General features: G+C 44.6%; 3 protein-coding genes across 10 annotated transcripts; 1 reads left to right on the forward strand and 2 right to left on the reverse strand.

The window, feature by feature from the left end:
- Nucleotides 1-52,215: 52,215 nt before the first annotated feature.
- Nucleotides 52,216-96,749, reverse strand: GDAP2 (ganglioside induced differentiation associated protein 2). 3 transcript variants are annotated; one of them, XM_084611113.1, is made up of 14 exons: nt 96,656-96,749; nt 92,512-92,758; nt 90,190-90,329; nt 85,382-85,535; nt 83,407-83,495; nt 79,106-79,182; nt 72,451-72,610; nt 69,937-70,087; nt 69,192-69,268; nt 66,112-66,188; nt 65,203-65,342; nt 64,357-64,411; nt 54,831-54,974; nt 52,216-53,488 (listed from the first exon to the last, which is right to left on the reverse strand). In XM_084611113.1, the coding sequence occupies exons 2-14, from the start codon at nt 92,685-92,687 to the stop codon at nt 53,444-53,446; spliced, it is 1,485 nt and encodes a 494-aa protein (XP_084467239.1). In that variant the 5' UTR covers nt 92,688-92,758; nt 96,656-96,749; the 3' UTR covers nt 52,216-53,443. The 3 variants fall into 3 exon arrangements, with proteins under 3 accessions (XP_084467239.1, XP_084467241.1, XP_084467240.1); XM_084611115.1 differs by having other exon boundaries at nt 92,512-92,752; nt 96,656-96,742; XM_084611114.1 differs by having other exon boundaries at nt 96,613-96,713.
- Nucleotides 96,750-96,776: 27 nt separating this feature from the next.
- On the forward strand, nt 96,777-138,775 carry WDR3 (WD repeat domain 3). Of its 3 annotated transcripts, none has more exons than XM_084611080.1 (27): nt 96,777-96,922; nt 97,937-98,139; nt 103,207-103,416; nt 104,076-104,194; nt 109,729-109,807; nt 110,796-110,891; nt 111,701-111,814; nt 114,065-114,166; nt 114,300-114,397; nt 115,726-115,830; nt 116,480-116,710; nt 122,491-122,584; nt 124,102-124,203; nt 125,068-125,153; nt 126,138-126,273; nt 127,201-127,257; nt 127,746-127,846; nt 128,362-128,473; nt 128,577-128,711; nt 130,226-130,276; nt 131,048-131,113; nt 132,087-132,179; nt 132,724-132,771; nt 134,832-134,875; nt 135,522-135,650; nt 136,726-136,819; nt 137,515-138,775. In XM_084611080.1, the coding sequence occupies exons 2-27, from the start codon at nt 97,969-97,971 to the stop codon at nt 137,668-137,670; spliced, it is 2,829 nt and encodes a 942-aa protein (XP_084467206.1). In that variant the 5' UTR covers nt 96,777-96,922; nt 97,937-97,968; the 3' UTR covers nt 137,671-138,775. The 3 variants fall into 3 exon arrangements, with proteins under 3 accessions (XP_084467206.1, XP_084467208.1, XP_084467207.1); XM_084611082.1 differs by having other exon boundaries at nt 96,778-96,922; nt 111,704-111,814; XM_084611081.1 differs by lacking the exon at nt 96,777-96,922 and adding an exon at nt 97,248-97,452.
- A 4,777-nt stretch (nt 138,776-143,552) lies between these two features.
- SPAG17 (sperm associated antigen 17) lies at nt 143,553-441,800 on the reverse strand. Of its 4 annotated transcripts, none has more exons than XM_084612789.1 (48): nt 441,577-441,800; nt 404,708-404,848; nt 404,186-404,245; nt 351,039-351,170; nt 349,007-349,211; nt 338,397-338,588; nt 336,550-336,731; nt 330,498-330,632; nt 324,874-324,955; nt 307,708-307,826; nt 299,061-299,198; nt 298,855-298,968; nt 295,861-296,011; nt 293,999-294,229; nt 269,796-269,857; nt 267,684-267,800; nt 265,734-265,888; nt 258,912-259,102; nt 258,510-258,595; nt 254,396-254,638; nt 248,037-248,148; nt 247,190-247,327; nt 234,100-234,213; nt 224,327-224,541; nt 219,268-219,388; nt 217,616-217,884; nt 209,037-209,184; nt 208,027-208,250; nt 207,579-207,723; nt 206,283-206,437; nt 205,638-205,823; nt 188,933-189,060; nt 186,800-186,930; nt 184,806-184,933; nt 183,695-183,877; nt 178,151-178,264; nt 172,062-172,107; nt 168,283-168,385; nt 167,769-167,822; nt 163,638-163,740; nt 160,633-160,702; nt 159,273-159,362; nt 156,795-156,946; nt 155,747-155,916; nt 147,966-148,026; nt 146,162-146,306; nt 144,652-144,789; nt 143,553-143,694 (listed from the first exon to the last, which is right to left on the reverse strand). In XM_084612789.1, the coding sequence occupies exons 1-47, from the start codon at nt 441,676-441,678 to the stop codon at nt 144,653-144,655; spliced, it is 6,480 nt and encodes a 2,159-aa protein (XP_084468915.1). In that variant the 5' UTR covers nt 441,679-441,800; the 3' UTR covers nt 143,553-143,694; nt 144,652. The 4 variants fall into 4 exon arrangements, with proteins under 4 accessions (XP_084468915.1, XP_084468914.1, XP_084468917.1 ...); XM_084612788.1 differs by having other exon boundaries at nt 160,633-160,750; XM_084612791.1 differs by lacking the exon at nt 167,769-167,822 and having other exon boundaries at nt 441,577-441,799.
- Nucleotides 441,801-576,716: the final 134,916 nt, after the last annotated feature.

Raw genomic sequence — 576,716 nt, forward strand, 5'->3', positions numbered from 1 at the left:
AGAGTAGAAGGGGAGCCCTCGAGGTCAGGCAGGCATCTGGGTAAAGGAAGTGGGAGCGAGAATTCGGATCCTTTCGCTAGCCCATTTCACTGGGGTAGTGGATAAGCCAGGAAAGTTCCCCACAATCGCAGGACCATTCACTGCTGCATAGCTATGTGAGTTTGCCCTCTGACCTACAGCAAGGAGCTTCTTAGGCAGGACAGCTTCTGAGCCCTAAAGGATTTCCCTTACCGGTAAAATTGGAAGTGTGGAAGCTTAACTTGCCAAGTACTACATGCCTCTTCCTTCAACATTTCTATGAGACCCTAGCCCAGGGGCGGGCAAACTTTTTGGCCTGAGGACCGCATCGGGTTTCTAAAATTGTATGGAGGGCTGGTTAGGGGAGGCTGTGCCTCCCCCAAACAGCCAGGCATGTCCCAGCCCCTGCCCCCATCTGATCCCCCTGCTTCTTTCCCTCTGATGGCCCCCCACCGGGACTCCTGCCTCATCCAACACCCCCTGTTCCCTGATGGCCCCCTGGGGACCCCTGCCCCATCCACCCCCCCTGCTCTCAGTCCCCTGACCGCCCCTGGACCCCCTGGCTTTTATTGGTTATTCCAGTGGTTCTCAAACTTTTTTTTTTCATGGACCACTTGATGATCAGACCATTTAATGATCTTTCCAAACGTTTGTACCATTAGCTAACTATTGTAAAGCGCTTTGGATAAAAGCGCTATGTAAAAAAAAACCTTAATAATAAACATTTTTTGTTCTACAAATAAAAGCACACAACTCATCCTTTAATATCGGTAGTCTTACCTTTCTAATGCGATGGATGTGCCCTCTCTCCCACACCGCAGCAGCCCCCGAGCTGGGGCTAGGAAGGAGGGATGTTTCTCCCTGGCAGCCGCAGCCCTGTAGCTGGGAAAAGTCACCTCTTTCTCTGGCCGCCACAGCCCTGCATGTCCCAAATTCCTCCCACCCCATCTTCTCACCCCACTGCTCCTTCCCACCTACCCCCTACTCCCCCAAGGCCACCACCTCAGCTGTTGCCTGGGGTTAAGAGCATTGAATACTATGGATAGTGTCAGAGGCAGCACTAACCACATCCCATGGCAGGATTGGCATCTGTCCACATTGAATGCGGGTGTGTGTTAGCTACGCCCACCTCTGAATTGCTGCACCCATCCCCACCCCACCCCCTGTATACCTGCATCCACACTGCCACTGCAGCTACATGTGTCTGGTGCAAGGATTTCTGGGGGTGTATCCCAGGGTTCATGGTGCCTCACCAACTGGAGCTGGTCTAGGAAATGGTTTGTGGTAGAACTTCTCTCTTCTTCTCAACCCCTTGTGCAGAACTGGTTTTAGCCTGCCACACTTAGCTGTAGCACTCCTGGCTGGGTATGCTCCTCGCTCCTGTCCATTCCAGCCAAGAGTCGAGCCCTTGATCCATTGGCTGAGCTGCTCCTACTTTTGGGCAAATATGTATGTAAATGTTCGTTGAGAGTCTGGAGGGCAGTTTGGAAGCATTTTCTAAAACGCAGAATGTGTTGGGATTTGGAGGCAAATTAACATATTGCAGACTGGACAGTAATGATCAGTGCTGCAATTGCTGTGGATTCCGTTTGTCCACTGTCCGTCTGGAGCAGGAGAACAAGCATGCTTCACTTTGTCATGCAGATGTAGGATGACCAGCAGTGGCCGCAGAACTTCCTCATAAGGAAGCAGACCTTCCTGGAGCTGTGTGACGAGCTTGCTTGGACCCTCCTGTGCCAGAACACTTGACAGAAGGAGGTCAGTCCCGACTGAAAGTGGGTTGCAATTGTCCTGTGGAAGCTGGCTACCCCAGACTTGTATGGGTCCATGGCAAGGCAGGTCAACTGTCAGTGCTGTGGTGTGGAGGGTGGCCTGTAAGGGGATTCTTACTGTGATTCTTACTCATGGATGGTTGGTATTAGAAATGTGCCTTTTTAAATAGATGGCTTCCAGAGATTTAGCTTTCCCAGCTGCACTGGGGCCAGTGACGGTTTCCCTGCCAGAAGGAGCAACTGCATATGTCCGCCACAAAGGATAGTACTCCCTGGTCAACCAGTGAGGCAGTTCAGGGACACCAATATGAGATATACTGGCAGGGTGCATGATGGCAGATACTGAGGAGATCTGGCATTTACCTCTCAGGAGAAGAAGGGATTTTATTTCCTCCAAATGATGTTTATTGATAGACTATAGGTGCCCACTGTTTTGAGGGTCTCTATCTACCCTCTCCTGTTATGACTCATGAAATCTTACCCTGATCTGAAGGTCTGGCAAAAGAAGGTTTGATTACACACTTATCACTTGCAGTATGGTGACAGATTGCACACGTGGCATTCTGAAGGCAAGATGGTGTCGCCAAGAGAAACATTTGGATGCTGGTGTGGCAAATGCCCTCTGTATGCTTGTGACCTGCTGTATCCTTCCCCCCCTTGGTTGGTATCCATTGTGGTTCACACGTGGTTGGGGAGGAGCATAGCTCCTTTTTCCTATGGAAGTATCATGGGTTCCATCCTCAACCACTGCTAAACACAGGCTGCTCACATGAAATATCTTCCCCAACACTAATTTCATTGTCATAATCAGGAAATGCTCACAACACCTGTGTGCATCAAGGAAATGTTATAACCCCCCTTTGCCAATGGAAAAGTGAGTCATAGGAACACAAAATGAGAAGTTCGCACAAGAAGTCTCCAGTCAGTGCCCTAACCATAAGGCCATCCTTCCACCCCCACAACATCCTCCTCCACTCTTACTGCTAAACACTTGGTCTATATAAACTCTGTGTGGGGGTGTGTGGCTGCCCAGCAACAACTGTGCAATTATTTTTTCACTCCTATTTCAGACGCATGAACAGCCCCCAGATGAAATCTGCTAGGCACATGTGTTCCGAAAGGGGAACTGATCCTTGGTGCTTTCTCAGAACGCGCAGGTGGGGCTGTCCCCACAAGAAGAAATCAGAGGCGCAGCAACCCCAGCCCATACCCAATGTTCAGCTCATGTTTTCAAAACCCACAAAGGAGGCTCTCTCCACCAGCTGAGAACATACACATGCAAAGCTTGTCTGTCCATCTTGCTTGGGCAGCAGCATTTCCCCTCCTCTCTGGCTGTTGTGGTGTGTTCCCCAGGCTCTTTCAATCAATCTACTTTCATCGCTGGCAGTGGTGGCCTTGTGTACGTGAGGAGTGGTGGTAGGGGCAGCACTTTAGTAACACACAGAATCTAGCAAAGGCAAGTCACAGTGACACAAATACAGGAGCGAAAGGAGTGCCTGAAGTTCCTTTGTGTGTCAGTCACACCGTGTAGGGCACTGGAGTAACCTGCGTGCTAGTGAGCAGGCACCTTTTTAGAAAACGTAAAAAACTCAGCTGGGAACCTCTCTGAGCCACTATTCTGTGAATAAGTAGTACAAAGACGGGATTACAGTGAGCTCAACCATATAGGCAGCCACAAAGAGTTGAGTGGGACGAGGAGCTAAATCCACAGATGATGTCAGTTCTGTTCATCCTGAAAGCCCTGTGTGCATGACCATGCCTGTGTGTACTCGTTTGTCTGTGCATAGGTTTCTGTGTCCCCCATATTCCCCAGCGTTGTTACCTCCCATGCTTTATGTCCCCCAACCCCTTTCCATCTGCTGCATCCTCATGTCCTCTGGTAGTCAGTCCTCCCTCTTGGCATATCCAGAACACCTCCTCCAGTTCAGGAAGAATGTTTCAGCGGGTTCTCTGGGATCCAAAAAACTCAGTTCAACTCCAGCTCATCACTCTGGTTACTTTATTAGGCATGCAACAGCTTTTCGTCTGTGCAGCCCAGGCTCAGATGCAGGGGGTGTAGGTACAGGGTGATACCCCAGGTCCAATTCATGTCACACACTACACAGTTTATATACATCTTTCCTAGCTACTAACTTTTACTGCTTGCATGTCAGGACCAATCACTGCAGATTGTTCAAGGACAATCGCTTTGCAGATTGTATAAGGACCAATCTTATCAGTTCGGGGTGTTCCTGCCTACCTTGTTCGCTATAAACACAGCCACAAGAGTTAGTTTAGTTATTTTTTGCCTCCCTTATTTTCTATAAACATATTCACAGTAGTTAGTTGTTTCACTAATTTCTTTTTCAGGCTTGTTCAGCAGTTATTTGTTGAGGCTTGTCTTGTCTTAACTGAGGCCTGCTCATGGCAGCTAAAGTTAGCTCTAAATTGGATTCTGTATCCTGGTACATGTCCCCTGGCATCCCCCATGAGTTCTATTTTCCCTGCTGTCCCTCAGTGTATGTGTCTCCCCTCCCTCAGTTTGGGTCCAGTCTCACTAATAGGGGTGCCTGTCTCCCTCCCAGAGGTACCTTCCTCTCTCATAGTTCTCTTTCTCTCCTTCCAAGAGAGCCAGGCTTTTAGGGAGAGGACTCTTCCTCCCTGTTCCTGTGAGCACAGCCTGCAGGTGGAATGAAAAACCCTCCCCTTGCTGTTGGGACACTCTAGTTCAGCCACTAGTGAGATGGTGTCTGCCTAACCATATGTAACCCACACACTTCCTGGGTGTGGTGTTCTGTCCCATCCAGTGGCACCGAGACCACTTATTGAGAGTTAAAATGAGTCTACTCTACAGCCTTAGCTTTAAGAGGCTGTTGGCTTTTAGCTCATACGGTAGAGGCTCATGCACTAAGCTCCAGAGGACCCCGGTTTGATCTTACGGACGACCGGGGTCTGTCAGTGTTACACATACACCTTTTCTTGAGCTGCAGCTGATTTTCCTTTCTGTCATATGGGTCATTAAATGATTCACAACTAGCCCATCTTCCCTGGATGTGCCATAACAACAGAACACCCGAGAGGCTAGTTACAGAGTGCATAGTCAAAGGCAGCCTCACCTCAGCCTCATCTCCTGATGAAGGAAATGGTTCCATCTTGGCTTAAGTCTCCTGTGAGGCACAGGGACTGTTGCACATCTTCTTATGGTGCTGCAGACCATCAGAGGGCAGTGGGCTCCGGGCTTTTGGACACCACTCCATCGTAAGTCTTGGGCATGAAGGGTGCGGACACTCTTTGCCACTCAAATGAGGCAGATTGTGATGCTGACACTAGGTTTTGGACTGCGAGGAGGGCTGACTCCTTCATGGGATTTACTAGAAGCTGTGTGACAGCATCATTTGGCTTCTAGAGCTCGACAATGAGCTCCTCGTTTAAGGTATAGATGAGTATTTCTGAGGGAAACTGATAATCATGATAGGATCAAAGTTAAAGATCTGTATAAATATGAAGACACTATCTCTGTAGCCAGCTGTCCCTCAGACATAACTGGGGCAGGCTTAATGATTTGTTGGCAATATTTTGACAAGGGGATGCCATAAAATTTCTACCTTTTTGGCCTTGATAAACACCAGGGAGTGCATGTATTGCACTATGAGCGTGCTTTGGAATATGATTGTTCTTCCCTTTAACCAGAAATGCTTTCTTATACCATGAGTATTTGGCAAGCCTGTATGGGGGCACAGGAATGGAGTGCAGCAGGGCAGGCATAAGGTGCATTGGCAGAAATATGGGGCTGGGGAGACCGGTACTTAGCTCAGAACTGAGATGCTTCAGCCAGAGATGACCCAGACCTGCCGACAGTGGGGAGGGGCAGAGTGAGGGCAACAGCTTCAGCAGATGTTACTGAGCATGCTCAGTCCATGTGAGCATGCTCAGTACAAGCCAAGCAGTAAAGCTGTGGGTCGCACATGGTGCGTCTCCTCTGGTTTCAGCACATTGGTGGGATGGGGTGCCCAAGACTGGACTAGCAGGGTTGCTGCAGATCAGCTTATAGTGCATTGGCAGACCTGTGTGGAAATTTGCATGTTTGTCCTGGAAATTTGCATGTTTGTCCTGGCCCTCAGTTGCTCCTTTTGATGAGCATTACCGTCACGGATACATTTTGAAATTATTCTTAAAGGCCAGTTATGGTCAGTATGTTGGTCTCACTTGCTTTTTCCAAGAGGCCCCATGTATCTCCAATGAGAATAAATCCCCTGCCCTGAGGTCAGTGCCTGGCCAGGTGTGAGAATTTCCCAGCAGCTTCAAGGTGGCATTTTCTGTAAATAGGGGTATGTGAATTCAGTCAAGCTTCACAAACAAGGATAAGACAGAAACAAACAAGTCATAATCGCTTGCTCAAATATAGAAGTTCAAGGTCACCAGAGAAACAGAGACACAAGAACAGGTGTCTTGGCCTCTGCGGCTTTCACTTCCCCTCTCCTCAGCTTCTATTCTTTGACAAAGCCTTTTCAGTAACGAACTCAGCCTTGATCCGTGTGCCCGGGACTGCCAGCTCAGAGTGCATGCTCTACAGCTCCAAGCCTAAGGCAGGTCCGGTGCAATTCAGCATGAGATTCTTTCTCCTAGCCCACCCCTTTGCATTGCTCTGAAAACGGCCAGAGCTCATGTGGGTCCCTCATCGGTGGTGGATCTTGAAGCAGTGTAACCCTCTCATAGGTCGCTGCCCCAGTGTTGCATAGGGGTGTGGTTGGAGTGCTGCTGCAAACCAGCTCTTTTCAGTTGGTAGATGGTTTCTTGTGAGCTGTTACCAGCCTGCAGTGTGAGCTGTTACCAGCCTGCAGTTTGAGCAGCCCTGAGGTTGGGGTTGACAGTCAAGGAACTGTAACCCACTCCAGCAACCCCTCCCCTGCTTGGTGGGGACCAGCAGAACATAAGAATGGCCGAACTGGGTCAGACCAAAGGTCCATCTAGCCCAGGGGTAGGCAATCTATGGCATGCGTGCCAAAGGGGGCACTCGAGCTGATTTTCAGTGGCACTCACACTGCCTGGGTCCTGGCCACTGGTCAGGGGGCTCTGCATTTTAATTTAATTTTAAATGAAACTTCTTAAACATTTTTAAAACCTTATTTACTTTACATACAACAATAGTTTAGTTATATATGATAGACTTATAGAAAGAGAGCTTCTAAAAACATTAAACTGTATTACTGGCAGGCGAACCCTTAAATTAGAGTGAATAAATGAAGACTTGGCACACCACTTCTGAAAGGTTGCCGACCCCTTATCTAGCCCAATATCCTGTCCTCTGAGAGTGGCCAATGCCAGGTGCCCCAGAGGGAATGAACAGACCAGGTAATCATCAAGTGATCCATCCCCTGTCGCCCATTCCCAGCTTCTGGCAGAGACTCGGGACACCATCCCTGCCCATCCTGGCTAATAGCCATTGTTGGACCTATCCTCCATGAACTTATCTAGTTCTTTTTTGAATCCTGTTATCTTCTTAGCCAGTTATAGTCAGAAATGGGCCTCAGCAGAGAATCCAGCCCTCAATGTGATGAAAGATTGCAGTGCTGGTGAAAGGCAATCGATGACAGCGCTCTGGAGACTGGAGTTCTGTATTTATCCCCGGAACCAGAACAAGCTGGGCAGCAGCAAGGCAAGATTCCCACAAATTGTGCAGCCAGCTAATGTGGGGTGAAAGGAGAGTTTGGTCTCCGTGTCCCATCAGTCCTTAACCAGTATGCTGAGGCTGCCAAATAGGAGGTCAGTTATTGCTGCTTGTCATGTGAACACATATCTATTGGACCAAATTCATGCCAGGGCCCACCCTGGCAGAGATTCCGGACAGTGAAAAGTTTGCTTGATTGAGACTGCAATGGTGAAAAGTGGTCCCAACCACCCCTCTGCTGCCCATAGGACACCAGTACTGTCCAAAACATGGGCAACTTTGGGTGGGAAAGTGGTGTTGCTGGAGCTGATGTAGGGAATCCCGCAGCAGCCTCCTATGGAGAAAGTTAAAGCTCCCTCCCCCGGCCCCTCTGATCATGTCATGAACCCTAATCAGGTCATGACAACAACAGTGCCTTTGTCCTCCCTTGGGGTGTAGACTCCTGGCGTGGTGCGAGGAGCGGTAACTTATTCTTCCTGACACCTGCTCGGGTGAATTGGCTCATTACATGCATCCTGCCCCCAATGTTAATGCAATATTAGGATTGTCCAGTTATGCCAAATCACCTCTCCCACAGTGAGCTACAGTAAATAACAATGGGACACTTCACAGCTCTCACTATCCAGCCCCATGGTATCTGAATGCCTTACACCTTGATGCAATAGCAATAGCAAAGTCCCCAATGAGATTCCTAGAGTCTTTATCGTCTCTTCTCTGCTTGGAGTGAGGGGTTTGGAGTTTTTGTTTAATTTATTGATTTACTTTCAGAGGTTTTTTTAAGGTTGATTTTCTGTCAGGGTTTTTGTTTGTTGGTTGGGAGGCTGGGTGATGAGTAGGAGGGGTTTCTAGATTGCAAGTCTCATTCTGGCTATTGGGGACGAAGTCTTTTCAAAGACGATTTTGCAGTTTTTCCTGGATTTGCCTGATCTTCTCTGGAAGATTGTTCCATAGCTGGATCCCCCTGGATCCCCTTGACAGAGAATGCTTTGTCCCCAGCTCTCATGTGCTTTGTCCTGGGCTTTGAAATCTGCATTGTCCCAGAGGAGCTCTGCTGTTGTGGTCCATAGACTGGAATTCCATCTCTGATGTAGTCGGGGCTTGATTCATTAATTGCTTGCAAGATTAGGACCAAGACCTTAAACTGGCATTAGAAACTGACTAGGAGCCAGTGGAGGGGCTTGAATACAAGCCTGATGTGCTCACGGCAGCCTGAACCATGGAGAAGGCAGGCAGCTGGATTCTGAACCAACTGGTGCCTGCACATCATCTTCAAATTCAGCTTCAGATTCAGTGAATTACAGAAATACAGCCTTGGGGTGACAAATGCGTGGATCACTATGGTCAGCTCCACATCCAGAAAGAAGGAATAAAGTTTCCTAGTGAGCTGGAGGAAAAGGTGGCTTTTTTGGAAACGGAGGCTGCCTCATCACCCAAGGCTTCACACAGCTGATGAAGGTGGAGACAATGTCTTGGTCAGCTCTTCGAAGTGTTTCTCTTTTCCAACCAGCTTCACTTCAGTCTTGTCTGGGTTCAGCTTGAGCCAGCTGTTCTTTGTCCTGAAAAATACAATATGCTCATGACTCTGAATAGCATCTTGCCAGGTGTTTCTTTCTGCTTTAAAACAGGAATTTAGAAAAGGTGCAATGCAGAGCAGCTAAATAGGGGTTCAGCCAGAGCCCCGGGTGCAGTGTGTGCAGAAGTTTTATTAGCATCCCAGGTGCCAGCAACACATTTGGTGGGAAGGCAGTAAGAAATCAAGCCTCCTTCTACTGCCCAAACAGAAAGACAGAACCAGCTGTATCCTGGCCTGCACTTATCAAAGTGACCAAGAACAAAGGGAGACTGGAGAATGTAGTCTCCCAATTGGCGCAAAACCATGGCATCATGAACTTTTCCAGTGCAGCCCATGTTGATGTTCATAAATTGGCCTCTGTGGTCCATGAGACCTGTATAACAATAGAGCAATACTCTGTGTGATTTAGGTACTCATGTGCTCCTTGAGAAGGGCAAGCTATGGGCACATGAGTCCCATCAATGGCCCTGGTGCAGTTTGGAAACCCCATTCTCTCAAAGCCAGCAGTTACTTCAGGAATATCTTTTTATGCCCATCTCCTTGGGGTAAATCACACTCCTGATTGCCTCAGAAACCTCCACCATCACTTTACACACAGTCAACTTTCCATAAGAACATAAGATCTATCCGCTGTCATCCACTCCTAGTTTCTGGCAGTGAGAGGTTTAGGGACACCCAGAGCATGGGGTTGCATCCCTGACCATCTTGGCTAATAGCCATTAATGGACCTATCCTCCATGAACATAGCTAATTCTTTTTCGAACCCCATTATAGTTTTGGCCTTCACAACATCCCCAGCAATGATTTCCATGGGTTGACTGTGCGTTGTGTGAAGAAGTACTTCCTTTTCTTTCTTCTAAACCTGCTGCCTATTAATTTCATTTGATGATCCCTAGTTCTTGTGTTATGTGAAGGAGTAAATAACACCTCCTTATTCACTTTCCAACACCAAACTGGCTGTCAACAGACCTGTACCAGTCTGGGGTAGCCAGTTTCCAGACGGCTATAGCGACCTGCTTCTGGACCGGCATGGCCACCCTAATGTGTGTGTCTTTACCCTGAAGGGTCAAGGCAAGCTGCTCACAGAGCTCCAGAAAGCTTTCTTCATGGAGTTCCAGAAATGTAGCTTTCTTCACGTGAAAGTTCTGGACCCACTGCTGGTCATCCTAGGTCTGCAAGACAATGTGATCCCACCGGTCTGTGCTTGTGGTCCTGTTGCAGAAGCCCCAGCCTACGTAGAGGGCATCAATGGCTGTATCAAGTGTCATAAGCAGCATCAGCCAGTTTGCATGTTCCATGTCTGTGTCTTCCTTCTCCTACTGCTTCATTATTAGCTCTGTCAGGCCTTCAGTGGGTCAAAAAACGCCACTGAAATGTCCACCAGCGTATCACCGAAGCTCTGCTCATTTCCTAAAACAGGAATCAAAAGCAAATGAGAAAAGTTCTTCATTTGGTGCCTCTTCCATGTTGCTGGCTCTGGTAGCTGGGAGCATAGAGACTAGAATGATGGCTTGGCAGGTTGTGTTGGCAGCTGTTCAAACGTCCAGTAACATGTGGGGTGGACAGTCAAGTTTTCCCACACTGCACCAAGAACAAAGGGCTAGAGGGCGCTAGGAAGTCTTGGATATGGTTGGTTGGACTCAGGCCTATGTACTGCTGTGTGGACGCTGGAGCCCTGGGTACGGGCCCAGGTTAGAAGATTCTTAACCTAGGGTTGACAATCAGTGTAGAAGCTCAAGCCTTGGGTTCTCTAATCCAGGATCTGCTGACACAAGTTCCACTAACCCTGGGCTCACATTGCAGTGAAGACATACAGAGACTGAGGATCCTGCCTCCACAGGCCTTCCAGGCTCCATCAGCCAAAGGAAAGGGCGGGGCCACATTCAGCAAGGGGCACTAGGCAGATGTCCACTTCCCTGTGTTAATATTTTATTATGAAGGTATTCGAATTTTATGACTCTTTTTCAACCCCCACTCCACTTCTTCAGTGAGACAGTGTGTCTGATCAGAGCTAGACATCAAGCCCAGTCTACAGATTGTATCAACCCTTCAGCAACTGACTGAACACACTGCCCAGTGACTGACTGTGTGCTACAAATTACTGTATGAACCACCAACTGTGCCACCACATTGGAACCTACATTCAGAGCAACTGACTGTACATACCATACCGTAAACAGACTATGGATCAGACAGTATCTAGCTGTATGCTCTGCTCCAGAATTTACTGTCTGCACGGTGACTGTATGCATTCTGTAGTAACGGTATGCAGTGTACTGTAACAGAGTATGCACTATAACTGCTATACCACGGAGCTGCACACAGTATACTACAGCTGACTGCCTCTGCCCACATTGACTGTACATAACAGAGTAACCGAGCGTGTACCCTACTTTGTCCTCCCAGGCTCCTCTGAAATTTAGTATCACCTATAACTTTTACTAATATACAATTTACAACCTTCTCCAGATCCCTAATGAAGATATTAAAGAAAAAAGTATCCAATCTATACACACCCATCTGTCATGCCAAACTGAGGAAATGCAAGTTGCAAAGCTGTTTTCCTCCTCTGGCCCCTTGGTAGTTGCTGAGGGAGAGAGAGGTGATAGGATCAGAGATCATGTTTGTCCATTACAGAGGAGAGCTCCATAGCTGTCATCAAGTGGCTGAGAAGGGACTGAGCATCTCCACTTGTGAGTTTCACCCAGCACTTAGATACTGTGGTGAAAGTGGCTGTAGGAAACCCCAAGCTAGCTACCTAGAGTCACCTCTGATGTCCCTGGGGAGGACAGCTGCCACAGTAGGTCAGTCACACAGGGACAGAAAATTTCTGAGATATTCACAGTCCAATCCCATTAACAGCTGTGAAGATCAAAGTATGGACTAGTGTTTCTGCTCCCACAAGGCATTTGTTGCCATGTCAATGCAGAGCAATTGTATATAATTCCTGTCTCCGCAAGGGTTTTGGAGGGTTCGTTCAGAAATACCTGGGCAGTGTCTTGAAGAATTAAAGTGCCATGGAAGAAACAAGTAATATTAGTTAGTTGTTTTTCTGCTGATCTATATTTCCAAGGAAAGAAGATCCTTGCTATAATAAGGCAGGATTTTTAACACTGATTAGCTACTGTGGAGGGTAACCATGCTGTATCCTGTAACCACATTGCCTTTTATAAGTTCTGAGCTGTATCATGCAGCAGGACAGATCTCCAATGTGTGGCATGGTGTCAGTGTGCAAGAATCCAGAAGCTGCCACTCTGGGACAATGCTGTCAGCTTCATAGAAAAGATGTGGCTGGTGTTAATGACGTGCTGTGATGCTTTAGCTGAGTCACTGTCTAAGAGCTCATAATACAGAATGCTTGAGACTCAGTGACCAAGGGAACACACCACTGAGTCGGAGACATAACTGTGAGACTAGACTAAATGTTGGCTGTTTTCAAGGTTGTTGATATTAAGTCCTGGAGGAACAGATCCCAAAGTGACCTTGAGGGGAGAGCTCCCTTTCCTAAGCATCGACCGTACTAGGTGAACTATCAAGGCCAGTATCATTTCTCTGGCAACAGTCACTAGGCAAAGCTTCCTCCTGTGTGAGACTTGCTGTTTTCATAGCCTGCTAGTTTACTCCTGAAAGATGGGGGAACGCAAGCAGGGAGAATTCCCACATTCTCTCGGGTGATTCCATACCCAGGAACAAAGGTAGGAGTAAGAAAAAACACAATGAGCCCCTAGGGTTGGTACTGGTAGTTGAAATTCATTAATTTTTTTTTAAAAATTCAGCTCATTTTTGGGTCCCTTTCCCGGGTGAGGCAGTAGAACACAGCTGTCCGAACACACTCTGCTTCCAGGACATTGTGCCTAACATCAAAACAAGTGCCCAGGCACTTGGAAAAGTCTGTTTCCACTCCATCAGCCCACACTGCAAGCCTTGCTTAGAGCTGAAGAATGTCACTCTTCAGGCCTGAACTTGGAGAAACATTGTTTGAGAAGTGCAGGAGTCACTAATATTTTTTGTGCAAATGGCCATCTTATGCAGGATTGCAAGTCACTTCCAAGAGTATAAACAAAGCTGACAGGACAGACGAGGGAAACATTAAGAACAACAATTTGGGGCAAGAACTTGAGATGAAGCTAAGAAATGTGTCGTTAGACTGTCTGGGACTCAAGTCTTTAATGTTGGAAGAGCTCAACAACAGCAACACACAGCAGAGGGAAATGAGGAAGCAATTTTGAGGTGCTGGGCAGAACTTGTGTACTATGAAGTAAGGGTGTGTTTTAATAAAAGGTCAGTAGATGGCTCTGGAGATATTTCATCCTTCCTGCCTTGCAGGAATATGAAAAATTTCATGTCAGGATAAATCAGAGATTAAAGAAATAGGAGACTACAATGGCACTGGGATCACCTACAAGACAGAGTGGTCAGAGAGACAGTGATGCTGCACTTACTCTGTTTTTTAAAGTGCTTTGAGAGCTACAGATGAACATTGCTATATGAGAGCTGAGTATGAATTTTATCACTATTAATTGTGTCAGCTGGAAGGCAAGTTTCAGTCATACCCCAAGACAGGTAATGTGTCTTTTCTGCAACTAAATTTGTATGGCAACTGATCAGACCTTTCAAGGACCATGAGTAATATAAATAAGGCAAACGTTTTATTCTCTCCCTGCTGTACCTTACAATAATAAGTTAAAAAAAACACAAAAACTCTAGCTGGAATTATGTTGGGTTAAGACCAGATCACTGAAGAGTCTGTTTCTGCAGTGAGCATTACTTAATGTGCTTTCTGAAACGCAGTGACCAGAATGGAACACTGTATTTCAGGTGAGGGCACACCACTGGTTTATATAATGGTATTATAATATTTTCTGTATTATTCTCCATCCCATTCTTTATGCAGCCTAACACTGTTTAACTTTTGTGATCACTGCTGCACCTGCAACAGAGGACTTCATTGAGCTATCTCTGGTGATGCCCAGCTCTTTTTCCTTCATTGGTACACTTATATTAGAACTCACTCAAGTTATTCCCTCAATGTGCCTTATTTTGCATTTGTTAAAAGTGAATTTTATCTGCCCAATCACCTAGCTGAAATTCCTTAAAGTCTTCTCTGCTCTTGACTATGCTAAATAATTTCATCATCTGCAAATTTTGGCATGACATTGCTCCCCCCCTTTTTGAGATCATTCATAAACATATTAAATAATACTGATTAAATCACAGTTTTGTACTGCTGTTACCTCCTAGTTTTTAGGCATTTATACTGGTATGAAGATGCTTACATTAATTCAGCTTATAACTGATAAGTTTTAAGTCAATATAGCTAAAGTGGTACAAAAACTGTGTGTTGACCAGACATAAGTTTCTTTATTATCCTCTTGCAAGGGACATTATCAAAGGCCTTTTGAATGAACAAATAAATGCCAGCTAGTTCTCCTTTATCCACTAGTTTATTGACTCATTCAAAAAATTCTAACAGATTAGCGATGAATGATTTTACTTCGCAGAAGGCATATACTGGTTAGACCCTATCATAGTATGGCCTTCTAGGTGTGTTATTCTAATTTTAATTATTACCTCCATCAATTTGCAGGTACTGATGTAAGGCTTACTGGTCTGTAATTTACCAGCTCTCCCCTAGGTCCTTTTTTAAATTTAGGTATAACATTTATTAACAATATTGGCGGCAAATCATTGGGAAAACAGGAACTACTATCTGGCTGTTTTCATTTGTAAAAGCCTTCCTCATTCCCCTGCATAGGAAAAAAAATGTGATAACTAAAAAAGACCTACAAAGACTTTGTTTTTCACATTAGAAATCTAGGCTGTGTCTACTCTGTTTTTCCTGGAAGACTCTGTGGATAACTGGAAAACTAAAAGGATTATGATATAACCCAAACCAAGAGAGAAAAACCTGAGCAACTGAGAGAAGAAAAGTTTTTTAATCAGATTGTTTGAAACAGTTTGTTTTCAGCTGGTTTTCTTAAAAAGGAGTTTAGGCACCAACTCCTTGGATGCTCCGGGTGCTTAGCACCCACCAGCAGCCAACTCCTCACTCCCCCCCAGCCCTCTGGCCTGCTGGAGGCCCCACCAATCAATACTCCCCCTCCCTCCCAGTGCCTCCTGCCCACTGCGATAAGCTGCATGTCATGATTTTATTTTGTATGCAACCATTTGTTTCCAATACTTCTGCTTGCTGCTACTTGAATCTTTGTGGTTTATTAAATAAACTTATACTTGATTTTACTATAAACATATCTGAGTGCTTTGAGATAAGCAGAGCAGTGATCTGAGCTGGAATTGGTAAGCTGGGATGTACTGCTTCTATAGAAGAGAGAAGCAGTGAATTCTGTGAGTGGGCAAGGGGCTGGACACTCCAGGGAGGTGCTCTGAGGGCTCGATGGCTGGAGCATGCTTACTGCTAACACCCTGCAGAGTGACAGCAGGGCCTGTGAGGCCTGAAGGGGAGTGCCTGTGTTGCCCATGACGGGAGGAGTTGGGGAGCTGACCCATGGTAGTACAGGTAAGTATGAGGTAGGTGGTAGTGAGATGCCTCATAGTCATGGGTACTCCTGGGAACCATCACAGATTGTACCTATCTTTGAAAAGGGGAACAAAGAAGACTCAGGGAATTATAGATCAGTCAGCCTAACTTCAATATCTGGAAAGATATGGAACAAATTATTAAATAATCAGTTTGTAAACACCTACATGATAATAGGATAATAAGGGATAGCCAACATGGATTTTCCATTAACAAACTATGCCAAACCAAGCTAATTTCCTGCTTTAATGGGGTTACTGGCCTAGTGGATGGGGGAAAGCTGTAGACATGACATATCTTGATTTTAGTTGGGCTTTTGATACCATCCCACATGACAGCCTCATAAGCAGACTAGTGACATGTGGTCTAGATGAAATTAGTAGAAGATGGGGACACAGCTGGTTGAAAGCCTATACTCAAAGAGTAGTTATCAATGCTTGGCTGTCAAACTGGGAGGGCGTATCTAGTGGATTCCTACAAAGGTCAGTCCTGGGTCTGGCACTAGTCAATATGTTCTTTAATGACTTGGATAATGGAGTAGAAAGTACACTTATAAAATTTGCAGATGACACCAAGCTGGGTGGGGTTGCAAGCATGATGGAGGGCAGGATTAGAATTCAAAACAACTTTGACAAATCAGAGAATTGGTCTGAAATTAATAAAATGAAATTCAATAAAAATGGGGAATGACTGGGAAGGTAGTAGTATTGCTGAAAGGATCTGAGGGTTATAGTGGTTCAAAAATTGAATATGAGCCAGCAATGTGATGCAGTTGTGAAAAAAGGCTAATATGCTGGGTCAAGTGTCATATGTCAGACATGGGAGGTAATTATCCCACTCCACTCAACACTGGTGAGGCCTCAGCTGGAGTAGTGAGTCCAATTCTGGGCACCATGCTTTAGGAAAGATGTGGACAAACTGGAGAGAGTCCAGAGAAGAGCAACAAACCTGACCTATGAGGCAAGTTAAAAAAGTTGGGCATTGGGAAGGAACTGCTGAGGCTAGTAACATCATCATCAGTGACATCACCAGAGGGGATGGAGCCTTTGGGGGGGTTAGTCAAGGTGACAGTCGGAGAGTGGATCTTGAGAGAGGGGGATCTAGCAATGGTGGCAGGGCCATTACTGGGAACGGGGAGGGTCAGATGGAAGGCCTGGCTAGACTGGCCTGGAGAGCTGGGCTACCTGGTTTATAGAGCCCTGAGGAGGGAACTGGAAGAGACTGAAGGGAGCTTGGTATCTTGGGCCCCAGAAGCTCCCCACATAGGTATGGTGGGTTTTGGAGGGGAGAAATTCCTGAGAGAAAGTGAGGGGCTCCCAAAGCTGTCCCAATAACCCAGCTGCAAGAGGTGGTGCTGAGAGGTGACACTGGATACGGACAGCTTGCAGCACAAAAAACTGGTAAGATGAGTGGTTTCTGCATATAAAGCTATTTATTTAATACTTCCAGTTCCATGTTAGATTATATTTGTTCTTAGTGTAGTAAATAAGACACTTTATTTTCACTAACTCTAAGGCTAAGCCTGATATGTGCTCCTAAGTTATTAGACTCCTGACTGTCGCTTCTCAAAGCGATGCTATATAATAATTACCACATGCTAGAGAGTATCTCTGGGTTTCCAGTTCCTGGGGAGAAAAGACTAAAACCTTTTAACTCTAAATCTAAAAGAGACAAGGAGTGAACACTGGAGCATGGCAGTAGAGGCACAAGATAAAGAATCACCAAGTATATCGGTGTATTATGGGGCAGCTGCTTACTGGGGCGAGCAGGTCATCACAGGCATATTGAGTTGTGAGAAAAGATGTCTGAGGTGGGGACCTGACAACAGTCTTCAAATATGTTAAGGGCTGTTATAAAGAGGATGGTGATCAAATGTTCTCCAGATCCACTGAAGGTAGGAACAAGAAGTAAGGGGCTTAATATGCAGCAAGGGAGATTTAGGTTAAATATTAGGAAAAACGTTCTAATTATAAGGGGAGTTCAGCTCTGAAATAGGCTTCCAAAAGAGGTTGTTAAACACCTACCAGGAAAGGTCTTGGTTTACTTGGCCCTGCCCCAGTGCAGGGAAATGAACTTGATGACTTCTCAAGGTCTTTTTCAGTCCTATATTTCTATGAACACCTATTTAACTCAATTGTTTGACAAACAGTTGGAAGAAAAGCTCTCTGTGGCAAATTCAGCTGTGAGTTCTCTTCACTCAGGAAATGAGATTGCTTCCATCTGGCTTCTCTGCTATTTCAAGGAATGCTCTGGCAATAAACAGGGAAGATGCTAGAATATTAGGAATATTGGGCAAGATTAAAAAAAAGGACATTTAAAACCCTTCTAGGCCTTCTTTGTACAACATAAAGAAAAAAAAGACCCCCCCCCAATCCATTTCCCTCCCTCCTTGCAAGCTGTCTTTATCCTTTTGCCACCATTATCTACTTCTGCTTCCTTGTTGTCTTTATAATTTCCCATAGGCCTTAAGTGACTGTCACCACAACTTTACTGCTCTACCTCAACAGCTGACACTCCACAGGAGTTGGTATTTCTCTACTTTTGGGAGGCCATTTCTTTTTATGTGTGGTGTTTTATAGCTTGGGGAAGATTGAAAATCTCTTAAAGACGCTCCTGTATGTGTAGCCTTTGAATACGCAGAGATCAGCAACACCCGCTCAGGACAACATGCTATCAGAACTCAGCAATACCCTATCACTCTCAAAGCAGAGCTGGGGTCTTACTGAAGAAACTGAGTTTGGGTGAGCTTTGAGAAACAGTCGATCAAAAGCTTGGCTGCAGGAATAAAGTGTTCCTGCTGTTCCCCATAATTCATCCCCGAGGAAAAGCACAAACAAAAAGAGCCCAAAAGAGAGACTGACAACAGTTCACTATGCAAGATTATGGAAGCCATTCAGCGTCATTTATATCAGAACCACCTCTTAAAAAGTTTGGCCTGAAGCAGCTGTTTGACTTCCTGCCAGTCTTAGAGCTGGGATTGTTTTGTTTAGAATGAATAGGGTTTATTTGAACGTTTTGGTCAGCAGACCATCTGGTGTCACGCAGCAGCCAGTGCAGTCGGTGTGTACCTTTCCATTCCTCAGACCACATCACGACTTCCTTTTAGAGACAGTCTCAAGAAGTTGTCATGCCTGGCGCTAACTGTGTGCATGAACTGAAAGGGAGCCAGAGCAGAAAACAAAAGAAGCAAAGCAAATATTGAGGGCTCAGAGTATGTTTGGCCACAAGGGTCTGGCTACACTTTGAGCTGGCATGCTAAAAATAGAAGTGTAGCCACTGCAGTGTAAGTGGCAGGAGAGAACAAGACGCCTGACGCCTGAGTAAGTATGTAGCATCTTGGACCCTCCTGCTGCTTGTGCCAACACAGTTACGCTCTCTTTTTAGTGCACTAGCTTGATTAGATAGCACAGGCATGTCTCCTTGGGCTGTAATTGACACCTCCAGCTTGAAGTGGAGACATACACTAAGGCTACGTCTACCATGATGGCGGTGTGTAGAACATGGGCACTATACTTGTCACTGTAGCTACATGCGGCAGTAAAAGGCTCCGGCAGCAGGAAGGCAGCAGGGCACTAGACTGCTAAAAATAGCAGTGTACACATGGGAGGCTGTGCCTGGGCATGTAGAAAGCCCTGCAGGAGATATGCCCTGGGGGCTCAGGCAGGTAGGGTGCTCTACTCTACTTCACTCACCTGAGCAGTGCCTCACTTTCTACACTGCTGTTTATACTGGTGCTAGCTGGGTGTGCAGCGTCTGTACTCTACATGCCACTGTTAAGTGTAGCAGTCCCTTAAATGACAATGTTATGTGCTATTGGGCAGGGGAAAAAAAGGTTACTTACTTTCTCGTAACTGTTGTTCTTTGAGATGCGTTGTTCACGTCCATGCCACATTAGCTATGCGCGCGTCATGTGCATGAGCATCAGAAACTTTTTCCCTTAGTGGCTCCCGTCAGGCCAGTGGGGCCCCCTGAGTGGCACCACTGCGCCATGCATATATACCCCTGCTGGCCTGACCCCCTCTAGTTCCTTCTTGCTGGCACTCCAATAGAGGGGTAGGAGGGTGGGTGGTGGAATGGACGTGAACAACACATCTCGAAGAACAACAGTTACGAGAAAGTAGGTAACCGTTTTTTTTTTCTTTGAGTGCTTGTACACATCCATTCCACATTAGGTGAATCATAGAATCATAGAATCATAGAATATCAGGGTTGGAAGGGACCCCTGAAGGTCATCTAGTCCAACCCCCTGCTCGAAGCAGGACCAATTCCCAGTTAAATCATCCCAGCCAGGGCTTTGTCAAGCCTGACCTTAAAAACCTCTAAGGAAGGAGATTCTACCACCTCCCTAGGTAACGCATTCCAGTGTTTCACCACCCTCTTAGTGAAAAAGTTTTTCCTAATATCCAATCTAAACCTCCCCACTGCAACTTGAGACCATTACTCCTTGTTCTGTCATCTGCTACCATTGAGAACAGTCTAGAGCCATCCTCTTTGGAACCCCCTTTCAGGTAGTTGAAAGCAGCTATCAAATCCCCCCTCATTCTTCTCTTCTGCAGGCTAAACAATCCCAGCTCCCTCAGCCTCTCCTCATAAGTCATGTGTTCTAGACCCCTAATCATTTTTGTTGCCCTTCGCTGGACTCTCTCCAATTTATCCACATCCTTCTTGTAGTGTGGGGCCCAAAACTGGACACAGTACTCCAGATGAGGCCTCACCAATGTCGAATAGAGGGGAACGATCACGTCCCTCGATCTGCTCGCTATGCCCCTACTTATACATCCCAAAATGCCATTGGCCTTCTTGGCAACAAGGGCACACTGCTGACTCATATCCAGCTTCTCGTCCACTGTCACCCCTAGGTCCTTTTCCGCAGAACTGCTGCCTAGCCATTCGGTCCCTAGTCTGTAGCGGTGCATTGGATTCTTCCATCCTAAGTGCAGGACCCTGCACTTATCCTTATTGAACCTCATCAGATTTCTTTTGGCCCAATCCTCCAATTTGTCTAGGTCCTTCTGTATCCTATCCCTCCCCTCCAGCATATCTACCACTCCTCCCAGTTTAGTATCATCCGCAAATTTGCTGAGAGTGCAATCCACACCATCCTCCAGATCATTTATGAAGATATTGAACAAAACCGGCCCCAGGACCGACCCTTGGGGCACTCCACTTGATATCGGCTGCCAACTAGACATGGAGCCATTGATCACTACCCGTTGAGCCCGACAATCTAGCCAGCTTTCTACCCACCTTATAGTGCATTCATCCAGCCCATACTTCCTTAACTTGCTGACAAGAATACTGTGGGAGACCGTGTCAAAAGCTTTGCTAAAGTCAAGATACAATACATCCACTTCTTTCCCTTCATCCACAGAACCAGTAATCTCATCATAAAAGGCAATTAGATTAGTCAGGCATGACCTTCCCTTGGTGAATCCATGCTGGCTGTTCCTGATCACTTTCCTCTCATGCAAGTGCTTCAGGATTGATTCTTTGAAGACCTGCTCCATGATTTTTCCAGGGACTGAGGTGAGGCTGACTGGCCTGTAGTTCCCTGGATCCTCCTTCTTCCCTTTTTTAAGGATTGGCACTACATTAGCCTTTTTCCAGTCATCCGGGACTTCCCCCGTTCGCCACGAGTTTTCAAAGATAATGGCCAATGGCTCTGCAATCACAGCCGCCAATTCCTTCAGCACTCTCGGATGCAACTCGTCCGGCCCCATGGACTTGTGCACGTCCAGCTTTTCTAAATAGTCCCTAACCACCTCTATCTCCACAGAGGGCTGGCCATCTCTTCCCCATTTTGTGATGCCCAACGCAGCAGTCTGGGAGCTGACCTTGTTAGTGAAGACAGAGGGAAAAAAAGCATTGAGTACATTAGCTTTTTCCACATCCTCTGTCACTAGGTTGCCTCCCTCATTCAGTAAGGGGCCCACACTTTCCTTGGCTTTCTTCTTGTTGCCAACATACCTGAAGAAACCCTTCTTGTTACTCTTGACATCTCTTGCTAGCTGCAGCTCCAGGTGCGATTTGGCCCTCCTGATATCATTCCTACATGCCCGAGCAATATTTTTATACTCTTCCCTGGTCATATGTCCAACCTTCCACTTCTTGTAAGCTTCTTTTTTATGTTTAAGATCCGCTAGGATTTCACCATTAAGCCAAGCTGGTCACCTGCCATATTTACTATTCTTTCGACTCATCGGGATGGTTTGTCCCTGTAACCTCAACAGGGATTCCTTGAAATACAGCCAGCTCTCCTGGACTCCTTTCCCCTTCAAGTTAGTCCCCCAGGGGATCCTGGCCATCCGTTCCCTGAGGGAGTCGAAGTCTGCTTTCCTGAAGTCCAGGGTCCGTATCCTGCTGCTTACCTTTCTTCCCTGCGTCAGGATCCTGAACTCAACCAACTCACAATCACAAGCTTACCTCTGGAGGAGGGTAGGAGTCACAGAACAACTGCTCGGAGGACCACTTTGCCAACCGCCACGTCCTCTCTGGCCTGCTGGTTGACCGCGTAGTGGGTCGTGAAGGTGTGCACCAAGGACCAGGTGGCTGCTCCGCAGATCTCCTGGATCGGGACCTGTGCCAGGAATGCTGTGGAAGTTGCTTGCGCCCTGGTCGAGTGGGCCGTGATCGCTGGGGCCGGAACACCTGCAAGCTCATAGCACTGCCCAGATGCAGCTTGTAATCCAAGACGAAATCCGCTGCGTCGACAGTGGGAGGTCTTTCATCCTCTTGGCTACAGCCACAAACAGCTGCGTGGATTTGCGAAAGGGCTTGGTGCGCTCCAAATAGAATGCCAGCGCTCGACGCACATCCAGGATGTGCAAGCTGCGGTGTCTCGGGTCTGTATGGGGTTTTGGGAAAACACCAGCAGACAAATGTCCTGGCCCAAATGGAATTGGGAGACCACCTTAGGGAGGAACTTGGGGTGCGGCTAGAGCTGCACCTTGTCCTTGTGAAATACTGTATACGGTGGCTCAGAGGTGAGGGCCCTCAGTTCGGACACCCTTCTGGCTGAGGTAATGACAACCAGAAATGCCACCTTCCAGGAAAGGTTGAGGAGAGAACAGGAACCGAGGGGCTCGAAAGGGGGTCCCATAAGTTTAGAGAGGACCAGGTTAAGGTTCCATGAGTTTAGAGGGACTGGGGGACGGGAGTACGGAAACACCCTCTCCAACCCTTTAAGGAACCGTCCCACCATTGGGTGGGAAAACACCGAGCCCCCCGAGAACCCTGGATGGAAGGCGGAGATGGCTGCCAAGTGCACTCTGAGTGAGGATGGGGCTAGCCCTTGCTGCTTGAGGTGCAGGAGATACTCCAGGATGGCCTGCACCGGGGCCTGGCACGGCCGCACCTGTTGGGGCTCACACCAACACGAGAACCTTTTCCATTTGGCCATATAGGCCACCCTGGTAGAGGGCTTTCTACTGCCAAGCAGAATCTGCTGCACAGGAAGGGAGCACTGGTTCTCCAGGGCGTTTAGCCACAGAGCATCCATGCCCTCAGGTGCAGCGACTGCAGGTCGGGGTGGAGAAGCCGCCCGCTGTCCTGTGTAATGAAGTCCCGGTGTAGGGGCAGGACTAGTGGGGCCTCCACCAACAGCTCTAGGAGTGATGTGTACCAGTGCTGGCAGGCCCAGGCTGGGGCGATGAGGACCACCGCCACCCTGTCTCTGTGCACCTTGAGCAGGACCTTGTGCACCAAGGGGAGCTGGGGGAAGGCATACATCAAGCCCCCTCTCCATGGGATCGCAAACGCGTCCGCGAGTTTGCCCGGGCTGTGGCCCTGGAACAAGCAGAACCGCGGGCACTGGGCATTGGCCCTGGTGGCAAACAGGTCTACCCAGGGAAACCCCCACCTGCGGAAGAGTGAAAGCACAACATCCGCCCTGAGCGTCTACTCATGCATGCAGTACGACCTGCTGAGAGAGTCCGCCAGCTCGTTTCGTACCACTGGGAGATAGGACACCTCGAGGTGAATTGCACGGGCTATGCAAAGGTCCCAGGGGAGGAGAGCCTCACAACAGAGTGGCGAGGAATGAGCCCTGCCCTGTTTGTTTATATAAAACATGGCAGTAGTGTTGTTTGTCAGAACTGTCATGCTGTGTCCACTCAGAGTGGCATGAAAGGTCTGGCAGGCGAGACAAACCGCATTGAGCTTCTTCAAATTGATATGGAGTGACCGCTCTGCTCCAGACCACAACCCCTGTGTCATGAGGTCTCCCGGGTGAGTCTGATGCGTCCATCACCAGCGTCAGGTCCGGTTGTGGGGCGGCAAAGGGGATGCCTTCGCAAACCACAGGCTGGGACTGCCACCACAGCAGGGAGTCCAGCACATCCCCTGGGGCTGTCACTACCAAGTCCAAGTCCTGCCTGGGCCGTACACCCGAGCGAGCCACGCCTGCAGAGTCCTGAGCCTCAGTCTGGCATGCCTGACCATGTGCGTGCATGCTGCCATGTGGCCCAGCAGCCGCAGGCAGCACCTGGCCGTCGTTGTTGGAAACTGGAGCAGATAGGCTACTGCTTGCTGGATAGCCCGGAATCGGGATACTGGAAGGCTTGCCCTGGCCTGCACCACATCCAGGACCGCCCCTATAAATTGCACTCTCTGTGTGGGTACGAGCGTGGACTTGGGGACGTTGACCAGGAGCCGTAGCTCGCGGAACAATCTCAGGGCCACCTCCACATGGCCCTGCACTTCCGCCTTGGATTGGCCCTCCAGGAGCCAGTCGTCGAGGTATGGGTACACCCGGATTCTCTGCCTCTGTAAGAAGGCCGCCACCACCGCCATGCACTTCATGAACACCCTTGGGGCACAGCTAGACTGAATGGGAGAACCAGAAACTGGTAAAGTTTTTGGCCCACGGTGAAGTGTAGGAACCGCGGATGTGCTGGGTTGATGGTGATAAGAAAGTACGCGCCCTTCATGTCAAGGGCAGCGTACCAGTCCCCCAGATCCAGGGAAGGGATGATGGTGCCCAGAGAGAACATGTGGAACCGGGCCTTGACCAGGAACTTGTTGAGCCGGCGCAGGTCGAGGATGGGGCGAAGGCCCCCTTTGGCCTTGGGGAGCAGGAAGTACCGGGAGTAGAACCCCTTCCCCCTTAGGCTGTGCGGCACCGCCTCTACCGCCCCCACCTCTAGCAGCAAGTGGACTTCCTTCTCTAGGAGATGCTCGGGAGAGGGATCCCTGAAGAGGGACAGGGAAGGGAGGTGGGAGTGGGGGAGGCGAACTGCAGTGAGTACCCATTCCACACCGTGCGTACAACCCAACGGTCTGACGTAATGGTGGACCATGCACGGGAGAAACGGGAAAGGCTGTTTCGGAAACAAAGGGACGGATCCGGTGACTGGTCTGGTACGCTGCCCTCGAGCGCACCTTCAAAAGCCTGGCTTAGTGCCCGGCTGGGGTTTGTGCTGGCCTTGGTCCTGGCCCGGCGCATTATTGTCACTGTTGTTGTTGCGCCGTCGCCTGTTATCCCTGCCTCGCCTACGGTAAGGCTCATGCCTATGGGGAGGCTGCGGCTTAAAGGGCTTCCTCTGGGCCGCCGGGGTGTGCGAATCCAGTGACTTGAGCGTAGCTCGTGAGTCCTTGAGGCTGTGCAGCCTCGTGTCTGTCTGGTCCGAGAAGAGCCCGGACCCTTCGAAGGGGAGGTCCTGGAGTGTATTCTGGACCTCGGGCGGCAGGCCTGACTCCTGGAGCCACGCCAAGTGCATCATGACCACCCCGATGCGATTGTTCTTGCCACAGTGTCTGCCGAATCCAGGGAGGCCTGGAGAGAGGTCTTGGCTACTGCCTTGCCCTCGTCCACTAGGGCCGTGAACTCCTGTTGGGAACCTTGTGGGAGGTTGTCCTTAAACTTCTCCACCGCCACGCAGGAGTTGAAATTGTGCCTGTTGAGGATGGCCTGCTGGTTGGCAATCCTCAGCTGAAGGCCCCATGATGAGTACACTTTTCTGCCAAAAAGGTCCAGGCATTTCGCCTCCTTGGCCTTAGGGGCCGGGGCCTGCTGTCTATGGCGCTCCCTTTCATTTACTGCTGAGACCACTAGGGAGCATGGACTCGGGTGGCAGAACAGGAACTCATAGCCCTTAGATGTGGCAAAGTATTTACGCTCCACTCTCTTGGCTGTTGGAGCGCTGGAGGCCGGGGTCTGCCATATAGTCTTATAGTTGGACTGAATGGTCTTAATGAGCGGGAGCACTATTCTGGATGGACCTTCGGGGCTCAAAATGTCCACCCTGGGGTCCTCCTGCTCAACCATCTCCTCGGCCTGCAAGCCCAAGTTCTGGGCGACCCTGCACAGCAATTCCTGGTGGGCTCTATGGTCTATCGGTGGAGGGCCGGACACCTCTGTACCTGCCACCACCTCATCCAGGAAAGACTGCTGCTGCTCGACGCCCCCCGGTTGGTCCTCCTGCTCCCCTTCTCCCATGGGAGGGGCCTCCGGCTCAGGCCGGGGCGGGAGTCCATGGGACGGCACTGGACTCGGGGTGGGGGGATACTGGAGGCCTGGATACTGTAGCGTCTGGCACCGTCTGGTGTCGGTGCGGAGACTGGGACCGCTGCACTTAGTAACTTGCCCTGGATGGGGCCCCTTGGTGCTCCTGATAGGCCCAGGGGGTCCAGAAGGGCCAATGGCCTGGCGGCCCCCATTGGAGTTGCCAGCCCACCTGAGGGTCCCTATAGTGCGGGTAGTTATAGCGGCCAGAGTTGGCGCCGGACTGCAGCAATGCCGATCGCGAATTGATCTGTGTCGGCGGGAGAACGAACAGCTCCTGGCTGAGCGGGAGCGGAAGTGGTACCAGTATCCCCGGGACCGGGACCGGGATCTGGACTGGGACCGGGACCAGTGCCAGCGTTCCCTGGACCAGGACCGTCTGCGGGAGTCCTCTGGCGAAGGCCGTCTCAACTCTTCCCGGTGCCGGTCTCTGGGTGGTGCCAGAGAGCGGCGTGCCCTTTCCAGTGCTTCCTCGCGCTGACCCACTGCCTCCTTCTGGGCCACTGGCAAATGTGAGTCCGCGGCGTCGGAGCTCGACCCAGACCAACTAGGGGAGCGGTGCCGGGACGGTGTCCTCGAGCGGCACACCATTGCCGGCTTACCCCTCGATGGCACCCGAGGCATGGGTGCCGGAGGGTTCTCCCCATACGGGAGGGGGCTCGCTGCCAACAGCTCAATGAGGTCCTTTGCAGCCTCAAAGGTGCCAGGCGTGGAGGGCTGATCCGTTATGCCCTCGAGCCCATCGTCCGCACTGAGCTCGCTTAGCTCTGGGCTCGGTGGGGCTTGTGCTGCCGGGACCACTGGGGTCAGCGCCGATACCGCAGCCTTCCCGCTCTTATCGGCACTTGGGGCTTTGGGAGGCACCAGCCTCCTGTGCGGGGAACGACCGCGCCTTCCTTTTGGCTGTGCTGGGGGCCGCACCGAGGAGGACAAGCGGGGCCGGGGCCTAGCCTGGCGCTTTGGGGCCGACAGTTTGCGGTGCTTAGCTGGCGCCGGGGCTCTACGCATCGAGGAAGCCTGAGCCTGCATCGGGCGCTCCAGGCCCGGCGGCTGCAATGCGGCCTCCATCAACAGCTGCTTTAGACAAAAGTCTCTTTCTTTCCTTGTTCTTGGCTTAAACGCCTTGCAAATCCTACACCGTTTGATGTCCATCCCCCAGGCAACGTAGACACAAGTCGTGGGGGTCACTAACTGGCATAGGTTTGCGGCACGTGGCGCAAGCCTTGAAGCCACAGGCCTGCGGCATGCCCCGTGGCCTGGGGCGGGTGCTGGAAGCCTCCAAGCACTTAATGATTTAAGTGTCCACAATAGGTATGTTAACAAACTGATAACAGCTACTCTAAAGGCTAAGAGACTGCTCTTCTACGAGTGAGAGAGCGAGCGAGAGAGAGAGCGAGAGAGAGAGAGAGAGCGAGGGAGAGAGCGAGCGAGAGAGCGGTTGTTCCAGCACCGCCACGGACGGTAAGAAGGAACTGGAGGAGGGGGTCGGCGGCAGGGGTATATATGCACGGTGCAGTGGCGTCACTCAGGGGGCCCCGCCAGCCCGACGGGAGCTGCTAAGGGGAAAAGTTTCCGACGCTCGGGCACGCAGGGCTCACACACCTAATGTGGAAGGGACATGAACAAGCACTCGAAGAAGAACTGATTTGGCTGAAACAAGAGACGATTTAAACTTCCCCCTGCTATGTTTTTCATACACAAAAAGAATCTGGATACGGTCAGTGGCCAAGAGAGCACAGTGCACAAGCATAACGCTGGCTCATAAATGGCAGCTGCTCCTGCAGGCAGGCAGGCAGGCAGACGCTGTCAACATTAAAGGTGCAATACCGAGAAAATGAAATCAAGAACAGTACCATAGCTCATAACGACTTTTCAGCTGAGTGCAGCTCGAGCTGCTTAGAGCCTGAACTTCAGACCAAAATGGAGCTGGATGTAGCTTATAAGAAAGAAACACTCTCACTGTTAGCTCAGTTCATGTGGTTCTTGTTCTATTTTCCGGTTACAATTTGTGTCCAGTCAAAGTCACCATAATTAATTTTTTTTTACAATGGCACTTAGGGTCACCAGCAATGTTCCCTCTAATTTTTGACAGGCCATGTGCGCAAAAAATGTCTTCTGTGAAAATTGTTGTGCGCGAGGTGTTTCGCCGTGTGCGCGGGGTTTAGGATCTGTGTGCGTGCGCACACGCACACAGCTTAGAGGGAACAATGGTCACTAGGCCACAGTTCTATGTGTGGGTCAATTAAACAGCAAGATTGGCTTATGGATCTGGAGACATCAAGAAAATCACTGGCAATGAGGATGGGATCCTTTGAAACAGTGAAGTGATCAGTGAAGCAACAGGAAGGAGGAGGTTAAAGGAAAAGAAGAGCAAGTAGGTATAAAGAAAGGTGAAAAAGGCCATGGATGGAGGGAAAACAAGAAGATGGTTTCTACTTCGATGATATGGGAGAGGTGTTTGAACTTTCTGTACAAAAGCCATAGTAGTATGTGTGTGCCTATGAGACTAAAGACAATGTAGAAGAAAAAAGCTAAATTTTCCTACCCCCGGTTAGAAATTAGTTGTTTGCAGTCCTACAAAGACATGTTTTTTTGAAGGTCCAGGTGAGATGGACTCTGAAGACTTGACTGAAACACTTAACAAGCACCTTGGACCCCAAACAAACTTCCTGGATGAGAAAGATAATTTTTCATTAAGAAAACAAAGAGAAGGAGATAGTATTTTCTGGCCAATCTTAAAAAGCTGCCCATGTCACTTCGATAACAATCTGTAAGAAGCCAGGGTTAAGGAAGGCCTGGTTTGAGGGAACTGCTCACTGGGAAGCTTCCAGAAGGCCATAATGGGAACATTATTGTATCCTAGACCTGGGGGTAGTCCGTGCAGAGTATATGTGCTTGCTCTCAGTTGCATCTGCAGAGCTGGCTAGTGGGTCTCTCAGGTAGATAATCAGCTGGATTTACAAAAGCAGGACAAAACAGGAAGGAACTGACAGGAAGGACATATGGTTACCCAACTTGATCTAGGAAAATAACTTGCATGTCCCAGTTTACTATTTCCTATCAGCGGATGGGATGGCTTGGGGCTGATCAAAACGTTGGAGTCGCCTGATGAATGCATTGTTCGGAAGCTTGGGTGGGGCTGTTTCTCATGAGAGCTAGTTACTCTGCCAAAAGAAGAGAACATTTCTCTCTGTGATATTCATTCTGATGGCTCTATCACATAGAGGTCTGGACTGCTGAAAAGTTGAATGACTAGCTCCTCTTTGCTCCAGATTTTCCAGCGTCAGCAATCCAGTGCCGTTTAGAGGGTACGGAGTACACATAGCTGGAAACAGAAGTCTCAGGGCAGCATAGCCTCCCAAATCTGCAGTGGTCCAATGGGTATGGTACACAGGGAATGAACAGTGAAGTGGCAAAGTTTGCAGATGATACAAAATTACTCAAGATACTTAAGTCCAAAGCTGACTGTGAAGAGTTACAGAGCGATCTCACAGAACTGGGTGACTGGGCAACAAAATGTCAGATGAAATTCAACACTGATAAATGCAAAGTTATGTATATTGGAAAAATAATCCCAACTACACATCCATAATGATGTAGTAAATTAGCTGTTACCACTCAAGAAAGAGATCTTGAAGTCATCATTCATAGTTCTATGAAAATTTCAGCTCAGTGTGCTACTGTGGTCAAAAAGGTGAACAGAATGTTAGGAACTGTTAGGAAAGGGATAGAAAACAAGACAGAAAATATCATAACGGCACTATATAAAGCCATGGTACACCCACACCTTGAATACAGTGTCCAGTTCTGGTTGCCCCATATCAAAAAGGATATAGTGGAACTGGAAAAGGTTCAGAGAAGGGCAACAAAGACGATCAAGGGTATGGAACAGTTTCCATACAAGGAGAGACTAAAAAGATTAGGGCTGTTCACTTTGGAAAAGAGATGATTGGGGGATATGATAGAAGTTTATAAAATCATGAGTGGTGGGGGAAAAGTGAATAGAGAAGTCTTATTTACCTTTTCCCACAATATAAAAACCAGGGTTCACCTGATAAAATTAACAGGCAGCAGGTTTAATACACACAAGAGGTAATACTTTTTCTCACAATGTACAATTATACTGGCAAAGTCACTGCCATTGGATGTTGTGATGGCCAAAAGTAAAACTGGGTTCAAAAAGAACTACATAAATTCATGGAGGATAGGTCTATCAATCACTATTAGCAAGATGGTCAGGGATTCAACCCTCTGTTCAGGGTGACCTTCAACCTCTGACTGCCAAAAACTGGAAGAGGAAGATGGGTGGATCTCTCCAAAATTGCCCTGTTCTATATGCTCCCCCTGAAGCTCTGGTAATGTCCACTGTCAGAGACAGGATCCTGGGCTAGATGGACCATTGGTCAGACTCAGAATGGCTGTTCTTATGTTGTCAGTGCTTGGAAACTCACGGCAGTCATTTTCTGGGCATTGTGGGACTTCACACAGTTCACAACAAAAACAAATCCCAATATTTCCTTTCAAATATGAGCACAGCTCTGTAGTGTTCTAGTCAATATTTTGGAAGCATATGCCATGGGGTGATCATCTTGCAGAGGAACATCCCCAAACCAATATGAATTTGTTTGACTCAGATCTAAAGCTCTTTGTTAGCCTCAAAATATTCAGTACCAGTGCTTCTGGGGCAACCTTTTAATTCCAAAAAGCTTTTCTCTTGTGAATCATCCCACTGTTATTCTTTATTAAGCAACATGCTGAATGGAATTAAATTGTGACAAATCAGGGATTAATTTGGACAAGCAAAATTAAATGATTAATAGCTCTCTGAACTTCTTTGGGGGTCATTTCATTTGTACAATTCTCTCCATCTTTCTTGGGTCACTGAGCCCGTGTTTTATGTAACGACGTTCATTGAACCTGATCTGGCATTGGGTCCTGTTCAATTTAAAGCTCTTTTTCTTTACCAAGTTGTGAATGTTACTGAGGGCTTGTCTGCATGGGGACACTGAGGAGAGTTAAGATGAACCAGCCAAAGGTATGAAGTTTATGAGCATAAGTTAACACACATTAAACCACCGTGTGGACATTCTATTCAGACGTCAAGCCTTGGTTTGCTGTAATCCTCCAACTACAGCAGACTAAGGACACTTTACTGACGAATGAGAACACCCACACAGGGGTTTAAGTTTTAACCTCTAGGCCAGTAGTTCTCAAAGCCGGGCCGCTGCTTGTTCAGGGAAAGCCCCTGGCGGGATGGGCCGGACCTGTTTGTTTACCTGCCGTGTCCGCAGGTTCGGCCGATTGCATACATGATCACCATCGAGGAGGTGAGAGGCTGGGTGTACGTCCGTGCCAACAAGCTAGAGACTCTGTCTCTCTCCCTTGCTACTGCAGCTCACTGTTGTGAAAGGGGAGGGCTTTTTATTATGCACAAGGCAGGCTAGGGCACAAATGTAGCAGCCCTGCCTGAATTAACTGATCTCATTCTCTGAGGCAGAAATGTAGCAGCCTGCTAACATTGTTAATGTTCCTATTGTTAGTTAACTGTTCCCATTCTCAGTCAATTTCCCCAGGAGCATAAAACCTGTGAAAGTTTCAAGGCCTCTACATTGCCAGAGCGATGTAAAGGAGCCTTATTATAAATAACAGTGAGGGAATCCTCAGCTAGGAAGATCTATGCACTTTCTCACTTTTTTCCTGTGCCAAAGTGGCACAATGGGGTTAGATTACAGCTCAGGATTTATTTTACTTACCCATTTAAAAACAAGACTTTGAGGGCAAATAAAACATTTACCAAACAGTGAATAAAATGTCAGGACAATCAGAATCAAGCACTTCCCAAAGTAACCAGCCAGCTCCAGGACAACGATTAGCAAAACTGTCTGACTTTCATGTATGAAAGTCTGATCAATTTAAAATGACATTCTACTTTTTTTTTTTTGGGTGGCTGTTTGGTGTTCTCTCATGTAATTTAAATGAAAATCTAGGATTATAACTGGAATTCAGGGTCTTAGTTACCAAGGGTTTGTAATTTAACTTCCATGTGTTTAGGAAATGCTGAATAGTTCTTGTGACTTTTTTCTGTATTGTAGTTTAAATAACGTTCCAAAACAATTGAAATTGGTGTGATTATATTGCATTATTTTGACAGCTAAAGTATGCAGAATTTTAATTTTTTGGCACAGAATCCCCCCAGGAGTAGTCACCTAAACATAGCTACCAAAAGGGGAGTAAACAATCCAGTATTTTGCCCTTTTTTTGTTGAGTTGGACCTGACAAAACACTTGGCTAACATCGAAAACTGAAAATAGTCTTGCATTTTGAGGTCTAGATATGACCGTCTTAGCTGTTCTCATAGGGTAAAATAGCACTTTTGTTTGATGGTCTTACTCAAATCTTTTGGATCCATAACATTCTATAACTTTTTTGGTTTCATTACAGTGGCCAGTGTTAACTCAGTCTGCTGGGCTCTTCCTTCAATAACATTTATTTTGATCATCTGGTCAATTTCAGTTTTCACTTTATTGTTCAGTGCTAATGGCTTGTGCATGCATTTCTGGCAGCCCATTAGGGTTTAATGGACAGGGTTGCACGAAGGCTATAATAATTATGTTTTATAAACACATCATCAAATTCTTTAGTAATGTATTTTCCATCCTGTTCTGTATACAGGTTACACACCCATTTGATCATCTGCAAGCACACACAGTTCCACTCTTCCTGTTCCACTTTTTCAAACTCTTGAGTGGTATCTGTCCGTCATACAGGTAATGGCAGTGTGGCTTGGTCACAAAAACTCATTTTGTCCCCATAACATGTCTGGTATTCAATCTCAAATCTTGGTGGTCACCAGCAATTTTGTTTATGCTTGTAATTACACTGCCCTCAGTCCAGCTATTTATTTTGAAATTCATTTTTTGTTCATTTATTTTCAGTGTCAGAAGCTAGTCTTTTAAAGAAACTTGGAGCTAGATCCAGAAAGGGATTTAGGCACCTAACTGCCACTATATGTGACTCAATCCAAAATGTGTAGCCTCAAAACCTTGCTTCAGTGGTTCAGCTAACTGTATAGGCCCCTACATTCACTAGGCACTTAAAATATCTGCCAGTGAGCATGTGCAAAGCTGACTCAGTCTAGGTACACATCCGCCTATCTCACGCCTAAGACCCAGCAGGAGCCTCAAACTAGGCCTTTCCTTCACTATCTTGCCTGCAGGGCCTGCTCTGGTAGTCATGCTCAGAAGCTGTCTACCAGATCAGGCGCCACACAAAACAATACCAGTGATTAGAGTATATAGGAGACCCGGACTCAATTTCCCCCTCAGCCTGTTGTGGAGAAGAGTGAGGTGGGGTGGGGGGAAGCAGGTAAGGAATTTGTGCCTCTCTGAGCCATTATTCCATCCCTGTGCTACTCCTGGGGTAGCACAGCCATGTGGCACTCCTCACACCACACAGATTGGAAAACCGCAGTTCAGCTGCAAATGAATCCGGAGGGATTAATTTACTTCCAGACCATATACCCATTGCAATAGTAGCAGAAGGATAATTTTCTGTAATACAAGACCTTCCTTTTTTTCTAGAACGAAAAGGAGAATAAAACCTGCCCCAATTCCCTGGGGCAGTTTGCTGTTAGCACTCAGAATGGGTAGTGAACACAGGCCCCAGGTACTGTTGGGCCCATCTAACCACCAATCCTGCCCTGCAGATAAGTGCCTTGAGTCTCAGACCCCTCTGGCCTGGCAGGGTGTCAGAGGAGGGAGGGCATCTTTATGAAACCATGGTAGAAAGTTACAGAACCCTCTTATAAGCAGGAGCTGCAGCAGCTACAGGGAGAATATACAAGTGGCTGCCAATAATGACGATAGCATATAGGAATAGGGCAAAAAGAAAAGGAGGACTTGTGGCACCTTAGAGAATAACACATTTATTTGAGCATAAGCTTTCGTGAGCTACAGCTCGGATGCTGTAGCTCACGAAAGCTTATGCTCAAATAAATTGGTTAGTCTCTAAGGTGCCACAAGTATTCCTGTTCTTTTTGCAAATACAGACTAACACGGCTGCTACTCTGAAACCTGTCATTAGGAATAGGGCAGTGTTCCTTTAAATAGTTTGTAAGCCCTCTACTGGCACTCACTGTGTTCTGTGTTTTAGAAGTCACCAAAATCCAGCCAGAGCAGCAGTGTGTATAGCAGCAAAGCCTTGCATGTTGGCTATTAGCCAGGATGGGCAGGGATGGTGTCCCTAGCCTCTGTTTGCCAGAAGCTGGGAATGGGCGACAGGGGATGGATCACTTGATGATTATCTGTTCTGTTCACTCCCTCTGGGGCACCTGGCATTGGCCACTGTCGGTAGACAGGATCCTGGGCTAGATGGGCCTTCGTTCTGACCCAGTATAGCTGTTCTTATGTTCATGTTGTGTATATACAGTAACACAGTTATTTGAATCCCACTGTGCCCAGCTGTTTCTTTATTATGTTTGTTGTGTGAACAGCAAAAAAGACAAGGGCCTGGATAGTTAACCATAATGCATTCCTTCAGCCTCTTGTCCTAATCAGACAGTAACCAACTAAGGACAACTATGGATACTCAATGGGACCAGACAACTAATTCTTCTGTCCTATGGCAGAACTCACATGATGGAGTACAGGATTTGCACTCAAGAAGTGTTACGAGATTATTTAAGGTAGCAGCTTGGAAGCATTTTGATCTCTGCCTTGGCCCAGTTTTCAGTTCTCGAGAACTGAAGTTTACTGCCTCATTGCAGAACCATCTGGAATTGTTTTTTCATAACTTTTTGTGGTTATGATAAAATTAAACTGCTGGTGCCGGAGCTGCAGTTCTTATCTGTTCCAAAGACACAGCAACAACGCCATTGTTCTCAGAATGCAGCCAATGCACATCTGTATTTTTGCATCAGGACACCCTGCAGGGGAGATGCACTTCAGCAGGAAAGTATACCAGTGTAATGGCTCTCTTATTTCCTCAAGAATCTCTCAAGAGAGCAGAGAGAGGTGGAAGTAGGGCTTGGGTTTTCTGTCTTAACCAAATTCTCATAAATATAAAGCTAGGAAGTTACAGAGCAATAGCAGTAGCTGAATCCAAGTTAATTTACAATAGGTCTTTTTTGTTAACCAAGTGTAATCTAACGCTAAAGGATTTAGGCCTTTTATAAGGTGAGTTTCAGCAGAGGTTGGCAATGCGTTTCATACTCAGAGCCTGACATCTCTACATTTCACTACACATGCTGATTTTAATGGGGTGGGGGGAAGATGTGGGGGGAGGTGTCAACATTTTCCTCAAAGCCAAACTCTGCTTCTAAGGGCAGATTCCTACTTCTACCTCAAATAGCAGCAAGGATTTGCAGTGTGAGGCCTGGTCCTTCTTTCAGCTTATTTTCTTTAATCATGTGTAAGGCTACAATTTTTTCACAGAGGTTGCGGAAGTCACAGTATCAGTGACTTCCAGTGACCTCTGTGACTTCAGCCCATAGCAGTCGGGAGCTGCAAGGTCCCCCCACCGCCCATGGCGACTGGGAGCTGCAGGGTTCCCTGGCCACCTGGTGGGGGTACCCCGGAGCTCCCATCCACCACGGGGGCGGGGAGACCCTGCAGCTGAGCTCCCCATTTTGTCAGGGATATTTTTAGTAAAAGTCACGGACAGGTCATGGGCAATAAAGAAAAACTCACAGAAGCTCCTGACCTGTCCGTGACTTTTACTAATAATATCCCTGACAAAAGCTTAGCCTTAATCATGTACTAGCTAGCTGCTGAGCTAGGCCCTCTCTTTTAGAAAGGCATCCAATCTTACATACTGCACGTGACAGAGAATGCACCATATCCCTTGGTAAATTGTCCCAGTGATTAATTGCCCTCACTGTTAAAAGCTTGCATTTTATTTCCAGTTTGAACTTTATTGACTTCAACTTGCAGTCACTGGAACTTGTCTGACTACTAGATATAAAAGGCCCCTGCCTCTGGCATCAGATAGCTTATCCCTGTGTAGATAGTCCTCGACCACAATTACACCTCCTCTTAGATAAACTAGATTGAACTTCTTTGGTCTTTCACTAGAAGGCAGGTTTTCCAGATCTCAGATAATTCTTGTTGCTCTTTTCTGAGTTCTCTCCAGTATTTCCAAAGTCTTTTGAAAAGCACCCATGCCTGGCCCGGACACAGTATTACAGTATGGTCTCACCAATACCGTGTACAGAGGCAACAGGGCCTTCTTCCTCCCACTCAATGTTCCTCTGTTAATAGATCCAAGGGTCACGTGAATTCTTTTTGGCACATCACCATAATGAGAGGAAATGTTCAGTTAGGTATCAGCAATGACCTCAAGTCCTTATCAGAGTCATTTCTTGCCCACAAATATATATTTTTAGTTTTATGACCTTGCATTTGACTGTATTAAAATGCATGTTTGATTGTTCCCCAGTTTACCAAGTGATCCAGATTACTCTGTACCAGGGACTTGTCCTTGTCATTATTTACCACCCAGCAGTCTGTGCCATCTGCAAACTTTATTAGCAATGATTTTATATTTTCTTCTTAGACCATTGATAAAATTATTGAACAGAGCTAGAAAGGGGCTACAGAAACTCCCTAAAAGTGAGGGGGCCACCATCACCTGAAATATGACCCCGCCCCTGTTGCCACCCCTTCTTCCAAGGCTCCGCTCCCTACTCGCTCCTCTCCAGCCGCTCCTCCCTGTTGCTTGCCCTTACGACTGGTAAAAAGGGCGATACTCTCTCACTTTTAAAAGCAGTGGGGCCATAGCCAGCTGCTCCCTTTCCCCCCTATTCCAGCTCGCCTGGAGCTGCGCTAAGAACCCCTCCCTGGAGGATCTCCCTAGAAATACCCTCCCTGTTACAGACTCACCTTTTACAAGAATAAGCTGAGATCTATCAGTTATGTAGTTTTAATCAAGTCACCATGTAGTACATCCATTTCATATAGTGCTGGGTGTTTTAATGACAATGCTACTGGTGTTGCTGTTACCATTAAATGAGAATGGTACTAAATCAAACAACTTATATTTTGCAACACAGCAAGTTTTCTCAGACTGCTAATCTGTCAGAACAATATGAAATTGAGTGAGACCTGTTTTCCATTAAACCGTATTAACTGGGATTAATTATAATCCCATCCTTTAACTCTTTATGGATGGAGTCCCATGTATCAGCTGTCCCACAGCTTTTCCCAGGATGGACGTCTAGCTAACCAGCCTAGTTACTGGAGCGATCCGATTTGTTTTTTTTAAAATACTGATACATTCACTTTTTTCCTGATCCCCCAGAACTTTACCAACAATTATTAAAACTGAAATCAATAGTTTAGCCAATTTCTTAGAAAGTTAGATTATGCAGCCCTGCTCATTTGAAAAGGTTCATCTTTAGTAGATGCTGTAAAACATCTTCCTTTGTTACTTTTGGAAAAGAAAGTGTCTGCCCTATCCAGCTTGGTTCCAACTATGGAACAGGAATGTTTATTGAACACTTTTGCCTTGTTTGCATCATACTGACAATTTTGCCACCTGCGTCTACGAACAGATCGATACCATTGCTAGGCCGTCCTTTCTTCCCCCCCATTTAGTCAAAACCTTTCATCTTGTTCACTTTAACTCTATTGGCCAGGGCTATTCATTGATTCTCTTTGCTTCTCTTAACTTGATTTACCTCCCATTCTGTGTATTTGTTGTATTTTTTTGTGTTGCTTTCATGTCCTTTCTTAAGCAAGATTTTGTTTTTTAAACTGAGTAACCTTTTTGTGTCTAATAAGTGTAGGAATTTGGACATCAAGTAAAATTTTTTTACAATGCCTTCCACTTTGTCTTCCCTCTTCTGTGTTTAATTTCTCCTCCTAATCACTTTTTCTCCTAATTATTTTTATCTTTGAGAAATTGCCCCCGCTAGAGCCCCAAGTGCATACATTACTGGTTAGAACGGTGTTCTGTAGATTCTTGCATTCCTCTGCCAAAAGAACTTGCATTACACCACAAAATGGGAAACAGAAACAGATTTTAATGGTGACACAGGCAAGAGGCACTGAAGATCAGGCCAAGTAAAGTGTTTACAAAAGTTGCCTTTTGTTTGAAAGCTTGAGGTACTTCTCTGTCAATTAAAAATGGAGGACCCCCCCCACACACACACACTACGGACTGTAGAGTTCTGCTTTCGTAATAGAGGCTTTGTCCCTGCCTCCCCAGCCTGCACTGGAAGGAGCAGACATTGTGCGTGCGTATGCACACTCCTTCTTGAGCACGCTAAAGGGAGAAATGGTCACGGCTGACCTCCAAAGCAGCACAGCTCCCTTTCAGGGGTGAAGAGGCACATCAAGATCTGGATGAATAATGCCTCCTTTCTGTATTCCTGCCCCCAACAGCCCCTTGACCTAAGTGAAGCGCACGTAGGTTTTAGGTTTGGATCACCTGTTCCAATGAAGAGCCTTGATAGAACTCTGCATTTCAACATGGTGCAGTGAGCAACCCCATTCCTCATCCCACAGCTGAAGGGGACATGTCATTAACCAACTGCACAGATAGGATAACTGAGAATCAGAGCGGAAATCTCATGCCAATGGTCACAGAGGACACTTATGGCAGTGCAGAGTACAGAAGCCAGATCTCAGGAACCACACCTACCCTAAAGAAGCTAGGCATCTTACCATGTTTTGGTTCACCACACGTCTTTTTACACACCAGGTCTACACATAAGAATGTGCCCTGCTGCCAACCAATCACCAAATGCCTAAAATGAAATCTAGCAGCGATACCAATTCACTGTAGCCGAGCTCAGGAGTTATATATATAACGCTTGAACACAGTGAGTGCTGCAGTCTGGCCATCCCATTCTGGGGCAATGCATATTTCCCTGCCCCCACCTAGAAGCTCACTTGGAGGTGGTCCTCAGATATCACCGAGGCGGCTTGGACTTGCTCTTACCAGTTTGTGGTCGAAACCTGGACTCAAAAGCAATGCTTCTAGCAAACATCTAGCAAACATCCTGAAAGACTGTCTCCTCCTATCCCCTCCTTCCCTCCACTCCCCAGGCAGAACAGCCCCACACCTCCCATAGCAATTGCAGCAGTAAGCCCACTGATTGCTGGTTTCACTTGATCTCTGATTCTGCTACGTTACTGTTTGAAGAGTTTTCATCACCTCGCCACAACTACCTTGAAACTACTTTTCCTTGCTTGCTGAGCAAACAGCAAGAGTGACGTGGTCAGCCTGACCTCTGCTTTGAGAAAAGGCTTAGGAAAGAGTGCCAGGGCCTGGGAATCACACAAGCTTGTCATAGGCTTATGAGCATTTGACCTCTTATCCCAAACTTCCCTTGGGCTGTCAAATGCCTTTCAAAATCTCTCCATAATGCACTGCTCCAGGTTGTTGTGCTGGAAACTGCAGAAGTACCCAGCGGGCAGTGTAACTGCAGTTGTGTAATACAGTGCCAGTGTGGACGCACAGCAAAACTGCACCAGGCCCAGCCTGGCTAATGTGGACATACTGCACTTTTACTACTTACACTGGTTCATTTCTAGGGCACAGATTCAGTCTGAAGTGGTAGACTTGCATTACATCCACTAGTCCATTGTGGCTCTCTTGCACATGTTTCAAATCTCAGAATGTAGACAGATCAACTGTAAGACCAGGCTAATACTTACCCTCTTGATGGCTGGCTGACCACACAGTCACTTGTTCTTAAAACAGTTCCAGCTGCATCAGCCTTCTCAACTACTGGGATGGATCTGCCACCAGGAGCCTGTATTTGCTGTTCTTGGTGATCTTCATTGTCAATGATGGGGTGGGCATTTGAGCTTTCTCCAAATAGGAGGAGGTGAGTACACAGCACCCCAAATAGCATGCAAGGGAGTGCAAGCACCACACCAGGAGAGAGAGACCATGCGCACCTCATGGCAGAGGGAGTGAGCACCCATGCTAAAGTAGATGGTGAGATCTTGCAGCAGATAACCTATGCCTGGAAGCCACCATTGACCTTCTATGGAAAGGAGACTCTTACTCTTTTTTCCCCAGTGTTTTGGTGAAGTGTCTGAAGTTTGACAGCAGCAAAACTAATAACCCTCCTGTTCTAACTGCAGCCTAATTGCAACCAGTTCTGTCCCCTTGGAATGAGAAATCTGGTTTTCAGAGGAAGCCCAGCTGAGAAAGGCTTCAAATGGGATCAGATTAGCACATTAAAAACATATGTTCATATGGCAGTTAATTGTGTATCATCTGATATAATTCCCTTCTTCTCCCTCTTGAACACTGTGTTCTTCCAGCTGAGGCCCCCCTGTGATAGCTATGTCTTCACTGATTAGGAATCTTGGCATTTTCAGCAGTTTCACATGTTGTGGATGGTTTATCATTTAAGGATAGGTTTCACAGTAACAGCCGTGTTAGTCTGTATTCGCAAAAAGAAAAGGAGTACTTGTGGCACCTTAGAGACTAACCAATGTATTTGAGCATAAACTTTCATGAGCTATAGCTCACTTCATTGGATGCATACTGTGCAAAGTATAGAAGATCTTTTTATACACACAAAGCATGAAAAAATGGGTGTTTACCACTACAGAAGGTTTGCTCTCCCCCCACCCCACTCTCCTGCTGGTAATAGCTTATCTAAAGTGATCACTCTCCTTACAAGGTGTATGATAATCAAGGTGGGCCATTTCCAGCACAAATCTAGGGTTTAACAAGAACGTCTGAGGAGGAGGGGGAGGAGTAGGAAAAAACAAGGGGAAATAGGTTACCTTGCATAATGACTTAGCCACTCCCAGTCTCTATTCAAGCCTAAGTTAATTGTATCCAATTTGCAAATGAATTCCAATTCAAAAGTCTCTCGCTGGAGTCTGGATTTAAGGATTTTCATCTGAATTTTACAGTTTGAGTAGCTGAGTTCCTGGGATCAGGAAACCACCTGGTGCTCATAGTAACTGGACTTTGGCTAGTGGAGGGCCTGGGTTCACAGTGTTTTCTAGGAGTTGTAGTGCACTGGATTAACCCTTCCCACCTCTAACAGAAGGAAGAAGAGCCCTATTGCCTGAAGGCTGATGCAAGATTGTTCCCCAGGGAGTCCCCTAGTTTTAAGTTTCCCAGGTGACAGAGCTCCCTGCTTGGAGACAATTCCATATCCTGATACTTATCAGCATTAGACATCTTTTCTTGATAGTCCACTTATGTTTAAAGTGCCCTTACCTTCCTGTCCCTCCCCCGCAACTCTTAATCCTCCTGCCACTTCCACCCTGACTCAACAGCACAGCTCCACACAACCACCCCCTTTCCAAAGGCCTCATCTGACATGGATGCTGCTGTCCTCCCAGCCTCCTGCATGCTTTCAGTTACTGATCACGCCAGAGCCACACTGATTCCCTCCACATTATCGATTCCCCAGAGACGCCTTCATGGGAGACCCAAAAGAAAGGCTGAGAGTCAGTCACTCTGGAAGTGTAGGCCAGAGACTAGTGAGGGTGGCTAGTAGCAGCAGGATTCACACTGGGCAAGCATCCCATCTCACTTCATCACTGCTGGAAACCCTTCTGCCTCCAGCATCTCTCCACCTTCCTCTCTGACCTAGGGAAAATAGTTTCCTCATGTCCTTTTTCCTAGGAACAAGCCAGTCTCTGAAGGGTTAATGCTATAATACTTTCCTGTTAACAAGTCACTGGGCCTGATTCTGATATCACTGACATCCCTGGGAATCAGGAGTAGGTGCATGGTACTTAAAAGAGTTAAAATGATGTAAGTGAACTCAGAATCAAGACCTGTCTCTCTCCAGTGATATTCATGACCGAATGCCACGGAGAACAGGGAAAGGTAGTAACTTGCCGTTCTCTCATTTTCTAGCTCAGCAAAGTGGACCAGTTGACCTCAGCTTGTGTCACAGCAGAGCCATCCAAATTAATTTCATGTAGAGTGCCTGGCCTCAGCAGTTGGGTGCTAATCCCTTATGTGACATTTGCAACATTGCAGACACTTTGGTGCTCACACACCAGAGCTAAGCCCTAATTCAGGATGAAGATAAGGCAAGGGAGGCAGGCTACAACCAAAGTCTTAGGCTGATGATAAATGGGAGCAGATGCCAGAAAGGTCAGGTGCTCTGTACTAGATATTTAATGGAGATGAATGTGGAGAACACCCGAAGTCCGAGAATTTAGTTTAAATGACAAATCCGTATTAAAATGCCAAAATTCTACTGTATAGAACATTTTGTTTCTGTCCAGCACCTTCTGGTGTCTACTGCATCTGAGAGTACCCAGTTAAATACTGGCAATATGGGACTGCAAAGAGAAGTGAAATAGCAGTTCTACATTCAGCAATTGCCATACAGCAAAAGGCGTCCAAATTGCTTTGAATAAAAACACCATATAGTCCAGGACACCTAATCTTTCTGAACAGTGACAGGAGACCTTGATCAAGACACAGGTAGAGAAGAGCTCTGCTCCCGTAACAACCTTCCTAATCAAGATGTCATGACTGGAATACAGGTCACATCTGGGAGTGGAAATTAAAAACAATCTTCTGATCCAGGCATGAGAAGTGTCATACATTGTGCCACACGGATCTATTGGAATGGCCCTACTTACCTAGATATGGCCCTCCAGTGAAATAACAGGGATTGCCAAAGGCTTCTAAGCAAGGTAAGCAGTCATGGGATAAGAGGGAAGCTTCCTCTCATGGATCAGTAAGTGGTTAAAAGAGACGAAATAAAGGGTGGGAATAAAGGTCAGTTTCCACAATGGAAAGTAATTAATAGTGGGGTCTCCAAGGATCTGTACTGAGACCAGTGCTATTCAACATGGACAAATGATCTGGAAAAGGTAAACAGTGAGGTGGCAAAGTTTTCAGATAATACAAAATGACTCAAGATTGCAGGCAGCTTTGGACTTAACTAAGAGTTGCAAAGGGTTCTCACAAAACTAGGTGAGTGGGCAACAAAATGGCAGATGAAATTCAATCTTGGTAAGTGCAAAGTAATGTCCATTGGAAAACATGCCAACCATACTTATAAAATGATGGATTCTAAATTAGCTGTTACCACTCAACGAGGAGATCTTGGATAGTTCCCTGAAACCATCTGCTCAGAGTGCAGCAGCAGTCAAAAAAGTTAACAGAATGTTAGGAACCATTAAGAAAGGGATAGATAAAAGCAAATCTCATAATGCCACTATATAAATCCCTGGTATGTCCACACCTTGAATACTGTGTGCAGTTCTAATCTCCCCATCTTAAAAAGGATATATTAGAACTGGAAAAGGTACAGAGAAGGGCAACAAAAATGATTAGCTTCCATGTGAGGAGGATTAAAAAGACTGGTTTCAGAGTAACAGCCGTGTTAGTCTGTATTCGCAAAAAGAAAAGGAGTACTTGTGGCACCTTAGACACTAACCAATTTATTAGAGCATAAGCTTTCGTGAGCTACAGCTCACTTCATCAGATGCATATCGTGGAATCTGCAGCAGACTTTATATATACACAGAGAATATGAAACAATACCTCCTCCCACCCCACTGTCCTGCTGGTAATAGCTTATCTAAAGTGATCATCAGGTGGGCCATTTCCAGCACAAATCCAGGTTTTCTCACCCTCCACCCCCCCCCCCCCACAAATTCACTCTCCTGCTGGTGATAGCCCATCCAAAGTGACAACTCTTTACACAATGTGCATGACAATCAAGTTGGGCTATTTCCTGCACAAATCCAGGTTTTCTCACATCCCCTCCACCCCCATACACACACAAACTCACTCTCCTGCTGGTAATACCTCATCCAAACTGACCACTCTTCAAGTTTAAATCCAAGTTAAACCAGAACATCTGGAGGGGGGGGGAGGAAAAAACAAGAGGAAACAGGCTACCTTGCATAATGACTTAGCCACTCCCAGTCTCTATTTAAGCCTAAATTAATAGTATCCAATTTGCAAATGAATTCCAATTCAGCAGTTTCTCGCTGGAGTCTGGATTTGAAGTTTTTTTGTTTTAAGATAGCGACCTTCATGTCTGTGATTGTGTGACCAGAGAGATTGAAGTGTTCTCCGACTGGTTTATGAATGTTATAATTCTTGACATCTGATTTGTGTCCATTTATTCTTTTACGTAGAGACTGTCCAGTTTGACCAATGTACATGGCAGAGGGGCATTGCTGGCACATGATGGCATATATCACATTGGTGGATGTGCAGGTGAACGAGCCTCTGATAGTGTGGCTGATGTTATTAGGCCCTGTGATGGTGTCCCCTGAATAGATATGTGGGCACAATTGGCAACGGGCTTTGTTGCAAGGATAAGTTCCTGGGTTAGTGGTTCTGTTGTGTGGTATGTGGTTGTTGGTGAGTATTTGCTTCAGGTTGTGGGGCTGTCTGTAGGCAAGGACTGGCCTGTCTCCCAAGATTTGTGAGAGTGTTGGGTCATCCTTTAGGATAGGTTGTAGATCCTTAATAATGCGTTGGAGGGGTTTTAGTTGGGGGCTGAAGGTGACGGCTTGTGGCGTTCTGTTATTTTCTTTGTTAGGCCTGTCCTGTAGTAGGTAACTTCTGGGAACTCTTCTGGCTCTATCAATCTGTTTCTTTACTTCTGCAGGTGGGTATTGTAGTTGTAAGAAAGCTTGACAGAGATCTTGTAGGTGTTTGTCTCTGTCTGAGGGGTTGGAGCAAATGCGGTTGTATCGCAGAGCTTGGCTGTAGACGATGGATCGTGTGCTGTGGTCAGGGTGAAAGCTGGAGGCATGCAGGTAGGAATAGCGGTCAGTAGGTTTCTGGTATAGGGTGGTGTTTATGTGACCATTGTTTATTAGCACTGTAGTGTCCAGGAAGTGGATCTCTTGTGTGGACTGGACCAGGCTGAGGTTGGTGGTGGGATGGAAATTGTTGAAATCATGGTGGAATTCCTCAAGGGCTTCTTTTCCATGGGTCCAGATGATGAAGATGTCATCAATATAGCGCAAGTAGAGTAGGGGCTTTAGGGGACGAGAGCTGAGGAAGCGTTGTTCTAAATCAGCCATAAAAATGTTGGCACATTGTGTAAAGAGTTGTCACTTTGGATAGGCTATCACCAGCAGGAGAGTGAATTTGGGGGGGGGGGGTGGAGGGTGAGAAAACCTGGATTTGTGCTGGAAATGGCCCACCTGATGATCACTTTAGATAAGCTATTACCAGCAGGACAGTGGGGTGGGAGGAGGTATTGTTTCATATTCTCTGTGTATATATAAAGTCTGCTGCAGTTTCCACGATATGCATCTGATGAAGTGAGCTGTAGCTCACGAAAGCTTATGCTCTAATAAATTGGTTAGTCTCTAAGGTGCCACAAGTACTCCTTTTCTTATTAAAAAGACTGGGACTCTTCAGTTTAGAAAACAGACAACTATGGAGGGATATGAGAGAGGTCTATAAAATCATGACTGGTGTGGAAAAGTGAATGGGGAAGTGCTATCTACCCCTTCACATAACACAAGAACCAATTAAATTAATAGGTGGCTGCTTTAAAACAAACATAATGATTCACACAACGCAGTCAACCTGTGGAACTCATTGACAGGTGATGTTGTGAAGGCCAAAAGTGTAATTGGGTTAAAAAAAGAACTAGATAAGTTCATGGAGGATAGGTCCATCAATGGCTATTAGCCAAGAAGGCTCAACCCCATGCTTAGTGTGCCGAAACTAGACTGCCAGAAGCTGGGACCAGACAACAGGGTGTGGATCACTCAATAATTGCCTTGTTCTGTTCATTCTGCCTGAGGCATCTGATACTGGCCATTGTCAGAGACAGGATATTGAGCTAGATGGACCATTGGTCTGACCCATTATAACCATTCTTATGTTCTTATATATTAGGAGTTTCCTTCTGAGAACAGAGCACTGAGCTCTTAAGATATAATAAACAAGGAAATCATATCTACCCAGTTAGGATGGGAAATTTAAACGGGTAAATAAATGTGTAGACAATAGCTAATAAACATTTATGAGCAGATCACCATGTACTCTGTGATTTTGTGACTGCAGAATCCACTCCTTGCTATAGAAATGTGCTTCAAAATCTGAGGTTTCATTTAAAATAATTCAGTTTGCAGCACTTGTTTGTGATAAAAACCTTACAGATATGACTCAGGTGTAACTGCCACAATGTTGTCTCCTAAGGGTTTGTCTACACAGGGAAATTATTCTGCTAGAGTCATATAGGGAGCTATACCAGTATAACTATAGCGGTATAATTATGCCAGTAAATTTCCCCATACAGCCATGCCAGGCATCTGCAGAAGGCATGAAACAAACAGTTAATGGAGTATGAATTGCCTCATTGACTTCAATAGGGCATTGACTCTAAAACTATTTCATTGCTGATAATTTAAAGCAGAACCGTCCAACTAATATGCTTATCCCATAATCCTAAACTGCCTCCCCCACCTTCCTAGGTGTCAAAAATTATCTGCCCCCTGCCCATTTTATACTAGCTCCCACTCCAGTCCCAGACAACATCTACAATTAAGCTGTTTTCAGTACAAAAGTGTGTGTGCACATGGAAAATTTAAAACTTGAGGGAAGTGTAAAAGTAAATTTAATCTCAAATAACACCCTGACTACTTTACTGTTTGGATATTTCATCAGCATGTTTAATTCAATAAAATAAATCTCCATTTTAAAAGAAGTATCTGAAAATGCCACAATATTTAACCTGCCACGGTAGAGTGCAGTGTTTGATACGGTCTCCCACAGTATTCTTGCCAGCAAGTTAAAAAAGTATGCATTGGATGAATGGATTATAAGGTGGCTAGAAAGCTGGCTTGATTGTCTGGCTCAATGGGTAGCGATCAATGGCTCGATGTCTTGTTGGCAGCTGGTATCAAGTGGAGTGCCCCAGGGGTCAGTCCTGGGGCCGGTTTTGTTCAACATCTTTATCAGGGATCTGGATGATGGGATTAATTGCACCCTCAGCAAGTTTGCAGATGACAGTAAGCTTGGGGGAGAGGTAGATATGCTGGAGGGTAGGAATAGGGTCCAGAGTGACCCAGACAAATTGGAGGATTGGGCCAAAAGAAATCTGATGAGGTTCAACAAGGACAAGTGCAGATTCCTGCACTTAGGAAGGAAGAATCCCATGCACCGCTACAGGCTGGGGACCGACTGGCTAAGTAGCAGTTCTGCAGAAAAGGACCTGGGGATTACAGTGGATGAGAAGCTGGATATGAGTCAGCACTGTGCCCTCATTGCCAAGAAGGTCAACAGCATATGGGGCCGTATTAGCAGGAGCATTGCCAGGAGACAGAGGGAAGTAATTATTCCCCCCTATTCGGCACTGGTGAGGCCACATCTGGAGTACTGCATCCAATTTTGGTCCCCCTACTACAGAAGGGATGTGGACAAATTGGAGAGAGTCCAGCAGAGGGCAACGAAAATGATTAGGGGGCTGGGGCATATGATTTACGAGTAGAGGCTGAGGGAACTGGGGTTATTTAGTCTGCGGAAGAGAAGAGTGAGGGGGGGATTTGATAGCAGCCTTCAACTACCTGATGAGGGGTTCCAAAGAGGATGGAGCTCAGCTGTTCTCAGTGGTGGCAGATAACAGAACAAGGAGTAATGGTCTCAAGTTACAGTGGGGGAGGTCTAGGTTGGATATCAGGAAACACTATTTCAATAGGAAAAACAAAAGGAGTACTTGTGGCACCTTAGAGACTAACACATTTATTTGAGCATAAGCTTTCAAGAAAGCTTATGCTCAAATAAATTTATTAAGTCTCTAAGGTGCCACAAGTACTCCTTTTCTTTTTGCGGACACAGACTAAACACGGCTGCTACTCTGAAATATTTCACTAGGAGGGTGGTGAAGCACTGGAATGGATTACCTAGGGAGGTGGTGGAATCTCTGTTGTTAGAGGTTTTTACGGCCCGGCTTGACAAAGCCCTGGCTGGGATGATTTAGTTGGGGTTGGTCCTGCTTTGAGCAGGGGGTTGGACTAGATGACCTCCTGAGGTCTCTTCTAACCCTAATATTCTATGACTCTATGTTTGTGCTGTGCTATTTAGATCCCACTTGACCTGGAGTACACAAGGTTGTAGGACTCAAGTAAACTTTTTTTTTAAACATGAAGTATTTCAAGGGACAAATGCACAAAGAGGTGCATATTACCAAGATTTTCTTTCTGGTTAGCAAGTGCTACAGGGGCAGATTTGAGTTTGGTGGAGTCGGGTCATTTTTTAGTTGACCGAACTAGAATTTTAGAGAAACATGCAGATACAGCAGCCTTCAGAACAGGACTGCATGACTCCAAGCAGAAGTTGGTCCAATAAAACATACTACCTCACCTACCTTACCTCTCCAAGCCATCTGTGAGCCAAGAGGATAGGAAGAGTTTTTAAGTTGCTGAAGCAGAAAAAAGTTCTGTTTTCACAACACTTTATGTGAATGAATTACCTTAAATCTGCCTGTTAAGCAGAGATGAGTTACAGCCCTCCTGAAAGAGATATGGGTGTGAAAAACAGCAGATGGTTAACTGGGATGGAAAAATACACAAATTGTTAGAGACCCTGAAAATTCATTGCTTGCTATAAACAGCTGCTGTGTGAGGGCAGCTGTAAACCAGCTGGGGCAAAGAATGGGGTGCACACAGGCAATCCTGGCTGAGGTGTACCAGAGTACTGCTGCTTTTCACAATAATTGAAAAGTGAATAAAAAAAGCATCGCTCAGTGGGCTGCAAGGGAAGGATATCTCAGGCAGCAAGACATTTCTTAACTCCCAGAGTTTTGTTGCACTAGAGTTTCTGGATTTTAGCAGTTTTGCCACTGGAAAAGCAGAGGTCCTGAGGCACACTAAGTATTACTGAAATACCAGTCAGAAATTGCATATTAAGTGGTGCTAACAATCCCCAGATAATGAACATCTTTGTCAGTTACTGACAAGTATTGAAATGCTGAGGACGATATAAACTCCGCCTATGGGCCAAAGGGACACAGCAAGGGAAGAGACTCAGGGCAGCATCAACCGCATGCTCTCTCATTGAGCACCAGCAGCCTAGTTACACCTCTACGAGTGGAAGGTAAGCAGGGGTGAAAGTGAGCCGGTACCGGCCTGTATGTATGCAGCCCACGTTAAAGCGCTGTAATGTCCCTGCCCCATTGGCAGCCCTCTAATGCTGCTGCCCCTTCCCCTGTCGGCAGCCAGGGCCGCCGACAGGGGAGGCAAAAGGGCAGCTGCCCCGGGGCTGGCAATTTAAAAGGGCCTGGGGCTCCTGGCTGCTGCCTGGCCAGGCAGCATGGATGGGTTGGCTGTGGGAGGCGGACCCCTCCAGCCTCTCCCCTTCCGCCTGAGGCCCCGCCCTTTCTGGCCCTACTCTCACCCCTGAAGGTAAGCCACAGTCCTTGCATCAAAAGGATACCTGGGGACGCCTGAATTCTGATCTTGACTTTGCTGTGTCTGCCTAAATCATTTCACATCTTGCAGTCTCAGATTCCCATTTGTTAACTGGGGATAACAGCATTTACCTACCTTAATGGGCATATGCATGTATGAGAATTAAGTACTTAGGCCCAGAGCCCCAAAGATACTTAGGTGCCTAAACTCCACACTTAGGCATTTAAGTCACTGGTTCAGGCACCCAAAGTCCCAGTTTGGGCTCCATTGTAATCCACAAAACTCCTGCCAAACCCTGCAGGTGCCTGAACTCACTCAGGTGCCTAAGTGGATCTAAGTAAGTCCACAAACACCTAAGGCCATGTCTACATTAAAGGGACTAGAATGGCATAGCTATAGCATCAGGTTTCAGAGTAACAGCCGTGTTAGTCTGTATTCGCAAAAAGAAAAGGAGGACTTGTGGCACCTTAGAGACTAACCCATTTATTTGAGCATCCGATGAAGTGAGCTGTAGCTCACGAAAGCTTATGCTCAAATAAATTGGTTAGTCTCTAAGGTGCCGCAAGTCCTCCTTTTCTTATAGCTATAGCATCGTAGCTTTACTAGCATAACCCCATAGTATAAATAATAACAATGGAAGCGTTTTTTCTGTTGCCCCAAGAAGCCCTCTTCCCTCGACCTAGCTGCATCTACACTGGAGAGGTTAGGGTAGCTGTGGTGCTTGGGGTTATGCCACGTTGACTTACATTTTAAATATAGACCAGGCCTAAGCCCTAGTCTACACTGGGTGGGGAGGCGGGGGGGGAGGGAATCGATCTAAGTTACGCAACTTCAGCTACATGAATAACGTAGCTGAAGTCGACGTACTTAGATCGACTTACCATGGGGTCTTCACCGCGGTGAGTCGATTGCTGCTGCTCCCCCTTCGACTTTGCCTGCACCTCTCGTGGTGCTGGAGTACAGGAGTCGATTGGAGAGCACTCAGGGGTTGATTTATCATGTCTAGACTAGACACGATAAATCGATCCCCACTGGATTGATCGCTGCCCGGCCGGTGGGTAGTGAAGACGTACCCTAAGTTTCTGCCTTTGGGGGTGTGCACTGCTGCCTCACTAGGTGTCTCAGATTCATAGATTCTAAGGCCAGAAGGGACCATCATGATCATCTACTCTGATTGCCACACTGAGGCCACAGAGCCTCACCCACCACTCCTGCAATAGACCCGGAGCCTCTGGCTGAGTTACTGAAGCCCTCAAATTATGATTTAAAGACTTCAAGTTACAGAGAATTCACTATTTACACTAGTTTAAACCTGCAAGTGACCCATGCTGCAAAGGAGAGCAAAAAAGATAGGTGTTGGGCACCTGTTTCCTGCCTAAGCCCCGGAACAATTCACAAACCAGGGGAAGAGAGGAGATCAGCCACCTGAGGCGCAGGTGGGACCTGATGGGGTAGGCATACGCAAAGGCTGCCCGCTGGATTAGGTCCCATTCAAAATGTGGTGGTGGCATTAGCAGAAGCCCATTTTGTAACTTTTAGCTCAGCGGTTAGAAGCTTCACATGGGATATGGGAGACCCAGGTTCAACTCCCCCCTCTGCTAGAGGAGAATACAGGAGATCCCTGTTCAAATCCTCCCTCTCAGGTGCATGCTCTAACCACTGAGCTACGGGATAGTCTGATGTAGGGCTCCCTCAGTCTCTCCTAGTGACTGCTCCACTGTGGATAAATAATTCAATAACCACCATTGGACTAGACGTCATAAAGGGGGGGCACCACCACCGTTACTTCCATCTCCTCCTCTGGCTGATTTGTGTGGAGCAAGGCAGGCACCTAATTCATTCCCACAAGAAATGAATTAGGTGCCCAAGCTGCCTGACTGCAGGCAGCAGGTTCCGTTCATGGATTGCTAAGTAGAGACAGGTGCCTCCCTGGAGCCTGGACTTAGGTGCCAATTTCCAAGAGGGGAATGGGGCTTAGCACACAGCCCTGTTGTCAGCATCTCCCATTAGTTAGTTTATGGAGCACTCTGCCTAGCATGCTGGCTTCTGTAGATCACATTGTAAGCTGCCTATCTCTTCCCACTCATTGTACTAGAGCCTAGGCACGTAACTCAGACTTTATGGATTGTAGTGTTGTTGTCATTTTTTAGGAACCTAAAAGCTAGGTGCCACACTGTTCAGCATTGCAATGGTTAAGTCCCTTTGTGGAACCAGGCTTTAATGTTTGGAAAGCACCATCTAAGTGCTATATATTGTTACAGAGGTCATTCTGATTCCAAGCAAGGCATTCATGTTCCCAAGTAGGTTCCTCTATAAAAACCCCATTTTTCACATGCGCTACATATGTAAAATATCCATCGCACAGACTAAAACTTTCCATGCTTGGTGTATGTCTGGTGGTGAATTTTCATGGAAGGGAGGGAACAGCAGCCTAAGATCTCCCCCCTCCCCCCCCACTCTAGAAGTCCATCTCTGAGGCACAAGTAGAATGTACCACTGGAGGAACTTAAAGGCTGTGATCCTAATTTGTAGGAGTGACAAACTGAAGATTGTAAGGCAATCGTGATGTACAGCCACAGAGACTAAAGGGTCCAAAAGAAACATGTCAAAATTGATAATTACCACAGCCCTATCCACTTCATCTACCCTCTCTAACGAGGGTGACTGCAGTCTACCTCTTGCATTAGCTCAGTAGTGACAGTTTCACATGTACTCACTGTGCAGGGGAATTTTAGAACGCAGTATAAATAGCTAACCACCTCATACACTTCACCAGATGATCAAAGCCCACCACAATACCTGTGTTTTCTTGAAAGGAGAGAGGGTCCAAAAAGACAGGAAGAAGAATCGCTTTTTAATATACAAAATGGTTTTGGCCTGGGAACAGTTACAATTAGGTTTCTTTCCTCTATTCACTGGTGCAAGGAAGGTACTTAAAAGGCAATAGAGAACCACACCGCCTCCCGAAACAAATTTTTGTGCACAAACTATGTCCAGCAGGGACTCTGTCATGGTGTACAGCGATTTGGAAGGTGTTATCTCAAATGTATTTAATGAGATCGCATCCTCCCCCCACTTTTGAAAATGTTTCATGGATTATGTGGGCTACGCTGGACCTCCAATCTTACACCCCTGGGAAGTCAACGTTTAAAGCTTTACTTGACAGAGCTGTCAGAGCTAGTTGATAGTGTCTCTGTTTACACTCCCTCTCAAAGTGTGAGTCTTTTCCCAGAGCCTGATTATTTTCAAGAAAATAGAAGCTACATCACTGAATCTTTTAATACATACAAGAGTAATTAGGATGCTGGCTGCAATGTCAAGCAGATGGCATTCATTTACAACATTTATGCATCTGTCTGTTTGAAAGATATGAGACCACAAATACCTAGAATTACAGGAGAGATTCAGACACATTTTTCAATTTTATTCTTAATGGGAGAGCAACAACATCTCAACTTATCACATCTTCCAGGGAAAACAGACAGGGATTATAGCATTTATGGTACTAAACACTGCCACAGAGTTCACTTGGCGTAGTTGTTGTGATATTCCTGATTCCAGCTACTGTTGCAGGGTCATCACTAGAACAATCAGCACTAATAGAAGGGGAAAATAATTGGAACTGAAGCACAGACCATAAGATGAGCAACAGTGTCAGGCTGGTACTGTATATCATTTGTAAAACAGAGTATTATAAATGGAGCTGGAACCAGGCAATATTAAGTAAAAACATGATTAAAGTATCTCTGATGGTCTTCTGGGAGAGCAAAAAAGTCAATTCAAGCATAAAACTCAATACCTTCCAAAAGAAGAAAATAAAATTCACCAAGTGAATCAACTTTTCCTTTGGATACATAGATCTGAAATAGTAGTACAATTCACAGTGGCATAAAGTTCTCAGATTGCTTGTGTGCTTGAAAATATCTCATCAGTAAAAAAATACCAGAGAGCTGGGGGCAAAACCCTTTCTCTGAATTCTGTACATGGACAAATGCACATGGGATCAGCAGGCATCAGGTCATAGGATCCATGGGAAACCAGCAGTATTGCAGAGCCATAGATCACAGGTCAGGGGATGAGGGGTAAGAATAGTAAGGCCCATTTTCCTGTGATAAAGAAATGAGAAGTTAACTAAATGTGTCTCCCAACTCTCAAGTGCATGCAACTGAGGGATGAAAAGGAGGCATAATTAAATAAACATTCTTGACCACCCCCTCATATCCTAGTACAGTACCATCCAAACTTCACCTACCTGAGAAATGCAATGGCAACTTGCTGGGAGCCTGAAAATTGCTTGGTCCTGATTTGAACATAGATCACAGCTGCTTTAGCCTAAATCCAAAGCCGTGGCCTATCAAGACTGCAAATGCCAGCATGTAATGTGGTCAGTAAACCCCTCAAGATGGCACACTGCCTACAGACACATGCAGTGTCTGTTCATCTGTATTTAAAGTGAGGGCAAAGGTGGGTCAAAATGACACTGAGTCACATTTGTCCTGCACTTTGGGGAGAAGTCCAGGAGGAAGAAAGGACTAAGACAGCCAAGAGCAGTTCCTCCTCTCCACTCCCTTTCCCTAATGTGTGTGTTAATTTGGGGCTGGGAAGAGGAAACAAAATTTGAAGGCCATGAAACAATACAAGACAACACAAAGCAGCGGGATGGCAGACAGCAACAATCCTCTGTGCGTCAGGTTTTAGGTTAGTTAACTTCTCAGAATATTACAGGAAACTGTTAATAGCACCATACAGCTACTCGATAAGCTATGGAAAACTGAAAGCTTAGGGAGACTGTCAGGAGATAAGCAAGGTGAGGGAGAGAAGCAAGCAGAGAGAATAAGAGACGTGAATACTTCTAAGATCCGCACCTGTAGGGCACCTAGGATTCAAGAAGAGGCAGACCAGCCATACCTCTGCATCCAAGTTAATGGACACAATCTGCTTCATCAAAGAGAGTGCTCTTCCCCAAGAAAAGCAGACCATAGTGACCCTAATCTTCATTATGGAGGTGTGGGCCCATGAGGACTACAGGTCTGCAATCCAGGCTGCTCAGATCAATGTGGAGTACTGCATGCTGCATCTCCATTTGGTTACTGATTAGGTTGGTTACAATCGTCTTCATTTAATACAAACTTGGTGTGGTCCTCGGCTAGGCAAAGAGTGGTGTCCCTAATTTACACACAAAAAACATAAGAGAAGCCTCTACTGGAATAAAGGGCTGCTTCTGGGCCAAACCCTCTCCTCAGAGATTGATGTAGAAAAGACTAATATGGGACAACTGACTGTTTCTATGAAGTCTAAAAAGAGCTGTTAGTCTCCCCAGCAATCCATCTAGACTTCCTTTTAAGAGGGGTGAAGATGACTTGTTCAAGTCTGCTTCACAAAGCTGTAAGACATTCAACAACTGTGCTTGGGAGCATAAACAGATGCTTATCACCTGAAGTCACTTACCCTGGCATCGTATTCAAGGACAAAAGGGGGGAAGTCAATCTGTTCTGGGGGTATGGCTGTGAACAATTGCTGAAGGTTTTCCACATAGTGGATTTTGTCCTTTAGCCCTGAGACGGTAAAGGTTGTGAAAAACCATGTTGAGACCTAAACATAGAAAAGAAAAGAATTAAACTGATGCCATTTCTGAGTCTTCAAGTTCAACATATTATTTTGTACTCGTATAAACCAATCAAGCTTCAGCATTGTAAGTGCGAGCACACAACAATAAAGCATAGTCCACTTCAATTGCTAGTCTAGCAAGCTGTTACTTGCACTACAGAGTAGTGCTTTCAAACTCCAGACTGACATTTTTCTTAATTCTACACCCCCATATTGCTGCATGGCATTGGTGTCTATTTACTCCTTCCCATTCTGCTATTTCCAAAACTCTGCACATTACAATTAGTTTCCTCACTTCCAGATTAGTCAGATCAATCTCTTTCCTTGCCTTGGTTTTAATGCCTGTTAGCACCATTTTTTCTAGGGCAATTTAGAAAAAAAAGTGACCTTCAGTTGTCCCAATAGATAGATACTGATAGACACGTCCTCTCTGTTCTGGGTATTTGTTTTCCTCTCTCCTATACACTACATCTGCTCAAATGGCAACAGAACTGACTTACAACTGTTGCCCAAAACCCTAGTCTTAATTTTAGGTCCTAACCTTGAGTCTCCTTCAGATCTTTTTATAACAGGACACAATGTAGAGCAGGTAACTCAGCTTTGTCTTCCCACATGTAAATCAGATAGGGAATTACCAGCCAGGTGTTGTTTGTTAAGGCCTATTAGTGTGGGCAACTGCTCTACATGTATTGAAATTATTTCTGGGAGGAGAAGAGGATGATTTCAAACCACACTTTTAGAGCACAATGTAAAACTGTAAATTTCAACCAATCTTCCCATTCAGACACCACAGCACATCCCATTCTCCCAACACAGAGTAAGTCCAGGCCCTGCTGACTGGAGGAGACAGATCTGTGTGTATGTACACTACTGAATACAGTAATTTGTTCTGGGGAATTTTTTTACCCTGTCTCAAACTTGTAGTCCAGGGGCCATTTCGTCCCTCACCTTGCAATATCTCAGCCATTCCATTTGTTCAGCTATGTACTGAATACAAAGCATAATTCCCTTTGGACTACAAAAGCCACGTAGTAACTACCTTTAGAATATATAAGTCAGGATCACCAATGTGGCAAATGCAGTTTGTTCGATCTAGCAGGGGAAATCATGTGAAGGCACATTGAACAGAACTGAAATTTGGCAGCAATTGAAAGCTTTGCATTGAGAGAAGAGAGCAACTTCTAATGAGAGTTGGAAGTTGCTAACGCAAACAAACGAACGGCAGGCCCTGGATTGTTTTCAGTTGTGTTGGAGAAGAGGGGGAGTAGAGAGAGAAGCCTGAAAATGGTTTTCCTTTCACATTTTGTTTCTTGAACTATAGCAGAGTTTCCTTTTAGTTTCCTGCACTGGCATCAAGCATGTCAACAGAAACACAGAGGTGTGGCACGAGTGAGTTCGTGTAGTGCTGCTGCAATTTACGGAATGGAAAAAATCTGACAGAATGGTGGATTAAAAATAAAAAGATATTTCGTATGTAAATGTCCGTCCCAAACAGATCATCTTTAGTTGAAGCTCAACATTTGAGCTGAGGGAAGCAAATAGCGTCCTTGAAAAGTACAGTGTCCTCATTCTTAAAAAGTACAACCAGATTGGGAGGTTGAGTGTGTGCATGCATGTAGTGGGAGGGAGAAGCAATTGGAATGAGCTGTGTTTTAAGACTGATATTTTATGATGTACCAAGGCTAGAATCAGAGCGTATACACTACTAGAAAGCGGAGGTGACCAGTTTTCCCACTGACATTCAGATTTGCTATTAGTTCTGATGGTGAGAGACCTCTGACCCGAAAACTGGCACTTGATCCCTCACTCTAACCAAGTGTTTTTGTCACTGGTCTGAACATAGCAGATTTCAAATCTTGCACCATGGTAATTTTCACTCCCTGACAACAGGAGAGGATGGAGCATCGAAACAATGAAGTTAAGTTCAGACAGTCAATATGCAGAAGCATAATTGATTACACTGAATGCAATGGTAGCAATAAAATAATATCCAAGAATATAGTATTTTGGGGGGATAAATAGAGGACTTCTCTCTCTCCAGTGCAGTCACCTTCCCGCAGCACCAGACTCTTGAGCAGACCATTGAATGCTCACATCGGAGCAGGAATAAAGAAAACAGGATTAGTCTAGCTGCCTTTTTGCGTACAATGGATTACTCAGCATTAGCCAATCACACACTGCTTTAATTACCCTCTGTTTTGGGGATCACTGCTGTGCTCTCACATCTGCAAACTTAGTTTAGAGCAACATGTTCTATAAAAAGCCACTAGCCTTACAATGCACATAATTTAAAACAGTTTCTCTTCTCAAATGAAACAAAGAATGTTGGTTGGCAGAATAAACTATGTTCATGGCCCCTACAAAACAAGCACAGCTCTGGTCCGCCAAGACTCATGATAAAAACCTCTAGAGCCCAGCAGGCCTAGAAATAGTGTACAGAAATACAACAGATGGCAGCCATCAAGTATGCCAGAATTCAGTACAGCAATAACATTGATTATTTACATTACAGATTTAAGAACTGAAATACAATGCAGAGATGTGTAAGAGGAGGGCACTGAGGGATGGGATGGGGGAAAGCTTACAAGCAAAGAGCTCCTGTTCTTGAGCTTGAGAAATAGTGTCCTACCCCAGGAACATTGAAAAGCAAAGCAGAGAGAAACATGCACTTCAGAAGGCATCTAAGCAATTTAGATCTTATGGGACTCTCCTGGCTCAGAGACTGCAAAGACCATGTGAGTCAAGCAATCTCCTACTGGCTACTTCTCATCTCACACTCCATAAGGAGATACATTCTCCTTCAATAGCCAGCAGCAGGCCCCATGAGCTCTCTCTTGTAAACAAATGCTCTCCTTGCAGGGGTAAAGTTGGGGAAGGATAAGGAGATTAGGCAGAAGACAATGGAGAGACATGAAAACAGATTACAGTCTGAAGAAACCACCCCCCAAAAAACATTTAAGTCAAAGACAAGAAGCCCAGAAGATATTATTAAGGCCAGTGAAAGAGCAGTGTCATTCTAATGACACCTTCTGCTTGGAGCAATGGCATTTACAGGCTCCAGAGGGAACTTTATCCAGATATCTTCAGGTGCACGGCAGGTTGCCAGGATGAAGGGCCTGAAGGCTGGGGTTTCTTGGACGTCCAGCATAAGAGAAGGTAAAGGGAAAATTGGTAAAGCTATTGACAATAAAATGATTAGCATTCCTTTAACATATATCAATGAGAACAGAATCTCCAGAATTCTTGGACACCAGATCTGAAGCCTCCAGAAAATTCAGCCCTGGCTCTTCTCCATTGTTTTCTCCCTGTTCTCCTTACCTCTGCTCAACTTTACTCATGTAAGAAGTGGTGTTGGGCTGGTAATTCAATGGGGGGGGGCATTTTCCCTCCAAGTCAGTACAGACTGAAAACCTCTGCACGATGTTGTGGGTGGGGACAGTGCTGCTGGAGGTATTGTCTTTTGCATGTCCTGCAAAACTGAGGCTCTGATTAACATTAAAGATCCCACAACATTTTTTCCTTGCAGCAATGTTTCTCTACGATGTCTGGCTGGTGACCAAAGCAAAAATTGTCACTATTGTCTTGTCATTGGTATTCTCTAGTAAATGTAACAATAAGTCTATATAATAATATCAACTAACTCTTTATATGGCACTTTTCACCTGCAGATCTCAAAGCACTTCACAATTATTATTACTGTGTGTCTGATTTGAGAGGTTGACTGAGAATAATTTGATCTTTATAGGTAAGGGAGTGAGATTTTCTTTGTTTTAGATTGTAACAAAAATTTCGCTGCCTTAGGGCCCTGGATTGTCTTTTGTGCCCCCTCCCTTCGGGGTTTGTGATCCAATTGTTGAGAAACCCTGCCTTAGAATACTAGCTTGGTCAAATTCCATCTTTGTTTAATTCCATTTTACTTCCCTATATTTCCTCTGGCTGAAAGGCCGCTAAAGTAGCAGAACTGCATTCTGGAATTTGAAGCAAGGGAGGACACTTGGCATTTTTCTCTGCATGCTAATCTCCAATATGTTCTTCCTGCTTGTAGCTATTTCAGAACACTGCTGCAGTCTCTGACAAGAAACCTAAAGACTTGGGCAGGCTTTTTATTTACTTCACAAGCAAGATCTGTGCATGGCTATTTCCACTTGAAACCTCTAGATTTTTTTTTTGTTCTACACGTGAATTCTGATAGGTCTGAAAGGGAAAGAGGACTACAGGCCACCACAACATTCACTTCCTTGACAACAGTTTATCACACTGTGCTACAAAGTCATGAGACCGCCTTGTCAATCTTCTCCTGGTGCTGGCCAAGATGGCCAGCCATCTATCCAGGAGAAGGAAGCTGAACGGGAGGGAGCGCTCTGCGGCAGTGGGGTCTATTTCTGTTCCTTTATCCGATCATGCCTCTGAGCAGAGTTTCTCTGGGCGGTGTCCACTGACTCCTTACATGCCTTTGAGGAGCAGTGGGTGCTGTCTAGGACTCTCTGTTCGGTGTCCCCCCTGGATTTTTGACTTCTTTCCCAATCCGGTTTTTCTTTCTCGTTGTCCTCATAAATCACTAGTAGCCTGGACTAAATGGTTCCACCCCCTTAGCTGAGGGGGCGGGTCTACACCCACCCATCCTGGTGCTACTACCTCACGGCAGAAGTTCTACAAACAAACAGTCTTCTTTACTACACAACCCTGATTCATCCCTACAGCAGGTCCATCCTGTGCAGTGATTGAGGCAGGGGTCCTGTGTGAAAAAATAGTATGTGATCATGTAATTAAAGATGGCATCATAATGCATATGCACAGGAGGCTGAATTAAGGTTGCACACGCAATCTTAATTCTGGGATTTCCTAACTTTTAAGTACTTGAATTAGCAATCTTAATAATAGTCTTTTAATAGTTTTTTGTGTGCATGTAAATGGGCCATCTTGATTATCACTACAAAAGTTTTTCTCTTGCTGATAACAGCGCATTGTAATTAATTAGCCTCTTACAGTTTGTATGGCAACTTCCACCTTCTCTCTCTCTGTGTGTGGATGTATCTCTCTCTCTCTCTTTTTACTATATGTTCCATTCTACGCATCCGATGAAGTGGACTGTAGCCCACGAAAGCTTATGCTGTGATAAATTTGTTAGTCTCTAAGGTGCCATAAGTACTCTGTTCTTTTTGCAGATACAGACTAACATGGCTGCTACTCTGAAACCTGCAATTTTCTAGTTTTTTAAAAAAGCAATATGAAAAAATTGAATTCCATCTTGTGGAACCATACTGACAATGACATGGTTCATCAGCAGGTTGCACCCTTTACATGCACTGCTCAGAGTTCTGCCACTTGATCTAACAGAACAACTCATAGCAATAGTAGGACGAGCACTAGAAGGGGAATGAGACACTTTGCCCGGAGAGTTCACAGATGACAGAGTAATAGTGAGATTCAGAGATCTTGCATTCCACTACAGGCTTGGGCAGGAAGTGTGCTCTAATACAGTGGTTCTCAACCAGGGGTCTGTGGCCCCCTGGGAGGACACGAGCAGGTTTCAGGGGGTCTGCCAAGCATGGCTAGCGTTAGATTCGCTAGTACCCAGGGCAGAAAGGCAAAGCCCCACTGTGTGGGGCTGCAGCCCAGGGCCCCGAGCCCCACCACCCAGGTCTAAAGCCAAATCCTGAGCAACTTAGCTTTGCGGTGCCCTTTGTGGCATGGGGCCCCAGACAACTGCCCTGCTTGCTACCCGCTAACACCGACCAGTTGTTGTGGCACAGCTGGGCCAGGAAATTTTTATACCATGTTGGCTGGGGCCTCAGAAAGAAAAAGGTTGAGAACCCTGCATGGTCACAGACCCTTTTGCCTGTTTACATGAAGCGTGACCCCTTTTGCTCTATTCCCTCCAATTTATCTCAGTCCTGTCTCTTTACCACCCCCTGGTTCTTCATCCCAGTCCTGTTTTCTTCACCTCAGGCTATTCATATCAGTTCCAGTCTCCTTGCCCCAGCAAGTCTTAGTTTCACCCCTCTGGACTCTACATTTCAGTCCCAGTGTCGCCAACCCCTCAACTTGTCCTCTGTTTCCTTTGCCCCATCATTCCCAGCTCCCCCACCCAAAAAGCACCTCATCCATTTTATCCCCACAACTCTGGCCTCCACTCAACCCACCACCCACTGTGGCTCCCAGCCCCAATCCACCATGCCCAGACTCCTCATCCAATCTCAGCATCCCTCTCCCGCACCCCCAATTCCTTGGCCTTGTCTCTTTGCCCAGCCAATCCCAGTTTTCCCTCTGTACCACGGATCATCATCAGATCTGTCTTCCCTTTGCACTCACCTCCTTCCTCTGCCTCACTAGTTCTCAGGTCCAGTCTGTCTCCTTGCCCAGTCAGTCACTGCTTCTCCTCTTCTGCTTCTCTTCCAGGCTGCCAGTCCCAGTCTCCACCTCCCTGCACTTAGGCTTCTTGTCCCTATCTACTCCCACCAGTCTAGCTCTGGTTCCCCCTGCATTAAAGCACAGGACACAGAATCGTGGCACTCTGTTCAGATGCCTGGAATAAGAATGGCCTGCTGTAGCCCAGAGCTACAACTGCAGGGAGCATGCCCAGTGTGGACAGACACTTTAGGGAATTTATCTGCTAAAAATCTAACAAGTCTCTACTGAGCATGTGAACTGTACTTTTCCAAAGGCCTATGTGGCCAAATTTTCACAGGGACAGCAAAGGCACATCCCTGACACAAAGGACACCTCCCTGCTCAATTTCAATCCCTGCTCCAAAGCATAAAGTTTTCAGAACTTTTAAAAGAAAAGGTAACTAGAAGTTTTAAATATGGGCAAAACAATGGATTTTTCAAACCTCATTCTCAAACAGTTGAACCATTTTGGGTGAAATTTTCAACAAACAAAACAAAAAAAACCCAACAACAACCCAAAACCAACCAAACAAAAAACACAACAAATCATGAGGCAGATACGGGGCATGGAAAATTTCATCCCAAATGATTTAATTTTGGCAAAGTTATAAGCAACTGAAAACAGGGTTTTTTAAAAGGGAAGTATCAGGCAACCTTAAGAGGAGGCAGCACTATCAGCCCCACCTATCATAAAATGACCAGATGAGTCAGCCAGTTTTATTTTTAACATAGATGTCAGGGACACAAGGACTACAGTTCCAAACATGCAATGCTGCAAATTAATCTGACTGGAATGCTGATGGGATCAAGATGGGACAATGCATACTGGGACACAGTCTGCTCTGAGCACATCTTCATATTAAAGACAGGGCACTCATAGGCCACACACTGACCAGGTCTGCTGTAAACCCTAAATCTAATCGTTCATACTGTTCTTATCAGCAGGATATCTGAGTGCTGTCTTACTGTTGCAGGAAATGACAACCTATTCAGTGTTCACAAACTAAACCATTAATTAGCACAAACTATGGAATTAACCACCTACCTCAACCTTCTGGTCAGCAGGCATCGCCATTAGCCCAATATGCTTTGTGTTCATCCCCAAGTAAGGAAAAAAAACACAACACAACAAAACCTCAGAGGTTTCAGAATGTTAACTAAGCGATGGTCAGAAGGCTGACTATCCATGCAATTTGTGGTACAGAATGGAGGCTTTTACAAAAAGCTGCTCTTTGGGATGGACAACTACCCAAATGGATGAGGGAAGAGAAGGGCTGATGGCTACACTGGCATGGAATTAATAAGTTCATTCTAGTACAATATTTGACAAGTGTAAAGAACTATATAAATGGTGGTGGTATTAATAAAATGAAATCAAGGAACCACCAGAGTTGTTTGCCCAACTCATAACCTCAGTAAAATCACGTACATTCCTCTACCATGTTTCAACTTATTGAAATTGCAGGGATGCACCCAAGCAGAATAAAACACATTTCCGATGGAATCTGGCCTGGACCTTGGGGACCACACGCCTACTCTTACTCCTATTTTACATAAAATGACAAAGGCTCTCTAATGAAGATGGCAGGTCAGGCCCGTAGTCTGACATCTAATTCGAAAGTGCAAGCATGTAAGATGTTAGTTAGGGCCACTGCTGCCACTTTAGCGCCTTCCAAGCAGAATACCCTGATTACTGTTTTGATCCACAGCTGAGAAAAAGGAAGAGAAGCAGCACCACCTTCTGGTTGCCTCTAGAGACCATAGAGCAAAGCAGCAACATGTCCTTTTGAAGAGGTTAGAAAAATCCACAGGAAATAAAAAGTTGAAGCCTTGCTTAGGCCTCCCCAAAAGAAATTCTTCTTCCCTTTTCCACCTTATTATTTTATATTACAAACCAGGATCCTGACTGAGCCCATTGCTAGCTCATCACTGCTACTCAGTTTTTTGGAAAAGACCAGGACACAGGCAGTGGGAGACTCATCTACAGGTTAATGGGTTTGAATGTGACCCAGGCAAGCAGTTACCACAGCAAATATGAAGGCTATTTGGTGGCCTATGTGAAATTAATGATTAGGTCTCTATCAGCTGTGCTGTGTGTTCCTGAGCTGACCTAAGGCCAACAAGAGGGGAGGCAGGCAGGCAGGCAATCTCAGTGGAGGCCAAATAATGGCCATGGAAATCAAGTTTTCCCCCTCTGCCTCTTGAATACCCACATCAGATCAGGTTTGAGGCACACTGGTGATGAGGTGCATGTGTGTGAATCTTGCACTGACACTGCTTTTGTACCATAACTGTCCTTGGGAGTAAAAAATGCCCATGTGGTGAACCACAAAGAGAAAAAGATTCAAGTTTCTGGGTTCACATAGCTGAATGTCATATTTCACGCCAGAGAGCAGGAGAAAGGACTAATGCCTCTTTTCTTTGAGCTAAATGTGGTCTCAAAGCTTTAAATTTTGTTAGAGGACACCACACAGACATGTACCCCAACCACCTGTGACACTGATCAGCTTCATTCTCAGCCTCTCAAGACAACTATTCCAGTTTATCAGACTAGGACCTCTGCTGTAACAGCTAATGTCTGCATCCATTCAGTACCTTAATCATGAGGCTCTGTGCCATTGTTCATTCATGTGCACTAACCATCAATGCAACGTGACTTAATAGCAACCTGAGAGATGAAGCGTCACTGCAGGTCAGAGCACACATAGTAAAATGGGAAGTGAGCAGTAGTGGTACACAGGGGCCCAGCACAGAGGCTCATCATTAAGGTAGGAAGGGAAAGGCTAGTGTAGCAGCCACATAAGCCAGAAATAATAGTACACAAATGTGTACTAGCTCTTGGAAAACACTTATCTAGCAGATATGGCCTAGTGTTTTGAAGTCTCTCTCTCTCATGACTTCTCCCCTTATACTATAATTTTATGCCCTATTTTATTTCAGAAGTCTGCATTCTTGGCCTTTGGTACAGTATACTTCACCTTTGAGCGAAATGTTGGGTGGACGAAGTACACTGCCTTCAAATTTCTCTTGTACCTGGTTTAAAGAAGAAAGTGACGCTTGTTAAAAAAAAAAAAAAAAAAAAAAAAAAAGTAATGAGCTCATCCTATTAAATTCAGCCAAAATCACAGCTTAAAGCGTTTGGAGACATTTGCCCACTTGTGCATAAGTGCTTGTGGGGCTAACCCTGACCCATAGCATTCAAATCCAGGTCAAAGGGCAGCTGCCCTAAGAAAAAGCGAGGCAAAGGAAGCGAAAAGTTTCCCTGCATCTCTAGATAAATCCTATCAGATCCTCCAGTCCATCGTGCAGACAAAGAAGGTTACACATTAGTTACAACTGTTAGCGCGGACTATACGTCTCCTCCAGCAAAATGGATGGAGCATCCCAGTGAACAATACTGTCTTTTGGAAACACAACCTTTAGAGGCGGATGGAATGAGCTCACATAAAATATATGGGCACAAACACGCCTGCCTTCACTATTGATCGATATGCAACAGGCAGGGATTGCAGAGACCAGTATATTACACAAGCATGCAAGAACTAGAATCTCCTGTTGAACTGAGGCACTCACAAGTTACAATAAGCATTACAGAAATTCCTAGAAATTTGTTTAAATGGTTTGATTCAGAGCAGGAAAGGAAACAGGCCTTTCTTCCTAATCTCTACTGGTTTTGTTAGACACCTGGGTCTATTGGCCCCTGTGAAATTCTTCCCAGCAATCCTTTAGCTATGGAAGCTAACTGGATAAAGGGTCTGTCTTAAAGGCTTTTTTGGGGAGAGGAGTAGAGGAGAAGGGTTTCATTTCCTACTCATAACACTCACTTGATGTCAACGACGTCATACAGTTTCTTCAGGAAGTCGGAGTCCAGGTGATTGTAATCACTAGTGAGCGTGTGGAAGTATACTATGACATACTCCTTCACTGCAATATGGTCCATGACATGGATGAAGTACAAGAGTGCCTGAGGAAGACATTTATATTTTCAGGAGAAAAATCTGTCACAGTCCCATTCTGTGCGAACAGATTTCCTTCTAACACTAATATTATTCAGACCAAAAGCCTTAAGACAAGCTGATATTATATTTTAATTATAAAAACATGATGCAACACTGAAGTCTTAAACACTGGTTCAAAAATATTGTCTGGTGATTTCTACAACCAACCTTTACTCTGCTCCATGCCCCTAACCTCCACATACTTTGTGTGGGGAACAGGATCCCTGGCATTTTACATGTGCAAGAAACAAGTTTGCTCACTGCACCTCACTTCTTCAGAGTCTCCAGCTACAGAAGCACCTTTACATCTCTTGGGAAGGAAAGGGCGGGTGTGTGTGTGGGGCGCCCTACACTACACTGCTAAAGAACGGCCATACCGGGTCAGACCAATGGTCCATCTAGCCCAGTATCCTGTCTTCCAGAAGTGGCCAATGCCAGGCGCCAATGCTTCCCTAAAGAGAATCTAGTCACTTCCCTAGAAAAGTTTCTACCAGAAAATCTTCATATGCAAAGTTTTAGATAGGATATATTTTCATGTTAAAGTATCTATGCAAGCAGTTTGTACATAATCTGCTGTATAGGAAGATTTCTGCATAGACACACCCCTCTAGAGATATCCTGCTAAAGTTAGTGCTGAGGGTACAGTATGAGATAGTTGTACTTAATAGAAACTGCCTTTCAACCTTAACTAAAGAATCACTGCCACAGCTCTATAATTTTATATGAAGATTTTACCTTTTCCATGTCTATCAGAGTTACAGGAATATTCCTTCCAACTACCACCATCACTGTGCGACCACAATTATCCACACCTACAGAATAAAATGAGCACCACAAGCTTTTTATCTTTGAATAACATTCATAAAGAAGTCTGAGTTTTTGAAACTCACCCTGTAACTCAGGGGCAGCTAACTACAAGCATTCTACAATGTCATTAACTCGCATTCTTAATAGGAGATGGAGTGCAGAGACTACTGCTCCCATTACATAGTACTCATTTTGATCTAAACAGAAGGATGCCTTGCACCTGGAAATAGTAGTCTTTAATACAGAGTTGCACTCCTTGAAGAGGGAGGCTGCAATCAATAACCCTGGACGTTCCAGCGATTTACTGACATAGCCCCTACTGTTTAGAAGGCTCCACTTTCAGCTTTATCACTACCAAAAGGGTATGTTGTTCTGGACATAACACTTATAACAGGTACCACATCCTGAAACGACTGCAATCACATTAGCATAAAGGGGCTTCATATATTTAAGTTCTTATTGACGCAGACATGAGCGACTTAGCTACAGTTGCTTAATTTAGATAGTATGTTTACAATGTGAAACATGGTATTAATTCCTTGAAAGGTATAATATACACCCCCCCCCCCCAACAGGTAGCTGAATACATTGTAGATTTCTTTGATGGGAGTTTTCTCCATGATGTTTATATATACATGGGGAAGAAGAGTTAGAAAACCAGAGTGTAGGGTGGGGGGAATCAAATGCCATCTAGCCTGTGTGTAAATATAAGCACATTGTAAAATAATCTAGAAAGTTACTTTAATCAGTAGCTACTAGGACTGGTTTTTTTTTTGGTAAGAAGAGTACACTTCTTTGTAGCTATAGATGGAGGTTATTTGACCTTTTAAAGGAGTTTTACAGGTTAAATATCTGGTATGTGAGGCATAATTGACTTAAGCCAATGACTGTACAGATTCAAAACCTCTAATAATGCTTCTAGCAAGAATGTTCCTGTACTTTGACAAGTGTAATAATTATATTTCATCTGCCACATCCCTACCAAATACTACCAAATACTAAATAACATTCATTCACTGAACCTGTCATCTCAACTCCCTCTTCTCAGTTTGTTGCTGCTGTTGCCCTCTGATCATTACCGGGAAGCTGATTTGGAGTGTACAATATAGGAAGGCTTTCAAGGCAGAACAAGAGGAATCCTTCTCTATAGTAATTAAGTGGACATATCTGTGATTCTTGGTTAATTGATCTAGATTTATGACATGGTATGGAAACCAGGCAAACCATACTGTCCCTAACTTTGCATGGGAAGATGGATTGGACTGCACAAGACTGGATGGTCTAAACCTTATTTCCCTTGGGTTAAGCACAGTTCAAGTCCACTGGAGCTTTACTTGCTTACTTTAAATTTGTTCCTTACCCACCTTTCAACACCTAGTAGCACTGGGAACTCTGAATTCTGGGATTATCTCACACTCCCACCATCCCCTCATAGAATTAGTAACCACTAACCAGGACACTCATCTAACAAATACAGAGGGCCAGGAGCATGGTGACTGGAATGAAAAAGCTGGAAAACAGGATATTGGCCTGGAAGGGACCTCCTGGGTCAGAGTCCAGTCCCCCTGATATCACGGCAACCCCATCATATAATCCTGTTTACAGATTTATCAAGTTCCATTTTAAAATCAGTTAGGTTGTTTGACCTCGCCACTCCTACTGGAAGACTGTTCCAGAACTCGCTCCTCTGATGATCAGGAACCTTCTAACTTCCAGTCCCAATTTATTCATGGCCAGCTTATACCCATTTGTTAATGTGCCAATAATGTACATTAGTTTAAACAGCTCTCCTCCCTCTCGTGTTTTTCCACTGAGGTATTTATACAGAGCAATCAGTTCCCCTTCTTGGCTTTTGTTCTGCTACACTAGGCAAGCCAAGGTCTTTGAGTCTCCTCTGCATTTCTCTGATCACCCTAGTAGCCCTTCTCTGCATTTGGTCCAGTCTGAATTCCTCTCAAACATGGTGACCAGAATTGTACATAGTATTCCAGATGAGGTCTTACCAATACTTTGTACAAATGGCATCAATACTTCTCTCTCTTTACTGGAAATACCTCACCTGATATATCCTAGGATCATACCTGCCCTTCTCAGGGCTGCATTATATTGGTGGCTCAATCATCCTGTGATCAACTAATACACCAGGGCTTTCTCCTCTACAGTTTTTTCCAACTGATGAGCCCCCCAGCTTATAGCAGAAATTCTTATTGGTCCCTCAGTGAATGACCTTGCACTTTGTAGTATTAAATTTCACCCCATTTCTATTGCTCTGGTCCTCAAGGTCATCCAATTCTTCCTGTATAATACTCCAACCCTCCTCTGCATTGATGAGGCCTTCCAACATGGTCATCAGCAAACTTCGTTAGCACGTTCCTACCTTTTCTGACAAGGTCGCTATGAAAATAGTAATGAAGATTGGTCCCAAGATAAACCTTGAGGCTCTTCACTAGTAACTTCCCTCCAGACTGACAGTTCTCATTTCAGCATAACCTGTTGCCTTCTCCACTTCAACTAGCTCTTTGCCCACCTTATATTTTTATATTAAGCCCTCATATTTTCCCTCTCAATTACTAATACCCCAATAAACACAGCAGATGCCAGCTCTTGAGCTCGGCTTTAGAGATCTTTGCATTCAGGAACCCACTTGAATTTGTAGATGCAGATTTTCTATGATGGATGTCAAATTACTTATGGTTAGAGCCTGTGTGGATACTAAATTTGTATCTGCATCCAATCCGCAAACATGGTCCGCAGATATCCACAGATTTGTAGGGCTCTACTTATGGTCCCAGTTCATCACATCTCATTCTAGCTTCCATATGCCACAGGTCTTGTTTGGCTGTAGTCTGCCTGGCACTGAAGTAGGACAGACTTTTTAATCTGTCATTAGATTAAAACACTTGCTCAGGCTTCATCCCATGAGGCTTCCTTCACACAAAGGTAAAAATAGCCATTCCATTTCCTACTGGTGAGTCTATGAGAAACAGCCTTTGGGATCTTGAACTCACCTGTCTGATACAAGGCTTTGAGAGAAGCAACATCAGACAGGTCTTCAGCTCTTGCCTGACACAGCCAGCGATTGTAACTAAAAAAGTCAAACACACACATTGGGTCAGAGTGGTCTGTCTCTTTCATCTGTGTTAGAAAGCATGAAGATCAGCCTGGAAAAAACAGAGGAGCTGGATCTGCTACACTTAGTGTTATAGAACGGTCAACATTGCAATCTTTTGAGTAAGGAAGCTGCTTCCAAAGTGCTTCAATGGGGAGTGTTTGAAAATAAAGGAATATTGACTGTTGTCTAGTTATGTTGTTGGTTACTTTGCTCAAAATTTTCTCTTTCCTTCAACTTCAAAAGCATAGGAGGAAAAAGAGTTTATTAGGTGCCCAGGATTCAAAAGGGCATGAGTTGTGAAACAGGTGTGCCTGTTTTAGAAAGACAGACTAGGCTCAGTTACTGAAAGCTATGATGGAACTGTGCCATCTAGTGGTAAACAGGCAGTACAACTGTTCCAATGTGTCTAGGTCAGAGGTCCCCAAAGTGTGGGGTGTCCCCACTGCAGCCTGGCTTTTGCTCTGCTTCCACCCCTGGCCTCGGCTACTCCAGGGATCTAGAATGAAACTAGGCCTTGTCCATGCTTTCCTGCTAACAGATTGCAAGTTTGTGTGACATGGAAAGAGGTCATTAAGGATCTTTCCCAGAGTCACAGGCCTAGCTAAGACATGCATATAGAGAAACAGGCAACGTGTTCTCACTTTCTCTGATGCTGTTTCTGCAGTGCTGCCTCCGACAACTGTCCCTGAAGAATGAGGCGCCTCTGCTTATCAACATCTCCCTCCATGCGGGCAAATGCGTGGGAACCAATGAATGAAATATCTGCTTCCAGCCCCTCCTCATCCGAGTTATCTGCAATGGAAGCATGGGTGAGGAAGCTGTAAGGAAGCCAGAGCTCAAACTACATACAAGAGAACCACAATAATGAACATGGGACTGTTTCATCATGACAATGCATCAAAAAGACACAACCAAGTCACAAGGTGACTGTAGCCACGACACAAAAAAAAAAAAAAAGACACCATGTTATGATGCACAAATTTTCTGTGGTTCCATTTGGTAGGCCAATGACCTCTATTGAACTTAGTATGGAGTTGAGAACAAGGAACTCCTGAAACCTAATCTTAGCTCTGTTAGCGACTTAGTCTGCAACCTTGGGCAAATCAATCCCACTTGCCCCTAGCCTCAACCAGTAGAGTGATAACAATGAACTATTTCCAGTGTCACTCCAATGTTTATAAAGTGTCTTGAAAATACATTTGCTTTGTATACGCTAAAAGTATTTTCTCCAGCTCTTAAACTAGAGGTCAGCCTAGATAACGGCCTCCTTCTGGGCTTAGCATCTATAAATCTATAAACTGAATGCCATGGCGACTGCAGACATGCATCCTTGGAACAAATGGTTTGGCCCTGTCTACTCTAAGGGACAAAAAAAAACAAACAAACACAAACACAACACAAAACCAAAACCAAAACCAAAAACCAAAAACCAAACAGATCTGTAATTCACCACTAGGTGCAGCTCCACCTACGATAATGCTGGAAGCTGTCTAATAGACAGGGCTTGGATGTTACCACCAGATCACCTAACCCTGATCAGAGCAGACTTTCATGAGATGGTGGTAAAAATGCCTGAACTTAGGTGATTTCAGGAGAGAGACTGTTGAAGTTTCCAGCCCCTCCTCAACCCCGACCCTATCCATTTTAATTACTAGGAGAGCCGATTTCCCAGTCATCTCAGACTAGTGCAATGCATCAGAATGAGGGGCATTGGCGGGGTGGGAGGGAAAATCTGAGCATAGGCCTCTGGCTCATCCTTTTGCTCCTGTGTCAGCAGAGGTGGAGATAGTTGCTTAGACAGTTGGTTAGACCCAGAGACAGCCACATCCTATTCTTTGGACAGAAAAAGTGTGATGTTGAGAGGGGAAGAGGAATTCCCAGGACTTGGAGGACTCTGAAGGACTGGGACGGAAAGGAACAAACAATTTTTTTCTCAAAAGGTACGTACTTAGAGCAGACTTCCCACTCTTAGGCCCATGTTTCCAGAATATGACTCGAGGGAACTTTCAGAGGGAGAGAGGCTAACTATTTCCCTGCCCCAGCAGCTGGTGGTGCATGACTGACTCTGATGAGCAGTAATGACCAGTACTTGCCTCTAGTCAGAGACTTGAGGGAAAAAGTGACAGAAGAAAAAGACAGTTTCTTTATCTGGGTCACTAAAGCAGTTTCTTGCTGCTCATTCAGGAGCCACATCAAAAAGGACAGAGAACCTGGGGTGAGATGCAGAGAGCTGTCATGGCTCGGAGTGATCAGACTGAGTGAGAACATCTGATAGACTGTCCACGACCATCTGCAGCAGGAATGGGAGTCAACTCTACCTCATTACCCACCATTCAATGTCTCATCCCCATCAGGCTGTCTTGTTGCTAACTCAAACTCTATTTGTGTCCCTGACTTTTCTTTACCATTGTCAAACTTCACAAGCCTTCCACCCATCATCATCTCCTCTTCCTCCTCTCCCACGTCTGACATCCAGGCTGCCGTCCTTTCCAATCCCTCCTTATGAAGAGCTTCCTCCACTGAGCCTCTACCAACTTTGTTTCACAATGCTCATTTCCTCACGGACAGCCTCCTCATTGTCTTCTATCTGCACTGTTTTTTTTGTGTGCTGTATCAAACATAATTAAACCAAATTCCTTGGGGCAGGAACCATGTCTTGTGTATGTTTCAGCCAGACAGGACCTGCAAGGATTGTGTTTCTTTTTGCACGAGGTTCATCAGGCCCTTCCTACCACACAGAAAAGGGTGGAAAGCTGTCTCTCCATCACATCCTCCAACCACCTCCCACATACAAAGGGAGAGAGCAGAAGTTACTGCTGTAGAATCCAGGCAGCTGCCTGAGCAGGACAGGCAGGGTAAAATCTCATTCTGAAGATTCTCTCCATTGGGTACACTACATCTAAAATATGACAGGTTTCAGAGTAACAGCCGTGTTAGTCTGTATTCGCAAAAAGAAAAGGAGTACTTGTGGCACCTTAGAGACTAACCAATTTATTTGAGCATTTATTTGCTCAAATAAATTGGTTAGTCTCTAAGGTGCCACAAGTACTCCTTTTCTTTTTTCATCTAAAATATGGGATTCATAATTCTCTGTGCGTGCTCCCTGGTTTTCCTTGGCTTTTGTGCCAATATTTCAAGGTTGAATTATAACTCACCATCTGGAGCACCTGGTTTTTCACTGATCCTGATCTGTCGCTCTGGTACTACTGGCTCCCCTTCTGAATTGCCAATATCTGCAGGAAGGCACGGTAAGGAATGACATTCTTCTTCCAATGACCTTGGAAAATACAGAGGCAGCAGCTTCTGGTAAGTGGCCTACAAATGACAGAAAGTTTGAGAAGGCCTTGCAGGCATCCCCATTCTTCAGAGACAGCTAGAAACTACTTTTCTATACAGCCACAGAAAAACCTGTAACTCTGTAAAGGGGGCAGGAGGATAATGGATCGCTCTCCTAGGTACTTTCAAGTCAGTTGCATTACTCTTCCTTTCTTCCACTGAGTTTTTGCCAAAAACAAGAGGATAAAAGAAGTCAGCCTCAGCTTTACAGGGGTTTTAAATATATTTTAAATGTCTATTAATCGCAGTTAACTTATCTGATTAACTCCAAAAATTGTGATTAATCACACTGTTAAACGATAGAATACCAATTGAAATTTATGAAATATTTTGGATATTTTTTACATTTTAATAGATATTGTATTCTGTGTTGTAAGTGAAATCAAAGTATAGATTTTCATTACAAATATTTGCACTGCAAAAATGATAAACAAAAGAAATAGTATTTTTCAATTCACCTCATACAAGTATTGTAGTGCAATCTCTTTGTCGTGAAAGTACAACTTACAAATGTAGATTGTTTTGTTACATAATTGCACTCAAAAACAAAATGTAAAACTTCAGAGCCTACAAGTCCACTCAATCCTCCTCCTTGTTCAGCCAATCGCTGAACACAAACAGGTTTGTTTATATTTACAAGAGCTAATGCTGTCCTCTTCTTATTTACAATGTCACCTGAAAGTGAGAAGAGACATTTGCATGGCACTTTTGTAGCCGGCATTGCAAGGTATTTACATGCTAGATATGCTAAATATGCATATGCCCCTTCATGCTTCGGCCACCATTCCAGAGGACATGTTTCCATGCTGATGACGCTTGTTAAAAAAATAATGCGTTAATTAAATTTGTGACTGAACTCCTTGGGAGAGAACTGTATGTCCCCTGCTGTTTTACCCGCATTCTGCCATATTTTCCTTGTAATCAGGGCTTTGGAGTGAAGCCAGGAGCTGGAGCGCAGAGCAGTGGAGCTGCAGATTTTTGCCTGGAGCTGGAGTGGAGCCGGAGCACAGAAAATATTGACTGCTCCATTTTTTTTTCATTCTCAATCCAAAATGAATGATATTTAGCAAGGAAGTCCTAAAGGTGCCAAAAAGTTTCAGATTGTATAACAATTGATATTAACATCTACTTTACCACTTTACGTAATATGTCAGTTATTCTCACTTCGGCCAAAATCAAGATTTAATGTGCAGATACAAAATTACGAAGTTTTTTGGAGATATGTTTTATTAAAGAATCAGATAATTATCAGACATCCGGCAACACTGTAGACTGCTCCCATCCTTGTGCCAAGGTTAGGCGAGTACGTACTTGCGTAGATTAGACAGACAGTTAGATTAGTATGTGTTGATAAAAAGAAAAGGAGTACTTGTGGCAACTTAGAGACTAACAAATTTATTTGAGCATAAGCTTTTGTGAGCTACAGCTCACTTCATCAGATGCATGTGTTGATACTTCTTTTGTAAGGGTTGATCAATGACATGCGCTGAGTGCTGCGATTACGGAAAAGTGTGATGCAACATTTAAGAAATCACAAACTGGTATATTGCAAAAAAAAATAATGTTTTTGTTTCTGGATATATTAAGATATCGCAAGAGATATTAACCACTTAAGCTCATTTCTCACACGGGCTCCCGTTACTGGTACATTTGTTCATTTGTACATGCTCCCGTATCACTCTGGCGGACTTATTTTATATGTCATCTGTTCAACGGTCTTTTGGTAGCGTTGTTTGTAATTTTAAATTTACTGAAAAAGTCACGTGCAGCAGGCATATAAATATACAGTAAACATTTTTGCATAAATTAGGAATGATTTTTGGGATATATCCAGAGTGATTGGAAAATGTCCAACACAACTTTGGGGGTGAATCCTTAGGTCATTTTAAGAAAAAACGTTTCTGTGAACGCTTGTCATAAAATTCTTCCTAAGGGAGCGACAGTCCCTTCAAGGAAGTGATGAAAAGTTAATTTCTGATTAATATCTCAAAAATGCTTTAACATAGAGTAATGAAATTATGTGTCTTAGCGTTAGTATGTGCTACCATATTATATTATCCAAAATTATTTAAACCATAGGTTTCAGAGTAGCAGCGGTGTTAGTCTGTATTCGCAAAAAGAAAAGGAGTACTTGTGGCACCTTAGAGACTAACCCATTTATTTGAGCATAAGCTTTTGTGAGCTACAGCTCACTTCATCGGACGCATTCAGTGGAAAATACAGTATTTTCCACTGAATGCGTCCGATGAAGTGATTTTCCACTGAATGCATCCGATGAAGTGAGCTGTAGCTCACAAAAGCTTATGCTCAAATAAATTGGTTAGTCTCTAAGGTGCCACAAGTCCTCCTTTTCTATTTAAACTATAGGCATCCTGAATGGGCGGTTGGTCATTTTTATTTCATATTTCAAGAAAGGCTTGTCGTCGACTGCCCCGGCTACGAGAGGTAATATTAGGTTACATAATGAGTTAATAATTTTTGGTTATTATTTATTAATATTAATACTTTTCTTGCAGTTTTAATAAAGTAACATGTTAAAATATTAAAATATACTTTAATAATAATTTTTTGAAAAAAGAAAATGTGATCATTTTTGTCCAGAAAATCCAAATAAATTCAAAGTACCTTAAGTGGTTAAGATATCACATTATTAAAAAAAAATGTAATGCTTTTGTTCATTGCTTTCCAAAGATCATAACAAGAAACGTTTGGATGCAGTAGCAGCACAAGAAGATTTGGCCATGGCTTCAACAACAAAAAATAAATCAAATCTGCCCTCCATGATTGATAGCCGATATACAGAAAAGGATCAACACGATGTCTTTACTTTTGAATTTGAAAAGCCCAAATTGGGGCTTTTGGGAAAAGCAAAGAAGAAATTGGCAATGTGCAAGGTGGAAAAAGAAGTGAATGGCGAGATCAAACCATGTAGCTTCAAGACAAATGAAGCAAGTGCCGTGAAAAGTTTCAACCTTTGGCGGCATGTAAAATGTAACCATCCTAAAAACTATGCGGCTACACTCTTCAGTTGGCAATCTGGGATGGACTGAACAAAGAACATGTGAAGAAATTACTGGCAAAAATTCGACAAGTCATTGTCAAACTACGAACCCCAAGTATTTGAAGTGTTCTGCTCGATCTACATGGGGTAACTCAATCATTGGATACTGTGACTCTCTGGGGTTCAACATTTGCCATGACTGATCGGCTTCTCGTTTTTCAATCTTACTGTGAACAAGTGGCTGCTGCTGGAACAAGAGAATTCAAGTTAACAAAAGCTGAATGGGACGAAGTGAAGAACCTGTGAGACCTCTTGGCAAAGCCAAACGAAACAACTGTGAATCTTCAAGCTGTCGATGTAACCCCGGGAGTTTTAATGAAGGAATGGCGAAAACTGTCAAAATTCTTGCAAGAAAATGGTGGACAAATTGCAGAAGGAATTCTATCCTCCATGCAGAAATGTGAAGAGAAGCTCTTTGAGTTTATGTTGACCCACTGTATTGGATTCTTCTTACCTCAAGGGAAATACCAAAGGAAAAGGAAGGGCTCCTTGATAGTGCTCGACAACTAAAACAAAATCGATTGCTACATTTGAACTCGGCGAAAGAGGTTGAAGAAAACTAAACACATCAAAAGGAGTCATCAACAATCGAATTTACAGTTTCGGAAAGTTCACATCCTTCAGAAATAGCAGGGTGTTCTCAAACTTCTGTCTCCACTCTGAACTTGTTTGAGCGTCCATCCCTGAGACGTCTTAAACCATCACAGGGAAATGGAGATAATTCAAGCACCAATTCTTCAGAAGAGGATGCCTTTGAAAAGGAATTGGATAAATAAGAAAGACGCAGGGGAATTTCTGCGATTCAAAATTGTAATGAAGCATTATTCGAGAAAAACTTTCGGGAAGATTGTGAGGCAATGGAGTCTATTGGTAGGCTAAAAGTTAAGTGTTTTTGAGACCATTCACAGCTACCCACACCACATTCAGGCTCCCTTTAGAATTGCTTTGAGCATGCCAACAACTCAAGCTAGTGTAGGCAGTGCGGCAGGCTATGAAAGACAACTTAATTGCTGCAATAACTTTTTACAGAATGAATTATGAATGATTCTAGTTTGTATTATTGTGGATGACATTTAAATAGTTTTAAAAGTCTGAATAAAAATAATGTTTTTTCAAAATTACAGTATGCACTTTTTTATTTAGTTAAAAATTAATTTGAGTTGGAGCGCGTAGAGGAGTTGGAGCAGAGCTGGAGAAGTCACTATTGGTGCTGGAGTGGAGCTGGACTGGAGCAATTCAAAATTTGATTGCTCCAAATCCCTGCTTGTAATAGCAGTCTTGGATGATGACCCAGCACATGTTGTTCATTTTAAAGACACTTTCCCTGCAGATTTGACAAAATGCAAAGAAGGTACCAATGTGAGATTATTAAAGATAGCTACAGCATTCAACCCAAGGTTTAAGAATCTGAAGTGCCTTCCAAAATCTGGGAGGGATGACGTGTGGAGCATGCTTTCAGAAGTCTTATAAGAGCAACACTCTGAAGTGGAAACTACAGAATTCGAACCACCAAAAAAAAAAAAAAAAAAATCAGCCTTCTGCTGGTGGCATCTGACTCAGATAATTAAAGTGAACATGCATCGGTCTGCACTGCTTTGGATCGTTATTGAGCAGAACCCATCATCAGCATGGATGCATGTCCTCTGGAATGGTGGTTGAAGCATGAATAGACATATGAATCTTTAGCATATATGGCACATACATATCTTGCAACGCCGTCTACAACAGTGCCATGAGAATGCCTGTTCTCACTTTCAAGTGGCATTGTAAACACGAAGCGGGCAGCATTATCTCCAGTTCTTATGTCAGGGCAGTCTTGTGCCTGGAGTATATTTCATTAAAGTTGTATCTAGACTAGCATCTGGAGAAATGGACTTCCCTCCTGTGAGACAATACCATCACTGCAGGTCACCCCTTCAGTATATCTTTTCTGATATTATCAGCATACACTTTCCCTCTCAATTCATTATTTCTAGTGATACCTTCCTAAAGAAATCTTCCTCCTTCTCTATTTAACTCCCTTCACATACTTCTAGATTGCTATACCTTTATAATCCTCTGATGCTTAGCCAAAGCTTCGTGTTTAGTTTGATTCTTTCCTTTAAGTTATTATTGTTATTTATGTCTGTATTTCCACAGGTGAAAGCAAAACAGAGGAAACAGAAATATAGCGGGGTCTCAGGAGATAAGAAGCTTGGTAAGGAGATAAAATAAGATTCACCTCGGGCAAATCTAAGCCAGCAAACATTAACTTGATTGGAAGGTAGGAACCCTGAAACCCTAAGTGTTGAGACTTGTTTGCAGGGGCAATCAAATATTGTCCAATCCCATGCCACATTGGCAACTGACCTAGAGAGGGGGCTGCCTTTAAGTTACATCAACTGGGGTAGATTGCAGCCACCCCTTTTCTTGAAATAAAAAAAAAAAAGTCCGCAAGGATGACAGATCCTAACAAAGGCTGCTTGGATCAAGCCGAAGCACTGCACATCATGATCTGTCATTTCTGTAGACTGTACCTCTTTTAAAGAAGAGAGCATTTGCAGGCTATGTTTTGGCCACCCCAGGGCCAAGCAAGGGTAGAGAATGATCTCCGATAGAGAAATATGAGGGAAGGGACACACTGTTTTTTCCTTACTGATTAACAGTTGAACTTGGAGAAAGTCTTTCCATTGAAAAGACCAGATTGTTCTTAAGATAGTACAAGATATATTCCAGATCCCAGTGCCAAGAACACTGACTGGATTCGCTATGTTATGCGCATATTAGTAGGAGGCGCTCTACACAGATACAGTGAGAAGACATGGAAGAATGTCAATACTCAAACTGCCAAAGGCTTTTTGTCTTGTAAACAGAACAATGGTTAGCTAATTTCCCCAGGAGTCAGGGTCAGAGTCAAGCTGGGATCAGAGACTAGAGATCAGAAATGTCTGAAACATCAGTTTTCTAGGTGTTTGTGGGAGGATCTGTGGGGATGCTAATCTGGGGAGCAGGGAGGATTTTTAGCAGGAGGGAAATAAGGTGGGAATTTTGAATGTAGTGACTTACTCTGCCTTCTTACATCCGAAAACCACCTTGCATAAGTATCCCATCTAACCCAAGTCCCTCATGCCGGTGCCCAAGTGGTGGGTTGGGAACTTGTGACAAGTGGGGTGGCTTGAAGTGCATCTGCAGCTAGCAATGAGAATGTGAGCAGGAAGGAACTGGGAAAGGTGCTTCTGGTGAAACACCTGGGAGGAGGCTGAAAGGGGATGCAGAGGAACTAACAGTCATGATGAGAGAGAGATATAAAAACTTGAGGATGGGGAAACTGGTCTTCAGCTTCACAGTACAACATACGGAACAGGAGTCTACAATGCCCTAAGAATTAGAGCATACCTAAGAACTTTGGCAGGATGAACAATTGTGAGAAATACCTGTTCAAGCTCAGAGACTGCAAACACCACCTTCTCCAGGGTTTCCCCATGAATCTCCAGGAACCTTCTGACTGTTCCTGTAAGCAAGAGAATTAAATACATTGAGCAAACAGGGAGACAGATTTACAGTCTCAGCTACGATCAGGGACACTCACCAGCTATAGGCAAATACGAAAGATGCTTCCCTCCTTCTGCAAGTGGGGGAAGGCCCCCACCCCACAGACAGGAACCTAATGGGTAGCTAAGAGCACTACACACAGTGGAGTGGGCACACACAAAAAGACAGCTTGCTAGATATTAAGAATATCCATAGTGATAGAATCATAGAAAGGTAGGGTGGGGAAGGATCTCGCAAAGTCATCAAGTCCAGCCCCTCATGCCGAGGCAGGACCACGTAAACCTATACCATTCTGGACAGTTTTGTCCAAACTGTTTTTAAAAACCTCCAGTGATGGGCATTCCACCACATCCCTTGGAAGCCTATTCCAGAGCTGAACTATCCTTATAGTTAGAAAGATTTTCCTAATACTTAACATAAATCTCCCTTGCTGCAGATTAAGACTATGTCTCCACTAGCAACTGAATGACAAAACTTTTGTCTTTCAGAGGTGTTAAATCCGTCCCCCAACCCCCGAAAGACAAAAGTTTTGCCAATGACAAGTGCTGGTGTGAACAGCACTTTGTTGCCAGGAGCACGCTCCCGCGGACAAAGCTAACGCCGCTCATTGGGGATGGAAGTTTTGTCCGCAGGAGAGCTGACGAACAGCGGCTACGCTGCGCGACTTTTAGCGACACAGCTAAAAGTTGAATAGTGTAGACATAGCCTAAGACTATTCCTTTTTGTCCTATCGTCAGTGGACATGGAGAGCAGCTGATCACAGTTTCTTTATAACAGCCTGAACATATCCGAAGACTCTTATCAGGATCCCCCTCAGTATTTTCTTCTCAAAACTAAACATGCCCAGTTTTTTAACCTTTCCTCATAGGTCAGGTTTTCTAATCCTTTTATCATTTTTGTTGTTCTCTTCGGGACTGTCTCCAGCTTGTCCACATCTTCTCTGAAGCATGGTGTCCAGAGGTGAATACAGCACTCCAACTGAGGCCTCACCAGGGCTGAGTAGAGTGGGACAATAACCTCCTGTGTCTTACATACGACACTCCTTTAATACACACCAGAATTATATTAGCCTACACACTGTTGACACGGTCATTTCTTCCCTCATGGGATCTCTCAAAAGCTGTCCTTTTCTCTCAGCCCACTTGTCCATGCAGTGACTGCAGTAGCTCAGACAAAAACGTCTGGCTTCTCACCTCCTTCCTTCAAACAATCCACTGAAAGTCTTCTACTACAACCCTCTGACCATGTCACACTCATATTCAAATCCTGTCACTGGTACAGTGTTCATCTAAATTCATGCTTCTGGAATTTACCTTCAAGGTTCTGCACAAATTTTGCTCCTGCTTAAAATTCTGCTCCCAGTTTTCTCTACTCCCTCTCCCACATCCTTTGTTCTGGTTAAGCCTCCCTCCTCTCCACATCTTTTGGATAGTATCCTTGTTCCATTCATCTTTGGATCTTCCGTTCTGCCACTCTTGCTGGGAACAATCTCCTCTCTAAATGCTGAATGACCACACTCTCTCCAACCAAATCCTTCTCTACACACATCTGCAAGACCCATCAATGTTAATCAAGGTGCAAAAAAGCCAACATCTTATCATTTTGATAACAGACCCTCACCTGATGACAACTGTATTTTCTCTCATTTAGAATGCAAGTCTCTTGGGGCTGGGAGCTTGTTACTTTCTAGGTATTGGACAGTGCACAATGGGGCACTCAACACAGGGCAAAGGATCTTCTCTCCATGGAAGCTTCCCTTTACAGTAAACTGGAAATGGGTATGAGAAACAAAAACATTGGCTCTAATAGTAGGACAACAATCACATGGTGTCAGCAACTGAACCTGTGGGCACATTGCCTGTAAACTGTAGAGGAGCCTGGCAAATTTCCTGAGAAAAGGAGTGGCAGAGATGTGAAACATGTTCCCAGAGACCCACAAGGCCAACTCAATCCATTCCCTTATGAGCCAAGCTCCATTCTCAGAACTACTTCCAGAAAAGGTTACTAACATATGTTGAGCGAAAGTCCCAGAACAAGTCAACATGCACTGCAAGTTTCCAGGAAAGCCAGGCACCTCAAGCAACCCCAAACTGCACACAAGCTAATCTTTAGTAGTAGAGGCTGCTCCAAAGCCGATTCATCAGCACAAAGCCTCACAAACAAACCAAGACACCACCACAAAGGGCAATGAATTTAGAAATAAGAAATCCCAAGGATTTTCTGATGCACTGGAGAAGAGAGACTTATGGTGACATTTGTCACTCACTCTGAGGAGCCTTTCATTGTAGCATCTAATTGTGCACCCCTGCTGGCCTGCTGCAGATGTAAAGTGCTGCCAATACCTTGGAGGAAACTCCAAAAAGCATTTTAAATTAGAAGTGATTCTCTTGTGATTTGCAGATTTTATAGTACAGTAACACCTCACGTAAAGTCGTCCCGATTAAGTCGTTGTTAAGTTGCTGATCAATTAGGAAACATGCTCATTTAAAGTTGCGCAATGCTCCCTTATAAGGTTCTTTGGCAGCCGCCTGCTTTGTCCACTGCTTGCAGAAAGAGCAGCCCGTTGCAGCGAGCTGGTGGGGGCTTGGAACCAGGGTGGACCAGCAGACCGCTGCCAACCGCCCCCCTCCCCCGCATCAGCTCTCCGCTTCCCTAAGTTCCCTGTGCGGCAGCCGCCCAGCAGGCTATCAATATTGCAGGCAGTTCAGCTGTCCCTCCCCCCACTGCCTTGGAGCTGCTCCCGCAAGCCTCCTGCTTGCTGGGGGGGAGGGGGAGAAAGGAGTGAAGGGGGCTAATGTCAGGGTGTCCCCCTCACATACCCCATCTCCATGGAGGGACACACGACAGGGCTCCGGATGGAGGGAGCTTCCTAGCAGCAGCTGCTATCTCAACTTGCTGATCTACTTAAGATAGTTTACCTAAGAGTGGGGTCACCATACTTAAAGGGGCACAAGGGTGTGTCTCTGTCTGCCATGCTGTCTCCCCTCCCTCCATTTGTGCTGCCTTGTAGAGTGTGAAGCTACATTAACAATGGGTTAACCCCTGAGGGCTCAGCCAAGTGCTAGGTCATCATTTAGAGTACGGCATTCTCTGGGAAATGGCCTACCCTCTGACTTCACCACCTCAACCAAGCTTCACAATCCTCATCGCTGTGTACAGTATTAAATTGTTTGTTTAAAACTTATAGTGTGTGTGTGTGTGTGTGTGTGTGGGGTGAAAAAAATTTCCCTGGAACCTGACCTGCCCCTATTTACATTAATTCTTATGGGGAAATTGGATTTGCTTAACATCATTCCACTTATAGTCACATTTTTCAGGAACATAACTACAACGTTAAGTGAGGAGTTACTGTATTTCCTCTCTCCTGCTTTCTTGGGCTATCCCAAGATGTGGTCAAGTTCCCATCAACACTAACAGGGGAAAACTGTTTTGTAACCAGTTCCCCAGATTGGGATGTCCTCGTGGTGCAGATGGGGCTCTTAGGCTGTGATCTTGTCAGCTCTCATCTGTTAGTCATTTGGACAGGAAGAAACTAAAGGCCAGCACTTCACAGAACATTATTGGATTGTATGGATGTGCAGAGACTGAGAGCAGCAAGGAAGGGGTGTTACCAGTTTAGAGAACAAAATCCAAACACATTAAATCAGTGAAGGACTTTTCAAGCAATAGCAGCAGTTTGGAGAAAAAGAGGATGCATTTCCAAACATTTCCTGCAGTGAAATTTTCATGTAAATGGGTTAAACCACAGCAAAATCTCACAGGGGCCAATACTGCTGTGGTTGAACAGCACCGTCAGTCATAAGGCCACCTTCCCTTCGTAAGTCTCTCCCAGCTCCCCTTTTCACCTTGAAGGCTCTTCTCCATTCACAAGCCATCTGTTGGGTACATACAGCTAAAACAGGAAGATTTTCAAACACTGGGCGTTTTACCTCTGGTAGAAATGCAGGCTCCTGGCAAAACAATGCTGACTGAAACACCTAGGCATTTGCTAGGTCTACACCTGAATATACATCTCTACTGACTTTGACCCAATGGAAGGCCCCACTACTGCCTTAACATCCTGCTGCTTAACACCCCAACCCCAAATGCTCCAACACCGTGCTGTTATTTAAGTCTAATGTGCACAACATGGGCTCCAGCTGGTGTAGTGTTAGGATGCAACAAACTTCCAAGACCTACTTACGCAGTGCTATGTGGGTTGCATCCTCCAAAGGGTAGCCTCTTTTCACAGAGTTTATGACACAGAATCCCACAGAGGACATTGCCTGCTCCCTGAAGTCAAGAGGAGAAAAGAAACCCAGGTATGAAAACAGAACCTCATATGGGAGTGAGCTATTGGCAGGAGGTATGGGGGAGGCAAGAAGCAGCTCAGTGGGCAGGATAAGCACTAGCACATCCCTCCTCTCTACTTGAGGAACATCTTTTGGTTTGCAGCAGAGGAATTCCCAGCTTATGAGCCACAGGAGTTCACTAGGTGGAGAAGGCAGAGAAACACTACTTGCCCCCAACTTTCTCCAGATTTGTTCCTGAACATCCCTTCCCACTTGGACCACTTCCTAATATCTCAAACCAAGCTCCCGATAAGCCGCTCCCCCACCCAGTCCACTGGAAAACTGCTGTCTGCAGGTGGGCTCTTCCAGGAACAGAAGAGGAGACGCAGGGAATGGGTTCTTTGGAGTGCTGGCAGGCTGGCACTAGTTTTTCCATGTCTTATCCACTTAACTAGTTTCCTGTTTGCCAAAAAAGATTTCCACTGCTGCAAATCAGAGGAAACAAGAGAGGGCTGGTGAAAACAGAGGGAAGGAAACCACGAGAGCATTCCCTCTTTCCTGTGGGGCCTGTTAGGTCTGCTGGAGGCTAGAATCCATGACAAATCTTAGGAAGCTTCTTGGGTCCTCCACACTGCCCTCTTGGTGGAATAATAATTGTTATTTTTGCACTGACAAGTGCTCTTAGTGATCAACTACATTGCCAGCCCTTTCCCTGTAGCAAGCGCAAGCTCGAAGACCTTTTTTTAAGAAGTGAAAAGTGCAGGTCTCCAACAACTGTTTAATATGCTATACCAAGATCAAAGCTGGTGACTGCCAACTTTACAAAGTCCAAAGTTAGTTACTTTCGAAAGGTGACTGCCACCTAACGCCATCTAGCAAACTAAGTTTTGTTGTTTTCCTGCTTTGCTACTTAATACCAAAATCCATCCCTCACCCCAGTAATAGAAAAATTAAGTCTTTCATGAACTCTATTTTCAGGGTGTCATAACTCAGAAACCTCTTGTCCAAATCACTTCAAAGTTTGCAGGAAAATTCTCCTCAGGCCCAGACCTAGCTACCAGTTTTAAGGCACATAAAACTATAGATTTGAGAAGATTGGGGGATTCTGGAAAAAAGTGGCCTTATTATAGAAACTCAGGTGTAAACTTGACTATGAAGCAACTATCATTGCACTGTAACAAACAGATCTTCAAATATCTAGAAAAGTTGTTTTCCCCCTCTCCCGAGAAACCACAAAGCTCCATTGATAAAAAAGGTAAAAGCCATAAACTAATCATCTGTGGATTTAGAAACACCCTGATTCACAGCGTGAAGATTTTATAGGATTTTCTGCAAGGTATAAGTAACACCATAAAAAGGAAGTGCTTCTTCACATTGTAATCACTTATCACTACAGGAGGCTTAGAGGCACATATTGGACTGAATTATATAATTGGTAATGCCATCATGCGTAGCATACTAGCTAAGACAGGCATACTTGCATCTCAGACTTCAGGGGATCAGCTGTTCACCACAGGAGTCAGAATGGATCTTCCCGTCTCCAAACATAGAGCATTATGTTCCTGGCCTTCTGCACTATTTGGAAGGTGGAGTGGGAAGAGAAATCTGCCTTTCCCCTGGGCAATCAGTATCATCTTGGCCAGGCTGTGATATATTGCCTGATTATCTGATACAACAAAGTCAATTATGCTTGCGTATTCTCCCTTCAAAATGACAACTCACGCTCCCGGAGCGAATAAGTGAGGGAGCAGAGTGGTCCCAGACTCTGTCCAGGTCTGAGATTGTTGATGGGTGTTCATACCCACCTGGACTCTGCCCACATCAGGTAACCCAGAAGCAGCATGTATTATGAGTAACAGAGCCTGGCCCAAATTGCCATGTGCTTACTTTGCAAGCTGTAGGACATTGCGGTAGCAGCTATACAGGGAGCTCTCGGCTGCTGTGCGATATCTGCTCTTGTATTTGGGTCCCACGGTGTGAATAATGAATCGTGCAGCCAGGTTAAATCCTTTAGTCAGTTTTGCCTCCCCCGTCCGGCATCCTAAAGAAACATACAAAGGATAAGACACCCAAGTCTTGGTAGGGCAGAGAGTAAAGCACCTCACTTCTTCATCCCCACACCAAACCCCACCCTGCAGCAACTTACTTCCACCTCATTAGTTCCTGCACCACAAGATGGCAAGCTGCTACAGCAGCACTCAGCCAGCCCGGGGACATGCGGTGAGCTGTACCATCTCCAGTCTGCTTCTCAGAAGCTGAGCATTCACGGAGTAGAACAGAAGCACCAAGTCACTGGAGAGGCTGTGTACTTGACTGCAGCTCCCCACACTCCCCCTCCCCCACCACACAAAAGCAGTATACTAACTTGGCAAGACAGTTGCAGTAGAAACATGTTATGCAGACAAACACAAACTCGGCTCTTCTGAAAGGCTTTGGGAGACTATGCTGTTTGATTAAATTTCTTGGTATAGGAGATGAATATGGTCCTTTTAATCAGCCAACTTGTGGTTGGCAGAGCTTTTAGAGATGGAGAAGCCATAACGCCATGTTTCTCCACATCACATGGAGCACAGTTGTGCCTTGTGGTTTGTTCCACAAGATTTTCATCTGCCCAGTTTTTAATGTCTCCAGGGATGCCTAACAGATCTCACTGTCCAGAAGGATTTCTGGGTATTCTGTCTACATTTTCTATTGTTCTATTTCATTCCTTTTCTCTTGGACAACTTGTCTCCAACAGACAGCGAAGTGTTTCCTCACATACATGTAGCCTTCTGGGAACCATTTCCCCCCCTCACATACTGGTAGCCTTCTGGGGATCATTAATAAGCATCTATTTCACAACCAGTAGTACACTGTGCACTTTGCAGAGAGTGATCTGGGCTCAAATCTATTCCAGTGGACCAAACTTCTTGCATCTTTAGGGCAAGATAGAAAAGCGAATGTACTAGCCAGGAGCTACAAGATGTTTTTTCCTCAAGTCTCCCCTTAAGAGAGAGAAATACTCTCAGAATCCACCTGCACAAGACTGACTTAAACTATTCCAGCCCCACCTAAGGAGAGGAATTTACTCACATTGGTGATAGAGTTATATTAGATATGCATCTCATGATTTTTTAAAACAAACTTTGTATTGTGGATAATCTAAGCACTATACCCAGATGCACACACTGTTTTGTTTAATAAAAAAAAATAAAAAATGTATGTAGTACACAGGTTAACATTAGCTTTAATATAATTTTTAAATCTGTTTTGTGCAACTCTAAGAGTATTTCCTGTGTTCTGCACCACAGAACTGAGAAGGAGCATTTGCTCTGTCTCAACAACAGTCCCAGCCCACTCCCAGCTGCTCCTTCCCTCATCCCTTGTTGAGTGCTGAAAACGCTGAGTAGGGTGATTGCTGCTCCTCCTGGCTTTCAATACAACACACCTTCTGTGGTTTTCTAGATGGAAACCAGTAGCAGAATAGGGAGGTCTACTCTACTACTTCCCTACTCCAGGTTAGAGAATGGAACAACTTCAAGAGGAGAGATTAAGGGAGATCCACATCAGAATATCCATATCCCAGAGTTTAGAACACTCTGCTGAGAGGCAGCAGATCCTGACCGAAATTCTCTTCTTATCAGACAGAGGGGAGACTTGAACCATGGTCTCCCACCCTCTGGGTGAGTACCCTAACCACTGGGCTGAAGGTTATAAGGGAGTTCTTCCTCCTGCCCGTTTTGTGTGGAGCTACGAGGCCTCTGACTATGCCAACTTGATTGGGCCCCACACTTGTGTTATGTGGAGGAGCATCTATCTTCCCGTGATTCATGTATTGCATGGGGTCTTAGGCAACAGAGAGGCACCCAAATGCCTAGAATGAGGCAGCAGTCTGCATGCCCAGAGAAAGAAACATGTTCCTAGAGAATTTTTACTGCAATAATTTAGGCACTGAGGAAGTTTAGGCACCTACAGGGTTAGGTGGCAGCCAAGTGGGAGTTTGGTGGATCTCAATGTTGCCTAAAAACAGGACTTAGGCACTTAAGTACCTTTGTGAATCCCACCAGAAGTCTCTATTTTTCCCCTCATTGTTCTAGACCAGGGGTTCTCAAACATTTTAATGGGGTCGCCACGGCTGGTGTTAGACTTACTGGGGCCTAGGCTGAAGCCAAAGCCCGAGTCCCATCAACCAGGGCCAAAGCCCCTGGGCTTCAGCTTTTCCCCTTCCCCCTGGAGCAGCGGGGCTCGGGTGGGCTTGGGATTCGGTCCCCCATCCTGGGATCATGTAGTAAGTTTTCTTGTCAGAAGGGGGGGCACGGTGCAATTAAGTTTGCGAACCACTGTTTTAGACCCATCCAGGATGTGAGCAGTTTGATGGGGTGAGCAGAAGCAGCCCAGGGAAGAGATATTTTTTCCCAAACATTTTTCCTGTGCAAAACGTTTGAAGCAAGCATCTTTATTTAAGGACAAAAACATACAAAGAAATCATAAAACAATAAAAAGATCTAAACGTGTACTTAAGCTTAACAGCAGGACCCCATCAGCCCTCATGGGAGTCCCTGATGGGTTTCAAAGCCTTTCAAATCCTTCTCCAAGGCTTGGCTTCTTTTGGTTATCATATCACGCCAGTTTGTAGCTCAAGAAGTTCCCTTTCAGTCAGTTCATACTTGGTCTTTCTACCAAAAAACGCTCTTTGTTCCCAAGCCTCCTGAAACAGGTAAAACCACTTACTGTCCCCCTTTCCACCTTGGGTAAGGCTTCAAAGGCTGGGTATCTGCATAGCCAACCTTGGGATTTTGCATATTAATCACTTCTTAGTGATTCTAGATTCTACAGGGAATCCACTTAGCAAGCCAGAAACACAAATACATATAATGCTTATTGATACAAAGGTCTGAACATTTTGTGGCCCATCACAAAATAATAGTCTGAAGATTTTCATGATTTCAAGGGCTGGCTCAAATAAACAGATAAGAATACGAACGTTAAACATGGTAGTCTCAAGACATGCCTGTGTTTGTCATATCTGTCACAAGTATTACCCCTACTTTACAAATCAGGAGCAAGGCACAGTGGCGAAGTGAGTTGCCCAAGGTAACAGTAACCAGGTGGCAAAATCAGTAACAGAGCCAAGATCTCAGTCATTGGTCTGACTTTTTACCCAGTCATTGGTCTAGACATTAGACCATCCTCTCCCAAACTTTAGATGGAAGACTCAAATTTTTCCATCTAAAGAATGTTATGGAGAGAAACAGAGCCTTCTAATAGAGCCTTACCGCATTTGGAAGACTGTTACTGTACTGCCGTCTAAGATGCAGTAGACTAAGATGATAAACTGACAGCAATTCCTCTAGAAATCTGAGCCCCTCCCTGAAGTATTTCTGGGTTAGAGGAAGCTGAACAGACTGTTCCCAGAGACATAGGAGTCAGCTGAGCCATAAAGAAAGCACTTGGTGCCTCCAGGCTTGAGCAGAAGCAGTGTATCACATGGTTTAAGCATGATTCTCTCTCATTCTCTCTCTCTCAGGGCTTAGAGAAAGTGGATACAAATGGGTGGGAAGAGGATGTGACAGATAGTGAAACATCCTGCAATATCTTTGGGAGATCATACTGTATTTAAGTGAATGAATGATTTATATATCATTGTGGGCCAGGGACTGCATTCACTCTATGGGGGAAAGCGTTACCACAGCTCCTCCAGGAAGGAAACCAGTAGGGGATGATGAAGGCAAATCACTCAGGTTATAACACCTCCGGAAAGGTACCACTTTCTGAGGTTCATATACCCTGGTTCAAACTGGGACCACCAGAAAAAGAAAGGACTTTTGGGTAAATAGCCCTGAGCTTGATCTGGCTCCTGATCTAAAGACTGACATGAACTTGCAAGAACAGGGAAAACCTCGTTCTGGGGGTTGAAGGACTTACATCTTCCAGTCTAACTTGGTTAGATTGTGCAAGGTGCTCAAATACTAGATAGGTGATACAGAAGTATCCAGATAAAGAAAAGTCCATAATTCAAAGAATATTTCTCTCTAGAAAAGCAAAATTGCCAGCCTTCCAATAGGGCTCTTCTTACAATATTATTAAACTGGCTTATGGAACTATTTTTGAATTAGTACAGGGAAAAATGAAAGAACTGACTAAGAGGTCACTCTGAGGCTCTATTTTATCATGCAGGGCAGCAACACTTTATCCATTACTAGACATTGGTTCCTAAAAGATTAGGTTGCATGGCTGCAGGCTAGCAGCTTGTACAGAACTTACTCAACATGAATTCTTGTTGAGTTTGGATTTCTGTTGGGGTGAACTGCAAGACTCTCCGAGCATCTCCTTAAAAAGGGGCAGTACAGCAAAATTAGTATTCATACAAGTTCAGTCTCTACAGCAAGAGCTTTTATAACTGCTCTTTTAGATAACTTCCAACTTCAATCTGCTTCAGTTAACTAAGGGGATGACTGTGTCATAGTCTGAAAGTAAGAGCTCAGCAACTTGAACGGCTTGCTAGAAGCTTCTAGGGGTCTGTATTCTGAATTACAAATGGAGGAATTGTCTACCATAGGGGGAAAGTTTTGGCCAGACCATATTTCACATTAAAACCAGGTCAAGGAAATAAAGGCAAGTGTCTTTTCTGCACCTTCCTTGCCTTCAAACCCAGATATTTCTGCTATGTGCTACATGGTGGCAGCTGCATTGCTGTAGAGCAGGATTCTCCTTACCTTTGAGTTTCTGGAGTTCATCCCTCAGGTTGGGGCCGGCATGCACGAAGATGCTCTCAGATACCACATTCTTATCTGTGAGAGATTCATTGCTGGTGTTTACTATGGCTGTGCAGTTCAATAATGCTACATTTCCTTTCCTGAGGAAACAAAGCCATTGAGTGCAGGTTAGATACACGAATTTGGCACCATAGAAGAAGTGCTTCTTAACTGCTAAAGGGTTATTCTTGCCTTGCTTCATGATACACTGTACTCCTCTATCTCACCCTGCTCATGAGATATGTTCCATAAACAGAAGCTTAGTTTAGAAGAAATTAAGGTTGGTAAAACACTGCATTCTCACAATGAAATATTAAACAATGAAAAGTCAAGTTTCAAGGGAATTTCTTAACTGTACCCTAATGCCCACGCACCACATATCCAGACTCAGAATCTTCACAGTGAACTTCACTCTACCTTCAACTAGTATGGAGACAGACTACAGGCAACCCAAAATTCTCCCTCACAGTACAACCTTAATTGCAAATTCATGCTTCCCCAATAAACAACACACTGTTCACTTAAGCAGTGAGCTGTAAAGAAGTTCAATATTAAACGGTGAGGGAGATTAATGTATTGTATGTAGCATGTTTGATCATCACGTGGAGGTAGAAGTAAGTTCCTTGCAATGATGTGGAGTCTGTCACTGGAAATGTGCAGTGTAGGCATTAAGATAAAGTTTAGAGGGTCCCAAACTTGACATTTTCTTGCTTTTGAGAATACACAGAGGAGATATTACATGCACCTAATTTTACTTAATATTTTGTTTATGGAATTTCCTGGATTTTTAATATAGCAATGAAGGTCTTATCATGGTATGATAAGGGAGCAAGGAATCATCCCTGACTTTCCCTACGGCAAATGGGAATATGGAGGGAACAATTATGTTTGAGGTGGGCGAGGGGGAATATTTGTGAGATCTGGGAGGCCTGGTGGGTCTGTCTCTAGTCTCCCTAATGCCAGTATGATATTACCCCTATTTCTGGAGCCTGTCAAATGCTGCATCTGATCCAGTTGGCCAGCCTTGGCTCCTCAGAGCAGAGGAGCCTCTGTTGAACCTGTAGAGCTCTGATTTTAAAGAAAGCCTTCTAATCACAAACAGGCTATTACTAATACAATGCTGTCTCTTAGTCTTCACACAGTCAACTTAAGTGCATCTATCTGCTGCTGCTCAGAACACTGAAAAGCTACAGCAAAGTGAAAGATGACTAGAATCTGATGAGTTTTCATTGCTACTGTTAAAAAAAACCTGTGGGCAACTGGGAAAATGACAAGAATCTGGTCACTTGCACTCTGATACTTCAAGGGAAAGCTCTAAGTAGGGTCAGAGACAGGAATTGAAGGAAGAAACTGAGGCTCGGAGGGGGAAGGATAGAGCAGCAGTGCCCCAACCCACCCATGCTTGCAACAGCTAGAAAGATCTGGGGTGAACAGGCAGGGATCACTCTCTCTGGCTTTATCCTTCTTCTGTGCAGCAACCAGAAGAGGTTGGAGAAAGGGCTGATCTTCAAATTTACCAGACACCTGCGATCTGGAGGTTCACATGAAAGAGAGACTTGAGCAAAGCCGAGAAATCCCAACCCCACTTCTTAGCAGTTGGTAAAGGGGGATAGCTCTTCACTTTACTGCTGGCCCTGAGGGCTTCCCCCACTTTTCATACTTGTCTTCTACTGATAGGGGTAGTCCTCTGGAAATTAGGTGTTGATAAGCGAGAGTGGGTGGGCGAGGCAGAGGAGACGACATAGATGGGGTAAGTTAGCACAGAGAAACACTGTTGAGATGGACACATTTTGGAAGAAGAATATGGAGACAGAATACAACATAAAGAAAGTATATGGAGGCAGAGAGATAGAGAAGGAAAAAAAACCTAACAGACACCAAGGACAGTACAGGAAAAGATACCCCATTATTCTATTATATGAATGCAGAGAATACAAAGTGAGGCAAAACCAGGAAGCACAGAACATAAAACAAGTGCCAGGAAAAACAATAAGTTGTTTGTTTTAAAATTGCATTAAATAGAAAGGTGATTATATATATTGTAGGGACATGCCCATGCAAGTAGTACAGAGATGAACCTCATCGGGTCCCTCCACCAGCCTTCATCTAAGACTTTACCTATCCTTTCTCCTCCCAGACTTGACCTATGGCTGTACCTCAAGAGAAAAAAGGAGAAAAAATCCACACCACGTGAAGAGCTTTTTTTGATCATTTTGCTAGGCACTCTGTCATCACTGCATTCGTACTGTGGCATCTAAGAAGTCAGAGCTATTTTGAACTTACCACAATATTATTTTTGCATTGATGTCTTTCCTGTATGGGAAAGGTGATCTAATATCAAGTTGGGGTTTTTCAACTTGAGTTTTGAGGGAGTCCAGTTGGTCTGCCTCACTGTAGTCATTCCAGGCTGGCAGAGAATCAATATCCACAAATTGGGAAGGAGCACCCAAGGGATCCATGGAATGGAAACAGCAACTCCTCTTTCCACTACCTCTTCAGCACTCCAGTTCTCACTGGAGTCTTTCTGGTGCTTCAGAGGAGAAAAAAATAGGGTCACAGACCTGGATTTTCATTGAGAACAATTCTAGAAGAGTTAGAGTTTTCATAAAGGAAAGCTGAAGAACAACTAAAGCATTTGCGGGTAGCAATGTAGTTAAGATTCACAGGCTATTTTGTTCACAACCTATCCTCTGTATGGTTTCATTTTTTTATCTCAAAATGTTTGTGCTTGGTCTCAGTACAAAGGTGAATTGTTTTGGAAAGTCTGAGCTAAGATAATTAATCTGTTTTTGAATTATCCAATGGTGAAAAAACCCCTAATTTTCCACACTATAAAAAAAATTGTTCCAATTGGTTTGTAAACTTGAACCTTAAAAAATGCTGAATCTATAAACTCCACATTTTGCAGATTTGTGGTTCAGCCTAAGAAAGAAAAATCAAATTTGAAGAAAAGTGATTCAGCATTTTAAGTCAAAAACTTAAATTACACACATATATACATATCAGGATAGATTTTTCTTTTCTGACTACCTTTTACATCCAATCCTCCATCCTCCACTGCAAATGAAGTGCTCTTGAAGTCATTTAGAGTTAAGGGTGCTTAGCTTCTCTTAGGATCAGGCCCTTACTGCTTTAGAAACATTTAAACACTTTAAAAACAAAACAGTCAAATTTGCTTACTCTCTATTTTGCAAAAATCAATAGCGCCTAGTGGACTGTCAGTCACTAATACAAATTAAGATCTATTTCTCCCATGCCCCCTTCAAAGGCTTGGGAAGTTTAGCACTTAAGCTACTGTTCAGTTAATTTTTAACTTTGGGTTAATTTAACTGGTAACAACTTTGAAAATCTGTTATTTCTCATGTAGTCAAAAAGATGCATTTTCCCAGGCCTGCTCTGAATCAGCCTGGACATTCTGTAAAGTCACAAACATTGATAAAGCGACTTGCATGCAGTTTAGCAGTGCTCCTAGATTCATCACTAACACTAATTTCTTATACAGCAGCATTTTCAAATGATGCTTTCTATGATCTGATGGAATAGGCAAATCTGCCTCATCCTAGCAAATGATCACCTGGCGTCCATTATGCACATCTTTTTCAACTCCTGTCTGGACTACAGCAATGCAATATACCTGGACACAAAGCCCTCAGGAAACTCCAAATAGTACAGAAAACTACAGCACATCTCTTCAATAACCTGCACTACAGCAAACACAAGCAGAATATGAAGGTCAAGGTCTTGTTCCTTACCTTCAAGTAAATTACTCCTGGAGGAATTCTGCACCACTGCGTATGCACAGAATTTATGCCCCTCACAGATTTCTTTGCTTCCCTTCAGAAAAATGACTTTCTAACAGGAAAGCAAAGGGAAGCCACAAGAGTGGTCATGTGACCTTTCCCAAGCATGTTTCAGGCGCCCAGGGCAGCCGGCAGAGAGGTAAATCACTGTGTGACAGGGACAGACTGGAGAAGACCTGGACTGGGCTCAGTTGCTAGTCCCGGCTGAGCTGGGGAGGACAGGACTTCCTCTTCCCCTGCACAGCATCCGGGGCCATGTCAGACCCATCCCAACATTTCTCTCTCCCCCAGGTGCAGGAAGCTCTGCAAACTCCTCATCACCCTGCTTCCTGCACCCATGCCTCCTCAGCTGTAGAGCGAAGGATCACTGTAGAGCTGCTCTCTTATCTGCCCAACCCCTGTGCATCCAGACCCCCTCATACCAAACCCACCTGCTGAGCCTCATCCCCCCAACGAGCCCCACTCCCACTGCACCTGGACCACTCCAACGAGCCACCCGCACCTGGATCTCCCTGCACTGAGCCCCAACCAGCTGCACCTGGATCCCCATCCCACTGAGCCCCACTCCCCCAGCATTTGGACCCCCTAACTGAGCTTCCCACACCCAGACCCCCCCTGCCAAGCTCTAGCCCCCACACACCAAGATCCCCCCCCCCATCTTCACCTGGACCTCCCTGCAAAGTGCCACTACCCTTACACCCAGAACCCCCAACAAGCCCCTGTGCATCAAGATCCCTCCCACACCCAGATCCCTACCCATATTGCCTCAAACAGAACCCTCTCAACCCACACCTGGATCCCCCCACACCAAGCCCCTCTGCACTTGGATCCTGCCTTGCTGACCCTGCCTACCCACACCTGGTGCACCTGGCACAGACAGGCAGGGCCCTGGGGTGTTTCTGGGGCAGGACTGGGTGCAGCTTCACCACTGAGTCTGCGTCCCAAGGGGGAGGGAAACTACATCGTGATCTCCCATCTCTGTGCAGCCGGTGGCCTGTGCTCCCCAATGCCATGCTGGAGCATCGACGTTTACTTGACAAATAAAATTTGCAGAATTTTAAAATATCGTAAGCAGAATTTTTAATTTTTGGTGCAGAATGCCCTCAAGAGTACGTATTTAAAGGCCTGGACTCAGCGTACCTAAAACTATGGGATGAAGGCCATGTTTCATAACTCTGCTCCTCAGACACAATGGAATGCTTCTCAATAAGGGTAAAGCTGGTTGTGTAGAAGACAGTTTCTTGGGGTCTAGTCCCAGACTGTGGAATGAACTAACACAGGAACTAAGGCTCATCCCAAAACATCACTTTCTTCCGCTTCAAGTGCAAGGTGCACTTCTTTGATCTTATCTTCTCTAACAGACAAACAGCAGCATGTACACTAAAATAAAAATCCCAAAGCAAACCCAAACCAATACACCAGAGCAACTAGCACCACAGCAGCTACTGGCATGTTGAACTGAGAGACAAACATGAACCAGTGAGAAAAACTGTTCAGAACCCCATGAGAAAATAAATAGTACTATACAACGTGGCAGTCTACCATTGAATTAAGACAGACGCTTGGGATGAAACCTCAAATGCACTGAAGCCCTTAGAAACTTGTATCCGTTTCTGACTGAGATCCAAAGTTTGTTCTTTTTGCACAAGTATACATACTTGTTGCGTCACCGAAGCAGGTGGTACATTCCACGCGAGCAGAAAGATTAATAAAAACCAGAAGGGAAGCAGAAAAAAGGCAACAGAAACACTTACTGGGAAGAGGGACATATTTGAAAGGAAAGATTAAGAGTTGAAAATATATGGTTTGGCAAAACAATAAATACTGGGGTGGCGGGCATGATAAGTCTAACAGTGAGACCGATACAAAGCAAGGAGGAAGAGAAATTGCGTTAGGTGATACGTAAGGTAAGGTGCAAATAGGAAAACTTTGAGGAAAACAAAAGCAGAAAAGTTAGACGGGATAATGGGAAACATTAACCCTGGTCATTTCTCTCTTAGGAGAGTCTTTCACGAGAAGCAAGTGAAGTCAGTGACCGATAAGGTCTTCCGGACCGAGAGCCCATCCCTTTGTTTCGGTCTGCGTGCAGCTTCACACCTATTTGCCTCGGGGGGGGGGGGGGGGTAGTACACCCACCCCCCCCAATACGCGTCTTGACCTTTCCCGAGATGCCTCGCGCGACGGAGAGCGGACAACAGCTGCCCCGGCGAGAACAGGGGCTGTGCCCCAGAGAAGGGCCGGCCCCGGGCAGGGATCCCTCCCCCAGGGGCCTCGCCGAGCGCAGATGGCAGGAACCGAAGGACGCTCCTGGACAAACGCTCGGAGCTTTTCTCAGCGCCCTAAAGCAAGAGACACAGAGACTCCCCCTCCCCCGCCGCGCCGGCAGGGACACGGGCCCCGCAACCCAACGGACGCGGAGGAGCGGTTCCAGGCCGCGCGGCTGCAGCGGGGTTGGGGGGGTGTCACAGAGCGACCGGCCCCGCCCGGGCCCCTCAGCACAGAACAGCGACCCCACCCTGCCTAGCAACGTCCGCTCAGGGAGCTCCCCCTTAGCAACGGGCCCCAGCGCCATCCCGTGTCCCACCGCTCGCTCGTGCCCCTCTCGCCGCGGATCACCCCTCACTCACGGGCCGGCTCCGCTGCCCCCATCCGGCGAGAGGGTCCCAGGGGTAGCAGTCGACTCAGCAACATCACCCCGGAAATGGGCACTGAGGCTGGCTCCCCCCCCCTTCCGCTTCCGGATCAAAGCCGACCAATCGCGCACCGAACAGCCGGGGTGAGGCGAGATCCTACGTCACTTCCGTCGGGACGCTGAACTGCTCGGCCGTTGTCCTCCCGTGCGGAGCGAGAGGCGGTGTCTGCGCGCGAGTGACCCGCAGAGCCACGTGGGGGCGGTGAGCGCGGGCCCGGCGCGTGGCGGGGGCGGGCTTTGGGTCTTACGGCGAACGCGGCGTGGCAGCGCCTCCCCCGCCCGCTCGCCCCTTCCCCAGCGGGGTCGGTGGCCCCTGCCTGGCCGGCGCTGCCGGGCCTCCATCCCAGAGGAGCCGGAGCTAGGGGCGCTGCCGCACCCCGGGCTTGAAGTGGTTCCGGTCCCTGTGCTAGGTTTACGGTTTGGTTCGATGGCGCCCAGCTCCCCCCCCCCCCCCCCCGCACTGTGCACGTTGTTCCCGCGCCCCGGCAACCGGGCCCTGCCGCTCGCGACCCGGCATAGGCGGCGCCCAGGAGCGACCCCTCAGCCGCGGGGCGCGGCTTTGGCAGCGTGGCGGGTCAGAGCGGCTGCTGTTGGATCCTCTGGGAGGAAAAAATAACCCCAAGCCCAGCAGTGCTTACTGGGAAGGAGAAATCAGGGCAGTAGCGATGGTGGGGGAAGGGAACACAAAGTCGGTGTGACTGTGCAGTGCGATAAGGCGGGTGGAAAGCGAAGGTAGCGTTGAGCTGCGTGTGTAGAGGCATCAGGGAGGGGAGAGCAGGGGGGAGGCCTCATCTAGAATATTGCATTTGGTTCTAGGTTCGGTGTTTATGAAAAGATTTAAAAACAGAATATGTATAACAATGGTGCGATGACAAAGAAGGAGCATGGGTAATTCCCTGTAAATACTTGTAGGGTGGCAATTATAGTTCCCAAAGTGGGAATAATTAAGAGTAATGGGAGTAATTGTGCAAAGAAAAATGTAGTCTGAATAATGGAAAAACTTAGCGCAGTCTGGCACACTGTGGGGTAGTCTCCCAAGGGAAGTGTTGAGAACCCCTTTGTTTTTAATGTTTGTCCTCTCCAGTTTAAATAACACTAGAAAAAGTTCTGTGGGTCCACTTTTCCTCTAATGTCATACAGCAGGTCTTTTCCAGCCCTAATTTCTCTTTATACATGAAATTCTTCTCAGTGTTTCTTGTTTTCTGTTTATATCCAGGTCAGCTCCCACCTGGGTCTGGAAATTGCACCATGGGTCTCACAAAGCAATATCTGCGCTACACAGCTAGTGCATTGTTTGGAGTGATTGCTAGCCAGAAAGGCAACATCGTCTATGTGGCCCTGCGGGGTGAAAAGGGCCGCTATGTGGCAGTGCCAGCATGTGAGCATGTCTTCATCTGGGACACCCGGAAAGGCGAGAAGGTGATGAGCTGGTTTCCCCCATTGTGAACCAGAATGGGATGACGCTGCTGTGTTGTATGGCAAGTGAGACTAGAAAACTGTAGCTGCGTGAGTTATCTTTGCTGGGAGCTCCCCAGGCAGAGAGATCAAATAAACATAGAAATAGTGGCTTCTAATATGCCACTTTAGTATCATCTGCAACCTTTGCCGCCTCACTGCTTACCCCTTTCTCCAGATCATTTATGAATAAGTTGAATAGGATTGGTCCTAGGACTGACCCTTGGGGAACACCGCTAGTTATCCCTCTCCCTTCTGAAAATTTACCATTTATTCCTACCCTTTGTTCCCTGTCTTTTAACCAGTTCTCAGTCCATGAAAGGATCTTCCCTCTTATCCCATGGCAACTTAATTTATGTAAGAGCCTTTGACAAAGGCTTTCTGGAAATCTAAGTACACTATGTCCACTGGATCTCCCTTGTCCACATGTTTGTTGACCCCTTCAGAGAACTCTAATAGATTAGTAAAACATGATTTTCCTTTACAGAAACCATGCTGACTTTTGCCCAACAATTTATGTTCTTCTATGTGTCTGACGGTTGTATTCTTTACTATTGTTTCAACTAACCTGCCCAGTACTGACGTTAGACTTACTGGTCTGTAATTGCCAGAATCTCCTCTAGAGCCCTTTTAAAATATTGGTGCTACATTAGCTATCTTCCAGTCATTGGGTACAGAAGCTGATTTAAAGGACAGGTTACAAACCATAGTTAATAGTTCCGCAATTTCACATTTGAGTTCTTTCAGAACTCTTGGGTAAATATGATCTGTTCCCGGTGACTTGTTACTGTTAAATTTCTCAATTAATTCCAGAACTTCCTCTAGTGACACTTCAGTCTATGACAATTCCTCAGATTTTTCACCTACAAAGGACAGCTCAGGTTTGGGAATCTCCCTAACATCCTCAGCCTTGAAGACTGAAGCAAAAAATTCATTTAGTTTCTCTGCAATGACTTTATCATCTTTAAGTGCTCCTTTTGTATCTCGATTGTCCAGGGGCCCCACTGGTTGTTTAGTAGGCTTCCTGCTTCTGATGTACTTTAAAACATTTTGTTATTACCTTTTGAGTTTTTGGCTAGCTGTTCTTCAAACTCCTTTTTGACTTTTCTTATTACATTTTATGCTCCTTTCTATTTACCTCACTAGGATTTGACTCCCACTTTTTAAAAGATGCCTTTTTATCTCTCACTGCTTCTTTTACATGGTTGTTAAGCCACGGTGGCTCTTTTTTAGTTCTTTTACTGTGTTTTTTAATTTGGGGTATACATTTAAGTTGGGCCTCTATTATGTTGTCTTTGAAAAGTGTCCATGTAGTTTGCAGGGATTTCACTCTAGTCACTGTACCTTTTAATTTCTGTTTAACTAACCTCCTAATTTTTGCATAGTTCCCCTTTCTGAAATTAAAAGCCACAGCGTTGGGCTGTTGAGGTGTTCTTCCCATCGCAGGAACATTAAACGTTTATTATATTATGGTCACTATTTCCAAGCGGTCCTGTTAGTTACCTCTTGGACCAGATCCAGCGCTCCACTGAGGACTAAATCGAGAATTGCCTCTCCCCTTGTGGGTTCCTGTACCAGTTGCTCCAAGAAGTAGTCATTTAAAGTATCGAGAAATTTTGTGTCTGCATTTCATCCTGAGGTGACATGTGCCCAGTCAATATGGGGATAATTGAAATCCCCCACTATTACTGAGTTCTTTATTTTGATAGCCTCTCTAATCTCCCTTAGCATTTCATCATCACTATCACTGTCCTGGTCAGATGGTCGATAATAGATCCCTATTATACTATTATATTCTTATTAGAGCATGGAATTACTATCCATAGAGATTCTATGGAACATGTGGATTCATTTAAGATTTTTACTTGATTTGATTCTGCATTTTCTTTCACATATAGTGCCTCTGTCCTTCAATATATTTTGTACCCCAGAATGATTGTGTCCCATTGATTATCCTCACTCCACCAGGTTTCTGTGGTGCCTAATATATCAATATCCTCCTTTAACACGAGGCACTCTAGTTCACCCATCTTATTATTTAGACTTCTAGCATTTGTGTACAAGCACTTTAAAAACTTGTCACTGTTTATTTGTCTGCCCTTTTCTGATGTGTCAGATTTATTTTTTATGTGAATGTTTCTCGTCTGATCTGGCCCGTACTTTATCCTCTTCCATCCTTTCCTGACTAAAACCTAGAGAATCTTTATCAATAGCAGGGGTGGGCAAACTTTTTGGGCTGAGGGCCACATCTGAGTGGGGAAATGGTATGCAGGGCTGGGGTGCGGGGGGGCACGTGGGAGTGGGTGCAGTGTGCAGGAATAGGCTCAGGGCAAGGGATTGGGGCAGAGGAGGGGTGCGGGTGTATGAGGAGGCTCAGGGAAGGGGGTTGGGGTGCAGAGTGCAGGAGGGCGCTCAGGGGAGGGGTACAGGAGGGGTGTGGACTGCGGGAGGAAGCTCAGGGCAGGGGGTTGGGTGCAGGCAGGGTGCGATGGGGCTCAGGGCAGGGAGTTGGGGGGTGGGTGCAGGAAGAGTTTGGGCTCCGGCCCAGCGCTGCTTACCTAAAGTGGCTCCGGGGTGGCAGCGGCATGCACCAGGGCCAGGGCAGGCTCCCTCCATGCCTGCCCTGGCCCCACCCCTCCGGGAAGCGACTGGAACCATGTCCCTGTGCAGCCCATGGGGGGAGGGGTGGGGCACAGGGCTCTGTGCGCTGCCCTTGCCACATCTCCAGGTACCTCCCCCGAAGCTCCCATTGGCCACAGTTCCCTGTTCCCGGCCAATGGGAGCTGCGGAGGGCGGTGCCTGGAGGCAAGGGCCATGCATGGAGCCCTCTGCTTGCCCCTCACCTCCGGGGCCCAGGGACATGGTGCCAGCCACTTCTGAGAGCGGCGTGGGGCCTGCAGCACCATGGGGGGCAATCCCGTGGGCCGTTGTTTGCCCACCCTGATCAATAGACTCGCCTTTCAGAGAAGTCTCTGTCTGATCCACGTGCTCTGCTGCAGCAATCGGCATTCACCCGTCTCTTAGTTTAAAAACTGCTCTGCAACCTTTTTATTGTTAAGTGCCAGCCGTCTGAATCCACTTTGGTTTAGGTGGAGCCCATCCTTCTTGTATAGGCTCCCCCATCCCAAAAGTTTCCCCAGTTCCTAATAAATCGAAAGCCCTTCTCTCTACACTATCATCTCATCCACCCATTGAGACTCTGAAGCTCTGCCTGCCTGGCCCTGCGCGTGGAACTGGAAGCATTTCTGAGAATGCCACCATGGAGGTCCTGGATTTCAGTATCTTTCCTAGCAGCCTAAATTTGGCCTCCAGGACATCTCTCCTTCCCTTCCCTATGTCATTGGTACCTACATGTACCACGACCACCGGCTCCTCCCCAGCACTGCACATAAGTCTATCTAGCTGCCTCAAGAGATCCGCATCCTTCGCGCCAGGCAGGCAAGTCACCGTACGGTTCTCCTGGTCATCACAAACCCAGCTATCTATGTTTCTAATGATCGAATCTCCCATTACTAACATCTGTCTTTTCCTAATGACTGGAGTTCCCTCCCCTGGAGAGGTAACCTCAGTGCAAGAGGATACCCCAGCATCATCGGGAAGGAGGGCCCCAACCATGGGAAGGTTTCCCTCTGTTCTGGTTGACTGCTCTCTTTCTCTGAGCCTTTCATCCTCCTTAACAGCGCAGGGACTGTCTGACCGGAGGTGAGACAAATCTACAGTGTCCCGGAAAGCCACATCAGCATACCTCTCTGCCTCCCTTAGCTCCCCCAGTTCCACCACCCTGGCCTCCAAAGCCCGTATGTGGTCTCTGAAGGCCAGGAGCTCCTTGCACCAAATGCACACATATGCCACCCGCCCACAGGGCAGGTAATCATACATGCTATACTGAGCACAATAAACAGGATAGCCCCCACTCTGCTGCTGGGCTTCTGCCTGCATTCTCTCCTACAGCTACCTAGGTTAATGATAGGATTTTTGTTTAAATCAAGAAGTTTTGATTATAGTTTAGTTTAAAGGTTTTAAAGAATGGCTAGTGTACCACTCCCCTTCCAAACTCCCTCTCAAAACTCCCTGTTAGTGGTCCCTGGTTGCTCACTACTTTGTAAAGCCTTGGCCTTTCTGATAGTCCCACCCCCGACTAAGGCTCAGCCAATGAGAAGAGGCTTCTAGATTTCAAACCTTGTTTAGAAGCTCACAGCTTCCAACTGACGGCCACGGCACACAGTCCTTCAAACAGACAGACAAACACAAGCTCAGCACACAGCAGATAACCCACAAACACACACTACAGACAGCCACTTACCCCAAGGGTCCCGTATTTGCTCCTCCTTCACCTCTCAAAACTCCCGGTTAGCGTACCCTGTGGGGGGACCTTTCCTATGCAAAACGTAACTGATCCTGATTCTTTCCTTTGATCTTAAATAATTTATTCAGGTAGAAAGGAGTATGAGTCAGTCCCACTGAGCCATTCTTCCTTGTTACTCTAGAGTTGAGTATGAGATTTGAAGCTCCACTGTTGACATTGCAGAGCATCACAAAGGGACATGAAGAGTACTGCTTCAAATGACACATTAGACCCAGAGCTACACTATCACAGGGCTTTAGGTGTCTTTTGGAATGCTGAACTCATGTACACCCTATGGAAAAAAAAATAATTCAGTTGTATGCTTAAGAGGAGCTGGAATGGAAAGGAATTGTCCTGTGAAGAAATTTGGAATGCCTTTTTTACTAGCAAGCAAGAGGAGTCACTGTCTAGCTGTTAGACTTCTGGGTTCTAGTCCTCGTTGCACCCTGATTTGCTATTTGGCCTGGTGAAGTCATGTCCCCTCTCCATGCCTCAGTTTCCACATTTTTAAAACTACGATAATGGTATTCCTTCATTTCAGTAGCAGATTGTGAGGAATGAGTTTCTAAAGTACTAGGGGTCCTCAGATGGAAGTCCTGATAGACGAAGTATTCTCTTCCTTCTGTCCCCTGTGGCTGTTTCTAGCTCTGACATGTCACAAACACCTTGTCTTCTGAAAATTGCAGGTTCTCATCCTTCAGGGTCTCAAGCAGGAGGTCACTTCTCTCTGCCCATCCCCAGATGGGTTGCATTTGGCTGTTGGATATGAGGATGGATCAATCCGTGTCTTCAGCCTCCTAAGTGGTGAAGGGAATGTCACTTTCAATGGACATAAGGCTGCAGTTATGACTCTGCAGTATGATCATCTGGGAGGCAGACTGGTGTCTGGCTCAAAGGTGAGAGTTGGTAGGAGAAGCCAAGTCTGGAGGTCAGTTCTTTCATAATCAGGGAGGACTAGCTGTTTTGTGGAGATGACTTGTAGACGTGGCCACAGTTAAGAGGCCTGGCTGGGAAGGGGTGGATGGTGCACTGGAATAGCTGGAGGAGTGGTAGTGAGAGGATCTGGGTCAGATTCACAGCTGAGTTGCATCACAGATCTTTATTGAAGGGCCGAAGACTGGAATAGGAAGGGGTGCTGTAGATCAGGACTAAGGTGAATTAGCAGACCTGTGCATGGGGGAGTATAGAGCTGGAATGGTGGGGGTGCTGCAGGTTGGGCATGAGGTACATCAGCAGAACAGTTCATAGAGATCCCAGGACTGGAATAGCAGGGGGGCTGCAGACAGGGACTGAAGTACTTGGGCAGAACTGTTGAAGACAGGGGGTTTGCTAGTCTGAAACAGCAGGGGCTGCTTCATGCCAATACTAAGGAGCATTTGTAGAGGTGCATATATGTGTGCGGGGAGAACAACTCCTGGCTTTATGAGCCCTTCAGTGCGTACTAAAACTCAAATTTAGGGGAAAGCAGACTCTGCCTGTCTAAGGTAGTGTATTGGGTCTCATAGCAGAAGATTCTGACGATGTCCACCCTTGGGTGATGTCCCTTTCCTTTCAGGACACAGACGTCATTGTGTGGGATGTCATCAATGAGAGTGGGTTGTACCGGCTGAGGGGGCACAAGGATGCTGTCACACAGGCACTCTTCTTGAGAGAGAAGAACCTCCTGGTTACCAGGTACACTGCACTGCTGAGTTTGCTGAATTGAGGATTCAAGGCTTTACTCATGTATCGTGTCATGTCAAAACTTATGGACTTAACACAAAGAAGTGAAAAGTTAGATTTTCTAGATGGTGCTCCTTTTTCAGAATGAACGCATTCTTAATAAGCTTTTTTTAAAAAGCCTTATAACACCACAACCTTAACTGTGAGCCAGAGACTTTTTAAAATACAATTGTTATCTTGATATCTAAATGGTTTTTAAAGAATACCACTAAGTGGGAAATACCAGCTAATGAGACACTCACTTTAAAAATAATTATTCTCTGAATAGTTTTTAATCTACTGTTAAATGTGGTACCTGAGATTACTATAACAGAGGATATGTCTGTACTGCATCCCATCACGGCTGGACAGATGTGCTAGCTCTGCTTGAGCTAGCATGCTAAAAAGAGCAATGTAGCACAGCTGGCGGCTTGGGCTAGTCACCTGAGTACATACCCAGGGGGTCTGGGTGAGTATGTGCTCAGATATGCTCCCAGCTGCAGTGTAGATGTACCATGAGATTAGCAGTATGTTTACAGAATGCATTTGACAGTACTTTGCGTAAAGTCACTTTTGCTTTTTTCCCCTGTGTAATCAATTGGATTCCCTTTTGCTTGTGAATCTTTCACACAGTAATAGGACAGAAAAATAAATTTTAAAAATAGGCAAATGATTATAGAACCATGGAAATCGATAGGGAGACATGGGTACATGTAGTACCTGAACAGACTTTTAACTCCTCTTAACATTCACTAGCTTTAAAGATGACAGTGTTGCTTGGCATGAGAATTCGTTGATGAAATTCTTTTAAGAATGTTTTATTTATTAGATTTATGTATCAGTTCAATAGAAAAAGTGTATTACATCAATTTAGGGTAAAAGGATGCCGGTAACTTTTATTTTTCAGATTATTGATGAAATAATAGTGTGTGTTTGGGGAGTCCGGTGGCACCTGAAAGACTAACAGATTTATTTGGGCATAAGCTTTCGTGGGTAAAAAAACACTTCTTCAGATGCACGGCTACCCCTCTGATACTTGTTTATTTGGGGATAGAGTTAAAGCTGTGTTGTGAAGACATATGCACTTGGTTGGTAGTTTATAAAATGGCTTAATTTTCTGAATATTACTTTCTTTAATGTTGGTAAATAGTTCTTAATTTTAAAATAAGGATGGAGATGCTTGGGCAAGATATGCCCTATTCCTCATAACAAAAAGGAATATCAGCCTTAAACATAGCTGTGACTCCTTATTTAAAGCTGATTTTTATTTTTCCATCAGAGATTTGACCTCTTTGTTATGAAAACTACAGTATATTCTTACCCAATCATTCAGCGTTTACTGAGTACGGCATTTTTTTGACCATTTACAAGTAAACTTAACTCATGTAATAGTTTGTGTTAAAACTAATTTAAAAACAAGTCCTTTAAGAAATTTAGTGCTTGGAGTCAGACCTTTTTCATCCTGAATTATCTTAAAAATGGAATGGTAACTTAAAACTTTTCATATTGTTAAAACTTGTTAGGGACATTAGGTTGTAATTAAGATAGTTATTAATAGTTCTTGTCTTTAACTGTTGTTCTACTCTACAGACAGAGCCAGGTCAACAGCTCAGATTACTTTTAACTGGGGCCATCATGATGTTGGCAGTAACCATATCAATTGCTACCCTTCCTAATTTTCATGCTACAATTCTGTTGGTTGTAGTGAGTCACTGGTATGATGGGCGATTGGACACATGTCAGAAGTTCTCATTGGTAGATTATTTGGCCAGAACTGTTGTTGCTCTGAAAGATTCTGTGATTGCATTTGGGCATCTGTGCTTGAAAGGCTCCCGATAATGCTACACCCTTGGCCCTACTACATACTGAGGCAGGAGGTGGTAAAGTGCAGACACAAGGGACGGGGCTCCGTACATCCTCTCTTTGCACAATGCTGGTCTAACAGCACTCTTCTTCTCCATCCAGCCCATGCACATCTCCTCACATATGGCCATTTCCCTGGTCCTCTCGGTTCCCTATATTGGTGTTTCCTGGTATTGGAGGAGCTCTGTGGAGTGCGGGGGGGGGAGGGAGGAGAAATGTGGGGGCAGGGAGAAGCAAGGTCCCAATGTCTTTGCTTATGCATCAGCTCCCCCCCACACACTAGTGCTGGCTCAGTGTGCAGTGGAGCTTAAGGTATGTCTACATTGCAAGTGAAGGTACATTTAATCTAGCAAATATGGGTAACAGCAGTGTAGATGTAGCGACCTGACTGTATACCCAGGCTTCTTGTCAGGCTTGTATGTGTGTTGCTACCTCTTCCTGGTGCCCAAGCTACCAAATCATCATTACAGCTGTTACCCACAGGTATATCTATCCATGCTACAATCACAGTGTAGAGGTGCCCTGAGGTAGCCATGCCAAGGAGAACCTTTAATGTGATGGTGTTTTGACAAAAAAACTCCCGTTGATATTAGTGGAAATAGAATTGGGCCTGGAATTAGACAAAGTAATTGCTAATAATTTTTTACTTTATTACAACCAGGGCTGTCGATTAATTGCCGTTAACTCACATGATTAACTCAAAAAAATTAATTGTGATTAATTGCACTGTTAAACAATGGGTTTCAGAATAACAGCCGTGTTAGTCTGTATTCGCAAAAAGAAAAGGAGTACTTGTGGCACCTTAGAGACTAACTAATTTATTTGAGCATAAGCTTTCGTGAGCTACAGCTCACTTCATCGGATGCATACTGTGGAAACTGCAGAAGACATTATATACACAGAGACCATGAAACAATACCTCCTCCCACCCCACTCTCCTGCTGGTAATAGCTTATCTAAAGTGATCAATCTCCTTACAAGGTGTATGATAATCAAGTTGGGCCATTTCCAGCACAAATCCAGGTTTTCTCACCCTCTGCCCCCCTCCCCCCCCCCCCAAACTCACTCTCCTGCTGGTAATAGCCCATCCAAAGTGACCACTCTCTTTACAATGTGTATGATAATCAAGGTGGGCCATCATACACATTGTAAAGAGAGCAGTCACTTTGGATGGGCTATTACCAGCAGGAGTGTGAGTTTGTGGATGGGGGGGTGGAGGGTGAGAGAACCTGGATTTGTGCTGGAAATGGCCCAACTTGATTATCATACACGTTGTAAGGACAGTGAGCACTTTAGATAAGCTATTACCAGCAGGAGAGTGGGGTGGGAGGAGGTATTGTTTCATGGTCTCTGTGTATATAATGTCTTCTGCAGTTTCCACAGTATGCATCCGATGAAGTGAGCTGTACCTCACGAAAGCTTATGCTCAAATAAATTGGTTAGTCTCTAAGGTGCCACAAGTACTCCTTTTCTTTTTACTGTTAAACAATAGAATATCAACTGAAATTTAGTAAATATTTTGGATGTTTTTCTATATTTTCAAATATCTGTTTCAATTACAACACAGAATACAAAGTGTACAGTGCTCATTTTATATTTTTTATTACAAATATTTGCACTCTAAAAAGATAAAAGAAATTGTATTTTTCAATTCACCTCATACAAGTACTGTAGTGCAATATCTTTATCATGGAAATGTAACTTACAAATGTAGGGTTTTTTGTTACATAACTGCACTCAAAAATAAAACAATGTAAAACTTTAGAGCCTGCAAGTCCACTCATCCTACTTCTTGTTCAGCCAATCACTAACAGAAATACGTTCGTTTACATTTACGGGAGATATTGCTGCCCACTTCTTAATTACAGTGTCATCTGAAAGTGAGAATAGGCATTCGCATGGCACTGTTGTAGCTGGCATCACAAGATATTTATGTGCCAGATGTGTTAAAGATTCATATGCCTCTTCATGCTTTGGCCATTGTTCCAGAGGACATGCTTCCATGCTGATGGTGTTTGTTTAAAAAATGTGTTAATTAAATTTGTGACTGAACTCCTTGGGGGAGAATTGTATGTCTCCTGCTCTGTTTTACCCACATTCTGCCATATATTTCATGTTATAGCAGTCTCAGATGATGACCCAAGACATGTTCATTTTAAGAACACTTTCATTGCAATTTTGACAAAATGCAAAGATACCAGTGTGAAATTTCTAAAGATAGCTACAGCACTCAACCCAAGATTTAAGAATCTGAAGTGCCTTCCAGAATCGGGGATCAGGTGTGGAGCATGCTTTCAGAAATCTTAAAAAAGAGCAACACACTGATGCAGAAACTACAGAACCCAAACCAGCAAAAAATAAAATCAACCTTCTGCTCGTGGCATCTAACTCATGCCGATGAAAATGAACATGCGTCGGTCTACATTGCTTGGATGGTTATCAAGCAGAGCCCGTCATCAGCATGGATGCGTATTCCCCTGGAACGGTGCTTGAAGCATGGAGGGAGATATGAATCTCTAGCGCATCTGGCATGAAAATATCTTGTGACGCTAGCTACAACAGTGCCATGCATTTGCCTGTTCTCACTTTGAGGTGACATAAACAAGAAGCAGGCAGCATTATCTTCTACAAATGTAAACAAACTTGTTTGTGTGAGCAATTGGCTGAACAAGAAGTAGGACTGATCGGACTTGTAGGCTCTAAAGTTTTACATTTGTTTTATTTTTGAATGCAGGGTTTTTTTGTACATAATTCTACATTTGTAGGTTGAACTTTCATGATAGAGATTTCACTACAGTACTTAGGTAAATTGAAAAATACTATTTCTTTTGATTTTTACAGCACAAATATTTGTAATCAGAAATAAAGCGAGCACTGTACACTTTGTATTCTGTGTTGTAATTGAAATCAATATATTTTAAAATGTAGAAAATGTCCAAAAATATTTAAATAAATGGTATTCTATTATTGTTTAGCAGCACGATTAATTGCATGATTAATTTTTTTTAATCACTTGACAATCCTAAAATTACAACCTGTTATTGCACCCTGTTTCCTTCAAGTAAAGCTGGAAACATGACTCCTCAAGAAGATTTAACTATCTGCGGAATGTGAAGGGGATAGCTGTATTTGATTCTTTGAGCACCTTGCAAATGGAAAAGTCCTAAAACCTCTGATAAGCTAAAATGCAGCTCTGTCTGGTGCATTTAATTTGGCACAGATCATTGTACAGTTCATTAGGACAGGCAATGAAGAATTTTGTATCAACTGAAAATACAGGGGGAATTTAGGGAGACCCAGTGTTGGAATTTGGCTAGCGCACCAGGCTTGACACCCTTGCCCTTAAAGAAAGCAGAATGGTTTCTCCATTACACTAGGCTGGGGTTTCCGTGCTGACTCTAGGAGGTGCCTCCTGATGGATCACCAGCCCATATTTCTGTATTGCCTGTGTTTTGCTGGATCTCTTATCCTGACTCTGCTTAGCTTGTGAGACCTGCTGAGATCCTAGCCTAAATAAGTCCGACCTCTGACACCTTGCAGTGTGCTTTACCTTTTGTGTTTCTTACTCTCTTCAAAGCTCACAGTTTTGGCTGAACTCTGGTGACCTTGCCTCATGTCTGGGTGATGTCATTTGTTTTTTTCAGTGGTAAAGACACCTTGGTGAAGTGGTGGGACTTGGATACGCAGCACTGCTTCAAAACACTGGTTGGACACCGTACTGAGGTAAATAAAATTAAAGATGGAGAGAAGGAGTTAGTTCAGTACAAGTATCCCAGCACACTGGCTGCAAGGCAGCTTCTATTGTTACATCCACACTGCTCAGGATTGGATTTTTTTTAGGTTGTAATCACAGACCCTGTGAAATATTTGTGAAGAAGGGACAGGTGAGAAGCCTCATCTGTTTAGGAGGCTTGTATCGCTCTTGCTGGGAGTGATGTTTCCAAACCAGATATCCTTGTGCAGTATTCTATGTAGCAGGGGCTTGAGTTCTGTTCTCATTTTTCCATTTAAATTTAAAAAAATCAAAGAAATTCAGTGCAAGAATCCTGTCACATACAACATTAATGAGGAGACTGAAATCCACTGATGTGATGAATTCCTTGGCCAAAGTCCTAATAGCAGTGTTAACTTTGCCCTTTGTATATTGGCATCTTAGGGCAGGAACACTGTAGGCTATTGCTTGTTATACTGACAGATTTCAGAGTAGCAGCCATGTTAGTTGTATCGGCAAAAAGAAAAGGAGGACTTGTGGCACCTTAGAGACTAACAAATTTATTTGAGCATAAGCGATGAAGTGAGCTGTAGCTCACAAAAGCTTATGCTCAAATAAATTTGTTAGTCTCTAAGGTGCCACGAGTCCTCCTTTTGTTTGTTGTACTGTCTTTCTGCTAAAAGGTTAACTGCAAAAAGGAAAAGTCTGGGTTTTTATTTTATTTTTTAAATAGGTATATAGAGAGAGAGACCATATTTTCCCCCTGTCGCGCCCCCCACCCCCCAACACTCTCCACAAATAAACAAAACCCCAATCAAACCAAAAAACAAGACAGACAAAATCCCCCAGTCCCCTTCAAAGGGATAACACTAAATCTCTATCCTGGAGGGATGTTGTATGGCTAAATTCACTAATGTTGGTGGGGCGTGCTGATACTGTGGTGATGGGAGGCCATATAACTAGACATAAAGACGCTTCTCGGTGTCTTCTCTTTGGCAGGTGTGGGGACTAACCTTTGTGTCACAAGAGAAGCGTCTCATCACTGGCGCTGCAGACAGTGAGCTCAGGGTGTGGAACATCACCTACATCCAGGAGGTAAGAACTGAAAGCATCATCTCGGGTGCTTTGCTCGGGACTGGATTGAACTGGAACATGGCAGGACTGAGTGTCTTTCTGGGACATGGTCAATATCCATCCAGGACACTCTCAATGTGGAGCAAATGTTGATTGATGGCTTTAACTGTATGTTTCTACTGGCTCCCAGCTCTGTTGTAGTTCTGTGCAGACTGCCTTTGTGCATGTGTGGGAGCTTGTCCCAAGAATGGGGCACTTCTTGCTGCGGGATCAGGCAGAGTGAGAAGCTGGAGGAAATTCTTATCTGGGGATATGCATGGTGACTGCAGACCACTCCTTATCTTTAAATTGGGGTTAGCCAATTAAGCATGAAATGACTGGTGGTCACCCTCCTCTTTACCGCGTGGATGTGGCTTGTGGAGAGGACAGGTTTTGACATCCACTGCTTCACTTTGGTCTCAGGAGAAGGCCACTTGGGTTGGGGTGGTGCAACGTGTGCTGGAACTGATGGTCTGCAGGTGGCTTCATTTCATGCCAGGTACATGCAGCCCTCGGTGTCCCAGCCAGTTGCTGATGGGGACCTTGGGCAACGTTTGGGAGCCCTGTTTCAGGCTGCATTGTAGAAGCTCTTCTGAAATGGACTGATTCCATTCAATTACTGTCTACACTGTTAGGGCTTCATTTCATAGAGTATCTTTCATCCTGGCTGTTCTTCTGAGCAGTTCCGAATGAAAGCTGTGACAGTGTTAAATGGCTGGAAGGAATTGAGATGTAGGTGGGGGAGAAGCCAGGGTGTGCTAAGGATCTCTCTTTGCTTTGTCTGCTACAAGCAGGCAACAGACCCTAATGAGCCAGAATCCAAGAAAAGCAAAGGGTCTCCAGCTAAAGCAGAACAGACCTCGGAAGTGGATGAGACCTCAGACCTGGATGAGACACCGGAGGAGGTAACCCTTTTCCCCACCCTGGTGAAGTGGTGCAGGTTCACAGGGTTTTGTGCTGTTAGTGAGGGTAGATACACAGCTTAAATAACGAAATAGGGGTTCGAGGACAGACCTGGTTACCTAGCTGACACTTGCCTCACTCTGTTGGCTTTGTGCCCTGGGGATGATCTCTAGTGCTTCTAGAGAAGACACCATGACCCATAATCAAGGAATCACACCAGTGTGTTCTACGTTCCTGAGGAACAATTTCTCACACTTCCCCAAATACCCACAAAATAGCAGCAGGAACCTGTGCTTGTATTGACTGGTAACCTGTGCCAAAGAAATCCCCAGTGTAAGCATATTGGTGGGTCTCTAGAAAGGGTTGGCATTGCTAGCAGAGCTCTTTCCTTGTAGGAAAGGGACCTCAGTAAAATGGTCACTTTCCACTTGCCTCCCTTCAGTGCTGAAACTGATTCACCTAGGACTTATTAACAGTACCCTATGTCATAACCAGGTATCCTGGTTTTCTGTGATTTAAAAAAAACCCATAAAAATCTCAAAAAAAAAAGAAAAAGAAAAAAGAGTACTTGTGGCACCTGAGAGACTAACAAATTTATTTGAGCATAAGCTTTCGTGAGCTACAGCTCACTTCATCCGATGCATTCAGGGGAAAATACAGTGGGGAGATTTATATACACAGAGAACATGAAGCAATGGGTGTTACCATACACACTGTAAAGAGAGTGATAAGGTAAGGTGAGCTCTTGCCAGCGGGGGGGACGGATGACGACGGGACCTTTTGTAGTGATAATCAAGGTGGGCCATTTCCGGCAGTTGACAAGAACGTCTGAGGAACATTGGGGGGTAGGGGGGAATAAACGTGGGGAAATAGTTTTACTTTGTGTAATGACCTATCCACTCCCAGTCTTTATTCAAGCCTAAATTAATTGTATCCAGTTTGCAAATTAATTCCAATTCAGCAGTCTCTCATTGGAGTCTGTTTTTGAAGTTTTTTTGTTGAAGAATTGCCACTTTTAGGCCTGTAATCGAGTGACCAAAGACATTGAAGTTTTCTCCGACTGGTTTTACTCCTTTTCTTTTTGCGGATACAGACTAACACGGCTGCTACTCTGAAACCTGTCATAAAAATCTCCGTTTCCCCACAATTAAAATGGAATGCTGAACTTTAGTTTCCCTAGCCATGATATATATATAGGTATCAGCTGAACACAGTGTTTTGTTGATATACAGTAGAATCGTGTTTAGCCAAGCCTCTGTTATCTGGCTCTCCATATTAACTGAACCATCAGGGGCAGCCTGTGGCAGGGCTCCTGTAGTCCGAGCCCCACCTTAAAATAAGGGATAGAAAGCTCTTTGCCAATCCTCCTGGTTATCCCAATTTTTGATTATCTGGTCCCAGTCCCAATTAGATCGGCTATATGCGGTTCCACTGTAAATTTAAAGCACGTTCAAAAAATCAACTACAAGAGGGGGAAGTTGCAGGCATTGAATAAGTGTCACTGGTACTTTCAGTAACATTGATTAATAGTTAATGCATACATGTTTTTATTTTTTCACAAAATGTAAAAACTAAAGATTCTCTGTAAAAACACAAATTCCACATTTTTCCGGGAGAAATGGATTTCGAGGATCCCTTGTCATAAGGGTCTCAGAGAGTGGTGCTGCCGTGTTTAGAATCAGCTCCTATTGTGGGAAGCCACTTCCACTTAAGTCAATTGCACCTGAAAGCCTTTCACTAAATTCCTCCTCTCTGGATCACTCACTCACCTGCTGGCACTTCCAGAATCCTTTGAAGATTTCAGTTTCACTCATTCAGTTACAGCTAGACACGCAGCCTTAACAACTGTTCCTTATGTCCTTCCTCCAGGAAGTTTCTCTGCCTCTATTTTTAAGCAGGTAATTAAATGATCTCTCTCCCCAACCTTCCTCATCTCTCTCCTGCAACAGGAACTAAAAGCTGGTGCCTTAATTTTATAAAAGTTCAGATAAATGCCCTTCCAGTTAGTGAGATGCATGTTTCAGTCCACGAAAGAAAGTTGGTTCTCAGCTATAGTGCAAGAAACATAAGTTAAATTTGTGCCTCACACAAATGTTTGTTTGCTGTTAGTTCCCACCCTCTTTGCTGGTGCAGATTCCTTGTCTCTTTTGGATGCTAGTCAGATGTTGTAGACTATGCCCTTTCATTGTTGTATCTAAAGACTTGCTTGACCTTCCAGACTACAATTGTTTTCCCTTTCTGTATCCTTGTAGCGCCTCCTGAGGTGCAACAAAGCTGGCTCCATCATGCGGGAAGGAAGAGACCGAGTAGTTACTCTGGCCACTGACCGGACAGGCAGGATCCTAGCCTGCCATGTAAGTAATATGCTTTGGGGCCTTTGGCTAGTGGACTACAGAGGAGGCTCTGTTGTGTGTCTCAGGGACTCTCCACTGCAGCAGCTTCTTAGGCGACTTGCTGCTAGTACTAACTCTGTGAATCTGTCTCCAGGGAACAGACTCTGTTCTGGAAGTGTTTTGTGTCCTTACTGAGGATGAAATTTGCAAGAAAATGGAAAAGAAAATGAGAAAAGCAAAGAAAAAAACCAAGTAAGCTCTGTTTTTCTAACTTGATGATGTCCACATGCTGAGACTTGACAAAAGGCCCATCCAGTGAGAGGGTGGAATGAATGAATCATGAACCGTTTGCAGTTAGTCTGCTGTTAACATGTTTGTCTTCCTGGCTTGTTGGTGCTGGTGTGAGCCAGGTTGTTTTTTGTTCCCAGTAATTGCGAGAAAATCACCTTCCATCTGATTCTCTTGCAAGAAGTGAATGGGATGAGGGAATAGACAGAATTCTCCTGGTAAAGCCCCACGTGTACATCACCATCTATGACTCAGGAGAAGTGAAAGCTGGTGGTGCTAGGCTGAGTAACCAGAGTCACTTTGACATCTACAGATCATGAGCCTCGGGGTGGTATGTGCCAGGTTCAGATTGGGGCAAACTGTCTTTTAGCGGACAGCCTTTTATTATAAGTCTATATTATGCTTCTCCAGTGTCCATCATTCATACATCCCCCAGTGTCTAACAGGTTTCTCGCAATAGCTGTGGGAGATAGGTGAATGTTAGTTCACTTCTTGGGAAATCTGAGGCACACCAAGGATACATCTATTTATATTTTGGTAGTGCCTAAGGGCCAGAATTAGGAGTTAGGACCCCATTTTTCTGAGCTATGTACAGACACGGAACAAAACAATGATCCCTGCTGCTGAGAGCTTTCAGCCTGTTGACTTGTCTACACTTGAATGTTAATTTGGATTAAGGTAGGGTGTGAATTTAAAGCACAGAAGCCATTCTGGAATAACTCCATGTGTGGACAAGCCCTAAGTACACGGGTGGGGAGGGATGCAATTAAGTTGATGTCTTGAACAAATTTCAGCGGTGATATCTACTTTCTACCTCCCTGAATTGCCCTTGTGGTTTCAGTTTGTTAGAGTATTCTCTTACACTTCCTGTCCTAAACCTGTGGCTTTTTGTTGTTCTCCAATAAACAATTTCACCTTACTGGAGTAGGTGGATTCTCCTCACTGAATAGCAGGGTGTGGTTTGATAGCCATCTTAATAAGACGGTTTAGGATCATTATTCTCTAACTTTGCAGCAAGAGTCCTGAGGTTTCTTCAGGACTGCCAGCAGCGTTGTTGCCCATCAAAGTCTGCACTGAAGAGCATTGCACCTCCACTAGAACAGCACGTCTGTGTCAGCACTGGATAAGGGTCCAGCTAGTTTCATTTGTAGAGGGGTTGCAGTTAGTTTGTTTGTTTTTTTGGGCGGGGGGTGGGGGTGGAATGTGTCTGTACATTTCTGCCCCATGTTAGTCTGTGACTGGACTGGCAGTGACTGGTAACTTGATTCCAAGTGGTTGTCTGACCTTTCTAGACAGAAGTCTGAGGAGGAGGAAGAGGAGCCTGAAGGAAGCGTTGAGATGAGTCTTCAAGAAGAGATTCAACGAGTCACTAGCATCAAAGCTTCTGCTAAAATCAAGTGAGTGCAAAGCCCTGTCCTGGGGTCATTGCTGCAGCTCAGGCACCCAGTGCAGGGGCCATGACTCAGGGAGAGTTTGTATTTTACAAAGGTGGCTCTTCTGCAAAGATGAGAAGCTCAGACTCCATAGAGCTGGGGAGAGGCCTGCAGGGTCCCAGCTAGTCCATCTCCACCCCCATATCTCTCTAATGTCTTCACACACCCCTTCCATTGAGATTGTTCCCTGCAAGGGATTCTCTAGGACTGTGATTCCCAAACTTTTGTATTGGTGACCTCTTTCACATAGCAAGCCTCTGAGTGCGACTGCCCCCTTATAAATTAAAAACACTTTTTAAAATACATTTGACACCATTAAATCCTGGAGGCAAAGCAGGGTTTGGGGTGGAGGCTGACAGCTTGCAACCCCCCATGTAATAAACTCGCAACCTCCTGAGGGGTCCCGACCCCCAGTTTGAGAACCCCTGTTCTAGGGGCTTGCCTCCTAGTTTTAAATGATCGGTTCTATGGGGCTTCTGCTGCTGCCTTTGTTAGACTATTCCATTGCCGACTGCCTCTCCTATCAAGAAGTTGTTCTTGGTGTTTTCCTTTAGTTTGTTTCATCTTGTTTCTCCTAGTTATGACCCTGACTTCTCTGTGTCCATTTAAACAGGTCATTTGACTTGATTCTGTCTCCGAAAGGAGAGCTGAAGGCCACCTTACTGCTCCAGAACAACACCATTGAGTCATACATCCTGACCCCATCAGCACAGGTCCCCCAAGTTGTCCGTGCATCCAAGATAACCATTGGAGGTCACCGCAGTGATGTCAGGACACTGGCTTTTAGCTCCGACAACATTGCCATCCTCTCGGCTGCTGCTGAATCTGTTAAGATCTGGAACAGGTGTGTGTTCTGATTCTGTAAATTCCTCTTTGTCTGCCAAGTGTCCTTCTCCAAGAGGTTGTGGCTGTTCAGGCAAGAGGGGAGAATGGGAAATGGTAGTGGGGAATGATCCCAAGGAATACAAAGTGATAAATGGAATAGAGAAGGTAGATGGGGCACTCTGCTTACTCTTTCTCATTATACAAGGACAAGGGGATACTACTTTCGTGAAACTGAAAGGCAAGAAATTAAAAATGCATTTTTAACCCGGGGAACTCATTACCACTAGATATCATGAGGCTAAGAGTTTAATGGGGTATATAAAAGGTCAGCTCTTTGGATACTGAGGACATCTACAGTCATGGAATCAGAGAAATGTAGTGCTAGAAGTCACCTCAAGAGGTCATCAAGTCCAGCCCTTTGTGTAGAGTCAGGACCAAGTAAACCTAGACCATCCCTGACAAGTGTTTGTCCGGCCTGTTCCTGAAAACCTCCAGTGATGAGGATTCTACAATCTCCCTTGCAAGCTTGTTCCAGAACCTGCTGACCTTTATTGTTAGAAAGGGGTTTTTTGGGTTAATATTTAACCAAAATCTCCCTTGCTGCAGATTAAGCCCATTACTGCTTGTCCTACCTTCAGTGGACATGGAGAGCAATTGGTCACCATCTTAATCGATAACAGTGCTTGACATATCTGAAGACTGTTATCAGGTCCCCCTTCAGTTGTCTTTTCTCAAGACAAACAGGCTGCTTTTTCTAACCTTTCCTCATAGGTCAGGTCGAAAGCTTTTATCGCTTTCATTGCTCTCCTCTGGACTCTTTTTCCAATTTATCCACATCTTTCCTTAAGTGTGATGCCCAGAGCTAGACAGAGGACTCCAGCTGAGGCCTCACCAGTGTCGAGTAGAGGGGACAGTTAGCTCCCATGTCTTACGTACGACACTCCTGTTAATACAGCCCAGAATGACATTTGCCTTTTTTGCATCTGCCTCACATTGTTGGCTCGTATTTAATTTGTGAATCACTATAATCCTCCGATCCTTTTCAACACCACCTAGCTAGTTATTCCCCATTTTGATTTTTCCTTCCTAAGTGTAGTACTTTGTACGTTGTTAAATTTCATCTTGTTGATTTCAGACCAATTCTCTAATTTGTTAAGGTTGTTTTGAATTCTAATCCTGTCCTCCAGAGTGCTTGCAACCCCTCCTAGTTTGATGTCATCTGCAGATTTTATAGGTGTTCACTCCATTCCATTATCCAAGTCATTAAGGAAAATACTGAATAGGACTGACCCCGTGGGACTCCACTAGTTACTCTCTGTCTGATAGCCAACCATTGATAACTACTCTGAGTATGGTCTCTCAATTTTTTTCTTAGCGTATGCACAACATTCTTCATGTGGCACATGACCAGTATCCATCACCGAATTTAGTCCGTTGGTTGGATCATTAGCTTCCCTGGCCCGATCAGTTTTGGACCCACCTTATACTAATTTCATCTAGTATGCTTGTGAGAATGTCATGTGGGATTGTATCAAAGGCATTACTAAAATCCAGTTGTGTCATGTCTATAGCTTCCCCCCATCCACTAGGCCAGTAACCCTGTCAGGGAAGGAAATTAGGGTGGTTTGGAATGATTTATTCTTGATAAATCCATGGCTATTCTTTATAACCCTATTATTCTGTAAGTGCTTACAAATGTGATTGTTTAATAATTCGTTCCAGTATCTTTCCAAGTTTCTGTCAAACTTATGCTGACTGGTCTATAATTCCCTGGATTCCCTTTTAAATATAAGTACTATATTGGCCCTTCTCCAGTACTCTGGGACCTCATGAGTTCTCAGAGATAACTGCTAACAGTTCTGAGATTGCTTCAGCTTGTTCCTTAAGTACCCTACAATGAATTTCATCAGGCACTGTTGACTTGAATACATTTTATTTATCTAAAACAGCATACTGGGCTAGATGGACCATTGGTCTAACCCATATGGCTGTTCTTATGTTATAAATATTTTTAAAGTATTCTTTGGCTATTTTGGTTTACGTTTCTTTCCCCTTGTTAATATTTATTGTGTTGAGATTCTGGTCACCATTAATCTTTTTAGTGAAGTGTGAAGCAAAATAGGTGTTAAACACCTCAGTCTTTTTAATGCCATCAGTTATTAGTTCCCCTGCCCTGCTAAGTAGGAGACCTAAACTTTCTTTCATCTTTCTCTTGTTCCTAATGTATTTAAGGAACCTCTTCTAATTGCCTTTTATGTCCCTTACTAGGTGTAACTCATTTCGTTCCTTAGACTTTCTGATTTTGTCCCTACATGCTTGTGCCATTCTTTTTGTACTACTCCTTAGCAATTCATCCATATTTCCACATTTTGTAGGATTCCTTTTTGATTTTCAGATCACTGATGGAGCCATATTGGCCTCCTACTATTCTTCCTATTTATCCTTTGCATTGGGAGAGTTTGCAGTTGTGCCTTTAATATTGTTTCCTTGAGAAACTGCTAGCTCTCCCAAACTCTGTTATCACTTAGATTTTCTTCCCATGGCATCTTACCTACCAGGTCTCTGAGGCTGTTCAAGTCTGCTTTGTCCTTGTTCTGCTGCTCTCACTGATTCCTTGCCTTGGAATAATATAATCTATTATTTCACGATCACTGTCACTGAAATTGGCTTCCATCTTCAGATTTGCAATCAATTCCTCCCTGTTGGTCATTATCAAGTCTAAAATGGCTGCCCTGCTGGTTACTACTTCCATTTTCTGAAACAAAAAGTTGTCCCCTATACATTCCACCTACTGTTTGGAAATTTTGTGTTTTATCATATTACTTCTCCAACAAATATCTGGGTAGTTAAAGTCCCCCATTACTACCAGATCTTGTGTTTTGGATATTTCTGTTCTAGAAATGCCTCATCCACTTCTTCCATATTTAGTGGTCTAAAGTAGAGCCCTTTAAGTCACCCTTATTTTTTTCCCCCCTTTATCTTTACCCAGAGACTTTGCCTCTCACCTCCTTCTGGACCTCAGAACAAGTGTATTTATTCTTGATGTATAATTAACATAGTCTTCCCTTCCCCCCCCCCCCATCTGTCCTTCCTGAACAAGCTGTACCCTTCTATACCAATATTGCAGTGATAAGATTTATCCCACCAAGTCTCTGTGATGCAATTAAGTAATCATTTAGCTTATGTATTAATACTTCCAGTTCTTCCTGTTTATTCCCCATACTCCTTGCATTTGTGTAAGGACATCTAAGATGTTGAACAGATTCCCCCACTGATTTCCCTCTTGTTGCTCCTATGACTCTTTTGTAATTTTTCATGTCTCCCCACCCAACATCCAACCTCTTAAGGTTGCCCTTCTTTGTGCTCACCTGTAGGCGATTGTCACCTGCCCCCTTTGAACCTAGTTTAAAGGCTTCCTTACTAGGTTGCAGAGTAACAGCCGTGTTAGTCTGTATTCGCAAAAAGAAAAGGAGTACTTGTGGCACCTTAGAGCTCAACCAATTTATTTGAGCATAAGCTTTCGTGAACTACAGCTCACTTCATCGGATGCCTACTGTGGAAAGTGGAGAAGATCTTTTTATACACACAAAGCATGAAAAAATACCTCCCCCCACCCCACTCTCCTGCTGGTAATAGCTCATCTAAAGTGATCACTCTCCTTACAATGTGCACATTGTACAATGTGTAAGAAGAAAAGGAGTACTTGTGGCACCTTAGAGACTAACCAATTTGTTTGAGCATAAGCTTTCGTGAGCTACAGCTCACTTCATCGGATGCATACTGAGAAAGTGGAGAAGATCTTTTTATACACACAAAGCATGAAAAAATACCTCCCCCCACCCCTTTTTATACACACAAAGCATGAAAAAATACCTCCCCCCACCCCACTCTCCTGCTGGTAATAGCTTTCCTAGATAAGCTATTACCAGCAGGAGAGTGGGGTGGGGGGAGGTATTTTTTCATGCTTTGTGTGTATAAAAAGATCTTCTCCACTTTCTCAGTATGCATCCGATGAAGTGAGCTGTTGCTCACGAAAGCTTATGCTCAAACAAATTGGTTAGTCTCTAAGGTGCCACAAGTACTCCTTTTCTTCTTACTAGGTTGGTGAGTCAGCATGCGGAGATACTCTCCCCTTCTTGGGTCAGGTGGACCCCACCTCTTCCCAGCAGTCCTTCTTCCCGGAACAGCATCCAGTGGTGAAGGAAGCCAAAGCCCTCCCCTCAACACCATCTGCACAGCCCTGCATTCCTCTCCAGACTGTGCATATCCATGCCTGGGCCTTTACCCTCAACTGGGAAGAAGGACAAGAGCAACCCCTGGGACCTCATCTCCTTCACCCTTGCTCCCAAAGCACTGTAATCACAGCTGATCTGCTCAGGGTCATACCTGGCAATATCATTAGGGCCCAGATGGATGAGCAGCATGGGTTAGTGGTCAGAGGGACGGATGATCCTCAGCAGTCTTTCTGTTGCATTTTGGATGTGGGCTCGACCAGTCTCCTTCCTGTGGAGTAGCTAGTTCTCTTTCCTCTTCTGGTGCTGCTGTAGTTATCTGAGGTTGTCTAGCATCCTCCATCCTGGATGTGTCTGTGTGCATCCTGTCGATGAAGTCCTTGCCACCTCTTGCAGCTCTTTTACCAGCTTCCTGAGGGACTCCACCAACAGACACTTCTCGTACCAGGTGGTTCTCCCTGCCTGGCTTTCTTTGGTGGGGATATGCAGGCGGCATTCCCAGCAAGTCAAGACCAGAACCTGTGTTGAAGTTTCCGGGGTCAGGATGCCTGTCTCGTGGAGTGTTCCAAGAGGTGCAGGCAGAGGAAGGGCTAGCAGTGGTGCCGTTTTCCTCCCATTGCGGGCTCTTTCTTGTAGAGTACCTGCCAGGTGTGGGGTGAAAAAAATCACATGTGCTGATTATTTTTCCGTGGGATTCTAATCCTGTGTTTTCTGACATAAACCAACCACTAACTGCGTGGGGCTAGGGAAAACTTCACCCATGGACATAGCCTTGGGTTTTCTTGTGCCTTCTCTGAAGTATCTGATGCCAGCCACTGTTGGAGAAAGGACGTTGGACTGTTTGGGTCACTGTTCTAACCCACAATGCTATCGCAGAGCTCCCTCACCATCACTGACTCCTCAAATGCTACTCCCCTGGGATATGGCTATCCTCTGAGAACTCCTCCCACCCTGCTCCCCCCTCTCTTAGTCAGCAGTTTTCAGTTACTTTGTGAGGGAGAGGTAGCAGTCTCCCAGTTCTCTCTCTGGTATAGGGAGCAGGTTTGGGGATCCCATAGATTTTCTGTTTGGATCTAGCATCACAGAGGTACTTGGGTGGGCAGTTAACCTTCCTATGGGCTAAACTGTGCACGGAGGCTTTGATTCTACCTGGCACTTGTCCTACACCAGCCAGTGCAATCTCTCACAAGCCTGCTGGGCTCAGCATGTGCCCTGACAGGCTCATAATACCCCACAGTTTGGTACTCCTTCCTGGCTGAAGTACCCTGTTGCTGCCATGGGCTGTTCTCCTGTCCCTCTTCACAAGAATGAGCTGGGGGCTGACTGTGTTCCCAGTTGGCTTATAGGGAAACCTTTTCAGTGCTGTGCTGGGGTAGCAGCATTCGAGCTGGAGGGCCAGGCTCTGAGATGGATTTGTCCCCCTCAGTGGTGCTGTAATCTTTGGCCTCCTGTACAGTGCATGAGAGAGAGGCCAATTGGTATGAAAGGCCTTTTAGCAACGCAGCTCATTTAAAGGGGCAAGGTCTGTACACAACGATGGAATCTCGCATGCTGCTTGTGCCCACAGGTCGACTCTGCAGTGTATCCGGACCATGGCGTGCGAATATGCGCTCTGCTCGCTCTTCGTCCCGGGAGATCGGCAGGTCATCATAGGAACTAAGGTAACTGGCTCCCTCCTGGAGCTCCCCTTGAGACCTAGCCCCTGACTAGGCTAGGGTAGTGGTTTCCAAATTGTGGGTTACGACCCAGTACTGGGTCATGGAATGGAAGGCACTGGGTCACGGTGGCTCTGGTCAGCACCACTGACAGGGCCATTAAAAGACCCGGTCGGCGGTGCTGCCCAGCTAAGGCAGGCTAGTCCCTACCTGTTCTGACACCGCACTGCGCCCTGGAAGCAGCCAGCAGCAGGTCCAGCTCCTACATGGGGGGGCCATGGGGCTTCGTGTGCTGCCCCCGCCCCGAGCACTGGCTCTGCACTCCCATTGGCTGGTTCCCGGAAGGAAGCCTGCTTTAGCACCCCTGCTGCACTGCTGCCTAGGAGCTGCCAGAGGTAAGATGGCACCCCAACTCTCTGCCCCAGCCCTGAGCCGCCTCCTCCCCCCAACCCAGAGCCCCTTCCTGTACCCAAACCCCTCATCCCTGGCCCCACCCCAGAGCCCTGACCCCCTTCCGCACCCCAACGCCCTGCCCCAGCCCTGAGCCCCCCCAAACTCGGAGCCCCCTCCTGCACTCCAAACTCCTCATCACCGCAGCCCTCACCCCCACACCCCAACCCTCTGCCCCAGTCCTGAGCCCGTCCCACACCCTTCATCCCCAGCTCCGTTGGGTTGTGGGGATCAACAATTTTCTTCAACTGGGTCGTTAGAAAAAAAGTTTGAAAACCACTGGGCTAGGGAACCTTCCTAAACACTTCCACCATTGCTAGTACTGGTTCAGCTCCACTTGTGTTAGCAACGTGGGCAGCCTTAATGAAAATGGGCTGTCCCTGGTGATCTTACCACTGCCCTGTAGCCCTTTTCAGAGCATGTCTGATTCACTTAGTGCTGAAAGTGCCTGTGGCAGTTGGTGCCCTTTCTGCCCTAGGTGTAGCTCGTGTGGGTTGAGCTGGCTGGTGTTAGCAATGGTGGGATGTTTTTGAAAATGTCCCTAGTGTAAACAGGGTCCCTGGTGATTGGCTGTGTCTAGTGCCTATTTACTGCTTTGCGGGCCACAGACTGGAGTGCAGCAGGTCAGGAGTGAGGTGTATCAGTGGAGTTGCGTGTAGAGATTCCAGGCCAGGGACAGCTGGGGATGCTGCAGGTCAGAAATGTGTCCTCTGTGCTGAGTCCATAGATGGAGCTGGTGCATTCCTCCAGTAGGATTCTGCCTTGGCACCAGGATGTTCCTCTCACACTTCATTTTGATCTGAGAGCTCCCATGTTCCCCCTCCCTGTTATGTCTCTTTAATTTAGCTGGGCTCCTCTCCTGTTGGCTACCTTGTTCTCCACTGGGATCCTTGCTCCTTTAATCACAAATCGTTCCGTCTCTGGGACGCTATGCTTCAAGTTATCACACCTTGTTTGCGGCACAGGCCTGCAGACTGGGCTTTGGACCTGTTCACTGCATCTCAAGCTGTCTTGGCATGTACTGGAGACAGAATAAAGTTGCTGACTTGCTCTCTGTTAATTTGTCTCCCCAGACAGGGAAGCTGCAGCTGTATGATTTGGCCTCCGGGAGTCTGCTGGAGACACTTGCAGCACACGATGGGGCCCTGTGGTCCATCTCTCTTTCACCCGACCAGGTAACTTTCTTTTAGTGGTAGGTCTGCGCTGCTCTCAGGAAGCCTGTGTCTTAGGGGTGGCTTTGAGGATGCAGAAGTTGGCATTGTAGGGTTTTGATGTGGGGGGTGTTTATCACCTCCGCACTTTTGTTCGGCATTATAAAACATTCTGCTGTTCAGTTCTGCACACCTGAACCTGTCTTGGTAGTAAACCAATAGCCCTCTGCTGTTTTAGTGTGGGGTGTCATTTTCTGTGTTTTCAAAACAGTGACAGCTCATTGTCTTTCTGGAACACTTCTCATCTGCAGATCCTAGAGCAGTAGGAAGACTTTATAACTGATCCCAGTGGTGTAATGGAAATGCGATTCTACAAGCAGTCCATTTCTGTGTGGTTGATAAAGTTCTAGGTGCAATAATATGGTCAAATGGGTTTTCATCCTACACAACGAGCATACACACACATCCACTATCTACAGCAAATCAGTCAAGTTGCTCCGGAAGGTTGTCAGTACACGAGACAGCCTGCTGGTATAGGCTACATCTTGATTTATCCTGCCCACTCCACCATCTTAAGTTCATTCCACCTGAAAAAATCCCCTGTCTGCCAAAGCCTTTGAAATCCAAATGTGTTTGTGTCTTCTGCACAGTAAATAAAAGTTCTGTGTTCTAACTGAACCAATGGTCAGTGTAATCTGCTCTTAACCTTCATGTTGTAGGAACTTAAGGTCTAGGCTGGGTCTTAAGGTCTTATGAACTTAAATTCTGGTCTGGAACTGAAGAGCTAAAGGCTCTTCAAGTGTAAGGACCTTGCTTTGGGTGTATTATTCTTCCTGAGTGCAGTGAAAGTGCTCTCACTTGCTTAAATTTTAAACTTTTCTCTTTCAGCGTGGCTTTGTAACAGGAGGTGCTGATAAATGTGTCAAGTTTTGGGAGTTTGAGCTGGTGAAGGACGAGAATGGCACACAAAAGAGGTGAGAGAAAAAAGCCTCTCTGGAGGCAGCATTCCATCTCTGCATTCCTTCTCCCTGCTTGATGGTTTGGCCTTAGTTTTGTTCCTGGATGCCTTTGGTAACACGTGCTCTGTGTGTGTGTGTGTGAGAGACTAAACTGAAATGTGTGGAAACAAATATCTGTTCTGGCAAACTTCTTCATCGGGAAGGTTTCTCAGGTTCAGGATGGTACTGAGTGAGACAGCATCTCAGTGATTCATTCTGCAGCCTAGCATTTACAGCACTCTCACCTGGCATGTGGGAGACCCAGGCTTGAATTACCTAACCGCTAGGTTTTAGAGCGAGTCACTCAAAGTCCCTGCTCCAAATCAGGCAGAGCAGGATCTGACCCTGTGTTTCCCACATCCCAGGTGAGTGCCCTGACCAGGCAATCGGGTGTTCTGGGGAAGGGTCTCTCTCATTTGTTCAGGAGAAATTTTGCACGTTCTTGTTTTCATTCTGCATCTGACTGAAAACAAATTTTTGAAAGCCCAAAACTTTTCATGAAGCAGAATTGTTTTCTGGCCAGCCCGGCTTCCATGTTCTTTGCAGTCTTGTGTTGCTGAGGATTTGTTGAGTCCTACTCACAACCTCTCATGGGATTCCCCAGCCCCCTTCCGTATTTTAATTGCTTCATTTCATTGCACCATACTCCCTTAATTTCCCAAACTGAAATTGAGTGGCCTTGTGCTGCTTGCTGCATTCTGTGAATCTATTCCCTGCCGTGTTGAATTCAAGTCACTTTTGGGTCACTGGTTTCCAGCTTCCCTGAAACTTCTTCTCAGTCAGATTCTCCGTATAGGTGAGTGAGAGATGGGGCAGTGAAATCCATATGTGCACAGCTTGTGGCTCATTTCAGTCCTGCTTCATTCCAAGAGCCAAGGAAGGTGGCTGTGTATTGTGTTTACACCCTTGGCGCTCTGTGTGCAAGGACAATGATGCTATTTTCTTCTTGGCCGTTGCTAGGCTCTCCATGAAGCAGACGCGCATCTTGCAGCTGGATGAGGACGTTCTCTGTGTGCGTTACAGCCCCAACCAGAAGCTGCTGGCCATCTCCTTATTGGATTGCACTGTGAAAATATTCTACACTGACACGTTGAAGGTGGCCTCTTGCCTGGGTTGCGTGGAGGGGTTGGGGTGAGAGTTGGTGTGGGGGGCAGTGAGGCAGCTGCCTGGAAAGGTGTGGCTTGGTTGCTGGAGCAGAGCTACAGGCTTACCTGGTGCAGTCACTGTTGTTACATGGGAATGGTACCTGAAGCAGTAATGTAAGGCTGGGGAGAGTGGGAGGGGGACATGTAGTAATTAGCTGGCCAGTAATAACAAATGGGGAAGTCTGCTGACTTCTGGTTCTGGTCCCTATTTACTGACCAAAATCCCACCAAACACTGGCCAGAATTCAGTGGGAAATCTGCATTTAAATTGGGGGGGGAATCAGGCCCTCCCCTGGCTACAAACATCTAGCTGCACAGGAGGGCAAGGCCAGTGGTGCCCTCCCCACTCAGTGCAGGTGCCTTGTGGGCTCCCTTCCCATCTTTCCCTTGCTCCTCCTCCCTGTGTCTGTGAAGAGATTTGCGGGTGGGGCTAGAGCACCTTTGACAGCTCTCCTCCAGTCAACACACGGGTGCCAAACTCTGAAGCCAATGCAGGAAGGAGAGCCTCCCTGCATGTGAGAGCACACTCCCTTTTTGTGAATAGTGCCTGGCAGTTAGATGGTCCTTGGGCTAGTCAGTGAAACAGACCAACATATGATGGTTAGGAGCTGCACATAAAATGCTGACAAATACACAAAGGAAGCCAAGGAACGGGTGCTCTCTCCTCTCTGATCTGTCAGTGATCTTGGGTACTGTTTCTAACAGTATCAGCTGCCTGCCATCTTCCCTGTAATCATAGGCCAGCTGCTAACCTTCACTGTGAAGGTGTTTGGAAGCGCAGGCACCTCTGAATGTAGGGGATTTCGGGACAGAGCAGCAGGCTTTCAAAGTGCTATGCCCAGTGTTTCTAAATAGATCCATTTCCTCTTTCTTTCCAGTTTTTCCTGTCTCTGTATGGACACAAGCTGCCAGTGCTCTGTATGGATATCTCCTATGTGAGTGAAGTGGGGGCTGCTCACAAAAGATCTTCTGGAATTCTGCCGATGTTTGTGGCCTTAAAAACTGACCACAGCCTTGCTTGGGAATAGAGCTAGGCAGGGCCCTCCTAGAATGGTGATTCTTAGCTGGACTTAAAAACCACCCAACTATCCACCCGAACTTGATAGGACCCAAACTAATCCTCACCCATTCCACAGTCCTTTGTTGGCTGCAAAGGATTGTGGGATTAGGTCATGACAAGAACCCACAAGTGAATTTTGGGTGGGGGAAAGTTTCTGTCGAGTTCGCCCCCAACATTTCCCAGTCCCCCATTGGCTGCTTTGGGATGTAATACAGCTGTATGTCCTTTCCTGGTGGACGGAGACTTGTTTCTGGGGCCCCTGCTCATTAGTCATGTACTTTTCAGTCCTAGTGGCCAGCTCAGAGATCATTGTCATTCCTTCCGGGTCAGTCATGCCCCTTCTCTCTGCCTTGCTTGGTGTAGGACGGGGCCCTAATTGCAACTGGCTCTGCTGATAGGAATGTGAAGATCTGGGGCTTGGACTTCGGCGACTGTCACCGATCTCTCTTTGCTCACGATGACAGGTAGGCCCTGGTGTGGTGAGCTGCAGACTCCTCCCTGCAGATCCACTGATCTTTGCCCTGGCAGTGACGTCTCTCCAGTGCTCCTGCAGGGGTGGGATGTGGACCCCTGGCCTCCTGTGTGTGGCACTGCGTAGGCACCAGAGCAGACGGGTGCACCTTCCTGAGCAGTGGTTCTGAAGCACTGGTCTGTGGTGCTCCGGCTCTCCCCGCTTCCTCAGCGCTGAGCCTTGGTGCTCTTCAGCTCATTGTTTGGTGCTTGTGCCCTGCTGTGAAGCTTGGCTGAGCTCCGCTGGGGTAGAGCACGCAGGAGAGCGGAAGGCAGCAGAGGCTGGTACAGCTGATGTCGTAGTCTGGTAAATCTCTTCCCCCTACCTCCTGGAGTCCCTGCAATGCCCAGAGAGTGCTCCCACGGGGCAGGCAGAGAGGGGGCTGCTGTAGAAAGGGTGTTGGCTTCAGATATTTCACTGTCTCCTTTTCTGCCTGTGTGATGGCGATCCCTTTCTCTCACTCTTCAGTGTGATGACCCTCCAGTTTGTGCACAAGTCCCATCTCTTCTTCACGGCCGGGAAGGACCACAAGATTAAGCAGTGGGATGCGGATAAGTTTGAGCACATCCAGACCCTGGAGGTAAAGGGTTTCAGAGAGTGACTGAGGCCTGGGCAGCTCTTTTCCCCTAATGACTGGGAGAATTGGTGGGGGTCTTGTCTCATCTCTTCCCTCTGACCTGTAGGGACACCACCAGGAGGTGTGGTGCTTGGCACTCAGTCCGAGCGGAGACTACATCGTGTCTTCATCTCATGATAAATCCCTGCGCCTTTGGGAAAGGACAAGGGAGCCACTAATCCTGGAAGAGGAAAGGGAGATGGTAAGAGCATTAGTCTTTCCTTGTGGTCTCCTACAAGAGACAATTCCACCCCTAGTTTCTCCTCAGCCACTAAATGCCCCTTCTTAATCTTCAGAGGATCTTACACAGCACCTAAGAGATCTCAGCTCGCTGTTTACCTGTGTCTGGGAGTGAGATGTCCAGAAGTGACTGGAGTATTCTGGGGGATTGGTAGTACTGTAGAGAAAGGCACAGTTGCCTCCAGCATGATCTTCAGGTGGCTCAAAATTGCACTGGCTGTCTTTTCTTTTCTCTTTCCCTGCTATATTGCATTGCAGACTCCTAGCTAACGTGCTCTCTGCTATGCTGCTCCCCAGGTTTCCCTCCAAATAGATGTTTTGTTTTCCCCAGGAGTACTGGCTTCATCTTCTCCTTTTGTTTTTTCCTTCAAGTCTTTCTAAGCTCTTCAGGCCCCTCTTTAACTTTCTGCCCTCCGTGGTGTTTGGGGCACTTTCCATCAGTGACAGCAATGGGGAGTTTGTTAATTAGATGCAGTGTGCACAGGTTGCTCCGTTCCTTAGTGTGAGGCCCATGCAAGCTCCTCTCCACCTGGGCCTGCCATGGCTGCTGTGGTCATCACTGCAACTAACAGACACAGGACTGAGAGAGTTGAGGGCAGCACCTTCTCAATAGTAGTCCTATGGCTACGGGGAGCTGGCAGAGGCCTACCTTGCCTCTTGAACTTGTGCTTCAGGGTTCACCTCTTCATCAAAGCACTCCCCAAAGAGCCAGTGGAGGAGAGAGTGCCTGACAGCATGTGCAGAGGAGGAAACCTGAGAGTCAGTGATGTCTGGCCTGACTCTTCTGTGGGGATTTTGCTGTGACCCTTAGGACCTCAATACCCCTGGACTGCCCATTCGAAATGCTGGTGGCTATAGGATGATATATAAACCTGCCAGAGGGAGGTAGATGCCCTTTTCTTAGGGGAGCTTATCATACATCTCCTTCATGCATCAAGAACAGCGAGTTGGCACTTCCGTGGGGAAGCCACAGCTCTGGAGAGCGGAGGATGGATTAAACAGTGCAAGGGCCGTGCTAGTGTGCGAGGTGCCAGTCAGTGCCCTGCTGGGACTGCTCCTTCCTGCAGGATGGGCTGATGTCTCAGAAGGGAGCAGCTGTATCTGGATTGTCTTAATTTCGGCTTGATTAGCTGATGCTAACGATCTCTTCGGGCTGCCCGTGTGCCCAGCCTGCACACCTGTTCCCCACCTGCCTAGCAGATGCCAGAGCTGTCACTCAGTCAGCCCTGCTGTGGTGAGCACTGGTGTGATTGTGCAAGTCAAACCCTTGGTGTTGGCATCTTGAGCTCATGCTGGGCCATTGGAGGAAAACAAACCTGGGAGCCTGCATTGGGCACCCTGCTAGGGATGTCCCAGATTTGAGATTGGGCGGCAAGGTTCACACGAAGCCACAGCTTTCCTGGGAGGAAGCTGAACGCTTTCATTCTCGCTGTTTTACCTGCCCATGTTAATGTATTGCTTTCTCCTTCGCTGCAGCAAAGGGAAGCTGAATACGAGGAGAGCGTGGCTAAGGAAGATCAGCCTGTGGTGAGTAGAGCTGTCTGACCAGCAGAATATTAAGCAGACTAAAATGCTCATGAGCTCGTCTGGATCTGTACTTATGTGAGACCTGTAAGGAATGCTGGGAGGATCTAGTTCACTGGTACTGGCCCAGTGTGGAGCTCAGGGCAGCATGCCACTGGAGATGCTGGCTTAGAGGAGACTGAAAGCCAAGGCACTCATTAAGGAGTTCTGGGCCCTTCTTGCAAGAGTGAGGGGTCCTGGCCTTATTCCAGTATAGTAACTACAGTCTGTGAATCACAGTTCCTGCCTTCTCTCCATTTCGTACATCACCAGTTCAAATCCATGCTAGGTCAGCAGTGTCCGAGGCCTGGCTCTTCAGTGTCTTTGTTATGTGTAATGGATGGGAAGCAGTGTGTTTAGTGATTAGGGCAGGAGGCTTGAGTTCCTTTGCTGACTTTGTCACAGCCTCACTGTGTGACCTTGGTTAGCTCTCTTCGCCTATATTTCCCTATCCAGAAAGTCACCTCTCTCACGGGGCCATGAGGGTTAATACTAGTTTGGTGCTTTGGGACTCTGAGCTGAAAGCAGTTTATTTCTATATCAATCCATTACCAGTGTAAATACAGGGAACTTGATGGAAAGCCAAGAACATGAGAGGCAGGGGAAGACATTGAGCTTTAATATGCAGCAGGGATGTAGACTGTGGAAGAGGGTTGAGCTGCCTGGGGGCTGCATTAGCTGCTTTGCTGCCTAGTGGGAAGGACTGTAGCTTGAGACATGTCTTGTGTCTTGCAGGTGGCTGGCGAGACCCAGGGAGAGACTGGATTAGCAGGAAAAAAGACCATTGAAACTGTCAAAGCGGTAAGTTAGTGTGGGTGTTGCTGGTTCTTTCCTTTGTTCTCCAGTGTTACTGATAGGCCAGCAGACTCCCTGGAAGGGCTCATGCTCTGAGGAGCAGACATCTGAGATATAGGGCACAGAAGTAGACTTTCCCTAATCAGGCAGAGCAGGGTCACCTCAGCCCAGAGGAGGAGTTTGTGTCCGTCCAGAAATGTGCCAGGTTGGTGCCTCCCAGGGCAGTACTGAGGCCATCTCCCCTCTCTGGGACATTCCCCACCCAGCCAGCAGGCACCAGGGGTGAATGGATCTGTTTCCTGTTTGTAAACACAGAATTAAAAGCTTTGCATACTCTTTTGTTTAAGCCAGTTGGCTCCGCAGGCATGCTCTGTGGTAATGGGACTCTCCACCAGAAGCATAGATTTTTTTCTGTGCATGATCAGGGTGTGTTGGTCCAGCCAGTCAGGCATCCTGCTCCTGGCCAATCCCCGATACTTCAGAAGAAGGTGGAAATGTCTCATAATGCCCCTTGGCAATTGTACAATGCTGTGGGAGGGTGGAGTCCTGGGGATCTCTCCGACCCCTGCAGCAATCAGTTCTGAGGCTTGGCTACTCTTACCTTAGCAAGTAAAACTACAGATGGTCAAAACTGACCAGTCCGGTGTTCTTTTTGAAAGGAGAGTGCTTTGAGGAGTTACTGCTGGACAGCAGGCTGGAATTGCCTGTAGATGTCAGAGGAGCACCTTGAGAAAGAAACAGCACCTCCGCAAGCTGAGGAATCCTGAATGTTGATTGATTGGCTAGTGCAGGTCACATGGTTTCTACATACTAAGTGGTCAGTGGTGCCATGTTTGGAATCTCATGGAATGCTCTTAAGCTGATAAATAAGAGCTTCCCCCACCCCTGCTCCCCATCCTCCCAATCAGGACGTGAGCTCTGCTTTGACCGGGCCTTTCAGCTCCTGATGTGGCTGATGTGCTGCTTTTGTTCTGCACAGGCTGAGCGGATCATGGAAGCCATCGAGCTGTACAGAGAAGAGACTGCAAAACTAAAGGAGCACCAGGCCATATGTAAAGCTGCTGGGAAAGAGGTGAAGACACCTGGACATGGATATACCCAGTGAATGTGTCCAGCCAGCTCCATCTCCTCAGGGTGGAAGCTAAGCAGGCAAATAAAGAGTTGTGGCAGCTAGAGATGGTCGGTGAAATCCATCTCCTGGCAGAAGGGCAGCATCATTCCCTATTGCGCAATTAACAGTGCATTTTCTTCTGGTTTTTAATGTCTTGGGCTGCACTGGGGCTTCTGCCACTTCCCCTGGGGAGATTATTCTATTGCCTAATAGAAATCTCTGCCAGGAGGTTTTCCCTACCATCCAGCCTAGCTGTTCGTTCTTACCGTCATCCCATTATTTCTAGTTATAATGGTGGCTGATGGCTGGCTGGGTGGGAAAGAATGGAGATGTGTAAGACAGAATGCCCTGTGTGTTCTGAGAATTATGCTGCTCTGGCTACTGAAAACCACCTCTCTGTGTGGGGGGAGTTCCGGGTAAAGGCCTGACCGTGTGCTTGTCTCTTACTGGAAACTGTGTGTGTGTGCATGTACCTGCCTTATTCTAACCCCTTCCCTTTCTGCAGGTTCCCCTTCCTGTCAACCCCATCCTCCAGGCCTATGGAAATATTTCAGTAAGTGAGATGCCCAATTCATGGGCTGTGCACAGTCTGCTCTTGGGACTCTGGGTCCTGGGGTGTCCATTCACGCTCATGAGTTCAAGAAGCAAAATTACATCGTGCTGGCAAGCTCTGAATCTGGGCCCAGACCGTCGACTCTGAGCGCTTGAGAGGTCAGATCATGCTCAGAAATGCTCTGTGGGTTTGGCAGGTGCAGTATCTGCTCTCTGTTGAAGTGTTCTTGCTGACTGGAGGCCTGTCTGCTGTGTTGCTGTGAACCATGTAACAATAGTAGCTGGAAGCCAGTTTTTCTTTAGGAGACCCATGGAAGTTCCAGGTCCTACAGCCGCTTTTCTGCTCTTGCCATGGTGGGGTGGTCCTGAGTAGAATGCAGAGCTCTGCCTTAGGCAGACTCATTTTGAAAGGATTGGTGGGACTCAAACTCTGCACTTCTTGTTTAGGCTTCTCAAGATATTTTAAGTGAAATTCCATGTAAATATAGAATGTCACTATTACAGCATTTGATGTGCTCGTGTAACCCAGTGGGCAATTTTCACTTCTAGATACTAGAAGGTGTGTATTTGTGTATAATAGTGCATTGAAATGAAACATTCTGAGCTTGTGTGTACATTTATATTCCAGTTGTTATGCCATTGCCTAATTTGTTCCTCCTGTGTTAAACAGGTCTATAAAATCTCTACATACATGCTAATGAATTTTTCAGTCACCCTTTAGAAACCCCTTGTCACTCCTTCATTCTCTTCGGATAGTGGATGGTACTTGAATCTCTTTCTGAGATGGAGCTCCCTTTTTTTCCTCCTGCTACTTCCCTGCAGGAGGCCTAGTCTGCTGTGCAATTTGTGACCCAGGAGGTGCTGTTCAGCAGATGAATGAGAGGAGCTGGGGCTAGTAACACTTTTTAGGTAACTAGTTTTTGTGAGGTTTTTTATATAATTTAACAGCTTAAGCGTAAATGGTGTTTATCCATATTGCATCAAACTTGTTCCACTAAATTGCAGAACTTGTATAAAATGGAGAAACACTTTATATTCAACCTGCTAAATTATTACAAAAATCTCACCAGTACTAAAGTTTTTTGAAAGCAGCTTGTTTCATTCATCTCCTGAGCAGCCCTTTGTATCCCAAACTGTCAGCGGATGGGAAGTGCGGTGGCTTTCTGTATCTCTGTTCATTCTGATTGTATTTAACACCTCTTAAAAGCATGTTCCTGTGTTTTTACAACTATACCTCTACCCCGATATAACGCGGCCTCGGGAACCGAAAAAATCTTTGCGTCTTATAGGTGAGGCCGCGTTATATCGGGGTAGGGAGAGGAACCGCTCCCCAGCCCAGCACGCCGCCATTGCCACACTTCTTCCCCGCTCCCTTCCAGGCTTCCTGCACTAATCAGCTGTTTGGCACGGGAAGCCTGGAAGGGGGGGGAGGAGAAGCGGAGCAGCGGCGGCAAGGAGGTGAGCTGGGGCGGGGAGCGGTTCCTCTGTGCCCCCTGCCCCCTTACTTGCTGCAGCCCCCCCACCCCCCACCTCAGGTCACCTCCACTCCGCTGCCTTGCACGAGCACGCCGCAGCTCCGCTTCTCCCCCCTCCCAAGCTTGTCAGCTGATTGGCACGGCAAGGCTGGGAGGGAGGAGAAGCGGAGCTGCGGCGCGCTCAGGGGAGGGCAGAGGAACTGCTTGCGGTAACACGAATTCAGATATAACGCGGTAAAGCAGCCCCACTCCTTGGAGCACTGCTTTACCGCATTATATCGGGGTAGAGGTGTAACATGCTTTGAGATTCATTCAATCTAGTGCAGTGGTTTTCAAACTGGGGGACTCAAGCTCTCATGAGGGGGGAATGGGAGAATAATCCTGTAATGGCGGACAAGGCCATGAAGACTTGTGAGTAAGACGTGGTAATCTAATCGTAGGAATATTATGACCCTATTTCAGATGGGGGTATGCAGTAGACTACATTGTTTGGAAAGGGTCTAAAAAGTTTGAAAACCACTGATCTAGTGCTCCCCTCGGGGCACTTCCTGACATGCCAAGCTGATGCCGTTTCCTTCTGTTACAGCCCTCGGTGTATGTGCTAGAAGTTTTCAAGAAAGTCAAGTCAAGGTGAGTCTCATGAGGCTTCTTGCTGAGCAGGGCTTGCTACTGAGCAATGAAGCCTGGCTCTAGTTGGAGTCTTGGATTGGCCACTTATATTGGAGGTGGGCAGTGGTAGAAAGACTGGTGTGAATGTCACTGGTAGACTTGAAGTCGTTTAATGTATTTCATGGGTAATTCTGTTACGAAAGCCACCTCTTTGGGAATGAGTGCACGCTGTGGCTGTAGAGTGTCTGCAAGTGGGGAGTAAAAATCATTCCTCCGCGGTGAGAGTGGGCCATGCAGGTGGGCCAGGAGCTCTTTTACTCAGTGGAATGGAAGGAAGCCAGCGAGATGTTCCGGGCAGGCAGAGCTGTCTAGCGTCTTTCCCACAGGGCAGGATGGTCTGTCTCCCACCCAAATGCTCTCTGCTTGCTCCCTGCCCTGGGTGATGTCGAAGAAACTGTATTCCATCCAAATGGTCCTGGCTTTCTTCAGTCAGTCTTCCCAGTCTCCTTCCTCAGAGAGGGGAGCTGCCAGGTTGGACCGTGACAAGGCTGAGCGGCTTTGCACAGCATGTCGTGCCTCGCTGGGGCCCATTCTGCTGCAGAGCAGCGGCTGTTGGTGCAGTCCATGGCTGCTGTCAGTCATCCCTGTCTCTGCACTCTCTCCTCAGTGAGTTGGAGGAGTCTCTGCTGGTGCTGCCCTTCTCGTATGTGCCTGACCTGCTTGTGCTCTTTAATGAGCACATCCAGCGGGGCTCGGAGGTGGAACTCCTCTGCCGTGCGCTTCTCTTTCTGCTCAGGTGAGTCAGGCGTCGTTCTCTCACCTCACTCACTAGTTTGAATCCAGCATTTACCAGCATCTGACGCCTGGGTGGTGGAATGTATGAAACGGAGAGGGAGGCAGTGGTATCTTGTTCCAGTTCCTAGTGGACAAGCTCCCTGGCAGTTCGTGCTAGCAGACGGGTTCTGCAGAGAGACCGTGGGCTGTCTGGGCCTGAAATGCCCTGTGGCCCCTTCTAGTTTGAGACATGGCAGCAGGGTGTTGTGTAGACAGCCAGACCCACTGCTCTTTGCCTGCATTGTAGCTAGTGAGGGGCCTTTGATCTCCTGGGCTGTGAGCCAGCACTTCCCCCAGCTGTGCTCACCTGAATGCCTGTTGTCCTTCTCCTTGTGTAGCAGGAGTGCATTACTTTCTCTGGGCACCTGCCATGCTCGAAAGGGACACATGGGCATGCGGGGTAGGTCTGGATGATCCTGAGGTACTGCGGGATGAAGTACATTCTTACTTGGGCCTGTGGAGAATGTACTTGAGCTTTCTCTTCTTCCCCTGGAGTCCTGCCTGGCAGAGTTGGTCCTGTGTCCTCTGTATTTTGGAGGAAAGGTCCCATCGTTCTCAATATATGTGATGGGGCTGTTGTCAGGACTGTGTGCGCAGCCAGGCTGGGTCAGGACAGGGAACATGGGTCTGGCTAATATGGCCCAGACGGGGCTGCCAGCTATAGTGTCAGTGTTTGAGATTTCAGAGCTCTGAAGTGCTGACGAAGCTGAGAATGATATTCCCTCATGCCAGCATGGGCTGATAGCGCATCTCACATCCAGCTCACCCAGAGCAGCTGCCTAGGTCTTTAGCCGCTGTGCTGTAAAAAGAAACTATGAAATAGCCCCCGTTTCTTTTCCAGTCCACCTCTGTTGTAATATTGATCTCATTCGTTTGCACTCTGATCCATCTCCTGGTGGGATCTGCACCACGTAAACACAATTAAGAAAAGCCCTCACTTTGTTCTCCTACTGAAGTCTCTTGGCCTATCAGAATGTCACTCTGCAAGGGACGCTGCATCTAACTGGGGTGCTCTCTCTGCCTGTCTTGTTCTTCAGGATACACTTTGGGCGCATCACAAGCAATCAGCTGCTCATGACAGTGATCGAGAATCTGAAGAAAACCACCATTTCCAAAGTCAGTGAGGTCAGGGTGAGTATCTGCAGTGACCCCCCTGCCCAGACTCTGGCATAGTGACTGTACTAACGGTTACAGAAGGCATTGCTTTTGTCTCAAAGTCCAGTGTCCCCGTCTGACTCTTCCCAGCCTTCCAGTAGCCTGGCCCTTTGTCATATTTCTGCTGCATGTGGGGGCAGCAGGCTGGTTCCTGGCTATAACACAGTGGCTCCATCCCCTTTTCATTTTGCTGTGGGGTTTGTTCAGACTTTACTCTCCAGTGTGAATGTACTTTGTACACAGGACACTGAAACCTCTCATGAAAGGGAAACCATCTTCACCTTTGCCATGGGCTGACGTGATTCACAAGTAACCCGGAGTGGGGGAGGTGGTGTTCTACCAGGGCTGAGTCACCTAATTGCTAGCTAACTTTCAGAAAGGGGGTTGTAGCTCCCTGCTCTTTAATACAGAGGAGTGGAGAACAGAGACTCCAACTCCCCGAATGCAGTGCTCCCTCTTGTTGTGAGCTGTGGCTGGGGTCTGCCCATTCTGCTGTGTTGATGAAGTTGGCTGTAGGCTGCACTGCATAAATCTGTGGGGCTGCATCTGGCTGCCCCTTTCCCGGAGATGGTGAAAGCATTCGTGTGTATGTGGGCTAGGGAGATGGTGACTCCCTGCCACTAGCACGGTTGAGGAATACCCAGAAATGCACTGACCATCTGTCTCTGCAGAATGTGCTGGGCTTCAATATGGCTGGGCTGCAGTTCCTGAGGAGAGAGATTGAGGCCAAGGACGAGGTGACTTTCTTTGCTGATGCGACTGACCGTTTTGAGGAGAAGAGGAGGAAGAGGAAGAAAAAAGAGAAGCTGGTTCTTGCGATGGTTTAGCTTTTGCTGTCCATAATGCAGGGCAGAGCGCGGGGCTCATGCAGCCTCCATGTGTGTGAGGGAGCCTTTCTGAGGGCTAGTGGGCCCTGAAAGTCTCTGATTCAGTGACTGAAGCGGACTCCAGCAGATCTGCTCCTGCTCTTGTGTGCACAGAGTGTGTGTTAATTCCCTCCAGGGCATGTCACAAACCTGGGGTGGAGTGTGTCCCGTTCTCCGGCTTCGATGGAACTTCCTGTACTCTGCTGGGTACATTTACATGTGAATCCTGAATCTGAGGCTGGCCTCAAAGCTGCAGCCCATCCCTTAGACCAGCAGCCATTAGAAATGGCTTGATTTCTTCCTCCATAGAGATATGACTTGCTCTCAGTGTTTTAACTGAGGGCTTGTCTACGCTGGCAATTTGCAGCGCTGCAACTTTCTCACTCAGGGGTGTGAAAAAACACCCCCCTGAGCGCAGCACATGTCCCCGCTGTCAAGCGCCAGTGTAGGGAGCTGTGCTGGGAGCTACGCCTCTTGTGGAGGTGGCTTTTGTAGAGCAGTGGAAGAGCTCTCTCCCAGCGCTCTGCCGGGACTACACAAGCCGCGCTTTAGCATTGCCAGTGTAGACTAGCCCTGAGTGTAGTTTGCAAACTGCTCCTGTAACATGCCAGTGTGCAAAGGGGCAGGTGGCAAGACTTTGTGCTGATGTTGCAACAGGGAGTGGCTTACAGGGACACAGGCCGTGTGGTCAGACTGAATTCCCGTGGACTGATACAAGGCCTGGCTCTCCCCGTCCCTGGCCCTTTGAAGTGTTACAGACAGACGAACAACAGTTCCTCAATGTCAGAACAGCTCCTTGGAGCTCGATGTCAGGCAGTGTGTTGTCTCTCCTCGTAACTTCCTTGGTGCCAGCTATGAAGCCTGGTAGGCCTCCTTCTGGAGGACAGAGGATTGGAGGAGGGGCCCTGCACTGTGCTGTAGAGTTATCAGCTCCACTTAGCACGTGGAGACCGCGCTAACTCCAGTTCATGAGGAATTTACCACTGTCCAGAATTGATGCCATTTTTGTACTTGTCATGTACTGGCTAAATCACTGCTTATTGCTGAAATAAACGGAAGTGATCAATTCGCTGCTGCTGCTGTCAGGATGTCTGTGTAGTCTGGAATATGCGGGATCCTTTCCATAAAACAGGCTAGCGGGGGGCCCCAGTCATCCTGAGCTGCACTGCTGTCTGTGTACTTGGTGAAAAACCAAATGCTGCTTCAGGCTTCCAGAACCAATGCTGCCCTGGGGCCCAGAGCTGGCTCCCTCTGGCTCACGCAACAACTGGATTTTTAAGGAGTTGCAATTGAGGAGCCCTTTATTAGTTCCATTGTCTTTACGTGATGCTCAGTTACTCCTAATGACAGGTTTCAGAGTAGCAGCCATGTTAGTCTGTATCCGCAAAAAGAACAGGAGGACTTTTGTGGCACCTTAGAGACTAACAAATTTATTTGAGCATAAGCTTTCGTGAATGCATCCGATGAAGTGAGCTGTAGCTCACGAAAGCTTATGCTCAAATAAATTTGTTAGTCTCTAAGGTGCCACAAAAGTCCTCCTGTTCTTTTTGCAGTTACTCCTAAGACACCCTACTGAAGGCAACAAGGTTACTCCAGTGTACCTGAGGGCAGCATTTTGCCTGCAGAACTTATTACTGGTGGTTACACACGTTAGAGAGAAACCAGCTTGAGTCTCAGATCCAGACTGAATTTACAGAGCAGTTAGAGAGCCATTCTTTCTGTATGTAAACTGAACATACGTGCTTCGGAGTTGGTGGGAGGCTAAATGTGGAATTGTACATTGGTCACTTTTCAGAGTGGAATCTTCCAAGGAGTCTTAGCCTGACCCCCATTTCTGCAAAACCCAACTTTGTGCACACAGAACACCTGTGGTGTGTGGGCCCAAGTGAGTGTGTGGCCAAATAACTAGCACTGTGCATACAAATACTAGATTTGTACATGCATATGACTTTCTGAAAATAGGAACACTAGTGCTCTGTCTTGTCTAGTATCTGTTCTCTGACAACCACCCTAGATCCCCATGGAATCTACTGGGTGGTCAGTACTTAAAATCAGGTACCTAAGGATTTATGGGACTAACTTCAGGGGTCCTAGTTTTGAAAATCTTGACCAGGGACTTCTCAGTGCTAAATATCCATTATTTGTTTTAAGGCACAGAATATATTTTATAAACTAGGTTGAAATATATAATCCGTGCACTGCCGACCTGAAATACGCTGCTTGTTCTTTGGGGAGCTGTAGCACGAGCTCAGAGTACAGTGTTATAGAGTCAGAGATTCCAAGTCCAGGTGGGATGGTTGTGATCATTTAGTCTGATCTCCTGTATAACACAGGCTGAAGGACTTCCCCCCCCAAAGAATCCCTTTTAAACTAGAGCATATCTTAAAAGAAAAAAAAGTGTCTTGGTTTAAAAATTACCAGCGATGGAGAATCCACCTTAGGTAAATTGTTCCAATGGTTAATTACTTTCATTGTTAAAAATGTATGCCTTATATCTAGTCTGAATTTGTCTAGCTTCAACTTCTGGTCACTGCATCATGTATCTTTGTCACCAAGACAGGAGTCTGTTATATCTTGACTTTAGTCAGGCTTTTAATAGTGTCTCCCATGACCTTCTCCTAAACAAACTAGGGAAATATAGCCTAGATGGAGCTACTGTAAGGTAGGTGCAGAACTGGTTGGAAAAGCATACTCCAAGAGTTCACAATCAAGCTGGACAGGCATATCCAGTGGGGTCCTGCAGGGATCTGTCCTGGTGTTATAATTGTATCTGCTAACCACTGCTTGATGGTTAGCGATATGTAGCTGCAAATCCCCAGTTTTTTTCCTCCCAAAATGGTCCAATTTTTTGGCCTCACTGTTCTTGGGAGAGGGCCCCTGGTAGCCCTGTCACGCACGCTGGTTAGCAGCATCCACTACCAGGGAGTCTGGCTTTGGGGTGGGTGTACAAATGTTCATACCCAGGCGAAGGAACAAAGGACCTCCGCTCGTATCTCTTGGTAGGCGGCAGCGAGGCCGGGGTCTGCCACAGTGTCTTGGTGGCATCACTAATTGTTTTGATCGGCGGCAGCACAATACTGGATGGCCCGGGTGGGGAGAGAATATCGACCATTGAGTCAGCTTCCTCCACCACCTCCTCCATTTTGATATTTTGGTTCTGGGCCACCCGTCTTAGCACCTGCTGAAGGACCCTAGTGTCCTCTAAAGCTGGAGCCGTTGAGGTGGCCGCCACCGCCTCACCCGGTGACAAAGGGGATGAGAAGGCAGCTGGCACTGGGGTCTGATCACTGCCCTCAGCCACACTGTGGTCCCCCACGGGGCAAGGAGCGACAGTGCCGCGGCTGGTGCTGCTGTCAGTTCTGTGCCATGGTAGACGCTGGGATTGGAGCCGGAGTCAGTGCTGGGAATGGTGCTGAGGACGGTGCAGCAGCTGGTGCTGTTGGTGGAGTGCCCCAGTGTGAGGCCACTGATGCCGATGATAGGCCATGGGAGTCCAGAAGGGCCATTGGGGGCCTGGCCACTGGCCCTGTCAGGGTGCCGGGTAGGGGTGACTATTGCGGTGGGAGCAGGATCTTCTGCTCCTGCTAGAGCAAGAGGACTCCGACTCCAAGGTCTCTGATTGTGATGACCAGGGAGGAGCAGAGCCTCTTGGTGCTGGGGACCGATGCCAGCTTGGGGACCGGAGCAGTTCCCCCACAGAAACCCCCAGTGCCAGTGGTTGATGTAATGGGGATGGCCTCATGGTGGATATCATCGCTGGCTTGTCCACAGAACGTACCAGGTGCTGGCAACTTCTCCCTCCTAGGAGGTGAGGGCAGCACCGTGAGTGCCAATCAGGCCGCTGCAGCCTTGAATGCCTCTGTCATGGAGGGGAATTATGTCCTTGCGGCGGCAGCCCTGTGAGCCGTGCGTTTCCCGACTTGACTATACCCCTCCTGGGGCATGAGTCGACGGGATCCTGGCCGATTGAGCACCTGATGTAGGGTGGCTTATGTGGTCCTTAGACCTAGCTGGGGAGTGCCCTCTGTCGGCCTTTGTCTTCCGGGGCACCGGGCAGTGAGAGCAGTGCCTCACTGAAGCCTGCCCGTGGGTGGAGCTGTGGCGGTGCGGAGGATCTCAGAGTCCTTCCTCAGCACCGGTTTGCGCGTTGACAGTGCTGGCGTGCTGCGCACCAAGGATGTGGCGCTTGAGGCCGGGTCAGGTGCTGTGTGCTTGGACTGGGGCTGAAGAGCCGCCTCCATAAGTAGGACTCAAGAGGCGCTGCTCTCTGTCCTTAAGGGTCCTGGGGCGAAAACCCTTACAGCTCTTACAGTGGTCTCTGAGCTGCCCCTCGCCCAGACACTTAAGGCATGAGTGTGGGTCACTCCTTGGCATAAATCTGCCATAGTCCGAGCACGGTTTAAAGCCTGGGGACCAAGGCATAGCCCGGTGCCAGGGAAAAATGTTGTGGGGGGGAGACTCCCCTCTAAAAAGAAACCTATTTAAAAAAAATACACAACTATAACTACTATGAGAGGTTTCAGAGTAGCAGCCGTGTTAGTCTGTATTCACAAAAAGAAAAGGAGGACTTGTGGCACCTTAGAGACTGATATATTTGTTAGTCTCTAAGGTGCCACAGGTCCTCCTTTTCTTATAACTACTATGCTAACTATGTAGACGAGGATAGAGCGCTCAGGAGTTACAGGCCGTAGGAAGGAACTGAGTAGGGGTCAGGTCGACAGGGCCCGACTCCAGGGGGTGGCAGGCCAACCCTAGGGATACTGCTAAGGGAAAATCTTGCAGCTGTCGTGAATGCGGCACGCTCACCAGGGCCGTCTTTAGGCATCCACAGCTGCGTAGGGCACCCAAAAATTTGGGGCACCACTGGGCTGTGGGGCCCCAGCCTGTTCTGCATGTGCTGCGCTCTGACTCGCTGTCCCTACCCATGGGCAGGCTGGCCGGGGTTGCTTGTGTGCAGTTTGCATTCGGCATCTTCCTTGTTGCACATGTGCAGAGTGAATCAGGGCAACCAAGCGGCAGCACAAGTGAGAAATTTTAAAAAAAGGGGGTAAGTGGAAGAAGCCCCTTGGCCCCTCCCCTTCACCCACTGCTGCCTCCCTTTAGCTCACTCGCTGGCCAGAGGGAGATAGACAAGGTAGGAGTGGGTGTGGGGGTGCTGGGAGGGAGCCATGCACGCTGGAGAGCGGAATCTCCTCCCTAAGCTGGGTGCGTGGGGAGCTCCTGGCTATCGCTTCCATCATCGCCCCGACATGCAGATTAATATACAGGCCACCAGGGCACGTGCCCAGAGGCTCCCCTGGCCAATATGGGGCCCCTAGAAAAATGGGCACCCAAGCAGACAGCCTGGGTGCCCTGGCAGAAGCTGTGTTGGTCGCTTGGTCAGTCAGTCGGTGGAGGGAAGCCTTGAGCCCCAGCAAAAGCCGTGCTGGTTGGTGGAGGGAAGCCCTGAGCCCTGGCAGAAGCCTGGGGGCAGGGGAGAGGTTCCGGCGGGGAGGGGGGGTCGGCGGGCGGAGATGGTGGCAGTGCCCCCTTGACACTGTGGTCAGCGACGCCGGCTGGGGATTGCCTTCAGTGGAGCCCCCACCTTCCTCCCCCATCCCTTAATATTCTCCCTCAGGTAACTTGTGTAGGGCCCCATAAATCCTCAGGACGGCCCTGGTGCACACGCCTGATTGGAATTGACATGAACAAGCACTCGAAGAACACCACTCTGTTCCAGTCATCTGACCTTTTCGTTATTTCCCACTACTCCATGAGTGGTTTGAGAAAGCTGGTCAAGAATGTGAGAGGGGCCAGACTATTAAGTTACAGGCATGAGACAAATGAGCCTAAATGGAGGATGGTGAGAGGAAACAACCGTTTAATAATCAAGTTGATGTGAATTGATTTGTCAGTACATTTACTGGGATAATATTTGTACAATAACGGACTAAAATCTCAGTCTTTCAGTGCTGCTGCTTTTGATGTCACCTCTCCTGGACTGATCTGTAATGAAAGAGCAAAGAAAATGAACAAGAATAAAGAAAAGCTAAAAGAAATCTGCCCTTGTTGCAATAGAAGCACTTAATTGTCTCCAGCCATCTTTCAAAAGGTGCTACAAGCATTGCGGCTGCTCCTGCCAGCTGTGGGGCCGGGCTGCGTTACTGCTGTTGGAAGGGAACATTGGCCTGCAAAGGGATTTTCACATGTGTAAACTTCACAAAGATCTTTAAAAACAATAAATGAAGGTGGACATGGCATAAAAGATATGAGCTTAGATTTGGGATGGCCACACTGAATTCTCAAAGCTTTTCACCCACACAACCAGGTACAGTAGTTAGCATGTGCCATGTGTTGGGAGAGAAACTTCGAGAAATATTTTTGGTATTCAGAAAGAAAATAGTATGACTATATTTTTGGCAGAGTGAAAGGATGCCCTATGCTAAACTCAATGGTGTTTGCCTGTATAACGTCTGAACGCTGCTTCTGATCAATTACAGAGTTTCACGGAATAGTCTTGACATCAACAAGCAGAGCCCTAGTGACTGGTAAAACTCAGAACACTAAAAAAGCCATTTGCACCTAAAAAGCTGCTACTTTCGGTCTCTGCTGAGAGCTACCTTATTGCTGTGGGGGTGGATGTGCAGCGAATGGGGGAGCCTGGGGGAGAGGAGAGTGTAGCTGCCAAGGGGTTTATGTGGAGATGAGAAGCAGAGACTGTGCCTCTCTGCTGGGAGTGACTCCTTTGGGACTGAGTGACTGAGAAAACCTGTACATCTCTAGCAGCCACGTCCTTTCATTACCATCATCCCACTGCTTCCCTTTAATACATAAGCACTCCGCTGTGTCTGGCTCCTGCTCTCGGTGGTGCAGGACTTGATCCTGGGGTGGGTGAGTAGCCAAGACAAGGCTCAGCTAATACTCTTCAGCTAGAAGTTGCAATGACTTATCTGTGGCACTTACGTTATCCAGGAAGTTTGTGGGGTAGTATAATCCTGAACCTGGGGGTAGGACTTGTAGAAACCAGCTGGACCATGGCTGCCTTGCCTCCCTCTGGGTAGCCCTGTGGCCTGCACTCATAGATCTCAGCTGTTAACACTGGTGAGATACTTGTTAAGGGTGTAAACTTTTTTTTTTTTAAACAAACAAACCTGAGGGTGTAGAGGCCTGAACACGCTCTGGAGATGAGAGGCCCTCAAAGGACCTGAGTCCAAACCATTGACCCAGCTCAAACACCGAAGTGAGCTGGGGGGTAGGGGAGCGTTGGGGAAAAGAGAAAACATGGAAAGAGAGGAAAGCAATGGTTCACTGTGGGAGTCAGGACCAGGTGACTGGGAGTCAAGTAAGGAGGCTTTCGCTGCTTGGTCACCAGTCCTTGTCTAGCCCAGCTCCATAACTGATAAGTTTGGCCATCAAAGAGCATTTTGGGTCAATGTCAATTAGCTAAGGATGGTCTCAGTCTAGCTGCCACAGGACAGGGGTCCACAATATAGGAAGCACCACCCTAACTGGCAGTAGCTGCCCCCTTGTCAGCCTTAGAGGAGCCACCAGCCCTTCTCCAACCTGGGAGGGGTGGGGTCTCTTCAGTCCAGGGACACGAGTCCCTAACCTGCTGCTAGGAGAGCTGTGCGTGTAGCCTTGCATTGTTCCTCCTCGTACCGACTCTTTCGCGACCAGCTCTGGCAGTCCCTCACCTTTAACCAGCAGTGCATTTGCTTCAAAGCCAAACACGCCCCTCCTGTCCAACCTGTGACAACCAGCCCATCATTTAGTGTGAACAGAACATTTCTCAGGCTTGAGGCAAAGGGGACTAATGATTCTTAAAGTTGCTCTTCCCTGGCACCAGACCGCTAGTCCCAGTTAAACAGCCCAAAGAAAAAAAATGCCCAGCAACAAAACCTAATGAAGCAAACTGGCTTAATTCATCTGCTTGTGCGGTTATAGCCCTGCCCCCAGTTCTGTGTCCATGCCTTCACGCTATGAGCCTGCTGAGGTAGGGATGGTCCCCATCTGTGTGTTCAGCATCCAGCCAGTGAGGCCCAGCTCCTTAAATATCATCTAAATGTTTAATAAGGATTTTGAGCCCCTGACTGGGGGGTGTGTGCCCTCCTTAAGGTGACCAGACAACAAGTGTGAAAAATCAGGACGGGGTGGGGGACAATTGGAACCTATATAAGAAAAAGACCCCAGAATCAGGACTGTCCCTATAAAATCGCAACTTCTGGTCACCTTAGCCCTCCTGTCCCTCTCCAATCATTCCCCAAAAGCCACGTCTTGGGGCTGCCTTCCTGGTCTCATTCCTCCCCTCCAGTGTGTCTGGGCTTCCCATTCTGTGCAACTGACATCACTTTCAGTTGGGGTCCATCCATCAGCTCAGCTGTGTGCCTCAGAAAGGAGGCCTGAGTACAGCTGTGGATTGTCTCCAGGCCTGAGGCTACTTGGACTGTCTATACCATAAGGCAGCAAAGGATATTTGCCTTCACAGGCAGGAACAGCGTCTCCCTCTCTGTTAAAATTTCAATACGGTGGGAAATTTCTCCAGAGCCCTCGGTACCTTCCACTCCAATTGCCATGGCATAAATCTCAATCTCCAGTTCAACCTGCAACCCAGCTGCCACCTGGAAGAGACAGAGTCACCCAGAGGCAGTCATGTTAGAGGTATAAAATTGGACATGTACCTTACATGTGACATAAAAAAAATATACAAGGAAAGGGGGATCTTAGGTCCACCAATGGAGAAATCCTTCCCACTACTGCCAAATGCCTTGTCCCCCCTCCCACTCATCTCTATTTTTGCTTCCTGGGTCACAACTGCTGCCTGTTGTCTCCAGTTCAGCCACACCCAGCAGCTTATTCCTGGTGTGGAGGGCTGTTTAGCAGGTGACTTTTCAGACTGTTGAGGTCTGTGCAGAATGCGTTAGTTCACCTTACATCCGTCAGAACCTGAAGTGGATTTATCCCTTGGAAAATGCATGCGAGACCCAGCCCCAGGGAGTAGATGCAGCAGGCACAGAGTTACCAGAAGAGCTGTAACTGGGGTGGTGAGTACTGTTTGTTTTTAGACTACCAGCCCATCTTTTCTCGTCTCTGTTGCTCCATTCAAACATGCAATGGAGCAAAGTGAATTTACCTTTGCCCTGTGTTGTGGTGGTGTCCCAGGCTCAGTGAAGAAGGAAAGGGAACTGTCCCTCCGCCCCAGCCTCAGTCCCAACATTCTGCACTTTCCTTCTCCCTGATTTGTCACACCCTTCTCCCCCTGCTCCCCACCCCCGCTGACTTCACGGCCCTTAGAGTACAGGAGCCTCTCAGAATGGGCTGCAGGGATGAGCAGGAGAATTTTGTCATTACTTGGGAACTAAACTGTGGTAAAACAAGGCCTAACAATTGCAAAATGATCCCTGTTATCTCTTGTAACTAATCTCTGTTATGTTAAAACTGTTCATTCTCTCCCTTGTGTTTATGCTTCCTGTTTCTGTTTCCATTTTTTATTCTTTAACACTTACCGGAGAAGACGGAAACACAGAAGGGCATTTTTTATTTGTCTCTTTCAAGTGTCTAATTTCACTTCCTCCTTCCCTTCCCAAAGTGTCCTCTCCCTCTTTCATCTATAATCTTTCCTCCCTTCCTTGTCCCTCCTCCCTTGCTTTCCTCTTCCCTGTTAACCTCCCCTTTAGTCTTAGCAGAAGGAAAGGAGAACCAGTGTGCTGCAGCTGGGGGAGAACCAGAGATAGGCATGGAGAAGTAGAGGGAAAGGAGGACTGTACAGAAGAAGAGTATCTTTTCCAAGGTCAGTCATTGGTTTGAAAGAACCTTGAGGTTAGGGCACTGAACTGGAACTCAAGAGATCTAGACTCAGCTCCCAGATCTGTCACTGACACATTGGGCAAGTCACTTCACTTCTCCAGGCTGGGCCTGCTGCTTTCTGCTGCTACTTGTGTTTGGCAAGTATCAGATCATGCTCCAGAATGCATAGAGTAGTCACCATGATAAGTTCAAAGAGCATCTCACGACAACTGCTACATTCAAACACAGGAGGCAGCATAGGTCACCCAGGCTCCCATGGTCCATGTCTCTCACCCCCTCATTTCTTCATCAGTGGGCTGCAAGAATCTGCAGATACAGAGAGTTTTCAGTTCTGGGCCCCTGCCAGCCCATCCCCCAGAGTGATGCTAGAGGGGTTTGCTGGGAAATTTTCTGGGAGCCTAGAGGGTCAGTCTGAAGTTGCCTGAAAACAAAGTACATTCTGCCCAACAATAAACATGCTCCACATGACTTACAGGTCCCGGTGTGTAAATCACTCTCAGTCCTGTGCTGGGAGGTGGCTGCTTCACCCGAAACCTGCCAGGGAAAAGAGACAATCAGTCTGCCACCCGGACCAACTCAGGGTAGGCAGGGCCAACTGAAAGGAAAGTGGAGAGTCCACAGTTCCTAAATGTGGAAATCATTTTGGGCTTCCTGCCCAAGCTCCATTAACACAGTTCTTAACAAAAACAAAGGAAACCAATCATCATAATAATGAACCCAATGTACCTAACTCCCATCAGAGCTCATCAACCACTGCCTACAGCCTTAAGATAAAAAATAAAGTCCATGCTCATCCATGCTTTGTGTATACAGGAACAGCTTTTTCAATATAACGTTAGTCTTTCTGGCATAAATGCTCTTGTGTCGTCACACACACAAATCTTTTTCTCATTTATGTGGTTTCTTACACCACTGTAATTCAGCTCACCTTGCCCTCCAGGGAGAGGCATGCCTGACCCACCTTTATATCAGTCACCAAAATGCAAAGATCCTGAAGTAAATGTGGGTCAAGGGCCACTTCCAGGATATCGCTCAGTGCCATGCCACTGTTCCAGCAGAATTATTATAATGCTACGGACAAAATCAAGCCCTCCTGTAATGTTCCCACTGCCTGCACCTGGACAGGATTTTTGCCATGGAGTCCACCCCGGGACCCTGTGTTGTTGTGGACAGCTTGGAAGGCACCCAGCTGACCAGGGACCCTGGTGAGATACCTTTCAAACTGTCCACCCCACATTACTATTGGTGAGCCTACCACATTTATCAACCAGGCTTTGCAGCACCATGACGAAAGACCCCTTTTTGTTGTAGCAATTGGGGTTGGTGAATTTCCAGCTGTCAATGCTCACACTTCTCCATGCTGAGGGGAACGCGCATGGTGGTGGTCTGCTGCAGCAACACCAGCGTGCGCTCCGCACAGACCTCTAGGAAACTAGCCTTCCTCAACATGAAGATCATCCCGGGTCTGCACCACTAGCGTGACCTGTAGGCTGGCCAAGACCAGAAGGGGCACTCCACCACATAAAGCCTCACCGGGGAAATGTCAGGCAGACTTTAGCTGAAGGAACTGCTCCGCCTCTTCAACAATATCCCTGTGGTGCATGACTGCCAATACATGTGAAGCAGCCTGTTCGTATTAATGAATGAAAGGCTTGTGGCACTCAGCAATCTTTGCTCCAGGCCGATGGACAGTAGTTTGAAAATGGTGCTGGTTCACAAAAGCTAGAAGAATTATAGGATATCACAAAAGGAGTCATGAGAGTTTGTTAGTTTGAGCCCAAGTCCCAGACGTCCAGTAGGTATCATATAATGCACTTTGAGAAAAATCCCAGCACGCAAAGAGGTCAGTGGAGGAACAACGTAGCTTTGGATAGCTGTGTAGAATGCTGTGTGGTCATTTCAAACGAGAGCTGCGCTGTGTAGATACAGTGGTTCGTAGAGGAAGTAGTTTAATCTGGCATAAACAAAGCAGTGTGGACATACTCTTTCGATATAATTAGACCTGTATAATTATGTCAGAAAAACATGTACTGAAAAAACTTTCCTGTGTAGCCAAGACCTGAACTTATAAAAGAAAACCCTCTCCCAGACCCAACCACTGTTCATTATCTGAAGCATACAAAATGGAAGAGTTAACTCAGTTACTGAATGACGCTAAACTGATTTAAGAGAGGTTCATAGCGGTTCAAGTGCATTTACATTAAGAGTAAGCACTGTCTAAGTAAATCAGTTCAATATTGGTTTAGTTACACTAGTGCAACCTTGCTAATATGGACCAGGCCTAAAATACGTTTGTGTCAATGTCCTACTGAGAAACAGTGATTTGCAACTGGGGGTTGGGAGTGAGGAAAGCTTCGATAGTGCTTCCTGGGGAAGGAGTGCTTCAACAGCACAGTGATGAGCACAATTTAAAAACCTCTTACTTATCTGTTCCGTAACATGTGTTCTTCCAGATGTGTCCATTCCACATTAGGGGTGTGTGTACGTGCACAGAAGCTAGAGATTTTTCCCCACAGTGGTACCCATCAAAAAATGAGTACCATTAACTATCTAAGGCTAATAACTAATTATGAAAGACTAAATTAGCTTCAGAGCAAAGAGAATAATGTGTAACTGCATACAGCATGCTTGAACTACTGACTGTGGGCAGACAGAAGGAACTTTGCCGTTGGGGCAGCTTCACCCTTTTTAATTCTCAGTGAAGAGCACAAGACGATGCAAGGTGCATGTGCTGCCCTGATGGGTACTGCTATGGCAAACATCTCCAGCTTCAGCACACTGGGTGCACACATCCCTAATGAGGAATGGACATGTGCAAGTCCTCAAAGATGAGATGCTGACACAGATTGACAGGCAAGCCCATGGATTCATTATGGTCTGTGGCATGATGAACTAAAATATATACACAGAATTTCTCTTGTTTGGACTGTGGCCCTGTGGTTTTGCAGCACTCTCCTGCTGACTAGGTCGTCAGACCATGCTTGTCACTTTGCTAACAGTATCAGACTGGAAATTCTACAGCAGATTCAGGTCAATTTTTTCTAAGGGGGAAAAGTTTCCATGGAGTGGAGTGTTGAGGTGGATCGCCTGGCGGCTGACTTTGAGCAGCCAGATACCAGGGCTATTAGAGGGGCTCAATAATCCTAACAGAATCAGGAAGGCTCTAAAGCAGCATTTTGACAATGACCCCCCCGTAATATGTGTTTCTCTAATGCATTCATCCAGGCATTGTTTATTTACCACCTTGAATGACCCTTGTAACGATTGGTGCCTGAGTGTTAATTGTAGTCTGCAAATGTGCTGATTGCCACTGTGTATGAATTCCAGCAGCAACCACTGTGTGTAGGACACAAATAACGATTCATTTTATTTTAAAGAGTAAACTTTTATTACACAGAAATACATCATTTCCATTTCTTACAAGGGACATGTCACTGAGGAGCACTCTCTGAACCTACGTTCTCACAGCTGTGTGTAAGTCCAGCTGTCATTCTGAAACCTGTCCCTAGGGGTGGAGTGCAAGGGGTACTGCGACAGATTGGGAACTTGCAAGGAATATGTGTGAGGAATTTGGGAAGGGCATGGAACGCAGTTCTGTATGGGCTGCAGACAGGGCCAGTGCAAGGATATTTTGTGCCCTCGGCAAAACTTCCACCTTGTGCCCCACCCTGCACATTGAGGGGTAAATCCCAACGAGCCTTTATAGACCCCAGGGCCAGCCTGCCCAGGGGCCAGCTGTGCCCAGGGGCTGCTCCCCAGATCAGGTTCCCCCCTCCCCGCCCCCTGAACTCCCCTGGAGGGTGCACAGCCCCTACACGAGCCCTCCCCACCCCACCACGGCGGCCCCCACCCCAAGTCCACTCACTGGCTTTGCCGGGCTTGGGCCACTGCAGCAGCTCGGCAGGGAGGAGCCGCCTTCCAGAGACACTGGAGAGCCAGACTGTCCCACTTGCGGGGGCGGCGAGCCCCAGCCATGGAGGAGCCGGCACGGCGCAGGGAGGCAGCAGCCCTGTAAAGGCGGCGGTGCCGCTAGCAGGGAGCAGCTGCACCCCCTGCCCCTCCGGCCCAGGCTGCGGCCTGGCACCCCTGGGGGCTCCTGCAGGCTGCAGCGGATGCATGCAGACACCCCCCCGACTCCCCCCTCACCTAGGGTTACCATATTTCAACAATCAAAAAAGAGGTGGGGGGGGGAAGAGCCGCGTCTAGCCCTGCCCCAATCCACTCCCTCCCACTTCCCACCCCCTGACTGCCCCCCCTCAGAATCCCCAATCCCCCCCACCCCGCTCCTTGTCCCCTGACTGCCCCCTCCTGGGACCCCTGCCCCTAACTGCCCCCCAGAACTCCACCCCCTACCTAAGCCTCCCTGTTCCTTGTCCCCTGACTGCCCCCTCCTGAGACCCCTAGGACCCTACCTGTCCCCTGACTGCCCCAACCCTTATCCACACCCCCGCCCCCAGACAGACCCCCAAGGACTCCCACGCCCCATCCAACCACTCCCTGCCCCTGACAGGACCCCCAGAACTCCCGACCCATCTAACCTCCCCTGCTCCCTGTCCCCTGACTGCTTCAATCCCTCTCCACACCCCTGTCCCCTGACAGGCCCCCCCCTGAACTCCCGACCCATCTAACCCTCCCCCAGCTTCCTGACTGTCCCCAGGCTGGGACTCCCCTTGCCATGCCCATGCCGGTCAGACGCTGGCTCCACGTGGAGGCAAAACACGCTGCTGCGCGCACAGCCCCTCCCGCACAGAGTGCTGAGGCAGCGGGAGGGGCAGTGGCGGCTCACACGCCCGGGAGCCGCAGATGCCCGGGCTGCGGCCCCTGTGCGTCCCCTGGCTCCCCCCTCGCCGCGCTTGGGCTCTGCGGCTCCCGGGAGTGTGAGCTGCCGCTGCCCCTCCCGGAGCAGGCTCAGGGCCCCGCCACCCAGTGGCAGCTCACATGCCTGGGAGCCGCAGAGCCCGAGAGCGGTGAGAGCCCCTGTGCACCCGTCCGCATGCATCTGCTGCAGCCTGCAGGAGCCCCGGGTGGGGGGGGGTAGGGGTGCCGGGCCGCACCCTGGGCAGGAGGGGCAGGGGTGCGGCTGCGCCCCACTAGCGGTGCCGCTGCCTTTGCAGGGCTGCTGCCCCCCTGCGCTGTGCCGGCTGCTCCATGGCTGGGGCTCGCCGCCCCCGCAAGCCGACACTCTGGCTCTCCAGTGCCTCCGGAAGGTGGCTCCTCCCGGCCGAGCCAGGACACTGCTTTTTGGAGCCCCCAACCACTTGGCGCCCTCGGCGACCGCCTAGTTCGCCTAGTGGTTGCACCAGCCCTGGCTGCAGAGGGAGTCGAGAATGCTTGTGGTCTGACTGCAGTGTAATCAGGGACCTCAGCATCTCTGTTTGGTCCTCTATCAGCCTGATCATCTGCTTCTGCCCGTTTCCGCTCCGGTCTATCCATTTTTAATTTTTCATTAATTATCCCTGTGATCAGGATCTACAGCATCAAATGATTGCAGCACTTCTTTAAATATGTCCTCCTGGTTCACCTCCTTAGCTGGCAGAGGCACTCCCCCTGTGTGTAGGAGGTACCCCTAGAGGGCACATCTGCAGAAGCACAAGAAATGATAAATAGAGACAGTTTTGTGAGTGCACTCAGCCTTGAATCATAACAGTCAAATACACCTTTTTCTCACTGTCCCTTGGCAAGCACACAGCTTGGTGAGTACCCTAAACATGGTGATTCGGTCGGGGCGTGAGGAATGGGCAAGATGGGGAAAAGGGTCTGGGTGGTTAACAAAGGGGACCACTACAAGCCCCTAGGGGTACTATGGTAAATTCTGGCACCATTTTCCACTGGCAGGGGTGATCGAAGCTGATAATCTCACTTCTCAGGGTAACCAAGGATGCAAGAGTGCATCTCCTGCATGCATGCAGCTTCAGACGTGGTCCGTATGTAGTTCACTTGTGTGCCACTTTGTTTCCTGCAGCAGTAATTGCCAGTTGGTGTGGCAAAGTTTCCTACAGTGGGGGGAAGGAACAAAGCAGCTCTGCCAAGGAACCTTTGGCAGAGGATTGCCGAGTGCCTGCAGGAAAGTTTCCTAGAGCTCATTATAGAGGATTCCCATGAAATCTGGTCTGCATTAATCAACTTTTCTGCAGGGCTCCCACTGTATAGGGGAATGGGAAGCAGACAGAGACAGTGCTGGTCTTGTTAATTTCTATCCCTTATCCCACTTCTAACAGATAACAAAATAAAGGACAGCCCTACCTCATGACACTGTGAAGTATCAAATCAAAATGAGTACTTACCAGAGCTCCCTTCTCCTGCCTCAGGCACCAAGAGCTGAAGTGCTGTGACCGGGCAGACCACTCCAGTCAAAAAGAGGTCCTGGCTCACCATGCTACTGGACGACCTTATTGCCTGTCCCACACCCTCCTCCAGCTCCACTTCCTTGCCCATCACTTCGTCCTCGGGGTTGACTCTGCTCTCCGCTGCCTCCAGCGCCCCAGAAGTATCCCAGGGGCTCTTGGGGATGGAGATGGGGTTGCCGCCCAGGGTGGCATCCAGCTATTTGTAGAAGTGGCAGGTCTTCGGTGCCAGAGTGACAGTTTGCCTCCCGGTATGACTTTCTCAGCTTCTTGATCTTAGCACAGTACTGATGCGTGTCCCTTTCGTGCCCCTTCTCCCAACAGGCCACGAGCAATCTTCCCGTAAGTATCACAGAATCTCAGGGTTGGAAGGGACCTCAGGAGGTCATCTAGTCCAACCCCCTGCTCAAAGCAGGACCAATCCCCAATTTTTGCCCCAGATCCCTAAACAGCCCCCTCAAGGATTGAACTCACAACCCTGGGTTTAGCAGGCCAATGCTCAAACCACTGAGCTGTTCCTCCCCTCAGAGTTCCCATGGCTGGAGCGGAGCTGGGATTGCACAGCCTCTTCTCCCCACAGACACAGCAGATCCAACAACTCCGGAGTACTTCAGGCGGGAACACATTTACTTCAAGGAGCTGGTATGGTCAGCTGGAAAGATGCTATGTGAACTGTCCACACTGAGCAAACAGGAAGTGGAATTTCAAAAATCCCCAGGCCTTTAAAGGGGAAGGGTTGCATGCCTGTGTACTTGGCTTCAGGGCAGTGGAGTTCAAACTTCTGAGCAGAGCGGTCACGATGGGCGTTGTGGAACACCTCCTGGAGGCCACTTAGGGTGTCATAAGCAATTGTGATGTCTACACTGACACGGTCACTCTAATTTTGTTGCAAAATCTGTGCATCTCGTCAAAGTGTTTTTATTATGTTGGCAAAGCAGCAGAATTAAATCGGCAGGAGGAGAATTGTAACGTGTACACCTCCACTGTTTTGCTGATGAAAGCTGACTTTTGTCAACAGAACTGTTAGTGTAGGCAAGGCCTTAAACTGTAATCTTTAGCTTTCAGCATTAACACATCATGGAGATGAATGGGGCAGTTCACACCTCTTAGAGCTATTGTTTTAGGCCCTTTGCAGACTCAGGAAGCCAACACAGCATCATTTATACTCAGGTTACATTTTGAACATTTTCTTTACAACCATAAGGACCAGAAAATGTAGTTTAAAAAAAAGTTCAGTTGTGGAATTCAAACCCACTGCAGGGAGTGGATAATGCAGCAAATTCTGTGGTTCTGTAATATGTGGGGCCCTGACTACACTATACACACCAACAAATAGAGCAGCTGCTGCAAGCCTCAAACGGGCATGTTGCGGGGTGGCTACTACCCAAGCGCCAAGCCAGTTTGCATGCGGGGCAGTCACCATATGCTGTGGGTATGACTTTGCTTTTAAAATGTAAGATGAAAACTTTCCCCCTTTTTGGAGCAAAATACATCCACAGCCACTGAGCTGCCCCACTAACACTGAAAGCAGAGAGTGCTGCAGAGCACAGACCCAGCTAGGAAATATTCTCTCTCACCTGACTAAAGCCAGGTGCTAGTTGCTTTGAAGTGCTAAATCTTGTGTGCTAGGAATTTGCTGTCATTGCTCTACATACTCAGTGCTACTGCTCTCTCTCTCCTGCCTAGCATTAATTACATTTTAATTCTATTATTTCTATGATTGTGTTTTCTGAAGCCAGATGTTTTAGAATATCATTCCAATACGGAGGATTCCAAATACAAATGCCACCTGGAGTCTGATTAGTCTCATGACACTATCAGAGTTCACAGCTAAGAGGAAGTGCACATTTGGCCTGCAGATGGAGTTAGGTGACAGTTTTAAAACAGGTTTAAAGACAGTTTGATCTAACCTTATGAAGTCCACTCCAACATTTTTCAGAGTGACTGTCGTGGCGTAAGTATAACCCTCCTTCAGCACCCCAAATATCACTTTAGGTGGGATGAGATGGAATCCACATAGATGCTGAGTTGCTGTTGCAACAGAAGATGTGTTGACTTTTCCTCCAACAGGATCTTCTACCTTTGCAAACAAGATCAATACATTACCTGGGCAATAGGGGAGGGAATTAAAAACTAAACCACATAGAAGACTGTAGGTGGCAATAAAGAACTTATCCCGAGATAACAGGAAGGTGCTTATAAGGACAGAAACTATAGCTCGCCTCCTATAACAGTGCTGTCTGCCAAGTTTAATGATGCCAACTTCTGTTAATGGCTTATCTGCTACAGTCCAAATACTGACACAAGACAGGTTTCAGAGTAGCAGCCGTGTTAGTCTGTATTCGCAAAAAGAAAGGGAGGACTTGTGGCACCTTAGAGACTAATGAAGTGAGCTGAGGCTCACGAAAGCTTATGCTCAAATAAATTTGTTAGTCTCCAAGGTGCCACAAGTCCTCCTTTTTGACACAGGACAGTTTCTCATACTTTTAAGGGGGAGAGAAAGAAAGGAAAAGCAAATGGCTAAATACAAATGACTGGGCAGCTAAGATTGTTAAAGACTAAGGCCAACATTTTCAAATTTGGGGTCCTAAAGTAAAGTATGCCACCTATCTCCATATTTAGGAATCTAGATAAAAGTGGCCCTATTTTCAGAGGTATTGAGCCACTGAAGTCAGTGGGAATTGGAGGCACTCAGTACTCCTGAAAATCAGGGTACTTTTATTTAGGTGCCTAAATATGGACCTAGGTGCTTCACTTTACGCACCCAAGTTTGTGGCCTAATGACTCAGGGAGAAGTTGTTTCTGGGACAGTCAGCCCCAGATGAATTGCAAGTGCTATTGCTTCAGGAAAGAGAAATTCCAAAAAGTGACCAGCGCTGCTGCAGAGTGACTGAACAACGGTGCGCAAAAGAGACATGCAAAGGGAAATAAACATTAGCCAAGAACATTTTATTTTACCTTTTCATTGAGTACAGATTCTGGCTTGCACCCCTGGATTGATAATGGTAATTTCACCTTTTCTTTTCTTGGCTGCCCCGCAGCATCCACCAGCAAGCTCTGGGTGCGAGACTGGAAGGGTATCCCAGATGTGCACACAGCCATTTCCACTTCTATTCAGAAGCCAAGATTTCAAAGAGTGACATTGAATTTTGCACAAAGGGAGCCCAATTCTGCAGTTCTTGTGCAAAAAAGAACTCTTACTAACTTCAATAGGAATATGGTCTGCATAATGTCTGTAGGATCAGGGTTGGTATTTTTATTTATCAGAGCAATGTAAGAGTGGAAAGGCCTTTTTAAAATCTACCAGGAAACAAATATTCTGGGGCCACTGGAGAGAAAAGGGATTTCTGTCTCTTAGTCCTACTGACTTTTCTTTTTAGAAATATCGAGGAGAAAAAAATAGATACCACTCATGCTAGCACAGCAACTTGTGTTTGCATTTTGACTCTTGCACGTTTTAAGAGTAAGTTACTATGGTTAAGAATATCCTGTGCAAAGCCTCTGTTCCTTGCTTTACATGTCATGTGGCCCTTAAGGGGCTGAATATAAACTAGAGAGCCCATGGAGGTGGAACTCTGGGGAAATCTGCATAAGCAACTGGGGAGGCTTGGGAGGTTCAGCACTGGCTTCAGGGCTTAGAGCAGTTGGACTTGAACTTGGATCTCCCATATCAGAAGCATTGGTCTACAGAGTCATTCTCACACTCTCTCTCTGGCCCAATGACTATTTATTTATACACAGCACTATAGATATATCCAGTGGTGAGCTGGAGCCGGTTCGCACCAGTTTGCTGGAACCGGTTTTTAAATTCAGAAGCCCTTTTAGAACCCCCTCGCGGGACAACCAGCCAAAAGTGGCACCTTAGGCGCCAACTCTGTGGGTGCTCCGGGGCTGGAGCACCCATGGGAAAATTTGGTAGGTGCAGAGCACCCACCGGCAGCTCCCCACCCCGCGCCTGGCCCCAGCTCACCTCCCCTCCGTCTCCGCCTTCCCCCCTTCCCCTAAATGCGCCGCCCCGCTCTGCTTCTCTGCCCCCCCCCCAGTTTCCCGCAAATCAGCTGTTTGCGCTGGAAGCCTGGGACAGCTGAGAAGGAAGCGGCGGCTTCGCGCACAGGCCCAAGGAGGCAGAGTGGAGGTGAGCTGGGGGCAGCGGGGCGTAAGGAGGGCCGCCCGCGCCACAGCAGGTAACCCAGGGGGTGCACAGGGGAACCGCTCCCCGCCCCAGCTCACCTCTGCCTCCGCCTCCCTGGGCCTGAGAGCGAAGCTGCCGCCTGCTTCTCAGCCCTCCCAGGCTTCCCGCGTGAACAGCTGATTCGCGGGAAGCCGGGGGGGGTTGCGAAGAAGCAGAGCGGGGTGGCACATTCAGGGGAGGAGGCGGAGGGGAGGTGAGCTGGGGCTGGGCATGGGGCAGGGAGCTGCCGGTGTGGGCAAATTCTCACCAAATTCTCCCCATGGGTGCTCCAGCCCCAGAGCACCCAGGGAGTCGGTGCCTTAGGCGCCACTTTTGATGTGATCAGTGGGGGCAGCGGCCGCTCCCCCTGCTCCCCCCTTAGCTACGCTCCTCCGCCCCTAGGAGCCAGAGGGACCTGCTGGATGCTTCCTGGGAGCCGCCCCAGGTAAACACCGCTGGGTCTCCCTACCTCGCCACCTAGCAGGTCCCTCTGGCTCTTAGGGGCAGGGCGGGGTGGGCACCCACTATGGTGGCCCACGAGACCCTCCTGCCCGGTTCCAGGAGCAGTCAGGGGACAGGGGAGGGGGGTGGATGGGGCAGGGGTCCCGGGGGCGGGGGCAGGGCAGGAGTCCCGGGGGGGCGGGCCATGACCCCCTCATGGGGTGAGGAGGGAACTGGTTGTTAAGATTTTGGCAGCTCATCACTGGATATATCAGCAAAACTTTTAAGTTGTAGACAAGGTTTCAGAGGCACAGAACAAAACTTACAGCCCAGGGATAAGGGATCAAGGTGGATTTAGCTCCCCTTTGAACCCTGCTGATTCTGGTCTGTGGTGGAAGTCAGTGTGGCCCCCAGAACAACTTAGGCAGTTCTCCAGCACTGTCTAAGTTATTGCAGCAGAGGGCTATGCACTGAGGTCTCACCCCTTCTGGCTTCAATACACCATTCCTGCTCTTGCCCCTGCCCCCAGCAAGTCCCCTATACCAGGTCTTGGGTTGTGGGCCTTGTAGGGCAGTATAAGTTGCCTTGGGCACAGAATGTGCCGGGGGAAGTCTTCTGTGACCAAATCTACGGCCCTAATGGCTCTTTTATGTTGCTGCAGCCATTTTCAAGGGCCATAGCAGAGGAGAGAATCCCTCTCATTATTTTCCCTGAAGTGTTAACGTATTTCTAGCACAGCAGACTTCCATTCGGCTCCCATTCCCCTCTCCACCACTCTTCAACCTGTACCTGCACCTAGATGCCAAATCGGAATGCTCCTTTACCTGCTCTGCTGGAAACTTCAGTCTGTGCTGAAGGACTGTGTGTCTGAGGTTTCAGTGAGTGTCGGGAATCACTGGTTGGGGCAAACGGACCTGTAGGTTTTACAGAAAAACAGATGGGTATATTGACAAAATGCTGGTTATATCAATACACTACATTTCTATACAGAGGGTATTAAGCATCTCAGTTAGGGAGGTCATATACTGTCTGAAGTACTGCCAGGCCTAGTAATGAGTGCTGTGTGTTGCCATGTGAATATAGCCACCAGCAACTTGCTCCATGGGGCAGCAGGGAGTGGAAATGCTGCACAGGGCACATGGTGAGTCATGGCCAGGAGTGCCTTGTAATGCTTTGCAGCCGAATGGCTGATTCAGAAGTGAGCTGAGAAGCTCTACCAAGCAATCCAGTCTAGGTCTCCAGATAGCTGCAATACAGGAGGCTTGAGGGAGTGCCAAATGGGGAAAGATGAGAATGATCAGGGCTCTGATAGGGACCCATGGAAGATTGTTTTGATTATATGTTCTTTGCTGTGTCATGAACAGTACAGTATAATGCCTTTCATCCTGATGTGCCAGTTCAATGCTTGCCAGGGCTGCTCTCTAAACAAAAGATCAAACTACTCCTGTCAGCGCTGTAAACCTCTCGAATCCAAGCTCTTTAAGATGGTTTGTTCACTGCCCACCCCTCCTTTGTTCTCTCCAAGTTGTCTCCACCCAACATCACTCAAATTCTTATGCTACCTACCCCTTCTTCCACCCCTGGTCTCCAAACTGCCACTCCACCTTACCCTTTCCTCCCACTTCACTTCAAGATCCTCCCTGTCTTCTAGCTCCTTCTCAACACTCATCCACCCTTTCCCCAGCCTTCGCTCCCTCATTGCCTTCTTATCCATTCCTGCTCACTCTTGCCCCCAGTTAAGTTTGCCCGGTTGCTGTTCCACTTCCTCCCAGCCTCTAATGCCATCTGACAACCCCTAGCTTTTCACTTTTGCACCCAGACCCCACTGATTTTGCAGTTCATTTAAGTCTGCAAAGACCCCTAAATGTATCTCACAAAGCAGTCTTATAATGTTCCCAAGCAGTTGAAGTGTCAAGCAGATCTGGGAGATGTGGTGTTGAATGATAAGGTTTAGAACTGAAAATCCTTTCAAGTATTATTTGTAGCATCCACACTGGTATCAATTATTCCATACTCATTGTTCAACTCATTCAGCTAGTTGGTATCAGAAACTAATGGAGACATTTTTCAGTCCTTTGCAGAAACTGTAACTGCCCCAAGGCACCCTCGTGAATTTAAGTGCAATAGTAGTATGAGGCAACTCAACAAGCCAATGGAGAATTTTGCTCCACATTGAAACATTACCTGCACTGAGCTCAGAAGTACTCCTAAAAATTTCTGTGATTGTCTCCAACGGTGGCTTCTCTCTCTCTTTCTTTAGAAATGGAGGAAGTTCTTTAGAAAGTGAATCCAGATCAGGGAACTTTTAAATAAAAATGACAAGAAGTGCTCATGTCTCCTAACCATATATATATAGCCACTATGAAAGAGGGCATAAAGAAAACAAATAAGTAGAACTAAACCAGTAACAATTAAACTGACAGTATAAAATAAATATAGCTGTGATTCTAGAATATACTTCCTTCTATACACATTATAAAAAAGCACTTCAGCCTATTTATCAAGCAAGATTATAAAGGTATGGTCTGCACTTGACACATGTACATAACATCCATTAATGCTAACTGCGTTCAGTCACTCAAAAGTGCCTTCTACAAGATAACTAAGATGATTAAAAAACAATCTAAGGGCTTGGCTACACTTGCGAGTTACAGCGCAATAAAGGAGCCCTGGGCACCCTAGCTCACTCCCCGTCCACACTGGCAAGGCACGTAGAGTGCTCTGTCTCCGCAGCTACAGCGCTGCTGGTACTCCACCTCGGCGAGTGGAATAACATTTGCTGCTCCACTGCTGGAGCGCCGCGGCGCCAGTGTGGATGCCCTGGTCTGTTATTGCACTGTGACTGGCCTCCAGAAGTGTCCCACAATGTCTGTTCTAGCCACTCTGGTCATCACTTTGAACATTACTGCCCTGCCCTCAGGTGACCAACTGTCAGACCCGCCCTTTAAATTCTCTGGGAATTTTAAAAATCCCCTTCCTGTTTGCTCAGCCAGGCGTGGAGTGCTCTCAGCGAATCTTTCCAGGTGACCATGCCTCCACGCGCCAAGCGAGCCCCAGTATGGAGCAATGGCGAGGTGCTGGACCTCATCAGTGTTTGCGGAGAGGAAGCTGTCCAGTCCCAGCTGCGCTCCAGCCGTAGGAATTATGATACCTTCGGGCAGATATCAAGGGCCATGCTGGAAAGGGGCCATGACCGGGACACACTGCAGTGCAGGGTTAAAGTGAAGGAGCTGCAGAATGTCTACCGCAAAGCCTGAGAGGCAAACAGCCACTCCGGTGCTGCCCCCACGACCTGCCATTTCTACTAAGAGCTGGACGCGATACTTTGGGGCGACCCCACCTCCATTCCGAGGACCACCAAGGACACCTCAGAGCTCAGTTCAACAAGGCAGGAGGAGAAGGAGGAGAAAAGCGGGAGTGCGGGTGCTGAGGTGGAGGAAGACACCCCGGAATCCCTAGATGCATGCAGCCAGGAGCTGTTCTCAAGCCAGGAGGAAGGTAGCTAGTCGTGGCGGCCGGTGCTTGGGGAAGGACAAACACCAGAGGAGGTTCCCGGTAAGCGGCTTTTATTTTGGGAAGGAAGTTATTCGGTGCGGGCTCTTGGGGCGAGGAGGGTTAGGACTGCATGCATGCCTAGATGCGGAATAGGGCGTTGATGTGCTCTGTCACATTGCGGTAATCGGCCTCAGTGACCTCTTCAAAGGTCTCATCCAGAACTTGGTCAATGCACTTGCGTAGGTTTTTTGGGAGAGCCACTGTTGTCCTCGTCCCAGTAAGGCTAACCTGTCCACGCCACTGTGCAGTGAGGGGTGGGGGGACCATTGCTGCACACAGGCAAGCTGCATATGGGCCAAGGCGGAAGCCGCATTGCAGTAGAAGACCCTCCCTTGCTTCCCAGGTCACCCTCAGCAGCGAGATATCTTCCAGGACGAACTCCTGTGGAAAATGTGGGGACAGTGTTCAGTATAGAGGCCCCCTTCCGCTGTTGGCTCTCCCGAAAGCACAGAAACCCAGAGGACAGTACAGCCGTGAAACAATCAGTCACACTTGACCTTGTGCTTACTCACCATTTTGGGGCTCCCATGGGTTAATTGCGCTCGCTTTAGGACAGGCTAATTATGTTATTGTGTATATTGTGCTTGCCCTTGAGTATGGGGGAAATCATTGCTCTGTCTGGTGTGAACAATGTTGCCTCTGTTAAGTGTTGCATTTTGCCTTTACAGATGCAACCTTGAGATTTCAGCCGTCCGTGTTATCAATGGCCGAGAGGCTGCAAAGAATCAGGAAGAGGCCACGTAGAAGCAAAGAGGACATGCTTCCTGAACAGGCCAGTGTTCCGAAAGATGTGTGCATCAAGCACCTTTCCGGGCCAGCCTGTGTTAATGTCAATGAAATGCCCACGGTGATCCACAAGCGCGTGAAGAACCATAGAAAAATAGCCCTTCCGATTAACGTACTTGGAGGCTAGGTGGGCTGGTGCCAGAACTGGAATATACGTCCCATCTATCGCCCCTCCGCAATTAGGGAAACACATTTGTGCAAAGCCAGCCACGATGTCATGCACGTTACCCGGAGTCATGGTTCTTCTGAGCAGGATGCGATTAATGAATGGCACAAGCAAACTCGTGTTGATATCATCGTCGGTGTCCTCACTGTCACTTTGGATCTTAAGGAATAACTTGACTGCCAAACGTGACGCGCTGGTGAGACTCGTCAGCATATTCCTCAGCAGTTCGGGCTCCATTCCCGCAGACCGAAAGGGAAGACAGAGCGTGCAGTACAAAAAATGTTGAAAGATGGCACCAAATGTGGACGGAAGCAAAGGGAATGCTGAGATGCGAACCGATGCAGCACAGGATGTTGGGACAGAATCCAGAATGCCCCGCCCTCCCACCCCCTTCCTACAAGCCACAGCGCCAGAATGGGAAGAGGTGCTCTGTGGGATAGCTGCCCGCAATTCACTGCTCCCAATGCCGCTGCAAGTGCTGCAAATATGGCCCCGCCAGTGCACTTGCAGCAGTCAGTGTGGAGAGACTGCAGGGCTTTCCCTACTGTGCTCTACGAAGGTGGGTTTAACTCACAGCGCTCTACATCTGCAAGTGTAGCCAGGCCCTTAGATGCTTTGTAGGACTGAAACAGAGATTCTTTGCACTAATACCACCTCATTCATCTTCTCTGAGCTCCATTACCTCTTTCAGGAGAAATTCCTTGCCGAGTTCAGATTCAAAATAGGGTGGAATTATTCTGTTTCTTATTCCTATTAGGCACTTCCTTCCTTCATCAAGTTCCTGCCTACATAGTAAGGAAAAGAAAGAAGAAGATATTACAAGTGTTGCCCCTGACATTTTTTTTGCTAACCAAATCTATTAATGTCATTCTCATAATCCACTGACTTTTTCTTGAAGTTACCAAATTTCCAAGAAGCAGAGGGACCAGCTACTGAGCCCCATTCTACACATCTGGGATCTAGATAGCAATTTGAAGTTTGTATGAATGGAGGCTGATCTGTTGCCTTCATGTAAACCCACCATCTCCTAGTTACACATACTCTAATTATTAACAGCCCAATCCTGTTCCCAGAAATCAGCAGACAATAATATGAATTTACTGTAAATATATTTATGCAAACCACAGGAATCCTCTAGACTGGAGACTGATGAGTTAACCACATCCAGAAAGCACCAGAAGCATCTCAGACTTTCAGCTCTCCCTAGATGAATCCTGGAGCTGCATCACAGCCCCAGTTGAGATACTTCCAAAGCTTTAAACTGTAGAAAACTACACACATACAAGGGTGGAACAAGTTCCAGCTTAGATGATCTCTCTACTTTGAGAAAGCATATGGGCAGTAAATGCAAATTGTGTATTCACATATACCAAGGGAATTCTCAAGTCTGGAGACTGACTGATAAGAGAAAGCAAGTAATCTAAACAGAAAAAGAGATGAGGAAGAACAGAATGAAAGGAGGAGATGGACCAAGGAAGAATGAGAGACTAAAAGACCTGACATCCAAAAACAGCGTCTTCATCAGAGGCTGATCTACTTGAAATATCTGATCAAAATATGAAGAGATTGCCAGGTGGCTGCTCTGCAGATCTCTTCAAAACATGCTCTAATTCTTCCTGCCCTAGATTTAGAGGCAGTTCTTGGTGAATATGCACCAAGACTTGAAGGTGTCTTTCCACCTTTCAAATCAACAGATCTGACTCATCTGAAGATGATAAGGTGGGTTAGGTAGTATCCTTTATAGGACCTCATCCAATGCACTAAATGCCCCAATAACAACTGAACTCAGACAATCACTACACTCTCAAATGAATTCACACAGGAAAATGACCAAAGACAAAAAAACCTTATTGCCTGTGGGTGAACACTTTTCACAAAGTGATCACTCTGTATCTGACCTCTCAGTTCTCATCCTCAAAGAAACCTGCCCAACACCTCCAAAAGACAAGCCCAGGATTTGTAACTTTACTAGATACTAAATCATGGATTGAATAGAGACATTGGATTTATGGCTTATTACAACATTCTATAACCCACCCAACCCCCTCCCTTGTCTCTCTGCCCCCAAGCTTTTACCTTTCTCTGCTGTGACTGTAGAGGTGTTAACAGGCCACTTCATCTTGAATGGTCCCTTGAAATATACGTTAACTACACATGCTAAACAATCTGTTCCACTTTGTATTTAGCTGTGACACTCAGCGTATGTCTACACTGCAATTAGACACCTGTGTCTGGCCCATGCCAGTTGACTTGGGTGAAGAGACTTGGGCTAAGGGGCTGTTTAATTGTGCTGTAGATGTTCAGGCTCAGGCGGCAGCCCAAGCTCTGGGATCCTCCCCCCTAACAGGGTCCTAGAGCTCAGGTTTCAGTCTGAGCCTGATTGTTTATACCACAATTAAACAGCCCCTTAGCTCGAGTCAGCTGGCATGGGCCAGCCACGAGTTTTTAACTGCAGTGTAGACATACCCTCAGAGTACATTTCTCAGACCTGAAGAAGGGCTTTCTATAGGCCTGAAAGCGTGTTTCTTTCACCAACAGGAATTGGTCCAATAAAAGCTATTACCTCACCCACCTTGTCTCTCTAATATTCTGGGACCAACAACACGGGTAAAACAACACTTATACAATCATCTAAAGATGGTCATTTTAGATGCTTTGAGACCTTGCTCTTGCCAGAATAGAAGATGAAGAAGACATCTGCCTGCCTGAAGGGCTTTGTCCTATACAAGAAGAAACTGATGGCTCTGCAGACATCCAGATAGAGCCATCTGAACTCATGAAGATGAGGTTTAGCAGAATGCTGTCTTAATCATTAAGTCAACACATTTTGGGCCTGATTTCCACTCCTTGAAACCAGCTGTAATTTCACTGAATTCAAGGGAGTTACTCCTCCTGATTGCAAATGAGTAGAAAATCAGGCATGAAACCCTGGCTAATTTGAAGTCAATGAGTTTTGTCATTGACTTTAATGGAGTCAGAATTTCATCCCAGGTTTTTAGTGACAGGTGACATAATATATCCATTTTAAGTAGAGTTGATTTTAAGTAGATTTAGATTTTTATTGGTAAATATTGGTAAACATTAATTTCACTGTACACACACAAATTGACAAAAATATTTCCATCAATAATAACTGAAATTTGAAGATAGGCAAAGTAAGAAAAATGTTGCTTGTGAATGTATTAGAGTTTATTTAAAGTTATTTACTTTGTATATTTTGATATGTGACGCTGACAATTTATGTTTTATGGGTTTATAAAGTTTTAACTTTTTGAAACTTAACATCTACTGTATTAGATACTTATTGTCTGATCCCCTATTGTCTGCTGCCCCCATAATTTCCTGAAACTGTGCAAATTTTGCTTGATAAATAAATAAAAATTGTTTATATCCATAATTTTGCATAACTGAGAAAATTTAAATAAATAAAAATTGAAATTATAAACAATAAAAATAAAATTCTACCAAGCCTAATTTTAAGTTACTTTTTACATAGTATGTAATGTGAGATAAAGTGTTGCCATCAGGTGGCACTAAGGCAATCCAACTTCAATCTGGAATTAAAGCATTTTATGATTTCAAACAAGTCAGTTACAAAGTCGAGAGCATTAGTTTAGCTCTGATGCCATGCAGGAGACCCTGGCTCAATTGCTATTTTCAGTCTTTCACAAAAACAAATTAGGAAAAGCACGAGTTTCTCATCACAAGATTATTTAATCTACACTGTATATTCTTCTGTACATCAAGACAAACACTGAACAGTTTAAATAGTAATCCTCAATGTCATTTATGTTCATTGTGGGTGCATGCATGTTTCTGCGAGAGAACCTTCACTTTTGTGTTTCCCATTCATACTTGAAGTTTTCATACTTGACATTAATTTAATGTAGATTTTTTCAATTATTTGGATTTGGACAGTTTTATACAATGCCATAAAATACAGCACTCTGTCATATTCATAAAAATCCTACTTATGGGATAATTTCTGGAATTTTTTTTTAGAAATTTAAGTGGAAGTGAAATAAGGGGGTTAGAATTAAAGCTGAGTTTCGGCCTTAATTATAGTTCTCACTGCTGCTTAGCCTATAATGCTTTCCCCTTCCATAGCACCTTTAATCTGAAGATCTGAATGTGCTTATCAACATTAAAGATTCCTTACAATCCCTGTGTGAGGGAGATAAATATTTTACAAATAGAAAAATGGAGGATAGGGAGATTTATGGTCAAAATGTTCAAATTTGGCACCAAAGGGACCAGATTTTCATGGGGACTGAGCAGGTGCTCATCACCTCTGAAAATCAGGCCACCTCCGTTAAGTGACTATCATGGGGATTTAAGAACCAGAATTTGAAAACGCTGACCCAAATTACTTTCCTAGCTGGTGTTTGGAGCTAGGGTGACCAGATGTCCCGATTTTATAGGGACAGTCCTGATATTTGGGGCTTTGTCTTATATAGGTGCCTACTACCCCCCACCCTCTGTCCCGATTTTTAATACTTGCTGTCTGGTCAGCCTAGTTGGAGCCAGGAATAGAACCTAGGTTTTCTGACTCCTAGCCCCTGTTCTAAATTGTCTGTAATATTCATTGCCTCTATTCCTATGCTTTGATCTGTCATTTGCAAAAGTATCAGAGGTACAGTCAAACTATTCATTCAGCATTTCTATTAGAGCTAATGCTCCAACAGCATTGTTTTGCTGCTGTTATCACATTAAGGGCCCGATCCAAAGCCCAATGAGAGCAGTAGGAGTCTTTCCATTGACTTCAGTGGGTCTTGGATCAGGCCCTAACTTTCTCTCCTAATAACACCATTACCTGGACTGCTCTAATTTTGTCTGCCAGTGAGATACCTGCGTTAATCTGTCCTTGCTGCATGAGGGGGAAAGGAGAAAAAAAATGAAAATGAGATAAATAGCACAATATTTTATAAGCATGAATGGTTCACAAAATAACTAATGAAAGAACGTATTTCTCTTATTAAAGCATGTGTCTGATGACTTCTGACCTGGACTGATTACGAGTACAGTTTGCAACACTAATTGGTCAACCATGTTAATAATTACATTTTGCTCTTTTATAGCACTGTGCATCTAAAAAACTCAAAAATCTTCATAGCACCCTTGTGACATAGGTAAGCGTTACTAGCCCCATTTTACAGAAGGAGAAACTGAGACAGAGACAAAGTGTTCATAGGGAGAGTCAGACAGTACTTGAACTCTTCCTTTTCATTCCCATGTGCTAACCACTAAAGCATACTGTCTCTCATTTCTGCTTCTCACCATCCTTTGTATGATTTTTGTTAACAGCAGGTCTTACTGGATTGTCCTACCTGAAACTCTGCCAGTAGTCTTCAGGTTGCTTTGATACTGTCTTCCTTCGTGGACTTTGGAGCTGAGAATCCACCGCCTGCTCATATAACTCTACTATTTGAGCTGTAAGATAAGGAGAGAGAAGAGTTTTTAAACAGCCATTGACTGGTTTGTTTTCAAAAAGGATTCTCAGAAGCCAGCAAACTGAGCAGGAAGCCAGTTAATCCAGCTAGGACTGAAATGCAGAGGAAAGGGGAAATGTTTAGGGCCCAGATTCACAAAGGTGCTTAACCCGCACTGATCTAGGCCTTAGGTGTCTGACTCAAAGGCTGGAGAGAAGCACCTTTCTCTGCCTGAGATTGTCAGCTGTGAACCATCTCCTGGCATTAGGTGCCTAAATCAGGTCAGCTTTCTCCTGGGGGGAAGAGACAGAGGTTAGAGCACCACTCCTACCTGGGATGTAGGAGACTTAAGTTCAAGTCCACGCTTCAAATCAGGCATGTTGGGAATTCAAATATGGGTCTCTCCCATCTATTAGACATAATGGAACATGCATAATACCCTGCCCCCCAAAATTCCTTACCTGTTTGCCTCCAGTTGCCCTTTGTGAAGGTTAGGTGTGCTCTGAATACACTTACTGCAGGCAATATAGGCATTCCCCAGCCTCATTTGAGAATCCCTCCAGTGTTTAGGTGTGAGTGAGGGCTTTGAGCAGCTAGTTATCTGTGGGGTGGTGCCAGGACTTAGATGGGTTTATGCATACCCACTGGCGGAAATTTAGGCATCTATGGGGATTTAGGCAGGAGCTGAGTGGTGACTTTATGAATATCAGTGGCACTTAAATATTGGATTTAGGTACCTAAAGAGGCTGTTATACACCCACATTCCTTTGAAATTTACAATGAAATCATTCCTAAAACACTTAGGGCTAGATTCACAAAATTTACTTTTTGTAGTTTTTTCCCTATGTTTTGAAGTTTAACTTTCACTTTTCTGTCTTGTCAATTTTTTTTTTTAACTCCAGTTCTTTTTTACATTATTTTTTCCCTGTGTTGGTGATACATCTTTACAAACTTAGTTCCATTTTTGCCTGGAAATCATGCAGTATGGAAACCATTACTTGCAGCAATCCCAGGTTAAGCTTCAAAAATATGAAAGATCATGAAAAGTATTGCCCAATTACGAAGACTAACCTCTGCAGTCTTGGAATGGCTGAATAATTAACATTCTAAAAGCTGGCATCATCACAGGGATAGCAAATACTCAGAGATATTACTTTAAAAATAAATAAATACATGCTTTTTTATTTAATTTTTATGTATTTTTAAATGTTAACAAATGCTCAAAGGAACATATTAATTCATATACAGAAACTCATATGTTATAAATACTAAATTGTGCCATCATCTCCCAACATACCAGGTCTTAGGCTTCCCAGGTGTCTGGTATTTGACCGGAAAGTGCAGTTGAAAAGGGGACCTGACAGTGACCGGTCAGATCTATCAAAATCTGGTTACTGTGGGTGGGGGAGGTGGGGAGGCGCCAGGTCCTCACCCACGCCAGCCCCTACTCAGCCATTGCCAGCTCCCAACCCCAGCTCTGCAGGCAAGTTCCTCCTGACCCGGGGGGGTGGGGAGGAGGGGAACGGGAGAGGAGAAAAGGAGCAAGTAATGTGTGTGTGTGTGTGTGTGTGTAGCGATGGGGGTGGAGCCTTTGGGGGAGCAGTAGGGAAGAGGCGGGGCCTCAGGGCGGAAGTGGTGGGGTGAGGGAGGTTCTGGCACCCTTGCTGGAGTGTCCGGTTTTTAAATATTACAAAGTTAGCAACCCTACCAGGTCTGTGTACCCTGGCTTCCACAGTCTCTATAAACAATGACATTGTCTCTCCAATGGGAGGGATCCTCAAAAAATCAAATTGTACCTCTGCCTCCATAAACACTGAATTTGCAACATTAGCTTCTCTCTGCATTGGGTCTTATTAAACATCATTTGCTAAGGTTTTCACTGGTAAGTCCCTAAAGTTACGATTCTAAATCACTCAAAAGTGGCCTGATTTTCAAAGGTACTAGATACCTACGCCCAGATCCACAAAAGGGTGGGGCTTGGCACATACCCTTCTCTCGGAGTTCAGAGCCTAAAACCAGCCTGTGGGGAGGTATCTCTGCTTGTGAAGCAGTATCTCTGCTTATGAAGATAAGAGAAGATTGGTATTTGACTGCCTAAGTCACAGTTGCAGAGTGTGATCTCATAGGTATGTTCAAGGGCTGCCTAACTCCAAACAACTGTGGGGGAAGGAGTGCCACCTCCTTTATAACATGTTGAAAAGGCTACTCACCCAGGATGTGGGAGACCCTGAGTTGAGGTCCTCCCTCTCCTGATGAGGAGAAAGGATTTGAACAGGGCTCTGACACCTCTCTGATGAGTGCTCTCATGACTAGGCTATGGAATAGTCCGATATGGGTCTTCCTCAATCTCTCCTATTGAAGTTGTTCCACTTTCATTAAATAATTGCATAATTAAATATAAATTGGACCATATTGGTGGTTAGGGCACTTATCTGAGAGGGGGAGGGATAACTCAGTGGTTTGAACATTGGCCTGCTAAGCCCAGGGTTGTAAATTTAATCCTTGAGGGGGCCATTTAGGATCTGGGGCAAAAATTGGGGATTGGTCCTGCTTTGAGCAGGGGGTTGGACTAGATGACCTCCTGAGGTCCCTTCCAACCCTGATATTCTATGATTCTATGACCTGTTTAAATCTCCTCTCCTCAGCAGGTGGAGGGGGGACTTGAACTTAAGGTCTTCTCAAATCCCAGGTGAATCCCCTAACTATTAGGTTAAAAGTTATAAGGGAGCTCCTCCTCCTCCTCCAGGCATTTTGTGGAATTAGGCAGCCTCTGAGCATGTCTACCAGATTGGGCCCCTGCATGCAATTTAGGTGGCTGAATGCCTATCTTCTCATGGTTGGTGAATTGCTCTTGGGCTCAGGTGGGAGTTAGGCACCCAGACACCTAGAGTGAGGCAGCAGTGTGCATGCCCAAAGGCAGAAACGTAGGCACCTACAGCCGAGTGGGAGTTTTGTGGATCACAGTGGTGCATAAAAACGAGATTAGGAACCTAAGTATTTTTGTGGACCCCACCCCTAATAATTCACACTAAAGTTAATGAAGTTGCAGCTTTGAAAATCAGCCTTTTTTTTAGGTGCATAAATATGGAAGTACAAGCCTAACTTCGGCACCTATCTTTAAAAATTGTGGCTGGAATGTTCCTACTCTTGTAATACTAATTAACTACATAGGGTTGTGTCAATGGTTGGCAAATGTGTCAAGACTCCATAAATGTAGGACAAAAAAGGTTATAAATGTGGGTGCCTAAATTTAGCCAACTAAATAGGTTCACCAGATTTTTAGAGGTATTGAATTACTGAAGTTAATGGGAGTTGTTAAGGCTCATCACCTGTGAAAATCAGGCCACTTAATTAGATGTCTGTGTATGGGCTTAAATGCCTAAGTTTAGACATCCTGGCTTGACCATTTTGATTTAAGTTCCATTTTTTCATAGACCTGTGACAATTATCACTCAAACTAATTAGTGACAGTAGACAGGAATGCCGCTTTTGTTGCCAAAATGGTTGTCAATTATAGATCTCCCCAGGTTTCACAAAATGGCTATCAATTACAGAAGTAAAAAGGGGATCAAAAACCAGAAGAGACAGACTAATGTGCAAAGCCCTTAAAAAGATCATTTCACCTATGTTTAAAAACCATTGGAGTGTTTAAAATACAGAGTTTTAATTGTTCCTACCTCTAGTGTTGAGATCTTCAGATGATTTCTCCAAGTTAGGGAAAGACTGCAATGAAGACAGAATAATTATGGATATGTAACAAACAAGACCTTGCACAACGGTACCTACCCTTTGAGAGAGTTTTTATACCCAAACAAGCGTTATGTCAATCTGAGGCTACAAATGGGGTCCCCTCAGCGTGCCTGGAAATGTGAGCCAGGAAACAAAATATCTCTAAAGTACAGAACAATGGGTGCCAAGGAATGGGGGATATGCAGTAGACACAGCCACATGAAAATGAGTACGGGACTTCTCAGGCCCTTGGCAATGTAAGCAAGAGAGTAGCAGATGAAATGTATACAAACCTGAGAGTCACTAATGGAGAGTGAATTTAATCTGATTCTCATATGTGATGAGTTAATTCCTCAGAATACTTTGCTTCAGAATATGTTAATGAGCCTGCAGTGTACAGAGAATTAAAAGTGATAGGACTGCATTTGCCTTATGGTTTGTTTCCGCTAGGTAAGGGTGGCTTTGCAGAGACAGAGGTGCATATATGTGTTGGTTGCACTTTGACCTTGCAATGGCACAGCATATCCATACTGAAAACTAGTCTGTGGCACTCCCTTCATTTCAGTGTACTGTGGGACCTCCCGAGGAATCTCCCTCACATTTTCCAGCACAGTTCTCTAGAGCAGATTATGTAAAATATTAGAAAATTATAGTAGGTCTCTAATCACATTCTGTCATTTATGCATTAAATTACAACACAAGTCCCACCCCCAACCAACCCATTACTCCAAACTGGTATGTTAGGCTTGGGTCAGATAAGGATTTTTTTGCCTGGGACTTTCCACTTATGTTGGTTTCTACTGAAAGTCCCAATTGTTTACTTCAATGCTATTTCTAATAAGAGGGTCAATTCTGCTTGAGTATCCGTGCACATGCGTATTGCAGTGCGCTGCCTTTATGCTCCTTTCAGTGGCCAAAGCGCTTCTCTCCCTCTCCTTGACGATCTGTAGTCCTGGTGTCCTGGGATGTAGTATGATGATCATTACCACATCTGGATGGAGGTATGTCACTTCTTTGTTACAATGAATATTTTTAAGTTGTATTCTTTCATGTGATACAAACCAACACTTTTGCTGATGTTCTATTTAGTGAAGTCCCATTGGCTGCTGCAAAAATGGGAAGCCTTGAGCCCTATTTTTGATCTGAACTAACAGTTCCTTTCCATCTCTTGTGTCTTTCCCCATGGGCATCATTTTAGAAAAATTGGGGAGGAGTGGCACAGTTGTGTCAGCACACAGAACATTATATGTGATTATATTATATCTTGCAATGTCTTGGGGGGAAGGGGCAAAGCAAGGTTGGGGGAGACAACTAGCTCCTTTGCCCCACAGTAAAGAACATCCCTGCCTTTCCCCTAGGATTCAGAGATAAACATGCTCTGAGCAGAATCTGGAGGAGCAGGTCGCTCTGGAATAGTTCCTCTGCCTCAGCCAATTCCCTGTGTTCCCCACTGGTACAACTGCACCAGTTGTACTCACAGTGCCTGCATATAATGTAAGCTCCTCCAGGGCAATGGGGGAAGACAAGTGACTGGAACACCACAATATGCTCTGTTTGAGAGTTGAGATGTATTTGGCAGTGTGAGGAGTTTTACCTAGTTGTAATTATGTTCTACGGCAGTTTGGGGATATGTCTGCATCAACTTAGGAATATCATTTTGGTTTTGTGATTGCCTGTTGTAATTTCTACCTCTTTTTTTTTAATGCAATCTTTTGTATGGCTATTTCTGTAGCAGGAACCTGGCACCTAAAGCAGAGACTATGTTTCGGAAGCTGTGTCGGAGCAATGAAATGGCTATGAACATTGAAAGGCTTTATCCCAGTGGTAGCAGACCCACTGACTTTGAAAGAACACTCTTCATAGAAACCTGTGTGTCTAGGAGAAGAGGGCTGGAATCCTCCAGTCTCAACACATAGCTGGGAGAACTGTAGTTTCTCTGCTCGGCCACCTCACCCAGCGGTGGCAGTGACTGCTTTGAAAGGTAGCTGCTTTTTCTAAGCTAAGGAAACAATTCCATTGCCAGAAACAGAAGACCCTGAAGGAGAGAGTGGAGGGGACTTTGCCTCCCCTCAAGGACTCAGACGAAACCCAGTATTCACAAGGTGGTGAGGAAACAGAGGGATTGTGTTCAGGAGTTTGTTGTTTTCCACAGAGCTCTGACTCTCTTGTGCTTTTTAAAAACAAAGTGTGTGTATAAGAAATTCCTTCGCTAAGCCTGCATTTCCTTGCTTTACTGCCACACTGTCCCTGAAAAGGTTAACTACAAACCAGAGCTCCCACAGCTAGGTAGTCTCTGGAGGAAATGTATCTAACCAATGGGGGTGAGGTCGGAGGGCTTGGGAAGGCTGAGGCACTGGTTCCAGGGTCCAAGCTGCAGGTCCCATTGTTTAAGACCGGTGTCAGGCATAGAAGTCTGCACCTGATAGTGCACCTGAGTTACCCAGACCTTAGGATAGTGACTAGTCACTACCCAGGCTCATGGAGCTAAGCAGCATATGGGAGTCATTCGTTGGATCCCATTACAACAGACAGTGTCAGCTCAGAGGGCAGAATTGGATCTCCTCTAGGTTACAGGCTATTCTGGGGTGCGGCACTCTCAATCTCTCCTGTTGAAATTGTTCCACTTTATAAATATAAATAATGAAATATTAATTGGAGCAGGGACTTGAGTCTTCTTCCTCCCAGGAGCAGGCCCCAACCACTGAGCTAGAGAATCATTCTCACACTCTTTCTCAGGCCTACTGACTATTTAAGTATTTCATATGAAGTTGTCACGACTGGAACATGGTCAGTCTGATCTAGTGGCCAGAGCACAAGTCAGGCCTGGTCCAATATACTCAGAAGACACCTATAGAGATTGAATTTAAGAACAGATGGAAGTCAGGAATTCATAATGTAGAAAAAGAAAAGAATTCTAGTGATACTTATGAAGATCTAGCACTGCATGTGTTAGCAGAAGCTGGAGTCAGAGATGGCATCTGGATCATACCCTTGATTGAAGGAGTTCCTACAAGAATGGAGCTTAATACTAGAGCTGCCATCTCACTGATTTCTGCATCTTCCTATCACCAGATTTTGTCACCAGTTCCTCTGGAAGAAACTCCAAGGTTTTGACGACTTGTAATGGAGAAAAGTTAGTCCGAAAAGGGATATTCTTAGTCAAAGTTCAACTAAATGAACAATCACTTGCTTTACCCTTGTATGTGACTGAAGGAAAGTATCCACCAACATTTGGCAGATCTTGGCTTGAGAAGCTTAAGGTGAATTGGACCAAAAGCACCCTGAAATCTTCAAGAAATACTTGATACGGCAAAGTTTTTGAAAAAGAGTTTGGACAGATGAGCAACGTGTCAGTGAAATCTGAGAGCCAGCAAAAATAGTGCAAAATATCCAGAGTTGTGCCTTGTGAAAGCTGATTTGGACCATTTAGCGAACATCAGAGTCTTGTCCTTAGTTTCACATAGTGAGTGGGCTACACCCATCGTACTAGTGATCAGGAACGAAGGCGTTGTCTGAATTTGTGGAGATTTCAAAGTGACTCTGAATCCAGTTTTATATGCAGACTAGTATCCACTGCCTCATACTGAAGATGTTTGCTACATTTAGTGGTGGACAGTGTTTCAGTAAATTGGATTGGCTCAATTCATACCTACAAATGGAGACTGATCCGGCATCTCGCAAATATCTCACAATCAACATACAAAAACACTTATTTTGTTACAGCTGATTGCCTTTCAGTATCACATTGGCACCTGCCCTGTTCCAGAAAGCCATAAATGAAATTGTGAAGGGACTGAATGGAATTCATTGTTATTTGGACGACATCCTTATTACAGGAAAGGATCAAGAGGATCATCTTCAAAATTTGGATGCTGTCTTGCAACATTTGGAAGACCATGGGCTGAGAGTTCATTAAGACAAATTTGAGTTTTTCAAACCTTTAGCTGAATATCTTGGATGTGTAATTGATGCCACAGGCTTCAGAAACTCACTAGAGAAAGAGAAGGTGGTTCTTGAATCACCAGAGAACAAGTCACAGCTATGTTCATTTTTAGGACTGCTTAACTACTACAGTAAATTTCTGCCTAATCCAGCCACAGCATTGGCACTTTTACATGAACTGTTACAAGCAAAGAAAAAATGGAAATGGACTAAAGAGTGTGATTGTGCATTTAAGGAAGCAAAGAAACGACATGTGGACCAGCTGCAGCCTTGACAAGTACCAGAGTCTAAGGATGATCCAGCAGGACTTTTTGTTTCTGTAATTGAACCTCCTTCCATTACAACTCCTAATTTTGGTGACTTGTTGGGAGAAAATTTGATACCAGATCCAGGGAGCCAGTTGATTCCTTGCCACCAACTGTTCCTGTTGTTCAGAACACAGCTGCACTGTCATTCCCCACATTATTTCAAGATAGTGTGAAAACCAGATGTGCACATGAATTGATAAATTGTTTAGTTAGTGAGTTGCTATTCCAGGACAGAATAATCCCTTGCAATTTAAGAGTCTGCAGTAATCTACCCACAACTTTTAGTTAGATTATATAATGTTTCATGTTAGCCATGTACATCATGGGCAGCGAGTATAATAGGCCAGAGGCGCTAAGCCTCCAGTGACACAGCTGCCACCACCCTGCCACCAGAGGCCTGGGCTGTGGTGGCCCCGCCTGCGCTCTGCCTCTTCCTGTCCCTGCTCTGCCCCTTCCCTGAGGCCCCACTGCCTGGTGAGTCCCTCCTTGCTCTCTCCTCCACTCCACTCACTGCTTCCCTCCTCACACACCTCCCCCATGAGATCCCCCCCACCTGCCACATCCCTCCTCTCCTCCACCCACCTCCTTGAGAGACTCCCCTCCACTTACCACTCTCTAAGTCCCTCATCACCCGCCCACCCCCACAGGAGAAAGGGGTGGAGGAGAGGAGGTACGTGGAAAGTGTGAGTGGCAGAGGCTTCGTGGGAGAAGGGGGTGGAGGAGAGGAAAGCTGCGGTGGGTGCGGGAGGGTCTCATGAGGGGTGAGGAGGGATGTGGCAGGCATGGGAGGGTCTCACGGGGGAGGCGGACTGAGGAGGGACAGGTGGCGGCAGGGGAAGTCTCATGGGGGCAGGAGGGTAGAGGAAAGGAGGGGACGTGGCGAGTGGTGGTGGGCGAGTGGGGGATGGGGAGGGCCTGGGGCAGAGCGGGGGCGGACAGTGGGAAGGGCTGCAGATGGAAGAGGGGGGACAGGGAGCTAGTCTGCAGCCTGCTGCCCACAGTCTGCCCCTGCTCCGCCCCAGGCCCACTTCTCATGATGCACATGATACTGAATGTGCTTGGAAAGTTTTTTAAAGTAGGATGGAGGAATGTGACATGCTGTTTCTTTAAATGTTTGGATACTCTCCCTTCCACAGTGCAAAGCCTCACTTTCATGTTAGTTTTAGTTTTGCAGCTAGAACGATAAAGTGAGCACAGCAGACATCTGTGTTTCTGTCAGCTCCCTGTGTCTATCTCCTTCTCTGTTGGGTCCAGAAATATAACAGGCACCATCACCACAAGCAGCAGCCATTGCTGCTGTTTTGTGAATCTAGCCTTGAATTTTTGTGGTCTGGCCAAAAGTATTTGGTGAATTCATGTCAAATTCACAGATAGTTTCAGCTCAACCGACTCTACATTTTTCATCTGAAAATTTTTGCTCAGCTCTGCTCAGGAATCCTTTGCTCAAAGGACACCAGATGTGGACAACTAACACTACCCAGGCAACCCCATGAGGTACAGAAAATTTCAAGACAATCTGAGTAAGTACATGGATTTTAAGAAGAGTCAACTTTTAAACAGAAAGCACTGCTCAACCTGAACTATAGTAGAGCTGGTGTTCTGCTATATTACATCCTAAGATTTTGTTTGTTATTTTGTGAATGGATATGATGTATTTTAGAGGCGCGGCAAGCACCTGGCATGGTTACTGACAGAAGTGACAGTGCCATATTGCTCCTGGTGTAAATAGACCCTGAGTTTCAATAATTGATATTGAAAAGAAACAATTCAAAATGAAGTTCTCTCACCATAACCAGTTTGAGGAGGTCAGCAGCATTACCCTTCTCTTCCTCTGTTCTTGGCTCTTTAATGATCATCTCTTGCATCTCATCTTCCTGCTTCAGGATGTAGTCTATGTATTCCTAGTGGAGCAGTGAATAAAGGATATGGGAGATGCAACTGTTTGTTTTACAGAAGTAAACATAATGGACATTCATATGGAGGAGAGTTTACTTATTAGTAAGTGAGGTATATATTGCCTCTGAGGATTCACATTGTCAGGGTCAAGAAACTATGGTGGAGTTCTATTTGTCAGACGAGTCTTTATACTTAGAAGCTCAGTTAGATGGAAAAGTAGGGACCATGGGTAGGGCTAGGCTCACATCCCTATCCAGATGGCAAACTACATGCAAGGATTCATGAACAGGCATTCTTCCATACCTCTTTGAATTCCAAAGAAATGGGGAAGGAGAAGGAAAAGCTTGAGCCCCCTCCTCTAGCTCTTGGCTAGGTTCTGACCAAGTGAGTCTCTAGCTTAAAAATTCTTCTATAACAAAAGAAGTTTTATTCTAACGTAAGTAGTTTCAAGCTACCTTCTCATGACTGACAGTAGGGAGCTACAGAGGCAACTTTCTAAGGAGAAATACTGTCTTTGCAAGTGTACTTAGGATCATGTCTTCTGTTCTACCCCACAAATGCAGTTCTGTCATGTCTGTGAAGTCACGCAAAGTATTAGTGGCTGTTAGTGCTATCAGTTATGTCTCTCTTCATCTTTCTCTACTGATCATTGTAAGTCACTTACTCCTGGAATACCCATAGAACTGGTATTGATGTATAAACAACTTCGATGGACTGAGTTACATTTCTGGTTATTATAAGCATTACAAAGGTCTCTGGAATGCCCGTAATTGCACTGCTTCTTTCTAGGGGTTCCTTCTTATTCTGAGGGCCATCTGCAGACCTATTTTATAATCTTTTAAATGCAGAGGCCTAACCTGGGAATTTGGTATAAGAAGTTTAAAAATTTGCCCGCTTCTAAAAGACCAGTATGTAATCAGTATATGTATGTAATGCAAATGAGTAAAGCTGAGTCCTGCTAGAATGGCATCTCAAAAATGTAAGAGATGTAAGCAGTCAGTGTGTCTTTATTGCAACAAGACCTTTTTTCAAATGTACTATAAAAATCAAGTGACTACATTAGGGTACTTCCTCTTCTACACATAGCACATATTGCCGTATCTCCAAACTTTCAAACCTAGCAGTGTGTAAACCAGTCACATAAAATGTGTGACGAATGATTGAAATGTGAATCACCTGTGTTTTGTTGTGCATTGTGCCATAATTGACAGATGATCATGTTTTTTAATTATAAAATCTATTTTAAGGATGTTTTCACTATGTTAATTAAATAAGCCAGTTATTTAAAAAAGAAAACCAAGAAACCAAAGTTTTAATCCCCTGATACGGGTCAACAGCAGGGTTTGAACCTTGGATTTTCAGATCTCCAGCTAAGAACACTAGGATTTGACGGATAACTTACATCTTTTTATAGACCACTCACTTAAGAGGGATGTGACACATTTTGCCAGAAGGTTCCAGAACTATTTGATAGAGAACAGTAGAATGATGAAGATTAGGAATTCTGGGTTCTATTTCTAGCTCTGGGGAAAGTGTGTGTGTGTGTGTGTGTGGCGGGGAGAGGGAGGAGGGGAATGGGATCTAGCGTTTTGAGTGGTGGTTACAGTCAGGAAGGCCAATCACATAGATTTGGCACATTAATTGTGACAGGCAGGACCATATTACAGACCTGCATTCTATTCCCGCCTCTGACTACAGTAATCCTCTGCAACCTCCCAGTATCTTATTTATCAAATGAATGGAATGAAGTGCATGGAAATATAAAGAGCAGTCAGCAGAGGAGAGACTGGATATCCTAGCTTTCATTTCAGTGGACTTTCCCTATGTTAAAGAGAATTTTAATGGGCAGCTCTCTCATGTCTGTGGAGCATTACCTGATGCAGCTGAAATGCAGAATGCCCTTCCAAATCCAGGGTACTTGAGAGTTCTGTATAGTGTGGGAGAGCCTGCTGTTCTAAAATAGAGTATTGTGAAATGTACCAAGTAGGAAATGGAGAAATAGACATTTTAGACTGAGTTTCTTTTTCTCTGTGTCAGAAACAAAAGTACAATGCTTATTTTTCTCTTACATTTTTTCTCAATGTTTAGTGCTTTTTTGCTGTTTGGTTAAGTGATGACACCATGCTTAGTATTATAAAATAATCCCAGGAAACACACTTAATCTGTATAAAATGAAACAGACTGAAGTTTTCCTATTTTCACCTTGGAGATGCAACCTGTGATGGACATGGAATTGCTATGTATTGATATATGAATACTGATGTTTAACAATGCTATGAATACTGTAAATGAACCGCTCAGTGAGGTAAAGTTACAGTATAACTATGGAGGGTTGTTAGAATTTCCTCTATGAGTGCACTGATTTAATTTAACAGGGGGCTTTGGGAAGAGCAAATGAGAAAGCAACACAACAGTTCTAGATAATGACAATCCAGCATGCACTTGAAAGACAATGAGCCAAGCTGCTAGCTTCAAGGATCCTATCTCCAAGGAAGATGCAAACTTGTTTTGTCAGCCTGGGAACCTGATTCTCGGAGGAACACTAAAGAGTAAAAAGTGCTTCTCATGGGGATGAAGGGGCATTGCCACTTGTCAGTATGGAGTTTCTAGGGAGCCAGGTTGACGGAGAGTGTGAAAGCCTCTGTGGAAGGAGTCTAAAGAAGTTGGGACTTCCCAGAACTAAGGATTCCTAAGTCTTAGAAACAAACTAGATAGGCATATAGTCTGTTTTATTGTTTAAAAAAATGTTTTCACTGAAATGCTTTTGTTTTAAATAAAAAATACTTTGTTTAAGGAAGCTGGTTGGTCACTGCTTACCACTGTCACTGCCTTAGAGGGTATGGATATAAATCAGACCTGCTGAGGTAAATCAGAATTGATACACAGGGGACTGCAACCCAGAGCTTACACTGAGAGTGGGAGAATTGCGTGATTCCACCCTGAGAGACAGGTGATGACTAGAAACCTGAGATGGAGAGGGATTGCACTTGGAGAACCTAGGAGGTGCCAGAGGTGCAGTTAGCCCAGTAACTGTGACACGACCCGTGGAGACTAAAGGTGCAGTCTGGATCTTTCAGGTCAATCTATAGATGGGCTGCCCCTCACTCATAAAGATAACCAATAGGTTGCATTTCAGAACACCATGGGTCACTTTTGACCCATGGTCTGCACTTCAGAAAACTTGGATTAACTGCTGAGATTAAGGGCACCTATTCTGTACATTGCATGTGGTAATGGGACTTCAAACTCTATATTAGCTCAGTTCATAGTGTCATGAGGTGGGACAATTTGGGGAACTGGTCTATCCACAACTAGTAATTTCTGGCTGATATTGTGAAGTTGTTATGAAATTGTTGACTCATGGAACACCTCTGTGTGGAGGTGGAATCCACCATTTGCTGATGTCTGTGCCAGATCAGGGACAACAACCATTAAACCTTAAATGGTTGCCTATTCAGGTTGAAACACCTTTGGACAATGTTAGGTTTCAGAGTAGCAGCCGTGTTAGTCTGTATTCGCAAAAAGAAAAGGAGTACCCATTGTAGCTCACGAAAGCTTATGCGCAAATAAATTTGTTAGTCTCTAAGGTGCCACAAGTACTCCTTTTCTCTTTGGACAATGGGTTGGCTGAGGTTAGGAGAAGCTAGTCTCTCCAAGGCCTCTGAAAGGAGGGGAAGTGTAAAATCCAAAGCAGGAGCTGAACAAAGGAACCAGGTGTTGGTAGGGGGACATATAAACACAAGAGTCTCACTGAGACTGTAGCAGGAAGCTTTGGAAGAGAGGAAGAGATGGACAGCCGTTCTTATCCAGGGGTTCAGTTTAACTGTGGGACCAACCAAGGGCAGGGAAAGTTATCTGACCTAGAGAAGGCACCATGATTCTGAAGAGAAACGATGAACTGCAGAAGGATCCCAGATACCCCAGAGGACTCGACCCAAGCCCAGAGCAGTGTGGAGCTCTGTGTATTTCTTGAACTACTTAAGTAAAGAGTATGGTGTTTTAGAATCCTGTGCAAAGTCTGTCTGTGTGTCTGCTGGCTTTCACTATCGCATGGTCCTGAAGAGGTAAACTGTACAATCGATGGCTCACACCTTTGGTGGGACTTCTGCAGAACATGCAAAAGCTGCTGCAGAGGCTTGGGGGGAATGGCATTAGTTCCAGGGCCTAGGTAATTGGACTCTGGGGCCCCCACTGCCAAGAGGCATCAGACATGAGGTCTGCACCTCGAGAGTCTTAAAGTCAGGGATAGAGCCTAAACTGTGCTCAGCCCTTGGAAGCTGAGGCCACGTGGAATTCAGTGTTTTTGATCCCCTCAAAGCAGTCTGGTGAGTGTCCAGGGGGGAGCTCAACCAGATCTGTGACATAAGACACCTTTAATTAATATCTGAAATAAAAATTGATCACATGAAATGTAAACTTTTCTAAGATTATTTAACCTATTCTATAAGGTCTATTTTCACACCAAGAGGCATGCAAGAGTCTCATTAACAGAGATGGGGAGTTCAGCCCATACATTTGGGGTGAGAAGGGGCCCTGGGTATAGGATTTTGTTTTATTTGTTAAAGGGGCTGCACTGTGTTCATAGGCACATTGTCCAAAATTTAAATTTTGTAAGTGGAAAACAAATTAAAGAATGAAAAAACCCCAATAGGAATAGAATTTTAAAATATTCCAATTAAAAATGTTTGTTTTGGCATTCACACATTCTTCTTTGATATTGTGAATAAAAATGACAACCATTTTTGCACCTAGAACATGAGTATAAATGAAAATGAAACAGGCCAGTCTAGTTCTGCTGCTGAAGCTGAGTGAAATGTGAAAAGTTATGGAATAATCTAAACAATTATTTGATTTTCAGCATTGTGTCAATGGCAATATATGTTATTATTAATAATAGATGGAAGATTTTTTTTAAAATGAATTTTATGTGGTTTCCTTTAAGTGATTTTTTCCTAGTAGAAAGCATTGTCTGAATGACAGCCATAGAGACTGTTTATCCCCCCAAAAAAGTACAGCACAGGCACCGGCAGTAAAACTTCTCTCACAACACACCTTGTGTCAATGTGGCTCAGCCCTGACACAGCCTTGTCTTTGCTGCTAAAAAAAAAAAAAGTGTTTTACAATTGGGATAACTAATGTGAGTAAGCTATACTGAGGAAAAGAAATAGTGAAAACAAGGCACTTTAGTTTTATTGTGAAATAAACTACGCAAAGTCAGTGCCCTTCCCTATCTGGGGTTTATATATTTTTTTAAAATATATTACAATATTTATATAAAATATTAAATATTTATGTAAATTTATATTTGTACAAGGATTATTGGATTCCAAGTAACTGACAGCTCTCGTCTCAGAGGTGTGTGAGAAATATACGCTACTTGATTTGTCAGTAAATTTCTGTTTACTGAGAGAATGAAGTTACTATGCCTGCATTACCTTGAGGGACAGCTGCAGCTTCTGTCTCAGCTCATCACTGACTGGCTCATACTGGATCAGGTTACGGATCTGTAGCACATTAGGGCATTTCAGTACAGGTGCTGGAGAGCCAGTCAGCTCTTTGGATCCTATGCACAGACCTTTCCAAATATGTGTGCCAAATGGTGGACCTGGAATCTTCCTCTGAACACAATCAACAATGAGCAAACCGAGCATGAGATTATTTATTATACTGACATGGAAGGTTCTCAACAAGTCAGAAAGCAAGATTGTAGAGATACTTACATGAAAATGCATCCTACTCACAAAGCAAGAATTGCAACTTGGGCTAAATAAACTCAGAGGCTGAATTTCAGGCTAGGGTGTTTCTCAGCCCAGGATCTATAGTTATGACCAAGTTCACATGGCATCCTCTCAAGCTGTTATGCTGAAATGTAGAAACGTGTCCCAAGCCATGAAGTTTGGATCCCTCAAGATCAGTGGTGTTTGGATTTCAGAGTTTTACTTTACAAAGATGGGAATAGGTGTAAAGTTTGGATCTCTACCCTAATCTAATTATGAATGTAACCAGTGAAGTCAGTGGACAGTGAATTCCTGCATGTCGCATGCTTATTACATTAACCCATCCTAATCTAATTGAACCTAGCCTAATTTAATCTAATCAATATTTTTTGATGAGGATGCCCTCTGGATTGTCTTAAAGAGACAGCATGGTTTTATGGCTAAAACATGGGACTGATGAAATTAAAGTTCTGTTTCTGTTTCTGGCTCTGAGCTAGACTTAGTCAACTCAACTAACATCTTTGTGCTTCAGATTTCCATCTATACATTGGGAATAATAATATTTACTTACCTCACATAGATGTTGTGAGGTTTAATTAATTTAAGTACATAAAGTGCTTGGAAATTCTCAAATAGAAATTGATAGAGTGATGTCCTGTGTTATGCAGAGGTTAGACCACAAGATCACAATGGTTTCTTATGGCTTTATAATCTATGAATCCAATCTACGAGTGCTATGTGCAAATAATAAATATAATAGTTAATAATAGAGTAACATCAATGCCTAATAGCAAAACAGGGAGAAAAAAGAGTTTTGAAAGATTTATACCTCAAATGGAGGAAATGTATCCCAGTTCCTGGACTGGAGGCTAGGAGGAACAATATTGGATGATTCTCTCTTCATTACCCAGGGAGAAGTTTCAGTCAATGGTCGGAGAACAGTAATACTTAGAAGACCTGGGTCAAAAACATTTAAATAAAAGTAATTTTGCATCCAAATTGAATGGAGAATTTGATGAAGGGTTTTGAAATCTTCAGATGAAAGAATGTATGTAAATGTAAAGCATGTTCTTGAAATGAATGCAAGAATGTGCCACTGATGTTTAGAGACAAGACTGGATCACAATGTGACTGCAAGATAGGTAAATATTGGATTAGGATCACCCAAAACTTTGCCAAACCACAGATTGCATTTGCAACTTGCCAGGAGTCTCAGGGATACATCTAATTTGCATATGATGGAGTGCAGCGTAAATGACCTCATATTGAGTAAGAGCTGCAGACCATGAAAAAACTACAGCATTGCACCATCTTGAGCCTGCATATGGAACTCTTACTGAGGCTACACTTACCTATTCAGTGTAGGCATTGCTGTGAGCTGCATCTGATCCTATTTTACATTTCACTTTCAGACCTCAGGTAATTAATTACTTGTAATTGTTACTCTCTGATGAACTCTAGCTTTTTAAAAAAAAACCCTACAGGTATCTTAATTATCAAGTCTTCAAGAGTGATGCAGTTTTCAGATCTTTCTTAAAGTTTTCCTCTCCTACCAGACCAAAAATCCACTGAGCCCTATATTCTGCCTCATACACTACATAAGAAAGTTACATCACTATGAGATGTTTTGTCACAATGATACAATGTTCCATATGAGTATAAGAGCAGAAAAGCTCCACTGTCAATATAGCAAAAATAGCCAAGCTAGTGGTGGGAAGGCCCTAAAAGTTTGAAGTGTGAAGAAGCATCATAAATCTGGATTCCTCTTGAACTTCCCACTTCTCCCCTCCTGGTTCTTTTCATGTGTTCCCCTTTCTCTTTCTCTCTTCCTCTTTTCAATGCCAGTGGCAGTTTTATTGATGTTATTCAATTTTTCTGCTGGGGAGCCATTTATTTTTGGTGGAAGCAACATTTCAAATTGTGTAAAACCTGACTGAGAGAATAGTGTGATGGATGTTCTCAGTTCCTCCCTAGATTAGCCGTTGGGAGAACTGCACCGTTATTTACTACTTAACGCAGTCATTTTGTCATTGTATTCTCCACATTAAGGGGATACTATATATGTTTCTCTATATGGCTTGTTTACAATTTATTTCTTTAGTGAAGGTCTGTCCCCTTCAGACATTTCCCATAGCTTGTTCACTAGGACTGGCACTGAGTCCTGGTAATTCATTTCACACAAGCCACTCCAAGCCTTCAGAGAGTAACCACATTCAGTTACTTCCATGGACCTACAGGTAGAAGGCCCCATATGCTATTAATAATCCCTGTCCCAGTTATATCTTTCAATGTCCTTAACACCAAATGCATAGAGGTGGCTTCCCAAATAGCAAAGAGCCACCATTCACAGTGATCATTTTACTCCATAGATACAGTTGGATGGTTAAACTAACAAGAGACATTTGGTGATTTCTCCACCCCAAAATAAATTCCCAGTATTGATGTATTTAATAGTTGTTTCCATTTGCATGTATATAAAAGGATAAAAGTGTACCAAATATGTGTTAACTTCTCCCTTAATCAAACAGTCATTTAGTTGATTGACTACATCCCACAGTCTTTCTATAAGTTCTTTCTTCCACACTCCTTGCCACTTTCATGTTCTGTGGAGAAGAAGCCCATATACACTGTTACAGTTGGGCAGAAATAGGATGCAGTGCAGTCACCACTATGGGACTGGCGGGGTGGCAAATTTGGAGTATGAGCACAGTGAGGAAGAGCACTTTCATTTTTCCTACCTAACTAAAAGTTTTGATTGTCCTGCTCCAACTATTTTAATTATTTCTAAACTGGGTTGGCAAAAAGGAAATGAAATATCCCTACCTGGACATTCTTGTACTGGCTCCTGCAAGACTGCAGTAGCTGGATCACCATATGCCAAAGCAAGGTATTCTTCTATGTCACTATTCCGAAGGAGTTCAGTCCCTGAACCATCAGCATAGACAATGAAGAACCTAAACAATCACCCAAACAAATCTGATTAGTTCCAGCTTACATTAGAATCACACACGTTTTTCTAGGAAAGAACGTTGTGATGGCATAATGAGAAAGTGGAAGGTCAAGATGGTGGTATCAAATAACTAAACAAAGACTACTGAATAAAGAAAATGTGAGCCTACAGATTCATAGAGTCTAAGGCCAAAAGGGACCATTATGATAACCTAGTCTGACTTCCAGTGCAGTACAGTCCATAACATGTCCCCAAGATAATTCCTAGAGCATATGATTTAGAACAACATTCAATCTTGATTTAACAATTGACAGCAATGGAGAATCCACTATGACCCTTGGTAAATTGTTCCGTTGATTAATAACTCTCACTATTAACTAACCACAAGTACTCCTTTTCTTTTTGCGAATACAGACTAACACGGCTGTTACTCTGAAAACTATTAAAAATGTAATCCTTATTTCCTAGCTTCAGAATTTGTTCAGCATCAACTTCTAGCCTTTGGTTATACTTTTCTCTGCTAGACTGAAGAGCCCATTATTAAATATTTGTTCCCCATGTACAGACTTACAGACTGTAATTAAAAAGAAAAGGAGTACTTGTGGCACCTTAGAGACAAACAAATTTATTTGAGCATAAGCTTTTGTGAGCTACAGCTCACTTCATCGGATGCATGCAGTGGAAAACACAGTGGGGAGATTTTATATACACAGAGAACATGAAACAATGGGTGTTACCATACACTCTGTAACGAGAGTGATGTAGAGACTGTAAAAGAATAAATGGACACAAATCAGATGTCAGGAATTATAACATTCAAAAACCAGTCGGAGAACACTTCAATCTCTCTGGTCACTCAATTACAGACCTAAAAGTTGCAATTCTTCAACAAAAAAACTTCAAAAACAGACTCCAACGAGAGACTGCTGAATTGGAATTAATTTGAAAACTGGACACCATTACATTGGCCTTGAATAAAGACTGGGAGTGGATGTGTCATTACACAAAGTAAAACTATTTCCCCATGTTTATCTCCCCCCTGCCACTGTTCCTCACACAGTCTTGTCAACTGCTGGAAATGGCCCACCTTGACTATCACTACAAAAGGTTTTTTTCCTCTCCTGCTGGTAATAGCTCACCTTACCTGATCACTCTCATTACAGTGTGTATGGTAACACCCATTGTTTCATGTTCTCTGTGTATATAAAATCTGCCCACTGTATTTTCCACTGCATGCATCCGATGAAGTGAGCTGTAGCTCACGAAAGCTTATGCTCAAATAAATTGGTTAGTCTCTAAGGTGCCACAAGTACTCCTTTTCTTTTTGTGAATACAGACTAACATGGCTGCTACTCTGAAACCAGATTGTAATTAAGTCACGCATTCCCTTTTTTAACAGATTGAGCTCCTTCAGTCTATCACTATAAGGTATGTTATCTAATCCTTTAATCATTCTCATAGGTCTTCTCTAAACCCTCTCCAATTTATCAACATCCTTCTTGAATTGAAGACGCTAGAACTAGATACACAGTCCAGCACAGGTCGCACCAGTGTCAAATATAGAGGTAAAATAACCTCTCTACTCCTACTCGAGATTCCCCTATTTATGTATCTCAGGATTGCATTAGCTCTTTTGGGCACAGCATCACACTGGGATCTCATCTTCAGCTGATTATCTATCACTCTCAAACCTTTTTCAGAGTCACTGCTTCCCAGTATAGAGTCCCCCATCCTGTAAATATGGCCTACATTCTTTTGTTCCTAGATGTACTCATTTACATATAGCTGAATTAAAACACATACTGTTTGCTTGTGCACAGTTCACCAAACGATCTAGATCGTTCTGAATCAGTGACCTGTCCTCTTCATTATTTAGCACTCCCCCAATTTTTGTGTCATCTGCAAACTTTACCAGTGATGATTTTATGTTTTCTTCCAGATCATGGATAAAGATGTTAAATAGCATAGGACCAAGAACCAATCCCTGTGTGGTATGTTTGGTTTACCTGGGGGCATGTTCACCATATGTGACAGGAGTATGAACTTCTTTTGGTATTGGTACTAAGTATCCATCTTCCTCACCATCAGAATCAATGCTGGGAATGAAGACAGATGTGCTGCCATCAGCCATGACCTATGATGGGAAACACACAAAATCATTTGGGCTATGAAATCTTTTAAAAACAGAAATTTGCTACTAAGTCCAGATGGGAGCTAGCACAATTACAGTTATAGCCAAGTCATCGTTTTGTGCTAGGCAGCTAAACGTTCAGGGTAATAGGAGTAGGAGTGGCAGAGCTAGACAAAATAAATGTTTTTGGCTAAGTATGCCATGTCAAGAATCCTAACCCTAAGTGCCAATGCATAAGTAATACTCAGGGATTTTAAAGTATACATTTGTGGCCAAATTTTCAAAGAAAAGTGTTTAAGTTCCATCTTTACTATATGCAGTTGCACATACAAATGGGTACCTGCATACAAAGTATATATTTGCGGGTCAAATCAGCAAACTGCATACTTACATGAGTACTGACACACTCATGCAATTATTTATTTTATTCCTGGAGGCTTTCTGCACCAAAAAAATAAAACTGATGCGCATAATATTTTAAAATTCTGCAAATTTTCTTTGTCAAATAAATGTGGAGGCTCCAGCATGGCGTTGGGGAGCAAAGGCCAATGGCTGCACAGAGGTTGGAGATCACTGTGCAGCTCCCCCTAGAACATGGACTCAGTGGTGAGGCTGTACCCAACCTTGGCACAGCACAAGGACTGGGCCTGTCCCAGAAACACCCCCCTCTGTGCCAGGTGCACCAAGTGTGGACAGGCAAGCTCAGTAAGGCAGGATCCAAGTGTGGAGGGGCTTAGTGTGGGGGGGATCCAAGTATGGGGCAATCTGGGAGATCCGGGTACATGGAGGATCTGGATACACAGGGGTTTGTTGGGTTTTTTTTGGTGCTACAGTAATGGGACTCTGTGGGGGGGGTCCAGGTGAAGGTGGTTGGGGCTCAGTTGGGGGGGGATGTCTGTGTAGAGCTCGGCAGGGAGGGTTGAGGGCTCAGTGGGGGGTCCAGATGCTAAAGGAGTGGGGCTCAGTGGGGTGAAGATCCAGGTGCAGCTGGTTGAGGCTCAGTGGGGTGGGGATCCGGGTGTGGGTGGCTCATCAGCGTGGACCAGGTGCAGGGGTAGTGGGGCTCATCGGGGGAGTTCTGAGTGCGGGGGCGGGGAGGGTCTGGGTATGAGGGGGTCTGGATGCATGCGGGTTGCACGGATGCATGAGCAGCTCCCTGTACAGGGATCCCTCCCACTGCAGCTGAGGAGCAATGGCTGCAGGATGTGTGTGTGTGTGGCGGGCGGGGGGGGGGAACTACAGAGCTTCCTGCAGTTGGGGGAGAAATCTGGGTGTGGGTCTGACCTGGTCCCTGATGCTGTGCAGGGGAAAAGGAAGTCCCATCCTCCCCAGCCCAGCTGGGACTAGCAGTAGAGCCCAGCGCAGGGTAGGAGCCATCATCCAGGTCTTCCTCAGTCCTATCCCGTGCCCCACAGTGATTTACCTCTCTGACAGCTGCCCTGTGCACCCAAAACATAGTGCATGGCCGCTCTTGTGACTTCCCTATACTTCCCTGTCAGAAAGTCATTTTTCTGCAGGGAAGCCAAGAAATTTGCAGGGGACATAAATTCTGCACATGCACAGTGGCGCAGAATTCCCCCAGGAGTATTATTTGCATTTTCATGAAAATATATAGTGAACATAATGTAGACATTTACTTTCCAAAATGTGGTTCCTGATAGCCCCATGATAATAATGATAGGGATTTTTAATTACATTATTAAATAATTAAAACATACATGTTTTAAATGTGAGATAGTTAAGTAAGAAATACTGTCCAACGTTTTCAAAGCTGGGTACGTAAAGTTAAGCTTGTGTATCCATACTTAGATATCAACATTTATATGGTTCCATATTCAGAGGTGCTGAGCCACTGAAGGTAGTGGCAGCTGTGGGGTGCTCAGCTACACTGAAAATCAGGCCACTTCTATTTAGGTCCTAATTAAATACCTTGACGGAGGTTGGGTAACTCCCAGCAGGTGGGTCTTTGACCAACAAGCAGCCTCAGATTTGGTGAAGCTGATGGGTGTGCTAGCCACTTTCCATTCAGGCTAACTGAGAGAACAATTAAATGTCCCTTTGTTTAGTAAAAAAAAAAAAAGGAGTACTTGTGGCACCTTAGAGACTAACAAATTTATTTGAGCATAAGCTTTCGTGAGCTACAGCTCACTTCATCGGATGCAGCTCAATGCATCCGATGAATCATAGAATTATAGAATATCAGGGTTGGAAGGGACCTCAGGAGGTCATCTAATCCAACCCCCTTCTCAAAGCAGGACCAATCCCCAATTAAATCATCCCAACCAGAGCTTTGTCAAGCCTGACCTTAAAAAATTCTAAGGAAGGAGATTCTACCACCTCCCTAGGTAATGCATTCCAGTGTTTCACCACCCTCTTAGTGAAAAAGTGTTTCCTAATATCCAACCTAAACCTCCCCCACTGCAACTTGAGACCATTACTCCTTGTTCTGTCCTCTTCTACCACTGAGAACAGTCTAGAACCATCCTCTCTGGAACCACCTCTCAGGTAGTTGAAAGCAGCTATCAAATCCCCCCTCATTCTTCTCTTCTGCAGACTAAACAATCCCAGTTTCCTCAGCCTCTCCTCATAAGTCATGAGTTCCAGACCCCTAATCATTTTTGTTGCCCTTCGCTGGACTCTCTCGAATTTATCCACATCCTTCTTGTAGTATGGGGCCCAAAACTGGACAGAGTACTCCAGATGAGGCCTCACCAATGTCGAATAGAGGGGAATGATCACGTCCCTCGATCTGCTCGCTATGCCCCTACTTATACATCCCAAAATGCCATTGGCCTTCTTGGCAACAAGGGCACACTGCTGTCTCATATCCAGCTTCTTGTCCACTGTCACCCCTAGGTCCTTTTCCGCAGAACTGCTGCCTAGCCATTCGGTCCCTAGTCTGTAGCTGTGCATTGGATTCTTCCGTCCTAAGTGCAGGACCCTGCACTTATCCTTATTGAACCTCATCAGATTTCTTTTGGCCCAATCCTCCAATTTGTCTAGGTCCCTCTGTATCCTATCCCTGCCCTCCAGCGTATCTACCACTCCTCCCAGTTTAGTATCATCCGCAAATTTGCTGAGAGTGCAATCCACACCATCCTCCAGATCATTTATGAAGATATTGAACAAAACCGGCCCCAGGACCGACCCTTGGGGCACTCCACTTGATACCGGCTGCCAACTAGACATGGAGCCATTGATCACTACCCGTTGAGCCCGACAATCTAGCCAGCTTTCTACCCACCTTGTAGTGCATTCATCCAGCCCATACTTCCTTAACTTACTGACAAGAATACTGTGGGAGACCGTGTCAAAAGCTTTGCTAAAGTCAAGAAACAATACATCCACTGCTTTCCCTTCATCCACAGAACCAGTAATCTCATCATAAAAGGCGATTAGATTAGTCAGGCATGACCTTTCCTTGGTGAATCCATGCTGGCTGTTCCTGATCACTTTCCTCTCATGCAAGTGCTTCAGGATTGATTCTTTGAGGACCTGCTCCATGATTTTTCCAGGGACTGAGGTGAGGCTGACTGGCCTGTAGTTCCCAGGATCCTCCTTCTTCCCTTTTTTTAAAGATTGGCACTACATTAGCCTTTTTCCAGTCATCCGGGACTTCCCCGGTTCGCCACGAGTTTTCAAAGATAATGGCCAGTGGCTCTGCAATCACAGCCGCCAATTCCTTCAGCACTCTCGGATGCAACTCGTCCGGCCCCATGGACTTGTGCACGTCCAGCTTTTCTAAATAGTCCCTAACCACCTCTATCTCCACAGAGGGCTGGCCATCTCTTCCCCATTTTGTGATGCCCAGCGCAGCAGTCTGGGAGCTGACCTTGTTAGTGAAGACAGAGGCAAAAAAAGCATTGGGTACATTAGCTTTTTCCACATCCTCTGTCACTAGGTTGCCTCCCTCATTCAGTAAGGGGCCCACACTTTCCTTGGCTTTCTTCTTGTTGCCAACATACCTGAAGAAACCCTTCTTGTTACTCTTGACATCTCTTGCTAGCTGCAGCTCCAGGTGCAATTTGGCCCTCCTGATTTCATTCCTACATGCCCGAGCAATATATTTATACTCTTCCCTGGTCATATGTCCAACCTTCCACTTCTTCTAAGCTTCTTTTTTATGTTTAAGATCCGCTAGGATTTCACTGTTAAGCCAAGCTGGTCGCCTGCCATATTTACTATTCTTTCAACTCATCGGGATGATTTGTCCCTGTAACCTCAACAGGGATTCCTTGAAATACAGCCAGCTCTCCTGGACTCCTTTCCCCTTCATATTAGTCCCCCAGGAGATCCTACCCATCCGTTCCCTGAGGGAGTCGAAGTCTGCTTTCCTGAAGTCCAGGGTCCGTATCCTGCTGCTTACCTTTCTTCCCTGTGTCAGGATCCTGAACTCAAACAACTCATGGTCACTGCCTCCCAGATTCCCATCCACTTTTGCTTCCCCCACTAATTCTTCCCGGTTTGTGAGCAGCAGGTCAAGAAAAGCTTCCCCCCAGTTGGCTCCTCTAGCACTTGCACCAGGAAATTGTCCCCTACGTTTTCCGAAAACTTCCTGGATTGTCTATGCACCGCTGTATTGCTCTCCCAGCAGATATCAGGAAAATTAAAGTCACCCATGAGAACCAGGGCGTGCGATCTAGTAGCTTCTGCGAGTTGCCGGAAGAAAGCCTCATCCACCTCATCCCCCGGTCCGGTGGTCTATAGCAGACTCCCACCACTACATCACTCTTGTTGCTCACACTTCTAAACTTAATCTAGAGACACTCAGGTTTTTCTGCAGTTTTGTACCGGAGCTCTGAGCAGTCATACTGCTCCCTTACATACAGTGCTACTCCCCCACCTTTTCTGCCCTGCCTCTCCTTCCTGAACAGTTTATAACCATCCATACAGTACTCCAGTCATGTGAGTTATCCCACCAAGTCTCTGTTATTCCAATCACGTCATAATTCCTTGACATCACCAGGACCTCCAGTTCTCCCTGCTTGTTTCCAAGGCTTTGTGCATTCGTATATAAGCACTTGAGATAACCTGCTGATTGCCCCTCTTTCTCAGTATGAGGCAGGAGCCCTCCCCTGAAGTGAAGTGAGCTATAGCTCACGAAAGCTTATGCTCAAATAAATTTGTTAGTCTCTAAGGTGCCACAAGTACTCCTGTTCTTTTTGAGGATACAGACTAACACGGCTGCTACTCTGAAACCTTTGTTTAGTAATAGCTCAAACAATGAAAACCACTGCCCGAAGACTAGACTGAATGCAGGGAGACAGAGAAGAGAGAACACCAAAAAAGCCAAGAACAAGCAGCTTGAAAGCAAGACACAGAAAGAAAAGCACTACTAGTATGGTCCTGAGAGAACGTCAAGGGCTTTCTGGGCAGAGTGTTGACAGACCTGGAACTGTGAACAAATAAACTGCCCCCTGTGTATGTTCCTCTGTTTTCAGAGAAACAGTGTTTTGTGGACATTTTTCTAAATGAAGAGGATTGCATCAAAGAAATACCTGAATCTATCATCAATTTCTCCTAACTTAAACAACCCCTGCATTGTACAGAGAGTTAGGTGCCTAAGAAAGTGATTTGCAGAAACTGAAAGAGAAGCTACCTAAGTTAGCCACAGGTAACATGCGGGGTGCAGGAAGGGGCTGAGCGCCCTAATCCACAGAGGTACTTTGATGCCTAACTCTACTCAGGATTCGCAGCCATGAACCCTCTCCTGGAGGTGCCTAAGCCAGGTCAGCCTTTTTGAGAAAGAGAGACCCATCCCCTTATAACCCTGTTTTCAAATCTCTGCTCTGCCTACTTTGGAGCAGGTCTCCCACATTCTAGATTAGGGCCCTATTCACCAGCCTATAGCATATTCTGGCATGCATTTCTCGCAATCTCTCTTCTTGAAGCTGTTCCACTTTTTATAAATAATTAAATATTCACTAGGTCAGAAAGTGAGAAAAAGCAAGATGTTGACTCTACAGTCCAATGCACTTACAGTACCAGGGATATGGGAGACCTCTGTTCAAGTTCCTACTCCAAAGCAGGCAGAATAGAAATTTGAAAACAGGTTTCTCACTTTCCAGGTGAGATCCCTACCCAGTGGGCTACTGCATGTTCGCACCTCCCCCTCCACTTTCTTTTGTACAAGTTAGATGTGCTCTGAACATGCCCATTGAATTGGGACCCACAGGTGAGTTAGGCAGGGGAACAACTAGTTTGAGAATCCCACTGGGTTTAGGTATGAATGAAGGCTCAGAGAAGCTCATTAGTTGTGGGGCAGCATCACTATTTCGGTGGCTTTGCACTTGCCCATCGGAGGGAACTTAGGCACCTTTGGGTCTGTAATGCAATGCTAAACTTTATTATACTGTTCAGTCACAAGGTGGTAATGTGTTTAACATACCTTATTATTTAAACTAACCTCAGCCATACCTGGCAGTACATTAAAGAATCTTATGGAAGACACATCTTACGGTGTATCTCTCTGAGAAGGAGGCTCTGTAGCTAGACTATATCTGGTACAGAAGCCTGACTTTATAGTAGCAGCCTTGCAATCTACAGTGTACAAGATGTATATGACATGGTGTCAGAAGTAAACTAGTGCCAAAGGAGAACAGACACAGAAGGAACAAAGCACCAAAGGTTGAATACAGAAGGAAAGAAAAAGTGAAGGAAAAACAGGTTGCAGGATGGATCTCATCACCATGCTACTCTTTAATGCCCCAGAGAACTTCAGTTTTGACAAACCTTCAGAATGGACAAAGTATTTTGCAAGATTTTGCATTGCAACCAAACTTCACATGGAAACTGGAGACATTCACGTATGTTCTTTAATTTATGCTAGGGGGAAGCAGGCAGAGAATATCCTTAAATCTTTTACCTTTACTGAAGAGAGTCAAAAAGAAAACTATGCAAGGTTTCTGGCTATGTTTGATTCATACTTTATATTCAGAGAAATGTGGTTTATGAAATGCAGGTTTTTACCAGAGAATTCAAGAACCAGGAGAGAATTTTGAATGTTTTATAAGAGCTATGTATGCATTGGTTGAAAACTGATTTCAGGACTACAAAAATGAAAATAGAGACAGGCTGGTTACTGGATTAACACATAAAAATCTTTCACAGAAACTACAATTCTGAACAGGCTTAACTTTATACACTGCTATTCAAATAGCAAAGCAATTTCAGCTGGTGAAACAGCAAAACCTAGAGCAATTTGCCACACCTGAAAAACAAGAAACTAGTTCAGAAGTTGTTAAAAAATGCAGCTTGAGTTCTACAAGTAATTACCATAAGATCCCTAAGTCTAAAAGGGACATAATCCAGGCAAACAATAAAGCTTTTCAGCCTAAATGCAGAAGACATGGAAAAATTCTTAGCCCAAGAGATGATGCATGGCCAGCCACAGGTGCAAGGTGTAATAAATGCACAAAATATAGACATTCTGTAGCTGTTTGCCATACCAAGGCAGTCAGGGAGTTGACTAATATTACAGACAATCAAGAGCCATTATTTCTGGGATCTGTCATATGGTGATGATACAGAGCCAGTCTGGAGAATGAAACTGAATATTCATGGCAAGACTACTGACTTTAAAATTCACTCAGAATAGATGTCACAGTCATCTCAGAAGTGACTTATAATCATCTTCGACCGCTCCCAGCACTGAAATCACAGGACACTGACTTTACTAACCTTGGAGATATTCTGAACTGCATGAGCCAGTTCACCACAGAAACAACTTACAGAGAGAAAAGCTTTGCATTCAGAGTGTATATGATCAAAGGATCAAAGACAATGACCTTCTCAGCTGCAGTGTGGCAGCCACCATGGGCCTAGTAAGAAAGGTGGAAGAATTCAACAGAATATTTGGTGACACTGGACTTCTGAAAGGAGATGTGGTACAAATAACCTTGAGACAACACTGAACCATACAGTATACATACACCTTGCAGGATTTCTATGCCATTGCTTCATAAAGTAGAAACTGAATTAGAGAGAATGTAATAGATTGGCATTGAGAAAATCTCTGAGCCAACAGTCTGGTGGGCACCAGTGACACTGATTATGAAGAAAAATGGAAAAATAAGAATATATGTGGATCTTAAAAGACTTAATGAAGCAGTTGTGAGAGAAAAATGCACCCCAACACTGAATGACTCCCTCCCCAAAGTGAAAGGAGGTACAGTATTCTTCAAGCTGGATGCCTCAAACAGATTCTGGCAAATTCCTTTAGCCAAAGAGAGTGCTAAACTGATTACATTTATCAAAACCACTGGGAGATTTTGCTTTCAAAGATTACCTTTTGGGATTACCAGTGCACCTGAAATTTTCCAAAGAAAGATGACAGAACTGTTAATGAACAGAAATGGAGTTGTAGCTTTCATGGGTAATATTTTTGATATATAGGTCTTTGATGGAAGAACATAAAAAAGCTCCCAACAAAGTCCTAACCCTAATCAGTCAGCCTGGACTGAAGCTAAACAAGGAAAAGTGCATTTTCCACCAACACCACTTTGGGACACACAATAAACAAAGATGGAATCAGTCCTAGCCCTGAGGAAGTAAAAGCAATTTGAGAATTCAATGCACCAATGAATTACAGAATTGAGATGCATTCCGGGGGATGGTAAATTACCTTGGTTGATCACTGTAGAAAGGTCTTGTAGGTATGAAACAACTGAAAAAACTGTTAAAATCCAATACATCTTGGCTATTTTCTAAACCAGCTGTGTGCCTAGGACCTATTGATTTCAAAGGGATCTTGATGCCTAGGTTCTTCTGCAAATCCCACTAGGTGCTTAATACCATTACAAATCTGGTCCTTGGTCTCTCTCTCTGTGAGTGGATATATATATATATATATATTCACTGTGGAACAGCTTCCTCAGCTTGTCCATAGTTTATTGCTGTTATACATGGAGCTTGTAGTACTGTCTATAGTTTTCAATTACTTATAACTTTGCCAGACTGTTTGAGCTTAAATTTTCCATTCTAGTTTTCTTCCTGAGGCTGAAGGATTTGGATAGTTTCAGCAAAGATGGTTCAGCTGTTTCTGGGAACGAGGTTAGTGAAAAATAGGTATTTTTGTCAATGGTAAAACATTTTCCCAATGAGGTCTTTGACGAGCTCTTGCACCTCCATGCTTTGGAGCAAAAACTTGAAATTTGACTGGGGGATATTTCAGAAGTCAGAAGGGTGCCTTTTTTTGTCACTAGGAAAATCTTTCTAGATTTGTCTGAGTTACAAGCTTCTGACAATTTTCATTTGCATATGCTTGGTACAGCTTTTTGTAGGCTTGCTGCTACAATCTCTAAAAACTCTGTCTGCACTGATTATTCTCCAGACCTACAAAGCTGCTACATGCCAAATAAACTGAGGGCTTGGCTACACTTGCAGATATAGAGCGCTGGGAGTTAAACCAGCCTTCGGAGACTGCAGCAGGGAAAACCACTGCTGTGTGTTTACACTGTCAGCTGCAAGCGCACTGGCATGGTCACATTAGCAGCCCTTGCAACGCCACAAAGAGCAGTGCATTGTGGTACTATCCCAGTGTGCAAGTGGCTGCAGCGTGCTTTTCAGTATGGGAAAGCATGCTTTTCAGCATACTAGGAGTATGCTCCTAGGCTCCACTCAACTTCCTACATGGTAGTCACACACTGGTTCAGCAGCAGCAAACCTCTTTGGCCTAGGGAAGGTGTGCTGGAGGGGGAGCCAAATGATCATCTATTGATTGGTGTTAATAATTCTTTGCAGTTCCCAGCTCTTGTTATTGGACAAGGGCTCATGAACCTGCTTAAACCTGAGTGGTTGCAAAAGATCACTGCTAGAACTGAGAATAGAACCCTGTTTCTAATATGGTAAAGACCCAAGGCTTATCCCTTTAGCCACACTACCTTTCAGAATGAATGTGCTTGGCTCTAGGTACTGAGCTATACTCTCTGTAACTGTCAGACCACACTTCCTTCCAAAGCAAGGAATAGGATCAGGATCCCTTATTCCCAACATTCTCCTCTGACTACCAAATAACTCGTGTAAGCAAAATGTGTTTTGTGTCCCCCTTTTGTAGCTTATTCACATACAGATCAACACCCTATTACTACTACTAATTATTCCTTTAATTCAAATGCTACTATATGATCATGTCATGAGAGACTGTTTTACAGGCCTCATTTAGTGCACCAGATTGACAGTGAATGAGTCAGAAAGTTGCAAGAAGTGAAAGGATATTCTCTTGGGGTTCAGGTGCTGGCATGGACTCCAGAAAATCTGGATTCTATTCCAGACTTTGCCACAGACTTCTGATGTGATGCTGGGCAAGACTATATCCCAGCACACATACATAAGGGACCTGGATTATGGTTGCACAAGTAACCTCAATTCTTCCATTTCCTGGCTTTTGAATGGTTGACTTTGCAACCTTATGATTTTTTTAATGTAGCTTTTTATATGTAGTTGTAGGTTTCATCACCTATTATTAAGGTTACCCAACACTTCCTGTAATAAGACCCTGTTTTCAGTTCCTTATATAACTTTGCCAGCCTTTAACTGTTTTGTCTAAATTTAAAATTTCCAATGATCTTTTCTCTGAATAGCTCTTACATCCTCACGTTTTGCATTGGGGACTTGAAATTTGGAAGAGGGAAAGCCTTTGTTTCTGGAACATGTCTTTTGCTGTCTCCACGAATGTCTGCCCAAATCTGGCCAATTTAAAAGCCTTTGAAAAAATCATAATTTGCACATGCTCATGAGAGACTTCTTCGATTTTAGCGGCTAAAATCTCTGAAGATTTCATCCTCTCTGAGCATGCTCCATCCCCTCACAGTTCCTAGTTCTGATGAGACTGTGCGTGTGCTGTCCTCACAGAGTGTTCGGGCATACTCCAGCCCAGGGTTACAAGGGTGAAGTCAGAATTTTTCTATAATGGCTGTTCTGAGCTGTGATGGGGCCAAGCACCAGAATAGAAAGCAAGGAGCCTTGTCTCTCGTATGGTGTCAGTTAAGGCTGGCTGGAAAATAAGAATTCTGTTTCATGAAAATTTTCCTGGTTTCAACATTTGTTCTGTTTCAGTGCAGAATTTACTTTTGTAAAGTTTTTGCAAAACATTTCAGTTTTGATGAATCACCATTTTCTGGCAAAAAACTGTTTTATTTAAAAATTCCTGATGAGCTCGACTCCCGGTGACCCTTCTGGCACCCAAGCATCGAAGGACTAGTCCATCTGATTCAAATGCAAAGGGACAAAAACCAGCCCATGGGGTGGGAAAGGAGTAGATTGGGACAAAGAGTTTGGTGAGACTGGGACTGGAGGTAGGGAGAAATGGGGACTATAACTGGCTGAGATGGGAGACTGTGACTGGGAGGTTCTGAGGGAAATGGGGGAAGACTGGAAGCCAGTTGATTGGTGGGGAACACAAATATCAGACACAGTGCTGGGTGGTGGTGGGGGAGACTAGGAATGCCTGGACAAGGAGACTGGGACTAGATACCAGTGGGGTGAGGGGAAACAAGGGCAGTGGGGAGGGGAGACAGATGTGACAAAGAGCTATGGTGTGTAGTAGGAAGAGGGCCTGAAACATAAGCCCTTGTATCTGAGCCCTGGTATGAGGCCTGAGGTCTGGACTAACGTAGTGGTCAAAACTTTGCTAATATAAAGCAAAATCAGGCTGTGAGCTAGAGGCAGGCCCTTCTCATAGAATCTGGCAAGAACTGGGCTGATATTGGAAAAACACATATTCCTAAGAGGAGCTAGGCACAGAGCACTCACGCAAACACATTCCAGAAGGTTGGTACCAGAACACCTCAATACCAACACATTCCCTAAAGATAACAGGAACATGCTGACCCATTCTAAAGATAAGGTTAGAGATGTACAAGGGGCTGGGTAGTAACTGGCTATGTCAGAGGGTGTCAACTAACTACGTCAGAGGGGCAGTGCGTAACTTGTCTGCATTGATGTATAAAAAGATATCTCAGAGGGACTGTTTTTGGTTGCCCTAGGGGATAATGGAAAGTACTGCCATTAACTGAGCTAGTCCATTGCAACGGGCATACATGTGTGAGTATACCTGTAACCATTGAGCCAGGACATTAGGACTGTGCTTCGTTGACAATAAACCTGACCAAATGAGTTCACTACGAACCGAGTCTGTGCATTTATTGGGCCGTTCGATTGGAGCCTGCTGTAAGGGCTATCTGGCCAGAGTCAGTACAGCACGCAGAAAGAACACACACATGCAGCCAAACATCTATCAACATGGAGTAAGGGAAAAACTGGGACTGGCTGGACAAAGAGACTAGGACAAGGAGCCAGTGAGGGTGGGAAGTGGGTAAGAAGCTGGGAAGCTGGGAAGCTGGGAAGTGGGTAAGGGGAGGGACTGACATTGGATTATGAGTCCGGGGAGGGAGATTGGTACTGGAAGACAGTGGGGGGAGAAGGGGAGAGACATATTGGATGAGGAACTGTGAGTGGCTGGGTAAGGAGTTTGAGACTGGATGCGGGATGGGAGAGCTTGGAAGGGTGAAGGGGAGACTGGGATTCAGACAGTGAGTCCAGTGTGTGAAACTAGGACTGGCGGTGTAAGGAGACTGGGACTGGGCTGGTAAGTCTGAAGAATGGTGACCGGAAGAGGTTAGGCAAGGAATACAGGACAGAGATAACAAATTAGGGGTGGGGAATAGATAGGTCATTGGAAAGGATGGAGCAGAAGGAGTCAAGCTTGGGGAGAATGGGCAAATGAGTCTGTGTCCACTAGAGTAGACTCCCCTTGAGAGCCTGGAATGGAACTCTAGATTCTAGAGTTTCATCATTCCTCTACTGTCAGCAAACCTCTGTGAAACCCACTGGCAAAGTCTGTGTCCCACTCCTTCCAATGTTAGCCCACATAGAGGATGACAACGTACTACTGTTATCAATTACTCCTTTGCTCAAGTAAGTAGCTAAGGTCTGTGCGTGGTGGATCTAAAAGTTCCAACCCTACTGATTGTAGCTAATTAGTTCATTTTTTTATCATTGTACCATGTGATGTCATGGTCAACTCATATGCTATTTCACATATAATCAATGCTTGCAAAATAGATTTAAGTTGTAGGATTATAGAAGTATAGGATTGATAAGTATTTAGGAATGATGAGTGTGTATTAGGTATATAAGTAAAGCATGGCTCAAATACAAGGCCTACAGCCTGAGACCTGTAAGATTTTAGCTTAGCCGTACTAGGCCATAGGTTTAAGAATGTTTGACATGAGTGAATGACCTAGGAATAACCCTATGCTCGTAAGGTCACAGGGTTACTGCATAAGACGTGCCAATAGGTGACGTTACAGAAAAACAGATTGCAATAAACTGCAAATATATTGTCTGAGACCATGAGACACCGGATCGTAACATATTTAAATATCTGTCCTGACTGCAGGATACATGTCATGCATAAATGCTAATGAGAATAAGAGGAACTACAAACAAACTATGAAAAACAGGGCACACCAATATTCATGGGGTGTGAAAGTACAGATATGGGAAAGGCAGCCGACTGACACTTTCATGCATATGCATAAGGTGTTAAGTGTGGCCAGAATTACAATACAAAAGAGGGTTGCCTGGTTGGGTAAAAGTGGGAAGACTCAAGGGATGACCCCACAAGAACCCCAGCAGGAACTATCCCTCTTGCAATTATTGTCTGTAGAGTGGTCCATCAGACCCAAGAATATCTTTGAGGATATGATTACAAATACAGTTATAATTATTGCATAGGTTTTTGCAGGATATCTATATGCATGGGTAATTGTAACTTTACTTATTGCTTTAATAAAACTTGTAGTACAGATAAGACTTTGTACTTCTGATTGTGTCTGTGGTCATTGTCCATGGACTTCGTGTGTTCCTAGAGCCTCCACATTTGAGAAGAGCACCAGAGACAATTTCACTCTGTTGTATCTAAAACTGTAGCAACTGGAGCTGAACCCATGGTAGTGTAATCAGTAAATTCACTTTAAATAAAATAAAAGGTTACATGATGAACATGGGTATCAATATGATGCCACATAACAGAATTTCTGATTTTCTATTCGCTTTTTTTAAAAACTAGGAAATCACACTCAAAAAACTACATAAACATACATTATTAAGGTTGCAAAGTCAAGCATTCCAAAGTCAGGAAATGCCAGAATTAAGGTTGCCTGTGCAATCTTGATTTGCCCCTTGCCCCTTACATTATGACACAGTCTTTAATTACATGACCACATATTATTTTTTCCACATGACCTCTGACTCATTCAGTGCACAGGATAGACCTACTCTGGGGTGAATCAGGATTGTGCAAAATGAAGGAGGTTGTTGTCTGTGGAAATGCTACACATCATTTGTTGTAGAAATCTGAAGATATGTTGTGAATGAAGCAGGAGATTGCAGGAAGAGAGGAGAAGGTCTCATGGTTCTGGCAGTTGATGATGCTGTATTCTATAGAACTGTATTCTATACCTGTCTCTGTCTGTGTGATTCTGGAGTCACAGGTGATCATTAATTTTTCATTTTCTGGGTGTCCAACTTGAAACCTTGGGGTCTGTTCTGAAAAAGTGCTGAGCATTCATGGCTGCAAGTAAAGTCAACTGAAGCTGTGTTTTGAACATGTAAAATGCTACATAATGCTAAATACTCTGAGAAATCAGGTCATAGGTGTCTTAGATTGGATACACAAAATTAGTGGAAACTTTTGACCTTAATCTTTCTGTACCTCAGTTTATCATCTGTAAAATGGGACTAATACCACCTCATCTCACCGGGATGTTGTGAAGTTAAATTAATTAATGTTTGTGAAATATTAGCTACAACAGTGATAAGTGCCATAGAAAAGCCCAAGAGGAAATTAAAAATTATGTCTTCAGAGCAAGGTTTGAATAGCATGAAGTAAATAAGGGCTGGGACCATACATTGAACTATGAAAATAAAACAAATTATTGCACTGCTGCTCATTTAGTGAGCACTGTCCAGCTTGTACACTGAATGTCCCTGGGGCCCTGTGAAAAAAACACAGTATGTGATCATGTCATTAAAGGCTGTATCATAATGCATACAACCCATGGGTGATTGTGATGGAGTGCACAAACCTTACACTGGAAAGGAAGGGGTTAAAGTACCACTCTTGAGTCAGGCAGCCCCACCCCACAGCACCTGCAAAGCCTGCACAGGCTGGAGGAGGAGCTTAAAAAGGGGAGCAGAGTAGCTCAGTGGGACGCAGATAGTGGATGTGAGTTGACCTGCATTCTGAGCTCCTGGGAAGAAGCATCACAGGAATTCTTGCTGTCTGAGACTGACTACAGAGACCTGACCAAGTCTACAAAGAATGGACCAGTGACTCTATGAAGGTCGAGACTGTATCTTTGTGTTTAAGTTATTTACTTTACCCTGGGGGAAGAGAGGGGATCGGCAGGAAGTGATCCAGGGAGTAAGCCATATAGTCTCCCAAGGTGCAGGACTTAGCCGTGTACCATTGAGCCCTGGATCACAGCCCAGTGTGAGGGTGGGCCCAAGCTCCCTACCAACCCCTAAAGAGGGACAACCCTAGGTGGGGAACCTAGTTGTAGGGAGACCCTGAAAGTATGAAGGTCTGGACCACATGACCCTGACCCAAGGGGAAAGCCCTGAATCCCCTGCTGAGTTCTGAAGACCTTCCCATTATCAGACTCTTTATACGTACTTGAAAGTGTGACCTGGCTGGAGGACTGTGTCATGGAGAGGACAGATCACCACAGGCAGAGCTGTAGTAAGAAAGTAGAACACCTGGGAGTAAGACAACCTCCCACATCCCCGCCTGAGCCCTAGGCGGCACTGGCAGTGAGTGTTCCCCTTCACAAGGCTGAATTAAGCTAGCAAAGGAAGCTGGAAAAATGAAAGCTGGTTGCAAACCTAACTATAAAGAAGTTATGGCAAGAAAGAGATTACATGTGGAAACACACCACCACTTAGCACCACACTGGGAGCACAATACTGAATCAGAAAAAAACACCTCCTGATTAGTAACCAACGTGACTTCCTACCCCTAGATGCTGCTTCATGGACTTACGTCCCAGTACTAACTAATAGCTCAAACCCATCTAGCTTTTAAGATCAGAAAGGATCACAACACAAAGCAGTGTGACTCTAGAGACTGAATCATACCTTTTACATCTGGTTTTGCTTTACTGAGTAGTTTAGGTTAATTTTTTGGTGGGGTTTTGTAAGAAAATGATCAGTATCCTTTCCCCTCTTCAGATCCCGACTCTTATAGCTACTTCCTTTGCCTAGATTAGTGCAACAAGGCACATTAATCAGTGTAACTTTACAGATGTGATGCAACTGCACACCAAGGGTCTCATTTTGTGTGACACTTCTTACTTACCTCTAAAGGTGGAGGAGCTCCAAAAGTTACTTCCAGACTGAAGTCCACTCTATTCTGAGGTACCATATCCAGTGCCCGGCTGCTGTGACATTTGGTTGGCTAAGCTGCCCACCCACAGTATTAATACTACAGGGCTACAAAGGTCTCCATTTACAAAGTGGGTAAATAAATAAATACTTAACACAAAATACAAGCTCTCACTTCTTTCTTTGTATTTTACCTTGAAAAGGTTTCCTTCAGGATCCAGCACCTCACAGATAACATTGGAGGTGTGTTTCATAACGTATCTCCCTGCTCGTTTCTCTTCATGCTTGCAGAGAAGCTGAGTTTTATTGAAAATCTCATGGGAATAAACTGCTGAACAATCATCATTAATGAAAAGGCAGCCGGTACTGGAGGGTAACACCTGCCATAACAAGAGGAGAGGAGGTTCAGCTGCCAATGGTTGACTCCTAAGTTTAGAAGCAATATGAAAATGAGCAACTGTTGAATTCAGGAAGAAAAATCCAATCCACACCTTTAATATTTAATTATCCTGTTTGGAGGGAGTGGAGAGGGAAACACAGAAAGACAAAGCCCACGACATAGACTGCTGTTAGTCTGTGCAATGTTTTAAACGTTAACATTTTTAATATGAGAGCAATTTTGAATTGGTTTCTGAAGTAAATGGGAATCCACAGAGTTGTGGAGTTTGAGTATAGGTGGAGTGGCCACATTCTGCACAGTTGGAATCCGGATAGGATGAGGAAAGGCCATAGAAAGGGAGTTATGATAGCTAGGGTAAGAGGAGACAAAGGCAGGGATGAGAAGTTCAGAACACATAAACACATACATTACACTATTATAATCTTAGACTAATGCTCACCTGATACGTTCCCTGTGGCTTTGCTATAATAGATGTCCCATCTCCAAAGATGGTACAACAGGTGCTGTCTTCACAGTTTGTTATAACCGTAGCAAAGTCAGGATTCTCCACTCGTATGCATTTTACTTTCCTTCTGATGGTTTGTGGGGATTCACCTAAGAATGAACACAGGTTAGCCACACCAAACAGGAGGACACGAACTGTGGGAAAATCTGTGTCTCAGTTTCTTTATCTCTAATAGGGTTGGTCCTTCAGCTCTTGCACAGGGCACCTTGTTGAACTCTTCTGCATAAAAATTCCTTTAATTGAAGGCACCTGCTCTTATATTCTCAAAGTAATCTGTAGGTTTGGGATTCTCTTAGACTGTGCACTGTATTTGGAAATCCAAGTAGCTACAATAGCAGAAAATCCTCACTACCATATACGGCTTGTCAGAAGATTATGTGTAGTCTATCAAATGTAGACCTAGCCACAATAATCCACGCATTTGTAACATGTAGGCTGTACTATGGAAATTCTTTATATCTGGGAAGGAAGCCCCATGCTGTAAGGAAATTTATCAGCCCACCTGTTCAGCAACACAGGTCACAGGGAACACACCATCCTGGTATGCTATTCTCTGGACTGGCTTTCATTTGAATACAGAATCCAGTTCAAAGTCCTACATAGTCCTCTCTACCTGAGTAACCATCTCTCCCTTCATGACCAGAACCTCCCACTACATTCCACTAGAACAATGTCACTGTCAACCAATAGGAGTTGACATCTGACCCTGAGAGACAGAACCTGCACAGCAACTGGACCAAAGGGACATACTGCCAGAAGGAATACGAATGACCATTAGCCTCACTGCATTCAAAGACAAATGTAAAATGCACCTCTTTGCACCTAGGCTTTCTTACAATAGTATTGCCATTCTCACAGATTCAGTAATCTAAAAATCAAACACCCTCAGTATGCTTGTTGGTGACAGGAAAGAAAGAGGGGGATTTTTTTTTTAAATAATGAGAAGTATGCAGCTACTACTACAGTGAAAAGGGTCAAATAAGTACCTGGATGGATGGATGGATGGATGGATGAAAGACCTGCTTGTTACCTTTCTTTGCCACAGTGAAGTGTATTATAACAACTCCTGAAGAAAGAAAGTTCTCCAAAGAAGCCCATCCTAGACAACTGAGATATCAGATTTGTTGTGTAGGCTATACATATAACACGGTTGGAAAAGTTATTGTTTATGTTGAAAGATTACAGTTTTACAAGATACAGGAGTGGCAATTGCTCCCTTTTTGTTTTTACCTATTTCTTCATTATCCTCAGATACAAAAGGTTCCTCATAATCTTGATAAAATGTGGTGATTCTAGTACCATCAGCATGATCCACTATCTTGGTATCATCCTTTTTCTGAATCATTAGCACCTTGTCTTCTCGCATTATCATAACCTGGAAAGGTAAAAGAATACTGGTTTCCACTAGCTCTCAGATACCACTGTAACAGCAGTATCAATACATTAGATAGATAAGATAAGACACTGCACATTTGACAAAGCTAAACAACACAATTTTATATAGCTCAGTGGTTTGAAAGTTCAGAGGTTTTTCCGAATCTAATACCTTCAATACAAACTTGAGACGTATCTTTAAGAGTATAATATTAAAGATCTAACGAAACATCCAATGAACAAATGCTATCAGCCAGATCTTTAAACTCAGTAGGATAGAACTATGATATTAGAATAGCAGTACCATTCCATTAACTGGGTCAGTTGCCTGATAAGTTAACAGTGGCTTCAGATCCATTCTGTTTGCTCCCTTAGTGCCCACTTGAATGCCTGATGGGGTGGTTGTTATCCAGGTGCCTATCTGGTTGTCTATGTGTTGTAGCAGAGTAGGCAGGGGTTCCTGAACAGCAGAATCAGGCAACTCATACTTGGCTCCTGGTGCTGTGCTACCCTTGTGGCCACCCCTTCCTGTAAGAACAGAGACAAACACCTATGGGTTAGGTCAGTGTAATATGTAGTACAGAACTTCAAAAGATGTGTCAGTAAACTATAAACTTTCCTGGAATATCAAAACAGGACATTGCAAAATAAAAACCACAGCTTGCTGTAATGTGTAAAGTGAGGCTGGAGGCCCAACTGAGGCCAAGAAATCCTGAAATGTGGTCTCACTTGCCTTCTCTCTGTCTCTGCAGGATGAAATCAGAGTTGATTTTCTACAGGTTTTTAATGATGATGAGCTCAGTCAGCAATTTCTATTCATGAGATAAGGGCCCCAATAAAGTACAAGTTAATGTTATGATTATGGGTAATTATTTTGAGCTGTACTCTGAGGTCCCTACTCAGTTGTTACTCAGCCAAATACTCATTGACTTCAATAGGAGTGTCCCTGAATAAGGACAGAGTAAAAGGTGAATAAGGACTCGGGGATTTGGTATTACCAAAGGTCTGAGGATTTACTTTAATAGACTTTGTATTGGGTCACTCTGCCAGGTGAACTCATATATATATTTTCATTTGTGTGTTTTCTTCCACATTTGAAGAAAAAGAAAGGGCTGGAGAGAAAGAGGAGATGTTAATGCTTATAAAGATGACAAACTTGAGACGTACTGCAACACTGAAGTGCAGGTAAAATGGCATATTCTCAACACTGGCAGAACTTTCAGACTACAGAAACACTTTTTCTGCAGGGTCTGACCTTGCTAAAATGCCATAATTTCAGCTGAAGCATTTGGAGTTTAACACTGAAAATGCTACCTTTTTTAATGCTGATCTCAGCAGAAGGCAATGGTTGGGTCTGTAGGCTGTTCTCAGCAATGGATGATCGTGTACTAACTGCAGGTGATGGTGCTAGAACAGGGCCAGAATCGGGACTCTTGATCACCGTGCCATCAGGAAAAAGAAGCTAGGGAGAAAACAAAGCAGTTTCTTTATGTTAAAATAATTTCAAATAACAAAAAGAATATAAAGCAGAGAAAATGTTCAAATGAAAGTAGTAGATAGTGAAGAAGGAAAGAAGCCTTAGAGTACAGGAGATAAAGATCACTAATCAATGGGGATCAATAATTGTAACAGCACAAGCTTCTAATAAACAGTAATTCTATTGAATACATGGTGATATTATAAACATAAAAAATAATGACCATTCTATTTAAATTGTTGATATTTCCTGAGGTTTTTGTATGCCACTTTTTACAGACCTGCTAGCTCATTTGTCTCACTGTACTGGTCTTTGTTCAGGGATGGGTCATTTCCAGCACTGGAGTATCTAGCTTTTGCCATGACAGTGGCTCATAGAGGAAGAAAAAGTTACATACTCACAGTAAATGTGGTTCTTTATGATAGGTTGTCCAAATATCCTCCACTCTTGGTACATGTCACAGGGTGGCGGGCCTCTTTATAGGGAGATGGGCCCAGTCCCCTTAACTTGCCTCCCCAGGTGGAGAATGAAGATTGCCATGTGACAGGTGGATCATGTGACTATATCAGGCCTCTGGAGTATAGATAAGAGGGACTTCATGAAGGCATGCAAGACAGAGGAGAGAGTCACAAGGCAGACAGAGGCCTTGGGCCCAGGGACAGGAGGTCTTGGATCTCTTCCTGGGAGAAAGGAAGGACTTCAGGTAGCAAGCCCTGCAAGTTGCTGCTTGAGACGAAGCAGGGGAGGGTTGCCACCCATCTGGTTTTCTCCTAGACAGACTGGGTTTCAGCTTCTGTGTCTGGGTGCCGTTTAACAAGCCCTGATGTCCATTTTTTTTTTGATCCGTGGAAAAGATGGCAATCCTAAGCAGAAGGAAGGAGGCAGTACTGCAGACACTGCTTCCAGGGCCAAGCTGCTGCACGTGGCTCTGTGGATCCCACAGGTGGTGGACAAAGCAGCCTTGGCTGTACTGGTGAAGACCCTGCAAGAGACGGGAGAGGGGCCATGGGGAGAAGAGGTGGAGCAGGGAGCAGGGCCTCAGGGTCTGGTTACCAGCCATTAGAAAGGTGGCAACCCTAGAGCAGGGAAAGACTCCATGTGGAAAAGCCCCGGGAGTGGTTGCATGATAAAGACCAGGGGAAGATTCAAGAAAGGTTGCTCTGTGAGTCAGCATCATGAGAAGAGGATAGAAGAGAATCAAGAGGCTGGGACTGAATAGGGGCCCCAGGAGTGGCACAAGATACCAGAATTGAGTACATTAACTTTGTCTTGTGGTGACAGACATTATTTGGGACTCCAAGGGACCTGGTCAGAGGCCCAGCTCACCAAAGTGAGTTTTGTTTTAAATTTTAAACTTTCTGTGAATAAACCAGCCCCTTTGTGGGGTTATTGAGGAGGCCAAAAGGGGAAACTGGGGCAGTGGCAAGTGTACGCACAGATTAGATCGGGGTAGGTGTATGCTGACAGTGCACATATGTTCCATGAGTAGGGTGACCATATTTATAAAAGTAAAATCAGGACATGGCATGGCTCTGGCCTGAGCAGCTTGGCATGACCGCTCACCTGAGCCCCCCCCCCCCAACATGGGGCCATCCCGAGCCACTTGGCATTGCTGCTTGCCTGGGCCCCATGCCACCCAGGACTGTGGCTGACCTCCTGAGCCCCACAGCACCCTGGGCTGACTGCACAAGCCCCATGCCCAGCACCTCGTGTCGCCACTGTCCTCCTCAAAGGTTCCTGACGGGGGCACGACCCACTTTTTTGGCAAAACTGGGCATTTGTTCCATTTGCTTTTGCCAACTGATCAGAGCAACTTGTAATGGCATGAGCAAACAGTACAAATGCCCATTTTTGCAAAAAAAAAAAAAAAAAAAATCAGAACGTCTGGGACAAGGCTTAAAAAAGGGGACTGTCCTGGCCAAAATGGGACATATGGTCACCCTATCCATGAACTCAAGATTGGAATATTTTGGCCAGCAGTTTCTGTTGGGTTGTATTTGTGTCCTGAGTGGCCTTGTGCCCTATGCTGAAGGCAAAAAGAGTAGGGGAGCCCCGACTGCCACTCAGTTCCTTTGCCACTACAGAATCCAGGTGTTCTAGGGACTTCATAGGGCAGGTCACAGAATATCTATAGACAACACATTTCAAAGACTCATAGTTACTGTAAAGTAACTAAGTGTTTCTTCATCTTCAAGGGCTTGTCCATAAATAACGCACTCTTGGTGACTCACAAACAGTGACATGAATCATGATGTAAAGAGGTGGGTGCTCAGAGTCCACTAAAACAAAGATTGCAGGACAACTCTGCCAAAAGAAGCATCAGATCTGGATGCTCCACCAGGTTGGCAATTCTCATTTGGAGTGATGAGGCAGAATAAATCTCTCTCTAATGAGTCCAATCTTTTAGATTCTTTGCCCTTCAGGGTAGACGTAAATGTTCCTTGCCACAACCTCTCATTCGCAGCCATGGTATTGGCTGAGAGTAGAAACCAGAGCTGGCACTAGGCAAAAGCAGACTAAGCAATTGCTTAGGGTCTCAAGCAGCTCAAGGGGTCCCCTATTAATTATTAGTATGTGTTGTGTGTTTGTGGAAGCAGAGGGGCATGACAGGAATTAGAAAAGGCAGGACCTGCAGATCAGTCAAGCGAGAGCCAGGAGGGGAGGAGGCAGATGTCTCCAGCCTGCTGCAGAACTCTGGAGCTGAATTGGCGCTGTGCAGCACCCTGCCCCCGATGAGACCGACGCTGGAGAGGAGTTGCTGGGACTGCCATCTGCAGTGTACCCCAAGGAGACAGAGGACCCAGTCTGGACTACAGAAACCCTGTCCAGACTGTGGTAGGAAGTGGTCCAGGGAAACCAGATTTTATTCTGGTTTTGTTGCGGGAGCACAGGTCAGTCTGTTTCGGTAGGATCCCTGCTGACCCAGTGGTAGAACCATTTGTCACTGCTAGGGCCCTGGGCAGGGACCCAGTGGAGTAGGGTCGGCCCAGGTCCCCAACCCCCTGCTGCAAAACCCACCACTGGGGTAGCTATTCATCCCGAGGCCAGAAGGCCTGGGCTTTCCTTGTGGCTTGCCCCGCCAAGAGGGCCAGAACCACAGACTTGTCTGATGGCTGCCTTAGCCAGGAGTCTTAGGCAAAAGCCTGCTCCCTGCTCTGTTCTGCCCTGTACAGAGGGCCAGAGCCCCAGATTGTTTGTCTGCTGGCTGCCTTAGCCAGGAGGCTTAGGTGAAAGCCTGCTCCATGCTCTGCCCTGCCCAGAGAGTCAGAGCCCAGACTGTGATTGCCCCAGCCCAAGCCTCTTGGGCTAGGGACTGCTAATTGCTCTGCACGCCAGAAGGACAGAGCCATAGACTGTTAATCGACTGTTTGTTGCCTGATGCAGTGACACAGAGTGGCCTCCCTCTGATTCTGAGCCTGAGGGACCACTACAGCAGTGTTTTTCAAACCGCGGGTGCGACCCACTACTGGGTTGCGACATGTAAGGCGCTGGGTCACCTTGCTCTGGTCAGCACCACCGATCGGGACATTAAAAGTCCCGTCAGCGGTGCTGCCCAGCTAAGGTAGGCTAGTGCCTACCTTTTCTGACACTGCACTGTGCCCCAGAAGTGGCCAACAGCAGGTCCGGCTTCTATGCTGCGAGGCCACGGGACTCTGGGTGCTGCCCTCGCCCTGAGCACCAGCTCCGCACTCCCATTGGCCAGCAACTGGCTAATGGGAACTGCGAGGGGGAGGGGTGGTGCCTGTGAGTGAGAGTTGCGCGTCTCAGCCTAGGAGCCAGACCTGCTGCTGGCCACTTCCGGGGTGCAGCGCGGTCCGCAGTGCACCCCAGCTGCACCGCTGACTAGGAGCCACGGGAGGTAAGTCCATGCCCCAGTCCCGTGCCCCAATCCTGCACCCCAATCCCCTACCCCAGCCATGAGCCCCCCCAAATCTGGAGCCCCTCCTGTACCCCAAATCCCTCATCCCCAACCCTGAGCCCCCCCAACCCAGAATCCCTTCCTGCACCCCAAACTCCTCATCCCTGACCCCCACCACATTCCAACCCCTGCCCCAGCCCAGAGCCCACTCCCTGAACCCCTCATTCCCAGCTCCATTGGATAGTGGGCATCAACAATTTTCTTCAACTGGGTCCCCAGGAAAAAAGTTTGAAAACCACTGCACTATAGTGTGCCACAAAGTTTTGGCTGGCTGCAAGAAGGCATCATTAATTAGGAAGGCAACCCTTTCCTGAGTTTGTTGCCTAGAGGATGTCCACCAATTTGTGACTATTTTCCTGTACTAGTTCAGCTTGAGTATAAGAGCTGCAGCCATTTTCCTGAGCAATTCCTGGTAGGAAATGAAATCATCTGGGACAGGAGAAATTGCAATCAGGGCCACTGCTTCATCCAGAGAGGACAAGGACGGGATGCTGGTCCTCTGGCAAAGGGTCCTCCAAAGGAGGTGGCTCAGGAGGATGGATGTTATCCTGTGCTTGTGTCACAGGCTGCTCTGAGGTTTGGGCCTCCTCCAGGTAAGGGGTTTATACCCCACCTGTATGGAGATTGGGATCTGTGGGAATGAAAAGCACACAGAGATCCCGACGGGGCCACTGAGACATAGGGTATGGCATAGGAGACCAGTACACAGTGGGACAGGATGATTTGTCTTTACTACGAGAATTACTCTGCTCTCAGTACCAATGTTTACCCCACATGGGTGTCTTGATCACTTTAGTCAAGGCAGGATTAGAGAAGAGCTGAAAGACTCCAACATGGAGTGTGATGTGCTGTTTGAATAATCAGTGGGCATCAGATGTACTATTGTGATGGGGCCACAGGATAGCCTGACCTGTCCACTGCCCAGTGGAGTAAGGTTAATGTCAATACCATAAGCAGAACCATGGTTGGCACTGCAAAGGCACCTTGAGAGGGCTTTGCAGCAGGGACTGGTGCCGAGGAGCTATTTGGTTCCCACCCTGAGAAACCCACCGATACTGAGAATGCTGATGCCAAACTTGATGATGTAGACAGTGCTGAGGGAAGGGGATGCATCGGTACAAGTCCAGTCAGCATAGATACCATGGATGGTGCCTGCTTCTTCATTGGTACCGGAGTTGAGGGCAATCTTTGTCATGAAGCTGAAGAGGACAAAAGGTTTGAACTAGCCTGAAGCACTGTCCCTGCCCCGACGTTCTGAGTTAATGGGGATGCCTGTACAGACAGACAAAGTAAGTCTGATGCTACCATGTAAATGTGTAGGGTCAACAGCACCGACAGTAATGGAGCAGCAGTCATGTACATAGGTACTGAATTCAGTGGCTGTCCCATAGATGGTTCCAGAGTTGACAGTACAGTACTAGGATCCTTTCACCTTGGTTCTGGAGAGAAATGGGTTGATGCCCTGGCTCTATCCTGGGTTCCTGAGTTTTGCTGAGGCTGAGGCCCCGTTCTCAATGAAAAGGATGATGAATCCCTCTTCAGTCTTGGATGGCTCCAGTCTGTTTTATGAGTCCTCTTATGAGGGACATGTGGAGATGATGAATGACCCCTGTCCTTTATCAAAGGGAAATCAGAGTTCTGGGGTCTGTCTAGAACTAGTGCAGAGGCAGAGGACTATCTGAGGATGGTTGATAAAGGAATCCAAAAAAGGTCCAGGTGCTGAGACAGGCCTCATTGCCTGTGATGTTCCTTCAGGCGAAAAATCTATAGTGATCTGGATTCTTTTCTTGAAAGAATGACAAATACTGCACTTTTCTTTAGTATGGCCTTCGCCAAGGCACAATAAGCAGGGTGTGTGAATGTCACTGAGAGAAACCCCACATGACAGGCAATTTTTGAAGCCCAGGGAATACTGCATAGCCTACAGGGCTGAGCAGAACTACACTATACTACACTAAACTACAGGTACTAACTATGTACACTACTAAGGTCTCAGATACAAACTGCTGATGCAGTAGAAAAACTGTGAGGAGAAAACATGCATGGGGAACTCAGACTCAGGTTGTAGATGGTAAGAAGGAACTGAGGACAGTTGGAGTGCTGCCAGCGTTATATAGTCTCAGGAGGGTGTGGCATTCTGTACCTTGTGGGAACACCCTACACCCCCACGTTCATCTTTATAAAATGATTGTGTGGTATCCAATGCAAAGTTTGTGATGTTCGGTGTCTTCGGAAGACTCATGATGCAATGAGCCTGGTTGTTATAATGATGTTATAGTCATTGTTGTTGCAGTAATGTTATAGTAACGTTATAGGTTATAATTTCATCTATGTAATTATGAGGCTGAAAATGTATCCTCATGGCTTAAAATAAGCCCAGGCAAAAACACTCCAAGGGCAGAGGGGCAGTTCACACCTCATCAGGGCATGTATGGGACAAACTCAGCCCAGCCTCACAGGAACAAAAGACGCTGGCCTACGCAGCAACAAAAAGATCTGTTGGACTCGAGTGAGTCAACCCCCTTCCTTTGGTCAGTTTAGGACTACAATGAGGTAATGTTCACCTGACTCTGAAAGGGGGTGGGGCAAAGCCAAGAGGGAAGAAAGGACATGTCAAAAGGGAGAGATGTTTGCCATGCTCTTCCTCTCTCTTCCACCTACATCTACAGACACCACACCAAGCGACTGAAGCGCTGAGCAAAGGGGAGAGCCTGACTGAAGAGCAACCAGCCAGCTGGTGGTGAGAAGCATCTAAGTTTGAAAGGGCACTGAAAGTGTTAAGATCATCTTAGAATGCATTTTGCTTTTATTTCATTTGACCAAATCGGACTTGTTATATTTTGATTTATAATCACTTAAAATCTATCTTTATAGTTAATAAATCTGTTTGTTCTATCTGAAGCAGTGGTTTGGTTTGAAGCATGTCAGAGACTCCCCTTGGGACAACAAGCCTGGTACATATAAATTTCTTTGTTAAATTGATGAACTCATATAAGCTTGCAGCATCCAGCGGGCATAACTGGACACTGCAAGATGGAGGTTCCTAGGATTGTGTCTGGGACCAGAGATATTGGCTAGTGTCATTCGATTGCACAATCCAAGGAGCAGCTTACATGCCAGAGGCTGTGTGTGAACAGCCAGGGAGTGGGGGTTCTCACAGCAGAGCAGGGTTTGGCTGGTTCCCAGACTCAAGGATTGGAGTGACCTAGCAGATCACCAGTCTGGATGACACCAGAGGGGAACGTCACAGAGGGTAACAAGGAGGTGTGGGGCATGAGCACTGCCTCAACAGATACTGCTGCAGGAAAAAAATCTCTAGCTCTCAGTGTGCTAGATGTCAACACACCCAAGTGGAATACGCCTCTGCAACCACTCAAAGAAGAGATTATAGATAGGCAGAATATATCAAACTGTCTTAAGTACTTATATGGTTCCCATTACTGAAGTATCTGAACACCTCACCATCTTAAATGCATTATCCTCACAATGCTCCTGGGAGGTAGGGAAATACTATTATCCTCATTTTACAGATGGGAAATGGAGGTACAGGAAGACTAAGTGACTTGCCCAAGGTCACACAGGAAGTCTGTGGTGGACTAGAGAATTCAACCCAGGTTTCCCACCACCTAGGCTAGCCCTCAAGCCACTGAACAATCCAACATGGAATCTGGACAGGAAGGAAGCACTGTACTATTATTATTACAGAAATATCAAAAGCAGTCTTGAAATGACATTGTAAAAAGAGTCTCTCTGGGGCACCTCCCTAGCTGGTCTGGGCCCCTCACCATACCCAGTTTCCACCACTGGGATGGTCTAGTACAGGCCACAGCCTCTTAGTGCTGGTAGTGCCCCACCCTTGTGGGCCTCCTCACTTTCCTTCTGGGTAAGGGAAAAGCAAAAGTTCAGGTCAACAATCAAGACCCTTGGGGGGTCAATAAAAAGGCAAAAAAGCCTTACCTCAGGGGTGTCTGAGTAGCAGCTTTGTTGGAGTCCTTATGGCTGGCTAGCTGAGTCAGTTGCTTCCTATTAGGCTTGCCCTGGGGTTTGCTGGACTCCTTGCAGAGCTGGGAGCAGTTCTGGCATGAGGGTTTCTCCTGCTATTTCAGGAGCCACTCTAGTCACCCCCTTCTCAGGGCTTCTTGCCTTGCGTACTGCAGCTTCCGCCCTTCAAAGCCCTCAACCCTACCAAGCATGATTGGCAGGGCTGGCCAGGCAGGGCTACCTTAGCACACACAGCCTCCCAAACCCTGTCCATGTCAGTGCGGGATTTATACACCCCATCACAGACATCTAGTCTCAAACAACACAGGCTGGCCAACTCTGTGTTGTCATTCCAAAAGGACTATTCTTCTGGCTGTGGTCTTTCCAGGAATTATGTAAAAACATATATTTTCCCAATGGTGCAGACTGCCTACAGGCAGAAACTGTAGGCCAAGACTGCCTGTTTTGCCCATGAAACCAAGTTCAACCGATTTCTAATCAAACTCTTTACTATACCTGGGTGGATCCATCAATCATGTACTTTACGACAGTTCCTTGGCTGGTAATGACCCTGGACACTTCTTGTTCTACTGGTTTCTTCACTGCTTTGTACAGTTGGGAATGCTTCACCCTTAGGGGATAACTCTGCCTAACTAGGATTTCCAGAGTAGGTTGCTTGGCTTTTTCTGCCTTGGCCTCATCTTCCTTGGCCTCATCTGCTGTGGTTTCACTTTTGTTGGCTTCATCTACCTTGGCTTCAGCTTCCTTAGACTCTGCTTTTAAATCTGAAATTAAAGTCTATATTAATTAACAGTACTGCAGTAGCCGTTGTCATCTAAGCAATTCTAAGGAGCCCATCATTATTGTATCTTAGCATCAATATTGGTGAAAATTGTTATTTAGTGAGTGCCATCACATTGGTTGATGCTTTACAAACATAAAAGTCGACACAGTCTCTGCAATAAATAAATTCTTAGACACGGACAGTAGAGTTCATTGTATACTGAGTGTAGTGGACAATTGTGTAGACAGGCTGCACACCTATAGGAGATTAGTAGTGCCAATGGAAACTCCTGTACTGAACACTATTTTGTTTTGACATCTAATATTGAGTCTCTCTCTATCCTCTTCACTGTATATAATGCTAACCTAATCTGACCTCACATACCTTGAACAAATATTTTGACAAGGGAGTGGGATGGAGGCCTGAAGGTAAAAGATGATTATTCTCGTAATTCAGGGTTATGTGACCAGTAATCTAGGTTCTCCCTCTCTGTTAGAGTTGATGGGCAGGTTGGCTGAGGCAGTAACAGATGCAGGCGGGAGCAGGGGCCAGATAGTGTGGAAACAGGCACAGGTAGTGCAGGAACAGAAGCAAGGGCCAGCTGGAGCAGCAGCAATGTGAGGAGCAGACTGGAGCAGGAGCAAGGGCAGCCTGCTGAAACTACTGGGAATGGGAATACGCCGGCCAGATAGTAACATTGAGCAGACTGGACAGACTGCTTTCCTTAGAAGCCTATAACCCTACCTTGGGATGACCTTAGTGGGTCCTTGCCTGTGGATTGGCTGAACCCTGGTAGAATGGTGTGGGGCCTATCACAAGACCTGCAGGCAATTGCCTCTGATGACTTGTCATACTCTCTCACTCAGGGATGACTCATAAGGCTTAGGCGGGCTCAGGCTCAGAGGTATTCAACTCTCTCCCATAATGATAAGCCTTTGTGCTGAGGCTCTATGAACCACCAATATCCATCTTCTAGCCATTTATATACACTAAAAGTAATAATGAAGATGAAACTGTTCCAAACCTCAATCTTATGATTACTGACAACCCAAGTATCACTGCAGTCTACAGTGTGCAGTTGAACAGGTGTGCAAATGTCCAAAAACAGTGGGAAGTTGAATCACTGCAGTAGCCTAATAGGCCAGACACAGAAAGTTGGTCATGAACTGCCCTGAGCCTTGCTCAGCTACACAGACATTTTCATCTTCAGAAAGAAATTCATACAGTTGTTTTCTATAATAATGTTTAGGGAATTGTTTTCAATATTAGATGTCAGAACTTTCCTGTAACTATGTTTAAATCTATCTCTGCATAAAAAAAAGTCTTTTGTGATTTTAACTTTATGCAGAACACTCCTGTGTCCATAGTGATTCACAAAACTAACCTATAGAACTTTGACCAAGGAAAGTCAATACCAGCCCATTGGGGCAGGAGGCATTCAAAGTCTGGAAAACAGGGACATCTGGCACCGCTTGTGTTTGAGGTGTTGGTGGTTCTATTTCTACCTAGAGAACAGAACACAGATTAGTTTTATTACACACTTCAAAAAGCATTTTATAAAGTTTAGTTTTGTTATATGCTCTGGTAGAGCTAGTATCTTAAGGTCTGATTCTGCTACCTACCTTATTAATGTTGAGTTATAATTTAATCTGTAATCAGTCCCTCCATAGGTGCTGACTCTGTGGACGCTCCAGGGCTCAAGCAGCCACAGGGAAAAAAAGGGGGTGCTCAGCACCTACCAGCCACAGTGGTTCTGCGGCCCTGGGGCTGGCTACAGATCAGCTGTTTGGCGGGTCCCAGAGCGGGCCGCCGATCAGCTGTTCGGCGGTTCCCAAGGCGGCCAGCGGAGCCATGAGTGGCTGGCAGGAAGCACTTGGTGGAGGTGGAGAGGAGTGAGTGGCAGGTGGGGTGGGCATTGGGGGAGCGGGTGTGACGTTGAACTCCGTATGATTTTATGAAAATATGCTAATGAGTGTGAATATAATGTAACTGGAATATGCTTCATGCAAAAGGTCTCTTGTAAGGTATCATTACAAAACTTATAATCTACTGAGTGTGTTCATTCTATTGGTATAAATGTATCAGTCTTGTATCTGAAACTAGGAATATAAAATATAACTCTGAGATCCTATTGTAGTTATGCAAAGTGTAGGCCATTAATGGTGGTTTAGAATCTTGATGGCTCCAATCAACTAGGACAATTGACTGTAAATGGCTCTGTTTACTTGCAAGCCTTCCTGTGAGTCAGGCCAGGAAGAATGAAGGCTTGGGGTCTCACAGAACATGTGACCAGGTCACCCGGTACTGGAATTCATCTTAAACCTGGCGCTTTTCCAGTTAGGAGGAGGGGTGGAGACCCAGAGAGACAAAAGATTCCTGCCTTGTGCCAAAGCTATATAAGGGGACTGTACCAGGGAAAAGGATTGGGCCCAGACTAGAAAGGAGTCTAATCTGTGAAAGAAGCTTATTGGAACATCTCTAAGGGTGAGATTTACCTGTATTCAGTTTCTTAAATGTATTAGGCTTAGACTTGCATGTTTTTGTTTTATTTTGCTTGGTAACTTACTTTGTTCTGTCTGCAATTACTTGGAACCACTTAAATCCTACTTTTTATATTTAATAAAATCACTTTTTGCTTATTAATTAATCCAGAGCAAGTAATTAATACCTAGGGGAACAAACAGCTGTGCATATCTCTCTATCAGTATCTCTATCAGAGGGTGAACAATTTATGAGTTTACCCTGTATAAGCTTTATACAGAGTAAAATGGATATATTTGGGGTCTGGATCTCATTGGGGGGAACTGGGTGTCTGGGTGCTAGAGACAGGAGCACTTCCTAAGCTGTTTTCAGTTAAGTCTGCAGCTTTGGGGCGTGTGGTTCAGACCCTGGGTCTGTGTTGGAGCCAGACTGGTGTGTCTGGCTCAACAAGGCAGGGTTCTGAAGTCCCAAGCTGCCAGGGAAAAGAGGCTCAGAGGTAGTCTCAGCACATCAGGTGGCAGTCCCAAGGGGGTCTTTGTGACCCAACGTGTCACAGTGGTGTAGTCGGCAGGATCTGTGCACAGCTGATTGCTTTGAAATGCTGGTAGTGATTTTAAGTGAGTTTCAAGTGTGCTGGCTGGAGAACAGACAAAGTGGTTACTGGTTTGTTATTTTTTCTTTGCTTATTTCGGGTAAGGGAAATAGGGACAGAAAAGTAAGCAAAATAAGTAAGAGTGAAGATCAGAAGAAGCTAGAACTGCACAAGTTGCAAATTGCCCAGAAAGGATGAACACTGGGTGCTGGATAAGTCTCTCTTAACTGAGTGAATCTGTTTCAGTGAACTGCAGAAGGGTGTGGCCCAACCTCTGGGTCTGTGCTGAAGCTGACTGGAGAGTCTAACTCAGCAAGACAGGAGTGGAGGGGATCTGTTCTGGCAGGAGGGGGTTCTCTGTGGTATCCCAGCTCATCGAGTGATGGTCTCAAGGAAAGACAAATGGAAATTGATGCATAATTTGCCCGGGAAAAGGTTCCTCTGGAAAAAGAAAAGGCTACCCACCAGCAAACCCTGGACTTAAAAGACAAAGAAACTGAGGCCTAGAGACAAGCATGAATTGAGACCCCGAAGCATGAACTGGCTGTAATGGAGTGGAAGAGGTGCACAGAGACATGTATCCTGGAGGTGAGAGTTGGGGTCCTGGTGACTGCTGCGGTGGGAGCAGACCCCAAGGACTTTGTAGCTGGAAGCAAGCCCAACCTGAGTAAAGTGTGTGTGTGGGGGGAATTTTGCTGGCCAGTGAAGAGTCTGTCATAGCTGGTAGCTGTGAGCCCACAGCTGGATCAGGGTCACCTTCTCTTTTGGGGGCCACAGGAGTGTCTGCCCCAGAGGGGAGCCCAAAGAGGAATTTTAGGTATACTGCCTCTGCCATGGACATTGTCAAGTCTCTGGCAGTAAGTTCAGGAGGAGGGTGTGACGTTGCACTCCATATGATTTTATGAAAATATGCTAATGAGTGTGAATATAATGTAACTGGAATATGTTTCATGCAAAAGGTTTCTTGTAAGGTATCATTACAATGCTTATAATCTTCTGAGTGTGTTCATTCTATTTGTATGAATGTGTCATTCTTGTATCTGAAACTAGGAATATAAAATATAACTCTGAGATCCTATTGTAGTTATGCAAAGTGTGGGCCATTAATGGTGGTTTAGTATCTTGATGGCTCCCATCATCTAGGACAATTGACTGTAAACGGCTCTGTTTATTTGCAAGCCTTCCCGAAAGTCAGGCCAGGAAGAATGAAGGCTTGGGGTCTCACCATTTATCATTTGGGGCGAGAATTTGCTAATTCATAACCTATCTATCTAATATGTTAAGATTAGTTTGCATTTTTGTTTATTTACTAGGTAATCTGCTTTGATCTGTTTGCAATCACTTAAAATCTTTTTGTAGATAATAAACTTATTTTATGTTTTAATCCAAACCAGGGTGTGTTTGACTAAGGTGTCTGGGGAAAATCTCAGCTTGGTTACCACAAGTGTGCATGGTCCTCTTCACATTGAGGTAGGGGCCCCACCCCACTCTGGGCAGCGTTTGTCCTCCCCCCTTCTGTGTTCCTTTGGCTGTATTTCCTGGGTAGGCTGTTGGTGGAGAATAGGGTGATTCTCCTCCAAACAAAAGGGAAATAGTCCCATAAATACAAAAACAAAGGGTGATACTTTCCCCTGCCTCCTCGCTGGGACTGGGTGTTGCCCTGTAGTCTGCCCCGTGGTGTCAGTCCTTTCCCTAGCAGGCACTCAGATTTCTCTGCTTCCCCTATGGGGAGGAGTGCAGCCTTACTTCCCTGCTGCCACTGGCCTGGTAGCAGCTTGTCTCTTTCTCTCTCTCCCTCCCTTTCTCTCAGCGGAGTACAGGTTTCAAAAGGTCTAAGGCAGCCCTTAACTGGATCCAGGTGTTCCTAATTGACCTGAGGTAACCCCTTCTCAGCTTATAGGGAAGAGGGCCTTTAACATTCTAGGGCTAACATATCTGCCTTCCCACACCCTCTTGCAGCCATCCAGCCTGACTGTCACATGAGGTGAATGCATACTAGACTGCAGTTGCCCACTCTGTCAACCAATTTAAGGTTACAGGTAGTCAAAATTTTAACAAAATCTGAAAAACATTTGAAGAAAAATTGTGAACATTTCCTCCCATTTTTAAACCAATTATAGAGCTGGTAGAAGATTTTTGAATTTTGAAATTCTGAAAAAAGGGAGAAAATTTAGAATAATCTTTATTATATTTTCCCTTTGTTTTTAACCAACTCTAATTATGTTTCAGAGTAACAGCCGTGTTAGTCTGTATTCGCAAAACGAAAAGGAGTACTTATGGCACCTTAGAGACTAACCAATTTATTTGAGCATAAGCTTTCGTGAGCTACAGCTCACTTCATCGGATGCATACTGTGGAAAGTGTAGAAGATCTTTTTATACACACAAAGCATGAAAAAATACCTCCCCCCACCCCACGCTCCTGCTGGTAATAGCTTATCTAAAGTGACCACTCTCCTTACAATGTGTATGATAATCAAGGTGGGCCATTTCCAGCACAAATCCAGGGTTTAACAAGAACGTCTGGGGTGGGGGGGTAGGAAAAAACAAGGGGAAATAGGTTACGTTGCATAATGACTTAGCCACTCCCAGTCTCTATTCAAGCCTAAGTTAATTGTATCCAATTTGCAAATGAATTCCAATTCAGCTGTCAGGAGTCTGGATTTGAAGTTTTTTTGTTGTAATATCGCAACTTTCATGTCTGTAATCGCGTGACCAGAGAGATTGAAGTGTTCTCCGACTGGTTTATGAATGTTATAATTCTTGACATCTGATTTGTGTCCATTTATTCTTTTATGTAGAGACTGTCCAGTTTGACCAATGTACATGGCAGAGGGGCATTGCTGGTACATGATGGCATATATCACATTGGTGGATGTGCAGGTGAACGAGCCTCTGATAGTGTGACTGATGTTATTAGGCCCTGTGATGGTGTCCCCTGAATAGATATGTGGGCACAGTTGGCAACGGGCTTTGTTGCAAGGATAGGTTCCTGGGTTAGTGGTTCTGTTGTGTGGTATGTGGTTGCTGGTGAGTATTTGCTTCAGGTTGGGGGGCTGTCTGTAGGCAAGGACTGGCCTGTCTCCCAAGATTTGTGATTATGTTGTCAATAAATGGCCAAGCCTCTGAGATCGTAGCAGACATTACAAAAAGTTATCTTTCCCTGTGGTCTCAGATCGTGACTGGGCTCAGCTAACATTTCTGATCACGTTAATTGATTTCACCTTGTTTTAAATACTGACATTTGAAAAAATAACCTTGCTGACTGCAATTGTCTTTTCTGCTGAGTCATGCTACCAATTTATACCTATTTGTGGTTTATGATTACACTAGGAGGTAAATTCAGTACTTACTGGGAAATATTCTCTCACCTTTTTCTCTTCTTGCTTTGGAGACTCTTCCGGTGGTGGAGTGATTAACTTGACATGGCTCCCTTTGGCAGACTGCAGAGATTTTATTGATTTTTGTTTCAGTGACTTGTTGCTTTTTCCTGAAGAAACGGAAGCAGCAACAGCAGCAGGAGCAACAGTTGGAATATGTACGGAGGGGATATTAAGAATTGTTGCTAAATTAGGATCTGTATCATCTGGTGGGGAGGGAGAGAGAGAAAGCAACATTTTTATGCAATAGTCGGAAGTCACATACATGCATGCATCAGGTTTTGTTTGAGAAACTTGAGTTACCAAGTTTTACCTTTTCAAAGACAAAAAACAGAGACCTCAGGTCCAGGGACTGGGTTCATGACAACAAACGCAAACCCCTTCTATGGCCTACTCTAGCCATAGAGAGGGTTAAGACTGATGTGTCCCATAGCTTCTGAGATGTCTCTAGGTCGGAGTCTATTATGTATGGGAAAGACAATCTTTCCACTTTCCTTCACCTAAGAAATATTCATATAGCTGGACATGTTCTGAAGCTAGTATCTGGGAAAATATAGACGTTGTTACACTTCATCATGGACTGACCATTAACTCCAGTAGTTTGGAGTTATAATGCTTTTATTCTGCCATGGCAAAGGATCTGTTCTGATGGTCTGTCCTTTTTACTTAAAAACACCTGATAGATTTAATAGAATCATAGAACTGTAGGACTGGAAGGGACCTCAAGAGTTCATCTACTCCACCCACCTGTGTTGAGGTAGGATTAACATAACTAGACCTTCCCTGACAAGTGTTTGGCAACCTGGTCTTAAAAACCTCCAGTGATGGGGATTCCACAACCTCCCTAGGTAACCTGTTCCAGTGCTTCACTATCTTTATAGCTAGAAAATTTTTCCTAATATCAATCCTAAATTATCTCTGTTCTGGATTAAACCCATTACTTCTTGTCCTACCTTCAATGGATATGAAGAACAACTGATCACACTTCTCTTTATAATACCCTTTTACATGTTTGAAGACTGTTATCAAGTCCCCTTCAGCCTTCTTTTCTATAGATTAAACATGCTCAATTCTTTCAACATTTCCTGATAGATCAGGTTTTCTAAACCTCTTATCATTTTTGTTGCTCTCCTCCTCTCTTCAATTTGCCCACATCTTAAAATGCGGTGCCCAAAACTGGTTTCGGTGCTCCAGCAGAGACCTTGCAAGCATCAATTAGAGTGGAACAATTACCTCCCATGTCCTACATATGACACTCCTGTTAATACACCCCAGAATTACATTTGCCTTTTTTGCAGCAGCATAATACGAAAAAATTTGAATCTCTATTCCTGTTGTAAACCCTACGTCCACACATACAGAGCATGTATTTGGGGAGTTACCCTCCCCAAGGCATTTCAGAAACCTGGAGTGAGGGTCACTCCTTGGCATTGACTTATTGCAGCCAGTGCATGCCTTAAAGTCCAAAGACTGAGGCATGCCCTGGTACTGGGAGTCAGTATCCAGAATATGTGAGAACCAACACTTTAAGTAAGAAATGGAACTTACTGTAAAGCTCTACTAACTAACTAACTATTATGAATACACTAACTATATACAGAAAAGGGAGAAAGGAGAACATTTGCTAAGCAAGTCAACATGCTGCAACATGAGCAGTAAGAAGGAACTGAGGGAGGCTGGGGCAGATCTACCCTTTATGTTATTACACATTGGCATGAGGCAGCAGAGGGTGCATGCGCCATCCCAGCAGGTGCCGCTAAGGGAAAAATCTCCCACTCTGGTGCACACAGCTGAAGTGGAATGGACTTGTGCAATCATTAGAAGAATGGATGCCCTGACTTCAGAGAAAAGTAGCAATTGGAGAGACCAGGTGGGTGAGGTAATCTTTTATTAGACCAACTTCTGTTGGTGAAAGTGACAAGCTTTTTAGTTCCACAAAGGTCTTCTTCAGGTCTGGGAGAGGTCACCAGAGTGTCACAGCTAAATAAAATGTGGAACATATGGTTTAGCATAAGTAATTAACATATATTGTAAGTATGGCTACGTTTTTGTTTTGGGTATTTTCAGTAAAAGTCACGGACGGGTCATGGGCAGTAAACAAAAATTCATGGCCCGTGACCTGTTCATGACCTGAACTATATACACCTAGCTAAAACTTGGGCTGCGGGACTGCAGGTGCTCTGGGAGAGTGGTCGGGGGGGGGGGGGGCGCCGTGGATGCTGTGGGGGGTGGCCTGGGACCCCCGCTGGTGCTGGGGGGGAGAAGTGGGGGGCAGTGCATGGCCCAGGACCTCTGCTGGTGCTGGGGGGCAGGACCTGACGGTGGCGCGCGGACGGGGACTACTGCTGGTGCTGGGGGTGGAGGGTTGGCGGGGCTGCCAGGCTCTCTACCAGGCTCCATGCAGCTCCCCCTGGTCCCTCCGTCTAGGAGCTCTAGGGACATGCTGGCTGTTTCCGGGGTGTCCCCCTCACAGAGCTGAAAGTAACACAGAAGACTTACCAGTACGGGGACCTGGCTCCAGGCCCCTGGAAGGGGTGGGGGCCTCGGGTGGAATGGGCGTGGCCTCAGGCAGAAAGGGGGCGGGGCTGGGGGGTCAGCCTATCCGTGCTGCCTGGCCCACACCACCAGGGGCTCCGGCAGTGATTTTAAAGGGTCTGGGGCTCTGGCCACTGCTGCAGTATCTGCCCCAGGCCCTTTTACATTGCTGGGCCCCAGGGCAGCTGCCCTTTTTATCCCACCCCCACCCCCCACCCCCCGGTCAGCTGCGTACGTGCCGGTGGCCACTTCTTACCGGTACGCTGTACCGACCTACTTTCACCTCGACCCCCCACCAGGTAAGCACCACCCCGCATCCCAACCCCCAGCCCTGAATCCCCTCCCACACCCAAAGTGCCCCAGCAGCAGCTGGCGCGACAGGCCCAGGGGCTGCCTGATCTGCTTGGGCAGCCCCACAGCCAGCTGCACAGGCCGCTGCAGAAGTCAGACATGGAGCCTTAATTGTAAGAGACGATTCAAGGTGATCTGGCCATTTAACACCTCTGCAGTCACAGGACAAAAAAGGGGGAGTTAGTGGGTTACTGTTTGTTGTAATAAGCTCCCAGGTTTGTCTTTTGAAGGTGTTGTGTATGTTTCCTTTGAGGACGAGGATTGAGAGGTAATATATGGATTGATCGTATTGTGAAAAGTATTCACCCATGGGTGATATGTGTTTTTGTCTTTTATCATTTTTCTGTGCGAGTTCATTCAAGAGTGTAATGATTGTCTGGTTTCACTCACATAGTTGTTATTGGGGCATTTAGTGCACTGGGTGAGGTATAACACATGTTGCGATAGGCATGTGTAGGACCCATTGATCTTGAAAGGTGTGTTGTGGGGGATATTGCTCATTGTAGCAGTGGAGATATGTCTGCAGGTTTGTTGTTCTAACAGAGTCTGGTGCCGCTTTGATTTGGTGTATCCTGGTCTGTGGGGAACTTGCTTCTGATGATGAGGTGTTGGGGAGCAGGGGATTGTTTGAAGGCCAGAAAAGGGGGCTCGGGAAGACTCCTCCACTTTTGGACAATTCACAGTTCCCAGTCATGTGTTAAAGAAGAAGCCCCTTCAACTTCACCTTTGTCTTTTCTGCATCCCCAACCACACACTGCGTAAGGACCTGATCCTGCTGCTATTGAGGTCAATGGTAAAACTCTTACTAACTTCAGTGGGAACATGATTAGGCAATAAAATAGTAGTTCTCAACCTTTGGAGCTACCATATCAGTGTACTAGGCTAAAGCATCAGATGAGCCAGGCTAATGACCAGATGTGTTTTCCAGTGCCCTACCTCCCATTACAATATTCTGCTGTGCACACTCTATCCTGATATGGATAGAGCTTGGGATGCTCTTGTGATTGTTAGACTGAGGTATTGGTCAGCCCAAGTTCCACTAATGAAAGGAAGGCAGACAACAGTGGCATACTGAGCCCTGGTCTACACTAGGAGTTGAGGTTGAATTTAGCAGCATTAAATCAATTTAACCCTGCACCCATCCACAAGACGAAGCCCTTTTTTTCAACTTAAAGGGCTCTTAAAATTGATTTCCTTACTCCACCCCTGACAAGGGGATTAGCGCTAAAATTGGCCTTGCTGGGTTGAATTTGGGGTACTGTGGATGCAATTAGATGGTATTGGCCTCCGGGAGTTATCCCAGAGTGCTCCATTGTGACCGCTCTGGACAGCACTCTCAACTCAGATGCACTGGCCTGGCAGACAGGAAAAGGCCCGTGAACTTTTGAATTTCACTTCCTGTTTGGCCAGTGTGGCAAGCTGCAGGTGAGTGCAGAGCTCATCAGCAGAGGTGACCATGATGGAGTCCCAGAATTGCAAAAGAGCTCCAGCATGGACCGAATGGAAGGTATGGGATCTGATTGCTGTATGTGGAGAGGAATGCGTGCTATCCGAACTCCGTTCCAGTTTCGAAATGCCAAAACATTTGTCAAAATCTCCCAGGGCATGAAGAACAGAGGCCATAACAGGGACCTGAAGCAGTGCCACGTGAAACTTAAGGAGCTGAGGTAAGCCTACCAGAAAACCAGAGAGGTCAGAGCCCAAAACATGCTGCTTCTATGATTAGTTGCATGCCATTTTAGGGGGTTCAGCCACCACTACCCCAACCGTGTTGTTTGATTCCTTCAATGGAGATGGAGGCAATACGGAAGCAGGTTTTGAGGATGAGGAAGATGAGGATGATGATGAGGTTGTAGATAGCTCACAGCAAGCAAGTGGAGAAACCGGTTTTCCCAACAGCCAGGAACTGTTTCTCACCCTGGACCTGGAGCCAGTACCCCCCGAACCCACCCAAGGCTGCCTCCCGGACCCGCCAGGTGGAGAAGGGACCTCTGGTGAGTGTACCTTTTTCAACAGTATACATGGTTTAAAAGCAAGGGTGTTTAATGATTAATTTGCCCTGGCATTCGCGGCCAGTACAGCTACTGGAAAAGTCTGTTAACGTGTCTGGGGATGGAGCGGAAATCCTCCAGGGACAGCTCCATAAAGCTCTCCTGGATGTACTCCCAAAGGCTTTGCAAAAGGTTTCTTGGGAGGGCAGCCTTATTCCGTCCACCATGGTAGGACACTTTACCACACCAGGCCAGTAGTACGTAGTCGGGAATCATTGCAGAACAAAGCATTGCAGAGTATGTTTGCTGGCGTTCAAACAACATCCATTTTTTATCTCTCTGTGTTATCCTCAGGAGAGTGATATCATTCATGGTCACCTGGTTGAAATAGAGTGCTTTTCTTAAGGGGACATTCAGAGGTGGCCGTTCCTGCTGGGCTGTTTGCCTGTGGCTGAACAGAAATGTTCCCCACTGTTAGACACGGGGAGGAGGGAGGGGCTAGTCACGTTGTGGGGGGAGGCAAAATGCGACCTTGTAACGAAAGCACATGTGCTATGTATGTAATGTTAACAGCAAAGTTTACCATGAAAGAATGTACCCATTGTTCTATAAAATGTGTCTCTTTAAATACCACTGTCCCTTTTTTTCCCTCCACCAGCTGCATGTGTTTCAAGGATCACAGGATCTTCTCCTTCCCAGAGGCTAGCAAAGATTAGAAGGTGAAAAAAACGCACTCGTGATGAAATGTTCTCTGAGCTCATGCTGTCCTCCCACACTGACAGAGCACAGATGAATGCATGGACGCAGACAATGTCAGAGTGCAGGAAAGCACAAAATGACTGGGAGGAGAGGTGGTGGGCTGAAGAGAGTACGTGGCGGGCTGAAGAGAGGGCTGAAACTGAAAGATGGCGGCAGCGTGATGAGAGGAGGCAGGATTCAATGCTGAGGCTGCTGGAGGATCAAACTATTATGCTCCAGTGTATGGTTGAACTGCAGGAAAGGCAGCAGGAGCACAGACCACCGCTACAGCCCCTGTGTAACCAACTGCCCTCCTCTCCAAGTTCCATAGCCTCCTCACTGAGACGCCCAAGAATGCAGTGGGGGGGGGGCCCTCCGGCCACCCAGCCACTCCACCCCAGAGGATTGCCCAAGCAATAGAAGGCTGGCATTCAATAAGTTTTAAACTTTTAATCTTTTAAAGTGCTGTGTGGCCTTGTCCTTCCCTCCTCCACCACCCCTCCTGGGCTACCTTGGCAGTTATCCCCCTATTTCTGTGATGAATTAATAAAGAATGCATGAATGTGAAGCAACAATGACTTTATTGCCTCTGCAAGTGGTGATCGAAAGGAGGAGGGGAGGGTGGTTAGCTTACAGGGAAGTAGAGTGAACCAAGGGAAGAGGAGTTTCATCAAGGAGAAACAAACAGAACTTTCACACCATAGCCTGGCCAGTCATGAAACTGGTTTTCAAAGCTTCTCTGATGCGCACTGCACCCTCCTGTGCTCTTCTAACTGCCCTGGTGTCTGGCTGCACTTAACCAGCGGCCAGGCGATTTGCCTCAACCTCCCACCCCACCATAAATGTCTCCTCCTTACTCTAACAGAAATTGTGGAGCGCACAGCAAGCGGTAATAACAGTGGGAATATTGGTTTCGCTGAGGTCTAACCGAGTCAGTAAACTGCGCCAGCGCGCCTTTAAACGTCCAAATGCACATTCTACCACCATTCTGCATTTGCTCAGCATGTAGTTGAACAGCTCCTGACTACTGTCCAGGCTGTCTGTGTACGGCTTCATGAGCCATGGCATTAAGGGGTAGGCTGGGTCCCCAAGAATAACTATAGGCATTACAACTTCCTCAACGGTTATTTTCTGGTCTGGGAATAAAGTCCCTTCCTGCAGCTTTTGAAACAGACCAGAGTTCCTGAAGATGCGAGTGTCATCTACCTTTCCCGGCCATTCCACGTTGATGTTGGTGAAATGTCCCTTGTGATCCACCAGAGCTTGCAGCACTATTGAAAAGTACCCCTTGCGCTTTATGTACTTGCCGGCTTCGTGCTCCGGTGCCAAGATAGGGATATGGGTTCCGTCTATGGCCCCACCACAGGTAGGGAATCCCATTGCAGCAAAACCATCCACTATGACTTGCACATTTCCCAGAGGAAATACCCTTGATATCAGCAGATCTTTGATTGCGTTGGCTACTTGCATCACAGCAGCCCCCACAGTAGATTTGCCCACTCCAAATAGATTCCCAACGGACCAGTAGCTGTCTGGCGTTGCAAGCTTCCACAGGGCTATTGCCACTCGCTTCTCAAATGTGAGGGCTGCTCTCATCTTGGTATTCTTGTGCCTCAGGGCAGGGGAAAGCAAGTGACAAAGTTCCGTGAAAGTGCCCTTACGCATGCGAAAGTTTTGCAGCCACTGGGAATCGTCACAGACCTGTAATGCTATGTGGTCCCACCAGTCTGTGCTTGTTTCCCGGGCCCAGAATCGGCTTTCCACCGCATGAACCTGCCCCATTAGCACCATGATGCCCACATTGCTAGGGCCCGTGCTTTGAGAGAAGTCTGTGTCCATGTCCTCATCACTCTTGTCACCGCACTGACGTCACCTACTCGCCTGGTTTTGCTTTGCCAGGTTCTGGTGCTACATATACTGCTGGATAATGTGTGTGGTGTTTAATGTGCTCCTAACTGCCAAAGTGATCTGAGCAGGCTCCATGCTTGCTGCGGTATGGTGTCTGCACAGAAAAAAGGTGCAGAACGATTGTCTGCCATTGCTCTGACGGAGGGAGGGGCAACTGACAATATGGCTTACAGGGCTGGCTTATAGGGAATTAAAGTCAACAAAGGGGGTGGCTTTACATCAAGGAGAAACAAAAACAACTGTCACACAGAATGACCCCCTCAAGGATTGAACTCAAAACCCTGGGTTTAGCAGGCCAATGCTCAACCCACTGAGCTATCCCTCCCCCTGGTATTTCAGGCAGGACTGAATCTCCATTAAACTTTTCAAGGTGCCCCTGACAGACCTCACCGAAATGATTTTCGGCTGTTGATTTCACGGAGGGAGGGAGGGGGGAGCAAATGAATACAAAACAAATCTGGTGTATTTCTTGTTTTGATCCACTCTATCTTTTACATCTTTGGCTGGCAGCAGATGGTGCAGTAGGACTGCTAGCCAGCCTCATCTCCTGCCTGCTTGGCAGAAGATGGTGCAATAGGACTACTAGCCATCCTCATCTCCTGCCTGCTCGCCATGAGACGGTACAATAGGACTGCCGGCAGGACTAAAGAGAATGACCTGGTCGAGTCACTCCTATTTTAGTCTCTGCACCCATGTCTGCCCAGGCGCTCCTGACTGACCTTACTGAGATGGTCAGGAGCACCTCGGACATGACAACGATGGCTATCAGGCCTATTGCACTGTCTGCTGCCATAAGGCAATGGGTTGCTGCTGTATAGCAATGCAGTACCGCGTCTGACAGCAGCCAGGAGACTTATGGTGACAGTGAGCTGAGCGGGCTCCAAGCTTGCCGTGGTATGGCGTCTGCACAGGTAACTCAGAAAAAAAGGTGCGAAATGATTGTCTGCCGTTGCTTTCATGGAGGGAGGGCCTGACGACATGTACCCAGAACCACCCGTGATAATGTTTTTGCCCCATTAGGCATTGGGATCTCAACCCAGAATTCCAATGGGTGGCGGAGACTGTGGGAACTGTGGGATAGCTACCCACAGTGCAACGCTCTGGAAGTAGACGCTAGCCTCGGTACTGTGGAAGCACTCTGCCAAGTTAATGCACTTAATGCACATAGAGCATTTTGTGTGGGGACATACACTATTGACTATATAAAAATGATTTCTAAAAAAACGACTTCTATAAATTCGACCTTATTTCGTAGCATAGACATACCCTGAGACTCAGCAGGGAGGCCTATCATTAAGGTAGAGTGGGGAACTTTAGAGTATGTGACGCAGAAGCCTGAACACCAGAAATGGCATGCAGACCTATGGTTGGGAATGGCTGCTGTACCGCAATCAAAATTACCATCATGTATACAAAAGAATATTTAATTGTTTAATAAGATGCTTCTCTGTTTTTTAAAGATGTAATGTGAATTTTCACAGTCCACTACAGTATGGATACTATTTTAGCACAAGATAAGAAGTACATTTTTAGTAATTCTTGGGGAAAATGTCTTGGAAGAACTGAAACTGAATGTATACTCAGACAAATGGCTTACCACAACCCACACAGAGAAACATCTGATTAAATGTTTTCATAGTTACAGGGTGAAAAATGCTGAAATTATTTTCTGATCAGAGGGGGGGTTCACTTTCAGGTGTGTGATATTTTCAGTGACGTCTTAAATGAAAAAAGATTTTCTTATTAGCTCTTGGTGTTTTCTTTGTGGGTTATGAAGCAATTGCTTCCAGCTGGTGAATATATTTATTGAAAGTCTGACAGAAATTCCTCATTATGTGTACACATGGCCTGACACAAAATGAGAATTTCCATAATCACCTATGTAAATTAAGAAAAATATTATTTCTTGGAAAACCAAGAAGATTCCTTAGTAAATCACATTTTCTTTGGCTCAAACTAATTTGCAGGTTTTGCTAAGCTAGTTAATAAAAATACTCGGGATTTTCTTACTACACTGGTCTGTTTTCACATAAGTAAAAAAGTGCAGAGACCTCCTTTCATTTTGAAATTTGAATCATAACATATATTTGACAATGTAACCTCAGCTCAACTCCTGGTGAAAGTTCCCCACTATGTTAAAAAAGTCAGGGCTGGATGCAACAGATTATTGAGGGGTGTATGAAAGATATAAGAACTCCCACTGTGGGCTCTCAAATATCTTCTTCTGTCTGCTTGCTTTACCTGCTGCTTTTCCTGTAGCTCCATAGTAGCTCAAGGACAGCTGGATTCCATTTTGCAAAGTGGCTGAAAAAGATCCAAACTTGCTCACAGCTTTCTTTTGATTTATTAATTTTCCTTAAAAAAGAAAAAAAGAAGACAAATGTGGATTTAAAGAGGGAAAAAAATACATATATGAATTGCTGAACTGTAATCTATTGGCTACTATGTGCACCACTACCTACTTGTGGTTGGACTGTGTAAACCCCCTACTAATAGTGACAACCAGTCTCTTTGTGTTACTGGAGCCAAACATCCTCGGCTCCTTCCCCTATTCTGCATATGCAGCTTAGCTGACAGCCGTGTCATTTTTATATGTGCAGGCATGGATTTGCTACCTCACGAATGGTGTAACATGCAGAGCACCTCAGGGATCAACCTCACAAACCTTTCCAAATCCTTCGTTAACCTACATCCTATCACATAGGATCCTTTCGCAAACAGTTTAGGGCCAAATTCTACCCTTATATATATCAGGATAAGTAAGGAGCAGCTCCACTGACTTCAATGAGTCTTTTGCCTGAATAAATAAAAAGAAAGGATTTGCTGTCCTTAATTGCACTACTGGATCAGACCATTGGTTCATCTACTCCATTATCTAAGCATAGCTTATACTTGATGGTTTAAAGAAAGACAAAACAAAACAAGTTCAAAAATACTTCTAGCTAGTTGCAAAATGCTGTATATTAATGAAAAAAATTCCTTCCTAATCCCCAAAGCAACTAGCTGAAGTCCTGAAGCATGAAATGTGATCAAACACCAGGATGTATAATTATTAGTCGTCATAAAATTATCCAACACTTTTTAAAGTGAAGCTGAAATATATAACCTATAACCTCTTATTAAGATGAATTATGTAATATGTTAAGTAGTATTTTTAAAAATGTGTTTTAAATGTAAGTACCATTGTTTAATTGAATCATCCTTGTGCACTCATAGAATGGGATACTATGCAATGGGAAAAATGCAGTTATTTTGTCTATGTTAAAAAATTCTGGTGACCTTTTAGTGGAGAAGCGCTAATTTTCCCATGCTCTGGAGCAAGGACTTGAACACTGTGGCAGGTGTTGACTATACCGCACCATATATATATATACACATGATTTTCTTTGTAAATCAAATACACCAGAGATAATCTGTCTTTCTTCTCAGACTAGAAACTGCACCTTTGTTTGCCTTGTGAGCCAGATCTACATCCTTCTGTATGTGGAAAACATCTCTTGTTCTATTGTAAATTCTAAATACTGTGAAATGCTTATGTATAACCAAAGAATATGTAGGCAGCTGCAACGGCACAGGACCCAGCAAACAGAGCTGTAAACGGGAGTTTGAGTGGGAGTCTGAAAGGGGAGTTTCGGGGGGAAGACTAAGAGCCAGGCAAAGGAACAGACAGGCTAGTGAAGTGAGTGTGTGGTGTTCTGGCAGTGTTTTCATGCTTGTTGGGGGTTTGTTTTGCTGTGGGTGGGTGTTTTGGTTTGGTTTGTGTTTCCCAGACTAACAGGACTTAAGTGAGAAGGCTATGACAGACACAGAGGCAGCAGTGGTAGTGACCCAAGTAGTGGAAGACACTATGAAGATAAATGGATGTAGAAGCTGTGGCATGTACATGATCCTGGAGGGGGTACCTGTAACTAATTTTGTCTGCATGAAGTGCCGCCTGATAGAGCTGATGTAAGAGAAGATCCTAGGATTGGAGATGCAGGTGGAGACTCTGCTTGAGTTTAGAAGGGGGTTTGAGCAGATGATGGAGCAAAGACATGCAAAGGCTGAAGGGAAAAGCTCAGACTTGCAGATGGAAGCAGGACTGAAGAACTCTGAGGGGATACTGCTGGATGAGGAAAGTGGACAGTGGAAGCATGTGACTAGCACAACCAGGCAGAGGAAAAGATGGGGCAGTGAAGGAGAAATAGAGCTCAGGAACAGATTTGCAGAGTTGGAAAATGAAGAAGGGGAACAGCAGCTGGTCACTGAAGGTGAGAGGGCAAGGAAAAAGAGAAGATCAGATAGTTCTTTTGGAAGAGGGCAAGAGTCAATGGAGATAACACCAAATATGAGCCCCAGGAGGATACGGGATGGGTTGCAGAGGATTGCAAGGGACAATAGGAATCGAGAGGACTTGCGGCCAGATGGAACAGTGGATAGACTGGAGAATCACACCATCGCCAGGAAAAGGCAGGTCTACGTGACTGGGGACTCCTTACTGAGAAGAACAGACAGGCCTGTAACAAGACCTGATCCAGAGAACAGAAGGGTATGCTGTCTGCCGGGTGCTAAGATACAGGATGTGGACCTGAGGCTGAAGAGGATCCTAACGGGAGCGGGAAAGAATCCATTGATTATCCTTCATGTGGGAACAAATGATACGGGTAGATTCTCGCTGGAACATATCAAGGGAGAGTATGCCAGGCTGGGGAAGACGCTAAAGGAAATCGAGGCTCAGGTGATCTTCAGTGGGATTCTGCCTGTTCCTGGAGAAGGGCCACAAAGGTGTGACAAGATTATGATGCTCAACAGATGGCTCAGGCAGTGGTGCTATAAGGAGGGCTTTGGGATGTATGGCCACTGGGAAGCATTCATGGACAGAGGACTGTTCTCTTGGGATGGACTTCACCTGAGTAAGGAGGGAAATAGACTTCTAGGATGGAGGATGGCACAACTGATTAAGAGAGCTTTAAACTGGAAATTTGGGGGAGATGGTTGGGAGATGTCCACGCAAACTCCACGCCAGTTATTCTCTTTGAAAGGGAAGAAAACGAAGTAAGAAAGGATACAACCTTGGGTAGGAGAATGGACATAAGGCGGAAGGGCAGTGTACATACCAATCTAATAGGTAATATTGGCGGTAGAATGTCTGTGCCCAATTGGGTAAAGAATGTGAGCAAAGCCAAACGGCAAAAATTAAGATGTTTGTACACTAATGTGAGGAGCCTAGGTAATAAAATGGAGGAACTAGAGTTACTGGTGCAGGAAGTGAAACCAGTTATTATAGGGATAACAGAAACATGGTGAAATAGTAGTCATGACTGGAGTACTGGTATTGAAGGGTATGTGCTGTTTAGGAAAGAAAGAAATAAAGGCAAAGGTGGTGGAGTAGCATTGTATATCAGTGATGAGATAGACTGTAAAGAATAAGAAGTGATGGAATGGATAAGATAGAGTCTGTCTGGGCAAAAATCACATTGGGGAAGAAAGCTACTAGAGCCTGCCCTGGGATAGTGCTTGGGGTGTGCTATAGACCGCCAGGATCCGATGTGGATATGGATAGAGACCTCTTTCATGTTTTTAAAGAAGTAAATACTAATGGGAATTGTATGATCATGGGAGACTTAACTTCCCAGATATAGACTGGAGGATAAGTGCTAGTAATAATAATAGGGCTCAGATTTTCCTGGATACGACAGCTGATGGATTCCTTCACCAAGTAGTTGCTGAACCGACAAGAGAGGATGCAATTTTAGATTTGGTCTTGGTGAGCAGTGAGGACCTCATAGAAGAAATGATTGTAGGGGACAACCTTGGTTCGAGCGATCATGAGCTAATTCAGTTCAAACTAAATGGAAGGATAAACAAAAATAGATCTGTGACTAGGGTTTTTGATTTCAAAAAGGCTAACTTTAAAAAATTAAGGAAATTATTTTGGGAAGTGGATTGGATTGAAAAACTTGTGGATCTAAAGGTGGAGGAGGCCTGGGATTACTTCAAGTCAAAGTTGCAGAAACTATCAGAAGCCTGCATCCCAAGAAAGGGGAAAAAATTCATAGGCAGGAATTGTAGACCAAGCTGGATGAGCAAGCATCTCAGAGAGGTGATTAAGAAAATGCAGAAAGCCTACAAGGAGTGGAAGATGGGAGGGATTAGCAAGGAAAGCTACCTTACCAAGGTCAGAACATGTAGGGATAAAGTGAGAAAGGTCAAAAGCCATGTAGAGTTGGACCTTGCAAAGGGAATTAAAAGCAACAGTAAAAGGTTCTATAGCCATATAAATAAGAAGAAAACAAAGAAAGAAGAAGTGGGACTGCTTAACACTGAGGATGGAGTAGAGGTTAAGGATAATCTAGGCATGGCCAATATCTAAACAAATACTTTGCCAAAGTCTTTAACGAGGCTAATGAGGAGCGTAGGGATAATGGTAGGACGACAAATGGGAAAGAGGATATGGCGGTAGATATTACCACATCCGAGGTAGAAGCCAAACTTGAACAGCTTAATGGGGTTAAATCAGGGCCCCTGGATAATCTTCATCCAAGAATATTAAAGGAACTGGCACATGAAATTGCAAGCCTGTTAGCAAGAATTTTTAATGAATCTGTAAACTCAGGGGTTGTACCGTATGACTGGAGAATTGCTAACATAGTTCCTATTTTTAAGAAAGGTAAAAAATGTGATCCAGGTAACTACAGGCCCGTTAGTTTGACATCTGTAGTATGCAAGGTCTTGGAAAAAATTTTGAAGGAGAAAGTAGCTAAGGACATTGAGGTCAATGGTAACTGGGACAAAATACAACATGGCTTTACAAAAGGTAGATCATGTCAAACCAACCTGATCTCCTTCTTTGAGAAAGTAACAGATTTTTTTGACAAAGGGAACACAGTAGATCTAATTTACCTCGATTTCAGTAAAGCATTTGATACAGTTCCACATGGAAAATTATTAGCTAAATTGGAAAAGATGGGGATCAATATGAAAATTGAAAGGTGGATAAGGAACTGGTTAAAGGGGAGACTACAGCAGGTCACGCTGAAGGGTGAACTGTCAGACTGGAAGGAGGTTACTAGTGGAGTTCCTCAGGGATCGGTTTTGGGACGAATCTTATTTAATCTTTTTCTTACTGACCTTGGCACAAAAAAGTGGGAATGTGCTAATAAAGTTTGCGGATGACACAAAGCTGGGAGGTATTGCCAATACAGAGAAGGACCGGGATATCATACAGGAAGATCTGGATGACCTTGTAAACTGGAGTAATAGTAATAGGATGAAATTTAATAGTGAGAAGTGCATTTAGGGATTAATAACAAGAATTTCTGTTATAAACTGGGGACACATTACTTGGAAGTAACAGAGGAGGAGATGGACCTCGCAGTATTGATCGATGACAGGATGACTATGAGCCGCCAATGTGATATGGCTGTCAAAAAAACTAATGCGGTCTTGGGATGCATCAGGCGAGGTATTTCCAGTAGAGATAAGGAGGTGTTAGTACCATTATACAAGGCACTGGTGAGATCTCATCTGGAATATTGTGTGCAGTTCTGGTCTCCCATGTTTAAGAAGAATGAATTCAAACTGGAATAGGTACAGAGAAGGGCTACTAGGATGATCTGAGGAATGGAAAACCTGTCTTATGAAAGGAGACTAAATGAGCTTGGCTTGTTTAGCCTAACTAAAAGAAGGCTGAGAGGAAATGTGATTGCTCTCTATAAATATATCAGAAGGATAAATACCAGGGAGGGAGAAGAATTATTTAAGCTCAGTACCAATGTGACACAAGAACAAATGGATATAAACTGGCCTTTGGGAAGTTTAGACTTGAAATTAGATGAAGGTTTCTAACCATCAGAGGAGTGAAGTTCTGGAACAGCCTTCCAAGGGAAGCAGTGGGGGCAAACGACACATCTGGCTTCAAGACAAAGCTTGATAAGTTTATGGAGGAGATGATATGATGGTATAGCCTAATTTTGGCAATTAATTGGTCTTCGACTACTCGCTGTAGACATGCCCAATGGCCTGTGATGGATTTTAGATGGGGTAGGATCTGAATTACTACAGAGAATTCTTTCCTGGGTGTCTGGCTGGTGAGTCTTGCCCACATGCTCAGGGTTTAGCTGATCGCCATATTTGGGGTCAGGAAGGAATTTTCCACCAGGGGAGATTGGCAGAGGCCCTGGGGGTTTTTTGCTTTCCTCTGCAGCGTGGGGCACGGGTCACTAGCTGGAGGATTCTCTGCACCTTGACGTCTTTAAACCACAATTTGAGGACTTCAATAGCTCAGACATAAGTTAGGGGTTTGTTACAGGAGTTGGTGGGTGAGATTATGTGGCCTGCATGGTGCAGGAGGTCAGACTAGGTGATCATAATGGTCCCTTCTGACCTTAAAGTGTATGTTTCTGTGATAGAGTATGTCCTCCAAATTTAGAAGATTATATTGATTTTGTTTGCTTTCATTGTAAATAATTGTTGCACTCTAGAAGTAATAGGAATTGTCTAGCACAAAGAAGAAGAAATGTTAAAAGATATAAAACAGGGTATAACTTTGGGATATTAAGACATATTGCTTAAAAGGGGAGATTCCAGTTGATAGTAGGAGCTAATAATGATAGTCAATCCTTGAAATGAACCAAATTTAAAAAGGTTTCAGAGTAACAGCCGTGTTAGTCTGTATTCGCAAAAAGAAAAGGAGAACTTGTGGCACCTTAGAGACTAACCAATTTATTTGAGCATGAGCTTTCATATGAGCAGCTTAAAAAGCTGCTCATATGAAAAGGATTAAAGAAATTTGTTATACATGAATGCCATCTACTGGATACCAATGGAAGCAGCAAGAAACTGAAAGAGCTAAACTAAGCTCTCACTTGGCATGGGTCCAATAGCAATATGTGGTTGGCTCCCTCCTATGAGCCCTGAAACTTGGGTATATAAACTGAAGACACCACGTGATGAAGAGAACTGACTGAACCCAACACAAGAAAGTGCAGAATCCTAAGTGCAAGTGACCGATGCCCATCCCAGATGTGTGGAAAGGACTCTCCCCCCGTCCCAGGGTTAAGAGGGTAACAGGAAGTGGTGAGATTTCATTTCAATGATTGTATTTCCCTTTCTATTCTTTGACATAAAGGACCGTAGTTATCTTGCTGAATCTATACTCTAGTGCAGGAGTGGCCAACCTGTGGCTCCAGAGCCGCATGTGGCTCTTCAGAAGTTAATATGCGGCTCCTTGCATAGGCGCTGACTCCGAGGCTGGAGCTACAGATGCTAGCTTTCCAATGTGGTGTGGGGTGCTCACTGCTCAACCCCCTGCTCTGCCCCTGGTCCTGCCACCACTCCACCCCTTTCCCCAAGGCCCCTGCCCCTTCTCCCGAGCCTGCCATACCTCGCTCCTCCCCACTCTCCACCAGAGCCTCCTGCACACTGCAAAACAATTGATTGCGGTGGGCAGGAGGTGTGGGGAGGGAGGGAGAGGCGCTGATCGGCAGGCCTGCCAGTGGGAGGGAGGCGCTGGAGGCTGGAGGGGGTTAGCAGATGAGGGGCTGCTGACGTATTACTGTGGCTCTTTGGCAATGTTCACTGGTAAATTCTGGCTCCTTCTCAGGCTCAGGTTGGCCACCCCTGCTCTAGTGAGACGTCAAGTAACCATATTTTAGATTCTAACTCCTATATAAGTCCAAACAAAATGGCCTAAGAGAGATTGAAAACAATTACTTTAAGCAATAGCTTTTAATATTCTAAACCTGTCCCTTTTGAACCGATCCATTCAAATTTACTAATCACACTCTTCAAAGTGTCTTAAAGATAAATACATCCTTGGAAGTATGATAAATATGTTAGGTATTAAGAATTGTAAGTAAATGTAATTAGAAATCTTGGGAATTTGCCTTATTCTTGGATAGAACGGCTGAATCTCAACTTTAGTCTGTGATGATCACTTGCGAGAATGTATTGTACATGTAGTACACACAACTGGTTTCATCTACATTTGTGTGGTCAACTGTTTGTTCTGGATGAATTAATGCATTGTTGGTTGGTAAAGAATAGCAAGGGTCCTGATCTGAGAAATACTGTTCAAGTTAAAATTTGACCTACCAAGAACCCAGCGTTCAACTAATAAGCCAACGCTCTTTGGACGCAATAAAAAAGGGTTATCCCATTTGATTCCATTATATATTGGTAAACCTAGTTTGTTAGAGTTCAGCTTTAAAATCTAACTGGCACCATGCATGGCAAATTCACAAATTGATCCCCTTTCAATCTTACAACTCCCAGGTACACCTGAAGTCAATGGGAGCTGTGCTTTGAAAATATAAAGTGCTGTATACTGCTAAGTACTCTGAAAAATCAGGTCCTAGGTGTCTCTGATTGAGTGCCCAAATTAGTGGGTATTTTTGAGCTTGATTTCTCTGTGCCTCTGTTTCCCATCTGTAAAACGAGGATAATACCACCTCCTCATCTGACAGGAGCACTGTGAACATAAATTCATTTATGTTTGTGAAATACTGATACTATAACAATAAGTGTAATAGAAAATGCTATTGGGAAATTAATAATTCTGTTTTCAGAGCAGGGTTTGAATAGTAAATAAGGCCTGGGGCCACACACTGAAAAATAAGTAGAAAACAAAATACGGAATTAATGAACACTGTTCATCTTGTGCACTGAATGAGGCAGCAGCAACCTTAATTCTGGCATCTCCTAATTTTTCAGTATTTAATAATTTTCCCAGTAATGTTCTTTCAATGTATTTTTGAATGTGTAATAAAAATATAAAGTGAATGTTTACATATTGATATTATCATTAACCAAATGCATGAACTGAAAGGTTAAAACAATACTTATTCAAAATACCTTAAATGATCTTTCCCATGCTTTCTAGTGCTTAGGGTTTTTTATGGGTTATGTTCATGTTATGGTGTACATATAATTATAATAATCACTGTATATAATTATAATAATCAAATCTATAAAGTAATAGTATTGTGTGGGACAGTTCCTTGGTTACATAGATGTGAGTTGAAATTTATGTAACTCACACAGGCATTGTCTACACTTGTGGTATCATATAGGGTACACGTAGCCACACACCACAGTGAAAAGCAGGCTGCATCCATACTGAAGAGTGTAGCTATATACAGCAGTGAAAGGCTCCAGCAGGGGGGAGCTGTTATCTATTAGTTCATGCATATGGCCACTAGGTGGAGGCACTGACTGCAAAAAATCCAGGGGCTCATTAGCCCTAAATTCGGTCACTGAGCTCACAACAAGAGTGGAATAAGGGGATCTCCACTGGGGATTACAAGTGCCCGAGGAGGGGGCTACATTTAGATACTATTGCAGAGTTGTAGGCTTCTGTATGGTTTCATTTGCACAACTATGTGAGCAACACAGACCAAAGGAGAAATATAAAACTTCTCACGTCTCAATGATCATGAGACTTCTCCTGGTATGTCCTCCTCTAACCCATTCCCCTTCCCCCTGGTGTCTTCCCCTCTGCCTTATGCTCTTATTTTCCCTTCAACCCTCTCCCAGTGTCCCTAACCTTTAGCTCCTCTCTGTCTGTTGACACCACCTCTGATCCTCTTCCCACTCTCTGGGTGCCTCCTTTCCCCTCCACCTTGCAACAGAAACTATAGTATGGGTTACAATTAGGGCTGTCAATTAATCACAGTTAGCTCACATGATTAACTCAAAAAATTAATTGTGATTAATTGGAGTTTTAATCACATTGTTAAACATCAGAATACTAATAGAAATTTATTAATATTTGCGGATGTTTTTCTACATTTTCAAATATATTGATTTGAATTACAACACAGAATACCAAGTTTACACTGCTCTCTTTATATTATTATTTTTATTACAAATATTTGCACTGTGAAAATGATAAACAAAAGAAACAGTATTTTTTAATTCACCTCATACAAGTACTGTAGTGCAATCTCTTTGTTGTGAAAGTGCAACTTACAAATGTAGATTTTTTGTGTTACATAACTGCACTCAAAAACAAAACAATGTAAAACTTCAGAGCCTACAAGTATACTCAGTCCTATTTCTTGTTCAGCCTATGCTAAAACGAACAAGTTTGTTTACATCTACAGGAGATAATGCTGGCCTGTTCTTATTTACAGTGTCACCAGAAAGTGAGAACAGGCATTTGCATGGCACTTTTGTAGCCAGCATTGCAAGGTATTTACATGCCAGATACGCTAAACATTCGTATGCCCCTTCATGCTTCAGCCACCATTCCAGAGGACATGCTTCCATGAGTTAATTAAATTTGTGATTGAACTCCTTGGGGGAGAATTGTATGTCCCCTACCCTGTTTTACCTGCATTCTGCCACACATTTCATGTTATAGCAGTCTCGGACGATGACCTAGCACATGTTCATTTTAAGAACACTTTCACTGCAGATTTCACAAAACGTAAAGAAGGTACCAGTGTGAGATTTCTAAAGATAGCTACATCACTTGACCCAAGGTTTAAGAATCTGAAGTGCCTTCCAAAATCTGAGAGGGATGAGGTGTGGAGCATGCTTTCAGAAGTCTTAAAAGAGCAACACTCCGAAGTGGAAACTACAGAACCAGAACCACAAAAAAAGAAAATCAACCTTCTTCTCTCATCTGACTCAGATGATGAAAATGAACTTGTGCTGCTTCGCACTGCTTTGGATTGTTATTGAGCAGAACCTGTCATCAGCATGGACGCATGTCCTCTGGAATGGTGGTTGAAGCATGAAGGGACATATGAATCTTCAGCACATCTGGCATGTAAATATCTTGCGACGCTGGCTACAACAGTGCCATGAGAACACCTGTTTTCACTTTCCGGTGACATTGTGAACAAGAAGAAGGCAGCATTATCTCCTGAAAATGTAAACAAACTTGTTTGAGTGATTGGCTGAACAAGAAATAGGACTGAGTGGACTTGTAGGCTCTAAAGTTTTACATTATTTTATTTTTGAATGCAGTTTTTTTTGTACCTAATTCTACATTTGTAAATTCAACTTTCATGAATTTACATTAGGTGAATTGAAAAATACTATTTCTTTTGTTTTTTACAGTGCAAATATTTGTAATAAAAAATAAAATATAAAGTGAGCACTGTAAACTTTGTATTCTGTGTTATAATTGAAATCAATATATTTGAAAATGTAGAAAACATCCAAAAATATTTAAATAAATGGTATTCTATTATTGTTTAACAGTGTGATTAATCGTATGATTAATAACAATTATTTTTTTAATCATGCAATTAATCATAATTATTTTTGTTAATTGCTTGACAGCCCTAGTTACAATTACTTCTCACAACATCTTCTCTGCCTCTGTGCACAACAAAGTGGGTGGTGATCAAGCGAGCCAACTGGACCTGTGGTTAGTCATGCCCAGATCCTCAAGTGTGCCAGAGCTCTGATCTGAACACCGGAGGGGGTGAGGGAAGGTTGCTGCATGCCACCTTTGTGTTTTGCTGAATCCCAGAGCTGCCAGGAGCACTTCAGCCTGTAAGAAAACTTAGTGCTGCTCTACTTTAGGCCAGTTTTTGACGGCCACCTAAAGGTTGTTACACCAGTAAGGATCACCGAAGAGCACCTCTACAGCTTCTTTGGGCTCCAAATGGGATATAATGTAGGCATGCATTAGCCCAATGACATTTCAAGCAAAGTACTAGTCAGAATAATAATAGCTACAACATAGCACATTCACTCTACTTATTCTGTTGCACTTGATGAATGGCAATGATAGCAAGTAAACTATTCAGCATCTTACAGAAAGTGAAGCTAGACGTTCACTCAGGCTTTGATTTCCTTCCAGTCTTCTCAAATAATGTCCAGTAAAGTGAGTTCATCCTCCCATTCTTCAGTAGAGTACATTTATCTGTTTTCAACTAAACTAACTTTATTTACCTGGTATTATATGTAAGCAGTGTCAGGATGAGCTCCACCCTGACATCTGGTGGTGAGGTGTGGCAAGTTGTGGAAAAGAACTTCAGGGGCCGATCTCATTTGCATAGGCACACCCACCACGCCTAGAATGAGACCATAGCTGCCCAAATGGTCACTTTGGCTGCTGTGGGATCCCCAGTGTCTCTGTTATTGGGGCAGGAAGAATAAATTGTTATTACCCTGATTATGGGAACTGTGCTTGGAACTGTACGTGGCCTTTTGTTACGATGGAGGGATTCACCATCATCTAAGTAGCACTCGCTAGGCAAGGGTCATGGGTTCCAAAACTGTGTGAATGGAGAGAGGCTGGGGACAAGTATTAATACTTGGTGGCATGGGCCCCTTGGTGAGGGCCTTACATGCTGATTGCACTTCCTCCTCTCTCCACTGTGGAATATCAGAGCTAATTTTGATTTCATTAGAAGTCTAGTTATAGGCTGCTGAGCTCACTTTGGGCTGACAGTGCACCAGCACTGGGGCTCCCCTACTATAAGCTGAATTCACCTAAGAGCTGAAATCACTGAGTGTTGTGTTAAGTAGTGGGGGAGCCTGAAGATATATTGTGGAGCAGTTTGCGGGATGGCTGGTGAAGCAGTTCGACACGGAGCAGTGTGTGGATGGCAGGAGCTGCTTGTGGGCCGTGGAGCTGAGTGAAGGAGTTCGTGGGGCGGCTGGCGGAGCGGAGCGCAGCTGAGCGAAGGAGTTCGTGGGGCAGCTGGTGGAGCGGAGTGCAGCTGCGCGAAGGAGTTTTGTGGGGCGGCTGGCGGAGCGGAGCGGAGCGCCGCTATGGAGCTATGGGGCGGTCAGCTTCAGATCATGTAAGGTGCCTCTTACCCCCGTCCCATTTCCACCCAGGTTGGGAGGTAAAGCTCCGCCGATAAACTTTCGAACTCTGGGGCTGCCCTGACCAGGGACAGAGACTTTTGGGGCATTGGACTTTTGGGGTTGCTGGACTCAAGAACCAAAGGGAAAAGGGCATGCCCCAATTTGCCTGGGGTGGGGTTGTTTTTGCTCATGGGTTGTGTTATGAATCCGGTTGGTGGTGTTTCCCCAACATAATGCCACATTGTTTCTCTCTGTTATTAAAAGACTTTTGCTACACTCAGACTATGTGCTTGCGAGAGGGGAAGTATTGCCTCTTGGAGGCGCCCAGCGGGGGTGGTATATATTTGTCCCAGGTCACTGGGTGGGGGCTCGAGCCGGTTTGCATTGTGTTATTGGAATGGAACCCCTAGATATTGAACCCGGCCCTTGTTGCTGCCAACTCTGACGGGCAGAAGGGTTACATATAAATAAGAATTGAAATAATTATTTCATTACTTGCAACATGTCATGCCTTGCATCTAATTAGTGGACTATTTTCGATGATTACTCTTTATAGCAGTGATGGTGACACACTGACCTGGCTCACTCTGCTGCCCTTCCAAAGAGTTGATCATTTCTTGTCCTTCACTTTCTATCAAGCTTTTCTTGGGGTCTGTGATATGAATGAAGAAACTGTGGTGATCCTTTACCACCTTCATTTTTACCAAAGTTGTCCCTGAAAACAATGAAATACAGCCATTTGTAAATGGCTTGCTTTTGTGCCTGCAGTTACAGATTGGTGATGCCAACAAGTCAAACAGAGAAATTAGTTAAGGTGCGCCAAATTGCTTAGTAGGAGTAATAGGACAAAATTAAGAATAGGAAATTTTAGATTGAATATCAGAAAAATCTTCCTGACAGTCGGATCTATTAGGATGTGAAATAATCTTCCAAAGGAGGTTGTAGAAGCCCCATTTCTTGGGACATTTAAATCCAGATTGGACAAATCACTGGAGCATGTAATGTAGGGAACAACCATGCACTGGTTGCTAAAGGATGGACTAAATAGGACCTAGTTGGTCTCCAGTTCTAATTTTCAGATTCTCTGGTTATCCACCAATTGTTAAAATATAACAACAAAATATCAACATTATGATAATACAGAAATACAGTGCAATTAGAAACTATGCTCCAAGTTGCCTAAGAAATCATTAATTTAATACAGAGATGTGAAAAGAACTTTATTATAACTGAAAGTAGTCTTAGAATTTTGATACTGAAGAGCAATGATCTAATCAGTTCTACAAACATAATAATTATAAAAAGTTCTCAAGTTAAGAGAACTTTTAAATGGTGTCCTATTTCATGAATATTGTTTTCAATTGCACATGCACCCCATCAATCAATAATAAAATGGAATGAAATATAAAGAAAGGAAGACTCACCTTTTTCAAATTTTATCTTTTCTGCTTGGATCTGTCCTCCGTCAGTGGGGAAAAGATATTGACTGGTCCCTGAGACTTGAATGAGATCCTCCCCAACATTATAGCCAAGAAACTGGAAAAAGAAATGTCAGACTATGTGTGGATTGGAAAGGCAGAAGGCATGAAGGAGGCAGATGGAAGACAAGCAAGATTGCTCTCTTCTGGTTATTTTTTTTTTTTTGTTCAGCCATTCAATGCTATTATACAGTGATTAACATGTAGAATTGTTAGATATTGGCATAGGAAATAGTAGCTTATTTACACTGATACCACTTTCAAATGACTTTAACAAACTATGGGGAAAATTATTCTCTATTACACCAATACACAACCCTATTATTATTAATGGGGGTATCTGGTTACAAGGGAAAGCAGAATTTGGCCCTATATGAACATTTAAAATCACTGCTTCACTGATATGCAACCATCCCTGGGGTTAGAGAGTGGTAGATAGGTTGTTTGCTCACCATGTAATAGGGATGAAGGAGAAATTCTGGCCAACCACACTGAGAGAAACTATTACTCTGATGAAAATAGCTATAGGATCTTTAAGATCCAGATGAAGCGGACAGAACTTTGGTTTTCAAGGTCTTACCCAAAATATCCAAGAATACTAAATGGCATAGAGCTTGACTTATCTACAGTGGAAGGCCTAAATTGACTTAAAGGTATTTAAGCCTATGCCTGCAGGAGCTCTAGACCTTTAATATCTGATACTTAGGGTATGTCTACACAGCATAGTAAGCTTGGGTCTGTATGACCTGCACCTATGAACTCAATTCAGAGTAGCAGCCGTGTTAGTCTGTATTCGCAAAAAGAAAAGGAGTACTTGTGGCACCTTAGAGACTAACCAAATTATTTGAGCATAAGCTTTCATGAGCTGTAGCTCACGAAAGCTTATGCTCAAATAATTTGGTTAGTCTCTAAGGTGCCACAAGTACTCCTTTTCTTTTTATGGACTCAGTGTTTCCAAGCTCACACTTCAGCATCCACACTGCACTGGAAACCCAGGCCTCATGAACGTGCTGGCATGTCCACGTTGCACTACGCAGACCAAAGTCATAACTTCAGCTTCTTGGGGTTTATGCCATTGTATCCCAGGGTTCCTAGCACCCTCGCCAGCTGTAGCTGCTCTAGGGCTTAGTTCATAGTTGCTTATGGGAAAACTTATCTGTTCATCCCGTGGGAGCTGTGTTTTGGGTGGTAAACCATTTTGTGTCTGCACATTCCCAGCAGATGGAGCCATCAACACTTCTCCTACTCACTTTGTCAGTCCTATTTCGGAAATGAGGCAGAGCATCTCCAAAATGCTGGTGGATTATTTAAGCAGCAGTTTTTGACCTGCCAAAGGCACCTCTCAGAGCCATGTATTGACATGCCAGCCATGACCCAGCTGAGCTGTTCATGCCTGTTGCCTTAGCTGAACATTTCACATATGTAGCCTGGCACTTCCAGAGCAGGGCCACAAACAGACTGGTAGCATCACACTGCCATGTGCACCTGGGATGACCAGCAGTGGCTACACAACTTTTGCATGAAGAAGCAGATGTTCCTAGAGTTTGTGTTCACTTGCCCCAATGTTCCACCATCATGACACCCACATGAGGGATGCCATACAAATCCTGAAGTGGGTAACTATAGCCATCTAGAAGCTGGTTACCCCAACTGCTACAGGGTCCATGGCTAGCCAGTTTGAAGTTGGCAAATAAACTGTGGGGGTTGTGGCAGAGGTTTGTGAGGCCATCAGGAATGTGATGTAACCCAAAGATGGTGGGAATTACAAATGTTCCTGAAATAATTGCTAGCTTTGAGGAAATGGGGTTTTCAAACTGTGCTGGGGCCACTGATGGGACTCATGTGCCTACAGTTTGCCTTCTGCAAAGAGCATGCGTACTTAACTGCAAAGGGTACTACTCCACCATTATACAGGTCCTGGTCAACTGCAGGGGCAGATTCATGGACACTGGCAAGGTGTATGATGTCAGGGAGTTCCACAGTTCAGGACTTTACCTTCATGGAGAAGCTGGAATATTATTCCCACTGAATGACACTGTCCCTACTGTTATTCTAGGGAATGCTGCTTACCCTCTGTTGCCATGACTTATGAAATCTTATCCTGATTTCAGAGGACCTGGCAAAAGAAGTTTCAGCTACACACTCAGTAGCTGTAGGATGGTGGTGGAATATGCGTTTGGCAGATTTTATTGATGGTGCCTTCAAAACCATTTGGATGCCAGTGTCATCAGTGAAGTCCGCATTATTGGGGCGTGCTGTGTTCTGCATAATGTCTGCAAGGACAAGGGGGAATCTTTTAGCCAGCAGTGGACTCAAGACACTGATGTGTTTCAAAATTGGTACACACAGCTATATAGTGCACCTGTCATGACTGGTGATGGATCCAGATGCGCCATGGAAATCAGATATGTTTTGTTTGCCTGCATAATAGGTTTGCACAGTCCCTTGCATGAGGGGGAATGAAATGATATTTGAAAAATGTTTATTATTAAATGCACTGAGAATGAGCATTTATTAGTTTGTGCACTTTTAACATTACATATAATAAAACTTGTTACTGTAGCCTTGTGTTAAAATTCAACACTTTATTTTACACATCTATTTACATACCAGTATAAGAACCAGAAAGGCAGACCAGCCGCAATCAAAATGTACCATACAATAACCAAACTCATTGCCAAAACTCTGAAAGGTGCATGTTACCAAATGACATGGACAGCTATTTCTGGGTATTCCCTGTCCCTCCATTCTCCTTGGCCTTTCGGGTGCATTTTACATGTGAAGGCTGCAACTGGATTGGAGTGGATTAATGCACAGGGTATAATGTCTGTTCCATGTGCTACTGTTCATTGTCTGTGAGATGGTCCAGGCAACCACTGAACTGTTCCAAGGCTGCAGAGTCTGCAGCACAATATACCATGGAGAAGATTCATGATGTGTGGCTGGTGCAGGAGTTATAAGTGGCAGGGGAGCCTGCAGTCTGGTAGCCATAAGCACAAGTAATCACTTGAACAACTCCTGCTACTCCTGTCTTCCCCCCTCAACCTGGGATCATACTCCATGAATCTCTCAACTAATCTCTCCTCGCATGTGCAGCATCATTCTTTCCACCCTTCTTGCATCCTTATTCTTCTGATACTCAGTCTGGTCCTTCTGGAAAACTATCTGTTGATTTATTTTATCTAGCATTTCATCAACTCATCTCAGACTCTCTTTCTCCTTGCCTGCAGAAGATGGGTTCACTTCCCTAGGCTCTTGTGTTTGTCCTGCAGTGGTGGAACGGCCTTGAAAAGAAAATGGAATGTCACATTATTGGCTGCTTTAATTCAAGGTAAAAATGATACTTTTTATCAATGGGCTTTATTTTATTCACAGAAAAAAAACTAGTCAGTTTGGATGTCTTTTGGAGCAGCCCCGAAAGCCATTGCAAATCACGGTAAGATACACATACAAAACTCAGCCGAAATGATTTCTATAGCCTCTTCATTTTTTTGGTGGTATGTCGGGGGGGGGTGGGGGGGGGCTTTATGAGGGGTCTAATCACTAGCTATGGTTTTTCAATCCTTTCAGGCAGGGCAAGCTCTGGAGACCATTGATATTTGGGAGGTCCCTGAATGGAAGTGTGAACTTCTGTCCCAGGCCAACGGAAGACAGCCATCTGTCTATGCTAAGGAGATACTTAGGCATCTAGTGACTGACCAGCACATTTTGGAATGGAGGGGGCTCATGAGTAGGGTGACCAGATGTCCTGATTTTATAGGGACAGTCCCGATATTTGGGGCTTTTTCTCATATAGGCACCTATTACCCCCCACTCCCCGTCCTGATTTTTCACACTTGCTATCTGGTTACTCTACTCATGAGTTACAGAGATGGCCCTAATAAGTATGCCTTGCTCCAGAACATAACCAGCCACCTGGAGCTCCACCTTTGTGAGAAGTTTGCTTTCATCACCAGCCATCAATTCGTGAAAATCTGTGGTAAAATCAACAAGATGCTGAATTAGCATGGAGACCCAGTATAGCCTCCTTACAAGCACCATGCATCCATGCACATGTCTGACTGAATGCCAGCCATGGGGACTCCTCTAACACAGACAGACAGCCACCTTCTGCTGTAATTTGGGCTCATATATTTAAGCCAGCTATAACAGCCAGGCTTTCTGGGACTCAGTGTACAGGCAGTCTGGGACAGTGCAGCTGTGACTGATTTATAAGGTGCACTGTATTAGACCAGAGAGGTATGTGAGGCTGTTAATTGTGGAGCTCCCAACCCATACTTATAACTATCATTGAGCAATTAGTAAAAATTTCATGATAACTGCTTGTTTAACATTTTTCCTCATTTTGTGGTGTGCATTTTGAATTCCATGTAGTGTTGGTGGAAAGAGGGGCAAACACTACAGAAATAATGTGGGTTCCACCTTAAATGGAAGCACACCAAAATCTTGGCTTGCATTAATAACTTAATAGGGCCATAAGCCAGAAATCCCTCCCATCCATACATTAGTAACAACAAACATAGGGCAGAAACTTACCAGGCTCTGCACTTGCTCTGATGCCAGTTCTGCAGCAGGTTGCTACTCAGGGCCGTCCCCAACAGCTTCTCCAAGTACAGACCCAGGATGTGCTGTAGCTGCTCCAGCAGTATGAACTCTTTGGTTACCAGCCTCAACACAAGGGTAACTTCTTGCCCTTCACCGAATGACTGGCTTTCCTCTAGTGATGACTGTGACTGGGGAGGGTGGGGTGGTGGTAATGAAGGTGCCATCCCTGCTCAGCAGATTGTCTTGCACCACAGTGGCCTCAGTGTAAAAGAGGCAGGAAGACCGTGAGTTCCCAGAGGTGCTGTTAGAATCTTTGACCTTGAGGTAGTCTGTCTTCAGCTGCTTGATTTGCTTTCTGCATTGTTTAGCTGTGTGATCGAGACCCAACACTGTCAGCTGCTTGGATGTAGCTTTCCAGACATCTCCTGTGTTCTTGCTGAAATTGAATGTCTTGCTTGCCTGGGATCAGAGGTTAACCAGAATCCATCTGTGTTCCTCTGGACAGCTAGAAGCACCCGATGCAGAACTTCTTCTTAGTGTTGGTCATAGTTAATTTATATGAGGATTAACTGTATTTCCAGCTAAGCATTCCACATGGAAGTGAAGGGTTAAATGCTGAGCAGTTGCATTTGAACCAGGAGTTTGCTTTGAGCTCCTTGGAAGTGAGTGAGAAGTTTTGGGATGGAAGAGTTGGGAAACACAGCCCTTGAAGATTGTGGGCTAGAGTTGGAGGACTCTCCAGACCGGAGTCTGATGACCTGGCTTGAATTGTGTCCACACTGCAAAATGCCTGGGCTTTGACCCACGTCACAGTGGGCTCTGACCCACCACTCTTGCAGAGACCATGGGCCTGAGTCCAGAGGGATTCCTGGCCCAAATCAGACTGATTTCTGTGTGGATGGAAGTGCTGCTTGGGCTTAAACCTGAGTCAGGGGTAGTGTACTGTATAGACATACTCTTAGAGTGTTAAGCCATTCCAATCAGATGCTCAGCTATAAATTGCCAAGAATTAGAATAGTGGTCTCCAACAAATTCAGACTGAGATATTATATATTTTTCTGAAGTACTGTTTTGTGGCTCTGCAGTTCCATTACTCAGGTGGTGACATAAATAGAATTGTCACCCTCCAAGAATCGAGGGGGTAAAATTCTGCAGGCAGAAGCAGTACACAGGGGTTTTAAGCTGTCTAGAGTTAACTGGTGGAGAATTCCCTATTTGCAAGAGAACTCTCTGCCAGTGTATGCAGCAGGAGGATATGTATAAGGAATTCTGAGGACAGGTCAGCACTGAGACCGGTAGGAAAAGAGACATAGTGAAACTCCTCTATGCCCTATCCTGCACTGTGGAGTAAGTGCTGTAAGTTAGGGCTACAGCCCAAACTTGTGCAATGTCCAGGCAGCCCTGAATCAGGGAGCTGCAACAGGCTCTCTGGGGGTCCCTTCTCACTACTCTGTCACATCAAGGCCTATATCTTTGAAGGGGGAATCCTTCCAATACTTATGTTCATTCCACATGTACAAAAAATCCAAGAAATACAAGAAAAAAGAACAGTTCAGTTGTAAAAAGATGAGATGCCTAAACAGTACAAAGAACTCTGTCAGAAAAGGGTCAGCTGTTTAAATGACGGAGTTAAACAAGACACAATTAGGGTTAACTTGTCCCTGATTCCAGTTTCACACTTGGACGATAGCTCTAATGGAGTCTTGACAGTTTAAACACCTAACCCTTTTCTAATATGATGCTGTACTGTGACTTCTCACCTCATAAACTTTCTCAGAGGGTGGTGCTGGGGTACTGTGCTCCTCAAGTTCAGGGGGTTTTGCTGTCTCATCTTTAGACTTCTCCTTGGAAGATTTTGTCTTGGACCCCTTGCTGTCATCAGGCACTGGTATCTCTTTGCTCTGTCCTTTATTTTTACCACCTGACTTTCCTTTCATCTCTGCTTTCTTTTCTTCCCTTTGTCGTTCTTCCTCTAGTAGTCGATCATGCTCTTCCTTCCAAGCCTATTACAAAAAGTTAAGAATTTAGGTAACTATGGTTTTGTTTTTATCAAAAGATGCTTACTGTCCTATAAAAAACTCTTTTTGCAACTTTAATTCAGCCTCCTGAAATGGCTATGAATTCTGATACAGAGTAAAATTTTGAAAAACACCTAAGTAACTTCAAAGCCAATAGGATTCTTCAGAATATTTTGAATTTTTATAGCACTTCATATGTTCAAAGCACAACTCTCAAATTCAGCTGCAGTTGTGAGTGCTCATAACTTCTGCAAATTATGCATCAGGTTGCTCAAGTTGAGCACCAAGAAAATGAGTTTACTAGTTAATGTTTGTACGTCATATGACATGCATTGATGGTCATCTTGCAGATAATACATGACTTCAGGAAACTCAAAAGCATGCTGAAGAAGAAGAATGTCCGAGCGATCTTGTCTGAGATCTTTTGTGTCGCATGAGAAAAGGAAGGCAGAAGGCGGAAGATTCTGGAAGTGAAATCCTGGCTAGGTGAGTGGTGTAGGGTTTTGGTTTTGAACATTGGTCAGCCTTCTGTGGGAAGAGGGACCTGTGTATTTTGGATGGCCTCCACCTCAGTAGAAGAGGGATCAATCTCCTCAGGGGCAGGCTGGCTAGAGTAGTCAGGAGAGCATTAAACTAACAACAAAAGGGATGGATAAAAAAAGGCAAGATATAAGTGTTAAGTTAGCACAAAATTGGGATGGTGGGAACAAAATTAATCAAGGAACCCAAAGAAATGTAGAGAAGAAATTCTTCAGTTGCCTATACATGAATGGTAGGGGTCAAAAATAAGAGGAATTGAAATTCCTCATTTATGAGCATAAATTTGATTTAGTTGGTATTAATGAAATCTGTTGGGATGTCTCCGTGATTGGAAAGTTAAGATCAATGGTAATAACCTATTTAAGAAGGAGCAAGTGTGCAAAAGGGAACAGGAAGTGGCACAGTGTCGAAAATGGAACCAGAGTCACTGATCACTCAGAAGAAAATGATCTTGAATGCTTATGAATCAACGTACTAACATATAAAGCACAAAATGGGGTATTAGTTGGTGTCTGCTTTGGACCACCAAATCACACTAGGGAACAGAATGGTCGGCTCCTTACGCACCTATCTATAATGTGTAGGAAAAAATGCTGCGAGATCATGGGAGATTGAATCTAAGTGACAATGTGCTAGAGGTTTCATCCTTGGAATTTCTAAATAGTATAGATGACAGTTTCCTAACTCAAAAAGTGTTGAATTTAACAAGGGAGAATTCTATATTAGACCTTGTCCTAACAAATAAAGAGGAACTGATCAAAGAACTAAAAATTAATGGTAACTGAGGTACAAGTTTTCATGACTTTATTACATTTATAATGTGCAAACAGAATGAAGTCCAGACCAATAATGTATATACTCAGTGCTTTAAAAGGGCCAGTTTCACAAAGCTGAAAACAATTATGAGCCAAAACAGCTAGGAGGAAGATTTTAATCAGAAAAAATGTGAGTGGTAATTCAGAATTGTTTAAGAACACTTTACTAGGTGCCCAAAAAGCCACAATCCCATAACTGAAGAAGATGTCTGTACTCGTTAAAAAAACCAACCTGGTTTAGAAGCGAAATGAAGCCAGCTGTAAAAAAAATTAAAAATAACATAACAAATGGAAGAAAAGAGAAGCAGATAGTAATGGATATAAATCAGAAGCTAGGAATTGTAGAAAATTGAGAAGGGAAGCAAAGGAACATAGGAAATTCATGGCATACAGAATTAAGGACTATAAAAATGAGTTTGTTAAGTACTTTAGGAACAAAAAGAATCCTAAAAATGGTATTGGTTCATCACTAGATAGAAATGATAGACTTCGAACCCAGGCAAGATAATGGAGTGGCTGATACAAGACTTGATTAATAAAGAATTAAAGGAGAGTAATATAATTAATGCAAATTAACATAGGTTGATAGCTTGTTTTGATGAGATTACAATTTTGGTTGATAAAGGTAAAAGTGTTGATGTAATATATTTAGACTTCTGTAAGGTATTTGATTGGTACTGTACCACATTTTGATTTAAAAATCCTAGAAAGATACAAAATTAACATGGCACACATCAGATGGATTAAAAACTGGCTAAATGATAGGTCTCAAAATGTAACTGTAAATGGGGAATCATCATCAAACGGGTGTGTTTCGAGTGGGGTTCTGCAAGGATTGATCCTTGGCCCTACACTATTTAACATTGCTATTAATGACCTGGAAGAAAACATAAGATCATCAGTGATAAAATTTGCAGATGGCACAAGATTGGGGAGTGGTAGATAATGAAGAGTATAGGTCACTGATACAGAGCAATATGAATTGCTTGGTAAACTGCACGTGAACAAACAATGTACACTTTAATTGGCTAAACGTAAATGTATATAACAAAGAATGTAGGCCATATCTTGAGAAACAGTGACTCTGAAAAAGATTTGGGGGTCATGATGGATAATCAGCTGAACATGAGTTCCAAACGTGATACTGAGGCAAAACGGGCTAATGCAAACCTTAGATGCGTAAACAGGAGAATCTTGAATAAGAGTAGAGGTTATTTTGCCTTTGAATTTGACACTGGTATGACCGCTGCTGGAATACTGTGTCCAGTTCTGGTGCCCACAATTCAAGAATGATGTTGATAAACTGGAGAGAATCCCTCCAGAGAAGAGCCACGAGAATAATTAAAGGATTAGAAAACATAATTTATAGTGATAAACTAAAAAGAAAAGGAGTACTTGTGGCACCTTAGAGACTAACCAATTTATTTGAGCATAAGCTTTCGTGAGCTACAGCTCACTGCTGTAGCTCACGAAAGCTTATGCTCAAATAAATTGGTTAGTCTCTAAGGTGCCACAAGTACTCCTTTTCTTTTTGCAAATCCAGACTAACACGGCTGTTACTCTGAAACCAGTGATAAACTAAATATATGGAGCTCTTCGAGTCTAACAAAGAGAAGGTTAAGGGGTGACTCAATTACAGTCTATAGGTATTTACCTGGAGAACAAATATTTAACAATGGACTCTTCAGCCTAGCAGAGAAAGGCATAACATGGTCCAATGGCTGAAAGTTGAAGCTAGACAGATTCAGACTGGAAATAAGGCAATATTTAACAGTGAGAGTAATTAACCATTGGAACAACTTACCAAGGGTTGTGGTGGATTTTCCATCACTGACTATTTTTAAATCAAGATGTTATGTTTTTCTAAAAGATCTGCTCTATGAATTATTTTGGAAAAATTCTATGGCCTGTGTTATACAGGAGGTCAGACTAAACAATTCGGGGTTGTCTTGATCCGCGCTCAGCCCTGGCCCTGGCTGCTGCTTTCTATCTGGCCAGTGGGGAGAGGGGGGTAGTGATTACAACATGTGGTGATTAGGAGCCCCAGCCTGGCCCCCCACAGCAGCCCCTGGCAGGCTCAGGGAAGCCATCACAGCACTGCCTGGCGAGGAGCTGAGATTGGGATCTGCCATTTGGAGCATTAGCAGGTGCGGGCGGGTGGGGGGAGGGGGGATGGTGGGAGGGAAGGAGGAGGATGACACCCCTGACCTCGTGGGGGAAGGGGGGAAGGAATCAAGGTTGAAAGTTCCCAGTCCCAGCAGGGGGATTTGGGAGAGACCAGGATCCACAGCTTGAAGCATGAGCAGGTGTTTGTGGGGCAGTCTATCCCATCCTCTCAGCCAGAGAGGGCCCCCTTACACACGAACCAATGCCCCCCGCCTGCTGGGCCAGGGTCCTCTCACCCACCCTGCTCCTCCCTGCCACCTGGGCCAGGGCCCCCTCACACAACCCAATCCACCAACTGGGGAAAGACTATTGGACTTTTGTTTTTCTTGTCTCACCTTGAGGGAGCCTTCTCTGACAAAAGTATTTTTTTCTGGAAGTTCCGGTGTGACCTCCGCTTTACTGTCCAGTCTTGATGTACTGCCTTTGAGAAATGAGAGAGGAACAATAAATATGTTGCCAAAATAAAGTAAAATAAGTCTGGCTCAGTGCAAAGGCCAGGATGGATTCCCTGTTTAAAATTCTTGTTTCTCTGGTCAGAAGGTTAAAAGGACAGATACACTGGTGTTTCACAATTATTATTTAATTGTATTACAATTCAATGGCAAAACCCTATGCTAACGCAGAGTTAAGGTTGTTTGGTGGTATGTTGTTCCATTGCAGAATGGTGAGTTCAGCAAAACTCAAACTTTTGAGGGTTGGGAATCAGTTTTCTGGGGTAAATATGGAAAGATACCAACTTCTTGTTTTCTTAGGAGATGCAGCTTTTTTGCTAGTGGAGGCAGAAGGTTTATCTTCAGGAGGTCTCTCTGTCATGGCTTTCGCTAGTTTAAGGGTCTCCAGTTCCTTAGCCATTTTTTCTTCCTGATATTTGGTTTCTTCCTTTGTCACCCAGTCTTCAATTGAGTTGGCCACCAGCTCCAGATAGTTTCTGAAAAGAAACATGACTTCTATTAACAGTGAAAATACTGTATTAAACGATATGATATTGGATCAAACAATATCTTTTTCATTCTACCTTTCACTGGAGACAGTCTTGGTTTTTTAGCTGCTATCTGAACACTTTGCATTAATCTTGAAGAGTTGGTAGAGTTTACCAGGTTTTTTTTTCTGTATGGGAATTTTTATCTTTGTCTTTTTAATCTTTGCTCACTACATTTTATGTTTAACATTTGAGTTCTCTTTTCTGCAAAAGCATCATTTGCCAAAAAAAAAAAATAATCCAGCTAGCCATAAATCACCATTGATTAATTCAACTTAACAAGGGTCAGTAAGAAAGTCAAAATCTTGATTCTCCCCTCTTACTGGTTTACAACCACTGTAATTCATTGACTTCACTAGAGTTACTCCTGATTTATACTGCCCCTTAGCATTTATGTTCACTTAACCACCCTCTGTATATCTGAAGCACCAAATTCTAATCAAACTTACACAGATACATAAAAGACAGAACTAAATTGCTATAAGATAAATGGAAAATTTACACAGCACAGTCTTGGTGACTTGTGGGGTCATAAGGCAGGTTTGAAATAAGATCTCTCATTATACAAAACCTCTCAAGGAAGGTGTCCAATCTTGCCCCTATACATTCTACCAATTTAGTAAGGGTGGGAGTAGATTTGTCTCAACTGAGCTTGAAACCAAGTCAGGAAAACAGCTGGAGAACCATGTGAACAACTCTGGTGACCTATTGTGATGCATGCCCCCAAATCAATCAGTCATCAACATATGTGGACAAGTGAAGGCTTTGTCTCTTCAGATGAACAGCTACCACTGCGAGTCATTTGGTAAACACCTTTGGAGCGTTTGAGAGACTAAATGGTAGGACTTTGAATTGATACTGAAGGCCATTGACCATGAAATGTAGATATTTCCTGTGGTCGGGATAGATTGACACGTGCAAGCATCCTGCAAAACAAATGTTGTGAATGACTTCATGGGCTCTAGAAAAAGGATTACTGACTAAGGAGTCAAATTTGAAGTGATGGATGAATTTGTTGAGATTTCTTTGAGATCTAATATAAGATGCCAACCCCCTTTCTTCTTCAGAATGAGGGAGCAGTGGCAATAGAACACCTTGTTGCAGAATGCTGGAGGCAGCATCTTTATTACACCCCATTGAAGAAGAGTCTGTCTCCATACAAGGCAGGCTCCCATTCAAAGAGTTCATGAAAAGGGACCAGGTAGGGTGTGTGGAGTTGGCCTAGATGGAAAACTTGTCTTATGAAAGGAGACTCAGGGAGCTTGGCTTGTTTAGCCTAACTAAAAGAAGGTTGAGAGGAGATATGATTGCTCTCTATAAATATATCAGAGGGATAAATACCAGAGAGGGAGAGGAATTATTTAAACTCAGTACCAATGTGGACACAAGAACAAATGGATATAAACTGGCCACTAGGAAATTTAGATTAGAAATTAGACGAAGGTTTCTAACCATCAGAGGAGTGAAGTTTTGGAATAGCCTTCCGAGGGAAGTAGTGGGGGCAAAAGATCTATCTTGCTTTAAGATTAAACTCGATAAGTTTATGGAGGAGATGGTATGATGGGATAACATGGTTTTGGTAATTAAATATTCATGGTAAATAGGCCCAATGGCCTGTGATGGGTTTTTAGATGGGGTAAGATCCAAGTTACCCGGGAAAGAATTTTCTGTAGTATCTGGCTGATGAATCTTGCCCATATGCTCAGGGTTTAGCTGATCGCCATATTTGGGGTCGGGAAGGAATTTTCCTCCAGGGCAGATTGGAAGGCCCTGGAGGTTTTTCGCCTTCCTCTGTAGCATGGGGCACGGGTCACTTGCTGGAGGATTCTCTGCTCCTTGAGGTCTTCAAACTACAATTTGAGGACTTCAGTAGCACAGATATAGGTGTGAGGTCTTTTTTAGGAGTGGTGGGTGAAATTCTGTGGCCTGCATTGTGCAGGAGGTCAGACTAGATGATCATAATGGTCCCTTCTGGCCTAAATATCTATGAATCTATGAATAGATTGCAATTATAGTGAATATTGTTACTGGATATTCTAAGGTTTCAGAGTAGCAGCTGTGTTAGTCTGTATCCGCAAAAAGAAAAGGAGTACTTGTGGCACCTTAGAGACTAACCAATTTATTTGAGCATAAGCTTTCGATGCATCCGATGCATCCGATGAAGGGAGCTGTAGCTCACGAAAGCTTATGCTCAAATAAATTGGTTAGTCTCTAAGGTGCCACAAGTACCTTTTTGTGGATATTCTAAAACACACTGGTTGGTAGTAATTGCAATCCATGCATCTGCAGAAAAAGGAAGGAGGTTGTCAAATGGAGGGGAGAAGGGGTACATATCTTCACAAACTGGTCCAAGACTCTCGACTGCAGCATCAAACCTGCAACCTTTGCCCGATGATGAGTATGCATTAACAGTAAATGAAGGAGGGCCATTTTTCTTTTGGAAATATGGTCCTTTCTTGTAAAATTCAGGAGCCTTTTGTTGGCATGAATACAAGGATGATGGAGGCCCTTCACTCAAGAAGGACTGAGGTCTACTTTGCTTCCTTTACGGAACAGGGTATGTAGGCCCAGAAACTGAAGTGTTGCCCTGGAGTCTTTTAAAAGAATAAAGCATCTCAGAAATCTTTGAATTTAAAAAACACAGCCCTCAAAAGGAAGGCCCTCAGTTGTGGCCTGGTCTTCTTCTGGAATGTCTGATGACTGTAGTCATGATGTTCTGTGCACAGTGACTGCAGTAGCCATTGATCCTGACATAGTGTCAGAAACATCCAAAAAGGCCTGTTATACAATTTTCACCACCAACTGGCCCTCCAAAGCCTGCTGCTTAGATTTTTCATGATCCACCACTACAAAAAAGACCCAGCGATGTGTTTGGTAAAAAAATGGTAAAAAAAAAGTACTCATAACCTGTAGGAGAAAATTGTTATCTCCAATCTGCTCTTGTTGATGTAACAGAAATGGATGCAGGGGTTTACCACAAATACTTGACTGGTTCAGGGATATCCTAATTTATAGGAATGGTCAAGTGACCATGAGAGACCAGATGCAGAATATCAAAGAACTTATCTGACCTTTCCTGGATGAGTTCTACAGATATCTCCAGAGTAACCACCATTCTTTTAAGAAGGTCCTAAAATCCTTGAAGTCATCAACTGTGAAGAAGCAGATGGTGCCACAGCTTTATCAGGTTATGAAGAATGTGATACAGCATGGCCAGAAGGCAGCAGAAGAGTGATAGAGGAGAGATATGTAAGTCCCAGGATGAGGAGAAGCCTTATTCCCTTTAGAGGGAAGAAAGGTTTCTATAGATTAATTAAAAGCACCTGAAGCCAATTAGAGCTCCTGAAGCTAGTCACCTGATAAAAACCACCTGCTTCAGTCACCCAGGGGAAGGAGTTGGAGCAGAGTGGTTTGGAGTTGGAGCAGAGTGCAGTTTGGAGGAATTGAAGTAGAGGAGAGTTTGGAGAAGTGCCATGGCTGGCTAGAAGACCAAGACCCTAGGTAAAGAGACACCCGGCTTGTGCAGAGAGGGAGGGCAGGAAGCCCCACAAGCTGAAGAGCAGGAGAGGGAAGTAGCCCAAGGGAAGGAAGCACTAGTTCAAGTGGTTTACCGGGGCCTGGAGTAGAGGGCGGGCCCGGGTCCCTCCCTCTCCACTACCCTTCTCTGGGTTACTAGTGGGACAGTAAATACTCTAGTTTAGGGGCAGGAAACTGTGCCCTGACCCCCTCCCCCCCCAAGAAGAGGAAGCACGGGACCCATCATAATCGTACCGGCAATTTGCCACAGGAAGAAATAGTCAAAGGGATAGGTTGCTCCCCATACTCCTTCATAAGATCTCCCCCCTCAGTATGAGGTTCTTGCTCAAATTCCTGATGGAGCACTCTGTTTGAGGACTGCACTATCTTAGATGATGCCTTAGAAGGAGGTGACCTATTTCTAGATTTGGATCTAGATGAATAAGGAGCAGAAAAATGAGGCTGAGGATTAAACATAGACCAATAAAGTAAAGATTGCATCACACAAGGAAAAGGCACATGATGCCACAGTGGTGGAAACCAAGGTGCTTGTGATCTCTCAAAATCATGTGACCTGTGATGAAGAGGACTCCTTCCAAGGTCTCTTATAAGAGTCACTCCATGAGAGTGGGAGAAAATCTAAGAGAAGGGCTTCAACTGTCATGAGAAGGTGAAACTGCAGATGAGAAGAACTCTTCTAGAGGTGGTGTAGATCTCTGAGGGATTACAACAGTCTCTGAGATATCAATACCGGTACTGTAGAGGATGATTGCAGAGAGATTTTAATTACTGACACCTTTGGTTCTGGTACTGGAAGGGACTTGGATACCACAGACAGTAGAGAAATGTCCAAGAGAAGATATTCTGGTTCTGGAGTGATGATTACATCTGCAGGTGTTGAAAAGGTAGCCTGAGTTGAAGTAGGAAGCGGTTCTAAGGAAGACAGTATCATGCGGATGTCTCAATAGATGTAATATTCCTATCAGGACACTTTACTGGAGATTCTGTGAAAGATGGTACCAGTACCCTCAGTATTGAGGTAGAGGCATCAGTCAGAGAGGATTGAAAATATGTTATTGAAGCAGAAGAACATAATTCCACAATCTCTGAAGACTTATACACCAATCAGATTTTGCAGGCTTGGAGAAATCAGAAGAGTGGAGTATTAGATCTCTTATTCAGTGGTACATGGGACAGTGACTGGTGCCAAGTGCCAGCCGAAGATCTCTGCTCCTTTCTGCCATGGGCAGCAGGATCCACTGATTGATCTGAAGAGAAGGTTCAGTGTGTTTCTGAGAAGCACGAGGTCTCTTAGAGCCTTTTGACCTCTTAGCTCCTGGAAGAGTATCTCTGGTAGCTGAAGCACTGACAGAAACTGGTTTTGAAGCAGCAGCAGCAGACTGCCTTCAAAGAAGGAACTCAGAGTCAGAGACATACTTCACTGGTCTTTCCATTAAAAATAATTTCTGATGGGCATCATGAGCTTTTTGTATGCACTTAGAGAAAGATTTGCAAAATGAATGTTTGCTGTGGATCTATGATTCCACTTGACAAAAAAGGCATGTATTAGTCTATTGTTTGCAGGCATAGATGCCTCACAGGCAGAACAGATTTTAAAGCCTGGAGACAACATCTCATCCATCAGATCTATGTTTCGGTACCAAGTGGAAACTCAAAACAAATAAAAAGTCTCTCTCTCTTTTTCGTCAATGGGCTTGTATGAAACTTAGTTATGAAGAAATAAAAAAAAAAAAGATCAAACTCACTACTAACCTCTAAACCTAATGTAACAAGCTATGGGGAAGGAGATAGACACTGTACCTCTCCAACACGCTGCCATGGGTGGTAGGAAAGAACTGAGTAGCGGTAGGGGCTTCTCCATCCTTTATGCCTCAAGAGAGGGAGCCTGACGGTGTGCAGGATGCATATGCAGCCTTAACAGATAGTACTGGCTAAAAGATTCTGAGTTCATGCACGTGGGGTGCACACACCTACAACAGGATCTGTGCGGAGAAATGCTTGAAGAACACTCATTCCATTGGACGATCTGTTCCTGATTAACCCAGAGCAAGTTTTGCTTGGTATAGTGATATAATGTGAACAAATATTTTGTAGTTATAAAAAAAAATTAACTGCTAGAATTAAAAATTATGACGTCAGCTATTTCAAAAGACGCTCCAAGGATAGTGAGACATCATATGAAAACAGAGACTCTTCTTGAAAAACCAGGACAAATGGACATATTTTATTTTATTTCAATAGCTGCTGCTGCTCCTTTTGCTTGTTTCCTTAAAGAAATACATGTTGGGCTGGGACAGAAAATTCACACTTTTTCGGTATAGGCACTGAGTACCTCCTGTTGTACTTATAGTATGATTATCCTTACAAGACTCCACAAATCCTTGCAAACCGTGCCAGAGAATCTCAAATTTTTCACTGACTACTCTGTTGTTTCGATTCCTGAACCACAGCACCAAAATCAGGTGTTGTGGAAACTAATCAGGGACAAAAAATAGACCCTTTGTTTGTATTCTCTATGACTTACTGTTCCAAGAAGAAATTGTTTAAGGTATTGTGAAATTGCTTCTGTAAATCTTGTCCTGTTGTGACATTTGACCAGTTCATATATGGGTAGTTGAAGGAACTGATTTGTTTAATTAACTTAGTTGGCTCTTTGAGTTCCCTCCAAATAGTGCCCCCAATATCTTTTTTTCTGATATGGAGGCCAGTGTATAACCCTATTAACATATTTGTATTCTTATGACTTGTGATTTGTAAGCATACAAATTCTATGGAGTGGCTCTAGTCACTCAGAATTTTTTTACCTCAGTAGAGTCTGTGGTATATTTTAGATATAGTGCTATTACTATGTCCCCAATCCCTTCTCCCTAATGACTTAGTAATTTCTTCTTGAACACTTTATTGCCAGGTATTACAGTTAGCCCATTGATTTTTCTGATGCCACCATATTTCATAAGTGCTTGTTATGTCAAGGCCCTTTTCCATTGCCAGGCTTTCAGCTAAAATGCCTGTTTGAAGATAACATCTAAAAAAACTGTATTACCTGAATCCAACATCAGAGTGCATTGCAATATCCCAAGATTCCTTGCACTGACGGTGTTGGTTCATTGGGTTGTGAAGGACTATAAGCAGAGAGTTATCTTGGGTGTGGTAATAGGAATCGATACACCTGTATTGTTGGGTTGCATTGTGTAAAACCTGAAAATGAAAAGAAATTAATACTTAAGACACATCCTCCATACAGACAAATGGTACCCCCAACTCCTACAAGAGGGCTTGATTGTGCCTTGTAGGGATGGCACATAATAAGGGATGGCACAAAGCCTCACTATACCAGAAGCACCAAAAGGCCTTCTGCCTCCAGCAGACAGAAAGTCTCTGTAGTGTCCCCAGGCATGTAGAAGCTGTATTCCCATAACCACATGCATTTAAGAAGTGCCACTAGCTATACCCATGCAGTCAGCCAACTCCACTAGCAATTTCATAGGAACTATAACTTGATCTTCTCCTACCCCCCACCCCCATCTCTTTGGGATGCAACCTGAATGCAATATTTCAGGTTTGACTGGAGCTATACAAAAAAGAAGTATCATCCCCTTGCCTACATATATTCAGAAAGAAAATAAATTTATTTCTTTTATGGCTATATCACATTATAAGTTCATATTGTATCCAATTCACTGTGCTATCACTGCTGGTGTTCTCCAGATTTACTGCTTTCCAGTAAATTTTCCTAGCCCATTCTGTGTTGTGCATCTTTTTTTAATGCATGTACTGGCTCTATGATGAATCTCATTTTATCTGCTATCATTTTTGCAGAATGCTAGAGCTGAAATGGAACTGAAATTCATGTATATATCATAAATTATTGGGTTGAATCTATTTTATGAATAAATTCTAGTTAATTGAATATTCAGTTTACAAAAGAAAACTAATTAACAGTAATATGCAAAAGGATATGTAAAGGTGTGGCAGACAGTATATTGCTTTCCATATAGAAAATGAAATGGTATGTGACAATTTTAATGAAGAAATTTATTTTCTAGAGCTGACAAGAAAAAGGAAAAGTTTTTACAAGTTTCTGTTTCCATTTTGGGTTGAAATTTTGTTTTCATGGACATTTTATAACCATCTCTGTTAATTACTACCAGTGCTATAGATATTAAGGTCCATTGCATTAGTAGGAATTTCCCATGCACCGTAATTTAGGACCAGATTCTACCTGGCCCTTACATGTGTGGTCAGTGTGGTGGGAAGAGTACAAAAAGCTAAGCAGAACTACAGCCCCTGTAAGTCAACAGAGCACAGGGTCTGCTCCATCTCTATGCCCCCTGAGGTTCATGGCAGAACACCTCCTCATACTCTCTGGGTTAGTACAACTCTAGGATATTCCTAACAGGCACAATCCTAGAGTAAGTGAGGAAAGAACAGACCACAATGCATTTGCAGTACTGCACTCTGATTCATCTTTTACAATTCTTGTTTTTTCTTTCCTTTAAGATAAATATCAGTCATTACCCTATTTCTATTATGAGTCTCTCATATCCATGAGAGTAATGCACCTGGAGAACTTGAAGGATAGGACCCTTTGTTCTACTGATAGTCAGGAAGACTAAAGTCTTCCATTTATTCATAAAATGGATGCAGGGAAGCGTTCCTAAACCTTGCAGCCAATGTCACAGAAAAGCCAGTCCTAGGGATAAGAAGCAAGTCCCTTCTATCACGTGTTCAGTCTGGACTCCAAGGCTAAAAAGGACAATTGCAATGCTGTTTTTTGAGTCATGAGTAAAATTACAAAATAGATTAAAATAACAAACTCATTTAGTAAAATCACCAAAAAGCAGTTGAAGAATAATAGATTTTTGGTAACCATTTATCAGAGCCAAATCTGAATCAGTGACCTATCAGTAAAATGCTCTGTAGCCTGTTATTAGCCCTCTGTGCACCAGCCTCCAAAGCTACTGTGCCTATGAGAATCCCAGCTCATAAATACCTGAAGAAGAAGACGTGGCTCATAATGTTCAGCAAAACTCCAGTCTGTCAAATGCCGCTGCTGAGTCTTTTGTATTTCCACTAAATCTGTCTCTGGGCCATACCTCTGTTGTTTAACCTCAAAGTACATCAAAACAACAAAAAAATCAATATTTTAGTATTCAGTTGTTTTAAACTGAATGTTATTCCATTGACTTAACTACAATGAGGAGCATGAGGTAGAATAGAATACAGAACAGACAGTGCCCAGTGCAGCATCATAGTTAATTGCATAAAGCTGCACATGTATAAATCTATATGGCAATGTTTTAGTAAGAATAAAAATTGACAAAAAGATTTTGCCTTTGACTGCTTTATGATCAACATAATCTAAATATTTCTATTGTTAGGTTATACGCTTCTGAGTGCTGTAAGCAATTACAGACAGGTCTTGTGAAGTCACTTTAACATGGCTTTACTTATCTAGGGCTAAACGGCAGACAGATGTTTGTGAAGATGCCAAGCCACACAGTCTGTTAGTGAGACTACAGTTTGGCAATCTCTCTTAAGCTCTTACTCTAAAATTAATCTCTTGCACTCAGTAAGTAGCATAGCATTGCCATAAGAAGGCCCTCTCCACTCTCCTTCTTAGATAGTGCAGAATTGCAAGAGGCTGATTTTACAGTACTTTAAAGCTATTGGACTTTACGGTATTATCCCAAAATATAATAAAATTAGGGCTGTCAATTAATCGCAGTTAACTCACATGATTAACTCAACAAAATTAATTGCGATTCATTGCACTGTTACACAGTAGAATACCAATGAAATTTATTAAATGTTTTTGGATGTTTTCTACATTTTCAAGTATATTGATTTCTATTACAACACAGAATACGAAGTGTACAGTGCTCACTTTATATTATTATTTTTATTAAAAATATTTGCACTGTAAAAATGATAAACAAAAGAAACAGTATTTTTCAGTTCACCTCATACAAGTACTGTAGTGTAATCTCTTTATCATGAAAGTGCAACTTATAAAAGGATTTTTTTTTGTTACATAACTGCTCTCAAAAACAAAACAATGTAAAATTTTAGACCCTACAAGTTTAGTCAGTCCTACTTCTTGTTCAGCCAATCACTAAGACAAACAAGTTTGTTTACATTTACAGGAGAGGCTGCTGCCTTCTTCTTATTTACGTCACCTGAAAGTGAGAACAGGCTTTCGCATGACACTTTTGTTGCTGGTATTGCAAGGTATTTATGTGCCAGATATGCTAAACATTCATATGCCCTTTCATGCTTCAGCCACCATTCCAGAGGATATGCTTCTATGCTGATGATGCTCGTTAAAAATAATGCATTAATTAAACTTGTGACTGAACTCCTTGGGGGAGAACTATGTGTCTTTGGCTCTGTTTTACCCTCATTCTGCCCTATATTTCATGTTATAGCAGTCTCAGAAGATGACCCAGTACGTTTGTTTTAAGAATACTTTCACAGCAGATTTGACAAAATGCAAAGAAGATACCAATGTGAGATTTCTAAAAATAGCTATAGCACTCGACCCAAGGTTTAAGAATCAGAAGTGCCTTCCAAAATCTGAGAGGGATGAGGTGTGGAGCATGCTTTTATTTATTACAGTGAAAATATTTGTAATCAAAAGTAAATATAAAGTGAGCACTATACACTTTCGATTCTGTGTTGTAAATGTAATCAATATATTTGAAAATGTAGAAAACACCCAAAAATATTTAAATAAATGGTATTCCATTACTGTTTAACAATGCGATTAGTCGCGATTAATTTTTTTAATCGCTTGACAGCCCTAAATAAAATTAACACCCACATGGAGATTCACCAAGAACCCCCAGCAAGAGGAATTCACTTTGTACAGTCCTTAATATTCCTTCAAGCCACCTCCATCTCATAATCCTGGAAGGACAGACTCCATCTCAGGAGCTTGGCATTGGCCCCTCTCATCTGGTGCAGCCATGGCAGGGCGAGTGGTCCAGATACACAGTGAAGTACCGCCCAAATACATCCAGCTGCAGCCTTTTAAGAGCCCACTCCATAGTTTATTCCATTCACTACACTAATCACCTCTGAAGTGAAGAAACTAATTTCTTACTTTGTTTACAAGAGGATCAGCCAGATCGTCTTCTCCACATTTGTCATTCTTTTCTATATGCACTGGAAATTGAACACAGAAGAAACATGCTAGAGTTCTAGATATTTTCACAATTTGTTATTCTGTTATTTACTTTATTCCTTTTTGTTATTCACATGTTGTGGGCACATTCTATCTCACCCACCAGAAAGCTACATATATCCCTTCAAGCTTTGCCTTATCAGTATGGAAAGGGCCCTGCTTCGATAAACGATAAAGCACCCAATCACATTCTTGACCCTACAGAAGACCATAAGAACACAGGACTTTGCATTGATTCATCAAGTCCAGAATCACATCACCAGAAGAGATTACTACCTGTTTCTTTACAGAAAGGAGGAAAATACCTATCCTCTATTTTAGCAATCGCATAATGCTTGATGAAGGGAGAGAAGAGTTAATGCTTTCCCAACTTTGCAGTAGTTAGTTTCCACCCAGAAGCATGAGGTTTGATTAGCCTTATTTCAGCACATACACTGTAAGCAAAATTATTATTCTGTTAGGTAATAAAATTATCCAAACCTTTAAAACAATTTTTTATTGAAATTAATGGTGGTGAAAGGTGCCAGACTGGCAACTCTGTAGATATGACATCCTCTAATTTGTGCACGGACTAGGTAGAGCATGCGTAGAAGTGGAAGCTTCTCCATCCTGCTTTCCCAGTGTGCTCAGCCCTGAACATGAGGGCCCCACCTCTAGGAGTAAGAGGGTATTCAGTTTCCTTGGGCCATTTGTTGTTCATCTTCTGTGATGAGATTGCTAACTAAAGGGCCAATTAGTGACAATTGTGGTGGTGATTTCATGATTTGACACTTGTTCACTAAAGACTTGACTCAGGCTACCATATTAATTTCATATAGGCCACCAAGTAACAATCAGATGGAAAAACCTTTTTGGACACTACAAGAAGCAACTAGAAATTAGAGCTTTCATAACTACGTTGTCATTAGATCACAGAAAGAGAGGCTACTTCTCTGTACAGTAACTGGAGTTCTTTGAAATGTGTCGTCTATGTACATAGTCCACTCCTGGTAGTGCACATGCACATGTGCATGGTTTTTTGGTCAATAGTTTCTGTTGGGGCTGTGCATGTGCCTTGAGAGTCCTTGTGCTCTGCACTGAGAGCATAAAGAATGGAGTGGCCCAGCTGCCACTCAGTTCCTTCTCTATCGCAGAATCCAAATGTCATAGGACTAGTGCTCAGTAAAATTTTTCAGACAAAACATTTTTTCCTCAAAAAAATCCCTGAAGATACTGTGTATGACCAAGTCCTTGACCTCCTATCCATGGTTGGACGAAAAATGTTTGCTCAGCCTGTCTGCCAAGATAGTCTACAGAACTGGGAAGTGAACCACAGTAAGGGATATCTGAGAATGGATACAACAGTTCCAAAGTCAAACTTCCTCCTGACACAACAAAGATGATCTTGCACCTCCCCGTCTGTTTATATAGAAGATGGCAGTCACGTTGTCTGTCATGATTTGAATTTGATTGTCTTTGAATACATGGAAGGAATTCAGGTTCTGTGAACTGCTCTAAGCTGCAACACATATATATGCAGTTGATATTTGTCTGGAGTCCAAAGGCCTTGTACACTGCAATGATCCATGTGTGCCCCCCAGAGGGAAGGGTCTGTCACTATAGTTCTGGATGGAAGGTGTGGTGCAAACTCTAGCCTCTTTCACACACATCTGGAATCTTCCCACCACCCTAGGGACATTAGTACATTTCATGGTACTAAAGAAGGCATAGCTGAGCAATGCCTGCTCTGAATATAAACTGATTTTAGCCAAACCTGCATGCAAGGAAGGTGCCATAAATCCACGAAGATTTCACCACTTTGGTGTTTGGATTTGACTGAATCTGCGATATGATAGTGGACATGTTCTTGAATACATCCTGAGGCAGATATGCTCTGGCTGTAATAGAATCTATAACAACTCCTGTAAATTCTATTCTTTGTATTGGTGTCAGTCTGGACTTTTCTTTGCTGATTTTTAGTTCAAACTGGATTGAGTATCTGACTGATACTATTTCTAGTACCCAGCGGTCTGGTGTAATTGAAGCCCATATATTTTGGAAGAAGTTCAGCTGATTTCTGAAAGTAAGGATGCAAAAGTCTAGATCCTGAAAAGTGGCACTGCAATTCTTGCAAACCTGTCAAAATGTTTGTTTATGAGCTGATGTAATCTGAGAGTATGGGTTACTAATGTAGAAAGTCTCTTTTTCTGAAAATGCTGCCACTTTCTGGGAGGCCCTACTCCTCTTTTGTAATAGAATGCACTTGGCACAGATCTCAGTCTTTAATAAGTAGGTGATTGTCATGGAGTCACCAGGGCAATGCTCTGGAACTACTCCCTAAGAAGCCAGTCAGGAGTCTGGGGAACACATGGACCACCTCCATCTCATAATCCTGGAAGGACATACTCCACCTCAGGAGCTTGGCATTGGCCCCTCTCATCTGGTGCAGCCATGGCAGGGTGAGTGGTTCAGATACACAGTGAAGTACCACTCAAATACATCCAGCTGCAGCCTTTTAAGAGCCCACTCCATGGTCAGGCATTCCTTCTCTATGGCTGCATAACCCTGCTCCCGGGGCAGCAGCTTCCTGCTCAGGTACATGATGGGGTTTCTTTCCCCCTTTGCACTGGCCTGCCTCTGCACCGTGCCCTATCCTATGTCTGGGGCATTGGTAAACACCACTTGTGAAAGTCTGGATTTCCCAGCACCGGGCCCTTGACCAGATCCTCCTTCAGCATGCAGGGAGACCTCTGGCACTGCCCAGTCCAGACCAGCTTGTCTGGTTTAGCCTTCTTGCATAGCTCAGTGACAGGAGTTGACACAGAGCTAAAGCGGGGCACAAACCTGTGGTAGTGCCCCACCATCCGAATAAAGGCCTGGGCCTGTTTCTTAGTCTGGGGAGCAGGCCAGTCTCTGATCGCCCCCACCTTGGCTGGCTCTGGCTTTAGGCAGCCGCTCCTCACCTTGTGGCCCAGGTATGACACCTCTGCCTTCCCCATCTTGCATGTCCCAGCTTTTACAGTCAGGCCTACATCCTGGAGGAGACTCAGCCCCCTCTTCACCTAGGACACATGGTCCTCCCAGGTCTGGATAATGGCACAAATATCATCAATGTACGCTAAGGTAAAATTCTCCATCCCCCTCAGTAAATGATCCACCAGGCGCTGGTAGGTGACCGGCACCTCCTTGAACCCGAAAGGTAGGACCAGAGACTTGTACAGCCCCAAAGGGGTGACAAAAGCAGGTTTCAACCTGGCATCTGGATCCAAAGGCATCTGCCAGTAGCCTTTGGTGACATCCCTGGTTATGGGGTATCCAGTCCCCACAAACTTGTCTAGGATCTCAACAGGCCTAGGTATGGGCAGGCACAAGACATGGGTGATGGCACTGAGATTCTGATAGGCCACACAGAATTAGATTGACCCATCTTTTCTGGGGACCAGCACCACGGGAGGGGCCCTCGGAGCTGGTATATGGCTGGATCACCCCTAAAGTCAGTATGTCTCTGACCTCTCCCTCCAGGGCCTGGGCTGTGTTCCCAGTTACTCTGAATGGGGAACACCTGATGGGAGGCCCAGCTCCCATCTCCGCCCAGTGGACAGCTCGGTTAGTGAGCCCAGGCTGGTTGGAAAACAGCTGTTGGTACGAATACAGCATCTCTCTGATCTCTGCCTGCTGGGCAGGGGTTAGCTGGTCAGAGAGGGGAATTGATTCCAGCCAGGGGCCAGTTCCTGTCTCAGGGAAGAGACCCACCAGGGATCTTCCCCCTTCTCCCACTGGCCACACACAGCCAGTACTAGCCTCTCCCTGTCACAGTATGAATCCATCATGTTGACCTGGTCCCCTCAGTGGCTGTGAGCCCGGTTGGGCGGTTCCACCACATTGTTCTCCTCATTCAGCTGCTTGATGACTTTGAAGGGCCCACCCCAGGCAGCTTATTCTTCCTCACTGGGGTGAGAACCCTCACCTGGTCGCCGGTGCCATAGGCTGAACAGTCGTACCAGATCTTCTGATTCCCTTGGGCCCTGGCTAGGTTCTCTCTGGCCAGACCCATGAGCTCAGCGAGCTTTTCCCAAAAAGTCAGTACATACTCCACCACTGATTCTCCAGTGGGGGAGGCCTTATCCTCCCATTCGTCCCTCACCAAGTCTAGGGCCACCTTCTGAAAAGGGTCCTCTATGACGGGCAGGTGTCGCAAGGCTGCTTTACCCTTGTCCCTGGCCTTTTGCATCCCTGGCTGGCAGCTGTCCCGCCCTGATGTGCTCTGTCCATGAGGTGCAGTTTATCCCACTGCTACCACCAGTTGTCACGGAGCCACCGAGGCGATGCTCTGGAACTACTCCCTACAAAACCAGTCAGGACTCTGGGGGAGCATGCCTCCTCTCTCTGAGCATACTGTCTCCAGGGCAAGAAGCTTACACAGCTTCGACCTTCCTGGGTCTGACCTCGGAGCATTCAGCATCCCCTTCCACACCGTGCACTTCCTGCAGTGAGTCTGCCTGGGCGGGGCTCCTGGGGAAGCCAGAGGGCCCTGCACCCCAACTCCGCAGTCAGACATGACTCTCAGCCAGCCGGTAAAACAGAAGGCTTATTAGTCAACAGGAACATGGCGTGGGACAGAACTTGTTAGCACAGAAATCAGTGACTTTCAGCCAAGTCCATCTTGCGGGGAGGAGAGCCCAGGGCCAGGGCTCTGGTCCTCCCCCTGTGCCCCAAGCCAGTCGAGACTGACTCATTTCCAGCTGCCTGGCCCCTGCCCTGCCTGTTGCTCCTCCTCCAGCCTTTGTCTCGCTTCCAGGGCCAAGAATCACCTGATCATATCCCCCTCCTGGGTCTCAGGTTACAAAGGGGTGGCCATAGCATCCATGCAGGCAGCTGGAGCAACCCCCGCAAAAGTCATAAACCCTTATACCCAAAGGAGTTCTTGTGGCACCTTAGAGACTAACAAATTTATTTGAGCATAAGCTTTCGTGAGCTACAGCTCACTTCATCGGATGCATTCATGCAAAAAGACTCACATACAACATAACAAGAGAAAAAGACTAGAAAGACTCACATACAACATAACAAGAGAAAATCCCCGCTATGTCACAGCGATTAACCCTCTTTTCTTTTAAGGGCAGATGTGTGTATACCCCAAGAAATCGCAGCATAACACAAGAATCCTTCAAAGAATGAAGGGCATCACCAGTTTTTAAGCTAAAAAGATCTGGGAGTTGAAAAGGGATATCCATGACTGAACTAAAAATAGAAAATGGAATTTGGAAGCTAGGATGCCCTTCTCATGAACACCAATATGGCCACAGGTCTAGAAGCAGTGTCGATCACATCAAGTGCCACTCAGACAGACATTCTCACAACTAGTTGTCCTTCTGAAAATAAAGCTGAAAACTCCTCCCTGTTATCTGGAGGTAGCTTGTCAACAAAAGAAGAAAACTTGTAATAGTTCATAAAATCATAATGGATCAACAGAGATTGGTAGTTTGAGATCCTAAACTGAAGTTTTGCTGAAGAATAGTATTTCTGACTAAATAAATCAAGATTATTTGGTTTGTGTTCTCTTTGAGTTATTCTGTGTTGTTGTTTCAATTTCTCATTAGCTGAAACATATACTAAAAAGCCAGTTATCTGCTCCTGCAGATGGGGCATTGTTATTACTTGTTCACCTTCTTTGATGTGGGGACAGCTATTCTGGATGTGTGCCATAAATTCCTGGCAGGATCCATGAGAGCTTCATTAATCGGGAGTGCTATCTACCCCTGGCATGGTCGAATGAAGTATATTGACAAATTTATGTAAGAATTCCTCAACATCCTCCAGGGAAACCTGTAATGGCTCAACCACTCTTCTGATCAAAGCTTGATATTTTAAAAAATCATCTGGGTGAAATGAGGCAGAGGGAATCACAGCCTGATCTGGGAATGAGGATGATATAGCTGTTGTTCCAACCGTGTCTCCAGCTTGAGGAAGGTCCTCTTTTGAAACTTCTCCAGAATGAATAGGCTCTTGTGAAACCAATTGAGAAAGTGCAGGTTGAGATCACAGAATCATAGAATATCAGGCTTGGAATGGACCTCAGGAGGTCATGTAGTCCAACCCCCTGCTCAAAGCAGGACCAACCCCAACTAAATCATCCCAGCCAGGGCTTTGTCAAGCCGGGCCTTAAAAACCTCGAAGGATGGAGAGTCCACCACCTCCCTAGGTAACCCATTCCAGTGCTTCACCACCCTCTTAGTGAAAAAGTTTTTCCTAATATCCAACCTAAACCTCCCCCACTGCAACTTGAGACCATTAATCCTTGTTCTGTCATCTGCTACCACTGAGAACAGTCTAGATCCATCCGCTTTGGAACCACCTTTCAGGTAGTTGAAAGCAGCTATCAAATTTCCCCTCATTCTTCTCTTCTGCAGGCTAAATAATTCCAGTTCCCTCAGCCTCTCCTCATAAGTCATGTGCTCCAGCCCCCTAATCATTTGTGTTGCCCTCCACTGGACTCTCCAATTTTTCCACATCCTTCTTGTAGTGTGGGACCCAAAACTGGACACAGTACTCCAGATGAGGCCTCACCAATGCCGAATAGAGGGGAATGATCACATCCCTCGATCTGCTGGCAATGCTCCTACTTATACAGCCCAAAATGCCGTTAGCCTTCTTGGCAACAAGGGCACACTGTTGACTCATATCCAGCTTCTCGCCCACTGTAACCCCTAGGTCCTTTTCTGCAGAACTGCCTCCTAGCCACTCGGTCCCTAGCAGTGCCTGGGATTCTTCCATCCTAAGTGCAGGACTCTGCACATGTCCTTGTTGAACCTCATCAGATTTCTTTTGGCCCAATCCCCTAATTTGTCTAGGTCCCTCTGTATCCTATCCCTATCCTCCAGCGCAACTACCACTCCTCCCAGTTAGGTGTCATCTGCAAACTTGCTGAGGGTGCAATCCATGCCACCCTCCAGATCATTAATAAAAGAAAAGGAGTACTTGTGGCACCTTAGAGACTAACCAATTTATTTGAGCATAAGCTTTCGTGAGCTACAGCTCACTTCATCGGATGCATACTGTGGAAAGTACAGAAGACGTTCCGTCTTCTGTACTTTCCACAGTATGCATCCGATGAAGTGAGCTGTAGCGGAACGTCTTCTGTACTTTCCACAGTATGCATCCGATGAAGTGAGCTGTAGCTCACGAAAGCTTATGCTCAAATAAATTGGTTAGTCTCTAAGGTGCCACAAGTACTCCTTTTCTTTTTGCAAATACAGACTAACACGGCTGTTACTCTGAAACAGATCATTAATGAAGATATTGAACAAAACCAGCCCCAGGACCAACTCTTGGGGCACTCCGCTTGACACTGGCTGCCAACTAGACATGGAGCCATTGATCACTACCCGTTGAGCCCGACAATCTAGCCAGCTTTCTATCCACCTTATAGTCCATTCATGCAGCCCATACTTCTTTAACTTGCTGGCAAGAATACTGTGGGAGACCATATCAAAAGCTTTGCTAAAGTCAAGGAATAACACATCCACTGATTTCTCCTCATCCACAGAGCCAGTTATCTCATCATAGAAGGCATGAGTTGCCCTTGGTAAATCCATGTGGCAGCTTCAGTTTGAGAATAACCCGAGAAATGAGTGGGATTGGGGGGAAGGAATACATCAGTTCCAATCCCCAATTTGGATGGAAGGTGTTGTTTAAGGAACCTGGAGTGCGACCCACTCAAGAGCAAAATTGATGGCAATTCTTGTTGTTTGTTGTGAACAGGCTGATAGTTTGAATGCCTCATTCTCTGAAGATGGTTCACAGGACACCGCTCTTCAGAGACCACTAGTGATTCTGAGAGAAATTCCTGCTGCGGTGTAGGCCTGGCTTGACACAAGTAACTTGTTTCATTTCTTAGTGGACAAGTAACTTGCCTCATTTCTTGGGAAGGTGAATGGAAAGTTAAGTTGTAAATAGGGGCTTGAAAAATAGTATGCTCGAGTCAGGATGCCTGTGCTATCTAAGATAAGCAGCAACAGCCTGATGCTAGGGACTATGGACAAGATAAGCCTGAAAGGTAAAGATCAGGTTCGACATGACCAGTACACGGACAGAGCATGCTGTACAGAGATTGGTTCCTGCAAAGTAACCAAGCCAATCCAAAAGTGTGTGATTTAATGTACAGCAAATGCAATTCAATGCAATGTGTAAATATACATAAAGGAAGAGGCCTGGGTAACTTCAGATGTGTTATATGCGCTATATCCTACGCTTGAGTCTGATCAACTCAGATAGCTTTGCTGTATGCCAAATAAAGGAACCCGAATGATGAAATCAAGAATCAAACTGAGTGTTTTGGATCCCAGAGAACTGGATGAAATGGTCTTCCAGAACTGGATAAGGTGTTCTGGATAAGCTAAGTGAAAAGGTCTCAGAGGGAATCCCAACATGAGATGATTGACCAAGTGATTCTGGACCCCCAGTAAGTGAGCAGCTGGTGGAATTCTGTTCTTCTTGATACAAAACTACCAAGACTGCCTCCTGTCAAAGCTGGTTGGAGCAGGATCCTCCCTGTTTGTTCACATTGCAGGGGTGTTGGTGAGTATATGCAATGCCATAGCCTTGATCTGCACCTGAAAAGCCTGCACACATTGTAAATGGCTCAAAGCTCCAGGACATTGTTATGAAGGGAAGCCTCTTGTTCTCACAAACCTTGAATTTTCAGTGTCCTCAGATGCACTCCCCAACCTCCTGTGGAAGCATCAGTAACTGATCAGTGGAGGACGGGCAAAGGGAACCCCTTCGCAGACATAGATCTGATCCATCCACCACTCCAGGCCATTCAATTTGGGATATACCAACTTCAACCAGCCCTGAAGAGAATGAAGGTGAAATATCACATACTGGACTACATAAGTGCATGCGGCCATATGACCTAGCAACTTCAGGCATACACAGATTGTAGCTGAAGGGTGAGAGTGAAGAGACAGACACAGGTGACGAACTGCTTGAAATCATTCATTCAGCAAAAATGCCCTCAAACTTGTAGAGCCTAGCAGGACCCTATGAATTTGATTTTTCGTGATGGTACTAAAGTTGACATCCATTTGTTTAAAATCAGACCCAGACTACGGAAGAGAACTGGATACGACAAAGGACTTGCCCCTGGATTTGCCCCTTAGTAACCAATTGTCCAGGAAAGGAAAGACATATTCCTCTATGCCTGAGTTATGCTGCTACTACAGTCATGCACTTGGTAAAAATACATGGAGCTGATGACAGGTCAAAGGGGAGCACTGTGTATTGGTAATGCTGACCTGAGACTACAAATCTCAGATACTTCCTGTGGCTTGGGAAAATTGTCACAAGGAAGTAGGTGTCCTGAAGACTGATAGCAGCAAACCAGTTGTCCTGATTCAAAGTGGGGAGAATGTTAGCTAGAGTAACTATGTGGAATCTCATGTATTTGATGTTCTTGTTGAGACCTCAAAGGTCAAGAATAGGTCTCATCCCTCTCTTGGACTTGGGGATCAGGAAATACCATGAGTAGAATCCCTTTCCTCAGGGGCGGTGTGTTTCCATTGGGGGAGACTAGCCCTCAGTCCCTCCCCTTCTGCCCGAGGCCCTGCCTCTTTCACTCCCCTCCCCTGCCAGAGCCCAGAGCACGCCACCATGGCTGCCATTCCCCCAGCCCCGGGCTGTCCCAGTGCCCCCAGCCCCAGAGTGCTGGGCAGCAGGGCCAGATTTCTAATTAGGCACAGTGAGCACGTGCCTAGGGTTGCTCTCTGTGACCAGTCCACATGGTGCTGAGGACACAGAAGAAAAACTCTTGGCATCTGAATGCTCTTGAATTATTGGAGAGCCACGAACAGAGAGGAAGAGCAAATCCAAAGATATACTGGAATTGGAAAAGGTTCAGAAAAGGACAACAAAAATGATTAGGGGTATGGAACGGCTTCTGTATGAGGAGAGATTAATAAGACTGGGACTTTTCAGCTTGGAAAAGAGATGGTTAAGGAGAGATATGATTGTGGTCTATAAAATTATGACTGGTGTAGAGAAAGTAGATAAGGAAGAGTTGTTTACTACTTCTCATAACACAAGAACTAGGGGTCACCAAATGAAATTAGTAGGCAGCAGGTTTAAAACAAATGAAAGGAAGTATTTCCTCACACAACGCACAGTCAGCCTGTGGAACTCCTTGCCAGAGGATGTTGTGAAGGCCAAGACCATAAGAGGGTTCAAAAAAGAACTAGATAAATTAATGGAGGATAGGTCCATCCATAGGCGCTAACTCTATGGGTGCTGCAGTGCTGGAGCACCCATGGGGAAAAATTAGCAGGTGCTCCGCGCCCACCACGCACAAGCTCCCTCCGCCCCCCCTCCTCGCTTCCTCCTTCCCCGAGTGTGCCATGTCCCCGCTCCTCCCCCTCCCAGCGCTTCCCACCCCCTGCCTAACAGCTGTTTGGCAGCACTTAGGACTCTCCGGGAGGGAGGGGGAGGAGTGGGGATGCAACATGCTTGGGGGCAGGGGCGGGAACTTGGGGAAAGGGGTGGAATTGGGGCGGGCTGAGAGTGGTACAGGGGCGTGCAGGGGGGGTGTCAAGTACCTACTGGGCAGAGGGGAAGTCAGAGCCTATGGGTCCATCAATGGCTATTAGCCAGGATGGGCAGGAATGGTGTCCCTACTCTCTGTTTGCCAGAAGCTGGGAATGAGCAACAGGGGATGGATCACTTGATCATTACCTGTTCTGTTCATTCCTTCTGGGGCACTTGGCACTGGCCACTGTCAGAAGACAGGATATTGGGCTAGATAAACATTTGGTCTGACCCAGTAGGGCCATTCTTATGTTCCAGTGCTGCCTAGTACAACATTTGCATAAAAACAGTCAGTGCTGATGACAATGTCATTGGTAGCAAACTCAACAGGTGTCCCACATATGGTAGCAGAGTTGATGGTACAGTGTCCAACTGATCTCATCTTGATACCAAAAAGTGGTTAGATGGCCCAGGTTTTTCCTGCATACCTGAGAAATCACGGTGCTGATCTTTGCCCCTCTTAGAAGAAGAGGAGTAATTTCTCTAAGCCCTGGAATGGCTCCTGTCCATCTTATGAAACCTTTTCCTTGGAGGACTAGAAGAGGAAGGAGAACAATTTCTCTTCCTCCTAGGAGAGATATCAGACTTTGGACCTGGAACAATATCTTGTGTTGGCTCCAAAGGTCTCTGTGGGACTGGATGATCTGTGGAGATCCACAATGATGAGTAGTGTCCATGTGGGACTTTAATGCATGGCAAGTGAGTTTGCCACACCCTGACTTGCCAAACACTAATGTCCAAGGTAGAAAAGCCCTTAGGTAAAGTAAATAATCTCTTACTTTCATTGATAACTTTTTATACCTTCTTCCAGGTTCCTGATGTACAAATTATCAATTTCATTCCCTTAAACTCATAAAGTGGTAGATATAAGCAGGTCTAAGGGAGTCTGATGTCTGTTCTACACTAAAAATTAAGTAGACCTAAGCCGCCTTGCGTTGACCTAGTTGTGCATGTTTCTACACTTAAATTTGTCCCCAGCTGATCTAAGCACCCCGCTACAGTGACACAGTAATACCACCTCCCCAAGTAGCATTGGGCCATGGTTGATGCAGTGCAAGTGTAGATGCTGTGTTACCTATGTTGACCCTAACAGTCCTCCAGCAGCTGTCCCACAATGCCCGACACTGACTGCTCTGCTCACAATTGTGAACTCCACATGCAGACCGGAAGAACCCCCCAAATTTAAAACCCCAAGAATTTTTTAAATATTTTTTCCTGATTGTCCAGCTTGGTGAACACACCTAGCAACTCTCCACTGTTGTGTGCAACTGCCCCATCAACCATGCTGGCTACATACTGAAGATGTGCTCCAGCCTGGAATAGACAGGAGATTTTGGATCTCCTGGGTGTGTGGACAGAACAGACTGTGCAGGCACAGCTACAAACCAGCCATAGACATGTGGACATCTATGAGCAGTTTGCACAGGGGATGCAGGAGAAAGGGTAAGATGGGGATCAGCAGCAGCGCAGTGTGAAATCCAGGGAGGCCAACAGTGGATCCGGTGTCAAGCCACAGGCTTGCTGCTTTTACAAAGAGCTACATGCCATACTTGGCAGAGACACCACCACCACCCTACACACCACTGTGGATACCTCTGAGGACAAGAAGGAATAGGAGTATGGAAAACATGTAACCAGGGAGTCTAGACAGGACCTGTTTGAGACTCTACTGCAGTCCAGTCAGGCCTGGCAGTTGATCGGGGTGAGCCCAATGCAGGGGGAGGAACCTTGGGTAAGTGTGTAAATGTATTTCCCATTACAATGATGTACTGGTGGGGCCTCCCAACTTCACATGACACAGCTATTGACTTCTAATTAATTTACTCATACTAGAGCAGGTAGCAGTACAACAAGAGGTAGAGTTATCTGCTTTCCATTCCCCTGTAGAGCTAGATGGGGGGTGGAGAGGGGCACGTGGATAAGTTTGTTTATGTACTCAGGGATGTCCCTTGAATCCTCCTGAGAGATCTCAATAAAACGTTCATGGGGGTTCCCTGCAGGACTCTTCAGGAAGGTTTCTAGGAATGGCAGCCTTATTTCTTCCCCTGCAGTAGGATGTTTTCCCATGCCAGGTGTTGATAACTTCATCAGGCACTATTGCAGTAAACAGATTAGCAGCATTCAGGCCCATGCAGTTTCAGGACGCTAGTAGCAGCTGTGCTCTCTGTGCCTCTCTCACCCTCAGGAAGAGATATCAGCTAAAATCAGCACTGTCTCTAGAACATGGTGCTAGTATGCAGTGCCATTGCCCTATACTCATAGTTTCATGCAAGTGGGAAATTTCCTTCTCATTTCCCTTGCTCCTGACAGGCCATACTCACCATGGCTGGAGGTGTGAGTAGTGCTGTGTACACTCCAAAGGAGAAGTGTCAATAAGCATGTCTTGTTTAAAACTTTAGCAGAGCAAGGGAATGGAATTCTGAATCTTTCATTTTCCATTGCAAATCTACTAACAATGGTCCCTTTGTGTTTTTTAATCTGTAACTGATGCCGTTGGGGCCTTGAGAGGTTCCCCCTCCACACTTGCAGAATGCTTGAGCCAGATAAGGAGGAGAAAGAACAGGATTCAGGATGACATGTTCAGCAAGATCCTGCAAGCTAGTGCTGCATTAGACCATGAGCAGAAGGTTTGGGGGGTGAATACTGCAGATTTATGGAGAACGAAAGAGCAGACAGGAGTCACAGGAGGAAAAGGAAAGGGAGATGCACCAGGACATAATGGGGCTTCTCTGGAAGCAAACACAGATGCTGCAGACTCAACAATCCCAGGCTCATCTCCCTTTGCAGTCCATGGAGACTCCATTTTGCACCTCCCTGCAACCCCCTCAACATTCCATATAGCATCAGGAGCCACATCCTTATCCCTACTGTTCTATACCATGGGACAGTAAGGACAACCAAAGCTTCACATACACTGACCTGGGAGAGCCACAGTTGCTGTAAGTATAGCTAAAATGGACATGAATGTTCTTTCCCCTTCTTAAGCTCTGTTTCATAAATCGATTAAGTTTTTAATGTATTTGCTTTTAACATTCACAGAATTTTCTGCAACGTTTTTGTTACTCAATACAATTCTATTGGTTGGAAAATAATTCATCTTTATTAGTTCCCTACATATTCTGCAGAGTGCCTAGTGATATTGAAAGCACCGACTAACTTGCTATTGTACATCATGACATAACTCATAGGATCAGTGACAAAAACACAGTAGAATAATCATAAATGTACACCAGGCACCACAAAATTAATAGGTGCATTGGCAGTGTTATATTTATAGATGTACACCAAGAACTACAATTCTTAATTCAAAACAGCAGGGCCAGGTAGAGCACACCTCAATGCATTACTGTGGCTTGCTATTAAAGCTTCCCTGAGCTGTATAGCTCCATACTGAGCTCTTCTTATAGCCCTTGTGTCTGGCTGTTCAAACTCAGCAGACAGCAACTCCACCTCTGCGCTCCACCCCGGCAGCAATTCCCCCCCCCTTTGCTTCACAGATATTATGCAGGACACAGCAGGCAGCTTTAACCATTGGGATATTTTTTTCACTGAGATCCAATCTTGTGAGTAAACAATGCCAGCATCCCTTAAAGCTACCAAAAGCACATTCAACTGTCGTTCTTCGCCTGCTGAGCTGGTAGTTAAATCGTTTCTTGGTGCTGTCAAGGTGACCAGCGTACAGCCTCATGAGCCAGGGGACCAAGGGGTAGGCTGGGTCGCCCAGGATCACTACTGGCATTTCAACATTCGCAATGGCAAGAGGAGGTTACTTATCTCTAACTGGAGGTTGTTTGAGATGTGTGGTCCCTATTTGTATTACACTGAGGGTTTATGCATGTGCACCATGCATCTGGAGCTGGAGATTTTTCAAGTAGTAGTGTCTGTTGGTCCGCACATGCACTCTTGGCTCACCTCATAGTTTCATCAGAGCTGCTAAAGGGTGGGTGGACTGACCACATCTCCAGTTCTATTCCACTGCAAATCCAAGAGATCTGCAGTCAAGAGCAAGGAAGGCGGGAAGTGGAATACAGATACAGAACACACATCTCGAAGAATCTTGAGTTACAAGTAAGTAATCTCCTCTTCTTCTTCAAGTGATGGTCCCTATTGAATTCCACTGAGAGCAATTAACAAGCAGTACCTAAGTTGGAGGAGGGTGCAAAGATGAGGGTGGAATGGTTGAGTGGAGGACAGCTGCACCAATTAAGGCATCCTTCGCAGAGTCCTGCACCAAGGCATAATGCATGGCAAAGATACATATTGAACTCCACATGGCCGCTCTACATATGTCCCAAAGTAGCATATCATAGAGAGTGGCTGTGGTTGAAGCCTGGGCTCTCGTGAAATGGGCCCTCACTCCAGGGGATGGAGGCACTCCCGAGAACTGATAGCATAGTGTAATACACCCCACTGGAGATTCTGTGTGGAGACTGCCTGCACCTTAACCTTCTTGGCTATTGTGATAAACAATCTAGGAGATTTCCTGATCAGTCTTGTCTGCTGCAAGTTGAAGGCCAAAGCCCGACAGCTGTCGAGGGAGTGAAGTTGTCATTCCTATTCCAAGGTGTGAAGCGTCAGAAAGAAAGCAGGTTAGAGGACAGTTTGATATGAAACTGTTATAAAACCTTTGGCAGAAACTTGGGATGTAGACGCAGGGAGACTTTATCCTTATGGAAAGTGGTGAAAGGCGGATCTGCCATCATGGCCCCAAGTTAACCTACCTTTTTGCCAAACTGGTAGCCCCAAGGAAGGTGACTTTCATGGAAAGGGACATATAGCAGGAAGCTAGCAGCTCAAAGGGCTGTTTCATTAGTACCAGCAGAAATTAGGTTAAGATCCCACTGGGGCACAATAGGTTGTACAGGTGGGAAGGTTCTGATGAGGCCCTTCCAAAACATAGCAGTCAACAGGTGTATAAATGTGGAGTGTCCTTCCATTGGAGGTGGGGTGGAGGGTGGAAGGTGCTAACTGCTGCTAGATGGTCCTTGGGAGAGTTGAGGGAGAGACCCAATGCCTTCAAGAACAGGAGATCATTCAAAAGAAGGGGAATCTCCACCTGTTCTGGGGAAAGCCCTTTCTTTTGGGCTCAGGAGGCAAAGCAGTTCCACTTGGTCCGGTCAGACTCCTTCCTGCTGCTTGAGAGGATGTCTTGCATTTCTGATAAACATGCCTGTTCTAGAGAAGATGCCCATCCAAATACCGTGCTCTGAGATGAAGTATCTGTGGATCAGAATGTCTAATCTTGCTGCTTTGTTGAGTCAGTAGCTCAGGGAAAGAGGAGATGGGAAGTGGAGGGTGAGCTGACATGTGGAGAAAGTTGGGAAACCAGAACTGTCTGGGTCCGAGTGGGGCAATCAGGATGACTGTTGCTCTCTCCCACCTGATCTTGTGGAGAACTCATGGCAGGAGTGGTAGAGGGGGGAAGGCGTTGCTGATCTTGTCTGACCAGTGGAGAATGAAGGCATCGCCTTGTGAGTGGGGACCAATACCTCTCCTGGAGCAGTACGTGCTGCACTTGTTGGCTGGGGAGGTGAAGAGGTCTCTGGTTGGAGTCCCCCATTGGTTGAAGATGTTGCTTACCTTGGTGTCATGGAATTCACACTCATGATTGGTCACGAATTGTCAGCTGAGTGACTCTGCAGTTATGTTCTGAGTCCCTAGAAGATAGGTTGCAGATAACAGGATCTTGTGGGCAATGCACCAATTCCATAGATTGACCGCCTCCACACACAAAACAGTTGACTTCATGCCCCCTTGTTTGTTGATGTAGTAAACGGTGGTGGCATTGTCCGACATAAGAACATGATGGGAGTGAATGGATGGGAGAAATGCTTGGCATGCCTTCTTTACAGCCCTGAGTTCCAGAATGTTGATGTGCATCCTGGATTCCCAAGGTGTTCATGTTATCTCCCATGTGTGCTCCCCATCCTATGAGGGACACGTCGGTGATGACTGTTTTGTCTGTGGAGGATGGGAGAAAGGGGACCCCCGAACACACTTGTTGTGGGTCTATCCACCACTGGAGGAAAAAGAGTACTTCAGGAGAAACCAACAGAATCAGGTATATGGCATGGAATACTGTTTAGTAAACTCTCTGGAGCCACATCTGGAGGTAGTGAAGGCGGAAGCAAGTGAAGGCAGTGACGTATGTGCACAAGGCCACGTGGCCAAGGAGGAATAGGCAAGTCCTGGCCTGAACAGGACTGTTGACTGCTCAGTGTAGTGGTTATGTGGTCATCCCTCCCTATCAGGCTCGTAGGGAGGCCACTCTACCTTACTATGCCAAACAACAAACAGTCAATTAGTGGGCTAGGGCTCTGGCCCTCTGGTCAGGGTACAGCAGGCAATAACCTGACTGGGCAGTTAATCTGTAGCTCTGGCCCTCTGAGCAGGACAGAGTAACAGGGAGTCTTTAGCCAAAGCCTCCTCAATGGGGCAGACAGCAATGGACACAATCTGGGGGCTCTGACCCTCGGCAGGGCAGAGCAAGGAGCAGTCTTTAGCTTCAGCTTTCAGGCAGGAGCAGACAGCAGTTACAGTCTTGGGGCCCATAGCTTTCTGGCTGGGGCAAGCCAAAAACAAGGCACAGGCCTGCTGGCCTAGGGTAAGTAATCCACCTTCTCAGGGGTTGGGTTGGTGACGGGGGGCAGGTAGAGCCAGGCTCACCGTGGACTACTCCACCGTGTCCCTGCCCCCGGCCCTAGCAGTGTTGGGTGATCCCACCAAGGGGTCAGTGGGAAAGTCACCAAAACATGATGACTTGTTTCCTCACAACACAACTGGACTAATGTCTGGTTCCCCTGGACTACTTTGTACCGCCCTTCCTTGGCATGACTCCGTAGTTCATGCGTCCTCAATCTCTTCAGGGTAAACAGCAGACAGCAGTCCCAGCAACACCTCTCTACAGCCAGTCTCCTCTGGGGACATGGCGCTGCATCGCTCGGTCACTGGGCAGGAGTTCAGCAGCAAGGCAGGGACATCTGCCTGCTTCACTGGCTCTGGCCCAACTGAGCTGGAGGGCTTGCCTTTTATACTTCCTGTCCTGCCCCTCTGCTTCTGGTGAGAGGGGCAAGGCTGGCTTGGCTCCATCCACTGGGGGGAGGAGGCATGGGGCGATTCCTTTCCATCAGGCTCAGAGGGAGGCCACTGTGCTTCACTACACTCAAGCTACGAGTTTCTACAGAGACTGGAATCTGTCCCTTGGTTTGTATGCTCATGCTGTGACTGAGCTGATGGAGGCCCCTATAAAGTCTAGGAACCGTGTGGGGTCCAAAGTTGATTTTTGACATTTATGCTGACCCTGAGGGAGGAAAGGAGTCTGAGCAACATGGAGGTTGAAATCCAGGCTTTTTCTCTGGTCTGTGCTACTAGGAGCCAGTTGTTGAGATAGGAGAATACAAGGACCCCATAACGCTTGAGGTAGGCTGCCATGACAGAGAAAACTTTGGTGAAGGGAGCAATGGTGAGTCCAAATGGCAGGACCCTGTACTGAAAGTGCTGAGGGCCTATTTTAAACCTCAGTAACCATCTGTGAGCCAGATGGATGTCTATGTGAAAATAAACATCCTGTATATCAAAAGCCGTAAACCACATGCCTTCTTCTAATGACAGGATGATGGCTGTTAAGGTGACCATATGAACCGGGTTTGCAGATGAAGTGATTGAGACAATGGAGATCCAGGATTGGTCTCCACCAACCCTTCATTTTGGTATCAGGAAGTAAGCTGAATCAAATCCTATCCGTTGATAGTCCGGAGGAACCCACTCTATCGCACCTCTTTGTAGTAAGGAGTCCACCTCCAGGGTGAGGATGCTGTTATGAGGGTGGTCCCTGAAAAAGGATCGGGGAGAGGGTTGTGGATGAGGTAGCATAATAAACTCAATCATATAGCCATAGTGGATGACATTTACCACCCATTTGTCTGTTGTTATTGCACTCCAAGCTCGTAAAAAGAGTGCTAGATGACCCCTGAAGTGGGTGGGGTGGTTGTGTGGCAGCAGGCAAGATGGCTGACATCACTCTGGGGTTCCTCAGAAATACCTCTTCTGTGGGGGGTTGCATTTGGGAGGAAGAAGACTGTGAGGGTGGTCCTGGAGGATGTGATCTTTGAGTTATCTGACACTTCCTTGATGGTTCATAAGGCTGATGATGGAAAAACTGGGAGGTTCTGTAATGCTGTGTGGGCTGCAGGCAGTAGAATTTGTTTCGATGCCAGTGTGTAAATACCCAAGGAAGAGTAGCTCTTGAATCCTTGAGGGTATGGAGGGAATAGACCGTTTTCTGGTTGAAAAGACAGTATTCATTAAAAGGGAGGTCTTTGATAATATTTTGTACCTCCCTGGGAAAACCAGAGGAATGGAGCGACAACTGTCTCCTTATGACAATGCCTGTAGCCATTGAACATGATGAGGTTTCTGCTGCATCTACTGCTGATTGGAGCAAGGGCATCACTACCAGCTTCCCCTCCTCAGTTATTGACTAGAAGTGGACCTGGTCCAGTTGTGTCAGTTTCTCAACAAGTCCTCCAATTTGCTGTAATTCAGGAAATTGGGTCTTGCAAATAATGCCTGATAATTTGAAATCCTGAATTGAAGGCTGGCTGAAGAGAAGATTTTGCAGCCTAAAAGGTCCAGTATCTTTCCCTTCCTGTCAGATGGGGTGGAGTATGGATACTGTTGCCTTACCTGTTCCATTGCTGCCTGGGCCACAAGTGAACTGGGAGGTGAGTGCGAGAGTCCTATGTACTCAGAGCCCTTGGCTGGTACATAGTATCTTTTTTCTGCCCCTTTGAGGTAAGCATACATGTAGCCAAGGTATGCCAAACTGTGCGAGCTGGCTCGATGATGGCATCGTTGATTGGGAGAGCAACTGTGCTTGGCCCCGATGAGTGAAGTATATCCAGCAGCTTATGCTGAGTATCTTGGATCTTCTCCAGGGGAATGTGAAGCTCTCTAGGCAGTCTATGCAAGAGATCCTGGAATTGGCGGTAGTCAGCAGGAGATGGGAGGGAGGGATGTTGAAGCCACTGCCACATCAGGAGAGGATGATGGGTATCTCTCCTGTTCCCGTGGTATTGTCGGAGCCAGTCTGAGTGGCTCACCTTCCATTACTGGTTCAGAGTGTCTACTCTAAGGCACCCGAGATGGTGAAATAGGTGAAACCTCCTTGATGGAATGGATGGGTTCCGAGGGAGGGTACTGGAGCTAGGATCCCCAATAGGGCCAGCAGGATGGATCCGATGGGTGCTGAGGAGGGCCCCATGGCACAGGAAATCAGTGGCTCTGCGGCAGCTGGAAGGGAGGATACTGCCATGATGTAGAAGGCCTCTGTTGGTACTTATAGTGGCAGGAAGGGATAGACAGTCCCTGATCCTCATCTGAGTCCTCCGAAGATGAAAACTCGGAGACCTGTTCCATCAGCAGTACTGTCGGAGCGGGTGGAAGTGTGTATACTGCCAGAGTGGGGGTGAAGAGTGCTTCAGATGTGGTGTGTCTGGTGCCGTATATAGTGTCTCCCTGGAAGTAAAGGGCCCTAGAAGGCATGGGGACCATGGCTTTTCCAGGCAAACACTTCCTGGAGTTATAGGGCTTTTCCTGACCTCCCAAGAATCAAGGGCAATTTCTCAGTCCCCGGAACCAGAGCCATGATCTCTCCTGGAACGGATGGCTCTCTGGTTCTGAGGGATGACGATGTTGACTGTGTGTGCAAATCCGCACTCAGTCCTGGTATATCCATTGATTTATGTAGCTTCTTTTTGTATTTGTGCGCTTTAGGGTCTGCTTCATCCCCATGACTGGAACTCATGGAAGGGGTCTCTCCCTTCTTAGCTTAGAGGAAGACTTACTGCCATGCTTATGTGCGTTCTTCTTTACCTCCCGACTAGGCCCTGGTGCGGGGTCCATAGCGGTGGTACTGCTGATGCTGGCCTTGGACTGCACCAATGATGCACGCGCACAAGCGAAATGACCACGGCATCTTCATGCCGACATATCTTGCAATGGCTAAAGTTTGTAGTTTAGATATACCCTGAGTCTAATTGATCTAATTTACAGTACTTTACACATCACCTCTGATTTTGGCTTTCACTCTCTGGTCACTAATACAGCTGCTAAGACTGAACAGGCATTGTACTTCATGGGAGCCTGATTCAGTAAGTTTCAGAGTAGCAGCCGTGTTAGTCTGTATCCGCAAAAAGAAAAGGAGGACTTGTGGCACCTTAGAGACTAACAAATTTATTTGAGCATAAGCTTTCGTGAGCTACAGCTCACTCAGATAAATTTGTTAGTCTCTAAAGTGCCACAAGTACTCCTTTTCTTGATTCAGCAAGGTAATTATGCATGTGCATTGACTTTACTGGGACTACTTGAATTCTAAAGTTAGGCACATGCTTAAATACCTTGCTGATTCAGGGCCAGAGTTCACTATTCCAGCTGCGTAGTGGAAGCAGAATGCTACCAGATGTATACATATTGATATTCTTGAGATGCCTTTCCTGATTGATCTGTACAGATGTTCTGAAAATGTTTACACCAACAACCAGTGCAGACTGGGTTAAATCCTAATCCCACTGACATCAGTGGGATTAGGATTTAGTCTAGTCTGCATTGGTCATTGGCAGGGCTGTCTTTAGGCATAAGTAGCATACACAGCTGTGTAGGGCACCTGAAAATTGGGTCTTAGTGTCCACTCTCCCGGCTCTGCCTATCCCTGTTCTGACCCTTCCTGCAGGCTTCCACAGCTAGCCGCTGCAGCCTGGTGACTCTTACTCCAGAGGGGATCTACTAACTTAAAATTGAAAAAGCCTTCCAGCCTGCCAGACCTATTAGCACAACATTGAAATTGTTAAAGGGCCATTCAAGTGGTAATGAAGCCATTTCACAGGCATTTGCCAACCCCCAGGTATATACTGTCAGTTTCTGAATTTACTGCCAAAAACAGTTGTGCATTACTGTAATATTTACTCAGAACATGTTAGTCTACAGGACCTTAGTTTAAAATTTGCTTTAAAAATATTTCATTGGTGAGTTGGTGAAGATTACAAAAGCACATCTCTAAAAAATCCTTGCATAGATTTTTAGATGCACAATCGTCTTTAGCCTTAAATGCTTGGATCTTCAGACATATAGTTTTTTAAATAAAGCCTTCAAAAGACCACCCTTTCCTAAAATACACATTTCAATTTTAATTACTATAGTAAAAAAAAATTTGCTTCCAAAGTCTTCCTGTCCTTTCTGTTTATCCCTTTCTCCCTTCATCCCCCTGTTGAAGAGAGCCCTTAAAGGGACAACACTCCTTTCCTGCCAGATAGCTGGACACAGAGTTTCCCTTTCTTTACTTCTGACTATCTGATGAACTAGTTTTAAGAGAACGCTCCAGCAAAATCAGTACCTCGTAAGATATAAAATCCTTTGTTATACCTAAAATCTTTGGATACATATTTTTTTAAAGTTGGTGAAATTTCATAAACGTGTCTTTTGTTATGGAGATCACACAAAGTAAATTAGTGTTCCCTTTTTCTAAAAGCAATGAACATTGTTATGAACAAACTAAACCTCTGTGACTGATTAATTTAAAATAATGTCTTTATTTAAGTGAGTTAAATATGTAGTAATCTGGAATGATTACTTTACGAAGGCTTAAGAGTACATTTAAAATATAAAATCAGCTTAGAAATACTGATTAAGAAAATGTAAAACAGAGAAGAGCTGCATCATGTATTCCATAATATTTAATGTTGTATTCAGCAAGACAGCTGACTCGCCCTTACTACAAAGTTTTTGCAAATAAATCTCTGACAAACTTCAGAGCATATCAAAAAACCTGTGACTGACATTTTTTATTCCCAAATTTAGTGCTTTTAATTAGGTACCTTCTGCATGTCCAGTCTTCACCATCTGGCATGCAGTGGAAACCATGCTCCATTTTCTTTAGAAAGAAATTGCAGAAGAGTGTTTTTTTCAAATGTCATTTGCTTCATTTGGGTTCAGGTATTTGGCTGGAAAGCAGTGAGCAAGGTGGGGGAGGGAAGAGAGGAGAGAGACGGTGGGGAGAGGGTGGGGCCTGGGGAGAGTGGGGCAGGGCTTGAGGCAGAGCAGGAATGAAGTATGGGTAGGGCCACAGGCAGAACACGTGGGCTGGGGAGCTAGCCTCCCCAAGCGGCAGCTTCACCCACTGCCCATGACAGCAGGTAAGAGTGGGTTGGCTCCCGCACACCCAGTGCACACTGCAGTCTCCGTAGGCAGGGTCCGTATTCTCAGACCTGAATGCTCTGGCGCCGTGCATTCTGTGTGAGGGACAGGGTACGGGGGTCTCTGTGGGGAACTGTGACTCTCCACCACCGTGAGGTGGGCCGGGTGTCTCGGTATCCTTTGCTGCCTCGTCCTTTCCCCTCCCTCCCGGGCTGCGAGCCCGGACTGCTGTCGGGCATAAGGGGACCAGTTTAATAATACTGCGTTGGGCCCCATAAATCTTAAGGACGGCCCTGGTTATTCGCATAAACCAGTGGTTCTCAAACTGTGGGTTGGGAACCCAAAGCGGGTTGCAACCCCATTTTAATGGGGTTGCCAGGGCTGGCTTAGACTTCCTGGGGCCCAGGGCCAAAGCCCAAGTCCAAGCCCGAAGGCTTCAGCCCTGGGTGGTGGGGCTCAGGTTACAGGCCCCTGCCTGGGGCTGAAGCCCTTGAGCTTTGGCTTTGGCTTCCTGGCCTGAGGCAGTGGGGCTTTGGCCCCTCCCGCCCCTACCAGGGTGGTGGGGCTTGGGCGGGCTCAGGCTTCGGTCCCCCGTCCTGAGGTCCCGTAGTAATTTTTGTTATTAGAAGGGGGTCGTGGTGCAATGAAGTTTGAGAACCCCTGGCATAAACATACTTCTATGAGGTTAAGATTTGGCCCATTGTCAGAAATTGCAGAGCGACTATTGTAGCTAAAATGTAATCTGTCCATATTCAGTTCCAAGTAGTAAATTACATTCTTTTCATTTTATTGCTTATAATCATTTGTATATACCCACTGCTATTATCAAAGTTTCAGAATTACTATTTTAGTTACATAAATAGTACAGAATTACTATTTTAGTTACAAGATAAAAGGCAGTGTTTTATACACTTTATGAATAGCATTTCTGAAACACTTAAGAAGAGTGAAACTTTGAAACAGTTGCCAAATCCTATATTACAGTGTGTTGTATAAATATGTTTAAAACAACTGTTTAATAGCATGATTTCAATGTTTAATTTCTCTAAAATACACTTTTATATCAGAAGCTATAAAATAGTTTTCTAATATCTGCTATGCAGAGCTCTTTTACATAGATACTACTTTTAAAGACTTGTTTAAATAAACTATTTAATTATCATACAAAATGCCCAGTTTATGTCATTATCCAGTATTCCTACTTGATGAATGGATGAATGGAATATAGAGTACTTGATGACTGAATGGTTCCTAAAACAGGAGAATCATCACATCCAAGTAATAACAAATAATTCTGAATTAATGTAAAAGAAAACGATTCTAGTGAATAGTATGTTTAAATTCTTTAGATATAATGCTGATAGATGCCCTGTTACCTGAGCCATTGGGAGTTTTCTCATCAGACAGGTTTTCCACCATCAATAGTTGTCTCAGATGTCTTGCAAACCTGGCTGGATTATCCCATGGGATATAAGATACTTCATAATCACCTCCAAGCATCAACCCTGAGCCTTCCAGGAGGCCAGAGTCATCCACCCCAGTCAGCCGCAGGCTTTCAAAAGTAAACACTTTGAAGGCTCTTTCTACTTCAGCCCAACTCAAGAGTTCTGGAAGAGAATTAAAACCATCCACAGAAATTGTCCTTACATTTCAGTGAAAGGTAAATAGAAGACTGACCAGGTATATTGTCCTTGGCATTGCTATTAAGGCTGCCAACAAGGGGGCTAACGGTGATGGTAATTTCAGTAATGATCAATGGACTGATCAGATGGTGGTCAGATATATTATAAGACATGTGTCTTATGACTACGACCCTACCAAATTCACAGCCATGAAAAATGTGTCACAGACCGTGAAATCTGGTCTTTTGTGTGCTTTTACCGCACACTACACAGATTTCACAGGGGAGACCACAATTTCTCAAATTGGGGATCCTGACCCAAAAGGGAGTGGCAGAGGGGGTCACAAGGTTATTTTAGGGGGGATTGTGGTATTGCGCAGAAGTAAGGTTAGCAGTACCATACCATGCCACCCTTGCTTCTGCTCTGCTGCCTTCAGAGCTGGGCGGTCAGAGTGTGGTGGTGACTGACTGAGGGCCCAGCTCTGCAGGCAGCAGTGCAGAAGTAAGGGTGGCAATACCATACCATGCTATCCTTACTTCTGTGCTGCTGCTGACAGCGACTCTGCCTTCAGAGCTGGGAACCCGGCCAGCAGCCGTAGCTCTCCAGCTGCCCAGCTCTGAAGGCAGCCGCCGCCTGCAGCAGCACAGAAGAAAAGGTAGCTGTACCACAACCTCCCCTACAATAACCTTGCGGAACCCTCCCCCCCCCCGACCTCCTTTTAGGGTTAGGACCACTACAATTATAACACCATGAAATTTCAGATTTAAATAGCTGAAATCATGAAATTTACCACAGGTATTTTAAAAATCATATGAGCGTGAAATTGACCAAAATGGACTATGAATTTGGTAGGGCCCTACTTATGACAGTAAAAAAGGAATTGAAGGGGTTTGGATACTTATTACTAACTGTACCTTTAGACTGAACATTCAGACTCACTAGACGGCATTTATGTAGCCCTTCTAACTGTTTTACAGTGTGCACCAACTAGGTACACACATTACAAGAATGAGGAATTGCAGAGACAATTCTTGATGGAGAAGTGACCTTATCATGACAAACAGAAAATGTGATTATTGTAAATACTACAGTACTATTAACATGGGCAACTCAAAGAAAACACAATGAGAAAACCATGTTTTTTCTCCCAAGTAATCCTCCCAATCCAAGACAAATCTCTTTTCTCAATCAAAAGGTTCTTTGTAAACAAATACATTATATAGCTCAGTGGTTCCCAATATTTGTTCTGTGCACTAGAACCAGAACTAGTAATTTGTGTGACTGATATTCTTGTCCCAACTTAATACAGAGTTTATATGCTTGTGTGAGTCCTGACATGCTGCTAATGCCTAGTTGTCAATCTCATAGTCTCTAACATGCAGTGTAACCTAGTCTGCTAATAACCATGAAATTCTGGTTTGGTGTTAGGCCAAACTCCATGGTAGGTTAGGATGGACACAAGTATAGTAGATATTGGTAGTATCTACAAAGGTAGTAGATATTGGCTGATACAGTAAAGGTCTTAGTTGGGTAAATTGAGACAGTGGCCCCAAAAAAGTGGGTTCCAACTACCTCAACAAAGAATGAAATAATATTAATAAAAAAAATCTATTTACCATTGGTGCAATAATGCATGAGCTCATGAATTCTGGCCAAGCGTTTAGTGTTGTTTCCAGGTGGAGGAAGGGGGAATTGAAGAAGTTCCACCAGTGGCAGCTTGTCCATCATATCCTGTTCAATCTTTTCTGGGTTTAAGTCCCCTTGGATCTGAAGCAAAGAGCAATAAGGACAAAAGCGAAGTAAACTTTCACAAAAAAGGGATTTTTCATTAAATAACTAAGGTGCCAGTTTAGCACACAAGTCCTGTTCTCCCCCCCCCAAAAAAAACCCTACACACATATGCTTTACTTTACTTTGAAGTCAATAGAATTTAAGCATATGCTTAAAATTGAGCATATACTCAGTGTTTTGCTGAATCAGTGCCTTTATGTGGAAGATGAAATAAGTTATTGTTTACTTTCCTCACTGTGGAGGAGTGAATATATACCAGAAAAAAAAGAGAATAATTGAAGAAGGCACAATTAACTGATATTTGCCAAAGATCACAAAATTATTTGCCATTTAGCCATAATCTGAAATTTTCATGGAATATAGTAAGTATGTATTGATTTAGTCTGTCACACTTCAGAGGATGCTTTTGTATTAGCCTTTCCCTTCCACATTGTGACAGGTTCAGTCACAATGACCCCCTTGGGACTGTCACCTGATGGGGTGAGACTACCTCAGAGCCCGTTTTCTTTGCCAGTTTGGGCCTTCAGAACCTTGTCTTATTGAGCCAGATACACTAATCTGCTGCAACACAGACCCAGAGGCTGACCCATGTCCCCAAAGCTGCAGACTTAACTGAAAACGGCTTAGCAAGTGATCCTGTCTCTAGCACGCAGACACCCAGCTCCCAATGGGATCCAAACCCCAAATGAATCCGTTTTACTCTGTATAAAGTGTATACAGGGTAAACGCATAAATTGTCCACCCTCTATAACACTGATAGAGAGATATGCTCAGCTGTTTGCTCCCCCAGGTAGTAATTACTTACTCTGGGTTAATTAATAAGAAAAAGTGATTGTATTAAATATAAAAAGTAGGATTTAAGTGGTTCCAAGTAATAACAGCAAAATAAAACAAAAACATGCAAGTCTAAGCCTAATACATTAAGAAACTGAATACAGGTAAATCTCACCCTCAGAGATGTTCCAATAAGCTTCTTTCACAGACTCCGATGAAGTGAGCTGTAGCTCACGAAAGCTTATGCTCAAATAAATTTGTTAGTCTCTAAGGTGCCACAAGTACTCCTTTTCTTTTTGTGAATACAGACTAACACGGCTGCTACTCTGAAACCTTTCACAGACTAGACTCCTTCCTAGTCTGGGCCCAACCCTTTCCCTTGATACAGACCTTGCTAGTTCCAGCAGGCATCTTAGGTGAAAAGCAGGGGATTCCATATGACTTTGATCTCCCTTGTCCTGCTCCACCCCCTTTTTTAGCTTTGGCACAAGGCGGGAATCCTTTGTCTCTCTGGGTTCCCACCCCTCCTTCTAAATGGAAAAGCACCAGGTTTAAGATGGATTCCAGTACCAGGTGACCTGGTCACATGTCCTGTAAGACCCCTATTCTCCACTCTTTCCGGCCTGACTCACAGGAAGGTTTACAAGTTAACTGACTCACAGGAACACAGGAAGGCTTACAAGTAAACGGAGCCATTTACAACCAATTGTCTTGGTTAATGGAAGCCATCAAGATTCCAAGCCACCATTAATGGCCCATACTTTGCATAGTTACAATAGGAGTTCAGAGTAATACTTCATATTTCTAGCTTCAGATACAAGAATGATACATTCATACAAATAGGATGAACACACTCAGTAATTATAAGCTTTGTAATGATACCTTATAAGAGACCTTTTGCATAAAGTATATTCTAGTTATATTATATTTACACTCATAAGCATATTTCCATAAACATATTGAGTGCAACGTCACACATAAATTCTTAGTTGGTCTATATTACTGTCCATAGTCATTATAATCAAGAAATCATACAACTAATTGATGGTCTTTGACAGAAGTATTATGATGGATTTAAAGAACTGTACTGGCTTGAGGTTTTTTTTTTTTTTACTTTGTTCAGTTTTGCTTTTTCTTATTTTTATTATTACAGTCCCTGTCTTCTGTGTTACTTTTAATACCTTCTTCCTCTATCATATCTCCCAAACCTGTTCCTTCTTCTTTCATCCCTACTACCTACATTTTTAATGTCTTGGTCAACTCCTGCATTGACTAGTGCAACTTCCTCCTCTTTAGCCTCATGAAATCTAGACAGCTGCCCAAAAGTCTATCCAACATGCTTCTGTTAAAAGTATCTTCCCAACCCACCACTGAACTATTTCATCCTCCTTCTCCTCGAAACCCTTTATTGCCTTACAAGTTTCATCTGCATCCAACTTTTTACTATAATCTTACTCTACACTTCTGCCTACATCATGTCTAGATAACTCTTGCTGTCTTGCATGAGCGCTACACTCTGCACCTTGATGCACTCTGGTGTTCTTCTCCCATAAAAAGCTCTGTGTCTTTTTGTATGCTGCCCACTATGTTTGTCCCATCCTCTCTAATCTATTTCATTGTAGTTGCTACACCACACTCATCATTTAGTATCTCTGTGCTGCAGAAACTCTAGTTTCTTCAGAATAATAATCCCCTAGCTCAGTGGTGGTCCAAAGTGAAGCCCACAGAGTTCTACAATGTATTCCATGCCACCGTTTATATGGAAATGCAGTCACGAAAGCCAAATGTACACATAAGCACTGTGGCCAGGCCACTCAGATCAATATGGTACATTGCATGCTGGGATCTGTAGTCTCCATGGATGGCTGCAATCTGCTCCATTTTAAGCAAATTAAGTACAGCCTTTGGATTCCTGGCAAGTGGCTAATGTGACCACGAAGTGAGCAAAGTTTAAGTTCTCCTAGTCTACCTTCTAAAAGAAGCATTCTAAGTTAATGCCCTCTCTGTAGACTTTAAGACTGTTGATATAAGACACAGTATTGTACCTTTAGCAGGTGTAGCCTCTGAGACAAAATATCATGATAGTTTAATAGAAGAGGCCATTTGGGGACCACAGTCTTTTCTTCATTGTCATTAGGGAAAAAGGTGTCATAGAGATTCTATTAAACAAGAAAAAAGCACATACATTAAAAAATAATACATAGATTTATTTAGCAATTAAGGCAGTCTGAAGGTAAAAGACAATACAAACCTTTTTTTCACTCTCAGAGAGGGCAAGAGAGGGAAGGATAGAGACTATATGCTCTGCAAGGCTATGATCCAGCCCATCTGCTCGTGGTTCTGGGACCACCAGACTTGGTGGTGTAAGACCTTCTTCAGCTGCAATGACCTACCAAGCAGAAAACATGTTAGATGTCATTATAGCATTGATTTGTAGTTATCTTAAATTAAGGTTGCATCAGAGATTCCATTATAATCTCCGTATTCACATGCACATAATTTTCTCAAAAATGCTTGTTTCCAGCTGGAATTCCCAGTCCTTGTCTCTGGCCAAAGGTAAATTTTATGGAAAAGTTTGAATAAAATTTTTTCACCTCTTTTTCACTTTAATGAGGGTGAGGAAAATATTTTCAAATGAAAAAACATATTAAGAATTTTAATGCACATTGATAATTCAAAAATGGCTGCACATCACAAGTTGAACCTTTCTTAGTTGTCTTCACTAAGGACAATTTTCCAGGCTAATATGCAAATAAATTAATAATTAGAAATCAGGAACATTATGCAAAAGTTTCATTTCTTAAAGAAGTAAGGTTCACAGTCCTACAACGGTTCTTCAGCCTGGGGGCAGAACTCAGACCTTTCAGTCAACGCTTCAAGTATATATGCCCCTTCAGGTGACAAACCTGGCAGTTGAGTTAACATCCACAGATATGATGAAAACTGTATCCTTCTTAAATGAACACATTCTTATTACGGTATAACTTCAATAACTTTATCACTATACCTATTGCAGTGCATGAAAACTTATTTAAGTGTGTTTAGTCTGTGGACTTTATTAGTTAGAGAAAGGAAGTTTTTGGATAAATATGAATGAATTTTCCTATCCTCCAGCAACATTAAAATCTGTAGACACTACACTGGAGTTTATAAGCTGTGTATAGCTAGGAAAGGAAAACAATTTAGCCTAAGATAAAACCAAAATTGAAATAAGGATGTACTTAGGTTATTTCCTGGTTTACTGAGGCTCAATAAGCATGAAACATCATCCTCCCAACAATATCAGCCTGCCAGCTTTGAAATATTTTATTACTGCATGGATGGACCTGGAGGCTCCCTTTCTGTTTTCTTCTTAAGAAGTGTATCTGTATGCCCTAACCCAAGAGGCTACTCCTCTGTGAGGGAATGTAGTCTGAGCATGAGTCAAGTTTTCTCCCCACTCTGGAAGCACAAAGGAATTTTACTAGTTGGATCATCCAGCTGGAGATTCCCTTCAGTGTGGAGGAGTTCCTAGGTGCCACCAAACTGCCATCGCAGGATCCAAAGTAGGAAGCATGGTGGGGTCGGGAGGAAGAGGCATGGCTAGTGCATTGCTATGCTTCATTAATCCCCAGCTGTTAGATGGCCCCTTGAAAGCCATAGCAAGCCAGTGTAAAGTAGAATAGCACTGAGGTTGTGCTATACTATGCCAAGGCCAGGCCTGACTTGGTGCCATACTCAAATTCATTTAGCAACTTTGTGGATCTATCCACAGTTCAGCCCATGGGATCCTATTGGGATCCAGGAAGTGGGTGGGCGGAAGCCTGCCCACTGCTAAAGGATCCCCCCCAGCCTAAGGCAGGGATCCAGAGGACCTGGAAGCCAAGTGATTTCGTGGGACAACTAATAAAATAACAGGAACAGGAATAAAAAGAAAAGGAGTACTTGTGGCACCTTAGAGACTAACCAATTTATTTGAGCATAAGTGAGTTGTAGCTCACGAAAGCTTATGCTCAAATAAATTGGTTAGTCTCTAAGGTGCCACAAGTACTCCTTTTCTTTTTGCGAATTCAGAGTAACAGCAGTTTTAGTCTGTAACAGGAACAGGAGTGCGGTCAAAGGGAACCTGGTGGGGACACCGAGCAGAGAACACCGGACAGCGCCCACCGTTCCTCGAAGGCGTCCAGGGAGAGTGGAAGCTGCCCAGTGGAACTCTGCCCGGATGCGTGAACGGACGGAAGACCGGAAATAGGCCGCACAGTCATAGGAGTCTCCACTGGCCAACCTCCTCTTCCTAGTTCATAGATGGCCATTTTAGCCAGGGCCAGGCAGTGGTTGACCAGGAGGTCCCGTGGCTTTGTGGGGCCAAGGATAGGGAGTGCATAGATAAGAAGGTGAGGGAAAAAGTGCAACCAAAAACATAACAGGATGTCTAAGAGGAGCCGTAATAGGAGCTGCAACCTGGCCCTCCAAGTAAACGTGCGCCAGGGTCTCCCTCACGCCGCAGAAAGGGCAGGTGTCTGGGATGGGGGTAAACCGCGCCAAGTACACGCCCGTGCTGATGGCCCCATGAAGGAGCCGCCAACTGATATGCCCGGTGGGCCTCGGGACTACGGTGGAAAATAGGCTGGCCCACTGGGGCTCCTCACCCTCTAGAGGTGGCAGGAGGTCCCACCACTTTGTGTCGCGGCGGGACGCAAGGGTGAGGAAGTGAAGGGTGTGGAGCACGAGCATGTATAGATGTTTCCTTGGTGTGGTCTGGAAACGAACTAGCTGCAAGTCGTGCAGCTGGCTCACGGTGAAGGGTCCGGGGGGTGGGGGGGAAGCCGGTTGGGTCCATGGGGCAGGGGCCCGAAGAAAAGGTCAGGAGGACCTGGGGTGGAGGGTGGGTAGGGGGTGCCCTCTCGCAGGACCCAGTTGAGGCAGGCCCGAGCAACGGGCGGCAAAGCGGCCCTCACCTCCTGCAGTACGAGGCCTGGAGAGCCCCATGTGCCAAGCGAGCATCGGGGGATCCAGCCAGTCTTCCCGGTCGTAGTCCAGGAGGTCTCCGACCCTGGTGACTTCTGCCAGGACCAACCTCCGGTGCACTGAGGGGGACTCCGCCACTTGCACATGTAGCTGGGGGTTGTGTAGCAGGGGCTCTGCGAGGAGATCTGCCTCCTCGGTGGCCTCCGTGGACCTGGTCGCTGAGAGTAGTTTCCAGGTCCGGAGGAGGTCCTGGTAGAAGACCGTCAGCCTGGAGAGGTCTCGTGGAAGACCTCTCGGATGGAGATGAAGGAGCTGCCAGTCATATCAGAGCCCTCGGAATCGGTGCAGGAAGGCGTGTACCAGGACTCTCCATGCCGGACTACCTGCACCATAAAGGAGCCTCTGCAGGGCCTGGAGGCGGAAGACATGGACCTGAGTACACAGGCACTTCAGGCCCTGCCCTCCCTCCTCCAGGGGCAGGTGGAGGACCCCTGCAGAGACCCAGTGCACTTCTGGCCAAAAGAACTCCAGAATCACCGTCCAGAGATTGGCCAGGAAGACCGGGGCTGGGATCAGGGTGTTGAGCCAGTACCAGAGCATGGACAGGACTAGTTGATTGAGCACCAGTGCCCTCCCTCGGAGGGAGAGGCACTGGAGTAGTCCTGTCCATTTCCGGAGCCACTCTGTCACCCTGCTCTCTAAACTGTGTCAGTTCTCTGGCAGAGACGGATGTGTGGTGGAAAGGTAAATGCCGAGATAGAGCAGCGGACCCGTGCTCCACCGGATGGCCTGAAGTGCAGGTGGGAGGGAGCTTGCCTGCCACCCATCTCCAACCACTAGGCCAGAGCTCTTGACCCAGTTGACCCAGGTGGAGGAGGCTGCCGAGTAGATGGCCTGGCAAGCCTCCACCTGCGCTAAGTCGCCCGGGTCCTGGACCACGAGGAGCACGTTTGGCGTTCAGCCCAGGGGATATTAGGCACAGAAAAAAATCTGGCCAAGTTCTTTATCTTGTGTGTGTTGCTCGCATACACACCATCCAAGGCACCTGAATATCAAGGACTTTGAATTTTTTTTGTCCCTTACAGCCAAGACACAGAGCAGAAATAATGAACTTGACCTCTTGGATACTTAATTTTCTCCAAGTGTATTTTTTAACACTATGCAGATATCCAAAGTGTGCCATAGCTTTTCAGATGGATGTAAGGGCTTGAGGTAGAAGGATCATGCAATCTCCTATGCTGTAAGAGCGACAGAGTTGATTTGAGGGAGGAACACTGGGTTCATCCTGAGCATCACTTCATCACCATGAAAAATGCAGTACTGGTGCTACATGGATAAAGTTCCTAATTCCAACACTTGTCTGGTTGATAAGGCAGGCTGAGAGAGATTTAGGTGCTAACAATATTTGCTTAGAGGAATTGGGCTAGATTCACAAAAAGAGTTACTTGAGGCTGCTTTAGGCACCTAAATCTCAGGATCAGGCATGACTGGGATTCAACCTTTGCCCCCTGCACAACTGCCACTAAACCTTGTAGACACCTAATTTGACTCAGTGAATACCTTTTTGTAATAAAAGTTCCCTAGGTGCCTATATTTCTGCCTCTGAGCATGCACACTGCTGCCTCACTGTAAATATCCAGACACACAGGCCCCAGGCAATACATAAACTGGGGAAGATACACATTCCTCTGCTTAACTCCCTACAGGGCCCTATCTAGTAAGTGTGCTCAGAGTTCACCAACTGGATTGGGACCCCACAGGTGAGCTCATGCAAGACAGCATAAAGATGTGGTCCCTTAAAAATTTTAGCCCAGTGGTTAAGGTACTCACCTGGGACATTGGAGATCACCAGTTCAAGTTCCCCCTCTGCCTGACAGGAGAAGGAATTTGAACAAGGATCTGCCATCTATCATGTAAGTGCCCTACCTACTGGGCTATTGGATATTTATAGATTGCAAGACCAGAAGGGACCATTGTGATCATGAACTTCCTCAAAACAGAACTTCTGCAAAATGATTCCTAGAGCATATCTTTTAAAAAATATCCAGTCTTGATTTAAACATTGTCTGTGTAAAAGAATCCACTACAACCTTTGGTAAATTGTTCCAATGGTTAATAATTCTCACTGGTAAAAATGTATGCCCTATTTCTAATGTGAATTTGTCTAGCTTCAACTTCCAGTTATACCTTTCTCTGCTAGATTGAAGAGCCCATAATTAAATGTTTGTTCCCCATGTAGGTACTCATAGACTGTGATGAAGTCATCCCTTAGCCTTTTTGTTAAGCTAAATAGATTGAGTTATTTGAGTCAATCACTAAAAGACATGTTTTCTAATTGTTTAAGCATTCCTGGAGCATGGAGCACTCTCCAATTTATCAACATCCTTCTTGAATTGTGGACACCAGAACTGGACACAGTATTTCAGAAGTGGACACACCAGTGCCTAATATAGAGGTAAAATAACCTCTGTGCTTCTACTTGAGATTCCCATTTACGCATCCCAGGATCGCATTAGCTCTTTTGTGCACAGCATAAAACTGGAATCTCATGTTCAGCTGATTATCCACTACTACCCCGAAATCTTTTTCAGAGTCTCTGCTTCCCAGGATAGAGTCCCTCCTTTAAGTATAGCCTACATTCTTTGTTCCAAGATATATACATTTACTTTAGCTGTACAATAGAACCTCAGCGTTACAAACAACAGAATTATGAATTGACCAGTCAACCACACACCTCATTTGGAACTGGAAGTATGCAAGCAGACAGCAGCAGCAGAGACAAAAAACAAACAAACATACCAAATAAAGTACAGTACTGTGTTAAATGTAAACTGCTCAAAAAATAAAGGGAAATTAAAAAAAAAAAGATTTGACAAGGTAAGGAAACTTTCTGTGATTGTTTCATTTAAATTAAGATAGTTAAAAACAGTTTTTTTCTTCTGCATAGCAAAGCTTCAAAGCTGTAGTAAGTCAATATTCAGTTGTCAGCTTCTGAAAGAACAACCATAATGTTTTGTTCAGAGTTATGAACATTTCAGAGTTACAACCTCCATTCCCGAGGTGTTCATAACTCTGAGGTTCTGCTGTATTAGCATGCATATTGTTTGCTTGTACTCAGTTTACCAAGCAATCCAGATCACTTTGAATCAGTGATCTGTTCTCTTCATTATTTAGAACTAGGGCTGTCAAGTGATTAAAAAAAATTAATCGTGTTGTTAAACAACAATGGAATACCATTTAAATATTTTTGGATGTTTTCTATATTTTCAAATATATTGATTTCAATTACAACACAGAATACAAAGTGTATAATGCTCACTTTATATTTATTTTTGATTACAAATATTTGCACTGTAAAAAACAAAAGAAATAGTATTTTTTAATTCACCTCAAAAATACGGTAGTGCAATCTCTTTATCATGAAAGTTGAATCTATAAATCTAGAATTATATACAAAATATCTGCATTCAAAAATGAAACAATGTAAAACTTTAGAGCCTACAAGTCCACTCAGACCTGCTTCAGCCAATCCCTCAGAAAAACAAACTTGGTTACAATTTGCAGGAGATAATGCTACCCACGTCTTGTTTACAATGTCACCTGAAAGAGCATGGCACTGTTGTAGCTGGTGTCGCAAGATATTTACGTGCCAGATGTGCTAAAGATTCATATGTCCCTTCATCTTCAACCACCATTCCATAGCACATGCATCCATGCTGATGATGGGCTCTGCTCGATAACGATCTAAAGCAGAGCGCATCGATGTATGCTCATTTTCATCATCTGAGTCAGATGCCACCAGCAGAAGGTTGATTTTCTTTTTTGGTGGTTCAGGTTCTGTATTTTCCGCATTGGAGTGTTGCTCTTTTAAGATTACTGAAAGCATGCTCCAAACCTCGTCCCTCTCAGATTTTGGAAGGCACTACTGATTCTTCAACCTTGGGTCGAGTGCTGTAGCTATTTTTAGAAATCTCACATTGGTATCTTCTTTGCATTTTGTCAAATCTGCTGTGAAAGTGTTCTTAAAACAAACATGTGCTGGGTCATCATCTGAGACTGCTATGACATGAAATTTATGGCAGACTGTGGGTAAAACAGGCTCTAAAGTTTTACATTGTTTTGTTTCTGAGAGCAGTTAGGTAACAAAAAAAAATCTAAATTTGTAAGTTGCACTTTCATGATAAAGAGATTGCATTACAGTATTTGTATGAGGTGAATTTAAAAATACTATTTCTTTTATCATTTTTACAGTGCAAATATTTGTAAAAAAAATAATATAGTGAGCATTGTACACTTTGCATTCTGTGTTGTAATAGAAATCAATATATTTGAAAATGTAGAAAAACATCCAAAAATATTTAATAAATTTCAATTGGTAATCTATTGTGTAACAATGCGATTAATCATGATTAATTTTTTTAATCGTGATTAATTTTTTTTAGTTAATCACGTGAGTTAACTGTGATTAATTGACAGCCCTATTTACAATCTCCACAATTTTTGTATCTTTTGCAAACTTGATCAGTGATGATTTTATGTTTTTTTCCTGGTCGTTAAAAAAATGTTAATCAGGTTAGGGCCAAGAACCAATCCCTGTAGGATCCCACTGGAAACACATCCACTTGGTGACAATTCCCCATTTACAATTACATTTTAAGACCTATTAGCTAGCCAGTTTTTAATCCATTTCATGTGCGTCATGTTAATTTTATATCAATTTAGCTTTTTAATCAAAATGTTGTGGGGTACTAAGTCATATACCTTAGAGAGTCTAAGTATATTACATCAACCCTTTATCAACCAAACTTGTAATCTCATCAAAAAGAGATATTAAGTTAGTTTGACGGAATCTATTTTCCATACATCCAGGTTGATCTGCATTAACTGTATTACCCTCCTTTAATTCTTCATTAATTAAATCCCATACCAGCCGCTCTATTATCTTTGACTAGATGATCATAAACATCCTTTCTGGTCTTAAAAACCTATGAATCTAAGTGCCTCAGGGAGAACTGGAGGCCAACCAACAATCAAGTGGCTCACTCTGTAAACCCAGTCCAAAAATTTAGCACATATCCAGCTAAATTAAAGCCCAACTGCACCAGAAATTTAACTTTTAACATTAGCTTTGAAAATTTTTTGATCCACCAATTCTACGGTTCTGCAGCAAGGAGGACTGTACACCTTGTTTGTTGCTGTGGAAAAAGAACAAAACCGGCCGTCTCTTCATTGGGAGAAATATCGATGAGCCAGTAATGGGCAGGTCTGAGTTTTGTCCTCAAAGCTGCGGACTGAAGATCCATTGTAGGTTGTCTGGAAACACTCCCTAAAAGCTAAAGTGCTACAAACCAGTTCTGGGACCCATGTGCAAAGGGTCATTCTTATGGAGGACCTCCTGTCCCACACTGAGAAAAGTTGACAAGCATATAGTATCAGTGATCATTTTCATTTTGCACTTGTATTATATGCTTAGTTTTGACAACTCTGAGAGAAAACACTCGCTAGCAGTTATCGTAGGCTAGATTAACCCTAGCCCTTACTCAACCATGCAAGGGAGGAAGGAGGAGCAAAGACCCTCTTAGAAAGTGGCAAAAAAGGCAGGAACTCCCTACCCTAATACTCTTCTCTGTGAGAAACTGGATGAGGAGTGGACATAGAGGACTGGGGAGTAGTAGCAGGAGCCTTGGAATAGATTGCCGAGCACATAGTGGGAGTGAGCTGCACCCTGAAAAGGAATGAAAAAACCTAACTCCTCCCCTCCATAAAGCAAGGCAAAGCAGGGGATCCTCTCTGAGTCACAAGTCCTTCCTACTGATCCTCAGTGGGTAGTGCAGCTATGTACGTTCTCTTATTTTGGGATGAACCTGATTGATTTGTCTCTCACTGATCAATTCACTATCACAGTGCTTAGCCTGACTGATGGGTATGAATTAATATGAAAATACACTCACCTGTTCCAACATGCAGTTCATTATTAAAGGAACAGAAATGAATTCTTCAGGAATCTGACTTAGCAAATCATTGTAATACCTCATGTCCACATAAGGAGGCAGAAAAGAAACTTCTTCCTCTATTGTAGAAAGCAGAAATAACATATTGAGACTATCTAGCTGGATCTGTTGGTTTTCCTTTGACTCTAGTAGATATGGTTAGTAAAAATTTCCTAATTTAACTCCTTGAATCTCTCCTATGTTTCTGAATTAGGGCTGCGGCAGTGTTGTAAGAAAATATAAGGAAAGGACCTAATTCTTAAAGCCTCTACTGCTTAGTCTGCACAGCAGTGAACTTCTACTCTTGACATATCTCCTTCCCATATCTTCATTTATTTTTAATAAAATACAAGTATTTTAATAATAAAAGAAGGATTATATGCAAAATTTAGGCGATTCAGAGTTAAGGTTCCACAGTGACATATCACATATTAGCCTATATAAAATGCAGCCGTGTGTCTCTAAACTTATTTTTAAAAAATGCAGCGTAAATATAAATCACTAGTTCATGGTTCAGCTAATTTTCTACAATCTTACTTGAGAAGCAGTCTTAAAACTCAATTACAAGCACACACGATGCAAGAAAATCCTATGTGCTACGGACTCAGTCACAAGCTGCCTTCTGTACCCGTGCAGGGCAGTAAGGATGTGTATGGTATTCGTCCTCTCTGTGGGCAACTACATTTTCAGTTTGCATGCAGGGTGGAGAACAGTTGCTGTGAAGTTGCTACTGCCCCACCTGCACACACTGGTGTAGAGGCTTTGCTCCCTACTTCCAGTACACCAGTCACCACAGTTCAACCAAAAGAAACCTGCATCAGATATAGGACTGGGGCAACTTACTCACCCTTGAAACAAAGGATAAGAAGGTACTGATTTGTGACTCTGAATAACTATTTAATCCCTGGTCTGCTTCTGGGGCAGTGCAAATAAGTGCTGTTCTTTACTCAGTAGACATATTTGACCTTAATCCCTCTGTGCTTCAACTCCACATCTATAAAGTAGGGATAATACCACCCCCACACCTCACATGGTATTGTGAAAATAAATCAATTAATGTTTGTGAAACACTCAGACACTATAGCACCATAGAAAATCCCATCAGAAAATGATCAGGATTTTGAACAGCGTGCAGTAAATAAGGCATGGGGTCACAAATTGAAGATAACACAAAATATTGCATAGCTGCTCATTTAGTGACACCCTCCATCTTGTGCACTGAATAAGTCAGGGATCCTGGGGAAAATAATATGTGACCATGTACGTAAAGATTGTATCATAATGTATAATCAATAGCAAAAAACTATGTAAACACAGAGTTAAGGCTGCTTGGTGGTATGTCGCTCCTTTGCAAAATGTTGAGTTGATCAAAACTCAAACTTCTGAAAACAAGGAAATGCACCGTTAAGATTGCCCATGCAATCTTAACTATGCCTTCTTTCAGCAGTGCCCCAATATGCCCCATTAACACACATACTTTCTCTCTGGCAACCCCACAGTTGCTGAAATATACAAGCTCTTTACTTCTTTTCACAATCCATTCCTTCTCACCCACAGGATTCTACCTAACACTATTAAAAGGCAAAGAAGGAGATTAAAAAGATTGCTTACCCCATCTTCCCTGTTTCCCTCGTGCTGGCAGTAGCCAATGGAAATTATTTGCATATGCTCCCAATGCAGTCAGTGTGTTAGGTGAACCTACACTAAATGATAGAGCAATAGTTGAGCTTGGTGAAGGTGTGTTTGTTGACATGTCCTCATATCACATGAGGACATGTGTGGATTACTTTGAGGTGTGCACAACAGAGCTGTGATTATGAGATAATGAAATCTATGTTTTGCACCTTCTGATATTATGCAAGCAAAGGGAAGAGCTGCATGTGTCTCTTCGGGACCCAGTACACATCATTTCAATGCAGAATTCTGTATGTTATATAATTAGCATGGCACAGGGGTTTTACTACAAAGGACATTGTCAGTAGTGAGCAGGGATATGAGAGCAGAGTTGCAGAAATGATCTGGAGGCAGTATCCCAAGCAACGGGGAAAATGAGTAGGGAAGTGTTGGAGGCCAAACTGGAATGACAAGCATCTCAAACAGGTTATTAAGGGAAGGCAAAAAGCCTACAAGGAATGGAAGAAGGGAAGGATCAGCAAGGAAAGCTACCTCTTGGAAGTCAAAAAGTGTAGGGATAAAGTGAGAACTGCCAAAAGACAAGCAGAACTGGACCTTCCAAAGGAAATTAAAACCAATAGTAAAAGGCCCATATAAAGAAAAAAAAAAAAACAAGGAAAGAAGCCCGACCATGAAGCATTGAGGATGGGGTGGAGGTTAAAGATAACCTAGATATGGCCCAACATTTAAACAAATATTTTGCACCAGTTTTTAGTAAGGATAATGAGGAGCTTGGGAGCAGTGGCATAGCTAATGGAAACAAGGATATGGAAGCACAAATTACCTCATCCAAGGTGGAAGCCAAACTCAAACAACTTAATGGGACCAAAGGGGTGTGTGTGGATTATCTCCATTAAAGAATAATAAAGGACCTGGCACATGAAATTGCAAGCTGAATAGCAAGGATTTTTAATGACTCCATAAAATCAGGGATCATACCCTGTGACTGGAGAATTGCAAATATAGTACCTACTTTTAAGAAAGGGGGGGGGGGGGAAGCCATCTGGGAAACTACAGGCCCATTAATTTGACCAATCGAATGCCAGGTCTTAGAACAAATTTTCAAAGACAGAGTAATTAAAGAGGAAGACGATACTTGGAATAAAAAACATCACGGTTTTACAAAAGGTAGATCGTGTCAGACCAACTTGATCTCTTTTTTTGAGAAGACAAATGATTTTTTAGACAAAGGAAATGCAGTAGATCTAATCCACTTGTATTTCAGTATGAGGCAGTTCCACATGGGAAATTATTAGTTGAACTTGAGAAGATGGGGATTAATACGAGAATCGAAAGGTGGGCAAGGAACTGGTTAAAGGAGAGATACAAGGGGTCATGCTGAAAGATGAACTGTCAGGCTGGAGGGAGGTTATTAGTGGAGTTCCTCAAGGATCAATTTTTGGACCAATCTTATTTAATATTTTCATTAATGACCTTGGCACAAAAAGTGGGAGATTGCTAATAAAATGTATGGATGACACAAAATTGGGAGGTATTGCCAATATGGAGGAGGCCTGGGAATATCATACAAGGAAATTTGGACAACCTTGAAAGGTGGAATAATAGAAATGGAATGAAATTTAATAGTGCAAAGTCATGCACTTAGGGATGAACAACATCTGGAATATTGTGTGCAATTCTGGTCTCCCATGTTTAAGAAAGATGAATTCAAACTGGAACAAGTACAGAGAATGATACTAGGAGGATCAGAGAAATGTCTCAGGAGAGGAGACTTAAGGACCTTGGCTTGTTTAGCTTAACAAGGCTGAGGGGACATATGATTGCTCTCTATAAATACATCAGAGGGACAAATACCAAGGAGGGATAAGAATTATTTAAGTTAAGGGCCAATGTTGGCACAAGAACAAATGGATATAAAGTCGCTATCAACAAGTTTAGGCTTGAAATTAGATGAAGGTTTCTAACCACTAGAAAAGTGAATTTCTGAAACAGTCTTCCAAGGGGAGCAGTGGGGGCAAAAAATGTAACTTGTTTCATGACTGAGCTTGATAAGTTTATGGAGGGGATGGTATGATGAGGTTGCCAACAATGGCATATGGATCATCCACAGCTGCTATTAGTAAATATCTCCAACGGCTGGAGATGGGGCACTCAATGGGAAGGGCTCTGACCTACTACAGTGAATTCTTTCCCAAGTGTCTGGCTGGTGGATCTTGCCCACATACTCAGGATCTAATTGATCACCATATTTGGGATCAGGAAGAAATTTTTCCCCAGGTCAAATGGGCAGAGACTCTGGTGGCTTTTCACCTTTGTCTGCAGCATGGGACACAGGTCACTTTCTGGTTTGAACTAGAGTAAATGGTGGATTCTCTGTAACTTGAAGTCTTTAAATAAAGATTTGAGGACTTCAGTACTCAGAGAGAGTTTACGGGCCTATTACAGGAGTGGGTAAGTGGCCTGAGAAGTGCAGGAAGTCAGACTAGATGATGATGATGATGGCCCCCTCTGGACTTAAAGATCCTGAGTCTATGAGTAGTGTAAGCATTTATTATCTTCATGCACCCCAGGTACAGTGAGTGTGGCTGGTGTCAAGTGCAGCTGTACTGACTGGTGGAGGCGGTAGAGAGATGTTTGGGAGATCTGTGGATTATTTTGAGGTGTGTGACAGAGTTGTGACTATAATATGAGATCTATGTTTTGCACCCTCTCATGTATGAGAGGAAAGGGAAGAGGTGTAAGTGTACCTTCTGTTTGCAATATGTATCATTTCTATGCTGAACTATGTACATTATGTCTGTAGCAGGCCACGGAGCTTTTATTACAAAGGATATTGCTGGCAATGAGGTGGAATATTAGACGATTCTAATACTTTAATAATGGTTAGGTGAAAGTGTAGGTTGAGATGGCATTCTGTGAGTAATGGTACATCTACATTTGAGCTTGGAGATGTGATTCCCAGCTTCCGTTGATGTACCTGCAGTATCTCAGCTGGAGCTAACATGCTAAAAATAGCAGGGTAGCCAGAGCAGCAGGGGCGGTGGCTCAGGCTAGCTGCCTGAGTACAAATCCGCCTGGACCCTCTGGGTACATACTCGGACAGCTAGCCCAAGCCAACACAAGTGTTACTCCAGCTACACTGATATTTTTAGTGTGCTAGTTTGAGCAGACCTAGAGTGGATCCGTCTATGAGATCTGGAAATCACACCTCCCAGCTCAAATAAGGGTAAGGGTCTGTAAAAGGCTGTAAAGTGGTTCTAAAATTGTACACGTGGTATCCTTTCTTGGGAGTTGGCCAAGTGTGTGAGTGTATGGCAGGATATGGAACCTCCTGAATCTTTTAGTGCCAAGGTGCAGTGTGAGTATGTGCTATGTATATATTGAAGCATTGCTCAAAAAGAGAGAGGTGGTGTGGGCAATCTTTTTTTTTCTTCTCCTTTTTGTCCTTTAATAGTGCAAGATGGAATCCTGTGGGTAAGAGTGAATGGATTTTAAAAGGAGGTGAAGAGCTGGTACATTTAAGCAACTCTGGGGATGGCGGCATAATCATATGTGTGTTAACAGAGTGTATTGGGGCATTGCTAAAAGAACACAAAGTTAAGGTTGCCCAGGCAATCTTAACTCTGCATTTTACTCACCTTGTGCAATAACAAAAGTTCTTGGAGATGTGTGTCCCTAAGGGTGCTCTGCTTCAGGTGTATATATGTCCCATGTGCCTTTAATCAGAGATTTTTGGTAGCAATGCCTATTCAGCCCATGCATGAGCCCTACACTTTCTTGTGCCCCATACTGAGGATATATAGGGCTGTGCAAAGAGACCGCCCTCACCTTCCTCTCTACCACACAGCCTCTCAAAGGAAACTCTGAAGCACAGGGGAAGGAAGGCAGATAGTGGAGCACCTGTAGAGAGACACATCTTGAATAACTCTAATTACTAAACAAGATGAGTAATCTCTCCTTCTTCTTCGAGTAGTCTCCCGCTGGGTGCTTCACTTCAGGTGACTTCCAAGCAGTATCCTCACCAGAAGGAGGGAGCTTCAGAGCTGACTCTAATACTGAAGACAAAACTGGATTGTCCAGGGCAGCATCAGATCTAGAAGAATGAGCCACCATATAATGTTTGGAAAGGGTTTGCATCAAAGTCAACGTCACAGCATTGCAAATCTCAAGAATGGAAGCATGTTTAAGTAACACCACAGAGGTAGATAGAGACCTCACAGAATGAGATAGCACTCTAGGAGGAAGCTGAATATTGGCAGACTCATAACATGAGATAATACATCCTGAGATCCACCTCAAGAGACTCTGGATGGAGACTGTGGACCCCTTGGATCTGTCTGTGGTCAAAACAAATTGTCTGGGAGATTTTGTAAATGGTTTGGTCCAAAGGCTAATGCCTTCCTAATGTCCAAGTATGGAAGGCAGCATCTTCCTTGGACTGATGTGGCTCTGGGAAAAGAACAGGGAGATGGTTGATTTGGTTGATGTGAAATTCAGAAGTCACTTTAGATGGGAACTTAGGATGTGGCTGTAGTGAAACTTTGTCCTTGGAGAATATTGTGAAAGGAGGATCTGCCATTAAAACCCACAGTTCTCCAACTCTTCAAGCATAAGGTATGGCCACCACGAGGGCCATGTTCATGGACAGGTGAAGGGAACAAGTGGCCATTGGCTCAAAAGGGGGACATCATAAGAAAATTAAGTATCAAGTTTAGATCTTGTATTGGACCGGGCTGCCTAATCTGAGGAAAAAGGTGTTTTGGGCCCTTTAATTAATCTTGTTTAGGGATGAACAAACACTGTGAATCCTTCAACAAAAGAATGGAAACCCACAAGTCAGAAACATATGACAGAGAATCTGTGCGTCTAACTTCCATTCATAATCTTGGGAGAAGTGCCTGCTGAGATCATTGGCCATAGTGTGTCATATCCCTGGAAGATAGGTGGCTGAACTAAGGATATGATTTGCTGTATCCTTACAAAGTTATGTAGCTTTATTGCTTTGCCCAAAGAGAAGTGGATCCCACCCCCACTTAGCCCTGATGGTTGATGTAGAACATGCAGGACATGACCTTGACGGCTTTGCCCCTGATTAATGGGAGGAAGTGAATGCAGGCATTCCTTACTGCTCGCATTTAAGAAGACTGATGTGTAAAAGAACTTCTTGCATGGACCATTTGCCTCAAATGGTGTGCATTCTTTAGTGCTCCTCCAACTCAATGATATGGTGATGATCGGGCGAGGTAGAATGAACAGGACACCTGCAGAGATGTTCTGAGGGTCCTTCCACCAATTGAGTGAGTCGTGTACCTGGCAAGGGCTACATACCAGCTTGTTCAGACTGTGTTTGGGGTATAAACTGTCCTGAGCCATCCCTGGGAACAGTGAAGGCATAATCTGGTAGGTTTTGTCACAAAGGTACAAGCTACCATGTGACTCAGCAACTGAACGCAATTTCTTGTTCATGTCTGTGCACTCATTTGAATTCTTGAAATGAAGTTTGCTAGTATTGTGAACTTTTTGATATTGAGCTGAAGATGTAGCCTGTGGAACAGGCACATTGTTGTCTTTATATTGAATATCAACCCTTTGAGCAGCTAGTCATTGAGATATGGAAAAACTATCATTCCCCAGTCGATGAATACAGTGGGCAACTACTGCCATCATCTTTGAGAACATTTTTGAGGTTGAGGAAAGGCTGAAAGGAAGCACTCAATACTGGAAATGATCCTGACCAACTAAGAACTAAAAAACCTCTTGTGAGACGGGTAAATTGCAAGATGAAAGTATGTGTTCTGAAGCTCGAGGGCTGAGAACCAATCCCGCGAATTCAACAATGGAATTATAGCTGCGAGAATCACCATCCTGAATTTGAATTTTTATGATTATGTAGATTTAGAATTGGTTTCCACCCCTGGTTCTTTTTTGGAACAAGAAAATACTTGGAATACAATCCCTTCCCCCTGATCCGAGCTGGAACTGAGTCTATGGCATAGAAAGGAGATGATTTCCTGTCTCAGCAAGAGGGTCCTTGAACAGAATTGAGAAGGGAAGTGGGGTGGAGGGAAGGAGGAGAAATAGATGTAGTAACCCGATTTTATAAACCCCAAAACCCATTTGCCTAATATAATTTGTTCCCATGCAGATTGAAAATAGGAGAGAGAGTCTCCGAAGGGGAGGAGCTGGGTATATTGGTGTAGTCACAGATTCATGATGTGGTGTTGTTCCAGACCCACAACCAATATATCAAAATTGCCATTTTGATGATAAGCATAGTTGAATTGTAGATGTAGTTGAACTAGGTGGTCTCTTTCTTTGAAATATTTGCTTCTTTCTGGACAGCTCAGTAGATCTTTGAAATCCATAAAACTGAATGGGATCAGGGCCGGATTAATGCAGGGGCTTTAGGGGCTGTAGCCCAGGGCCCTGGGCTAAGGGGGGACCTGGTGCAGCAAGGCTCAGGCAGGCTGCCTGCATACTGAGGCCCTACGCCACTCCCGGAAGCGGCCGGCTGCTGGCACATCTCTGGGACCCCTTGCAGGGCAGGAGGCAGCTCCGCTTGCTGCCCCTGCCCCCAGCACCGTCCCTGCAGCTCCCATTGGTCAGGAAGCAGCCAAAGGGAGCTCCAGGGCGGGGGTGCTGGAGGCAGGGGCAGTGCGCGGAGCCTCCTCCTGCCCTGCAAGGGGTCCCAGAGACGTGCCAGCAGCCTCCCGCTTCCGGGAGTGGCATTGGGCCACGGCATGCAGGTATGGTAGGCCTATGGTAAGCGCCTCCCGGCCGGAGCCTACACCTCGCACCTCATCCTGCATCCCAACCCCCTGCCTCAGGACAGAATCCCCTCCTGCACCCAAACTCCCTCCCAAAAAGAAACTAATATAACAGCTGTTCTAAGATAAGACGTAGGCTATTTTGAATTAACTTAACTATATTCTACATGTTTTAAGACTGAAATGTAACCACAGAATGGCTTTATGTTAATTAAAGGGCAAGTTTAGTGTAGTGCTAATAGCCTCGATGCCATGATTGTGATAATTTTGTTTTAAATTAGGAAAAAGACTTTTATACAGGGGCCCCACAAAATCTAATAGCCCCGGGCTCACAGGAGAGTTAATCCAGCCCTACATGGGATGGGATCTCTGCACCACATGGAATCTACTAAACTTTTGTTACTTGCAGGTGTATATACCCCAAGGAATCTTAAGGTGGCCTTGGAATCCTGTAGGGTGTGCAGTGACTTATCAGTGGATTCAGCTAAGAGTTTTGATCCATCAAAAGGGAGGTACTTTGAAATTGTCTGGGGCACCTAGAAAGTTGAAGCCAAGATGCCCAATGGATGGTGATTGCTGTCGAAACAGAACAAGCCGCAATGTCAACTAGGTTTAAGGAGGCCTGAGATGAGGTTCTAGCCAGTAGCTCATCTTCAGTAATAATAGCCTGGAATTGCTTGTAATGTTCTGCTGGAAGGTGCTCAATAAAGGTGGTGAACTTAGAATAATTGGTGTGGTTATATTTAGTCATAAGAGCTTTGTAATTTACAATCATAAACTGAAGGGTTGCAGATGAGTAGCTCTTACAACCAAAAAGGTCAAAGTATTTGTGGTCCTTATTGTAAGATGCTGATTTAGTGTGGTGCTGTCAACCACATTCATTTACAGCTTCCACAGCTAGAAATGTAGGTGAAGGATGTGAAAATAAAAATTCAGAATTTGTGACTGGGACATAATACTTTTTATCAGCACATTTGTATGTTGGTGGAATCATTGCCTGGGTCTGCCAGATGGTCTTGGAGGGATCTGAGAAGGCCTCATTTATTGATAAGGCCACTTGAGCAGAGGGTGTCCATTGCAAGATATCTAGAAGATTATGCTGTGACTCTGGGGCCTCTTCTAGGGGGATCTGTAAGGAATCTGTAATATGTTTAATTACTTCTTGAAATGGTTCAAAATAATCTGCTAGACAAGGTGGAGGTGACATAACCTCCTCATCTGAAGAAGATGAGGAGATATTAGTTCATGGAGTAGCCTCCTTATCTGTTTTAGTCTCTTTGTTCTTCAAAAGATTCCTGTGATTGAAGGGTTGGAGGATGAGTAGATGAACGAGTAGAACAGAACTATCTCCCTAGGTGGTTCCCCTGAGAAAGACTATGGGTTTGAGAAAACTGCTGTCAATAGGCAGCCCACGGACCCCAATATGGCCACTGAGAAGGTCTATAGGGCATAGGAGGTGACATCCAGTGTGGCTCAAACCAATGAGAAGGGGCACAAGATTGCCTCACTTACAGCTCCTCTCTTTCCATGAAGGTGCCAGTGAGGGTGCCTTCTGTTGGCAAGTAGGGGAACCCTGTGCAGAGATTTGGGCATCTGAAGAGAACAGCTCATCATCTAAAGAAGGGGCCCTGCCAAACACAGAGTTTTCTAAAAAATCAAGTGGTACTGGGGAAAGGTCCAATCTCAGTCACTGTGCCAATCTCAGTACCCATTAAAAGAGGAGACTCCAATTTGTCTGAGACAAATAAGTTTCTTGAGTATCTAAATTCTTGTGGTACTAGATGGATTTGAGCTGAAACAGAGCAAGGTTCCACAGTCGGTACTGAGGGCAGTCTGTTTGGGTGGGTCCTGTCTGATGCAGGTCACCAGTACCAAAGAAGATAACTGTTTGATGCCAGTTTCCTTGCCAGTATTGAGAGAATCTGAGTGATTTGTTTAATTACCAGACATTGCAAAAGGGCTGTAGGTAATACCGCCTTAGAGGTAGAGCATTTAGACTCTTTCACAGCATGATCATGCTTTTGCAGTACCAAGGATGTTTTCAGTACCGAGGCATGTTTGGGACCACGACCCTTAGAAGAGCTTAGAGCCCTAATGCAGAAACGATACCAGCAAAGCCTGGAGCCTTCGCAGTACCTAGACCAGGATCTGAGGTCTCCAACTCCATCTTCTCTTGAGAAGGAGGCTTTTTTGAAATAGGCTTTTTGTGAGGAGAATTCTTCTTCTTCTTATGAGTCTTTCCTGTATCCTCTGATTATCTCTCCCATGAATCATAGAAGATTAGGGTTGGAAGAGACCTCAGGAGGTCATCTAGTCCAACCCCCTGCTCAAAGTAGGACCAACACCAACTAAATCATCCCAGCTAGGGTTTTGTCAAGCTGGGCCTTAAAAACCCTAAGGATGGAGATTCCACCACCTCCCGAGGTAACCCATTCCAGTGCTTCACCACTCTCCTAGTGAAATAGTTTTTCCTAATATCCAACCTAGACTACCCCCACTGTAACTTGAGACCATTGCTCCTTGTTCTGTCACCTGCCACCATTGAGAACGCCTGAGCTCCATCCTCTTTGGAACCCCCCTTCAGGTAGTTGAAGGTTGCTATCAAATCCCCCCTTACTCTTCTCTTCTGCAGACTAAACAAGCCCAGTTCCCTCTGCCTCTCCTCGTAAGTCATGTGCCCCAGCCCCCTGATCATTTTCATTGCCTTCTGCTGGACATTGTCCACATCCTTTCTGTCGTGGAAGGCCCAAAATTGGACGCAATACTCCAGATGTAGCCTCACCAGTGCCGAATAGAGGGAAATAATCACTTCCCTCGATCTGCTGGCAATGCTCCTACTAATGCAGCCCAATATGCCGTTAGTCTTCTTGGCAACAAGGGCACACTGCTGACTCATATCCAGCTTCTCATCCACTGTAATCCCCAGGTCCTTTTCTGAAGAACTACTGCTTAGCCAGTCGGTCCCCAGCCTGTAGCGGTGCATGGGATTCTATGAAGGTCTAGATGAATGCGATGCAGATGTTGATGAGGCACTATGCTCACTCAGAGGCTGATATACAAGGGGGGGGGTCTCCTGGCCTGGATCCAAGGCCAGATGAAGGAAATGTTCCATCATCAGGACCTTGAGTCTTATCTCCCGGTTCTTCCTAGCTCTACTTTTAAATGCTGAACAGATGTACACTTTTTAGGAATATGCGTATCCCTCAAACAGTGAATACACCAGGAAACCAGGAATGCCCGCCACTGAGCAGGCTAGAGTGCAGGCAGGTGAGGCAATGCTTGAATCCTGCAGATCCTTGCATACCCCAGCTTAGGGGGGATCTCGAGAGTGGGCCACTCTTGAGGGGAAAGAAGTATAAAACAAGCCTATCACACAAAATAAAACATATAAAATAAAGATGTAAATAACTGCACTAACTAAATTTAGAAGTAGAAGCTAAACTTGAATGACAGAAGCAGGCAGGCAACACACTCTGTCTCAGGCCGAGGCGGCTGAGAAGAAACGGAGGGTGGTTCGCTCATACAGCCCTACATATTCTTGGTATGGGGCATGAGGATGTGTAGGACGCATGTAGGGGCTGAACTGGCACTGCTACCAAAAATCTCCAAGCAAAGGCACATGGGGCACATAGGTACCTGAAGTGAAACACCCACAGGGGCACTACCAAGGAAGTAGTTTGAGTTTTGCTCAACTCAGTGTTCTGCAAGGGGGTGATATACCAACAAGCAATCTTAATTCTGCATCAATATAGTTTTTTGCCATTAAACTTCCTAGTTTTTTGAACAGGAAAAGATATACTGTGATAGGGGTTAGTAATCGTTTAGACAGTTATATATATATCATGCCCATCATTTAGCATACTGAGCCAGCCTGCCCCCTCCCATCAGTTGCGCTTCACCAGCACTGCATTGGCACACTTCTCCAGCCATGCCACTGACTCATTCCCCTTTCCAGTGTGGACACTCCCCACTAATGTACCTAAGACTCCCCATTGCATCGCCCTGAAGTCTTCACTCCCTGATATTTAAACATGTCTATAGCCATTACTTCCCATTCCTATAATCCAACTCACATGAAGTGCCTGGAGCAAAGGACAATTACATTACAATGGAACAGTGTTCCTGGTTGTGTTGCACAGTGGTTGGAGAGTGGAGTTTGTGGTAGGCCAGCAAGAGAAATTACAGATAGGATTTCTGTTCCAAGATCCTGACAGTTTTATCTTTGAGGGAAAGATCCTCTGAACCTGTCCAATACATGTACCCCATCTTCAAGAAACACTGAAATGACAGAGGTTGTAATGTTTCTATGCCATACAGTGCACATTTTCCAGTGAGCTATGAACCCTCCAATGTCCCAATTAATGTTCTTCCAACACTTATTAACAGCTTTCATGCAGTGTTAGGGTGCATTGGCAGAGCTGTGTGGTGCAAGCAGGCAAGGGTGCAGGGTATCTGGGGTGCACAGGCAGAGCTGGGGATGAAGGGGATTGGGGTGCACTGGAAGAACAGTGAGGTGCAGGTAATTTGGGGTGCAGGGTGGCTGGGATGCACTGGCAGAGTTGGGGCTGCAGAATGGTTGAGTGCAGGAAAGTTGGGGTGCCTGGCAGAATGGTGGAGTGTATGAGAGTTGGAATGGGCTGGCAGAGCTGGGGGAGCCATACCTCCCTCACATGAACTCCCAGTCTCTCTCCCCTCCCCTACCATCCATCCCCATTTTTACCTCTCCCAATAACCCCTCGCTGAAGTCCTAAATGCCTCCCTCCCTATTCCCCCACTTCTGTGCTATCTAATGCACCTTCCCTACCAGGAAGCAGTCACAGGTTTAATTTCCCCCCAAAAGACTTTGACTACATTTCCCTCAAAGTGAAATTGCCTCCCATGACTCACAAATTGTAGCAACCTGCAGCCATGGAATTCAAGACTCCTTCGGCCTGAACTGGGGGCTCGTCATTAATTTATCCTTAGTTATGTTAATCAAAGGGTAAGTTCACAGCCATAAAGAGGTCTGTGATTCATCCCGTCATTAGTACCTTTCAATTTAACAGCACAAGGCAGCCAAAAGAAAACATCATTTTGTGAGGGAGGGGGCCATGTAACTCGGGAATTCCTTGGTCAAATTCCCCTAAATTTGGATCATCAGTCCAACCCCCAACCTCCATGAGGTTTGCCTAATTTCAAAGCAATACAAGTAACCATTCAGATTTTAGAGCACTTATAAGAGTCAAGTTTGTAGCATATAAAATGGCAGGAGTGGAAACCCTCTAGACATTTTTTTATTGGCACATGCCAATAAAAGAATATGTAAAACTGTACATATTCTAAAATACTGTTGTCAATTTAGGTCCCCCAAAGATTTACTGGATGCCATGCACTACCTGGGGTAAAACTTGACAGGTTAAGACCATTTTGGCCTGCAGCTCATCAGTGGTTTGATCTCTAGCTTTCTGCAAAAACAAACAAACACACACACACACACAAACCCACCTACAAAACCTTTTTTTTAAATGGCGATTTTGAGGGTGATTTATCTCTCCAGAACACCAAGCTCAAATCACTCCAAATTTGATCACTAACCCTACTCCAGCCTCTCGTGAGGCACACCATATTTCAAAGAAAACTAAATAAACTTGTCCATTTTAGAGGTCTTAGAAAGGTCAGCCTTTAAACAGATGCGATGCTGTGTCATTATAATGCACAAGGGGACCAAATTAAGGTTGCACAGACATCCTTAATTCTGACATTTCCCAACTTCTGAGTGCCTGACTTTGCAACCTTAATAATGTATTTTAACATAGTTTTTTTGTGTGTAATATGCATCTATGGTTAAAAAGGGCAGTTTCCCCCCATTATATCCAGAAGATAATTTAAAGGTATTTTTTTATTTTAATACAACAATAATGATTATACCTAACTCTTATATAGTGTTTTTCATCAGTAGATCTCAAAGTTCTTAATGAGGTAACAACCATATGCTGGACTAGATCAATTCCAAGACCAGTTCTGAGGTATTTAAAACAAATAAACAAACATCAAGGCCAAAAGATTGGTAATGTATTAAATTCAATTAAGGCACTTAACCATCCCTACCAGTCTTTAATGGACTGACAGAGAATATTAAATCACATTTTATAGCTGAATTGGATTAGATACCAAAGTGTCATGTTATTCAAGACTGCATGATCATGTCATGAAAAATTCTATCGTTAGTATAACAGAAGAACAGTGTGGATGTGAGAATGTTAACTTTTAATTTCCTTAACAATTTCTGACAGTGAAACAATGAAAACTGCAATGGTCCACAACGACTTTTTCATCTTTATTGGAAACTTTCCTCTCTGAAGGAATCTGGTCACAGTTATCATGACTTTGTTACTTCCAAACTGGATTGTAATGTGCCCTACTTAAGACTACTTTTTAAGACCATTCAGAAGTTGCCACTAGTGCAGATTAGCCTGTTCCTAACTCCTAACTGTGACCGGTGGACAGTAATTCCTAAACTCCATACTTTGCACTGGCTTCCTATACATTTCCAGGTATGATTCAAGGTGCCTGTTACTCTCTCAAAGGCCTTGAAAGGTCTAAGAATTGACTATCTCTGACTGTGTCCACATTTAAATTGTTCTTTAAGGGTGATATTTTCCAGAGAGGTGAGTATTGGCCTAGCTCTGTTCTCACTGAAATCAATGGAAGTTTTACCATTAACTTCAATGGGAATAGAGTTAGGAAAACACTGATTGCTTTTGAAAATCTTACCCTAATCTCCCAGTATTGCTGCACTGCTGGTGTAGCTCCACTATATTTTTCCTATGCACCAGTGTATCATTTGTATTCAACCAGAATCTCTTGCTGATATCCCCAGGACTGAACTCCACAGGTAGCAGAACATTGTCAGTGAAACATACAGGCTCTGAAATTTGCTACCCATTGTGTTCTGGAGCATAAACTAGTGATTTTTAGGAAGTAGTGCAATACATATTTATCAGCACTGGCTTAGTTAAAGGACATTTATCCCCTCAATGGTGGTATATATATCAGTTTACATCAGCTGAGGGCCTGGTCCAAGGACTGTGTCAATAGTGTGATTTGTGCAGATTGTTGGCAATGGTTGTTCTTTGTAATGTTTATAATGTATTTAGACAACACAATGATATAAATAAATAAAATAAATTAAAACTACCAAGTATAACCACTGTGCAGCCAACCAATACACCAGTCATATAAATTTATTCACAGCAGCCATTGTTGTTACACCGAAGCATCAAATCTAAGCTAATAAATAATTACACAGAAAAAGGTATATTGAAAGAAAATAAAGTTTGCAAAATCAAGCACTCAAAAATAGGAAATGATAGAATTAAGGCTGCCCATACAACCTTAATTGAGCCTCCTTGTGCATATGCACTATAATACCATCTTTAATTATGTGATCTCATACTATTTTTTCCACGAGGAGCTGTAATTGCAGGGAAAATCCTGCTGAAAGGCGCTGGGCTACAGCATCCTACAGATGCTTAGGGTTTGTGTTCACTGCAACAATTAACTAGAACTTGGGGTTCTCACAACAAATTTCTGGTAGCCTCAAGAGTGTGGCCACCAACTCTTGCTGGTGGCCACGTTGTCAAACCAGTCTCTCTCCATGCCTCCCCTAGCCCTTTAGTGAGAGGTTGCTCCAGGGAAGGTGGGTCAGGAACTCACCAGCTGCCTGCAGAGTCCCAGGCTCCCCGTGCCTTGACCAGGCAGGAATAGGGGAGCTGCCCAAGGAGCTCTGAGTGGCTGAACATTGCACCTACCTCCACTGACAAGAGCTGCCTTCAGCTCTGAGCACATCGGTGCCACGTGTCTTCAGAGGCACTGCCCGGAGCCCCTCAGGAGGCTGTGTGGTGCAAGGCACTGATTCCTGCTTGCAGTGCCAGCACAGACACGAACACGGCACATCTTGCTGCCTTGGGTAACAGCTATTCAGGAGCAACAGCTGGGCACTGCAGGGAGGAGCCACTGCTTCCCCCACCCCGAATCTCTGCCCATGCTTTGGAGGATGTCGTGGCCAGAAAAAAATCCACTGGTGGCCTCATGCAGCCACGGTGCGGCATTTGAGAAACGCTGCATCTGCACTTGAGCTAGCCTAGCTTGATGGAGAGTGACCACACTTCAGAGCAACACTGGAGTTACACAGAGTGATTTGAATGGTAACACAGAGTTGGATTAGCAGCACAGAGTGATTAGACTAGCTGTTGTAACTCAAGCTGTTGTACCCTCACTGCATTATTACATCAAACATCAGCATCACTCCAGCTTAGTTCAAACCATTCCCTTGAGCATGTCTACACTGCACAGTAAACCCCCCTCTGTGGGTCCAATGCCTGCAGACCCATTCTTTATTAGGTTTATGCTCGTGTGTCCACACTATACCGCTACATGAGTCAGACATGGTTGGTTCTGGGGGTATATCCCAGGGTTCTTAGTGCCCTTGCTAGGTAGCATGGTATGGATATTCAAACCAATAAAGCCATTCTCTGAAGAAAAAATCGCTACCACTGCAATTGCAGTGTATTGCAACTTAGCTAATTTATTTGCCCCAGGAAGTACTTGTATAACATCAATTTCAATCTTTTAGTTTGTTGCACAATTAACTTCAAGACTGTGTAAACAGGAGCATGGATTACAAGAGAGAAAATTGCTCATGGAATTAGATATTCATTCTAGCATTTTAATCCTTCACACATACCCTGTGGTAGAATTGCTGGTACTAGAATTTCTTCTGTTTGTACTTTCTTCTTTGAAGGGATAGTGGGAGAAGCTGGATGTGCCTAAAGGAACAAAAACATGGATCAAACAAACACAGAAAGATGTAGACAGGTTAGGTTTTCTACTTCTGAACACTGAGGCCCAGATCCATAAAGGGATCAATTCTTGGAGTTGCAACACTTAACTTTTAGGCAGCTAGAGAATCAGTGGAAGAACACTGGGATCCACAAAGCCTAAATCAGTTGCCTGGGCTCCCTACACACTGAATTGGGAGAGACAGGCACCTTAGAATGAGATCCACAAAAGCCAGCACACTAGGCAGGGAGCTGCCTCAGCTAGCAAGTGAGAAATGATGATGACACAGGTGTCCTGAACTGTGTCCCTCTCATGAAAGTAGGTGCCTAAATCCAAGCCAGAGAGAGAAAGTGAGAAGGACTCTATTGCTCAGTGGTTAGGACACCCACCTGGGAAATGAGAGACCCAGCATCCAGTCCCCGAGCTCCAGTGATTTTTTAATTACTTACCTAAGGTGGAACAACTTTAACAGAAAAGATTGAGGGAACCACCCCAACAAGTCCACCCTCACGGGTGTTTGGCCATTTTCCTCTCCTAAGATAGAATTCTACAATTCTCCCACTCAGACCAGGCTCTGGGCTAATACCCTGTGTGCCAACGGTTCTTACCCAGGAAGTGTGACTGAGTTTGGACACCTGCAGTTCTTCCCTTTGGGAGTCTGTGATTAGTGATTAACACAGTAGCAAAACAGCCTTTAAAAACCAAAGTATTGCTTACTTTACCAGTAGGAATAAAGCATTTAGAGAAAAAGGATTTTAAAACAATGAGTCTAGATGTATGATCTTTCTAAAAGCTTACCATCCTTTGATGATAACCAGGCATGTCTAACTTCTTCAGACACTCCAACAGATGGCTGGTCCCTCTGAACAACATCTCTCTCGCATAAGAGAAAAACCCTTTTTAAATTGCCAGAGTTCATGTTTTGTTGTCCTGGGCTTTGGCCTGCTGGACAGAACTAGTTTGTAGGCTCGTTTGTCCTACTGCAAATATCCCCTCCTGCTGCTCCCCCACACACTCCACACAGAGAGCCTGACCCCTTCTGCCTTTGGCTCTCCATCTGGTGCTTTTCCCAAACCCAGTTCCTCCCACCATATACATACTTGACTCCCCTCTCTGCTCCATGTCCCAGTCCCAGTTCTAGTTTCCTCTCCACCATCTACGTGGCCCAGTTCTCCACCCCAACCCTTGGTTCCTCATCAAGTCCTGCACAATCCCTTTGGGCTTGTTGTCCCTGCCCTACCACCACAGGCACTGACTTCCTCCAGGCCTGGGGGTGCTCAATCCCCCGCTCTGCCCCAGGCCCTGCCCTAACCCAACCCCGTCCCTCAAGTCCCCACCTGCCTCTTTCCGGCCCCGCTCTGCCCCTGCCCCTTCTCTTCCTGCCCAGTTCCGCCCCCACATCCGAGAGTGCCCTGTCTCAGCTCCTCTCCCTCCCTCCCTCCCAGCACCTCCTGCATGCTGTGGAACAGCTGATCATGGCATGCAGGAGGCACTTGAGGGGGAAGGGAGAAGCTGGCTGCCGGTGGGTGTTAAGCATCCAGTAGTTTTTTTCCATGGGTGCTCTGGCCCTGGAGCACCCATGGAGTTGGCACCTATGCCTACCACCCTCCACCCTATCCCCAAAGCTCAGCACTCCCCTACATTCCAATCAGCTCACTTCTTCTGCCTTGTTTCCTGGGTGCCAGCAGGGGGAGCATTGAGAGCACAGGAGAGACATTCTCTCAGATCTCAGGTTACAGAGTAGCAGATGTGTTAGTCTGTATCGGTAAAAAGAAAAGGAGTACTTGTGGCACCTTAGAGACTAACAAATTTATTAGAGCATCAGCTTTTGTGAGCTACAGCTCACTTCATCGGATGCATCACGAAAGTTTATGCTCTAATAAATTTGTTAGTCTCTAAGGTGCCACAAGTCCTCCTTTTCTCAGATCTCAGTTCCTGGGCTGGTACCACAGCAGTTCCTGGCTACAAGGAGGAGCAACTCCAGGCTGAAGCATGCATAGTGTAGATGGAATCCTTGAAGAATTAGCTGTCTAACTCTAACAAGTCACGTACAAACTACAATCTTCAGAGGGTCATAAGTTAGCCAAATTTGAGCTAATTTTCACAAGGATGGCAAAAAGCACATCCCTGACACTGGCACAACACCCTGCCAATTATGAGTCCCTCTCCAAAGCATGAAGGTTCTAGAGCTTCCCAACGAAATGACTGTAATTAAATAAAAATTGTAACATGGGCAAAAATCAATGCACAGAATAGAACAATAGTTTTCTGACATCTCTGACCTAGCAGCCAAAGAAACAGTCACCTGCTGCTGCAGAGATCAACTACCTGAGTTTGAAGAAATCTGGGCTCCACTTTTAGAAACATGACTAAGGGACACCTAAGTGCCCCATGGCTTGTCTATACCTCTTTCCCCTTCTTCCTCCCCACTGGCTCTTTCCCCTCCCCTTTCTTTTCCCCCCTGCTTTCACACTGCCTCTCTCTGCCTTGACAGTGTTGTTTCCCTGTTAGTTGTAAAGTATTGATTTGTTTTTATGGTTTAATATTAAGGCTGTTAAAATGTTTATTGTGTTTCTATGTTAAAACTATGCTGTATGTTACAGATGACAATTGACTTTACAGTAGAACCTCAGAGTTATGGACACCGCAGGAATGTAAGTCTGAAATGTTCCATAACTCTGAACAAGACATTATGGACTTCAGCCATCAGGGTCTGGGGCTGCAGCCGCAGGGTGGGGGAGGTCAGGGCTCTGGGTGGGGGTTGGGGTTTCTGACCTTCAGGGCGCTAGGGCTCCAGGTGGGGGGCTCAGGGCTTCTGTTCTGTGGGAGCACCAGGGCTCAGGGCTTTAGACCTAGGGGGAGCGCTGGGGCTTGGAGCTTCAGCCCCGCAGCTCCGCTCCTGGTTTCAGCCTTGCTGGGAGTTCCAGGGCTCCCCATGGCTCCGCTCCCGGTTTCACACCACCCTTTCCCCCAAGCTCCCACCCCTGCCCTGCCTCCCTCTCTACTCCTTCCCCCAAGCTCCCACCCCATCTCTTCCCACCCCCGCTCCTCCCCCACCCTGCCTCTTCTCACTCAGTTCTGCCCCCTCCCCAGAGTGCGCCCCATCCCCGCTCCTCCCACTCCTTCCCAGCACCTCCTGCACGGTGCGGAACAGCTGATCATGGCAGGCAGGAGGCGCTGGGAGGGACAGAGAGGAGTAGATCGGCAGGGAGGAGGCACTGGGTGGGAGGAGGGAGGAGCTGGCTGCCGGTGGGTGCTAAGCACCCACTAATTTTTTTCTGTGGGTGCTCCAGCCCTGGAGCACCCACGGAGTTGGCACCTATGCCAGAGGCAGTACAGTATTTGCTGTTTTTTCCCTCCGCTGCTTCCTGATTGATTACTGGTTCCACATGGTGTCCAGTTGACTGGTAAATCTGTAACTCTGGTGTCTGTATCTTTGAGGTTCCTACCGTATAATTTTCTTATTTTTCATATTGTAATGTTTGTAAAGTAAAAAATAATAAAAATCTTAATGAAAAAAGAAAGACCCCAGCCTCATTCTGAGAAATGGCTGAACCATCTTTGCTGACATTTTCCAAAAAATTCAGTCTGAGGCAGACCCCCTAAGCATGGGAAATTTCAACCCAATGGTAGTTTGGCAAAGTCAAAAGAAACTGAAAAACAGGATCTTATAAAGGAGTGTTGGGCAACATTAAATAAAGACATTGCTATGTGACCAACCTATAATTAGCAGACAGTTTCTAAATTCATTTTCAGGTGCATATTGCTTTCTAGGTAAAAACATCGAAAAGTAGTGGACATTTTTGAATATTTAGATATTATTTTGTAAATGAACTGATCTGGCAAGTTACTCTGTGCAAGATGACCCCTGGGCATGCAGAATCCCCCACACTGGACGGGGACGGTTAACTCCTCGCTGTGGGCTGAGCAAACCACATCCCCATGGGGCATGCTCTAGGTGCAGCACTCATATAAAAGGGAGCAGCCCAGCTCAGCCTGGGCTGACAGCTGAAGAGGAAGAACACTCCTTGCTGGCGTCAGCCCGGGAGCAGCTGGACCCTCTGACTGCGAAAGCTGGAGGTGCTGAGACCAGGCAGATGCCCAAGTACATGCGGACGCCCGAGGGGGATCAGCATTGCTAGGAACCCCATGCACCAAGAGGCCTGGGGACCCTGATGATGCCTCGACCGCAGCTCCAGGAGACATGGTAGGAAGTGGCCTGGGGGGGACTAGCTATAGACCTGTGGAAAGCTGGCATGTTTCCATTGGAGCCCCACTGGCTCAGTGGTGGAACACTATGCCACTGTTAGGGACCTGAGCCAGGACACGGTGGAGCAGGGAGGGCCTGGGCCGTCAGCCACCCCCAGGTGGCGGCCCACTTCCCTGAACGGCCGCTAGGCCTGAGAGCCAGGGCGTGGTTATTGACTCCGGCCACTAGGCCTGACAGACCTGAGAGGAGGGACAACTCCTTTGGCTCTGATCATTAGGTCTTACTGTCCTGAGGCCAAGGGCAGTCTGGCACTTATTCATGGGGTGCACTCACACCACACTGGATGGAATACCCCCACCCCGTCACAATCCCATTGAAGCCAGTGGAGGTATGTGCAAGTGCAGAGGGAGGCTCACATACAGTACTTTCAGGATAGAGGCCTATATCTTCATATAAAACTGGCTTTTCTGCTGGAACGGTAATTATAATATTTACATCTACTTATGACCGAGAATATGTAATGAAGTTTGTCTGGAAAATGTGGAACTAGTATTTAAAATAACTTTTTTACTGTTTATATTTCAGAACCAATTTAAAGCTCCATATACTATATATTAGACAGAAGAAATGGCTTTTACTCAAGGCAGAATTTGCTGCTGTTGGTTTTTCCACCTCTGGCCTTTTCCCTCCCAAACCTAGATGAAATATCACAAGCAATATTCTTTTTTATTCTGGTGACAGGAAGGCTTTCTTGATGTCTCAAATTAAAAGCAGAGAAGGCAGTTCACCTCTGATATTCATCTAACACATTCCTTATTAGATTTTGGAGGTAGTTGATTAGAATCAAGGCCTTGATACCTCAGCTTCTTGGATATGGGTAGACTGCTGCACATGTGTGAGACCCCACTGAGTTCTGTATGCGCGCAGCAGTCTGCCCAGGCACAAGAAGTTGTAGGATCTGAACTTCAGAGCCAATGTAATGTAGTTTCTTATGCCAACTGAAGAAATGTTTATTGCCATATTAAACTAACTTTATTTCTGTGCGATTTTTAAAAGTTTTCTTTTTCTGATTTTCAAGCTGGTGGTGGTTTTTTGTTTTGTTTTTGGTTTGTTTGTTTTCAATTTTTGAGGATTTAACACTTAAGACAAAGGGCCTGATTCTAATTTACACAAGGTCACATAGGTAGTAAATGGCCTGGGTTTGAGTTTTTTGAGTGCAGTAGTTAAAACATGCAGTTTCACTTAAATTAGTACCTAATTACGCCGCATAACCATGACCTATAGCAAAGCGTCCCTTCGTAAGTTGCAGAAGGCTGTACCTGTTTGTTCTTTGTTATTACAGGGACATTAATAAACTTGGTGTTTTCCAAGTAGTGCTGATGTTGTCTTTTCCAGTCCAGACAGTCATACATCAAATAAGCAATGCTTTCAAATAGCACAGTTCCAAATGCAAGCTATGAGAAAAGAGAAACAGATATGATGGATCAAGTTTATACACAAAACAGCACAGTGGAACTCAACCACCAAATAGCAACTCTCTAAGCAACAAACCTACCATCCTTTAAAAATGTTTCCCCTTATTAATTCAAAATGCTAATTTGTAATGTCAGTCTAAGAAAACAGGGCTTCTTCTTGGAGGTGATGAAGATGAAGAATTTTTTTCAAGATCTCCCTCATCTTTCCTTTTTATTCTCCCAACTATCACATCACGTTCTGTTACATATTGAATGGTGTATATGTGTAACACTGCCTATAGTGGCTAGAGTTCTACAGAAGATTAAAATGGTACTAATAATGTCAGTTAAAGCCAATTCTTCTTTAGATATATGGCATGTGTCTATGGGCTAAATGCACAAAACTACGAAGGGAATGCCTAATTCGTAGACCTAGTTAGGCTCCCAGGCTTTCCCTATAATGCATGGGGAGAATCAGGCATCCGAGGAAGGATACTCAGAAGCCAGCAAGCTAAATGGGGACCTAAGGCAGATAGGAGTGAAATGTAGAGGAATGGTGCAGGACTTAGACCTAGAACCTCAAAGGTATTTAAGCACTTAACTGCCATTCATCTAGGCCTCTAGGCACCTGACTGACAGGGTGAAGTGGGGTGCCTATCTCTGTTCAGGATTCTCAAGTTGTGAATCACCTCCTGGAGTTAGGTGCCTGAGCCAGCTCAGCCATTTAGGCAGCCCATGCCCTAGCAGATGAAATACCAGAAAAAATCCGCCCAATAGCCAGGGTGCTCACCTAGGATGTGAGAGACCTGGATTCAAGTCTCTTCTCTGCCTGTTTAGCAAGAACTTGAACAGCTCCAACAGGTCTCCCACATCCCATGTGAGGGCCCTCACCACTGGGTTATATGCTATTCTTTGTAAGTCCCTTTTTCAATCTTTCCTGTCTGAGCTGTTCCATTTTCGTTCTGTTTGTACAGTGCTTAGCATTAGGTAGTCTAGGCATTGCAGTATTAGAAATAATGAATATTCATTAGAGCAGGCATTTGAAACTGGGTTGCCCACATCCCAGGTGAGTGCCCTAACCATTGGGCTATTGGGTATTCTGGATGCATGTTCACATATGTAGCCATCCACTGTGTGCCATGCCCCATCCTGTAGGTATGCTCTGAGGATGTCCATGGGATTGAACCTCAGGTGAGATAGATAGTGGGAACGCCTATTTTGACAATCCTGCTTCAGGGCTCTGAGAAGCTCATTAGCTCTGGGGAAGTGTCAGGACTTAGGTGGCTTTACGCATGCCTACTGGCAGAAATTTAGTCACTTAGGGGACTTAGGCAGCAGCTGAGTTGTGAGAATGTCAGTGAAGCCTAAAGGTGAATCAAGGCACCTAAGGAGGAAATTTAGATTTTTTTAGATTTAGGCCAATGTTCTTTTTCTGTAATAGAAGGCACTGTATTCTCTCCCTCATATCAAATGTGCAGGTTTTAATTGGTGCAGCTGTAACTGCATGCAGCTGTAGATTGCTACAAGTGACCACACTCCCTCCACCCAAGGAAGGCAGAACAAGCCTCCTTACAGAATTCAATGTCATTCCACAGTACTCCTACTGTTTGCTGTCCCGGCGGGGTGGGCGGGGGCGGGAGAAGACCTCAAGACCTGAACTCTGATTCCACAGGTGGAAGCAATATGATGCCACTAGACCACATAAAGGCCAAAAGTACATTTGAATGAAGCTGTAAGTTGGAGGGTGAAAGCTTCTGATGTGTTTTGCTGTGGATTTTACTAAACACTGAATGATACAGTGGAAAGAGTAAAACAACTGAGACGGGATTTGCCATCACCATGAGACTGACATCACCTGGGGCCAGATAACCAATTCCAACCTGAGGCCAACGCAAGCTTCACTTGGCATTAGCTGGCTTGGCCATATTCTTCTGTTTATGCTAGGCTTCACAAAAATGATACAACAGATTTTTAAAACTGACTCTTCATTTAATTTTTTCTTGGGCAAAACAAAAATGGTCTCTTTTTCTTGGATGAAATTTTGATAGTTTTGTCTGTCAAGAGACGGTGTATAAAGTTAAGTGACTTTAACCATTTGAGATTCATCTATCTTTCCTGTACTGGGTTTCCCTGTTCTGAATGGTATTAATATGAGTGTATGCTATATGAATATAGTGTGAAAGATAGATCTTTCTTTCCCTTCCAGAAAACCAAATGCACACTCTGGGTGTATGTAAAAAGCTAATCTGAGTGGATGATGGGCTACTGATGACTGGAACAGGCAGATTAGCTAAACCCTGCTGGAGTCATGGGTGCAACAAGTTAGCAAATAAGAACCAGAAACATAGGAGACAGGATTAAAAAAAAAATGAAACTTGAGGAGAAAGGGGGCTAGTCAGAGAAGCTCTGGCTCACAGCTGGCAAGTTAGTCTAATGTTATCTTTGGCTGAGAGCCTTATAAAGTTATTTATGGTAACCTCTGATGTGTTTTGTTGATTTTGGTTCTTTTTCCCATACTGGGGAGAATGAATACATTCAGTTTTCTTTGCTCTGACCAGTTTGGTGCACCCATTTTGTATGTAAGATGAGCCAGTCAAAAATTTTTGGGTCACAAATTAAAAAAAATAAAAAATAATTATAGTAATTATTATAATGATTTTACAAGGCTGTTTTAAGTTCCCAAACTTGAGACATCTTGAACCTGGTTTTACATCAGTGCTAAGCACACACGTTCTGAAACTTAAAGTTCTTTAAAGTGTCTCAAGTTAGACACCCAAAATCACCAATCACTTTTGATATTATTTGTCTTTATGACAGGATACTTCAAGATTAGTAAGGCAAGTCATTTTTGAATAATAGGACTTTGAAAAGTTAGTGTTTTTATTTTTTAAAAAGTCTGAACTTCTTTTCTTTTTTCCAACCCAAAACATCTGTCAAAAATGGTTGATCTAGAAACCTCCTCATGTTTGTTTCATTATTCATCAGTGGTTACTAGGACACTGGAACATTTTAATTTAGGCTTGTTGGAATGTTTTGAACTTGCAAGCATTATAAACAAAATGAGAAATTCTACAGACAGTACAAGCAACATGAACTGCCAATGTTCAACAAGACAAATAGCTAGGATAAGATGAGAGTTTCTAATTCAATTCCCCACCATCTCTCCTCCCAGCACACGCATACTTTGTAAAAAAAGCCCACACCCTGTTTTCCATCTAAAACTTCCCACCTGTACTTTTTGGGCACAGGAGGGTGTTTTGGGAAAATCTGATATTTGTGGCAAGGCACATTTTCAAAATATGCAAACCTGACTAAAGGTAATTTACTTGTATTATACGTCAGTCTCTCTTCTTTCAGATAACATGTCTGGCAGTCCTTCATTTGAGTCCTCCCCATGCATGTCCTGGAGGCAGTTCAGAGCTGTATTTAACCTCAGTAAAGACTTTCCAGAGGAAATCCACTGAAATAGACTTATTGCATCCATTCACTGTATACTATGATATGATCCTATGTCCTTCGGTGTATGTCTTTATGTATATGTATTTCTTTAAAGCCCTACAAACCCCCCCCCCCCCCACACACACACACTTCTTTAGAGTCTATATTGGTCTCTGACAGTAAAGATATTTACTGTTGGGATATTCATAAGCAACAGACCCATAAAAGAGATGGGAATGAGAGGATTTTAACTGAATGACCAAAGAACTGCTCTCCCAAAATGGACATTGAATCTCAAGGTCAGGTGACAAAAGTAATGCCACGTGGACTGAACTTCAAGTTGCAGTTCTACATGTTTCAACAAATGAGGCATTTCCAAGGCATGCCTTAGAAGCCACTGTGGAATTAGCCACATGCAATCTGATCCCTTCAGGTTTGAGAATACCTGCTCGCTCACTGACTGTTTATATGCAAAATTTAATCCTCTAATATAAGTGTTGGAAGGAAATAGTCTGTCCCCTAACCCTATTACTCTAAACCACAAATAAACTGGAAGAAATTATGGAATGTGTTATGGTAGTTTAGGATTTCCCCCCCTCATCTAATGTGAACAGGGAGACACTGGATCCCTTGCTATGGTAAAGATCTGGAGTAGGAACACCTAGCAACTGCTTGGGCTTTCTCTGCTACTCCCTGGTCACACTAATCCTCACTAAAAAGGAGTGGGGTACAAAACTACTTTTTAGCAGAGGGCTGTCCTTCCTTTGTTTGCACTGCAGCTATGCTGAATTCTGCTGTATTTGAAGCAGTACTGTGGGGAGGGAGATCTTCTATGTGGTACCAGATTGAGTGACCTTGTTGAACAAAGCCAATGATGCTCTGAGAGGAAATGGAAGAGAAGAAAAAAAGCTCACATGGGAGGAAGAGCTGAAGATACGGATGGAAAGGAGAACAGAAGAAAAGAAGAACAGAAAAAGAGAATTCAATCTGCACAAAAATAAAGACAAGAAACTTGGGGGAAGAGTTCTGAACTGGGACGCCTCTGCAGATGAAAGAAATGCTGGTTGGTTTCTACTGGGTGATTAGTCTTTAAGACTAATCTGATGAGGTTCAACAAGGACAAGTACAGAGTCCTGTACTTTGGATGGAAGAATCCCATGCACCGCTACAGGCTGGGGACCGACTGGCTAAGCAGCAGTTCTGCAGAAAAGGACCTGGGGATTACAGTGGATGAGAAGCTGGACATGAGTCATCAGTGTGCCCTTGTTGCCAAGAAGGCCAACGGCATATTAGGCTGTATGAGTAGGAGCATTGCCAGCAGATCAAGGGAAGTGATTATTTCCCTCTCTTCAGCACTGGAGAGGCCACACCTGGAGTACTGCATCCAGTTTTGGTCCCCCCGCTACAGAAGGGATGTGGACAAATTAGAGAGAGTCCAGCGGAGGGCAACAAAAATGATTAGATGGCTGCGGCACACAACTTACGAGGAGAGGCTGAGGGAACTAAGGTTATTTAGTCTGCAGGAGAGAAGAGTGAGGGGGGATTTGATAGCAGCCTTCAACTATCTGAAGGGGGGTTCCAAAGAGGATGGAACTAGGCTGTTCTCAGTGGTGGCAGATGACAGAACAAGAAGCAATGGTCTCAAATTGCAATGGGGGAGGTCTAGGTTGGATATTAGGAAACACTATTTCACTAGGAGGGTGGTGAAGCACTGGAATGGGTTACCTAGGGAGGTGGTGGAATCTCCATCTTTAGAGGATTTTAAGGCCTGGCTTGACAAAGCCCTGGCGGGGATGATGTATTTGGTGTTGGTCCTGCTTTGAGCAGGGGATTGGACTAGATGACCACATAGGTCTCTTCCAACCCTAATATTCTATGATTCTAAGAAAGAGGGTCAGTGGCCATCATTGTATACTGCATTTGAAGCATGCTTTGGGGCTAACCCCCCAGAGGCAATGTGGGATGTACATTAGAACATCATATCTCAACAATGGCTTGCCCAGAAATTCCACATTTGTTTTATTATTCCTTTATTTTCATTTGCCCTCAATGAGATCTAGGACACAGATCTATTGTTAAAGGGCTGGTACTATAATTTTGAATTTATTCAATACCAATGTTTGAACCTCTAATGAGGAGTGTGTGGAAGCTATGAATTTGTTTAGTATTATACTTCAAAGAGATTACAAACTCTACAGCCATGGCCCATGGTTTAGAAACTCACTCTCTAACACATTTGTTCAAAGAACATAGAAGCCCTATAGATACACCCAGCAAATTTATAAGGCATGGAAAATAAATGGCTTTCATTAAAGGCGATTATAATCTCCATAGGCATAGTTTGTATGCTCTGTAAACCAATTAGTCTGGTTCAAAGTTTTACAGACACACACAGCTCAAATTCCCAATGTACTTAAACTGGTGTTAAATGCTATAAAAACTAAATGGGCAGCTCATTGTGAAAGAAGAAACTACTAACCATCATGTCACTATTAGTCCAGTCTGGGGGAAAAGTATTTTCCTTTACTATGTGATGAAGTCTGGCAACATCAAAGAGAGGTGATCCATGTTTCCCACTGTTCAGAATTGGCTCCAAGTATTTCCAGAATGTTTCCAAGTCGTTGATAGCTTTAGCTTTCTTCATTTTTTCAGCTTCTACAACTATAAATGCATCATTATTAGATAAATTATAGCATATTTGTATCCAAATATCTCCCTTTTACATGGGAATAGTGAGTATGAGACATATTTCTGGAATATTGAGAAGGAAACATGAATTGCAGGTTGGTCTACTCTACCCTAAGTGTTGTTCAAACAATTCCCATTCTTAAGCAAATTCCCAGAAAAATATCCGAGGTCAAGCCCAACTTAAGGTTGTAAATACACAACAAAAATTTAAGGAGGGAAAAACTTCGTAGGATGTTGCACTTGAAGAAACAACAAATAAATGCCCAAAATCCAAAATCTAAGGTTATACTTATCGAAATGCCTTGGGCCTAAACTAGTAACTTTTCTTTAAATGTGAGGTAGGTAAGTATTATTATCCCCATTTTATAGATGTTGAAACTAAGACAAAGAGAGATTAAAGTGCATTTCATCAGTGAAATGTGATTGTAGAAATGTCAGTGCAGGTTTCCATGTTTACTGTATTGTAATGATCAAATTACAGATGTACCCAGATAATGAGGAAAAAATGTGTTTGCTAAATGCCAGCCCTGCAAACTCACTCTGGGATCATGGCCTGATTGTTGGAGTTGCTGAGAATCTGCAACTGCAAATGCCTTGATTTCATGTGGAGTTCTGGATGCTCAGCACCTCTAAAAATCAGGCCTGGGGCTAAATTTATCCCTGGTATAACTCCAGTGATGACCCCAAAAACATGGCAGTGGACTGTTCTGAAACGTTTGGCCTATGTAACTTTCCCAAGGCCATACACGGATTCTGTGGCAGTTATGAAGATAACCCTGGACTATCCTTCCTCAACTAAGGCACTTCCATCTACTGATGTTGCTCAAGGGTTGTTATCAAACGAATGTGAATTGGAAAATTATGTCTGAGTGTATGGTACAGATGTTTATATGTTGAGTATGATACAGTGCAGTGGGGGTAAGGCCCCGCTTGACAAAGCCCTGGCTGGGATGATTTAGTTGGGGTTGGTCCTGCTTTGAGCAGGGGGTTGGACTAGATGACCTCCTGAGGTCTCTTCCAACCCTAATATTCTATCATTCTATGACTCCATCAGTCTTAAAGAGCTTGAGATGCATCTTCAGTTCCTGTAACTGATAAATGTTTTAAGAGGCTTCGCAGACAATTTACTCAAGATCTGTAGTCCTTTCATTTAAATTTTTGACCTATAAGTTTCATTTATACTAATACTATACCAATTTTTCCAAAGTGATAGGTGGGCTAGATGCCACGAGTTAATTATTCTTCAATGTAAGATCTAGAAAACTGGGAAAAGAAGGGAGTGAGGAAGAATATTAAGAGGAGAAAAATATTGTTGAATCTCTTCTGTAAATATTGGACAAGAAAATTTTCCATCTCTAATAGTTGTGATACCATAGTACATCTCCTGGGGATTACAAGGCAAAGCAAGTACCAGCACTAGTGACAAGCATGAAAGAAGCTAACTGGCTGACTCCTAAGTGGTAGCATACAAATATTCAGCTCATTTTCTCCTGTAGGCCTAGATATTTAAAACGTTTCAAAAAGAGAGCACAGGCACTCAGATAACACAATGCTAAGCATGGATAAGAATTTAAATAAAATTTTTAAAATAGAATAGTTAGGATTTTATAAAGGATATTTGTCCTATCACTAGCTTACCTTCAGGTGTAAGTAATGATTCTTCTTGCAGTTTAGCTGCTCCCAAGTATGTCTGCAATGGTTCGTAATTTTCAGAAGAAATCTTAATCACATTTGAGATATTGACCCCAAGCTCAGAGAGCACAGGCAGTAACTGAGGGTTGTGGAAACCCCAAACTATGAAGTAATATTGGGCATCATCTGGTTCATCATCTGTTCAAAATATCGAAATCACCAGTCACATTACAAAAGGAAAGTAGATTAGAATAGATCATTTCAACTGCTATATTAAAGTATATTGTAGCTCAATTGCATAGCAACAGCCATATTTAAGGTTGCACAAACATTTCTATTGTAACCCTTTTGTTCTGATGCACACAATTTTCTGAACTTTCATATTTTAGACTGAAATTTTCCAAGTGGTTTCTGTAGCAACCTGCATGGAACTTGTAGGGAAGAGCACAGCTTGCAGAAGCGAAGAATTTGGAGGAGGCACCAGGAAGCCAGTATGTCTCCACATGGCAAGAGTGCTACAGATGCAGCATCTCTGTAAATAGTTCTTTTAATAGAGAGCCAGTTTAGTTTCAGAAATATGGAGTGCTATCATGTTCTTACCCAGCATATGGTACATGAAACAGTTACTGTCCAACAGTGAATTTTTTAGGAAAGTATGTACAAAAATACTTGAGCTGGTTTTGAGAGTGAGGGAAATGGAAAAGGAACATTTCCACATCATAAAAAGTCTTTGACTTTGATTTAGCACCAAAGTGCATAAGGGTAAGAAGCTGAAATGTGGCAGAATGAGTCCTGTGGGAGGATAGGCACTTTTCAGTGTTCTGGTGAAAAATGGATTTTTGATTTGCCCAAGTTCGTTTGATTTGTCAATTATAGCTTGAACATGTGCAGGAGCGTGTTTTTACACAGCTAAAATGCTTTTTAATAATCTCCAAGTGTTCTAAATGAATGAAGGCATGCATAGCACAGTTTACTGCTCAGGGGGAAATGAAGTGAATATATGTACTGAATGAGGCAGAGCTTTCTAGACACCATCCTGATTCACTAGCAAAACTGGAAAACAGTACATCAGAATTTCAGTTCCAAACATCTGGGGAATGGAGGTTATTCGTAACTCTGAACAAAAGTTATGGTCATTCTTTCAAAAGTTTACAACTGAATATTGACTTAATACAGCTTTGAAACTTTATTATGCAGAAGAAAAATGCTGCTTTCCCTTTTTTTTAGTAGTTTACTTTTAACACAGTACTATACTATATTTGCTTTTTTTGGGGTCTCTGCTGCTGCCTGATTGCATACTTCTGGTTCCAAATGAGGTGTGTGGTTGACTGGTCAGTTCGTAACTCTGGTGTTTGTAACTCTGAGGTTCTACTATATGTTGCAGGAAACAAAGTGCAGTATACAGTGAGCCTTGTCTCATAAAGGGCTCAATTCTGCACAGTGCTGAGCACTCTGGTCCAGTCTAGTAAAGCACTTAAATACACGATGTGATTGGGACTATTACATACTTAAACGCTTTGCTGGATTGGACTAGAGCGCTCAGCAACTTGCAGGATCAAACCCTCCCTCTGCACCTTAATGTGTATTACTGCACTTTACAATATTGAATAGCAAATATAACTCCGTACTAGTTGACTCTTACTGGTTGCACATACTTCTTACAGCACTTTAGAGCTACTGTGCAGTGTACGACAAAAGGCTATTTATTAATGTAAGTCTGCACTAACTCTGAAGCTTTATGACAGGTTTCAGAGTAGCAGCCGTGTTAGTCTGTATTCGCAAAAAGAAAAGGAGTACTTGTGGCACCTTAGAGACTAACAAATTTATTTGAGCATAAGCTTTCATGAGCTACAGCTCAAGCTTATGCTCAAATAAATTTGTTAGTCTCTAAGGTGCCACAAGTACTCCTTTTCTTTTTCTGAAGCTTTATGAAAGTGCTCTCTGCTGCCATTTAAACTGGAGGAAGAGAGACTGAGTAGACCTTATTTGCATGTTATCCACCCTCCCAGTATGAACATTTTGGTTGTTCTGATTAAAATTCTATTACATTTTGGGTGTGGGTTAATGAAATATAATCATTGCTATGCAACAGAAAAATGAAGTCACCCTAACCAAAAATATCTCTCTGGCATTGCCAGAGAATGGAACTTGGATTTAAGCCAGACAGAGAGGGAGCAGCTACTTTGTAGAGAGAAGCAAGTCCTTGGTGGCAAGCGCTCTAGTCAATGGTCCTATATGCCATGTGAGAGGTGATGCAGAGTCAGCATTGAGACTAGAGGCAGTGACAGGGTTTCTCTTCATGGAAACCAAGCAGCATTTCCCACTGGAATGGTGGAGAGGGACCAAACTCTTGGACATCACTGAACACTGCCAACAAACTGAGTGGGGTGCACAGAAAGGGAAGTAGGGCAAGTGATATGGGAAAGGGACATCTGACATTCACATCAGAAAGTGGGAAAACAAAGGACTACTGCCAAAGATACTGTGCAGGTGCATGTTTTACTTATTATTTGTATAAACAGATGGTTGCATTATTTTCCCAAATTAATGCTGTGTTCCTTTCCCTCTTAATAAAAATGTATTTGTTTAATACACAGATTCAGTACTTGCAAACAGGGACCTCATTCCATTCTCAACTCATTCAAGACTTCAGGGCACAAGGAGCCAGAGGCAGTGGTTAATAAGACAACAGCATTTAGAGTCACTTTCCTGTAAGAGCAAAAGAGGAGAGGACAATTTTTCTGCTACGGTTGTGGCCAGGATGTACATATTGTTATCAAGTATCAGAATGAAGAGAATCCCACCTTAGTGTACCAGATGCTGAGGACGAGTTGGGGGGAATTGAGAAACTGGCAAGGGGCTTCAGAAGGGAGACACTCAGGCTCTCAGAACTTAAAGCAGGGGTTCCCAAACTTTTTGCTGGCACAACCTCATTTGAATAAACTATTTTCTCCCGGGACCCCAGACAGCATGGAGGATGCCATTTTGAAGAGAAAATGGCACTCTTAGATTCATAGAATCACAGGGTTGGAAGGGACCTCAGGAGGTCATCCCACAGTGTGACCTTGCACACACTGTATGTGTGAGGTCATATCGTATGGAATAGGCCATTTTGCTCTACAAAGTGGTATCCTCCACACAGCATGACCTCATATGTATGGTGCATGCAAGGTCATGCTGTGCAGAGGATGCAATTTTGTAGAGCAAAATGGCATCCTCTATGCAGCATGGCCTCACATGCACTGCATGGAAGTCATACTGTGCAGAGCAAAATGGTGTCCTTTGTACACTAGAGATTGCTGCAACCCCATCTGCTGATGGCCTGGCCCCAAACTGGGGTCACGACCTACAGTTTGGGAACCTCTGACTTAAAGGCTCCCATGGAAAGATTCTCCAAGCCTAAATACCACCATGACTAATAGAAGCTCAAGCAGAGGTTACTGTAAAGGACGGAATGTATAACTTACTTGATACTGGATCCCAAGGGCCTATTTCAGTTTTTCTACCAAAAGATGCTCAGGAATTGACAGTAAAGCCACTGATTGGACTAGACCTGTGTGGCCTTAGCATGGATGAATACCCTTACCAAGGGAACATCGTAGCGGTCCTGGAATTTTCAGAGGAAGTTGTCAGGAAAAGACAAGAAGTGGACACAGCAGCAGTGATAGGTTCTGGTGTCTGATGTGTCTGTTCTCATAGGGAACAACTCTTGACTTTTTGAGGTACTCCCCAACTCCTGCAGATGAGTTGGGGAGCAATACCTAAACACCCTGAGCCAGAGATCTTCCCTCCCCACCCCCCCACCCCACATGTGAATCCAGACTCCACCAGTAGACCCTGCAAGAGTCTGAGGAAGAAATTTTGTAAAAGATCCAGGGTGTTCTTGCTATACAAATGGGTCATGGGATGCATGTAGGCAGAAGACCATGTCATCACACTATAAGACTCATGTCCTTTCAGAGCATGTTCTAGGACAGGGTGGCCAACCTACACCTGAGAAGGAGCCAGAATTTACCAATGTACATTGCCAAAGAGCCATAGTAATACGTCAGCAGCCCCCCCATCAAAGCCTCCCACCCACCAGCAGCCCCGCCGATCAGCACCTCTCCCTCCCTCCCCAATCAGCTGTTTCGTGGCATGCAGGAGGTGGTGGGGGGATGGAGGAGCGAGGGCACGGCAGGCTATGGGGAGGGGGCTGGAAGGGGTGGAGTGGGGGTAGGGCCTGTAGCAGAGCCAGGAGTTGAGCACTGAGCACCCCCCGGCACACTGGAAAGTCGGCGCCTGTAGCTCCAGCCCCGGAGTCGGTGCCTGTACAAGGAGCCGCATCTTAACTTCTGAAGAGCCACAAGTGGCTCCAGAGCCACAGGTTGGCCACCCCTGTTCTAGGAAGATTGCTCTCTCCAAGATGGAGGACCTGCAACACCATCTTCAGGAACTGCTTGCAAATAGCATTACTGCAGAATCGTGCAGCCCATATATCTCTTTTATAGTGGGAGCACAGAAGTTGAATGGGAACATAAGGATAAATAGAGAGAGACAACCAAGTGCTCAAAAGATGCACGGTGATAGATCACTACATCATTCCTCAAGTACAAGATACTTTGGTCTGTTTGCTAGGGTTCTCAGTGGTGGATTTTTGCAGTGAATATTACCAGATCCTGCTGGAACAAAAAGACACCATTCATCTGCTCTTTCAGTTTCTATCAGTTTGAACTCATGCCCAAGGGAATATCTGGAGTGTCTGCCATGTTTCAAAGTCTAATAGAGGAATTTATGAAAGACATGAGCTTTGCTTGTACAAAATATGCCTGAGAGGTTACATTTGAAAACTAATAACTTGGTCAACAATATCATGGTGAAATGTATATAGCATCATCATATCTAAAGTTATGAATTCCCCCTATATGTTGATGTTAGCACATGTTCAAACCCACACAGCTCTGACTAGGCAAAGTTGTTAAACAGGTCTATCCTAAACATGTCAATTTACCTCAATTTACATAAAAGTAGTAAACAGAGTCCTTGAGACAGTAAGAAGGAGAATGACAGGAGACAAGGCAAATCGGCATACACAGGAGCCACCTTCACCACACTCCATGTCACCTTCTTTACTGTTTGAATAAACTTTGCTTTGAGGGATAATCCTCTGAAGAATTTACTTCAAAGGATGACTGGGAAGAGATGGCCAGCCCTCTGTGGAGATAGAGGTGGTTAGGGACTATTTAGAAAGGCTGGACGTGCACAAGTCCATGGGGCCGGACGAGTTGCATCCGAGAGTGCTGAAGGAGTTGGCGGCTGTGATTGCAGAGCCATTGGCCATTATCTTTGAAAACTCGTGGCGAACCGGGGAAGTCCCGGATGACTGGAAAAAGGCTAATGTAGTGCCAATCTTTAAAAAAGGGAAGAAGGAGGATCCTGGGAACTACAGGCCAGTCAGCCTCACCTCAGTCCCTGGAAAAATCATGGAGCAGGTCCTCAAAGAATCAATCCTGAAGCACTTGCATGAGAGGAAAGTGATCAGGAACAGCCAGCATGGATTCACCAAGGGAAGGTCATGCCTGACTAATCTAATCGCCTTTTATGATGAGATTACTGGTTCTGTGGATGAAGGGAAAGCAGTGGATGTATTGTTTCTTGACTTTAGCAAAGCTTTTGACACGGTCTCCCACAGTATTCTTGTCAGCAAGTTAAGGAAGTATGGGCTGGATGAATGCACTACAAGGTGGGTAGAAAGCTGGCTAGATTGTCGGGCTCAACGGGTAGTGATCAATGGCTCCATATCTAGTTGGCAGCCGGTATCAAGTGGAGTACCCCAAGGGTCGGTCTTGGGGCCGGTTTTGTTCAATATCTTCATAAATGATCTGGAGGATGGTGTGGCTTGCACTCTCAGCAAATTTGCGGATGATACTAAACTGGGAGGAGTGGTAGATATGCTGGAGGGGAGGGATAGGATACAGAAAGACCTAGACAAATTGGAGGATTGGGCCAAAAGAAATCTCATGAGGTTCAATAAGGATAAGTGCAGGGTCCTGCACTTAGGACGGAAGAACCCAATGCACAGCTACAGACTAGGGACCGAATGGCTAGGCAGCAGTTCTGCGGAAAAGGACCTAGGGGTGACAGTGGACGAGAAGCTGGATATGAGTCAGTAGTGTGCCCTTGTTGCCAAGAAGGCCAATGGCATTTTGGGATGTATAAGTAGGGGCATAGCGAGCAGATCGAGGGACGTGATCGTTCCCCTCTATTCGACATTGGTGAGGCCTCATCTGGAGTACTGTGTCCAGTTTTGGGCCCCACACTTCAAGAAGGATGTGGATAAATTGGAGAGAGTCCAGCGAAGGGCAACAAAAATGATTAGGGGACTGGAACACATGAGTTATGAGGAGAGGCTGAGGGAGCTGGGATTGTTTAGCCTGCAGAAGAGAAGAATGAGGGGGGATTTGATAGCTGCTTTCAACTACCTGAAAGGGGGTTCCAAAGAGGATGGCTCTAGGCTGTTCTCAATGGTAGCAGATGACAGAACGAGGAGTAATGGTCTCAAGTTGCAGTGGGGGAGGTTTAGATTGGATATTAGGAAAAACTTTTTCACTAAGAGGGTGGTGAAACACTGGAATGCGTTACCTAGGGAGGTGGTAGAATCTCCTTCCTTAGAGGTTTTTAAGGTCAGGCTTGACAAAGCCCTGGCTGGGATGATTTAACTGGGAATTGGTCCTGCTTTGAGCAGGGGGTTGGACTAGATGACCTTCTGGGGTCCCTTCCAACCGTGATATTCTATGATTCTATGACTATAACAGTGAAGAGCAAGAAGACCCCAAAATCGCTCTCTTTTTCAGCTAACTTTGGGGGACAGCCTTAGTTGAGAATCTGGTCAGCCTTGTTGCTGGTAACTGGTATTTTACCTTGAAACAAGTCTAACTTTTTAAGTTCTAGCTATTAGAAAACATTTTATCTTTATTTATCTTGAAGCCATTTCTGACTTTAATGCCTTATAGTTGTAGTCACTTAAAATCTCTCATTATAGATTAAAAATAAAATAAATTTGTTTAACTAAACTAATCCAGTGTTGTGTTTACACTGAACTGTTTGGTAACTCCAGTTAAAGTAGCAAACTGTTGAATACTAACAGGGGCAATGGACTTTTAATATTTGACCTGTCCAGGAGAGGGCTGGACCATGCAGAACATTCATTTGGGGGGAAATTCAGGACTGGAAGTACATTGGGGTCACCCTGAAGGTCGTAATTAAGGCTGCTGGAAACCAAAGTGTGGCTGGTGTATTGCTGACGGGCTACTGGGGTCAGAGTTGCTGGACCAGGGCTGCAGCTATGCACAGACACCTCAGGGTGTGACTTGCATACTGGTAGACTGTTTATGAGTGGCCCAGGTTGGGAGCTACAATAGCAAAGCATTGTAAGGCACTTACAATTGCAGGGAAGACAGTGACAACCCCTCACTGGTCTGGATTGCACCCCACAATGTGACAGATGGCCTGAATGTTTTTGCAAGAACTCTGGGGGAATAAGAAGAAAGGCTTCTAAAAGTGCTAAACTGGTTGGAAGCCAATTAACCAAAGGTATCAGTTGATAAATGTCAATTCTACAGAACAGCAGACAAATATATGGGTCACATTGTATACCAAGATGAAGTAAGTATGGATCCTGATCAAATAGTATCTGTACTCACTACATGGGCAACCCCACATTATTACAAAAAGCTTAAGCCTTTCATAGGAGTTAGAGGCTACTACTGCAGATTGTGAAAAAATACGCTATCATTGCAAAGCTACCAAATTATCTCACTAAAGGATATCAGTCCAGCAAAAGGATATCTAAGGTAAAAGTTAAAGTAAAGTACCCAAGGCCTCCTGAACAAACACACTATGACCTTTTGGAAACTGATGTGCAGCAAAAGATATGAAAAATCCCTTCAGGAAATAATTAACTACCTAACTCATGCCCTAGCCCTAGTCTTTGCTGACCGAAGCCAGCCTTTCATTCACCATACAGAAATTAGTTAGGAAGGTGAGAGAGGGAGTGCTATAAACAAGTTAAAGGCCACTGGAGATCTGTGGCCTTTGCCAGCCAAGGCCTTTCTGACAGTGAAATTCACTACCACATACACAAGTTGGAATTCTTTGCCTTTCTATGGACTGCCGCAGAGAAATTGAGAGACTATTTGTGTGGTGCTCAATTTCACATGTGGACAGACAACAATCTATACATGTTAACAAGTGCCAAGCTAGGTGCTACAGATCAGAGATGGGTGGCCACCTTTGCTACAAGTTCAGCATTCAGTACCAGAGCTCTACAAATGTTGCTTTCTTCATGTGAAAGTTCTGGACCCTCTGCTAGTCAGTCCAGGTCTGCAACGTGATGTGGTCCAACCAGTCTGTGCTTGTGGCCCTGCTCCAGAAGTACTGGTCTACGTAGGGGAAATCAGCAGTTATATCAAGTGTCATGAGCAGCATCAGCCGGTCTGAGTCTGCCATGTTTGTTTCCTCCTTCGCCTGCTCCACCATAGCTCTGTCAGGTACCTTTGGTGCATCAGAAATGTTGAGTGGGACATTGCGGGGCTTGGCCTCCCCAACTTTTGTTGGTCTACTCAAAGGAGCCTGCGACCATAACGAGGCGACATTCAAGACCCATGAGAAAGATCCTACAGGAATCAGGACACCAAACTAAGAGGATTAGAGAGGCCATGTCCCAGACTGAACAGACTGGTAGGAAGTAGCCAAGGACAGCAAATGTAAGGTCCTTGCTGTGAGGGGTGCCCCTGTTCAGGGATTGACAAATACAGGGCCCTGGGCTAGGACCTGGTGGAGAGGGAGGGCCTGTGTCCCCCTACCTCCCACCCCTGGCCTTAAAGGCTGAGGCCCCGCAACCAAGCAGGGGGCCGGGAGCCACACACTCTAACCTCTAGGCTGTCCAGCCCTCCAGTCAGCCTGCTACATGGTCCATGAAGGTATGTTGGTATTTCACCGGCTTGTTGGCTCAGTCCAGAACTTCAACCGTAAGTTCATTATGGAAACTCTTCCACTGGCCTCATTCAAAGCCTGCTGCTGGTTCCCCTCAGCTCCCATACTGGATTCTGAGTCCACCAGGTCACGATCCCAGCTGACCAGATCATACTGCACCGCTCTCGGCCCCGTACTTAGTGCAGTACCCAGCACCCGGTCAATGTCATAAACAGATATGATGTCAGTGAGCTGCCTGAGGTGCAGTTCTGGTTCCTGGTTTTCCAGTACTTGGTCTTGAACTGCTTAATTTGCTTCCTGCACTGGTCACCAGTCCAATACATTTCCAGTGCTGCCAGGTTCTTTGCTATTTACTGGTATGCATGGTCATTCCTGGTACTCTTACTAGAATCCACTGCTTAGCTGGTCTCAACCACAGATTAACCAAAATCTGGCTGTGCTCCCCTGACCGTGAAGCAGGACTCTTTGCAAAGGACTTTTGGTCAGCGTGCATTGCAAATTAAGAGTGTTAGGTTCTCTGAAGGTGTATTTTCAGCTCAGAGGTCAGAATAAAATGGAAGGGTTAAATGCCGATTGATCAAACTGCTGTACTAGAACAAGGAAAGTTGCTTCTGTTTTCTTGGGGTATGTCTATACTACCCACTGGATCAGCAGACAGCGATCGATCCAGTAGGGGTCGATTTATCGCATATAGTCTAGACGTGATAAATCGACCCCCGAGCGCTCTCCTGTCGACTCCTGTACCACGAGAGGCAGAGGCAGGCAGAGTTGATGGGGGAGCGGCAGCAGTCGAATCACCGCAGTGAAGATACCACTGTGAGTAGGTCTAAGTATGTCAACTTCAACTATGTTATTCACGTAGCTGAAGTTGCATAACTTAGATTGATCTCCCCCGCTAGTGTAGACCAGGACTTTGAGTCAATTGGTGATTCTTGGGAGGGAAAGGACAAAGAAATCTGGCAGATTCCCAGGACCCAAATCCGGACCGGCTGTGTCTATACTGCAAAGCAATAGGGCTTTAACTTTGTGTCCCAGCTTGACTGGGGCTTGAGGTGTCCACCCTCACGGGGTCCTAGGACCCTGGATCTGAGCCCGAGAGATGAATGTATGTGCAGAAGGGAGATTCTGACTCAAGCCTGAGTCTGAGACTGGGCTTACATTGCAATGTAGACATACCCTATATGCTTTAAGCCTCGCTGTGAAGAGCTCTGTGAGAGCGTGAGACACATAACAGCTGGTCTGCTGGAGTTGGAAGATGGGAGATTAAACTTGCTCTGTAGTTACAAACCCTGGCTCCACGCTAAGTATGCCACCAGTCTAGTGGTGCAGAGCTTTGTAAATTCCTCAACATTTTTGGCTTCCTTTAGTGGATGTTTTTAGCCATGTCCACTATGGTTTAGGAATATGATTTTTCTCAGAACTGGTTAGCACATTATTAACTTGTACAGCTTTTGATATTTTATAACACAAGAAGATTGCCTCATGGATATGGCGATAAATGTAACTATTTTCTTTCTTGATTAATAATGAGTTTCAATCTTTCTAAAGGGAATACATCAGTCTTGAATCAGCAGGTAGGTTTCAAGACTTTTAAATGCTCTTTGGGTGAGTTGATCAGCAGTGTATCTGCATGCCTTACATACCCAAATATTTGTCATCTTCCTCCTCTTCTCCCCGTCGCTTTAGTGTGGTGTCCTTTTTAATAGCAGTTGCTGTTTGTACTGCTTCAGCTTTCTTTCCCTTCCCTCCTTTTCCTGCAGACTTGGCACTGGGCGGCTTTTCCTTCTTGCCAGGAGGTTTAGCTTTCCCTTTGTCTTTTTCTTTCTCCTTCTCTCGCTCTTCTGCTGCCTGGTAAAATTAACGAACTAATCTCACATATTAGTCTAAGCATGTACAGAACAAATAGTTGACTGTAGTAAAACCTTACCGTTTGAATATATTTGTTTGAATATTTTTCCCTCTGACCCTTCAGGATTTTGTTTTGGTGCAGCTGTCTTGACTCCACCCTTTTTCCCTCCTCACGCTCTTCAGTTTATTATATTCCTATTAAATAGCAGTGCCAAGATCTCATGCTAAAAGAATAGGGTATATATGAGAAAATAACTGTGATTTTTAAAAATGAGTGAAATTGGTGCTGGTGAAAGGTGGATTGACACAACACTGGAAACTAATAATCTCTGATGCTTTAAGCTTCAGACCAGGTACAATACTTGCAGCAGCAGGGCAAGCTTCCCTGTGGACCAGGAAGGAACTGTGGCTGATGAAAAAGTTCAGACTCTAAGGCTGGTTCAGTCCTTAGCTTCTCTACTGAAACTGCCAACTATGGAATCAATTGGTGCCAACTCTGTTTGTCTTTTCTTTGATGTGAACATCTATCCACTATGAACTGGGACTGAGAGCACTAAATTAATTTCACACAGGACATTAATGAATCATTAGATAATTCGCAGACAAAAACTATATTATAATATAGCTAAGGTGGACAGTATGTATCTGTAATATAAGGTAAAACAATTGCAGTTAAAATCATATGATTAGAACTAAGCAATTTAGTGTTTGTGGCCCCAGATTAGATTAAATGAATTTTTTAAAAGGTACATTCGATTTTTCATTTTTTTTTTTTTGCCCTCTCATTGTGTCATGTTAAAGGGAGTGCAAGCAGCAAGAAAAGCTCTCCGCACTCTGTGTAATTGGTATGATTTACAATACTCAGTTGTTTTGCTGGATACCGTAGAAGAAGCATCCTTTCTGGCTGTAGATATTGTCTTCTAGTTCAGATTAGAAATCAGAGATTCTGCCTTCTTTTGCTCTCTTCCTTCTCAGTCTGGTGCTAAGCACCCTCAGATGTGCTCCTTTTAAACCATTCAGACATGTCTCCAAGCTATCTAGTGGCTTCATGGATTCCAACCAGTTTTCTATATCTCATTTCAAATTTTTTCCACTTCAGACTTTTGTAAACCCCATCTTTTTGTGCTACTGCTTTGGGTTCCTAACCCAATGAACACATAGAGTCAGATTATATAATTGTCAGTTCTAGAATGTTCACAAAACACTGCCTTATTTATTGCATCTGGGTCATTTCCTAGAATTAAGTCCCGAACACAGTAGACACTGAACTTGTCAGGTTTTGACCAAAGAGCTCTAGATGTCTTCAACACCTTCAGAGTCCTTTGCTACTATTTTTTTCCCAGTTTAATATTTCCTTACATTCTGTAGTCTCATTTGCTTATTCTTTAACCTTTTACATAAACTGCAGCACCTAGCTGTCCTGCGTTTGTATCCCATTTGTTTCTTCCGATGTCTTCACCTATAATTCCTAACTTCTTTATAATTACTAAACAGTTATTTCCTTCTCATTCCTCTTACAAGGACTTTTGTATTAACTTTGCTCCCTTTCTGTTTTTCTTTCTCTTGTCCCACCTTCTGCATCTCAGTACTCAGGAATGAATATTTAAAGGGTTAGCTATTTTAAAGACTTAATAAAAAAGAATATTCTATTTTGTTTGTTTCTAGCTTCTCCTCAGTTATAAATGCATTTATTGGATAATATTTTCTAATAGTAGGAGGGACAGAAGTTGAATTTTCTTGGGCAACACTTGACTATGTGATCTGGAGGAAATGGAATTGCCTTCATAAAGTTGGGTGGAACGACTTCCCTACAGCACACAAGAATACCTTATTTTCAGCTGCTCTTCTCTGCAGGTCCTTCTGTTTGACGCAAAGCAGCTGAAATTTCAGTAGTTTTCCAATCAGTGTTACAGGAAGCTGCTCTCCACTATCCAGAATGGCTTTGGCTGCCTCTATCACCTGCAGAGAGGTGAAGAAAGAGTTATTATTAATACAGTTTCAATATAAAATTTGGCATACACTGTGTGTGCTGACAGGTGGACTGATATTTCACATTTTAAAGTACGTGGCTCACAGTGATATGGCCATCCCAAGTCTACTTTCAAAAAATGACCCAACACCAGTGACTGCCTATCCCCACTCCTTGGCTCTCAGGTCCTTCTTGCTAATCGGCTGGAGTGCTGCTCAATGTCACACTACACACAAGCTGAGAGGAGGGCAACATTCTACATTTCATTTTAGGAGTATACAGATTTCCAGTTCATGTTGTAAAAACATTCATTGTTAGGTTTTAAATAGTGGAGTGATATTAACAGCAACTTAGAGAGTTATAAATTAAATAGCATTGAATAGATACCAAACCAACTGGGATAGCCTGGGCTACTGTTTACAAAATGGCTAGTGTCTGAGCGACTAACCCTCACTGAAAGATACAAACTGCTTGTTGGCAATTTGAGCGGGGCTATACTGGTGCAAAGACACCCTCTCTTTGTTTAATGTTGATTGGGCTGGTACTATGTAGCCTAATTGCGGTGAAATAAGGCTATTGAGTTTTCCTAAGGTGATGACAGCGGCAGGAACATACAGCTGCATTGTCCAGATGTGTGACACTGACAGGCTGTTTTATTACTATGCTTTTTACAGCCTGTTGCCACTAAATTTCATACAACTCACTAACATCTGGGCTGTTTTCCTTGGAGTCTCATAACCACTGTATTTACAGCAAAAAAAAGAAGAAGGCACAAAACACAATAAAAAGTTGTTACATGTTTCTTTTCACTTCTGTTTTCGCTCTAATAAAGTTACCCTGTGCAGAGAGCAGTGCTGAAGAGAAATCCAGCCATAATATTTTCCTACTTTTGTTTCTAAGCAAGCATCAGATTTATGTATAACCTTGGGCTGAATTAGGTGCTACTCAAATGTTCTGACATGTTTCTATTTTTCCCCCCCTTGGAGCAATTACACTTGGGTACATCTGGTGTCTATTTTACTTGCTCAGTGTCAGGCAACGAAGGTGAATGCTGCATTTTGCTGAATTGTGTCTTGTCTGAGGGTGTGTCTACACTACGGAATTAGGTCCAATTTATAGCAGTCAATTTTTTAGGAAGCGATTTTATACAGTCGATTGTGTGTGTCCCCACTAAGTGCATTAAGTTGGCGGGGTGCGTCCACAGTGCCATGGCTAGCATCGACTTTCGGAGCGGTGCACTGTGGGTAGCTATCCCACAGTCCTCGCAGTCTCCGCTGCCCATTGGAATTCTGGGTTAAGCTCCCAATGCCTGATGGGTTAAAAACATTGTCGCGGGTGGTTTTGGGTACATGTCGTCAGTCGCCCCTCCCTCCATGAAAGCAACAGCAGACAATCATTTCGTGCCTTTTTTCCGTGCGGGTGCCATACTGCTTTCAGCAGACAGTGCAGTAGGACTGCTAACTGGCATCATCGAACCACCACTTCCGCTGCAACTCTGCTCTCCTGGTGCCATGAATCCACCTCGCAGGTCCTCTATATGACCGTTGTCATCCACCGCTTCCGCTGCAACTCTGCTCTCCTGCTCTTGTCTCGCCATACCATGGCAAGCGTGCAGCCCGCTCAGCTCACCGACACCGCTGCTGTTGTGTCCTGGTGCTGCTGGCAGCAGACAGTGCAGTAGGTCTGCAAAACTGGTCATCCAACCACCGCTTCCGCTGCAACTCTGCTCTCCTGCTCTTATCTCAATAGCGAATTTCTCCATGTTGGTGGTCATGGGCTCCTGTTTCCGCTGCAACTCTGCTCTCCTGCCCTCATGAATCCACCTTGCAGGTCCTCTCGTCTTTCTCTATAAATATCTATTCTTGAGGCATCTGTCGCCAGCCACTGCTTCCACTGCAACTCTGCTCTCCTGCAGACGCCATATCATGGCAAGCATGGAGCCCGCTCAGATCACCGCGGCAGTTATGACTGTTCTAAACACCGTGCACATTATCCAGCTGTATATGCAGAACCAGAACCAGAACCTGCAAAAGCAGGCGAGTAGGCAACGGCAGCGTGGTGAGGAGAGTGATGAGGACATTGACACAGACTTCTCTCAAAGTACAGGCCCCGGCAATGTGGACATCATGGTGGTAATGGGGCAGGTTCATGCCGTGGAACGCTGATTCTGGGCCCAGGAAACAAGCATAGACTGGTGGGACTGCATAGTGTGGCAGGTCTGGGATGACTCCTAATGGCTGCGAAACTTTCGCATGCATAAGGGCACTTCCATGGAACTTTGTGACTTGCTTTCCCCTGCCCTGAAGCACCAGAATACCAAGATGAGAGCAGCCCTCACAGTTCACAAGTGAGTGGCGATAGCCCTTTGGAAGCTTGCAATGCCAGACAACTACTGGTCAGTTGGGAATCAATTTGGAGTGGGCAAATCTACTGTAGGGGCTGCTGTGATCCAAGTAGCCAACGCAATCACTGAGCTGCTGCTACCAAGGGTAGTGACTCCGGGAAATGTGCAGGTCATAGTGGATGGCTTTGCTGCAATGGGATTCCCTAACTGTGGTGAGGCCATAGACGGAACCCATATCCCTATCTTGGCACCAGAGCACCAAGGCAGTGAGTACATAAACTGAAAGGGGTACTTTTCAATGATGCTGCAAGCACTGGTGGATCACAAGGGACGTTTCACCAACATCAACGTGGGTTGACCAGGAAAGGTACATGATGCTCACATCTTCAGGAACTCTGGTCTGTCTCAACAGCTGCAGCAAGAGACTTACTTTCCAGACCAGAAGATAACCACTGGGGATGTTGAAAGGCCTATAGCTATCCTTGGGGACGCAGCCTACCCCTTAATGCCATGGCTCATGAAGCCATACACAGGCACCCTGGACAGTAGTCAGGAGCTGTTCAACGATACGCTGAGCAAGACCAGAATGGTGATAGAGTGTGCATTTGGACGTTTAAAAGCACCCTGGCGCAGTTTACTGACTCGGTTAGACCTCAGCGAAACCAATATTCCCATTGTTATTGCTGTGCTCCACAATATCTGTGAGAGTAAGGGGGAGATGTTTTTGGCAGGGTGGGAGGTTGAGGCAAATCGCCTGGCCGCTGATTACACGCAGCCAGACACCAGGGCTATTAGAAGAGCACAGCAGGGTGCTCTGTGCATCAGAGATGCTTTGAAAACCAGTTTCATGACTGGCCAGGCTACGGTGTGACAGTTCTGTTTGTTTCTCCTTGATGAAAACCTGCCCCTTTGGTTCACTCTACTTCCCTGTAAGCCAACCGACCTCCCCACTTCTATCACCGCTTGCAGAAGCAATAAAGTTATCATTGTTTCAAATTCATGCATTCTTTATTAATTCGTCACACAAATAGGGGGATAACTGCCAAGGTAGCCCGGGAGAGGTGCGGGAGGAGGGAAGCACCGGGTGGGGTGGTGGAGGAGGGAAGGACAAGGCCACACTGCCCTTCAAAACTTATTGAATGCCAGCCTTCTGTTCCTTGGGCAGTCCTCTGGGGTGGAGTGGTTGGGTGCCTGGAGGGCCCCCTTCCCCACGTTCTTGGGCGTCTCGGTGAGGAGGCTATGGAACTTGGGGAGGAGGGCGTGTGGTTACACAGGGACTGCAGCGGCGGTCTGTGCTCCTGCTGCCTTTGCTGCAGCTCAACCATACCCGGAGCATATCAGTTTGATCCTCCAGTAGCCTCAGCATTGCATCCTATTTCCTCTCAACATGCTGCTGCCACCTCTCCACTTGCTCCCACCACCTCTCCTCTCGCGCATCCCTCCTGTCCTCGCATTCATTTTGTGCTTTCCTGGACTCTGACATTGCTTGCCTCCACGCATTTTGCTGAGCTCTTTCAGTGTGGGAGGACTGCATGAGCTCGGAGAACATTTCCTCGCGAGTGTGTTTTTTTCACCTTCTTATCTGCGCTAGCCTCTTGGATGGAAATGATAGGGGGAGTGTTGAAACATTTGCAGCTGCAGGAAAAAAAAAGGGAGAGTAGTATTTAAAAAGACACATTTTAGAGAACAATGGGTAGACTCTTTCACGGTGAACCAAGCTGTTAACATTACATAGTACATGTGCTTTCGGTACAAGGTTGCATTTTGCCTCTTCTATTGAGGGCCTGCCAGTTTGGTGTGAGAGCTCACACATGCAGGGCTGGGCAACAGAATTTGGCTTGCAGGCAGCCACGGTAAGCCACAGTCTTTTGGCTTCTTTAACCTTCATAACATGTGGGAATTGCTTCAAACAGCAGTGCCCTCATTTCCCATACCACGCACCCATTGGGTTGGCCATTTAAAATGGGTTGGCCATTTAAAAGGAGGGGCTGTGGTTTTCAAGTTAATGTGCAGCACAAACCCAACTAACCCCCACCCCCTGCCACATCCAATTCTCTGGGATGATCGCTTCACTCCTCCCCCCCACTGCTTGGCTAACAGCAGGGATGATTTCTTTTCAGCCACAGGCAAACAGCCCAGCAGGAACAGCCACCTCTGAACATCCCCTTAATAAAATTCCCTACTTCAACCAGGTGACCACAAATGATATCACTCTCCTGAGGCTAACACAGAGAGATAAAGAACGGATGTTGCTTGAATGCCAGCAAACACTGGGACCATACGCTGCCATGCTTTGTTATGCAATGATTCCAGACTATGTGCTACTGGCCTGGCGTGGTAAAGTGTCCTACCATGAAGGACTGAATAAGCCTGCCCTCCCCAGAAACCTTTTGCAAAGGCTTTAGGAGTACCTCCAGGACAGCTTCATTGAGATGTCCCTGGAGGATTTCCGCTCCATCCCCAGACACGTTAACAGACTTTTCCAGTAGCTGTACTGGCCGCAAATGCATCCCAAGTCTTCAGGGCAAATTAATCATTAAACACACTTGCTTTTAAACCATGTAGTATATTTACAAAGGTACACTCACCAGAGGTGCCTTGTCCGCCTTCAAGGTCCGGGAGCCCGCCTTGGGAAGGTTGGGAGGTTATTGGATCCAGGGTGATAAACAGTTCCTGGCTGTCGGGGAGAAGAGTTTCATCCTACTCCTCATCATCATCTTCCTCATCCCCTAAATCCTCATCCCTGTTGCGTGAGACTCCCCCTTGCAGAAGTCCATTTACAGGGGTGCGGTAGTGGTAGTGGTACCCCCTAGAATTGCATGCAGCTCATCATAGAAGCAGATGTCTGGGGCTCTGACCTGGAGCGGCCGTTTGTCTCTTTGGTAGGCTTGCCTGAGCTCCTTAATTTTCACGTGGCACTGCTGTGGGTCCCTGTTATAGCCTCTGTCCTTCATGCCCTTGGAGATTTTTTCAAATATTTTGGGTTTTGCCTTTTGGAATGGAGTTCTGATAGCATGGATTCATCTCCCCGTACAGCAATCAGATCCAGTACCTCCCATTTGGTCCATGTTGGGGAGGGATAGCTCAGTGGTTTGAGCATTGGCCTCCTAAACCCAGGGTTGTGAGCTCAACCCTTGAGGGGTCCATTTAGGGATCTGGGGCAAAAACTGGGATTGGTCCTGCTTTGATTAGGGGGTTGGACTAGATGACCTCCTGAGGTCCCTTCCAACCCTGATATTCTATAAGTCTTTTGCAATTCTGGGACTCCATGGTCACCTCTGCTGATGAGCTCTAAAAGATCACCTGTGCCATGCTGGCCAAACAGGAAATGAAATTCAGAAGTCCACGGGGCTTTTCCTGTCTACCTGGCTACTGCATCTGAGTTGAGAGTGCTGTCCAGAGCAGTCGCAATGGAGCACTCTGGGATAGCTCCCGAAGGCCAATACCATCGAATTGCGTCCACACTACCCCAAATTTTACCTGGCGATGTTGATTTCCGTGCTAATCCCCTCGTCGGGGAGGAGTACAGAAATTGATTTTAACAGCCCTTTAAGTAGACAAAAATGGCTTCGTTGTGTGGACGGGTGCAGGGTTAAATTGAATGAACGCTGCCAAATTTGAACTAAACTCATAGTGTAGACCAGGGCTGAGACAGACAACACCATTGACCTTGGGCTTTCATGGTTTCTTGTTCAGTTTCATAGGAATTTCCCCTGCCAAGTGAAAGAGGGGAGAAAGAAAATTCTGCCTCTAACTATGAATTGACTCGATGTAACTGAAGCTTAAATGGACCAAACTACTGTTTCATGCCATAGGAGGAGGAACAAGGTAGAGCCTTGCAAACTGACCTGAACCCTAGGGGACACTGCTGAGGTTGAGGTCAAGTCAGGTCTGAAAACAGCCAACCCTCTCGGGCTTGGGTTGGGTCATCTCCAATTACTTCCTCCAGCCCATGGAGTTGGCATGGCAATGGCTACATGCCCTACTCCTGCCAGCCACCACCACTTCATTGTGCTGCATGTACTGTGGAGTGTGCCAAAAAGTCAGTGCTTTCCCCTCGGCACCACACGCAGCAGGGTGAGGTGGTGTCGTCCAGCAGGAGCAGGGTACACAGCCACCACTGTGCTGCCCCCAAAAGCAGAAAGTGGCTGGAGATGGGTTGCAGATGGGGGACAAGCAGGAAGCCCGCCCCAGACCAAACCCAAAGATGAGGCAGTGGTACTGACGCAGGTTTGGTGTGAAGTGTTGGGTTTAGGCCAAGTGGGTTCTGAAAACCATTTGAAGCTCTCAGGCCAGGTTCAGGTCCAGGTTGGGCTTTAAAATTAGGCCCAAGCAGACCTGTAGAACATAGTCCAGTTTTTCTGGAACTCAGAAGAGGGATATAACACCACAGAAACACTTGCTTACATAACAAACAAAAACCCAACACCAGTAAATCTGGCATTTTGCTTACTGCATGAATACAAAAATATGTGACAGCTATCATCAATTTTGCTTTGCACTGCATAATATACTTTTGCCAGAGTACCTCCTGACCACTGTCTCAGTTAGGGCCCAATCCGACTCTGATTAAAATCATTGGAAAGGTTTCTGCTGACTTCTGAGATAGATTAGGACCTCAGTAAGTAACAGATTAGAGAAGGATTTAGAGAACTGCAGGTGCGACCGGTACCCTAAAATCTATTGATCAATTGTAATGAATTATATTCAGCTGGAGCTAGCCCAAGCAGGGAATGTCAGTTCAGAGAGAGAATTTGGCAGAAGCAGTGTACTCATCACCTTGACTGAGGGAGAGAGATCCTTGTGTTTCTCTTCACTGACCCCTCTGATAAATGCAGAAGTGGTGTTAACAGTCTTCAGGAGACACATCCCGACTGCCTAACTAGAAGGCTAGGGCATGCAAAGCAGAGTCCTTGAAACGCTGCAGAGGGGAAATGGGGAAATCCTGGAAAGCTTCCCAAAAACTTCATACAGTAACTAGGCCTAGTGACAGTTGCTGATTTATTGTTCAAATAGATGTGCGGAAATTCTCTAAAAAGGGTTATATTTTTGGAGTTTACTCTACCCACCCTACACACACACATACACACATCATATATCATTTGAATGTTTATTTTATGTACGTTTAGATGAGATATGATGTGGAGTTGTCAAGCAGTGCCATAAGCCTATAGGAGAGGTGAATCAATGATGCCCAAAATGAGAAAGTATCATTTTTTTGCACAGTACCTGAAAACTGCAACATGACTATGACTACAGTTTTTACTGTTTAAGTTAATTTCAACACCTTAATGTGGTGTTTATTGATCAAAGCTACCAAACAAAAATGTATTAGAAGATTTTTATTGGTTTTGCATGGACAAGCTGTTCCCCCCCCCCCCCCACAGAAATTATGAAACTGTTTAGCATGTGTCAAATATGGCGAATATCAACTTTTGCAACATAGTAATGTGAAATGTATGGAATTGAAAGTATTACAGAGAAGCTGCACAGGGGCCCTGGCCCTGGCCCTGGCTTAATCTTTTCCTTAGTAAACTAAATTTAACTTCTAGTACTTCTCTCCTACACCATTGGTACCAAAATGTACCATGACCACAGACTCTTGCCCAGGACTCATAAGAAGTTTGTCTGGATGTACACACCACCTTTGAACCAAGCAGACAAGTCATTGTATGGTTCTCGCTGTCACCATTTCCTAGGGTGACCAGATGCTAAATACAGAATATCAGGACCGCCTCAGGGGGAGCGCCTTTTCAATTGTTACATTCCCCCGGCATGTTTGGCGGTGGGAAATAAATCTTGCTGGTGAAGAAAGAAGTACCCGCAGCTGAAATGCCGCCAAAGCCGGTCAGCGACTGAAGTGCCCGCCACTGAAGTGCTGCCGAAGACCCGGACGTGCCAGGTGAGTGTAACAATTGAAAAAGCACTCCCCCTGCCTGTCACCACTGCCTAAGGGGAAAAAAAAAAGACGCGCCCGAAACAAAATATCGGGACAAATGGCATCCCGACCATACTTCGGTTGGGACACGAGACAAACTGCTCAATATCGGGACGTCTGGTCACCCTACCATTTCCAGAAGTAGCTATTTCTAATGATCAAATTCCATATCATGGCAGCATGTCTGCATCTCACAACTATGATCTCTCAGTATGTGAGGAATGCTCAGCCTCCTCTACCTTTCATGGAAGGTGGGTCCCATACAAGGAAGTTTGTCCCTCCATATCATTCCTTTGAGAAAATCTGCCCTTAAATATCAATTCAGTGCATAGCCTAGTACAGAGCATTTCAAAGAACTGCTGAACAGGGAGCCACCTAAAGAGGAAGCAAACATCCAGGAGGCAGAAGAAGATCTTGATATCAACATAGACACCCCAACTATGGAAGAGATCATTCAAGCCATCAAATCCTTAAAAAATGGGAAAGCTCCTGGCAAGCATATCTTGAATGCAGAATTGTTCAAGGTAAATCCTAAATTAGCAGCATCTATCCTGGCCCCTCTATTTACATCAGTCTGGGAAAGAGAAAAAGTGCCAGATGATGTAAATTGCGTTACAGGACCAATTGCGTTATAGTGAAGATACCAAAGAAAGGAACTCTCAGTGGTTGTAATAACTGGCATGGTATCACACTTTTATCTGTGCCAATCAAAGTATTGTGTAAGACCATAGTCCAGCGTATATCAGAGGCAGTTGATGGCATTCTCAGAAAAGAGCAAGCTGGTTTTTGGAAAGGATGTGGATGCACAGACCACAGACCAGATTGTCACTCTGCGAAACATAATAGAACAGTGCTTAGAATGGCAACGGCAACTCTACATAAATTTCACAGACTTTGAGAAGGCTTTTGATAGCATTCACAGGACAAGCCTATGGCACATTCTGCGGGCATATGGAATTCCTTTCCGTATAATCAACATCATCAAAAGCTTCTATTTCAATTTTATGTGCAATGCTGATCACAGTGAGCTCAGTTTTGATGTCAAAACAGGAATACGTCAGGGATGTGTCATGTCTGCAATCTTCTTCAACATTGCCATCGACTGGGTAATGTGGCGTACAACAGAAGACATGCCAAGAGGCAATAAATGGACACTTTTCTCATCCCTTGAAGACCTGGACTTCACAGATGATGTCGCTCTCTTATCACTTACCCAACACCATATACAAGAAAAAAACAACTCGACTCAATATATTAAGCCAGCAAATTGGACTGAAAATTAACTGCAATAAGACAGATATTATGACCTTTAATATTGCCTCACCATCATCAGAACGGATAGAGGATTATGTTCTCACCAATGTAGAAACATTTACATACTTGGGCAGCACCATCAGCCAGGACAGTGGAACAAGCCAGGACAACTGGAACAAAATCAATAAAGCCAGGAACACCTTCAGGAGCTTAAATACAGTCTGGAAATCATCAAAATATGACACCAAAACCAAACTTAAGATTTATCAGAGCTGCATACTTTCAACACTACTTTATAGTGCAGAATGCTGGGGAATGAGAGAGTGTGACATGTCCAAACTGTCTTCATTCCATACAACCTGCCTCAGAAAAATCCTCAATATCTTTTTGCCCAGAACAATCTCAAACCAAGATCTATTGACACAATTCAGCCAAGAGGATCTGAGCACCATCATTGCCAGGAGGCGTTGGAGATGGATCAGTCATGTGCTTCGGATGGAAACTGATTCCATCACCAGAGCAGCAATAAGATGGACACCTGAAGGCAAGTGAAAACGAGTCCGCCAGAAAACAACATGGCGAAGAGCTGTGGAAGCCGACCTGAAAAACCTGTGGCACAGCTGGGAGAACCACTGAAAGACTTGCCAGAAACAGACAGGAGTGGAGGAGCTTCATCACTGCGCTAAACTCCAGAGGCGTAATAGGAACATGATGATGATGATGACATAGCCTAGGAATTCTTTTGGAATCCTAGGTGTTTGTGGACATTCAAGAGGCTCTGGTTGCCAAAAACAGCTTTTTCTGTCTGCAGCTGGCAAAAAGACCTTGTCCCTTATTGATGGACAATGAACATGGCCACACAGATCCACACCTTTGTGATTTGCAGGCTGTGCTACTGTACTTGGGAATGAACACACTGATTTTAAAAAGGTAAACACAGCAGCCTGCTTTCTAAGCAATACTGGCTACTGGGAGCCACTGGTTTCCTATAGAACACTGGGTTAATTTCAAGAAAGCAGAATTAGCTTTGGACCAAGCTACTTAAAAGAACATCTGTGGCCCAAAGGTCATGACCTTCAGTTACACTTAAAATGGAATTATGAAATTTTCAACATTGAAGATCAAATTCACGAGAGTTGGGACATACAGCTTTCTTGGAAACTGGCTTAAGACTTTGGAATTCCCTTTCAGAGATGGTGATGAATGACCAGAGACCTCACTGCCTTCACTGAAAAGGGTCTTGAGCACAAAATATCTAAATCAGGAGTGCCAATCCCTTAAAACTACATAATTCAATACAGAAACTGAATATCTGGCTATCAGATGGTCTCCACTACTACCTCTGTTAGTACCTGTTAATACAGTGGTGATAAAGCATGACCCTCTGTGCTGGCTACATGCTATGAATGCTTCTGAACCTTGATTTACATGATGGTATCTTGCACTGCAGCAGTAGGCTTTCTGAGGACACTTTTGTGTGGGAAAGCAGCTCCTGAAGGCAAACTTCTTCTCCCCAGACTTCACGAGTGAAAGACACTGACCTACTGTCCTTCACTGTGCAGAGATGTGTGACACAATGTACAGGTATTTTGGTGCCACCTAAAAGCAATCCCCAAATCCTATCACACTCTGACTCAATGGTGTTCCTCTGAAGAGACTCCTCTGAGCCATACAACAGACTGGGTTTGGGGTATAATACAATACAATACATCAAAATAAAACATTTCAGTTGACCTGACTTTTTTTTTCAATTTTCTTTTCTGGGAATTTCAAAATACTCATTGGTTTCTAACTGGAATTAAACCAAATTTCAAATTCTCAAAATCTTCAGGAAAATGGAATTTTGCTCTCCACAAATTTAGTCCCAAAGATCTAAGACTAAAACTATCAGGCAATACTAGCTAAAACTAACTTAACTAAGGTTTCAGAGTAGCAGCCGTGTTAGTCTGTATTCGCAAAAAGAAAAGGAGTACTTGTGGCACCTTAGAGACTAACCAATTAATTATACTCAAACTTAACTAACTAATCACTGACAATAAGAGGGCATATATACAAAGGAGTGAGGGAAGCACTTCTGATAACTAGTCTAAGATCACTCTGACAACTGTCACTGGTAGTAAGAAGAAAGTCAGGGGGATCAGGATGAATGCATCCTCTTATACTAGCACGCAGTGGTGTGAGGTGACAGAGAGAGCTTGCGCTGCCCTGACAGGTACCGCTGAGGGAAAAAGTTCTCCGATAACTGTGCACGAGGCAAGCACACACCTACAGTGATATGGACATGTGCAAGAACTCAAAGAAGAATGCTTCCATTTAGCCAGGTAAATACTCCTAGCTGAAGACTTTCTATTATTTAGAATAGCAGCCGTGTTAGTCTGTATCCGCAAAAAGAAAGGGAGGACTTGTGGCACCTTAGAGACTAATAAGTTTATTTGAGCATAAGCTTTCGTGAGCTACAGCTCACTTCATCGGATGCATTCAGTGGAAAATACAGTGGGGAGATTTATATACACAGAGAACATGAAACAATGGGTGTTACCATACACACTGTAACGAGAGTGATCAGGTAAGGTGAGCTATTACCAGCAGGAGAGCAGGGGGGAAAAAACCTTTTGTAGTGATAATCAAGGTGGGCCATTTCCAGTAGTTGACAAGAACGTCTGAGGAACAGCGGGGGGAGGAATAAACACGGGGAAATAGTTTTACTTTGTGTAATGACCCACCCACTCCCAGTCTTTATTCAAGCCTAAGTTAATTGTATCCAGTTTGCAAATTAATTCCAATTCAGCAGTCTCTCGTTGGAGTCTGTTTTTGAAGTTTTTTTGTTGAAGAATTGTCACTTTTAGGTCTGTAATCGAGTCACCAAAGAGATTGAAGTGTTCTCCAACTGGTTTTTGAATGTTATAATTCTTGACGCCTGATTTGTGTCCATTTATTCTTTTACGTAGAGACTGTCCAGTTTGGCCAATGTACATGGCAGAGGGGCATTGCTGGCACATGATGGCATATATCACATTGGTAGATGTGCAGGTGAATGAGCCTCTGATAGTGTGGCTGATGTGATTAGGCCCTATGATGGTGTCCCCTGAATAGATATGTGGACACAATTGGCAACGGGCATTGCTGCAAGGATAGGTTCCTGGGTTAGTGGTTCTGTTGTGTGGTGTGTGGTTGCTGGTGAGTATTTGCTTCAGGTTGGGGGGCTGTCTGAAAGCAAGGACTGGCCTGTCTCCCAAGATCTGTGAGAGTGATGGGTCGTTCTTCAGGATAGGTTGTAGATCCTTGATGATGCATTGGAGAGATTTTAGTTGGGGGCTGAAGGTGATGGCTAGTGGCGTTCTGTTATTTTCTTTGTTGGGCCTGTCCTGTAGTAGGTAACTTCTGGGTACTCTTCTGGCTTTGTCAATCTGTTTCTTCACTTCAACAGGTGGGTATTGTAGTTGTAAGAATGCTTGATAGAGATCTTGTAGGTGTTTGTCTCTGTCTGAGGGGTGGAGCAAATGCGGTTGTATTGTAGAGCTTGTTTGTAGACAATGGATCGTGTGGTGTGGTCTGGATGAAAGCTGAAGGCATGTAGGTAGGCATAGCGGTCAGTAGGTTTCCGGTATAGGGTGGTGTTTATGTGACCATTGCTTATTAGCACCGTAGTGTCCAGGAAGTGGATCTCTTGTGTGGACTGGTCCAGGCTGAGGTTGATGATGGGATAGAAATTGTTGAAATCATGGTGGAATTCCTCAAAGGCTTCTTTTCCATGGGTCCAGATGATGAAGATGTCATAAATGTAGTGCAAGTAGAGTAGGGGCATAAGGGGACGAGAGCTGAGGAAGCGTTGTTCTAAGTCAGCCATAAAAATGTTGGCATACTGTGGGGCCATGCGGGTACCCATAGCAGCGGCGCTGATTTGAAAGTATACATTGTCTCCAAACGTGAAATAGTCAGAGAACACTTCAATCTCCTTGGTGACTCGATTAAAGACCTAAAAGTGACAATTCTTCAACAAAAAAACTTCAAAAACAGACTCCAACGAGAGACTGCTGAATTGGAATTAATTTGCAAACTGGATACAATTAACTTAGGCTTGAATAAAGACTGGGAGTGATGGGTCATTACAAGAAGTAAAACTATTTCCCCATGTTTATTCCTCCCCCCGCTGTTCCTCAGACATTCTTGTCAACTGCTGGAAATGGCCCACCTTGATTATCACTACAAAAGGTTTTTTCCCCCCTGCTCTCCTGCTGGTAATAGCTCACCTTACCTGATCACTCTCGTTACAGTGTGTATGGTAACACCCATTGTCTCATGTTCTCTGTGTATATAAATCTCCCCACTGTATTTTCCACTGAATGCATCTGATGAAGTGAGCTGTAGCTCATGAAAGCTTATGCTCAAATAAATTTGTTAGTCTCTAAGGTGCCACAAGTCCTCCTATTATTTAGAAGTATTTCTTGCATGGCCTTTGAGCAAGCCTCTTCCAGTGGTGTTAGCCATGAAGCATCCATGCTGTCAAGAGGAAGGCCTGCAGATTGGGGTGGAGGAAATGCCTATGTCCTGGGAAACCACAGCTGGATCCAGTGGGAGAGACAGTTGATATCTTACTGACAAAGCTAGTAGGGTCAAGAACCAGTGTTGCTGAGGCCTTGCTGATGCTATAAACATGAGGTGAGCATGGTCTTGTTTGGTCTTAGACAAGACTCTGGGCAATAATGGAATCAGAAGGAATGCATACAGTAGGGTGTTCTTCCAGGGCAGCAGGAATGCATTCATCGACAAACCTTGGCTGTGACTCTCAAGAAACAGAACTGATGGCGCTTTCTGTTGGCACCTGTTTCAAACAGGTCCACTTGGGAACTCTCCAGAGATGGAAAAGGGATCTGGCCACATTTGGATGAAGTGACCACTCGTGGTGATCACTGAAAGACCTGCTCAACTGATCTGCCAGTATATTCTGTACTCTTGGAAGATAGTAGCTCTCAGATGAATGGAGCTGGCTATGCAGAACTCCCAAAGGAGAATCACCTCCTGGCACAATCGAGTAAATTGCACCCCCGTCTTCTCACATAAAACATAGTTGCTATATTGTCTGTTAACAGTAGCAGATTTTCCCCCTCAATATGTGGAAGGAAGGCCGGATGAGTTAGACGGACAGCTCACAATTCCCTGAAACTTATGAGCTTTCAAATCTTGGGAGGCCCAAAGACCCTGAGTCTTCAGTGACCCCATGTATACTCCCCAACCCAGGAGGACATATCAGTGACTAAAGTGAGTGCTGGTTGTGGGAGAGCAAAGGGGACCCATATACAATCTTTCAAAGGGTCTGTCCATCAGTCTAGAGAGGACAAGGCTAGCACTGGTACTCGACCCACCATGTCTAGATGATGATGGCTCGGGAAATACAACAAAGCTAACTATCCTTGTCACTTTTTGAGGTGCAATGTGGAGTATTGCTCTACATGGGTACATGCCACCATGTGCCTGTGGAGCCTGAAGCAACTGCATACTGTGGTAACAGGATGTGCTTTTAGTTCCAGAACTAAGCCTCACAGTGTTTTGAACCTTGATTGTGGTAGAAAAGCTTTGACCTCCACGGAGTCAAGGACCGCTCTGATAAATTCTGTTCTTTGTACCAGTTTCAGAACTGATTTGTCCACATTCACTAGAAGCCCCAAAGCATCAAAGGTGGATTGGATAATGGCTGTGCTGGTCAGTACCTGAGACTTGGACTGGCTTCTCACCAGCCAGTCATCCAGGTAAGGGAACACATGGACCCCTGACTTTTGAAGGAACGCTGCTACCACCAATGTGGACTTCATGAAAATGCAAGGAGCTGTCAACAGACTACATGCAAGCACTGTAAATTGGTAGAGGATTCCATTTACCATGAACTTGAGAAACTTCCAGTGGGGTTTTGGTGGATTGCCAATTGGAAGTGAATGTCTTAAGTGAAGGGCAGCATACCATCCTGGTCCAGGAAAAGAATAATGGAAGCTAGGGAATACAGAATTTAATTTTTTTCAAGAATTTGTTTAATTCTCTTATATCTAAGATAGGCCTGAGACTGCCTTTTGCTTTAGAATAAGAAAGAAGTGGGAATAAAAGTCCTTCCCCCCCGAGGAACAGAGGAACTTGGAGGAGAGATTGCACCTCCTGCTCAAGGAGAGTCTTGTGAGAGTGGTCCCTGAAAAGGGACAGGGAAGGCGGACAGGAAGGGAAATAGAAAAACTGAAGGGTGTATCCCAGATCCACTGATCTCAGGTGATGTGGGATCAAGCACTTGGGAGTGGGGTAAATGATTGGTAAACAAACAGGAACAGGAGGGTGGCACTCTGGGAACTGGAACTCTGTCCCTGAACAACCTATCGAAAAGCTTGTTTGGATGAAGCTGCTGGATGAGAGAAACCTGGAGCTGTAGAAGAGGAGGATGGTGATTGTTGCCTCCTGTAATTTCTGCCCCTTTTTCTCGACAGGTCTTGGAATATCCCAGATATCTGTGGGTCAGTTGTGGCTAGAACTGCTTCCTTTTCATTATCTGCATATAGATTCTAAGTGACTTCAGCATTGCCCTAAAATCCTTAAGGCTATAGAGCCTATCATCTGTCTTGTCCAAAAAATGGGAGGTCTTGGATGGTTTGCTGGACCTCTGAAGGGAGGCTGGGCGTCTGCTGCCATGAACCCTGTTTCATAGTTATGGCAGATGCCATGGCTCAAGTTGCTGAGTCATCTGCATCCAAGCTGTTCTGGATGAAGGGCTGTTCTGGCCACTAGCTTGCCTTCCTCTACCATCACAGTGAATTCCTTTCTGCTATTGTCTGGTAACCTGCCCTGGAACTTAAATATGTTATCCCACCAGGTAAAGTCATACAGACCAAGGAGTGCCTGTTGATTTGCAATCCTAAATTGCAGACCCTTTGTAGAATAAAGTTTTCAATCAAAAAGATACAGCTTCTTTGAGTCCTTTCCTTTTGGTGTCGATGCCTGGTATCTCTGCCTCTCCTGCTCATTAGCTGCAGCAACTACTGAGGAATCCAGTGGGAGATGTATGTACAGGTGCTCATTTAGCTATGGCAGGGATGGAAGATGGAGTCTTCCACAACACCTTGACTGGCCTCATAACATCTCATTGATCGGGAGAGCCACCCTGTTGTGTCCTGCTGAATCCAAAATATCCACCAGCTTGTGGGATTTCTCACAGACTTTCTCTGCATGGATATCCAGGTCTGTGGCTACCCTTTTCAGAAAGTCCTGGTGAGCTGTATAATCATCTGGTGGGGGAGAACCACACACTGCTTCAACCACTGCATCTGGTGATGAGGAAGAAGAAGCATGTGGATATTAAAACAGGGTTTACTCTACTTCCTCTCCTAAAAGAATCACCAGGGAGGCTTTCACCTGCCAGTCTCAGTCCCAGAGCCAATGACAGAAAGATGTTGTCTCTGGTGCTGATGGGTACCCAAGAAGAGAGACTGAAGTGGATGAGGGAATGACATGGCAGCTGGGGGGAAACCCCACAGGGCCCAGAAAGGCCAATGACATGGTCCTGGGACCTATCCCTGACCAGGCCATTGCCTCTTGTCTGGTGGTCACTGCTGAAGCTGCTGTAGGAACCATGGGACATAAGCCTCTGACTGAGGATGTATCTCCTGTCTAGGCTGGTACACATAGAACCCAAGTGCTGAGTCTGAAGAAGCTGAAGAATCTCAGTCTTCCAATAATGGGGAAGCAGAACTCATTGGTATCGGAAAGAGAAAGCCAGAACCCAGACATGGTAGTACCAGAGAAATTGTAGCTGGCTTCCCTCTCAATGGTACTGTCTTCCAAGGTAAGGAAAGTGTAGGTGGCATCAGCACCTCACACTTCAGAAGAGCTGGAGTAGGGTTCCTAGGTACTGGTACTGAATTCAGTCCTTCACGCACTGCTGGGGAAATGAGTACCAAGAAGTTAAGTAGCTCTCTAGCAGTTGCCTTTGTCTCTGGTGTACTGGTAATGCCTTTTGGCTCTGAGGTACCAGGAGATAGCCTGAAGCAGCAGGAGTGGGCACTTCAGTGGTTGGTCTTGACGGACTTGCCACAGGCTCCGGAGTCAACAACCACTTCTTAGCTAAACAGTATTTTGGGCAATGAGTACTTTCAGCATTCCTCTCAGAATTCTTGCCTCTACAAGGCTTAGGTACCATGGGTCTTGTCCTGTGAGGGAGGTAATGAGTCCCTGGAGATCTTTTGTGCCTCTGACTTTGCACTGGTGACAACAATCAAGAACTCATCCCAGATAATTACAGGGGAACACTTCAAACCGATGGTGAGATACTGGTGCCTGTTCTGAAATGGACAGTTTCGAGGGAGGACAGAGCACTGCCTCCATAAGAGTACACTTAGGCTGAGCCATTCTGTCCTTTTTAGAGTAAGACTTAAATCTCTTACAAAGGTCACATTTCTCATTCACATGGGAGTCCACCAAGTATTTAAGGCAGCTTGGGTGTGTGTTGCTCACTGCCATTGGTTTGCTGCATGAGTGGCATAATTTAAACCCCAAAGATTGAGGCATGGCTCATGAGACTGGTACCATTACTGAAAATAAAACTGGTCATCATAAAACCCTCTGAAACTTATATCTAACTAATCACTATCTTAACTATAATCTATCTAGCTAACTATGAAACTACTCTAAGTAAAAACAGGTATACGTACAAGGAATGAGGGATGAACTTGCAGTAGCAAGGCTGTAATCTCTCCAAAAACTGTCACAGGCGGTAAGAAGGAACTGAGGCGGACTCGAGGGTGGCTCTGCCCTTAATACCTTCACACAGTGGAACGCAGCAGCAGAGAGTGCTCAAGGAACCAAGGGGTACCACTGAGGGAAAAAATCTCCAACAACCATGCGCTGGGTGTACACACCTATAGTGGAATGGACATGTGCAATCACTCAAAGAAGAACACATACTAATCTCACAGTCCGATAGCTAGAGCTGGGCAAATAATATGTAACAAATAATTTATTTGATAAATTTTACCTCTTGTTTTGTTCATTAATAGTCTCTGAACTGATCATGATATAATCTAATTTATTCATTTGTAAAAAATTATTTCCCTAATATTTTCTGCATTTGTAATTCATCTGCAAACTGTTAATATTTGAAATTCAAGTCGGTTTGATCGGACACATAGGCCACATAATATTATTTCTGTTCCCAGATTGGATGGGCATCATTCTTGGAATAAGGCTTCTAATGTGAGTACTCATGAACACAAATTTGAAATTTGCCTTCTACCAATATTCTGCAATTAAAATTGGCTGAAAATTCATTTGTTAGACTGTTTGAGGAGATCGGTTATAAGGGGCATGAACACAGCTGAAGAGAATTAGTTGAATAGTTGTAATTAATATTTGCAGAAATGTTTCTGCAATATCCACCTTGCTCTTGTATAAGCCTCTGTCTTCCCTACAATTCCCATTTCCCCGCTTGATCCCCAGCTGTGATGTTATGTCTAATTCAAGACCTGATTCTGCAAACATATTCACATGCTTAACTTTAAGCATATGACTAGCCACATCGAAGTCAACATGACTAGTCATGTGCTTAAAGCTAAGGATATATTTAAAGTTTTTAGATTCTAGGTCTAAGACTGTAAAATCCCTGGAGTCAAGAACCTATCATTTTTGGTTTTGTCTATAAGGTGTTATGCAAGCTTATGGCCCTAAAAATACAAATAAATAAATTAAAAGAATTAAAAAAAACCTGGACACAGAAGAAAAATTTATTGGGGTTTCAAAGAAATACAAAGGCTGATTGCTAAGATACAATCCTACACAATTTAAAATATGATAAATTCTTTTTTAGGGTAGAACACTATGCACATCCAATGCAAATCTGTCAAAAAGCACGTACATTACATTCCTTTATTTGCATTTCTCCTTGGAGTGAGAAAACATGTGTTTCCCCTCTAAAGCTTGTAAAACATATGTCTACCCTCCAAAACCAATAAAACACTTTCTTCTGCTGACATGAATATACAAGATCTATGGGCATAAAAGACTATTAATGTGGTTTTTGTTTTCCTTGCCAAATTTGAGGTGAATCAGAAAGGCATGATAAAGATAAGGGAGTGAAAAAGATAAGTAGTTTTTCACTTTTTAAAAAGTCTTTTAATTTTTTTGGAACGTATCTCAAAAGTATCATGGCCTAGAAACTTCACATTTATTTTATCCATCTTTCCAAAATGGCAGTTAGGTTATCTAAGTATTTTTAGAAAGTCTGTTACTCTTAATTCATCATTTCGTGAGCAGCATAAAAATTGTCTATGGTCCACAGTTTTGTGTTCTTCATAATCACCCTGCACTGTTGAACTTGTAACTTACTGAGAACTCAAACTGAATTTAAGAAGTTGTGTAAGTTATTAATTCAATTTGCCATGTTAAAGGACTGCTTGTGGAGCTTATTAACTTGCAAGGTCTCCTGTGGAACTTGGCATACCAATTAAAGACTACTGTCAACATGAAACCTAGACAGTTTTTAAAAAATGAATTAAAAGCAGTTTTGGTTACTACACCTGCTCCTGGGTCCCCCACCAACTTTTGTGGTTTTACAAGTTATAGCTTCCTATTTTTTGAACGTTTTTCTCTCCCCTGTTGTTCTGCAAAAAAACCCAAAACCCCCACAAAAACAAGCCAGGAATCTGACTATAAAATGCATAAAGAAATCAAAGAAACAAGGTAGATGAGGTAATATCTCTTATTGGATCAACTTCTGTTGGTGAGGCCTTGTCTACCCTACAGAGTTTTGTCAACAAAAGGCAGCTTTTGTCGACAAAACAGTGAATGCGTATACACTGCGATGCGACTTTTGTCGGCAAAACTGCCCTGTTTCACCGACAAAAAAACAAAACAAAACCACCCCGACGAGAGACATAAGGCTTTCTGCACAAAATTTTTGTTGACAATGTGCCAGTGTAGAAGCCATGCTTGATTTTATCGTTCTACTTGGTCTCCAGGAGGTGTTGCACAATGTCCAATCTGACCGCTCTGGTCAGCAGTTTGAACTCCACTGCTCTGCAATCAGGTAAATAACAATGCACCCCTCCCGCTTAGAAGCCCTGGGAATTTTTGAAATTCCATTTCCTGTTGGCTTGGCGTGGAAAGGTCTCATCGCATCTTCCCAGTTGACTAAAGGGGTTATTGCAGAAAACGCTCTCCCACTTATAGATTCATAGATTCATAGATATTAAGGTCAGAAGGGACCATTATGATCATCTAGTCTGACCTCCTGCACAATGCAGGCCACAGAATCTCACCCACCAACTCCTGAAATAAACCTCTCACCTATGTCTGAGCTATTGAAGTCCTCAAATCATGGTTTAAAGACTTCAAGGTGCAGAGAATCCTCCAGCAACTGGCCCGTGCCCAATGCTACAGAGGAAGGCGAAAAAAACCCAGGGCCTCTTCCAAGCTGCCCTGGAAGAAAATTCCTTCCTGACCCCAAATATGGCGATCAGCTGAACCCTGAGCATATGGGCAAGATTCGCCAGCCAGATACCCAGGAAAGAATTCTCCGTGGTAACTCAGATCCCACCCCATCTAACATTCCATCACAGGCCATTGGGCCTATTTACCATGAATAGTTAAAAATCAATTAATTGCCAAAAATCATGTTATCCCATCATACTTGGACCACGGTGGAGCTGCTGGATCTGATCAGTATATGGGGAGAGGATACTGTGCAGTCCCAGCTGCACTTGAGCTGAAGGAATTTTGATACCTATGGGCAGTTCTGTCAAGGCTTGTGCGAAAAGAGCTATGATTGGGACATGCTGCAGTGCAAAGCGAAGATAAAGGAGCTGAGGCAGGCGTACCATAAGGGGCGGAAGGCATGGTACGCCCACATCTTGAATACTGCGTACAGATGTGGTCCCCTCATCTCAAAAAAGATATACTGGCATTAGAAAAGCTTCAGAAAAGGGCAACTAAAATGATTAGGGGTTTGGAACGGGTCCCATATGAGGAGAGATTAAAGAGGCTAGGACTTTTCAGCTTGAAAAAGAGGAGACTAAGGGGAGATATGATAGAGGTATATAAAATCATGCGTAGGGTGGAGAAAGTGAATAAGGAAAAGTTATAATATAAGAATATAGGGGCCACAAAATATAGGGGCCAGTCATAATATAAGAACTAGGGGCCACCAAATGAAATTAATGGGTAGCAGGTTTAAAACAAATAAAGGGAAGTTCTTCTTCACTCAGCGCACAGTTAACCTGTGGAACTCCTTGCCTGAGAAGGTTGTGAAGGCTAGGACTATAACAGGGTTTAAAAGAGAACTGGATAAATTCATGGAGGTTAAGTCCATTAATGGCTATTAGCCAGGATGCGTAAAGAATGGTGTCCCTAGCCTCTGTTTGTCAGAGGGTGGAGATGGATGGCAGGAGAGAGATCACTAGATCATTACCTGTTAAGTTCACTCCCTCTGGGGCACCTGGCATTGGCCACTGTCGGTAGACAGGATACTGGGCTGGCTGGACCTTTGGTCTGACCCAGTATGGCCATTCTTATGTTCTTATGGCAAACTGTCACGCCGGTGCTGCACCTTAGACCTGCCAGTTCTAAGGGGGCTATCGTTGGTGGTGACCCCACCTTCACCACCTAGAGCCCTGTAGATACTTTGGCAGGCCTGGAGGTGGCGGAAAGAGGATCTAACTCGGAGGACAAAGTCTTTGATGAAGAGGTGGAGTTAGACAATGATGTGGAGCTCCTGGCAGGGTCACCCAGTGAGGCAGGCAGCCAGGAACTGTTCACCAGTCTCGCCAGCCTCAGCAGTTGCTCTCCGGTGAGCAAGAAGCAGGAGAGGAGATGCCTGGTAAGTGGCTGTGGTTTGTGTAGTGTGGAGGTGGGTTCAGGGTATAGAAATGTACAAGGCTGGCTGTGATTCTGTGTGCTGGACATTTGCCTGTGAAGCTAATCATTACAGCAGAACAGGGTGTTGATGCATGCTGAGATCTCATGGGAATCCTCCAGAGATCTCTAGGAAAGGTTCCTGGAGGTACTTGGCAATCCTCTGCTGAAGGTTCCTTGGCAGAGATCCTTTGTTCCTTCCCCCATTGAAGGAAACTTTCCCGTGCCATTCGGTAATCACTTGTGCAGGACCAAAGTGGCACACAGGCGAGCAGCATAGGGATCGGGGTGGAAGCCACAAGTGTGTAGTAGATGTACCCTCACTTCCCTGCTTACCCTCAGCAGTGAGATATCTGCTACAATTACTCCCACCTGTGGAAAAGTGTGGGAGAATTTTAGAATTTTTTCCCTAGTCAGCTGCACTGCAACTCTTGCAGAGTGCTCTTTTCCCCATGTAAAGTGCCCACCCCCCGTCCCTCAGCCAACACTCACCATGCTTTGGGTGTTTGCCGAGATGTGTGCTTGACAAATAGCAGTGAGAAAGTGACTGTTACGTTACCAGAGGAGTATTTTACTGAAATGTTTCAATGCTATGAGTGAACTTAACAACCATGCTTCTGTGCATTATTCCTTGTGGTTCGGTAGATGTGGCCTTTAGGAACACCCCATACACCCCAGCCGAGCATCTCCACCAGATAAGAAAGCGCCCAAGACGGAGCAAAGAAGACATGTTCCAGGGGGTACTGCACTTCTCCAATGCAGAGAAAAGGGAACGCAAGGAGTGGAGGCAAGCGGAAAGGCAGGACAGAAAAGAAAATCAGGAGTTTGTAAAGGATGCTACTGCGTGGATGATTAAAGTCATAGAGGAGCAAAGGAAGATGCTGAAGTCCTTAATAATGTTGCAGACTGAGCAGATGCATGCCCGCCCTCCCCTGCAGCACATTCAGACTCTTTTACATGCCTCCCGCACACAAACTCCACTTGTACAGTCCTTTCTGCTTTCCGGGAGTTCTTGGTTTCCCCTTCACTTCCCCCTTCAGACAACTTTCAAAATGATAGCTGGACATAAACACAGCTCTGAAAGTCTGCCCTTCCCTGGTACCTCCTTTCCCACCAAGCACCTGTGTGTGTGTGTGTGTTGTTTCTTGTTTAATAAAAGCAAAGTTTTTGCACAGTAACTCATCTTTATTTATTTCCTACAAATTGAGATAGCAGGCACTACCGGTACATACACAGGCAGTTTATTCATGTGCTTGCTGGAATGTAAGGCCCCAAATGTCATCATTGCTTCCTAGGAAAACTACATGTAATGTAACATTGCAGCACCAATCAGAGATATACACTACTGGTTCTCATTTTCAAAGTGTTGTCTCAAAGCCTCCCTGATTCGAATTGCCTCCCTCTGGACCCCTCTGATAGCCCTGGTATCTGGCTGCTCAAATCAGCAGCCAAGGGGTCTGCCTCAACACTCCACCCTTGAGCAAACCTTTCACCCTTAGCTTCACAAAGATTATGCAATGTACAACATGTGGCTATGACCATGGGAATATTATCCTCATTGAGGTCTAACCTGCCATAAAGACAGACATCGCCAGCGTGCCTTTAATCTGCCAAAGGCACATTCCACTGTCATCTGGTACCTACTCAGCCTGTTGTTGAACCGCTCCTTACTGCTGTCCAGGTTTCCTGTGTAAGGTTTCAAAAGCCACGGCTGTAAGGGGTACACCGGGTCTCCCAGGATCACTATGCACATTTCAACATCCCCCACTGTAATCTTCTAGTCTGGAAAGAAAGTCCCCACTTGTAGCTTTCTATGCAGGCCAGTGTTCCTGAAGATGTGTGTGTCATGCACCTTCCCGGGCCACCCCGCGTTGATGTCAATGAAACGCCCACAGTGATCCACAAGCACCTGCAACACCCTGGAGAAGTACCCCTTCCTATTGATGTACTCTGTCGCAAGGTGGTCTGTGTCAAAATTGGAATGTGTGTGCCTTCTATCACCCCTACACAGTTAGGGAAACCCATTTCTGCAAAGCCTTCCTCTTTTTCACACACATTTCTCAGAGTCTTGGTCCTTCGGAGCAGGATGTGATTTATTGCCCTGCACACTTGAATTAACGGAGCCCCAGCGATCGACTTCCTGACTCCAAATTGATTCGCAACCAGCTTCCACACAGCGATTGCCACATGCTTCTCTACTGATAGGGCAGGTCTTATTCTGGTGTCTTTGCACTGGAGCGCTGGGGCAAGCTCTGCACACAGTTCCAGGTAAGTGGCTTTCCAAATCCGAAAGTTCTGTAGTAACTGCTCATCACCCCAGACATGCATGATGATACAATCCCACCATTCAGTGCTTGTTTCCCAATCCCAAAAGCAACAGTCCACCCTCTGCAGCTGTTCCATGAATGCCAAAAGCAATCTAAAGTTGCTCCTATCTATGTCACACAGCATGTCAAGCTACTGGGAGTCTTCTTCAGTTAGGAACTTTGTGATTAACTGCACTGCCATCTGTGATGTCTTAATGACAATTATTAGAACATAGGAGAGCAGTGCGGGAGTCATCCCATCTCACAAAGATGCTGGGGTGCACAGTAAACAAGGGCCATTGAAAAATGCCACGAAAGAAAGCCAGAAGCCCATGGAATGCTGGGACAGAAAGCAATGCATCATGGGACATTGAACCCACTCCCAAGATGTGCCGCGGTCTGCTCCACCTTCCCACAACACCTAGCAGCAGAAGGTATTGAGCTGGACTGTGGGATAGGTATCCACAATGCATTGCTCACACTGTCGATGATAGTGCTCCAACTCTGTACGTGCTCTGCTGACATAGAGTGTGAACATGACATACTGATTTTTATTATAGCGATTTTTGAGTGTCGACATCACTTTTGTCGATAAAATTTTGTAGTGTAGACAAGGCCTTTAAGAGACAAGCTTTTGAGCTTCCACTGAGCTCTTCTTCAGGTCTGGAAAAGGTACTCAGTGTCACAGCTAAATACGAGGTAGTACAGCACAAGTAGTTAACACATAACAGACCATTCAAGGTGAAGTGGCCATTTAACACCTCTGCAGTCATAGGGCAAAAAGAGGGGATTAGTGGGTTATAGATTGTTGTAACAAGCCATACATCCAGTGTCTTTATTAAGTCCACGATTTAGCGGCTAGCGAAGTTAGGAACTTAAGCTACAAGGCTCATCTTTTGAAGATTTTATGCAGATTTCCTTTGAGGATGAGGAATAAGAGGTCAGATAGAAAGTGATCGGTCTGTGAAAAGTGTTCACCCACAGTGATGTGCTGTTTTTGCCTTTTATCATTTTTCTGTGAGTTAATTTGAGAACATAGTGATTGTCTCATTTCACCCACATAGCTGTTATTGAGGCATTTAGTCCACTGGATGAGGTACACCACATGTCGTGACAGGCATGTGTAGGACTCATGGATCTTGAAAGATGTATTGTGGGGGGTATTTATCATCATAGCAGTGGAGATATGCCTACAGGTTTTGCGTCTGTTGTTGTGGCAGGGTCTGGTGCTGCTTTGGGTTGGTGACGCTTGCTTGCTTCTGATGATGAGTTTGGTGAAGTTGGGGTTTTTTTGAACAAGGCTAGAAGAAGGGGTTTCAGCCTCCTTTTGACTGCTAAATGCTCCCTTGTTTTCTCTCAATGATAGAATCCAACTCCCTTCTGGATGCCAAACAGTGTCAAACTCACCTTTCAATGAAAGCAACCAGCCTCAACACCTGGCTTGAAAACACTCCCTACCTCAAAAGCAATATCTTCACTGTTAAAAGCGTTGTTCTTTTCCATCAAGGCAGCTAACTCAGGATGGCTATACTCTTCAGCTGGGGTTTACTTCCATTAGTTGTATCAAGGTAATCTTGTCCCCACCAGGATTTTACATGCTGCAATAGCTAACTCATGATAGCTATCTCGATGTAAAACAACAAACTGTTTTTGTTGGCAATGAAGACATAGCAAGAGACAGAGAGGAAGGCAGCATTAGATGAACACAGGATTTATTGAAGGGAGGAGTAAAGAGACACAAGGTATTTAAGTCTGGCTGGAGAAAAAACATGAAAGATATTTAAGTAGAAGGGCTATTTTTAACTGGTTTGTTGAGTGAAAAAGGTGCCAGTGGGGTGTGTGAGGATTGGAGTGATGTAGCTGTATATACATTCAGAGGACAATAACAGCATCTGTTATAAGAAGTACATGCTCTGTTCCAGTGTAAAACCAATGTCCTCTGACAGAAGTATCCCGCGTATCACAGGACTTTGAAAGGCCTATTAACCCCAGACAGAATCCCTAGGTTACTAGCCCTAACCTATTAAATCTACTTTCAAGACAGACCTAGTAAACTGCTAGTTGAAATAAATGCTTCGTCTTCTAAAGGAAGACTACTTTAAAATCACTTATTTTCTGGCAAAATTCCTTGCATATTTTCCACTTGGGCTGTTTTATTGCTGTGTTTTACTACTTTGTGGAAGCCCCCAATATCTTAAATATTGTTTTTTGCCTTGGAAGTGACAGGAGGAAAATCTGTTCTGTGTGTGACTAGTAAACGCAATGATCCTGCTGCCCCTGCCAGAGCACGTTATTAGTGCTTGCAGAGAAATGTACGTGACTTGCTGCAGACAGCACACAATTTGCCGGATGGTTTCTCAAAGCATAAGCCAAAAAAACCCCCAACTTCAATAACACCACAGCTAGAGTTACAAAACACATGGAAGTTTTTGTTTTTAAGAGAATATATTCTCAATTCTCAGAGTGAGCTAGATACATCAGTAAAACATTAACCAGTGATTATGTGCTGCTTTTCTTTATAAATAAAAGGTTGGAAGAGAAAAAATGGTTAGGAAAGACTAAAATGAGACAATCTTAACAAAATACCAAGTATGCATTGATATTTTATAGAACATAAAGAGGATTGGTGTTAGCATTGGCAGCCGTAATATGACAGCCCACTATCTGTCTGAAGAGTTGACAACTCTTCTGCTAAGTAACCTCCACTGTTTAAAAAACCCCAAATGGTTGAGGGTCCTTATTTTGATTTTATACTTGTTTCTATCGTGTCTGCCTCTATGGCAGATCAGGAATGATGGCAGATTTAGAGCTGGAGAATGAGGCTGATTTTCAAGAGTGTCTAGGGGCTTTAGCCACACAAATCCCATTAAAATTAATGGAAGTTATATGGCTAAATCCTCTCGTCAGCCAAAGGTCCTCTATTTATCCACTAAGCAAGTACTGACTCGTCCTCCCCTCCCCCTGCCATGAGGACTGGCTCAATGGGAAGAGAGTAATTCAGTCTCCAAAGCCTTCTCTGGTGAAACTGCTAACAAGGGGTTAAATATTACCTGTGATGGTGGTTTTGAGATTGTGGACACTTGTCCACTATGAACTAGACTAAGACTGAATTTATTTCACAAACATAACCAAACTAGCAATGAATTTGCATTACTAGCAATAAGCAGGACCCCTTTTCTCCCACTAAAGAGTATGAATAACTCCCATTCAAGTGACAGCAGTTATTTGTAGCCTGCAAAGGAAAAAGTAGTTACTGACCTCCTGTAACTGTTGTTCTTCAAGATGTGTTGCACACATCCTTTCCACTCTTGGTGTGCAAGCAGTTCAGCCACCCTCCTGGCCAAAGTGATGGCTACTAAAAAAGCCAGCTTCAGTGATAGCTGTAGCACAGGGCATGTTGCAAGAAGCTCAAACAGAGACTCCATAAGTCTTGACAAAACTAAATTCAAGTCTGGGGGGAGGGGGACATGTTCCCATATCTCAGTGTATAACCTTTCCAAGCCTTTCAAAAATGAGATTGTCATATATTTAGAAAAAAATAGAACAGTTGTCCATGTGAGCATGGACACACTGATAAAACTGTGTCAGTTTTGACAAAATTGGCAATGCTTGCTGTTTTAGATGCAACAGATAGTCCAGGATATGCTGGATTGAGGACTAACTCAGCGAAATACAGGATTGACAAAGTCAGATGGAAAGATGCTTCTACTTCGAAATGTAAGTAGTCTTGGTGGAGGGCATTCTACTATGTAACAAGACAATGCAAACATGCTCCAAGTCAGGCTCCTTTCTAGGATTTAGCAATGGAGGCTCTAGGCTGTTAAATTAAGTTCCCACAGGTTTGGGTGGAGCAGCTGACCGTGATCCTGAAAAATTAAATCTGGGTCCAATGGAAGTGAAATTGGAGCCTCCACCAACAGACCCAGGAGAGTAGAGAACCAGTGCTGCCAGGACCATGCTGGGGCTATTACTATTCTTATGCCTGATATTTAACAACACTCTGTGTAGGAGTGGAATTGGAAGAAAAGTATAGCAGAGCTTGTTCAACCAGCGTAGTAGGAAAGCATCTGTGATGGAACTGGAACTGTAACCTTGTAGGAGCAAAATTGATGGCATGTCTTGTTGGTTTTGGTTGCAATAGGTCTATCTGAGGATTCCCACCCACCCCCAAAATGTGTCTAGCTACACCCTGCAGATTCACTTGTGGTGACTTGTAAATAATCTGTTTAGGCGGCCTGCCAGCTTGTTCTGCACCCATGAAAGGTAACAGGCTTCAAGACTGATTGAATTGGCAATGCAAAACTTCCACAGGTGAACTACCTCTTGACAAAGCAGAGAAGAGCAAGCTCCTCACTGCCTGTTGAGGGAAAACATTGCCGCTGCATTGTTTGTGAGAATAGGCTTTTTCCTTGACTGAGATAGGAAAGGTTGACACAGGTGGGCAGCCCTTAGCTCCCTGCTGTTGATGTGTAGAGACAGAAGCAATGGTCCTATCAACCGAGTTCTCTGCATCTAGTCCAGCCTGCAGCAAACTTCTCACTTCAGATTTCCCCTCATCAACTAAAGAGAACCCTTGTCTAGTGTCCTTCAGCAACATGTCCATAAATTTCAACAAGAAGTCCCAAATATTAAAATCATAATGTCCTAAAAGAGCTTGTTGGTTGGCAATTCTGAGTGGCAACCTGCAGTAGAATAAACTTTTCTACCAAACAAATCTAGTTTCTTAGCCTCCTTTGATTTGCAGGTTGCTGCCTGTTGGCCCTGTCTTTCTCTTTCATTGGCCACTGTCACGACCAAAGAACCTAGGGAAGGATGGGAGTATAGATATACAAATCCCTGGGAGGGAACATAATATATACATTCAGCCCTTTTTGAGGTTGAAGGAAGGGATAAAGGGATCTACCAGAGTGACTTAAGGGGATCCAAAATTGCCTCATTAAAAGATCAGGCCACCCATAAAGACCCTGTGGTGGCCAAAATATCAGTAAGGCAATGGGAGGACTCCTTAACCTCCTCAACCTGGATTGCCAAACTTGAGGCAACCCTCTTCAATAGCTCTTGGTGAGTCTCAAAATCACTGGGAAGGGGTGAGACACCTCCTGAGGAAACTGCCTTGTCAGGAGAGGAGAATGAACAAGCCAGCACAGGCTGAGGCTGCTCCTCCTCCACTAGCTGTCCAACAGGGTCTTCCTGAACTGCCTCTTCCTGCTCAGCACCAGGCTTGGTAGCAGGCTTAGGAACAGGCGGCACCTGGTGAATAGATTTCCCACACCTCTCCAAGGACACAGAGCAGGATCGCCTTGTGTAGGACATAGAAATCAGAGGAATCGCCACAGGTTCCAAAAGGGCCACTGGACCGGTGGTGGGCCCCAGTGACTTCCTGGCCACATGCCCAATCCTATTTCACCCAGGGGATTTTGAGGCAACTCAGGGTACTAATACCTAGGTGAGGAGTAGCATAACTGGCTCCAAAGCTGAGAAACATAGGAGCCAATCTCTGATTCAGAGGAGAATGAATCACCTTCTGATGACCAAGGGGGTGGTGGGATCTGCCCCCGACAGTGCCAGAGACCGGTGCCAAGTCAGTGAAGAGTGTAAAGCAGCCAACATTGCAAGATTCCCCTTCGACAGTACTGAAGGAAATGAAGTGTGAGGCAACAGAGGTTGTCTCTGTACCAAATATTGCACTGACGATACTGTCACTCCTCTGCTGGTACCAGGCGCACAGTCTCCTGCACAGTACTTCTAGGGGGATTCTGCACAACTGCGCATGTGCAGAATTTATGTCCCCCACAGATTTCTTTGCTTCTCTGCAGAAAATGACTTTCTGATGGGGAAGCAAAGCGAAACCACAGGAGTGGTCATGTGACTCTCCCCAGCCGTATATTTTGGGTGCGCAGGGCAGCCGGTAGAGAGGTAAATCACTGTGGGGCAGGAGGTGGGACTGGGGAAGACCCAGCTAGTGGCTCCTACCCTGCACCAGGCTCAGCTGCTAGTCCCAGCTGGATTGGGGAGGACAGGACTTCCTCTTCCCCTGCACGGCATCCAGGACTGGGTCACACCCACCCCCAGATTTCTCCCCCAGCTGCAGGAAGCTCTGTAAATTCCCCCCTCCCACTCTTACTGCACCCATCACTCCTCAGCTGCAGGGGGAGGGAATCCCTGTACAGGGAGCTGCTCCCCCATCTGCCCAATCCCCATGCCTCCAGACGCCCTCATACTCAGACCCTCCCGCTGAACCTCACACACCGTACTCAGACCCCCCCCCAATAAGCCCCACTCCCCCTGCACCTGGGCCACCCTGACAAGCCACCCACACCCAGATTCCCACCCCACTGAGCCCCAATCAGCTGCACTTGGATCCCCACCCCATTGAGCCCCACTCCCCCAGCATCTGGACCTACCACTGAGCCCCCCACACCCAGAACCCTCTGCCAAGCTCTATCCCCCCACACCCAGACCCCACCCTGCTGAGCCCCAACCACCTTTACCTGGACCCCCCCTGCAGAGTCCGATTACCACTGCACCCAGAACCCCCCCAACAAGCCTCTGTGCATCCAGATCCTCCCTGCACCCAGATCCCACTCTGAGCTGCCAGTATCCAGATTGCCCCACACAGAAGCCTCTCAACCCACACCTGGATCCCCCCCCACTAAGCCCTTCCTGCCTTGCTGAGACTGCCTGCCCACACCTGGTGCACCTGGCACAGAGGGGCAGGGCCTTGGGTGTGTTTCTGGGGCAGGCCCAGTCCTTGTACTGTGTCAGGGTTGGGTGCAGCCTCACCGCTGAGTCTGTGTCCCGGGGGTGGGGGGGAGGGGAGGGCTGCATAGCGATCTCCCACCCCTGTTCAGCTAGTGGCCTGTGCTCCCCAAAGCCATGCTGGATCCTCCATATTTATTTGACAAATAAAATTTGCAGACTTTTAAAATATTGTGAGCAGAATTTTTAATTTTTTGGCACAGAATGCCCTCAAGAGTAGCACAGCTGGGGATATCAATGCTGATAGGCTCAGCAGATCTCTCACTGCTGCAGATGCCTCTGGCATGGTCAGTACCAAGATGGTCTTGGGTTGCTACAGTACCGTAGATGTAAAAGGCACTCCTTCGGACACTAGACTCTACAGTACCTGCCTTGGTGCCAGTGTCAACAGCACCACCAGTGAACAGGAGTGCGTTGGTCTTGGCTGCACTTTAGTCTTCTCCCTGTGCTTAGAAGATTCTGATGCCGGTGCCCTTCTTCTCTCGGTGGTCTTATGCCTCTTCTTAGGCCCTGGAGAGGGCTAGCAGTGCTGGGTTTTGGGCAACATAGGAGGCGCACTCCTAACTGATGCCGAAGCAGTTGGTGCTGAGTCAGAACAGTGAGAGTCTGATCATGGGCGGCAGGTATAATAGGCAGGGGGAGGCGTGTGTGTGTGTGAGAGAAAGAGAGAGAATGCAAGTGGGGAGTCAGTGGCAGATGGGATGGGGGGGAGTGAGGAGGCGAGTGGAGGGGATCCCTGAGTAACTTTACACAGTGAAAAAGCCTTCCAGAGACCTAATAGCAGAGATCACTGAAACTGTTAAAGAGCCATTAAAGTGATCATGAAGGCATTTAACAGGCATTTGCCAATGCCCAGGAAGCCTTTGACCACATTCAGCTGGATTTTATATTCTACAAAAATGTGTTATTGGGGTTAAAAACAGTTTCCAAGTGACGACCCTTCAGTTATTCTCTGTACCCAGAAGAACTGCTAACCTGGCTCAAGGAGGAGCTCACATAAACAGTGAGTTTATTTCTTGATCTAGTCATTTTATTCAAACCCAGTTTAAGTAAACGAGTCTGGCAGGGAATTCAGTGTAACAGTACCAGCTTTACAATGGTGCCAATGGCACCATAGCGCTGGGCCCACGCTCTAAAGGGGCCCCAGCCTGGCCCGGCCCACTCCACTTGCACTGCACCCCAAGTTGCTGGCTTCTCTCCCTTCTAGCTCCTCCATGCCCACCGTTTGCTCCTCTCATCCTGATGGCCGACCAACTGGCTGAGTGCTCCTCTCCGCCTCTGTCACTGGCAGAGAGGAGCCCTCAGGTGCTGCCACTCCGGGCCGGTGACTGTCCGCTTTGGGCTCTGCAGGGTTTCCCTGCCTTTCCCTTTCCCTGCCGCTTTGCAGAAGTAGCAGGCTGTGGAAGTCTCCTACTGCACTGCGGGCACCAGTGCCAGACAGGCAGGGCTGGGTGGGGCCCTGGGGGACGGGGTCGCTCTGTGCTCCAGAGCTTCAGCTGTTCTGCTCCCTAGCACTGTGCTGGGATGGGGGATCCCTGCTCTGTGCTGGCTCAGCAGGGCCAGTGAGGCCCAGGGGGCAAGGCATGGGGGAGTGTATCTGGGGTGGGGGGGGGTGCAGGGCTGTGAGGGGGCGGGGGCACTGGCCAGTGTGGGAGGTTTGTGTGTTTTGGGGTGCTAAGCAGTGGGAGGTCTCTTGGGGGGGGTGCTGGGCAGTGGGGAAGGTCTGTGTGTGTTGGGATGCTGGGAAGTGGGGGTCTGTGTGGGGCACTGTGTAGTTGTGGTGGTGGGGCTGTGGGGAAGGACACTGGGCAATGGCGAGTGGGGGAGATCTGTGTGTATTGGGGTGCTAGGGAGTGGGGATACTGTGTGAGGTGCTAGGAAGTTGTGGTAGGGCTGTGGGCAGGGGGGTGTTGGGCAGGGCTGGTGGTGTGCAGGGCACTGTGCTTTTGTGGTGGGGGCGTTTGTGGGGGGTGGCACTGGCATAGCAGTTCCAGGGGGCTCTGACCATAGGGAGTCGGGGGGAGAGGGGGTTGGACAGGGGGGCAGCGTTGTGACGCAGCATGGGACCGCCCCCAAGGGAAGGGGTATTCTGGCAGCATAGAGCCGGGCAGGCCAGCATCTGCTGATTTGTAAACAGTGCCCTCACACTGGGCTGGGCAGAGCAGGGATGTCCCCACCATGCCATGCCCCATTGCCCCTGGTTGGCTCCTTGCTCCAAGGACCAATCTCCCCGTGCCATGCTCCATTGCCCCCATAGGGGCCCACAAAAGGTTAATCCGGCCCTGCTGTGTAAGAAAGGTGATTAAACTACTGCCTTAATGAAGGCTGTCAATGACAAGCACTTTTTCAAAAGGAGAGATTAGGCTTCAGTTTGGTGCTGGCTTTTCGTCTCTCTGTACACAGTACACACTGAACTCCCTGCCACATAGAGGAGAATCTATCTGACAATTGAGCTATACCTGTTGCCTGGTCAGTTTCCTTGGGGAATGTTACTTTAAGGTGAAAAGGGGAGAGGGTGTCACGGGGGGGCGGGGGGCGGAAACAGCAGCAGGGTGAGGAGGTGAGCAGTGAGCCAACTGCACAGCAGGTGGTGGTGGAGGTCTCATGGCGGGGGGGGAAAGGACTGGGGGGGGTGAAGAGGCGAGCAGCAGGTGGGTGAGCGGGAGGCGGGTGGGGGAGGAGGTGAGTAAAGGGAGGTAAATCGGGGGGGTGAAGAGGTGAGTGGCGAGTCAGCGGTGGGTGGGGGTGGGGCTTAGGGCAGAGAAGAGGTGCAGTGTGAGTGGGACTGTGGGCGGAAGAGGCAGGACAAGGAGCTTGCCTCCCCAAGGGGAAGTTTCATGCACCGCCCATGGGTCTGATAGAGATCTCAGGGCTGCCTCCATGACCAAAAACTTTAGACTGTGATTTAAAGTCTTTTGCAAACTTGGCAATGATCCGAAATATGAGCTTCCCTTACATACTTTGAGCAGCTTGAGTGTGGGTCACTCACAGGCATTGGCCTAGTGCACACAGCGTTTGAAGCCTCAGTGACTGAGGCATTCCTCAGTACTGAGAAACAGAAACCCCCAAAATGGGGACTGAAAACAAAACGAATCCTATCTACACCATTAGCTAAGTAGTAATCAACTACAACACTAAAATATTTATGATACATTTACGAGTACTCTTAGAGCACTTGCTAAGGCAAGCCAAGAAATTCCAACCACTGTCACATATGGTAAGAAGGAACTGAGGGGGCTCTGGGATGACTGGGCCCATTATAACAGCATGCACTGGCGCAAGATGGTAGAGAGTGCTCGTGCTGCTCTGATGGGTACCATTGACGGAAAAGTTTCCAGCGACTGTGTGAGCGGTGCATAAAAACCAAGAGTGGAAGACACATGTGCTATCACTTGAAGAAGAATAGTACCCCTAGGCTGGATTTAAACCAGTTACTTAACATTGAAATGAACCATCTTTCACTATCAAAGCTATTCAGTCTGCTGTCCTTTGCTTGCCAATGAGCTCTTCACTCATCCTACATTAAGAATGCTAATTAAAACATATTAGACATGTAAAACTTGTGCAGCAAAAACCAGAGACATTAGCTAACACAGATATATTGTTAAAGGAGTGAAAATACGAACAAATGGACCAATGGACTTTCAGAGGGATAAAGAAAGGTTTAAACACAGAACAGAAGGGGGTGGGAGGGCAGAAACATAAACCATATACAACAAGATAAATGAAGAGAAAATAACAGACAAAGACTGAAAGCATTCAACAGTAGCAGAGAAAATGCAGCTCAGAAGTAACAGACAAATATAAAGCAATAAGACAAGATTAAACAATAAAGAAAAAAATAGAAAAAGTATACAATGAAGCTAATACTTGGGCTTCAGAAGCATGCTGGCCACAGCTCCTGCTAAAGAACATAAAACATCAAAGAGAACAACAGCAGAAAGCAAGTTTATGTCCTCAATTTTACAAATCTTTATTCTGTAGAAGGGAAGAACACCTTTTTTTCAACTTGTTTTTCTGCCAAATGTTAAATTTATTAGTGTATTTAAAAAAGACATTACAGGTTTTATCTGACAGTGTTTATGGACAGTGGTGACGTGGTGATGGCTACATACATGCTTCCATAATAACCATCTTTTTCACTTGATCATACGAACTTTCTCAAAAATTATTTTGGAGTTGAAACTTTCCATATTGAGTCTCAGCACAAGTTCAATTTTAGAGGAAGATAGGATCAAAATCCATTGCACTGCTTTTCAACTAGAAAAGGCTCATTTTCATTTTAAAAGTATTTTTTTCCACACAGAATGCCTATAAGCTGATATGGTAAAAAGATGAACCTTTCAATATGTGATTACTTCTTTTAAGGAAAGACCTCTTGGCCCAGAGCCTTGTGCAGTAAAACCCCACAGGAGGGAGGGAGACAGATTTCAGAAGTTCAGTTTGCAAAGTTGTTATCAAGAAACATTCCCATCAGGAAGAGAGATCTATGATGCAGCAAAGGAAGCAGGCTGTGTAGCCAGGACTATCTATCATCAGGAAACGGAGCCATGAACTTTGTCCTGGGTCCAATACAGTTGGGGTGCAGAGTAGCATCAATAAGGAAGTTGACACCCTCCCTGCCCAGTGTATAGCTTTGGGGCCTGGAGGGCAGATACACTCCACAGCTGCTTGATGATTCCTCCTGAGACCACCAGATGTTTCACAAGTCTAGAAGTCCCTTGCAATTGACTATCAAATGTAGTAGAAGGCAAGGAAGTGGCAACTTAGTCCCTAACCTGAACTGTTGAAGCTCAAATGCATTCCCTCAGTCCCTCATGGTGAATGATGCGGAGGTATCCTCTTTCTGCCAAGGCCCACAATGAAGGTTGGGAGACAGACCAGATACACAATTCAAAAGAAAGGAAGGCTAAGGAAAGAGGAGAAAATGATCCTAAGAAGACATTGAGAAGGAATGGATGGGTGAAAAGAGGAAGAAAGGGAGACAAAAGGAAAAACAGCAATGTTTCAAAAAGAAGAAGAAAGGAGAAAAGTTAATTGGAGGGAAAACAGACACTGAGGAAAAGAGACAACTAGACAGTGAAGTGGAAAAGTGACAAAGAAAGAGATAGGAAAAATGAAAAAAGAAGAAAAGCGGGATTGACTTGGTCCTCAGCTGCACTGAAGCAGATCACAGTGCAGCTGAGGAGGCAGAGAATAAACCATTACTCCATCACAACTCTGTGTCCTTGAGGCTGGCTGGACCCCAACACCCACCGACCCAGAATTGATCAGTTCCACTTTGAAGAAACTAGGACTAAGGTGGTGCCTTTCCTCTCCCACAGCCAACTGGCCTTGGGGAAAAATTGAAGAGAGGACCTAGCCAGATACTCCAGCTAATAGGAGAAGCTGCAGAAGCAGACGAAAGCAGGAACATTTGGACATCCAGAAAACTTTCTACAGTTCTGACTGGACTTTCTCTACCCCATGCGGATGGGCTGTTTGCTCCCTCCCTCTCTCACAGTCTCTCATCTCAACTTCACTCCATACCTGCCCCTCTTACCCTCTACTCCCTTGTCCTGTCCCCACAGGTTCCTTCCCTTCAATGTTCCCTCTCCCTTCACGCTCCTTTCCATTTAGCTGATCGCCTCCTAACTAACCCTCCCCACTCCTAAAATCCCACCCTGAGGAACTAACATGTTGTTTGCTGTCATAATGTAGTTCACTCTGCTGGTATGTTATACCTAGGGTGACCAGATAGCAACTGTGAAAAAACGGGACAGAGGGTGGGGGGTAATAGGTGCCTATATAAGAAAAAGTCCCCAAAAATGGGACAGTCCCTTTAAAAACAGGACATCTGGTCACCCTAGTTATACCCCTCTCCTCATCCTGTACCTGCCTTGTCTATTTAGATTGTAAGCTCTTCAGAGCGGGGGCTATGTGCTACTGTGTGTGTGTGAGTACAGTGCTGAGCACAACAGGGCACCATTCTTATTGATCCCTGGACACTACCAAAATACACAGATTAATAAATAAAAAAACTAAGGTCTGCTCCAATTTGTACTAGTTTATAATGGTGCTCAGGGGGACATTATACCAGCAAGGATTGTGGGAGTACAATGCACTTCATTCCTGTCTCCTCCAGCCCCTTCCCATCCCCAAAATGCAACCTATGCTGGGGGTGGAAGGAGGGGTGGAAGGAGCATATTGCTGGCTGCACTGACTTAATGCCAGCCAATGATTCCCCTATGACTGGAGAACCTTCTGTTCTTTAGAACAGATTTATGGTCCCTATATATTGCTCTGGCAGCATAAAGTTCCAGCATAGGCCAGGATATGGCAACTGATTTGGTAGTATTTTACAACCAGTCTGCATGGGTTTAAATAACTACACAATGAGCTAGGCAGTGTTATTTTATTGTACACACAAAACAACATTAAAAGATCATTAAGTTTGCATTCTGGCACTCAAATATTGGGAAATGCCCATTTTTCCACAGGACCCCTACCTAATTCAGTACATAGGATGGACCTGCTCTGGGAATTAATCAGGACTAACTAGTTAATGAGGCTGTTGTCTGTAGGACCCCTGCCTCATTTGTTGGAGAAATTGGAAAGTGTGTAGTGAATGAGGCAGAGGCTCTGGGCTACTCATCTAATCTCAATTGCCATCACCCTGTCCCCTCTACCTTCGTCCCCGCCCCCTCATATCTGTCTCTCCCCTTCCTGGCTCCTTGTTTCTGTCCCCATCTCCTTACCCAGCCAGGAACAGCCAGCATGGATTCACCAAGGGAAGGTCATGCCTGACTAATCTAATCGCCTTTTATGATGAGATTACTGGTTCTGTGGATGAAGGGAAAGCAGTGGATGTATTGTTTCTTGACTTTAGCAAAGCTTTTGACACAGTCTCCCACAGTATTCTTGTCAGCAAGTTAAGGAAGTATGGGCTGGATGAATGCACTATAAGGTGGGTAGAAAGCTGGCTAGATTGTCGGGCTCAACGGGTAGTGATCAATGGCTCCATGTCTAGTTGGCAGCCGGTATCAAGTGGAGTGCCCCAAGGGTCGGTCCTGGGGCCGGTTTTGTTCAATATCTTCATAAATGATCTGGAGGATGGTGTGGATTGCACTCTCAGCAAATTTGCGGATGATACTAAACTGGGAGGAGTGGTAGATACGCTGGAGGGGAGGGATAGGATACAGAAGGACCTAGACAAATTGGAGGATTGGGCCAAAAGAAATCTGATGAGGTTCAATAAGGATAAATGCAGGATCCTGCACTTAGGACGGAAGAACCCAATGCACAGCTACAGACTAGGGACCGAATGGCTAGGCAGCAGTTCTGCGGAAAAGGACCTAGGGGTGACAGTGGACGAGAAGCTGGATATGAGTCAGCAGTGTGCCCTTGTTGCCAAGAAGGCCAATGGCATTTTGGGATGTATAAGTAGGGGCATAGCGAGCAGATCGAGGGACGTGATCGTTCCCCTCTATTCGACATTGGTGAGGCCTCATCTGGAGTACTGTGTCCAGTTTTGGGCCCCACACTACAAGAAGGATGTGGATAAATTGGAGAGAGTCCAGCGAAGGGCAACAAAAATGATTCGGGGTCTGGAACACATGAGTTATGAGGAGAGGCTGAGGGAGCTGGGATTGTTTAGCCTGCAGAAGAGAAGAATGAGGGGGGATTTGATAGCTGCTTTCAACTACCTGAAAGGGGGTTCCAAAGAGGATGGCTCTAGACTGTTCTCAATGGTAGCAGATGACAGAACGAGGAGTAATGGTCTCAAGTTGCAGTGGGGAAGGTTTAGATTGGATATTAGGAAAAACTTTTTCACTAAGAGGGTGGTGAAACACTGGAATGCGTTACCTAGGGAGGTGGTAGAATCTCCTTCCTTAGAGGTTTTTAAGATCAGTCTTGACAAAGCTCTGGCTGGGATGATTTAACTGGGAATTGGTCCTGCTTCGAGCAGGGGGTTGGACTAGATGACCTTCTGGGGTCCCTTCCAACCCTGATATTCTATGATTCTATGATTCCCCATCTCCTGTTCCAGTCTTCAGCCCCTTCTCCAGGTTTCTTGTCTCAGTCTACTTGTCATGCTTTCTCCCTCAGGTCTGGCTTTTCTCCCTTCTGCATTTGTGTCAGGGCTTCCTTCTCCATACTGCTTAGGTACTAGCAGGAAACACACTGCCAACAAAAGAGAGAGTCTCCCTGCTCCCAGTTTGGGTTCCTGGCCTCACTCTGGTCCACCACAGCCAGAAGCAGCAATTGCAAGGAAATTCATTCTCAGCTGTCACAGCCCTGGGCTGGAGCATGCTCAGTGCAGATGCAATCTTGTATAATTTAGCTGCAAAGCTCTAACAAGTCTCTACTGAGCATGTGCAAATGGAGATTTTTTCGAAGTGGCCTGATTTAGGCAGATTTTCACAAAGATGGCAAAAGACAAAGGCCACTCCCCTTCCAAATTTCAAGTCCCCACCCCAAAGCATGCAGTCTTCTCAAAGACAAGGTCACCAGAATTTTTAACATGATCATAAAATATATGTTTTCCCTATCTCATTCTTGGAACAAGCTGAACCATTTTTGCTGGAGCTTTCAAAAAAAAAAAAAAAATTAAGCCTGAGGCAGACAGGTATCATAGAATCATAGAATCATGGGTTTGACAAAGCTATAAGTGTCTTATAATGGGAAGTGTTGAATAACTTTAATTTCATGTGGCATTACCAGCTATGCCTATAACAGAAAGCTGCCAAAATATTACAATAAAATAGATATGTGAATAATAATACATAAATAATACATATACACTATACAAACTTTTTATACACTGTTTGGTGGGAAACAATAGAGGACAGATTAATCTGACTTGCTATCATGCCTGTTTCAGAGTAGCAGCCGTGTTAGTCTGTATTCGCAAAAAGAAAAGGAGTACTTGTGGCACCTTTGAGACTAACCAATTTATTTGAGCATAAGCTTTTGTGAGCTACAGCTCACTTCATCAGATGCATAAAAGTGGAAAATGCAGTGAGGATATTTTTATAAACACAAACCATGAAAAAATGGGTGTTTATCACTTCAAAAGGTTTTCTCTCCCCCCACCCCACTCTCCTGCTGGTAATAGCTTATCTAAAGTGATCACTCTCCTTACAATGTGTATGATAATCAAGGTGGGCCATTTCCAGCATAAATCCAGGGTTTAACAAGGATGTCTGAGGAACGGGGGTGGGGTAGGAAAAAACAAGGGGAAATAGGCTTGTGTAGAGACTGGGAGTGGCTAAGTCATTATGCAACGTAACCTAAGTTAATTGTATCCAATTTGCAAATGAATTCCAATTCAGCAGTTTCTCGCTGGAGTCTGGTTTTGAAGTTTTTCTGTTGTAATATCGCAACTTTCATGTCTGTAATCGCATGACCAGAGAGACTGAAATGTTCTCCGACTGGTTTATGAATGTTATAATTCTTGACATCTGATTTGTATCCATTTATTCTTTTACGTAGAGACTGTCCAGTTTGACCAATGTACATGGCAGAGGGGCACTGCTTGCACATGATGGCATATATCACATTGGTAGATGTGCAGGTGAACGAGCCTCTGATAGTGTGGCTGATGTTATTAGGCCCTATGACGGTGTCCCCTGAATAGATATGTGGACACAGTTGGCAACGGGCTTTGTTGCAAGGATAGGTTCCTGGGTTAGTGGTTCTGTTGTGTGGTGTGTGGTTGCTGGTGAGTATTTGCTTCAGGTTGGGGGGCTGTCTGTAAGCAAGGACTGGCCTGTCTCCCAAGATCTGTGAGAGTGATGTGTCATCCTTCAGGATTGGTTGTAGATCCTTGATGATGCGTTGGAGAGGTTTTAGTTGGGGTCTGAAGGTGACGGCTAGTGGTGTTCTGTTATTTTCTTTGTTAGGCCTGTCCTGTAGTAGGTGACTTCTGGGTACTCTTCTGGCTCTGACAATCTGTTTCTTCACTTCAGTAGGTGGCTATTGTAGTTGTAAGAATGCTTGATAGAGATCTTGTAGGTGTTTGTCTCTGTCTGAGGGGTTGGAGCAAATGCGGTTGTATCGTAGAGCTTGGCTGTAGACAATGACCGTGTGGTGTGGTCTGGATGAAAGCTGGAGGCATGTTGGTAGGAATAGCGGTCAGTAGGTTTCTGGTATAGGGTGGCGCTTATGTGACCATCGCTTATTTTAGCACCGTAGTGTCCAGGAAGTGGATCTCTTGTGTGGACTGGTCCAGGCTGAGGTTGATGGTGGGATGGAGATTGTTGAAATCATGGTGGAATTCCTCAAGGGCTTCTTTTCCAGATCCAGATGATGAATATGTCATCAATGTAGTGCAAGTAGAGTAGGGGCATAAGGGAACGAGAGCTGAGGAAACGTTGTTCTAAGTCAGCCATAAAAATGTTGGCATACTGTGGGGCCATGCGACTACCCATAGCAGTGCCACTGATTTGAAGGTATACATTGTCTCCAAATGTGAAATAGTTATGGGTGAGGACAAAGTCACAAAGTTCAGCCACCAGGTTAGCCATGACATTATCAGGGATAGTGTTCCTGATGGCTTGTAGTCCATCTTTGTGTGGAATGTTGGTGTAGAGGGCTTCTACATCCATAGTGGCCAGGATGGTATTTTCAGGAAGGTCACCGATGGATTGTAGTTTCCTTAGGAAGTCAGTGGTGTGTCGAAGATAGCTGGGAGCGCTGGTAGCGTAAGGCCTGAGGAGGGAGTCTACATAGCCAGACAATCCTGCTGTCAGGGTGCCAATGCCAGAGATGATGGGGCACCCAGGATTTCCAGGTTTATGGATTTTGGGTAGTAGATAGAATATCCCAGGTCGGGGTTCCAGGGGTGTGTCTGTGCGGATCTGATCTTGTGCTTTTTCACGGAGTTTCTTGAGCAAATTCTGTAGTTTCTTTTGGTAACCCTCAGTGGGATCAGAGGGTAATGGCTTGTAGAAAGTGGTGTTGGAGAGCTGCCGAGTAGCCTCTTGTTCATATTCCAACCTATTCATGATGACAACAGCACCTCCTTTGTCAACCTTTTTGATTATGATGTCAGAGTTGTTTCTGAGGCTGTGGATGGCATTGTGTTCTGCACAGCTGAGGTTGTGGGGTAAGTGATGCTGCTTTTCCACAATTTCAGCCTGTGCACGTCGGCGGAAAGCACTCTATGTAGAAGTCCAGTCTACTGTTTCAGCCTTCAGGAGGAGCCCACCTAGAATCCTTCTTTTTGTAGTGTTGGTAGGAAGGTCTCTGTGGATTAGTATGTTGTTCAGAGGAGTGTTGGAAATATCCCTTGAGTCGGAGACGTCGAAAATAGGATTCTAGGTCACCACAGAACTGTATCATGTTCGTGGGAGTGGAGGGGCAGAAGGAGAGGCCCCAAGATAGGCCAGCTTCTTCTGCTGGGCTAAGAGTATAGTTGGATAGATTAACAATATTGCTGGGTGGGTTGAGGGAACCATTGCTGTGGCCCCTTGTGACATGTAGTAGTTTAGAAAGTTTAGTGTCCTTTTTCTTTTGTAGAGAAGCAAAGTGTGTGTTGTAAATGGCTTGTCTAGTTTTAGTAAAGTCCAGCCACGAGGAAGTTTGTGCAGAAGGTTGTTTTTTTATGAGAGTATCCAGTTTTGAGAGCTCATTCTTAATCTTTCCCTGTTTGCTGTAGAGGATATTGATCAGGTGGTTCTGCAGTTTCTTTGAGAGCGTGTGGCACAAGCTGTCAGCATAGTCTGTGTGGTATGTAGATTGGATCCACTTCCTGGACACTACGGTGCTAATAAGCGATGGTCACATAAACACCACCCTATACCAAAAACCTACTGACTGCTATTCCTACCCACATGTCTCCAGCTTTCATCCAGACCACACCACACGGTCCATTGTCTACAGCCAAGCTCTACGATACAACCGCATTTGCCTCAACCCCTCAGACAGAGACTAACACCTACAAGATCTCTATCAAGCATTCTTACAACTACAGTACCCACCTTCTGAAGTGAAGAAACAGATTGACAGAGCCAGAAGAGTACCCAGAAGTCATACCAGATGATATGTCTGGGGCGAGAAAGCAGAAGGAGACTCCGCTGGTTGGAAGGCATGAGATGCGCTGTCCTGAGGTTGGGGGTTCCACGACCACCACTCCCAAGAGGAGAAGGCGGGTGGTGGTGGTCGGGGACTCTCTCCTCCGGGGGACTGAGTCATCTATCTGCCGTCCTGACCGGGAAAACCGAGAAGTCTGCTGCTTGCCAGGGGCTAAGATTCGCGATGTGACGGAGAGACTGCCGAGACTCATCAAGCCCTCGGATCGCTACCCCTTCCTGCTTCTCCACGTGGGCACCAATGATACTGCCAATAATGACCTTGAGCGGATCACTGCGGACTATGTGGCTCTAGGAAGAAGGATAAAGGAGTTGGAGGCGCAAGTGGTGTTCTCGTCCATCCTCCCCGTGGAAGGAAAAGGCCTAGGTAGGGAGCGTCGAATCGTGGAAGTCAACGAATGGCTACGCAGGTGGTGTCGGAGAGAAGGCTTTGGTTTCTTTGACCATGGGATGGTGTTCCATGAAGGAGGAGTGCTGGGCAGAGACGGGCTCCATCTTACGAAGAGAGGGAAGAGCATCTTTGCAAGCAGGCTGGCTAACCTAGTGAGGAGGACTTTAAACTAGGTTCACCGGGGGAAGGAGACCAAAGCCCTGAGGTAAGTGGGAAAGCGGGATACCGGGAGGAAGCACAGGCAGGAATGTCTGTGAGGGGAGGGCTCCTGCCTCATACTGGCAATGAGGGGCGATCAACAGGTTATCTCAAGTGCTTATATACAAATGCACAAAGCCTTGGAAACAAGCAGGGAGAACTAGAGGTCCTGGTGATGTCAAGGAACTATGACGTGATCGGAATAACAGAGACTTGGTGGGATAACTCACATGACTGGAGTACTGTCATGGATGGTTATAAACTGTTCAGGAAGGACAGGCAGGGCAGAAAAGGTGGGGGAGTAGCACTGTATGTAAGGGAGCAGTATGACTGCTCAGAGCTCCGGTACGAAACTGCAGAAAAACCTGAGTGTCTCTGGATTAAGTTTAGAAGTGTGTGCAACAAGAGTGATGTAGTGGTGGGAGTCTGCTATAGACCACCGGACCAGGGGGATGAGGTGGATGAGGCTTTCTTCCGGCAGCTCACGGAAGCTACTAGATCGCATGCCCTGATTCTCATGGGTGACTTTAATTTTCCTGATATCTGCTGGGAGAGCAATACAGCGGTGCATAGACAATCCAGGAAGTTTTTGGAAAGCGTAGGGGACAATTTCCTGGCGCAAGTGCTAGAGGAGCCAACTAGGGGGGGCGCTTTTCTTGACCTGCTGCTCACAAACCGGGTAGAATTAGTGGGGGAAGCAAAAGTGGATGGGAATCTGGGAGGCAGTGACCATGAGTTGGTTGAGTTCAGGATCCTGACGCAGGGAAGAAAGGTAAGCAGCAGGATACGGACCCTGGACTTCAGGAAAGCAGACTTCGACTCCCTCAGGGAACGGATGGCCAGGATCCCCTGGGGGACTAACTTGAAGGGGAAAGGAGTCCAGGAGAGCTGGCTGTATTTCAAGGAATCCCTGTTGAGGTTACAGGGACAAACCATCCCGATGAGTCGAAAGAATAGTAAATATGGCAGGCGACCAGCTTGGCTTAATGGTGAAATCCTAGCGGATCTTAAACATAAAAAAGAAGCTTACAAGAAGTGGAAGGTTGGACATATGACCAGGGAAGAGTATAAAAATATTGCTCGGGCATGTAGGAATGTTATCAGGAGAGCCAAATCGCACCTGGAGCTGCAGCTAGCCAGAGATGTCAAGAGTAACAAGAAGGGTTTCTTCAGGTATGTTGGCAACAAGAAGAAAGCCAAGGAAAGTGTGGGCCCCTTACTGAATGAGGGAGGCAACCTAGTGACAGAGGATGTGGAAAAAGCTAATGTACTCAATGCTTTTTTTGCCTCTGTTTTCACTAACAAGGTCAGCTCCCAGACTGCTGCGCTGGGCATCACAAAATGCGGATGAGATGGCCAGCCCTCTGTGGAGATAGAGGTGGTTAGGGACTATTTAGAAAAGCTGGACGTGCACAAGTCCATGGGGCCGGACGAGTTGCATCCAAGAGTGCTGAAGGAATTGGCGGCTGTGATTGCAGAGCCACTGGCCATTATCTTTGAAAACTCGTGGCAAACCGGGGAAGTCCCGGATGACTGGAAAAAGGCTAATGTAGTGCCAATCTTTAAAAAAGGGAAGAAGGAAGATCCTGGGAACTACAGGCCAGTCAGCCTCACCTCAGTCCCTGGAAAAATCATGGAGCAGGTCCTCAAAGAATCAATCCTGAAGCACTTGCATGAGAGGAAAGTGATCAGGAACAGCCAGCATGGATTCACCAAGGGAAGGTCATGCCTGACTAATCTAATCGCCTTTTATGATGAGATTACTGGTTCTGTGGATGAAGGGAAAGCAGTGGATGTATTGTTTCTTGACTTTAGCAAAGCTTTTGACACGGTCTCCCATAGTATTCTTGTCAGCAAGTTAAGGAAGTATGGGCTGGATGAATGCACTATAAGGTGGGTAGAAAGCTGGCTAGATTGTCGGGCTCAACGGGTAGTGATCAATGGCTCCATGTCTAGTTGGCAGCCGGTATCAAGTGGAGTGCCCCAAGGGTCGGTCCTGGGGCCGGTTTTATTCAATATCTTCATAAATGATCTGGAGGATGGTGTGGATTGCACTCTCAGCAAATTTGCGGATGATACTAAACTGGGAGGAGTGGTAGATACGCTGGAGGGGAGGGATAGGATACAGAAGGACCTAGACCAATTGGAAGATTGGGCCAAAAGGAATCTTATGAGGTTCAATAAGGATAAGTGCAGGGTCCTGCACTTAGGACGGAAGAACCCAATGCACAGCTACAGACTAGGGACCGAATGGCTAGGCAGCAGTTCTGCGGAAAAGGACCTAGGGGTGACAGTGGACGAGAAGCTGGATATGAGTCAGCAGTGTGCCCTTGTTGCCAAGAAGGCCAATGGCATTTTGGGATGTATAAGTAGGGGCATAGCGAGCAGATCGAGGGACGTGATCGTTCCCCTCTATTCGACATTGGTGAGGCCTCATCTGGAGTACTGTGTCCAGTTTTGGGCCCCACACTACAAGAAGGATGTGGATAAATTGGAGAGAGTCCAGCGAAGGGCAACAAAAATGATTCGGGGTCTGGAACACATGAGTTATGAGGAGAGGCTGAGGGAGCTGGGATTGTTTAGCCTGCAGAAGAGAAGAATGAGGGGGGATTTGATAGCTGCTTTCAACTACCTGAAAGGGGGTTCCAAAGAGGATGGCTCTAGACTGTTCTCAATGGTAGCAGATGACAGAACGAGGAGTAATGGTCTCAAGTTGCAGTGGGGGAGGTTTAGATTGGATATTAGGAAAAACTTTTTCACTAAGAGGATGGTGAAACACTGGAATGCGTTACCTAGGGAGGTGGTAGAATCTCCTTCCTTAGAGGTTTTTAAGGTCAGGCTTGACAAAGCCCTGGCTGGGATGATTTAACTGGGAATTGGTCCTGCTTTGAGCAGGGGGTTGGACTAGATGACCTTCTGGGGTCCCTTCCAACCCTGATATTCTATGATTCTATGATTCTATGATAAGTCACCTACTACAGGACAGGCCTAACAGAGAAAACAACAGAACGCCACTAGCCATCACCTTCAGACCCCAGCTAAAACCTCTCCAACGCATTATCAAGGATCTACAACCTATCCTGAAGGACGACCCATCACTCTCACAAATCTTGGGAGACAGGCCAATCCTTGCCTACAGACAGCCCCCCAACCTGAAGCAAATACTCACCAGCAACTACATACCAGACAACAGAACCACTCACCCAGGAACCTATCCTTGCAACAAAGCCTGTTGCCAACTGTGCCCACATATCTATTCAGGGGACACCATCATAGGGCCTAATAACATCAGCCACACTATCAGAGGCTCATTCACCTGCACATCTACCAATGTGATATATGCCATCATGTGCAAGCAGTGCTCCTCTGCTATGTACATTGGTCAAACTGGACAGTCTCTACGTAAAAGAATAAATGGACACAAATCAGATGTCAAGAATTATAACATTCATAAACCAGTCGGAGAACATTTCAGTCTCTCTGGTCACGCGATTACAGACATGAAAGTTGCGATATTACAACAGAAAAACTTCAAAACCAGACTCCAGCGAGAAACTGCTGAATTGGAATTTATTTGCAAATTGGATACAATTAACTTAGGCTTGTGTAGAGACTGGGAGTGGCTAAGTCATTATGCAACGTAACCTATTTCCCCTTGTTTTTTCCTACCCCACCCCCATTCCTCAGACATCCTTGTTAAACCCTGGATTTATGCTGGAAATGGCCCACCTTGATTATCATACACATTGTAAGGAGAGTGATCACTTTAGATAAGCTATTACTAGCAGGAGAGTGGGGTGGGAGGAGAGAAAACCTTTTGAAGTGATAAACACCCATTTTTTTCATGATCTGTGTGTATAAAAATATCCTAACTGCATTTTCCACTTTTATGCATCCGATGAAGTGAGCTGTAGCTCACGAAAGCTTATGCTCAAATAAATTGGTTAGTCTCTATCATGTCTGTTGTAATTTTAAACCTATATAAAAGGAAAAAGTCATTATTTCTCTATCTGTCATGTTTAGGAGGGACATGTTCTAATGCACATTTAATTTATTGCTGGAATGAGCAAAGGACTAGAAGTCAGGCCTCCTGCTTTATAATCCCAGTACTACTATTGATTCATTTTGTGACCCTGAATATGTTACTCAGGACAGATCTACAAAGGTGTATAAGTACCTTACTACCTCTTTAAGTGCCTAAATCCTCCATTTCAACACCACTGACATTCACAAAGCTACCACTCAGCAGCTGCCTAACCCTATAGACTTCTAAATTTCTGACAGTGGGCATACACAAAGCCACCCAAGCCCTGACCTTGCCCTACACTAACAATGTGCTCACAGCCCTCACTGAAGTCAAATCTCCAGGAGGGGGCACTGAAGCCTGAGCCCACCTGAGCCCCACTGGGAGGCAAAAGCCTAAGGGCTTCAATCCCGAGCAGGGGGGTCTGTAACGTGAGCCCCGCCACCCAGGGCTGAAGCGCTCGGGCTTCGGCTTCAGCCCTGGGCCCCAGCAAGTCTAACGCCAGCCCTGGAGACCCCATAAAAATGGGGTTGCGACCCACTTTGGGGTCCTGGCACAGAGTTTGAGAACCGCTGATCTAGAGGATCGGGCTGCTGCCTCACATACCAGGTGCCTGAGTGTGTCCAAAACACCGAACAGCCCAGTGGTTAGGGCACTAACCTGAGATGTGCAGACCCATGGTCCAGAACAGGGACTTGAACCCAAGTCTCTCACATCACATCCCAGGTGAGTGCCTTAACTACCAGGCATTTGGGTAGAGTTCTTTCTTTACTCTCCTTCTGCTTGGGCATGGATTACCAAAATGGCTGACCTGGCTTAGGCACCTCACTCCAGGAGAGAGTTCACGGCTGACAATTCCAAGCAGAGATAGGCATCTCCCTCTGGCTTGTAAGTCAAGTGCCTAAGGCCCAAAAAACCAGAGGGTAGGCATCCAAATACCTTTGTAGATCTGGGCCTAAACCCCACCCCTTTCCTATGCATTTCACTGCTGGCTGAATTAGGTGGCTCCTCGCTCAGCTTGCTGCCTTCTGAAGAGCTCTTTCTTAAGCACCTAACTCTCCCCATGCACTGTATTGGGAACTTAGGCACTTAACTCAAGATTCCACTAGGTGGCTGGGAGCCTAGGAATTAGGTGTAGCAACTACGCACCTTTGTAGATTTAACCCTTGAGCTCTTTGTGCTGTAGCCCATAAGACTAGCTTGCCTCTACTATAGTCACTGCCTTGCCTTTATTATTCTGCCTTTATTATATTCAGGGAACCTACAGGCTTATATCCTGTAAGGCATTGACTTCAGCTGTTAGCATGAGGCTTAAGGCCTATGGACTTTGGCATAGATAAATGGCCCAACGGTAACCCCTATGTTTTGGGGAACTGGAAGTAGAGTGAAAGGTGGAATTTTGCCCATAATGACATCAGCCAACCATAGAAACATGAGCTAACACCAGCGTTTGGAAAGTTTTGGAAAGAACATCCAACCACAAGAGTGCCATGGCAAAGAATTGAGGTATATGATAATGAGTTGAAATCATGAATATACTAACCTACAGAAGAAGGACACTCAACATTAGTAAGGGGAGGAAATACAAACAAGGAAGAAGGGAAATACCCCTACTGAATATGCATCAGACATGGTAGCGTCAGCTTAACATATTATAAAAGTGGCATCCCAGCCTGTGGGCAGGAGAAGAGAGAGAGATGTAGCCTTGGGAGGTGCCAGAATGATGGCCACTGGTAAAGAGGAGGAAGGTTACGGTGACGAGGAAAATAATGGCTAACATTTCAGGTTGTTCTGCAATCTACTTTACTGAGTTAGAGTGTTTGTGAGTGTGCTAAATGTATTAATAAATTATTTGTAAATATAGACATATTCCTATAGTGTGAGTGTTGCAACTGTGTACATCAGGGTTCCCAAATATATAATAATTTTAATAATACTGGGCCTGATCTTGGGACAAGAACCTGTCAACCCTCAAAGTGATAACTGGGAATTTTTATACATAATCGATAGGTCAAGCTACAGTGCCTCTGTCTTCCAATCTGTAAAATTAACATAATACAAGCACAAGAAAATATTTAATGAAACTGAAAGGCAGAAAATTTAAAACTGATCCAAGGAAACATTTTTTAAACACAACACATAATTACCTTGTGGAACTCATTGCCACAAGATATCATTCAGACCACAAGCTTAGTCTTCCTGAGTTAAAGCAAGCACTGTAGACTGCTGCACTGAAGTAGAAGAAGGGAAATTCCATTCTACTGAAGCAGCTTGTATCAAGGCCACCACTATCAGTAGCAATTATAGTGCCTGCATCAATATCTGTGCAGTTTGCCTCAATAAGGCACTAACCTCCGGCACAGGTTCCATTATACTGTAGCTTTCAAAAATCATTAAAGTTTTAGGAGTTCACCTGCAATCTCACTGGAAGCTGAGACAAGTGTAGAAATCTTAGCGTACTTCTCTCTGTACTCATTCTGTACTTGTTTATCATTACTGTCAATGAGAATTTTGAATGCAGAATCTGTAGTAGAACCCTCAGTGAATATTGTGGAGCAAAATTCTGCCCATAGCAGGCAGAATTTATACTTGAGGCAGCTTGATCAATCTTTTAATTTGCTACAGCCAGACCGGAAACAGGATCCAGGCAAAAGGTCAGAACAGGCATTTTATATTCTCTGTTTAAAAAAAACCAGAGCAATAAAGTAAGTAGCTAATGAGACACAGCATTGACAGCTGAAATTCATAAGTATCCAGTCCACAAGTAAACTGCTCCTAGTAATTAAATACAGGTATCATGAAAAGGTTCTGCTTAGGGCCAAACTTTAAAATCCTTCTATCAGAAGGACTGAAAGCGTTTTACATCCCAGATAATATAGAATAAGATTGCCCGGGAGGCTAGTCCAGAACAGAGAGGGTTAATTCTATAAAATTCACAGTCATGTCAATTGTAAATAATTCCAATGGGACTTGTTCAGATAGTACTGTAGCATTACTGAAAAACACACTGCAACTAAAAAGACCTATTATAAAATCCACCAAAACCTGAGACATATAAAAAGTTTATTAGTCATCACTGAGTTAAAATGTAAACAAGTTCTTTTTAGAGGAATCCAAAAATCTTTATGTCCAAGGTCTGCAGGGCCATAAAACTCTGGCTGAGAAAATTTTAAGCAATCTTTTAATTAATCACAGGATTTTATAGCCTCTCACAAACTGTATATTAAACGTTTACATGGTAGAATAAAAGGAAGTGCTCTTTGTATTAAGCAAGCTCACTAACTCTTCAGATATACCCCACTGGGTGAACCAACTTAGAACTTTACATCAAGTAGCTGTTTACACAAACAGTAGGCTCTAGAGCAGGAATCTCAAACTCAAATCACCACAAGGGCCACATGAGGACAAGTACATTAACCCGAGGGCCGCATCACTGAAACCTTTTCATACAATGATACAAAAGTATAGTCAAAAATGAAAAAAATGAAGAGTAATATAGTATGCTATTAAAAGTCAATGTATTAACTTTTAAAAAACTGTAATGCAAAGAGGGGTTTTAATAAAATATAAACACCTGTAACTATTCCTTATGTGGTCAGTAATACTGATGATGATCTATGCTAACAGTCTATCGACATAGGTGTAATGGCAGGAACTTTTTAAAGTAACTATTCATACAAAATATGTTGCCACTTTTAACAAACATTCTTCCCAACTACTCACAGCAAAGAATCATACATGCTGAACTTCATACCTCAGACTGCCTGTCTAGTCCATGAGCCGCCGCCCCTGCCCCGCCTCTTCCCTCCCGTTCCCCGCCCCCATTCCAACCCCTTCCCCAAATACCCACCCGAACCCCACCTCTTCTCCACCTCCTCCCAAGTGTGCCGCGTCCCCGCTCCTTCCCCCTCCCTCCTGGAAAGTCCTAAGCGCCATCAAACAGCTGTTTGGTAGAGGGAATCGCTGGGAGGTAGGCAGAGGAGCAGGGATGCAGTGTGCTTGGCTGGGGGGAAGGGAGCTTGGCTGCTGGTGGAATCGGCGCCTATGGCAGGCCGCAGGAAATAACTCTGTGGGCCGCATGAGACCCCTGCTCTAGAGCATCAATGCTGCATTCTAGAGTTCTATTTTCTCATTGATGCAGAAGGGTTTAAGCACATCAACTGCTGTGAACACAGAACCATAGGACTGGAAGGGACCTCGAGAAGTCATATAGTCCAGTCCCCTGCACTCATGACAGGACTAAATATTATCTAGGCCATTCCTGACAGGTGTTTGTCTAACGTGCTCTTAAAAATCTCCAATGATGGAGATTCCACAACCTCCCTAGGCAATTTATTCCAGTGCTTAACTACCCTGACAGTTAGAAAGTTTTTCCTAATGTCCAACCTAAGCCTCCCTTGCTGCAATTTAAGTCCATTGTTTCTTGTCCTATCCTCAGAGGTTAAGAAAAACAATTTTTCTCCCTTCTCCTTGTAACAACCTTTTATGTACCTGAAAACATTTGGGAGAACAGATCCCAGCTCTGTATCTCTAGAATTCATGGAAACACCATTAAAATATACCCAGAGAATATATTACAAGCATCATAAAGAAATCCATGTCCCAGAAGGCACCTTGCTCCTCATTTGCTTTGTCTACAAATAGTTCATATGGACTGATTAAGATGCAACAAAAAGGAAGCAGTTTTGGCATCTTGGCAACAGAAATGTTTTTAAAAGCTGTATCCAGTGGACAAGAGTTATTTTTTACTCAAATATACAAAACATAACTAATTATAAGTATTTAGCTCAATTATTTAAAAAAGCAATAAAAACTTTGCCTCTGCAATAAGTGCTTTAACCTACCTCATAATACATAGGCATGTCTTTATCCTTTTTTCCCTTTTGATTTCCAGCTTCCATGATCTGTAAGAAAAGCAAAGTGCAGTACTGTGTTTATTATCTTCATCAGTTTTTTCTTGATTACCCTCAGACTCCCTGACAGTAAGATATATTAGACTGGCATAATCTTCTAAGGCAGTGCTACTCAAAGTGGTGGTCCATGGACCGGTGCCGGTCTGCGAGCCATTGGCTGCCGGTCTACGCGCACATTGGAAAAAAAATGGCCGGTCCCCCACATCAGATAGCTTGAGAAGCACTGTTCTAAGGGATGTGGTAAAGGCTCCATCACTTTGGACATTTAAAACTAGTCTGGACAAAGCCCTGGACTACACAGCATTGACACAGGATGGATTAGCTTACCTAATAGGGTTGTTTTCTTATTTAAACTAATCTATTAATTTTAAATTAACACAGCAGCACTTGTGGCTAAGGAGGAAAAGGCTACCAAGTCTTCAAGAGGTTTTAATAATAAACCATTTTAAATACCTGTCCCAAAATTCCTTCCCACGATACCTCGCTGAAGAGCTTCCGCTGTGGCACCTGCACAGCAAGAGATAAGGCTTGTGTGTGGACTTCATCCTCGATTTTGTTCCCAACAACAAAAGCAATGCTAGGCTTCCAATTATCCTGTTGATTTTCCAAAATAAAAAATAAATGCATTAAAAAAAGTCTTATTTTTGAGTTTTAAGAAACAAGCTTGCATAGATTACTTCTTTACCAAAGGCAGCTGATGAAATCCATAATGTATACTGAGTATTGCCATGTATGCCACACTTTAGAACACATGATATAAAATTTAAATAAGCATAAACACGTTGTCCTACTTCTTTTCTCCCATCAGGTGGCAGCATTGTGCTATATAAAACAAAACGCTTCCATAATACAATGTAACAATTTCTTTATTGGTGAATGCTCCATTAGCACAATGTGAGCAATATTTTAGGGTGACACTTGCAGACATAGAATCATAGAATATTAGGATTGGAAGAGACCTCAGGATGTCATCTAGTCCAATCCCCTGCTCAAAGCAGGACCAACACCAACTAAATCATCCCAGCCAGGGCTTTGTCAAGCCGGGCCTTAAAAACCTCTAAGGATGGAGATTCCACCACCTCCCTAGGTAACCCATTCCAGTGCTTCACCACCCTCCTAGTGAAATAGTTTCCTAATATCCAACCTACACCTCCCCCACTGCAACTTGAGACCATTGCTTCTTGTTCTGTCATCTGCAACCACTGAGAACAGCCTAGCTCCATCCTCTTTGGAACCCCCCTTCAGGTAGTTGAAGGCTGCTATCAAATCCCCCCTCACTCTTCTCTTCTGCAGACTAAATAACCCCAGTTCCCTCAGCCTCTCCTCATAAGTCATGTGCCCGAGCCCCCTAATAATTTCCGTTGCCCTCTGCTTGACTCTCTTCAATTTGTCCACATACTAGCCTTTAGAATTGAAAAAGAAGCTGAATTTTGTTTGCTGTTGAAAAAAATAAACGAAAAAGAATTCCAAGTTCCTAGCCTGAAGAATTACGAAATACCAAATGTAACTTCCTAAAATTTAGAGCATTAAGATATTTCAAAACAAAACTTTTATGAACAAAAAGGCATATTACTATTATTCATGAACAAAAGTAATATTTACTATTATTATTCTATTTATTAGAATATACATGACAAGGGCAAATTATGCTCTATTAAAATACCAACAAATGAGCACCAGAACTACCAGGTTGCAAATGTGCTGACATATTTCCTAGAAGAATGTATGCCGAATGATATGAAAAAAAGAATCCAAACTCAACACTGCAGAAATACAAAACAAAAACAAAGTATACAGTGTGGTCATTCTTTGGTGATATCTCCATAATGAGAGTATCAAACTACGCTGGAGAACGAGTAAGGGAGACAGTTACTCTCCCTGTCTTCTGAGCGTCTTTTCCTTGAACTTCTTCCTTGTGGCAACCCTGCCCCTTGCCAGGGCCCTTCCATGGTCCAATTCATCTTCCCCATCAGCCCATCTCCAGCATAAGAACCAGAAGCAGTGAAATTAGAAGCATTTTGGCTGGGGTTCACACTGTGTGGAAGTTTGAAAATCTCACCCTTTTTAATCATATGTCCACATGCTCCAATTGCAAACCTTATAATAAAGATGCATAAGGCCTTGTCTACACTACAGGGGGAGATCGATCTAAGTTACGCAACTTCAGCTACGTCAATAACATAGCTGAAGTTGACGTACTTAGATCTACTTACCTCAGGGTCCACGTTATGCAATGTTGACTGGAGACGCTCTCCTGTCAACTCCCCTTGCGCTTCTCATTCAGGTGGAGTACAGGAGTCGATGGAAGAGCGATCTGCAGTCGATCCATTGATCACTGCAAGTCGAACTCCCGGTAAGTGTAAACAAGGCCTAAGTAAGGTGTTTCAGTGGTCAACATAGTAACAGGAGGCTGATTGGCTAGCCAATGCCAGACAGCCATCATTTGTAGGCATCACGAGAACAGCAGGTTTTAAGGAGGAATTTTAAAAAGAATAAAGTGGTGGCTTTATGAAATTTGATGGAGAATTCTTCCAATTCACAAAGGTTGGTATACAGGAATGTATGAATGTGTCTGTGGGGAAAAAAGGACATAATCAAGCTCAGCATTGTTGGCAGAGCAAAGGCAGGGGTCAACTTTGCATAAAGAAATTACATTTGATAGGTAGGGTGAGTGGAGGGCTCTCTCCTTGACCTTCCAATTTTATTCACTCTTCACCTCTCCATTTGTTCCTACCAACTCCTTAAACTGTTTTAGGAGGAAAATAACTAAACACGTACAGCTTGGCTAATTGATCACTGGGAATGAGAAAAAAAAGATATGTAACAGTCTACAAATATTTCACAGTGTAAGCATTTAGGATGGAGGGAGGGAAATGGTTCACTAAGGTCCACGATGGCATGACTACGAGTAATGGGATGAAAGAATGAAAAAGAAAACTTAGACCTTGTCTACACCTGCAGCGGTGAGTAGGGTACGTGTAGCTACACGCAACAGTGAAAAGCTCTGGCAGGGGGGAGGCAGCAGGGAAAGCTCTGGCAGCCATTTCCTTTTCCCAGCTGCCTCCTCCCTCCCAGAGCCCTTCCCTGCTGACAGAGCCTTTCATCATAGTGAGGAACAGCTCTGACAGCAGGGAGGCAGCAGGACATTACATTGCTACAAACAGCAGTGTAGACATGAGAGGCACTGCTTGGGTGTGTAGAGAGCCATGTAGGGTATATACCAGGGGAGCCAAACTGTGGCTATTTTACAGTTAGGGTGAAGCTTGTGGAGTCCCCCACACTTACCAGACTGAGAGGGGGGAGTTCGGGGCTTCTGCCCTGCGGTGGGGTGGTGGGGCTAGGAGCTTCTGCTAGAGGTGACTATACCTGCTGAGAGCAGGGGGCACAATTTAAAGGTTCACCCCGCCCCCAGCCCCCCGCCACACAGCAGCCTAGGTCATACCCAGGGCGCCATTTCAGATTTTGCTGCAGGCGGGGCAGGCAACTTTAACCGTGATTCCAGAGGCTACTTGGGCAATTGAAAACTCTTGTTTTTTTGCAGATAATAACTTAGATACAGTGCTCATTTTAGATAATAATTTCTAATTCCTATATAAAGAAAGAAAATTAAATAAGTATTAGACCCACTCAGCTCTAATACTAACACGTTCTGACATTTTGTGTCAAAAGGGACACCGGTTAGGTTTAAACATTTAATGTATGTTCTTACTTTGTTACTAACTCTTGAATACAACAATTGAAAGAAATATAGAAAAATATAGATTACTCTCAAAAAGAAAAGGAGTACTTGTGGCACCTTAGAGACTAACCAATTTATTAGAGCATAAGCTTTCGTGAGCTACAGCTCACTTCATCAGATGCATATCGTGGAAACTGCAGCAGACTTTATATATACACAGAGAATATGAAACAATACCTCCTCCCACCCCACTGTCCTGCTGGTAATAGCTTATCTAAAGTGATCATCAGGTGGGCCATTTCCAGCACAAATCCAGGTTTTCTCACCCTCCACCCCCCCACACAAATTCACTCTCCTGCTGGTGATAGCCCATCCAAAGTGACAACTCTTTACACAATGTGCATGACAATCAAGTTGGGCTATTTCCTGCACAAATCCAGGTTCTCTCACATCCCCCCCACCCCCATACACACACAAACTCACTCTCCTGCTGGTAATAGCTCATCCAAACTGACCACTCTTCAAGTTTAAATCCAAGTTAAACCAGAACATCTGGGGGGGGTGGTAAGGAAAAAACAAGAGGAAACAGGCTACCTTGCATAATGACTTAGCCACTCCCAGTCTCTATTTAAGCCTAAATTAATAGTATCCAATTTGCAAATGAATTCCAATTCAGCAGTTTCTCGCTGGAGTCTGGATTTGAAGTTTTTTTGTTTTAAGATAGCGACCTATCAGAACATGATACAGTTCTGTGGTGACCTAGAATCCTATTTTCGACGTCTCCGACTCAAGGAATATTTCCAAAATACCTCTGAACAGCATACTAATCCACAGAGGTCTCCCTACCAACACTACAGAAAGAGGGATTCTAGGTGGACTCCTCCTGAAGGTCGAAACAGCAGACTGGACTTCTACATAGAGTGCTTCCGCCGACGTGCACGGGCTGAAATTGTGGAAAAGCGGCATCACTTGCCCCATAACCTCAGCCATGCGGAACGCAATGCCATCCACAGCCTCAGAAACAACTCTGACATCATAATCAAAAAGGCTGACAAAGGAGGTGCTGTTGTCATCATGAATAGGTCGGAATATGAACAAGAGGCTGCTCGGCAGCTCTCCAACACGAGTTTCTACAAGCCATTACCCTATGATCCCACTGAGAGTTACCAAAAGCAACTACAGCATTTGCTCAAGAAACTTCCTGAAAAAGCACAAGATCAAATCCACACAGACACACCCCTGGAACCCCGACCTGGGATATTCTATCTACTACCCAAGATCCATAAACCTGGAAATCCTGGGCGCCCCATCATCTCAGGCATTGGCACCCTGACAGCAGGATTGTCTGGCTATGTAGACTCCCTCCTCAGGCCCTACGCTACCAGCACTCCCAGCTACCTTCGAGACACCACTGACTTCCTGAGGAAACTTCAATCCATCGGTGATCTTCCTGATAACACCATCCTGGCCACTATGGATGTAGAAGCCCTCTACACCAACATTCCACACAAAGATGGACTACAAGCAGTCAAGAACACTATCCCCGATAATGTCACGGCTAACCTGGTGGCTGAACTTTGTGACTTTGTCCTTACCCATAACTATTTCACATTTGGGGACAATGTATACCTTCAGATCAGCGGCACTGCTATGGGTACCCGCATGGCCCCACAGTATGCCAACATTTTTATGGCTGATTTAGAACAACGCTTCCTCAGCTCTCGTCCCCTAAAGCCCCTACTCTACTTGCGCTATATTGATGACATCTTCATCATCTGGACCCATGGAAAAGAAGCCCTTGAGGAATTCCACCATGATTTCAACAATTTCCATCCCACCACCAACCTCAGCCTGGTCCAGTCCACATAAGAGATCCACTTCCTGGACACTACAGTGCTAATAAACAATGGTCACATAAACACCACCCTATACCGGAAACCTACTGACCGCTATTCCTACCTGCATGCCTCCAGCTTTCACCCTGACCACACCACACGATCCATCGTCTACAGCCAAGCTCTGCGATACAACCGCATTTGCTCCAACCCCTCAGACAGAGACAAACACCTACAAGATCTCTGTCAAGCTTTCTTACAACTACAATACCCACCTGCAGAAGTAAAGAAACAGATTGATAGAGCCAGAAGAGTTCCCAGAAGTTACCTACTACAGGACAGGCCTAACAAAGAAAATAACAGAACGCCACTAGCCGTCACCTTCAGCCCCCAACTAAAACCCCTCCAACGCATTATTAAGGATCTACAACCTATCCTAAAGGATGACCCAACACTCTCACAAATCTTGGGAGACAGGCCAGTCCTTGCCTACAGACAGCCCCGCAACCTGAAGCAAATACTCACCAACAACCACATACCACACAACAGAACCACTAACCCAGGAACTTATCCTTGCAACAAAGCCCGTTGCCAATTGTGCCCACATATGTATTCAGGGGACACCATCACAGGGCCTAATAACATCAGCCACACTATCAGAGGCTCGTTCACCTGCACATCCACCAATGTGATATATGCCATCATGTGCCAGCAATGCCCCTCTGCCATGTACATTGGTCAAACTGGACAGTCTCTACATAAAAGAATAAATGGACACAAATCAGATGTCAAGAATTATAACATTCATAAACCAGTCGGAGAACACTTCAATCTCTCTGGTCACGCAATCACAGACATGAAGGTCGCTATCTTAAAACAAAAAAACTTCAAATCCAGACTCCAGCGAGAAACTGCTGAATTGGAATTCATTTGCAAATTGGATACTATTAATTTAGGCTTAAATAGAGACTGGGAGTGGCTAAGTCATTATGCAAGGTAGCCTGTTTCCTCTTGTTTTTTCCTACCCCCCCCCAGATGTTCTGGTTTAACTTGGATTTAAACTTGAAGAGTGGTCAGTTTGGATGAGCTATTACCAGCAGGAGAGTGAGTTTGTGTGTGTATGGGGGTGGGGGGGGGATGTGAGAAAACCTGGATTTGTGCAGGAAATAGCCCACCTGATGATCACTTTAGATAAGCTATTACCAGCAGGACAGTGGGGTGGGAGGAGGTATTGTTTCATATTCTCTGTGTATATATAAAGTCTGCTGCAGTTTCCACGATATGCATCTGATGAAGTGAGCTGTAGCTCACAAAAGCTTATGCTCTAATAAATTGGTTAGTCTCTAAGGTGCCACAAGTACTCCTTTTCTTTTTGCGAATACAGACTAACACGGCTGTTACTCTGAAACCATAGATTACTCTCTATCACTTTTTTGCAGTTCATCAACCTTGGAGTAGATCATTTAACTTTTGGAAACATCCTACTAGCCCTTTGAGTTATACCGCATCTGCCTGAGGCTCTAGGTGTGTTACTCCACTACAAATAATAGACTAGAAACTGACTTTAAACAGGAGTGAAACGGACAATTTCAAGTCACTTTCATAGTATTGCCAACCCCAAATGTTCAAAAATCATGAATCAGGCTCTCCAAAAATCATGAGATTGGCTTTAAAATAATGAGATTATGTAAAAATAATATATTCGGTGTTCTTTTTATTTACATTCTGCTTTTTGAGCCTTTAGGGTGTGCTGGGGTCACATTTTGAAGCTTTCTCCACAATCACAGCTGGAAACTTCATTTTTCTTTAAGACTGAAGGCTGAAATCATCACATATCACTTGACTCCAGGAGCTGGGGCTTTAAGAAAACAATAATTATCAGACTCTCATAACAAAATCATGAGAGTTGGCAACACTGCTTCTGTTTAAAGGCTAGCTACTTTCCAGAAGGGTCTTAAACACAACACTGCAGTGATTGAGTTGCAGTTTCCACAGGAGAATATTTTAAACTAAACACCAAGAAAATTCAACATTTTAAAATTCAGAAAAAAATTGAGACTTCTGAGGTATATCATGGTAACTGCAGGCAGGCAAGAAAAATAAACAGGCACAGGAGCTCTGGGCAGCTCTTCCTCTTGAAAAAAATTGGAGGGTCAAATCTTCGAGTCCTTAATCAAGTAAAACTATTGCCATCAGTGCCTCCACTCATAGACATTAACATCACAGTGAAGGTGTGACAACATGTGGTCAATAACTATACACGTCATACTTAAATATCTGAGCCATCTTATCCAGAGTTACACATCTTATATGCATCGGCTCAGGGACTACATATTCTGAACAGTGCTGAACGCAGATAAATAATACAAATCATGAAAATAATCATCAACTTTATAGACTTGGTGGATGCAATTTCTGTTCTTTGTTCTGGAATTGACCTGGATACGGCTGAAACCCTAAGAAGTTGAGGTATAATCACACCTGATACTCATACGACACTTTCTCATGCCTTCCTTTTCTCAAACTCAGAACAAAAAATGACAAAACAAAATGGTTTTCAGTTAAAATCTAAAATTGCCCAGCAGGCATTGCTGTACAACCCAGTCTGGAGCAGAACCTGCCACCCATTGGCAGTTAAGTGCTCTCCTCTCATCTGACACTCTTTCTTTCTTCAGCCTTCCTGACCTCTGTGCTGCTTTTTATACTGTCAACCATGACATCCTTCCCAATTACCTGACTGAGGCTGACTGGCCTGCAGTTCCCAGGATCCTCCTTCTTCCCTTTTTTAAAGATGGGCACTACATTAGCCTTTTTCCAGTCGTCCGGGACCTCCCCCGATCTCCATGAGTTTTCAAAGATAATGGCCAGTGGCTCTGCAATCACATCTGCCAACTCCTTTAGCACTCTCGGATGCAACTTACCTGGCCCCACGGACTTGTGCACATCCAGCTTTTCTAAATAGTCCTGAACCACTTCTTTCTCCACAGAGGGCTGGTCACCTCCTCCCCATGCTGTGCTGGCCAGTGCAGTAGTCTGGGAACTGACCTTGTTCGTGAAGACAGATGCAAAAAAAGCACTGAGTACATGAGCTTTTTCCACATCCTCTGTCACTAGGTTGCCTCCCTCATTCAGTAAGGGGCCCACACTTTCCTTGACTTTCTTCTTGTTGCTAACATACCTGAAGAAACCCTTCTTGTTACTCTTAACATCTCTTGCTAGCCGCAACTCCAGGTGTGATTTGGCCTTCCTGATTTTACTCCTGCATGCCCGAGCAATATTTTTATACTCATCCCTGGTCATTTGTCCAATCTTCCACTTCTTGTAAGCTTCTTTATATAGTGCCCATCTTCAAAAAAAGAGAAGAAGGAGAATCCGGGGAACTACAGACCAGTGAGCCTCACCTCTGTCCCTGGAAAAATCATGGCGCAGGTCCTCAAGGAATCCATTTTGAAGCACTTGGAGGAGAGGAAAGTGATCAGGAACAGTCAACATGGATTCCCCAAGGGCAAGTCATGCCTGACCAACTTAATTGCCTTCTATGATGACATAACTGGCTCTGTAGATATGGGAAAAGTGGTGGCTGTGATATATCTTGACCTTAGCAAAGCTTTTGATGTGGTCTCCCACAGTATTCTTGCCAGCAAGTGAAAAAGTATGGATTATAAGAGGAATGGACTATAAGGTGGATAGAAAGCTGGCTAGATTGTCCGGCTCAACAGGTGGTAATCAATGGCTCCATGTCTAGTTGGCACCAGTATCAAGTGTGGTGCCCCAGGGGTTGGTCCTGGGGCTGGTTTTTTTCAACATCTTTATTAATGATCTGGATGATGGGATTAATTGCACCCTCAGCAAGTTCATAGATGACACTAAATTGGGAGGAGAGGTAGATACGATGGAGGGTAGGGATAGGGTTCAGAGGGCCGTAGACAAATTAGAGGATTGAGCCAAAAGAAATCTGATGAGGTTCAACAAGGACAAGTGCAGAATTCTTCACTTAGGAAGGAAGAATCCCATGCACTGCTACAGGCTGGGGACCAACTGGCTAAGTAGCAGTTCTGCAGAAAAGGACCTGGGGATTACAGTGGACGAGAAGCTGGATATGAGTAAGCACTGTGCTCTTGTTGCCAAGAAGACCAACGGCATATTGGGCTGTATTAGTAGGAGCATTGCCAGCAGATCGACGGAAGTGATTATTCCCCTCTCTTCAGCACAGGTGAGGCCACACCTGAAGTATTGTGGCCAGTTTTGGTCCCCCCACTACAGAAGGGATGTGGACAAATTGGAGAGAGTCCAGCGGAGGGCAACGAAAATAATTAGGGGGTTGGGACACATGACTTGCGAGGAAAGGCTGAGGGAACTAGGGTTATTTAGTCTGCAGAAGAGAAGAGTGAGTGGCGATTTGATAGCAGCCTTCAACTACCTGAAGGGGGGTTCCAAAGAGGATGGAGCTAGGCTGTTCTCAGTGGTTACAGACGACAGAACAAGAAGCAATGGTCTCAAGTTGCAGTGCGGGAGGTCTAGGTTGGATATTAGGAAAAACGATTTCACTAGGAAGATGGTGAAGGACTGGAATGGGTTACCTAGGGAGATGGTCCTGTTTTGAGTAGGCGATTGGACTAGATGACCTCGTGAGGTCTCTTCCAACCCTAATATTCTAAGATTCTATGATTTAAACTTCACAGAGATGACATTGGGAGGTCAGCCTCCATTATCGGCAACAGAATGGCTGTGCAGAATTAAAAAGTGGCCACGAAGAACTAAGGAGGACTTTCTCTGTGAGGTTATGATGCACTCCGCCACTGAGAAACAGGAATTGAAGGAGTGGTGGGATAGCGAGAACAGGGACCGAAAGGAGACCGTGGCACACCAGAAAGAAGCCACGGAGTGGCTCTTAAATGTTATGGAGTGCCAAGTGGACACGCTCGAGGTGATACTAGTTCCTCAAACTGAGCAGCTTCACACCTGCCCTCCCCAGAAGCCGCTGTCACAAAACTTTCACATGCGCCACTACCCCTCACCCCCAACACACTGTTATCAACCTCCTGGCTCCACTCTCTACATGCAGCATTCCACTACTCCCGCCTCACAGTCCAGCAGTGTGGACTCCCACTACCCACTGCACTCAACACCAATCCCTCTGCAGTTTGGCCCTGCTGAAGTACAGCACCCGCTCCAAAGGAGAAGGTTGGGTATGATCCCTGGACATACACAAATCTGTAGCCGTCCCAGGACCCCTCCTCTTCTGGAGACCTTCCCTTCCCCCATCCCCCTCCCTGCTGATGTATTTTTGTCATTTGACTCTCTCCTCTGGTTGTTGTCTTTTATTAAAAGAATTGTGTTGGTTTGAAAGCAATCTTTATTCTATTAAGTGAAAGCAAAAAGAGCACTGCAAAGCAACATGCAATTATGTTAAACCCCCTTATTGCAACATGTGTACCAGTCACCTCCTAGCATTACAAGCACTGCAATCCTGAGCATAGTAACAAATATTAGTGGCTTTCAGCTTCAAATTGCTGCCTCAAGGCATCCCTGATCCTTATGGCCCCGTGCTGTGCCCCTCTAATAGCCCTGGTCTCTGGCTGTTCAAACTCAGCCTCCAGGCACTGAGCCTCTGAGGTCCAGCCCTGAGTGAAGCTTTCACCCTTCTCTTTACAAATATTATGGAGCGTACAGCACACGGCTATAAGCACAGGAATATTGTCATCGGCCATGTCCAGCTTCCCATATAGACATCGCCAACAGGCTTTTAAACAGCCAGATGCACACTCAACAGTCATTCTGCACTTGCTCACTCAACAGTCATTCTGCACTTGTTGTTGAACTGCTCCTTGCTGCTGTCAAGTTGCCCTATGTATGGCTTCATAAGCCATGGCATTAAGGGGTAGGTGGGGTCTCCCAGGATCACAATGGGCATTTTGATTTCCCCTATGGTGATCTTCTGGTCTGGGCAGAAAGTCCCTGCTTACAGCTTCTTGAACAGGCCAGTGTTCCGAAAGATGCGTGCGTCATGCACCTTTCTGAACCAGCCTGCGTTAATGTCTGTGAAACACCGATGGTGATCCACAAGCGCCGAGAGAACCACTGAGAAACACCCCTTGCGATTAATGTAGTTAGTGGCAAGGTGGTCTGGTGCCAGAATTGGAATGTGCACGCCATCTATTGTCCCTCCACAGTTAGGGTAGCCCATTTATGCAAAGCCATCCACACTGTCACGCATGTTGCCCAGAGTCAAGGTCTTTCAGAGCAGGATGCGATTAATAGCCCTGCACACTTCCATTAACATGACTCCCAACAGTCGACTTTCCCACTCTGAACTGGATAGCGACTGATCAGTAGCAGTCTGGAGTAGCCAGCTTCCACAGTGCCATTGCCACATGCTTCTCCAATGACAGGGGCAGCTCTCATTCTCATGTCCTTGCGCCGCAGGGCTGGGGTGAGCTCAGCACATAGTCCCATGAATATGGCTTTCCTCATCCGAAAGTTCTGCAGCCACTGCTCATCATCCCAGATGTGCATCACGATGTAATCCACCACTCAGTGCTTGTTTCCCGAGCCCAGAAACCGCGTTCCACTGTGGTCAACACCTCCATGAATGCCACAAGCAATCTCGTGTTGTAGCTACTATGCGTGGCAAGATCAATGTCACACTGCTCTTGCCTTTGTAGTTTAAGGAATAACTCCACTGCTGCTCATGACATGTTGGTCAGAGCAAGCAGCATACTGGTCAGCAGTTTGGGATCCATTCCTGCAGCCTGTAAGAGGCAGGGCATGCAGTACACAAGCCGTTGAAAGATGGTGTCAAATGTGGATGGAAGCACAGGGATTGCTGGGATGCGAAGAGAGTTAAAGAAATCGCTATGACAACCCAATTCCTGCTTCTCCACTTCCTAACCCACAGAGCCCAGCCAGGAGGCCAGAACCTGACATCCCTTCCCTCCCAAGCCCAGTCGTGGGACCCCCCCTAGCCCAGACACCTGCACCTTCTCCCCTGAGGCGGGGGTCTTATGGAAAAAAATAGTAAGGGATTATGTAATTAAAGAGAGTGTATCATAACAGGAGACCCAGTAATTACAGTCTTCTGCCTGTTTCTCCCAAGCCTGACCCCTTCTGCCCTGTCCATTCCAGACTCTCACAGTCCTGTCTCCTCCTTGAACATCTCTGCCTGGCTTCTCTTTCCAGTCCCAGTTTCCATCCTTCCAGGCTCCTTGTCCTAGTCTCCTTCCCCAATCAATTCCAGTTCCATCCCACCTCCTGGCTTCTGTCTGATCTCAGTCTCTCTCTCACACTGGCTTCCAATTCTCCCTACCCCAGTTCCCTCCCAGTTCTCAGCCTCAGTCTCCTTTCCCAGCTAGTCCTAGTTTTACCAACCATAATCCCTGTCAGTTGCCAGTCCCAGTATACCCCATCACCAGGTTCCTTGTTCCAATAAACTCCCTCCACTGCTTCCTCTCCCCTTCAAGTTCTGTTCTTTCCCCCTTTGCATTTGGGACAAGTGGCTTGGGCACTAGAAAGGGGGTATTAAGAACACACATGCACAAAAACAGATCTTCAGAGAATGTAGCTGACAAACTCTAACAAGTCAGTAGTGAGCATATACAATCTGAGATTTTTCAAAAGTTTATAATGGGGCCAAATTCAAGCATTTTTTCATTGGCACAGCAGAAGGTACATCCCTGACACCAGGGCAACTCTCCTGCTACCTTTCAAGTCCTTGCTTCAATGAAAGGAAATGCTACATCTTCCCAATAAAACAGTTATAAGCAGGCCAACCAATGGGAGGAAGGGCAGGGGGGCAAAGGGTGCAATTGCCTAGAGGTCCAGAAGATTTAAAAGGGTCCGGGGGCCACCAGCCACGGCTGTTGCTGTGGTAGCAGCAGTGGCTGCCGGGAACCCCAGGCCCTTTCAAATTGCCTGGGTGAGCTGCAGGGCTCCTAGGCACATGCGACTGCTTCAGGCCCTGTGCTTTGGGGGACCCCACGGGCCAGCACGGTTGGTCCCAGAAGTAACGGTGTCCTGGAAGTGACAAATCGTCACTTCCGCCATGGGCCCCGCCCTACACCCCCAGGGACAGCCCTGGCCCTGGCGCCCAGAATTGCTCTCAGTGGGCCTGGTTATAAGGACATTTTTAATATGGTCAAAACAATGTATTTTACAGTAATCTCATTCTTGGAAACAGCTATATTTACTGAAACAATTTTTGATGGGGGGAAAAAAAAAGCCTGCAGCAGAGACCTGGCATGGAAAATTTCAGCCCAGATGGTTAAAGTTTGGCAAAATTATAGGCAACTGAAAACAGGGTCTTATAGTGGGAAGAGTCTGGCAACTATAATTATAGGTGTCCTTAACAGCTCTAACTGTAATAATAAGAATAATGATGGCTAGCACTTATAAAAAATTTTCTGGGTCACTTTTTTTGTTTGTTTGTTGGGAGCTCCAACTCCTCCATGGTTTGCAGAAGGACATTGAAATTTGGATAGTCCTAGGATCAGAGAGGTTTTTTGGCTCCATGAAAATCTGTTCAAATTTAGGCAAATTATGTGCTGTTGAAAATTCCCATTTGTTTTTTGTTTTTGTCAGAACAGCTTGCTTTTGATGGCATGCAAAAAACCCTCCACTTTCTTAGCACTGCACATCCTGCTCCAGTATCACATTTCAGCATTTCACAAACTCAAACTGCAGATACAACATAAACAAACTGGATGCTCCTGGTCATGCTCCATAGAATACCCTTTGGCCTAAGGGAAAGTGCACAGCTCTAGAAGTACGTCTACACTGCATCTGGGAGCAAGCCTCTCAGCCCAGGTTCACAGACTTGTGTTGGTGAGGCTAACACTAGCTCATTAAAAATAGCTGTGTAGGGATTGCTTTGATGTTGCAGGTTGGGCTGGAGTTTGGGGGTGGACTTGAGAGCCAGAGCACAACATCAAAGCAACATCTACACAGCTACTTTTAGCACAAACCTCACTGACACAAGTTTGTGGATCCGGACTGGGAGTCTCACTCCTAAATGCAGTGTAGACATATCTTAGGACACCAGCAACTGTGAGTTCTAGACTTACTTATATTGACGATTGTGTACAATTCTAGAATTATTCAAAGCCCTTGTTATTAAGCAGTTCCTCTACTTAGATATTTGGTTACCACTTACTCAATACTCTGACAAAGTACATTCACCTGCAAAAAATCCTGCACACCTTTCCAATTTTTTGGAATACTAACTTTTGATAGCAATGCCTGGTTTGATAAATATATACATAATCAGAAATTTCACTCAATATAATAAAATCAGCAGAAACGACACATCCTGGGTAGTGTAAAGAGGCTCACTCTCCATTATAGTAACACACTGTTAAATAGAGAGATTTGATTACTATATTAATGTAGACTGTTTCTCTAAATGCAAGCACACTGTTGTAGTAATTATCATTTTGTCTCTGATACTTAACTTAGTATTTGTAAATCTATTAAAATGTCCTGAATACATCAACAGATAAAAACATACAAACAAAAACAGTTCCTCACACACAACTAAGAGTTTACACAACTAGAAGAATCCAGATCACTACGATGCTCAAATCCCATTCATTTAACCACACTGCCTATCAGAAACTGCCTGCCATCTTTGTCCTTAGTTATACTGTCTGTAAAATGAGGCTGCTCATTCATCTGTAACCCACTGTTTCAGTGTGAGATGTGTGCTCTTTTAGTGGCTGATTCACACACAATACCAGACTTCACTTGCTGCCAGCGAATACAGTAAGTCCCGTAAATCAAGCAGTAGAAGTCTATGCTGCAGTTCTGCATAATAATATCTATCTTTACCTTTTTCCTTTAAAAAACCCTAGAAAATTATATTAAAATATGCATAAGAACGTGATTAAGCTTGCAAATCAAACAATTGAAAGTCAGAAAATCCCTAAATTAAGGCTGCTCATCCATATGAATTATGTTTCAGTTTTTAACTGCATAATGACATACTCTTTTTTTCCACAGGACCCATCTCATTCTGTCTGCAGGGTGGAAAGTGCTCAGGGAATTAATTAAGACTATAATGTGAAAGAGGCTTTTGTTTGTAGGATCCCTGCCTCATTCCCTGTAGGTATGTAGTGAATGAGGCAATGGCCTGCAGAAAGAGAAAGGAAGGTCTTGTGGTTAAGACAGTAGAAATATAATGGGACAAATAATGGAAAGGCTGACAAGGACTTGCTCAATAAAGAATTAAAGGATGGTAATGTACTAAATGCCAATTTAACATGGGTTAATGGAAAACAGGTCTGTCAAATGAACTTGACAGCATTTTTTGATGAAATCACAAGTTTTGTTGATAAAAGTAACTGTTGACATAATATACATGGACTTCCATAAGACAGTTGAGTTAATACAGTATGACAATATGATTAAAAGTATCAAACAAATTTATTATTGCCCATATTAAGTGGAATACTAACAGATCTCAAAATGTAATTATAATGGAGAATCATTATTGAATAGTGTGTTTTTAGTGGGGTCCTATAGGGGGGACTGGTTTTCAGCTATTTATCAATGCTTTTTAATATTTCTATTAATGATCTGGAAGAAAATATAAAATCATTGCTGATAAAGTTTGCAAATAACATAAAAACTGGAGGACTGGTAAATAATGAAGAGGACAGATCACTGATCTGTCCTGGGTCCAGTTCTATTCAATATCTTCATAAATGATTTGGATAATAGCCTAAAGAGCACACTTATAAGGCCTCAGATGGACTACTGTGTCTAGTTCTGATACCAGCAATTCAAGGATATTGATAAATTGAAAAGAGTTCAGAGAAGAGCCACAAGAATAATTAAAGGATTAGAAAACATGCCTTATAGTGATAGACTCAAGGAACTCAGTCTATTTAGTTTTACAAAGAGGATTAAAGGAGAGACTTGATTACAATCTGTAAGTACCTATATGGGGAAGAAATATTTAATCATGGGCTCTTCAATCTAGCAAAGAAAGGCATAACACAATCCAATGGCTGGAAGTTGAAACTAGACAAATTCAGGCTGGAAATAAGGTGTAAAATTTTAACAGTAAGAGTAATTAACCATTAGACAATTTACCAAGGGTTGTGGTAGATTCTCCATCAGTAACAACTTTTTAAATTAAGATTTCATGTTTTTCTAAAATATATGCTCTAGGAATTATTTTGGGGAAGTTTTATTGCCTGTGTCATACAGCAGGTCAGACTATATGATCACAATGGTCTCTTCCTGCCTTGGAATCTATTGAAGTTTGCAGATGACACAAAGACTGGTCAGGTGGCAATAATAATGAGGACAGGAGGCTATTACAGAGTCATTTGGACTGCTTGATAAGCTGGGTGTGATCCAGCAACATACATTTCAACATGGCTAAATGCAAGGCCATACATCTAGGCAAAAAGAATGCTTAAAGCAGTGGTTCTCAACCTGTTTACCATTGTGGGCCACATATGCGGCCCAAAATGTGTTATGTGGGCCGCATCCAATACTACCTGTATGGCCCTGAGGATGTCACATGGGCCGCAGTTGTGTGCTGATTGGGCCGCAAGTGGCCCATGGGCCGCAGGTTGAGAACAACTCGCCTAAAGAATGGGGGACTGTATCCTGGAAATAAGTGACTTTGAAAAGGACCTAGGGTCATGCTGGATAACCAGCTGAACATGAGCTCTCACTCTACTGTAATACTGTGGCCAAAAGGACTAATGTGATCTTTGGATGTATAAACAGAGGAATGTGGAGCAGGAAGGTTACATTACCTTTGAATATGGCACTTGGTGAGACTACTACTAGAATACTGTGTCCAGTTCTGGTGTCCACACTCCAAACAGAAAAAAAAAAGGGAGAAGAATTTGAGGACTGGAAAATATGCCTTACAGTAAAAAATTAAAAGACTTTGGGCAGGAATGGAACTGGAGGGAAGGCATACAGCAGGCCTTTTGACCAGGGTACAAGGAAAGCATCTGTCAGTGAACCCAGGCTGTGATCCACTCAGGAACAAAAAAGATGACATTTTTTGTTTGCTCTTGTTGCATACAGGTGCACTGGGGGAGTTCCTCACCACTAGAAAAAGGACCTGGACACATCTGGGAGAAGAGACAACTTGTGGTGGCCTGCAAACAACCTGCTCACAACTTGCTCAGGTGGTCTGCCAGAGAGTTTTGAACTCCTGGAAGGTAAGCAGCTCTCAGGTTGATGGAACTGGTAATGCAGAAATTCCAAAGGAATCATAGAATCATAGAATATCAGGGTTGGAAGGGATCTCAGGAGGTCATCTAATCCAACCCCCTGCTCAAAGCAGGACTAATCCCCAACTAAATCATCCCAGCCAGGGCTTTGTCAAGCCTGACCTTAAAAATGTCTAAGGAAGGAGATTCCACCACCTCCCTAGGTAACGCATTCCAGTGTTTCACCACCCTCCTAGTGAAAAAGTTTTTCCTAATATCCAACCTAAACCTCCCCCACTGCAACTTGAGACCATTACTCCTTCTTCTGTCATCAGCTACCACTGAGAACAGTCTAGAGCCATCCTCTTTGGAACCCCCTTTCAGGTAGTTGAAAGCAGCTATCAAATCTCCTCTCATTCTTCTCTTCCACAGACTAAACAATCCCAGTTCCCTCAGCCTCTCCTCATAAGTCATGTGTTCCAGTTCCCTAATCATTTTTGTTGACCTCCGCTGGACTCTTTCCAATTTTTCCACATCCTTCTTGTAGTGTGCGGCCCAAAACTGGACACAGTACTCCAGACGAGGCCTCACCAATGTCGAATAGAGGGGAACGATCACGTCCCTCGATCTGCTGTCAATGCCCCTACATATACATCCCAAAATGCCATTGGCCTTCTTGGCAACAAGGGCACACTGTTGACTCATATCCCGCTTCTCGTCCACGGTAACCCCTAGGTCCTTTTCTGCCAAACTGCTGCCGAGCCATTCACTCCTTAGTCTGTAGCGGTGCATGGGATTCTTCTGTCCTAAGTGCAGGACTCTGCACTTGTCCTTGTTGAACCTCAACAGATTTCTTTTGGCCCAATCCTCTAATTTGTCTAGGGCCCTCTGTATCCTATCCCTACCCTCCAGCGTATCTACCTCTCCTCCCAGTTTAGTGTCATCTGCAAACTTGTTGAGGGTGCAATCCACACCATCCTTCAGATCATTTATGAAGATATTGAACAAAACCGGCCCGAGGACCGACCCTTGGGGCACTCCACTTGATACCGGCTGCCAACTAGACATGGAGCCATTGATCACTACCCGTTGAGCCCGACAATCTAGCCAACTTTCTATCCACCTTATAGTCCATTCATCCAGCCCATACTTCTTTAACTTGCTGGCGGATCACCTCCTGGCATAACTTTGTCAAATGGGCCCTGCCTGGTTTGTTTACATACAACATGGCTGCTGTGTTGTCTGTGAGTACCAACAAATTCTGCCCCTTGATATGCAGAAGGAAAGCCATGCAAGCTAAACTAATGGCCCTAAACTCCTTGCTATTTATATGGAAACTTAGTTCCTGAGGAGACCAAAGCCCCTGAGTCTTGGGGACCTAAGTGAGCTCTCCAACCTAGATCTGATTCATCTGTGACTAAAGTCAGTGACTGTTGTGGAGGGGCAAAGGCAACTCTCTCGCAAGCATCTGCAGGTTGTACGCACCAGTCCAGAGAGGACAAGACCTGAGCAGGTGCTTGAACCATCATCTCCATATGAAAACGGGCTGGTGAAAACACCGAGGCTAGCCAGCCTTGTTGTTTTCTGAAGTTCAGTATGGCCATGCTGCATCACGTAAGTGCACACTGCCATGTGTCCTACAAGTTTGAGGCAGTTCTGAACCATACTGATGGGATGGGCCTCTAGGTCTAGAGCAGGGGTTGGCAACCTTTCAGAAGTGGTGTGCCGAGTCTTCATTTATTCGCTTTAATTAAAGGTTTTGCGTGCCAGTAATACATTTTAACATTTTTTAGAAGGTCTCTCTCTATAAGTCTATATATTATATAACTAAACTATTGTCGTATGTAAAGTAAAGAAGGTTTTCAAAATGTTTAAGAAGCTTCATTTAAAATTAAATTAAAATGCTGATCTTATGCCGCCGGCCCGCTCAGCCCACTGCCAGCCTGGGGTTCCGTTCACCTAGGCCGGCAGCGGGCTGAGCGGGGCCTGCGGCCGGGACCCCAGCTGGCAAGGGGCTGGCAGCCAGAACCCCAGACCGGCAGCGGGCTGAGTGGGGCTGGCAGCCAGGACCCCAGACAGGCAGGGGGCTGAGCGGCTCAGCCCGCTGCCTCTCAGCCTGATGCCGGTCTGGGGTTCTGTCCGCCGGCTCCTGCCAGCCAGGGTCCTGGCTGCCGGCCCCACTCAGCCCGCTGCCGGTCTGGGATCCTGGCCCTGCCCACATAGAGTAGGTACCTACCTTCTCCCTGGTTCTAGCCCATTCTCTTCCTCTCTCTCTGCACTGAGCTGAGGGTGGGAGTGCACTGAGCACAGGTCTGGGGGTGAAGGAGCAGGCTGGGGGTTGGGGTGTAGGGTCTGGCTAGGAGCTAGAATGAGGGAGGGGGCTCAAGGTTGGGGCAGGAGGTTTGGGTGTGGAGTGCTTACCAGGGCAGCTCCCATTTGGTGCGAGCCAGGGCTGGGGTCGTGGGCAGATGCAAGGGTCAGACCAGGTGGCTGGCATGTGTGGGGGTGCAGGGGTCAGGGCAGAGGGCTGGGGGTGTGGGCTAGGGTCCTGGGGGTGCTCCCAGCTCATTGCCCAGAGCGGCTCATGGCAGGGGGCTGGAGGGGATATGCCCTGATTCCACCCCCGTTCCCCAAGACCCCATCCCCATCTCTTCTTCACCTCCTCCCCGGAGCAGCGAGCACGCTGCGGCTCTGCTCCTTCCCCTCCCTCACAAGGGCCATCAGCTGATCGGCGGCAGGGAGGAAGAGGAGGAGGGGCAGGAACCCAGCACACCAGCGGAAGAGGTGGGGGAGGGGGGACCTTGCCTGCCTGGGGCGGGGGGGGGGGGCGGTGAAGAAAAGCTGGTCAGGGCGGGCAGGATTTTTAATGGCATGCTGCTGCCTGCTGGGGTCCTGGCCACAGGCCCAGCTCAGCCCGCTGCCAGCCTGGGTTCAGCAGCGGGCTGAGCGGGGCCGGCGGCTGGGACCCGGCAGGCAGCAGCGTGCCATTAAAAATTGGCTCCCGTGCAGTCTTTGGCACACGTGCCATAGGTTGCTGACCCCTGGTCTAGAGCAATGATCCACATAGCTTGAAACCTCTGCTCCAGCAGAAAAGCCCTAGCCTTTGTAGAGTCCAGGACTGCCCTAATTAAGTCTATTCTTTGAAGAGGAGTCAAGATAGATTTCTCTGAATTGATTAGGAGCCCCTGTGCATTGAAAATGGACTGAATAACAGCTACATTGGAAAGTACTTAGGACCTGGATCGGCTCCTCACTAGCCAGTCATCCAGGTAAAGGAACACATGGATTCCCGACCTTTGCAGGAATGCTACCAGTACAGTCATGCATTTCATGAATACGTGATGGGCAGCTGACAGGCCAAAAGGCAGTACTGTGAACAGATAGTGGGATCCGTTGACTGTGAATCTGAGAAACTTTCAGTGGCTCTGGTGAATCACCATGTAAAAATAGGTGTCCTTTAAGTCAAGCACAGCATACCAGTCCCTAAGGGATAATAGAGGCTAGAGTAAACATCTGGAATTTTGTTTTCTTTAGGCATTTGTTTAATTGCCTTAGACCTAAAGTAGGCCTGAGACCCCCTTTATCTTCAGGATTAGAAAGTAATGGGAATAAAATCTCTTCCCTCTGAACAACATAGGAACTTCCTGTAGGCCCCAATGAGGAGGAGAGACTGAAGTAGCAATACTCTCCTAGAGTAATCCACGAAGAGGGTTGAGGAAGGGTGGTGAGAAGGGGGAACAGCAATAAATTGAAGAGTGTATCCCAGTTCCACCATGTTTAAGACCCACTGATCCTTGGTGATGTGTGTCCAAGCTCTGAGGTAGTGGGATAGGCGCTTGGCAAAAATTTGGGTGGGGAAAGATTAAAATGCTTTCCTATGCCTAGAAACTATTCTTTCATGTCATGGTTGAGGAACAGTTGTGGAAACGCAGTGTATGTAGAAAGGTTGCACTGTGTCCTGTGTTGTACCTCTTCTGGAGACAAACAGAGAATGTCAACCTACAGAGCTGGCAAGCCACCACTAACTTCTCTTAACAGTAACTATTTAGATAGCTAGCCATGTTCTAAAATGGTTGTTTTCTTAAAACATATTTATGTGGACTGTCCCATCCCCCTTCCCTCTGGCTTCTCTACACCAGTGTTTCTCAACAACCGGTCCATGGACCGGCACCGGTCCTGGAGATCTGCCTGACACAGTTTAGGAAGGCAACAAGCCAGTCCCTGCTATCAAAAAGGTTGAGAAATGCTGTTCTAGACACCACAATTTGGAGCTTTTTCTTATGTAAAATATTTTGGCACAGATATACTGTTCAGACATTGCTGTGGCAGACAAGAAATGGAGAGCAAAGGGATAGATGAGTATCTGTCTTATTCATTTAAAGTAAAAATATCTAAATTCTATTTGCATTGAAATAGTGTATTGTAAATTGAGGAAGTCTCTCTGATTCTGACATGAACCCTGCATGTTTTAAGAATAATAGGAAGGCATTTTGAATATTCTTACACAGTCTTTGGGTCTGGAATGAAAGAAAGCAATCTAGCTGGAGTGATTACAAATTTAGGAAAGACTATAGAAGACATTAAAATACAGAAGAATATTTAGAACCTCCTCTCTCCTCACCCAAGTTTATTCAAACTCCTTTACATAAAACCAAACCAATTCCCTTCCCCAGAGTCTAAATTCCCCTAAGTCACGCACACTAACATGTTGTGAGGGACTATGAAAAAGGTTCTCACAAAAATCTTGCTTAATTACAACTGCTCTGCAGCTCCTGGAGACAAATTTGTCTTTTCCTGCCCTTGTCATTGGAGGGTCTGGTAAACCAGCATTCTAGAGCAGACATTTGGACAAGCCTAGCAAGTTGGCCATTTTCAGACTGCTGCATCCTAAAGAGTTTTTGGTGGGAGGAACACCATGACAATCTACTTTATTTCCCTTTCCAGGCAATGTGATTGTCTGGCTCCTTGTAGTATTGCTTATTCTTGTGGTATTTGGTGTTTTTCTTAAAGCCCCAACTCCTAGAGTCATGTGCTTACATTAGAATCTCAGCTATGTTTCTAGTCCTAATGGTTACAGAGAAAATCTTGAAAATGTGAAGCCCAAAGGCTCAAACACCAAAAGAAAAACATTTTTAGTTTAAATTTCCTAATTGTTAAGCCAATCTCATGATTTCTGAGGCCTGACTCATGATTTTTTGACACTTAGGATAGGTGGTACTGCCCCTGGCTCTCTTTGCTGCCAAGAAGGAGAGAGTTGGTAAGTCAGCAGCTAGAGTAGGCATTACTGAAGAAGTCATAGAATATCAGGGTTGGAAGGGACCTCAGGAGGTCATCTAGTCCAACCCCTGCTCAAAGCAGGACCAAGCCCCAATTTTTGCCCCAGATCCCTAAATGGCCCCCTCAAGGATTGAAATCACAACCCTGGGTTTAGGGGGCTAATGCTCAAACCACTGAGCTACCCCTCCCCCCAAGTCAGGCTACTTATGAGCAGTTTTTGCAAACTCATGCAGTTGCTCCATGGGATACAATTGTAAAGGAATCTCAGTTCCCATTTTCATTAGCTCTTGAATGATACATGGCCACATTATCACTGGATTCTAGTTTCCAGCAGCCCTAGTTATTGGTGGATATGCTCACATTCTAATGTAATCCATATTTCACTGGTGGTATATAATCTATGCAGAACGTATAATACAGAGCAATTATTCCTGCAGTTAGAGTTTTAACATACTCAGAATTCACTTTCTCTTAGCAAATATTTTCTGAGAAGGTAGCCATCTTGGTGGACATGTGAAGGCCAGCATTCCTTCTAGCTTTATATTCATTCATATAATATATTAAAAATAAAAAAAATGCAAACTATGTGAGATTTTGAAAAATCCACATTCCCTTTTTACGTTTCCCATGTAGTTTCTGGCTCTTACTAAAACAAACTTGCATAAATTTGCTATGATTTGGTTAATAAATACCAATAAAATTATACTTCAGTTAGCGTAGGTAGTCAACACTATTGGTGAAATGACTTCCTTTCAGACATTAAACTTCTTGTTTTATTAAAAAAAATTTTAAGTAAATCTTAAACACACACTAAAATGTGAAATGTCACTGCTTAAGCTAACCGGTACAACATAAAACAAGTTCTTTATTCTTCTTTGACAGTCAAAAAACAAGATGTAACCCACAGTTTGATAAAATTGTAAGATCTTTAAATCCATTATCAGTCAATTATTAGAAAAGATATTTATTTGATACTTTCTTTCATCTCAGTATTGTACACCATACACTATACAAGTCTATAACTATTTTGGAGAGCTAATTATAAGGGGCACAGGTAGCGACACCTGTGACTAAGATTGCCTGATACTCATTATAAGATCCTACTTTCAATTGCTTGTAACTTTGCCAAACTTTAAACTTTTGGTTGAAGTTTTCCATGCCCCAGGCTGAATTTTTTTTTAGAAAAGTTCATAAAAAATGTTTCAACTGTTTCTCAGAACATGGAGAAAATATGTGGTTTTGCCAATGTTAAAAAATTCTTACAACTGTTTCATTGAGAAGTTCTAGCACCTCCATGCTTTGAAGAAAGGAACCAAAATTTGGCAGGGAGTCATCCTATTGTCAGGAATGTGCCTTTGTGTTCTCACTGGGGGGAAAAAAAAGTCCTAAATTTGGCTAAGTTATAATCCTCTGCAAAAATCTTGAGATCAGTAGAGATCTGTTAGTTCGATAGCTAAATTCTCATAAAATTCCATCTACATTGAGCATTCTCCAGCCCAAGGTAGCAGGGATTCAGCAGAACTTTCCCTACAATTGGTTTTTGTGGCTGCTGAGGATTGCTATAACACCAAGCACTGGAACTGAGAGCTAGGAGATAGTTTCTCCTGTTCTCTCAAAGTTCCCCCTGCTACTGCCCAGCCAATAAGGAGGAAAAGGAGGAAATAGCCTGACTGGAATGTAGAGGAATGAGGAGCCAGGCCTGAGGGCTAGTAAGAGGGGAGACTGGGTTGAGGAGCTGGGTGGGGGACTTGGACAAGGAGCAGGGTGCAGGGCAGAGGACTGGGATGGGGATATGGAACCAAAAGGGGCAAGGGATTGTGAGGAGGAGAAGGGCTAGGGGACTGGGACATGGAGCCAGAGTGGATTTGATTGGGACAAGGAGCCAAAAGAGGGCTGTAGGAACTGGGGACAAAGACCCAAGGAGGTGGAAGAAGACTGGGACAGAGTATAAGTCCAGTAGACCAGACTCCCCTCAGAACTTGGAATACAACCCAAATTCCTCAGTCTCAGCATTCTTGAGGAGGATGAAAGTCCCAGGGAAGGAGAGCATCTAACTGGAGCAGAGGGAAACAATCCCATAGTTGAGACCCTCCTTCTAGATGATGCTGTGGTATCCTCTCACACTGAGGATACCCCTCCGGGGGAGGGAACTCCAGCTATTAGAAAGAGACAAGAATTAGTAATGGGTGATTCAATCATTAGAAACATAGATAGCTGGGTTTGCGATGACCAGGAGAACCGCATGGTGACTTGCCTGCCTGGTGCGAAGGTTGCGGATCTCTCAAGACATCTAGATAGACTTATGTGTAGTGCTGGGGAGGAGCTGGTGGCCGTGGTACATGTAGGTACCAATGACAGAGGGAAGGATAGGAGAGAGGTCCTGGAGGCCAAATTTAAGCTGCTAGGTAAGAGATTGAAATCCAGGACCTCCATGGTAGCATTCTCTGAGATGCTCCCAGTTCCACACCCTGGGCCAGTTAGACAAGCAGAACTGCAGAGTCTCAATGCATGGATGAGATGATGGTGTAGGGAGGTGGGGTTTAGATTTATTAGGAACTGGGGAAACTTTTGGGAAAGGGGGAGCCTATACAAGAAGGATGGGCTCCACCTAAACCAAAATGGAACCAGATTGCTGGCACTTAACATTAATAAGGTCGTACAGCAGTTTTTAAACTAAGGGCTGGGGAAGCACCTAGTTCAGACATTCCTTAGGGGAGGATCTATTAATAGAGAAGCTCTATGTTCTAGTGAGGACGAGAGAATGGAAAATAATAAAATACAGGCAGGGTCTGATCAGAAACAGTCAAATAAAAAAAAAGAGTCCCATTCAATTACATCGTGTAATGGTAGACAGCTAAAAGGAGACAAATTTTTAAAGTGCATATATACCAATGCTAGAAGTCTAAATAATAAAATGGGTGAACTAGAGTGCCTCGTATTAAATGAGGATATTGATATAATAGGCATCACAGAAACTTGGTGGAATGAGGATAATCAGTGGAATACAGTAATACCAGGGTACAAAATGACAGGTTTCAGAGTAACAGCCATGTTAGTCTGTATTTGCAAAAAGAAAAGGAGTACTTGTGGCACCTTAGAGTCTAACCAATTTATTTGAGCATAAGCTTTCGTGAGCTACAGCTCACTTCTTCGGATGCAGCTGGTCCTGGAACCCACCCTAAGTGGAGCAGAGGATCTGTCCAAGAGGTGAATATAGCTAGACTGCCTGGTAATAGTGACCATAATATAATTAAATTTAATATCCCTGTGGCAGGAAAAACACCACAGCAGCCCAACACTGTAGCATTTAATTTCAGAAAGGGGAACTACACAAAAATGAGGAGGTTAGTTAAACAGAAGTTAAAGGGTACAGTGCCAAAAGTGAAATCTCTGCAAGCTGCATGGAAACTTTTTAAAGACACCAAAATAGAGGCTGAATTTAAATGTATACCCCAAATTAAAAAACATAGTAAGAGAACCAAAAAAGAGCCACTGTGGCTAAACAACAAAGTAAAAGAAGCAGTGAGAGGCAAAAAGGTATCCTTTAAAAAGTGGAATCATAGAATCATGGAGTATTAGGGTTGGAAGAGACCTGAGGAGGTCATCTAGTCTAATCCCCAGCTCAAAGCAGGACCAACAGCAAATAAATCATCCCAGACAAGGCTTTGTCAAGCCGAGCCTTAAAAACCTCTAAGGATGGAGATTCCACCACCTCCCTAGTAACCCATTTCAGTGCTTCACCACCCTCCTAGTAAAATAGCGTTTCCGAATATCCACTGCAACTTGAGACCACTGCTTCTTGTCTGTCATCTGCCACCACTGAGAACAGCCTAGCTCCATCCTCTTTGGAACCCCCCATCAGGTAGTTGAAGGCTGCTATCAAATCCCCACTCACTCTTCTCTTCTGCAGACTAAATAACCCCAGTTCCCTCAGCCTCTCCTCGTAAGTCATGTGCCTCAGCCCCCTAATCATTTTCGTTGCCCTCCATTGGACTCTCTCCAATTTGTCCACATCCCTTCTGTAGTGGGGGGACCAAAACTGGCCACAATACTTCAGGTGTGGCCTCACCTGTGCCGAAGAGAGGGGAATAATCACTTCCGTCGATCTGCTGGCAATGCTCCTACTAATACAGCCCAATATGCCGTTGGCCTTCTTGACAACAAGAGCACAGTGCTGACTCATATCCAGCTTCTCGTCCACTGTAATCCCCAGGTCCTTTTCTGCAGAACTGCTGCTTAGCCAGTCGGTCCCCAGCTTGTAGCGGTGCATGGGATTCTTCCTTCCTAAGTGCAGGACTCTGCACTTATCCTCGCTGAACCTCATCAGATTTCTTTTGGCCCAATCCTCCAATTTGTCTAGGTCACTCTAGACCCTATCCCTACACTCCATCGTATCTACCTCTACCCCCACATCTTAGTGTCATCTATGAACTTGCTGAGGGTACAATTAATCCCATCATCCAGATCATTAATAAAGATGTTGAACAAAACTGGCCCCAGGACTGACGCCTGGGGCACTCCACTTGATACCGGCTGCCAACTAGACATTGAGCTGTTGATCGCTACTCATTGAGCCCGACAATCTAGCCAGATTTCTATCCACTTTATAATCCATTCATCCAATCTATCCTTCTTTAACTTGCTGGCAAGAATACTGTGGGAGACAGTATCAAAAGCTTTGCTAAGGTCAAGATATAGGACATCCACTGCTTTCCCCATATCCACAGAGCCAGTTATCTCATCATAGAAGGAAGTTAAATCCTAGTGAGGAAAATAGAAAGGAGCATAAACACTGGCAAATGATGTGTAAAAATACAATTAGGAAGGCCAAAAAAGAATTTGAGGAACAGTTAGCCAAAGACTCAAAAAGTAATAGCAAATATTTTTTTAAGTACATCAGAAGTAGGAAGCCTGCTAAACAACCAGTGGTGTCACTGTATGATCAAGGTGCTAAAAGAGCACTCAAAGATGATAAGGCCATTGCGGAGAAACTAAATGAATTCTTTGTATTGGTCTTCATGGCTGAAAATGTGAGGGAGATTCCCAAACCTGAGCCATTCTTTTTAGGTGACAAATCTGAGGAACTGTCCCAGATTGAGGTATCATTAGAGGAGGTTTTGGAACAAATTGATAAATTAAACAGCAATAAATCACCAGTACCAGATGGTATTCACCCAAGAGTTCTGAAGGACTCAAATGTGAAATCGCAGGACTACTGTAACCTATCATTTAAATCAGCTTATGTACCACATGACTGGAGGATAGCTAATGTGCCAATTTTTAAAAAGGGCTCCAGAGGTGATCCCGGCAATTACAGGCCTGTAAGCCTGATTTCAGTACTGGGCAAACTGGTTGAAACTATAATAAAGATCAATATTATCAGACATATAGATGAACATAATTAGTTGAGGAAGAGTCAACATGGTTTCAGTAAAGGGAAATTATGCCTCACCAATCTACTAGAATTCTTTGAGGGGGTCAACAAGCATGTGGACCAAGGGGATCCAGTGGATATAGTGTACTTAGATTTTCAGAAAGCCTTCGACAAGGTCCCTCACCAAAGGCTCTTATGCAAAGTAAGCTGCCATGGGATAAGAGGGAAGGTGCTCTTATGGATTGGTAACTGGTTAAAAGATAGGAAACAAAGGGTTGGTATAAATGGTCAATTTTCAGAATGGAGAGAGGTAAATAGTGGTGTCCCCCAGGGGTCTGTTGTGGGACCAGTCCTATTTAGGGTGACCAGATGTCCCAATTTTATAGGGACAGTCCCGATTTTTGGGTCTTTTTTTTAAATATAGGCTCCTATTACCCCCACCCCTTGTCCCGACTTTTCCCATTTGCTCTCTGGTCACCCTAGTCCTATTCAACATATTCGTAAATGATCTGGAAAAAGGGGTAAACAGAGAGGTGGCAAAATTTGCAGACGATACAAAATTACTAAAGACAGTTAAGACCCAGGCATACTGTTAAGAACTACAAAAGAATCTCTCAAAACGGGGTGACAGGGCAACAAAATGGCAGATGAAATTTAATGTTGATAAATGCAAAATAATGCACATTGGAAAGCATAATCCCAGGGCTGGCCTTATCATGAGGTGAACTGAGGCGACTGCCTCAGGTGCCTGATGGGGGGGTAGGGGGGGCACCACTAGGACCCATAGTATAGAAAATTGTGGCTGCTGCTGGTGCATATGTATTCTCTCTCTTTGCTCTAGATGCACAGAGATGGTGGAGTGCTGTGCTGGAGGAAGGAGGGCACAAGAGACATAACAGGCAGGCAGGAGAAAAGGTGAGAGGGAATAACAGAAAGCAGCAGAAGCTGATGGGAGAGAGGAGGAGGAGCCTCTTATGTACCTCTCTAGCACCCCCAGGAGCCTGGACTGATTAACAACAGCTTCTCAGGGAGCTTCCTGTTTCCTGCTGCTTCCCTGAACCCACTTGAGGAGAACAGGCAGTCAACTGAAATAACAGGAGCCAGTTAGGCCCTTAAGACGTTGATATCTTCCCTCATTCAGGCCCTGATACCAGCCTGCTTATTTGTCCCCTTCAACTGAGTGTTGAGAGCCACTATAGCTGGCACAGAACAGCAGTCATGAGTGAAAGAAGAAAACACCCCTCTGAGGCAGCATTCAGAAAAAGAAAGAAAGCAAAGGAAGCTTTTCTATTTAAGCAGGAAGGAGCTCTCCTGAGATACATAGACACAAATGTTCACGGTGAGCCTTCCGGCCCCAGTGAGGATGTGAGTGGTGAAGAGATGCCTGATCTTCCAGTTACCCAGAGTACAGGTGACCTTGCAGCTACTGCAGCATCCATATCTCCATCTCAAATGGATGTAACTATACACATTCCTGAAAGAAAAGTGTAGATCAGAGAAGAGTGTGGTGGAGGTGCAAGAAACAGCTGCTGCTGAGTTTAGTTCCTTAAGTCTAGATGATCCAGGACTGTGGACCCACTTGAGCAGTAGCCTGAGGGACTTCCTTGTACTGCATGGGCCACAGCAAGTGAAAAACTTCATGTTCCCCAAAGACAACGAAAATAGAAGTTTCCATCCAACACATTACTGGCATGAAATCCCCAATGGTGACAAAGTGGAGAGGCCATGGCTCATGTACTCAAAAAACCCAGAATGCTGCATACTGTTTTTGTTGCAAACTCTTCCAGTCTAATGTTCCAGCCACATTGGGTTCTACAGAAACAAAGGACTGGAAAAATCTGGCTAGAAATCTGGCATGCCAGGAGAAGGCAGCAAATCATCAGAGAGCAATCCATAGGTGGAAAGAGCTTGAGATGAGACTAAGGTTAAAGGCCACCATAGATGACCAGCATCACGAGAAGATTGCATCACAGTCTCTTTACTGGCAAAATGTTCTGAAAAGGCTCATTGCCATTGTAAGAATGCTTGCTACCCAAAACCTAGCACTCCCATGGCACTTCAGATCAGCTGTATGTTCCAAACAATGGAAACTTCCTTAAAATTGGGGAGCTGATGGCTGAGTTTGATGCTGTACTCCAGGAGCATCTAAGAAGAGTCACCACCCAACAAATGTACACACACCACGACCTTGGAAAAACAATTCAGAATGAGATCATACAGTTACTGGCAACAAAAGTCAAACAGAAGATTGTGGCAGATCTGAAGTCAGCAAGATATTACTCTGTTATTCTGGACTGCACACCTGACATCAGCCATATGGAACAAATGACTTTAATGATGTGTTTTGTAACAAAAACAGAACCTAGTGAAAATGTCCCTGCAATGTTGACTGTCAGAGAGCATTTTCTAGAATTTATTGACATTGATGATACTACAGGAGCTGATATGACAAATGTGTTTCTTAAAAAGCTAGAAGATACAGGATTTGCGATAGCTGACATGAGAGGTCAGGGCTACGATAATGGTGCTAACATGAGAGGAAAGAACAGAGGAGTGCAGACATGGATCCAAGAGTTAAACCCTTGAGCTTTTTTGTCCCATTCAGTTCTCATTCATTGAACTCGGTGGTCAGTGATGCAGCATCAGCTTCTAGTGAGGTTGCTGAATTTTTTAATGTAAATCAAAGCATCTATGTATTTTTCTCTGCATCAACTCACTGATGGCAAATTTTGAAGCAACATCTGGGAACATCCTCTCTGACATTGAAACCACTGAGTGCCACACGATGGGAAAGTCGAGTGGAGGCGATAAAGCCAATCAAACACCAAATTGGGAAGACAGATGATGCCATAGTTGCCATTATGGAAGATAATGCTATGAAAGGAACTGTTTCTGGGAGAACAGTGGCAGAGGGAAATGGAATCACCAGAAACATACATAACTTCAAATTTCTGTGTGGCTTAGTGTTGTGGCATGACATTCTGTTTGAAATAAATTTGTAAGCAAGAGACTCCAAGGTGTTGACCTTGATAAAACTGGAGCAACGGAACAACTGGACAAAGCAAAGTCAGACCTACAGTCTTACTGATCAGATGAGGGATTTCAAAATGTTCTGAAGAGTGCACAGAAGTTGGCAGAGGAACTTCACGCTGAAGCTATTTTCCCACCCATTCAAGAATACAAGAGTCACCGAAGATGAAGACATTTTGATTACGAGGCACGGGATAATCCCATAAGAGACCCCAAACAACAATTCAAAGTTGAATTCTTTAACCAGATGCTAGACTGTGCAATACAGTCAGTTGAAGAATGTGTCATGCAGCTCAAGGAACACAGCAGTATATTTGGGATGTTGTATGATATTCCAGAACTCCACACTATACCTGAAGAAGACCTACAGCAGCAATGCAGGGCACTAGAGACAGTGTTGACACATGATGAGATGAGTGATATTGATGCGAGGGATTTAGGTGATGAACTGAAAGCCCTTTCAAGATACATTTCAGCAAGATCAACTCCAAAGGCTGTTCTGAAATATATGTGCACAAATAAGATGACCACCTTCTTTCCAAATGCTTTTGTTGCTCTGCGCATACTTCTAACACTTCCTGTAACAGTTGCCAATGGAGAACGCAGCTTCTCCAAGCTGAAGTTCATAAAAACACATCTACGCTCCACAATGACACAGGAGAGGCTGGTCAGCCTTGCAACCATCTCAATAGAGCATGAGCTGGCCCAGACTGTGGACCTTCAGGAAGCAGTTCAAATCTTTGCAACCAAGAAGGCATGGAAAGCACCACTTTGATTATTCAAACAGATAAAAATGCCAGTCTTTACTATGCAGACAAGAAAAGTTACATTTGCTGTTCAGGCGTTCGAAAGTTAAGTGTTACTTAAAATTTTTGAACAAGGCATTTTAAGTTGTTAGTTCTCCTTTATTGGGGTAGGTAGCAGAGCAGTACCATGAGAAGACTAGAACAGGAAGAAGGCAGAATTGAGACCTTTCAAAGTTTTGGCCCAAGCGAGGGGGCATGGGGGCATCATTTGAGCTTCCTGCCTCAGGTTCCAAAATGTTGAGGGCCGGCCCTGCATAATCCCAACTATACATATAAAATTATGGGGTCTAAATTAGCTGTTACCACTCAAGAAAGAGATCTTGGAGTCACTGTGGATAGTTCTCTGAAAACATCCACTCAATGTGCAGTGGCAGTCAAAAAAGCAAACGGAATGCTGGGAATAATTAAGAAACGAATAGATAATAGAACAGAAAATATCATATTGCCTCTATATAAATCCATGGTACGTCCACATCTTGAATACTGTGTGCAAAGACTACTGCACTGGGCAGCACAGCATGGGGAGGAGGTGACCAGCCCTCTGTGGAGAAAGAAGTGGTTCGGGACTATTTAGAAAAGCTGGATGAGCACAAATCCATGGGGCCGAATGCGCTGTATCCGAGAGTGCTAAAGGAGTTGGTGGATGTGTTTGCAAAGCCATTGGCCATTATCTTTGAAAACTCATGGCGATCGAGGGAGGTCCCGGACGACTGGAAAAAGGCTAATGTAGTGCCCATCTTTAAAAAAGGGAAGAAGGAGGATCCTGGGAACTACAGGCCAGACAGCCTCACCTCAGTCCCTGGAAAAATCATGGAGCAGGTCCTCAAGGAATCAATTCTGAAGCACTTAGAGGAGAGGAAAGTGATCAGGAACAGTCAGCATGGATTCACCAAGGGAAGGTCATGCCTGACTAATCTAATTGCCTTCTATGATGAGATAACTGGCTCTGTGGATGAGGGGAAAGCAGTGGATGCTTTACTTGACTTTAGCAAAGCTTTTGACACAGTCTCCCACAGTATTCTTGCCAGCAAGTTAAAGAAGTATGGGCTGGATGAATGGACTATAAGGTGGATAGAAAGTTGGCTAGATTGTCGGGCTCAACGGGTAGTGATCCATGGCTCCATGTCTAGTTGGCAGCCGGTATCAAGTGGAGTGCCCCAAGGGTCAGTCCTCGGGCTGGTTTTGTTCAATATCTTCATAAATGATCTGGAGGATGGTGTGGATTGCACCCTCAGCAAGTTTGCAGATGACACTAAACTGGGAGGAGAGGTAGATACTCTGGAGGGTAGGAATAGGATACAGAGGGACCTAGACAAATTAGAGGATTGGACCAAAAGAAATCTGATGAGGTTCAACAAGGACAAGTGCAGAGTCCTGCACTTAGGACGGAAAAATCCCATGCACTGCTACAGACTAGGGACCAAATGGCTAGGCAGCAGTTCGGCAGAAAAGGACCTAGGGGTTACCGTGGACGAGAAGCGGGATATGAGTCAACAGTGTGCCCTTGTTGCCAAGAAGGCCAATGGCATTTTGGGATGTATATGTAGGGGCATTGACAGCAGATCGAGGGACGTGATCGTTCCCCTCTATTTGACATTGGTGAGGCCTCATCTGGAGTACTGTGTCCAGTTTTGGGCCCCACACGACAAAAGGATGTGGAAAAATTGGAAAGAGTCCAGTGGAGGTCAACAAAAATGATTAGGGGACTGGAACACATGACTTATGAGGAGAGGCTGAGGGAACTGGGATTGTTTAGTCTGTGGAAGAGAAGAGTGAGGGGGGATTTGATAGCTGCTTTCAACTACCTGAAAGGGGGTTTCAAAGAGGATGGATCTAGACTGTTCTCAGTGGTAGCTGATGACAGAAGAAGGAGTAATGGTCTCAAGTTGCAGTGGGGGCGGTTTAGGTTGGATATTAGGAAAGACTTTTTCACTAGGAGGGTGGTGAAACACTGGAATGCATTACCTAGAGAGGTGGTGGAATCTCCTTCCTTAGACATTTTTAAGGTCAGGCTTGACAGAGCCCTGGCTGGGATGATTTAGTTGGGGATTGGTCCTGCTTTGAGCAGGGGGTTGGACTGGAAGACTCCTGAGGTCCCTTCCAACCCTGATATTCTATGATTCTATGAAATGTGGTTGCCCCATCTCAAAAAAGATATATTGGAATTGGAAAAGGTTCAGAAAAGGGCAACAAAAATGATTAGGGGTATGGAATGGCTACCGTATGAAGAGAGATTAATAAGAGTGGGACTTTTCAGCTTAGAAAAGAGATGGCTAAGGGGAGATATGATTGAGGTCTATAAAATCATGACTGGTGTAGAGAAAGTAGATAAGGAAGTGTTGTTTACCACTTATTATAACACAAGAATTAGGAGTCACCAAATCAAATTAATAGGCAGCAGGTTTAAAACAAATAAAAGAAAGTATTTCTGCACACAATACACAGTCAATCTATGGAACCCCTTGCCAGAGGATGTTGTAAAGGCCAAGACCATATCAGGGTTCAAAAAAGAACTAGATAAATTCATGGAGGATAGGTCCATCAATGGCTATTAGCCAGGATGGGCAGGAATAGTTTCCCTAGCCTCTGTTTGTCAGAAGCTGGGAATGAGTGACAGAGGACAGATCACTTGATGATTACCTGTTCTGTTCATTCCCTCTGGCGCACCTGGCACTGGCCACTGTCGGAAGACAGGATACTGGGCTAGATGGACCTTTGATCTGACCCAGTAGGGCCATTCTTATGTTCTTCTTTTGCTATCAGCTAACATCTGTGAAACCCACTGGCAAAGCAGCTCTCATATCCACTAATGCTGGTCTACACTGAAGACTACAAACTCCTCCTACCAATTATAGTCCATTAGTCCAAGTGGGAGAGATCTGTGCTGCAGATCTAAAGGTTCCAACCCTGTTAATGACCCTCATGGGTGTTGTCACCATGGTGATACATGATGGATTTTTTTCACCATTTTGCTTTTTTTTTTTTAAACCAAGGAAATTATGTAAAAAAAAACTACATTAAAAGAACATTAAGTTTGCAAAGTGGAAGATTACCATAATGAACACACACAAAGGTGCCAGTGCATGGGCAACCTTAATTCTAGCATTTCCTAACTTTTGAGCGCTTGACTTTTCAATTGTAATGTTCCTTTAATGTAGTTTTTGTATGCAATAAACAAATAGATCAAGGATATTAAAAGGAGATTAATAGAATTTGGAGCATATTATTATGGCCAGTTAAAATGCAAAGCATTTTAGTAGTAGTAGTAGTGACCAAAAGCTGTTGCAATGTGATGGCTGTTGGCCTCCTGTGAAACAAGTTGATGGTCCTGGTCCAATTTCCAGTGGACAATGTCCACATCACAAAAGCCACCACCATAAGTAGAACTAATTGACATTTCACTGCCTCGTTAACAATCTCAGGGCCAACAACTGAACAGGCAATCAAGAATAACTTACCCTCTCACTCTTAAAAATAAGGGTTGAGATTCATTATTTGGAGAAAAATGGGGGATTTCAGTCTTTAGAGTTGTTGAGCAGCACTTACTTTAAAAAAACATTATGTTTGATTGTGAATTAAACTCCCAATATCTGGTTATTAAAAGCAGTCTTTTTAGGTAAATGTATAAATATAAATATATAAAAGAGAACTTGGCATCAGTACAGTTACTGGTAAATTGTTCAACCAGTTTTTAAAGCAGCCTGCTTTATTTAAAAGTCCATACACTTATCTGCTTAAATAGAGGTCACCCCAATTCCTAGAGGGGGCACAGCAGTGACCCAATAAACAGAAAGGCCATGGAAGCCATTTGTCTCACTTGCAAAAGCAGTGCTAGAAAAACATATGCTACATAAATATTATTGTTTGCTAAACTGCTACACTATTTTGAAATCAAATTCTTTCTAGCAAGTTAAGATTTATTAGAATTACATTATTTACATAGGACCTGGAAACCTAAATATTCTTTTAGATCCTCACACACCATAAAAAAGGGTCTTTTAGCTACACACACGCTCAAGTAGGAAAATTATAGCTTCACATTTTCAACGCTACAGTTAATGCTGTGTCAGCACCTCCATCAAACCTAGTTGTTCAGCAGCTTATAAAAGTTCACTCTGAACTGAAACTTGGCATCCAGTCTCAGAAAGAAAAGTCTCAAAAAGAAAAAGAGAGAAAATCTGTTTGTCTGCTTTTCCTTTATACAGTGTGCAAAGTGCACAAAGGTTATCTTTTTAAATTTGTTCTTCTTCTTCTACTGTATAATTTAAGGATTGGTACCTGGAGAGTCCCACTATATTACACAAATATTTTAGCACCACTAATATAAATTCTTGAATTAGTTTACCCTCAACAGAAATAAGCAAACACAATAATTTATTCAATGGGAAAAAGTTACTTCTATTCTTGTCCTCAGAAGGTATACTATGAAGAGGGCCGAGCTTACTGAGAACATACAGTAGCCTCTAGTGCCTTCCAACCATCAGTTCATGTTTGAAGGGAAAGATCAACATACTGTAGTATAGTATACATATCCCCATCTCCAAAGGCAAAGTGAGTGAATATGATGTTTGCTAATTACACACCTTCTGTGAACCAGAACATCAAGTAATTTTCTTGTCTCCAATGATGAGTTTTATAATGAATTCTCTACTCCTGGAGATAAAAAGAGCTCCAGGGCTGTCTTTATATGTAGTTTTAAAAAAAAGGTATTTATGATAAAAATAATGGTTATGTATAATTATAAATTAGTATAGTTTTTGATATATAGCAATGGTATTTAGTTATTGTATCAAAAAGGTTTATATATGTATGTGTAACGACATACATCTTCATGTCTATAAGTATACGGTTGCACTGGGCCCCCTCACCCTGTAGCCCCCACTGTGCCACGCCCCCTCCCGGCTCCTCCTCGCCCCCTTAATCCCCACTTCCCCCCTTTCCCGAGGCCCCACTATGCCCCACCCTTCCCCACTTTAGCCCACGCCACACCTAGGGTTGCCAACCCTCCAGGACTGTCCTGGAGTCTCCAGGAATACGTCCAACCGAACCTGGCAACCCTAACCGTGCCCCTCCTTGCCCCCTTAGCCCCCACTTGCCCCTCTACACCCAGACCTCGCTGTGCCCCCCTCTGCCTTGCCCCCTTTTCACCTCCTCCAGGCGGGCGGACACCAGCCCGGCCTCCCAGCTCTTGGCAGCGGCCCCGGGCCCCCCGGTGGAGCTGCCGCCGCTCTTAGGCCGCTTCGGCCCCATGGGGCGCTCGGAGTCTCCCCCGGCTCAGTCGGGACGCGGCCGGGTCCTCACGCCGTATCCATAGCAACCCAATTCCTCCTGCCCGCACGACGGGGCGCCTTCCGGGCACGCCCACCACGCTATCTCCATAGCAACCGAGCTCGACGCCGGCTGGGCAGAGGGGTAGCGGGCGCAGATAATACAGCCCCCGCCCCACGTGTCTCCGTGCGCGCGCCCGCCCACGGCACGGTGCGCACGCGACGGTGACCCCTCGCTGCCTGTCGCCTCCCAGTCCCTGCTCGCGGTGAGCGCGTGCCCAGGGATTAGGGCCTGGGGAGCCTCGCGCCCCGCCGCCCCCTTGCGGTAGGGAGGGGCGCTTTCGGCGGGAGGGGAAAGCTATGCTGAGAGCTGGCTGAGTCTGAGCCCAGCCCAGCGCTACCCAGACCCTGGCACCAGCCGTGCCTGGCGCCTGACTCCGGGCGAGTGACTGCAGCACTGGCGAGCGGGTGTGTATTCAGCCCCCTCCAAAATCTCCAGGGCCAGGGCTGGGGTCCGACGTTCATGTAGCAGCAGCTGCGGCCAGCCTGACTGGAGACCGGCGGCCTCACCACGCATTGCACCGCGTGCAGTCGGGCTTCTGGTGGGGATTTCACCTCTGGGCCGGTGCAGAGGAGACGGGCTTTGCGCCCCCCTTTTCCCCCCATATGCAAGGGCGAGGGGGCAGATTAGCCCCAGGAGCAAGTTACAGCCGTTTTAAGATTAATTGTTATACTTAATGTCATTCCCAAAGTGATTCCGAGGTCAACACCCTTGTAAACCGGTGTTCTCAAGTACCCCACTAGATCTGTTCTGCACCATGACTTGTGTGACTCCTCTCTGGACCGTCTCCATGCAGGGCTAGCCCAAGAGTGTGTGTTTCGTCTGGGCTCTTCGGCCCTGTTCGTTGGGACTAGGAGGAGGCAGTGGGTCCTCTCTGAGCCCCTCCATGCTGACACTAGCCTGGAGGAGACCACATGGCCCATCTTGATCCCTCCGCAGTGAGACTCAGAGCTGAAAGAAGGCTGTCTGGTCCACCTGGGTACTTTGTCTACACAGACACTAGGACAGGGAAGAGGGTGTGTTTCCCCTAGGCATTTCCCCGTGGATGCCAAGGGCTAGAAGGAGATTGTCCTGCCCAGAGAGAGAGAGTCGCTTGTCTTACTGGGCTCAGTATATAGGCAGTCATCTCAGCTTTATTGTCTCCTCATCTTCAGTGTACTGAAATATCTTTGTTAACAGAGCTTCACCATATAGATGTTATATTTTCACCTTTCCATATTGTTATGGGCAACTCAGAGGGAGAGAATAGGTGCAGTCTCCTATATCACGTACCCTCCTATTAGTGGTACCTGGGGACTGCCAGCATTGGGCTTTTCCCCCAAAGCATCCTTCTAAAACGAGTGCTGGGCTGCGGCTAAATTTGAAGGATGCAGCCCCATCAGAGGGGAAGAATGAAAGGCAGTGCACTCAGATGTGACTAACATGAAATTTCAAATCCAAACAAGCATGCTGGCAGCCTTGGCATGTCTGAATGAGTTCACACAATGGTGCTGGAGCGTGACCTCAGCCTGGATGCCTGCTGCGTGGTGACTCAGAGGTCTGCATAGGTGTGGGCAGCTAGGCCCACTCCCATGCCTAAATCACACTACAAATATTACCATATGTTCCTGCACTGGGACTAAAGGGGGAGAGGGAGGCACAGCTGGGAGAAAGCAGGAGAGCTGCCAAGATAAAGAATTCATTACAGAGGAGTCATGTTGTGATCTCACACTAGAGACGAGTGAAATATTTTGTGTGATTTAACATTCTGTGAAAATATCCCAAACCACATGCTCCTTCTCCCCCAATCCCACTATACCAATCTGAGCTGCGCAGAACATACAATCTTTATTTTAATTTCATAGAAGCCTTGAAACCCTGCTGTTCAGTGCATTATTGATTTAGTCTGAACTTCATTCTAGGAGGATACTGACCTATTGTGTACTCTCTATGAAAGGTCTATAATTACGCACTCATAAGGGAGAAGTGGGAGCTCAGGTTTATGGGTTATGTGAGAGACAGTGAGTCTTCTAGTATCCTACCTTCACATTGTATAGAATCACCTTTCCCTGTGTCTGCAGACAGATGCAGTTTATAGCCCTTCTTGAAGCAGGGAGAGATGCCCACTGTTTTTGCCAAGACACATTAACGTTTTCTTCACCCCATTTCTTGGCAGGAGGCCACTTAACTTTTCTGAGGTTTTTCATTTGGTGCCAGAAACAGAAAAGTCAGACACCAGTTGCTGGCAGAAATGTAGGGGTATGACATTCCCCTATCTTGACTACAGTCCTGTATATAGAGGCTATGTTTGTACTTGGTTTGTCAGGAGTGAGGTGCATTGGCAGAATATTGGGGAAGAGAAGCGGGATTGGAATAACAGATGATGCAGTAGGACAGGACTAAAATGCCATATATAATGTAGTTTTGCAGCTGTGCAAGTTGTCACATAATACCCTTATTTTGAACTGTATTTCTGCATCCAGGCCTTTATTATGATTTTTTTTTAAATATCTAGCCTTTATGATTATGAAGTAAACCTTCACAAAGTCAAATGAGTATAACCATTGCACAGATGGCCTGAGTTCACAAACAGCTTGAAACAATATCCCTGAGAGGTGTGAACTGGCCCATTTATACCCTTTACATATTAATACTGAAGCATAACTATGATTATTTGAACTAAAACATAGTTAACTATTTTACTGCTAATCATTTAGCAACTACATCCAGCTACAGTGCTAACTATGATTGCTGGATATATAGGCAGATACTGAGGCAAGCTGAAGTAGGGCAGCTGGTTTCTGGGGAATGAGGAGTTCACTCCCTTCCTCAAACGTAAAATTACCTCTAGTGTTTCTCCAAAGAGGAAGGAAAAGAGGAGATTATCTAATCCAGTGGTTCTCAACCTATTTATCATTGTGGGCCGCATATGCAACCCTTCATGTGTTACCCGGGCTGCAGTTTGAGAACCAACCACAGTGCCCATCCCCAACCCTCTCACACACCCCTATGCCCAGCGGCCCTCCTCCCCACAGAGAGTGGGGGCAGGAGTGGAGGCGCAGAGCAGGCACCAGGAACCCCACACCCCGCTTTGAAGGGCCAGGCAGCAGCCTCAACCCCGGAGCCTGCTGAGTGGGGCTGGGTGGCAGGACAGCTATGTGACAGCCCCAACCTTGCGGCAGCCCCAGACCCCACTGTGCTGGAGTCCCAACCCCGGTCCCTGCCATGCGGGGCCAGGCAGGAGCCCGACTCTTCACCCTGGTGCACAGGGCCAGGCCGGGCAGCTGGGCAGCCCCAACCCTGGACACCTCCAGGCCGGGCAGCTGGGATCCCGGACTGCACTATGTGGGCTAGGTAGCCTTTAGCATACAGCTGGGCCGCAGCTCTGTGCTAATTGGGCTGTGAGTTGAGAACCACTGATCTAGTCCTTAGTGCTAGAAACCTCAGCTTTCCCTTGAATCCCAAAACACCAGACAGTCTCCCATATCTCAGATGCCAAAGCTACAATTGTCTCATGGTCACTTGAAAAACCTTCCAGCTTACCTCTGATAACTCTAATTGGCAGTTTTTGACATTTTAAAATTTGGAGACAGCATTACATTAATTGAATTTAATATAAGATAAATAAAGAATTACTGTACTGATTGGATTAGACTGGAATGGGGGAAGTGGAGAAATTAAGGGGGGCAGTACTTGGGAGGGCCCTGCCACATAATTCAGGGGTACCAGTTGCTAGTGATGAATACCCTCAACAAATTCCTATAGCCTCTGCTCTTATTATTGACAGACTAATTATGTACAGCAGCCTGAATTTTCTTTTTTGTAGGAATAAATGTATTTTTTTAAAAAAAGTCTACCTATTTTGTATTACTGAAAAACAAGTACAGGGACATCCAATTTAATTTCTGAAGCCTTCAGTTTGTAGTCCAATACCTTGCGTGTGTGTGTGTGAGCGCGTGCGCACACACACATACAATGCTTTTTCCTCTATATTGCCAATGACATTAGAATATCTGGCAAAACCCAAAATGTAATCCATTATCACCTGTCAGTAAATTGGCTTCTAAACTCCAACTGGATGCAGTGGAACTGTCTGTTCAACTCCATGGAAGAGAAAAGAAGCCTCCCTCTGGCATTTGGTATTGTATTCCTATTCCTGCCTCTGGCTCATTGGGTATTGGAAGCATTTCAGCCCAGCCAGTCAGTAGAAAGATCTAGCTTCTGACTTCTCTAAGAACTGACAAGCTTTATGTCTGCCCATTTCAAATCAAATCAGAGGGTTTATCCTGGTCCCTTACACAAAGAAATCAGAACAAATAATTTTTTTTCCTTTGGAAAGGGTTTTCCACGGCCTTAATGCTTCCCTCTTTCCTATGTTTTCATCTCCTATTTCATGGCCTTCTTCCTAAGGAGGAATAAATTCCCTTCCAACGGTCATCACGGCCACACAGTCATCCACAGAGGTCCACTGTTGAACTGCCTGAGAAGACTTCTCAGAAAATCCTGCTTCCATAGACTCCCATCTGCTACCATCCTGGGCAGCAAGAAATCATGAAAGACCACCTAAACAAAGCAAACTCTGAAATTTAAATAGGATACTACCAGAACAAAAATAAAACTACTGGGTTGCTGCTGGTTCATAAAAAACAAACACTATTAGGGGATGGTGGCCAGTGCTAACACCCAACCATGCCCAGGCCATGGAATAAAAAAATATTGATGATAATAATAAGGGAAAATAAGAGGTGGGAAATGACCACAAATACTAAAATGCTTTGGTCATAATTGTATGGTTAATGCATAGTATCACTACAGAGCAAAGTGAAGCTTGTTTGGGTGCCTTAATTGTGTATTTCCATACCTTAATGTGGTTGAATGTCTTTTAAGTTTAACTGAATTTCCTGATCTTATAATGCTTAGTTTGGTGATAATTACATCACCATAGTATATTTTACTATTAAAATCCTTATTCCTTATTTTACTATTAAATTCCTCTCAACATTAACTTGGTTCTCTTAATTTCTACTCTCTCTTTTCCCCCACATTCACTTGCACAAACACACACCAGTTTCCCTCTCCTTTCTGCCCTCTCTGTTGAGTAGATCTGGTGCAATGGGTAGCTTTTGAAAATAAATATTTAAAATTAATGGCAATTTTCTCCATTTTTTTTTTGTATTTTTCATTATTCTCTCAGCATAGGCTGGTGCTTAAAATCTTGCAGAGAAACTCACTAAGGGCTTATCTACATGGGGATACTTGGGAAAGTTAAAATGAATTAGCTAAAGGTGTGAAGTTAAAACGCACAAGTTAAAGCATGTGAACCCCGTGTGTATATGCTCTCATTGAGTAAAGTGATCTTAGTTTGCTGTAGCTGGAGGATTAAGCTACAATGAACTAAGCCCCTTTACTTCTAAATGAGAGAGTCACATTAAGTTGTCATGGGATAAGAGGAAAGATCCTTTCATGGGTTGAGAGCTGGTTAAAAGACAGGGAACAAAGGGTAGGAATAAATGGTAAATTTTCAGAATGGAGAGGGGTAACTAGTGGTGTTCCCCAAGGGTCAGTCCTAGGACCAATGCTATTCAACTTATTCATAAACGATCTGGAGAGAGGGGTAAACAGTGAGGTGGCAAAGTTTACAGACGATACTAAACTGCTCAAGATAGTTAAGACCAAAGCAGACTGTGAAGAACTTCAAAAAGATCTCACAAAACTAAGTGATTGGGCAACAAAATGGCAAATGAAATTCCATGTGGATAAATGTAAAGTAATGCACATTGGAAAAAATAACCCCAAATATACATACAATATGATGGGGGCTAATTTAGCTACAACTAATCAGAAGAAAGATCTTGGAGTCATCGTGGATAGTTCTCTGAAGACGTCCACGCAGTGTGCAGTGGCAGTCAAAAAAGCAAACGGGATGTCAGGAATCATTAAAAAAGGGATAGAGAATAAGACGGAGAATATCTTAATGCCCTTATATAAATCCATGGTACGCCCAGATCTTGAATACTGCGTACAGATGTGGTCCCCTCATCTCAAAAAAGATATACTGGCATTAGAAAAGCTTCAGAAAAGAGCAACTAAAATTATTAGGGGTTTGGAACGAGTCCCATAGGAGGAGAGATTAAAGAGGCTAGGACTTTTCAGCTTGGAAAAGAGGAGACTAAGGGGGATATGATAGAGGTATATAAAATCATGAGTGGTGTGGAGAAAGTGAATAAGGAAAAGTTATTTACTTGTTCCCATAATATAAGAACTAGGGGCCACCAAATTAAATTAATGGGTAGCAGGTTTAAAACAAAAATGCTTAAAACAAAAAGCAGTTCTTCTTCACTCAGTGCACAGTCAACCTGTGGAACTCCTTGCCTGAGAAGGTTGTGAAGGCTAGGACTATCACAGGGTTTAAAAGAGAACTGGATAAATTCATGGAGGTTAAGTCCATTAATGGCTATTAGCCAGGATGGGTAAGAAATGGTGTCCCTAGCCTCTGTTTGTCAGAGGGTGAAGATGGATGGCAGGAGAGAGATCACTAGATCATTACCTGTTAAGTTCACTCCCCCTGGGGCACCTGGCATTGGCTACTGTTGGTAGACAGGATACTGGGCTGGATGGACCTTTAGTCTGACCATTCTTAGGTTCACACAGAGGTTTAATGAATTTATGTGCTTTAACTTCACACCTTCAGTTAATTCATCTCAATTTTCCTGAATATCCCTGTGTAGACAAGCCCAAAGAATTGCTGTCTTTCAAAAAGGCCACTGCCTCCCTTTCCCAGTCAGTGGAAGTTAGGTGCCTAAATACCTTTGAAGATCTGGATCTAAGTGCATATATCACCCTCAAGAGGATTGTGAGTGCTGTCAAGGGACAGAGAGGAACATTTTGAGGAGTAGGTAAATAGAGACAGTGGCTAGCTTTGCTCAGGTGCCTGAGTCTCATTGAGAACAATAGGCGATAGCAGCTGTTATGAAATATGGCAGTTCTTTGTGGAAGTATATGTAGTAGAATATTGTTCTTCAGCTCTTGCTGATAAAAAAGAATCCATTTAAAAAGAATACCTGAAAAAAATAACTATTCATTCTAAAAATGTTTTTGACATGTATCCTATACACACAATTTCAGAGAGTTTTAATTCTATGGGAAGTTTGAAAAGTTTATGTTTTTTCATTACTGAGATCAGGAGGAACAACAACAAAGTTTGACACCAGCTGCTAAATTTCTTAAAGCACCCATTTACACTGAAAAGTCACATTTGAAAATAACAGATGTATAATTTCTAGAGAAAATTCATTCTTTACTCAAAGAGTAAATGCTGTAATTGTAGGGAGGACACACAATTTTCCTACAGAACAAACAGTCTGAATCCCTACTTTCAATGTAAAACTCAACTCAACTTTAATTAAGGAGCCGCAACTGGCACCTCTGTAATATAATAATTAGAAACCATCATTAATAAGTTATCTTAATTACAACTGAATTTCTTCAAGTGTGGCCTACATATGATTTCAGTGAGCTTGAACTATATGAAAAGTCTGAAGGGTTTACTTTATTTCATTACTGAGAACAGGACTGAAGTGGTCCGAAAATGAATATATTTCTTATTGGCTTTAATAGTTACTCTTGATGTATACCAGCTAGAAAGTAAAATGAGGCCCTTTGCGTCTCAGGGTTTGTCATTAATTCTCCCAAAGCAATACTTTTATTGTGCTTCTACACTGTGTGTACCTGCTATTCCAGATGCTGTGTCTCTGATGCTCAGACTCATCAGTGTGAAAATGCGGAACACTTAGCTACATGATGCCATTTTTCTCACTCCAAAAAGAGGAACATGAAGGCCTGAATTAAGGCATGGAAACTATAGCCTCATACATAGGACCTTACTCCTCATGTCATTTGATTATGTCAAAATCTCCACTTACATTTTTGATTTTTTTTTAAAAAAAGGAAGTCTCTGCCCTCATAGTTGTGAAGAAAAGCTTGAAAATGTGACCCAAGTGTAACCAATATATCAACATCTGTCTGAGTCTGCAGAGAGCCTGAAACAGTAGCTTTAAGAGGGATTAATTGCTCCAGGCCTCTCAATGGGGGCTTAACTCAAAGAGCCACTGCTTAAGAAGCCCTGCCAATATCGTTCCAGCAGAGGACTCTGAGTGTGGCAGGAGAAGAAGAGTGCAGTGGGCCTGGCCCACCCACCCAAGCAGATACCCCAGCAGCTGGGGTGTATTTGGGGACACCTGCTGCCGTTCTGACCTTCTGGAGTAGTGGCGCGGTTGTTGCCACTCTTGGTGAGAAGGGGCAAGGGCAGTAGTATGGAGTCCCTCTGAGAGGGGAGCTAGTCCCCCTACCATTCCAAGTGGGAGGCAGGGGCCTGGGACAGGGGTGGAGCCACAGAGATCCTATGTTATGGTGTGCCAAGAACCCTGAATATGTGTGACTTTCTTGTTATAGACAACGGGAAAACCCTATTCAGAGGACGTACTCATACTGAGATGGTGTTCTTTTCTTGGTTTTGCAGTTCCTATGATAGTTTCCCTCACTGTCAAAGGCAAATCTTTGTCTCTGTTTTATGGGATCCACGTCCCTTTGAGATTTATTTTATGTAAAAAGCAACCATCACCTCCCAAAAATATAATAAAATCTGCGCTAGGAACATTTCAGTTTCAAAGCAGCCTTTCATTACTTTCTGGCTCTCAAATTTCTTCATGCTATACTTATGTCTTTCTATATACTATAGTATTGTCCAAATCATAGTAGACCAGAAACTGGCCTTTCAAGATCAGTCCAGTAATCTCTTCTGGAAAGCACTACAGGCAGATGCAAACCCAGTAGGCACATAGCAAAACCAAAAATAACCTTTGTAAATCTCAGATTTTGCCTGTAAAAACACATGATGAGATGCACTCTGCAGATCCAAGGAAGTGGAAATCTCACTATCTTTGTTCAAAGGTATGCTGGTCTGTGCATCATAGGTGTTCCATCAATGGTCCATGCAGAATTTGATGGTGGTCTGCAGAGAGTTGGCTGGTCACATAGTGGTGGCTCTTCTCCTTGTCCTAGCTGCTAACTGCATTGAAGGGCAACTAAAATACATCAATACTTTCTTCATATTACTTTTTCATGTAAGCAATTGTAGTTGCAACACAGATGTTGTGGGGTCATGCAAGAAAAGAGAGACAGTCCATGTAATCATAAATGTGAGTGGAGGTGTCCATAATACAGTCTCTCTACTAGCATGTGGTCCTCACTTTTAAAAAGGTTGAGAACCTCTTCCTTAGCCTACTGAGCTCACTTCCTCAGTGTGTGCTAATTGGTGACTGGAAGTCATAATTAACTATTTTATTAAGTTCATATAGATCTGCAAGAATACAGAAAGCACAATACAACACTTATCATCTGATCTCTGGGCTGAGGTGAGTGGAAAAGGCTGAGGAGGAAAAGGGCACAATTGTACTGGGTTCCTAAGCTAACACCCCACCCCAAAAAAACCCCATATGTACCTGGGGTAAAATGGGAGGTGGTGGGGCCCAAGATTAGTCAATTTGTTCATGAAATTCAACAGGATATAGTCCATATTAGAGGCTTAGAGATCTCTGCTGGGTGCCAGGATGGCGTCGCTAGTGGAAAGTGCTATACAATTCCATGTTAGTTAATAAATACATGGCAAAATAGTAAAGCTTGTGGCAGCCTGAATCCAAATTCCTTGTCTGAATCTTCCTGGGTAAAGATTACTATTGGTACAACCAGACATTTTGAAACAGTTCCAAAAGAATGTAGCTATATTGTTGATATAATTGATTATTTCAGCAAATGGCCAGAAAAAATAGCTTTAACTTTCCAGGTTACTTCCATAAGAATAAAGAAGTTCTTGTTAATAATTTAAGTCATGAAGGGAATGTAAGAGTGCTAGTGTGGAGAATGTGGAAAAATTCTGTGTTTTTATTGAAGTATGTGTGACTAAGTTTCTCTACTCACTTTGTATTGTTACCCACTGGATGTGAAGGGGTTAATTTCTTTCCTGGGAGAAAGGGTAAGTCGAAGTTGGAGGAGTGTGTGTGTGAGTCATGATGTCTATCAAGGACTCAAAGGAGCTACTTTGCATCTACAATTGAAGACCATGGACTAGACTATTAATTTTTTATGGCTTTTGCCCAAGGGAGGCGGGACATGTGAAAATAGTGTGATTGGAACTTGAGACAAAGAACTGAGGTGTGAGCAGAGTGCAATAAGAACCTGTGGTACCAGGGTAAAGGGGTGAATGCAGGACATTTGAGCAAGGCAGAGAGTTGTATTGCAGGCATGCCCATGCATGTAAACTTTGCTTTATCATTCTAATCTAATGTACCTAAATACTGTATTCCAGTTGACTAATAAATGATGCCTTATTTTGAAAGGGCTGTCCTGTGTTGGTGCAAATATCTCCTGGTTGTGTAGCTCCCGCAAGATAAGTCTCAACAGGGATCTAAACACTTTGGGACTTGTTTAAGGAGCCCTGGTGAGAAACAGAGATGCTGAGGCCAGGGAATCTATCTCGGAGTAATGGAGTCATGGCTTTTCCCATTGTAAGAAGTAGAGGCCAGGGACTAGCACTAAGACGGTCAGATGCATAGGACACCCTGTGGATCCATAACAGCTAGCACTGGACAATAACTTCCACTCATATATTTGGAATTTGTGAAGGAGAGAAATAGGCATAGAAATTCTTCTATTTACTATCTTCAGGCCAATGGGAAAACCGAATGTTTTAATGTTTTGAAAGACTGCAAAGTTGACCTAGAAAGGAAGCCCCGGAAATAATTTGCAATAGATTTCTTAAAGAACTACTGATCAATCCAATATATGATAAGCCATGCGTGTCCTGCAGAATTGCTTCCTGGGAAATTGATGCAAATCAGATTAAATATTTATGTTCTCTAATAGCCTAATTCTTACTCAAATTACATGACAATTCAGCACAACAACGTTCACAAGATATCATTTGAAGAAAGCAAGATAAAAGAAAACAGTATATAGTGTTAAATATCCATATTTTCAGTATGGTTCTTTTGTATGAATTCGTAAATGTGGTACTGTAGAAATCAAGTCAGTTAACTTTGGTGATCCAGTTCAGAATGTGAAACAGAAAGGCCTGTCCCCCCTAAATTAGCAGATTGGAAAATGTTGAATGATATACACCTTTCATTTCATTTCATGTATATCTATAAGAGTAGAGGATCCAGATATTCAGACACTGCAGTGTTGGAGATCATATAAATACCTACATAGCATAGACAGATAGGTTCCTGATTCCCTCAGTTGAATGGACTATGGTGTATTGTTTACTTGCTATGTACATCTATTCCCCAATAAAGTAAAGCTGAACATGGTCACTCAAGTGGACCAGAGAGTATGTAATCAGAGTATAAATTGCTGATCAACTCTGGTTTTTAGTGTATTCATGTTGTTTCAGCGGTACTATGAAGTTAAAATATTTAAAATGTTATTTTGGTTAACTCACATTTACACTTATGACTTAGACCCCTGATAAAAATTAAGAGTTATTATGGAATTCTATTACAGTATGTCTGGTAAAAGCTGTGCACATTACAAAGAGGTATGTGATGGTGTGAGATACCCTGGGAACTGGCTAGGTGGCAGGAGCTCATACTCATGTAATGCTTCTCCTGTGACAGTTTGAAATACAGCCTTTGATTAAAAAGAAAAGGAGTACTTGTGGCACCTTAGAGACTAACCAATTTATTAGAGCATAAGCTTTCGTGAGCTACAGCTCACTTCCTCAGATGCATATCGTGGAAACTGCAGCAGGCTTTATATATACACAGAGAATATGAAACAATACCTACTCCCACCCCACTGTCCTGCTGGTAATAGCTTATCTTAATTATAATCTTATCTTAATTAGCTCACGAAAGCTTATGCTCTAATAAATTGGTTAGTCTCTAAGGTGCCACAAGTACTCCTTTTCTTTTTGCGAATACAGACTAACACGGCTGTTACTCTGAAACCAGCCTTTGATTAGAAATTTTTCAGATGCAACTTTTTTTTCAGCTGAAAAATGTAGGTTTAGGTCAACCAAAACCTTTTGTGAATTCATGTCAATTTTAGCAAATTGTTTTTGTAGACATGAAGAAATGCTTTGTTTTTTTTTAAATGGAACAAACTACTCTACCTATGATATTGGTCAAAAGTTTCTGATTTCAAGAACCTGTTCAGCTCTGTACTGCTGCTGTTTTCGCTCTCTTAATTCCAGTGAATATGAGCATCCACCTGAGTGACATTCAATTGAACAAAATTAAAGGAACATTCTGCTATATGTCTGTGTATTTATTTCAAATTCAGATAAGACTGTACTAAATACAATAGTATTGGCTCTTTTTAAGATTATAATTAACATTTTAAAAGATAAAAAGTTGCAGGTAACACTGGCCTCCAACCACGTGAGCAGTAATATAGTTGAGTAACACAATTCAACCTCAATAATGGGACTATAGGGTACATGGCATGAACTGCATCATAGCACACACGTATAGAGGGGCTTTAGTGTTTTGATGCATGGCATGTTAAGGTCATACTAGGAGAAACACGTTATTAGAACTTAAAACTTCTAGTGTAGACAAGGCCTATGACACGCAGCTGTTCATTTCCTTCTAACATAGGACTAGAAGGAATCGTCTAGGGTCATTGAGTCCAGTTCCCTGCTATCGCAGGCAATCTTATGATGTAGTCCCGTTCATAAATTTATCAAGATCCATTTTAAAATGAGTTATGTTGTTTGCCCCCATTACTGCTATTGGGAGGCTGTTTGAGAATCTCACTCCTCTGATGGTTAGAAACCTCCTTTTAATTTCTAGCCTAAATTTATTCATGGCCAGTATATATCCATTTATTCTTATACTATTGTTGTCCTTTAGTGTAAATAGCTCTTCTCCCTCTGTGGTGTTTACCCCCCGAGCAGAGCTGGGTGACTAACTGATTTGTATTTCAGTGGCTGAACTGAAAAATCCAAAAATATTTTCGTTTCAGTTCGACCCACAATTGCAATTTTTTGTTTTTTCTTGCCATCCCCCCCAATTAATTTTGTTGTTTCATTTGCATTTTTTTCAGTTTTCTTCGTGTGTGTGTGTATAAAAGCTAGCTAAATTTCTAAACAAAAGATTTAGACATTTTCAGAAATATTTCCCCCATTTTCTTTCAGCCAAAACTATTTGCCAAATTCAACATGAATTTGCAAACAGTTTTAGTTGACCCGAAATTGAATTTTTTGGTGAATATACCCCTGTCAAGGTTCCTTCCCCACTCTGAACTCTAGGGTACAGATGTGGGGACCTCCATGAAAGACCCCCTAAGCTTATTCTTACCATCTTAGGTTAAAAACTTCCCCAAGGTACAAACTTTGCCTTGTCCTTGAACCCTATGCAGCCACCACCAAGCGTGTTAAACAAAGAACAGGGAACGAGCCCACTTGGAGACGTCTTCCCCCAAAATATCCCCCCAAGCCCTACACCCCCTTTCCTGGGGAAGGCTTGATAAAAATCCTCACCAATTTGCATAGGTGAACACGGACCCAAACCCTTGGATCTTAAGAACAATGAAAAATCAAACAGGTTCTTAAAAGAAGAATTTTAATTAAAGAAAAGGTAAAAGAATCACCTCTGTAAAATCAGGATGGTAAATACCTTACAGGGTAATCAGATTCAAAACATAGAGAATCCCTCCAGGCAAAACCTTAAGTTACAAAAAGACACAAAACCAGGAATATACATTCCATTCAGCACAGTGTATTTTACCAGCCATTAAACAAAAGGAAATCTAATGTATTTCTAGCTAGATTACTTACTAACTTAACAGAGTTTCTGAGACTGCATTCCTGATCTGTTCCCGGCAAAAGCATCACACAGACAGACAGACCCTTTGTTCCCCTGACCCCAGCTTTGAAAGTATCTTGTCTCCTCATTGGTCATTTTGGTCAGGTGCCAGCGAGGTTATCTTAGCTTCTTAACCCTTTAAGGGTGCAAGGGTTCTGCCTCTGACCAGGAAGGATTTTATAGCACTGTATACAGAAAGGTGGTTACCCTTCCCTTTATTTTTATGACAACCCCCTTAACCATCATTTTATGAAGCTAAGCAAGAGCCAAGCTCTTTTCAGATAAGCTCTCCATTCTCCTGATTATCCTTGTAGCTGTCTCTGTACCTGTTACAGTCTGAATTCATCTTTCTTCATCATGAGTGACCAGAGTTATACACAGTATTCCAGATGAGGTTTTACCAGTGCCTAGTACAATGGCATTACTCTAATGGAAATACCTTGCCTGACACATCCTAGGATCACATTTGCCTTTCTCCTGGCTGCATCACATTGGTGGCTCATAGTCGTACTCTGATCAACTAATACACCCACCTCTTTTTCCTCCACTGTTGTTTCCAGCTGATGAGCTCCCAGTTTATAGCAGAAATTCTTATTAGTCCCTCACTGCATGATCTTTCGCTTGGTAGTATTAAATTTAATCCCATTTCTATTTGTCCAGTCCTCAAGGTCATCCAACTCTTCCTGTATAATATTACAACCCTCTGTATTGGCAATGCTTCCCAACTTTGTCAACAGCAAATTTCATTAGCATGCTCCTACTTTTGGTACCAGGGTCATTAATGAAAATTTTAAATAAGATTGGTCCCAAGACCGAACCTTGAGGAACTCCACTAGTAACCTCCTTCCAGCCTGACAGCACAACCCATTGACATTTCCCTTTTAGCCAGTTCCTTACACATCTTTCAGTTCTTGTAGTAATCCCCATCTTCTCCAGTTTAGCTACTAATTTGCCATGTGGTACTGTATCAAATGCTTTACTGAAGTCCAGATAGATTAGATTTACTACATTTCCCCGGACTAAAAAAATGTCAGTTCTCTCTATTGATTCAGCCTTACCAACACCAATATGTCCCAATGCCTGAAAGAGATCATTGGACGGATGAAGAGCAGCTGGTTCAAGCTCACCCTGGAAAAACAGATGTGATGCTGGTAAGAAGAGAAACTATTTTGGTTAACTGGTCAATATTCTAATTTCAGTAACAACTGAGTGCACCAGAGCAGAGATCATCAAGATGCTTCAGAACCATGCTGGGCTCATTTCTGCTCCTGGACACACACATTGAACACAGCTCAATGGCATAGGAATGCTTTCTGCTCTTATCAGTTAGCCAGAAAACTGTACCTCCCTTCTCTCAGCCAAGGACCTCGCCAAAGTGATCTACTTTTCATCTTCTCCCAGCTAAACACTGCCCTTCCTCTACCTGGGGATGGACCCAGCCTCCCCAGAAAGAAGGAAATGGCAGCATGAAGCAGTTCACCTCATAATCAAGAAAGGCCAAGATAAGGCCAAGATTCATAATTCTGTTTTGTGAATGTCACTGGTTCCTCTTTTACTTCAGAACATAATGAAAAACAATGGGCTACAAAGCCTGATAGTTAAATGGTGAAATGTTGTGCCTAAGTGGGAGGAGATACAGTAGACAGAGAAAGGGCAAGAACAGGCCTTATGCAACTCTGTAAAGGAGTAGTCTGGAGTCCAATCACTGCGGAAGGCAAAAAGAGCGTTCAGAGACAGGAGTTAAACTAGGTGAGGGTGGCAGCCAAAACCCAACAGTGTAATGTTTGAGGTGCTCAAGGAAGTTGATGCAGTCAATGCTGTCAAAGGCTGCCTGTATGTCAAGAAGGATATAGGAAAGTGAGAGAGCTGTGATTTTCAGAACAGAGGAAGCTACTGATCATGTAGGAGATTAGTTTCAATAAAATGGATCATGGTTGCTATGTGGTGATGTGGTTGGAGTGATGAGAGAAGATTGAGCTATCAGTTTATTTTTTTAGGCATTTCTCCAGGCCACAGTACCTGGAGATGACTTCCTCTGGTATTTTGCTGAGATAGGGTAAGCAGAATATGGAACTTTAAATGGAGAGATGAAACTTTTAGATGCCCAGGCTCACGTGGTTGCAACGTCTGAGGCTTCTAAGATCAAGGAGGATGTAGGAAGGTGAAAGCATGTGCCTCCATGATCCAAGTTAGGATGAGAGAGTGCCTGAGGCTTCTGAGATCAGATTCATGAGAAATGAAAGGCCAAGACCCCTGATACTGGAGCCAGGAGGTGAAGGAGGGAAGAAATATGTGAAAGCCTGAGACTTCTGGGATCAGGACAGAGGGAAGATAAAAGCCTGAGATGTTTGCGATTGGGGTAGGGTGAAATGCTGACATTTCTAGTATCGGGAGGTAGAAAAGTGAAAGCCCAAGTCATCTAGGATCAGGATATGGAAGAATGAGAGTCTCTAGGATGAGGCTTGGTTTGTCCGGAATGTGGGGAGTGAAGCCTAAGGATCAGGTTTGGGTCAGGGAAGCCTGAGGACTGTAGGTGTTGATCACCCTACCCTCCTGCCTCCTTTTCTTCGATCCATTGTTTCTAATGCTGTGTATTGCCCCTCATGAAGTTGATTACCCCTCCCTCACTCCCCCCAGCAGCAGCTGCCATCAGCCCGCAGCCATGCCTTGCCACCTGTTGGTAGATGAACTCTCACACAGTCTCAAACACAGATAGATTAGACACATTCATATCTGAAATGACTGAGGGGAGGGGGTGAAAGTAAAACCGTTAAAATGGCTCTAACCCCTCCATGCTGCTCCCCCCATGAACTCTGCAACCCTTCTGAGCAGCTGCCCCCTCCCCTCCTGAAGCCCCTCCAGATCCCTTCTGAGCAGCTGCTGTTCATCTGGCTGCCCTAGCCTCCTTGTCAGCTGTTTGATGTCACACATCAATTTCCCATCTTTGCTACAAATCTCTGATGATCAAGTTTCACATTTCCAGGACTCTGGCCGTAAAGCCCCTTTCACTGGTATAATTAGTAATTAGAGGAAAAATGTTAGCAAACTCCTCTCGGCATAAACAGACACTCAATCCCATCTGTCATGTCAGGAAATTCACATTAGGGCGAAGGTTCGACACAGATTTTTTTATGTAGGGTGACTGACCGCACACGCTCTGTACTTCTTAATTAACCTGCCTTGATGAAAATGAGAGAGATCTATTTACAAGTGACCATTTTCCTTATAAAACTACAAGGCTGGAGGAATTCTCAGCATTCTAAAAATGATCATTTCTCACTCTTTATAATAATAACCCCATGGAATTTAATTGAAATTTGTCCCCTCAACATTTTGTTCTTATGCTCTCTGCAGACACATAGCTAAGTGGAGTATTGCATATGGTTGCTGCTTGATGCACACTCTATTGTAGTGCTGTACCATCAGGATCATTAAATATTTGCTCACTCAGATCATTTCAGGTGAGGGATTCTTAGAACTAAGGCTCTTCAATCTAGGAAACAAAACTAAAACAAGATCCAGTGGCTGGAAGTTGAAGCTAGAGAAATTCAGACTGGAAATAAGCCACACATTTTTAACAGTGAGGTTAATTAACCATTGGAAGACACCAACAAGGGTTATGATGGATTCTCCATCACTGGCAATTTTAAATTAAAGATTAGATGTTTTTCTAAAATAGAGATTCTAGTTCTGACAGTAGCTTATTCAGGGAAGTCTTGCAGACTGCATTGTGCAGGAGGGCAGACAAGTTGGTCACAATTGCCCCTTCTGGCTTAAGATCAGGGCCGGCTCCAGCGTTTTTGCCGCCCCAAGCGTAAAAAAAAACAAAACAAAAAATCTTGCCGCCGAACATGGAGGCGGAGTGATGGTGCGGCTGCCAAATTGCTGCCGGCGATCGAAGAAGAGTTGTGTCCCCGCCGCCGAATTGCTGCCGAGCGTGAAATGCGCTATGATGGAGCGGCCGCTGAATTCCTGCCACTGCCAAGGGCGGATTGCTGCCCCAGAACAAGACGTCCTGCCGCCCCTTTACATTTGCCGCCCCAGGCACGTGCTTGGTTTGCTGGTGCCTGGAGCCGGTCCTGCTTAAGATCTATAACTTATAGGCATTAGAGATGGAATCCACCATCTGCTGGAAGGGGTGTGTCACATATCTCTCTGACCAAGGGCACTGGAGACTTGTTAAACCTTGATGGCTCACTCAAATGGAAGCAACTTGGGAGAACGTGATGGCCACATCATAGGTGAAACCAGTGTTCTCCAACTTCTCTGCAGGAAGCTGGGTTTTGGAGAGTGGAAATTCCCCAAAGAGGAGAACAAAGAGGTCAGATGTTAGTGCTGGCCCTTAAAAATCCATAGAGTATGAGAGACTTGAAGGGAAACTCAAAGGGACACAGAGCCAGAAAAAGCTTAGGCAGAAGAGAGGAACAGAGGGGCATGCTTTTGTAGCAGAGGGATTCTTTCTAACTGCAAGACCAACTGAGCTGAAGAAGAAAGAAGCTGGCTGCAAAGCGAGAGTCTATGGTTCAGAGGAGAAGCCTTCTCAAACTGAGAAGCCAGGGGGTGAGTGTGTGTGTGTGTGTGGGGGATCCTGGAGGCCTTAGACAGAAGACTGTGACCTAAGCCCAAAGAATGCTCAAGTGTGATGAGGAAACTGAAGCAGGGAAATATGTCCAGAGCGTTTATTGTTTTGTCTGGATCTGTGTATTTCTTGTGCTATTTAAAATAAAGAATGATTGATTTTTTTTGGAACCCTTTGCAGAGCCTGCATGTTTTGTGCTTCCTCTGTTGCGTCTTCGAAGAGGTGAACTGTAAATTCAGAGTGTCCATAAGATTGGCACTACTGGGGTGTCTTGGGAGGGTCAGCACTGGTCCTGGGGGCCTATGGTAGTGGAGCTGCAAAATCCCACTTCCGCGGAGGGGTAACAGGTAGAACCTGGGCCCAGGAAGTGTGCCAGAGAGGCCAAGAAAAGAGACAGTGCTAGAGCCTACCCAGACCAAGGGAAGCTTAAGAGCACAGAGGTCTAGTATGCTGGGAACCAAACACAGCAACCTGGTAATTGTCCAGTTGGGAGAGCTTTACCATAGCTGTGATAGAGGTACTTCTGGAAATAGATGACCTCTACACTCTTCATGAAGTTACATGAGGGCAGGATGGGGTGCTCATGGCACGCTCTCCTTGTTGCAGCTATTCTCACTCAGGCTGTACGCTCTGGCTCGGGGCCTGAAAAATCAAATTCACTCCTGAATCCCATATTACATGCAGAAACATTCACTAATGCAACACCACATCAACATTAGGAAAGTCAGAGTTAAATTTCTCATAGCAGCATTATCTCTGCCCCCTTGTCCCTTATTTAACTTTTGAGAGATCGGCTTTGCAACCTTGTTTTTCCCTTGAATGTACTTTTTTGGTGTGTAATTTCCTAGTTTTTTTTAAAAAAACAAACTAAACAGAAAATCCATCATATGTCATCATATTGACACCCACATGCTTCAGCAGGAGGATTGGAAGCTTCAGATCCATTACACAAACCTCCGTCACTTGACCTAATGGAATAACCCATAGCAGTAACTGGCTGTCATCCTCTCCATGAACCAGCACTAGAAAGGGATGAAACACACTGCGGATTTCACAGACATTTGCTGAGAAGAGAGGAATGGTGGGTTCTTTTGCACGTTCTGGAGGGGAGCGTACTCTAGTGATTTCAGAGCATTCTGCCTGTTCCGCCCTGACCTGTAAGCTCGACCCATCTGCCACATACCCTTCAATTTGTTCTTGTCACAGTATGGTTTAATCCTCATGCCTGGCTGCTTGTCCCAGTGTCCAACTCCCAGTCTTCTTGCCAAGCCAGTCGTAGCCTCCTAGTCCCCCTGCATCCTCCTGACTCTTCATCCAATCTGTTTAACTCCACAAGCCCCATGCTCCCCATTCTGTCTTCCAATCTCCCTTCCTGGACTCCTCATCCAACCTCACTCCCCAAACCCTTTCTCCTGCTCTTGTCCCAGACTCTGCTTTGCTAGTCCCAGTTCTCCCTCCACATCCCAACTCTTTGTCAGATCTGTCTCCTCTTGCCCCCGTCCTCATTCTTCCCGCCGCCATTGGTAGCCAGTCCCAGTCTCCCTTCACTTCCTCATCCAATCTCAATCTTTCTTCACCACCACTGGTTCCCAGTCCCCATATCCTTCCCCCTTTTCCCATCTGGCTCACAGTCCCAGCCCCCTTGCCCAGCCAGTTCCAATCTCCCTCACTGCCATTTCCTAGTCCAAGTCTCCCTGCCCAGCCAGTCCCAGTCTTCCCTTCCCCAACTTCCAATCTCTGTTTCTCTCCCCCTGCAACACCCACCCCCAGTCTCCACAACAATCTACTCCCACTGCCCTCCCGCATTTTGGTTCTTATCCCTCTTCTCCTCCGTGTTTCCTGGATGCCAGTTGAGAATCACCGAGAGCACAGGAGAGACGGTCAGGGGAACTGCTTGCAGTTGCAGTGCAAGCCTAGCCTGCAGCAGTCATGAGCATCAAGGAAAGTCCTGCTTGGGCCCTGGAGCCTTGGGCTGGAGCATGTTCAGTGCACACAGAATCTTTGGTGAAGATAACTGTGAAACTCCAACATCTCTACTGAGCATATGCAAACTGAGAGTTTTGAAAGGCATACAACTTGGCCAACTTTGGGTGAGTTTTCACTAGGACAGGAAAAGGCATATCCCTGGCACAAAGTCTACCTCCCTTCCAAATTTCAAGTCTCTTCTCCAAAGCAAGGGAGCACTAGAACTTCTCAAAGAAAAGGTCGCCAGAATTTTTTTTTTAAAAAAAATATGATAAAACATACTTTCCCCTAATCTTGTTCTTAAAAACAGCTGAACCATGTTAGCTGAAACTCTCAAAAAGTTCAGTTAGAGCCAGAAGCAGACACCTGTGTGACAGGGTCAGGCCAGATGGCTACAAGAGAGTAATAGAAGGCAGATATATTAGCTCCAGGTTAAGTAGGTCCCTTTTCCCTGGGTAAGGTAACAGGGAAGATTCCAGAACAATCGGGAACCTTCTGGAGACAAGACAGACAGGCTGATTAAAACACCTGCAGCCAATCAAGAAGCTGCGAGAATCAATTAAGGCAGGCTAATCGGGGCACCTGGGTTTTAAAAGGAGCTCACTTCAGTTTGCGGTGCATGGGTAAGGAGCTGGGAGCAAGAGGCGCTAGGAGCTGAGAGTGAGAACGCATACTGTTGGAGGACTGAGTACAAGCATTATCAGACACCAGGAGGAAGGTCCTATGGTGAAGATAAAGAAGGTGTTGGGAGGAGGCCATGGGGAAGTAGCCCAGGGAGTTGTAGGTGTCGCACAGCTGTTCCAGGAGGCACTCTAGACAGCTGCATTCCACAGGGCCCTGGGCTGGAACCCGGAGTAGAGGGCGGGCCCAGGTTCCCCCTAAACCTCCCAACTCCTGGTCAGATACAGAAGGAGTTGACCTGGACTGTGGGTTCACGAAAACAGCCAAATTGAGGGCTGCCATGAAGCTCCAAGGCGAGCAAATCCACCAATAAGCATAAGACACACCAAGGTAGAGGAGGAACTTTGTCACACCTGGTATGGACATTTTCAGTTGAAAATCATTAAGTTTTGGCAAAATTATAAGCAACTGAAAATAGTATCTTATTATGGGAAGCATTGGGCAATCTTAATAAAAGGCAGGGCTACCTGTTCCACCAGTAGGAAGGTTATGTCATTATAAGCCTTCTTTTCATATGCTTAATATGCTTAGCATACTGGGGCTAAGTATAAGCTTAATTATATGCCCTGTTTTCATATGCTCGTAACTTTCTGAAAAATTATCCTTGGAGGCTGAAAGCTACTTGAAGCTAGCTCAGAGGGAAAGTTTTTTGGGGAAAATTTGATGAAAATCCCATGATCTAAGATGGCCCTGCCCTCTAGAGCGCTACTGATGAAGGCTGGCCAGCATTAGTAGATATATACACCGTGTTGTTTTAAAGGTATAAGTATTGCTTCTTAGTGCTCCCTCCCTAGCACGATCGAAGGCACTATCCCTCTGCCACACATCTCGTAGGTTCCCACTGCTGGCTGCCCATCTGATTGTTGTGGGGAGAATCCCAGCCTCTGCATCCTCATGTGTTTTAAAGCCTCTAAAGTCTTCACAGACCCCAGGCACTGTCCCAGTTTTGGGGTCTGTAAACTCATTCTCTGAATGCAGACCCTCTGTCTAACATCCTCTCCTGAAAGCTGCAACCACACAGCCTAGCCCCTGGAACTAGCACTGAATCCTCAGCTCCCTCTGTAACTTAAACACACCATCTCCCAGAATCCCACTGAAAGGGTGAGCCTTCTGGGTTACAGTTCACTCTGTTGGGAGCACATGTAGCTTGTAACAGAGGCTGTGCACAGAGCTTGAACACAGCTGTGCTCTTAAACAGAATAAAAATTACACAGATCTATGCAAAAATAATAAACCCTATGCACATTTTTCCTCTCCAGCCCACCCTTCCCTGAGGAATCCTTGTGGGGGCCATCTGTGTTCAGATACGTAGCTAGGTAGGCAGGCTTCTCCCACTCCATCCGGGTGCTGCAGCAGCTTCCCTCATCTTAAACTGGTGAAAAATGGCAGAGAGAGACCAAATAGAGCAGCTTCTGCCCTTTATCACCTTCCAGTCTCCCCAGTCAGGTGACTCCCTCAGCCTCAGCAGGTGACCACAGAGTCCTATTAGGTGACTTCATTGCCAGGTAACCTCTCCCCTGATAAACCATTTCTCCTGGGTAGGAGCCAGCCTTTTGTCTAGGGTGCTTCCCTCTTGAATAGATCGGTTGTCAGGGCATTGTCAGCCACCTATGGAATTCCAGTCCAACATGGAGGTGATAGAACTACCGAGAAGGCAAAGGGCTGCATATTCAGAATAGAGTTTGCAACGTGGTAATGATAAACACAGAAGGTTCATGATCTCACACAGAATTCATAAACTGTACAAACGATTTCCCAGATTATCTCTGCTACCAATACTGATTAGACACTGAGTGCTGATGGAAGCATGGTGATGAGTAGGGCCCTACCAAATTCACAGTCCATTTGGGTCAATTTCACGGTCATAGGATTTTAAAAATTGTAAATTTCATGATTTCAGCTATTTAAATCTGAAATGTCATAGCGTTGTAATTGTAGGGGTCCTGACCCAAAAAGGAGTTGTGGGGGGGGGGTCACAAGGTTATTTTGGGGAGGGGGAGTTGCGGTACTGCTACCTTTATTTCTGCGCTGCTGCTGGCGGTGGCCCTGCCTTCAAAGCTGCGCTTTCAGCTAGCAGCTACTGCTCTCCAGTCGCCCAGCTCTGAAGGCAGAGCTGCTGCCAGCAGCAGCGCAGAAGAAAGGATGGCATGGGATGGTATTGCCACCCTTACTTCTGCACTGCTGCCTGCAGAGCTGGCCCTCAGTCAGCAGCTGCCACTCTCCAGCCACCCAGCTCTGAAGGCAGCGGAGTAGAAGGAAGGGTGGCATGGCATGGTATTGCCACCCTTCTGCGTTGCTGCTGGTGGGGCGCTGCCTTCAGAGCTGGGCGCCTGGCCAACAGCCGCCACTGCTCTCTGACTGCCAAGCTTTGAAGGCAGTGCAAAAATAAGGGTGACTGTGACCCCCCCTAAAATAACCTTGCGACCCCCCTGCACCTCCCTTTTGGGTCAGGCCCCGCAATTTGAGAAACACTGGTCTCCCCTGTGAAATGTGTATAGTATAGGGTAAAAAGCACATAAAAGACCAGATTTAATGGTCCGTGATGTGTTTTTCATGGCCATGAATTTGGTAGGGCCCTAAGTAATGAGGAAGGGAAAGTGAGTGAGGGTGAGTGTTACAGTGAGAGCGAGGGTATGGAAACAGCAGTAATGGTAGAGGGGAAAGGGAGTGGTGGTGAGTGTGACAGTGAGGGGAGATGGAAGGGGCAGGAATGAGGGAGGGGAAGGTGAGTGGGGAGAGTGTGACAGTAGGCCATGGATGAAGCAAACTACTAGGCATGTACTTCATTTTAGTAAGTTCTAAGCAATAATATGGATTTAGTCCATATATTGTAGCCTTCTAAGTATGCTGCCATACCATCCAGATAATTCCGATCACCATACATTTCACTCTTTCTGAAACAGAAATGTATATGATCAGATTTAGGTGTTTGGAAATCAGTATATTGCTTAAAGAAAAGGAGTACTTGTGGCACCTTAGAGACTAACACATTTATTTGAGCATAAGCTTTCGTGAGCTACAGCTCACTTCATCGGATGCATCACGATGTAGCTCACAAAAGCTTATGCTCAAATAAATGTGTTAGTCTCTAAGGTGCCACAAGTACTCCTTTTCTTTTTGCGGATACAGACTAACATGGCTGCTACTCTGAAACCTGTCAGTATATTGCTTGTATTTCTCATGCTTGCCATGCAACAATTCTGCATGAATCATCCAGTTTATTGTTTAACATTGGACTGCTTGTTAATTCTGTAAGGAATCTTTTGGAAATGATTTCCAAATGATTTGTCATCAGTTTTCAGACAGTCTTTCAAAACTCAATTAAAACATGCTATTTCCCTTCCCACTCTGTGGCCGTCTAGTCCCCGCCTACTTCATTCCCTCCCTCCTTCACTTCCTAATCCCCTCCATCTTTATTCTTCAGTTCTCTTCCTGCTCCATCTCTTTACAATCTGCTGCCACCTCACTCCCTTGACTCCTTTCTTTTCCTCTTTTAATCCTCTCCTAATCCTCCTTCTGCTTCTTCTTGTCACCTCCTGCCATCTTATTCTCCTTGTCCCCAACCTTTTCTATGTCCTCTTAAACACAGTGATGGAATAAATACTGTGAAAAAGAAAAAAAGTCACATAACGCTCAGGGCCAAACTCCATTTGTGCATGTGTGTTTTTGTGCATATACCCTGTTGTTGCCCTAAAACCTGTGCATGCACGTGACATATTCTAACTCTTGCTTGTGCAAAATTTTCATACAGCCAAGGTATTCTTGAATCACTCGTCTCCTTATAGACCCTCTCATACCACCTTAAGCTTCTGGATCTGTCTGAAAAAGGACATTAAAAATAACATTCAAGCAAATCTGATTGTTGTAGGCTGGAATTTATTTTTAGTTTGACTCCGCTTTTTCCATTTCAAAAGCATCATGGGACTTCACTCTGTCCCAGTCTGTCACCCCCTAGCTATCACTTCCCTCCCTTGCTTCATCTCCATTCTACCATACTTCAATGCTCTTCTGTGTATACTTCAGAAAACGTCTGGTTTGTCTGTGTTTGAAAGCCCCAGGCTCCTTAGTGGTAACACCTGTCCAACCAGTCAAAGAGGCTGCAGATTTGGAGTTGATGGGGGCCTTGAGGGGAGGCAGAGGCAGCTTTCTCCATTCAACATGACACTGTGGGTTAATAGAAGGAAAATATTGACATTTTATTAAATTACTCCTATAGGTCGGATCATGTAACATGTCCAAGATCTAAACAATGATCCTGTTCGGGAGGAATGTGAGGTTGAGACTGATGAGATAAACCTTTTGCTGGAATATCTCTCCGAGCTCACTAAATTGCTTCCTTTATTTAATTACAAATTAATTGAAAACACTCCTAGTTCAACACAACAATACTTAGAACCTGATTTGTTGATAATATCCTAATCCCCCTGTAATATTCCCATAGACTGTACCATGATTATGTCATCAGTTTTACACTTTTAGAACCTTGACACATCTGGCTATATAGATCTCATTAACATGAATGAGAAAAATGTGTATAGCCATGGAGTACACAAACCATTATTGACCCCAGTCAGGACAGTGCTGACATACATAATAAAGAGGTTCACTGCAGCTGGTGCAATGTTGGTAACATATGAGCTAACAGAGGAAAGAAGAGGAGGGTGTGTCTGTATTGGCAAATAGAGAAAGTGATGGTAGGGAAGGAAGCATGAAATCTATGTAGAAAAAGGACCGATTATGGAATTGTGTAAATTAGATTAAAAGATCTAGAAGATCACATCTTATCGGCCAACTGCAGCTCCCACCTGCAGCCAGTTCTCCTCGCTACACTTTCCAGTGCTTTATCGTGTCCTCCTTTTCTTTTTTTTGTGATTAATTTTTTATTAATTTTTAAAAAGAAACACAAAAATATAAAAAGGAAAATGACTTATAGCTTGTATATGTCACCAAATAGCTCACGTTTCATAGGATAGCCCATAAAATTATGCAACTTTACAACTTGTTGAAGCTGCAAGACCAGACAACACAAAATCCAATGGTATCACACAGACAAAACATGTTAGGCCGGGGTAATAATAAAAAGGCATACCCAAATGGGCAAAAAAAAGCAGAGAGGAGATGGTGTGGGAAGAGGAAGAGAAAAAGCAGAGAGGTCAGGTGGAATGGAAGTCTGGCATTATTGGGCAAGCTCAGCATTCTTTATCCAAATGTATCAAGAAATAGAGTCCAAATTTCTTTGAATTCATATAATTGTTTTCTGTGTTAATAAGCTATACTTTCTTTTGATGCTAAATCGGACAGGTCTGAATATCACTGCTGAATTTCAGGAATAAGCCTACTCCATTTTTATAAAATTATGCACTTGGTATATATTAGGATATAATTTTTAATTTAATTTATAATTTTGGTTGCTGACACTTTTGTATCCAATTCTTTTCACAGCTGCCTGGCTGTTGGACAGTTTGTCATGGTGTATGTGCACCCCATCCCTTTTCAGGGGTGGATCAGTGTTGTGAGAGCACCACAGTTGCTGTCTACCAGACTGTCCTCGAACTCAAGATAGTGTGTTTCAAAATCCAGAGTCAATAATTCTGCCATTGGATTCAGGGATGTGTGGCCTAATTGCCAGAGTCAACATAGCCACCCTTGGGTTCCGGGCAGCACAGCCTAATTGCCAAAGTCACTATGACTGCCGTTGGGTTCAGCACTGTACAGCCTAATGGCCAGAGTCAATATGGCTGTCCTGGAGTTCAGCACTGTACGGCCTAATGGCCAGAGTCAATATTACAGCCCTTGTGTTCAGGGTCGCATGGCGTCATGGCCAGATCTGGAGGCTGCAACCAAAGGAGGGGTGGTGGCCAGGGTAGGGGGACCCAGGCCCTCTCAACTTCACCAGGTCCCAGCCCAGGACCCTGTCAGCGGCGAGTGTGTTCACCACCCAGTCAGCAGGGATCTTATTGCAACACACTGACCTTACATGGGTGGGAGATACCACTTACTCCGCCTCCCTGGGCTACTTCCTACTGGGTTTCCTGAAGCTGTAGTCCATATATCGTTGGGGTTTCTGGTTCCCTGGCACAGGTAGCTCCCTGGAACTCTGACTCCCACTGATTGACTGTACGTAGCAGGTCTCCAGTCTGGTCCCTGGGATCTCTGGTTCCCACAGTCAGGGGCTATAGTGGCTCCTGGCCTGAAGCCTCCACCAAGCATGTTTCCTCCTCAGTGGCCAGACTGAGCTGAGCTGCTCTTTTTCATACTAGCACAGCAGTTGGTACATGCCCAGCATGGTCTGAGGGGGCGGGACTTCCTCCACCCACCTTTCTTGCCTAGTGCGGGCTACGCACACCCCAACACACAGTCCCATAGCAAATGCATCAGGGCTACTTATTCTTTATTACAGTGCCAACAAACATCAGAAAACAAGGCCCCCATCTTGCACTACCTCTGTGGCAGCCAATACATTTTGAATAGTCATCCTGTTGTCAACCAATACTCCAAGGTCCTTCTCCTCCTCTGTTACTTCTAATTGATGCGTCCCCAGCTTATAACTAAAATTCTTGTTATTAATCCCTAAATGCATGACCTTACACTTCTCACTATTAAATTTCATCCTATTACTATTACTCCAGTTTACAAGGTCATCCAGATTCTCCTGTATGATACCCCGGTCCTTCTCTAAATTGGCAATACCTCCCAGCTTTGTATCATCCGCAAACTATATTAGCACCCGAATGAAAAGGTCAAACTCCTAGCCAGATGTAGATGGTAAAAAGCTGCTCGGGTCACTGCAGTAATATGATTGTCAAACAACAGCAGTAAGAATTTAGTTGTCATACAAAGGGACGTGGCAGTGCATTAAATCAGATCCCCCCGTTGCTGAGAAAGCTCTGTTTTCTGTACACACATGACTAAAATCATGCAAAGTGAATATTCCTCAGGTCGGATGGGCTTATCCCTAGAAGGGCTCTGAAAATGAGGACTGAAATCTTGCAGATTATTCAACTGGTTGCCTATAAAAAGAACTGGATGCTGGGTTGATATGCTTTCAGTGGCCTGTGTTGCTAAGTAAGTGAGCTGCTCCAGTTTGAACCAACTGGAACTTTTTATTTTAGAGCTGGAAGTTTCCTTCTCAGGTATTAGTGAACTGTAATAACCAACCCCAGAGGTCATGAATGAATGGAACACCATGGTGATATCCAAGTCTAGTAAGATGGGGCATGGTGCCATGGCCAACCAAAGGCAGAAGAGGGCATTTTTTCCAGCTGTAGCTAACTAGGTATCCAGTAGTAGTGGGGAGTTCAGGATCCCAAATTTTGGTCCATTTTGATCTGAACATCGATGTCCTAAATAATATAAAGGCGGTAGAGGCCATAGCAAGTGATCAAAAGATACCCTTAAAAGAGTGAAAAAAGGATTTGAAAAGCCAGTGAACTGCCTCTGAAGGTATCTGCTGTTTTCCCCTTGCTCAGGGTGGGGCTTTCACCTCCACATTCCCCTTTTATAATAGTTACTGTTAGGCATCCATTCCACATATGAACTAATAGATATATTATCAAACATGCAGCTACAGCATATTATTCCTTGCCTTTCATTCTACTTGCCAGTGCAGCTTCAAGCCGTGCCATTCACCCGGAAGAAGGCTGTCAGTAAAGAGCAACTTTACTGCACTGATAGTGCTCAAAGATTAACTAAAATCTATAACATTGCTAAAGAAATCTGCAGAAAAACACTTTCTAAAGATCCCTGGCTGCCTACAAATCCCTCCATAAGCCACATAATTGGGAACCAAATTTCCCATGAGCTATGTCCACATAAGCTAAAGTCACACAAATAATAACCTATCATATGCCATCATGCAGGACTTTAATACACACACACACACACACACACACACAGAGTCTGACTAGATTTAAAGAGATTCTCAATAACCAAAGATCTCAACCGATTAATAAATATTTTTATAATTATAGAAAAATGTATAATGGCACCAAACAAAACAATGAGAAAAGCTATCTGATTTCTCTTCTGAAGTATCCTCTGTGGAAATCAACAATTTTGGCTTCCTCAGGAGTCCCAGGTACACATCTGACTAATTTTTAATGTATCCAGCATCCTATTGACTTTTCTAGCGGCAGCTGCACACTAGTTAGATGTCTTCATGTAACTGAATATGAGATCTCAGCCTATCAGCATTATGCATATCAGAAGTTGATTAGTTTTGCCATTTATATTATCAGTATTACCAACCCCAAACTTTAAAAAAACACATCAGGCCCCACAAAAATCATAAAATTGGCTTCAAAATCATATTTTAAAAATAGTAAATTTGAAACCATTTTCATTTTCCTTCTTTTTTTTAAAGCTTTTAGGATTGATATTTTTCAGCTTCACAGCCACAAAGCTAGAAACTACCTTCTTAAAAGAATGAAAGCTGAGACACTCACATATTCACATGACCCAGGAGCTGTGGCTTTAAGTGAAACATCAAATATCACAAGACGTGTAATAAAATCAGGAAGTTGGCAATACACTAGCCCTGATGGAAAGTGGACATTGTCCAGTTCTTTGTTGCTCTCCGTGGAAAAAACCACGTATTTGGTTGTCCTCTTCACCATGGCATTTAGCAAGTCTTCCAGATCATGGGAGGCAACAGACTGGATGATACAAGTTGTATCATGCTCTTTTGAACAGATCCAGGACCTAGGGGATCTTGATGGTGGCAATCCTGGTGGGGACTAAGAGGTCCTGTGTGTTCACCCTCTCAAGATGACCCCTCATCTTATTACATAGATGCATGTAGGAGTGTGTGGCCATCCCTCCTTGTCGATCTCAGAGGAAGGCCAAGCCCCCTCGCTGTCTCGTTCCTAGAAAGGCAATCTGGTAAAGGGAAAATTAGATGTCTTTGATGCCCAGGCTCTCTGAGCTGGGCTGGGCAGTATTCAACCTCTGGGGCTCAAGCCCTCAGGCAGGGTGGAGCCCTAGCTGTCTAGAGTTCTGGCCCTCGAGCAGGGAAGAACAGTCAATAGTCTAGGAGCCAAGCCCTCAGGCAGGGCAAAGGAGCAATCAGTCTAGGATCCTAGGCCCTTAGGCCAGGGGGAGCAGTAAATAATTTAGGAGCTGAGCCCTCAGGCATGGTTGAGCAGGGAACAGTCTAGGGCATCAGTTCCCAAACTGGGGGGCGCATCCCCCCAGCGGGGCATGAAGAAATTCCAAGGGGGGTGTGAGGCTGTGAAATTTTCATAATGAAAAAAAAATTTATCAGCGTAAAATTTATTTATTTATTTATTTATTTAATAGACCAACAGACAATACAATATTCATATTTCTGTATACATAACTATTCACAAAATTGTCCAATTACAGGCCTGTATTATTTAACTACAATAAAGTATTAACAATCTTTTCGTTTTTGATTATGAGTAGACAAGTATACTCAGACAAGAATAAAGGTAAAATAATAATAAAAATACAACTATAAATAAAAGTATATAACTGCAATGTTTTCAAATTTCATACCATAAAATGCGAATATATTTTATTTTTTTGCCTTTCGATGTGTAGGCGTGCTGTTTTGGTTGCTGGGGAGGCCGAAGAACAATGTAGAAAGCGATGGAACTTTTTAAAACTTCCTAGCTCGCTCACGAGAGTGTTCGAGACTGTTCTATCGTGGGAGTGGTTACCTCCACCACTCACCATGCAAGACCGGCTACTTGCTGGACTGGTGGTGGGTTGTATATATAGAACGTAATAGTAGAAGTAAATAAAGGTTTGCAGTAACTCAAATTAACTCAAATTGCATCCGATGAAGTGAGCTGTAGCTCATGAAAGCTTATGCTCAAATAAATTGGTTAGTCTCTAAGGTGCCACAAATACTCCTTTTCTTTTTGTGAATACAGACTAACACGGCTGTTACTCTGAAACCTGTCAAATTAACTTGTGTCCATTATTATTCACAAATCAGGAAAATTATTTTTATACATTTTTTTTATTCGTATATTATAGCTGTGATTAAGAAAAGGAAGTACGATGAAGACTACATTAAATATGGTTTCACTGTCATGGAAAAAAAAGGAATCGATCATCCTCAATGCATAGTATGGCACGCAGTTCTCAGCAATGATGCCTTGAGACCTAGTTGTCTTGAGCAACACTTGACAAAGAACCACAGTGCTTTGAAAGACAAACCAAAAGAGTTTTTTGCTGCTAAACTTCAAAATTTAAAATGCATGAAGCTGGACACTACTGGAACTTTTCATCAAGCGTCAGCCAAAGTGGTAGAAGCATCTTATGAACTGTCGTTGCTCATTGCTAAAGCCAAGAAAGTGCACATGATAGGAGAAACTCTTGTGAAGCCTTGCTTATTGAAAGCAGCTGATATTGTGCTTGGTGCCAAAGGCAAGAAAAAAATATCAGAAATTTCGCTTTCCGACAATTCCATGAAACGTCACATCAATGACATGGTGAAAGATCTAAAACTGTGAGTTGTGGAAGCAGTGAAAGCTTCCCCTTTTTTCGCAATTCAGTACGACGATACCACTGATGTAGCACAATGCTGTCAGTTGCTCGTCTATGTTCGATTCATTAACGATGGAACTGTGAAAGAAGAACTGCTTTTTTTGAAGGAATTGACGACCACATCAAAGGCTTCTGATGTTATGAAAATAGTTTCCAACTTTTTTGAAGAAAATGGACTTTCATGGGAAAAACTGGTTGGTGTATGCATTGACGGTGCTCCAGCAATGCTTGTCTCTCACTCTGGATTTGTGACGCTGGTGAAAGAAAAAAATCCTGCCATAACTACGACTCATTGCGTCATACACAGACAAGCATTGGCTGCTAAAACCCTTCCAGATTGACCTACATGACTCGTTGAATTTGGCCATCAAAGTTGTCAATTTTGTGAACAACAGCGCTTTAAATACAAGTCTTTTTGCAGCTCTTTGCATGGATTTGGGAGCGGATCATAATATTCTTTTGTTTCACGTGGAGGTACGATGGCTTTCCAAAGGGAACATGCTTTCGAGATTATTCAGACTGAAAGACGAAGTGTAAATTTTCCTCAAGCAACAGGAAAAGGAAGAGTTATATCGTGCATTTACGGACCAAACATTTCAACTTTCACTGGCATACTTCGTGGACATTTGTGAATCTTTGAACAATCTCAGTTTGAAGCTGTAAGGAAACAATGCTGCAAACATTATAATGCACCACGATGCCATCACAGAGTTTATGGAAAAAATCAAGCTTTGGAAATGTTGAACGCAAGCTCAGACGCCTAACTTTTTGTCTTTTCCAACATTTTCATCACTTGCTGAAAATGACGGTTTCCAAGAACTTTGTAAAGAGGATGCGAAGAACAAAACTGTGTTTCATCTGGATTGCCTTGCTGACGAATTCACCTGCTATTTTCCAGACAACTTTTCTGGCAACCCCATTAATAAATTAGCACGTAATCCGTTCAACGTTGATGTTGATTCATTGCCTGAAGTATTGTAAGAACAAGCATTCGAAATGAAATACGATTCAAGTGCGAAAGATATTTTCGAAAACTTAAGCCTGGAGGAATTTTGGATAAAATATTTCCCAATTTACCCGAAAGTCGGAGAAGAAGCGCTACGTATTATTCTTCCATTTTTGTTGACATACCTCTGTGAAAATAGCTTTTCAAGTTTAGTCATAATAAAAACGAAACAAAGGAATCGACTGGATGTTGAAAACTATTTGCGTAGCGCACTTTCATCCTTCAAACCTAGGATTTCCCAACTCATGAAGCATCATCCTTCACATTAAATTCGTTTTGTTTATGCTATTTCTTATTTTAAATTACATTTTTATTAAATTGTTTTGCCAAGAAAAACTATTTGTGCTTATTTTTAATTTTAAATAAAAAAATGTATACCAAGTTTTTGTGTTTATTTTTAATTTTAAATTATGAATTGAATTTGTTAAAAGGGGGGTTGCATGATGGTAAAGGAGAGGTGGGGGGTGAGGGTTTCTCGAAAATTAAAACGGGGGCATGATGCCGAAAAGTTTGGGTCGAGGGGCTCAGCCCTCAGTCAGTGTACAGTACCAAACAGTCTAGGAGCTCAGCCCTCAGGCAGGGCAGAGCAGAGAATAGTCTAGGAGCCCAGGTCCTTACGCAGGGCAGAGCAATAAAGGGTCTAATGTCCTAGTTCTGGTGGATGATAGACTAACACAGGCCTCCTGGACCACCCAACTCCACTGGGTCCCAACCCAGGGCCCTAACTGTGGTGGAGTGTTTCGCCACTGGATCAGTGGGGAATCCAGCTGCAACACGCTGACCTGAATTCAGGCAGCAATGCAGCCAGACTAGAGTCAGCTGTCCCTGGGCTACTTTCAATCCTTCCCTCGGGGTGTACCTGAATCTCAGGGTCATCCTCTGCCTCCCCGGGGTACACTGCCAGTGGCAGTCCTAGCAGCTCCTTGGTATCTTGGGTGTCTGGCAGCTCTGGAAGATCTGATGAGTTCTTGGGGCATCAGAGGTCCTCTTCGGCTCCCCACTCCAGCAGTGGATGGGGAGCATCTATCTCCCTTAGCAGCTTCAGCTGAACTGAGTTGCAGGGCCTGCCTTTTGTAATTTCTGTTCCTGTCCTGCCCCTCTACTTCTGGCCGGATGGGCGTGGACTTCCTGGTTCCACCCACCAGTGAGTGTGTGGCCATCCCTCCCTGTCAAACTCAGAAGGAGGCCACGCCCCCTGGCTACAGTGCACAATGGCCACTGAAGTTAGCCCTTACCACTGGATTATCTGGGGCTCAGTGAACTCAAATAAGGTCCACCTTGGATCATAAGCTCTGTTGGGAGGATAGCACTGTCTTCTCTGCCTCTGAGTTAAGGGCAAGTCTTGCCCTCCTCCTTCCTTTACCTCACTTGCCTTAAGATATACCACCATAACACAGTCAGGTGCTATGAGCCCCCAACTTTGGGCATGCTGTACCAAACTAACAAGGAGTTCAACTTTGATGAGAACCCTACAGTAAAAAAATTATTGTGCATATCATAAACCACAGATTCACTCTACAACACAGGAGTTTGCCTGGGATCTGCATTGGTGAGTATCTGGGTATCTGAGTGTGTGTTTGGTGAGAGGATCGGAGTGTTTGTAGTGAGGGCAGCTTGAAAGTTTGAGCAAGTGCTTGATTGGTTGGCTGAAAAGGGCGGGAGTTGGGAGTATTTTGTTTCAGGTGAGCCTGGCTGTTTAAAAAAGCCGGTGCTCCACGAACCAGCTGAGCGGCAGGGAACCAGCTGAGCAGCGGGGGACAGCAGAGCAGCAAACAGCAGGAGTTTGCCTGGGAGTTCGCCTGGGGTGAGCCCACTGAGGCTTACACCCTAACGACCTCTCTGAGTAATTAGTGCATCTCCTGAGGAAGCTCGTAGTAGGACGGTAATATGGATGGGGAGTGTTCAGCTGTTGTGATCTGCACTGGGTGTGCCATGTTTGTCTTTCTTCCACAGGACAGAAGCGACTTTGTGTGTACAAAGTGCAAGCTGGTCTCCATATTGGAAGAGAAGGTTCAAGGTCTGGAGCAACAGGTATTGACCCTGCGTTGCATAAGAGAAACTAAAGATTTCCTGGACAGATGTCAGGATATGCTTCTACAGGCACAAGGTTCTGAAGATTCAGAGCAGGCTGCGCAGCGGGGACAGGAGGATGGTGAAGAAATTTGGCAACATGTGACCTCCAGAAGAAGAAGGGGAAACGTCCATGTACCAACAACGCAGATACAGGTAAGTAACCGTTTTCATGTTCTCTCCACAGGTACCATTGTGGGGAGTGGCCCAGATGATATGTCTGGGGGAAGGGAACAGAAGGAAACTCCACCAGTTGAAAGGCATGAGATGCACTGTCCTAAGGTTGGGGGTTCCACGACCACCACTCCCAAGAGAAGGAGGCGGGTGGTGGTGGTCGGGGACTCTCTCCTCAGGGGGACTGAGTCATCTATCTGCTGCCCTGATCGGGAAAACAGAGAAGTCTGCTGCTTGCCAGGGGCTAAGATTCGCGATGTGATGGAAAGTCTGCCGAGACTCATCAAGCCCTCGGACCACTACCCCTTTCTGCTTTTCCACGTGGGCACCAATGATACTGCCAAGAATGACTTGAGTGGATCACTGCAGACTACGTGGCTCTGGGAAGGAGGATAAAGGAGTATGAGGCGCAAGTGGTGTTCTTGTCCATCCTCCCCGTGGAAGGAAAAGGCCGGGGTAGGGATCATCGAATCGTGGAAGTCAATGAATGGCTACGCAGGTGGTATCGGAGAGAAGGCTTTGGATTCTTCAACCATGGGATGGTGTTCCAAGAAGGAGGAGTGCTAGGCAGAGACGGGCTCCACTTAACGAAGAGAGGGAAGAGCATCTTCGCGAGTAGCCTGGATAACCTAGTGAGGAGGGCTTTAAACTAGGTTCACCGGGGGAAGGAGACCAAAGCCCTGAGGTAAGTGGGGAAGCGGGGTACTGGGAGGAAGCATGAGCAGGAGCGTGTGAGAGGGGAGGGCTCCTGCCTCATACTGAGAATGAGGGGCGATCAGCGGGTTATCTCAAGTGCCTATATACAAATGCACAAAGCCTGGGAAACAAGCAGGGAGACCTGGTGGTCCTGGCAAAGTCAGGGAATTATGATGTGATTGGAATAACAGAGACTTGATGGGATAACTCGCATGACTGGGGTACTGTCATAGATGGGTATAAACTGTTCAGGAAGGACAGGGAGGCCAGAAAAGGTGGAGGAGTTGTACTGTATGTAAGGGAGCAGTATGACTGCTCAGAGCTCTAGTATGAAACTGCAGAAAAACCTGAGAGTCTCTGGATTAAATTTAGAAGCGTGAGCAACAAAGGTGATGTCGTGGTGGGAGTCTGCTATAGACCACCGGACCAGGGGGATGAGGTGGACGAGGCTTTCTTCTGGCAACTCGCAGAAGCTACTAGATCTCACGCCCTGGTTCTCATGGGCGACTTCAATCATCCTGATATCTGCTGGGAGAGCAATACAGCGGTGCACAGACAATCCAGGAAGTTTTTGGAAACTGTAGGGGACAATTTCCTGGTGCAAGTACTGGAGGAACCAACTAGGGGCGGAGCTCTTCTTGACCTGCTGCTCACAAACCGGGAAGAATTAGTAGGGGAAGCAAAAGTGGATGGGAACCTGGGAGGCAGTGACCATGAGATGGTCAAGTTCAGGATCCTGACACAGGAAGAAAGGAAAGCAGCAGAATACGTACCCTGGACTTCAAAAAAGCAGACTTTGACTTCCTAGGGAAATGATGGGCAAGATCCCCTGGGAGAATAACATGAGGGGGAAAGGAGTCCAGGAGAGCTGGCTGTATTTTAAAGAATCCTTATTGAGGAAACAGGGACAAATCATCCCGATGTGTACAAAGAATAGTAAATATGGCAGGCGACCAGCTTGGCTTAACTGTGAAATCCTTGGTGATCTAAAACACAAAAAAGAGGCTTACAAGAAACGGAAGATTGGACAAATGACCAGGGATGAGTATATAAATATTGCTTGGGTATGTAGGAATGGAATCAGGAAGGCTAAATCACACCTGGAGTTGCAGCTAGCAAGGGATGTTAAGAGTAACAAGAAGGGTTTCTTCAGGTATGTTGGCAATAAGAAGAAAGCCAAGGGAAGTGTGGACCCCTTACTGAATGAGGGAGGCAACCTAGTGACAGAGGATGTGGAAAAAGCTAATGTACTCAATGTTTTTTTTGCCTCTGTCTTCACGAACAAGGTCAGCTCCCAGACTACTGCACTGGGCAGCACAGCGTGGGGAGGAGGTGGCCAGCCCTCTGTGGAGAAAGAAGTGGTTCGGGACTATTTAGAAAAACTGGACGTGCACAAGTCCATGGGGCTGGATGCGTTGCATCCGAGAGTGCTAAAGGAATTGGCGGATGTGATTGCAGAGCCATTGGCCATTATCTTTGAAAACTCATGGTGATCGGGGGAAGTCCCGGAAGACTGGAAAAAGGCTAATGTAGTACCCATCTTTAAAAAAGGGAAGAAGGAGGTTCCTGGGAACTACAGGCCGGTCAGCCTCACCTCAGTCCCTGGAAAAATCATGGAGCATGTCCTCAAGGAATCAATTCTGAAGCACTTAGAGGAGAGGAAAGTGATCAGGAACAGTCAGCATGGATTCACCAAGGGCAAGTCATGCCTGACTAATCTAATTGCCTTCTATGATGAGATAACTGGTTCTGTGGATGAAGGGAAAGCAGTGGACGTGTTATTCCTCAATTTTAGCAAAGCTTTTGACACAGTCTCCCACAGTATTCTTGTCAGCAAGTTAAAGAACTATGGGCTGGATGGATTCACTACAAGGTGAGTAGAAAGTTGGCTAGATTGTCGGGCTCAACGGGTAGTGATCAATGGCTCCATGTCTAGTTGGCAGCTGGTATCTAGCAGAGTGCCCCAAGGGTCGGTCCTGGGGCCGGTTTTGTTCAATATCTTCATTAATGATCTGGAGGATGGTGTGGATTGCACCCTCAGCAAGTTTGCGGATGACACTAAACTGGGAGGAGCGGTAGATACGCTGGAGGGTAGGGATAGGATACAGAGGGACCTAGACAAATAGGAGGATTGGACCAAAAGAAATCTGATGAGGTTCAACAAGGACAAATGCAGAGTCCTGCACTTAGGATGGAAGAATCCAATGCACCACTACAGACTAGGGACCGAATGGCTAGGCAGCAGCTCTGCAGAGAAGGACCGAGGGGTGACAGTGGACGAGAAGTTGGATATGAGTCAACAGTGTGCCCTTGTTGCCAAGAAGGCCAATGGCATTTTGGGGTGTATAAGAAGGGGCATTGCCAGCAGATTGAGGGACATGATCGTTCCCCTCTATTCGACATTGGTGAGGCCTCATCTGGAGTACTGTGTCCAGTTTTGGGCCCCACACTTCAAGAAGGATGTGGAGAAATTGGAGAGAGTCCAGCGAAAGGAAACAAAAATGATTAGGGGTCTGGAACACATGACTTATGAGGAGAGGCTGAGGGAACTGGGATTGTTTAGTCTACGGAAGAGAAGAATGAGGGGGGATTTGATAGCTGCTTTTAACTACCTGAAAGGTGGATCCAAAGAGGATGGATCTAGACTATTCTCAGTGATAGCAGATGACAGAAGAAGGAGTAATGGTCTCAAGTTGCAGTGGGGGAGATTTAGGTTGGATATTAGGAAAAACTTTTTCGCTAGGAGGGTGGTGAAACACTGGAATGCGTTACCTAGGGAGATGGTGGAATCCCCTTCCTTAGAAGTTTTTAAGGTCAGGCTTGACAAAGCCCTGGCAGGGATGATTTAGTTGGGATTGGTCCTGCTCTGGGCAGGGGGTTGGACTAGATGGCCTCCAGAGGTCCCTTCCAACTGTTATTCTATGATTCTATGAACAAGATCCCAGTGAATAGAACTTAAGCACAATGAAAGAGGGAAAAATAAGCCAGGATAGGAAAGGAAAAAAATATCTTTTCAAAATTCAGATGGCTATTTATAAGAAACAATGTGACAAGAAATTATATTACTACTGCTAATAACTGCCTAAAAAAGGGCCACATCAGGGTGTGAAGGAGAATGCATATAGTGGTGACTGCTGTCAGTAATTTTCAAGCATTCAAGAGGGACTGTCTTTGAGGACCCTCTACTATTGCAAATCCAAGGGTGCTTCTGCTAGAAAATATCTCAAAAGCTGACCAACTGCCTAAAGAAATTCCCAGAAAGTCACTGCACATAACAGAGATAGTGGCGCTCTTTGGACAATGGGAAGAAGCCTCAGGGTACTAGATAACATGACTGGCAATCTTGGGGTAACACAGAATGTGGTACTGAGGGTATGTCTATATTAGCAACAGTTCATGGGTCATGAATGGGCTTGTGCCATAACCCTCCTAATGCCCACACTTAACCCCCTGAAGCATGTGTCTCAAAGAAAGTAGAGGAAGAGTATGCTAGTGTAACCCTTCTGCCTGTCAGTGTTGGCAGCAACAAGGTCTGGGTTCAGTATCTAGGGGTTCCATTCCAATAACACAATGCAAAACCAGCTCGAGCCCCCACCCAGTGACCTGGGACAAATATATACCACCCCTGCTGGGCGCCTCCAAGAGGCAATACTTCCCCTCTCGCAAGCACATAGTCTGAGTGTAGTAAAAAGCCTTTTAATAACAGAGAGAAACAATGAGGCATCATGTTGGGGAAACACCACCAACCCACCCCAAGCAAATTGGGGTGTGTCCTTTCCCTTTCGTTCTTGAGTCCAGGAACCCAAAATCACCCAAAGTCCCAAAAGTCCAACGACCCAAAAGTCTCTGTCCCTGGTCAGGGCAGCTCCAGAGTTTGAAAGTTTATCTGCAGAGTTATACCTCCCAACCTGGGTGGAGATTGGGGTGGGGGGAGAGTGGGGGGTTAAGGGGCACCTTATGTGGTCCAAAGCTGATGGCCCCACCTCTCCATGGGGCTCTGCTCTGCCAGCTGCCCCATGAGCCGCTCTGCTCACCGTCCTGCAAACTGCTCTACCATATATCTTCAGGCTACCCCACTACTTAACACAACACTCAGTGATTTCAGCTCTTAGTAAGTTTAGCTCTTTTGTGATTTCAGCTTGTAGTAGGGGAGCCTCAATGCTGGTGCACCATTAGCCCAAAGTGAATTCAGCTCAGCAGCCTGTAACTAGACTCCTAATGGAATCAAAATTAGCTCTGATATTCCACAGTGGAGAGAGAAAGAAGTGCAATTAGCATGTAAGGCCCTCACCAGGGAGCCCGTGCCGCAAAGTATTAATACCTGTCCCCTACCTCTCTCAATTCACAGAGTTTTGGAACCCATGTCCCTTGCCTAGCGAGTGCTACTTAGTTCATGGCGAGTTCCTCCATCATAACAAAAGGCCAAGTACAGTTCCACTGTCCTTGATACCCATAATCAGGGTAATAACAATTTATTCTTCCTGCCCCCATAACAGAGACACTGGGGATCCCACAGCAGCCAAAGTGACCATTTGGGCAGCTATGGCCTCATTCTAGGCAGGGTGGGTGTGCCTATGCAAATGAGATCGGCCCCTGGAGTTCTTTTCCACAACTTGCCATACCTCACCACCAGATGTCAGGGTGGAGCTCATCCTGACTCTGCTTACATCAGCATGCCTGAGCAGTGTGCGTAAGTATACACCTCAGGCTGTGGCACAGCCCTGTAGCAGTGCTGGTTTGCAGTGTTAACAGGGGTACCGAGTGTATATGAGGACTCAAGTTTCAATAGTCTTTCACTCTCATTCCCACAATTCACTGAACCCCTTTTCTTCCTGACCCTTATGCAATTTAGGTCCCTCTCACGCTGTGCAATCATATGATGCTGCAAGCAACATGTCTGGCTGGTTTGAAAGAGTGCAAACTCATGTGAGTTTAATGCTAGGTCAGGAGATTCCATTTTTATAATAGTTGGGCCATCAAAAAAATAATATAGTAGAGCTAGCTTGTGAAGAAACATGTAAGAAAAATGTTTGGGACTTTACAAAGCAGTTACAACTTCTTTAATGGTGGAACAAAGCATTTTGTCTTTTACAAAGCTGCACTGGAAATGGTAGAGGGGAAGCATCATGTTAAAAGCCTTTTGGAAACTCACTGGAGTGCTAGGAAAGAATCACTACAGGCCACCTGGAGCACTTCTGGTCAAGCTTCTCGATGCTCTTTCTCAAGATTTACAACTTGATTCAGAAACGAGAGCTAAAGCTGGAAGCCATTTGTTGTTTCAATTTCATTTTCACTCTGCGTTTCACGAGACTTTTGCTCAAAAAATGTAATGCTCTAATTGTACCTTTACAAGTGGAGAACTTGGACATTGCTGCAGCTTCTTGACTGATGTATGCCACATTACACTGTCTAACCAGATTACTGATGGAGATGTTGACTCCCAAGTTAAGGCAGCAGAGTTATTTGGAAAAAAAATAGTTGATTATTTGCAAGATGATGGCTCTGAGAAATATGACCCAGTGCAAGAGTCCAAAATGAGGCCTAGAGAAAGAAAGATCCCTGCTTGGTTTCAAGACCCTATTAACACACTCCCAAGACAGCCATCATTTGAAGAGTTCTACGGATTCAAAGTCTGGAAAGTACTCACAGTTATGGTGCAGGAGATAGATCTGCCTTATAAGGAAACGAAAGAAAATATTATTTCAGTTATCACATGCCTGAAAGACCTTGACACAACAAAATGCGAAAGCTTCACTCAGGCATTTTGTTTCTGCAAAACGCAACCTGAACAGTTGGTAATGGAACAGACTTTGTTCAAAGCTGATATCAAGAAGAATTTTGAAAGAAGTTTATATATTAGGTTTGATAAAGTAATCAGACATTCATCTGGGGTCAAAAAGGGACTCCCAAACTGGTGGACTACATTTAAATTGGCAAAGACAAGCCCTGTAACTTCTACAAAAGGAGAACGAATCTTTAGCAAGATGAAACTGGTCAAAATGATGCTGAGATCCACCAGGGGGGATGACTGATTTGATTTTTTTGATCTTTCTTGCTTGTGAAACAGAGATAGTCAACTGCCTGGACACTGAGAAGATCAACCAAAAAGTGTAGTGAAATGAAATCGAGGAAAATTTCCCTTGATTAACAGTTTATCAGTCAATGCATTTAAAGTAATTATTACAGTACTTTCTTGTTTTGTCATTTCTTCACAGGTTGCAGAATTGCTGTTTTAGAAAGCTTGCAAAGCTGATACTATTTGTTAAAATTTCAGGAAACGTTTGGTAAATTTTTTAGACTTTGCCCTGATGCTTGAGACTCCAAGTGGTGCCCCTGGCTGCCTCCTCCTTCTCCTCCTTTGCCTGCCACCCAGAGTGCTTCTGAGCCTGTAGATCCTGTTCCAATGGGCCCTCAAGTCACTCTGGATGACAACGCTGAGCCTGAAGGAGTCCTGGAACACCACCATCACCATGTCTGGTGTAGCCAGCTTCCACAAGGCAATTGCAATCTGCTTCTGAACTGGTATGGCTTCCTTGTGGCACTGGAGGGTTGGTGCAAGATCCATGTTTCCTTATTCCAAACTTCTGAAGCCACTGCTAGTCATCTTAGGTTTCCAAAAATGGTGTTATCCCACCAGACCATGCTAGTTCTGCTGCACCAGAAGTGATGCTCAACCAAAGGGCATACTGTGACAATACCAGCATTCACCATATCTATACAGTGTGGGCTGAATGAATTGTCATTGACCTTCAAGGTCAGGCATCTTTGTCGAGTCAGACAGTGCTGCCCAAATTCCATCCAGCATCTCACCAATCGCATACTCCATTGCATAACTATTCATCCTGCAATAAGGAGCAGGAGCAGAAGCAGATCATCATCCAATTGCTCCATGTCTTCCACCCAGTTTTGCAGGGAATAGCTCTGAGTGGGCGACGTGACCAGGAACAGCCATCAGCAAAGGCGTGAAGGCTAGGGATAGTACCAACAAACATAACAAAACAGTTCCTAGTATGTTTCACTGGGGTACTGTCCAAAATAGCAGTGCTAACATCATATACCTAAAGCAGCACTGTGGATGCATGTAGATGCACGTAGACAGTGTAATACCCAGGTCCATCACAGTATATGTGGAGTCTTGAGCATGGGTATGGAAGGTGTGTGCAAGCATGAATGTCAGGAGTAAGGACCCATAGCTAGCCTGCTTACCTGCTAGCTTAACTCCCAAGCAGTTTAACAAATGCAGCTGGGTCCTAACTGAGCCACCTGATTGGCCAGATAGCACCATTGGCTGAGGGGATCAGCAGACTAGCTCAGAAGACCAGCAGCAGAATCAGGGCACTAACTCCTCAAAGCCTTCACCTGCATTAGCTTCTGCCCTGCCTTGTTCTAGTCCTGTCCCAGCCTCTCTCCTGCCTCTAACCCTGCCCTGCTCCCACCTTAGGCTGACCAGATGAAACGGACAAAATATCGGGACGCATGGGGTAAGCAAAAAAAAAAAAAAAAAGCGGCCGGAGCAGAGTTGCCAAAGCAAAACAAAAAAAACCACACACTGTTGGAGTGGCCAAAGCCACAATATTGGGACAAATGGCATCCTGACCGTGCATCAGTAGGGACATGGGACAAAGAACTAAAAATCGGGACAGTCCCAATTTTATCGGGACGTCTGGTCACCCTATCCCACCTTCCCTGACTCCAGGTATCCCAGTTCTGAGTCTTGGCTCCATTTCCCTGCTCCTGACACCTGCTCCAACCACTACAACAGACTACCCACATCCAGGTCCTAACAGTTTGAGCAGCCAACCAAAATGAATGCATCAAGAGAAAAGGGGCCCAGTTTCCTGCTGGCATCGATACTACCAAGACAAATGCCTCCCTGTTGGAGACAGTGGGTGCCGTAGAGAACATGAAGGCTCAGGTTGCTGCCAGGCAGGTGCAGAATGCAGTCCTGCAAGTGCAAGCCACATGCCCTGCAACTCCGACCTTGGCTTCCTGTGAACTGAAGATTCCATTGCTGGATAAGATGAATGGAAACCACTGCAAATTCTGAAGATTCCTGAATCAATGTTGACTTCTTTGTCTGTTGTGACCAAGAATATTCCCCACTGACTAACCCTGAGTAGGACTTATCATCACCTTGCTGACTGGGGTGGCGCTGGCCTGGGCTTCCCTACTCCTGGAGAAATCTAGCCCTCTCCTAGTTTGAAAACTTGGTAGAAGTATTGGTTGTAATATCTGATGACACAAACAGCATGTGCACAGTAGAAGCCATGCTCCAAACACTGCAGCAGTTTGTAGTTATTTACCTTGATGATATCCTCATTTTTGTGAAAGATCAGCCCCTTCACAATAATCATGTACACAGCATCCTAGAGAAACTCCTTTGAACCATCTGTATGGTGAGCCTGAGAAGTGCAAATTTAACCAAAATACAATTGAATTCCTTGGGTATATCTTCTCTCCCAAAGGGCGAACCATGGACCCACGCAAGGTGGCAGCCATATCTGACTGTCCAGGGGGTAAAGCAATTCCTGGGCTTCACCAATTTTTACTAGTGATTTATCAAGGGGATTTCTAGCTTAGACACTCCTATGACTGCACTTCTGCATAAGGAAGCCTGGTTCACCTGGTTCTCAGAAGCCCAATCTGCCTTCTAGTAACTAAAAGAGAGATTCATCACTGTGCCCACTGTGACCCATCTAGACCCGACAAAACCATTTACGGTTGAGATTGATGCATCAAAATTCACTCTGGGTAGACAGTTGTCCCAGCCAGCGGGCCCCCTCAGCCAACTGCACCCCTGTACATAAGCTAACCCAGGCAGAGAGAAACTGTAATATATTGGACAAGAAGCTGTAAGCCATTAAGATAGTCTGAGGTATGGCACTATCTACTAGAGGGGGCCAGGTTCCCAGTCCAGGTCCTCACAGATCATAAGAACCTGGAATATTCTGGACAGTCAGGCACCTTAATCAACATTAGATCTGCTGATCCCTCTTCTTTGCCCAGTTTGATTTCATAGTGACCTATCGTCCGGGGACAAGAAAAAGGAAGGTCGAGGCCCTGTCTCATAAAGAGGAGTATCTGGATGCTGGCAGAGGAACTCCTTCCACAGTTCTTAAGGTATCCAATTTTGTTAATGGGACAATAGTCAGCAACCCGATGTCTTCCGTCTGTTCCTTGTTGCCTGATAACCCGTTCATTGCTCGGATCTGGCAGGCCTTGGATACTGCCGGTATCCAACCTGTCACCGAGTTTAGATTACAGGGTAACATCTTGCACCACAAAGGCTGTATTTATGTCCTGGAGGGACAGATTAGGCTTCAGGTCCTGTATTTATGCCATGATACATCACTCACTGGTCACTTCTGCCACTTCAAGACCTGGAACTTGGTGTCAAGGATTTTCTGGTGGCTGGGCCTGTACACCTCTGTCAAAAAGTATATAAGATTCTTCCATCTCTGTGCCTCAAGAGCCTGCACTTGAAACCACTCAATCTTCTCCAACCCCTGCCTGTCTCATCTTAGCAATTGGTTACCTTGTCTATGAACTTCATCGTGAAGCTGTCTTGCTCTAAAGATGGCACACTTTGTCCCAGGCCATACCATCCCCATTGCCCCGGAAATGGCTCGCCTTTTCCTGGTAACATTTTTCATTATCATGGATTGCCAACAGGCACCATATCAGATTTAGAGGGGTCTCAGTTTGTCTCTCGTTTCTGGTGGGAGTTTCTAAGGCTCTGCTCATAGAATCCCTCATCTCATCTACATGCCACCTGGACACCAATGGGCAAACCGAATGGGTCAACCAGATGCTTGAGCAATATCTTCACTGCTTTTTGAACTATCACCAAGCCTACTGGGTTTCTCTGCTTTCCTATGCTGAATTTGCATATAATAATGCCACACATGGCTCCACCCAACAAAGCCCCTTCTCTGCCAACAAAGGGTTTCATTCTCATTTTCACTTGGACATCCCCACATAGTTTCTGGTACCCAGTGTCACATATTTGACTTCCCACATCTGCCAAGTACACCAAGAATTGAAGGAACACCAGACATTTGCTAAGGAGGCTTACACATACCATGGCAATGAGGGCCTCCAGGCTGCTCCCAACCTTGCCATAGGGGAAAAGGTCTGACTATCCACTCAAGACCTTAGATTAACATGCCTGTTGACTAAGATAGAACACCATTATCTGGGTGCATTTAAGATTCTGGAATGGGACAATCTAGTGGCATTCAGGTTACAGATTCCCTCATGATCCACCATGATCCATGATTCAAGTTGGGGGAGGTTTAGGTTGGATATTAGGAAAAACTTTTTCACTAGGAGGGTGGTGAAACACTGGAATGCGTTACCTAGGGAGGTGGTGGAATCCCCTTCCTTAGAAGTGTTTAAGGTCAGGCTTGATAAAGCCCTGGCTGGGATGATTTAGCTGGGATTGGTCCTGCTCTGGGCAGGGGGTTGGACTAGATGGCCTCCAGAGGTTCCTTCCAACTCTGTTATTCTATGATTCTATGATCCATGTCTCCCTCCTGAAGCCTTGCATCCCGATCTCATTTCTGTCCTGGTCCCTCCTACCATCCCCGCCTATCATAATCCTTGGGCAGAAGGAGTATTTGGTTTGATAAATCTTTGACTCCCAATGTGTTAGGGGGAAACTCTGGTACATAGTGGACTCGGAGGATTATGGTCCAGATGGATGATCCTGGTGTGACCCTGGGATCCCCTCAGTGGCAGATGGCAGAAGGCCCTCCATTTGTAACTCACATCAGGCCTGACACACTCATTGTCACAACACACTGTTGTCATAATATATATCTCAAAGATGTCATGTAAGCCAAGTTATCATATCATATGTCCCAAACATCATTGCTAGACAAAGGATTTTCTATTTACCTCTCTGACCAGCCTAATTTCAGTCAAAGGACAATGGAAGTACCTTTATGTATAAGGTAAACAAAGCCATCAAGCTGAACAAGTGGGGGAGAAGACCATTTAACAATCATGCTGCGGGACAGAATCTGCACCCCAGATTCTTGAAGTAGAGACACTGAACTCTGGGTAATATAAGGGAAGCAAAAAGAACTTTTAGTTATCTATCACTGAGGGGACACATGGTACAGCACCCTTTGAGTCTGTGAAAATCTGATCCCTAGTCTGGAGGGCTAAGGATGCTGGTAACTTGATGTAAGTAAGAAAAATGCTTTGGCAAAGACTGTAACTTACTAAAATTAAGTGTTAGTCACTAGAAAGTAATTTCTAGTTTTACTTGGAACTATACCTGTCTCTTTTATTCTTGCTTAGCATCACTTAAATCTCTGTTCTTTGTTAATAAACATTTTCTTAGTTTTACCAGAAAGCATCTCAGTGCTGTCATATTGCAGGAAGTGTCATATTCAGCAAACCCAACAGTGTCTCTTTGGAGGGAGCAAACTTAATAATTTCTGTGAGTGTCCAGTGAGAGAAATTGGACACTGAATGGAGATGTGTCTGGGGAACTCTGGAAATGTGGTCCACTGATTATTATCTGCAAGACACGGTTTAGACTGGCAGAGTCTTGAAGAGTTTGCTGGCAAGGCAGATAGGCTGGTGGGCCAGGGAGCAGACACACAGCTTAGCAGCAGAAATGTTCTCACTCTTGTTAAGGCAGTAGGTAACACAGTGGGTCACAGTTTTGGGTGTCCTGAGCACAATGTCACACTTGGGAACCAGTGAAAAATATTCATACCCCAGACCTGTTGCAGGAGTTTCATGAAAAACTATCCTGACAAACCTGACCCTGGGGCCCCTGGAAGGCACCCTCAGAGGAGTGGGTACTGTCAGGACTACGGACCCATAGCCAGTTTGCTTACCTGATATTTTAACCCCTAGGTAGTCTAAAAAGTGCATCTGGGATCCAAACGAGCTGCCAGATTTGCCAGAGCACCCAACTGGCTGAGGATATCAAACTTGCTGGATGCTCAAAGCATTTGGATATGGCTACATTAGCTTCTGCTTCTGTGTTGTTCCAGTCCCACTTCCACTTTGTTCCTGCCCTGTTCCAGCTTTGCTGCTTCCTTGGACCCAGTCCTGCTTCCACCTTCCCTGACTTCAAGTGACCTGGCTCCGATTCCTGGCTCTGACTTTGGCTTGTCCTTTGGCTCTAGCATTTGACCTCTGATTCCTGTTCCGACATTCAGTTCTGACTCTGGCTTGACCCTTAGCTCTGGCATCTGGCCTCTGATTCTGGTCCTGACCCTTGGCTGTTTCTCTATTCCTAATGCCTGCTCCTACCATTAAGCATGATTCCTGCTCTGACCATTAGGCAAGACTTCCCACATCCCAGGCTCTAACAGTGAATATGATCCGCTACTCATATATGCATGCAAGTGTGGATGAAGTCTAACTGTAAGCAATGGCCCCACAGATTTCAGAGTAACAGAGAATGCAGTGCTGAGTCTGGACAGTGGCTCTGGGGGCTTAGAGGTCAGAGAGAATGCAACACTGGTTCCAGGCAGTGGCCCTGAGGATCTGGGGTCAATAGAAAATGCAGCATTGAGTATAAACAAGGGGCTTCAAAGATTGTTTTAACATGTAGTGTGTAGATACCTAAAAGTCTGTGTGGGTATTTTTAATGTCACTGCACAATCTGTCCTAACTGTACATTTCCTAAGGCTGCAGTCAGCCACTTTCCTTACCGTTTTCATAGGCTTGGGTCCCCTGTAACAAAAAATGAAAAAAGATTCTTTTTCTATTATTATCAGGATTGGTGGGGACGTAAGAGAGTGAGGAACCCAAAAGTCATAAATTAGTCAGGGCAGAGAGGGAGGAAAATGTTCACAAACTGCTGACAAGATTAATATGCAGTTGATGGGAAGCGCTTTCACACCAGGGTGCCAACAAATAAACACAATTCAAGAATATCATCCCCACGGCAGCGGATAAGGGTGGATTCTCAGAGTCAGAGAGTGAGAGGCCAGTTTACCCTGTGAGTCTATCATGCCCAGAATTCTGCAAGCGGAACCAGATGGAGGGGAGTGGGCTATCCAGGCTGCAGTGTTAGAGTTTTTCACATAAAAACAGGGAACAAAGGGAAGGGGAGGCTTGAGGACTGTGTGTGAAAACCTGAAGATCGGCTGTACACAGCTGCTTTGTGGCTGGGAGTTTCCACCTGCTGCGAGTACTAAGCTAGCTGAAAAAATGCTACAAGGTTTCCAGTGCTCAGAGACAAACAAGGGGGCACAGTCATCTCTCCGCACAATATGTGGCTATGATTTAGTCTCTGATATAAACAACTCTAGGCAGAATAAATATAGTGGGTGCTTAGCACCCACCAGCAGCCCCACCCATCAGCTCCTCCCCCTCACCCCCAGCGCCTCCCGCCTATCAGTGATCAGCTGTTCAGGCACTGGGAGGAGGGCAGGAAGAGGCGGGGTGGAGGGTTGGGGAAAGGGATGGAATGGGGGCAGGACCTGGGGCAGAATGGCTGGGTCAAGCACCCTCCGGAAATTCAGGATGTGGCACGTCTGTAAACAACTCAAAGATTCTTTGCTAATGAAGGTTTCCTGGCGAGGGACAGCAAATGGGCGGAGAGGATACAGGAACAGGGGTGAGAGTGCCCTCCACAGCTGGAGAACATGCTGCAGTCTGACCTGGGTCAGTGCAATCTGTTTATGAAAAAACAGAATCTGATGCTCGTTCCTTCCCTTTCCCCCATCTTCTCTTCCACATTTCATTTCTTCTTCCCATTCCTCCTCTCTTCTCTTCTCTAATTCCCACCTTCTATCATTGGAAGAGAAGTGCAATCATTCTAATCGCCCATCAGGAAACACACCCTGTACAATTCTTCAGCAAAGCTTGGCTGAGAGCCACCAGGGCTCTGGGTGACACTGGATTATAGGGCCCCATATATTACCAGAGAAAGTTTAGTGAAATTTATCACTAATGAAATCACAGCTTAAAGATTTTACTTCCCTTCAGAGAAAATGTGACGATAGGAGCTCATCCATTCATATTGTGACAGAGAAGTTATTAATGTAACTAAATTGTAAATACATGATGCTGGAGACCCAGGGTGAAATCTCCAGTCGTTTACCCATCGGGTTCAGCCTCTATGTGGTTAAAAGCACAGATTCCTTAATTCTGTCCTGCTGCTCTCCATGCTATTGCAACCTTAGGACTTCCATTCAGCTCTGCCCAATGCACCTCAGTCCTGACTTACAGCACTCCCTGTCTTTCTAACAGTGCTGTGAGTTTGGAGTAGACTCCAAACTGTGTGGCAGTTTTGTGTTGTGCACAAATGCGACCTGGGAGGGAAAGACTATCAGACTCATTCACAGATTTTGATCATAAATGAGGATTTAAACTCAAGTCTCCTGAAGGGAAAAGCATAAACCTACTCTGCCACATGCACCCACTCCCCACTTTGCTTTGTCCTCCCCCAGCCTTTCTAATTTCTGTAGTTTCAGATGGACTGTTCCTCTTCCTCAACAGATACAATTGGTCTTCCAAGCATTCTGTCCCCATGTCAGCATGACAACTCATTCTGTGTAACAGCTAATGCCTCTCAATTGACCTTCAGGGTCAAGGGCGTTGTGTTGATCTGGGGATGACAGTAATAGTTCTGTTGACAGATGCATTTCACCAGCTGTACAGCAGCTCTGTGGAACTCACAGTTAACCCTTCTTGTGCCACCTGACATCCTTGGGAGAAATGAGTCATTCATGAGGCAGATAGAGATGATCTGTGCATGGCCCTCTCACCTTAGAAATAATATAAATCTCTCAAAATAGAAATGCTTTGTCATTCAAATGTGGAAAGAATTATGTAATCTGTAAATTCCAGGCCCACCCTTCATTCCTGTCCTTGTGGCTACACAGTCTGTCACAGAAACCCTTCCCCATCATACAGGCCCCACCGCAGCTAACTGTATCCTTGTTACCTGTCCTTCCCTTCTGCTCCCTCTTCAATGTCTGCTAATATCTAAAACACTCTCTTTGACATCATGGCCTCTTCTGCTTCCTCCACCTCTCGCATTCTCACTGAAACCTAGCCCTTTGCTGATGCCAAAGCCAACTGAGCTCCCTGCACTTCCCTCAAACTCCCTTTATGGCATTGTGCTTCTCTTCTCACCTTAGAATCATAGAATCATAGAATATCAGGGTTGGAAGGGACCCCAGAAGGTCATCTAGTCCAACCCCCTGCTCAAAGCAGGACCAATTCCCAGTTAAATCATCCCAGCCAGGGCTTTGTCAAGCCTGACCTTAAAAACCTCTAAGGAAGGAGATTCTACCACCTCCCTAGGTAACTCATTCCAGTGTTTTAAGGTAGACCTTCCTCTACTCTCCCACCTTTCAAGGTCCATTTTGTCTGATTTTTCTCCTTATGGATGTCTCTTCTTTTCTGCATCCCCTATCTTCTTTCCCCTAAACTTTTATTCCTATTTCTTTTTCTTCCTCACACCTCAGTCCCTGACTCTCGTGCCGAGTGGCTTCGGTGCTCAGATCAATGACCTCTCTGATTTCAGTGCCTTCAATTTCATTTTGCTATCTTCCTCTTCTGATCTGGGTCAGATGCCCCTATTCACCATATTGGTAGCTCTGGAAACATAATTTTTACAAAGCCCTGCTCTCTTTCTCATCTTTCTATCTCCTGAGTCCAAACCTACCCCAAGTCCACCCCAGCCCTGGACATGTGCAGAAGGGCTGCTAAACCCCATTTAGAATTGCAATTCTACAGCCCTGAAGGACGCAGGACCATCCCTTCAATTTCAAGACCTTCTCATGAAAATCAAGGTGGGTGATAACCATACATCTAGGGAAAAGTCCTATGCTGATGTTGTCTTCCTCCAGTTTAAGTTATTTTCTTGCTGCTTAGCTCTGCTCTCTTCTTTGCTAAGCAGATTTACTGCTTCCTAATCCACTCTTACATTGCCAACACCCTAACCCTTCCCTATCTTCAGTGTCTTTCTTAAATTCTTTTCCCAGCCCCATATTTCTCTGCATCCTTCTCTCCCCAGAATCTAGCCAACTTCTTCAAAACAAAACTGACAACATCCAGCAAGACCTGCCAGCAATTCCACTCCCTTTTTCCTTTGCATCTTTTTTGACTTTGAAATGTCTTTTACTTTCTGTTTCTAATCCTTCATCTTGCTCACTTTACTCATCCCTTTCTGTTACCTATTGTCCCTGGACCCTTTTCTCTTCCTCTCCCTCTCTCTTATTTTGAAGGTTCAAAACTCCTATAGAACTAACAAATAATGGGAGGGAAGAGAGAGATTATGCAGTTAAATAGTCTGGCAAACCATGTTTTAAATTTTGCTAGATATATATTTTAATTGCTGCTTATTTCTAGTTTTTAAATTCTCTGTTTCTTTTTATTTATTTTTTCTTTGACCTTCTGAACTATTCAGAAACCTTTACAAAATGAGTTGGCAGATCTTAGTCCAGGTTCTAGTGAACACTTAGATCATGTCAAAACCCACTGCCATCACCACCTATCAGTCACCTATTTGGCCATGTCAGCACAGGGACTGAACAGTCTCATAGACACTGCAGTCCCTTCTCATTCACTGCATTTTTGAGGAGGCTGGTATACAATTTGGGAGACACTGGAACTGCCATTATTTAAGTTCTGTGGATAAACAGAGTTTTGGTCTTCAATGCAGAACAAGAAAAGTTATTAGAATGTGGCAAAGAATCATAGAATCATAGAATATCAGGGTTGGAAGGGACCCCAGAAGGTCATCTAGTCCAACCCCCTGCTCGAAGCAGGACCAATTCCCAGTTAAATCATCCCAGCCAGAGCTTTGTCAAGCCTGACCTTAAAAACCTCTAAGGAAGGAGATTCTACCACCTCCCTAGGTAACGCATTCCAGTGTTTCACCACCCTCTTAGTGAAAAAGTTTTTCCTAATATCCAATCTAAACCTCCCCCACTGCAACTTGAGACCATTACTCCTCCTTCTGTCATCTGCTACCATTGAGAACAGTCTAGAGCCATCCTCTTTGGAACCCCCTTTCAGGTAGTTGAAAGCAGCTATCAAATCCCCCCTCATTCTTCTCTTCTGCAGGCTAAACAATCCCAGCTCCCTCAGCCTCTCCTCATAAGTCATGTGTTCCAGACCCCTAATAATTTTTGTTGCCCTTCGCTGGACTCTCTCCAATTTATCCACATCCTTCTTGTAGTGTGGGGCCCAAAACTGGACACAGTACTCCAGATGAGGCCTCACCAATGTCGAATAGAGGGGAACGATCACGTCCCTCGATCTGCTCGCTATGCCCCTACTTATACATCCCAAAATGCCATTGGCCTTCTTGGCAACAAGGGCACACTGTTGACTCATATCCAGCTTCTCGTCCACTGTCCACTTCTCGTCCACAGTATGCAATTCTAGCACTATCTGTCTAATCACCCAGGATTTTATATGCTACGATCATCATCATTATAGTATCTAAGTGCCTCCCATGAGTGACAAAAAATGATGACAATAATTTTTCTCTTCTTTCCCTGGCATTGCAAGGTAGATTTAAGTTTTGTTTTTTAAATGAATCCATGCGAAAGAGGGTTCAGTTACAAGAAAGCCTTCCCAAAAAAAGTGGGGTTTGCATTGGGCTCCGAAAGTGGTGAGGTGAATAGTCATTTTTTTATTAGGCAGCAAAATTCCACAGTCTGAGTCTGGTTCCTGTGAAGCAAGAGCCTCCCTCTATTGACTGCGAGTTGCATTGCTCCAGTGAAATGTAGCTGTCCGAGGAAGTTGTGATCAGAGAAAGAGAGAGGATCCCCCAGAAACTCAGCACCAATTACATGCAGGGCTTTGAAAACCAAATTGAAATTTAATAAGCTATTTTGCATATTTGTAAGTAATTCACCTATTCCAGTTATTTAGTGCTGGTGAAGGCTGGGGAATGAAATTCATTGATAGGGTGACAGCAGGACAAGTTTCTCATATGCACCACCCTTCCACCTTGCCTCAGCCCTGATCTGGGTGTCTTCTTCTGGGGTAACAGGGATAGTTCAATCTCTTTGGCCCCTGCAGAGGTCTATTCCTAACTACATTATCTGTAAAATGATGAAAATGATAGTTGCCTGCCTTATGGGTGAGAAGGATTAGGGAATATGAGGCTTTGCTCAAAATAAGGGTTGAATGGACATAAAATATTAATAGCAGTTATTGGAAAAGGTGAGATTTGAATATATGGTCTCTTGGTTCTCAGATCAATGTACCTTCTCAAGGGTACAGAGTATCTTGTGGGGAAGGAGGTCTCTTTGGATGGCTGCTGAAAAATTGAGATTTTGGCTCTTCCAAAGTTCAGTGGGATGGGATAGTCTCCTGAATTTAGGGTCTTTTCTGTGAAAATTCCAGGGGCAGATGGCAACTCTTAGGGATATATAGAACAGACATATTTTGAGTGATTAATAACTACTGATTCCTTCTGGCCCTCAAAAATTAGAAAAACTAACCACCGCCTCTGTTTATCCCAAAATAGGATCCACCCAGGAAGCTTTAAAATCGAACTTGCCCCTTTTCCTCCTTCATTTCCTGAAAGTCATTGGACAGCAGGAAGGGAGAGAGTGACCCAGTCCTCCTTCTGGCCAATAAGATGAAGGGCTGAAAACTTTTAAAAGGTCTGGGCCAGGAATGAAGTTTGCTCTCTCAGGATCCAGTAGCAACAGTGTACCACAGCACTCTAGCCACCCTGTGTAGGGCTAATTACTCTGAACTATTTCAGCATGCATGTTACCAAGTGTCCAAGTTCAAGAACAATAGAAAGTTGGACCTGTCAAGTTTAGTACTTTTGGGCAGCCCACACAGTCTTGGCTGTACAAACGATTTTTTATTCAAGAGAACACCAGAAAGAACTGGGCTAAATATACTGCCTGTTATGGCCTGGTTGCTCAGGAGTGGCAGACTGTACACTGATTTGTAAGGGCGATTATTCGTCAAGGCTAAATAAGGTCATGAGCTAATTCAGTTCAAACTGAATGGAAGGATAAACAAAAATAGATCTGTGACTAGGGTTTTTGATTTCAAAAGGGCTGACTTTCAAAAATTAAGGAAATTAGTTAGGGAAGTGGATTGGACTGAAGAATTTATGGCTCTAAAGGCAGAGGAGGCCTGGAATTACTTCAAGTCAAAGCTGCAGAAGCTATCGGAAGCTTGCCTCCCAAGAAAGGGGAAAAAATTCATAGGCAGGAGTTGTAGACCAAGCTGGATGAGCAAGCATCTCAGAGAGGTGATGAAGAAAAAGCAGAACGCATACAGGGAGTGGAAGATGGGAAGGATTAGCAAGGAAAGCTACCTTATTGAGGTCAGAACATGTAGAGATAAAGTGAGAAAGGCTAAAAGTCATGTAGAGTTGGACCTTGCAAAGGGAATTAAAACTAATAGTAAAAGGTTCTATAGCGATATAAATTAGAAGAAAACAAAGAAAGAAGAAGTGGGACCGCTAAACACTGAGGATGGAGTGGAGGTTAAGGAGAATCTAGGCATGGCCCAATATCTAAACAAATACTTTGCCTCAGTCTTTAATGAGGTTAATGAGGATCTTAGGGATAATAGTAACATGACAAATGGGAATGAAGATGTGGAGGTAGACATTACCATATCTGAGGTAGAAGCGAAACGTGGAACAGCTTATTGGGACTAAATCGGGGGGCCCAGATAATCTTCATGCAAGAATATTAAAGGAATTGGCACATGAAATTGCAAGCCCATTAGCAAGAATTTTTAATGAATCTGTAAACTCAGGTGTTGTACCGTATGACTGGAGAATTTCTAACACAGTTCCTATTTTTAAGAGAGGGAAAAAAAGTGATCCGGGTAACTACAGGCCTGTTAGTTTGACATCTGTAGTATGCAAGGTCTTGGAAAAAATTTTGAAGGAGAAAGTAGTTAAGGACATTGAGGTCAATGGTAAATGGGACAAAATACAACAAGGTTTTACAAAAGGTAGATCGTGCCAAACCAACCTGATCTCCTTCTTTGAGAAAGTAACAGATTTTTTAGACAAAGGAAACTCAGTGGATCTAATTTACCTAGATTTCAGTAAGGCATTTGATACGGAGCCACATGGGGAATTATTAGTTAAATTGGAAAAGATGGGGATCAATATGAAAATTGAAAGGTGGATAAGGAATTGGTTAAAGGGGAGACTACAGCAGGTTATACTGAAAGGTGAACTGTCAGACTGGAGGGAGGTTACCAGTGGAGTTCCTCAGGGATCGGTTTTGGGACCAGTCTTATTTAATCTTTTTATTACTGACCTCAGCACAAAAGTGGGAGTGTGCTAATAAAGTTTGTGGATGATACAAAGCTGGGAGGTATTGCCAATTTAGAGAAGGACTGGGATATCATACAGGAGGATCTGGATGACCTTGTAAACTGGAGTAATAGTAATAGGAGGAAATTTAATAGTGAGAAGTGTAAGGTCATGCATTTAGGGATTAATAACAAGAATTTTAGTTATAAGCTGGGGACGCATCAATTAGAAGTAACGGAGGAGGAGAAGGACCTTGGAGTATTGGTTGACCACAGCATGACTACGAGACGCCAATATGATATGGCCATGAAAAAAGTGAATGCGGTCTTGGGATGCATCAGGCGAGGTATTTCCAGTAGAGATAAGAAGGTGTTAGTACTGTTATACAAGGCACTGGTGAGACCTCACCTGGAATACTGTGTGCAGTTCTGGTCTCCCATGTTTAAGAAGGATGAATTCAAACTGGAACAGGTACAGAGAAGGGCTACTAGGATGATCCAAGGAATGAAATACCTGTCTTATGAAAGGAGACTCAAGGAGCTTGGCTTGTTTAGCCTAACTAAAAGAAGACTGAGGGGAGATATTACTGCTCTCTATAAATATATCAGAGGGATAAATACCAGGGAGGGAAAGGAATTATTTAAGCTCAGGACCAATGTGGACACAAGAGCAAATGGATATAAACTGACCATCAAGAAGACTTGAAATTAGATGAAGGTTTCTAACCATCAGAGGAGTGAAGTTCTGGAATAGCGTTCCAAGGGAAGCAGTGGGGGCAAAAGACCTATCTGGCTTCAAGATTAAACTCGATAAGTTTATGGAGGAGATGGTATGATGGGATAACATGATTTTGGCAATTAATTGATCTTTAACTATTCATGATAAATAGATGCAATGGCCTGTGATGGGATGTTAGATGGGGTGGGATCTGAGTTACCACAGAAAATTCTTTCCTGGGTGTCCGGCTGGTGAATCTTGCCCACATGCTCAGGGTTCAGCTGATCGCCATATTTGGGGTCGGGAAGGAATTTTCCTCCAGGGCAGATTGGAAGAGGCCCTGGGGTTTTTTCGCTTTCCTCTGTAGCATGGGGCACGGGTCAGTTGCTGGAGGATTCTCTGCACCTTGAAGTCTTTAAACCATGATTTGAGGACTTCAGTAGATCAGACATAGGTGAGAGGTTTATTTCAGGAGTGGGTGGGTGAGGTTCTGTGGCCTGTATTGTGCAGGAGATCAGACTAGATGATCATAATGGTCCCTTCTGACCTTAATATCTATGAATCTATGAATCTACATAAATGGGGAAAAATACTTTAGTTCAAATGTGTGCCATAACTTTTTCTTTTAACAAGGTTGTTGGGAAATTATGCAAAAGTCAGATAGCATTTATTTACAATAAAATGTTTCAAATGGTTTAATTCTATTTAATTTAAAAACGTATACTCCACTACAGTGAACAATTAGAGAGGCAAACTTGTACAAAATAGTGGAGCACCCTTGCTGAGTTGTGAGCTGGCTTGGGTGACAGAGACCATGGGTCAGATCCTTATCTGGTGTAAATCAGCTTAGTGCCATTAGCTTCTACAGAGCTATGACAAACAACATCAATAGAAGGTCTGACCCTATGTGACTTTTTATGAAGAAACAAAAATCAAACCAAACTGACAGCTCTGGTCTTGGCAAACAGATTGCCTTACTGCTTTGTTATTATACATTAGAGTTGCTTCAGGTGAACTGGGCCATAACACACTGATTTGTTAATTTTGAGTTGCTTAGGAAGGCTTGTTTTTGTCGGGTTACTCAGAGGGTGCTGTTGGGGAAGGCGAAGTGAGAAACAGATAGAGAACTAAGGGAAGGAGAGGTATGTTTGAATGGGTTTCTGGATCTGAGCGGATACAGCTGGGTGACTAACTGGACAAAGTTCTTGCTAATATTTATTATTAAACCTCCACAAAATTTGTCAAATCATTGATTTGATTAACATTATTTGATCATCCGTAGTGGGAGCCACACTGGAATATTTGCAATGAAAAGTTTTGGAATCTGACCAGCATTAATGTGCCTGTGATACCTGGATAATTCTATCCTATTATACTGCTTTCTGTGGGTAACTGTAACTGTGGTCTTGCTCGATTGTTGTGATGATGATAGCTTTGAATTCTCTCTCTCCTTTGGCCTTTCCCCTTTGGCAGTTCTAGCGAAGCTGAGCCTTGATTAGAACCGCAGGATGTTATTTAATCTTCAGATGTCTATAAAAGGTTCTGAGCATTTGAACTCTGTCTAACTTCTGTCCCAAATGGATGATGATACATACCTTACATTGCCATACACTTGGCACCACTTCAACAAAACTCACAATATTTCCTTCCAGAATTGCAACATAACACTAGAAACAGCAGCAATTCCATTAAATACCCCTTTAAACTGTCAAATACAGCATAAGCTTTAAAACAAAACAGACTTTGTGGGAGAAGCACTGTTTCCGTGTTTGAAACTGCAGCTGGGTTTGTTGCCATAAGGTGTGATATGAAGTAAGAATTTTCCTTTATGACTTTCTCTGTTGTCATTGCTTGGACTGATGTTGTCGGCTGCCTTACTCCAGCTTTTAAAGGGAACTAATATTTTCCCTGTGAGTTTTGTTCTTTTCCCCTTCACAAACTATTTTTGTAATTTCTCAGCAATGGGTGAATTTTAACAAAGTCCAGATATTCGGAAGCAAAGGGGAGTGTGTTTCCCATCAGATGATAATAATTTCAATATAGGACAAATTTTTAGGTCTAATATAGATTTATAGAAATGTAGGACTGGATGGGACCTCAAGAGGTTATCTAGTCCAGCCCCCTGTGCTGAGGCCGGACCAAGTATACCTAGACCGGCCCTGACAGGTGTTTGTCTAACAACCTGTTCTGGAAAACCTTCAATGATGAGGATTCCACGACTTCCCTCGGAAGCCTGTTCCAGAGCTTAACTACCCTTATAGTTAGAAAGGTTTTCCTAATATCTAACCTAAATCTGCCTTGCTGCAGATTAAGTCCCTTAATTCTTGTCCTACCTTCATTGCACATAGAAAACAATTGGTCACCGTCCTTTTGATAACAGAGCTTACCATATTTGAAGACTGTTATCAGGTCCTCCATCAGTCTTCTTTTCTCAAGACTAAACATGCCCAGTTTTTTAACCTTTCCTCATAGGTCAGGTTTTCTAATTCTTTGATCATTTTTGTGGCTCTCTTCTGAAATCTCTCCAGTTTGTCCACATCTTTCTTAAAGCGGGGACACAGTACTCCAGCTGAGGCTGCACCAATGCTGAGTAGAACAGGACTATTATCTCCTGTGTCTTAATATATCCTAGAATGATATTAGCCTTTTCCACAACTGCATCACATTGTTGGCTCATAGTCAATTTGTTATCCACTATAAACCCCACATCCTCTTCAGCAGTATTACCACCTACCCAGTTATTCAGCATTTTGTAGTTGTGCATTTGATTTTTTTCTTCTTAAGTGTAGGACTTTGCACTTGTCTTTACTAAATTTCATCTTGTTGATTTCAAGCCAATTCTCTAATTTGTCCAGGTTGTTTTGAATTCTAACCCTGCCCTCCAAAGGGTTAGGAATCCCCACCCCCAGCTTGGTGTCATCTGCAAATTTAATAAGCATACTCTTCACTCCATTATCCAAATTATTAATGAAAATATTGAATAGTATCAGTCCCAGGACAGACCCCTGTGGGATCCCACTAGATACACCCTCTCAGTTTGACAGCCAACCATTGATAACTACTCTGAGTAGGGTCTTTCAACCAGTTGTGCACTCACATTATAGTAATTTCATCTAGACCAAATTTCCCTATTTTGATATGAGTATGTCATGTGGGACTGTATCAAAAGCCTTACTAAACATCAAGATATATCACATTTATAGCTTATCCCTATCCACGAGGCCAGAAGCCCTGTCAAAGAAGGAAATTACGGTGGTTTGGCATAATTTATTCTTGACAAATCCATGTTGGCTAGTCCTTAGAACCCTATTATCCTGTAAGTGCTTACAAATTGATTGATTAATAATTTTCCTCAATATCTTTCCAGGTATTGAAGTTAGGCTTACTGGTCTATAATTCCATGGGTCCTCCTGGTTATCCTTTTTAAAGATAGGTACAATGCTTGCCCTTCTCCCGTTCTCTGGGGCCTCACCTGTCCTCCATAAGTTCTCAAAGATAAACACTAACAGTTCCGAGATTTCTTCAACTAGTTCCTTAATTACCCTAGGGTGAATTTTGTCTGGCCATGCTGATTTGAATACATCTAACTTACCTAAATATTCTTTAACCCATTCTTTCCCTATTTTGGCTTGCATTCCTTCCTTCCTTCCCCCTTTGTGTTAATATTGTGTTGAGTATCTGACAACTATTAATCTTTTTAGTGAAGACTGAAGCAAAATAGGCATTAATCACCTCAGCCTTTTTAATGTCAACTGTAATTCGCTTTATGTCATCATTAAGTGGAGGATCTACATTTTCCTTCATCTTTCTCTTGCTACTAATGTATTTAAAGAATATCTTTTATCACCATTTATGTCCCTTGCTAGGTATAAATCATTTTATGCCTTAGCCTTTTCTGATTTTGTCTCTACATGGTTGTGTTATTCTTTTGTAGTCATCCTTAGCTCTTTGTCCATGTTTCCACTTTTTGTAAGATTTTCTTTTGCTTTTCAGGGCATTTGGCCTCTTACTATTCTTCCTATCTTTCCTTCGCATCAGGATAGTTTACTGTTGCACTGTTAATGTTATCTCTTTGAGAAACTGTCAACTCTCCTGAAATCCCTTTTCCCTCAGATTTTCTTCCCATGGGACCTTAACTACAAGTTCTCTGAGTTTGTTAAAGTCTGCTTTTTTGAAGTCCACTGTCCTTGTTCTGCTGCTCTCATTCCTTTTCCTTAGAATTATGAATACTATCGTTTCATGATCACTGTCACGCAAATTGTCTTCAACCTTCACAACCATTTCCTTCTGGTTAGTCAGAATCAATTCTAAAATGGCTGTTCCCCATTACTTCCTCCACTTTCTGAAACAAAAAGTTGTCCTCAATACATAGCAAGAATTTACTGAACATTTTGTCTCCTTCCATATCACTTTTCCAATAGATTTCTGGGTAATTAAAGTCCCCCATTGCTACTAGGTCTTGTGTTTTGGATATTTCTGTTATTAGTTCTAGAAATGCCTCCTCCTCCTCCTGATTTCATGGTCTATAATAGACCTCTATCATGACATTGCCCCTTCCCCGCACCCTTTTATATTCACTGAAAGATTTTCAAGTTGTCTGCCTCTCACCTCCTTCTGACCCTCAGTACAAGTGTATATATTCATCATGTATGATGCAACTTGTCCTTGCTTTTTCATCTGCCTGTCCTTCTTGATGTACCCTCTTTACTAATATTCCAGTCATGAGATTTATCCGACCAAGTCTTTGTCTTGCCAATTAAGTAATAATTTAGCGTACGTATTAATATTTACAGTTCTTACTTTTTACTCTCCATACTCCTTGCATTTGTGCACAGAAATCTAAGATCTGAGTAGATTCCCCCACTGTTATCCGTCTTGTTGCGCCTATGACCCTGTTATAATTTTCCATTTCCCTTCCAACATCTAGCCCTCTGCTGAGGTCAATGCTGTTGTTTTAAATATAGCCCACAGTCAGATATTGCTTCTGTTAATTCATGAGTCTCTTCAGAATATCGTTGCCCCTTCTTCTGAACCCGGAGTCATCTCTATGGGAGGTGGTATTAGATATCAGGGGCATTTCTGATTGGCTTCCCAGTGGAGGAGATAGCCGTGACACAGAATCTGGGTATATTCTAAATGTAACTTGTTTTATTTACACATATAAAACAGTTCTGGAACAGAGGTAGTCAAATAGCATGCAGGGAAATCCCTACTTTCAGGAACCTCAGGCCAACACCAATGCCCAGTTCTCAGAGAACAATTCAGCCTCAAGAACTGACTCTAATCAAAGACCAAGGCAAACAGCAGACTCTCTTGCTGCTTGCACTGTTTCTCTCTCCAGAAACTGCTGCTATCCAGAACCTTGCATAACTGAAACTAACAACACAGCATGTATTCTTACGACTGAACACTTGCTTGCACACTAACTGAAAGAACTAGAAAGTCTATATGTACCAATACTAGAAAGTCTGTGTACCACCCAGTGATGCCTGCCACAACAATATTAATTACTATAACATTAATAGTGTTTGTTATTTTATTAGTGTTTAGAACAGGAGACTGCATTCCAGGACTGGAAAGTTTTATTCCCAGTTCTAATACCAACTCAGTGGGAGTATTTTGGGATTGATTAACCATTTTGTGATGAAGTTTCCTATTAGGGAAAGCAGTAATACTTTTCCTTTCTGTAACACCATCCCCTGCAGGCATCTCAATGTGCTTTGCAAACAATTAATTAAGGTGAAAACTGCAAATAAGGCCCCGTCTACACTGGCAAGTTTCTGCGCAGTAAAGCGGCTTTCTGCGCTGTAACTCCCGAGGTGCACACACTGCCAAGCCACTTAGTGCGCAGAAACTACACAGTTGTAGCACTCTAAAAAACCCACCCCGACGAGGCGTAGAGTTTTCTTCACTGGGGCTACAGCGCTGCGATTGGCCTCCGGGAGGTGTCCCACAATGCCTGTTCTCACCTCTCTGGTCATCGGTTTGAACTCTACTGTCCTGCCCTCAGGTGACCAACCGTCATCCCCACCCTGTACATTTCTTTGCAAATTTGAAAGTCCCCTTCCTGTTTGCTTGGTCATGCGTGCAGTGGTCTCAGCACATCTTTCTAGGTGGCCATGCCTGCTCCACGCACCAGGTGATCCCCCGCTTGGAGCACTGCCGAACTGCTGGACCTCATCGGTATTCGGGGAGAGGAAGCTGTGCAGTCCCAGCTGCGCTCCAGCTGTAGGAATTATGATACCCATGGACAGATTTCATGATGCATGATAGAAAGGGGCCATGTCCAGGACAGATCGCAGTGTAGGGTCAAAGTGAAGGAGCTGCAGAACGCCTGCCACAAGGTGCGGGAGGCAAACCGCCACTCAACTGCTGCGCTCATGAGCTGCCGGTTCTACAAAGAGCTGGACGTGATACTCGGTGGTGACCCCACCTCCACTGCAAAGGCCCCTGTGGATACTTCGTTGGCTCACATGCCAATCAAGAGTGGACCAAGCCAGGAGGAGGAAATCGTGGACAAAGCGGGAACGGGGGGAACCCAGAGGCAGAGGATGCCTCGGAGGCCAGAGTTGCATGCAGTCAAGAGCTCTTTTCTACCCTGGAGGAGCCTAGCCAGTCACAGCAGTCGGATCTTGGCAAAGTGCAAACAGGAGAGGAGGCCCCTGGTAAGTGGATCTGATTTTGGGAATTGCTGAAGTGATTTGTTGGGGACAGGAGGGTTGCAGAAAGCAGACTTGTTTCCCACCGCATGGCTATTTTGAGCGGTGGAACAGGCTGTTGATAGACTCCCTCACTTCACGGGAATCTCCCTCAGAGATCTCCAGGAAACTGTCATGGAGATAGTGGGCAATCTGCTGCCTCAGGTTCCTCAAATATTATGGAGCGTACAGCACATGGCTATAAGCATAGGAATATTCATAGACTCATAGATATTAAGGTCAGAAGGGACCATTATGATCATCTAGTCTGACCTCCTGCACAATGCAGACCACCGAATCTCACCCACCCACTCCTGCAATAAACCTCTCACCTATGTCTGAGCTATTGAAGTCCTCAAATCATGGTTTAAAGACTTCAGGGTGTTATCGGCCATGTCCAACTTTCCATACAGGCATCACCAGTGGGCTTTTAAACAGCCAAATGGACACTCAACAGTCATTCTGCACTTGCTCAGCCTGTTTTTGAACCGCTCCTTGCTGCTGTCAAGTTGCCCTGTGTATGGCTTCATAAGCCACGGTATTAAGGGGTAGGCAGGGTCTCCCAGGATCACAATGGGCATTTCGACTTCCCCTACTGTGATCTTCTAATCTGGGAAGAAATTCTCTGCTTGCAGCTTCTTGAACAGGCCGGTGCTCCAAAAGATGTGTGCGTCATGCACCTTTCTGGATCAGCCTGTGTTAATGCTTTCTGTGTGATGCACCATTTAATAATTATCAGAGATGAGTGAAATCTGGAATTTCTGATCTGTGGAAAATGTCAGTATTTCAACATTAGTTTTTATTCCAAGTATGGATAAAAACTTGAAATATCAAAACATTTTACAGAACGAAATTTTCAGAAAAATTTCTATTCAGAAATTCTGAAACATTTCAGTTAGAAAATTTTGATTAAAAAGAAACATTTTGACATTCCCCAAATCAAAATATTTTGTTTTGGTTTATTGAATTGACCCAAATCACTTTGTTTCAGGTCATTTCAACATTGTGGTACATTGCCCCATGGGAGTTTTAGTTCAGGAGCCTGATGAACTCATTCTCAAATATGGGCCAGGTTCCCTGGTTGAACTGAATCTCCCTTGATGCGCCCAGATTCATATGCTTCTTTCCACACACACAGTTTGGTCAGAGATGAATCCACAATGCTGAGAGATGTAGACCTCCAGGAAGCCCAGCCCATGGGAGAGAATGGGGGGTCTGAATTACAACTCCCATGAGCCACTGCACTGATAAGGAAATGTAGTTTAATGTTTTGTTGAACTAACTAGAAACAAAATGGTTTGGGTCTTTTCAAAATATTGAAATAGTCCAGTTTGGGTTGAATTGATCCAGAAGGAAATATTTCATTCTGATTTTTCCTAATGTAAAATCAAATTTTTTTTTCAAAACTGCAATTTAGCATTGGGAAATTTTGATTATGTGGAAACTGCATTGTCCATCAGAAAATCATTCCTAAAAATTCATTGAAACCTAAAATACCTCCATCTCTATTCTAAATCAGTCTGAAAGCTTACAGGAATCAAAGAATTATCTGATATTAGGTAGTTAAGAATAATTGTCCCACTACAGAATTATTGATTAGTATGTTTGTGTATGTTATATTTTTAGTATGTTTGATGTGAGGCTGAGAAGAAGGTAAATTCCTCCCTGTAGCACTCAATTCTTTCCATGGATCAAGTAGTTCTATATTTCTTCAGCCACATATTTTATTTAGAGCCAGAGACAGGAATCCAGATCTCTTTGTATATATCAAGTTAGTGGTAATTTTGAATTTAGTATGTCAGGGTTTTCACTCTTGAGGTCTGAGTTTAGAAACTGCCATAATGCACACTACAGAAAACACCATGGGCCAAATTTTCAAAAGAGCTCTGCATTCAATGTACTAAGCTGTGTTTGTAAATCTGATTATGTGTTTTGGACTCCTATTCAGCAAAGCACTCAAAGCACTGCTTCACTATTCCTTAAGCACAGAGTTAACTTTTAGCACATGCTTAAGGCCCACTGAAGTCAAAAGGATTTAAGTATATATCTAAAGTAAAGCATGTGCTTGAGTGTTTTGCTGAATTGGGGCATTGGTGCCTAAATGAGAGCCGAGCTGTTTTAAAAAGCAGGCCGCTGGGGTTTTCCTGTAGTATGCCTCATAACAGTATATAAACTCTTCCCAGGTATCATAAATCAGCCTGGAGACATCTCTGGTGGAGCTCAAGGAGTTTCCTGCCCATTTCCCCACCCTCCAGAAAGTGTTTCTACTTGGAGATCAATATGGGTTTTTTTAAATAGCCTCCGTACTAGTTGTGCTTTGTCAAAAAGGAGAGTTTTGCAGTATGCCCTGAAAATGGTGAGAGTCGAAATTTGTCTGACCTCCTCTGGAAGTTCGTTCTATACCTGAACCCCTTTGACTGAGGCATGGTCCACACTACAAAGTTAAGCTGGCTTAGCTACACTGCTCAGAGCTGTGAAAAATATCACGTCCCGTGCAACATAGTTAAACCGACCTAGTCCCGGGCATAGACATCACTAGATTGACAGAAGAAGTGGATTTCCTACAGTAATGGAAGAACCCCTTCTTTTGCTGGAGTGAGCTGCAGCACTTCCGCTATGCTGCTGTAGTGGTTCTCATGTAGAAATACCCCTACAGAATGACATCTCTGACTCAAATGTTTCATTGCTGGCTTTTTGAGCTGCACTGACTCAAAATCCATACAACTGTCTTGGACGGAGATCCGGACACTGATGTAGGTTGGTCCTGACCAAATGATTGCGTTGTAAATCAGAACCAGTGATTTAAACTGGCAATGGATGCGATTAGGAGACAGAGGGGAGGGACTGGAGCACAGGAGTGATGTACTCACAGTGCCTGGCTCATTGAAAAGTTAGGTTGCTGCATTCTGCGCAAGTCGGAACCTCTGCATTTATACCCATATTCACTCCCCAAAAGAGTGAGTTACACTAATCCAGACCACAGGCGACAAACTCTTCAACACGTTTTTTTCTGCCCAGCAGTGTTACCTCCATCTTGCTTGGGTTCACCTTCAGTCAGCTATCCTTCATCCATGAGCTCATCTCTTCCAAGCACTGGGCCAGCTTGGTGACAGTGGTGGTGTTGTATGTGGTGAGGGGTAGAGCTGTTTCTCATCTGCATATTGCTGGCACTTCAGTCCATGTGGTCTTAATAGTTTATCTAGGAGTTGTATGTAGATGTTGTTAGGGCTGGAGAGCATATTGATCCTTGAGGGATGAGTTAAAAAAGACCCCAAAGCTTTGCATCATTTGGATGAACGGAGGGTGATGCTTGCAGTGGAAGAGGAAGCCAGAGATCTGGTTAGTGCTTCAAAGTGTTTCCCCATTGTGATGAAGAAAGGTGTGATTAATACCTTTATCATTAATGGGGCCAGTATAAGTAACCTCATAAGCTTTGTCTCCACCGTGGGAAAAGGGGGTATTAGCTAATGTGCACCCTTCGACTGACCCACATCTACTGAGGACAGTCTCATAAAATACAAAGATGAAGTTGGGATGATGTTCAACAAAAATGGTATTTTTAAAATAGAAATATTTAAAAAAAAATTGGACAAAGCACTTGAGAACATAGTATAGGGAAAAACCCTATGCTGGCTGAGGTAAATGAATTATTATAGATTTGGATTTTAAAATGTATCTATCCACTGTTCAAGATAGATGCACAATACAAAATGTCTCAGAGTCAACATACAGGACTTTTCTCAGCCCACAAAATCAAGCCCTTCCTTATTATTTCCTTTCAACCAACTCGTCCACCTCCTCAGAAAATGTTGGAAAATAGATGTTCCTCGGAATGTGCTTTGAAATTCAGCAAATCAAGCAAAGTCAGATCGGGAAGAAGTGAATTCTAGAGCTGCGAGCCCTGCATTGAGATTGCCCTGCTCAACGCTGTCAGATGAACATATCCAGAGAACATCCATAGGACCATCACTTTCCTATTCCAGTTTGTTTTCCATTTTTAACTTCTGTGATAGTTTTGATGTTCTCACTATGAACAGAAAATCTGTTTGATACAGTAGGCCTTCCTAAAACTGGCTCTACCTCAGTTCACTTGAGGCATCATTTTACCAGTCTGCTATCTGAAGAAAGGAAGTATCTTTAACCCCCCACAAGACCTCTGCACATCAGATTTTCTCTTTTAAGTAATCCTGTCATAGGATTTGATTTATTGCTGGGACATAGGCCTAATTTAGTTCAGCACAAGTCAGGTTAACTTAGTTCTGGTGCGTCCCCTCAAAACGTATGCAACCTACTAGCACAAGCGTGACCGGTTTAGCCTGAGTGTGAGTCACCTGCATTGGCTCACATGCCTTTGAGATGTGTGATGGAGATCCAATTACAGGCCAATTGAAAACGTAACTAACTTAAGCAGGGACAGTTGGAGCAACTTTATTAAGACTGAAATGAATGACACGAGTGCTCACTGAAGTTCAGTTTTACACACACATGCACGCACTCACTTACTAAAGTTATGCATAGCAGCCAGAAGGAAATAATAGTTCTAATGTCCCTGTTGGCCTCCTGAGTTTGTTGGGGTTCTGATAATTCTGAAATAATATAACTTTCTTTACAGTGTTCCCTGATCAAATGTGATCATAGAAAGCCTTGGATTTATATATAGTAGGAATGTAATATAAATAGGCAATATTGTTTAATGTTTAGAGTGTGGGGATTAGGAGTCAGGACACTTGACTTTTATTCACATCTCTGTTACTATGCCCTGGTCTACACTATGAGGTTAGGTCAAATTTAGCCGTGTTAGGTCGATTATATAAGCAATGCGTCTACACAACCAACCCCATTCCGTCGACCTAAAGGGCTATTAAAATCAACTGCTGTACTTCACCCTGGCGAGGGGAGTAGCACTAAAATCGACTGTGCTGGGTCGAATTTGAGGTAGTGCAGACGCAATTCAATGGTATTGGCCTCTGGGAGCTATCCCAGAGTGCTCCAGTGTGACTGCTCTGGACAGCACTTTCAACTCTGATGCACTAGCCAGGTACACAGGAAAAGCCCTGGGGAATTTTGAATTTCATTTCCTGTTTGGTTAGTGTGGCGAGCTCAGCAGCACAGGTGACCATGAAGTCCCTTGCGGGGGTCAATGATTGCTTTGGCTACTTGGATCACAGCAGCCCCCACTGTAGATTTGCCTACTCCAAATTGATTCCTGACTGACCGGTAGCAGTCAGGCATAGCAAGCTTCCACAGGGCTATCGCCACTCGCTTCTCAACTATCAGGGCAGCTCTCATCTTGGTATTCCAGTGCTTCAGGGCGGGGGAAAGCCACTCACAAAGTTCCAGGAAAGTGGCCTTACACATGCGAAAGTTTCGCAGCCACTGGGCATCATCCCATACTTGCAACACTATGCGGTCCCACCAGTCAGTACTTGTTTTCCAGGCCCGGAATCGGCGTTCCACTACATCAACCTGCCCCAATGCCGCCATGATGTCCCAATTGCCACATACCATGCTTTCAGGAACATCTGTGTCCATGTCCTCCTCACAATTGTCCTTGTGCTGGCGTCTCCTAGCCAGGTTCTGCACGTACTCCAGGATAATGCGCGAGGTGTTTACAATGCTCACAACAGCAGCAGTGAGCTGAGCGGGCTCCATGCTTGCCATGCTGTGGAGTCTGCGCATGCAACCCAGGGAAAAAGGTGCGAAACAACTATCTGCCATTGCTTTCGCGGAGAGAGGGGAGACTGACAACATGTACCCAAAACCACCCTTGACAATGTTTTTGCCCCATCTGGCATTGGGAGCTTAACCCAGAATTCCAGTGGGCGGCGGAGACTGCGGGGACTATGGGATAGCTACCCACAGTGCACCGCTCCGTGAGTTGATGCTAGCCACGGTATTGATGACGCACTCCACCGACTTAATGAGCTTAGTGGGGGCATACACAATCGACTGTATAAAATCGATTTCTAAAGATCGACTTCTATAAGATCGACCTAATTTCGTAGTGTAGACATACCCTAAGTCGCTGTGTGGCCTTGGCAAAGTCACTTAACTGCTGTGTATCTGAGTTTACTCCTTTGTAAAATGTGGATAAAATAATACTTCCCTATTGCATGTTTTTTCAAAACAAAAAGGAGGTGACAACAAAACAAGAACAGATAAATGTAAAGCCTCCAATAAAGAGTACAGTGTGTGTCCTTTCTGTAAAATATTTCATCAACTCTGCCTCACAAAATGGCACAATTTCTGTGGGCAAGCTAATTAGACATTTAAATTGTAGTACAGAGAAAAATTCATAACAGTTACAATAGCTACCTGCAGCCCACCTCCTGTGTGGCATGTAAGAAATATTTTAAGTGATTTGAGATCATAAAAAAAAAGACACAAGTATTATTAATAATTAGACTTAGAAGGATTAGATTTTTATCAGTAAATGTCAATTTCATTTTACTCTCTCAAACTGAGAAAAATATTTCCATAGATGATAACTGAAATTTACAGAAAAAGGAAAGAAGAAAAATGCTATTTGAGGACTTTAGAGTTTGACTTAAGAATATTTACTTTGTATATTTTGACATGTGATGCTGACAATTTGTGCTTCATGGTTGTAAAGCTTTAACATTTTGAATCTCAACATCTGTCAATAAATAAATATTGTTTGACACCCCATAACTTCCTGCAACTGTGAAAATTTAAATTAAAAAAAAATCAAAAAATGCTTAAAAACAAACATTCATATTATCCTTCAAAATGATAAACAAAAATCAAATTCTGCCAACCTTACTAATAATAATGGTGGAATTAAACATTAGGATGTTTCTTCTTTACATTGGAATTCAGTTTATCTTTCTCTGAGCAATGCTTGCATAGCATCTCATAGGCTAATGATGGGCATAGCTGTAGAACACAAAACAATAGTTCAGAGGGATGCCTGCCCAAATTCCATGTTACCCAGTTCCACATTTTGGAATTATCTTCCTGTCTTCCTCATTGCTGGAGAAATGCCAGGCCTGATGCCATTTCTACATGTCATATTCCCTCAGTACTAGCCTAAGTGAAATCTTCCTGCGTTGTCAGATTCAATCTCAACCTGCTCTCAGGACTGTCATCAGCATCAAGTGCATGAGATTTTTTTCACTCATGTAGCCAGAAGAGGCTACATGAGAGGTTCTGATCTCTTATATCAGTGTAATTCAGGAGTGTTTATGTATCTGTCTGGGTTCTAATATGGCCCTCCCCACAGTAGTACCTGAGTGTCTAACTTGAATTCAGCTTATGGTGGTATGGAATCAGAATTGGTTCTAATATGTAATCTGCTTTTAAATCATGAAGGGAAGGGAATCTTTTCTACTCCCATGCAGGTGAGCTGAGGAGGCTGGGTTTGGATTTGGCAAAACGAACCGCCAAACCAGACAGGCTTAGGTCTGAGTTCTCTTTTATCTGACCTACCAACATTCAAGGGGAACCCAGATAACTGGCCTTTGGTATTTGCTCAAGTTTACCTATGTAACATGTGTGCACTCACTTGACCATTGCTAACACCTACATGCACAAGTGATAGATTTGAACTGCTGTGCACATAATTTCTTGAATCTGCGCATGCAAACCCACCTGGACAATGAGAGACCAACTTGACTGTACACATCCTGTAGCTGCTTCTGTGAGTTTAGCTGAACCTAAACTGAACAGAGGAATATGACTAAGATTTGCCTTCTAACTTCACATGGTTTGTGCGTGATTTAGTTTGATATTGCATTTCTAAAGTGACAGTGTGGGCCCAGGAACATTCGAAATACACAAGGAAGAGAACAGAACCATGAGAAAAGGCTCACGGTCAGATACCAAAACTTATTTCACTTGCTCTGTTGGCATAAAGTGGAAGTTTTCTTTGACCATCAGTGATGTTTCAAGAGTTTCTTGAAGGTCTTCTTTACAGAACGTCTGGAGTGAATGTAGCAATTTCATCATCAATACTCAAGCAATGTTTGCAAAGCTGATTGGCTCCATGGCTCCAGAGTGAGCCATGTAAAAAAAGCTCTCAGCATGTCCTGCCTGAGAGCCTTCTGTGTGTGACTGATCCCCCTCTGCTAGCTCACAACCAGACTCCATTTCATGGCTTTTCCTAATCTTTCATGGTTTAGCCACATCACAATATTGCTTTACTTATATGGCAAAAATAACATCAGCAGGAGCTTTCCAATGTCCTGTGACAGAAAGTGAGATGCAGCAGGGATTCTACATGGGTCTAGCATGCATGTGAGGGTAGCACAAATGAGTACCTTCTCTCAGCTTTCACAGCAGGTTATTTTGATTGGCATATTTGTAGAGGCTACGGTGTGGATTCTAAATGCATTTGGTATGTCAAACCAGATGGGAAAATTCTACTGGGTGCACAATGAAGTGAAGAGCACTGCTCTACCACTTTCTCTGTTTTTTTAAGGGATGGATAGGAAAGTAAAATATTTCTCCTTACTCTCCCTTTCTTTCTGAGGGTCACCTCCATCCCTCAGGCTGCCCAGGACTGTGAGTCACCTTATTACTGCCCTGCTTCTTGTGAGAGGGAGAATTTCTTGTGCTTAACTGTGTGTCAGTTCTCTGACACCATCAGTCTGTTAACCACCCAAACAATCTCCTCTGGGCTATGCCAGCCCTTAGTTTGTCTTGCAGGTTAACAGTGGGTGTACCTGAATTCCCAAGTCACTTTGAAGCATCCTCATTCCTCTTATCTATTGAACACTCATGGAATTACCAGGTCAGCTGACCCAAAGGAATAGTGTACACACCATCTTGTTTGATTCAACTCATGATCAGCTCCTATATAATCATTACAGCACTGAGATATATTTGTAGTGAAAACAATTGTAAGTTTATTATCAAAGATTAAAATTTAAGAGATAGGAAGGATAATGGAAACAGGTTACATATAGAACAAAATCATAGCACATTTTTTAGAAATTAAACTTAACAAGCCAACCTCCTGTCTAAGGAAGTCTGTTTCATTCAAGTGTCCTTTAAAGTGCTTCCAGCCAGGGCAGCTTGGCAACACATTTTCATGAATGAAATTGCACTGCCCAATTTCTTCTTCAGGTGCATGACAAAAGGGTGTCTCCTTGCTTTCTCCTTATATCCTCAAAGTTCATTTTCTGTCTCCAGAGACAGGACAACCCCCTGTGGTTCTGTTCAGTCTCCATTGTCTTCCTTCCCTATTGACTTCCCATCCCTTGTTGTCTTCATATGTAAATGAGGCTTCCATTGTGTTGGGTTATAATGCTTAATTACATGTGAATCGAGATAGACAGGTGAATAAACATCCTTTGTCTGGCAGAAACCTGTTTGTCAGCCCTGCTTTGAGTTAGACTTTGGAAACATATATTTTCATTATACATATGTAACTTTTTACATTGTATCTGTACATACATTTCACAAAGATATTAATGAGCCACATGATCCTGCCTTTCATTTAAGACCTCACCTGCCACCATTTATGTATAAATATCATGAATGTGGTGTACTAGCTATAGTGAGTTTGTCAGGCCTGTAAGGAGTTGCTGTTGCAGGACAGTAAACTCTTTGCCAGCTGGTACCATGAGCCTCTGTAACACAGATGGAAAAGCAAAATATTTCTCCTTAATCTCCTTTTCTGTCTCAGGGTCACCTCCATTCCATCTGTTTTATTTCTTTTTCTTTTCCTTCTCTGTGCATATTACTTCATATCCTCCCATTCTTTGTCTCTTCTTACTTAACCATCTCTTCTCTCACAGGTTTCAGAGCAGCAGCCGTGTTAGTCTGTATCTGCAAAAAGAACAGGAGTACTTGTGGCACCTTAGAGACTAACCAATTTATTTGAGCATAGGCTTTCGTGGGCTACAGCTCACTTCATCGGATGCATAGAATGGAACATATAGTAAGAAGATATATATACACATACAGAGAACATGAACAAGTGGAGTAAGAGGCTAATTAATTAAGATGAGAAAAAATTATCAGCAGGAGAGAAAAACTTTTGTAGTGATAACCAAGATGGCCCGTTTAGACAGTTGACAAGAAGGTGTGAGGATACTTAACATGGGGAAATAGATTTAATATGTGTAATGACCCAGCCACAGTGTCTCTCACAGTGTCTCCTCCACTCTTCCTGTCCTTTTTCTTCTCTGTCAGGCTCACCTTCCTTGCTCTCATTTTCTTATGACAACAGGAGTTCCAAGTACAGCAACAGTATAGAATATGCAAGAGATCCATCCATGGGATGGGCTGACAAAGAAATTTCCTTCCATGTTGTGGAATGGAAAATACTATATTGAATTAGGAATGAGTAAACCTCCTGGGTTAGAGGTTTGGCAAAGTTCTCAAGCTATTTGGGGGCGTTATAAAACTAGTTGAAGTTCACCAACTTTTTTTCCTTGTAATTTTAATCCATGTCCCCCCCTTGGCCCCCTCAGTGATTCAATTAAGAAACCCAAACAAACATATTTTTCGGCTAAAAGGAAGGCTGTACTAAGTATTAAAGACAAAAGAACCTCTCAAATGTACAAGTAGTTGCCTTATATTATAGCTTTCAAAACAGCTAAGCCTATCATTAAGGTTACGTCTGGATTTGTATTACAGTCTCCTCTTCCTGTGCTTGGTCTCAGCCCCAGAGGAAAAATTTTTAGGAACTTTGACCACAATCTTTTCAGTGTTTTTGAGTTATGTGAAAGTGAAAAAAAATCCACCTTTCCCCTTGTAATAACTGTTAATATCCTTTTTGTTCAAGTAATGCTCAAAAATGGCTGAACTCTGGAATTTGAAACTAATCTAGAATCAGACCAAAGCCCTTCTTAAAAAAAAAAAGTTTAAATACTTGGTTTCATACCAGCTTGGTAGTAATGTTGGAAGCTGTAATGACAAGTTTAATACTAATGGCTATATTGTCCCTTACAATGGGTCCCTTATAATGTCCCTTACAATAAAGGTTATTCCATTTCTGTGATTGTTTCAATCTCACTTTTAACTTTATAGTACTATTTATCTAAAGAAAGAAATGCTACAAATGCTCTTCTCTCTCATTTCCAGGGGTCTGGTACTGGGCCCAGTCCTATTCAACTTATTCATAAATGATCTGTAAAAAGGGGTGAACAGTGAAGTGGCCAAATTTGCAAATGATACAAAACTACTCAAGATAGTTAAGTCCCAGGCAGACTGTGAAGAGCTACAAAAGGATCTCTCAAAACTTGGTGACAGGGCAACAAAATGGCAGATGAAATTCAATGTTGATAAATGCAAAGTAATGCACACTGGAAAACATAATCCCAACTATAGTATAAAATGTTGGGGACTAAATTAGCTGTTACCGCTCAAGAATGAGATCTTGGAGTCATTGTGGGTAGTTCTCTGAAAACATCCGCTCAGTGTGCAGCGGTAATCCAAAAAGCAAACAGAATGTTGGGAAGCATTAAGAAAGGGATAGATAATAAGGCAGAAAAGATCATATGACCTCTATATAAATCCATGGTACACCCACATCTTGAATACTGTGTACAGATGTGGTTGCCCCAGTTCAAAAAAGATATATTGGACTTGGAAAAGATTCAGAAAAGGGCAACAAAAGTGATTAGAAGTATGGAATGGCTGCTCTATGAGGAGAGATTAAAAAGATCAGGACTTTTCAGCTTGAAAAAGAGATGACTAAGGGGGGATATAATAGAGGTCTATAAAATCATGACTGATATGGAGAAAGTAAATAAGGAAGTGTTATTTACTCCTTCTCATAACACAAGAACTAGGGGCCACCAAATGAAGTTAATAGGCAGCAGGTTTAAAACAAACAAAAGGAAGTATTTTTTCACACAACTCACAGTCAACTTGTGGAACTCCTTGCCAGAGGATGTTGTGAAGGCCAAGACTATAGCAGCATTCAAAAAGAACTAGATAAATTCATGAAGGATAAGTCCTTCAATGGCTATTTGCCAAGATGGGCAGGGATGGTGTCCCTAGCCTCTGTTTGCCAGCAGCTGGGAATGGGTGATGGGATGGATCACTTGATGATTACCTGTTCTGTTCATTTCCTCTGTGGCACCTGGCATTGGCCACTGTCGGAAGACAGGATGCTGGGCTAGATGGACCATTGGTCTGACCCAGTATGTCCGTTCTTATTTTCTTAGGTAAGCAGTCATAAAAGCAGTTTCCTTATACATTCCAGTTCTTATATCACCACCAAAACCACTGGATTTAAAGGTGAGTGATTCTTTACAACCAATCTCATCAAATAAAATGTTCTGCTGATCCCAAAGGAACAGCCACACATGGAGGTCAATATATAACTCAGATATTATTGGCCATGATCATGCTGCTTGTAGAAACAACATTACTGAATGAACAAGTGGGCTTCTGACCAGGCTGCACCTGCACCAACCAAGCATTGACCTTAACAACACACACTGAGGTGGGATTCCAGCAAAAATTCAAGATTGGGACTGCTTTATTAGACTTATCTGCTACCTATGGCACCGAATGGAGGGAGGGTTATTCCTTCTGAAAGCCAACAGAATTATCCCATGCAATGCAATGATAAAGTTCTTCTGGGAACTTCTGACCAATTGTAGATGTTGTGTTTTCCTTGGTGACCAGGTCAGCATGCCACACACTCTCTTTTATGGCCTACCACAGGCACCAGTCCTAGCAACTGTCCTGTTTAATATCTACACCAGCAATCTTCCTCAAACATCAGCATGGAATTTTGTTTATACTGATGATGTTGCTGTGATCACACAGGCACAGGATTTACCTACCATAGAACAACACTTAACCAAGGACCTTAAAACCATGGAAGAATATTTCTTATATGGGTGACTAAAACCAAATCCACTAAGACTGTTGTGTCAGCATTTAATCTAAACAATCCAAAGGCTAAGGTGGAACTGCACGTGGACATCTGTGGCCAGCAGATAAGACACGATCCCATCATGAAATATTTCAGTGCAACATCAGATTAAAGCCTCGCATAACATAGCATTAAAACACTTACCTCCCCACCCCAGCTTGGATGGTGGTGCACGAGAGTAAGAAGGAGTAAGGTGCCCCTTTACGCCCTTGTGTCAGCTACTCAGACCATTGGTTGTAGCACAAGTAAGGATGAGGTAGAATGTAAAGAAATAAGAAGCGATGGAATGGATAAGACAGAGCCCGCCTGGGCAAAAATCACACTGGGGAAGAAAACTACTAGAGCCTCCCCTATGATAGTACTTGGGGTGTGCTATAGACCACCGGGATCTAATTTGGATATGGATAGAGCCCTCTTTAATATTTGTAATGAATTAAATACTAATGGAAATTGTGTGATCATGGCAGACTTTAACTTCCCAGATATAGACTGGAGGACAAGTGCTATTAATAATAATAGGGCTCAGATTTTCCTAAATGCGATAGCTGATGGATTGCTTCATCAAGTAGTTGCTGAACCGACAAGAGGGGATGCCATTTTTGATTTGGTTTTGGTGAGTAGTGAGGACCTCATAGAAGAAATGGTTGTTGGGGCAACCTTGGTTCAAGTGATCATGAGCTAATTCAGTTCAAACTGAATGGAAGGATAAACAAAAATAGATCTGTGACTAGGGTTTTTGATTTCAAAAGGGCTGACTTTCAAAAATTAAGGAAATTAGTTAGGGAAATGGATTGGACTGAAGAATTTATGGCTCTAAAGGCAGAGGAGGCCTGAGATTACTTCAAGTCAAAGCTGCAGAAGCTATCGGAAGCTTGCCTCCCAAGAAAGGGGAAAAAATTTATAGGCAGGAGTTGTAGACCAAGCTGGATGAGCAAGCATCTCAGACAGGTGATTAAGAAAAAGCAGAAAGCATACAGGGAGTGGAAGATGGGAGGGATCAGCAAGGAAAGCTACCTTATTGAGGCCAGAACATGTAGGGATAAAGTGAGAAAGGCTAAAAGTCAAGTAGACTTGGACCTTGCAAAGGGAATTACAACCAATAGTAAAGGTTCTATAGCCATATAAATAAGAAGAAAACAAAGAAAGAAGAAGTGGGACAGCTAAACACTGAGGATGGAGTGGAGGTTAAGGATAATCTAGGCATGACCCAATATCTAAACAAATACTTTGCCTCAGTCTTTAATGAGGCTAATGAGGATCTTAGGGATAAAGGTAGCATGACAAATGGGAATGAGGATATGGAGGTAGATATTACCATATCTGAGGTAGAAGCGAAACTCGAACAGCTTATTGGGACTAAATCGGGGGGCCCAGATAATCTTCATCCAAGAATATTAAAGGAATTGGCACATGAAATTGCAAGCCCATTAGCAAGAATTTTTAATGAATCGGTAAACTCAGGGGTTGTGCCGTATGACTGGAGAATTGCTAACATAGTTCCTATTTTTAAGAGAGGAAAAAAGTGATCTAGGTAACTACAGGCCTGTTAGTTTGACATCTGTAGTATGCAAGGTCTTGGAAAAAATTTTGAAGGAGAAAGTAGTTAAGGACATTGAGGTCAATGGTAAATGGGACAAAATACAACATGGTTTTACAAAAGATAGATTGTGCCAAACCAACCTGATTTCCTTCTTTGAGAAAGTAACAGATTTTTTAGACAAAGGAAACACAGTGGATCTAATTTACCTAGATTTCAGTAAGGCATTTGATACGGTGCCACATGGGGAATTATTAGTTAAATTGGAAAAGATGGGGATCAATATGAAAATTGAAAGGTGGATAAGGAATTGGTTAAAGGGGAGACTACAGCAGGTCATGCTGAAAGGTGAACTGTCAGACTGGAGGGAGGTTACCAGTGGAGTTCCTCAGGGATCGGTTTTGGGACCAGTCTTATTTAATCTTTTTATTACTGACCTCAGCACAAAAGTGGGAGTGTGCTAATAAAGTTTGTGGATGATACAAAGCTGGGAGGTATTGCCAATTTAGAGAAGGACTGGGATATCATACAGGAGGATCTGGATGACCTTGTAAACTGGAGTAATAGTAATAGGAGGAAATTTAATAGGGAGAAGTGCAAGGTCATGCATTTAGGGATTAATAACAAGAATTTTAGTTATAAGCTGGGGACGCATCAATTAGAAGTAACGGAGGAGGAGAAGGACCTTGGAGTATTGGTTGATCACAGGATGACTATGAGCTGACAATATGATATGGCCGTGAAAAAGGCGAATGCGGTCTTGGGATGCATCAGGCGAGGTATTTCCAGTAGAGATAAGGAGGTGTTAGTACCGTTATACAAGGCACTGGTGAGACCTCACCTGGAATACTGTGTGCAGTTCTGGTCTCCCATGTTTAAGAAGGATGAATTCAAATTGGAACAGGTACAGAGAAGGGCTACTAGGATGATCCGAGGAATGGAAAACCTGTCTTATGAAAGGAGACTCAAGGGGCTTGGCTTGTTTAGCCTAACTAAAAGAAGGTTGAGGAGAGATATGATTGCTCTCTATAAATGTATCAGATGGATAAATACCAGAGAGGAAGAGGAATTATTTAAGCTCAGGACCTATGTGGACACAAGAACAAATGGATATAAACTGACCATCAGGAAGACTTGAAATTACACAAAGATATCTAACCATCAGAGGAGTGAAGTTCTGGAATAGCATTCCAAGGGAAGCAGTGGGGGCAAAAGACCTATTTGGCTTCATGATTAAACTTGATAAGTTTATGGAGGAGATGGTATGATGGGATAGCATGATTTTGGCAATTAATTGATCTTTAACTATTCATGATAAATAGATGCAATGGCCTGTGATGGGATGTTAGATGGGGTGGGATCTGAGTTACTACAGAAAATTCTTTCCTGGGTATCTGGCTGGTGAATCTTGCCCACATGCTCAGGGTTCAGCTGATTGCCATATTTGGGGTCAGGAAGGAATTTTCCTCCAGGGCAGATTGGAAGAGGCCCTGGGAGTTTTTCGCTTTCCTCTGTAGCATGGGGCACGGGTCAGTTGCTGGAGGATTCTCTGCACCTTGAAGTCTTTAAACCATGATTTGAAGGACTTCAATAGCTCAGACATAGATGAGAGGTTTATTTCAGGAGTGAGTGGGTGAGATTCTGTGGCCTGCATTGTGCAGGAGGTCAGACTAGATTATCATAATGGTCCCTTCTGACTTTAATATCTATGAGTCTATCCATGAGTCTAAAAAAAACCAAGTTTCAGCCTCCAAAAATCAACGCTTGAAAAATGAGAATGCAGATTGTAATTTTCAAAAGTGCCTAAGGGAATGAGGCACCTAAATCCCATTACATTTCAATGGGAAATGGGCCATAATGCCTGCAGGGTCTTTTGAAAATCCTAGCTGTGATGTTGCAAATAAACTTTTTATTTAATATCATATCAAGTGTCTATCTAGAAAGTTTCCAATAAAAGAGCTTTCTCTATGGTCAGATTTCAATACAGAACTAGATCCTCTATTGAAATCTTTCTGTTTCTGCAGCTTTTACAAGCTCCATAGGAAGGAGCCTTTACCTATATTTAAATGCCACACCTATATATCTAAGGTATTTATAATAATATTACCTAAGTGCTGATTTTGCCTTTTTTGCAAAGGTGTGGGGGCTCAAACTGGGGTCAAGATACCTCAGTTAAAGTGGCCCAGGTTTGGAAGCCTCGTTTGTAGCAGGCTGGCTTTGGAAAGCCTTAATCAAAAACAGGCAGGTATACAGAGTAATGTCATGGGTGTCTACAGCATTTTATAAAGATGTAAGAAGATAAACTCCCTGCCCCTGAAATTTACAATCTAGACTTATAAATTATAAAGGATGTTGGGGGAAGAGAGAGATGCAACATGAAAGCAAAGTTATAGAGGAGGTATGTGTGGTGCCCATCTCGGTAGTTGTAAGGTTGTAGTTTTGGTCAATTTTCTTAATTTATAAATTTTGTTTAACTCTTATCATGAGCTAATAATTTAAAGATAACAATAAAAGACCATGAGGTGAGATATAAAAGCAGGGGTTGATGGTTACTGGTAGAAGGCTGGCTGAGAGAAGTTAGTTCTGGGTAGTAACTTAAAGAAGGAAAGCAAAGTGGCTAACTACACTGGATCAGCTTTCTGAGCACAACACGGAGCCACAAATAGGAAAGCAGTGAAAGTTGCAGGAAGAGACTTGCGCACATGGCAGCACATAGTGCATGACTCCTCAAACAGAGAGATGGGATGTAATTAAGGGAAGAGCTGTGCAGAGCTTTAGAAGTCAGAATGAGATGTTCAAATGTGTTGCAGAAAGAGACATGAAACTAGTAGAGGGGCCCAGGAATGTGAGACTTGGTTAGAGTGAGGGAAACAAGAAGAATAATTTTAACTACAGTGGTTTACTGTATAGCCTGAAAAGGGAAGAGATGATAGAAGGGAAGGCCTGCTAAAACCTTAAAGCAGGGAGTGGCGACTGATTGAGAATCTCAGGGGTGGATCTGGCCAGAGAATGGGGTTAGGGAAAATGGGAAGCTGACGAAACAATCACATCTGTTCTGTTTAACAGATTACATTCCCACGGGAGAAATCTTTAAGAATGTATAACTCCTTTCCAGGAGACCTGTGGATGGTCACTAACCTTACTGCCTTTAGGACAAAATTCACAGCCCACCTCTTTACCAAAGCTTTCCCATAACATTACAAATGCTTATCTTGCATCCGATGACGTGAGCTGTAGCTCACGAAAGCTTATGCTCAAATAAATTGGTTAGTCTCTAAGGTGCCACAAGTCCTCCTTTTCTTTTTGCAGATACAGACTAACACAGCTGCTACTCTGAAACCTATCTTGTTAGTGTGATTATTATTCATAATAATGGAAAGTAGAAAAATCCACTAATCTGCATGGAGTGGTGCAGAAAAGGATAAGAATAAGATTAGATGGATCATAAAAAAGACGAGACTCAACAAAAGTTTTCAAAAAGGGGTCATTTAAAATTCTTCTAAGTCATAAACTAATAAGTGGATTTACCTGGAAAGGCTCAGAAGATTCATTCTATGTTTGAAGAATAAATTCGGTAAATTTGGGGAGGATGCCTTATGTGATTCATACGGAACAAAGAAGTTCAATCCCTGTTCTCAGTGCAAATATTCATGTAACCTTCTAATTTCAGAGCAGATGTGGTGGCTCTGTAACACTGAACAGCTTTCTCAAACTCCATCTAGGTTGGAGTAAAACTTGGAGAGCCCTGTGGCACAGTTCTATGGCTCATTCCAACAAGCAAGTGCTGCTTCTGTCCTATCATCCTGGTCTGGCTGCCAAGAAGTTCCTTCCTCAGAGTGTCCCTTTGTATGCACTGATAACTAACCAGAACAAAAATGGTATTTCTTTCCCTAAAAGGCCTCTCCTCTATCCTTTCTCCTTTCCCCACCTGCAGCCACTCTTCTGTTAGGCAATTCTCCTTCAGCAGACATTTTCTGTCAGATCAAGTTTTGCTGGATGCCCCTGAGACCAGGGTAACCTCTGCCCCATGCTGATGGATTGAATAAAGCCACTAATCATTAAGTGAAAGTTACACCAGACAATGTTGGGAGTGAAGTGGGGGAGGGGGGGAGAGGGATAGACAATTTTCTGACTCTAGGACTTGGCAGATTTCACAACAAAACAGCTGGTGGCGAGACACAGGTGCTGATGGAATACATTAATTACTGTCGTCAAGGTTTTAGACACACTTGCAAATTGCTGGTAATACCAGCATGCTGGATTATCAGAGAAATTGTCTAAAAAAAAAAAAAAAGAAAACTAGAAAGAAGCATCTGAATCAGGCCCATACATTAGCTACAGAGGCAAGCCCAGCTGCTGTGGCCTGTGCATTCCTCAGCCTCTCTCAGTCCACAGCTCCACAAAACACACATACACTTGTTCTGATCATACTGAGGCCCCTTGGGGCCCCGTTCAGTCTCTATTATTATAATTACATACAACAAAGTATATTAAGCACCTCACAGGCACATAAAATAGACTCAGCCCTGCCCCCTGAATTGCTTACAGTCCAAAGGTATCAGAGTAACAGCAAGCTCATGCTCAAATAAATTGGTTAGTCTCTAAGGTGCCACAAGTACTCCTTTTCTTTTAGTCCAAAGGTAGACATGGTATGCAGTTAGTAAAAGCAACGAACAATGGGAGAGCAATGGGTAGGGAAGACAAGGCTTATTATCATTAGATCATGTTGTGACTTAGGTTTGCTATAAGCGTTTCTTGTTCACTGTGGTCTATCTGTCTACAGGTTTCAGAGTAGCAGCCGTGTTAGTCTGTATTCGCAAAAAGAAAAGGAGGACTTGTGGCACCTTAGAGACTAACCAATTTATTAGAGCATAAGCTTTCGTGAGCTACAGCTCACTTCCTCAGATGCATATCGTGGAAACTGCAGCAGGCTTTATATATACACAGAGAATATGAAACAATACCTATTCCCACCCCACTGTCCTGCTGGTAATAGCTTATCTAAAGTGATTTCCAGCACAAATCCAGGTTTTCTCACCCTCCACCCCCCCACACAAATTCACTCTCCTGCTGGTGATAGCCCATCCAAAGTGACAACTCTTTACACAATGTGCATGACAATCAAGCTGGGCTATTTCCTGCATAAATCCAGGTTCTCACATCCCCCCCACCCCCATACACACACAAACTCACTCTCCTGCTGGTAATAGCTCATCCAAACTGACCACTCTTCAAGTTAAAATCCAAGTTAAACCAGAACATCTGGGGGGGGGGGGTAGGAAAAAACAAGAGGAAACAGGCTACCTTGCATAATGACTTAGCCACTCCAAGTCTCTATTTAAGCCTAAATTAATAGTATCCAATTTGCAAATGAATTCCAATTCAGCAGTTTCTCGCTGGAGTCTGGATTTGAAGTTTTTTTGTTTTAAGATAGCGACCTTCATGTCTGTGATCGCGTGACCAGAGAGATTGAAGTGTTCTCCGACTGGTTTATGAATGTTACAATTCTTGACATCTGATTTGTGTCCATTTATTCTTTTACGTAGAGACTGTCCAGTTTGACCAATGTACATGGCAGAGGGGCATTGCTGGCACATGATGGCATATATCACATTGGTGGATGTGCAGGTGAACGAGCCTCTGATAGTGTGGCTGATGTTATTAGGCCCTGTGATGGTGTCCCCTGAATAGATATGTGGGCACAGTTGGCAACGGGCTTTGTTGCAAGGATAAGTTCCTGGGTTAGTGGTTCTGTTGTGTGGTATGTGGTTGTTGGTGAGTATTTGCTTCAGGTTGCGGGGCTGTCTGTAGGCAAGGACTGGCCTGTCTCCCAAGATTTGTGAGAGTGTTGGGTCATCCTTTAGGATAGGTTGTAGATCCTTAATAATGCGTTGGAGGGGTTTTAGTTGGGGGCTGAAGGTGACGGCTAGTGGCGTTCTGTTATTTTCTTTGTTAGGCCTGTCCTGTAGTAGGTAACTTCTGGGAACTCTTCTGGCTCTATCAATCTGTTTCTTTACTTCTGCAGGTGGGTATTGTAGTTGTAAGAAAGCTTGACAGAGATCTTGTAGGTGTTTGTCTCTGTCTGAGGGGTTGGAGCAAATGCGGTTGTATCGTAGAGCTTGGCTGTAGATGATGGATCGTGTGGTGTGGTCAGGGTGAAAGCTGGAGGCATGCAGGTAGGAATAGCGGTCAGTAGGTTTCCGGTATAGGGTGGTGTTTATGTGACCATTGTTTATTAGCACTGTAGTGTCCAGGAAGTGGATCTCTTGTGTGGACTGGACCAGGCTGAGGTTGGTGGTGGGATGGAAATTGTTGAAATCATGGTGGAATTCCTCAAGGGCTTCTTTTCCATGGGTCCAGATGATGAAGATGTCATCAATATAGCGCAAGTAGAGTAGGGGCTTTAGGGGACGAGAGCTGAGGAAGCGTTGTTCTAAATCAGCCATAAAAATGTTGGCATACTGTGGGGCCATGCGGGTACCCATAGCAGTGCCGCTGATCTGAAGGTATACATTGTCCCCAAATGTGAAGTAGTTATGGGTAAGGACAAAGTCACAAAGTTCAGCCACCAGGTTAGCCGTGACATTATCGGGGATAGTGTTCTTGACGGCTTGTAGTCCATCTTTGTGTGGAATGTTGGTGTAGAGGGCTTCTACATCCATAGTGGCCAGGATGGTGTTATCAGGAAGATCACCGATGGATTGTAGTTTCCTCAGGAAGTCAGTGGTGTCTCGAAGGTAGCTGGGAGTGCTGGTAGCGTAGGGCCTGAGGAGGGAGTCTACATAGCCAGACAATCCTGCTGTCAGGGTGCCAATGCCTGAGATGATGGGGCGCCCAGGATTTCCAGGTTTATGGATCTTGGGTAGTAGATAGAATATCCCAGGTCGGGGTTCCAGGGGTGTGTCTGTGCGGATTTGATCTTGTGCTTTTTCAGGAAGTTTCTTGAGCAAATGCTGTAGTTGCTTTTGGTAACTCTCAGTGGGATCAGAGGGTAATGGCTTGTAGAAACTCGTGTTGGAGAGCTGCCGAGCAGCCTCTTGTTCATATTCCGACCTATTCATGACGACAACAGCACCTCCTTTGTCAGCCTTTTTGATTATGATGTCAGAGTTGTTTCTGAGGCTGTGGATGGCTAAGTCATTATGCAAGGTAGCCTGTTTCCTCTTGTTTTTTCCTACCCCCCCCCCCCAGATGTTCTGGTTTAACTTGGATTTTAACTTGAAGAGTGGTCAGTTTGGATGAGCTATTACCAGCAGGAGAGTGAGTTTGTGTGTGTATGGGGGTGGGGGGGATGTGAGAACCTGGATTTATGCAGGAAATAGCCCAGCTTGATTGTCATGCACATTGTGTAAAGAGTTGTCACTTTGGATGGGCTATCACCAGCAGGAGAGTGAATTTGTGTGGGGGGGTGGAGGGTGAGAAAACCTGGATTTGTGCTGGAAATCACTTTAGATAAGCTATTACCAGCAGGACAGTGGGGTGGGAATAGGTATTGTTTCATATTCTCTGTGTATATATAAAGCCTGCTGCAGTTTCCACGATATGCATCTGAGGAAGTGAGCTGTAGCTCACGAAAGCTTATGCTCTAATAAATTGGTTAGTCTCTAAGGTGCCACAAGTCCTCCTTTTCTATCTGTCTACACACACTGTATAGGTTTTTATGAAACCAATAAACAAAATAATCAATATTTGCATTTGGTATGTTTCCTCCAATCTAATAATGCCTTCACTGGTCCTAAGGGCAGATTCACAAAGGGAGTTAGGTGCCTAATATGGCAAGTAGGCACATGAATCCCATAATCAGGATCAATTGGGATTCAGATACTCCTACTCAGCTATTGCCAAACAACTGTAGGTGTCTAAAATTGCTTGGCACTTAAATTTTTGCAATAGTTCTCTTCACAGTGGCAGCTCACTCTAGGCATCCAGCTGCATAAGGATCAGAGAGATGCACAAACGAGGGAAAGATAGGCTTTCTCTACCTAACTTTCCATGGGGCCCAAGCCAGTAAGCATGCTCAGAGCTCACCTACCAGATCGGATCCCCAGCACACAAAATGGGTGGGGGAGGAGGAGAGCCTCCCTCTTTACTTTTAGCCTAGTACTTAGGGTACTCACCAGGGAGGTGAGAGACCCCTGGTTCAAGTTCCCATTCTCCCTGAGGGGCAAAAGGGCCCTGCCACTTCTCAGGTGAGTGCCCCAGCCACTGAGCTACAGGGTATTCTGATGCAGGGCTCCTTCAGGCTCTGCCGTTGAAGCTGTTCCATTGGTACAAGTGGGATTAGAGACTAGGAGTTCCTGACTCGACCATGCTTGTCAGCCCATTTTTAAGTGCCTCAGAGAGTGACAAACCTCATTCCCAGACAATAGATAGGAACTTGTTGAGAGTGGGGGCAGTTTCTGTAATGCAGGCCTAGAGTGATTCCAACAGCCTAGGGGGACTGGCTCTTTCCTGAGATAAGCCATTTCTTTCCTACCCCTACCTGCCACTTGACATGGGCTGGGATATAGATCAGACCACAGCCCTCAAACCAGTCATTAAGGGAAAAAGCAATTGACCTTTTTTGCTTGCATTAACTTTCCCTAGTTGAGCTCCACTGGTGAATTGTTTATTTTGAAAGAGATTCTGTCACTGCTACCAGACCAAAGAGACAAAATAATGTGATTAATATTGTTTGTTTTGGTTGGAGGAAAGTACTCTGAACCTATAACAAATACCCGCTTGTTAGCAAATGTAACGGTATAATTAAGACAGCCTTTCCAGTTGTTTTAACAAGATTTTGGCTCTCTCTCTCTCTCTATCCCATTTTTAATGAGATACCAATTTCCTGCCCTTCTTACTAGCAGATGCCTTTCCAATAAAACAGACAGCTTTGATTTTCATTTTAGCATGAATTCTCAGTCTTAATTTATTCATCTGCAGTCCACCCACCACACTCTTCATGCGCTAAATGGCTGTTAATCGCTAAAAAATTAATAAGGTATTTAACACCAAAAAAAGTTTTTAAAAATAATCTTTCTGTTGATAGGTGGAAAGACTCATATTTTTCTCACATTCCCAAAGCTCAGCTATTTCCAGGCAAGCATGGCAACAAAGTGAACCTTTCTGCAAACTCACCTAGGCCCCTCACCCCCAATAAATCAGAAACTCTCCTTTTGTAAAATTGAGTCTCAGCCAGTTTATTTTAATAGCAGAAATGCTGTCAGTTTGTGAGCAGCCAAGCAGGCCCTGGAAGATTTGTAGGTGTTGAAGGCATGAAGAGAAGGACCTTTCTCAGTGCAGCTGATAATCAGTACTGCCAGTCCCTCCTCTGGGGCTTGGGGAGATGCAGCTTTGGCAGGTTTGGGCAGTAAACTATTTCGGAAAAGTTATTTTTATTTCACTTAAGTAGCTCTTTAAGACCTGCAAAAATCCTGAAATTTAGCACTGAGGTAAGATCTACCCTGTGGCAAAGAATCTGCACCTTATTTATTATTTGTCATCTCTGCTGGGTGCACAGGATTTTCTGTAGACTGCAATTTTCAGTTCCTGCTATTAACTGGGAGGTGCCATCTTTCCCTCTGATGTCACTAGCTCTTATCTAAGGAAATCTGGGTGTGGTCAGTATTTGGATGGATGGCTGACTCATGGCCAGGAAAAATTGCTGCAGGATGTGGTGATAGTGATTGAATAAGGTAGGTTGTACAGCAGCATTCACCCCAATGACCTTGGCTGGTGCAAGAGGGTGCTGTGCTATAGGAAGTGGTATGCGTGGTGGAGGATGGAGCACTCTCTCCTTTGTGAGGTTGGTAAATAAACATCATTACCCATATTTTACAGAGAGGAAGACTAAGGTACAAATAAAGAAGTGACTTGCACGCACTGGATCAGCTAATCTCAGACACCAGAAAAGAGAATTTTACCCCATATCCTTCCAAGCAAATAATTTGCTAAGTGATCCCCTTTCTCCTTTGATACTCTTAAGTCAAACACAAGTTATTGGGGTCAATATAGGAGTCTCGGCCAGTTGGGTGAAATTCTATGCCCTGTGTTATGCGGGAGATCAGACTAGATGATCTAATGTGCCCTTCTGGCCTTAAAAATCTCTATGCATCTCCATCAGCCTCCCCACAGGTTTCTCTTTAAAGCTGAGTTTGATTCAAATTTAGAGATGGGCTGGATACAAAAGCCAAGATCAGAACAATCCCCAACCTTGGAGGTATTTGGAATCTGAACCTGAAGTTTAATAACCCCCCACAAAATGCCAAATCTGAACAACCCCAAACTGTGAAGCATACAAAAATGCATCCAGGTCTAATTTTGTTAAAATCAGATTTAATACATTTGTTGTCAGAGGGACTGAATTGCTTGAGGGATTGGTAATAGGTTATGGAGCTTCCCACCCCATCTACACCCATTCTAATCCAGCTCAGGACATAGTGACTGAAGTGATTACCATCTAAAGGCTGGTCAATAGCATGTGTGAAATGAACTGGCCGTCTGAGTCTAGTTCCTGATGAACAGAGTTCTACATAATTTTAAAATGCCCTAAACTCAGTGGCGGGTACATATTGCCTCTATATAAATCCATGGTACACCCACATCTTGAATACTGTGTGCAGGTGTGGTCACCCCATCTCAAAAAAGATATATTGGAATTGGAAACAGTTCAGAAAAGGGCAACAAAAATGATTAGGGGTATGGAACAGCTTCCATATGAGGAGAGATTAATAAGATTGGGACTTTTCACTTTGGAAATGACACAACTGAGGGGGAATATGATAGAAGTCTATAAAATCATGACTGATTTGGAGAAAGTGAATAAGAAAATGCTATTTACTCTTTCATATAACACGAGAACTAGGGGTCATGGAACGAAATTAATAGGCAGCAGGTTTAAAACAAGCAAAAGGAAGTCTTGTTTACACAACGCACAGTCAGTCTGTGGAACTCCTTGCCAGAGGATGTTGTGAAGGCCAAGACTATAAAAGCATTCAAAAGGAACTAGATAAATTCATGGAGGATAGGTCCATCAATGGCTATTAGCCAGGATAGGCAGGGATGGTGTCCCTAGCCTCTGTTTGCCAGAAGCTGGGAATGGGTGACAGGGGATAGATCACTTGATGATTGCCTGTTCAGTTCATTCCCTCTGGGGTACCTGGCATGGGCCACTGTCGGAAGTCAGGATACTGGGCTGGATGGACCTTTGGTCTGACCTAGTATGGCTGTTCTTATGTAACATCATGGCTGACTCAGCCCTTTATTTTTGGATGAAGTTCTTTGATGAAAGATCTAAAAGGAACACCTAGGTGCTGCAGTAGATGACACACTTCCCTCTGCATCATAGAATCATAGAATATCAGGGTTGGAAGGGACCCCTGAAGGTCATCTAGTCCAACCCCCTGCTCGAAGCAGGACCAATTCCCAGTTAAATCATCCCAGCCAGGGCTTTGTCAAGCCTGACCTTAAAAACCTCTAAGGAAGGAGATTCTACCACCTCCCTAGGTAACGCATTCCAGTGTTTCACCACCCTCTTAGTGAAAAAGTTTTTCCTAATATCCAATCTAAACCTCCCCCACTGCAACTTGAGACCATTACTCCTTGTCCTGTCCTCTTCTACCACTGAGAATAGTCTAGAACCATCCTCTCTGGAACCACCTCTCAGGTAGTTGAAAGCAGCTATCAAATCCCCCCTCATTCTTCTCTTCTGCAGACTAAACAATCCCAGTTCCTCAGCCTCTCCTCATAAGTCATGTGTTCCAGACCCCTAATCATTTTTGTTGCCCTTCACTGGACTCTCTCCAATTTCTCCACATCCTTCTTGTAGCGTGGGGCCCCAAACTGGACACAGTACTCCAGATGAGGCCTCACCAATGTCGAATAGAGGGGGACGATCACGTCCCTCGATCTGCTCGCTATGCCCCTACTTATACATCCCAAAATGCCATTGGCCTTCTTGGCAACAAGGGCACACTGTTGACTCATATCCAGCTTGTCGTCCACTGTCACCCCTAGGTCCTTTTCCGCAGAACTGCTGCCGAGCCATTCGGTCCCTAGTCTGTAGCGGTGCATTGGATTCTTCCGTCCTAAGTGCAGGACTCTGCACTTGTCCTTGTTGAACCTCATTAGATATCTTTTGGCCCAATCCTCCAATTTGTCTAGGGCCCTTTGTATCCTATCCCTACCCTCCAGCGTATCTACCTCTCCTCCCAGTTTCCAGACATCTGCAAACTTGCTGAGGGTGCAATCCACACCATCCTCCAGATCATTTATGAAGATATTGAACAAAACCGGCCCCAGGACCGACCCCTGGGGCACTCCACTTGACACCGGCTGCCAACTAGACATGGAGCCATTGATCACTACCCATTGAGCCTGACAATCTAGCCAACTTTCTACCCACCTTATAGTGCATTCATCCAGCCCATACTTCTTTAACTTGCTGACAAGAATACTGTGGGAGACCGTGTCAAAAGCTTTGCTAAAGTCAAGAAACAATACATCCACTGCTTTCCCTTCATCCACAGAACCAGTAATCTCATCATAGAAGGCGATTAGATTAGTCAGGCATGACCTTCCCTTGGTGAATCCATGCTGACTGTTCCTGATCACTTTCCTCTCATGTAAGTGCTTCAGGATTGATTCCTTGAGGACCTGCTCCATGATTTTTCCAGGGACTGAGGTGAGGCTGACTGGCCTGTAGTTCCCAGGATCCTCCTTCTTCCCTTTTTTAAAGATTGGCACTACATTAGCCTTTTTCCAGTCATCTGGGACTTCCCCCGTTCTCCACGAGTTTTCAAAGATAATGGCCAATGGCTCTGCAATCACAGCCGCCAATTCCTTTAGCACTCTCGGATGCAACTCGTCCGGCCCCATGGACTTGTGCACGTCCAGCTTTTCTAAATAGTCCCTAACCACCTCTTTCTCCACAGAGGGCTGGCCATCTATTCCTCATGTTGTGATGCCCAGTGCAGCAGTCTGGGAGCTGACCTTGTTAGTGAAGACAGAGGGAAAAAAAGCATTGAGTACATTAGCTTTTTCCACATCCTCTGTCTCTAGGTTGCCTCCCTCATTCATTAAGGGGCCCACACTTTCCTTGGCTTTCTTCTTGTTGCCAACATACCTGAAGAAACCCTTCTTGTTACTCTTGACATCTCTTGCTAGCTGCAGCTCCAGGTGCGATTTGGCCCTCCTGATTTCATTCCTACATGCCCGAGCAATATTTTTATACTCTTCCCTGGTCATATGTCCAAACTTCCACTTCTTGTAAGCTTCCTTTTTATGTTTAAGATCCGCTAGGATTTCACCGTTAAGCCAAGCTGGTCGCCTGCCATATTTACTATTCTTTCGACTCATCGGGATGGTTTGTCCCTGTAACCCCAACAGGGATTCCTTGAAATACAGCCAGCTCTCCTGGACTCCTTTCCCCTTCATATTAGTCCCCCAGGGGATCCTACCCATCAGTTCCCTGAGGGAGTTGAAGTCTGCTTTCCTGAAGTCCAGGGTCCGTATCCTGCTGCTTACCTTTCTTCCCTGTGTCAGGATCCTGAACTCAACCAACTCATGGTCACTGCCTCCCAGATTCCCATCCACTTTTGCTTCCCCCACTAATTCTTCCCAGTTTGTGAGCAGCAGGTCAAGAAAAGCTCCCCCACAGTTGGCTCCTCTAGCACTTGCACCAGGAAATTGTCCCCTACGCTTTCCAAAAACTTCCTGGATTGTCTATGCACCGCTATATTGCTCTCCCAGCAGATATCAGGAAAATTAAAGTCACCCATGAGAACCAGGGCATGCGATCTAGTAGCTTCTGCGAGCTGCCGGAAGAAAGCCTCATCCACCTCATCCCCCTGGTCCGGAGGTCTATAGCAGACTCCCACCACTACATCACTCTTGTTGCTCACACTTCTAAACTTAATCCAGAGACATTCAGGTTTTTCTGCAGTTTTGTACCGGAACTCTGAGCAGTCATACTGCTCCCTTACATACAGTGCTACTCCCCCACCTTTTCTGCCCTGCCTGTCCTTCCTGAACAGTTTATAACCATCCATGACAGTACTCCAGTCATGTGAGTTATCCCACCAAGTCTCTGTTATTCCAATCACGTCATAATTCCTTGACATCACCAGGACCTCCAGTTCTCCCTGCTTGTTTCCAAGGCTTTGTGCATTTGTATATAAGCACTTGAGATAACCTGCTGATCGCCCCTCATTCTCAGTATGAGGCAGGAGCCCTCCCATCACAGACATTCCTGCCTGTGCTTCCTCCCAGTATCCCGCTTTCCCACTTACCTCAGGGCTTTGGTCTCCTTCCCCCGGTGAACCTAGTTTAAAGCCCTCCTCACTAGGTTAGCCAGCCTGCTTGCAAAGATGCTCTTCCCTCTCTTCGTAAGATGGAGCCCGTCTCTGCCCAGCACTCCTCCTTCATGGAACACCATCCCATGGCCAAAGAATCCAAAGCCTTCTCTCTGACACCACCTGTGTAGCCATTCGTTGACTTCCACGATTCAACGGTCCCTACCCAGGCCTTTTCCTTCCACGGGGAGGATGGACGAGAACACCACTTGCGCCTCATACTCCTTTATCCTCCTTCCCAGAGCCACGTAGTCTGCAGTGATCCGCTCAAGGTCATTCTTGGCAGTATCATTGGTTCCCACGTGGAGAAGCAGGAAGGGGTAGCGATCCGAGGGCTTGATGAGTCTCGGCAGTCTCTCCGTCACATCGCGAATCTTAGCCCCTGGCAAGCAGCAGACTTCTCGGTTTTCCCGGTCAGGGTGGCAGACAGATGACTTAGTCCCCCAGAGGAGAGAGTCCCCGACCACCACAGTACTGAACAAATTAATCTTTGAGGTGCTAGGGGACATGACACTGTACAGATGCATTTTTTCAAACAAGATATAAAACTGAGGTCCTGACCACATGTGGTCACTGAAGATTACGTGGCCCACCACTTTTTAAACAGAGCGTCAGGATCCTGACAAGGGTAGCAGGGACCAAGGGTCAGAGCAGGGTTAAATTTGAGGCTGAAAATAGGGAAGGAGTTTGTAATCAGGTTCCAGGCCAGGGTGAATTCCGAGAATCAGAGTCAAAGTCAGGTTTCAGGTCCAAATCAAGCCCCGGTCAAAGCCAGGAGTTCAAGAGCAGGAAGGAGGAATAGTTGTGGCAACTACAGGAGATGACATTGTTACCTGGATGCTTCCTGGAACACCCCTTGAGTTTATATAGGGCAGGGAACCAATCAGGAGCCATGAGGCTGCTGCCTGTTGTACCCTATGAGGTGGGACTTCCTATGGTCTGTGTCCACAGGGGATGGCAGGTAATGGAGCATGAGCTGATTACAGTTGCTGCTGGGTGTTCACTCCCTGGAGGCCCCATAGCCCAGTTTCAAGACCCACTAGGCCTTACGTTGGTGTGCTTCGCTGGCACAGGTTTGTCTGCATAGGCGATGTGCAAGGCTGCCCCGAGGTCAGGAGCATGGACTTGGAGCAGTGGCTCCCAGGATTGCTTTTCTTGACCAAAGCCCTCCCAGTCTATAAAGTACCAGAGGGAGCCACATTTGACTATTGAGTCCAGTATCTTGTGGACCTCATCATGTCCTTGGATTCACACCAGAGGGGGCGGGAGTTGGGCCCCCAGAGCAAAGGGGTTGCCAACATAAGATTTTAGCAAGGGTGTGTGCAACACTGGGTAGATTTTGAGGGATATAAGTAATTGGAGCCTCATGATCACTGAGTTGATTACCTGGCTGATGAAATATGGCCTGAGGTATCGGTAATCCAGTTTGGAATATGGCTGGTTGGTGTGGAGGTGTTGGGCTGAGAGATACACTTTTTGCCCAACAGTGAATGCTGGGCCCTCCTGTGCCAGCTGTCAGCATACCACTTGTAATCTTCCTTGACCTTGTCCAAATGTGCTTTGAGTCCTTCTTGGACCTCATGGATCTGGCACACCCAGACAGAGGCAGCAGGATTGGTGGAGGTGACAGGTGTGACTGGGTGGAGATGGGAGTGGAAGCCACAGTTTGCATAGAACGAACGCTTCCCAGGAGAGTTATGATTGGCATTGTTGTAAGCAATGTTGGAAACGGATGACATGAATCACCAGGAACTGGGCCATTTCTTCTGCGGAGGACAATTGCCCAATGGGGATGAAGTGGGACATTTTTGTTAATTGGTTGACCAAGATGATGACTACAGTGTGCCCATTACACACAGGGCACTTGACTATGAAGCCCAGTGTAATTGCTGCCCAGGGTCTGGATGGGATCTCAGAAGACATTAGGGTGCCGAGGAGTTTTGAGTGTGACATCTTGGTACAGGCTCATGTATCACAGGAATGAATATATGAATGGACTGTCATTTAAATTTGGGGCCACCAGAAGGAGTGGGTGGCCAAATGGAGGGTCTTGAGGTGACCCAGATGGCCTGATAATGGTGAGTCGTGACAGCTATAGTACCTCTAACTGAGGGGGTCCTGGCAGAACATACAAGCAGACCTTGAAATAGAGCAAGACATTCTGGACCTGTTGTTGCCCCTGGCCAATATTCCCTCTAATTTTTGACAGGCCGTGTGTGCAAAAAATGTCTTCTGTGCAAATTGTGCTTCTGTGCAAATATTTGTGCGTGCGGTGTTTCGCCGTGTGCACGGGGTTTAGGATCTGTGTGCGTGCGCACACGTGTACAGCTTAGAGGGAACAGTGCCCCTGGCTTGTTGCCTCAAGTTCCTTGGGACGGGGCTTTTTCCCTGCAGCTGAGCAGATGAGCGATATGAGGTCTTGGGGAACTGTGGCATCCAGGATGTTCTGGGGCTGGAAAATACATGGTATCTTAGTAGGGGGTGGGGAATTGGCTGGCAAGATATCCCCCTTTTCTGGACAAGGCATTAGAGGTCTTGTTCTGGGCTCCTGAGTGGTATGTGATGGTGAAATTGAAATGTGTGAAGAACAAGTCCCAGCAAAGCTGCCTCTGGTTCAGCATGTTGGCTCGGCGAAGGTACTGTACGTTTTTATGATCCATGTAAACCTCCTGCATGGGGAACTAACCATGGTGCCACTCTTCAAAGTCTGCCTTGATCACTGGTGATCACATTCTGCCTTTCTAAATGCCCTCTGCATGTTCAGCTGGATACATTAATCTTCTTCACTCCCTGCCCTAAAATGCTGCATGGAGTTGCTTTGTACTGTCAGACAGTTGCCACCTTTCACCCTTCTGGTAACTGCACTTTGTGGGTGGAGCTGTGACAATTTGGGAGTCTCTCTGTATAATTTATTAATTCTATGTGAGAGTATGAATTCTCTGTATGTATCTTCACCCAGCTGCAGACTCCATTTTGAAGGTGCAGTCTTTTGTCTTCTGTTGTCTGTTCACCTCCATGATGGATAGAAACTCTTGGATAGAAACTCTAACGGGGTAATGGCAAAGGCCTAAAATAAAGAGTAATTAAATCTTGATGGTCCTTTGTTCAAGAAGGAAGAACCCTAGACAAAAGGGCTGTTCCCTACCCAGAGGAACTGGTTTATCAAGGGAGAGGTCACCTGGCAATGAAGTCACCTGGTGTGACTCTGTGGTCACCTGCTGAGGCTGACCAAGGAGTCACCTGACTGAGAGACTGGAGGTGATAAAGGGCAGAAGTTGCTCTGTTTGGTCTCTGTCTTTGGCTATTTTTCACTAGTTTAAGAGGAAGCAAGCTGATGAGGCAAGCAGAGGGAGGAACACTGCCTATCTACTGATCTGAACACAGATGTTCCCCCCAGGACTCCCCAGGGAAGGGCAAGCTGGAGAGGGGAAATTCATGTAGGGTTTATTATTTTTGTATGTATGCGTGTATTTTTTGTGTGATTAAATAAAGAGCAATAATGTATTGGACTCTGTGCACAGTGTCTCTCTCTCTGTTGTATGCTATGTCTACCTCTTTCTCCTGACAGAGTCAAACTGTAACCCCAAAGGATCGCACTGGGGGTATTCTGGGAGAAGGTATATTTAAGCTTAGGGGGAGCTGAGGATTCAGTACTGGTTCCAGGGGCTAGGCAGCTGGGCTGTGTGGTCACAGATCTTAAGAGGAGATATTAGACAGAGGGTCTGCACTCTGAGAGCATGCTTAAGGACCCCCAAACTGGAACAGTGCTTGGGTCTGTTCAGACTCAGGAGGCTTAAAACACCTGGGGGTCCAGAGGTGGAATTCCCCTCAGAGCAGTCTGCTGGACTGCCTACAGGGGGGAGCCAGAGCAGATCTGTGACAGAAGAGACTTTTGTGTGTAATCTTTGTTGCTAAGGCCTTGTCTACACACAAAAGTTGGATCAGTATAGCTAAAGCAGTACAACCCCCCTAGTGTGAAGGCTGTCATACTAGTATAAATGTGCTTACATCAGTACAGTTTATTCCCATATAGGGAGGAGAATAAGCTATACTGTATAAATACATTTCTATCAAGATAACTGCATCCACACTAGGGGTTGTATCTGTATAACTATATCAGTGAAAAATCACAGCCCTAACCAAAATAGTTATGCTGCTACAAAAACTGTGTATAGAGCAGGCCCAAGTCTGTAAAACGTTTTGGAAACTTTCAGGATGAAAGCTGCTGTAGAATTATAAATGTGAGATGATTATTATTATTGTCAATATCCTTCTTAGGTAGTTAAACTGAGTTCTGTGCAGCTTACTGTGTGCAGGGGTATTTTGGATGAGTCCTTAGAAGCCAGAATCCTGTTTGCTCAATGTGGGCATCAGTGTAAGGCATGAGCCAAAAATTGTCCTTCCCTCTTTAAAGGTACAGATTCCTAGTAGCCAGTTGTTCTCTTAGCTTCTGCTGTCCATGTCAAAGATGGTTTAATTAGTGCTATATGTGCCATAAGTAATTTGGATCCTTCAGGATGAAAAATACAAAATCAATGTATGATAATAATTACTCATTCTAAATTAATTTTCCAGTTTGGGCCATCTCATCAGAGAGACTAAAGGATGAATGGACCGTGGAGACTGAATTCTTTTCTGACACATAGAGGTGGGATCTATCTTGGTCACTGCAGAAGCACATGGGCAGGACAGTGTTTGGGAAACTTTGAGGCCTTCCTTCAGTCTCAGTGAATCTCCAGTACCTCCACTAACATGACAATAGGCATTTTCATACAGGCATATCCAAAGTCATATGTGTAGGAACAATCCATGCACGTTACACAGGACAGAGGACAGTATCCTGGAGCACAGTTTCTCAGAAAAAAGGCTTAGGACAAACATGAGTTGCTAGTGTGATGCAATGGCTAAGAGTATTCTTGGAAGTATTAATCGGGGATACAGAATAGCAATACTGGAATATTGTATCCAGTTCTGCATTTCAGTATCAAAAAGGGTACTGAAAAATTGGAAAAGGCTCAGAAGAGAGCTACCAGAATGGAAAATCTGTCTTAGTGTAAGTGACTTAAAAATCTCAATATTTTGAATGTATCCAAGGGAAAGCTAAGAAGTTACTTGAAAATATCTGATAGCAGAGTGATCTTTAATCTAGTAGAGAAAGGCGCAACAAGATTCGATGGCTGGGAATTCAACTCAGCAAAATTCAAACTGCAAAATTTTAACAGTGATGGGTAATTAACCTTTGGAACAGATTACCAAGGGCTGTGGTAAATTCTTCATCACTTGGAGGCTTTAAATCAAGACTGCATGTCTTTCTAAAAGATATGTTTTAGTTCAGCCACAAGTTGATCATAAATGTTCCCTGCTGGGCTCTATAAATCTATATGAGCCATCTACAAGTACTTGAAGGATGTGAACAGCAAAAAGGGAGAAGTATTATAGTATGAATAATGAGATAAATATGAGGAAAGGAAAATTTATGTGGGCTATCAAGAAAAAGAAACAACCCTCCTGACAATGACATCCACTGGCTGTGGAGTAGTCTCCCAGGGCAAAGCGTGGGAGCCAATTCTTGAGTCATTCAAAACATTGCTGGATAAAGTACTGTTGAATATACAAAAGGGAAAATTCCTGCACTGGTCTCAATGGAGTGTGGGAACGATGGACTTTTCCACTTCTAATTTCTATGATTTTATGACCATGTGCAGGATCTGGAAAATACTAGAGAAGAGCTAGCTCAGAGGGAACATCTACTGCTGACATGTGAACACCACCGGACTGGGTGCATATCCTGGTTAACCCTTTTAAATAGGGAGCTAGTACCTCCTACTCCCCCCAGAACATCTTGGAATGCTGTGGATCATAGACTACGAAAGCAGCATGAGAGGCCGATTAGCTGATCCCCCTATCTGTCAGCGTATCAGTACCTGAGACTGTGAGCACAGTTAGGAAGCTGATACATCCAACTGCTCTTGAGTATCAAAGAATTACCCAGTCCAAGTTATCAGGGCTGTCACTAAAGGTGACAATACAAAGGGCTTCATAGTGTAGGCCCATATATCCTTTAAATAACATGCTTGTACAGTTAACCATACGTATTACATGGAACAGCTGCTGGACAGATCAAAATAACCTGCTAGCATGGACAGTACATTGACTGGGATTGGCTGTATACAAAAGGGTGATTGGGAGGGGGCTTAGCATCCACTAAGATTCATGGCTCGACCCTCACATTTTCGGAGATTTTTGTACACCAAAAGTATACAGACCTTAAACATCATCTCTGTAAAGGGGCTCCAGCCACCTGTTTCTCCAGGGCTGCTGGTTGTATTATGTTGTTATGCTTCTCTGGCAGCACTGGGAAGGATCAGGCCCTTCATTAACTGTTAATTAAACCGTAGTGGCCCTTCCTTCCCATCAGGGGTCACCTTCATTTGCTGAGTCAGTTAAAGGGATTCTCTCAAGTCGTTTAGGTCTGTAATGTGACTGATCTTTACAGCTGTGTATTCTGGCAGGAAATGTGCAGAACCGACCCCCAAGGCTCTGTCTGTCTCTCTAAACTAAAATGAATCCTTCAAACGTGGAACAATTATTTTTAAAATCACATTCATAGTCCCTGTAACTGTACATGGGTGTGATGAATGCAGAGTTCAAGGCACCCTAGTGTTCTGAGGGCAGACCAGGCCAGCATTTGTTCATGTTCTCTAGGTAGGCTAAGCCTGGGTATAGTGGGATGATTTGAAAAACAATCCTATTAATGGAAGTAAGAGGAACTTCTTAGTCTGAGAACAAGTGACAGTTAAGCTTGGATTGGTGTGTATAGCCATAGCCCCACACTGGGGTGATGATGCAGGAGGTGCACTGCCTCAGCAGGAGTTCCAGGGAGCATGACTGCAGTACCCCACATGTATGGTGTAACATCTGTGCCTGGCTGTGCCTGGCCTACATTGCTGGCAGATCTGCATGTGTGTTTGTGCACGTGCGTAGAATGGCCTTGGCCTCTCCCCCTTTGCAGAAGGTCGTGCTTGTTATGTCTCCTCATCCCCCATTACATCATGCCCCCCACTATGTTAAAAGAATGTTAAGGTTGCAAAGTCAAGCACTCAAAATTTACAAAATACCAGAATTAAGGCTGCCCATGCAACCTTAATTTGTTCCCCTTCTGCAGATGCATTACGATACTGTCTTTAATTACACGGTCACATACTATTTCGGGGGGGATTGCAGGAAAGGAAAGGAGGGTCTCATGATTAAAGCAGTTTAATGCCATCTGAGCTGGGAAAGCTGGTGGTGCGGGAGGCAAGACTGATGAAGCAGACTGATAGGATGAGGAGCCTGATTCAAGTCTTGTGCAGATGTCTGTGTATTTGTGTGAGTGCATGGCTAACACAGCCATGGCTTCTGGTGCATATCTTCTGCTTTCTTTGTTATGCGGGTATTATTGTTGTTGTTGTTGTTTATTTGTATTATTGTAGCATCTAGGAGTCCTAATCATGGACTACGAATTGTGCTAGGTGCTGTACAAAGACAGAACAAAAGGCTGGTCCCTGCCGGAAGAGGCTTACAATCTAGATATGATCTAAGTATATACATGTTCCCTCCCCACTACTTCCACCTCACAATGTGCCCAGCACAGAAAACTCTTTCCTCTAGCTGTGGCCTGAATTAATCAGTGGCTGGACAATCATTAGCAATGTTTACACTGTAATGCATCTCAGCTCCCTGCACTAAGGTTGACTGAGTTACAAAACTTGAATATTGAGTGCCTGTGGTTCTCTATGCTTATCGTGCCAGAAGCAGCATTTGGTAAGGGCAGAAGTTCAGTGACATGCCCTACAGTACCGACAACTTTTTGGTCCCATTCCTAGGATGGTGAACATAAGACAGATATTCAAAAAAGTGTGAAAAACAGAGAAAGCATTATATAGTCAATCAAATCATATAAGTAATAGGATCTGGCTACTAACATGGTACCCAATTACTACTACATAACGCTTCCCCTTGTGGATCTTGTCAATCTAGCTGAGGTAAGAGTTTATCTTAGCTTGTATTTATCTGAGATTGCTGAGAACTTTTCTGAGGGGCACAGTTCTAGTTTATGCACCACAAAGTTTCTCTGCTGGTCATAACCCTGAGAAGTCCAACAGCATAGCAGTCTGTTTTCCTGGCACTTTGACAGTAATTAGCTCATGGAGATCCAGAGGAATATTCAGTAATGTTTACATTGGCCAACAGGCACCCATAGGTACCACTGCTTTTAGTCTATAAACCAATCAAAGATGGCATATGAATATTGGAAAAAAATTAAATGATTTATCATTGTCCTCTGCCTTGTGTGGAGTAATGGTGTTAATTAGGGTACGAGTAGCTGATTTCAGTGGAACAGAAGTGGATGCAAGGAAATGAGTCAGTTTCTAAAGAGCTGGGGAAAAAGGCTAGGCCGATTGAGGAAGCTGGCCCTGATATAAGGGCTAAGGGAGAAGCTGGGTCAGTCTCACTCCAGCCTTGGAGTGGGAAGGACCTGGCTGCCTGGGAGACAGGGTACCTTGGGCAGAGCAGTGCTGGGGAAGGGCCAGAGGAGCTTGGGAGCTCCAGCCTGGCAATTCCCCAGGCTGAGGCCCTGTTAAAGGCCTAAGGAGGTGCTGGAGCTGCAGAGGTGCAGGGGATACGCAAAGGCAGCCAGTCCAACCCCCTTGCCAGTGATGAGTGGCCATTACAGACTGCAGTTTGCCCCAGAGAAAGGGGGCTAGATGATGACTGGCAGTAGCCACGGAGGCAAGGTGGGCATAGGAGAAGGGGGTTCCCCTGGCAGGGGAGACCCAGTGTGTGGGGGTGCTGCTGTGGGCAGCACCCCAAAGTAAGGGGCATCGGGGTCTGGGAGGGACATGGGGCCTGAGGCAGGAGAACCAGCAGGGGGCGCTTCGAGTGCTGGAAAGAGCTAATTCCTGAATGACCAGCAGGAGGCGCTAGGCCAGTGAGTCAGCAATCTGCTAGAAGCAGTGCTCTAAAATTAAACTGATATTTAAAAAAGGCCAAGATTGGAGACCTGGTCAAGGAAACAATGGCTCGTGGAAGGAGTCACCCCGTGTCTTCATGTAACTGAGAAAACATTCTCTTAGTGCAGTATGTCTTTCCAATATGTTTTTGATTCTGCTCAAAGAAAGACAATCTGAAGGGCAACCTGACTATGGTGCCCTGCTGGGCACCTCCTGGTTGAGTTGATGGACAGGTGACTTTTAAGGTCCAGGCAAACCTGGCACTGAGAAGGGACAAGAACAAGATAAAATCAGCCTTCTTAGATGCAGGTATTGATTGACAGAGAGTGAAGATGACCACATATGAGTGGGTTTGGACCAGCAGGAGGCCATCATGGAATATCACGGAACCCATTCCGGTGGGTGGTGTGAGGACACTGCCCAAAACTTTCCTCACCAGTGAGCCACCTACTGCAAACAAGTAGCATAATTACATTTCAGTGGCATCTTTTTGATCCAATTTGCACAAATGTTCTGCATTTTTTTCTATTCCAACAAAAGTCATGTTCAGTGGTAACCTCCATATGAATATCAGGCCAGGGAAACACTGACCTGATATTACTGTTTTATTATACAAAGTGATGATTGCCTGACAGAAAATCAAGCCATTTCTAAGAATGCAAAGGAATAAAGGGCATGTGACATAAGCACATGAACACAGAGTTTTCAACTTTTTTCCCTCATCCCTGCCTCAAGTTTCTGGATGAGTAAAATATCGGGCAGCATGACCAACCATAGTCGTCACCGGGCTCACATTGGGCTCACCCTTAGGAAAGGGCAGTAACTCTCTTTCTTCTGTTCATAGCTCTGACGGAGCAGGTTGCAAACAGCAACAGCTGGAGGGAGGCACTTCACATCAGTGTCATTTGGTTTCAGTCGGCATCTCTGTGACTCCCCTGGAAGCGCGTATCTCTTGTCCAGCAGCCTGTCTGCCAATGTTCTCCGAGTCTGGGTCAAGTGCCTGGCGCCCTGCAATATGTTCTGCATTTCAGCTCATCCCCTCTCCCAGCCCCAGTTCATTGTCCCACCCTCTCAGGTGGCATTTCAGGTCAGGGAGCAGCAGCAGCATCTAGATGGCGGGGGTGGGGGATGGGGGGGAGGGGAAGACCCTACTCTGACAGCTCAGGGGCTTCTACTCCTTTCTGCCCCTCCCATTCTCTCCAAGAAGAGGAAAGAAACTCTACTGCAGGGAGCCCAGCAGCCAGTTTTTTTGATGGGGGAGGAGGCAGCTACCTTACTCACTGGAGGGGGGGAAGGAGCAAGGCCCTGAGCTATTGGGCAATTCAGGGTTGGGAGGCTCCAGCCCCTCCTTCCCCTTCCCTTCTGAAAAATACAGCAGCCCAGTCCACTCCCTTCGACTTCTCCCATCTATGTTGGAAAACAATAGTTGGCTCCAGGGCTGCTGGGCTCCTGCTTTTTGTGCCTTAGAGGGAAGAGGAGGCGGGAGCAGGGCTACAAAGACCTCCTTGGGCCACAGAGGCAATGTTCAACAAATACATAATTTGTCATGAATTATTTGCCCAGCTTTATCGAAACAGTTGCCAAGATTTACAAAAATGGGGGCCTTCGGTGCTGATATACAGACTGGGGATGGCTGGAATGCAGCACACTCTTCTCATGCCACCTCCTGCACCCACATGACCCTACAGCTGGGGAATGAGAAGGGATGGCATAAAGGGCTGATATAGGGGTGCGGGCATCAGCTATATGCCTGCTACATTTTCCTCTTGACTAGGAGACTTCTCAGTTGTTTTATAATGGTGTGAAGGGCTTGAAGTATGATCTAGGATTTGTCCCATTGTAAAATAGCAGCCGTATAGCTGTGTTCAGAGCAATCTGGATCGCTTGGTAAAGTGGGAACAAGCAAACAATATGCTTTTCACTGCAACAAAATGTAAATGTATACATCTAGGGACAAAGAAAGCAGGCCATACCTACTGTATGGGGGACTCTACCCTGGGAAGCAGTAACTCTGGAAAAGAATTGGGGGTCATGGTGGATAATCAGCTGAAGATGAGCTCCCAGTGTGATGCTGTGGCCAAAAGAACTAATGTGATCCTGTGATGCATGAACAGGGGAATCTCGAGTAGGAGTAGAGAGGTTATTTTACCTCTGTGTTTGGCACTGATGCAACCGCTGCTGGAATACTGTGTCCAGTTCTGGGGCTCACAATTCAGGAAGGATATTGATAAATTGGAGAGGGTTCAGAGAAGAGCAAACGTGCAAATTGCTCAATCTATTTAGAAGGTAAAGGGGAACTTGACTATAGTCTATAAACATGTACTTGGTAAAGAATATTTAATAGTGGACTCTTCCATCTAGCAGAGAAAGGTACAACATGATCCAATGGATGGAATTTGAAGCTAGACAAATTTATACTGGAAATAAAGTGTAAATTTTTAACAGAGAGTGTAATTAACCATTGGAAGAATTTACCAAAGGTCATGGAGCATTCTCCATCACTGACCATTTTTAAATGAAGATTGGATGTTTTTCTAAAAGATCTGCTCAAGTATTATTTTGGGGAAGTTCTATGGCCTGTGTTATACAGAAAGTCAGACTAGATAATCACAGTGGTCCCTTCTGGTCTTGGAATCTACGGAATCTGTGAATCTAAAGAGCAATTTGTAAGTTGTCTATGGATATTAATTAACTAAACCTCATACCAACCAGGGAAATGCAGGCATAGAGATACAGAGATATAAAGTGACTTGCCCAAGGTCACCCAGTGAGTCAGTGGCACTAGGCTCTGCCTTTATTTATTTTCATGTATTATCTCTAGAGCTGATGGAACTGCTAGCATATCATCATGGTCTATGAGTCCAGTGCATGGTCTAACACAATCCAGTCATTGGCATTTCAGTGGACACAGGAATTCCTGTTGTCCACATCTCCTGAAATGTACAGACATTAGAAGTTGTATGGTAGCAACTAAAGTTTACAACTGGCTCGTGCCTATGATTTTACATTTATCACTTTGAATATATTTAACAGAAACATCGCTGGAGATTGGAACCCTTTAAAGTTAAGAAACCTGGTGACACTTGCAATTTGCATGGGACATGATACTAACAGCTCAAGAGGTCATATGGGAGCAGAACTAATCCTTAACATCAGGACTCAAGAGCCGACAAAAATCAATTGGATTTTGGCTTGGCTTGCAATTGGTAACTCTTCCACAAGGCATGTCTTCAATCATCCCTCCCCTGAACAAACCTTCCTCACCGTTAGGGGATGAATTTCTGCACCAGATTAATTGGAGCATTTTCCCTTTAATGTCAACTGAAGCAGAAATGGCCTTGTGCTTTCCATATGGAAATCCCACCCTATTAGCCCAACATTCCACACTTGTGGTGTGGGTCATAGTTTCCTCTATCAGGCAGCCAAACTCCTCAGCTTCTAAAATGAGGTTGGCTAGCCTGCTTGTTCACTCTATGCATAGTATTCCGGAATGAAACCCTCTCAGAGGTGACTCTGGGACCTATTAGTTGTGGGAAGGATCACTGGAACTAACTGAAGCTTCCTTCAGAGTAGATCTTATTTCTCTCATAACTCCCCTTTCCCTAGCATGCTCAATAGCCCACTTTCAGTGGATTTAAAATTCCATTGTGGAACTGTGTGGATTGGAATATAGTGTGAGTGACTAGTAAAAGAGCAAAGGACATCTCCATCCCAGATCCCATAGTTGGGGTCACTCTTGCGATTGACTGTTCGAGGCTACTGAATAAATCCTATCTGAGGGTAATTCAAGCAGGGGTCTAACTGGATAGCTTCAGTGTAATAGAAATAACAAAAAGACAAGAAATCATCTAAACATTGGGGCCAAATTCTCTGATGACTTCACTCTCTTCTTTGACATCAATAGAAATGCACCAGTTAACACTAGCAAACAATTAACCAAAAATGTGTGTGTGCAAAGTGGCATAACAGCTGTGTGTGTTCTTCAGGGTCACAGGAGAGCAGTCCTTTGATATAGTACTATTATACAGTTGTGTGTGTTGCTGTTATGGGCTCATTTCAAAGTTCTTTACTGGAGTAAATGACACTTTAGGTAAGATCTGGTGGAAAGAATGAGTCCTCCTATCATACTATTGTGCTTTCAAATGGCTATTCTTTAAAAATAAATAAAAAGGTTACTCTGAAAACACCCATTTCTCTAATTAACTAATAAGAAATTTCTGTCATATTTCTCTGCAAAACTTCATTTGTCTCCACAAATGCATCTCTTTTGGCAACAGGTACAGATTTTAGTGAGTCCAAAAAGGATTATATACACTTTTTTTTTTGAGTCTGTGAGTGAACAGAGATCCTTGCCAAAACATGAATGTTACAAATAAGCACCCTATAGCCCATCTGGAGAGAGCTGCTATGTGAGTCTGAATGTAAAGGGATTTCTTATTCCCCAGGCAAAAGAGATGATGCATTCTGAAGTGAAAAGATTTTTCCTGCTCAGTGTTTTATTACTACCTATTTGTTCTGAAAAGGTTACTTGTTCAAAGGTGTTTGAGTGTGTCTGTATGTTTGAGTTTCTGTGTCAGTGAGCATATTGTATGTGTTTGTGTGGGACTATAATTATGTGTGAATTTGTGGTTGAGTGTATGTGTTTATGCGTGTATAGTGGTATTGCATGTGTCTGACTGTGCGCAATCATCGCTGTCCATATTTCTCATTTACAAATCAGGTTATTCACAGCTTTCCCAACAAGTCCTTTGTTTCTGCTCTAGGGCAGGGGTTCTCAAACTTTTTTTGTTTTGAAATTATTTCAGGCTGTGACAATCCCTCCCCCCCCATGCCCCGCCCAAAAGGGATAGCAAATTACTGTACATACTCAAAAAGAAAAGGAGTACTTGTGGCACCTTAGACACTAACAAATTTATTTGAGCATAAGCTTTCGTGAGCTACAGCTCACTTCATCACTGGTAAAATAGCCATGCTGAATGGAATGTATATTCCTGTTTTTGTGTCTTTTTGTAACTTAAGGTTTTGCCTGGAGGGATTCTCTATGTTTTGAATCTGATTAAGGTATTTACCATCCTGATTTTACAGAGGTGATTCTTTTACCTTTTCTTTAATTAAAATTCTTCTTTTAAGAACCTGATTGTTTTTTCATTGTTCTTAAGATCCAAGGGTTTGGGTCTGTGTTCACCTGTACAAATTGGTGAGGGTTTTTATCAAGCCTTCCCCAGGAAAGGGGGTGTAGGGCTTGGGGGGCTATTTTGGGGGAAGACGTCTCCAAGTGGGCTCTTTCCCTGTTCTTTGTTTAACATCCTTGGTGGTGGCAGCATAGGGTTCAAGGACAAGGCAAAGTTTGTACCTTGAGGAAGTTTTTAACCAAAGCTGGTAAGAATAAGCTTAGGGGGTCTTTCGTGCAGGTCCCCACATCTGTACCCTAGAGTTCAGAGTGGGGAAGGAACCTTGACATATGTAGCTCACGAAAGCTTATGCTCAGATAAATTTGTTAGTCTCTAAGGTGCCACAAGTACTCCTTTTCTTTTTGCAGATACAGACTAACACGGCTGCTACTCTGAAACCTGTACATACTCAGAGGAACACTAAGTGAAGCCTGTAATCATTATCCTTGCAGTCAAAGGCAATGAAGCCTCTCAGAAAGGATAAAGCAACAGTTTTCAGGCATAAATATGTGGACATTTAAGAAAAACGTTTTCTAAAAAAAAATAGACAACAGGATACAGTTTGCAGTGCTGGAATCCTTTGCCAGTGATTGTGGCAATAATCATAACATTGTCCAATTTGTTTTAGTAATCATAACGTTGTTCAAGGATTGTGGCTTCATACACAACTGTATAGAATCATAGAAGATTTGAGTTGGAAGAGACCTCAGAGGGTCATCTAGTCCAACCCCCTGCTCAAAGCAGGTCCAATAACAACTAAATCATCCCAGTCAAGGCTTTGTCAAGTTGGGCCTTAAAAACCTCTAAGGATGGAGATTCCACCACCTCCCTAGGTAACCCATTCCAGTGCTTCACCACCCTCCTAGTGAAATCGTGTTTCCTAATATCCAACTTAGACCTTCCCACTGCAACTTGAGACCATTGCTCCTTGTTCTCTCATCTGCCACCACTGAGAACAGCCAAGCTTCATCCTCTTTGGAACCCCCCTTCAGGTAGTTGAAGGCTGCTATCAAATCCCCCCTCACTCTTCTCTTCTGCAGACTAAATAACCTCAGTTCCCCCAGCCTCTCCTCATAAGTCATGTGCCCCAGCCCCCTAATCATTTTTGTTGCTCTCCACTGGACTCTCTCCAATTTGTCCACATCCTTTCTGCAGTGGGGGGCCCAAAACTGGACACAATACTCCAGATGTGGCCTCACCAGTGCCGGATAGAAGGGAATAATCATTTCCCTCCATCTGCTGGCAACGCTTCTATTAATGCAGCCCAATATGCCATTAGCCTTCTTGGCAACAAGGGCACGCTGCTGACTCATATCCAACTTCTCATCTACTGTAATCCCCAGGTCCTTTTCTGAAGAACTGCTGCTTAGCCAGTCAGTCCCTAGTCTGTAGCAGTGCATCGGATTCTTCCATCCTAAGTGCAGGACTCTGTACTTTAAGTATGTGTACTTGTCCTTGTTGAACCTCATCAGATTTCTTTTGGCCCAATCCTCCAATTTGTCTAGGTCAACCTGGACCATATCCCTACCCTCCAGCTTATCTACCTGTCCCCCCAGTTTAGTGTCATCTGCGAACTGGCTGAGGGTGCAATCCATCCCATCATCCAGATCATTAATAAAGGTGTTGAACAAAACCGGCTCCAGGACCAACCCCTGGGGCACTCCGTTTGATACCGGCTGCCAACTAGACATCAAGCTGTTGATCGCTACCTGTTGAGCCTGACAATCTAGCCAGCTTTCAATCCACCTTATAGTCCATTTCCCATATCCACAGAGCCAGTTATCTCATCATAGAAGGCAATCAGGTTGGTTAGGCATGACTTGCCCTTGGTGAATCCATGTTGACTGTTCCTGATTACCTTCCTCTCCTCCAAGTGCTTCAAAATGGTTTCCTTGACTCCATGATTTTTACATAGACAGAGGTGAGGCTGACCGGTCTGTAGTTCTCCGGATCCTCCTTCTTCCCTTTTTTAAAGATGAGCACTATATTTGCCTTTTTCCAATAGTCCGGGAACTCCCCTGATAGCCACGAGTTTTCAAAGATAATGGCCAATGGCTCTGCAATCACATCAGACAATTCCCTCAGCACCCTTGGATGCATTAGATCTGGACCCATGGACTTGGGCATGTTCACCTTTTCTAAATAGTCCTTAACCTGTTCTTTTCTGCTCACCTCCTCCCCATGCTGGGTTGCCCAGGACAGCAGTGTGGGAGCTGTGAAGACCGAGGTAAAAAAAGCATTGAGTACTTCAGCTTTTTTCACATCATCTGTCACTAGGTTGCCTCCCTCAGTCAGTAAGAGTCCCACACTTTCCCTGACCTTCTTGTTGCTAACATACCTGTAGAAACCCTTTTGTTACCCTTCACATCCCTTGTTAGCTGCAATTCCAGTTGTGTTTTGGCCTTCCTGATTACACACCTGCACGCTCGAGCAATATTTTTATACTTCTCCCTAGTCATCTGTCCAAATTTCCACTTCTTATAAGCTTCCTTTTTGTGTTTAAGCTCACCAAAGATTTCACTGTTAAACCAAGCTGGGCGCCTGCCATATTTTCTTTCTTTCTGCACATCAGGATGGTTTGTTCCTGCGCCCTCAGTAAGGCTTCTTTAAAATACAGCCAGCTCTCCTGGACTCCTTTCCCCCTCATATTAGCCTCCCAGGGGATCCTGCCCATCAGTTCCCTGAGGGAGTCAAAGTCTGCTTTTCGAAGTCCAGGGTCCATATTTTGCTACTCTCCTTTCATCCTTTTGTGAGGATCCTGAACTCAAGCATCTCATGGTCACTGCTGTCCAGGTTACCACCCACTTCTACTTCCCCTTCCAATTCTTCCCTCTTTGTGAGCAGCAGGTCAAGTGGAGAATGGCCCCTGGTTGGTTCCTCCTCTAGTTGCCCCAGGAAGTTGTCCCCAGCACCCTCCAAAAACTTCCTGGGTTTTCTGTGCACCGCTCTATTGCTCTCCCAGCAGATGCCAGGGTGATTGAAGTCCCCTGTACACAAACAAGTTATTTGAACACTTAATGAGAGGGGTGCTGCTGTTTTGAAGTTCACAATTTTTTCAATCGCAGCTCCAGGATACTGAGGCAGACCCTTAAATAGCTCCACACTCAGTTTTGCCTGGTGTTTATTCCTTAAGTATGTCAAAACCGAGAAACCAGATGCCCATAAGTAAGAGAAGCATTTTACTTGCTGCAGTTTAGATTTGGGGATAGTCTGCTTCGAGGGAAACCCAGAAGTCATCCAGGGGCTGGGATTAGAATAGCTGCTTCAGAATGGAATCATAGGAGATGTCAATCAATTCCTCTTGAGCTTTCAAGGTGAGATTTGAATTTGGAGATAACTGGTAGTTGAATAGGTTTCTTATTCGGCTAAAGGAGGTTAGGTCACAATCAGCAAAATATTTCAAAACTGGGCTAGGAGTGTAGAGAGGTGTTCAGCTGTGTGTTCTTTTATATCCCCAACGGTGACATCATTGGATGAGATTTCCAGGATATCATTTAGAACTGAAAATATTTGAAAATTTTTTGTTGTTGACTTGCAACTTCCAAAGATCCAGGGTTTTTGGTAATAGTATTAATTTTGTCGTCGAGTTTGAGAATGTTTGTTTCTTTTCCTTGTAGTGACTCATTCAATGAATTCAAACAATCAAAAATATCTGCTAGATATGCGAGTGCTGCCAACCATTTGACGTCACTTAAATGCTTCTTCAGGGTAGAATCCACTTCAATCAAAACCAAACACACCTCATCTCTCAGTTCAAACAGACGGGTTAGAATTCTTCCCTGAGACAGCCAGTGAAGCTCTACGTGCAGTAATAAGTGTTGCTGCTCCATTCCCATTTCTCCACAGAGACTTGTAAAAAGTCAGAAATTCAGCAGCTTTGTTTTCATAACGTTGACGATTGCTGCAGCTTGACTCAAAATTGATTTAAGATAGGGCTCCATGTTCCTACCAGCAAGAGCCTGCCTGTGAATCATGCAGTATGTCTACTGGGCTTCTGGGGCCACTTCTTTAAAGCTATGGCTACACTACAGAGCTTCCCGCAGTGCAGCTGCACCGATGCAGCAGCTGACGTGAGAGAGCTCTCTTGCCAACGTAACTACTCCAGCCGCCATGAACAGCAGTAGCTATGTTGGCAGGAGCGCTGTCCACACCGGCGCTTAGGTCGTTGTAACTTGCATTGCTAAGGGTGGGTGGTTTATTCACACCCCTGAGTGACATAACTTATACCAACCTAAGCTGTAGTGTGTACATAGCCTAAGTCTACCGATGAGCCCATTCTTGGTAGCTTTTGCGGCAGCAGTGCAGATCCCTACACAGCTGTTCCAGTTATTGTGTACCCCCATTATAAAGGTGTCAAAGAACTTACATATTCCTCTCCTGTAGTATATGTCAGCAGTGACTTGCAGAAGAGAAAGGCTTCTTTTACTGTCTTTTCCCAAATGTACCAAACATAGACTAGTAACTGTGCTGCCCCTGAAACACTGGTGGATTCATCAATCTGTAAGGAAAAGAACTTGCTCTTTTTAACCCTTTCAATAAGATGACTCACTATGTTGTTTGATAGTGGAATAGAGCTCAGCTGAGCAGCAGCATCTTTGCCAATCATAATCTCACACATTTGTTTAGCTGCAGGAAGAATGAGGGGTTCGGCGATGGTGTGAGGATTCTTTGCCTTGATGATTAAAAGTGAAACAGCATAAGACACCTCCAGAGTTTTGGTTGTCAAAATTGATGATTTACGTATAAGCGTTTTTTGTTGCTCAAGTTCTTGAAGTTTTCTTTCAAAAAATTCCACACATTTCTCCACGTATGTAGGGCGTTTTGTCTGTAAACGTTGCTGGTTTTAGGCTGTTATTTGCCAGCACTTCACTCTACAAAACACACTGGGGACTTGGATTGTCTTCTGAGCCAGTAAAGTAAGTAAATCCAAATACCAAATAAGAACTGCAGTATTTTCTATTTTTTAGATTTTTTTTACTGCACCTATGACTCCTGACTCCAGTTCGCCACCATTGATATTGGCTTCAGTTCCCCTCTTTGTGCTATGTATGACAAAACAATCTACTGATGTTACACAATTCATTTCAGAAATTACAGTACTGTCTATGTTTTATTTTCGATGCCTATTCTTTCCCGCTGGTAGAGTGTGGGCGGGCTGTCTTCAGCAATATGCTTCAAAAGTGGGACATCACATTCCATAGCAATAAGGCTGTTGCTTAGGGAGTGACACAATCATTTTTTAGCAGACCACTAAAACACAGCAGAAGGGTGGGTGAGAGTTAACGAGCTATCCAATAACACATGGCAGGAGGTCTGGCTTCATACTTCATCAAATGCTGTTAAAGGCTAGCTATTTAAGTGCTATAATTAAATGCAAAGGATCGAAAGGTTATCACAATATTTTTTGTGAGCTTGCGACCCCCTTACAATAGCCTTGTGACCCCCTTTTGGGTTGGGGCCCTCAGTTTGAGAAATGCTGCTCTAAGCCATACTATCACAGATCCTTGCATTAAAATAAATTATTTCCACAGGAGTAGCTTTTTGTTAGTAAATATATTAACTGTAAAAGTAGTCAAATATTTGTGTATATTATCAAATTTTTTAATCCATTCATATATTTTAGTGGCTAGTTTACTTTAACTGTAAAATTCTTGGTGTTTGCTTTTTTGCCAAACGTACTGTAGCAACCTTAACTTTAAGTTAACAATGTTTTTGACAGGGGGTTTCTTTTTAAATAACAAACAAAGAATATTAAGAACACTAATAGGCTGCTGCTGGACTTACAAGGACTGTGTACACTTCTATACATAACATTTTATGCGATGAAGGGTCATGATTTTCCTCTTATTGCAGCTCTTCTCCTTAGATGAAAATAATCCTGGGGTTTCTTCTCACTACCTCCCTTAAAGAGATGCTGTCCAGGTGGTGCTTCTAAGAAACAAGAGATGGAACACAAAAGCTCATCAGTCCCAGCCTTTGGTATGAATGGTGGAATCAGCACCCCATGCTTTATTTATCTTGGATAGGTCAGTGGCAGCAGAGGAGGCAGGACCAGGCACCATTCAGTTCATGTAGTATTCTCTGTTTAAAGTTTTATATGCATAAGTCTTTATTCACTGAAGTCTGTGCATTGTATGAAGTTCTGTGTATGTAAAATGGTAAGTGCTGAATTATTTTTAGCAAACCAAAGACACGTGAGCATACATAGTGTGTGTTAGGAGGACTTGGACACCTAAAGATGTATGAGCCAAAAAACTCCCTGAGATGCCTATGCAAAAGTAAATGTGAAGTCTGAAGCCAACAATCTCAGCAAGCTATCCATGTGGGGACTGGAAACTCAGCATGGATCAACACTGATCTTGAGGAGCATCACACCAAGTCCACTGAGCTACTAAGTTCCATAACTGTCCTTAAGGATCTGAGAAGCATTGTGTGGATTTGGGTCAGCTGGGAGGGAATGCAGACCAAGGACCATAGTCTGGTGTTGTCTAGGGTGAAAATGAGAGCCAGCATAATTTAGTTTGTGCTGATGACCAACATTTGCTAAAGTCAACTCATTTAGAAAGCTTTTCCTGTTCAAATGCATTAGGATGCAAAATTTTCCCTCTGCTTTGAAGACAAAAATATATCCCTCAGAACACTTTTTCCTGTCAGCTACAATGTTGGAGATTCCTGTCTACCTACTGAAAAATGATGATACTGGTGATGCTTAGCTCTTATATAGGAATATAGGTTTTTACTCTATTTGCCTGAAAATGAGGCTGTGCACAAGGTTATGATTGAAAATATTTACCAAGTGATTTGAGAGGCATAATTTAATTTTGCTCAATATATAGGGACAAAAAGAAATATTAGACAATTCACAAACATTTTAAAAATGTCATTTTAAAATCTTTTCAGGTAGAAAAGTATTTGTTCCATTTTCTTCAAAATTTAAGAAAAAAATCTAGTTCACCTGGAGAATTCAATGTAACATTTCAAAAACTATTTAATTGTAAGAGGGTTAAAAATAAAATTTCAAATGAAAACCTAGTTGCAGCCTTAACTCTCGAGGAAGTATCAGTTCAATGCTGTAGCTAAGGAATGGTGATGGAAATTATCATTATTAATTATTTGTGTTGGAGTACTGCCTACTACAGAAATCAGGGCCCTATTGTATGAAGCACAGTACAAGCACAGGGTTACTCCCTGCTAGTACATTCTAAATTAATAGATTCATAGATTCCAAGGCAAGAAGGGAGCATTGTGATAAGAGCATAAATACGGCCATACTGGGTTGGACTAATGGTCCATCTAACCCAGTATTCTGTCTTCTGACAGTGGCCAGTGTCAGAGGCTTCAGAGGAAATGAACCGAACAGGGCAGTTATTGAATGATCTATCCCCTGTCGGCCACTCCCAGCTTCTGGCAGTCAGAGGTTTAGGAACAGCTAGAGCATGGGGTTGCATCCCTTACAATTTTGGCTAATAGCCATTGATGGACCTATCTTCCATGAACGTATCTAATTCTTTTCTGAACCCAATTATACTTTTGGCCTTCACAATACCCCCTGGCAATGAGTTCCACAGGTTGACTATATGTTGCATGCAGAAGTACTTCCTTATGTTTGTTTTAAACCTGATGCTTATTAATTTCAGTGGGTGACCCCTGGTTCTAGTGTTATGTGAAGGGATAAATAACACGTCCTTATTCACTTTCTCCACATCATTCATGATTTTGCAGACCTCCATCAATCACCCCTTAGTTGTCTCCTTTCTAAACTGAACAGTCCCAGTCTTTTAAATATCTCCTTACATGGAAGCTGTTCCAGACCCCTATTCATTTTTGTTGCCCTTCACTGTACTTTTTTCAATTCTAATATATCTTTTTTGAGATGGGGTGACAAGAACTACATGCAGTATTCAAGGTGTGGGAGCATGGACAGCCGGTGACCCAGCCGTTGGGGGGGCTAGCCCCCAGCCACTCCCCTTGTGACCAAGGCCCTGCCCCTCCCATCTTCCCCTCTTTCTTCCCCTCCCCCACAGGAGCCCAGAGCACCCCCACAGTGCTGGGCATCCAGGGGGCGAGGCCCTAGTCTTGGTGCTCTGGGTGGAGCGGCCAGCCCCAGTGCTCCTGGCCCCAGTGGCAGTGCTCCCAGCCCTGGTGCTCCGGGCGGCATGGCCAGCCCCCATGCGCTGGGCAGCAGCGCTCCCAGACCCACTGTTCCAGGCAGCCAGGCGGGGTGGCTGTCCCAGGGGCTCCAGGCAGCGCAGCCCCAGCAACAGCCGCTCTGACTTTCTGTGGGAGGCAGGCCAGCCAGCCCCAGCCAGCCTGCGCCAGCCAAGGCAGGCAGAGCGCTCTGTGAACCACAGGAGGGGGCCTGGCCTGTGGGCAGAGTGTGGGTGGGGGCCACACTAGGCTGTTTGAGAAGGCACATCCTACCCCTGCCTATGATACCCGCTGTCCATGTGTGGGAGTAGCATGGATTTATATAGTGGTATTATGATATATTTTTGAGTAGTTTTGTATCATCTGCAGACTTTGCCACCTCACTGTTTACCCCTTTTCCAGATCATTTATGAATATGTTGACCAGCACTGTTCTTTGTACAGATGCTTGGGGGACTCTGCAATTTACCACTTTCCGTTGTTGAAACTGACCATTATTCCTACCCTTCATTTCCTGTCTTTTAACCAATTACTGATCCAAGAGAGGACTTTCCCTCTTATCTCATGGTCAATGCTGCTTATTTAGCTTAAGAGTCTTTGGTGAGGGACCTTGTCAAATGCCTTCTGAAGTCTTTGATAATTTAGTCTGACCTCCTGAATAGAACTTCCCCTAAATAATTTAAATAATTGATTTAAAAATTGTCAGTGAGTGAGAATCCACCATGCCCCTTCATAATTTGTTCCAATGGCTAATTATCCTCTGATAAAAAATTATGCCTTATTTCCAGTCTGAATTTGTCTAACTTCAACATTGTGTTATACCCTTTTCTGTTACATTAAAGAGCCCATTATTAAATATTTGTTTGCCATTTAGATACTTATAGACTATAATCAAATTACACCTTGACCATCTCTTTGTTCAGCCAAATAAATTGAGCTACTAGAGTCTATTGCTATAAGGCAGGTTTTTTAATCCTTTAATCATTCTTATGGCTTTTCTCTGAACCCTCTCCAGTTTATTAGCATCCTCCTTAAATTGTAGACATCCTCTTCACGACTTACCACTCCCCCAATATTTGTGTTGACTGCAGATTTTATCAGTAACTATTTTATATTTTCTTCATGGTCATTGATAAAAATGTTAAATAGCACAAGGCCAAGAACTGAGCCCCTGTGGGAGCCTACTAGAAACATTCATTCAGTGACATTTCCCTGTTTACTATTACATTTTAGGCCTATTGGTTAGCCAGCTTTTAATCCACTTAATGTGTGCCATGTAAATGTTATATCTTTCTAGTTTTTTATCAGAATGTCATTTGGTATCAAGTCAAATGCCTTACAGAAGTCTAAGTATATTACATCAATGCTATATTACTTTTACCAACAAAATTTGTAATCTCTTCAAAAAAGCTATCATGTTATTTTGATGGGATCTATTTTCCATAAATCCATGTTGATTGGTATTATTCATATTACTCCTCCTTTAATTATTAATCGAATGCTGTACCAGATGCTCCATTATCTTGCCCAGGATTGATGTCAAACTGATAGGCCTATAATTACACAGGTCATCCTGTTTAGTTTTGTTAAATATTGGCACATTTGCTTTCTTCCAGTCTTCTGTAATTTCCCCACTATTCCAAGAGTTACTGACAATCAATGTTAATGATCCAGCAAGCTCTTCAAACAGCTATTTTAATACTCTTGGATGCAAATTATCTGGACCTGCTGATTTTAAAATGTCTAACTTTAGTAGCTGCTGTTTAATATCCTCCTGACACACTAGAGGAATGGAAAGAGTGTTAACATCTGACCTAATTACATCATCTGTTTCTTTTGCCAAATACAGAACAGAAACATTTATTGAATGCTTCTGCATTTTCCACATTATTACTAATAATTCTACCATTTCCATCTAGTAATGGACCAATACCATTGTCAGAATTATTTTTGTTCCTAATATACTTAAAAAATGGTGTCTGGACATTGATTTCTCCTTGGGTCACTTTGCTTCCCTTATCAATTTTCTACAATTCCTAGCTTGTTATTTATATGCATTATTATCAACTTCCCATTTCTTCTATTTCTTCTATTTGATTTTTTTTATTGCTGCCTTCACTTCCCCTCTAAACCAGGTCAGTTTTTTAACCAGTAAAGCCTTTGGGTGCTTTTTGGGCATCTAGTAGAAAGTTCTTAAACCATTCCCAATTGCCACTCACATTTCTATGGTTAAATTCTTTCTTCCAGTTGATTTGAGTCATAATTGTTTTTAGCTTTGTGAAATTGGCCCTTTTAAAGCACTAAGTATATATATCACTGGTCTAGACTTTATTCTGTTTGCACATTATAAATGTGAACAAGTCATGATCACTTGTACCTAAGGTACCATTAATTTTTAGTTCTGTGATCAGTTCCTGTTTATCTGTTAGGACAAGGTCTACTATAGAATTTCCCCCATGTTGGATGGAACACTTTTGGAGGTAGGAAATTGTCATCTATAATATTTAGAAATTCCAAGGATGTTTTAGTACTGGCAGCATATGTCATTTAAATTGAAGTCCCCTAAGATAACACATCTATTTTTCCTACACATTATAGATAGGTGCATAAGGAGCTGTCACCCTGTTCCCTAGTGTTACATGATGGTCAGTAGCAGGCACCAACTAATCCCCCATATTGTGTTTTATCTGTTAGGACACTGAGCCATAAGCATTCACAATAATTTTTTTCTGATAGACAAGACAGAGATGGAAGCAGGAAACAGTGGTGAAGTGACTTGCATGGAAGGTCAGCCGCAGAGTTGGGAATATGACCCAGATCTCCTGAGGCCAAGCCCGGAACACATTGGCTCCCAAATTGAAAGCAGCACTTGTTTCCTATTCAGGACATAAACAGAAATAAAACGGGTAGAAATTATGATTATTTTCTATTAAAAAGGATTATTCAATAACTTACCAAATAGTAAATGAAATTGTAACACCTGTTTTAGAAGCAAAAGCTTGTTGAACCTTGAAGTCTATTCACAAGATGCCTAGTGTAAATGTCTCAATCACATATCTAGAAGAACCTGGAAGAAAACCAGTTTTGTGTCAATATTTAACAAAAGACCTAGAGGGCAGGTATACAATTAATGACAATCAATATAATTTCATGGAAAATAGGGCTTGCCAAGAAAACTTGATCTCATTCTTTGACAAGGTTACAAGTCTGTTTCATAAAGCTGTCTGTGTCTATATAATATTCATAGATTTCTGTAGGGCATTGGACTTACTATCACGTAACTTTTCAAATAAAAATATATCACCATACAAAATCAATGTAGTACCTATTAAAGGGTTAAAATGGGCTAATTGATGGATGTAATTGTTAATGAGTAGTCATCATCAAATGGGGTGGTTTCTAATGGGTTTCCACAGGATTCTAATGAGTTTCCACAGTTCTCAACTGAATGCTATAAAATATCTTATCAATTATATGGAAGAAAATATGACATCCTTGCTGTCCCTTCTAGTCTTAAAATTTGTGCATTACAGCTGGAGCTAAAGTTGCAGGGTAGTTTAGGTTCCTCAGAAATTTCCATTCTAAGCTCTTGTTTTCAGTCACACATGACTATTAGAAACGTTCACGTTCAGCCTGAAACTTTTCAAGCCTAATCTCTGCCTTGCATGAATTTTTATAGAAAAACGGATGAGAAAATCAGTTTTTGAGAACTAGGAAAAAGAAAAAAAAAACATTTCCTGTTCTAAAAATGTCTTGCAACTTTTTTTCACAGCTGTAGTGCTGAGATGGTTCAAGCTAGGATGGTAGAATTTGTCAGGAAAATAACCTGATGTGCCTTTCAGTGTCCTGGTGAAAATCTGTTTTGATTTGGGCAAGTCATGATTCCTTGACAATTGTCCATCATATATGCATAATACAATGGGTGCAAGTTTTTAGCATTTTATCATATCAATACTGCAGACATAGGCGACATGTTGGAGGGACACAAAGGGGGGCACCAGCCAAAGAGGGGACATTATTCAGTTGGGTCTGCCCCGTTGATGACTGAAGATAATTTTTAAGTCTTCTAAAGCTAGAGAATGAGTTCAGGATTATACAAGTACAGTGAGAAGGATTCTTATTTGGGCTGTCGATTAATAGTAGTTAACTCACGTGATTAACTCAAAAAATTAATCATGATTAATTGCAGTTTTAATAGCACTGTTAAAAAATAATAATATACCAATTGAAATTTATTAAATATTTTGGATGTTTTTCTACATTTTCAAATAGTTAATTTCAATTTACAACACAGAATACAAAGTTTATAGTGCTGACTATATTATTATTTTTATTACAAATATTTGCACTGTAAAAATGATAAAAGAAATCATATTTTTGATTCCGTATACCTTATACAAGTACTGTAGTGCAATCTCTATCGTGAAAGTGAAACTTTCAAATGTACATTTTTTGTTACATAACTGCACTCAAAAACAAAACAATGTAAAACTTTAGAGCCTACAAGTCTACTCAATCCCACTTTTTGTTCAGCCAATCGTTCAGACAAACAAGTTTGTTTACATTAACAGGAGACAATGCTGCCTGCTTCTCATTTACAATGTCACCTGAAAGTGAGAACAGAGATTCACATGGCACTGTTGTAGCCGGCATTGCTAATATTTACATGCTAAACATTTGTATGCCCCTTCATGCTTTGGCCACTATTCTAGAGGACATGCTTCTGTGTCGATGATGCGCGTTAAAAAAATAATGTATTAATTAAATTTTTGACTGAACTCCTTGCGGGTGAATTGAATATCTCCTGCTCTGTTTTACATGCATTCTGCCATATATTTCATGTTATGGCAGTCTCGGATGATGACCCAGGATGACGACCTATGTTGTTCAATTTAAGAACACTTTCACTGCAGATCTGACAAAATGCAAAGAAAGTAGCAATGTGAGAATCCTAAAGATAGCTACAGCACTCAACCTAAGGTTTAAGAATCTGTAGTGCCTTCCAAAATCTGAGAGGGACGAGGTGTGGAGCATGCTTTCAGAAGTCTTAAAAGAGCAACAGTCCAATGCGGAAACTACAGAACCGGAACCACCAAAAAAGAAAATTAACCTTCTGCTGGTGGCATCTGACTCAGATGTTGAACATGAACATGCGTTGATCCACTCTGTTTTGGATTTTTATTGAGCAGAACCCTTCATCAGCATGGATGCATGTCCTCTAGAATGGTGGGTGAAGCATGAAGGGACATAGAATCTTTACCACATCCAGCATGTAAATATACTAATTTAGGCAACATCATTTTATATGTATAGTTGGGATTATATTTTGCCATGAGCATTACTTTGCATTTAACATTGAATTTCATCTGCCATTTTTTTGCCAAGTCACCCAGTTTTGTGAGATCCCTTTGTAACTCTTCGCAGTCTCTTTTGGACTTATCTATTTGAGTAATTTTGTATCATCTGCAAACTTTGCCACCTCACTGTTTATCCCTTTTTGCAGGTCATTTATGAATATTTTGAACAGAACTGATCCCAGACTAGTACAGACCCCTGGGGACATCTATATTTACTTCTCTCTATTCTGAAAATGGGCCATTTATTCCTATCCTTTGTTTCCTGTCTTTTAACTGGAGTGCGTGGGAATGCTTTCAGGATCACCTAACGATCCTTAATTTAATTTAATGACAAGCCTTTTCTTCTCTTAATCATCCTGTCTGTTTATAAACAAATTCCCTGAATCAAGGGCAGAAGTCATTAGCTGTGCCCTTGCCTCCACCCCTCTGCCCCCAGGCGATGGGGAGGGGCATGTGACCCTTCACTTCTTCCCCCCACCCCCATCCCTGTCCCCATGCGTCTCCCCTGACTGCAGATACTAGTGTGCTGCACTGTGCCTGGATCTAGACCATCACTATTGCCTTAGCTGCTGAACCCCTCCAAAGCCAGCCCAAACCAATTTCCCAGTTAATGGGAAATATAGGAGCCTACAGCATTCCGCATCCTATGGAATTGGCCTATGGAAACAGGCTGAGGGCTAGGAGCCAAGAACATGTGAGTTTAAGACCTGCTTCTTCCACTGATTGGCCTTAATTATTCTCTTTACAATATTTATTTATTGAAACTTCACACTACTTCCACAGAAGAGAGGCAAACATCATTAAAAAACCAACTGGAACCAGGAATGGGGGAAAAATATCTTGTGAGGCATTCTATTTCCCCTCCTATGTTGATTTGTATGTTTTTTGTTTAGGGACTGATTTTTCAAATACTTACTGCCAAATGTATCACCTACCTTAGTGGGACTAATCACTGTGTGCGTACATGTGCTTTTAGTGATTTTTCTGCTTGTTTTTATCCTTAGGAATTTCAAGTCTTCTTTTTCCTGGTAGCCTGTTCTTCCTTGGAAGGACCGACAGATGTAAATTGAAAGCTCTTAATTGAAAGGAGGTGCTGGCTCTTTAAGAAAAGATATTTTCTTTTAGCTGTTTATCAGGTGTTTGGGTTATACAGATGTTGACAAAAACAAATTTAAAAAGTGTTGTATAGTCTGAATAAAAGTCACTTTCCCTCTTTAGTTAATCAAGTTTCACTTATATGGTATTTGTAAGGTCATAACCTACACATCTTCCAGTCATCTATAGTGTCTTCTGGGAAAACTGGGAGATCCAATACCTCAATTTCTCTTCACAAGCTGACAAAAATAATAATTATTGGAGGGGAAAGTAAAAAACAATGACCAACAAACCAAAGAACATCCAAGGCTTCTTCTTTATGCTGAATAAAGGAGGACGGGGGGGAGGGGAGGCAGGTCTGGGGAGGGGTAGAAACCTATTTTTCTGTTTTCCCTCATTTGCAATTCACCTTTAATTTTTATAACCTTCTCACATCTCAGTTCCCCTTCAATTTCCCATCTGTAAGCAAGATGGCAAAGTTGGTCTTCATTAAAATGGGTAAACATCTGCTTCCAGACTGGTACCAAATACCAGCAACACATTTGCTCCTGCTGTTCCTGAGCTTGGAGTGGTGGCAGCAGCTGCATGGTTGGTCAGACCCCTTCCTCCCTGACTGTTATTTCTTAGTACTGTTGCTGCTGCTTTCCAGCCCTCCTACTTGTATTCTTGACTACAACAACCATGGTGAGGCACCCCAGGGCCTTGCCCCTTTTCATACCTCTCCTACAGTGCACTGGAGGGTGCCCAGCTGGCTGCAGGACCAAATACTCACCTCAAGGTCCCCAAGAGACACACCCCATGACTTAGTTTCTGGCCACATGCCTCACATCAAGCACCTTGAGGGGCTGGGAAGTATCCATAGGCAGACTACCTTTTCTGATTGTACAGGCCCCTCTTTGCCCTCCTCCTCACCGCTGCTGAAAGTAACATTACAGCCTTATATATAATAGGGAAAATTTGCTGCCGCCATCTGTGACAGTGCACCCCATAAGGCTTTATGGAAATATGCTTATGAGTGTATATATGACATAACTGGAATATATTTTATGCTGCATATGTGATGTAACATATCTCTGTAAAGGTTATGATCTACTGAATCTATTCATCCTATTTGTATGCATGTATCATTTTTGTATTTGAAGTTATGAATATTGGCTCTGTACTTGCTTGATTTTTAAGTAGCCTTAGTAAAGCATTTAGTCAGTTTCTTGAGAAAGGAATGTGCAAATTAAGTGCCCAATCAAGAAACACCTAACAAACAATGGATCTTGGATGGCTCCAATCCACATAAGAAGTCTACTTGAAGAAGTTCAAGGTAGCATGTGAACCATGGCTGCTACCTGTAAGTTCTGAGTCATGCATGGACATGTGACTTACCCATGTGACTCCAAAACTCCATCTTGTAAGTGGGATTCTACACAGGGGGAGGGAGGGGTGTCCCCCTCAAGAGAAAGTCTATTTAAACCCCTGGGAGACCCCTCCATTTTGTCTTCAGCTGGCTCAAGAGATAGCCTCTCCACCCCCAAGGATACCTGAAAGAAACTGGAACAAAGGACAGTAACTATAGGGGGTGTGAGTGATTGTTGGACCCAGACTAGAAGGAGACTAGACTGTAAAAGGAAGCTTACTTGAGCGTCTCTTAAAGTGAGGTTTTATCTGTATTTAGTTTTCTTACTATATTAGACATAGACTTGCGTGTTCTATTTTATTTTGCTTGGTAATTCACTTTCTCCTGTCTGTTACTACTTGGAACCACTTAAATTCTACTTTCTGTATTTAATAAAATCACTTTTTACTTATTATTTAACCCAGAGTATGTATTAATACCTGGGGTGCGGGGGGCAAACAGCTGTGCATTTCTCTCTATCAGTGTTATAGAGGGCAAACAATTTATGAGTTTACCCTGCATACGCTTTATACAGGGAAAAACGGATTTATTTGGGGTTTGGACCCCATTGGGAGTTGGGCATCTGAGTGTTAAAGACAGGAACACATCTTAAGCCGCTTTCAATTAAGTCTACCGCTGTTAGGGGACGTGGTTCAGACCTGGGTCTGGGTTTGCAGCAGGCTTGTGGGTCTGGCTCAAACTAGACAGGGCACTGAAGTCCCAAGCTGCCAGAGCAGGAAAGCAGGCTGATTTCTCCTGAGGAAGTAATATGGTCCTGACAGGTGTCCCCATTGTAACTCTGGGAGGTCATTAGCTTGTCGGTAATAGTAAGTTTTGATCTTTGTGTGTCTCTTTCTTTCTGTCTGTTACTCCTTCCAGCACTGCCTGTTGTAGTAATGCTGGGGCTATAGGCACCAAAGTACATGTGTATCTTGACATTAAGTGTTGCACTGGGCTATTGTTAAAGTCCGTGGGAATGCTTCTCTTTCAGGAATGGCTTGCCATAGATTTTCTTTGCTTTTTGAAGCTTTCTTTAAGCAATCTTAGTGATTTTAACTGCCAATTCATCTTTGCCATTTGACTGGCTGCAATAGGTTGATGTGATATGAATGAATTTCCATTCCTGGGTAAACTGCATAAACTCTCTGAAAGTAAACGAGGGTCAATTGTCTGAAACTACACTGTTTGGGTCACCATGCCTGCTGAAATGCTTCATTGCTTTGCTACTGCAGTAGCGTCTGATAGTTCGTGTTGTTTCCTGAAGTCTGAATAGTAGTCTACCATAATGAGGTAGTGTGTGGTTTGGGATGAAAAGGGCCATTACTACTTTGCTCCAAGTTATGTTGGGAATGCTGTATATTTTCATTGTCTCTTTTTCCTGCTTGGCCTCACAACTGCTCACTTTGTCTCTGATATCCTTGGTCTTGTTTGGCCAGCATACAGAGTCTTTGGATTTCTAGGGACATGCTTCTAGTCCAGAATTGCTCTGACGTATTCTTGAGAGGAGGTCTGTTCCCAATGATATGCATGTTATGATTTGACTGCCTTTACATATGATGCTATCTTAGACACTCATCTCATTTTAATAGTTTCAGTATTCTTGAGAGACAGGTGAGTGTCTCCCCTTCTCCCTTTGTGTCTGGCCATCCTCACAGTACAATGGACACAAGTTCTTGTAAATCTTTGTTTTGTATACTTTATTCTTGGATTTTTTCCTGTCCCTGCCTTGAAACAGGCATATATGTGGCTTGGTTGATGCTTTTGATATCTTTCTGTGTATTCTGTATTGCTGTCAGGTAGAGGATCCCATATTCTTGTTCAGTTGCTGTATTTTCATGCTGCAAGGCTGCTGTGGATAAGAAGTCAGGTATGTACGTCTCAATCTCTTTCTTGTAGTGTTCACCTATATTGTAACATTACTGTTTCAGTAGCATGAGCTGAAGGCAGTTGTGGGCAGTTGCTATTTAGAAATGCTCTCTAGTGGTTTATGTCACTTTCTATGCAAATGGTTTCCTTTCCTTGAATACAATGGACAAACTTTTCACGTGTGAACACTATATTGCAAGATATTACTTTTTAGTTTGGATTAATCTTACTTGCATTGGCAATAGTGACCTTGATGCAAAAGCTACCAAATGTCCCTTTTGTAGGAGTGATGTCCTATGCCCCATGCCCCATTTCACTGGCATCACATTGTATGGCTGTTCTTTGTTCACATTATAGCACTTCAGGATGGGATAGTTGTTCACCAGCTCCTTGATGTGTGTGATGGCTCCAACATGTTAAGGTAACAATGCCCATACAGCATCTTTGTCGAGTAGTCACCTCAAGGGTTTGCATACATCTGAAAGGCATGGAAGAAATTTTGGCAGATAGGATTCGTAAACTAATAGTTTCTGAACTGATTTAATGTCTTTAGGTGTGAGTATCTGCTGTACTGATTTTACCTTTTCAGGGTCAGGTCATAACCCTTGGGAGGGCAGCAAATATCCCATGTATGGTACTGCAGTCAATCACAATTTCATCTTGTTTTTATTTAATTTTTGATTTACTTCCATGGCTTTTTCTAGCAGCTAGATGAGACTGTGGTTGTGATCTGCCACAGCTTCTACCATACTGTCTCCATGTCTGTAGACCAGAATGTCTTCAGCCATGACACTGATCCTTGTGAGACCCGTTATAACATCTTGCTATATTTGGCATTTGGTAGTGAGCTCTTTTTAGTGTGTTAAGTTGCTTGGATCTGTGCAAATGCATAGCTTGCCTGGCCTCTCAATGGCTACCATGAGCTTATCCAATTTGTAGGGCTCTGAGACTTTAACATGATGCCTTCTTTTTCCATTTGCATTATTGCTTTACATAAGAATGGTCATGCTGGGTCAGACCAGCGGTCCATCTAGCCTAGTATCCTGTCTTCTGACAGTGACCAGTGCCAGATGCTTCTGTGGGAATGAATAGAACAGGACAGTTGTCAAGTGATCCATCTCTTATCATCCAGTTCCAGGTTCTGGCAGTCAGAGGTTTAGGGACACCCAGAGCTTGCAATTGTGTTCCGGACCATCTTGGCTAACAGCCATTGATGGACCTATCCTCCAAGAAGAATCCATTGTAGATGGCAAGGATTGAACCCACAGGCACTTACTTACATGCAAAGCACGTGCTCTGCCACTGAGCTACATCCCAGGCATAAACCACATACTTCTGCTGTTTGCACTGCATCAATGCCATTCATTTACTTGCTTCCTCTATATAGTTCATTTTTTAACTTGTTTTTCTTGTCTGCAAGCTTTAGCAGAATGATTTCTCTTGCCACAATTATTGCATATGACCCGATAATCAGGGAATTCCCATGATCATCTTTTTCTCAATTGTATTAATGTCTTCCTCTGCATTTTGTGTGTCACCTCTGCTTTGTGTTTCTGCATTTCCCTTTGCATGGATTTTGGTGTATTTTCCTTGTAATTTAATGCTTTCCCTGTGCAACTTGGTGAATTATCTCTGTGTCTGCTTCGCTAATGCTCTGTATTTAGATGTGAGCATGTTCACTAGCTTTACAAATGATAACTCTTGGTAGAGATAGTGTGGGCTTTGTGGCATTCTCATGTGAGCTCCAGCATCTTTTTCCTTATTACTAACCTATCACTGAACATGAGCTCTTACTGTGATGCTGTGGCTAAGGCCATGTCTATACTTACCAGTAGATTGGCACTGCGGCAATCGATGCAGTAGGTGTCGACTTAGCAAGTCTGGTGAAGACACACTAAATATATGGGAGAGCGCTCTCCCATCAATCTGCTTACTCCACCTATCTGAGAGGCGGGAGAGTGTCTCCCATCAACACAGCATGGTGTAGACACTGCGGTAAGTTGACCTAAACTACGTCGACTTCAGTTACGTTATTCACATAAATGAAGTAGCGTAACTTAGGTCAACTTACCCCGGTGGTGTTGACCAGTCTGAAGAGAGCTAATGTGATCCTGGGATGCATAAACAGAGGAATTTTGAGTAGGAGTAGAAAGGTTATTTTAAGTACTGTAACTGCTGCTGGAATGCTGTGTCTAGTTATGGTGCTAACAATTCAAGAGGGATGTTGATAAATTGGAGAGGGTTCAGAGAAGATTGATTAAAGGATTGGAAAAACTGCCTTATAGTGATTGAACTCTTTGAGTTCATTTATTTAACTTAACAAAGGGATGGTTTGATTAGCCTGTAAGTATCTACATAGGGAACAAATATTTAATAATGGGCTCTTAAGTCTAGCAGAGAAAGGTATAACAGGAAGTGGCTGGAAGCTGAAGCTAGACAAATTCAGACTGGATATAAGGTGTAAGGTTTTGACAGTGAGGGTAATTAACCATTGGAACAATTTTCCAAGGGTCATGGTGGATTCTCCAGAACTGACCATTTTAAAATTAGGATTGGATTTTTTTCTTAAAGATCTGCTCTAGGAATTGTTTTGGGGAAGTTCTATGGCCTGTGCAATACAGGAGATCAGACTAGATGACCACAATGGTCCCTTCTGGCCTTGGAATCTATACAAACTGTATCTGGAGACACGATAGCTAAGGCAGTTTCAGAGAGCAAACTAGCTGGACCAGGGACCAAAGACCTGTCTGCTTGCATCTTATCAGTTGTCTTTAAGGAATGCTCTGCTCACAGGGATGTAGGAAGGGTTACAATAACAACAGTGAGGGCTGGGTTGTGACTAGACCCTAACAGATATACAGGGAGTGTGGGACAACAGAACACAAGCAGTTCCCCCTCCCTCCTCTCTTTAACCCTGTGCAGGAAGCAGGCACAAATGCAATCCCTCCACACTCAGTGTGCAAGTACTGGAGGATCTCATGAAGACCGTGATGTTAGGGAGTGAAGTGGTGCAAGAATGGTGTGATGTTTTGGGGATCACCCAGACCAGGAAGGGGTTCTGTCACTTCCTGCCCTGTAACCAGCTTTGGTTCAGACCCCTGACACCAGTAGGCTTCCCACAACCACAAGGTCTCACCCTGTCTTCCACCGCCTGCCTAGTAACTCGTTGAAGCATGATGCCAGCAGCCCTTCTGGTCCTAAGTCTCCCCAAATGTGTCCTCCCTGAGTTCTTAACTACTGGATACTTGGACCATTCCCTTCTGGTTCATCACCCCCGAAGCCGTGAAACCAGCTCCTCAGACACCAGCTTCCTTTGGCACCCACACTTCACGCCTGCCTGGAGTTTATTTAATAGAAAATAAATAACTTCGAAACCGTGACCAATGGGAGCTGCAGGGGTGGCGCCTGCGGGCACCAGGGCAGTGTGCAGAGCCTCCCTGGCCACCCATGTGCCTAGGGGCCACAGGGATCTGGTGGCCACTTTATGAGACTTGTGGTAAGTGCTGCCAGGACCCCACACCCCAAACCCCCTCCTGCTCTCCCCTCCTGCACCCAAACTCCCTCCCGGAGCCTGCACTCCACACCCCGCCCAACACCCCAGCACCCTGCCCCAGTCCAGAGCCCTTTCCTGCACCCCAAATGCCTCATCCCCAGTCCCACCCCAGAGCCCACACCCCCAGCTGGAGCCCTCACCCCCTCCTGCACTCCGAACCACTTGGCCCCAGTCCAGAGCCCCCTCCTGCACCCCAAATCCTTCAACCCCAGCCCCACTCCAGAGCCTGCACCCTCAGCCGGAGTCCTCAACCCTCCATATCCCAACTCCCTTCCCCAGCCCTGAGCCTCCTCCCACACCCTGAACCCCTCGTTTATGGCCCCAACCCCAGAGCCTGCACCCCCAGCTGGAGCCCTCACCCCCTCCCACACCCCAACCCCCTGCCACAGCCCGGTGAGAGTGGGGGAGACTGAGCAACGGAGAGAAGGGGATGGAGTGAGCAGAGGCAGGGCCTCGGAGAAGGGGTGTTCAGTTTTGTGCCATTAGAAAGTTGGCAACCCTACTGCCAAGTGACTGTCCCTCAGTTTCTGGATAAAAAAACCCTCAGACACAAGCCTGTTTTTAAAAGGCTTCTTCCTCTTTTCCCCCCTCTCAGTCTCATATTCAGAGTCTGGAAATCCCCCTATAGAACAGCATAGCCATTTTGGTTTTAAAATACCCTCCGTGGTGTTTACCATCCTCCATTTTGGAAGCCTTCTTGTTGTCCCTTTGTTTCAAATCTGGCTCCTTTTTATCTGTTACTCATTAGCCCTGTTGATGTTTGAAAGCTTTGGGTTAATGTGTTTAGTAACTGCTGTTAAATTCTGCCCAGATACTGCTGAAAAATCTGTCCAGCAACCAGAAAAGGCAGGAAAGGACATGTGACCTTAGGGAAAATATGTATAAGGACGCAGCTCTGTTAGCCCATGCTAGTGGCAGACTGTGTCCACATATCATCAGATCAAGAAAGAAGACAGAAGACCTGCCTGTGTCTTACCATCATGAGCCTGATCCTGTTGTGATGTTGGCTACTGGTCAGCGAGTTCCTGATTCCCAGCTCCTGGTTTCTGTGGAGGTTCCTGGCTCCCGAGTCATGGTTCCGGGTCCGACATCCTTGTTCTTGCACAGAGACAGTACAGTAGTAATCCTTTTGTGTATTTGAAACACTTCATTGTGTTGATTTCTGGGTCCAGGCTTCAAGCCATTTGTATTAAACCTTCTGTGTCATTTTGTGATAATAAATTCCCTTTGTTTAAGTTTATATTGTGGAAATAGAGTTATTGGAAGGGGAGGTGGGTAGGGCGAATACTGACAGTTGATAGATACTGAATAAGGAGGATGAACCACAGTAGGGAGGGGTCCTGTTACTTTGGATTCAAAGGTGATCTGTGTTAACAGTTCCAATCTGTCTGTATAACACCCTCTTAATTTAAGAGCTGGGATGTCTCAACGCTTTTCTATTAATTCTAATGGTCCACCATTGTCTCTTCGTGGCTGGAAAATGGGTCATTTCTTGCAGCCAGTTTTGTGGAACTACCTGATTTGGGAGGCACCCCGTCCCTGCTGTGTTGTAATTGAAATTGTAGTACACGGTATGAGCACAGTTTTCTATATAAATAAATACATAGATTCATAACCACAGTCTGAATACATATGTCATAATGACCATTAAATTCAGAACATTACAAGCTTCCATAAAAGCATTTACTTGATACACTTTTGTAGTACAATAATACAGCATGCAATCAGTTGGTTCAACTGCTCATTTGTGGGGTTTATACCTTCTGTGTGCCCTGGGGGGTGTCTGGACCCTGATTGTCACAGATGGTCAGAGGGGAAAGTGCCCTGAACCCTTTTATCGGGGTTTAGCAGATGCAATTCCTGTGTGCACTCCCCCAGTGTCACTAGAGACAGTGGTCCTGCCTCAGGCACAATGCCTCTGGGGAAAACTGCTATTGTGCAGCTCCTCCTCATCTCCCAGGGCGAGCAGTGGCGTATAGTCACACCATGACCAGTGATTGGTGCACCCTAGTGCTTTAAGAGAACTGACCAAGTTGCTCTCTGACCCACTGATGTGGATCTTTAATCAGACTTGGAATACTGAGGATGTTCCAAAGGACTGGAAAGAAGTGAATGTTCTGCCAATATTTGTAAAGGGTAAATGGGATGACCCAAGTAGCATTAGGCGAGTTAGCCTGACATAATGCCAGGCATAGTCATCAAATGGCTGATATGGGATTCAATCAGTAGACAATTAAAGGATGGTATCATAATTAATACCCAGTAAGCATGGTTTTACAGAAAATATATATTATCAAATGTTGGATTTTTTGATGAGATTACCAGTTGGTAATGAGCTTACAAGTAAAGGTAACTATGTCGATGTAATACTTGGACTTCTTAGATGTTTGTCTTAGTAGCACACACCATTCTGATTTTAAAAATAGCACTGTACAAAATCAACATAGCACATATTAAATGGATTAAAAACTGGCTAACTGACAGTTCAACCTGTAATGGGGAATCATCAGTGAATGGGTGTTTTTCTAGTCAGGTCCTACAGGATTTTTTCGTGGTCTAGTGCTATTGATTATTATTGACCTGGAAAAAAATAAATGCAGCTCAGACTAGTTGATCATAATGGTCCCTTCTGATCTTCACATGTATGAATACCTGGCCTGAAGCACCCACCGTCACAGGTTTGCTCCAGAAGACTGAGGTCACTTGTCTCCTTCAGACGCTGAGCACAAGGCTGATGCCTGCAGGTTGGTGACTATGTCTTAGAGGCTTCTCATTTCACATCCCCTTTATGAGAGGAATAACACTAGTTTCTATGTGCAGTCCAGATACAACGGCCTCCCCCACTCATCATCTCACAGTGTGATGGAGACCCCATTTTACCATGTCTAGCACCTGTAAACCCCTGAGGCTGCCCGGTTCATTTCCCAGCATGGGTCAAAACCTTCAGCCTCCAGATGTAGCCCCAAGAATCATCTTTACTCCATCTACTCTCAGATTTGGACTGCAAGCCCCAGAGTACCTCATACGCACTAATAGCCAGGGGCTTCTGCCTCTTTCTCTGTGGACATAGGGAGGGAGCTTTTCCTATTATGTGTGGCTGCTCTGATTTGGTTTTCCTTTGTATCCAGGCCTGCTGCAATTTTGTAGTTTTCTCATTGTAACCCAGGGAAAGTCAAATCACTAAACACATCTCCATTCATTTCCATATGCTAGGGGTCAGGAATCTGGGATGCTGCCATGATTATTGTTTTCTCTCCGTTGTTTTTAAATAATCCTAGTTTCTGATTTCATGTACCTTCAGGAGTCGACTCACTGCTGACACCATGTTCTGTGTGGTTTCAGAGTAACAGCCGTGTTAGTCTGTATTCGCAAAAAGAAAAGGAGTACTTGTGGCACCTTAGAGACTAACCAATTTATTAGAGCATAAGCTTTCGTGAGCTACAGCTCACTTCCTCAGATGCATATCGTGGAAACTGTTCTGTGTGCAAGCATAAACAGACAGTGCAACATTCAAGCTTTATTCCTCCCTCCACCTATGCTGTTCTTCCTCATCGAAGGCTTCCTGGAGGTAGAGATCTCTAAGGTCACGTCTTCACTGGCAATGTTAAAGGGCTAAACCTTGCAGCACTCAGGGGTGTGTTTTTTCACACCCCTGAGCAAGAAAGTTGCTGCACTGTAAAGTGCCAGTGTAGACAAGCCCTTAATTCCTACCATAATATTATAGCACCTCCTTTTGAGAAGCTATTCATCATTAACCCCTCCAGCTCTTCTTCTTTTTCCCAGAGAGATAGTATCCAGCAATACTGACCCTGGATATTTCAGCTCTAAGAATTACCAGCACCTACCACCACCCTCAAATCCCACTGAGTCTTAATCTCCATGCCTTGGTAATACTTCTAGCTCCTCTTGTTTATTTCCCATATTCCTTGCTCTTGTGTATAAACAAACACTTTAATGTGCCTCTTTTCTTATTTTTAAGTGTATGGTAATTGTATTGTGTTTAATAAACGGATATTGATTTTACATGCATTGTATCTTAATCAATTGCCTAGTTACTCAGTTTAGGGCACTTCATCTACACTGGGAAATGTGGGGCTTTTCTAAAGTTTTTCTAACACTTCTGTTTGGGTGTAAATATCCATTATATGCAAAGTCTTCTGTGTCAGCTCAGAGTTGTCTCAATTTCCTTGCAAATACTCTGCAGATGTCAGAGTAACATACTGCTTAACAAAACTAATAAGAACAGACAAGTAACCACATCCCACTGCACAGACTTCAACTGTTGCTTGTTGTGTTTTAAGGCTTGGTCCCTTCCCCTGCCTGTGCCCCTGGTGCACTGTCTGGTGCAGGTAACAAATGCTTCATTGCTGACCCAAGATGGTGTGAAGGCCCCTGGCTTCAATTAAATGGAGCAAGAGGAAGTAAATAAACCACATGGGGCAGGGCATTAAATCACTTAGGTGCAGAGAAGAACCAAGGAGGTTCAGAGGTGGGCTGTGTGCATTTGCATGCAGGCTGCAATTTAATATTCTTACTGCAAGTTAATGACAACTGCAACTTTGTAGCCCTCTGACTCCTGGTTTTTTACATTCCCATTGCTGTCCCCTATAAATTAATGCCCCCCGCTTTCCTATTTTGTTTTACTGCCTTCATGCTGTTTTCCTTTATTTTAAGGAGTCAGTTTGAAGGACTCTTGATGCATCTGCTGGTTTGGTTTACAACAAGGGATGGAATGAAACAAGGGGTATGGAAGTTGTGAACTATTTTTATAGCGTATTTGTTTTTTCACACTGGCACTAAACTTTAGCATCACCAGCAGTAGAACCTGAGCCAGGGGACCTCAGCTTATTTGATCTAAAATTGGCTTTCTTGCTTGTGCTCCTTAACAAAGACTACAAGAGTGAGTGTTGCCTGCCGCTGTCTGTGGTGTTTGTGCACATATATAATGCATATATCTTTGCACACATTGTGTGCATGTGTGTCGTGTCCACAGTGTGTATTTGTAATGAGTGCAGATATGTAGGATCCACCGGTATAATAAGTAGCGTGTCATGTAGGTGTAACTGAACAGTTCGGAAAGATGAAGGTACATGAAATGTACCTTCATGTACATCTACATGTAGATGAAGGTACATGAAATTTTTCCTGTGAGAAATTTTAAATGAAAAATCTTCATTCAAAATTTCAGTCAAAAAATATCAGCTTTCCTGTGGGGACTCACAGACTTATTTGCTTTGTATCAACCTTTTGAAATACAAAGAACATTTTTGTTGTCTTTTGTTTCAGTTCAAAAGACAACAGTATAAATTGAAACAAAATGAAAAATGGTCATTTCAAATGACATTTTGAGATTTTAAAAAATGAAAACTTTTAAACCCCAAAACCACATTGAAATGACATTTTAAGTTGAATCAAAACAAAAATTTTCATTTAGTTTTGAAATGTCATTTCAAAGTAAAAAGTTTGGCTTCAATATTTCCTGCTGCACATTTGTGGGCACATCTATGCAGGATGTGTGTTCAGTATTTTCAGGTATTGTGTATATACTACATAGTACATAACTGCATTTGTACACCTATGTTTGGGTTGTATGTGCAATGTGTGCACAAAGGTACAGCGAGTGCATGTAAGTAATATCTGTATGTATTTGAGTGCTGATATATTCACATAGGGTGTATTTTTAGTGTGTATACATGATTGTTACAGTATTGCCAACTCCAAGATTTCAAAAGTCATGAGTCAGGACTCAAGAAGCCACATGATTGGACTAGATGACCTCCTGAGGTCCCTTCCAACCCTGATATTCTATGATTCTATGATTAGCAAAATAATACATTCTGATTTCCTTTATTCGCCTTCTGGTTTTTGAGCCTTCAAGGTTCACATTTTCAGACTTTTCTCTGCAATTATGATGACTTGAGAGCTAGAAGCTTACTTTTTTTAAAAAAGAACACAGATTCTCAGGTAGTCATTTGACTCCAGAACCAGGGGCTTTGAGAAAACCCCAAAATATTTATGAGACTTGCAATAAATTCCTGAGAGTTGGCAATGATGTTTTGTGTGTATGTGAGCATGTATTGTCTGACCTTGTGTTTACATGTACGCTAAAATATACTTATACTTTGTGTTTGTGGACATTCGTAATGTAGGTATATGTAATGTATCAACATTTTGTGTGTGTGTGAGAGCGTGTGCATGCATATTGAATGTATGGGTTGTGTGTACATGCCTGTAGTGTTTGTGTGCACATGCAGTGTATCACTGTTCAATGTATGTAGTGTCCATTGTTTGTTTCCATGTAGTATGGATGTGTGACTTATGCACATAAGTGTATATGTGAGTATGCACTATGTGCATGCATGGAGCTTGTGTATATATATATATGCTTATGAAATCTGTACATATAGTGCACATGCATTTGCATTAGAGTGGGTCCAAAATTTTCTGACAGAAAACAGAAGTGAAATATTAAAATTTGGGGTGGTTTGATGCAAATCAAAATGTTTTGTTCAATTGACCCACAATATTTTGAATCTATTCAATAACACATTCAAATGCTTTTCCTTAGCAGTGCATTTGCCTTATGGGAGTTGTAGTTTCAGCTCCTGTTCTCTCTTACGGGCTGAGCTCCCTAATAGGCTGCTTTTCCCACAATCCAGTGCCATTTTCAGCTGACCGCGCTCTGCCTGGTGCATCATGGGAGTCGTATGACTCTGGTTGCATCTTGTGTGATGTACTCTGCCTAGGGACCCTGGCCCATAGGAAGAAATAGGGACAGCAGACTCCCAAACTACAACTCTCATGAGGCAATGTGCCACAATTTAGAAAATACAGTTTAATATTGAAATTACTTGCAATGAAGTGTTTTGGGTCATTTCAACAAACTGAAATTAAGCATTTCGGAATGTCAAAATCTTTTGTTTTCCATTCCATAAAAAAAATGAAATTTCAACTGTCCCCCAATTTAGGACATGTTGAAACGTCAGAATTTCCCATGGGATGGAAATTCCAAATTTTGCAGAGCTTCAGTGTGTGTGTGCTTGTGCTCATGTATTGTGTGTATGTGCAGGCATATCGTGAATCCGGAATGTGTGAGTGGATTGTGGCTGTGTGTGCAACTAGAGCATGGCTATATATTGGGTGTGGTTTGTGTTTGCACATTCAGTTCCTAAGCTGGTGTAAATTGGCAAAGCTCCACGGACTTCATTTGACTCCACTGAGTTCTGCCAGAATGGTTTGCGACCTGGAGAACATGTTTACAATAAGAAATTCAATCTGTTTAGCTTATTATGTCCTATACTTGCCTACCTAGGGGTTCTTTAGTCGAGCAGACAAAGGCATAACAAGACACAATAGGTTGTAGTTACAGCCAGCACAATTCAAACTGGAAATAAGGTGCAAGTGTTTAACCATGAAGGGTAATTAACCTTTGGAACAGATTACCAAGGGATGTGGTAATTTCTCCACCACCTGGAGCC

The sequence above is a fragment of the Lepidochelys olivacea genome, assembly GCF_965140295.1.
Source record: "Lepidochelys olivacea isolate rLepOli2 genome assembly, chromosome: 1".
Lineage (NCBI taxonomy): Eukaryota > Metazoa > Chordata > Testudines > Cheloniidae > Lepidochelys > Lepidochelys olivacea.

Coding starts and splice junctions, on each gene's coding strand:
- SPAG17 (XM_084612788.1), bottom strand. CDS start 441,678: ATGGGGCCGAAGCGGCCTAAGAGCGGCGGCAGCTCCACCGGGGGGCCC. Junction 265,889..267,683: donor AGCCACGTCTTCTTCTTCAG/GTATTTATGAGC, acceptor TTTCATTTTCAG/GTTTTACACAATGCAACCCA. Junction 217,885..219,267: donor CCTTGGTCAAAGTTCTATAG/GTTAGTTTTGTG, acceptor CTTTAATTTCAG/ATTTAAAAGCAGAGTCTAAG.
- GDAP2 (XM_084611113.1), bottom strand. CDS start 92,687: ATGGATCCCTTGGGTGCTCCTTCCCAATTTGTGGATATTGATTCTCTG. Junction 79,183..83,406: donor TGCAACCCACATAGCACTGC/GTAAGTAGGTCT, acceptor TCTTGCTTACAG/GAACAGTCAGAAGGTTCCTG. Junction 64,412..65,202: donor TATGACGTCGTTGACATCAA/GTGAGTGTTATG, acceptor TCTTTAAACCAG/GTACAAGAGAAATTTGAAGG.
- WDR3 (XM_084611080.1), top strand. CDS start 97,969: ATGGGTCTCACAAAGCAATATCTGCGCTACACAGCTAGTGCATTGTTT. Junction 109,808..110,795: donor TGGTTGGACACCGTACTGAG/GTAAATAAAATT, acceptor TCTCTTTGGCAG/GTGTGGGGACTAACCTTTGT. Junction 114,398..115,725: donor AAAGCAAAGAAAAAAACCAA/GTAAGCTCTGTT, acceptor TGACCTTTCTAG/ACAGAAGTCTGAGGAGGAGG.